General features: G+C 50.0%; 1 protein-coding gene and 2 pseudogenes across 5 annotated transcripts; 1 reads left to right on the top strand and 2 right to left on the bottom strand.

The window, feature by feature from the left end:
- Positions 1-2,770: 2,770 nt before the first annotated feature.
- CTIF (cap binding complex dependent translation initiation factor) lies at positions 2,771-254,539 on the bottom strand. Of its 5 annotated transcripts, none has more exons than XM_054583614.1 (12): positions 254,409-254,539; positions 190,264-190,471; positions 179,290-179,361; positions 166,641-166,714; positions 165,338-165,442; positions 160,035-160,110; positions 127,600-127,676; positions 91,826-92,318; positions 89,132-89,431; positions 41,239-41,394; positions 8,602-8,655; positions 2,771-6,754 (listed from the first exon to the last, which is right to left on the bottom strand). In XM_054583614.1, exons 2-12 carry the CDS (start codon positions 190,441-190,443, stop codon positions 6,539-6,541), a joined length of 1,803 nt encoding a protein of 600 aa, XP_054439589.1. In that variant the 5' UTR covers positions 190,444-190,471; positions 254,409-254,539; the 3' UTR covers positions 2,771-6,538. The 5 variants fall into 5 exon arrangements, with proteins under 5 accessions (XP_054439589.1, XP_054439590.1, XP_054439586.1 ...); XM_054583615.1 differs by lacking the exon at positions 254,409-254,539 and adding an exon at positions 204,076-204,212; XM_054583611.1 differs by lacking the exon at positions 254,409-254,539 and adding an exon at positions 202,799-202,904.
- On the bottom strand, positions 210,802-211,293 carry LOC129078706 (S-phase kinase-associated protein 1-like; annotated as a pseudogene).
- Positions 254,540-333,286: 78,747 nt separating the features above from the next.
- LOC129078835 (60S ribosomal protein L35a-like) lies at positions 333,287-333,626 on the top strand (annotated as a pseudogene).
- Positions 333,627-487,587: the final 153,961 nt, after the last annotated feature.

Here is a 487,587-nt window from a genome sequence, read left to right as displayed (position 1 = left end):
CCAGTCTGGGGCAGAAGCGGCTACTGCATTTGCTCCCAGGGCGGGCCAACTGCTTCCTTGGGAGACGGCAGGTGGGCTGCCCCTGTGACAACCCCCACCTGACCTCCTCTGCCTGGGGTCACCCTGAGATCAGGTGGGCCGCAGGGAAAGGCTAGGTTCCTTCCCTGCTCAGGTACGATGTCCGTGTCGGGCCAACGCACTCATTAGGCGTAGTGTCTAGGGCACACAGTGCCTTCAGGGTCCCACAAAATGTTTTCATGCCTTTTAAAACCAGAATCAAGAAATGAACTTCACCCTGACTGTGTGGCTCTGTTCGTTGGGCGTGTACCACAAAGTGAAAGTAAAAGATTGCCAGTTCGATTCCTGATGCCCACTCAGGACACGTGCCTGGGTTGTGGGCCCTTGTGTGAGAGGCAACCAATCGATGTTTCTCTCACACATCAATGTTTATCTCCTCTTTTCCTTCTCCCTCCCTTGCTCTTGCTCTAAAAATAAATAAATAAAATCTTAAAAAAATTTCTACATTGAAAAAGTGTTTTAATAACTAATATTAATATATTTGTCTTTACACCAATGTAGTCATACAATTTTTATATTACTTTAAGGAGAAAGGGCCTACAAGGCAGAAATGCCCATGGTCCATGAAAGTCATAACACTGTCCCCAGCCCACGGTACAGATTGTGTCCCACAGTCAAGCAACTTACAGGGACCCCTTCCCCCACTGTGCAGCGCGGGCCAGCCTCACTTCAGCTGGGGCAGCAAATCCCGATCTCGCAAACCCAAGAGCGGAACACAGTGATGTAGCCACTGTTTCCAGACATTAATTCTATGTCACTTTGACAGCCCTTGTGGCTATGTTCTTGGAATGGCAGTGGTGGCCTCAGCCACCTTTTCTCCCATGTCCTACAGAGGTACTGACCAGGACAAGGGGCTCCCCAAGGCCAGAATTCTGAAAATGTTGGTGCCCTATGTGGCGTCTCTCAGCATATCGCCTGACAAAGTTCCCCGGCAATTTGGATGTTGAAGCCACCCTTGATATAACCCCATAGGAGGGCCTCCCTCACCTCCCACCTGCCTTGAGAACCATTGGCCTGGAGGAAAACAAACGGGACGGTCTACACCTACGACAATGGGTTATTTTATATAACAGCACCAAATTTTGCAACATCGCTCTGTCTCCTCCTCGCCCCACTGAAGTCCCGCGACTTGGGGTATTTCGTCACGCTCCTGCTGTCACCGACTCGAAGGGCACGCCATGCTGTCGGCCCAGGGCGGTCTCAGCGGGCAGCTGGCTGCTCCTTCTGTCCAGCCGGCATGACCGGCCGGTCCCCTGGGCCCTGTCGGCAGCAGTCAGAGGGCAGAGGCTGGGACAGGCTCACCTTCTGGGCCAGGGGAAGGGGCATATGGCTGTGTGGCTCTTCTACTGGCTGACCTTGGGCTCTGGGTCCGTCATGTCTGTTTTCTCACTTGTAAAATGGGAATTAAAGGTACTCATCTGCCTGTGTTGAACTGCACTGCCTATGGAAGGCCCTGAAGCCACTGGGGAATTGTGGGAAGGAGACCATTGAAATTCAGGCATAAACTCTTCTTTCCCTTTCGTGTTCTCAATCCCTTCTTTTTCTGCTGCATTTGCCTTGGGACTTAAAAGGCTCTTGACAAGTCCTGCGTGTGCACACACACGTGTATTTTCAAGCTTATTCATTCAAAATACACTTCCCGTCCCTCCTATAGACCCCAGTGCAAATCTAACTCATCCTCAGAAGGATGGGCAACTCCTATCGTCAGAAGTGGTGGGGAATGCAGGATGGAAACATTTATTTATTTGGAGGATGCATATCATAGTTTTCAGTAACTTAGAACCTTCTGGAACCAGGACTAAATCACTCAGAAAAATCTCCTCTGTGAATATGGTTTGGTAATATTTCCCCTTCCCTACACTCTCTTACCTCCAAATACCTTTCACGCTTTTGACGTCTGCTTTCCGCTCCTCCTTTGCATTTTGTAAAAAACTCTGCCTTGACAAGTATTTCAAATGTTTAATTAAAATGTTCTCTCCCTCTACCAACCTGTGCATCCCGGCTGCCTCTGCCCAGCGGTGTGACCCAGTGAGGGGCAGCGACCAATCTCAGCACGCCCTCGCCAGCTCCTGGGCTGGCCTGGCTGCCTGCTGGGCCAGGCCAGGTGAGTGTAAAGGGGGTGGGTGCTCTGGTCGCCACCCCCAGGAGGTGGTGTCCCCAATGCTTTACCATGGGAGGGATTGTGCAAAACAAGGGACATGTCATCACAGGAAAATAAAATCACTGAGCCCCTTGGGGACCCTGTGATGAAAGACTGGTTTGACCCACTGGGACTGGACAGCCACTCGCTGCTGACTTTTAGAAGCTGCTAGTCCCCAGTCTTAGTCTTCTTATAATGAGTCTTTGCCAAACGCAGTGACATTTCCAAGGAAGGGGGGTGGGCTGGTTAAAGAGGCAGCAAACCAGATCTCTAGTGTAAAGGCCATTTTCTACAGAACGAGCTTACTCTTACCCCTTGGACAGGCCACTGGTCCCAGCGTGGCAGGGATTAGGGGGACCTAAGTCTCCTTCACCCATGTTCTCTTAGGTCACTCCTTTACAACCTCCCTGGGCCCTAGACCCGGACCCTGCTGCCCAAGGCGGCCAAACTGGGGGGAACCTTCTCACCGGTGCATCGCCTGGGGAGAGGCTCCTCGGAGCCTCTGCGAAAGGTATCCTTCGCCAAACGCTCAAAGAACACGAGTTGAGGGCGTTTTTTGTTTTTTGGTGGTGTTTATTTTTTAAACCCACTTGTAGTTTGGGTTCAGCTGAAAAGCAGGACATACGGAGAGAGGGAAGGTGGGTGCGTGAGCAGGATTCCGCTGCAGCTTTGGCGGGAAGCCCCGGGCCCCTGCCCCAGGGAGGTAGCCCCCACCGCCAGGCTCTCAGCAGGTTCAGGCAGGGCGGCAGCCCTTCTGGGCGAGTGTCCCCAGGAGAGGAGAGAGGAAAGTTGTCTTCTCTCGGATCTGCATCCTCGCAGGCCCAGCCAGAGGTTTCCCGACAGGGCGCCCTGCAGCTGAGAGACAGGACTCCCCGAGCAGGCCCCGGGAGCCTGTCACATGAGGAACGCTGGCTGGTTTCTGATGCCAGATAAGACTGGGGCTTGGCGTCTGGGGCGGCCCCGCGGGGCTGCTCCTCGCGGCGGCCTGGCTGTCTGGGCCCCCGCCCCTGCAGCTGCCCATGGCGTCGTCAGCGGTACACTTCCCGCACACCCCCTCCCCAACCCCCAGAGAAAATAAAATAAAATACAAATTAGAATAAATACTAATTCGGCCAACATTTACATTTACATGGGTGGACAGGACGATCCCCAAACCTTAGAGGTTTACAGGCTGGTTAAGGACGGACAGACAGACGAAACTGGGTCTGGAGGTGCACACTCCTCATGGAGGATGGGGGGCTCCCCACCTGGTCCAGGGGCGGGCGGGAGCCTCCTTGGGGCTGCGGTCCCGGAGCTTAGGCAAAGCCACAAGGCCGAGGGGGGCAGGACCGTGGCGAGCAGGCTGGCTGCTGAGAGGAAAGCAATGACTACCTCGTCTTGATGGGCACAGGAGTCCCGCACAGGGTCAGCATCAGATGGCTGGCCTTTGCCGCGTCAGCGCCAGGAAAGCCACGGGCCAGTGGGGAAAACAATGTAAGCCTTAGAAATGCAACGTCCAGTCGTGCCCCCCATCAAATACATTCAGAGGTCAACTTGGGTATGGCCTTCCTCACTCAGGAGAGGGCGGCGCTGGTCTGGGGGGGTCTGTGGGGTGCCCCCGTCTACCCCCCCCAGCTCCTGTCGAGTCATCTCCCGTGGGAAGCTGCCTCAGAGTCTCAGATTTTAGGCTTTACTGTTACTTCCTTAAACAATAACAACAACAACAAATCATTTTTAAATGTTTTCCTTCCGTGTCTGAAAAAGCAGCAGCAACCTGCATTTAGAAAAACAGCTTAAATTGTTTTTCGGATCGGCCAGAAGGGCTTGCGAGCAACGGAACCAACTAGGCAAACCATATGTCTGGGGCCACGGCAACACGACACGTAATTAAAAATATATTTATATATGTGTACATATTTATATCTCACTTCTTCACACTGGCCCTAACAGTCAAGGCGGGGTTGGCCCTGAGACAAGACCACCAGGGAGGGCCACCAGGAGGAAAGGGCACGAGGCCCACGATGCCACCGGTCTCTGCTTTCCAGGGAACACCGGCCCCTGCACGCGCTCAGGTGTCTGGCTTGCTCTCTGAGCCGGGGCAGACGTGGGAGACCCCACTCTCCTGCCTCCTCGACTCGCACCCCCACTCCTAGGCCTTTCTCTTCCTCTGGGGCCCTGTTTTGTCCCCTGCAGATGCACATGCACGCGCCCCCTCCGCACTTGAAGGAAGCAAGGCCAGTTGCAGCCCAAGTGTGCCTCTCGGAGGACTGTTGGGGAGCGGCTGCTTGCCCGGCAAGGGCCCCCTGACGCGCCAAGACCGTGATTTCCCCAGTGTCCTCTCTGAGCCTCCTGACATCAGCCTCTGGTGGGACCTCTGCTGTCCCTGGGCCCCAGGTTGGGCTAGAGGTGCAGGCTGAGGAGGGAAGGTGGTGAGGAGGAGCTTGAGAAAGTGTGGGAAGGAGGAGGAGGAGGCAGCAGAGGCTGGGGCCATGGGTGGCAGGGGCTTCTTGGCAGAGGACCGCCCAGTTCCAGATAAACCTGGGCCCCCAGTGAGCTCTCCTGGGGGACTGGCTCAGGCTCCCATCCCGGGGCTGGCAGGCAGGTTGTGGCTGGTGGGAAAGCCGGGGTGCCCTGGGGACGCTGCCCCCTACCCTACTTGGCCTGATCCCCCTGACTTGGGGCCACCCCCCTCGCCCTCACCTCCTGGCCAGCCTGATGGGAGCGGGCCGCCAGGCCGCCTCCAGTGACCCAGGGAGGCACTGGCCTCAGTAAAGGAGTAAATAAGGAAGCTGCCGGGCTGAGGTCATTTTCTGGGGGCGCATCAAAGTGTCAGCTCCAGACCCTGGAGACAAGGCTGTGCAGACGCCAGGGACAAGCGATCCCCGTCTTCCTCCAACAGAGAAGGGCCATCCCCAGGACGTGACTCCTCCAGGGAGCCCAGCCTTGTTCCCAGTTTGGAAGGCTCTGCCTGGCCTCCCTGCCTGGTCACCTGACTCAGGGAATGCTCCCTGTCCCAACAGCCCTGGGGCCGCAGGGCCCAGAGCCCCCTCCAGAGCACATGGTGCTTGGCTGCGGGAGGGCTGGGCTCCTGGATCCTGCCCGTGATGAGGTTAGGGCAGCGACACAGCCCATTTACCCAAACTCTAAGTCCTGGGGAGCCAGGCAGCCCCACGCCCCCACTCTCCCCCACTCAGAGCTTGGGACAAGACCTGTGTGTGGAGCAGGACATATCTCCTAGCGTTTTGGATTTTAGTTTGCCAGCCTGTTCTGTGCCTGGTTCACGAGGCCCCGGGCCAGGACGGGGTTTAATGCACTCCCAGCATGATGGTATCAGCCCTTTGAGAGAGCGCAGCTAGAATAAGAGAAGGGAGGTGCTGGGAGCCAGGGGCGCAGGTTCCAGTGGGACCCCCACCGGGGCAGAAGTTTCCAATTACCCTAATTGGCTACTGGCAAGCTGTCTGTGGCTAGAATCCTTCCAGAGGGGGGCAGGTTTGATCTCCCACTAATCAGGGGGTCCGCGGCGCTGTCTGTGTGATCACATCGTGGCTCTTTCATTTAGGCAGGAGACTTCAAAGCAGCTGACTTTTGAAAAATAAAACACAATAAAACAAAAGGGTGCAAGTAGAACTACAGACTCCAGCTCCCCCGCCTGCTCCCAGCCCCCCCACGGGCCTGAGGCTTGGGGGTCCGGGAGGAGGACTTGGAAGTTGGGGGGTGGTGGAGCGTGAAGGTTGGAGGAGAGCGAATGCCTCTGTCCCCCCAGCTCAACCATGTGGACAAAGGCCGTCAATTACGGGCGGCTGGTGGGGACCACGTCTGCCTTTGTCCTCCCGGACATCTGCTCCACGTCGCCTGCTGCCAGTTGGCGACTGTAGCTGACAGCATGCGGGAACAATGCAAGCCCGTCTCCGACCCACTTTTTCGGCCTCCTGAGGCCCTTTCTGACCCAAGCAGTACCCTGGCGCGCCGCGCTGCCTGGCCTCAGAGGAGGAGTCACCGAGATGAAGCCCCTTGCACAAAGCCCTGCAGGGGTCTCATTGGATGGGAGGGGGCAGGAGGAGCGGGAGTGAGGAGGGGCCGGGTGAGGGCCGCCCGTGAAAAAGAAACATGCTTCCCTTACTGGTGAAGCTGCCGCATGCTGGGGCTGGGGGGCTTGGTGGGGGGACGCTCCTAGGGATCTGATCCCTTCCCCACCTGGCTCCAGACTGGCCGCCGGCTCTGCCTGCCTTCCTCCCCATTTCTTCCTCCCGCCAGGGCCACCCCTGTCCTCCCGCCTGTCCATCTGGCCCTGTGCACCAGGGCCCCAGCTGCCCGCGGGCCGCCCGCCAGGCCCCCTGGCTGTCAGGCTGTCAGTTTCTGGATGGTTCTGTTGTAGTACTGCGTGATGGGGGGCGTCAGAGGGTTCCAGCTGTTGGCGTGGAGCTCGATGACCTCCAGGAGCAGTGACCGGGTCAGCATCGACTCCGACGGGCACAGCATCTTGTCTCGGGCACTGGCCAGGAGCTCGGTCATCATCTCGGGCAGCTGCTCCTCCAGCAGCCGGCCTGTGCTCTGCAGCTGCGGGCAGAGAAGCGGGGGTCAGGACAGGACGTGGGCCCCACAGCGGTCCCCTGACCCGCCTAGGTTGGGTGAGCTGGGCATGGGGACAAGAAACAGCTGGATCATCTCCGGAAGGTGCAGGCCCAGGCCTCTGCGCCCCGGGGGGTGGGGGGTGGAGGGTGGGAGGGTGGAAATGAGAGGTCACATTTAACAACCAATCTGTTGGCAGTAATAAGAGGGATCAGAATAATCCCTGTTGCCCAGGGCTGAAAAGGGACCCTTACCAGGAAAACACCGCTTCTCCCTTTTGCCCAAGAGCTTTTCCTCCTACAGGAAGCCTTCCCTGACTACTGCCCACACCCTCAATGACTGTGTGACCTGCTCCCTTCAAAGGTGATCAGGCCGTACCGTGTTAACTTTCACTTGCTAGGATGTCTCTCTGGAGACGGGCTAAGTCATTCTTACCCATGTGTCCAGGTGGAACTCGAGAGCAGGGTGAGGTCTCCTATTTCCCTTCTCTCCTGTCCCCAGTCCCACCTCCCCACTCCAGCACTGACCCCTGCCCACACCTGTGACCGGAAGAGAAGAGAAATACGAACGGGGACAGAAAGCTACCAGAGGGGCTGCCCTCCAGAGAGGCCCCGGATAACCTAGAAAAGCCCCCCCCCCCATGCAAAGAAGGAGCCCCGAACTTCCGGATTGGTGCCCTTTTGCCCAGGAGGCCCTGCAGGATCTCTCGGTATGATTTCAGTCCTCTCTCGGCCCCACCCCCAGCCTTATCCCACCCAGTTTTCAAGGCTTGAAAACCTTTTTTCACAAAACCTTTCTTAACCTCGTGAGCCCACCCTGACCTCTCTCCCTGGCCGCTCCGGGGATGCATGCTCTGTACCCACACTTACTCTCTCCACTGCCGCGCGCGTGTGCGTGCGTGCGTGCGTGTGTGTGTGTGTGTGTGTGTGTGTGTAAGAGAGAGAGAGAGAGAGAGAGAGAGAGAGAGAGAGACCTAGCCCTAGCCAGACCGGAAGCTATCTGAGGGCAGGGAATATGCTTGCTCCTTCTCCCCTTCCTCCCCACCCCTGAAGAGCACCCGGCTGGAGCCCAACAAATGAACGGAGTGACCGTCCCTTACACCTAGGGCTGCTGTCTAGGCTCCCAGGACTTCTGGCATCTGAGATTCTTGGGTGTGGCCTCGACAGCCTGGCAGGAGCCACCCGCGGGCTGTGCTCATGCCACCTGATGTGCCCTGAGTGCCCAGGCTGGAAGCCCGTCCCCTCACTGCGTCTCTCCTGAGTGACTCTGGGCCGTTTCCCGAGGGCAAAGTTCTATCTCTGTGACTAGGCCAGAGCCGAGCGTCTGAAGAAAGATCCCAGAGGCAGTTTCAATGAGCAGCGGCCACACCTTGGAAACAGGCATGGCCCCTCCCAGAAGGGCAGCTTTGAATGGGTGACAACACCGGGGATTCAAGCCTTAGGTCCCTTCCCCAAACCCCGCAGTACCAAAGCCCAGGGAAATATTGAGGGACGGGGGGTCGCCTAGACTCTTAACTCATCTGCGTGGTGTGCCTGGTGCAAGGAGAGGGTGGCCTTGGGGACGGAGGGAAAGGGGCAATGTCAGCACTTGGTGTTTCCCTCCGGATGAGCCGGAAGTTCTCTGTCCCTCCTGCCAGCGGTGGGCAGTCTCCCTATCAGCATTTATTCTAGTTTTGGGTTAACAATTCTGGACACAGAAGCCAACGCCCACTCAGGAAGCCATTCCCTGCCAGCCCTGTTGACACACTCTTGTCCCGGACTTGGGGACCCCCACAACGGTGCGGCATGAGGGGTGCATGGCATCCGGGGTGGAAGCCATCTGAGCCGCCTGCTTACCTCCATGGAGCAGCACAGGACGGCGTCTTCCTTCACATCCTGAGACTGCAAGAGCTGTGGAGGAGAGGGGCAGAGACCACGCTCAGGGCGCCAGCTCCCGCCCCAGCAGCGGCCCCCCTGCCCCCCGCCGAGGCAGCCCGGAGCAAGCCGCTCCGAGGGTCAGAGGGCAGCAGAAGTGCTACAACAGGAAGCTGTGAGCTCTCTGAGGGGATCTGAGCCGCTGGAGGGCTGCCGTGGACCTGCGGCCCAGGCACCCGGGCCAGGTCAGAGGGCTGTCACTGGAGGCCCTGGCAGAGCAGGCCGGGACCCTCAGAGAAACGAGATTAGCTTAAGGACTTCCTGGTGAGGGGAAGGCTCAGCTGCGGCCTTGGGCGCACCTGGACCCTGGCTACAGGCGGACTTCCGGAAATCAAAGCGCTCCTCTGCAAAATCACGCCAGCCGGCTTACCCGGAGGCTGGAAGTGCCTCCTGACCAAGGCCATGGCCAGGCCGCCCAGCACTGGATCCGGCACGGCCCCGTCCTGGCTCCCCTCTACCTGCCTTGCCTCATTCTCTCAGTCGCTCTCTTTGGCTTTCTAAATCGAGGTATAATTTATATAACATCAAATTCATGTAATATCACAATCCACACCCCGAACCGGGGACCGGGCCCGCAACCCAGGTGTGTGCCCCAACTGGGAATCCAACCAGTGGGTGACCTTCTGGTTCACAGGCCGGCGCTCAGTCCACTGAGTCATACCAGCCTGGCTAACGTAACGTTTTGAAAGTTTATCCATATGTAGCAGGAATCAGTTCTTCATTCCTTTTCCCAGCTGAATAATATTTCATTGCATTTTTACATCACATTCTATTTATCCATTCATCTGCTGATAGACATTTGAGTTGTGTCCACTTTTGGCTACTGTGAACAATGCTGCTATGAGCAGTCACATGAACGTGTTTTCAGTTCTTTTGGGCACATACCTAGGGGTGGAATTGCTGGGTCACGTGGTATCTGTGGTTAGCCCTTTCAGTGCCAGACAATCTGTTTTCCACAGCGGCTACACCATTTTACATTCTCTCCAGCAACGTCTGAGGGTTGTGGTTTTTCCACATCCTCGCCAACCTTTGTTACTTTATGCTTTGTTTTTTAAATCTATTTTTTACTGAGCCCCCAGGAGGAACCGCAGGCACGGCTGGAGAAGCCCTGCCGCCCTGCTCTCCCCAAGCCGCTCCGACCGCTCCCCGCGCTGTTCCCTTTGCTGGCCAACGCTGCTTCTCCCAGCCTCTCAACACGTCTCAGTCCCGCCGCCCCAGCGATCATCACATCCAGCAGATGACTCTGCCATCTGCTGGAGCCCCCCATGTCGGCCCCCCGCTCTTCCCCACCCTCCACAGTCCAGGCCACTTCGCAGCTTTCCCTGGAGACCTCCGGACCGCCCCGGCCCACGGTGCCCCCTCCCCCTTCTCCCTCCCCAAGTACTCTCCCTCTTTCCCACCCACTCGGCAAACCACGCGAGAAAAAAAGACATGCTCCAGCCTCAACTGCCCACTTCCTGAAGGCAGGGACAGGGCCATGTTCACCTGTGTTGCTCTTTAACAACCCAGCACAGCTCCTGGCAACTGTAGGGATTCCCTAAATGTCGGATGGCATGACTGACGTGTTTTTTTGGTTTTTGTTTTAAAGGAAGAGTGGAGGGGGAGGAGAGCACTAGAGGAAGGCATTTTTAGGGTGAGCATCCTCGTTCCCTGATCGAGGACTCGAGTCACGGTTTTTGACGCGAACGTCAAGTGTTCACGTGGAGGCGGAATCACACACGTGTCAGGGCGACTGTTCCCGCCGCCGGCCCGAACCCCGAGTTCGCGCGTCCTCCTGGCCTCTTCCCTTCTGTTGTGCTGCATCCGCCCACCCAGCCGTGGGGCCCTCCCAGCAGGAGCCACCGGCATGTGCTCCAGGAGGACTGGAGACCCAGGGCAGGCTGTGCCGCATGCCCAGTGAGCGTGCAGGCCCTGAAGGCCACAGGCGTCCAGGGGGCCAGGCCGGCGCTGGCTGCACTGACCAGAGACGCTCTCAGGGACGGGGCCTCCTTCCTCTTGTATCCTGGTCAGAACTGGGCTGTGGCCCCGGTTTGCAGCAGACGTGCAGAGAATAATTCATTTTGGAACCAGTGAGCAGAGGTGGGCCCTGAGCTGCTCAAACGATGAGCCGGGGGAGCGCGAGGGACAATCCAGGGGAGGGAACGGCGTGGGCAGCAAAGCGGAGATGTGCCAGCCGTCGGGGCGCTTGCTCTCCCCACCGACACATTCCTGACTGCGGGCTTTGGTGCTCTTGTCACCTGGCGATTCTCAGCCACCGCATATCCCCAGACCTTCCTCCGCCACTTGACTCAGTATCACCACTGACTGGCCGCTGTGGAGCCGATCAGCCCCGTGCAGCTCCTGCTTTACTTCTCTCTCTAGTGAGTCTCACCCCTGACATATCATCTACTCGTCGGTCTGTTTGTCCTGCTCCCCCCACCCTGCCCCCGGCACTGGAAGGCAAGTTCCGTGAGGACAGGGCTTCGGTTTTTCCACGGCTCTGTCCAGCACGGGACCAGCGCCTGCCACACAGGAGGCACTTGGAAATATTTAACAATATGCTTTGGGAGGCAGGGAGAAAACCACCCAGCCGGGGGTCTGCAAGCGGGAAGGACTCGCCTGAGAGGCAGCCCGCCCACAGGTGGCCCTGGTGCACATACCTGGAAAGGCGGGTGCGGGGGACGCGGAACCCCCACGCCTCACCCGCTTCTCGCCAGAGCAGACATGGTACAAAGTAGTAACTGGTGAGTCTGCACGCATACAGTGCTTGTGGAAATAAAAGTTGGTTTAACTCTCTAGAGGGCTCTTTGGTGATAATTATAGCGTCGCAAGTGTGCAGACCCCTGACCCAGGGGTATCACTTCTAGAAATGTATCCTACACGTGCACATACACAGTGTACCAGGACACGGATACAGAGGTTTCCCTGGACTATTGTTAGAGCAAAAGACTGAAAATACCCTGGCCTGCATCAAATAATTACTACATCGCAAGCAGAAATCTAGGCAGTACCTGGCTGTCTTTCTCTGTGTACACTGGAGTTTTCTTACCTGTCTTGACCCCACCAAGGAGACCCCAAGGAGAGCCCAGGGAAGCTTCCACCAAGCCAGTGCCCAGAGGAGCTCTGGGAGGCATGTAGGGAAAGGGACTCCCTCTTCTAGAAGATCTAGGAGGCCAGAGTGAAGACCAGAAAGTAGGTTTTGGAAAAAGTTGGGGGGAGGTGACTTACCAGGCAGCAGGCCCACCTGAGTCCAGCATCCAGCGCAGCCTGCTTTGGGAGGGCCTGGTTCACAGGCTGGGGGTCCTGTGATGACCGGGGATGGGTACAGGGGGTGGGGGAGGGAGGAGTGGGCCTAGCTCTCTTTGCATGAAAGATAGGGACTGATGTGAGAACTCTATGATGTTTGCTAGAACTGCTCACGGTAACTGTGTTTCTTCGTAAGCTCTCTGTAGAGCTCAGTGGGAAAAAAACATTCTTAAAATAGACATGGCTGGTAGAAGCCACAAGGAAGGGGAAAGCGGGGTATCTGGTGGGAAGGGAGCTCCTGGAGACAGAGCTGGGCAGCCGACGGAGAGGGGCGAGCAGGCAGAGCCGGGGGCCTGCGGCACAGGAGAAAGGGGGCGGCTCTGTGCGCCCAGCACGCCGGCCGACACATTGTAGGTGCCCGATGAGCTCTTGTTATGGTGAATGGAGGTGAACCTGGGGTCATGCTCTGTCCTGTGACCAGCTTCTGGGGTTTAGGGACAAGTGAGGTAACATGAGGGGAAATACGGTGAAGAGCCAGGGCCTGCCAGGTCCTACTGGCTCTGAAATGTGGCTGCTTCTCCCTCCAGGGGGCCCTTGGGACTGGCGACAGGGTTGCCAAGCAAGCCTCCTGGGGTCTCCATGTTCTTTTCAGCGGAGCTCTTTGTCCTGGGGGCCAATGTCTCCTCATTTCTGTACCACCCAAGGCTGCCTCCCCTCCACGGGCTCCCAGTTGAAGGTTCAGAGCCGCGGAGCAGGTCCATGCCTTCCCATTCTGTCTCTCTTCTTCCTGCATATTTGTGGCTGGCCTACTTCCCATTCATGTCCTTTCCACCCCTCTGCGTGCCCACGCTTCCCCGGGCACCTCCTTCAGGGGACTGTGCCCGTGCCACTGTCCTCTTGCCTCCCTGGCAGGGCCCTGGACTTCTCTGGCTTCCAGGGCGGGGGACAGACTCAGGGTGGGGGGTTGGTCTCAACCCCAGAGGCTCCTTTGCAACCTTATCTTTCATTTGGCAGTTTGGCAGAGTTAGCGTAAAGGCAAAAATCACTTTGTGTAAAAGGCCTGCTGGGTTTTCTCAAGGAAGCTGGGAGGACTGGATGCTTGTCATTGTCCTTGTCCTTCCTAGATAGATGCTGGGATGCCAAGTTCAGGGAGGGGATCGTGGCTGCAGACCATGTCCTGGTCTCCCCTCGACGCTGGCTTGGCCTTCCATTGCAATTTCTGCGAGCAGACCCCTTAGAGCCTTAGAGCCAAGGGGCTGCAGACTGTCCCCCCTCCTCACCCAAGGGAACTTCCCCACCTGTCACAGGCAGGAAGTGGCACCCTGCTGCGCCTTGTGGCACAACTGGAGGCTGGCCTGCCCCACAGTGGGGAGCCTGCCTTTACAGGGGCGCCCTCCCAGGACACCAACACTGTTCAATGTCCTCTTCGAGGCTCCTGCCTCCGGCTGATCAGGAGCTTCCCAGGAATCCTTCCCTGACGTGTCCTTTGTGGGCAGTGTCGCAAGTGCAAGATCTTTCCACTCTTCCACCTTGCCTCAAACTTACCTGTTCTGTGTTTCATTTCTTCAGAGCTCTGCTTTTTCCTAAGGGGCAGCTAGTTTTTATATAAACAAATCTTTGATAGTACCTTGAGGGGGCCAATGAGCTGTCGTTCACGTAGGTTCTATTTGGGATCTTCTGGAGACAAGGCTTTACCCAACTCTAAGACAGTTTCGAAAGCAGCGACACTCACACACCCACGTTCACTGCGGCATTATTCACAAAAGGCAGGAGGTGGAAGCAGCCCAAGTGTCCATGGATGGATGAATGGATAAACTAAACGTGGTCTCTACACACAACAAAACGTTACTTGGCCTTAAAAAGGAAAGAAATTCTGACATGTGCTGCCACATGGATGAACCTTGAGGACATTATGCTTAGTGAAACATGCCAGACGTAAAACAACAAACACTGTATGATTCTAGTTACATGAGGTGCCCGGAGTAGTCAACTTTGTGGCGACAGAGAGTGGAATGGCGGTGGCGTGGGGCTGGCGGGGGGAGTCATGGGCAGCTGGTGGCGGGTGGGTGCCGAGGTTCAGATGGGGAAGAGGAGAAAGTTCTGGAGACGGAAGACAGCGATGGCTGCGCAACAATGCGAATGCGCTTCGTGCCACCGAGCTGTGCACTTTACACGTGGCCGAAATGACCGATTTTATGTTATGTATATTTTACCACCATAAAAAAAAAATGGTTAACAAACAGGATGGCAGGCGCAGGCACTCTCTGGGTGGCAGAGCTGTCCTTGTCCTTTCCTATCCCTCTTTGGAAGAAGAGCTGTCAGGTGAAGAAGGCAGGGCTGCCCACCCTGGGGGCTGAGGGCCCTGGAGTGGGGAAGGGGCAGCCCACTCATCAAAGCCTCTGGCACAGAAAGGGGTGTGGGCGGGCTGGGGCAGGCCAGCCACCCTAGCCCTCCAACAGGGAAGTGTGTTTCTTGGATGAGAATCCAAGGCAATTGTGCGAGCCCACACAGTGTTTGTTCGGAAGCTAAAGCATTCCTGTCCTATTGTCTCTGCCGGAGACTTGTTGTGGGCACACCCATCACATCCTCCCTCGGGGAGAGGCCAAGGTGCTCGGAGTCAGGCTGTGGGAGGCCCGATAGCAGCTAGGGAGACAGGCAGCCTGGTGGGAGCATCCCAGCATCCCCGGCAGAAGGTCCACAGGGCATGGGCATGCTGCCCAAGGCATGCCCAGGATGGAGTCAGGCTGGTTGCTGGGGATGCCACCCCGTGGAGAGGGAAACGGTGCTGATGGAAGGACCCATGGGGCTGGCTTCGTGTGCGGGAGGCAAGTGAGCACTGGAGATGGCGGCTTCTTGTCTTCCTAGCGAGACGTGAGTGCCAACGGAGGCTGGCTGGCTGGTGCACTCTGACCGCCCCAGCTCACCAGCATCAAGGTTTCAACTTTGTTGGACAAACTCAAGCAGCCCGATGCAGCCACAGTACAAGCTCAGCTCAGACCCTGCCTGCAGGAGCCCCTCTCCTCTAGGGGGCTCTGGGAGTGGGCTGGGAGCAGCAACAAGGGAGCCAGGTGGGTCTACGGACGGGCCGGGGCTGAGGCAGGATGAGCTGAGAGTGTGGAAGCAGTCTCAGGAAGAGGGGAGAGAAGGAAGAGCCGAGGGTGGACGGCAGAGGTCTGTGGTGGCCCCAGAAGCCACGGTGACACAGAAATGCTGAGGGTGGGGAGAAAGGGGCGAGGGGGAAGAGGCACATGGCCACCCACATCTCAGGAGTGCCCTGGGGGATGAGTCTGGGCCCCTCCACCCTTCACCTCTGCTGGGCCTGGGTCGGCCCCTGCAGCTAAGTCTAGAGCAACCCATGTTCATGACATCCACCTTGAGTTATCAAGAGGAGGGTCAGTTACGCCCAGGCCTTCTCAGGGACGCAGGGAAGTAGATAATCTATCCAAAAAAGGCTGTCACCAAAATTGTGCGGCAGGCTTGGAGTCAGACGACCTGCTAGCCATTAAAAAGACTGGGTAGGTCACTTAATCGCTCCATACCCCAGTTTCCTCACTTGAGAATGGAGATAATACCTGCCTAGGATTGTTTTGAGAATCAACTGAGATAATGTATGTCAAAGAGCTTTGAAAAGTACAAAGCTTGATTCAAATACAAGGTGTGATTATTATTATTGTCTCTCTTTATAAACATGTATCTTCCCTGAAGATCTTGGCACACTTTGTCTGCACTATGCCGTGTACCCTTGTGACACTCTGGGAGAGACAAGAAAAGGCCACGGGCATTATTACCTCTATTGTATAACGCAGAGAAACCGAGGCTCAGCAGTTAAGTGGCTTGAAGCCAGTTAGACAAGCCAGACAGACAACAAATCTGAGAAGATCTAGAAGGTGTGGAGAAGTCCTGGGCCAAGCATCCTCTTTCTGGGAGAATTATTTTAATTTCTTCCCATTAGCTAATTTTTATTTTGCTGGTTGGGGTGCATAATTCTTAATTTTGTTGACTGGTGACAGTAATCAACCTGGGTCTTCACAGAATGGAATTGATTTTACCGACTTTGTGTCTGCATTGGCCACCATCTACCTGTCTATCTATCCACTCACCCACTTATGCACCTACCCATCCATACCCCCACATAGTCACCCACCCCGTTATTCATCCATCTTTTCACCTACCTATGTAACCATTTATCCACCATTGCATCCATTTACCTGCCCATCCCCCTATCCACCCACACATCATGTATCCAAGCTTCCATTCACCCATCCACCCTTTCATCCATCTACCCACTCACCTACTCCGTCCGTCCGTCCGTCCATCCACGCATCACCATTCATCCACCCACCCACCATCCATCCTTTCAACATTTATGCCACACCTGCTATGTGCTAAATACCGTGTACAGGGAATACAAGAATATAAGACTTGCAATTTATAATCTAGTGGAAGGAAATCAGAAGATCGAACCAGGTATGTGGGGTTGGGACACACAGGATGGAATGGTGTGGTGGAGAACACGCCAGGCCCATGGCATAGCAGCAGCATGTGGCGTATGCACCAGAGCTGAAATGCGAACTAGCAGAGTGCACTGGTGAATAACAAGTATTTCAAGATGGCAGGGGGAGAGAGAGAGAGAACATGGTGGTAGAGGAAGCAAGGGCCCCATCCTAAAAGCCTCTAGATGCTGAGTTTGGATTTTATCCTAAGGTACCAGAGAGCCACCGAAAGACTGCATTCTCAAAATATCCTTTCTTGCACAGTGTGGAGAATAGACGGGAGCGGGTGGGGCGGGGTCGGGGCTGGAGGCAAGACCACCAGCGAGGAGGCTGAAGTGAGGATGAGGAAAAGCACTGTCTTGAAGAGGCAGAACCCCCAGGCTTAGGGGTCGGTCAGCTGGACAAATGGCACCAGTGACGCGAGGAAGACAGGAGGTGTTGGTCTGGGGGTGAGTTGATAATTTCAGTCAGAAATTTTGAGTCTGTGCTCTTGAGGATGTCAGGGAAAATGAGCAGCGGGAGGCTAGTTCTTTGTGATCAGCAGGGCCCAGGTGTCGGTCAAGGCCAAGGATGTGAGTGAGATGTTCCGGGAGAAGACTCAGGATGCATGAGAAGAGGGTGAGCGCTCCAGACCTGGAGAGAGCAGCCTCTGAAGGTGGGAGAGGAGGAGGAACCCCCAGACATGGAAGAGAATGGTCAGAGAGCTAAGAGGAACAGGAAGAAGTGATGTCATAGAAGCCAAGAAAGTTCTAAGAAGGACAAGGTTAAATTCTCAGAGGGGTCCCGTGAGCTGAACAATGACTAGGGCTACCTGGATTTGGTGATTAGGAGAGCACGGGCGACCTCTGCCCTGACAACTGCGGTGCGGGGGGAGGGGCAGGTGGCAGCCGGGGTGAGGTGGGGTTGGAGAGGGCGAGCGGGGGTGGGGGGCCAGGAAGTGGAGACCCAAAGAGTATGCCATTTCTCTCTTTTTCTTTGGGGGTTTCTCTTTCTTTCTTTCTGGAACTTGCCTATGGAAGAGAAGAAGGGGGAAGATGCTAGAAGAAAGAGATTGGCAAAGTGTCAAGGGGAATGGTTGTTCAAGTGGGAGAGACTTGAGCACGTTTCAAGGCCTGGGGCAGGGATGAGTGGGTTGAATGCAGGGAGAGGGGACGATGAGAGGAGCGGAGAGGAGGGGCCGGGTGCATACGTAAGCGAAGGAGCCCCGCGTCTCTGGCGTGGACGGGAGGGCTGTGGATCTGGCTCACAGGCTCATGCCGCCCAGCCGGGCGGCGTCGCGACAGGATTGGTGCTGTTTTACGTTCATTTCTTACTGTCATCGCTCTGCCTGCCTGTACTTCAGACATCCCAGGAGATGGGAGTCTGTCCCAAAGGTCACTTTTCCACTAGCCTAATAAGAAGCCTCAGTGCGGTGGCCGTGGTCAGATGTCAAGGAAATTCATGGCTCTGCCCTGGACTTCAGTCCGAGCGTGCGCCCTGCGGCCTGGCCGCCCGCCCTCCGGCTAAGGCCGCGGGCACCCTGGCTGCGAGGCAATAATTAGCCTCCTTCCTGCCGAGCTTGCAAACCGCCCTGTACAAAGTGGCCGCAGTAAATGTCACATGGGGGAAGGCTTCAGCCCACAGCTGGCCCCCAGGGAGGGGGGCGGTGGAAATGTAATCTGGGGCTCAGGGAAGACACCGAATCCTGCAGACACCGGAGCCAGAGGACGGGGCTGTGGCTCCAGTGGCTCCTCTTTGGGGCCAAGCCCTGGCCAGCGGCCTGGACAGGAGGCAAATTCCATGAGTTCCCAGGACCCCGAGTTGGAGTCTGAAACCCCAGGGACGTTGTCCGTGACCACTGTCAACACCTCCCAGCTTCTCCTTCAGTGCCCTTCCCTCCCTCCAGAAGCCGGCCTGCCTGCCTCTCTGTGGCTCCTCTGTGCTCACCGCCCCGACGCACACCGATCGCTCCTAAAGCGCCAACAGAAAACGCCCGCAGCAGCCCAGAGGCCTTGCCTTTCAAGACGGGGTCTCCCGGGGGCTGACCAACACCTTCTGGGTCCTCATCGGTGCCTGGCTTCTTAGAAACGTGTACTGAGCTGAGCGTACATTGTAAGATCCACCTTACCCTTCTACCGGTTCGTCTGAGTTAGATGCCACTGCAGTAGCTTCCTGTTATAGCTGCAGAAATGAGGCACGGAGAGAAAAATGACTTCCCCGAGAGCACCCAAGTAATGGGGACCTGGGAGCCGAACCCAGGTCTTACCTGCCTCCACAGTCAGAGGGCAGGACCGCTGCCCCATGAGTGAGGCCCACAGCAACAGGGCCAATGGGGAGAGGACGGAAAAGGGTGGGCTGACCACATGCCCTGGTTTGCCTGCAGTGGTTCCAGTTTTCCCGTCGTCCCAAAGTACTTAGTGGGAGCATCCCGTTCGCTCTCAAAAGCGGTGCATTACTTAGTCACCCAGACAAGGGACGGGGCGGTACTGGAAGGGGTTACCATCTGACGGGGTCGGTAGACCTCTAGCCCAGTCCACTTCCTCCCCTTGTGCCCCAGGGTCCCCATTTAGAAAGTGGGTTACTGCCCCTGCCTATCTCGGCAGGGTTTAGCAGCAGGGGAGTGGGGGTGGGAGAAGGGCTCTGAAGGTGACAAAGCAACTCTGCTCCTGGTGAGACCCTGACACCTGCCGTGTGCAGGGCCTGGCCTGAGCCTGCCAGCGCTAACTGCTCCCTGGACGCTGGAGCCGGGAACAGGATGGGGTCATGGTACCGGGCACACTGTCCACTACTCTCGGCTGGGGCAGCGGGGTCTTGCGGGGGAGCAGTTATTTTCTAAGCTTCCCCTGAGTTCAGCCAGCAGTGCCCAGCCTGGAGGCACTGGGCGTCTGGTGGCACCTGGGACCATCACCCCCCTCACAGTACTCTCTGGACACCCCTCTGAAGCAATGACTGCATCTTGCATCTGACTCAGCACAAAACAGCTCCCTGAGACAGGGGAGGGCTTTGGGCTGGCTCGGGGCCAGACCTGGGGCTCAGGTGCTAGGCGGACAGCCCCCAAAGGCAGTTTCTGAACTCGCAGGTCACGGGGCTGGGACCCTTGGCTGGCACAAAGAGAGGGCAGAGCAGGGGAGGGGGCCCTGGGCTGCCATCTGCTCTTAGCTGTGCCTCCCCCAACTCCTGGTCCCTGGCTCCATCCCCTGGCCCCCACACCTCCACCCATCTGAGTCCTGGACTTGACCTTGCAGGCTGGGGGCGGAGGGGGGAGGGTGTGATAAACGTCTTGGTGGAGGGAACTAGCTGCCTGCAAAGGCATTTTCCGCTCTCTAAAGTAAACAATCAAACAGGAAATTAATCTAGAAACCCACATCAACGGAAGGTTCAGGTTGTGATTTTCACAGCCCCAGAGCCAGGAAATTCAAAGTTATAGTTCCCATAGCAACTTGCCTGTCAAACCAGCCATCCCTGGGCTTGAAGGAGACCTTGAGGGGTCCGTGAGGCCAGCCCCCTGCCTCCAGGGAGCACAGCCCAAGTTGTGCTTGCGTGTCTGGGTTAGGCTGCTCTTCCTATGTGGCACGTTAAGCCCGGGACAGAGTTGGGAGTTGCAAGGCTCTGGTTCTGCTTCCAGCTCCGCACGGCAACGAGTCTCGGAAACTGGGCCACCAGGTGACGTCTCAGAGCCTCGGTTTTCGATAGTACCATTTCCCAACAATTATCTCCGGGTTCCCACAGGCTATGAAATGGTGATAACACTCCGGCCTGAGAGGCGCCCGTGTGAGGGGCTGTGCCATGCATGCTTGTTCTTATGCCTGTTCCACCCCTCCTTCCACGCAGCCCCATGAAGGCCTCCATCTGTATCCCAGTCGCCCTTGAACCTAGTGATTGGCCTTTGGCCCACCCCCTGGTTGTTTTTCCTCCAAGAAAAATCTCAATTGATTGACAGGTCCAAGAGCTTTCACAGCAGACACCAAGGCGGCTCTGGTTTTTGGACGCTCTTCTCAACCTGCCCTCTTTGGGACCAAATTTATAATATTATCTCCCTGTTCCCCAGACTGACAGATAACCAGGCAGATTCAGTGGAGCCAGAGGCAAGTCCTCCCCCTTCCAGTAGGCCTGGGGTGGGGTTTTCATTTGTGGGTGGCCAGTGAGGAGTCCCCGCCTGGCAGGAAAGGAGATAAGGACAGTGACGCTCAACCCAGAAGGAAGCAGTCTGGAATCCTTCCCCAAGGGTCACTCGTCTTCCCACCTGAGATGCCCACCCACAGCCGGCCGGTCTTATCAGCGTGATTCTGCAGCCTGGCCCAGGGACTCGTGTGACAACACCGGCTGAGGCAAGAGCAGGCGCTTGCAGGCACCAGGCCTGTGGCAGAGGATGCCTGCCCGCCCGCCCGCCCGCCAGCCTGGCCCTGGAGCCAGCGCCGGGGATTGAGCAAAGCAGTGGAAAGAGAGAAGTGGCGCCTGCTGGAAAGCAGACAGAGCGGCTCCTTGATTTCCTAACAGGCCCAGCCGCGTGCCAGGGGCCGCCGGGCCAGCTCAGAGCACCCAGCCTCGCTTGCGAAACAGTCCCATCCTCCTTTGGGTAAGCTCTCCCCAGCGGCCAGCCACTGTCCCGCCGCCCCAGCCTCTGCACGCGGCCTCCCCTCCCCCCACCCCGCCGCCTTCCTGCCCCCTCCTGTGGTTAAGCTCATCAGAATATGGTGGGCAGCTCAGGGGAGAGAGGACACCTCCCGGGAAGATGGGTCACTCTCTTTCATGAAGCCAGACACAGAAGTTTCCTTAAAAAGAAGGGTGGTGGGGAGGTCGCTGTGGACAGACAGCGGGTCTCTCCGCAGGCTCAGAGGGAACTGAGGAGGGTGGAGCTGCGGAGGGCGACCTGCCGGCTTCAGGGGGAGGGCTGCCATGAAGAGAGCCCGGGGCCCCCGCCTGCTCGCTGCTCGGGGCCCATGGGTATCTGCAGGGCTGTGCCAACACACCCTTCCTTGAGCCTGGGAAGAAACTTCTTAGAAGGTTTTTTGTGGTATGCCAAGTTAACCAGGCGTCCCTCCTTCCACTCGCAGACTTTGCAGGGTGTGCAACGGGGGGGAGGGCCCAGTCACCACATGAGGAGCTGGAGACGGGGCCCAGTGAGCATGGAGTTCTGAGGAAGCTTTTGATCAAACCATGTCATCTTCAGCATGATAATCTTGGCGTGTCGTATTTAAGAAGATTAAACGCCTGCAGAGCCGGGTTACCAGAGGTGCCGGTATTCCAGGGTGGAACACGGAGTTTGGGGCCACATGGCAGAAGCTGGTCTGTCCCTTGGGGGAGGGAGCTCAGCTGGTTCTGTGGTGAGTTTGGGTGGAAAGCAGTAACCAAGGACCAACTGGGCAGGGGCAGCTAGGCTTGGGACAATTAAGCAGAGAATAATCAGGCTGTGCTGAAGGCATAATTAGCATTTGGACTCGGAGCAGCAGCCACCCAATCGAGGGGCAGGCAGGCCTGGGCTGAGAAAAGGGCCTGGGGCTGCTTGGGGATGGGCAGAGAGGTTTGGTAATTCCTCTCTGCCTAGTCGAAGGAAGAGATAAGAGTATTTTTAATTGGCACCTGGAAGTTTGTTGGGCTTTAGAGCCTTACCCTTAGCAGAATATATATTTTCATAACGTGGCGACTCTTTTTCTAAATTGAGATGATTTTTTGGAAAGAGTGAGCCCGAGAGTCAATGTTCTGCAGAGCCGTGCAATTGGACCACCAGGATGCGAAAGAAGAGGCTTAGCCTGGCATTCAGGCGCCTGCTGGCCCACTTCCCCCCTGGGGCCCTACCATCCCTCTCCCTCCCCTCACAGACCTCCAGCCTCGCCAAAGCCATCTGTTCACAGGCCTATGAATGTGTCTTGTCCTCATCTACCTCCAGCTTTTGCTCCTCACTGTGTCTGCCAGGCCTGCCTTCTCCCACCTTGGCTCCATTTACTGGACCATTCAAGACCGACTGCAAAACCCTCCTCCTCCAAGAAGCCTTCCCTGACCTCCTCTTCTAACCTCTGTGGCCAGAGTGTCTCTAACCACAGCTGCAGGGCAACTCTCTGGTTCTCCTAAGTTCTCAGTCGAGTGGAGGGTCTACCTACACTGCTTTTTCCTGACACAGGACCTTGTGCCCAGCTGGCCCTCTCGGAAGACCTGCAGATTGGATTGGGAGGAAAACATGTGCTGGCCGGGGCACAGACACTTACAAGGGCCCCTGTGTCCCCTGGGATGCAGCCTCCCCAGGGACACACAGGCCTGGAGCACCGCATGCCCTGTATCCTCCTCCAGGGAGGGAAGGGATGGAAAGAATTTCATTCATTCATTCATTCATTCATTCACTCATTCATTCAACAAGGAGGCATGGATCCTGTCCTCATGGATCCACTAGTCTATTCGGAAGACATGTTGCACAAGCAGGTCAGTGATGGGAACCAAGGCTGTAAAGCGAGACTGCCTGGGTTCGAATGCTGACTCGGTTCTCATCCCACCAATCGCGCTGCACCGTTAACCTCTCTGTGGCTCAGTTTCCTCAGGGAGACAGCACGTGGGGAGACAATTCTCTCGAAAACACTGGCTCTACATTATTCACAACAGCAAGGGTCCTTCAACGGATAACTGGATAAAGATGTAGGACACATATGCACACAGACCTGATTTATCCAATTAATGGAATACTACTCGGCCATAAAAAGGATGAAATATTGCCATTTGTGACAACACGGATGATCCGAGAATATCATGCTAAGTGAAATAAGTCAGATGGAAAGGGACTCAAACCATGTAATTTCACTCATGTGGGATGTAAAACAGAAAATAACAAATGAACAAACAAAAACTCATAGACGCAGACAGCTGTGTGGAGGTGGGGAGAGGATGGGGGGGATAAAGGGGGTCAAATATATGGTGATGGAAGGAGACAAGAGTTTGGGTGGTGAGCACACAGTGGAATATACAGATGTGGTCTTACAAAGTTGTGCGCCCAAAACTTACATAGTGATATTGATGAATGTTACCCCAATACATTTCATTAAAATAAAGAAATGTCTTTAAAAAAGAAAATACGGGCATTAAAGGGAAGAGAGAAATGGGATGTTTCCCGCAGTGGGGACTGTGGGGTGCAATGGAGGCTCCCCCGCTCAGATGGGTGCGGTGGGCTGACGAGAGGATGCCACAGGGGAGGGAAGCCGAGCGAAGAGGGAGGGGACTGGGTGACACGCTCCGCGTTCAGGGGTGTGCCGAGCGGAGCTGCCGCCCCGGAGGACAGGCTGCCCCAAACCGGCCCGGCCGAGGCAGGCCCGCGATGGCTGTGAAGGGGCCGGGGACAGCCTGCGGCCCCGGGAGACAATTAGAGAAAGCCAGCGTTACGTAAGCGGACTTAGCTAGCAGTTTGGGTTGAGAAGAAAGATACTTAAATCTGGCCTTTGGGTTATTTTAAAATCTTACTCTGTTATTTGTGTTTATATATAAATTGCTGTTTCTTCAAGCTGTGTGCTAACTTCACTGCCAAATTATATAGAAAAATCCCCCGCGGGGTGATTTTACCTTATAGTCCTACTTTGCTCAGTTGGAGGTGTTTTAAGAAAACTTTTCTGTTGGAGTGTCACACAGGCAACAGCGAGCACAACTCCTGGGCGCCCAGGCAGGCGACTGCCCCCAGGGTACGCCCGAGCCACCCACGCCATGGCCAGGAGCCGGGACTTGGGCTGCCCCCACCGGCCTCTCCTGCCACCTTCTTTTCACTGACTCTCCCTGAGGGTCACCACGATCCTGCTCGTCACTATAGCTTAACGTCACCCATTGTAAATCTCCCATATATTTAAAGTGGAAGCAGACGCCCCGACCCTGCCGGTGGTCCCTGGGAGGCCCCTTGCTCACCTGGTGGCAGCTTTGAGAGTCCCACCTGTTCTTGCCTGCCCTGCTCTGGGTTTTCCTTCACAGGATGTTACCTGGCTCTGGGTTGGTGGGATATGTGTGCTGGTCACAGTTTTCACCAATGAAGGAATGGAAGGTCAGACCCAAATTAGAGGGTGTAAAACGTGTACAACACGTCAGGATCAGGGAGCTGATTTCTGAATCCAGGAATCTGTCCCAAAAGTTTGCACTGAGTTGATATATACATGTGTGTCCTTCGATTTTTTTCGGAACACAGAACCCTTTGAGGATTTGATGGAAACTGGCACCCTTCCCAGAAAACTGCACATCTACACAAGTTCATAGTCATTGGCGTATAATTCCAGTGGGTTCCCTGACCCTGAAGGCCACCCAAAGGCCCCAGGTGCAAACTTCTGATACAGTCTTACACACTCCAAACTAAATCACCGACGGAAATGTCACAGGAGTGCAGGACAGTGACTATCTTCATAAGGACATCAACACAGCCAGGGTCTCATGTGTCACCAGGGGGATCGTGGAGACTTTTTCCGTAGCTGTCCAGGCTGCTGTGGGTAGGTTAAGGCAGAATACCAGGAGGGCCAATAAAGATACCACAAAAGTCCTGCACTATGTGCTGGCTACTTGACATATGTGATCACTAATCCTACTCAGCAGAGGTCAGGGCGGGCTCCCCATTTTACTGCTGGAAAATCCGAGGCTCGAAGAAGTTAAGTGACTTGCCTCAGGTCCCTGCTAGTACCAACAGTGAAGTTTGAAATGGTGGAAGTCGGACATCCAAGCCTTCCTTCTTCCTTCCCCCTCTCACAATGGGGCTCTTAGCTTCCCTCTTGTCCTGCCGTAGGAATCCTGAAGCCAGGCAGGGAGTTTTTCTAAGACACAGCAGGGTGGTAAGGAGGGATCGGACTGACCGCAGGGAGACGCCTCAGCGCACATGTCTCCGCGCCTGGGAAATGACTCACTGGAGCCCTGCCTCTCTGGCCTCCAGGGGACACATGCACATTTCCTGTGTCTCGGCTGGAGCCTCAGGTCGTGTGAGCTGGCAGGGTAGGTCTCTGAAAGCAGCCGGAGACAGAAAACCACCCTGCTCTGTATTCCAGGACAAAGAAGCCTCTTCTTGGGTTCACAGGACAGAGCTATGCCACCCCCGGGCCTCGGTTTTGTCATCTGTAAAGTGGGGGTGAAGGTCAGACTCAATCGGTGTGACTCAGTGTGTGGCCCTCCTCCTAGCAGCATCAGCACCACCTGGGAAATGGCAGGTCCCTCTGTGACGGGGGTTGTCAAATTTAATGTGCGTCCACATCGCCTGGACGGTAATTTGCCGGCTGAGAACCAGAGATCAGAGGGCCAGTAAACAACAGCCCACTGGCCAAATCTGGTCCGTAGCCTGTTTTTCACAGGCCCATGAGCCAGGAATAGGTTTTACACTTTTAAATAGCAGGGGGAAAAATCAAAAGAAGAATAATATTCTGTGACACATAAAAATGATATAAAATTCAAATTTCAGTGTCCATAAATAAGGCTTTGTTGGAACACAGCCACCCTCGTGCATTTGCATATTGTCTACGCTTTCCCATTATGCAGGCGGAGCTGAGCAGTTGCTACAGAAACGGCTCTTTGCACTGCTGCTCGGTGCCGAACGGCTCACAGGGATGTGGTTAAACTTGATGTTGCCTCTTGGCCCGCAAAGCAAAAATATTTACTATCTAGTCCTTTATAGAAGTTTGCTGAGCTCTGATGAAGAGTGTGAAGGGAAGAAGGCAGAAGAGGGGGATGAGGAGGGGAAGGGAGGGGAGAGGCAGGGAGAAGAGGGGAGGGGCCGGCAGGGCTGGGATCCCTCCGGGAGGACAAACTGAGCCGTCAGGGGCTTTTGGGATCCGTGGGAGTCCTGAGCCGGCCGGGTGGGCCATGAAACCCTTCACACAATTGCTGTGAGGATGGTCTGGACGGCCCCTCTGACCATTCGCCTGTGTGAAAACCCCCAAGTCCACGTCCGGAGCGGGGGCTCTTCACCGGGGGCTCCCCAGGGCACAGTCTCCAGGGACGCTCTGCAGGCCTTAATGCAGGTGGGCGTGTTCAGGGGCAAGGGTTCACTGCGGGTTGTCATCTCCCCTACCCCTCCCGAACCCCAGCCCCTTTTATCCTTTGGGGAAGATGTGAAAGTCTCTGGGAGGCTGACGCCCCACCCACACCCGCCGCCTACCTAGGAGAGGGGGAGCTTGCCTGATGGCACAGGATGGGCCTTAGGAAGGCCCTGGGAGTCTGAGGAGGGGCGGGGGCAGGGGGCAGGCCAAAGGAGGTGGAGGCAGGAAATGGTCACAGGACTGGGGCCTCCTGCCTAAGGGCTGCCCCCACCCCCCACCTCCCCCTACACTCTAGAATCCACTTCTCCCCATCAGTCAGAGGCGAAAAAGGCTTGTGGCTCAGGGGGCCCGTGGCAGCCGCCCTCCGCGGTGGGCGCCTGCGCTCCCCAGAGCCTACTGCCTGTGGCATTGCCCAAGCAAGTCTCAACTCCGGCCCTGGGATTCCAGGTATTTTCCCAGCCAGCCCCACCTCATCTAATTGCTTTCCAGTCAGCTAATCCTTGGCCCACGCCCTCAGCTCCAGCCAGGCAAGCGCCCTCAGCTCCAGCCAGGCAAGCCACCTCAGTGTGGCCAGCAGGAGCTTCGGAGACTTCCCATGGCCCGCGTCCAAGCCCGGGGCAGCCTCTGACTCCCCTTGCCCAAACCACATCCGCCTCGCTCTTCCCCACACCTCAGACTCTCCTCTGACGAACGTTTCCAAACCAAGCAGAGCACGGTCCAGTCCAGACCCTAAGCAGCCGACTAATTCGTCCCCTCCCGTCCCCGCTTCCCCACACTGGCCACATGCCGGCTATCAGGGAAGAACAATTAGCAAAAAGTGGAGTTGTACCTACTGTTCAATTCCCAGAGCTAATTGTTTTAAGCAGGGCTTCAGCCTTAATTAAAGGACAATTAGTTAGTGAATGTGTGTTTGCATTTCCACAAGTGTGTTTGCATTTCCTAAGTCTGGCTTTTAACCCTGAGAAACCAGATTCAGCAAATACTTTTATGTTTCAATACCTCTGAGTAAGGGACAAGGTCTTAATTACAGAAATGGGAGTCCCGACAACAACAGTGTAATCAAAAGGGCAGTGAAAGAATGAGCTAATTGTGCCTTCCAGTACTGAGCCATGATCTCTGTTTAGCCACTGTGAGGAGGAGCTGGCAGCTGCCTAGGCGAGGTGCGGGGAGGGGGGGTGGTGCGTCCCCTCGTTCTGTGGATTCTGTTCTTAGTTCTGTCATGCAGTCTGTCACTGCTGCCACCCACTGCCTTCCCCCACCTTCTGTAGCTTTCTTCTCTCTTACCTTTTCTGGCCCCTCTTTCCACCCTCCCCACCTTTCGTCATTCTGGGGTCAAAAGAATCGCCTTCTGCCCACTCCACCAGGGCCAAGCAGCCACCGCCAGCAGGCTGGCCATGAACTTTAGTGTTTGGGCTCACATCGTTTTCCTTTGCTTCTGGGGACTCTGAAAAAGAAGCTATAAAAAAAATTCTTTTGGGCCTTTGAGGATCCAGATTCTTTTGGGATCCAGAACTGTTCCAAAAGCCTGAGGATTCCAGAAGCTGGCCTTCAGACCTGCGTGGTCCAGAATGGCAGCCACTGGCCACACGTGGCCTTAAGCACTTAGGATGGGCCTAGTCTGAATGGAGAGGTGGATTTCAAAGACTGAGCACCAAAGAAAGAACATAAAAAATATCTCGATCTTTTTAATTTTGATTGCATGTTGAAATAACCCTTTGATATATTGGATAACATAAAAGACGGTAAAGTTAATTTTGCCTGTCCCTTTTAACAAAATGCAGCTACTGGAAAATGCACAATGACGTAGTGGCTCCACAGCTGGGACTGCGCTAAGATTGACAAGAGCTAAGAGGTTTCCATTGTCCTCAATGTTTATGACTGCGAGTGTCCTCTCCCACCTCCTGTGCCATGCTGTCCCCTTCTTCCCCATCCTCAGAGCACCCTCTCATGCCCTGCGCATCCTCTGTTCCCCTTCCTCCTCCTGGAGAGGCAGGAGACGATGGCCCTGCTACTCCACCTGCATCTCCGGCCCAGCCCGTGGCAGAAGGCCCACGCGGGACACAGCAGGCGCTCCTGCAGCAGCCCCGCAGTAACCTCTTCTGTGCGCCTCTCCATCCACGACGCTGTGCCAGAAGCCCACCTTGAGCCCGACTATGGCTCATGGGATTCTGACTTCGGACAGACTAATTAAATCACATATGAAGTCTGGCAGACTGTCAAAAAAAGACCATTTAACCAGAGTAAAATGTGGGGCTAGAATACAGGCAGCTTCATCGGCTGACAGCAATTTTGCACTGGTTCACTGGTACTGTAAGCACAAACGGCTTCCTTTCAATTTGATTCGGGGGAGTGTCTGTCTTCCCTCTCCCATTCTGAGCTCATCTCCAGGGACCAGCATCAGCCAGCACCACCCTGCTCATACACCTTGCCTCTCTAAGGATTCTGGATGGATCTCCTTGGAGAACTCTTCTCAGGTTAACTCTCCAGGGGCTGTTATCTCTGCTCTGCTCAATCTAGACAGTCTATTTCATTCATTTATTCAACAAGTATTTATTGAGCACCTACTCTATGTCAGGTACAGTTCAAAGCACTGGGGACATAGCCAAGAAAACAGACACATTCCCTACCTTTAGAGAGTTTCCACGTTAGTTGGGGAGACAGCAAACAAGCAGATCAACAAAGAACACTCTAAGGTAAAGCCAGATACTGGGGACGGGTATGGTCAGGGAGAGTCCCCCTGAGGCACTGACATCTGTCAGAGACCTAGAGAAGTGCCTGAAGAAGGGTACACTCCCGGAAGGACCATCGAGGGCAAAGGCTGGAGACCGATTTTACTGTGTCCCTTTGCATTTTTTCTTATTAAGAAGCACTTCATTTGGAAAGACAAAAAGATGCTGCTGACTGACCCTGTATTCCCTGTCTTGTTTTTCAGGCCTTTGTTGTGTCCTGTTACAGGGAAGGGAGGAAGTCAGCTTTTAATTAGCAAATCTGCTAAACTCCATTTAATCCTCATCCCAACAAGGAACTGAGGGCAGAGAGGGTAAGGTGCTTGTGTGTCTGGCTCTGAAGTCTGCCTCTCACCCCAGCACCCTACCCTCTCTGCTACTAGAAAGGTAGATCCTGGCAGCGTCTTCTGCTAGGGCCTGGCCCAGGCCACCTGTCACCGCCCGATCATTGCTGGCCACGGTGTGAATGGAGCCACGAGGAAGGAACTGGGTTCTAGCTGGTCTCAGGTGGGCAGAGGAGAAAAGCTGGTTCCCACCTGGGTCTGGTCCAGATGGACAGGTGCTGCCTAAATGTTATTCACATCTGAAGGCGGGGAGAGCAGTGAGTTGGGTATCAGCGACTTCTGAATTTAGAGGGCTGGCCCTGAGAGCTGGAACGGGGTAAAGCAGAAAGATTGGTGCGCGGCGTGGAGAGCTGTGCGTGATCGATGGACCAGCTCGCAGCGCAGGGCACTTTGCGTTTTCCTGCTTCTTCTTCCCAGTTGACGGGGAGAGCAGGGGCCGCGGCCTGCTCACGCCCACACCCCAGCAGCTGGCCCAGCACTCGCGCCCAGGGTTGCTGGTACCTGAGCCAGAGCAGGAAGGCCCGGCAGGGCGGGGTGGGATGGACGGCCCCCGGGGGGGTGGGGGAGGGGTGCTGAAGGGTGCAGTACAGGATACAGTGGGGCTATTTACAACCTCCTTGAGGGTGGGAAACAGGCAAACTTGATTTTTTTTTACTTCTGGGTTATCTGAAGTTCCTGATGGCTATTTTTCACCCTCACAGCGTCTGCTTTCTTACCTTCTAAATATATGTCATTTCCTCTTTGTCCCAGTCAATCCCCCAACGGGACCTGCACATTCAGAAAGTGCCCCAGCCTGCCTGCCCCTGTGTGCTCCCAAGTCGGCTGAGCAGACTCTGACAGCACCCTACTGGGAAACAGCCAGGGGTGGGGGTGGGGTGTGTGTCTTATTTTTAAAAAAAACCTAAAGAATTAAAAAATTCTAGATCAGCGATCTTCAATCCTGTACCTCAAGAATCTTTAAAACATGCAATATCTGACTATTTAGTCAGGGGCATTGACCTCATTCCCCTTAGATTAGTCAAACAAAAAAAAAATGACAACAGCCAACACAACAATAGCCTTCTGGTATGACTGAATCAAAATTACATCTATTTTTTTTCTTTTTTTTCTTTGTCAGATGGGCAAACAATATATTTTTTGGTGTGCTGCAGAATTTTAGTGAGTAGTTTATATCTGTCATGAGATGAAAAAGGTTGAAAATTGCTGATCTAGACAGATGCACATGTATGTGTATGTGGGTGTGTGTGTGTGTCTTGTACACACTACTCCAGCAAGAAACAGTTTATCCTCTACCATACCTTCACCAGCTTAGAAAAAAATCTGAAAAAACCCACACCAGTTCCTCCCCTCAAAGGCCTCCAGCTCCTCCCTCCCGGCCTTCAGAGCTACTCTGCAGAAAGCAGGGCCTCTTGAAGTTCAGACATTAATTACTGAGTTAGAATATTTTTCAAAATTACAAGGCATGGCCTCAGGAGATAAGAGGAAGGAGGAGAGCAAGAGGAGGCGGAGGAGGCGGGGAGGGCCAGTGTGCCCTGGGCTGCGGAGGCAAGGTGAGTCTGGAGTCTGGGGCCAGGAAGGGCCCTCCCCCCAAATGTCCCCCCCACCGCCTGGGCCCTGGGAAGAGCCCCCACCCTCACTCCACAAGGCTGGGCGCCCCCTGCCGGCGGTGCTGAGATCCGGAGAGAAAGCGAGCCCCCCTCTGCAGGGGCGGGAAGTGCTGGGGGTGAGGGAAACAGGGCCTTTCTTTTTAGTCCTGAGCAGAAAAGGTTAGACCTCCTACCTCCCCAACGGAGGCCTTAAACATAGAATTCCTGCTAGAAAATAGTACGTTAATGAAAACTATTTTCAACGAAGGGGAGAGAGCTCAAATCATTCCCACCTATGTAACTGGAAAGGGGAGGCCGCTGAAGGCTCCCTGGGTGGGAGCTATAAGGAATGGTGGCAATCCAAACTAACTTAAAAAAAAAAGCCGAATATTGATGTTTAAGAAAAGCTGCTCCCACCTATATATCCTTTCTATGGCGACCTAATTCTCAGAGCACCGCAACCTCTCTGAATCTCTATAAATTTTAGAGAAAACACCCAGAGCTTCCCACCACCACCACCACCACCACCACCTTCTGCAAGGGAGCCGGAGATGTCCTTCTGAAGCCATGTTGAGATGGGGTTGGAAATCTCTTGAATTTTAAAACTGTTTAAAAACGGTTCTGGCGTAGAGACTGGTTTCCCTGTGGAAACCAGTGTCTGGTGGAAGCTGGTATTTTTATAACTCCAGGCTCTCTATCAGATCCTGTGTTACCATGGTTGCTAAGGGGAACACTGGCTTCAAATTTCACATTTCAGTTTGCAGAGTCTGGCTAAGGCAGTGGAACAGTTAAAGGGTGGGGGGTGGGGGGTGGGGGAGATCCGGGCTCTCGCCGCAGGAGGTCAAGGAACTTGCAGCCTCACATGAGGGCTTGTCAGTGTGTTTGTGTGTGTGTTTTTTGCGGGGGGGGGGCGTGGGGTGTCTGAGCAGGTCAGGGGCATCACACCACAGAGTGACTTGGCTGCCAAGTGGAAGAGGGGGACAGCAGCTCTGGAGGGGACAAAACTGTGGGGAGTTATTTCTGCGGAGGTTACAGGAATGGTTGCTTAAGCTGGGGTATTCATAGCAGCAGCTGCTGGACCTGGAGGAGCTCTGCGGCTAAACCAGTGCCCAGGGGCTGTGTACCTGCCCCGGGAGGGCCGCATTCTCTGGGGAGCATTCCAGGCTCGGTCTGCGCCTAAGATTAGGGCTGGAATAAACTGTTCATGGAGAAACAGTCTCCTGAATTTTCAAGCTTCTTTCCAGCCCTTAACTTCCCACTTAGTCTGTTTTGATTGACTGCTGTAGTAAGAAGGAATTTCAAAGACAAGCAGTTGAGGGCTGTTCTCTGCTAAGACACTCTGGCCAGGCAGGTCTCTGTGGCTCATCTGCCGTCCGGGGTCCCACGGTCCTGTTTCCTGATCTTACCCTGTTGTGAGCCCTGTACCTTCCACCGTGCCCTGGCCAGGGAGAGCCCCGAATGTGTGTAAGAGACTTTTCAGTTCTAAAAAGAAGTACCATTTTGCCCGTACTTGTGTGGCTCGGTTGGGTGTTGTTCTGCAAAGTAAAAGGTCACCGGTTCAATTCCTGGCCAGGGCATATGCCTGGAGTGCAGGTTTAATCCCTGGTTGGGGAGTGTAGGAGATGCAGACAGTTGATGTTTTTCTCCCTTCCCCTCTCTCTAACAGTAAATACATAAGATCTTTAAAAACCAGTAGCATTTTTCTTGGTGTTTGTTGAATGAATACAGAAACTCTCCTTTATGCCTTCCATGGTGTTGCTCTCTGGCCTAGAAACTTTCAGAGTTTCTCAGTAGAATCTTGTGTCCACCAAAATGTCTTTGCTGGGGGCCCGGGCGGACCCACAACCGTGAGACCCTCTCTTTATCACAGGGACACCGAGGGCTCCCTCAGGCTTATTCTGGCCCCCAAGCCTCTGCTGAAACTCTTCTTTCCAGAGGCTTTCCTCCCTCCCCACCAATACCTGTCCGAAGCCCACATCCCATTAAGCTCGATCTCCCCTTTCCCTTGGCCCCCAAACATCTGGCTGCCCACATCCGTAAATCCCCCTTCCTCTCTGCTGTATGTGTACAACATACATGTTCATGGCTGCTGAATTTCTGGGGTTGTGGGTGCTGAGTGGATTGCAAACCTTTTGGGGGAGGATCACTGTTTATACTGCTCTCTTCCAGAACAACCAGGAAACTTGGCAGTTCAATGAAAAAGCAGCATTACCTCAAGACAAATCACCACTTACTGGGTGAACTCAGTCCTGAGAAAATGCTATTGGGGTTATGTGCTCAATGAGACCCAGCCTACCCCCAGGTACCAATGAAAGACTGAAATGATTTAAAAGCAACCAGGAAGAGGTCACGAGGCACTCATACAACCACCTGGCAAAGGACATGTCCAGAGAGCAAGCGTTGGCAGCCTTGCGTGGACACCAATGCTATAGGATGCCACGGAGGAGTGAATCGGGGCAGGGCGGGGTATGGCGGGGGGGGGTGAGTTTGGCCTGGAAGGCGGGCAAAAGTGAGGCAGGAGGAGGAGGAGGAAGAGGAAGAGAGTGCTCCAGGCAGGGGGAATGCAAGAAGCCTCCTGTGGAAATGCAATAGGAACAGTGCAGCAGCAGCTGTACGGGACCCACGAGAGGTTCTCCAGGAAAGGGGGTATGTGCTTGATTGTGGGGGGCGGAGCTTGGTGCCCAGTTAGGGGAATGGACCCAACTGTCAGTGGCAGCCTGTGGCGGGATACCTTTTGTGAGCAATGCCTGGAATACGGTTTGCTTTCAACATGTCAGCTCACTGAGGGGCTGCCAGGCGCCCCTTACTTCACATAGCTGTCTTATTTACTTTAAGCCTTAAAACGAGCCTGCAGGGTGCATATTATTTCCATGCGACAGATAGATAATTGAGGTGCAGAAAGATTAAAGAACTGGATAAAAGCCCCACAGCTAGTAAGTGGCAGAGCTGGGATTCAAACCCAAGTCTCTGTGGCTCTAAAGCTGTGCCCTTCCCACAGCTTTTTGCTCACCAGCAGCCGCTCACTAAATGCACCTAAGATGTGATGACTGGTATTTTCTTGTTGCTGGCTGCACATTGGAGTCACAGGGGGAGCTTATATCCCTGCCCCCTCAGCAAACCCCACCCCCACAAAGTTTGGTTTGACTGGCTGAAGGAGAGGTCTGAGAATTTGTAATTTTGTCGAAACTTCTCCAGGTGGTGCAGGGCTAAGAGTCTGGACTGCATGGAGGATAATTTCAAGTCTCTGTTCCTTGCAGTGAGGGTCCATAGGTGCCCTGGGTGGCCTTGGCCTCTTCTGGCCACAGCAGACCCTTCCCCGGCTCCCATCTCCCTCTCTGGGGACGGGAGGGATGGTCCCACTGGAAAGGTACCGCTGAAGAATGTTCTGCTTGACTCTAGGCCTGTGAAATAGCAGAGGATCCCCACCCACACCTACTTCATCTCAGCCTTTTCCGATGTCAGATTCCCCCTGGAGCCAAAACTATGTGAGCAACTGAATGCAAACTCATGCAAAAAGTTAAAAAAGCGGCTCTCATTGTTGCACAGAGCAATTTCATTTCCTGAGAAGTCCTGACTGGCTGCCCTCTGCGTCCTCCCCAGCCTGCCTGCCGGCCTCCTCCAGGAGCCCAGCCAGTTGCATCCCTGGGGGTGCCCCGTGAAGACACCCCTCAGAGGTACCTGCCCCCTCCCTGCCCTTCCTCTGGAAAGGCAGGGCGGGTGGATGGGGCTTCTGGGGCCTGGAGGGAAGGAGAGCAAGGGAGCCAATCAGAGGGAGAGGCTGGTGGGCCAGAGGGGGGTGTAGAGGGACGAGAGATTCCTGACCAAGGCACACCCTCCCTCCTTTTCCTGCTCCTGACCTCTGGCAACGGCCCGGACTCGGAAGCGAGCAGGAAGATGACAATCACGGGTAGAGATGGACTGTGGGGACTGGAATAGAGAGAGCAAGGATGAGAGGGAGTGTGTGGAGACAGGTCCACTGTGCACGGGCAAAGGCTGCTAAAAAACCAAAACAGAACAAAACAGGTGTAAGGGGTTAAAAGCCACTGGAGCATCCCTTGCCAGAGGAATTTTCAACAAAGCTCTTGAAGTAAGGGGCCCAGAGAGAAGCAGTCAGTGATGACGGGGAGGAGTCTAGCAGAATCGCTACGGGGCCACAGACGTGAGAGAGGAGCTGAGAGGGCTTAGAGCACTGCAGGGTCAGGAAAGGAGGCGGGGGTGGGGGTCGGGGTATGGTGCTGGGTGAACAGGACCCAAACCCTGGCAGGTCGGTTCCGGCTGAGATGGGAGATGACAAAACCCTTAGCTTGTGCAACAAACACTAATTGCAGCCCTCTGGTGTGTGGAATCCTCGCAGCCACAGTTTGGCCGAGGACTTCATGGGATGAAGAGGTCCTTAGAATGCTATTAAAAAGCGCCATGAGGGATGCCTTACCATTTGTTTGTATTTTTACTTTTTTTCATCAATAGTTTGTAGTTTTCAGTGTACAGGTCTTTTTACTTTTGTAATTAACTTTATTCCTAAGTATTTTATTCTTTTTGCTGCGATTGTAAATGGGATCATTTTCCTGATATTCTTTTCAGGTAGTTTGTTATTAGTACGTAGAAATGCAACTGATTTTTGTATCCTGAAACTTTTCTAAATTCATTTATGAGTTCTAATAGTTTTTTTGATGGAGATTTTAGAGTTTTCTATATATACGATCCTGTCATCTGTAAACAAAGACAATTTTACTTTTTGTTTTCTGATTTGGTTGCATTTTATATCTTTTTTCTTGCCTAACTGCTCTGGCTAGGACTTCCCGTAATATACAGAGTAGAAGTGGTGAGAGTGGGTACTTTTGTCTTGTTCCTGATTTCGGATTAAAACAGTTAATATTGTTAAAATGCTCATTGTAGCAAAAGTGGCCTCCAGATTCAATGTAATCCCTATCAAAACTCCAGTGACATTTTTTACAGAAATAGATAAACAATTCTAAAATTTGTATGAAACCATGAAAGATTCCAAATAGCCAATCAATCATGAAACAAACAAAAAAATCAGGAGGCATCACACTTCCTGATTTCAAAATATATTATAAAGCTATAGTTATTAAAATAGGCATAGAGACCAATGGGATAGAATCGAGAGTCCAGAAGTAAATACATGTATGTATGGTCAGCAGATCTTTGACACAGATGCCAAAACAAAACAAAACAAAACAGAACCATAATGGGGAGAGGAAAGTCTCTTCAGCAAATGATGTTGGGAAGGCTGAATAGCCACATGCAAAAGGACAAAATTAGACTCTCACACCACACACAAACATCAACTCAAAATGGATTCAGGACTTACCAGAAGACCTGAAACTGTAGCTCCTCAAAGAAAACACAGGGTTTGAAAAGCTTTATGACATTGGTCTTGGCAGTAACTTTATGGGTCTAACACCAAAAGCACAAAAGCAGAGCTAGACAAGTGGGATTACATCAAACTAAAAAGCTTCCGCCCAGCAAAGGAAACAATCAATAGAGTAAAAACATAACTGACAAAATGGGGAAAATATTTATTAATCATGTATTTGATAAGGGGTAGATTCTCAAAAAAAAAAAAAAAAGGGGGGGTCTGGCACAAATAATGCCCCTTTTTTATTACAAAAATCATAAGCATGTAATTCTGTAATGTAACACTATCCCCCTCAAGCTCACCATATGACATTTTAGGTGAAATGTTCACATTAAAACTATAAATTATTACATCCATATTATTACCCTACCAACCACACTCAAGCAGGCTTACTCCTGCCTGGCCCAGTATATAAGAAACTCCTACAACCCAATAGCAAAAAAACTAGTAACCAGATTTTAAAAATGGGCTGAGGATTTGAATTGACATTTTCCTGAAGAAGACCTACACAAAGCCGACAGGTACATGAAAAGATGCTCAATGTCACTAGTCATCAGGGAAATGCAAACCAAAACCAAGTGGCGTCACCTGACATTAGTTAGGATGGCATATACCACGGTGGGCAAAAGTAGGCTTCCAGTTGTTCTTATGGGAAAATACAAGTTAATAAATAAATAATAATACATGAAGAAACTCTGTTTTGTGTACTCATAACTGTAAATCTACTTTTGTCCACTCCTATAAATGTAAAAGACAAGTATTGAAAGGACATAGAAAAATTAGAACTCTTAAACATTGTTAGTGGGAATGCACAATGGTGCAGGTGCTAGGAAAAACAGGAGGGAGGTTCCCCAAACAAACCTAGAACTACCATATGACCCAACAATCCCACTTCTGTGTATTTATTCATTAGAATCGAAATCAAGATCTTGGAGAGGAACTAGCACTCCCATGTTCATTGCGGCGTGACTCACAGCCGAGACCTGGAAACAAGCTAGGTGTCCACTGACGAATGGATTTAGGAAACGTGCCGTCCATGTACAATGGACTACTATTCAGCCTTTAAAAAGAAGGACATTCTGACATATGCAACAACACGCATGAACCCGGGAGATATTCTGCTAAGTGAAACAAGCCAGTCACAGGACAAATACTACGTATTTCCACTTAAATGAGGTATCTAAAACAGTCATACTCATAGAAGCAAAGAAGGGAGCGGTGGTTGCCGGAGGGTGGGGGCAGGGAGAAGCGGGGAGTTGCTAACCACCAGGTACAGAATTTCAGTTATGCAAGATGAGTAAGTTCTAGAGATCCGTACAACATTATGCCTGTAGATAACAATACTGTTTTGTACACCTAACAATCTGTCAAGAGGGCAGATCACATGTTAAGTGCTCTTACCACAATAAAAAATTTAAAAACATTAAAAAAAATTCAAAAGAGGCCATGAAGCGAGTATAGTTGTAAACAGGAGGGCAAGGAGACCCACGCAGCTTCGGGCCATCAATAACACTCTTCAATCACTCTGAAAACCACCTTGGCAGAAACCGCTGGCTTTTAAACAAATTAAAGAACTCATTGAAAATTATTCCTCTCTGTCCCTCAAAGAAGGATCTCTGATTGGCAAATGCTATTTATGGCAAAAACAGGATCGATTCCACAAAGATTGCTTTGGCCTCGGCCACGTAGTGGGCGCTGGGCTATGACTGGGAAGAGAACGCGAGCAGGAGCCTCCCTGCTCCGCGGTCAGGGAAACAGGGCGGGTAGCAGCGCCAGCCCCAGTGCTCAGGCCAAATTCCAACAGCCTCTGCTGCCTGCTGTCTGTGTGGCCCTGAGCAAGATGCCCGACCTCTCTGTTCTCGGGAAAATGAGGATGATAACGTTCAGGGTAATGTCTGAGTTAAAAGAGATAAGAATGCAAGATTTGCTTTGGACAACGTCCAACGAGCTGTTATTGTTACTAAATACTACTTACTACAAGGCTACATGAAAGGATGGAGCTGTAAGGATTGGGTGCTCTGGCTGCAGGGAGGCAGGGAGGCGGGTCTGGGCCCACGCCAGGACTGAGCAGGAGGGCTTTTGGGTGCAGCTCCAGCTATGTCTTGTTGGAGGGGCTTGTGGTGTGACCCGCATGCTTTGAGTGGGCAGCTGGAAGGCAGGCCAGGGGGTGGTTCTGGCAGTTGGGAGCACTCCAGGGCAGGGTAAGCCCTGCTGATTTGGGACCAGCCACCTGCATGGCCTCAGGAGGAAAGCCTAAACTTTTCCAGCACAGAGAGAGGCAGCAGCAGTGCCTCTGACTTCCAGAAACTTCTGAGAGCTGGCTCCATTTGCTTTGGGTCGGGACTGGATATGAGTATGTGTGCATGGTAAGGTAGGGGAGGCAGCAACTGACTCTAAGAATTCAGGCGTCTGACTCCTGAATTCTGGGAACGGCACAGGCTTGCCAACGGGACCGATGAGATCCCCGGGACACACCTTTATGTCCCGGTCTTTTCTCCAGGCCCTGTTTTAGGGAAGCTGAGTTCTCCATTGGAGAGAGCTCTGGATCGGACGGTCAGGAGCTCTGGGCCAGGTCTGGCGTGGACTGGCTGTGCTGTCCCTGGAAGGGCACTGAGCCCCCGTGTCCCTTTAAGACTGGGTGTGTGCCCTGGCCCGAAGTCAGACTGGAGGACACCCAGCTCTCTGAGAGCCGCCCTGCCCCCAACAAGTCCCCTGGCATTTCCTTCCACATTCTAACCTAGTTGCCCGAGTACATTTAGCATCTGCTCTTCACCGCGACTTCCTCCCCAAACCCTGTAGATTAAGTAGCATAACCCCGCTCTGAGCAGCATGAGGCTCAGAGCAGGTGAATCTTTCCCAAGACGGCACAGATGAACAACGGAAGAGGCAGGATTTGAACCCAGGGCTGATGTTCTTGAATCACCTCACCGTGAGGCCCCAAGCAGGTAGGTTGGAACATGGGGCTCCTGTTCCCTCTTTTACAAAATGGTGGAAGCCATATATGATCCACTGACTCTTTAGGTCTACCATGAGCATGGCAGAGGTTTGTGTTTGTGACACCATCCCAAAGAGATGCACTCAAACAAGTGGGCATTAAGGGAGGTTCCTTGTTTCCAGTCTGTGTAAGGCCTGCTGGCACCTTCCAGATCTCACACCAGAACGTTTGCACTACCTCAGCGGTGTCCGACGTGTCTGGTGCTCAGCCCTACTTCCCGCTCGGGAGGGCAGGTGACAGCAATACCAGAGGGTGCCCAAATCACGCAAAGGGAACATGTTGGGACAGTCCAGGTCATTGTCCTGGAACAGTGCTGCTTTTTGCCTTGAGATGGGTTGTCAGGGGCTCAGGGCAACTCAGGCAGGGACGGGGGGACCCCAAGAGGCCGCCTGGGCCAGCCGTCTTCCTCCAAGAGGGCGGTCTTTGGACACCCCCAAAGGGATGCAAAAAGCAAAGCTATGGCCTCTCTTGGTGCTGCACTCTGAGCTTAAGACCCTTGGGGAGTGAAGTCAAGTCGGGAGAAACCATTGTGTGAATCTGAGAAAGAAGTCGAAATTCAAGTGCATGTGTTAAGACGATGTTTGGCTACGCTGAGTGGCAGAGGCTCCTACCTTCCCAGAGCCCAGGAGAGGCTGTGCGCGCTGCCTTCCCGGGTACCCATGCCGGCTGGAATGAGCGCCCTGCTTCCCTACAAACGATTGCTTCAGAGCCACTTACAGATACCCCTCCCTGCTCTTAAATCGCTCTACTATCTTTCTTCCTGGCTCTATCAGTTTCCCAGAGGCGACTCCCCCTTAGGTCCTGGGACCCGCTGCTGGGGGTGGGAGAGGACCACGTGTGTGAAGTGTGGGCTGACCCCGGCTCCCAGGGAGAGCTGCGATGAGTGTCACGCTCTTCTGGGACCTTCTCTGGCCCACGCCTTCTGGCTTGCCCCCGGCCTCCTGGTCACTCCTCCACCACCTCCTTGCTGGCTCCTGTCCTCTCCTCCGCCTGCCCCCTCTTCCTGGGTGACGCCATCTAGTCCCCAGCCCTGAGTACCAGGTACATATCAACACTTCACACAATGCTCAGTCCTTGTCCCCAGGCTGACCTCTTTCTGATCTTCAGATACTTCTATCTGAGCAACTACGTGACAGACAGTTCCAAAGGATGACCCACACACAGGTCACCCAAACATACAAAACCGACTCCTGGTTTTCACCATTGCTCTATTCTCTTCCAGACGCCCCATCCCAAACAATGAGGCCACCAGGCTGGTATCCAAGGAGCCCACAATCCTTTCACCCTTCTCCACAGTGCACGTCAGCAGGGTCTGCTGGTACTAACTCCAAAATATAACGTGAATGCAGACAGCCCTCCTCCCTTTCTCAGCTGTGGTCCTGGGCCCCACCAGTGAGCTCCCAGCTTCCGCATTTGCCCCTCCCAGGTCTGCCCATGAGGGCAGCCAGCGTGGCCCCCTACAGTGGGTTATCATGCCTGATAGGGAAAGTACCCCACGGACTCCTTGCTTCTTAAAAGTTTCTTGATTGTTCTTATTTATTTCTTTTTCAGATAAAATTTAGAAGCAAATGCTTTTTTAAAAAATATGTAATTCAACAATAAACCAATCCAGTCCAAAGATCCATTCGTTCAAATAATACTCAGTGCAGGTGGTGGTCTAGATTATGAATTCCTGCAGCCTGAGTTAGTAATGCTTTCTTTGGAGGGGGGCTGTTTCCCTTTCTGTAAACTCAATAAATAAAAACCAAGGATCATCACTTTATAACTGTGCGCCCCTCACGGCTTTCCCGGCGCCTCTGAGCTGAGTTTCCATCACAGACACCGCCGCACCTGCTCTCAGGCCGGCCGGGGGGCTCTTACCTCCCTGAGGCAGGTGTAGATGGGGCAGACGAGCACGCGGAAGGGCTCGCCCGTGCTGCTGCGCATGGTGCCGAACACCTCACACAGGAAGGTGATGAAGCCCAGCCAGCGCTCCACGTCCTGCTGCTGCAGCTCCTCCCGCACCGTGAAGTCCTTCTGCAGAGGAACAAGAGACAGGGTCAGCCTTGGGGGGCTGGGCCGGGGCCCGTGCACCACCGGCTCTGCTGCGGGGCCTGCTGTCTAAGGGCTGGTCAGGGGCAACTGGTAAACCCCATGTTTTCAAGGAGGAAGAGTGACCTGTGGCTGGAGCAGGAATGCTGGGACTCACTGTGGGCAGCAAGACCACAGTGATCTTGGGCCACAGCACCTGTTCTTCAGTGTCCTTGGGCTGGGACCCCCTCAGCCTTGCCTCAAGTGACCCCAATACTGAGATGGGGGGGAGGAAGATAACACTTTCCCAGAGTCACCGCCCCTTTCCTCTGTTCAACTCCCCTTGCCTAACGTCTCTCCCTTTGCTAACCCTCCAAATTGCGCCCTCCACATGAGGGCAGGCAATCAAACATTGCTGGGTACATGATAACAGTAGTCAATTGGGGCTGAGCACGGGGCAAGAGACAGCTATAGACCCTGCCTACAAGGGACCTCGAGGATAGTAAAAAAAATCAGAGTCATTCATGCATTCATTTACCCTCCTTAAAAGTATCATTGTCTCACTGTGAGCCAGGCACTGCATTAAGGCTAAGACATGTTAACTCATAGCTATGATACAAGAGAAGGTGTTAAGAGCCACCGGGAGTTCCAGGTAGAGCGACGCTGGTAGCTCACATTTATTTAGCCAGAGAATTTTCATTTTCATTTCAAAGAGAAAAAAAATTCTACAAATAGCTGTGAAGGAAAAAAAAAACCAACAACCAACCTAGATTTCTTACAAAGGAATGATATTGTTGACCTTTTATTTCTATATTTGATGTTAAAATTCAGAGATATTGAGGTAACATCTTCATATGCTTGAGAATAAAAGAACACACCTAGTTATGAGTGAAAGCAAGAGAAAGAATCCTCCAAAAGCAAATGTTTTTAAAAATCCCACCCACCCACATGCCTGCCTTTGAAAAAACAAAACCTAAATGGTACAGCTGGCATGGAAAACAGTGTGGTGGTCCCTCAAAAATTAAAAATAGAATCCCAATATGACCCAACAGTTTCACTTTTGGATATCTATTGGAAAGAACTGAAAGTAGGATCTTGAAGAGACACTTGCATACCCATGTTCATAGCCGCGTTACTGACAGGATCCAAGAGAGGAAAGCAACCCAGGTGTCTATCAATGGATGAATGATAAAAAGTGGTCTGTATACACAATGGAATATTATTCAGCCTTAAAAAGGAAGGAAATTCTGGCACATGGTACAGCATGGGGGATGAGGACATTATGCTCGGTGAATAAACCAGTCGCAAAAGGACAAACATTGTATGTTCCAATGGGTATCTAGTGTAGTTAAAACCATGGTAACAGAAAGTAGAACGGGGGTTGCCAGAAGTTGGCGAGAAGGGGCAATGGGTTAGAGTTTCAGTTTTTGGCAAGATGAAAAGGTTTTGGAGATGGGTTGTAGTGACAATGTGACTTATACTTAACATGACTGAACTGTAGACTTAGAAATGGCTGAGATGGTAATTTTATGTTATATATTTTTTTTCTTTTCACCAGAAGTAATTAAAAAATTTAGAAATTTCCTTGAATGCATGCTCCAACCAACAAAACGTATGACTCAATTTCAAAGAAATCATGGTCTAGAAGGACCAGAAGTGAAAACTGGAGTCAGGTAGGCTTATGAAGTTAAGTCAAAATATGGAATTAGAATTGTGGTTATAAGATTGAATCAAAAGCCAGAGCTAATCCTTGAAAGAGAGGATATTTAATTTTTAAATGCAGTTTGAATAAGAATTTCATAATAGCAGTGACTTAATCCAAGACTAAATGACTAGAGACTGATAAATACTGGGTAGGAGAGGGGCAGAAGGTCGTAAAGTTCATTCCATTTCGTATTTTAGACTGTAGGGTTTCACAAGTTATGCCTTCTTTTTTAAGTTTGATAATTAGAGAAATAGAAATTAAAGTATGCCTTTAAAAAAATGTTAAAGTAAACACTAGTAACCATGAGTAGAACTGAAAACAAGACAGATAAAATAAATAGATGAGTAGAATAATTGTGGGCCAATGAAATTAAAGCACTAGTAAAATCAGAGCAGTTTTCAAGCTTATGATCATTAAATAAAATAAGAAGGTTATTTATATTGACAAAAACACAACCCATAATAGGTAACATAAAACATCATACACTGTATAGCATAGACTCAAAATAGAGTTACTGGGGAATAAAACCATTCACATTCTATGACTGATTAAATTAACAAACATTAATTACCTGGATCATATAAATAATGTAATTAATAAGACTGCATTGAAACTAGCCTTGTTGTAAGTTGTGATTCCACTATGAGTTTGAAAACACAGAAATTCTAAAGGTTGCATTCTTGGACTGAGAATTAAGAACAATTAAAAAAATAGCCAATTATCAATCAGATCAGGTAATGAAGCCCAGGTTAAAATGACTACTGTATATTGATTTAAACCAGTCTTCTTAAAACTCTGGAAATTTCTATACTTGATCATTGGTTAGTTTCTTTTTCTAACCAAAAGGGGTCCATTTCTCACCCAAAATGAACTGCTTTTTGGGGGCAGAAATGGATTAGCATACGAGGTCTGTCTAGAAAGTATCTAGCCATGTACTATGAAAAATAGAGACATTATACAAGAAAAATAGAGACAAGACACAAGAAACACCATACATAGGACAATGATGCCGTAGTCCCCTTCAGAGTAGGCACCTTGGGACCTAACACAGTTCTCCCAGTTGCCATCAGCTGCCTCATCGTATTTTCCTGAATCTCATAGATGGTCTGAAATCTCTTCCCTTTCAAAGGTGATTTTAGTTTTGGGAAAAGCTGGAAGTCGCAGGGTGCCAAATCTGGACTGTCAGAGGTCTGAGTTCCTGGGTGATTTGATGTTTTCCCAAAAAACTTTGCACGAGACATGACGCATGAGTGGGCGCATTGCCATGATGAAGCTGCCCATCACCAGTTCCCCATAGCTGTGGTCTGTTTTCGTTGTATTGCATCCTTCAACCAATGAAGAACATTAAGGTAGTACTCCTTATTAATAATTGTCTGGCCTGGAGGGGCGTACTTGTGATGGACAACACCTTCCCAATCAAAAAACACAGTACATGGTCTTGATCTTGCTGTGACTTTGCCGTGCCTCCTTTGGGCGTGAAGAACCCGGTGACTTCCATCAGAACGACTGGGCCTTTGTTTCCAGATCATACTCTTAGCCACGATTCACCTCCAGTTATGACCTCCTTGAGGAAATCTGGTTTATTGGTAGCAGGTAGAATCAAGTCATTAGCAAATGCAGCACGATGTTCCTTCTGCTCTGGTAGCAGAAGCAGCGGAACAAATTTTGCCATGACATGTTTCATCCTGTGTCAAAATCTCAGGCACAGTAGTTTTTGGAATCTGCAGATCAGCTTCTAGTTCTTGCACTGTCAGTTGCCGATCTTAGTTGATTTAACATTCTCAGGTGTTTTGCTTGTTTCAGGCTTTCCAGAACATGGGTCACTTTCAACAGATTCTCGATAATCTTTGAAGCATTTGTGCCACACTTTTATTTGCATTGCGCCCATTGCACCATCCCTGAAAGCCTTCTGCATCACCTGAATGGTTTCTGAGGAGGACTGTTCAAACTTAATGCTACATTTGGTACAGGTTTGTTGTTCTACTTGCTCAGTCATTTTGAATGCAATGGCCACACAGTACACATGCTCACTCAACGGCGTCTACTGCCTCCACTGACTAGTACAGTGAAGTCATCATTGTTCATGCATGCGCATTCCTGTCCACGCTCCTTGGCTGCCAGGTTACACTGATGTTGCGCAAATCGTTCTCGTTTTGTTAACAGTGGCTGGACTTTTTCCGGACAGTTTGGAAATGTTTATTTACATTTGAGAACTTTTCAGTTGCTTTTATGTGCCTTCCAATCAGGAAGACTAGAAGGACATTAACATAACCTAAAGTTGAGCAAATACAATTTAAGGTCTATCCAGGAATCACTTTCTTTAAAAATAAATAAAGCTAGAGTATTATTATTATTATTTTACAAACATGTAAGAAAGGTGGTGAAGTTGCCTGTTATAAGTAGACTTGTGAAATGTTCTAAATCAAAAATTTCTTAGAACACATTCTAAAAGAAGGATATTAGAGGAGACGTGTTCACTATTCTCAGCAATATCAAGAAAGATCAAATAAAGCCTCCTTAACAACTTATATCTGAAGAGAATAGTTTTTTAACCAACTTGACTAGACTTCACTACATTAATAAAAACTAAGACCACCATTCTAAAGGGTACATGCTAATAAAACTCTAAACCACCACCTATACATCTATATGGATATATATACATATATGCTATTTGGCTATATCATTTTTCTTGCTATATTTTAATAGCTATAAAATTGTCATATAATTAAGGACTTCATTTCAGAGACCTGCATGGGAAAAAGGAAAATACATGATTTTTTAAAAAGATTTTATTTATTTTTAGGAAGGGGAAAAGGGAGGGAGAAAGAGAGGTAGAGAAACATCAGCGGGTGAGAGAAATAAACAGTTGCCAAATGGGGACCTGGCCTGCAACCCAGGCATGTGCCCTGACTAGGAATTGAACCAGCAGCCCTTTGGTTCGCAGGCTAGCACTCAGTCCACTGAGCCACATCAGCCAGGGCAAAAAAATATGATTTTTAATTTAGCAATTAAATAATTTGCCCAAATAGTTTATGTATTTTCCTCCTTCAAAATGTTTAGAAAGTTTTTAAAATCTTCAATAATATAGCACTGTTCTTGTGTTCTAATTTCTGTTGTATTTTCAAATTTTAGTAATGTCTGACTTTGAATATTCTTTTTCACCTTTCATATAATTCATTCTAGATAAAAATTTCCCTCTTTAACTATTCAAGAAAAAAAAAGTCCCTTTCTCCTACCCCCTGATATTTCTAGTCTCACTTATATTGAAAATTCTAGGCCAAAAATGGACAGCAACAGAGTTTCACAACCAACAGAATTTTTAACTCATAGAGGCTATAATTGGACACACATTGGACATTTTGTTAATCTTGATTTTAATCTACCTAGAAAACTAACTAGGAGTTTGCTATTTTGGGGCTGTATGTCTTAAGAGCCAAAAAAGGACAATACCTGTTTTATGTGTTTAATTTTGTGCTTGGATTTCTTTGTTTGCACTGTTTAAAATGTGTTACAACCTGCTACCTTTCATTTTAACTAAAAGTTTAAGCAGCAAATGTAACATTTTAGGAAGAATTACATTTTAAATGTTTCTTTATATATAATGTTTGGAATGCCTACAATTCACACTTTAGAAGGTATAATACTTGCTGTCAGGGAACTGGGGCATCAAGTTTCCCTGCCTTCCTTTCTAGCCTACAAAAGGCTTGTGACCAGAGATTACTAGCAGTAGTCTTACCTGAACTAGTTGAATGCCAGAGAGTATCTTATGGACCATAGTTAAAAATATCATTTCATTTTGCTACTCAGTTTTCTCTCCTTGCCTGGAAACATCAATTTAGAATGCGTTTTCTGGGTTTTCACAGTATGGAAATGAGGTTTTTACTCTAACCGAGAATGTTACTCTCTTCTAAAGCATCCTAAGCCATTCCAATGGAGCGGGCAACCCTAAATGTCAAAGGATTTAAATTTAACTTTAGAACCACATTTTGTTGTCCAAAAAAAGGTATTACGTTGAATTTAGAAAATTTATTTATTTATTTTAAGAGAGAGGGGAAGGGGGGAGAAAGAGAGGGAGAGAAACATTGACGTGAGAAACATCGATTGGTTGCCTCTCGTTCCGTCCTGACCTGGGTCTGAACCCACAACATAAGCACGTGTCCCAACTGGAAACTGATCCAGTGAACCTTCGCTTGTGGAATGATTCCCAACCAACTGAGCCACACCTATCAGGGAAAGAAAGTGGAATTTGATTGTGAGGTTATAGCTATACAAAAAGTCTTTATCTGCAATTGTGATGCAAGATAGTGTGGGTAACAACTTTCCAGTTGCCTAATATACTAAAATGGAGGTTTTTAAATTGAGTTAAAATGTGAAATAACGAGTTTCAAAAATAAAAAAAAACGCCACTTACTTAGATGTTTAAAAGATATTCTCCTAAAGAAAGATGGAATAAAGATAAAATAAAATATATGATAATAGATTATTTAGGAAATAAAGAGCTACAAAAACTTGTGGGATGTGGTCAAAGCTATAATAAAAGGTAAATTTATAGTCTGAATTATTTTAGCTATTAAAAAAAGGAAACAAATATATCATCTAAACCTGTGCTGTCCAATACGATTGCTACTAGTCACATGTGCCTACTGAGTGCTCAGAATGTGGCTATACACACTGCGATGTGCTGTACGGTGTAAAATAGATACTAGTTTTTGAAGACGTAGGATAAAAAAAAGAATGTGAAATGCCTCAGGATTTTTAAAATATTCATTACATGTTGAAATTTTGGATGTACTAGGTAAAGTAAAATATATTATTGAATTTAGGACATACTACAGATAAAGCCAGAAATTACTTAGAAAATAGAAAACAGAAATTATACATAAAATGAAGAAATAGAAGTAATATTAGAAATGCCAACAAAATATGAAAACAGATATGGAGTAGACAAAAAGCTTAATAATAACTATTTATAAACCCATGTTGATGATTTTGGAGAAAATGATGAAATAGGTGATTTAAAAAAATAAATATACCGGACTTTAAAGAAATAAGAAGCCAGAAAAGACTAAAGATTGTAAAACAAAATGAAAAGTTCTGAAAGAATGAAGAGGTCTATAAAGTTATGATTTTTTTTTTTAACGTAAGTTGATTCAAACTTTTAAAAAATTAGATAACTGCTCAGGTATGTAAACTGATTCTGAACATAGAAAACTATAAGCTTTTCCCATTTCCTATGGCCAAAATCTCATAGTGATAGAAAATTACAAATAAGAAAGTCTATGGCTAATTTCTCTAATGTGAATAGATGTGAAAGTTCTGAATGAAATGCTAGCAAATAGATCCACTACAATCAAGTAGATTTTATCTCAGAAAGGCACGGATGATTTAGTATCAGGAAATCTATAAACGTAATATATTACATCAATAGGCCTGATTAAAAAACAGCGGAAACATCCATGACCCTTGGAAGGAAGGAGATAAAATGATTTAACAAGATTACATATACGCAAAACCCAAGAGAATTCTCTAATACAGATTAGAATTTATAAGAGAGTTTGGGAACTGACTAATTAATTAATAATAGTATTTAAATACAAAATTAGTACGCAAAAATCAACAGCTTTTCTATGCTAGGATCAATCAGTGAGATATTTTAATGCACGAAGGTTCATTTAGTAAAGCAATACAAAATTTCTTAAATGACATTAAGAAATGTGTAAGATTTCTATGAAGAGAATTGCAAAACTGAGCTGAGAGATTTAAGAGAAAGTCTTAAATAAGTGAAGAAACACACAGTACTCCTTAATGGTAGGCAGCATTGTAAAGGTGGTAATTTCTTGAAATGATTCACAGGTTCAACACCAATTTATACTCCATATTCCAATGGGAACTTTGGAGGGGAAGGGGGAATGGAGGCTTGAAAAAAATGATCCTAAAAGTAATTTGAAAGAATCACAGGGGGAGCAGCTAAAAACAAAGCAAAACAAAACTGCAAAGAGTTATATTACGTTTCACCTATCTGAAAGCTTTAAGAATCACAAGGGTGTGGAGCGGACACAGGGAAGCATAGCTAGATCAGACAGCCCAGAGACAAATTCGGCATTCAGCAGGGTTTAGTCCATGGTCCCCGAAGAACCACAAATCAGTGGCAAAAGAAGCATTATTCCCTGAAGCGCTGATACAGGGACAGCTGTCTGGGGCGGGGGGGAGGGGGAAAGAAAATTTAGAGCCTCTCTTCACACTGGGCCCTAAGATTAATTCCAGATGGAATAAAGAGGTAAATGATTAAAAAAAAAAAAAAAAAAAAAAGACAAACCCTAAGAACTGGAATAAAAGTAAACTGAGTATTTATCAACTATCTGGATGGAGAAAGGCTTTCCACATTAGCACAACAGAGGAAAGCATCAAAATATTATAAGCACTTTTAGAAGGCAATTAATGTTCTGGGGAAAATATCTGCAATAAATGTGACAAGGGGTAAGGGTAAAGGGCATTAAAAGATAGGTCCTATGTCAAAACATAAATTGCTGATAAATATATGAAAATGAACTAATCTCAGCAGCAATCAAATGAATGAAAATGTCCGCCTCTCCCCCCCAAAAAACTATATTATCAAAACTGAAAACTAGGAACTCTCAGTGCCAATAAGGATGCAGTGAGACAGGAACTCTCATATATGGGGAGTGTAAACTGGCATCACTTTCTTGAAAAACTTAAAATAAGCTTTAAGAGTGTTCTTATTGTTTGACCCAGTAATTGCGCCTCTGGATAATTACCATAAGGAAATAATTAAAAATAACAGGAAAAATAAGCTTAATGCACACAGTAATTCAACAACCTAAGCGTCCAACAATAGAGCAATGATTAAGTGATGATTCATGCGCCCATTAAAAATCATATCTATGAAAATTTACAATAGCATGAAAAAGGGCTATATGATGCTGTTTTAAAGAAAGCAAAATTCTATGTATTACATAGTCTTGTTCATGAATACCTTTTTTTAAAAAGATGAGGAATATCCAGTGTTAACAGTAATTGTTTCTCAATAGTGGAATTATGGGTAACCTTTATTTTTTAACGTTTTATTATTTTCTGAATTTCTTTCCTCTTCTGTGAACATTTCTTTTTACAATCAGAAAAACAGCTAGTTAAGAAGAAATTGGCGGGTTGTGACCCTTTTCCTTAGTTTAGTTTTTTTAAAAATTAGGACAGCGGAACTCTTGGAGAGTGACCTGCCAACTAGTGCAGATTCTCACTAAAAGGGTGGCGAAACGGACTGTGAACATGCCAACCAAGAGGCCACCAAAACCCAGCCTATGTGTCTCCTCTGGGCACACACATTGTAGGTTGCCAGCTTTTCCTCTGCAACAAGGAGCTCTTTTCTGCCAATTGAACCCAGCCGTCCCTGGGGCCCCCAGCTCTGCCTCAAACTCAGTCTCTTGCATCCAGGACCAGAGAGGGGCCTCAGATTGGTGGCAACCATTTCAAAGTCTGGTGTTTGGCTCCAGCTTCTCATCGGACTGGCAGGCTCCCTCCCAGCAACCCCTAGTGCCGTTCCCCAAACTTTAAGGCTACCATTTAAGCCCCGTTTCCTGCCTAAAACTATTTATTGACGTACTGCTATTTCCTGCACTGGCCACATCAATAAGCCCTGAAAGCCATTCAGTGTCTCAGGTTTCTCAAGGCATTCTGGGAAATTCTTCCTGCTCTGGATAACCACATGAACTCTGGCATGATCGAGTCCTGTGGTCAAGCCAAAAACAGCTGCATACAGGCAGAGGGGGGAAACACCCCCGGCCCCGGCGATGGCCAGCCGCCGCAGCGGGGGGATGCTGCCCGGCGACAAGGGGGGGGGGGTCAAGGCACAAGGATCCCAGTGTATTCGGAAACCTCCTGAAGTAGGTGGGCAGTGCCACCAATCCCTGCAAACTCACCATCATTTCCTCCTTTCTTTTAAAACAAATGACCAAGGGAGCTTTGCCCATCCACACTCCACACCCCTGGTGACTCTGGTTTGTTTCTGCGCAGAGAGGTGGCTGCTGCCACCATCGCCCCAGTGGGGAGGGAAGTACACTTTAATTTACTGTTGGCAGGAAGTTTCTTTTTCCTTGAGGAGTCGGGATGGGATGTTAAAGGGATGGGTCCTGGGGAGCTGGTGACAGCCCACTAGCACACCCACTTGGGGCACTGTCATGGAAGGATCACCCATGTCTTGGTGTCACCCTGACCAGGTCAGACGGACCTCCTTGGCTTTAAGGAGTCACATGTGCAGTGTACCTGGCACACAATAGGTGTTTAACAGGAGACAGAGAGACCGCCTGGTCATTGCATTCTGAGTCAATCTGTCCACCAAAGCCAGGCCCAGACCCGGCCACGCCCTCCTCCTGGCAGTCTGGGTGTGTGAGGCCCCAGCCAAGGGTCATGTGCACCAGACTGCACTCACAGCTGGCCATCATGGGTACATCGTGGTCATAGCTGCCAGTCCTGGCTCAGTTCTGCTGGGCTCTGAGGCCTGGTGCTGGGGATCTAGCTGTACCTTGATTCTGGAACAGCGAGAATCTGACCTAGTGGTCACTCCAGCTCTGGCAATCGTTTACTGCGGCTCCGCATCTTGTCTGGAGGAAGAAGGCATCTGGGAGGCTGGAGTGAGCATGAAATGGAATGCTTGCCTCGAGTCCTGATGTCCACTAGGCCCTGCACTGCTCCTTGCCTTCAGGCATGTCCTTTTCCACATCAGGCTGGACCTTTCCTTGAGGATCCCTGACCTCCCTTCCCACGTCCCAGACACCTACCCGCGCAATGCCAAAGCCCTCCTCACTCCGCTGCTTCACTGTTCTGCCCCCAGGCACTGCTGGCGTTCTCAGCTGTGAGTGACAGACACCCCCTAGAACTAGCTTTAGCACACAGGGCCTGAACGATGTGAGGAAGGGTTGGGTCCAAGGACACTGCCGGTCCACAGGGCTCAAACGACGATGCCAGGGCTGGCCTTCCCCACCTTTGCCTCTGCCTGTCTTGGCTTTGTGCATGTTGACCACTTTCTCTCCTGCCAAGGATGGCTGTCGATAGCCCCCAGTCTTTATCATAATGGCTCATGAGCCAAAGGAGGACAGACCCCCTTCCTCGTGTCCAACCCACAGATCTCAGGGAAGGATTCTGATTGGCCTTGCTCATCACATGACCATCCCTCAGACCAATCATAGTGGACCTGGAGGTGGGCTTCCCATCTGGTTTGCCGGGCTCAAGTCATGTGACTAATTCTGTGGCTGGGCAGATGGGGCCCTGTGACAGATCCCTAGATCACAAACAAAGACAACAGCTGCCCACTATAAACACAGACCTGGCCTGGGACCATCAGTGCGGCTTTCACACGTGTCTGATGCCCTCCCGAGCCTCATGTCTAATTCCTTACGTGCTGGTGGTGACTCCTGCCCTTTGAGTCCCACCAAAAAGAATGAAGAGAGAGTGACATTATGGTGATGATTCCAAATATATTCTAAAAATAGCCATGAAAATCATGCCCCAAATGCCAGCCCTTTAACTATTATTTAAATTAAAAAAAAAAAAAATCACTGGGGACATTCTCTGTGACTAATGGTTCACAGCCCTGTGGCCGAGAATGCATTCTTTCTGGCACTTGGCTCCAGGTCAAGGGAGCACATTGTGGCTGGAAACTCCTATCAGCCACTTCCAGTTGAATCTAGATAATTCTGGAGACATTGTCCAAGTTTCTCAGAGTGTGAGCACTCAGAATATTTCTGAGTTGGCAAAATCAGGTCAGGTAAGTGGAGCCCTGCTGATCCTTGGGCTGGGGGTCGGGGTGGCACTAGGATGCAGTGGGGGCGAAGCTGAGAAGTTGGGCCCATTCAGCGGGAATTCTGTCTCACACTTACGCAGGCGTGAAGTCTCATTCTCAGGCAAGGGGGAGCCAGCACCTGCTGTGGCTGTGGCCTTGAAAAGCCCTCAGAAGAGGCTGGAAGTTTACCTTTCAGCCTGAGCAGGAAGAGAGGGCTGGATGACCTGATTCGTTTAGCCTCAGGAAGACACCTACAGGTACCACTTGCCAGGGACAGGTGAGTAGGAGCACTGAAGTCCACAGAGCTGGGGCAGCTCTTGGTAACCAGATACTGAGTCGGCTATGTGGGTGCTGCACCCTGGCCTCACCAGCTGCTTGCCCGCTTTTGGTGAATATAACAATACCACACATTTACGCAGCCCTTTTCCCCAGGCATTCCCCACAAGCGTTAGCAGCTCTCCCCGACACAGTACCTCACACTGCAGGACAAAGTCTAGGGATCTGACCAGCCTTCCGAGGCCGGGGCTGGAACCCAGGTCTCTGATTCTGTCTCCTTCCGGAGATCTTTCTCCCAGCAAAACACCTGTCACACAGGTGCCCCGCTTGAAAAGGCCCACCTGTAGATAGGAGTGCTGCCTGCCTCTGCCAGGCACTTCCCCACAGCCGCCCCAGGCAGGAGGGGCCAGCTGTCCGCTCTGCGGAGCAGGCGTCCCTCTCTGCCTGGGGGCCACCCAGCCCAGAGCAGCTGTGGGCTGGGAGGCAGGTAGTCCCAGGGCCTGGCCTTACACAGGTCTGTCTAAGCCATTATACAGAGCTCTCTGGGGGGAGGGGGTGTGTGGTCACCCTGGCCTCAGCTCAAGGAGCAAGATGACTGCAAATTAGAAGGGCCCGTTGCTGTCGGTGCCTCTGTGTCCTCATCTGTAAGATGGAAGGAGACTATTTGACCTGCACAGGGTCAACATGGCGATGGAGTGACGAAACTGACATGAGTGCCCTCCCTAAATAGAAAAGCGTTACTCTGCCCCCATTCTGCAATTTGATGAACGAGGTATACAGTGGACAAGTGTCCTGTCCAGGTTTTTCCCCTGTGAGCTAAGTGGGAGCTGAGACCAGAACCTAGCCAAACCAGCTTCCTGGAGATCCCGAGAGTCTGCTCCCTGGTTTTCTGCCTGAACTAGGTTTCTTTCAAGAGGGTCAGGTCACCTCCTCCAGGCAGAACGTCTGCCTGGGATCCCGCTGCTCGGAGCCAGGCCCACAGGCCACACTCTGGAAGCAATCGGAAACTGAAGGCTTGTGAAATCCTGTTCTCAATAAGTAGCCCCATTACTTCTGAAACCGTCTGGAAGGGTGGTGATAAAAATAGATGATTACACAGGCGTTATTAAACTATTTATAGAATTTGAGAAAACCCCTTGAAATGCTCACGAAAAGATTTGGCCTATAATGGGGATTCCAGAATGACTCAGCCTGAAGCCCAAATCTACCCGAGACTTTGAACTTTGCCACAAGATGAAGTCTTCAAAAGTCACATTAACATTTATAGGTCATTATTCCTCAGGGAAGCTGTAATGGGGGAGCTCACATCTTTTATCAAGCTGTATCCCAAAATGTTTTCTGAACGACAGTTAAGTAACAGCCCTGGGGGCTGTGCACGGAGGGGCGCGGGGTGGAGGCGGACACCAGGTCCGGTGGGCCCAGGGAAGGCCGAGACGCGCGTCTGTGCGGCGGGGGTCCCGGCTCCTGCCCTGTCTCTGGGAAACACATGTGGGTATAGACGTGAAAGCGAAGGTCGTGCCTGTTTTTTTCCTGCAAAGACGTGAAAGGAAGCTGTCTGCATCATCACTGTCTGAAGGGACCCACTGTTGCAACATGCCATTCCATTTGGTCCTACCCATCTGGACTTGATGTCTGTGCTGTGCCCAGCACGTCAAGGGCGGGGGTGGCCGTGAAGGAAGCACTCAGGCCTTCTCGATGAGCTGTGAGCTCCAGGCCGCAGACCGGGTGGGCCCTCACGGTGTTCCAGGGACCCGTGGGTTGCCTGTGGCGGCGGATGACAGGCAGTAGGGGGTGGGCAGATGCTCAGAGGTGCCTCGATTCCCAGCAGAGCCTCAGCTGGGTCAGTTTCACTTGGTTGAGGACATGTCCGAAACTGAGTTTGGGAAAATAACTCTGCTACTAAAAATGTTTGACAACTACTAGTGTGTTGTCAAGCACGCCCTGTGGGCTCAAAAAGCCAGACAGGCCTGGGAGATTTGACTCCCACCTAGCCCTCGGACCTGGGCAAGCCCCAAGATCTCCCACAGTCTCCCATTCCCCATGCAGGAAAGAGTAACAGGGCCAGACACCATGAGAATGACAGACACCCGGCCAGGGGAGGCACTCAGTGGATGTTTGTCCCCTCTGGCTTCCCTGGTCTTCCCAAGTCGGGGACCAAGGACATCCATGCCGGGCGTGACGGTGCAGTCTGTGTGACCTCTCCCACCTGGCCAGTGTGTGGTGGGAATCAGGGCCAGGCTAGAGGGATGGTGCTTCTGGAGAGAGAAGGGGGAAAAAGTGGGTAGCACAGACAGATGGCTGAGCCAGAGGTGGCGGTAGGGGCGCGGCCTCCCCTAGAAGCTGATGTTCTGGCTAGCGAGGGTCTCACGAGATATTTTATTTCCTTGGCTACACTGCAAACCTCTTCATGTCTTTCTCTCCTCTTTGCCTGCCTCACGTGTCTGGCGGAGGGAGAGTAGAGCTGGTTATAAAACAGCAGTGTGGGGACTCCTGTTGACTTGATTTGAGAGGAAGCCTTCAAGGTATTTCTGATGAGGGGGGCGCCCGCTGAAATACTGGAAGAGTCGGGGAAGGAAAAAACCCATCTTGTTTGCATGCACACCAAGGGGCCTTACCCGTACTGCCCTAAGCCTCGCTCACCAGGGCTTGGGGACACTCCTCTGGCCCATGAGGAGCAGGCTGTCATGCTCACCCTCGCGCCTGACCTAGTCGTCCCTCCTAAAGGCCTCCACTCTTGTCACTGTCCACCGCTGTGCTGGATCTTGTCTGTCCTTCATGGCACACACCTTGGTGTACGGGCCCAGTGACTGCCTCTCCCACTTGGGCTGCGAGTGCCGTGGGGGCCGGGGAACTGTGTCTCTTTCATGCACATCCAGCGACCAGGACCCAGGGGCCTCTCAGTATTTGCTGAGCTAACTGAATAAATAAACGGGGGACTCTGAGCACGGGCGGTGCTAGGGAGGGGATGGCGTTTAAAGTTCAGGGTGAGGCGGTCTTCTGGCCCCTCTCCTGGTAGGTGAGCTCCCTGCTGGATCTGAGCTTGGCCTTGGAATAATGTCAGAGAGGGCACGAACACAGGTGATTCTAGATTGGGCTGTAAAAGGCAGTTTTTCAGGGACTAGGTGGATGCTAAGATGAAAATGGTTCCGCATCAGTATGGAATCCGACATGACCCCAGAGAGAAGAGGGAACTCTGAGATGGGAAAGGGGTGTGTTACCCTTCCTAGACACGATCTCATGAAGACATCAGAAGACCCGCCATCTGGGGCGACGTGGCCTTGGGCAAGTTGTTCACCTAGCTGCGTCTCAGTTTGGTCACCCACAGAATGGGGCTGATGACACTTGACCCACTGGCCCAGGAGTGGCGGTGAAGGTTAGATGAGGCAACGGTTATGAAACCACCTGCTCTACAAAACTGGGCGCTTGGTCTCGACGGATGGAGACCGCAGCTTGCTCATCAGCCCCGTAAAACCCAGCTTGACCCTGGCCTGCACAAGGTAGATGACCCAACAGACACTTCCTGAATTGGTCCCTGGGACTGAGGGCTGCCAGCCAGCGCCGCTCACTTTCCCTACATTGACCAGGAGCCTCCTACGAAGCCACATACTGGGTGGTGGGAGGAGGTGCCATCAGCCAGAGCAGGTTTGCCTAATCTCGGCATTCTGGACATTTTGGGATGGAGTATTCTTTCTTGTGGGCGGACCATCTTGTGCATTGTAGGTCTCTACCCACTCAGTGCCAGCTGCAGCCCCCAACTCTCACTCCCAGTTGTGGAGACCAAAAGTGTCTCCAGACCTTCCCAAATGTCTGCTGGGGGCAAAATGACCCCCAGCTGAGAGCCACTGCCTGGATTGACAATCTTGCACACTCGAGCCCCGCCCCCTCTCCCAGGGACCAACTTCTTAGGACACAGCAAGACTTGGAGGTACTTGAATAACACTGGAAACAATGCAGCGAGGGGTTCTGCTGCAAGGTCTATGAGGGGCACCCCTAAACTGTCTTTAGAAACCTCCCGAGGGCCTCATAGAACACACACCTGCACACCAAGCAGCTGCTTCACTGGACTCAGAGCACAGCTCATGCCAACTCTGCACACACCCAGTCACAGTGTCTATAACCTGTCCCTCAGTCCAATCTGGACTGTGGCCATTTTCCCTCTTGTGGATTATAGACACAGAATTATGGTTTAAAAAAAAGTGTGAGCCCTTATGTCTGATGATCCCAAAACCCAAAAGGGTAAAAATAAATCCTGGGCTCTGGAACTGACGGCTCTGTGCCTAAGCTGTGATGTCAGCACCGTGAGCAAATTATCTTGCATCGGTCTGACTGTATTTTTAAATGTGAACAGCTTAGTGCACTTAACACTACTTATTTGGGGGTACCTTGGACAACAGATAATTCAACTGCATTCACCCGATGACACTGACAAACACCTCCCTGCGTCAGTGTCCCCAGATAAAAATAACGCCAGCTTGCTCACAGGTCTGCAGAAAGGAAGGGCAGGAAGCTGGAGGTACCGGTAGCGTCTGGCACCTTCTCACCCGCTGCTGGCCCCTGGGGTGCCGGCTCTGCTGTTGGCAGAGGAAGTGTTACCCAGGTGACAGGCGATGTTCTGACGGGGTGAGAGGGAAGGAGAAGCCTGGAGTGGTCTCCCTTCCCAAGCCACTGGCTCTGTCTGCCGCAGAAGACTCTGGTCCTTGGAAAACATCCAAGGCGAGTGCAGAGAGCATTGTGCGGGCTTGGGCAGGTCACTGGCCTTGCTCAGCCCCATCTAGAGAATGGGTTCCTATGACGTACCCTACGACCTCTCACAGACACTATGAAATCCAAAAGCCTGAGTTCTGTCCCATTGTGGGGCGGGCTGGAAGCAAAGGCCCCAGGAGAGTGACCCTAAGGCCCCCCTGCCCCAGGCACGCCCTCCCGGCATTCCACAGTGCCCGGGGTCACCCAGTGGCACCGCACCTTCAGGATAAGGCTGTTTTCTCTAGCAACTGCTCAGTCAGACCACAGGGTAAACATCAACGATGACAGTTCTAGTGACCAGAAACTTACTTGGCCTTCTATGAGAAAAACATGACTTAAGATGGGTAGGATTTGAAGGGAGGGAATTAAAAAAAATTTTTTTTTGAAATTAGGGCTAGTTCAGATACTCCTCTTGGGGACCCAGGGAAACCCTCCCCCAGGGGGCTGACCCCAGGAGGCCCTGGCATCTCTCCGGGACACAGACGAGGCCATCAGGAACCCAGGCAGGGAAGGCTGTTGGAACAGGCTGCTGACCTGGCCCTTTTTGCCCTGGGCTGGGCACGTCTGACACCCGCTGTCAGAGGGGAGGCTTGAGCAGAAAAAAGGATGGCACGAAGGGAACTTTGGGTCTCTGACCCAAGCAGAGAGACGTAGACCCTGACCCGGGGGACGCAGTTCCCATGGCACAAGTCCCTTGCATCAGCAACCCTAAGGAATTTAAGGTAGGAGCGCACGTACAAATATTCCAGAAGCTGTGAGTGTGTAAAAGAGGCAGGTCTGTTTTAATTTAGGTTCCCGTCCCCAAGTCGGCCCTGGGGTGCCGTGGGGGCACGTGTTCGAACACACAGGTTGCATGGGGCATGGGCTGAAGCTCAGCTGTTATTCCCTTACAAATTGACGTCCACATTGACCAGCTGCTTTCTGCTCTAACCACAGTCTGCAAATCCCCTGTTCCTGGACAGAGTACCCTCAGTAATGCAAAGCTCAAAATTCTTTTTAAAATGCAGAGTGGTTGGGATGTGTGCCCTTTCAAAACGGGCCTTTCGGGGGGTGTTTCCCTCCTCTGCCCTAAGCCTGCAGGTCCAGCATGAGAAATGCCACCTGGCTTAGTATGAGGAATGGTGAGCAACTCGGTTTTCCTGAGGCACGATGGTCAAGCCTCCATCCTTTTGGAGGAAAAAAAAATCCTATTATCCATAAACATTAAACTCTTACACAAGGAGATAGGTTTTAATGGTCTGAAACTCTTCTTTCCCTACACAGAATTCTGCGTCATCAAGTGAGCGACAAAACAGAAGGGGTGCAGAACCCAGTGCCGAACCCCAGTCTGAGGACCCAGAGGAAGGGGGTTTCGTCATTCCTTCCAGGGGAGTAAGCTCCCGGGGAAAACAGAGCCCGCCTACCGGAGAGAGCCCAGAGAAGACAGGCGCCACTCTATGAGCCATTTTAGGAAACGTAAATAAATAAAACGAAAAAGTGATCCCCCCCACGCCCCCAGGGAGCCTCTTCATTACATGGAAGAAATCGCTGCAGGCTTCCTGGAATCTGGAGACTCCCTTAGGACACTCCTGGCCAGATGGGAAGGTGAGGTGCAGTCTCACATCTGTGGTCGCTGATGAGACGGCCCATTTCTCAACAACTGCAAGTTGTCATTACTCCAGGAAGCTGCATACCTGGGAGGTGCCGACCCTGGAGAAGTGCGGCTGGGGCACAGGGATTGCCCGAGATGCTGGGGACACTCACAGGGCATGGCAGTTACCTAAGCATCAGGGCAGCGTCCCTGCCCCCACGGGCCTCCCCTCAGAAACAATGTCATGGATGGACATGCCAGCCTTCAAGAAGAAGGCACTTAGCCCTGGCCAGTGGGGCTCAGTTGGTTGGGCGTCATCCCACAAAGCAGAAGGTTGCTGGTTCAATTCCCGGTCAGGGCACATGGCTTGGTTGCGGGTTTGGTCCCCAGCCGTGGAGCATGAGAGGCAACCGATCATTGTTTCTCTCTGACATCGATGGTTTTCTTTCTCTCTTTCTCCCTACCTCCCTCCGTCTTGAAAAATAAATAAAAAAATGTTTAAAAAAAGAAGAAGAAGAAGCAGCCAACCTTACCAGCTGAGAATTAAAATACGTGGCTAGAAAACACGGCTTCTTCCTAACGTGAAACTAACACCCAGGGAAGCTAACACAGAAAGTGAAGGTAAAACTAACCACTTAGGATTTTCATGTTCTCTGTCATAGCACAGGACTCTAGCTGGCTAATTTGGAATCTACAGCCATCCACTGTCCATCTCTCCATCTATCCCTTTCTCCTTCCACACAAAGGTGTTTGTGGGTGCACTTCTCTGTTGGTGCTGATTCTAATGCAACATACACAATATCCGTCTCTCTCTTCCCTCTCTCCCTCCATCCCTCCACCTTCCACCCCTCCACCCACAGATGTCTGCGGGTCTGCTCTGTCACACACGGACTCGAATGCAATATACACAAGGGGCCTGGGGGAAGGAACATCCCGACATGCATCCTGAGACCTGCCGAACAATCAGAAAGACCTAGAGTTCCGACAAACTCCAGGCCTGACAGCATCTCCAGAGGGCATCGGCTTCAATTCCACCTGCTTTCAATCATCCTAGGTGGTTTATAAAGCTGTCCTAGTTTCAAAGCTATTCTGGGAAGAATGTCCCAAACTTTCCTCCCTCTGCTTCCAAGTTTTCTCTCTAACCCACCATCCTGAGCAGTTGGCTACTGAAAGGTCAACCCCCTGGCTCAGCCAGAGCCCCTTCTCTGGGGCCACCAGCCAATGCCCGCTTCCTCCTGGTCTGAGACCCTCCCCACCGGGGGTGCCCTCGTGGGGCCTGGGGGTGCTGGCTGGGAGCGTAGCCATGAACCTTAGTTCTTGAGTCTGGGTGGCCCTCACAGCTGGTTCTCCCACTCACTCTGTCTTTCCCTCGCTGCTGCGCGAGAATGCTGGCTGATTGCTTGCCCGACATGACTTATGACTGTTCAAAAGCTCGCCCCCACTTCAGCTTTGCACCTGGCTGGGAGGAATTCATCTGGCGAAGGAGCAGCAAAAATTGTGAGGTATTGTCTGAATGTCTTTAGGAGAAAGGAGTCTGGAGCAGGAACTGCTCTGGGGGTTAGGGCAGGGAAAATGGGGTAGGGCATCCTGTGGGTGCTTCTGTGGGGGCTGAAAGCCACCCTTCAGGCAACTAGTCAGCAGGTCCAGAGAGTCCTGAGGTGGTACAAGTGCCACTCTCTCTACCTGCTGATGGAGATGAAATCTTCCATAGAGCAGGGAGAAGGTCCTAACTAGGGACAGAGGAGACCCCCCGCTCAGCTTTGCTCAACTACTAATGTCCTGTTGCCTGTCTGTGCAGATGGGGTGGTGGCAACACCCTCTGGGCTTCCTCTCTGGGAGGCGGGGCTGAGCAGCGCAGTCCTGTGGTTGGGGCACAGCCACCTGGGAGACAGGCTCTTCCTAAAAGCCCTTCCTCATTTTCACGGGGACACGGCTGAACCCAATGACACCCAAGCCTAACATAGCTGGGCAGGCTGACATTTCGAACTTCTCCATGATTCCTGCTTGGGCCTTTCCACAGTGACCCCAAAGAAGTATTTGGGAGCACTTTTTAAGGGAAGTAGATAAATGAAGAGGAACTTCAATCATGCTAAGTATTAAAAAGAAACGGGAAAGGAAGGGGTACGCAAGCTGCCGCTGGAGCCTGCGGCCATGTGGCACGCCGTCCTCTTCCGAGGTATTCTGTTTACTGAGAGATCGTCAAGGAGGCAGGAAACATTTTGTCAGAAATACCGAGCACAAAATATAGTGGGCGCTAAATACTTAATCTTATTGGCACCGCCTACAGAAGCCAGAGTTGTAAATGGCTGTGGGGGAAAGGTCTGGGTTATATAAAGTGGAGCGGAGCAAAGATAGCCCTAGGCGCCCATCCGGGACTCTGTTGGTTTTCCGGAAGCTGAAATTTAAGCCTTGCCAAGGAACGAAATGATAGAATGACACCATTTTCCCTTGAAATGTCAAGAGCTTTAGAGGTGAGGGGGCCACAGCCTGACCCTCCCTGTTTCTTTACCGTAGAAGCCTCCTCATTTATAAGCGTAATTCGTTGTCTACCATGGGTTCTGCCCTGTGCTGGCCTGGAAGAGGGTCCTGGGGATGGGTGCAGGGGTCTCAGGCTGTCTCCTCCCGCTGGCCTGCCATGATGTGGGGGCAGCCAGAGCACCGGCCATCGGTCACCCATTCATGACTCTGGACAACAGAAAACACTGCTCTGCAGCAAGAGGCCTTTTCACCATCGACCCTCGTTCCCTTGAACGCTCATCCAGTCCCAGGGTCCTAAATGCCACCGAGGGCTCTCGGAGGGTTATTTCTATCCACATCCTCTTGTAAGGCTGGACTCACAGCCCGACCCACATGGTCACTTTGTGTCTATGATGCATTCTGACCACGAGGTGTCTGGTGACGAGCCCTGGTCCTCCCCTCCACACTTGCTGCTCCCACATTCTCTGTCCCAGCTCTGTGAGTCGCCAGCCCTCTTCCAGTTGTCTAGGCCCCAAACCCCGGATCATCCTTGACTCCAACATCCCGTCCTGTGAATCCTGTTAACTCTTTCGTCGAAGTTGATCCGGACTCTGATCTGTCTCTCCACCTTAATCAATTTCCCACCACCCCTCACTTAGACTTCCCCGAAATCCTTTAGGTGGGCCTCCCTGTGGCTACCTGCCCCCCTGCCTCCAATTTTAAGACTACCCTCAACTGGGCAGCTCGGGTGATCCCATTAAACCCAAAGGCAGGTCTTGCCTTCCCTGCTCGAAACCCTCAAGAAGTAGTAGCGTAACTCATTCCTTCATGTCTGTCCAAAGGTCACCCTGGTGGGCCCTTTCCCAATCACCCTAGTTAACACTGTTCCCTAACATGCCCTGCTTTACTGTCCCCCATGGCCTTCTCGTAATTTACTTACTGACTCAGCTACTGTCTTGGTGTTCACCATCCCTTCCTCAGTAGAATGTCAGCTCCGTGAGAATAAGCTGTTTAGTCTGTTTTGGACACTGCTGAATTCCCCGAGTCCAGGGGCCCAGTGCCTGGCACACAGTAGGCCCTTCAAAAGTAATCATTGAACGTGGAATGAACAACATTGCCTAACTTTCGTCAGAGAGACAGGAAGAGACCCATGCCATGAGGCTCAGAACACCGGGGAGCAAGAGCCCAGTGCCCAGTGAGGGCACGGACAGACCCGAGCAGCTGGGGAGGTCGGAGAAGGCTCCAGGGAGAGAGGGTTCTGGGGAAAGCTGAGAAAATGGAGGGGACGCAAAGACAGTCCGCTGGACCTGGAAAAGACGCTCAGGAGAGACTCTCGGAGGAAGACGAAGCCACAAGAAAAGCTACAAGGAAGACAGTGACAGGCCGCTGGGAGGACTGGGGAAATGCTGAAGTCGAAGTGTTCACCCTTAGGCGGTCTGCACAAGTCACAAGCACATTCCTGTCTGCGCCTGTCTGCTTTACAGGGAAGCAGGAGATCCCCAGGGCTGGGTTGGGCAGGGGCGTGGTGTCCACCTGGCGGGGGGCAAGGAGCCTGACTCTGACGTGGCCAGTCCTCTTTCCTCTGGGTCTCTGGTGGCCCTGCCTGTCTGTTCCAGAACTTTCCTTTCTCTTACAGAAGGAAGAAAAATGAGAAAGTAAGGAAACGAAGTAAAACCACAATGACTGTTGGAAAAATCACTGGGCTAAGCAGATCTGTCTTAGGTTTGAATGGGATCACTCGGGCTGGGGCTGCCCAGTGGAGAGTGGTCTGCGAGGGCGGGGTAGACGCAGGGAGGCCCGCCTGAAGGCTTTAGGGGGAGTCTCAGTGAGGGGCGGTGGGGAATCGATTAAGGTGGAGAGGCGAATCCGAGTCTGGATCAACGTCGAAGGAAGAGCTAGCAGTTTTTGCTGAGGAACAGGATGTGAACCTGAGAGCATACTGAGGTCAAGTAAGGCCCTGTCTCACAGTAGGGCTGTGGGTACATCCTGATCCCTTTTGGGTCTCAGTTTTTTCACGGGTCCAGAGAGTGGTCGCACAGGCTGACCAGCCTGAACACAGAAGCCTTGCGGAGTTACCTGCGGACAGAGGCCTATAGGCTTCCGACCGGCGTCACCCCCACCTTGGTTCGTGCCACTGTGTAAGGCTTGTACTACGCCTCCCCTGCTGCCCCCAGGTCTCCTCAGGACCTCAAAGACAAAGACGTGACATTCCGAGGAGCTCTGTTTCAGGAGCCAAGGCTCTCCTGGGCAGATGGTGTGTGCGAGTAGACAGGTGCAGGGCCAAAGGGGGACAGAGGCTGGGGGAAGCTGGCTGGACCAGAGCCCAGGGCCCTCCAGAAGGAGACAGTATATTTGGGAACACCGGGAGGTGGGCCTCGCTCACAAGCCACCAAGAGGACGTGTTTCCCTGCACAGACAAGGCCTATGACGTGCCTCTCCGATTTCCAGGGTGGCGACTAGAGGCGCTCTTGGCTCCAGCCGGGCGGGGTCTGAAGTGGGAACTTCAGAACCGGACTTGGCTGCGTTCCTCTGAAATCCCCGGCCTCTGAGAATGAAGGCTGCCGGTCACGTCCTCCCCTTGCCTCTGTGAGAGCCCTGGCCCTGAGCCCCTGGAGCTGAGCTTTCTCGGTCTTTCAGGAAATGTCCCCAGGCCTGGTGGGTGCGTGTATCCGGGAGGTGGGGAGGAGGGGGCTGAGCTGGGCCTGGGCCAGAGGGCTCTGTGGGGTGTCCTGTTAGACTTGGCAAGCTTGGTGACGCAAGCTTGCTGCTGTCCCCTACCCACAACACCCGCCTTGGACTCAGGGCTCCAGAAACAGCCTTTTTCTTCTAAGGCCACATGCAACACCTTTGCAGTTCCTTGCCATTAGGCCTCATTCCTTCATACTTCCCGTCTGCCTGAAACTTCCTCTGCAGTTAACCTTAGGCTAAGTGGCCCTGGGTAAGCTACTTCCCTAGGCTGGGTCTCAGAAGAGGGGGGCTGGATGCACAGCCCTGGGGTCCTCGCTCCAGCATTTCACCCTTTGGGAAAGGTGGCTGTCCTTCAAGGCTCGCCTCTTCCGCTGGGAACATGAGACCCTGGGAGCAGGAACTGTCCTCATCCCGTTTCTGTCCCCTCCCTGACATCTAGCAGACAACCTTGGGTACTACTGTAAACGGTTCACACATGTGAAATGTACCTAGTTCTGCTTTTTCATTGCAGTCTGCTGCCGTCCCGGCTGAAGCCATTCTCACCCTCTGAATCCCTCAGAGCACGGGTGAGTGTCCCAGTCACATGGCCCTCACCAGATACGGCCACGTGAGTCTGTGTCTTATTTTTCCCCCACCAAATTAGGAGTACTAACTCAACCAGACTGATCTTGGTGGAATGTATCTTATCAGCATTTGGCTTCATTTAACTCTTACAACAGCCCCAGGTAGCAGCACGATCATTAACCCCTTTGTACAGAGGAGAAACCTGGCCCACAGAGCCTAAAAGTCTCCTGCCCAAGGCCCAGCCTGTACATGCAAAGCTCGTATGCGGGCAAAGCGAACACTCACAGCCTCGGGGTCAGGCTCTGGCATCTACACCCCTAACCACCGCCCCATGTTCCTGCGGGTCTCTCATGATAAATGTCTCATCTTCTTAACAGGCTGTAAGCTTCCAGACAGCAAAAACTAGCCCCTGATTTACACTTCCAACTTTGTTCTTCTTTCTCAAGGCCCCTTTGGATATTCTAGGCTCTTTATGATTCCAGATACACTGTATTTTGCTGTGTAATGCACACCATGTTTTTGGGTACATTATACAAGGGATTATTATACCCATTATTATACCAGTAGTATGTAAACATCATACCCATGTATAATGCATATCCTTATTTTTCCCTCAAAAATTTGGGTAATGGTGTACATTAAACCTGACAAAATATGGTATTTTAGAATCAGCTTGACAGTTTCTACCAAAAAGCCTACTGGGATTTTGATTGAGACTGTGTTGAACCTAGAGATCAACTTGGGAAGAATTGACATCTTAACAACATCAAGTCTTTTGATCCACGAACGTGGTATGTCCCTGATTCATACTGAATTGTATCTCCCCAGAACTTGACATTAGCGCACATGAGATGCATTGAATCAAAGCACAATTCCTTTTGCTTTCATCCCAGACAAAATCCAGGTGAATGAATCATTGTCAGCACTATGAGAGCAAACTGCAGGTCAGCACTGTGCTAAACCTTTGCATACATTTATCACACCATTTAATACCCCCAGCAACCCTATGGAATATTATCATCCCCACATTACCAACAAGGAAGCTGAGGCTTTGAGAGATTCAGAAGCTCATTCAAGATCACACAACTAAACGGTATCCTCCTGGGTCTGCTCAAGGTCTCCCAGCTGAGGCGCCTGCTGTGGGGAGGTGGGCAGAGGGCTCTTTTGCTTGTCACCACCCAGGCTCCTTCTGGGCCCACCCCGAAGCCACCGTGCCTGCACTTATCTCAGGCTTCCCGGCATCGGGGTCCACCTTGGCCTGCACCTCCGGGGCAACAGTGGGTCCACCCCCGCCCTGGGCAGCAGTGAAGTGCTTCCTTCTATTTCCTAGTGACCTGCCCAAGGGCGACCCTCATCCGCTGTTCTGGGATTTACGGTGACAGTAGTGGGCCCCGTCTCTGCTCTCGTCACATTTCTGCCTCTCCCACCCACACTTCGGAGTCTCATCTATCAAAGAAAGGCTGCTGTACTTTCTGGCTGGCTGTCGCCACTGGAACTTGAGTTCCATCAGCTCCCCGAGTTCTTCCTGACCATGCAGCCACCCAAGGGCAGGTTTGCAGGCAGGTGGGGAAAATGCTACAGGTGTGGTCCTGGGATGCTCAGGGCGACGGGAGGGACTCGGTTACAGGACCAACTGTTGGCCCTGAGGGGCCCTCTGGTGCTCCAGGCCATTTAGTCACAGGTGAGGACTGGAGGCCAGGGAGGAGAGGGCTCACCCAGAGTCCTCCTGAGATATGACACAGCAGGACCTAGAACTCAGCATCGTGAGCCCCAGCTGCTGGCTGTGGCCTTGATACCTACCCCTCCTCCCGGGCACAGCCGTGCTTTCTACAGAAGGCCCTCGGAGTGAGGCTCTGTCCCCAAAGCCGGGGTGCCCTGATCCTTTCCTACCCTCCTCCTGAAAAGGGGCAAAAACAACAAACAAAGAAAATTCAGGTTCCTCCTCCTTCTCCAACCTAAAGGTCAAAGGCCAGCCACCCCCTTGTCCTCTGTGGAAGTAGCACTTGAAGACATTGCAAAGGGGGAGCGAGAACTCCAGGTGTCCAGAGCTCCCCGCTCCCCAGGGCAGCACTGCAGCGGCAGAAGTGTCTGGCTCTGCCCTCCCCTCCTCCTGAGACCTTCCCCCTGGGGAGAGGCAACAGGACAGAGATCCAAAGGCACGGGCTGCCGGGCTGTTCCCCCAGGGCCCAGGGAAGCTGGCTGGGGTACGGGAGCTCTGTGGCGGAGGCTGGGGTGGGGGCGGAGGAGCCCTTAATCTAAACTGCAAACGTCCTTTGTAAGAAAAGCAGACAGTGCCCAGGCAGATGCATGCTGAATGCAGGACGTGACAGCGCGCGCACACACACCCCCCTGTCCCGCCCCTTCTCCCTTCTCAGGTGGGAGAAACACTCGGCCAGGAGAGGAGACGCAGGAGACCGAGAGATGGGGCTCCTCGGGTCCCTTGTTGCCACACCTGGATCGGGGGCAGCTATAGTTAAGGTCCCCGGGGTGGAGGCAGCTAAGCACTGGAGGGGGGCCGCGCAGCTGTGAGTGTAAAACCTGCAGACAGAACAGCCCGGGGTCCCTCGCGGTTCCTCCTCTCAGAGGTATAGGCCCTGACCTTCCTCCCGCCCTTTTTCTTTCCACACTTAAGATGTGAACCAGCACAGCCAGTCTGTCGCGCTGAGCCGGCTCCTCTGCCCCTGCCTCGCAGACAGCAAGGGCCCTGCGGATCCCAGTCATCTGCCCCCTGCTGCACTGTCACGGCTGCTCCCCAGAGCCGGTGAAAGCCACCGCTGCTGTCCAGACCCTAGCCCCGCCCCTTCCTCAAGAGTCTGGCGGCCCAAAGTCCCATCTGAAAGGCCCCCTCCCGGGCTGCTGGCTGAACCATATGGACTGGCTGTGGTCCCCAGCAGGACACAGGCTGAGGGACAGAGTGAAGGACAGGAGATTATGGAGTCCATGGTTGCCTGGGCGAGGAGGGTAGACACGGCCACGGTCACGGTGGAGGGAGGAGAAAGGCCCCTGGGGAGGGGTGAGGCCAGAGAGGGACGACAGCTGTGTCCAGGCCGTCCTCTCCCTCCAGAATCCGTGCCCCCGGAATTCTGGCTGTCTAGCGAAGAGCAGGGAGGACCTGACTCAGGATGGCACCTCTCACCGATTCAGGCCCATGTCCCATCTAGCTTCTGCTCAGCCCAGGACAACTGCATGGCACCAGCCTTCGCACCGCACCTGAGCTTTGTAAGGTGTTAACTATGTGCCAGACGCTACCTGAAACCCTGACATGCAGCATCTCATTTCACCCCCACTAACAATTCCCTCATTAGCCTCATGATGCAGATGAGGAAATGGAGGCAAAGAAAGATTAGGTCACTTGTCTAGAGTCACCTGGTGGTGGAGCTGGGATTTGAACCTGGGCTGGAATGCAGCTCCTGAGTTCAGCCTGGCTCTTCTACTGCTCATGGCTGGGCCTGGGGGACCCTGAGAGTATCTGCTGACTGATGCTTAGCTTCAAGTTGAACCAGGTAGCCCGCCGGTCCCGGCATCAGGGGCTAATTCTGCCCTGGGAAGGAGGCCAGATGAGAAACCTTCAGCTTAGAGCCCCTCCCAAACAGCAGGCACGAGGCCCCTGCAAAGGGGGAAGACTAATCGGCTTTGGGACAAGGCAGAACTTCGGGGACCCTGGACAAGCTACTCAAACTCCCTGAGCCTCAGCATCTTCGTTCATGAAACCTGGCAGGGTTGCTGTGACAAGTGATTTTAATCCAGAGAACACACTAAGCAGGACGCCTGGGACCTTCACTGCATGTGGGACTCACCAGGGGAGCTGGGGACAAGGGTGGTGGCCAGGTCCTGCCCCCAGAGATGGTGATTCAACTGGCCTAGGTGTGGCCTTGGCACTGGCATTTCCAGAGCTCCCAGGTACGACCAAAGTACACAGTGGAAGCTTGATAAACAGAAATGTCTGCTGCTTGAGGGTGGGGTTGGGGGAGACTAGGGGGCAGAGGACTGAGCAGAAGGGAGAAAGGACTCGCGCACATGGACAACAGTGTGCTGATTGCTGGCGGTGGGGGCGGGGGTTATAGAGGGACTAAATGGTAATGAAAAAAAATACAATTAAGATTAAATTTTTAAAAAAAGTTCGCTGCTACTGACACCGAGGTCACAGCGAGTTCAAAGCCAAGGCCACAGCCAGGTTCTGTGTCTCGGGCAGTCTCTTAAGAACCCCCCATGCCCCAAATTCTTTCCCCTGGGCTTGGTCCCTGGGATTTCTGAAATTGGAAAGCCTTTTGCTCTCCTTGATGGTCTTGGAATTGGGCCAGGCTCCTCATCCATTTCAGAGGAAATGTGAGCTACCCGCAGGTGGGCAGGTTTCTGCAGGATGGCAGATGTGTGCGCGGGAGGAGATCCCCTCAGCCTGGAGGTGCCAGGAGCCCCAGGGGCAAGGGTGGCAGTGGTGGGGCTTCACGGTGCGGCGAGGCCGCCCAGGCCTTTATGAAAGGGCAGCCCAAGTATGGTTTCTGCAAATTGTTTTTCCGATTTTGTTGTCATTTAAAGCCACCAGAGCCAACTTTGGGTCTGAAGCTTCTAAGAGTGAGAAACATCAATAGCCTATGCACTCCTTCTGGTTTTCTGTGAGCTTTTTCCATTAAAGGAAGAGAGGGAGGGAGGTAAAGGAGAGAAAGGTGGAAGGAGGGAAGAAAGGAAGAAGGGACGATGGGAGGTAGGGGAAAAGCAAAGGAGGGGAAGGAAGGAAAGAAGGGAGGGAGAAAAGAAGGATGAAGGGAAGGAAAGGAAAGAGAAAAGAAATCCACCTCCCTGTCTGGTTTTGCCAGAAGCAAGGAACAAAAGGCAAAACTGCCCAGTGTGGAAAATCTGATGCTCACACAGGCAGCACATGGCTGAGGGCTGAGGGCTGGTCTCTTTGGGGGGTGCTTTTCAGGGACGATGGGGAGATATTAAAGGTGACCATTTTTGACAGGGAGGATGATAGTGTGGCTTTCCCCGAGCATGTACGTGAGAGGCGGTTCACATGCACACGCACATGCATGTATTCACTCTGCCCAAGCATCCTACGTTCATGGTGCTGATACACGTTACCCCCAGGGGTCTCTGCAGGCAACTGAGTTGGAAATTTGCCAAGTCCTTCTTTCTTGTTTCTTACATTCAAGTCAGAGTCAACCCTGACATCACTCTGAGATCACCCTGACCCTCTGGTCCCACTGTCACGGTCTGAGTGGAGGCTCCAAATCACACCTTCTAACTTCCACGGGAGACTCCCAAAAGGAGTGTCCTGATCCTCACAAACTCCTTGGCACGCACCCCTCCACCCCCTGCAAAAGGAAGTTTAAAATGCCCATCGGGAGGCATCACCTCCCTCCTTATAAACCTTCGATGGCACCCAGAAGTCCAAAGTCCATGGGCCCCACTCTTCAGTAGGGCAAACAGCGTCCCTCCCACTCTGGGTCTGGTGCCTCTCCGTCTCTCTCTGCCCCCAGTGCACACCTCCCTCCAGGAACATCACCTCCTTTTCCTCTGCACATTTTCCTTTCCTGCCTCATTGCTCATGCCCATCTCTTTGCCTGGAAAATGAGCCACTGCACACCCTTTCATTTGGTACCCACCACCCGAGCCACTGAGACTCATCTCTGGTGTCCTTTCCCTGAGCCGCACAGCCTCTGATGTCCCCAAGTAAGGTCTTTCTCTTTCAGATTCCCAGGTAGTCTGTGCAGGCCTCTATTCCAGCGCTTAGCACACTGATTTGCAGTGACTGGCTCATCTGCGTGTGCCTCTGTCCCATTAGGACAGAGGGTCTTTTCCACTTTCCCATTAGCAGGCTGCTGGCCCAGAGCAGGTGCTCAGCTGATAGACAAATGAATCTCTGTGTAGAAAAGGCCAATGCCCAGTGTGCACACAGAGTGAGATGAGATGGACAGAGGGCGCATGAGAAAGAGAGAGAGAGAGAGAGAGAGAGAGAGAGAAAGAGAGAGAGAGAGAGAGAGCATGCGTGCACTTGTGTGAGCAAGTGGGGGCCCGGCAGCCAGGTAAGGCCTGTGGGAGTGTGTGCTGCCGGGGTGACTAGGGTCAACGTCCAGGAGGGCAGGGGTGAATGTGCTGTGTTCCAATGAAGGCAACCTATGCAGCCTCTCTGGGGTTCCCCAGGTCTGCAGGGTCGGGGCAGCCTAGACGCTGAGCTCCCGGCCATGCACAAGGAAGCATCTCCAGCTCAGAGAACAGAGCATGTGGGGCGGGCTGGAAACCCAAGGTGTGAAGCCACCAGTTAGTGTCAGGCTGAGACACTCAGCCCAGATTGGGGTGTGCCCTGTCCCAGCTCCCCGGGTAGCACCCCACTCACTCGTCAATTCCTGCCACCCAGTGCCAGGGACAGCCGGGTGCCCGGGTGAACTGTGCTGTTCTGGCCATCAACCAGGGCGCTGGGCCTGGACTCCAGGATTTCTTGGACCTGTAAAATTTGAGGGTTGCCAACGTTTTATTTTGCTAAGGATGTTTTTCTAAAAAGCTTTCATCCATCATTTCATAAAAGAAAGGACAATGTAATGCCAAGATGGTAGGAAGGATGCAGTCTCAGAATAATGGCCAGTCCTTCCCAGACAGGGCAGTTGGCAACAGTTCAGATCACGCCATACCTAACCCACGCCGGCGCGGCCGGCCTGGAGCCCCACTTCTGCCTGAGGCTAGCACCCGGGAACCCCTCGGCCAGGGCACTGGCAGCCCCTCCCGCACGCAGGGGCCTGGGGGGTGCTGCGTCGAACAGGCCTGCCGTCCAGTTGCTCTGCCGGGCTGAGGCACGGGCCCTGTGCAGGCGGGAGGGGAAGGGCAGTGTGGCGGGTAGGGGCACAGGACGGGCCCATGTGAATCAGGGTAGAGGAGAAAACCCTTTGTAATCTGGGGTTTGCTAAAAAGGCAGGCTTGGCCGGGGAGGAGGGCCTGTCAGGCAAAGCTCCCCACTTTCCAATCCTACCCCCAGACGGCTCTGGGTCCCCAAGGCTGGTGGCTTGGTGGCCGATGGAGGGAGGGGGCGGAAGCGGTCCCAGGCCGCAGGCGCTAGGCATTCCTCCTCCAAGTTCCCCACGTGTCCCCAGCCTCGTTTACAAGACACAGGGAGCCAAGGAGTCTGTGTGGCCCCGCCAACTCAGCCCAGAGGCTCAGAGGAGGGAACCCAAGCCGGAGGTGAGGCCGAGCCACATCCCATGCCAGCCCCAGGAGCTGCCGGCCTGCTGCTTCCCAGAGCCCCTGGCGCCTGACCTGCGGCCCTCTGGGTGCCCCGAGGGCGCGGGATGTGGGCCAGGGAAGGAAAGCTGCACGCTGAGAGCACCTTGGAGGTGGGTGGCGTTTGTGCCCCCTGGGCACTGCGCGCTTTAAATAGCTTCTTGCAGCCTAGCAGTCCTGTCGCCCCTGCCAGCGCCTTCCTGCACTTTCCACACCAGAGACGCCTGATTTCTAGGTCAGAATGGGGAGGAGGCGTGGGGACAGGGTGGCCTGACTTCCTGAGGCAGTAGAGGTCAGGACGGGAAACCCAAGTTCCCCCTTGCCCTTCTGCAATCCGCTGGACTTTATCCTCTGGGCCAGGCGACGGGTGGGGGGCTTCGCCCAGCTCTCCCCAGCTGCCTGGAGAAGTGCCCTCCCCCAGGCCGGCTTCTCCTCGAGTCAGCAAACCTGGGCCCAACGCCCCCGCCCATAGAGAGCCTCTGCCGCCTCCCTCCCCAGCCCTGAGCCAGGCTGCTGCAGGGCCCACTCCTGGTGGGGACGAGGACCTACCACCGCCTGTTACCCTTCCCCTACCCCACCAGGTTCCTCTAACCCAGGTCTTTATTGGGCAACCCTTGCAGACACAAATCATTACAACTCCTTACATTTATGTGGCACTTTACAGTTTACAAGCTATTTTCACATTCTTAGTTCATCAGATCTTTCCAACCTCCCTGTATGATACGCAGGGCAGATATAAATAATCCCCATTTTACAGCCAACGAGACTGAGAGCCAGAAATATTAGGGGATGTATCCAAGTTCCTATGTCAAATTAGTGATACAATCAGGACTGAAACCCAGGCCCTTCGTCATTTGTAGGGCACTAAGAATCCTCCCTTTTGCGCGCCCCTTCCCACTCCTTACTCTCTGGTGGGGGGTGGGAGGGAGAGCGGGGGGGGGGGGAAGCACACTGGGAGGAACACAAGACAAGGGGGAGGGGAGGGCAGGGCCACATGTCTTCTCTCCCAGGCCCTGAACCCTGCTGCTGGCTCCATAGGTCACTTTCACAACCCAGGACAAAAATCTCACTAGATACGGCCTCAGACCGCCTGGCTCCAGCCGCCCTTGCTGGGCAGACACAGACGCACACAGACACACAGAGAACAAGCCGTTATCTCTCCTGTCCAGCCCGTTTCCTACACTTCTCAAACAGCAGATTTCTTCCAGCCTGGCTGCCTCTCCCGGTCACCACCCACAGCCACTGGCCCCTGGGGCCTGGCCAAGTCCCCTAGACGATGACGCCGAGTCCCTGCTATCAGACAGTCGCCTCTGCCCTCCCAGCCGCCGCCCCCAGAGTTCCCTGGAAATGTCCCTTCTGCGGGCCGGGCCCCCACGGGGACACACGGCTTTGTCTGCACACACAGCTGACTTGTGTTTGCAGGGACAGACAGGGGCTGGTGCTGGGGCCAGAGCCAGGAGGCGCTGGGAGGGTAGCGCAGACGGGGGAAACACAAAGTCCAGAGAACAAAGTTTTGCAAGCAAGCCCTTTAGGGTCATTTTGGAGCCTGACAACAAGGAGGGGGCTTGCAAAGCCAGAAGCTCCACAAAAACAGGGATAGTGGTCTCTGAAAACATAGTGGCGGGTCTGAGCACAGGAAAGTCATGCTGGCCAGGAAGGGGTGAGATGACAGAGCAGGGGACTCGGGGAAAGGGGGAGGGACAGATGGGCCACTGAGCCTATCTGCACTCCCCTCCCTGCAGCCTAATCCCAGCACTCTGCCCCCAAGGTACACAGAGGGTGCTCAATAAAGATGCTTGTTAAACTGAACTGGCCTCTGGCCATCTTGGCCCTGTGGGGCTTGCATTCTACCCAGCCCTCAAGAATGCTGCCTCTTCTGTCTGGGCTGGAGGGAGAGGAAGCTTGGAGGAACAGGCTGTGATATGCCAACACCATGTTTCTGAGCTTCCCTTTGATAAGGCCGGGGAGCCAAGGTGTCTGTGGCCACCCCACACTTGCAGGGAGAGGATGCACGTGACCCCACACAGCAGAAATGCTCGTGGGAGCGCTGTGCAAAGTGGCCCTTGCCTTCCTGGAGAACCCTTCCTGACCTTTCCCTTTTTGAGCCCTGGGTTACTTAACCTGATTCTGAAATGCAGCCACAGCCACGAAATGCAGGCAGAGTGATGATAAATCAAGTTGTATGGGGTGGTGGTCAGGTGGGGGGAGGGAGTTAAAAAGGAAAAAAAAAGAAAAAGAAAAAGAAAAGCGTGGGCGCAGCGCGAAGGAAGCTCCTTACGAGGAGGCTCCTTCTCCGGGTGGCACTCTGGGCCGTGTGCCGGGGAAACCTTAGACGGGCTCCTTCGGGATTGAGCAACCAACCAGCTGCCCCGCTCACACCCCAGGGTCCTCGCTTCTTAATAATTTAGAGCATTAGAAATGAGACAGCACGCAGTGCCGATCTCTCTCTTTTCTTTTTGCTTCGCAGTCTGAGGTCCTGGCCTCTCGAGCTTGCCAGGCGGTAAGGAAGGGACCCGTTAGAGGTGCCACCACCCACCCCTTCCTCCGGTCTAGACAGGCGACGGAGGCGCGAAGCCTCATCGGAGAGACGATCTGCTTCCTCTGGGCTTCCGCTGCTGGGGCAGGTCACAGGAGACTCAATCTCCTACATGACCTTGGGGGCTTGAGGCAGAGGGACCCTCATGTGTGCCAAAAGGTCCAGGGCACCAGCAGCACCCACTTCCCAGGACCCACTTTTTAACCTGGAGCTGCAGCCTCCAGCCCTGGGCCACCAAGTGGAAGCGAATTCAACAGCGTGGCATCTCCTTGCCTTTTTTCATGAATCATGGGGTGATGGGCTGAAAAGCAGCAGCGGGACCGCCACAGAGGAGAGAGGAGAGGCCACCTTGCTTCCTGTCTGCAGCTCGGTGGAGAGGAACACGTCTGCCCCAGGCGAGACAAAACAGAGCAGCAGATCTCGAGCACCCACTGAGTCCTGGCCTGGAGACTGTCTCCAGGTTCTTTTGGTCATAAGATGACAGTGGAGAGATCACAGGGACAGTGTTTAGTCTGCGTGGAGGAGGTTCTGATCAACACTGCCATCTAAAAGGCACCTTCTTATCTTGTCTCTCTGCCACCTGGCTCTGCCCCCCAACACAAATATACTTCTGGGAAACAGAGGCAATCAAGTGGCGTGGCAAGTTCTCAGGGGGCAGGGGCACGGGTCTTTGGGGCCTGGGTCCAGTTCTGCTCCTGTCACTGACTGGCTGTGTGACTTCAGGTGTGTTTCCTAAGCTTTCTGGAACTTTCTCTACCCATGTACAGGACTAGTAACAGCCACCTCACAAAAGTCTAATGGGTACTTAGGGTACACTGTGTCTGCACACAGCAGGTGCCCAATAAATGCCTGTGAGTGACAGTTGACAAAGGGAAGGGCAGACAGTGCTCCTGGCCAGACACTGGACAGGAACCCCAGACACCAGAGAATGGGCATTGTGCTGGCCTGCCCTGGAGGTCCGGAAGGGACCCCCAAACTGAGGTTTCTGGACTCAGGGCTGAGGCCCCGAGGGGCTGGAATTTGCACACGGTAGGGAGTGGCTTTGTAGCAAAGCCTATGATCACATGGCTTACTTAAATCTTCCCTGTGGTCAACCCCCAGGATGCCAAGATGTTGGGTTGGACTGGAAGGGCCTGCAGGCAGGTGAGGCCAGCCTTGAGCGCTGGCACCCCCTGCAGGCCACTCTGCCCCCCAGGTAGGCACCGGCGCCCCAGACCTGGCTGGGAGGGCGGGGAGGAGCGGCCAGGACGGCAGTCGTGCCTCGGTGGGCCGAGTCTGAGAGGGGGTCTGCTTTTCACCGGTCACCCTGAAGACCAGCCAGCAGCGGGTAATTAGCAGGCACCCTGTGTATACACACATGCCTCAGAATAACAGACAAAGGGTGAGAAGAGACCACTGAAATCACTTCTTATTTTATGGGCAAGGAAACCACCAGAAGGGGGGACGGCCTGGCCCAAGGTCAGCCAGTTATAGAAAGGCAGGGCTGAGATAGAAGCCGGCTGCCTGTAGCCCTGGACGTCTCCCACTCTGCTATTAATCCCCCTACTTCTGAGCAGCTCCCCCTCTTCTCTTCCTATCTCTAGTCTACCCCCAAATGTGATCCAGGCTCTCCCCAGTCCTGGGCTCCCACACAACCTTCTCAAGCCCAAGGCACCTGAGGGGCTGTGAGAGCCGAACAGAAGGAGCCATGAGGCCTGCTGCCCAGTGGGGAGACTGACCGCCGCCCCGCCCCGCCCCGCGACCAAGTGAGGACACTGAGGCCACAGTGGGTGGAGCTAGGCGAGATGCAAGGCGAGATGCTGGCTGCTTCAGACTGTCTGTCTCCTCTCTACCAGAAAGTATGTCCTGGAGAAGGAGGGAAGAAGCTTCTGCAGAGGAGGGGCAGGTAAAAGCAGGATGCACACCCCACTAGCATCATGTGTAGCCCTGCTTCTGGCTCCTGGGGGCTAACTGGCTGCTGCAGGAGAAAGGGCTGTAAGACCCCATCAGCACTGCACGTGCATGTGTGGACACCGACCTCCAGATGACCCTTGGGAACAGCAGGTGAACAGAGAGGCTGAGTAGGCCACACAGGGAGGGCACCTAGAATCTTATCCTTGTCTACAGGGAGCAAACTGGTCAGAGGCGAGAGGTGGGGAGGGCTCCCACCCTTTGCCTCAATGAAACCCTGGTGTCCAGAGCCCCCTGCAGGCTGGCCTGGGGCCCAGATGTGGTGGCCCTCCCTGTCGGTTGCCCCAGGTCCAAGGATGGCAGGGAGCTCACTACTCTTTAAGGTAGAAGTTTTAGTTTGGGATTAAAACAGCCTTGGCCTGAAAGGGTGAGAAGCCAGGGCCAGCCCATGAATGACCAGCTGTGGTTACAGTGAGCTGGGGCTACTGCCTGGCCGGGCAGCCTCAGGCTGGGGCTTGCTGAGGCTGAGGAGCCCCCTGCTGCTGCCGGGCCCTCAGGCAGGCTGGCGTCCCACCCCTCTGCTGCAGGAGGGCAGCTCCTGCCCTCGGCCCCTCCCACCTACAAGCCTTTGCTTTTTCTTCTTCCTCCTGTTTTTCTCTGTCCACTGAAATACTCCCTCTTCTTTCAGGCTGCCTCCTCCAGGAAGCCCTCCCAAGCTGCCAGCACTTAAAGGGCATGCTTCTCCTCCAACTCTCCTAACCTTGCTGCACCAGCAGGCCTCTAAGTGTCTGACACAGGCCAGTAGCCCCTGCTCACTGGGGTTCAACAGTGCCAAGCACAGGGCATCCAGGAGGGCCTAAGTGCCAGCCCCGGGCTCCTTGGTAGCTTGGGCTGAACCCTAGGGCTGTCCAGAACACTGCACCCAGATGCCAAGTCCTGGAACACGCGGGGCTTGTGGAGGAAGGTCACACTGTGTGGGGCCCCTCTGAGCAACCTTGAATGAACGGGATTTATCAAGAACAAAAGGAAAAATGTGCTTTTATGAAATCGAGGCATTCCCCCTGGAGGAGGAGTCATGAGAGGCACAGACAAAATGAGGTGTGTCTCAGTGGATTTTAACAACGATTGTGTCTGTGGGATAAGCAGGTGTAGGAGACAGGTATCATCACTCCATGTAATGAATGAGTCGGCTGAGGGTAAGCCAGACCTCAAGATCTGTCCAAAGTCACCGGCTGACTGGTGCCAGAACCAGGGCTAGGAGGTAGGTGTCAGACTCTGGGCTATGTCGATGATTTCTTATGCCACATGGCAGTAAGTCATTAAGAGGAAGCCTCTGTGGCCTGCAGGCTGAATTCCAGGTGACTCTGCCTCCAACCCCATGTTAGAGACATCATTCCTCTAATCAAACGAGTTTTAACACCCAGAGTAATGCAATGGCTGTTGCCTAATGGGGTCAATGGTAAGTCCAACACGTGGAGCTCTGGTTTACATGCAGCTGCTCCAGGATGCACTTATTCCAACTATAGATAGATACCCATAAGCTTTAGCTGGAGGCCAGCCATCCCTGAATACCACCGAAGCTGCGCCCTCATTTGGTACTGCCTGTTGGGGGTGAGGGTGCTACACGGTAGTGTGGTGGCCTGAGGGCCCTCTCTGCTTAATGGGTCTGGGTGCCAAGATCTGGCAGGGCACACACACAGTGACACAGCTTTGCTGCGGTAGCCATGGTCCTAGCTGGGCACTGTCGAGAGTGGGGTGAGGGGGAAGGCAGGGGGCTTCTCCGTGGCGGAGGGCTGAGGGGAGGGGACTGCTCTTGCCAGAGGATGCCTGTCCCAGGCCCCGAAGTGGCTTGAAGCTTTTCCCTCTGTGAACTGGGACCTGGAAGGGCCACCAAAGAGTTAAGTGAAGGCAGTCCCTGCAGGTGGAACCGGGGCTGAGATGAGGCCTCACGGGGCTGTGACCATTTCCTCCTGAAGACTCAGAACTCGGGGGCCTCAGGCAGCAGGGGATGAGCCTCTGTGGGTACACGGGCAGCCCTGAGTCTGAACTTGGGGTTCAGGGGCCAGGTTCCCTGCCCTCACGATTCTGAGGTTGCTTCAGGAGTTCCTGGGTTGGACGGTTACCCTAGAGGTCACAGAGTCTAGCCTGTGCTTCATGGTCAAGTGTCACCATCTCTGGTGACAGAGATGCCACCACACAGGGAAAGGTGTACAGGTAAGAAGAAACCAGCAACTGGGCACGACACAGGTTTGGAGTGTTCCCATGGTGTCCATCGATTGGCTCAGGAGCTGGGAGGTCCTCTGTCCACGTAAAGGGGCCTCTCATCTATCTAGGGGAGGTGGAAGCCAGCCACCCCGAAAGCAGTGAGTCCAAGACAAGTGCGGCATTCTTGCTGGGCATTTAAGTAGCCCTGTCATCCTCTTCCCACTTCCCCAACCCTCTCCGTCCTACCCCCATACTAACTTCCTGGTAAGTCACCTTCGTTCATGCCAGGCATTCAAAACACAGCCAATGCAGGGAGATACGGGTGAACAAAGATCAGGGGGAGATGTGCCCCCGGTAGCTGGAGTGGGCACCAGGGGCAGAGAGGGCAGGGGGACACGCTGGGCAGAGTCCTGTTTATCGTCCCCACAGGTGCCCGGTGCCCAATCTGGAACACAGGCCATGTGTCCTTGCCTGGGAAGTCTGCTCATCTTTGATCATGGACTCCCAGTTCAAAAATACCTGTTGTCCCATCCTTCTAAAGCTCTTGGAGCCCACTGTGGCACTTGCCAAAGGAAGGAAAACAGAGGGAGAGGGGCACACACAATCTCTCACACCGGCCCACATCCCTGTGGTAGGCACCCCCAGCTTCCAGCTCTGGACCGCCGGGCCAGAACGCTACCATCCCACACACCAAGGCCAGCAGCAGGCTCTGAGAGAAGGGTGGGGAATGAGGCCTGCCATTACTGCTTAGAGCCTTGAGGCGCAGGCTTGAATCGGTGCATGCTCCCTTTGCGAAAGAGACAACTGTGGTCACCTAAAATCCCTGATGCTCCAATGTAAGAGATTTCTAAGCATAATATCCTATAACTCATCACAGTGAATATATGCCTTCCTGAAGTATGGCTTCTGTTAACCCCTCTGGGGCTCTAGTCTATAACAGGGATGGGTTGGATGGATAATCTGTAGAGCCTTCTTGGAGGTCTATACTGTTCTATGATTTTAATTCATCTTGGGATGCTATAGTTCAAGAACCAACGATGGCTCACAGTCCTACTTCATGAAGTCCAGACCCTTTTGCCTCTCAGATTCCCACTGGCCCCATCTCATAGACTGCCCCTGGCTTTCCACTTACACCCCTGATTCCAGTTAAGGAAGAATCCCCGCTGTCTCTCACTTGCATCATTTCTTTAGGTCTTGGCTCATTATAGTTCCCCCCACTTGGAAAGCTTGGGCAGTTCCTAAAAAGTTCAACAATGTCCATATGATTCAACAATTCCATTTCTCGCTCTGTATCCAAAAAGAATGGGAAGCAAGGGCTCCAACAGATTCTTGAACTTGAATGTTCATAGCAGCATTATCCACAACAGCCAAAAGGTAGAAACAACCCAAGTATCCATCAACAATGGGTGAATGGATAAATGAAATGTGGTATAGCCATACGATGGAATATTATTCAGCCAAGAAAAGAAAGGAAATTCTGACATGTGGATGAACCTTGAGGGCATTACGCTAAGCGAAATAAACCAGACACAAAAGGATGACTGTTGTAAGATTCGGTGTGGTATGCACGGCATGTGCAAATTCAGGGAGATAGACAGTGCATTGGAGGGTTGGGGTGGGGCTGGGAATTATTGTTTTGTGGCTACAGGAGTTGTTTGGGACAATGAGTGGGTTCTGAGGGGAGATGGTAGATGGTGGCTGTGCTTGGTGCTGCTGAATTATGCACTTAAAAGTGGTTAACAGGACAATTTTATGTTACATATATTTACCACAATTAAAAAAAAATCATTCCCCCTCCAAAAAAACCCCAACCAAACAAACCAAACAACCAACAACAAAACTGCCCTTCACTCTCCTTCTTAACACCTCCTTCTAGGTCTGGCTCCCAGACAAGCCTTCCTCCCCCCGTGAGGCTATGCAGCTTGGACAGGCCCTGCGAGCCTTTGTAGGGAACACCTCAGTCTCCTTGGGGCCTTGAGGACCTTGGGCAATCACTCAAGACTGTTTATTTGCTTCCCTTTGGAAGAATGACCCTCGGCCGTCGCCTCCCTGGCCAGGGTCCACCACTCTCCCTCGGTGGTGGCTGGGAGCCTCCCTGGGAAGCCAGGGACAGGGCGGAGAGCGGTTACATAACCCGCAGGGAGATTTTTTCCATCAGCCCAGGTGGTGCCAGCTTTCCAACGGCGGCCGCGGCAGGTAGAGGCGCCCTGTCTGGGCCGGCCGTGCCCGGGCAGGGCAGCGATGCTGCGATCTGGAGCGGCTTAGCATAGCTCAGATTCCCACCGGCGGCTGGGGGCCGGCCACTCGCTGAGTTGCGGGAAAGGATCTGCTGTCTCCTGCTGGCCTGGCTCTCGGGAGGAGGAGGTGCTGGGGGTGAGCTGCCAGCCAGCCAGGGGTGACCCTCTGGGGCCCGGGACACCCGAGCTGGCCTTCTCCGATAACCCACTTATCTGCAGGCCTGCCTCAGCGTGGCAGCTTCAGACAGGGACGCGCCCAGCCAAGTTCTATCAGGGGATTTAGCAGGAAAAATGAAGCCGGTGTGGGGGGTAAGGGTGTGCAGGGAAGAGGACACAGACTGGCAAGGGACACGGGCGATGGTGAAACCATTCCTGACCCAGGTAAAGCTCCCCTGGCCCAGATCTGGGAGGGAACAGAACGCGGCTCCGTTCCCTTCTGCTGCCCGTTCCCTCCTACGGCTGAGGTTACTGCCCGCCTCGTCCCCACTGAACTGAGGCTTCTGGAGCCAGCCCTCCGATGCCTGCCAAATACCTACTAGGTGCTGGCACAGGGTGGGGACACAAAGATGACAGGGACAGTTTTGGAAAAGAAAAGCTTGACTGGCAGGCTGCTGTCCTAGGCTCCTTCTGGGACTGACTGAGAGTCACTGATGATTTTATTCCTTTGGCTATTTTTCAGATTGAAAAAACAATATGCTTTTTCTTTTTCTTTGATCAAGTCACGGGCTGATTCTGTCCCATTGAACATTTACAAGTTACAGGGGGAACTTTAGATTTAGCACTTTCAGAAGCCACCATGCCCCCACCTCCACACCCCTAGCCCTAAATGGAACGGTCAGAGAAAGCTGGTCTGAACACGCACTTTGGGACATTGTAGCTAGGTCCTTGGATAAAACACCTAGACTTGGGACAGCACCCACACCTGCACAAACCAGGAGAAGACGGAGTGGTAGGCAGATGAACAGAGACGGTACATACACAGGCTCTGCCATGTGCTGGTATACAGCAGACGCTCAATTAGTGTTTGCTGAGACACAAATGAGGACTGGGAGAAAGCCGGTAAAACTCACTCATGCCAAAGCAAGTGTGGGCAACAGGTTTGGCGAGGAGACACCAGACTCGCACCCTCTGTGGGCCTGGCAAGGTGGGCTAAGAGGCTGGTACCAGCCAGGCATCGGCTCTTCCCATCACGGCAGCTGCGCCTGCCAAACTCCTGTGACATCCCGTCTCCACGACATGTGCGGCAGGCCTGCGGTGCCCACCCTGGGGGAATGTGTGTGCCAGCCCTGCATGGCCCTCGCAGGACATGACCTTGAGCATGGGCATCAATGACTCGCAGGATGTTCAGATACCAGCCAGCAGCTGGAGCAGACCCCCGCCTGCTTTTTTTTTTTTTTAAGAGAACTTTGCTGGTCTTCCCAAATTCCCCTCCTCATTCTGCCCACAAGGAAAGCTGCTTGCCTTGCCCACTGGCCCTTTGCTTGACCCTCCTGAGTTCCAGCAAGAGTAGAGGGAGCTTGGGGTGGGTCCAGCTCAGGGCTTTGCTTGGGCTCTGGAATGAACAGAACAATGCGCTTCTATCCTTGGGTATGCCCGGCTTGGGCCAACAGTAAAATTAGTTTACATGCCTGGAGTGCACGTCGGCTCAGCGGTGGGCGTGCAGAAGCGAGGGAGGGGGTCCGAGCAGGGGTAGGGTGTGCGGGGGAGAGCCGGACCCTGGCAATGACAGCTGTGGGGTTCATCCGGGTGAAGCAAGTGGAGACATGGTGTTTCCTTAGAACCCTCAGCCCCCCCACTGGCCCACAAAGCTCAGAGACTTGGGGGCCACTGGAAATGCCCTGCGATTATCCTAGGTGGGTGGAGTTCGAAATCCCCACTAATAGCTGCCCGAGGCAGATTCCAGATTTTCCCAAGGTTCTGACCCTTAATGAGCTATGTCGTGGGTAGTGTGGCGTGGGAGCCTGGAGCGTGGGGCCTGGACTGACAGGCCCCGGTTCAGCCTCATTATTTTGGGCTAGGTCTGCAGTCTTGCTGAGCCACCTTCCTCATCTGTAAACGTGGGGCAAGATTCCTGCCCTGGAGCCTGCCCTGGAGAGAGAAGCCCCACGTTCACACTCGTGACAGTGCTCAGGAGCGTTGAGAAGCCCACGACACACCATGGAGCCCTGGTACCTAAGACCGAGGGCTCCATCCCTCCGTCACACGGGCATGAACGGAGCACCTATCACTTCTAAGTCATGGTGCCAGGAGCCAGGGGACCCACAATAACTCGGCCAGGACTCCTGCCCTTGAGGCTCCAAGGCCCAAGAACCTAGCACTCCAAGAACCAAGGTTAGTCCCTTTTCGCCTTCCCTCTGTAAACGACGGGGTTCAGAAATCCACGCTTTAGGTAAAGGGCACGACTTTGATTTTCCTGAGCCCTTGACGTAACCAGGAGGGAGGACGGTGTCCCCTTCTGGCTGAAGTTAGAGGGCTGGCCCGGGTCCTCTGCTCAAGGTGGCAAAAATGGCACCAGGAGAGGGGTCAGAGGTGCCATACCAGCCCTGATGATATATCTTATGCCCTGACTTACTGTTGGGACAGCAAGACAAGAAAGTCCTCAGTGTCCCTGCTGGTACTCAAACCCACAATTAAAGTCATCCCCAGAGCCCACAAAGCCCATGGCACCACTCGATCGAGTTTCTGTATATCAAAGCCCCAAACACAAGGCTTAATGGTGACCCAGCTCGAAACTCTAAGAATCTATCCATCTCTAGGCCGAGGTTGGTTTCGGAAGAGGCTGTCTTTTACAAGGTGCTGGCAGACAGCAATTTATTTTGAAGTCTGGTCATATTTCAGATTGTGATTTTGCGTTGTCTTTTCACAACAGTCCTGCTATGTTTACAACTCAGTTGAGATGAGGGCTTTTTTTTTTTTTTTTTTTTTTTCAAAAAAAGGTATTGCATCCTTCTGTTAGAGGTGTTGTTGGCAACGGTTGCTAGGGAGAGTTGGGTTCAGTTACAGACACACTGATGCCTGCTCTAATAATACTTTGCTCTGCATAGTTCGGATGCAGACACCTCTTGGCTAAACAGGGCACACGCATTTCAGCAGAGGAGGGCTTGAACTCGTACTGCCCAAGCATAGTTCGGCAAAGGAGCACTCCCCGGGCCCAAGTGGAAGGCCTGGGGCGGTGACAGGGCAGTGCTGGGCGGAGGGGGCTCAGGCCTCCAATTCCTGTCATTCCAAATGTCCCATAAAAAGAGGCATGCTCATTCTTCACCTCGCCGTGAAACCAGAGCGCCCCCTCCGCCCCATTATCACACCACGATTCCCTGGTGAAGAGCAAGGCAGACTTTTGGTGATGTCTGTAACCTAGGGGCTCCGGGTAGTCCACATTGTCCTGGGAGTCTGAAGTCACCAGGCCGCATACCCTAGTGGTGTGGGACTCCGCAAACGTGAAGAAGCTAGGTGCTGGGTGGAGAGGGGCGGGGTGAGGCAGGCTGGGCAGGGAAGGGGATTCCCTCCCCAGCTCTACCTGGGTGTCCTGGCCTCTGGCACAGTCTGGTAACGGGTTGAATTTAGTCCTTTTCCCTAAAACATGGGATAGCGGTTCCAACAAATATGTGAGGCCAAGAAAAAGGAAAAGGGCATAGGGCAGGGGGCGGGGAGGCAGGTCAGAGGGAAACGGGGTCAGCGGGAGACGGGGGCAGCTCTCCGGCCTCCCGCCTGGTTCACTGGGAACTTAGAGTAACGGTGAGGAGGATGAAGAAGGGCCCCTGGGATGGTCCAGACCCACTTCCTCACTGCACAGAGGGGAAACTGAGGCCGGGCGAGGTGAAGGGCTGTCTCAGCCTCCGTGTTTCCTGCTTTGCTGTTCTCCCACCCGCTCATCCACATTGCTCAGCAAAGAGTGGCAGTACCTGGTACCTATTTCTTGACTTGTTTAGGGGGTGATAGGCAGGGCCAGCTGGTTGACAAGTGACAACGGTGGTGTAGTCAGGGCATCCTGGGGTATCTTCCTGATAGTGGCGCCCAGCCTGCTGCCCTGGGAATCATCTGGGGAGCTCTTTAAAAAAGGGTGCACAGGCCCGACCTCGGAGAGTCTGAGTCAGCGGTCTGGGGCTGGGCCGCTGCTGGCGCGTTTCCAAAGGCCCTCCGCTTGCGTGTTTAGTGGGTGGCGAGGCTGAGGGCCACTGGCCCAGAGAAAATCCCGTCACTGGAACTCGACGTTCCCAGGCTGGATCCCTACTTCTGACAATCACACTGATAAAAGACTGCATCTCAGGTGGCCCATCTATGAAACGGACCCATCAACTACCAACAGTCACCCAAAGCCTTGTGGCTGGGCCAGCAGCACAGCCATCCCCTGGGCGCTTGGTAGAAATGCAGACTTTCGGGTTCTACTCAGACTGAATCGGAATCTGCATTTCAGCAAAACCCCACGTGAGTCATGCGCACATTCAAGTTGAGAAACGGATTAAATGGACACGCTTGGTTGGCTCACAACAGATATTTAAGAAATGTTGGTAAGTAAAATTTTACTTATAAAAACACCACTAAGAAAAGGAGCACGTCTCTGGCAAAAAGGCCATTTTGAGCCCTGGGGTGGGTGACAGGGGTCCACTGAGACCCCACGGTCTCTGGCATCACCATAGCCCATGAGGGCAGTGCTTCTGGGTTCCTTGAGATGACGATGCTAAGTCTGGTTGGGAAAGGTTAAAGGTCCTTGGACCACCCTGGGGTCCTGTTTCCCTTTCATGGGGGCTGTACCCCAACTCACAGGCAGCCCTCACACGTCCGTCCACTTTACCAGAGCCCGCCCCTCTCCTCCTGTGCTGCCAGTTCCCACTGCTGAAGCCTCAGCAGCGAACGCGGTTGGCCAAGGAGGGCCACGTCCAAAGACAGCTGCTGGGAGCTGCACTCTGAGGGCACTTCACACCCTGGGCTCTTCGCAGCCAGCATCAGTCATTAAGCTGGGTCTCAGGACTTGCATGAGGAGGCAGCAGCCAACCCTGGCTGCAGGAGGGGCATCGCAGAGGAGAGGCCACCCAACTGAACCAGGGGCTGGCTGGGGATCCAGTGGCAGTGGGCCGGGAGTGGAAGAAGCCGAGCCTGAACCCCGGAGAGAGAAAGGGGAGGGCCGGGCCCTGGGGCTGGGCCCAGGACTGTCTGCCAGCAAAGGGATACCAATCAGAGTTGCCAGAAAATGAAAGCCGGTGAAAAGAGACATCGTCGTGGGTGTTAAGAAGGAAAGTGGGGTTTGATGAGCCCTGCTCTCTTTTCTTGTACTGTGTGAGTCTGGGGTGTGGCGTGGCCGTGAAAGCCTACGCCAGCCTGCCACTTCCCGAGCTGCAGGGAGGAGCAGCAGGGCAAGGAGGCCTGTGAGGTTAGCCTCGGGCCAGCACCTCCAGCCTGCCTTCCATGGGTGCCAAAAGGGCCTTGAACAGCGACCCAGGAGGTCTGAGTGCCCAGCTGGTTATGCCCTTCAAGAGGTTCCCTCCTCAGCTCACATGAAACCAGGGGTTGCAGGTGGTGAGGAGGGGGAGAGCGGGCCCTACAGGAGCCGTGAAGATTTCTCAATACCTGACCCACAAATGCTCCACCCAGGCAAGCAGCAGGTGTGGGAGCGATGGCTCTCCTTTGCCCTGGAGACGAGGCGGCATCAGGGGGGTTGACAAACCTGTCATCGAGCCACAATATGCGGTAAGTGGGTTTCTGAGGACTAGGGGGACCCACGACTGCCTTATGCCAGCAGCAGGTTCTGGGGAGAGTGAGAGAAGGCCAAGGCTCTCGTGAGGCCACTCAGGCCCCTCCCTGAGGCCCCGACTCGACTCCAGCAGCACGAAATGCTAAGGTCCACGGTGGAGCGCCAGCCGCCGAGCACCTCCCCAGCGGAAGCTGTGGGAGCCCTGCTCCCGCAGACGGACGGCGTCCATCAGGCCGAGAAAGCTGTTCCTCAGCTTTCAGTTTAGTGCTCTCTCCCTGTCCTTGTGTTTGCCAAACGGTGTCTCTAGGACAGTAATTCCTCGAGAAGTCATTAGCTGGGGACTATAAAGAGGGCTTCGCTGGGTTCAACACAGCCAAACAGGCTCCCTTCCTGCCGCCCTCAGCCAGGCCACTTTGTGACTGATGGAGAGGTTGCGGAGCCCCTTCTGTGGGTGGGCATTTGCCAGGATTGATGTTCTGCTGGACACTGTGGGCGAGTCCACTCTAACCACAGGTCACTGGCAGAAATGCCCAACCGGGGCAGGATCTCGGGTGGCCCCTGAGGTCAGTGGCCCTTCCCCAATGGGTGCGTCCTCCCATGCCCTGTGTCTGTCTGCCATGGGCCCTGGCAGCCATTGTCTAGAAATCTTGCCCTATCCTGGCTCTTCTCAAGAAAGGACAAAAGCCAAGGCCAGAGACTGATCTCCTTCCTGACTCCCCCGTGCCTGGTGGTACGTGGCAGACAGGCTGCTCCCCACCGTCACCCTCCATACTTTCCCAGGACATTCCGGCCCCCGAGGAACATGCCCAACGTGCAAATCCCTCAGGTAATGCGGGAATTCGTCACCAGGGGAGCACTGGTGATCCAGGAATGGAAACCTGATCAGGGCCTGGGGCTGGAGAGACGCGGGCCAGGCTGGCCAGCGAGGGCTCGGGTTGCAGCGAGCAGGCTCCTGGGGAAGAGGAAAGGAGAGCAGGGATGGAGCCCTGTGGGGCACGTGGAAAGGCGCCTTCCTCCCTGTTCTTAGGGAAAAGAGAGCTGCCCGTGGACCAGGTGGTTAAGACGAGGGTGACTACCTGTCCTGGCTTACACCCGGTGTCTACGTGTCATTAAGGGTAGGGTCCTCTGACTCCCTGTGGTGGTTTGGACAACCTCCTGGATGGTCACCCTGGGTACGACAGACCTGCAGGTAGTCTCTTCCAGTTCTCACTCTCAGACCTTCCAAACTGCTGTTTCACTCTCCCTGAACTGAAAGTCAACTCGTATCTCAGCCAGCCTAACATTCAAAGTAAAAGCAGAGGTGACTTTTCTCTCGGCAAGAGTCTCCAAGGATAGTCCCAGGGCCAGGCTGTGCCACCTGCTACATATCTGTGACACCACCAGTGCCGGGGCCAACAGTTTGCCTGCTCCCACCCACGATGGACAAGCAGGTAGCAGCCCCCAGCTCCCCACTCATGAGACGAAACTGCTGGGCTCAGTCTAAGTGCCCACAACCACGCCTACTACACACACACCAGTGGAACCATCTCTGGACTCTGCCACCCATGGAGGAAAGAGTGAGGAGTGGGATTAGGCTCTCTGGGGACAGAGGGACCTGAGTGGGCAGCACCAAGGAACAAGATGGTACTGAACTGCCATGCTTCCCTTTTGCCCCACAAGTGGTTGCAGGAAGCTCAGTGCATCGGCAGATGGACCAAACCTTTCCTGCTCAAAGCCCTTGTGTCTTCTGCTCAGACCCACCTAAGCACCAGCTTTAACCAACTGTACCACCGCCAGGGGTGGGGGAGGGGGATGGTTTGGTCTTCAGGAGGAGGAGAGAGAAGTCCACAGCAAGTTCATGTCTGCTCGGACGGATGGGGAGAGGTCAAAGCATAGCCTGTAAACCCAAGAGCCAGCCCTCTTATCATGGAAATAGAACGAGGGAAAGGCTGGTTAAACATGACGCACCTATAAAATTATATTGGTCCATCGTAACCATGGAGCACTCACACAAACACACGTAAATCCGGCCACTCATCCCTTGCCCCTTGAGTGCCTTTTTATTTTCTATAATTAATCGGGCAAGGGTGGAACTTGGGAAAAGTTCAACTGTGGTCAGAATTTGCAGCCTTCTCTCTAGTAATAACCCACCGGGGGGCGGGGCGGGCGCCGGAGGCACAGCTGTTGGTGTCGGATTACCTGAAGCATGTTGAGGAGCAGGCTCCGGAACTTGGTCCCCTCCACCATGAAGAGCGCCATCTTGTCGCAGAGCTTGGCGGCGGTAAAGGCGAAGCTGCGGTCGGACACCGCCTTCTGGTAGATGGTCCGGACGATCTCGCCCAGCATCTCCTCGGAATTGGTTGAGTTCTGGGCCTCCTCCATGAAAGTGGTGAGCTTGGCATCCACGTCACTGCTGTTGTTGCGCATGCTGTTCAGGATCTCAATCAGCTTGTCCATCTTGTTCTGCTGAGGGTTGGTGGTCTCCACTGCCACTTCATCCTGGGGGCATGGGAGACAAACCGAGTCGCGCCTGAGTGCAGCCGAGGTTTCTGTATGTGTGTCGGGGGAGTAACTGGCAGAGGGAGGCCTGCCACCCCCAGAAAGGACGCAGCCCTACCTTTGAGAACTTGGGGTCTGATCCCTTCCGGGAATGCTGACCTCCAGCAAGGACCCTCAGGCCCCATGGCTCTCTGCTGACCTTGTCCTCGGCCCCTGTGACATCCTGAGCTGAGCCTTCTAGTGAGCTCTACCTCTTACCCAGGATTCTCATTCACATTGGTTCTGTTTGGCTATTTGTCCATCAAAGGTCTCAATCCAGAAATGATTTAATAGGGCTTATAAAAGATGAAATAAGATAACAAATAAAAAATTGGGCCAAAGAGAGAATGAGGGCAGGAAGACTGGGCCAGGAAGGAAGGCGGCGTCCAAAATGCTTGCTGTGTGGTCAGAAGTGCCCACGGAGGAGCTCCCGGTTCCTACAGCCCAAGGGCGGTTGTGTTCTCTGGACACCAGGATCCCTGTGGACACGGCCCTGGCTTTGTGTCCTGTGGAGACCGAGCTGGCCTTCTCCCCACAAACACTACACACCAAAGAACCCTCCAGTGTGTCACTAAAATGACCGGCACTTCTAGGGGAGAAATTTCAGACAGAAAGCCCCACCCCTTCTGAGGTTTCAAGGCCAGGGCACCAGAGCCAGGCTGGAGGAAGAAGAAAACTGCATCTGACAGTCTCAGAAGTATTTACTCAGACACACCAGGCTGGGAGCCGAGGCTATGACTGACCTATCTGCTGGGATGTGAGGGCAGGGTGGGGGGCAAGGGGAGGGAGGTCCCTCCCGCACCTGCCCTTCTGTTCTCAGCAGGGAGATCTCTGGGCTGGGAGGAACAGGCAGAGGTTCTAGAACCTGCTCCCTGCCTCTAGCCTTATGGCTTTGGGAAGTGGTTTCCCTCTCCAGGCCTCAGCTTCCTCACTGGTAACATGAGGAGGTTATACTAGAAGATCTCCTACTACCTGACTATCTGGGTCCCAGGGCAGCAATCGTGGTGTGTGGAATGATAACCTCACATCAGGGCCTTTACATGTTATGACACTTAATCTTCACAGTCTGCCTGCAAGGTGGGTAACATTACACCCATTTTACAGACAAGTCAACAGGCTCAGAGAGGTTAGGTGACTTGCCCAAGGTTACCAAGCCAGTCAAAGGCAGACTGAAGGCTGAGCCTGGTGCAGCCCAAGTTATTTCCGCTCGGCGGTACTGCAGTTAGACTTTGTAGACCCGAGGGCACTTCGTGACTAGTCCTCTCTCCCTGGCTGGGTTGCAGCAATCTGTCCCGGAAGCTGTTCAGTGACGACTGCCCACTGGTCATCAGGCTCCTTGCTTTGGGACACAGGGGAACGAGTGAGGCTTCCCTGCAGGACCTCACAGCTGCTGGCCCCGCAGGGTGCGGTGCGTTGGAGGATGCTGGGAGCAGCATCTCCGATCCAAGGCTTGATTGGGAGAGGTCTGACCTGCCTGTTCTGCCTGAGAGTGGACCTGGGCCTGGCCTCTGGGGTGCATGGTGGAGGAGCGAAGGCAGTGGAGAGAGGCCAGGGAGACGCTCAGAGCTGGGAGCTCCCCAGCAACCCCAGAAGGGGGACCCTCGTGCAGCCCTTCTTGGGAATAGCTCCTTTCCACGGTGACCTTACCTGCCCCCTTGGCTGGGGCACGGCTCTGGGGTGGGCACAGTGAACTTACTGCTGCCAGGGACAGGTCCCCGTCACTCCTTTGGAGGCGTGGGGTGTCTCCCTCTAATTTGTGAACCAAGCTCGGGTGATGCTGGGAGTGAGGACCTCCTTAAATCTTGTCCCGTACACCCTTCGCTGGCCGCTGGTGGGCGGGCGCGCGGGGAACAGCAGGGCTGAGGCCGATTCTCGCTCTGCCCGACTCACCTGTGTTCTCAACCCTGGCAGGGACCACGGCCTGGCTGGCACTCACCCCGGGAGAAGCATTAGTTCTTATCTCACAAGACCACGTTTCCCCCCAGTTTACCATGAACTGGGCAGTACCTGACCCCAGGAAATGCTGGAGGGACGCAGTAAGCCTTCCCTACACCCTCCCATCGCCCAGCCCGCAGGCCTGAGCCTCTTCCTCCCCTCCTGCCTTAGGCAGCGGGCTGGACCACATGCCCACTTGGGCCTCTTGAGGGGCCAGAAGGTGAGCAGTCGGCATGCGCTGGAGGGGTTCACGCAGAGCTGGCCACGAGCCAGCCCTCTGGTGGCCAGGGCTCCCCAAGGCAGTGGTTGGCTCCTGCTGATGCCATAGGGCTCCCCAGCCCCTTAAACCGAGCCCACCTGCCAACGTGCCTACCTCAGGCCGTCCTCCCTGGTGTAAGAGAACAACAAAAATTCAATTACCGGTACCTTTTCTTTCAGCCTCCGCCGCAGCCTGTCTTTGGAAGACTGGAGCAGGGTAATTTTGGGCCGCTCCCCTATGCGCTCGGGGATAATACTGTCTTTACGCTTTGCCTCAGCCTCTGGGGCTCCTGGCTGCTGCATGGGCAGCCTCTCAGAAGCCGCCAGGGCTGGGCCATCGGGGCTGCGGGGGGCCTCAAGGCCACTGTGCCCAGTGTCCCCCAGGGCATCCTCAAGTTTGGGGCTCTCCATGGCCACGGCCTCTTTGGCATTGCGGTGGGCGCCTGCCTCCCCCTTGTCGCCGGGCAGGTGCTTCATGTTGCTGTGGTGCCAGCGCCGGTTCTGGCTGTAGCCGTGATGGGTGGGCCTCCCTGAGGGGTGGGGCACCGAGCCCCCCTGGTAGGATTTCTGGTGGTCCCTGCTGTGTTTGGCACTGCCTGGCGGGTGGTCACCGTGCTGCTGGGGCTTGTTCCCTCCTGGAGGTCTCTGCTGCCGCCTGCAAACCAAAGGGGACAGACAGAGAGGGTGACCGGGTTTGCTGCTCAGGGTCCCTGCGTCCAAACACTGCACAGGGAATGCGCTGAGTTGCTCATTTATTCATCCCTTCTGCACCCTTACTGAACGCCTCCTGTGTGCGGAGCTCGGGGGCAGAGCCTGGAGGTCCAGCAGAGAATGAGACAACAGGTCCCTGAGACTACGTAGGGTTTAAATCAGCCCCTGCCTTAAAATGTCACAGTACGCAAGGGAGTCCTTCTAACTCTATCTGCAGCCACTCGTCATGTCCTCTTGAAGCAACTGTTACCATTTTGTGACTCTTCTCAATGGCTTTGATGCACGTTCCAGCAAAAGTATACACACAGACCTGCATCCAGTAACAACAATCCTGGTAATGACTTTTGACCACAATCGCTCTTGAAAAGCTGTATCATTTGTTAAACCACCTTTTTCTAATACATTGACACTTTCACCCCCAAACCCAACCATAAAATATGCTCTAAGAAGTTGTTACGAGCTGAGTTGTGTCCCCCCACCCCAATTCATGTGTTGAAGTCCCAACCCCCAGAACCTTAGAAAGTGACTGTATTTGGAGATGCCGCCTTTAAAAAGAAGATTAAGTTAAAATGAGGCCGTTAGGGTGGAGCCCAATCCAATATGACTGGTGACTTCATAAGAGGACATTAGGACAGACGTACTCATGCACAGAAGAAAGGCCACATGAGGACACAGTGGGAAGGCGGCTGTCTGCAAGCCAAGGGGAGAGGTTTCAGAAGAAACCAAACCTGCCGCCACCTTGACCCTGGACCTCCAGCCTCCAGAACTGTGAGAAAATAAGTTTCTGTTGTTAAGTCCCCCAGTCAGTGGTATATTATGATGGCAACCTGAGCTGACGAACATAGAAGCGATACTTAGCATAAGGGTGTTGGGCGAAGTCAGGTCCACCGATTTATGTGACACAACACTTTCTAAGCAGAGCATAGGATATGGAACAAATCTGAGGTGTGCACCATGGGGGAAACCGAATGTTTTGATTTGTGGATTGAAGGCAAGCGAGCTGGCGGGGGGCGCAGCCCGACCGCCCTTCAGTCTGGGGTGCGGCGGCTCTGCTGTCACCGCATGCCCCCTGTGCTCCGCCTCCATTCCATCCTCACAGCGTCACCAGACTTCATTTGAAGTGCAGGCAGAGAACAAGGCAACCACGAGCCCCTCCAAAGTTGTAAAGCCGGAGAAAAAAGTTTACAGAAAGACTTCACCTTCTAAAAAATGAGGCCCACACCATCCTCCTCCATGACCCATTCTCTCTGGCGAGTACAACCGGCCTTTCTTACATTGTTTTATGAACAAATTTATTTATTTCCTTCAAAATTATTACTGCTATAAACTCAGTTTAAGGTTCATTTGATAATTTTGTATCTGTGTATCGCTTCACAGATAATTTTGTATCTGTGAAGGGGGTGCCTTAGGTTGGGGTTTAACATATCATTTTCCCATTAAAATGAATGAAAACTTTTTTTTTTTTGAACAGCTTTCCCTAAGTGGCAGGGTTCTCAGGGGAAATTAGCTGTTAAGTGAGAGACAGGTGTATGGCGTTCATTTTGTTTCCACACAAATGGTAACTGACAATATATTGTATACAGTGGTCCTCCCACCCACAGGGGTATACATTCCAGGACCCCCAGTGGCTGCCTGAACCATACATATGTTTTCTTTCCTTCTATACGTATTGAGTCGGCCAAGAGGACTGCATGGTTTTTTTCTGTAAAATAAAAGGCACATTTTTTCATTTTCACCAATAACTTTATTAATTTGGATATTTTGAGCACGTTGCTTATCTCCCACATGGTATAACGTTGATTGTTATTAATTAATATCTTGATTTGACCATTATCAATATCAACTGTCAATCAGACTAGGGAGAACTGTCCAGGGAGAAATCTCCAGCATGAAACTTTGCAAGGCACTTTTGACACGTTTGATCAGTCATAGAACTTTCTCCATACACTGCACAAATCTTTTTCTTTCTTTCAGTTGTGCTTTCACCATTCTAGAAATAATGAAGCATAATATGCCAAAAATGTTGTGTATTTCTGTCCATCTCCAATATTAAAATGGCTACACAAAAATTCAATTGTGATTTTTTTTTAAATGGATGCTGATATGACAGCTGTCACAATATAATCTAACAAAAGTGTTTTGAATGAAGTAAAAGACAGCAAAGCACTACTTAGAGGCCTCGTATGGGAACAAAAAAACAAATGAAGTTTTGGCCAACCCAATACAACCTTTTCATTTAGAAGAAGTCCCTTCCGGCTTCTCCGTGACATATGCAATGTGCCAGCAGTACTACTCTTGTGCTTTGGGCCATTATTAAGTAAAATAAGGGTTACCTGAACACGACAAGTTCTGCAACACTGGGACAGTCAATCTGATAACCAAGACGGCTACTAAGTGACTAGGTGGTGGGGGGAGGGGGTGCATATACAGCGTGGAGCCGCTGACCAAAGGGGTGATTCATCCAGGGCAGGATGGAGTGGTAGGTATGGTGCGAGATTTCGTCATGCTACTCAGAATGGGGTGCAATTTAAAACTTAAGAATTGTTTATTTCTGGAATTTTCCATTTAGATTTTCAGACCACGGTTACCCATGGATAACTGAAACCACAGAAAGCAAAACCGTGGATAAGAGGGACTACTGTATAGAAGTAGAAATTTGTAGGTCTCTGGATGGAAATTTGACAATTTGTTACAAGAGCCTTTAAAACAGGCAAACCACTGAGCCTTGCAATTTCATTTGTGAGGATTTACAAAAGAAGCAATGAAAGACGTGCACAGGGATGTAGGTACAAGGACATTCATAATGGCAATGTTTATAACTGCAAAAACCTGAATGTGGAGCAACTGAGAACACGGTGAAAGAGTTCAGTCTTGCTGATGGAAGAAAACATGTGTTGTATGTAATACGTGCAGCACAGTGATATTTTTTAAGGCAAGTATTTATATGCATAGAAAAACCTGGAAGGATACACACCAAGATGTTAACAGGAGTTTTCGAAATGAATGTGAATTTATTTTTCTAAACTTTTTAGTGTGAGGTAATTATAGATTCACATGCAGTTCTAAGAAATATTACAGAGAGGTCTTTTGTATCCTCTACCCAGTTTCCTTCCATGGTAACATCTTGCAAAACTATAGCACAAGATCACAACCAGGATTTTGATATTGATATAGTCAAGATACAGAATATTCCCATCACCGCCAAGATTGTTCATATTCCCATTTAATAGTCACACCCACTTCCCTCCCACCAGCTGCTCCTTAGCCCCTGGGCACAACGAATCTAGTCTCCATTCCTATAATTTTGTCATCTCAAGAGTGTTACAGATAGGGAACCATACACTATGTAACCCATTGGGATTGACTTTTCTCACTCAGCATATCATTCCTGGAGATACGTCCAGGTGGTTGTGTGTATCAACAGTTCACCCCTTTTCACGGCTGGCTAGTATTCCATAGTGTGGGCGCACCAGCGAGCGTCCCCATTTACCCACCGAAGGACTTCGGGTTGTTTCCTGTTACTGGCCATTATGCACAAAGCTTCCTGTGTACCGGTTTTTGTGTGGACATAGTTTTCGTTTCTCTGGGATAACTGCCTGAGAGTACCGCTGATGGGCTGCAGGGTAGCTGTGTATTTAGTTTTTTTAAACGCTGTTAAACTATTTTCCAGAGAGGCCGTACCACTTCACATTCTCATCAGGAGTGCACGGGAAGTTTCCAGCAGTTATTCCCTCAGGCACTTTTTCAGCCCTGCCCTTTTTCTTGCTGCTTTCTGGACTCTGAGGACGTGTGGAGCTCAGCTCATTCTTTTTCAGTCCTTTTTCTCTCTGTGGCTCAGACCGGATCATTTCTATTGTTCTATCGCCAACTACACGGGCTCCTTCGTTCATTCCCTCTGTTCTGCTATTGAGCCTCTCCATGGAGTTTTTAATCTAACTCTTACGTTTTTGTTTGGTTCTTTGTTATATCTTCCATTTCTTTGCCGAGATCTATGCTTTCATTTGTTTCAAGTGTGTTCCTAATTGTTCTTCAAAGCATTTTTGTGTTGGCTGCCTTAAAATCTTAGATAACAGCCACATTCTTGTCATCTCAGTATTGGCATTTGTTGTCTTTTTTTCATTCAACTGAGATTTTTCTGGGTTTTGGTATGACAAATTTTCAGGTGAAACCTGGACAACTTGGGTATTAAGTTAGGAGACTCTAGACTTAATCAAACCTCTTATCTGGTTTCTTCTGACCTTGCTCCGGTCAGAGGACAGGGGTGGGAGTTCTGGATCCCCATGCTGACATGTGATGGTGCCTTGTCACATCCTGGGGAGGAGGGCAGAACCTCAGCTCTGCACGTGGCCTTTGCTGGCATGCGAGGGGGTGAAGTCACTGTTTTCTGGGGCATTTGCCTGGAGCCAAGCAGCTATTGTCTGAGAGTTTCCTGTCTTGTGAGGCTGCCCCTTTCCTGGTCCTTTGGTTACAGCTTTTGTTGGGGGCTTTTGGGGTTGCCAGCTTCTTTAGCTCCAAGTCAAGGATCTGTGAGGCCAAGAAGAAAACTCAAGCAAGTCACCACTGTGTCATTCCTCAGGTGCCAAGGAGCCCAGCCAGCCTCCTTTCTCTCTACCTTTTGTAGTCCTCTTATTATTTATTTCTAACAAATATATAATATCCAGCGGTTTTAGTTGTCTGTATTTATTTTAGTAATTTAAGAGTCATTATGGAAACATCTATTGCAGCCTGGTAGGCTGAACTGGGCTTGAGACCTGTGTGATATTTTTTATCCTTGTCCGGGTTTGATCTCAGTGGGCTTAAGGCTTGAATTCCAGAAGGTGATCAGTGTGATTGACAGCAGGGGCGTGGTCACCAGCATGGACCGCCCCCACCCCGCCCACCCAGGAAGAGTTGGGTCCCATCAGCAAAGTGAGTCACGGGGTCAGGCTCCTCCCAGGGATCGCTGACTGGCCACGGAGGAGATGTCGTGGACCACCAACTCTCCAGGGTGCCATGTGCCTGGGACTTGGGTGAATTCTCTCTACTTTGATTTTTTAATTACTTTCAACTAATTGGCCCTTTCTTCTTCCACTCTCTTTGTTCTGTGAGTGTGAGTAATTTTTAAGCTCAGAGAAGAACCTTGGAAATTCCCTGGCAGATAATGCTTGATTCTCTCAGCTTCTGTCATCCTTATTTAGAATTTCTGTGGTGCCTGCAGCTACGGCCCAAGGAATGCCCCCAGAGAATGGCTGATCAAGCCCTTCCCAGCAGTTGTCTTGAAACTGTCTGGCTTCCCAGTTACCATATCAGGGATTTCCCTCTCTGTGCCCCAGATCCACCCCCTACCCCTCAAATCATATAAAACTTCCTTCTACTTACAGGAGGCTGGGGGTAATTTTTACATGGTTGGGGCAGTGGGGGTGGGGAGTCAAAGGCTCAGGAAGTGTTCAGATAGATCTTCCCAAACCTTCTGTTCCTTTCTAGAAATTTGTGGGGAAGCCTCTAGAATTCTACATCCTCTTAGATTTTAGCTCTATTTTTGTTTGGTTCTGCCAATACGGCAAAGACCAAGAATGCCCGGTTGCTGGGCAGGAGTGGGTCTTTTCAGACTCACGCAGCCTGGGTGGCAGCTCCCTTGCACATATGGAGTCACATCTGTGACTGGGAGGGAGGCCTAGGGGACCACCCTCAGGGTCCCCTCCTAAGGGGCAGGCAAGACCGGAGGGGTCCAATGCAGGTCAGTTGCTATGGTGCCAGGTGGTACGGAAGGTGGGCCGGGCGGCCCCTGGAGGGCAGGGCAGAGCCAGGTGCCAGTCAGGCACAGGGCACGGAACCTCTTCTCCCTTTTCCTCCTTCCTGCCCGAGGCCCTGCTTCCTTCTTGGTAGGCAGACGGGTCAAGGCTCTCCTTCCGTTTTACAGATAAGCCAACCGAGGCTCCTAAGGTGAAATCCACACCAGAGGGCCTTGCGGCCGCTCTCAAACAGGAGCCCAGGCTGTCAGCCCCTCGTCGCACCCTGGGCCCCCCTCCCGTCTCTCTCGCATTGGCTCTCAGATCCGGCTCTCCCGGGAGAGAAAGACTGAATGACAACTGAGTCCTGCTGTGGTGACAGCCCCAGGAGGCCCGCATCCTTGGCCTGGGACAGGGCTATGAGGGCCCAGCACCCTGGGGCAGGCTTGGGGCTGGGCCTCGGGCCCTAACAATGGAGACCCAGGCTTGCCTGCTCTGGCCATTCACAAATATTTGTCAGCGGTCGCTGGCTGCCTTGGCCCAAACCAGCTCCTCGCTCTTCTGTGTTTGCTGGCCCTGGGTTTTGGCGATACCTCCCTCCAGGGACCAGCTGGCTGCTCACCATGGAACCTGTGGGTTTCGGTTTGGCTGGGCTGGGGATAAACTGCTTTTGCTCGCAGGAGCCAGGCAAGGAAGGCACACTTGGTCTTGGATACACAGATATGTGAATCCAGGTTTTGAAGACACGCTGGACGTGCAGTTTTGCAGCCCTGCAAGCAAACAAGGCGGGTGGGGATCCACCTCTCTGCCTGCTTATTGCGCTCCAATCTCTCCGCGTTAGTTCTCTCTGGGGGCGGTGGGGAGGAATGGCTTAGGAGATAAGATTAATATTCCATTTGTGCTACTGGCAACACCTGCTGTTAGGGAAATAATGCTTTTTTTTTTTTCGAGAATGGAAATTGTCAGTATGCTGTTTCCATCCCTCATTTAGTTTATTCTTTCTTCTTTGGGTTCTGAAATCAGATGTCTTGTTTCACTCTAAGAGTTCTCTCTTTTATTAAAAAAAAAAAAAAAAATTCTCAGAGCACCACAGCTGCATGTTGGGAGGTGGGTGGCGGGAGAATATCTTCAGATTTTGTTTTAAAAAATGACTTTAACAGCAGTCCAAAGGCAGACAAACATCTCTCTGTTCATTTTTTATTTCATAATCGTTCCCAACTAGATATTCCGAGGGCCGCTGACTTATTATGGTTCCCTCAATGTCAGACACTTTACCACATAATTTGTAGGTCTGCTTAAAATTTTCTGAAAGCAAAATTCCTAGGGCCAGTGGTTTTCAAACTATGCATGGGCTCATATTTCTTGCCTTCAGGAAAAGTGATGACTGCTTATTCTGGAGCTCAGGCGCCTCCACTCCTGCCCACCTACACACGCCCTGCGCGGGGTCCCACCTTCCTTGCCGCAGCCACGGGGACAAAGCAAGAGGCGAAGTGAGACTCAAGGCCCAGGTGCGGGGAAGCGGGGGGGGGGGGGGGCTGCTGCCGAGCTTAGCGTTGGTGCGCGGGGCCCAGCAATAAAGGCTGCTCGCCTCACACGTCCGCCCGGTTTGCACAATGACTGTGAAGCTTAATGAGGAAAAGCACAGGGGAGACTTGTTTCTCTCTTCAGGGAGCTAACCAACCACGGGGAACATGCCATTGGCTTGCCAAAGGGACAAGGGTCATAGCAGCCTATATTAACTGAGCACCCACTGTGTCCTTGGGGCTGAGTTAGGTGATGGACACCCACCGAGCCTGTTCGCAGGACGCTCCTTGTTGGCCTCTGAGTCTGAGGCCAGCTCAAGGCCTCAGGAGCTGCGCAGTCAGGGCGACTTCGCCTCTCTGTGTCTCTGTTCCCAGCTGGGAGGCGCTGAGGGTTACACGAGTGACAGCAGGACAGCTTTACAGATGGGAAAACAAAGGCTCAGAGAGGTTGCTCCGCTCCCCTTGTTAGCAGCACGCATGCCCTGGGACTCCGATCTGTGTTTCCGCGCTCAGGGGCTCCCGACACGCTCGGTGACTGGGTCGCACAATCACACGTTCGAGGCCTCAGAGCTCTCCGGGCCACGGAGGGCCTCACTCACTACTAAGCTCTGACAACGGAACAAGGCATCACCCTGGAACTGCCCGGCCCTCGCCAACATCGTGGCAGCACCGTACTAGTAAGCCTTCCGGATGTCGGTCCCTCCCCGCACTGGGGTCTCGGGACAGTCCCACAGGGAGGGTGCCCATGAGCCACAGGAACACGCCTGCTGCCCGGACGGTCAGCCCGGCTTTGGACTCTCCCACTGCAGCAGCCTGCGGGACTCTCCTTTCACCCAGAGTCGGGCAGGAAATAATTCAAGACTGAAATGTCTGCCAGCCAAGGCAAAAGTTCATGTAAGATGTTCAGTATTCCACTGCATGGTTGGAAGTTTTAGACACCAGATGTCTACCTGGCCAGAGGGATGCTCTGGAATGGAAATGAGAGGGTCTGACCAGCACCTCTGCACGCTGGAGGCAGAGGAAAGGCTTTTCTCACCAACGGCAGAATGAAGGAACCAACGAATGATGAGCGGGAAGGTTGGGTTGGTTATTGCTTCATTAATAAAGCATGTTCGGAGATTCCGCTCTGCCTGGGGCTTAGTCAGGTATCAGTGGGCGTGCCCAAGGCAACATCGCCCATGGAACACTCCAAGGGAAGCTGGGAGTGGGGGTGACATAAAAGCTGCACAGCTGTCCCTAAGGAGTCTCGCCACACCTCACCTGATCCCATGGAGGCTTCAAGGCCCAGATTGGCCTGGGGGCCTCCTCAGAGCCAGGAGACTCCCAAGTCTTCTCTGCGTACTCCCAAGGTGCTTATGGTCTGACTTCCCTAGTCTTTGCCACGGGACTGACAGCCTTGTGCATTTTCCCTTAATGCCCTTGACAGCATCCACGTCCCCGGGAGGAGTTACAACCTTCTCTCAATGTCCCTTGGGGTCTGGCGTGGGGTTGGGTATTCATTCATATCTCAAGTGAGTCCCGAAATATGGAAGGCCCTCGGGACACAGCGCTGACTCAGACACAGACAGGGCTGTGGCCTCATGGAGCTTAGAATCCATTGGAAGAGGCAGATGCTAATCCATTAATCACAGAAACACAGATCCGGCTACAGCCAAGGACAAAAGTCACAAAGGAAAGGAGGCAGAGAGCGGCACCTGGGGTCTGTCCCAGTCTGGTCTGGACACAGGGGCATGTATTTAATTAGTAGAACCCAGGGCCAAATAAAATGTGGGTCTCTTGCTTGGACGCTGTTGAGCATTTGAGGACAGCCACAGCAGAGCGTTAGGCCAAGTGTGGCCCTTCTGAACGTGGGTGCCTGTGTCACTCCACAGAGCGCGCGCCCATGCGGCCAGCCCTGGCCAGAGCCTGCCTGAGGAATGGGCCTGGACCTGAGATCACAGGAGTAAGAGCATGCCAGCATGTATGAGGCACTAACCATGTGCCAGGCCCGGCTTTCAATTTAGCCCTAAGAGGGAGAGGCTATTGTTAACCCTGTTTTATAGAGAGATCAGTGAGGCGCAGAACGGGTAAGTACTTGCCCGAGGCCACGTAGCTTGCAAGAGGCAGAGCTTGGATGTGAATTAAGTGGTCTGGCCTTAGAATACATCCTTAATCACCATGCTTTCTTGCCTCAGGATTTTGAGGCCTTTTCCAGGGTCCCGAGGGCCTGAGGGCGGCCTGCACACCACTGCTGGAATCTCAACTCGATGGATCCTAGGCCTTGGCCAAAGCCCGTGGGGGAAGGGGCTGTGGGCTGGCAGCAGGGGCCAGGTTTGCAGAGGCTAAGGCCAAAGGTGGCGCTGAGGCCACTGGGAAGCGGAGGCCCGTGGGAGGGGAAAGCCTGGGAGGGCTCTGGACGGCAGCTCTGCAACGGGGTTTGGAAATCCGGCCTTCCCGCCTTGGCTCCACCGCGTCTGGGGAAAACCACAGAAGCCACGTGTGGCCCTCGGGTTTCCATGTGTGCTGGGAACAATCCTTTCCTCACCGCAGCCTGCCAGTTCCTGTGGCTGGGGCCTGCAGGGCCGGGCCGGGGGCGGGGCTGAGTTTTCCGGTGGCCCTTTGGCTTTGCTGCTGTGCCCTGGGGGAAGGCGCTGCAGGCCCCTGCCCCCCCCTCCAGTTCAGGGCAGCACAGAAGCCATGGGAAGCGGCTCTCTTTGGGGTGTTAGAGGGGGCTCAGTCTCACTCAACTGCTGAGGCATTTCCAAGGCCCTCCTCTCGACCTCAGTGGCCAAGCCAGCGCCCTCGGCCCACCTTGCGCAGCACCAAATCTCTGGGTGGCTTCGGCAAACCAGCCGACTCCCTGTGTCTCAGTATTCCCACCTGCAGAATGGGAATACCAAGTCCCTGCTCAAGGGGCTCCCTTAGGTGGGGTCCCACATTCTCTGCATTCCTGCCTGGGTCACAAGGCTAGTCTGAAGTTACAAGACAATCAAGCCCTGGAGAACCTTTGGGAACAAAGGCACATTGCGAATACGAGGTATTATTTTTGTTCCAGGGTGAATCAGGCATTCCAAGAATCCTTGGCCTCCTAAGTTCGGAGGCAGCGTGATGTCATGGGAAGAGCTCGCGGCTGCCCCGGCGGAGTGTTTCCAGGGGAAGGCCCTCGCCCTTCCACCTGGCCCAGCCAAGCCTTGCAGTCTCTGAGGTCCTGCCTGTGGACCCTCAGTGCAGCCTGCTGGCCAGTCCAGGCATCCACCGAGCTACTTGTCCACCCAGGCGCCCTCTCAGAGGCTGGTGACCCCCAGCCACGGATGCATGTCAGTCTCAGCTGGGATGCTGGACTTTCCAGCTCTTACTAACTGTGGCGAAGTTGTCCCCGTCCTGTGAGTTAACACCGGGAGGCAAAATCTGGCTTTGCCAGCTTTCTGGAGTCTTGAGATTCTGCCAGCTCCCACCCACTTTTCCTAAAGAACCGAGGATGCTCAGCTACGGGTATGAATTTGTCCCACTGTGTGGCCTCCCACAGGCCTGGAACACAGAAGGGGCTCAACACAAACTAGCAGGGTATCTACCAAGAGGCAACATACTGTCATAGTTCAAAGGACAGACAGAGGAGTCAGACCACTAGAGTTCAAATCCTGGCCCTGCACTTCCAGCTGAGCAACACTGGGCAAGTTCCGTAACCCCCCTGGGACTCCGCTTCTTGCTCTGTAAGCTGGGGACAAATACAGTACCCCTCTCACAGGGCTTCTGTGCGTTTTAAAGGAGTTGACATACATGTCATTTTGGTGTTTGCTTGTAATAATATTACATTATAGGTCTTCCAAACAATATAGGATAGATCCATCAGCTCTTCAGAGGAAGTGATGAGCATCAGCACGCCCATAGCACAGGAGGGAGCACTGAGGCTGTGGGGCGATGGCTATTTCAAGTGGGAGGAATCACGGAGGACACCCCAGGACGCTCAGCTTCTGGCTTCTGCTCTTATTCTGACCTCTACGGGCTGCATGTTGGACACAGTTTCTCACCGTGAAATCTCCATTGCCCAACACTCACCACCGTTATCCCAAGGGGAACACTGTCCAAGGGTTCCCTGCAGGTGTGGGGTCCACCTCCAGCGACTTCCTTTACTCTCAGCCGAAACCCTGGCCACAGCGGCTGGCCGCGGGGCCTTAGCGGGCCCCGTGCTCTCTCTCACTCTGTGTGCTGACCTCAGAGGCCCGCTCAGGAACCAGCCCTTTTCATTGCCCATTCGAATCTCACCCTCTCCATGCGGAGGAGCAGCCCTCAAACTGGAAGAGGGCGGACGACGGGGAAGGGGGACGGAGAGGGAGTCCCTGAGAGTTTTAATCCTGAGTGTGACCAACTGCCCCATTGCTGAGCCCTTCTGAACTGTGGGGGAGGGGAGGCCAGAGAACAGCCTGAGCTCACCTAGTGCAGAACTTTCCTCAGAGGGGGCGTTGCCCCACAATGGAGGGGTCTGCCTGGCAATGTGGTGAGCTCCTTGTCACTGGAGGTGTCCAATCACTGACTATCGGTCAGCTCTGGAGACCTGCTATCCCTAACCTGCCTATTTTGCAATCAGCACCTCTTCCAGGGAGCCCTCCTGGGTCTCAGAAGTCCTCCCAGGAATGCTCACCTGGAGAGGCAGCACGAAGCATTCAGTGACAACTTGGGAACCCGACATACCTGGGTTCATACTGTGGTTTTGTCCACGTCTAGCTGGAGGGGTCTTGCACAAGTTGCCTAACTTCTTTGCCCTTCAGTGGTTTTGTCAATCAAACAGACCTTATGACTAGAAAGCAGGTGAGGGGTAGAGCTGGAAGGGCTGAACCCAAGGCTCACCTTGCCCACTCATGCCTTTGTCTAGTCTGGCACTGAGGGACTCTTGGAAAAGAGGAGGAAACACGGCTCCATTACGGGAAGTGGAGCGCCCGGGGCAGTCCCGGCGCTGGTCCCGCTGTGCGGGCAGCAGAGCCACGCGGAGCTCCCGGGCCCTCCGGGGACACGCTGCCGGCTGCCCGGCCGCACCAGTCCATCAGCCATCACATCCCGGAGGCCCTCCTGGGACAGCCTCCCCCCTCACAACTTCATTACTGACAGGTTTGCTCTGTCCCCGAAGGGCCATTTTTTCCATCCCGGGAAGGTGAGGAAACGTGAAATGGAGTCAGCGGGAGTAGGGCCTCCCTCGGGCCCCATTTCTCAGCCAAGACCAGTGGAACTGACAAGTCATGGTGAGACGTCACAGCGCGCAGAGAGCAGCTCAACAGCTTCGTGCACAACACAGGCCCTGGCCCCGCCCAGCGGTCTTGGGGACACGTCTGCCCAGCAGATGGGTTCTTGGGCTGGAATATTCCAAAGCACAGAATGAATTGTAGCCGAGTGCCAGTCGTCTTCCCATTAAATGCCAATCCACAAGGATTCAGTGTGCGTATCCAGGGGCAGTCAGACAGTGAGGTGAGCTTGCTCTTCCTAGCTCCCAAATGCTGGGGTCCTGAGGCTTAAAGGAGTGAGTTTAAGATCAATCGGAGTCTCTTCCTGACAGTGGAATTACAACTAGTAAAACTGGAAGAAATGGTGGAATTAGAACATCATTTGGCAACCGTCATAACAATAATTGTTTCAAGCAAGAGACGTCAATGGAAGCTAGTGGGTGAAAACTTGAGAAAAACAGAATATTGGCACAGTCTCAAAGTATCTCCCCACAAGCAATTTCTTAATTACTAAGGGGAATCTCGTAACCTTGCAGTGGAGAGCCTTGGCAGACACCGCCTTAACCCAGCAACCAAAGTTACCACCACCAGTCATGGGACGCTACGACAGCATGACTCTCCTAATGGGCTGCACTCGGAAGGGCACAACATGTCCAAAGTCACTTAACCTGCGTCTCATCATGGAGAAATACCGGAGAAACCCAAAGTGTGGGTGCTTCCACAGAAACGACTGGCCCCTCCTGAAGAAAGTCGATGTCATGGAATACAAAGGCTTGGGAACTGTCCCCAGATGAAAAGAAATTAAACACACATGAAGACGGAATGCAACCCATGGTCTGGGATCACTAGAGAAAGAGAGAGACTGTAGAGTAGGTAACAGTATTGTATCAATGTTACTTTCCTGATTGTGATCATTGTACTATGGAGATAAAAGAAAGTGTCTTTATAAAGAAACACACTGTGAGGTCTTTAGCAGTAAAAAGGCACCATTTCCTCAACTTACTGTCAAACAGGGCAGAGAAGAATGTATATGAGAGAAAGATAAAGCAGAAGTGGTAAAGATGTTACTATTTGGGGAATCTGGGTGAAGAATATAAGGGAATTCTTTGTTTTATCCTTGCAGCTTTTCTGAGAGTCTGAAATTTGGTCAAACGAAAGTTTTAAAAAACAAGCAGGATTTGGTTAGAAGGGGAGAAGTGGAAAGGACATTCCAGAAGAAACACCAGACTCCACAAAGGCTTGGTGGCAATTATTCTCAAGTCATTTTCTTCCATACCAGCCAAACCAAATAACATACAATGAAATTGACCACAGAGAGTCCTGCTTCGTGAGCAGCAGATAAAGCAACAGAGACTCTTCACTCCTGGAGCGGCCAATCAGAGGTGAGCACAGAGCTTCCTGTACATCTGTGTCCTCAAAACCCATAGGAAGTCCTTAACAGAACTCAGACACCTGCACACAATCTGAAGGGCAAACTCCTACATCCCAGGGACACAGGCCCGGGTGGACCGCACGCACCATCCATCACACATAAGCCAGCTCGCCTTTTCAGATAAAACTTGCAGGGCTGAGCTTCCCCAGGCTCAACAGCTTTGAGACCTAGGTCCTCAATGAATGGGATAAGGAGGGAGGCTGGTCACAGCCTTGCTTAACTTTCTTAGGCTTGAGAACTTGCATCATAGTAATACAGGGTGGGGCAAAAGTAGGGTTACAGTTGTTCTTAAGGAAAATAAAACAATAATTAATAAACAATAAGAAAATAATAAAATCATGTTCTATGTACTCAAAACTGTAAACCTACTTTGGCCCGCCCTGTATCATCTTGCAAGCACCCTTAGGAATTTAAAAAATATTTTGTCATTTTCAATGGTAAACAATAAAAAAGTTATTTTAAGTAAAGTATGGTTTTTAGATTGGTATGTTATTGGGAACAAATTATAAGGTTCATGTTTAATATGATCTTTAATAACATCCATAATAAAGACAAAATTTAACCTTTCCCCACTTATCAAGTGATGCTTTCTCTTTAACTTATTGTAAATGAGTTATGAAAGCAAAAGCATGATTTTCTACAAAGACATTTCAAAATGACCTATGACCATTCCATTATGGCTTCAGAACCAAGATACATGCTAACATGTAGGGTAGAGTTTGACTACACAAGGCAGAGAAGGAAACAAAAAGCAAAAACCGATTTCATGGCCCACTGTTTGGAATTTTGAGTTTTATGTTTGTTTGCTTTTTAAAATAAAAATCAACTGGCTTGTTTTTGTAATTTTCTTGCTTTGTTTCTAAATGACGAAAGCCGAGAATTTTCAGGAAGCACTTGCAATCGCTTCTGCCCAAATAGCAGGCCTGTGCATGGAGGGCCTTACTCCCTGTGAACAGAACGGGGTGCCGGCCTGGCCCAGCCTCTCCCCCGCCCCGGAGCGGGGCTCTGCAGGCACCAGCCGCTGCCCCGCAGCGCTCCGAGCAGGCAAATGTCTGCAGACGTGCAGATTTATTACCCCTCGTGTGTTCCTCGTGAGCCAGCCTTTTAATATCAGGGTTCTTTAATGCTTCCTGCTTTAACCAACTGTCCATTATGGGTAAAAATTAAATATTTGTCTAAGGATAAAAATAATTCCAAACTACGTAATGGTCAAAACCACCAAAGTGGCTGAGTGATGCGTTGGCCAAGAGTCCGGGTTGCTCCCCATCTCCTCAAGCCTAGCGCTCACTCCACCCACATGGGCAGGGACTATGCCGTGTGGTTCTAAAGGTGGGAAGATACTGTTGGTGTAGGGGTAAGAGCCTGACTCTGGCCAGCCAGGTCTGGGTTCAAATCAGGATCCTGTCACCTCCTCACTGTGTGCCCCTGAGCCAGGCTCTTATTGGTCTGTGCCTCAGTTTCCCATTTACAATGAAATCAGGGGTATTGCATAAGGCTCTGAGGGTTAAATGAGGTTCACTTGGCCAGTGCCACACTGACACAGAGCAAGGGCTCAGTGAGGATCTCTCGTCACTGCTGTCTTCACTTTGGAAACAACAGCAGCGACAAGCCAGGACTCCGGGTGCAGGGCTCTCCCCTCCCCCTCATGGGAACCAGGAGGCCTAAGCCGCCTCTGGCATCCCCAGGGTTCCAGGCCAGCCTGGCCTCTTCCCGAAAACCCGCAGGCAGTCTGAGGGCGGTGCTCCCACCTGCCTGGTCCCTGCTCCCCATGAGTGTCCGTGCCAGGCCCCCACTCAGCACATCTTCTCTGGGGTCCCAGCTGCTCAAGTCCCCCTGGGAACTGTCTTGATCACCTGGCCTGTGGTGAACGCTGCCTGTCCCTGGCGTCTTTCTGCAGGGTTGACGGTCAGTGTCTACAGCTCATTCCTGGAGGGCCGGCGGGACCATGTCTTGCTCCCCTGGCCCTGCCAGGCTCCCGACAGGAATTACTGGGTTCCACTGGAAGAAACAGAAGTCTATGTTCTCGCTGTCGGGTTTGTGGGAAGAGGTTTCTGAGCCGAAGGTCAAGGAGGCTGTTTTGGAGGCCTCAATGCTGGCAGATTCGGGCTCTCTGCTCCCAGGGCAGGTGAGGCAGAGGTGAGGGTGCCAGAGGGACAGGGTCTCTCAGCACAGCCCAGGGAGCCCATTCCTGTCAGGTGGGAAACCAAGGCGGGCCCCTCGCTACTGGCCCAGGCCTGCAGGGAAGTGGTGTGGTTGAGGGATGGGGCTGGCAAACTTATGGGGTGGGGCTGGGCCCGGGGGTGGGGAATCCACACGCTCATTTCTGGTGGTACTTCAGACCCACCGGGCGCCCCCTGCCCCGCCATGAGCACCAGAAAAGAGGGAGGGGCGAAGTAACAGGGAACTCTGGTGGGAGGGCTGGGCCACCGGGTCCACCCCAGCTCTGGCGCTGCCTGCTGTGGGTGACTGGGCTGGTGGAAACACCTCTCGGGGCCCCAGTTCTTTTCCATAAAAACAGCAATGACTATAAGCGTGAATGGCACTTGACTGGTACTTTCTATGCCCAGGGCACTATTCTAAGAACACAAACAAACTGATTCAATAATCCCCACAACTCTATGGGGTAGACAGCAACATTATTATCCTCGTTTTTAAAGCCGATGAGAGAGGCATAGAGAGGTTAAGTAACCTGCCCTGGTCACAGAGCCACAAAGTGGGAAGCTGGGAGAGTCCAGGCTACCCTTCCACACTTGGCAGGGAGGAGGGGGCTAGACAAAATGATTGCTAGCAATCTGTTAAGGTCTCACATTGCAGTGTTTCTATAACCCACGAGCAACCTTTCAACAGTCTGTTTTTGGCCATCCTGGGCTTCCAACTGCCCACAGTGGGAGAGAGCAGGTGGCTGAGCCCACTCCCGTGCGAAGCCAGAGCTTCTCTGCTCTCTGAGGACACAGAAAAACAGTCCAGCCGGCCAAGGGCAAGGATGCCCCGACGGGGGTAGGAGCCACGACGCCCTGACTGACGGCCACAAAGCCCTTCTCACTCCTGGTCATCCCGTCCTAAGGGCCCCAGGGTGGCCTGGACTCCCCGGCTCGGGCCGCGCGCCTGCTCGCTCAGCACAGCAAACAGGCTTGTTTTAATTTTGACTGAACTTTTATTTATAATTATGTAAAATATTTATGTGGTTCCTAAGCCAAATCTGCAAAACAAGGTGTTCAGTGACCTCTGCCCTTTCCTCCTCCCCTTTATGCTCCCGTAAATAACTATTTTATTGATTTTATGATTTATCTGTCTATTCATTATTTTTTTAAATTAAATTTATTTTTTATTTAAGTATAGTTTGCATACAATCTTATAGTGGCCATGTTAGTTTCAGGTGTACAATACAGTGATTCAACATGTTTATATCTTACAATGTGATCATGCCACTAATTCTGGTAGTCGTCTGTCACCGTGCAAACTTATCCCAATATTAGTGACGATACGCCCCTTCCCCTTTTCACCCATCCTTTCGCACCCTCCCTTCTGGAAATCATCCCTTTGGCTTCTGTTTCTCATTATCTGTAATATGAATATATATGGATATCTGTCTTTTTAGGGAAAAATGATAACATACTACACATGCTTTTTCTACTTTTCTTTTTCCAAGTTCATATTATTTGAGGTCATTTATTTCCTCTTGCCTTTTATTTTTAGGGATGGGTTTTCTTCCTTCATTCTGAATAAGGGGCACACGGTCCCTGGAATTCCATGTGCAGCAGCTTACAAGAGAACGGGTTGTACTGGGTTTTCTTCCTGTCCTGAACTTCTGCAATTCCTTGATTCTTGGTGATAGGCAGGCCAGGGCCTTGCCAAATGCTAGAAGTAACAAGGTGGGAGCTGGAGACCCAGGTTGCAGTCTGGCTCTGTCAAGGTCAAGTGTTTAACCTTGGGGAGTCCAATCGTGCTGCAAAACGAGAAGCCTGGACAAGACGATGTCTCTGAGCTCTAAGTGCACACTGCAGGTCTCTGAGGGGAGCGTGTGTGGAGACTGTCCCAAACCTGTTTTTGGCAAAGCCAAGGAAGTAGGCAGCCCCCTTCTTAAGGGGAAGTGATAAAGATAAGCTTCATTGGGGGACAGCCTCGCACCTACCACAGGGCTGCTGGGTTATCTGGAGCTATGTGGTGAGTCATGGAGACAGAGCTGTGAGCAGGAGGTAGGAGCGAGCAGACAGGAGCAGCCAGCTGAGCAGGTACAGTTCTAGGGAGCTCACAGAGGCCAGAGGAGTGGAACAGCAGGTGACCAGGCAGCTAGTCAGGATGGCAGAGGGCTGTAAGGGCTGGGAGCCCTGCGGCTGGCCTGCCCGGCCAGGAGGCTCCCATACTCTTCCTTCCTGAGTCCCGACCAAGTCGCCTTCCCCAGAAGGGCCATCTGGAGCCTGGGGCTCACTGGCCACACTGGTGCAAGTCCAGAAACTTTCTGATGCACAAGGGTTGCTTTTATTCCTTTTTCCATGGAGAGTATTTCAGATCTGGAGCCACCCATTCTGTATGTTTTTCCTTCTCTCCCCACATCCCTAAACACAACTCACACATGTAAAGGCAAGAAGCCAGGAAATAAATATGCCAAAAAGACAAATCACTGGAAGAACAAGAAAGAGCACAACTCTGAGCCATCCCGAGTGGCACCCTGGGTGGAGCTTTCCACTGCGCCGAGTGTGCATCATGCATTCCAGCCCCAAGTCCTCCCCAAGCTCCCAGCTCGCATCCCGCACTTCCGGTGCAGCTGGAGGCAGAGAGGGCCCTAAACCCGGGGGCACTGTCGGCTCTGCTGAGTGGCCCCTGAGCATGCCAAGAGCTGGACGCTGGCTTCAGAGCCTGGTGGGGCACGGGCAACCACCCAGCCCCCTTCACCTTCCTCCCCAGGCGTGAAATACATCATCACCGCGCTCGCTCGGGAACCACAGCCCTGTGGGCCGTTCAGGAAGGAACGGGGGAGGGGAATCCACTTTCTCCACCTTCTGCCCTGACCGGGTCTTGACTCAGTGTATCTTGGAAGAAAGAAGACGAGGTCTGAGTGCTCCCACCCAGGGGCGGCTTGGTAATTGTAGGTTTTCCTAACACTCCGGGAAGGAGCGGTCGCTGCAGTGGAGAAGCTGGGGAAAAGGCTTCGTGGCAACCGTGCCCAGGAACAAGGCCATCCTAACCACCAGACCACCCTGGCGTGCCCATTCTGACTCCCCCGCTTCCCCGGACACCCAGGGGCACGGCTGGCCCAGCCTCCCACACAGCCTCCCTTCTCCCTCCACGAGCAGGCAGGGCGCATTCCTGTCCCCACCCCATCCGAGGGCTGGACTCCCGGTGAGGACCCCGGGTGAGATGGGAGCACCTATCCCTCTCACCAGCCCTAAGCGCCCCTGGGCAGGAGAATGTCTTGCATTTTGATCATGACCTATGTTGACTGGGGAAATGTCACCAGCAAGCGCTCTGTAGACTCATTCCCAAAAGGATGAGAAGTGAGCTCTGGGACTCACGGCAAAAATCCGAGGCCGCCTTAGACACACCAGGAAATACAGAATCTGTTCAGGTACCCTCTCCTGACCTCTTCTCTCTTTCTCTAGCTTCCGAGCTCACCTCCTTCTCTCCAACATGAACTTCCTTCCTCTGAATCACCATTCACATGCCGCGGGCCTTCCAACCACATTCCTTGGTACCTGCTGTCCCCTCCAGTGCCTCCTCTCCCAGGCTGGACATCTGCATACGATATGCCTATGGCTTGGTGTCCCAGATCCAAACTCTTTGCTGGTTTCTCAGGCCCTCGGCAGACAGCCCACCTCCCTGACGCCTCCTCTCACCTAGGTCCCTGGGGAGTGTCCCCTGCAGCCAGGCCGGTCTGTCCCCTGTCTCTGTACAGCACACCAGGCAGGTCCCACCTTGGGACCTTCGCCTCTGTTCAGTCACTCACAGGGAAAGCACTTCCCCTTGCCCTCTGCTTGACCTGCTGCAGGGAAGGCTCATGCCCCTCCTCCTCTAGGAAGGCCTCTTGGCTACTCTGGACCTGAGAACTCTTTTCTTTCTCCGAAGTCTCAGGGCCTATGGCCTGGAGTTGTATCATCACACACACATGCATGCACACACACACAGGTGCATGCATATCCACACAAAGACATACAGACACACACGCACAAATACATACCACGCACATGTGTATAAAACACACACCACTCGCATGCACTCCCTGCCAAGTAGACATAAGCTCCTGGAGTGCCAGGCACAGCCCTACACCTGTGAGGGCCACTCAGGAGACCACCCCTATTCCAGACCTACACCCCCTTTTCCAGCCCTACTTACCGACCTGTATAGGGGCTGCTGATAGGTATCACTCCCACCACCTGGACATGAGGTAGGGAGGCCACACTGCAAAGCGCTTTGGCTTCTGAAGGACAAATTCCCTCTCTTCCCCAGAACAATGCCCAGGTGGTAAACTGGGTGCAAATGAATCCTAGGATGCGAACAATTTTAGTGCAGCTAATAGGACATCGGCTCTTTGACCACAGCAATGCTTGAGAGGGGCGGCCCTGGCCTGTTTCTGGTGGGAAGGCGTTGCCAGAATAAGGGCAGGCTTGGAAGGTCTCCCTGACTCCCAGCCCCAGAGGGAGGGGTGAAGCCTCAGGCCTCCCCTCCATTGCCCCAGGCAGGTCCCTTCTCAGCTTTGAGCCAGAGCTCAGATGGCAGGCTCAGTAGAGTCTGAAGAATCCAATATCCCAACGGCCTTGCAGAGAGTGGACGCTGCCCCAGAGGGAGGTGGCAGCTCTGTCTCCAAACACTCGCTTCACGAGACCCCAGAATGTCAGGATCTCCATCAGAATTAAGACCTCCTGCCAAATGCATAGGGGAGCCTCAGGATGGGAAGCTACTCCATTACAGGGAAAAGGGGCTGCGAGGGGGAGTTCGGGCGAGCGCTCTGAGGTGGGCCGGTGGCAGCGCGGAGCTGCAGGTCCCCGCCCTGCCCCCGCCCCCGGTCTGGCCCGAAGGAGACGGGAGGAAACCAGCTTCTTTCCCAACGCTGCTCTTACAAAACAAAAAACCTTGGGGCAGGCCCGGAGAGAACCTTCTTTCCATGCAGCACCCCCGAGCACTCTGTGGTGGGGTGGAGTGGGGGGCTAAGAGGCACACGGCCCTCTGTGGGAAAGAACCTGGCTATGACAGTGCCCAGGGCCACTTCAGGTCCGCGAGCCTTTGAATACATCGGAGACTCACCTGTGTTATTGTTTTAAAGGGCAGACCAGCTTTTGTTTTATCTGCCTCCCACGCTGGCTGTGGGATACTATGAAAAAGGCAGTGTGAGACATCTTTGTTTATGTTGTTAATATTTGTATTCTTTCCTCTCCTATCCAAGGAAGCCTTCCCTGTCGATGTTTGACAGATTCCAGTATTTCAATATGCTTCCAATTAAAGCCCAACATTTTATAATCACTGTGATTATAGAGTTTAAGAAAAAAAAAATGGGGGTGTGTGTGTCTGTGTGTGTATACCTTGGAAAATCCCCTCTTCCTGGAGCTACCTGCCAGACCCGTGGAGGGCAGGGATGTTCTGAAGCTAACTCTGGTGTGGGGAGGAACGATGGACAAGTAGGATGGACACAGAGAGGGAAGGACAGGGCAAGGAAAGTATTTTCAGCAGGATTTGAGTTGAACCAGAAAACAAGGTGAAGACAGAAAACCTAAGCCCATTCAAAGCCATTGGTGGATCTTACTGGATCATGTAAAGTGGAAAAGAGTGAGCGAAGGCACAGGAAAGGAACTAGAAACAGATAAAGGGGGCCTCCAGGGGTTCCCATACCCTGGCCATCACACCCTTGCGAAGTCCTTTCCCCACTGGACCAGGGCTAGTCTCTGTGACCAACAGAATACGGCAGAAGGGACGGGATGCCACTTTTGAGATTAGGTCACAAAAGACGCGGCAGCTTCCATCTCTCTCTCTCAGATCTCATTCTGTTATGAGCACCCCACAGAGAGGCCCACATTGCAAGGAAATGAAGTCGCTGGCCAACAGACAGCGAGGAGCTGAGGCCTGCCAACAGCCACGTGGGTGAGCCTGGAAGCGAACCTTCCAGTCCCACCTGAAGCAAGTCTTACAGAGCGGCAACTCCCGCCAAAGGCTTGACGGCGATCTCACGGCGGGCCCGGACCCAGAACCGCTCACTCCCACTGACCCGGGGTTCCCGACCCTCAGGGCTCTGTGAGATAAGAAGTGTTCGTTACTTTCAGCTACTAAAAAACGTGGGGGGGGGGGGGGTTTATTACACAGCAAGAGTTAACTGATACAGAGTTTGGAACTTGGGAGTGGGGCGCTGCCATCACAAACGTCTAAGACGTGGGAGTGGCTTTGAGGCTGGGCAGTGGGCAGGACCAGAAGGATCGGAGGTAAGTGTTAGTGAAAACCTGAAGTGCCATGAAGACACTGTTCGCCGAAATCCGGACTCTGAGGAGGTTGCTGGTGAGGGCTTTAAGGGAAGTGAGAAATATTATGTTGTTGGGAACGGGAGGAAAGGGGAGGCTTGTTACGTGGCAGCAGAATGTTTAACTATCTCATGCAGTTATGTGAGAAGTAGAAAATGTACCTAATGACTTGAATGATCTGCCTAAGGGATTTCTGGCCAGAGGGCTGAAGGCGCTGCTTGGTACGGTAAAACGACAGAGGGGAAACAGAAGCTAAAAAATATAAAATAAAAAGACAGCTACAAGAAAAGGAGTCAGGACTTGCTAGTTTGGAAGATTCTCAGACTTTCCAAATGGCAAATGATGCTAGCATTAGGAAATGGCTTCTGAGCAAAGATCAAATCCAGGCACTCTCAGGAGAGCACAGTCCAAAGATGAGGCTGAGGGTGTGATTATGAAATCTTTTGTTAAGATTTCAGTCCTTTGAAAGATCAAAGGTGGTGTCTCAGAGGACTGTTCAGTTGGACAAAAAGCTCTAAGATTTTAATTGTGTGACTTTCAGATCTTTTCAATCAAACAACAGAGCTTCAAAGAACCTTAAGAGCATTGTTCTTCAGCAGAACCCAAAGTGGAGGAGATGGTCTTAAAGAGATTTGGGGTTGGGCCTTTCTTTAGTAAAGTTGATCCAAAAGGAATTCACAGAAGATCCATATACTTTTTCAAAGAATTACATCAGCAGAAACATTGACAACTCGGGCTGGAAGGGGCAGAGACCATATAAAACGAAAATATGCTATTAGACCTCCAAAATTCTACTGGCAGGGAACTAACTAAGAAAATGACTCAGCTGCATACACACGCTACCTTTCACAGAAAAGGAAGAATGACTTGGAAGCAAAACCAAGAGCCCAGAGCATTCATGGGGCCAATGACAGGGCTGCAATCTCATGAGAGACCCCGAGGGTAGACAGAGGTGCCGAGACCAATGTGGAGTAACTCCTAACATTTGCTTGGCTAGATTTCAGAACTGCTATGGACCAATGGCTCCTGTATGCTTTTTGTATCCCTCCTTCTTGAATAGGGGCATCTACGACAGTTACCCTATGCTTGTCCCACAGCTGTAGGTTGATATGTGGGGAGAGGGGCGAGCCCAGAGATCAGGAAGGAGCTATACTTCCAGAGCTGTACGTAAGGACTTGCACCCAGCGAGCCTTGTGCATAACTAAACATGGCATAGATGGTAATATTCTAGACTCTGAGCTGATGCTATAATCAAATGAAGCATTAGGAGGGACGAGTATATTTTGCATGTAGGAGGACTATGCATTTTTGGGGGCAAGAGGGTGGGCAATGATAGCTAGCCTCGAAGATGACCCCAATGGTTCTGGTCTGCTGGGATTCACATCCTTGTGTAGCCCCCTTCTACACTGTACCAGGTTAGTCTCTGTGACCAACAGAATATGGCAGAAGTGAGAGAATATCACTGCGAAGATTAGGCCATAAAAAATACTGCATCTTCTATCTTGGTGTCTGACCACCTTGCCCGCCTTCTGTCTTTCTCTCAGCTCGTACTCTGGGAGAAGCCAGCTGCTATGTCATAAGTAGCCTTATGAAGAGGTCCACCTGGTGACCAAAAACTAGTGAGGAACTGACACCTGCCAACAACCTTATTAGTGAGCTCGGAAGCAGATCCTCCACCCTAGCTGAGCCTTCAGGTGACCAGAGCCCTGGCCAACAGCTTAAACACAATCTCAGGAGAGACCCTGAGTCAGAACCACCCAGTAAGGCGGCTCCTGGATTCCGGACCCTCAGAAACTATGCGAGATGATACATGTTTGTTGTGTTAAGCTCTAAGTTTTGAAGTAATGTGTTACGCAGCATAGATAACCAATACAAAGATCCAGGCCAAGCTCCATTTCCAGCAACCTAACATTGGAAATGCTACCAGAAAGTCCCTAAAGCAGTCTGTCTGTCTGTCTGTCTGTCTCTCTCTCTCTCTCACACACACACACACAACTATAAACACAGACACCTGAATATACTACAAACACAAATACAGGTGAGACGAGTCCTCATGTTGGCGTGGCCCTTGGCATTTTACCTGCTCTCGGAGCATTAATTCATTTGAATGGCAAAACAGTCTTAGGAGGTAGGTTTCCTCATTTACAGATGAGAAACATGCCCCAGAGAGGCGAAGTCACGGCTTTGAGGCTGCACAGCTAGCCAGGAGACCCCAACCAACTCTGCAGAGAGAGCGCACTCAAGGGACCACCAACGCATCTGGCTGGAACCAGGGCCCTGCGCTGCCTCAGGTTGTGTGACTTCTAGAAAACGAAGGTAAAAGCAGAAAGGATGGTTGCCTACAGTGGGATGGTTTTAGGTTTTTAGGAACTAAAAATCCTGCCTTCACAAAATGCAATCCATCCACCCTCCCTCTCAACCCCCAGCACGCACTGGCTTCTCCATGTGCCGGAAACTGTCAGCACTGGCTCCTTCTCTTAACTCTGAGCGATCACTGCAGAGTCTGCTGGGAAAGCACGCTGCCTGCCCTGGGTTTCCCGGGATGGTAACTGACACCCCAGGTGATGAGATGGGATGCAAGAGTGGTAAATCTGGGCACACAGGGCGCTGCCTGAGAGCAGTGGGAGGTCACGTGGGTGAGGAGGCAGTGATGGTTTTCCCCAGTTGTGGGCAGAGTGAGCACCACCGTAAAAATATACCAGAGCCCTGGCCGGTGCGGCTCAGTTGGTTGGTGCTGTACTGCAAAGCAAAAGGTTGCTGGTTTGGTCCTTGGTCAGGGTGTGTATGAGAGGCAACGGATTGATGTTCCTCTCCCTCTCTTTCTCCTTCCTTTCTCCCCTCACTCAAAATAAATTTAACAATCTTGTATTTCTTTCTCTTTCTCTTTCTCTCTCTCTCTCTCTCTAGCTAGAAAATGGTGCCCAAGACATCGCTGCTGCCCTGAGGGCAGGGGGACCAAAATTGTACGCGAGGTGGGGCCACGGGAGCTGGCCTCTGTGGACCCTGCCTAGAGAGGCCCTACCGCCCACCTTCTCTAGCCTGCTCCTGACCTAGCACCTCCAGCCTTCTGGAACATGGGGGCAAAGTCAGAATCCTGCCCTCTCCCTGTGCCACCCCGTCCCGCCCAGCCTCCCTGAGCCACGGCTACAGCTCTCGGTTCTGTGGCACTGGGTTTCCTGCTCGGGTGCCAGGTCAGGCCATCTGCTCCCTGGCGCACCCAGCCAGTTAGGACCGTGTGTTTGCTGTGGCCACTGGGCCGCCAGAGCAAACATGCACACGGCTCCTTTATTTTTACTTCCGTAAAAACATTTCTCATCTTTGTTTTTAGTTCGCCCATGTCTTTTCTGAGTTCAGTGTCAGTCCTGACAAACGGAAAGCCTGAACCGATTCTCTGTCCACGGACGCCTCCCCCGAAGACGACTCAAGGGCAGCCATATTCCTGAGGGAGGGCTGCACCGGCGGCAGCGCTGCTCGGGCGGCTGCCTTTGTTCTGCACTCGACTGCTCACCTGCACAGAGGACGCAGGGTAGGGGGGCTCGTCCTGCCACACACGAGTGTCCCTCACACTCGCGGCCCCCCCCCCACCCCCAAGTCCCTCAGCTGCTGCACCTGTTCCAGGAGGGCCAGGGAACTCGAGCATGGCGGGGAGAGCTCTCACAGGCCCTGCCAGGCCAGACACACCCCAGCGGCTGCGGGGAAGGCAGGGAAGACCAAGGGAGGGCTAAAAAGAGCTTCAACAGTGAAGGGCAAGGCAGGCGGATCTGTAAGTGAGAAGGAGCCCCAAGGGTAAGAATCAGGTGAGGAAGGGCCCAGCCACCTGCGACCAGGAGTGAGCCCGGACACCAGGAGTGAGCCCTGCTGTCCAAGGAACCAAGAGATGGGGGTCTGGGAGCACAGTGAGCAAGGACAGGACGCGGGCGGGGGAAGGCAGGCTGGGCAGGCCTGTCGGGGAGGCGGGGCGAGGGCAGGCAGGGCTGGTGGTGGGAGGGGGCTCTGAAGTTCTCTTCGAAAGGCTACGTGCTGTCTAATAATTCCTCCCCAAACCTCTGCAATGTGATGTGCGGGGGACTGCATGTTTTAAGCTCCCATGAATAGCTGGGAAGCTTGAATGTTTACCTGTGTGAGCCTGCCCACTGTGGGTGCTCGGGCTGGCTGTCTCTCTGTCTGTCTCTCCGTCTATCTGTCCAGGCCTACCTGGAAAGAGCTGGCAGTTCCATCCATTCTGCACTTTGAAGGGCACTGAGATGTCTTTAGGCGCTCAGACAGACGAAGGCAATGACGTAAACCGCCCCCTGAGAGATGACCGCCAGGCACCAGGGGGTGCTTTGGTCTTAACTTCCCTCATGGGTGCTAAGCCCAGGCATCGCCCCTGGGACCCAAAGTCCTGACTCCTTGAGTAATTTTAATTCTGTTTGCTGCTGTCTTGCCTAATTGAGCCCCTGCATCACTTCTGGAAACCAGGGCCTCCCAAAATACTCCAAACCATAATAGAGGCCACCTTGGCTTCCCCAAAACACAGGCATTGGAAGAAATGGCTAAACTTAAATTACTGGCAGACTCAGAAATAACTCTCAGAGAGTTCAGGGTAAATGCTGACTCAGGCAGGAAGGCTCCTTGGTATTTTTAAAACCTGAGCTCCTGTGCCTGCTGGGGAGCCTGGGGCGGTGGCGGGCAGCTGCCTGTTCTGGGCCCAGCCTCCTGGGACTGGGGGCGCCGGCAGCTGGAGGAAGCTCCCCTGGCTAGGCCGCCCTCCCCTGAGAGCTGCCTGTCGTCCTGGAACTCATGGCATCCTTCCTCTCGCTGGGTTGGCCCCCACAAACCTGGGAAATCTCTGGACTGTTGCAGGGACTGCCTAACTGTGTCCCCGCGTGACTCATCCGGACCGGGGATCTCCAGGCATGACCGACTTGGTGCAGGGGTGCAGAAGGCAAAGGGAGAGCAATCCTGTCTGGTGGGCCTTGCCTGAAAACTCACGGTTTGTTCCTTCTATTGAATCACGCGCTGTTCCGCCTTAATCCACCTGAAAACAGCATCCCCCACCCTGCCTTCATCACCCAGTGCATGAGTTAATCAGGGGGTGTATGGAGAAGGCAGCGAGGGACGCAGAAGAGGGAGGCCACGTGTGCTGAAGAAGGGACTAAGGGAAGTTTTCCAGCAGAAAACTGGGTAGGGGCACAGGCTCTGAGGCGAGACCCAGGCCCAGCTCTTTCCCAGCTCTGAACTTTAGGCAGGCTACTTCAGTTCTCTGGGCAAGTTAGTTTCCTCACCTGTGAAATGGGAAAAAACAGTGCCTCCTTGCCAGGGTTGTTGGAAAGACCCTACGAGCTGACACTCGTAAAGGGTTCAGTGTGTCTTTACCACAGAAGTGCTTGTTAAATCGCTGAGTGACTACCAGGTGGCACGGAGGTGGGCTGGGCTTGCCCAGGGGACTGGGGCCCTGGGACGGATGGGACGCACAGCCCGTGCTATGAGTAAGGCAGTGTCCCAGCGCAGGCAGCCAGGATGCTGGGAGCATAGGGCTCAGCCAGGCACAGTTGGGTGCCCAGGGTGCACACTGGATGCGATTTGGTCTTAAAAGATATATACAGGAACAGCAGACATGGTCCAGCTTTCTAGAACTTTCTGAAGAGAGTGCATAGGCTGGACTGAAGACACACGGGCACCGGTTATTTGCAATGAAGGCCCCACTGGCCTCCGGACTGTCCCGCATTCTGTCTTCCTCAGTCCACAGGGAAGGAATGGAACATTCCTGGGCAGTGGGTGTTTTGTTTGTTTTTTTGTCTTTAACCCTGCACTCTCCCTAATACATCTGAGAGCTAGAATCAGGAACCCTATTTTATATCTGAGAAAACCATGGGCTCCAAAAGTGTAAGGGAATTACCCTGGACCACAGCACACAGATGAAAACCTACAGTGACAACTGCTGATCTCACGCCCTCCCTGTCCCTGCACACTGCCCTGGGCACCAGGGTCCCAGGAGCAAACGTCAGAAAGAAGAGGGGACTCATGTCTCTGAACTCAGAGCTGGGCACGAGGCTGGAACTTCTCGTGCACCTGCCATTGCACGTCATCTCCCAGCCACCCTGCAGGCTGCACATCCAAGTCCTTGGGGACATTAAGAAGAATGGGCGAGAGTCCTTTTTTTCTCAAGACCTGCTGACTGGTGAGGGAGGAGCTGGTCCCAGGCTGCCCACCACACACCCTGCCCCCAGTGAGGGTGGCGCCACAGTTGCCTGTTTCTATCCGCTCCTGCAAGGGAGGAAGGGCTGGGGGTGAACGTGTAGGGCGGACCTCTGAATGCTTAGCGTATTAGGAGAAGAGACGAAGCCCTGAAGGAGGAGAAATTAAACCAACTCGGGAGGCTGGTTCCTCGGGTCCTGGCCCAGAGCCGGTGGACAGCACCCCTCCCGTTCTCCTGGCGACTGGGCCTGCGCCGCCCGCCTCTTCCGCAGTCTGCTACCCTGCCTCCAGGCTGTCCTCCTTTGCCATCTAGGGTTTATGGGATCTAAATGAGTTCTGACAGCTGGAAAAAGGGGAAGAGGGCAAAGAGAGAAGAGCAATGCTCCACTTCCCAGCGGCGGGCACAGACGAGGTCCCCAGCCCAAATGAACAAAAGGACCCCCATATGGATGTGGGTCCTGGGTAAGGGACGTGCAGGTCCTTCCCTGGGAGAGGGACTCTAGGACCTTGTTTGCTTCCCCACAAAGTGCGATGCTGAGAGCAGGTCCTGAGCACAAAGCACCTGCCAGGAAAGAGGGGCGGGAACCGGTGAGCCACGGGCTACCCTGGGCGGGGCCCTTGCGGCATCCGTCCTGCCCAGGAGCGGTGGGCAAGGTGGGCCCCGCCCTGAGGGGGGGTCTGGCCATCAGGATTTGCTTGAAGCCTGGGGTTTTCTCCAGGTGCAATAGGGCCTGCCCATCACTCAAACCCGGACCTTCAAGACATGAGCTGCTCTTCTTTCCAAGACAGCCCACTTGGGGTGGGCGTGGGGGAGGAGGAGAGGGAGCCTAAAAATAATTCCTCTCTGACTCATTTTGCTTAGAATCTGACAGGGCTGCCTGCCAGGTGGGGGTTTGCCTGTCCCATTTTCTTATCTATCTTTAGCAGGGACTTAATGAGGGCAATTTCCTTGCTGGGATACAAAGGCAAACTGTGGGCCATGGGCGCGTGGGTCTGTCTCACTGTCCCCGGGCTCCTGCTGACAGGATGGCAGGGATGGCCACTGCAGGGCCGCGCAGTCTGGGTGGCTTCAGGACGGTGCCACCCCAGGATGGGGTCGAGGAAGCAGCAGGCCCCTCAGTGAAACCCAAGCCAGGCGACAACCTGCGGAGGCAAGGTCTCCTGCTTCCTCCTCCCTTCCCCTGCATTTCTGCTACCGGCACACAAGCATCACTCAGGCCTGAAACCCCATCACTCACAACCCGTTCCTTTAGCTTCGGCATCTCTCTCTGTTTTAAAGAGCAAACACAGTCAGTCTTGGTTACTCCCAGTAGGTGTGTTCCACAAAGACCCGAAAACACTGAAGTAGTGGCCACGGCAACCATGGGTCCCAGGGAAAATACAGGGTTAGGTTCCTGTGAGCCTCCGCTCACATTTTTTCCAACTGATCAATAGTAACCTGTTTCAGGTGTGTTTCTGTTTAAAGACACCTTATTTAATATACACTGTTGATTCACTGTATCAAGATTGAACTCATGGCCAACAGCACTGTAACGCAGGCCTGAATGAAGCTTATCTCGCGCATGCATTTTCTCCGTAGGGCGCATCACAGCCTCCTGGCGCTTAGAAGCACTAGACAACACTTCAGCACTACACTTGGGTGTCATTTTAAACAGCAAATTCACCAATGGAAAGCACATAAATGCGAAAAACATGGCACTGCACAGATCACGGAAAGGACGCTTGTGCACACAGGATGAGAACTGAAGCCAGAAGGCAGGCCGGCTCCTGTTCAGCCTCAGCTGGGAGCGTGGGTATCGGGCGACTGAAATATTTCACCACTCGGTGCACGTCCGTGAATGGCCACGAAAGCACTGTGAGTAGATTTAGGGTTACACATAAATTTTAGAGGGTGAGCAGATTTGCTGATGTGGAATCCATGAATAATGAGGACTGACTGTACTTCCGAAAGGGCTGCGTGAACAACTCACGTGCAAGGGCTGACAGAGACCCAGAGCTCTGAACTGGGTAAGTTCCTGCTCAGCTCCTGGTGGGCAAGATCTGGGACTTGGTCATTGTCCCAGGATGAGGGACTCCCGTGGAGACGTAATCTGAGGTGGTGAGGGAATAGCAGGCGCCAGGAAGCTACCGTGAGTTAGAGATGGGGTTTAAGGAGGCAGTGGGCACCCCCAGGGCCCTTCCTGCCCACAAGCCCAGAGGAAAAGAGAAGGAGGGATAAAGTGGTTCCCAGAACAGAAAGAGGGGTCTCCTGAAACCAGTGACAGCCATCAAAGCATGGGGTACAGTTGTCAGGGGTGTCAAGGAATGGGCTTAATAAGGGTTAATGACAATTCTGAAATTATGTTTTTGTATTTAGAGTGCAGATATCCTGTTTGTTTTTTATCAGTGACCTAGATGATGTCACAAAGAGCTTGCAAAATCAAATCTGATGGCTGACACTAATTTTGTCCCCAGAGAAAGAGTCTGGCACCCAAGGAAGGTTTGGGCGCATGTTGACAGAGGAAGGGAAAGAGGGACAAGATCCTTATTTGGTTTTATAATTAAGAAGACACCGAGCCACAACATGGTCAATCGTGCTGCTGGAGGATCAGCTCACGCCAAATCATCCAGCATATGGCCCTACAGAACTGCCAGGAGAGCTGGGGTTGGCTGGCACTTCTCTGGGCACCCTGCTCCTACGGGACCACCCTTCCTGCCGATGCTACCGATCCCAAGGGCACCCCTCCGCCGGTGTCCTGCCGGTTAATCTCCCTCCCAGGGTCAGCTTCCCAGGAACAGACTCTAGACAGACAATCATTCATCGCCTTAGTTTGCTCATCTTGTCAGGTGCTGCTGGGGTGGGGCTGGGCAGGCGTAGAGAAAATCCCCACACCGGAGGAGGTGAGCGCTCGCTCGCTCGAGGTCACCGCTGGCAGCGGACGAGCAGGTTGGCCAGGACCCAGCCCTGTTCGGAGGCTGCGCCTCTGTCCTGCATCCTGAGGGAGGGCAGCTTGAGGCGGGACACAGACCTTAGTGGCCCCCCTTCCAGCCAGGAGGTCACCAAGTCAAATGGGGCAGAGCGCCCGGGGGCATGTTGCTCTTTGAGGAATGCATGAAATACTCCTTTAGTACACTGACATTATGAAGTGCATACTTCTGTCTGAAATCAGCAGACGTCTTTGACTAGTTTCCCCAAATAAACAACTAGTTACCAGTTGTTCAAGTTTTAAGAAAAGGAGAACAATTTTGCACTGGTTACGAGCTTTACCTTTTTCTGGCAAGGAGGAGACGACATCCACACTCAGTGTTAATCGCAGAGCCCTCCGACGTGGGGGCTGCGGAGCAGAGGGCCCGCCTTCCCTACCGGCCCTGCCAGTGGGGGCAGGGCTTTAAAAGTTGATCCAGGAGAAGGAAGGATGATCTTGGGTGCCTTGGAGGGGATACCAGGCCAAGCTCCCTGGGCTCACAAGCAAAAACCCTGCCCGTCTGGGGACCACGAGGTGACAGCCCACACCAGACTGCAGACATCTTCACCCCACTCTCCCCTTACCGTGTTTCCTAAGGGCCTCGAACTACCCTGATTCAAGGAGTGAGCTGGTGCTAAGACCGTTTCCAGGTACTTTGCAAGGATTAGCTCATTTAAGCCTCCCAATGACTACAGCCGTTAACAGAGGACAGAACAGAGTTTTCAAGGGACGAAGTAATTTGCCCAGATCAAAGTGGCGGAGGTAGGGTTCACATTCAATGTCTAATTCCACAGCATATGCCTCAAACTTCAACAGCTGGAAAAGAACACAGTAAGGGCGGTCCTAGACACCTTGGGAGTCCACCCTGAACTCAAGAGAGAACGCGGAGTGGCAGGAGGACGAGGGCTCTAGAGCCTCGTCTGCGCATCCCTGCCCCAGGCTGCGGAGTATCGCGGGAGCTCAGGTTCAGCCACCTGCCCGTGCTGTGGGGAGCTTGCCGCTATCGGACACAGATCCAGTTACTTTGCAGGGAGATGGTAGGCCAGTCCCCTGGAGGCATTCCAAGGAGAGCCACAGAGACGCCACAGGGATAGAGCGGGCCCTTTCTCTTCATGTGACATTGCAGCCACACCCCAATTGTCTATCTCCCAGCTGCCTGCTCTTGGCCTTCTCTGGGTCAAATGTCCACTTGAGGTTGTAGAGTTGAAAGGGAAAGACACTTGGAGTCTGTAAAGGTAAGTTCAGCTCTGCCTCTCCTTAGCTAACATTTCTGGCCTCAGTTATGCCATCTGTTAAGTGGGGAACCAGTACCTGTTCTCTCCCACAACAGAGGGAGCGATCAGAGGTGTGACACAGATGCTGGCTGTGCCCTTTGGCCACCAAACCTGATTCTGGTCACTTCTCCCTGTGCCACCTGGGGAATGCACGCCTCTTGGTGTGGTTTAAGCCCCCAATACTAGGAAAGTTAATCTCTTATACAAAAGCATTAGCTATCAAGGTCAAACAAAGGTTTGGGGCTTAGCAAGGCCATGACTATACATCATCGGCTGGGAAGGTTAGGGTCCACCTGATAATATTCTGCAGCTGTCCCTCCACTGGCAGAGTCACACGCTCTAACAAGAGAGACTCAGGCGGCCTCTGGGGTTGGCTTCCTGCTTCCAGGCAATGAGGTCCTGAAGCTGCCTGGCTGACGGATGGTACTGCATTCCAGAGTGCGAATCACGATGGGAGCGCCTGACCTGCCCGCACAGCTTGTTCAATGGGGGTCTGTTTCTCGGCCCAAACTGCAGAATCTGACTTCCAATGGTCAAAATGTTTGTTCCTCGAGCCTGTCTTCGGTCCAGCCGTGTGTGCTCCCCTTCCATTTCGCAGACTTCCTCAGGTGTGGGGGCCTGTGGCTGTGGAGGCGGCCGTTCCTCAGCCCTCCGCAGGAGCCTCTCGCAGGTTTTCCGGCATGGAGTCCCTCCCCTGCAGCCTCCTCGTCCCTGGCCCCGTCCATCAGCCTCTCCTTGCAGGACATACTTTCCATCCCTTTAATCATCTTTATTGCCTGGCTTTGGACTCTGTCCCAGGTCCACATCCTTTGCGAGGTGCGCTGACCTAACCCGGGCGTTTTGTTAGTCTGAGAGCGGCCCAGCGGAAGGGCAGCTTCCCAGTGCCTGCAAGTCACGCTCCTCTTCCTACATTGCTGGGTCACGCTGCTGCTTTCCGGAGGCCTGCCACTGTCCAGGGGACTCCTGCCGAGCCAGGCAGCCATGTGGACGTGGGGGCGGGGACCTGGATGCCGGGCCCGGGGAAGCAGGTCAGAAGGTGGCCTCTTATTCGGAAGCTTGGGGCCTCCCCACACCTCCAGACACGCACTCTGGGGCCCACAGGGCAGGGGAGGAAGGACGCTAAGCCTCTGCACTCTGCAACACCTCCCCAGTGCCCTGTGAACCCCACTCCCCCTTTAGGGAGTGCTCCCTACATCTTCTACCTGCCAGCACCCCAGACGCCAGGAACTAGCCTCTGTGAAGCTGTACAGCAAAAATGTAGCACATACAGAGCAACAGCCAGGGACAGGGCTTCTCCAGCTCTCCTGGCTCAGTTTCCCCTTTTCATGCTGCTGCATAAAAGTGCCCAGTGGTTCTGATTTCTAAGCCAGGACTGCCCTCGTCCCAGCAACCTGTGCATTCACGGTTCTCCGTTTCAGACCTGCTAAACCCACCAGCTGACGATGAGGCATTCGAGTGCCTGGTCCTCCACCCACCCCGAGCTGGTTGGCCACCACCCCACACCCCTCATTCAGGGCCCGAGTTCGCAGGGCAGGATCTGGGACCTGGGTCAGCCACAGTTCTGATCTCAAGGACATGCACGAGAAGGGGCACTTCTAGCTTTCTGAGCAACATTGTCAGCTGGGCTGTTTCTTGGCTCTCCAAGAACATTCCCTGTTCACTATGGGTAAAACCACAAGCCATCACCTTTATCTAAAGAGAACTTCCTTAGAGGAACACCTCATTTTAATTCCTCAGCCTCCCTCCCTCCCTCCCTCCCCCATCCCTTTTTTATATTTCCATTCAGAAATCATTTATGCATGTTCTAGCAAAAAATATACTCTAACAACTCCTTTTGCACAAATGGTCACACACTGCAAACATTCTGCACCCGAGGTTTTCCATTTGAAATAAACCTTGGAGTCCATTCCGTGGCACAAAGCCCTTAAGGAAACAAGGGCACGCCCTCCCAGGAAGCCCAGCCTCGGCTGCATACTTCTACCCAGGGCTGCCTCACGGTGCGTTTACTGGCCACTCGCTATCATACGGGGCCCTGAACTCCAGGGAGACCCTGGCTTCTGCTTTAGTGTAATGCTCTCCAGGCATCTGAGAGCATGCGCAGGTGCTGAGCTGTGTGTCACCTTTCACAGCAGAGTGGAGTACGGGCCAGGGGCGACTCCCAGCGACTGGGCAGGAGGAAAGATAGACACCCTTGGTATCGTGTTTCTGAGGCCTCCTGGAGGACATGTCTCAAAACACACGTTGGCTGCATCCCAGCCCCTTGGACCGCTGCTGTCGCTGTAAGGTCAGTAGAATGAGCATTTCTCCCCCTGAACTTCAAAACCTGCCCCGGACTCCTGAAAGCATCGATTCCGGGGCTCAACCAAGAGAGGCACAGCTGTCACTGCCTGACCGGTTACCTGCCTCCTGTGCCAGCCTCATAGGTATCAGCCAGTGACCAGGAAGAGCAAAACACAGGCAGGAGTAATGGAGCTACCGATGGTCGGCGGAGGACAATAAAACCCAAAGCTCGAGATGCAGTCTCTCCTACCTTCGGTCATTCCTTCTCCTCCGGAACAACTTCTTCGTGTGCGCGATCTCCACTTCGTGGGGCATCGGGTGGTAGCCCTGGGGTGTGGGGGAGGAGGGGGCATCGTTAGCAACTTCTGAAAGTGCGAAAGAACTTCTGGGACTGAAGTACCGATAATGACATCTATGGCAAAAGGAAACAGAGCATTTGGAAAGACTAGACTCTAACCACCAAAGCCAGACTGAAAAATGGAAATTACACGAGTGAAAGAATTTCCCACCAGGCAATGATGCTGGAAATCCAGAATCAAAAGCAGTAGGGACCCAAAGGGGACCTTAGCATTTGTCCCATCCAGTCACTCAAATTACAGATGTGAATGCTCAGGCCCAGAGAGGTGAACGAGCGGTTTGAGCACTTGTAGAGTTTGCAACAGAGCTGGGACCCCATCCTGGATTCATGGGCTGCACGACTGAGACGTTACTTCTCTAACAGCACGCTGCTCACACAACAGGGACGTTAGTATCTTCTTTTCTGAGCTGCCGAGAGGACCAAGAAGACTCAGGCCCCTTGCAAACCCTGAGCCTCATATACAGGGAACATGCTAGAACCCAGGTCTCCTCATCCAAGTCCAGGGCCCCTGCACAGTATTATACAAAATCCTCCCAGGGAGCAGCTAAGGGAGCATGCCAAAAGCTAAATGCCTTTTAAAATTTTAAACTGGGGGAAATCCTAAGGATGGTCTTTTCTGTACTGTCAGCAGGGCAACAGCATTTATACATTTACTTCATGACCAGTGAGAGGCCCCCTGTTTATAACGGGGGGCAGATCCCAGCAATGCCAGGCCCCAGGTAGGATTACTTGCAGAAGCTGGGATGACGGCCAGCTCTGTTCTTACCACCTCCCTCTCCGCGGCAGAAAAGCGTGTTCTGGTGGGATGTGGGGAGAACACTGCCAATCCATACGGACGCTGGGGGTCAGGGGGTGGAGCACCTAGGTCTGGGGTCTGGGAGGAAGGTCTGGTGTGGTGTGAGTCTGGGGCACCTGGGTGCAGGCTGACTCAGAGTCCACGGAAGCCTGGGCACGCCCAGGGTGAGAGAGGAAGTGACGGAGCCTACTGTTCTGGACAGCGGTCGGTCAGAGTCCCTAAAGCCCAGCCCCCACTCTACAGACAGGGAGACTGAGGCCCAGAGAGCTCATATGATGAATCAGAGACAGGCACTCTGTGGGGCTGGCAGCCCGGACCCTCTACGGTGAGGGCATGTGCAGGCCTCTGCATTTGGGCTCCACAGCTGAAGGCTCTGCTGGCTCTGGGGGCTCAGGGTTCAGCCCCTGACCAAGGCGGGGGCAGGGGTGTGATGGACAATGGCAGCTCTGGCTGTGCATGGAGGGCACCGAGAGGGCAACAGGCTCGGGGGGACACAGGGGCCCTGGTGTTGTAGACACTCAGCCTAGACTCCTATTGAGTCTGGGGAGGCAATGACATATTTCAAAGTATATTTTAATAATAGTGTCTCCCTCCCACCCTATCTTGCCTCCAACAATGCAGCCAAAAAGGCATGAATGAATTCCGGGCTCCAGGCAGCCACAATGGGCCTCTGTGGCTTTAGGATGTGCTTTGTTTAATGGTTCTCTCAAAGGACATTATTTGCTTTCTTTAATACAAAACACAAACAAGGAAAAACACCACGTCTTCCCCTCTCATTTCCCCTCTCCCACCCGGCCCAGCACCGGCCGGCCTCTTCCCTCACTCTCCCGGCCGGCCTCAGCTCACTGCAGGAACGCACTGGGTGTGCCTGGCTGAAACAATGGAAGGAAGCAAGGGCTCCCTCTCAAGCCGGTGGCCTGGACCAGGCTCTTAGCCTCAGCCCGGGCAGAGGGCGCTGTCCACAACTGCGGGCTCTCCAAGAGCCCAGGAGGTGCCGGTGGCCCTTGTTTGGGCCTTAGAGTCTGGGCTCTACCTGCATCCTGACCTCCTCCCTAACCACAATGGCCAAAGCAGGGGGGAGCTGCCCTGGGGCCTAACCTCAGCAGGGTGTTACAACTCTCTGCCAGGACCCAGTGTAGCCTAGGGGATATGCAGGGCCACTTAGAGCTTCTAAATAAGCCATGGCTGAAACCTGTGTATGCATCCAGCCATCCCCCGAATTAATATATGTGCATGTATTGCCCTGACTGGTGTGGCTCAGGTGGGTGGGCATTGTCCCACAAACTGAAAGGTCGTATCCCTCCAGTAGAGGAGAAGTTGAATTGTCAGAATTATCCTTTAAAAGTACAATTGGCCTTTGTGTTCTATTCTTTCAGGGAACGTGCCTTAGTTGCAAGTTCAGTCCCCGGTCGGAGCGCGTGTGAGAGGCAACCAATTGATGTTTCTCTCTCATGCAGATGCTTCTCTCCCTCTTTTTGTCCCTCCCTTCTCCTCTCTCTAAAAGTAAATAAAATCTTAAAAAGATAAAGAGCATATGCATGTGCATATATAAAATATTGTAATAGTCAAAAGAACGGCTCTGGGGCCAAACTGCGACATTCAACCAGGCTCTTTCTCTTGATGGTGAATAAATGAAAGAGCCCTACCTCCCTTGGGGCACTTACATTCTACATAGAACTTTCAGGCATTCAGCATACAATGGGGTGCACTGCTATACATGCTTCATTGGCGAACCCTCTCCCATCAGCCAACTTTGCACCTCATACCCAAGCGGGTGGTTGGTATCAAGTTGACACACAATATTCAAGATGCTGCCCATATGCCCTCCAAAACAACAGTATCTTGGTGCCAACTGGGGCAAGTATGAGGCCAACAGAAGAAGAGAGAGGAAATTTGTGTTTAGCCACATATTTGCTATCAAATAAGCGGCTGGTGCAGGCTACCAAAAGTTTTTTAAAGTCACTTGCAAGAGGTAAGACTTGTACATGAATGTTCATAGCAGCATTACTTATAATCGCCAGAAATGGAAACGATCCAAATGTCCATTAACGGATGAGTAGATAAAGAAAATGTATTAGAGGGCAATAAAGAGGAAGGAAGTCCTGATACATGCTACAACATGGATGGGCCTCGAAAACATCATGCTCGTGGAAAGGAGGTAGCGACCAAAACCACGTATTGTACGACTTCATTTTAATGAAATGTCTAGAGTAGGCAAACCTGCAGAGACAAACAATATGAGTAGTAATCGCCAGGGTCTAGGGAGAGGGAGAATGGGGAGTCACTGCTAATGGATACTGGGTTTCCTTTTAGGGTGATGAAAATACTCTGGATTAGACAGCAGTAGTGGTTGTACAACCTTGTGAATAAACCAAATGACATTTAATCATACACTTTAAAAGGGTTAATTTTATGGTATGTAAATTGCATCTCGATTTAAAAAGGTGGAAAAAAACCTCTGAGAATAGTATATTCCCAGCAGAGGGAACAACAAGTCTTAGGAAGAGGAAGATTCAGTCACAATGAAAAGTGGGGCTCTCTCACTCAGTTACTCTCCAGCAAGCAGCTGCCCTAAGACACTGTCCACAAGATAAAACAGGAAAGGGTGGCATGTCCCAGGCAAGCACCCAATGACATGCGTGACAAGGAATCTAGAAGGAAAATAAATTGGCATCTCCAGGCCTGGCCAGGGGAGATGGTATTCCAGCTTTCAACCAGAGATCCCTCCCTGCTCTTTAGGCAGGACATATCCCTCCAGTAGAGGAGAAGTTGAATTGTCAGAATTATCCTTTAAAAGTATAATTGGCCTTTGCTCTAATTCTTCATTCAACAAATCCTTACACTCCCTCCATGCTTTGAAATAGCTACATGTGGATGTCAGTCCAGACAGAAGCCCCGCTACCTCCTGCCATAAACGACAGCGCCGGCCTTCTGGTTAACCAGCTGGTTTGTGCGCTTATTCAGTGGGAGTCAGTTGCCTCTGTGGCATCACCCTGCACCTCTCAGGCCCTGACTGGTCCTCCTCTGCTTCTCTACCTGAGAACCCTTCTCCCTTCAGCTCTGAGACCTGGCTCAGTGCCCCTCTGTCTAACCTCTGACCACTTTCAATAGCTAAATGTGCCTAGGAGACAACTAGATTATATAAACCAAGTCTCTCCAGGGAGAGAGGGAAGATAATACTCTTGCGTGTGGCGCTGGCAGAGTACACGTGAAACACACACACACTCTCTCTCTCCCCCTCCAGGAGGTCAGCCCTGTGTAAGACACAGCACTGCAGGGCAGCGCATTACTGCTCTGGTTGCAGAACCGTGTTATGTAAAATCCGCCCTTTCCAGGGCAGAGCTGCTGGCCTCAGGCTGGAAGTGCAAGGGCCCTGCCTTGAGATGACAACTATAAACAAACAAACCTTGGGTCTGGGGGAGTGGAGAGGGAGGGAGGGCTAAAGCAAGGACACTGAGCCAGGAGAGCAGGAGTGCCTGGTGTCTCCGAGGCCTGCAGACTCTGTGCTAAGAGACTCACTCCCTCCGAGCCACAGACGGCTGCCCCCTCAGCCTGTGCATCCATCCGCTCACACATCTACTCTTCCATTCATCTCCCCATCCTGTAAGTATTGTCGTTTCAGGCACTGCAGATACAGTAGTAAAAAATAGGCAAAATGCCTATTCTTACAGAGCATCCATTCTCGCGAAAGGAGAGAGACAAATGAGTAGATAATATGGTAAATGACGGAAAATGCTTCAAAGCAGAACAAGGCCGGAGCGGGGTGGGGACAGTCAGGAAAGACCTCTCTGTTACTTGCTATGTACCCATCAATCCATCCACCCATCTGTCCATCCTTGGGTCTTCCTCATCCAACCAGGGCTGAAGGCCTACTGCTCAGTGTCAGGTGCAGCTGGTGGAGAATCCAAAAATGAACAGACCCAGCTGCAGCCCTAGGAACTCAGGGGGCCACAGATGAGTAAGCTGGTGTGTGCTGTGTGCAACACAGAAGTTGAACGGACACCTCTGGCTGCCCCAGAGGAAGGTATGCGCATCTCTGCTTGGGAGAAGGGTCAGAGAAGCTTTGCTGAGAGGATGGTGCCTGAGCGGAATTTTAAGGGTTCAACAGGGGCTCAAGAGAGAAGCATGTTGCAACCCTGACCTGCTGGCCAGTAATGCCCACATCATGACAGAGAGTGTTCAGGGATGTGCCCAGGACTGTGGGAGGAGATGGGGCACCAGGCTCTCTGATGGCCAGCGCCGGTTCCCGTGACTGCAGCGTCTGGCTGGTGGCATGCGTATAGTCCTCTTCACCCCCTGTAGTGGGTAGACTTGTGTGCCCTCAAAAGATTAGTCACAGCCCTAACCCTGTGTACCTGCAAACATGACCTTACTTGAAAATAGGATCTTTGCAGATGCGATCAAGTTAAGATGAGGTCAGGCTGGATCAGGGTAGAACCAAAAAACCCTATAACTGGTGTCCTTATAAAAAGAATATCATGTGAAAATTAGGGTATGCTGCTATAAGCCAAGAAGCTATGGGAAGCCAGAAGAAATGCCAAGCAGTCCTTCCCTGACAGCTTCAGAAGGACTGTGACCCGGCCGACACCTTGATCTTGGACTTCCCCTTTCTGTGGCACTTTATTACGGCAGCCCCAGGACACCAAGACAGGTAGGAGTTGAATTTGTGTAAGTTACAGGCTCAGCGGGCAATACCATTGTGTTATATTGCCAACCTGTTTTTATGGAAGAAGGAGAGGTTTAGTAAGGTCACGGAAGTCGCCCAAGGCCACTCAACCAGCTGGCAGCAGCCTCTATCTGCGCCTCCAAGGCTCCCACTCCCAACTGTGATGTCACTTGGCTGACAGTACGGGGGTGGAGATGTGGAGGCCGAACCCCTGGGGACATCAGACAGCTCTCCCCGGCCCTGCCTCTGACCCTGCAGTGCTCAGCCAGGCACTCTGGGTCCCAAGACGTGAGGAGTGGCCGAGAGCAAGGCCTGAGCTATGCTGGGGCTGAGGCTGGGCAGCCCCATTTCTGACCGCTCAGCTCCCCCCCAGGCCTGAGGCTGGACAACTGGTGCTACTGGGTACAGGTTCCAGTGTCCTCCCCATGCCTGCCCTGCAGAGCGCTGGCTGTGTCCCCTGAGATGCCCTGGGCCATGGTCCCGTAGGCAGGCCTCTGCTCGTCTCTCGTTAGAAGTTGGTGCTCATGGGCAACAAGGTCTTCATGCCCTTCACTCCCACGTTGTGGCGGGGTGGCTGCTGGCTGCTGCTATGCCCCATTCCCTTTCGGTCTGGCTGGACAAGCTTCAGACGGGCCCCCTGGAGCTCAATACCATGGCCTGCAGCTTGATGGAACCCCATACCCGTTCCCCCCACCCCAAGGAAGAGTTCCCTGATATCCCTGCGACCTTTGACCTCTGACCACTCAACCTGGACCTGGGCCTAAGAGAAATCACCCAGGCCTAACTGTCTCACAGGTCTGTTTTCTTTGTCTCTGACACACCAGTTCTTTGCAAAGGGAGAGATCACTATACAATAACAAGGAAGGGTCCTCCCATTGTGTGAAGGGCCTCCCAGGCTTTGGGACCTGGACAAACAGCACCAACCCCATAGCCCTTAGCAGGAGGGGGTGAAAGGCCGAGCTGGGAAGGAAGGCCGAGGATCCTGGCCCTGTGAGGCAGCAGTGGGAAGTGTCAAAGGGAGAGGTGTCCTCCCCAGTCTCTGCCTGGTGACACACCTGTCTGCCTATGTTGTTCCTGGGTAGTGACTCTGCCCCAGCCTCTTGGAAACCTCCTCCTCTTCTTCATGAGTTGCACATGCTCCCCATCAGTCTCCTGTCATGCCCAAGAGTGCTGTTTAAAGGCATGGAAATGAACAGTTTCCTTCTTCCAGAAAATTCCAGATAACTCAGAGTGGAGGGCCCCAGGAATCGTCTGGCTTAGAAGAAGAACTGGAGCCCCAGGAGGTGGGGCAGAGCCTCGGACAAAGCCAGCTGGGCCTCCCAGACTCGCTGTCTCCCAAGGGTTAACGGTACAAAGGAACCATAACATTTGGCAGCTTGAAGGGCCATTAAAATGCCAAGTTCAGCTCCTCTGACAATGAACTTGTCTCAGTAGTGGAGCCTTCCACCCACTGGGGGGTCATGTTTTTTTTATAGCTTTTAAGAAGTTATCCTACCCAGGCCTCACTCCACGTGGACAGGATATGTGGGTCACGTCTAAGCTGAAATAAACAGGTAATGTTTCTAGAATTCCTGGAATCTTGAGGCAGTACATCTATTCAGAGAAGCCATCCTGTTTCAGAAAGGTGGAGGGGTGGGCCGGCTCTCCATGCTTAAATGTATGGTTGTCTAACTTAAAATTTATTTTTCTTAATCAGCGGAGGCCCTTTTAAAAACAATACCTTAGCTGGAGTCTCAATATAAAAACAGAGCTATAAGTAAACAGGAAAGAAATCTAGAGGCTGTCTCTGAGCCACTGGCAGCCCCTCTACTCATACCCCAGGGCCAGACCTGAACTCTACGCACTTTGGAAAACTTCGCTCTGCTCTAGACACTGCATGGATGCTGGCTCCGAAAGATCTGGATATTTTTCCAGAAGAGTAGCCTCTGTGAACAGGTTTCAGTGGAGCCTATAACCTCCCTGCATCGCACATGAATACCCTGACTGTGGCAGTGACGAGAGCCCATTTATCTGACATTCCGGGGGTCTGCGTCGGCCAGTCCAGGGGTTACAGGGGCTACTTCAGGGGGGTCGCTGGCACGTGCAAGCCTCGCTTGTTTGCACTAAGCCTTTAGGCAGACTGGGTCCCACCTCTGTGGCAGAACTTAGAGACCCCTGGGCACTTATCTCTTCCAGCCCTGTCCTCCTCTTTGTGGCAAATGAGGATGAAAATATTTGTCCCTCCTACATCCTTTACCATGACTATTTAAGCCCTCCTTTGATTTCATGGGCCAGTAAATTCCTCTTTTTATCTTCAAAATATTTTGAGGTGGGTTTCTGTCACCTGCAACCAAAAAAATCTTCCGTAATTCAGCACAACATAATTTTAGGTGTTGTGGTTGATCACATCACATCCATGAAGCCACAGAAAGCAAACGCGACCCTCCCTGCCTCCTCCCACTGGTAGATGCGTCAGAAAGAATCCACCAGGTAAAGCCAAACACCAATGGCATTTACTCAATAATTTCTGAATGTACAGAAAAAATAGGTGAGAACATTCATGCCAAGGACAGGGGCTGAGAACCAAGAGAAAAAAACGTTAGAAAATTGTTTCTGCATCATATGGTGTAAAATGTAAAGGAAACAATTACTAAGGTGCTGCTTTTTCAATTACCATTGTCAGTTCTTTGTTTTGCAGCCAGGGCAGCTGAGTGAAGGAGGCGTGTGTGTACATCTGTGAGTACCTTTGTGTATGCGGGTGTCTCTGTGTGTAGAGAGGGTATTGGAGGGATGACTATGACTCTCTTTGTGCCAAAGACCAAATGCAACCCAGTGGCTCAGGACCTTTGTCCAGGTGGCAAGCCCAGGACCAAGAGCCCAGAAGCAGTCCTGGAAGCAGGCCACCTGGTCTCCCGGTGGCGTTTCGGGTGCTCACTGATACAGGAGTAGCCGCATGAGAATGGAACTGGGACAGACAGAAGCTCTCCACCCCCAAACCCCGCCCTGCCCTGCAACGAGGGACACTCACGGAGGGTCCTGGGAGCACTGCCAAACCCCAAAAAGGGGATACCTTCAGGCTGCTGCAGACCAGAAGCAGGGAGATGCGCAAGGAACGCGAGAGGTACAGACGGCCATGGGAAATGGCACCATTACTGCTCTGCAGCCTCAGGAAAAAGCCGGGGCAAGACTGGACATATGTGGCCGGAATTCTGGCCCTTAGTGAGGGATGTGTCTATGGCAGAGATTAGACTCAAAAAGTCCATGAAGTGGGCTCACGAGAAGGCAAAGCAATGCTGGTGCTCTAGCCTCTAAGGGAGAGTGACATTATATACCTAGGTGGTAGTCCAGGCTTGGTGGGTGGAATGGCACATGGGTGCATAATCGTTCTCGGCTTTTCTGTCTGCCTGGAACGTCTCTCCCACTTTTACTAACCCGTGAAACCCTGTCCAGGCTTTGCCATTGGCATAAATGTTCCACCCTGCAAAACTGACCCTAATTCCCGACAGAACTGAGTATTGGACACTCTTCTTAGCACTCCATGCTAGTGTCCAAGTAGACTAGGTAGTCACGTGTGTGCCTCCCCTAAGCACGCTATCAACTTCCAGGAGCTCAGGGGCCATGTGTCCTACACTTTTGCAGGCCCCATGATACCCTGAATACTACAGCCCTCCTTAACTGCTCATTGGATGAAAAGTTAAGTTGACTGACAACCCTGGATGGGCCAGAGTTGGGCCATTCCCATTCTATCCACTGTGACCCAACAACATTTACAGAAGGCCCAGGGGCCCAGGTGCCTGTGGCCCTCACCCAGGCAATATCTCCTGTGCTGTAAGAAGTCAGGATGCTCCACGACCCCAGCAGCCCTCCACGTGAGGCCGTGAGGGCCAGTGTTTATGGCTGCAACTCTCCTTCAGTTCCACGCAAAAGATGATGAAGACCTGGATCCCCGGTGCATACCAGGGGAGGACTATGGCCCGGAGGGGTCACACACAGGCGACAGCAGCCAGAGAGGTGAGACCCAGAGATCCACCGTGCCACGAAAGAGGAATGGGTGGCTGGCAGTTAGACAAGAGCGGAGCAAGGATGACGGGCCAGGTACAGAAAGGTCACGAGAGTGGAAAGCCCTGGGTGTCTAGCAATGGGCAAAACTGGGGCAACACGGACCTCATCTCTGGGGTAACCTTTCCTCCCCTAACATATTGCTAGTAATGCGACTTGGACCCTCTGACCTTTCCTCCCTAGGGGGTAATATCTAGGCTTCTGTTGTGTTTCGGCTCTAGGTCTAGAAAAGCAGCAAAACCAGACAAGCTATGCCATGGCTGACACCAGGATCTGCTGCATTGACCCCTGTGCTGGTACCTACCAATCAGTGGAGACCTGGACCCTGAAAAGGCACACCTGGACTGGTGAATATTTGATTGAGATTCCCCCCTTGGACCTCCCCTAAAACCCCTACCCTTTAAAGCCCTTAGGACTGAGGACCCAGGGAGCTCTCTGGTGCCTTCCCCTCCCCCTCCCCTTCTCCCCAGACTTATTACCCTTACCGTCCTCTTTCCTAAGTTCCAAGAACCTTCCTTTCTGCCTCTGTGACTTTCTAAATAAACTTCCTCTTACAGTTTGAGTCTTGGCTCTGAATTCTTTCCTAGCCAGACCTCAAGTACTGAGACTGTCGAACCAAGGTCCAGTCTGACCCCACCGGTCTAACACCTGGTGTTCTTCTCACTGCCACCAACAGAAGGAGGTGGGCGTGATCTCCTTAGGAATTCAAAACAAGGCTTCTCTGGCACAGGGCAGTTTTACAGTGGGCCAGCCCGAACCGTGACCAGGAGTCAGGCACCGTTGGGGGCGTCCCACTCAGTGGCCCCTGCTGGGTTATGATCAGTGATCCCAAGTAGAATTCAGCCCCTGTTTTCTGCCCTGGATTTGTGCTCTTTGCCTGGTGCACTGGGGATAAAGGTGAATAACTGATCGCAGGTGGGACCATTGCCTCAACAAAGGGCAATAAACTCTGGGGAGTCCTCAGGCTCCTGCTTTCCCTGCCAGAGCTCTTAGTTTCACCTGCAAGATAGCATCTTACATGTTGCAGAGGCTCAATGAGAATCTTCCACTTGGCTGATGACATTGATCATTGGGGGACAGGTGAAGGGAGAATGTGTGTGGGAGGTGGTTTGGACGCTTGGGAAAAGCCTGCCTTGAACACTCCGGGGCTGTCTGCAACAGGTTCTACTGGCTACGTGCTAGGCCACCCCAGGGCAACAAGAAGATAATGAAGGAGACAGTGCGGTGAGGGCATCCGTGAGCTGAGTCCCACGCGGATGACCTGGCCCAACAACGGGGGGAAGCGAGCCTGCAAAGTCTTTCCCTCCCCTTCAGTCCTGCCCCATAAATATGCTCCCTTCCACTGAGCAAGCAGTTCCTTTTTCCTGGAAGGTATTCGACAGAAGTCTCCTTACCACAGGAGGAACTAAATGAAGTCTGCAAGGGTTTTGAGCTTTGATGACTGTAATATTGGCATCCATCACTTATGGAGGCAGGTGCTGAGTTAAGGGATTTACATGTATTAATAAACCTAGGCCTCACAACAGCCTCGGGAGGGAGGTCCTCTTATTATCCATTCTCCTACAAGGGAGGAAGAGAACCGAAGACATTAAATAGTAGACCTAAAGGAATGTGGCACATGTGCGGCGGAGCTGGGACCCAGAGGCCCAGGATGGGACTGCAACACAATACCCCGGAGAGCAGCGGACCGGACACCCGGCGCCAGCCACAGCACGCACGATCCAGAAGCCCATGGGGTGCATTTCTCAGACAACAGACACCCCGGATTCCATCACAATGGACCCTGCACAGCGCCATCATAGCAGGCACTCAACAAGCACTTGTTGATGGAATGAGAAAGTGAATGAGTGAGCAATGAGCGGTTTTCAACAAGGCATGAGAAGGGTTAGCCCACTCATGGTTTTCCCTGGATTCATTCTGTAGACGATTTAAATTCACAGGGCTGCTGTAACTGGTCTACGCGGAGCATACCTGGCTTCTTCCCTCTCCCTCCTTCCAAATTAAGTCACTAATAGCTATGCTGCCAAGCTAAATATTAATATGATCAGTACTGTGCAAAACTAATGGACCTCCATGATAAGTGCGTGGTCAAAAGTGAAAAAGGAACACGGTCTAATGGAGGTTTCCAATTAGGAAGAAAGATAGAGCAAAGCAGCAGATAGAGACGAGTTCCTAAAAATCTGCTTGCGTGCAAAAAAATTTCAGTATGGAATTGTATTTTAACTGTACTAGGAAATTATAAGTGCAGCTGCAAATATCTTTGGTAAAAGAAATAATTGCCTCCAACTTATTAATTTTTTAAGTGAATACTTTAAGGACACAGGTCGTACCTCTCTCTGACTACAGGAAATGTACCATTTCAGAAATTCAATTACTTGTTCCATTTCCAGAAAGCAGGGCTGACCTTTTGTTGTGTGGATGTGGGCCATTAAGGATTCTCTGCCACATAAAAGAGTCTTTATGGGTTGTCTTAAATTGGGCAGCCATTGGTTTCGGCTGGCTCACTAGGCACCGGCAGCTCTGATGACCTAGTTGGTATCTATTTCCCTCCATGTCTCTGTAGCAGACAGTGATGTGACCTACTTTCAGGGGCCTAGTGATGGTTCACAGCATGGAGGGGAATACGAGAGCCTGGGCACAGGGCTTTGAAGCGGGGGCTCCAGGCGTTTCCTGGCCGCCCCCTGGCTCTGGCCCCGCGCAGCTCCCATCTGTCTCCTCTACCCATCTCCGAAGCCGCCTCCTCCTGCAGCGCCTCAGCTTGGCTCCGTCCTCCTTGGTCAGGGCGCTCATTCCTACCTCCGTCTGTCTGACCTCTTGAATCTATCAGATTTTGATGTGGAACCTCCCAACCATCCCACCTCGTAGCTCACAGGAGGAGAGTGACATCTGTTTCGGGCCACTGGGGTAACCCGAAGTGGCAGCTTGGGGCCAGAGGCCAGCCGCCTGTAGCACCGGCCACCCAGGCCTGCCACCCCCAGGCTGAGTGAGGACAGCCAGACCTTGGCTCAACCACGACGTACTCGCAGACACCCGTCAGGACACTCTGCTCTGGTTTAATAGCAACTAAAACATTACGAAGAGTTGAAGAAGTGGTTTTTAAAATTCTGAGCATCTGTGTTGGTGCATAAGCTGCATCTAGGAAGTGTATGCAGGGTCAGCTCTCAAGGGCAGGGGCTGGCAAACTTCTGTAAAAAGCCAGAAAGTAAATACTTCAGGTTCTGCGGGCCATACAGTCTCTGTCACGACGGCTCATCTCTGCTGTTTTACAGCAAAAGCAGCCGTATAGCATAGCATAGAGGAAAGACTGTGTTCCAATAAAGCTTTATTTATAAAAGCTGGTGGGGGGGCCAGATTTGGTCCACAGGCCATTTGCCCACCCCCGTTCTAGAGAATTGTTAAAGAGGCCAAGCGCATTTGGCAGCATCTTGTCTTCACCTTCTGAACACTGACCATCCCTCCGTCCCCAACACCCAATGTGGACTTCTTGCAATTGATAGCTGTCCGACCTCCTCACATCCCCCCTCCCCACTCTTCCCACACCCCACTGCTATTTGAACCTGTTTTTAGGAAGGGCCTGACAAATTTAATTCCCTAAGAGGAGGATAAAAGGGTTATATTTACATTTCAAACAAAGACTTAAGGCCAGTGGCTCCCAGCGCTGGCTGCCCACTGACTGCCCTAGGGGGCTTTCAAACACCCCGAAGCCCAGGCCCCGCCCCGGAAGCTTTGGTGCAAGTGGTCTGGGCTGCTGCGCAGGCAGAGGGGATTTAAAAGGTGCTCCGGGTGCCCTCATTGGTGTGACTCGGGGGTTGAGCGTTGTTATGAAAACCAAAAGGTCACCGGTTTGATTCCCAGTCAGGGCACATACCTGGGTTGTGGGCCAGATCCCTGGTTGGGGGCACGCAAGAGGCAACCGATCAATCAATGTTCGATCAATCGATGTTCTTCTTGAACACTGATATTTCTCTCCCTCTCTTTCTCCTTCCCTTCCCCTCCAAAAATAACTAAATAAAATCTTAAAAAAAAAAAAAAAGTTCCTGGTGATTCTAAAGGGTGGTCAAGTTGGGAGCCACTGCCTTAGACCAAAGGGGAAAAAAAAAAGCAGTGGAAGTGTTTTTGGAATAAGTGAGCCAGGGCAGTGGGGGTTATTTTTTCCTCTCTGGAATGAGGAGGGGAGGAAACATGTCTAGAACCTTTGAAACCACAGCCCGAGGGCAGTGACCCTCAGCCAAGGATGGCTCCACCCCCAGCCGAGGCTGGCGCTGGGGAGATTTCCCTGTGCTCTGGCAAGATCCAAGACCTTCTCATGTTTGTTTTCCTCCTGACATCTAGTACGGCTCCCTACTGACTAAATACGTACTCTATTAATACTGGTTAATCATCAGAAAAGCTCCTAATGGCCTAATATTCAATCATCAGCCAATCAATCAGTCAAGCCCCCAAAATAAAAAAAGACGACCAGGTCCTGCCTTAGGGAGGACTGCAGCCTATGCAGGGACACAAAGCAAGCATAGATGAAATTAAAAATAGGCTTAGCTATATTCACACTATATAAGGCAGTGGCTCCCACCCTTCACCGCGCGGTGCGGTCACCTGCACAGATATTAAAGACCCAGTGCCTGGGTGGTGCCTCATACCAATAAAATCAGAAAGCCTGAGAGTGGCAGACTGGCATATTCTGTTCTCTTTTAAATTCCTCAGGTGATTCCAATGTGCAGCAAAATTTGGGAACCATGGTAACGAGGCCCTGCTACTCAAAGTGTGGTCCATGGACCAGCCATGTGAGCATCACCCGGGAGCTGGTTAGGAAGGAAGGGAAGGGGCTCGGGCCTCACTTCCGTCCCGCTGAGCCAGCACGTGCCTGCAAGTGGGGCCTGCGTGCCGTCTGCACGCACGTTCCAGCCTGGGAAGTGCGCTGCAGGCACTGGAAAGAAAAGACCCCGGTGTCCCAGCAGAGTCCTCAGGGCCCACAGGAAACGGAGAGGTGAGAGCTTCTGAAGGACGGAGGGTCAGAGGGGAGAGGCGCTGGGTGGACGCAGCAGGCAGAGGCCGGAAGGGAACCGGCCTGTGTGTGTGTATGGTGACCCAGAAAGTAGTCTAAAAAGTGACTTCTACAAAAGTAGAAAGTTAAAATCACACTTGTCGCTCAATTGACAAGCTGAGGTTTGAGGAAAGGATGAAATGACAACGCCAGGAAAATAGGGTGGTCCTAGAAAATCGGGGCAACAGGGGTTGGTGGATGATGAGACCGAAGGGAGTCATGAAAGAAGATTCCAGGGACTATGCATGCCCCCCACAGGGTTCCGGATTTTGTCACATGGGCCCGTGGAGAGCTACGTGTTGCCTCCCGCCAGAGAGGGAGGTGATGGGACAGGGGACTGGGCAAAGGTACTCGGCCAATTTCTTTCAGGAGGAAAGACAGGGAAGAGAAATAGCAGAGAGCTAGGAAGACCAGAAAAGGGGGTAGCCCAGGCCTGGGGAGAAGGGAACCTGGGGGAAGGTAGAAAAATGGAGCCTCCAGAAAGACCTTTCAGCGGAGGGGACTGATCGTATCTGGACAAGAGTCACTGACCCGTCTGAGCTCTCAAATTGGGGACTAGAGGGAAATCAAGTAAACATTTCAAGTATTGTTACAATAAACTCTTTTGGTAATGACCCCCCCAAAAGTTGTCCATGGGAAAATACCAAGGCCTCTAGCAAACGTGACACCCAGAGGGAAGTCGAGAGGAAAAGCTAAGCTGTACACAAGCCCTGGGATTGTCTACAGCTCCAGTGGGCCATGAAGACCCGCAGGAGCCCTCGAGCACAATCCCTTTGTTTCCAGGCCTCTGGAAGTCAACCTGATTCCCAGTTGATTTGGAGACGCTGGGAGATTTTTCCCATGTTGCAATAGACTGAAACAATAAGTGCAGAGTGGATGTTACCACAATTGTTTCCACTGAAGTTATTTTAGGGGAGGTTAGGAAGATTGTCTATTCCAAGACATTTCCTTCACCCGATTCCTTTTATAAAACCATTGAGGGAAGAAGCTGGAGTCGCCACCAACATGCCTGCCCGGCTCGCAAGTACGTGCGCAATGTCATGTGGTGAGTGACTCCCAACGGGCCCCACGGAGCTGCCATATGTGACACCCATTTACTGATGCCCTCATAGAAGACCTTAGATTGACTAGTGCTTCTCTGTTTTCAAAGTACGTCTTCAATGATCACCTTGCTTAATTCTCATGACAACCTTCTGAAATGGGGGCAGGCGGGGGGAAATTTCTTCACCCCTATGCTAGAGATGAGGAAATGGAGAAGCAAAGGTTCTTGGTGGAGGGGGTGGGGCTGGACAGAGCCTGTGTTGACTCTGAGAGGATGCCTTTGGGTGCTGGGCATGTTACAACGTGCGCCAGGGTTGCTGTGAGTGTCTTCCCTCCCTGTTCATGGTCTACTCACCATAGCCAATCGCCGCACTAGACTCTGGCTCACGAAAAATCAGCCGAGTGAGGATGGGGGCCCTGGCGGGGCCCCTCAAGTCCAGTGTGGCTGTTACACCGGGAGGATGATGAGGAAAATGGGGTCCAAGGCTGAAAGGAGGGCAGAGGCTAGACTGGGGGACCTTCCATGCCAGAAACTTGGTCCTATGTGTGGGGCAGAGGCAGGGAAAGGCTTAAGCCTGTTAGTAAAATTGCAAGACTTGTGGACTTTGTAGAGCATGCTGGAGGTAACACAGGACAGATTTAAGGGGACGTGAGCCAAACACAGGGCATACCAGTTAGGACAATAGTCAAGACATGACAGTGGCTAATGAAGGAATTAAGGAAATGGCAGAGGGGTGGAAGGAGTCTGTAAACATTTAAGAATAAAATGGACTCATTTTGGTGAAGGATGGAGATGGGGATGGGGGAGAGAGCACCATCCATGAGAAATATGATGCCAAATACGACACAGTCCCTGTTCTGAAGGAAACCTACGTCCTTGTAGGGCAGATAGAAAATACATGGATATTGCGCAAGGCTGAGTACAATTACTATCAAGAAGACAGAGGTCACTGTACTCAGGCTTTGTACATTTGGATTAAGTCCCGGCTAACCCCTTGCTTTTCGATGATGCAGATACCTTACAGGGCGGAGATAAGAGGTAAATCCTTAATACCCTAAAGCAGAGGGCCTCAGCGCTGGCTGCCCATTAGATATACCCGGGGAGCCGTGGAAATAAGACCCTTCATATCGGGGCTCCTCAGCTTCGCAGAGGGAGCTTTAGTTTCACCTGACACTAAAGGAAGGACTAAAGAAAGATGCTCCTCTTGGTCACTAACTTTTGGCTTTGAATTGCCCTGCCGTCTTCGGGTCATCTCTTCTGTAGCATGGAGCGGCGCCTCTGCCCAGTTTCTCCAATGACCCGGGAAGGTCGCCCCAGCCCCATCTGCATGATTGGTGTGTCTATTTCCCACCCATCAGGTTTCCCCCTCCAGGGCACGGGCGTCCTCCACCACCACCCAACCTGAGCAGCCAGCCTGGTCCACGTGGCCGGCCGCTGGGGCTGCCACCCTGCGGGGTGTCCTGAAGGGACCTCGCTGCGGGGGCGTGATGCGTTTCCTTGACCACACCACACCACACACTAGCCTGTGCCAGGCTGCTGGAACAATGTTCCTTGTCTTGCCGCCAGGAAAGGCCACATAAAGGAACATCTTCTCTTTTCTTGCCATGCAAGTGTTTCTCATTTGACCTGGAGGGTATGGCTTGAAGCAAAATAATGAGCCAGAGGCCACTGAGCTGCCCTAGAGGTCACAGGTCAAGAACAAGAACGAGCTGTTCCCAACATTTTCAGCACATTGAGAGAATACTGAGTGTGTGTACATGCATGCATGTGCGCACAACTGTTGGGACAGGCGGAAGAGGGACAGCTGCCTCTCAGGAGCAGCCCCTGACCAGCCACTGTGCCTGGTGGGCCAGGAGGGGTGTGGGCTAGGCCGAAGAAGCCCCTGCTGTCAGAATGTCTGCTTCTCACCAAGTTCGGCCAAGTTTGCTGGGGATCTCTGCAACAAATTCCTAAAAATGCATTACAAAATGCATTACATACTGCTCACATGCATAATCAGATATTACTTACATTTCCATGAGAAAATCTACACACTAATGGATGACCTTTGACCAGAGCAGGTGAATGAGGTCATGCACTAGGGTTTCACTCAGGGTGCTGAAGAATTTGGGGAACAAGGCAGCAGCTTTTCTCCTCTGCAAATCACCTCTGCACGCAGCCCTCCTGGGCCGCAGGCAGCTCTCTCACAGGTTGGGGGCCTCTGCCTCACAGTAGCCTGTGGAACTCAGCTCATCGCCTCTGTACTGGGGACAAGCAGAGCGCTGCGCCCAGAGCAGGGACGTCTGTCTGGGCCTCAAATTCCCCAACTGCAAAATGAAAGGTGCTGGCCTAGATGAGCTTAAGATTCCTTTCAGGATGAACATTCTATAACATTACAGCCCCGTGGCTCCTTCCTTTCGAAGAAATAGAATTGGGTACCTTGTCTTGTTGGCTGGTATATACTACTCTCCAAGAGGGAGGGAGCAGTTCTCTTTAGCTGGAAATGTTCTAAACTCGAAGTCTGGCCTTCTATAAAATGAATTAGTGCCCCGGCTGGTGTGGCTCTGTGGACTGAGCGCCAACCTGTGAACCAAAGTGTCGCCAGTTGGACTCCCAGTCAGGGTGCACGGCTAGTTTGCAGGCCAGGACCCCAGTAGGGGGCGCGTAAGAAGCAACCACACATTGCTGTTTCTCTCCCTCTCTTTCTCCCTCCCTTCCCCTCTAAAAATAAATAAATAAAATCTTTCAAAAAATAAAATAAAATAAAATGAATTAGTGACCTAGGTATTCAAGTCAGACTCCTGTTTGTGAAACTTGCTTAAAACGAGGACCAGTCTACTCCCTGAACAAGGGCTTTACAAAGCTCTGGGGGGGGCGGGCCTCGCCTCTTGGTCATTGTGGATTTGAATCATTCTGACAATTTCGGCCAGAAGTTGTCACGTGTCTTGAGGAAGGAACACCTTTTTATCTAATTTGCACAGAGTAGCCCTATTGGCCAGTGGCAGGGTTGGTCAAAGTGCTAGAATGCTTTCCAAAAAGCCTTCAAGGGCTAAAAAAGGACTCACGGGCATGGCCAGCAGCTCAGCATTTAGAACCTGGAACACCAAGGGGACGGGACGCAGTTGCTGCCGGGAGGGGTGCAGACAGCAGGGCAGAGAATCCTTCTCCACGGGGTTTACAGAGGCCCTGCCACTGCCTCTTTCTGGACAGGCCTTGTCCCTCTGTGCAGGGCCGAGGCCTGGGCCTCAGCACGCCCCTGGCTTTGGTGGGGGGCGGTCAAGGCTGCTGTTAGTCGCTTCGGTAGCCTTGCTGTCCTGGTTCTCGTGGGGGGTGGGGGGAGGGGAGGTACAGAAATGCTGAGGCTGCTCTGGTGTGATTTCCTTTTCTTTCTTCTTTTTCCCAATTTCCTGTCTACAGAATGTTTTATGTGCAGACACGTTAGTGATGAAGCCTTTTCAAAGACACCGACTGATGCTGATCCCTGGTGAAATTCTCAAATTATACAAGGACGCATCATCAGAATGCATCATAAATACCACTGCAGGATGTATGGGGAGAGCAGCTCCCTGAGGGTCCTGGGCCTCGTATCTGTCGCTGGATTGGCTGCATGCGTCCTTGGGTGCAGCCCCTTCCCATGGTGGGTGAGGTGTGCTCAGTTTCCCTGCAGACCATGATAAGTTCAGAATGCTTTCCTCATGGTTCAGGATGCTGGCTTGGTGGTCTCCAAGACGGACACACTGCCTCCTGCTGGCTATACCTCACCCCTGCACCAGGCCAAGGCATCCAAGTGGCCCGTGTTCTCTCCGGCTGGGCTAGGTGTCCATTCTCAGCGTCTCCTACTCCTGGGCCCTCCCTCATCTGACCCTCTCCCCGCCAGCCCCATCCCGAGCACACCTCAGCTTTAACCTGCACATCAGGGCTTCCCACCGGTGACAACCTGTTAATGGACAAATCCTCATCAGGGATCTGCAGGAAACAGAGCCCTTCTAGGTAATAGGATCTACCCAGAGTCAGTGCCCTCCAGGGCTGTGCGTTCCTGAGACAGGAGCCGCTGGCAGAGCTACGCACGGACTAGCCCTCCATCAACCTTGGCTGGCTCTTCGGGGCGCTGCCCATTAGCACCAGGGTGCAATGCCCAGCACCCGCAAAAGTGCCCTGTTTGCCCTCAGGGCACACTGGCTCATTTCAGCATTTCCAGGTCGGTACAGGGACTCCTGAGCAGGGAGATGAGAACTTCCGGAAGTTCCACACAAATGGTCTTCGGGAACTGCAGAAAACCATTTCTGTGTGGACTGGTGAAATGCAAACTGGCAAGAGGCAGGGACAGCTCCTCCTTTCCACGAGGGCTTCAGAAGCCAGGCTCCCACGGAGGGTGGGTGGGGTCATGTTTCTTAGTAATGCCCAGGGGAGAGGCTCTGGCAACTACAGAAGGAGAGAGGCCAGAACCACCTGGTGGCCTGCAGGTTTTCAGGGGCAACTGGGACAGGCTTCGTGGCCCCTGCCCTTTGCACACAGTTGGCTCACACAGTTGCGCTGCCATTTTAGCACCTATCTACGGTTCTGTGATTTACTGAGCTCCAACCCCGAGCCCGGCCCCGCCCCGGGCTGGTGCTGGTCAACAGCCCTGCTCCCAGGACCCTGGAGGCTTGGCTGGGGAAGAGTCTTTCCTAGGAAAGGGGTTAAGTGCTCAGCAAGGCAGGGCGGGCTGAATGCTAAAGAGCTGGGCAGTAAAGTCTTATCCTTGGGGCATCTCCCTGGTGGTTCTTGGCTCTCAGTGGGAACAAGCTTTTCTGTAAGGTCTGAATCCAAGCAGATTTTCCCAGGCCCCTCAGACAGCTGGGGTGTGTGCGAGCGCGTGTCCCTGTGCTGTAGGGATCTTTGAACAACACAAAAGAGCCTATTTATTGACATTTGGGTAAATCCTGCTGCCTCCTTCATATTCTAACCCCAGCGACCACATGCCTGGGGCCTCAGCAACATGCTTGGACTCAGGAGAAAGATCACTTCACCCCTCTACTCCCAGAGGCAACATCTGCTTTTACTGCTGTCCCCAGCAAGCGTGTTAAGCTCAGTGTCACCTAGACACACACTGTCTGTTTCCATGATTACTTAAATGCAACCAAATTAGACTTCTGTCTCAACACGGTGGAATAGGCACATGTACTTCTTGAACTCCCCCTCTCTCATTAATAAAAGAAAGTTAGGAACCCACAGAAGCACACAAGGTAACTTAGCAGAGAGGGATGCTGATGAGCAGTGTGCTAACTGCACTTGCAAACTTGCAAGCGCTCAGAGCTCGGTGGGCCCAGGCACCACAAAAGCAGGGTTCAGGGGCTGGGAGAAACTAGCAGTACTGGATGTAAGTCTGACCGTGGGACTTCCCATGTCCCCTGCGCCCCCCTCCCCAAGCCATGCAATGACTCTCCCCTGCCCCAGGGCAGAGGCTCAAGTTCATTTTCTGGAGAAGCTGAATAAGAGAAGCTCTGACCCAGAGATGCAGGTGCTCAGAAAATGGGTGAGAGAAAAGGGCCAGAGACACAAGGGGATTCAGTAGCAACAAGCACACCTAGCACCTGGATCTGCGCCTCTAAAAAGCATCACTGCAAATACCACGGTCCCCTGGACACTGCTGGATTCCAGGGGAAGGGAGGGCAGAGAAAGTTCCCAATAAGGCCAGAACTTCTGGTGCCAGCAAGTAAGGAAGGACTCAAAGAATAATGAGGACATTTGAGAAATACATAGATGTGAGTGTGGAGAAGGTCCCACACTCAAATGTGGGGCAATGCACAGCAAAATAACAATAGTAGTGGATTATAGCTCTTAGAGTGAAATGTAAATCTATAAGCCAAGACATAATAGGGAGATTTAAAAAAATAGGTAATTAGAGGAAAAGGGATGATCTTTTTCACAGTAGAAAGCCAACTAAAAAATATACATGGAGTTAGAAAAGTCACCATTTGCCTGCCAGCCAGCGTGATGACATTTTAGGCAAGAATCATCAATGAATGCTAAAACTAGTAGGTAAGCCTGTTATTAGAAACAGTGTATTTACATAGTCTTAAATATTTCCCTGCAAGACACTTACAAATGCTAAGGTAAATGGCGTAACTTAGTAGTGAGGAGGACTGGAAGCTACCACCTGAAGAGGTGGGTCAATGCTGCGCCACCAAGCCAGCCACGTGTGCTTCCTGAAATTGTGCACGGAAGGCACAGTGCCTCTCCCATGGCGTTCTCTTCAAAGGTGCGTAAGTTTACTCCTGACAAAACATCACACCAACCCAAATGGACGGCCGTGCTACAAAATAACTGGCCTATATGTATTCTTTAAAGATGTCAAGGTCTTACAAATCCAAGGGGACTAAAGGGACGTGACAACTAAAAGCGAAGTGTTGGGTTCTAAACCAGAAGACGAAACGACACTACCTCTAAAGGATATTAATGGGACAACGGGCAAAGTGTAAATAAGGTCTATAGATTATGTAATAGTATTCTATCAGTTTATATTTCCTTATTTCGATAATGAAACTGGTTATGTAAGAGAATGTCCTTGCTATTAGAAAAACACACTGAGTTATTTACAGTTAAAGCAGGATCCTTTTCTGCAACTGATTCTTCAAACTATCAAGAGAAAAGAAGAAAATTCTGCAGAGAGAACGCTGAAGCAAGCGCCGTGCACGTTAACACGTGGGGAAACTGGGTGAAGGGTGGGCAGGAATTCTTTGTATGGTTTTTGCAACTTTTCTGTAAGTCAGATTTTTTTTTCAAAATAAAAAGCAAAGGAGGATTCAATAATGAAGTGATAACGTGACTAAAAACTTATCTAAATTTTAACATAATTATATTGAGAAGATAGAGATGTAGGAGAAAAAATTTATTACCATAATAGGAAGTGAGCAGATAGCATCTAAAACCAATTCAATTTAAAAGAAACAGTTTAAAAGAATAGCATATTGGAAATTAGAAATACATGAAATATGGCAGGACCCCAGAAAAATGCCAATGAAAAAAATGACAGCGTTTCCTTTGAGGAATGCAACCAGTACACTCAGGAACCATGGGGCAAGGAGCTGCTATTTTCTGTTATGGGCCTTTTAGTATTATTTAATTTGTACTATTTTAAACTATTCTTTAACTACTTAGTCTTATTTAGTTTCTGGTATTTCAAAAGCATCATTCAGTCTGTACATAGCCCCGGCATGCTCTGCTTTTGGAAAAGCTGGGTAGGTAGATGGATCTAAATCTCTGGTCTCCTTGCCCATGGAGGCTGCAGCCTCCCCCGTGTACCTTTGCTGAACCTCATCGGCACCAGTGGCATCACAACGCACCCACAAGTTTGAGTGACCTGTAACTCAGAGCCACGGAAGGTGCAAGGAGGGGATGCCCCTGAGACCATTTGCTCTGACGCATTCACTTGGGAGATGAGGACAAGGAACTGTGGAGGCGGAGTGTGGAACTCAAGTCCAAGACGGAGCTGATGGCCCGTGGCCTCGTGGCACAGCTGCACCCCTGAGAGCGTCTGGGAGCCGGGGCCCAGCATCCTGAGCGTGGCAGCCCCTGGCACTGCGTGCCTGCCCCAGTACGGCGTGAGGCCACCTTTGCCCTTTCCCTGATCCCCGCCCAGCAGGCGGACCTTTGGGGCCCAGAAGAAACACACTCCAAGGCACCAGCAGCAAAACGCTGAATTAAATTCCCCATCAGTCTTGAGAGAGCTCCTCCAAGTTCATAAGCTCTGGGGATGAGAGGAGCCTGAGGAAGCGGAGGACGAGGAAGGGACCAGACCTGCAGATGGTCCCGCGAGGTGACCGGGGAGGCTGATCGGCTTCCTGAACCCTCTAGGGGGCTGGGTGCCAGAAGGTAAAGAGAGGTCTTTTGAGAATACAAGCACAGGTATGATGCTTTGATAGTCAAACTAGGTGTTTTCTTGAGAATTGCCCCCAAGAGTAGGTGGGGGGGCACAGGGTAGGGCAGCAGAGCCTCCGTTCCTATTTCGCTGCGGGAAGGCCAAGCTCGGGGGCAGCACTCTGTCCCTCTCGGCCCTTGTTTGGAAAAGCCGGGGCCCTGGGCCTTGGCGGGAAAGGCTGGAATTGTTTGCTGGACGTGACGGCAACCTTTGGCCTTTCCACAGACTGTTTAGCTAGGCCTGCAACCACATCGCTGTTATTATTTATAGTCTGTTCATGACAACTTTTGCTTATTCCGTTTGTAGGCTGAAGTTAGTGTTTGTTATTTTATCCCCCGTCAGCTTCCTCCTGCCACCGAGTGTGCGTCAGGGTCGCTGCCTGCTGTCGGCAGAGGCTCGGGACTCAGAAACAAACACCATCCCCACCAGCTGCCGCCCAGCACAAGGCCTGTAAGTGTGCACGCAGAAGGGAGGTGATCCGAATGGAAGGGCCAGAATGACCGGTCCAGGGCTTTCTATCCATGAGCGAACGAAGGCCGCCCACGCCTCCACCCCAGGGGGCGGCTTCGACCACCTGCAAACACGCAGTGTCCCTGGTGGCTCTCCTGAGGTGTCGTCCACCTTCGAAGGGCAAGAAGTCACTGAGCTCCCCAGGAACCCTAATCCTCAGGGGCTCCCCCCGGGCTGCTGGGGCCAAAGGGTCATCGGGGGGCATGGCCAGTAACAGGAACAGACACTGGAGTCTGGGGGACTGTGTGTTCCGCTCCTACTCAGCCCTTCTCAAATCCACATCCTTGGTTGTCAAATTGGGCCAGATTCTTTGTCCTTCATTTGAGCAAAAACAATTTTAAGAAAATAAGCAAAAAAAATTGGCAGCAAATAGAAGGGAATGAGTGATGTTAATTACTCAAGAAGTTACTATGGCAGACAACAAAACTGCACTACAAACATTCAATTTGCTTAGACACTAGATATCGTTACCAACACTAGGAGAGACGATGACCATTGACACAACAGGTGTCAGCGAACGCTACAAAGACCACCGTAGCGCCATACAAAGTATCAAATCAGGATGCGGAGGGCCTTAAACTTACACAACGTTGTTTTTCAAATATATCTCAACAACAATGAAGTAATAAAGAAAAAGAAAAAAGAGAGAGGAATAAAAGAAACGATTCAGAGCCAACTGACTGAAAGCAGGTCCGAAGGCAGAGGCCCTCTGACCCGAGCTGGCCGCAGGTTTGTTAAAAACAGCCGGGGCGCCTGTGCACAACGCGGCTCTCAGCGCCCCCACCCCTTTCTGACTCGGTGGGAGGGAAGGGCGCCCAAGACCCTGCGTTTTTAGCAAGTACCTGGGTCACACTGATGCTGCAGGTCTGAGCCCCCACCTGAAGAACCGCAGCCTTACAGGCTGCAAAGGTGAAGATGCTTCCCCACCTCAGGAGTGGGACTGTGTGTTGTGGGGGACGGCGGGTATGTGAGGAAGAGACACACAGAGACGTACACACCAACGACATGGAGGGCAGCCCTCCTGCGGGTAGATGGCAAGAGCCGGAGAAGCCCAGATGATTCAACAAGAAAGTGGGTTATCAGGGAGGGCTGCACCGAGGAGGTGGCCTCCAGGTACTCTTCGAAGGACAGGTATGCGGCAGGCAAGCCAATGAAGCAGGACTGGTGCTGCTGGAGTGAGGGCCTTTTGGTTAGTCACGAGGCTAGAGCCCAAGTTGGGGGTCACAGGAGAGAAGCCTGGAAGGCCAGCAGGCACCCGTGGAAAAGGGAATCCTGGGAATGTCCCATGGGCCTCGAAAGCTATAATAAAGAATTTTTAAGCACAGCAAAAGGAGTTTGGTAAGACCTTTACCTTTCTGGGTCTCAGTTTCCTCGTCTGTGTAATGGGCAACGGGCAGAAGGTCTGGGCAGTCCTTTTCCAGCCCTGACATGCTATAGGATTCAGTGGGGGCAGGGGAGAGAGCACTGTCACCCAGCCAGTGGCCTCAGCCTGCTGGCAGGCCCTTGCAAAGCACAGGGACCCTATGGCCACTCATACGTGCTTGGTCTGTCTGTCCATCTGCTGCCTCCTGAACCCTGGCCCAGCAGGGGACGTCAAGGCAGACCTGGAGGTGTCACACACATTGCCAACCTCTCCCGGGCCCATCCCCCCTCCCTCTGGGCTGTACAGAGCCAAGCGGCCTGGGATTGTGTGGTGGCTCACAATGGAAGGAAGAGGGTGTAGGAGGGAGGTCCCCGGGCTGACCCTGGTATTGTTCTTGGGCCAGAAGAAAGCTTCCTCCTGCCTGGCCGCTGCAGCGCCAGAAACAACGGTGTCCAGCCAGTGAGAGTCAGCGCGCCTGGGGGGGCCCGCGGGCCGACGGCGCGGCCTGGGAGCCGGGGCCCATTCACAACTGCCTGCTGGAAAGCACGTAGCCCTGTCCGCCCCCCGCCCCCTCTGCGGCAGCCTGCTGTTCCTAGCGAGATGCTGGGGTGAACGAAAATAACCTGCTTCTCCGCCCCCAACCTCACCGCCGCCAGGAAGGAGAACGCGACCAGAAACAGCATGCTGGCTAATAAAGGAATAATGGATGCTTCACACCCTTAGCAACACCTTCCTCTTCCCCCCAGCTCAGCTGCTCCTTCCACTGACAGAGGACAAAGGAGGAAAGGTGCTGGACCAGGATGCAACCTTGTTTAACTGGGCCCAGCCCAAGGCAGCAGGGGCTGGGTGTTCAATCAGCCCTGGAGACTAGACCCGAAGGTGGGCTTCAGGTTTCTCCTGACAGGGCCTGTTGACTCACTGGGGGTCAGACGGTCGACTGCCTCTGAGCATCCGTAGACAAGGTCCTGTAGGCCAGTCGGGGGCCTGCGCGCAGTGCTGTGGGCCTGGCACCTCTGCCGACCCACCCACGCTGAGACCCAGGCACCCCCAAGCAGGGCCCAGAGGGCGGCTCTCCTTCTCTGGGAGATGACCTTTGCCCAGCCAAGGCCACGATGGACGCAGACTTCAGTCTGGCCTCCCCTGTGCCTGTTACTCCCCTCACCCCCGGGTGTCGCCTCCTGTCTGTCTGAGCCAGCTCTCTGGCACAGAGCAAAGGATTCTGGGTATGGCTTGGCCCAGAGCAGGGCACGGAACAGATAACCTCTCCATGGGGCCAGTCGTGTTTTCAAGGGACGCTGGCCTGTCCCTAACACAGTAACAGAGCTCCCTTCCCTGGGCACCGTGGGACGATGTGGACATCCCAGCAATTCCCTAGGGATCCCAGCAGCTGCACAGATGGCCTGCTTGGGCCCTAACCCTTGGCTGCCCAAACCCTTTCCCAGCTCCAGGACATTTGGTTGGGTTCCTATTTGGTCAAGCGCCCCCTCTGCAGACAGAAATGGCCCTCCTGGATCCCCAGGCTCCCCTACCCTCTACAGCCTCCTTTTCTTCGGAACCCCCACTCGCTCACTTCTGCCGCCCCCGGCGCCGCGCCTCGGTTTTCCTCTTGTCGGCCCACTGCCCGGCCACCCCCCAGGCCCGGCTCCAGGTCTGCCTCTCCTGGAGGCGCATGCACACGCAGAGGCAGGGAGCAAACAGAGAAACTCTGCGCTGGCCTAGGATCAGGTCCTCCAAATGTCCACCCAGGATGGAGCTGGCCTGATTCAGCCAGGACGGCTTCATGGAGGAGACAGCATTGAAGTAGGGCCAGGAGAGGGGGAAGACCTGGGCGAGGGAGAGGGAAGCACACGCAGGTGTGAGGAATGGTGGGCCAAATGAGGTGCCAAACACGCCGGGAGGGGTGGGGGTGGGGGCAGGCTCTCTCCGCCTCCTCTCAGCCTCAGGCCTACACTGGGAGGCAGCTATTGTTTGAGATCTCAGTCTCAGAACTGCCACCCCTCTACTCCTCCCATGACCCCAAAACCCTACAGAAGTGACCTGTTGGAAGGCTCCCGAACACGTTGCTTGTGTGGCGGAGCTTACGAGCTCTGTGCTTCCTTGCAGTTGTAACCAGGCTGCATCGCCTCAGTAGAGTGGTTTTGGTCTACAAAGAGCTGTCACTAGGGGACTTGGTTCACATACTGACCCTCAGCATAGCCTTGCGAGGTAAGGTAAAGAGGTGTACGACTCCATTTAAGAAAGGGAAGCTCAAAGAGTGTAATTAGGATGCACCGCAGCAAGTTCTGCGTGCGGAACGGTGGGGCGCACCGACGAAGACCGTGAATGAGCTCCAGGGTTTCTGCCACCTGTTTGAACTCCCAGGGCATTTTTCTGTTTATTTTCTAGATCAGCGTTTGGCCAGCTTTTCCTGTGAAGAGCCAGGGAGTAAGCATTTAAGGCATTGCGGGAGGTAGTGTCCACGTCCCAGTTACTGGTGCTGCCTGGTCGCACAACGCGGCCGCAGACAGCGAGCAGAAAAATAAGCGGCCGTGGCTGCCTGCCACTAACACTGTGTCTGTGGAAACAGGTGGGGGGTGGGGTGGGTGCTGGACTTGGTTTGGGGACCATAGTTTGCCAACCTGTGGGTAAGACCCTACCTGTATTCTAGATAATCCATCAGTTCTAGAAGAAAGGAGGGTGTTCTGTGGACCTAGAGCCAGAACGCACTTGTTACCTGCTGTCCCAGCTCCCTGCAGTCTGCCCGCCACCCCCTCCCCCACCTGGGCCCTGTGACAACCCAGTTGTTGCGGCCTGTTGCCTAGGAACTTTTCTACTTGTCGCCAACAAAGCCTTCACACCCCCCAAATAATAACGTCTTGTAAAAAGGTTCATAAATGACAAAAACACAAATAGGTTCGCCGCACAGAGCACACTGCCTATTCCCAACGGGCCTTGTACCTGGCGGCCTCAGACAGGAAACCCCGGATTGGAGAACTGGCCTCCTTTGTTGTGTGGGGGCCTATTTTTGTCCGGAGGGAGGAAGCAGAAGGGGTGGTGCGGCCAGTAAGGCAGAGGGGCTCTCCTCGGGAAGCACGCCCCCTTGACCGTTGAGGCAGCATCTTGGGTCACAGGGATCAGAAAGAAGCCATTGGAGACCTTTCCGATTTTTTTCAAGGGTAAAAAAAAAAAAAAGGAAAAGGAAAAATCGTTTCTCCTCTTTCAGGGGTGTCAGTAGGGGACTCTCCCTATTGGTCTCTCTTCTCTTTCCATTTTTAGTGTCTTCAAAAGGAAAAAAAAAAGATATCCATGTTCTTGTTCCTGCTTATTAAGGAAATGACACTCACCCCTCGCTTGTTGTACGTGACCAGCCGCCTAGAATGGGAACACAGCTTCCTAGCGTCTCTTCCTCATCGTCACCCCTTCAGCAAAGGACGCCAGTGGAGTGAGGCTGCCTGAGTGCCCATCCCTGCTCCCCTGTTGATAAGTCGTGGGGTTTGAGACAAGAGATTTGATCTCAGTACCCTCATTGGCGGAATAACAGGAACAGTAGTACCCACACTTTGCAGGGCGGTTGTGTGAATTCAGAGAAGATATGTGGACATGTAGGCCAGACGGCACTGGATTCATGGGAACATCTGAGAAGACGGCGCAGGCTTTGGACAGGAGTACTGGGCTGAGTCCCTCAAGACAGGAGCAAGTCAGGGCTCTCTCAGTTACCCCCTATCTAATGGGCCTCCCTACGTGCCCATGTGGAGCTGTTATCCCAGTGGGAGAACACAGGCCCCCCCAAAAAATAAAGCACATGCATGATTCTACAGAGAAGAATAAAGTGAGGGGGAGGGGTGTTCAGAAGGCCTCATGGAGAAGGTGACATTTGACCAGAGCCAACCTCCCCGGTAAAAGGAGATTAGGAACAGCAGGGATGATGTGAGGATAAGCCAGACAAGAGGAAGGAGGCCGGCAGCTCCTGCAGCACCGCTGTTTGCAGTGTTATTATCGGTGCAGTGCAATCGTTGTTGGATGCTCAAAGGGCACCTTAGAGAACTCCACGTCCGGTCCGCGGGAAGGGCAGTGGCCTCTGCGTTTTAACTTAGTCTGTCATGGCTAAGATACTGCCTGGTGCACAGAAAGCTGCTCAATCAATACTGGCGGGCTCAGATGGTACCCTCAGTGGGACCAAGAAGTGACATGAAGCAGCACTTTGGGGAAAAGGAGGGCCAGGGAGAGCGAGGTGAGCTTGGTTTTTACACGACTTTGTTCCTTGGCAACTTGGGATATGTTAAGAATCCTTATGCCTGTGAGTTAGCATATTCTGGAAGTTTCCAGAGGACTTGGTCAAAGAGCTAGCACAGCTCTGGGGAACAATAAAGTCACTCCTTCCCATCTGCAGTGTTGGGAACTGGGCTACATACAGCAACCTTAATCCTGTGCAGGGCGGCCCCCTCCCACCAACCTGGCTTCCAAATGGCAACGGCACCACCTGCTGGAGAAACAAGGCTACTCCTGCGTCTGTCACCATTTTTATCCTGCCAAGCACTCAGTAACTGAGTCGGGAAGCCTCTTTATCCCGGGGCTGCCGTGATTTTCATTCTCAAAGCTCGTTGGTCCCTCCGATTCCTCAGGCATGTGTCTGCGTGTGCATGCATGCATGTGTGTGTGTGTGCGTGGGGGGGGGGGTGTTTCTCATCCTGTGGTTATTTGGGGCCAACCAGAGCAACGGGGTGCTTAATCCCAAGTTTCACTGTCTCCCTCTTTATCTAGTCTCCTGTCTTGTCTGTGGGTCCCGTGTGAAGACAGTGCTTTGAATACGCTCTCATAAGGTTGGAAATCCCATTTTACCTTCCCCGAGTCTTCTGGGCCCCCCCTTGAGCCCAGAAATCCCACTTGGCCATGCCGACCTCACGACAGGGGACGTGCACAGGGGACGTGCACGTTATATACGACTGACCCGGGCCAGCCACCAGAGATCAGCACCCGCGGCCTGACCAGGTCACAGGGAGCTCATAATTCAGTACAGACAGACACAGAATTCAGTTGCAAAATTTCCTAACAGGAAGGCAAAAAGGGAAATAAGTGGGATTATGCAGTTCCTATTGTCAGACTAAAAAAAAAAGAAAAGAAAAAAAGCAGAAGACACAATGTTTGTCTGGCAGAGAGAATTCAAAGAAAAAGATCAAAATCTGTCCATTCAGAAAGTTCGGGCAAAACACAGGGTAATTCAACGTCTTTCAGCCAGGGGTTTTGTAAAGGACGCAGGAGCACACAGGGTGGGGTGGAACAGGGGAGGCACTATTTCCGCAGAGCCTCGAAGCCTTGGAGGCCCCTGGGCTCTGGTAACCCAAGCAGCTGCCCCAAGTCACCGGCCTCAGGGGGACGGAGCCCCAGGGTGGTATCTTGGCCAGAGGTGAGGCCAGGGGTGTGCAAGGTGAGGCCAGAACCTAATCGGAGTCAATTTCCCTGCCTTCCCGTTGAACTGAGCCGAGCACGAGCCGGCTGGGATTAGAGAGCTCCATCTTCCCCCACAGCACAAGCTGCCAGTGCCTGTCCTTCCACGGGCAAAAGCCAACACTCTGTGCCTCCCAAGTCCCACACTGTCATGAAGAATGCCACTAGCACCTCCACTAGGTGGGCAAATGCTTTCCTTGATGGAAACATTTGACAGAAGCTTAAAATGTGTGCTTCCTGGGAGCTGCCCTGGGTGTTCCCAGGGGTCTCAGGACTATGTGTGGGGAACTCCTGGGAGGAACGTCAGGCCTTTGGCCCAACAGGTGCTTCCCTGCACCCTTGTGTGGTTGCCTCTTCTACTGCCTCGTCCTCTCCCTTGTTCTGGGAGGGGCCTGAGGGTTGGCTTGAGTCATTTTGGGGACAATTTACTCGTTGAGCACCAAGGCAAGGATACCTTGGTTGGATACCAGGGTTGGCTGCTGGTGACAAGGGACTTCCCACTGCAGACGCCAGACTGTGGAGCCTCCAGAGCGGCGCGCTGGTGCCCTCTTGTGGGAGCAGATTGCAGTGCAGCCAACTCTCTGCAGGGCCCCGGCAACAGGTGCACCTGACCCTGGGTCCACACTGGGAGCAGGATTACAAATGATGGGGGCTGGAATGTCCACATTAATGTCAACCAGCCCACCGGCCCTCTGCCACCCCACACACCGGTCACAACAGAGATGCTAAAACTGCAGATGGGGCCCCTGAACTCCATTCTAAGCCCTGTCGTGTGGGTCTTCGCTTCTGCCTTGCTGTATGGCTGCTCAGCTTGGAACCATGACTGGGGTTCCCACCCCAGATCAGATCTCTTGGGGAGCGGTGCTGGCCAGCCTCAGCTTCCCTGAAGCTGCTGATGGCTTGTGGATGCTACACTCTGGTTGCTGGCTATCACCTACCCCCGCTCACCCTGTCTTCCCCCGCAGCTACCATTATGAGGGAGCAGGCCTTGGGTATAGTCACCATCAACAGCGAACCATGCTGGGAAACCATGGGCACCTACTGTCCATCCGGGTGCCCCAGGTCCTTGCAGCTCCAGGAGCCTGAGTCCCAGCAGCCCCACTGATGGGGGTCCCTGAGGGATGGCACTGCACGAAGCCCCCCAGGTGCACTGCATGCTGTGGAAATACGGCCGGGGGGGATCATCAGGACAGGGGGTCTATGGCTTTGACTAGAGCAGGGGATAGACAGGCGCTCACGTGTCAGCATCTGAGCTCTGACTGAGGCACTCCCACCTAGGACTGTTCACTGTGTTCATGTGCCCCACGTGTGACTCCCAGTGAGAGAAGCGAGAGCTTCCTGGAGACCTACTATAGGCATTAAGTCTGGGGGCCCCTGGGCCCTCTGCACACACATCACGGTGGGACACTCTGGGCCATGAGGCAGCCACCCCTGCCCACGTACCAGGGCGGTACATCCGGTTATGCTCTGCTGGGAGCAGGGGCCAGTGGGAGTGCTTAGGCCCTGCCCAGGCCCCGGGTTGGCTCCTGGGGCGGGGGTATGTGTGGAGACCCTGCCCCTGCACCTACCTGCCAGGCCGGGAGGACCTTCTCGATGTCATTCAGGTTGATCCCTTCCCCATCTTCCAGCTTTCCTTTTCCACACCTGGATCAGAAAAGACAAAAAAATGCTGAAAGGATGGCACATTCATGGGCCCTGTCCCAGCCTGGCAAGCAGGGACGGTCAGGCGACACCTGGTCCTGCCCTCCCTCAAGGCCTGCAGAATCCGCCTGTCCCCAGGAGGAGATGACCCCGGAGACCCCGAAGGCCCTGGAGATGCTGCCCTCTGTCCCACCGTTGGCAACACAGGCCTTCCTGGAGGACAGAGGACCCCTGCAGGTGGGCACGCTGAGGCCAGCCTGAGGACGGTGGCACGGAGGTTCCAGAGTCTCCCTTGACCTTCCCGGGCAAAGACACCAGCTCTTTGCCGACGGACCCCCCACACCTGTCACAGCTCTGCAGAGCCTGTTACACTGAAGGGAACACGAACAGAGGAGCACGCAACGTCCTTAGGGTCACACAGGCCCCGGAGGGCACTCCCTTCTCCCCTGGCCTGTCCGTGGGCAGCCCAGCAAGCCCACCCAGGTAGTGACACTGTCTTCCCGTCCTTGGTGGGCAGCTGAACCTCCAGGCCAGAGACACAGGCACCATTCACAGCCAAAGGTCCACGTCTCCTGCACATTTAAGGCGCAGACTTTGGCACCAGACTGGCGGGGTTGGAACCCCAGCTGTACCCCTTAACTGGGTGACTCTGCGTGAGTCACTTAACCTCTCTATACCGGTTTCTTCATTTGAAAAACTGGGATAATTAACAGTGTCTAACCTGACAAGGTGAGTAGAGGATAGAATTAATGTAGAGAAGTGCTTACAACCTTTCCAGGCATGTGTGCACACACACATTTAATATACATACCTAACAGTAGATATTACGGTAAATACAGGTAACAGATAAATAACGTTATAATAAAATAAATATATTGCTATCGCTAGTACTGCCTCTACTTCTACCACAATTACTGTTGTTGTTATTGTTATTGGGGAAGAGGAGCAGCACAGTGACTGACGACAAGCAGAGATTCTAGAGCCAACCCAGCCTTGTGCAGGTTCCTCATTTTTAGCAGGAGTAGTTTCCTCATCTGTCAAAGTGAAGAGAATGAGGATCCTACCTCCCTAGGTCATAGTGAGTTTTCAATAATAAAAGGCAAGCACTTAGAATGATACTGGCCCTTGACCTGTGCACAGGATGAGTTGCTACTATTGTTACGTTGTTACTATGATTGACTCAGGGATGGCGAGGGCTGCCCAGGAGCTTGATGGCAGCGTTTTCTAACTGCAGAGTTAATGCAACTTTCAAACTTCAGAGTTATCAGTTTATTCTTCAATATGTGCCAGCGATCTCTTGTGTTTTGGGCCCTGGCAACCTCCCTTGGAGTCATGGAAAATATATTCAACGTGGTCCAGGCCCTCAGGCAGCTCCTAGCTCTCAAGAAACAAGCGCTCTCTCATCTGACAGGGCAGTATGCCTGGGCACCAGTAGGGGGCAGCATGAGATAAGTGTCCCAAAAATCCTGTGGACAGAAACGTCCTGGAATGAACCCCAGGAAGAGGAACAGGGTAGCTGCAGAAGTGAGCAAAGGCTTGGGTGCTGCAGGCATGGGGATGCCATCTGGACCCACACTTTCCAGTGCTTTTGTGTGGGCTCTGGCTCAGCTGGACCCAGGGCCAAAAACATAGGCTGGGTCCGCGGTACCACAGCCGTGTGGGGTCGGGGGTAAGAGAGGGCACAGCAGGAACCCAGAAGAGCAGCGTCCAGAACAGCCTGGGCAGAGGGAGGGAGACGGGTTGTAAGGCACCCGAGCAGAGTCTGGGACAACGTCCCAGGCAGAGCGCAGCAGGGAGGGCAAAGGCTGGGAGCTAAGCGCACGTGGGCTGCCAACAGGGACATCGGCGTTCATGGCTGGAGTGGGGAAGAGGACAGGGTGCTGGGGGCGGGTGAAAGGAGCAAGATGACCCTGGAGCGCCAGGGTTGGACTCTCGGGGCCTGGCAGGTGGTGCTGGGGCGGGAGGGGTGTCAGGGGTGGGGGGAAGGGGAGAGTTCTCGTCCTCTCCACACACACCCCGGTCTCGCGATATGCTGGGCTGCAGATGAGGTGAAGAAAGGTCTGGAAACAGCCAACCACTTTTGCACTAACATATCTGCCTGGTGAGACAGGCCGGCCTGTGGGGCCCTGACTGCTCGTCGTGACCTGTCTCGTGCGTGCCACCGCGGCTGGGAAGGAGGGGCCCGGCACCTTGCAGCCGACTGGAATGGCTGACACCGTCTCCTCTCAGTCACACGTGTGTACAACACACCTCTGGCTCCAACCGCCCGCCAGGCACCAGGCAGGCACAGTGCAGCTATGGCCTCTCACGCGCACCTCAGCAGCCCCAGGGGTTGGCGTGGGTGGGTACAGGGAGGGCTGAGTCCTCCCTGGGCCCTGGGCCTGCCCTGTCTGGGGCTCACAGCTCCTTGGAGGACTGCAGGCTTGGAGGCCAGAAGGTTGAGGGAGACAAGCTGAGTCACTGCTGCCAACAGTTTCCAAGGCAACAGCTTTTTTCCAGTTTCTGTCCCTCTGTGGCTACACGGGCTGCGGGAAGCCTTGGCAACGAAGTGGCACCCTGCTTCCGGGGGATGCTGCAGTGGCTGGGCTTGGGGAGTCTGTCCGCAGCGCAGCAGCACTCTGAAGGTGACACAGTTCCTGGCCCAGCCACAAGGTGGCCGCAGGAAGCTGCACCTGGACTGCCCTGGAACCAGGATGAAACAGAATTGGGCCATAACCAGGTGTCTGTGGGAGACCCCAGGCGACGGTCAGCAAACCCGTGAGCAGCTGAGGCTGGCCTGCAGATGGTGAGGGGTGTGGCCGCCTCCTCTGGCTCCAGAGGGGACAGTGGTCCTCAGAACCAAGGGGACCTCTCCTCCCTGATCATTGTCTACGGCCACCGCCATAGATGTTATGTTACTTCGTGCGACCTGGTGCGGGCACCTCAGCAAGCCTCACCCTGACGCACGTTCCCCATCAGACACCTTCAGCCCTCCTCTCCTCTGGGCCTCAGTTTCCCCACTGGTTTCACCACTTATATGCTCCCAGGGGACACATGAGAGGTGGGACCTTCCCAGGGAAATGCCATCTCTCTCCCAAAGCCATTCCCAGACAGTTCATCCTCTGAAAGTGCCCTCCACTGCGACCCCCTCGGCATGTACTTCGCTGAGCACCTGGCAGCTCATTTCACAGTGCGCACTCGACTTGTCTATACCACAAAACTGAGTCTTTTGTTTCCCTGCACAGTCTCAGTCATGAATAGGTTCATGTCTCCTTTTAATAGTAAATAGTCCTGCTGCGCAGGGACTATATTTTATGGAGAGATGGGGGGCGGGGGAGAGAGAGAGAGCGAGAGAGCGCGCTTTCCTCACAGTACCAGGCACCAGGCGGGAACCTGGCAGGCCGGGAGACTGGGCTTCAGAAGTGCAAAACGCTTGTCCCCACGGCACACCCCCAACTGAGCTGGTCCCCATGAGGCCGATGGGGAGCATCACCTCTGCTGCAAACCCACCCCTGGGACTGCCCTGCCGAGGAAAGGTCAGCTTTCCTAGACGCCGCAGCTCAGGAGGAAGTGGCCTGGCTGCTGTTGAATGAGCAGTTGAGCATGTGGTGAGCAGGTCGCTGGCATGAGGCGGGGCCAGGGGGACCTTGGGGCCCGGCCGCTGCTTTACTCTATCGCCTTCTGATAGGGTGCTCCCCACTCAAGGCCATCTCCTGTCCCCGCCCCAAAAAATGACCCCAAAAGTTCTGATGGAACCCACACAGGCACGGCAATGAAAAAAAAAAAAAAGGTGTGGTGAGAGGCTGGGGTCCCCTGGGAGAGGCTGATATGAGTGACATCCCCCTCCCAAGAAAAATGTGCGTGTACACCCCATTGTGCATAAAGTTTTCAGGGGGCTAAGCCGATTCAGGGATGCTCCGGCGTGACGGCATGGGCACTGGATGGCACCAGAAGGCCTGACATCATGGCTCTGCTCCTCAGGGCAGCCACTCTGCCTCGATGCGCCCTCCTCTCCTCTTTAAAGTGGGGGCGAGAATACGGCCCTCCCCAGGTCGCCACTCAGCTTGCTGCGGGGACACCCGTGTTGTCAAGAGAGCGGCAGGGGGCCAGGTGAGGCGCAGTAAAGTAGCTGATGATACCAGCTGTGTTTAGACCCAAAGTGACAGAGAGGCAGGAGTGGGCAAGGAAGGAGTGGAAGGAAAAATAAAAGCCATACGTATGGTTTTAAAAAATGGAAAGAAAAAATAGAAAGTAACAAGTGTCGGTGAGGATGTGGGGAAGTCAGAACCCTTGTGTATTGCTGGTGGGAAGGTAAAAGATTCAGCTGTTATGGAAAATGTTGACAGTTCCTCAAAAAGTTAAAAAAGAATTACCATGTGTGATACTGTCATTTATAATAAGATCTATTTGGTCTTTCTCCCCAGTCCTGGCACAGAGCTCCTGAAATTCTTGAGATTTCCTAAATGATGCTAATGTTGTTAATGAGGCGCCTTTGAAAAGTTCCTAGGTAACTCGAGGATTGGCTGGTTGTGTGTGTGTGTGGGGGGGGGTGGCGCGGGGTTGGGGGGCGGGGACCAACCAAGAGAGACAGAGGAGGGTTAGAGCTTTCAGTCCCATCCCGCCACCTCTGGGGAGGCGCAAGGAGCTGGAGAGTGAATCGATCACCAATGGCCTGTGACTTAGTCAATCATGATGATGCAATGAAACTGCCATAAAACCCCAAGAGGACAGGATTCTTTAAAAGGGGAAGGCAACGTGCATGCACGAAATAAGCAGAGGGTGAGACAGCCCAGTGTAAAAGTGGCCGGTATACCGGTGGTCCTCAAAGAGGGACCCCAGGAACAGCAGCATCAGCAGCCCTAGGAACCTCTCAGAAACGCACGGTCCCAGGCCCCACCACAGACCTCCTGCTTCAGACACTCCGGGGGCAGACCCTGCGATCTGTTTTAACAAGGCCCTAGGCGGTTCTGGGCAAGTGTGAGGCCCACTGTACTGAACTATTGACAAGGGTCAGGAGGGGGAGTGGCAGTGTGGCCGGAGGGGGCTGGGCAGGGAAGGGTGGAGGAATCCAGGAGAGAGGCCAGTGGGCCTGCAGGTCTGAGGCGGTATCTGTGTGTCCCTAGTGCAGCAGCAACCACTTCCTGTCCAGGGAAAGGCCCCTCTCAGCTCGATACAGCTACAGCTGTTCCGCACCTCAGCCTACCCCTATGTACAAGGCCCACCCCCACCCCCAGGGCCGGCTGCCCCTTACCCTTCACGGTCAATGTGTGGTAGGTGCTGCTTGGGCGTGTGTCGGAGCTTCCGGTGGAACTGGGTGAAGTCCAGCTTTTCGGGCTGCAGATCCCAGGTGGCACCACTAGAGGGCGAGGGAAGGCAAGAAATGAGCGGCAAGCCCAGCTACTGAAGGGGCCCAGCCACCCCAGGCACAAGGAGGCGGGCAGTGTCCTCAGAAAGAGACAGGCAGGGAGCTGAGGGCACACAAGGGCCGGATGGGGCAGGGCCTCTCACTAAGAACGCAGCCGGAGGTGTCAGCTCTGGGGAGTGCCCACGAGGCCTCACCTCTCCACAACTTTCCGGTACGGTAACACACGCTTAAAAAACCCAAGCGTAAGCCTGGGGCCTAGGCTGCAACACACCCCCGGCTCCACCCTCGGCCTCCCGCAAAGACACCTGAGAGTCTGTTTTCACAGCTACATTTGAGAAAGCCTGAAGAGAGGAAGGAGGCCAAAAACCTGTCACTAGAGCCTTGAAATGGTGACAAGGCAGCTCTGAGGTCCAGGAGGAAGGCGAGCCCCTGAGGGAGGGAGAAGCAGGGGGCCAGTCCTCGCACAGTCTGGACCCCCGATGCCGAGCGAGCCTGACCCCGAGCCAGCGGGGTGTCTGGAATATGCAGAGTGGAGCGAAAGGGCCACACCAGCCACCCAAGGCCATCGCTCCCAGAGGGGTGGACACCATGGCAGGGGCCCATTAGCAACCCCTTTGGGGACTCTGTCCCCTCATCCTGAGGAACCCTGGCCAATGCCTATTCTTCCAACCTGGCCCGTCAGAACCTTGTAGAGTCTGAGCCCCTGGCAATCCCTCCTCCTTGCACACTTCCCGGAAGCCAGCCAGCCCCTACCGGCTGTGACCTCAGGGGGCAGGGGTGGGGTCTGCAGCCACAGCTATCTGTCCCCGACTCTAACCCAGACTGCCTGAGGTCCCTGAGCCAGTCCTCTTTGCTCCTCCCAGTCCCGCCTCTGCTTCCTCTCCTCCAGGTGGTCGGACCGGCAGCTTCTGTCTCCACCCTCCTCTCATTGCTTTCCCTTCCTTTTGCCCTTGGACACACTCTCCTCCTCCTCCCTTCTGTCTCCTTCTATCCTCTCTCTGACCTCCTTTCTCTTCAGCCTCATCCTTTAAGGTACCTCACGTCCACCCCCCCCCCCACTTATTTCTCTCCACTTCTCGATCAGTGAACTCTCAGCCTTTACTCAGCCCCCAAAGACCCTGTGGGGGCATCAGGACAAGGAAGCTGGGGCCCCAGCCGGAGCCATGCACCACACAGACGCGGAGCTTACCTGAAGGAATCAAAGGTGTTGGCAGCCCAGATGTCTGTCCCCAGCATGTCCAGGGAGTTATCTTTGCTGCCGTTCTAGAAGAGATGGGGAGGAAAGGGATGACATTATTTGCTTGGCCAGGACACTGAGAACGAGTGGGTGGAAGGCCTCACCAGGGCCCAGTCCCCAGGGTGCTGGTCACCCTGGGCAGCGAGGAGGACTCTGCGGTGTATCCCTAGCCTCCCTGAGGCTTGGGCCCTCGCTGGGATGGTATTTCGCAGAGCTGTGCCGTCAGGTACAGAAACAGCTCAGGTCTCTTCTCCCCCCAGCTCCTGGCGAGGGTCCATGTCGGGGGTTGATGTCCCCACTCCCTAAAATCAGGCAGCACCGAGAAGCCCCCACTGGCCAAGGCTATGCCAGTGACTGAATTTCCCTAAGTCCACGGCCCCAGCCTTCACCCTCGGGTATTTCCTGCACAATCCAGCCCACAGACAGGAGATGCTTTCCTGGGTTCAGCTTCTCTGATCGGGCTTCTCCAGCCTCCCGGCCTTCACTGGCGATGCCACCCACCCCTCCCTCGTTAGCCCTATAGGCTGCTATCCACCATCTCGCTCTTCAAAGGCAGACTTCTACCTCCGTTAAAGCTGAATATGTGTGCGCCGTATGACCCGGGGCTGCGCTCCCAGCTACAGACACAACCGAAATGTGCACGGATAGTCAACAGTATGCAGCACCGAGGACAGAGCAGCTCCCAACAGGAAACCACTCAGATGCCCACCAATAGCTGATCACACACACAAATCGTGCTATGTCCTCATACTAGATGTTCATCCAGCAGTGAGAACAAACTAAACCAACATGCAATGACAAATAAATCCCACAAACATAGAGTGAAACAGAATCCATGGTTCATCCCTGACCCCAAGTAAAATTTAAGCTCCTTGACTGCTACCTTCTCTTCTGGAGCCCCGACAGGGGCCCGGTTAGGCACACAGTAGGTCCGCTTCAGATGCCTGCCAACCAATTAAACAGACTCTACGCTGTAAGGGAAGCGGGCGCCGGCCTGCTGCCTGTGTGCCCGGAGGGCTGACCCACAGGTGAGGATGTCAAGAGGCTCTAGGAGTGGAGGAGGAACGTGGGTGGAGAGAGACGAGAGTGAAAAAATCGATGAGGGCCAGAGTGAAACCCACCAGTGCAACGCATCTCACAGGGACAGGCATAATTCACCCTGAAGGCTGCTCCAGGGCAGCGCACAGGCACACAAGTCTCCCGCTGGACCGGTCTCTCAGCCCCTGCGCAGCGGGCTGAGCACCCCCCTCCAGAGAGCTGGCCGGAAGCCCCAGCTGGAAGAGGGGACCTCAGCCTCAGGCTACGGGAGGCACCTGGGGCATCTCCAACTTGGGCCCCAGCCTCTCGCAAAGCAGCATCCCGGTAGGGGAGCTACCAGCTTCAGGATCTCTTGGGGCCCAGGGGAAAGGTCCCTGGCTGATGGGGGAAAGGGTGACAGAAGGGACGTTTTGGAGAAGACGGCCTTGTTTATACTCTCCAAAGGAAGGCCACCTCTCCGGGCACAGGCAGATCGACCCGTGATGCTCTGTTCCTCTCCATGCTGAGGTCAGAATGCGAAGCCTGGGGACGGCGGGCTCAAGTCCAGCCGCTGAGTGGCAGGGCCAGAAGGCCAACCCACGCTGTCGAGAGCCCCTGCACTCGGCAAGCGGGCACGTTGAGTTTTCAGACTCTGCACATTTTTTTCACGGACACCCCACAATTCTACCACTCCACAACAACTCAGAGAAGTTATTTTGAACTGCACATAGATAACCTGAGTCCTATTTTAAACGCCGGCGAGCTCAGAGATCTCACTGCCGTTCCCAGCAAACCCCCGCCCCCAGCGAGGCTGCAGCCTTCCGATCCTCCATCCCCCAGGCCAGAAGCCTCCACAAATGTGTCTCGTTTCCACAGGGTTCAGACTTGTCACTTCGCACACAACCTACCTCCTGCCTCTACTGCCACCCCGCCAACAACATGACTCTGATTCTCAGAGTTGAGCAACAGAAGTGCCAGGACATGGGTCCTTCACAGACCAAGGAGCTGGAACCCCGTCTGCACAGGTCAGGCACCTGCGGGAACCACCTCCAGGAAGAATAATGCAGAGCTGGTGGCAGCCCATGGCAAGAGTGAGGGCCCTCAGGCCGCTGAAGGACACCCTGAGGACTGTGAGCAAGACAGCCTCCCTGCTGAGTGTAACAGCAAGGTAACCCCCAGGACGGCTGGTGTTCTGACAGGTGAGAGGGTCAGGCTCGGGAGAAGCAGCCAGTGAAGATCTTGGTCACCGGGGACAGCCTCCTTGTGGCTCTGTTTGACACACTAACCGCAGCATGTAACAACAGTCCGGACAGTCCCTCAAAGTCTGTGGCAATGGGATACGACAGGCGCACAATCACCGCATGTGACCTTTTATCAATGGTCCAGCACTTGGAAACAAAATCCATCTCTTTCCAGCCTCAGCCCAGGGAGGGAAGAACCTCACCGGCAGAGCCATCTTCCGGTGCTGTCCCTTGTCGATGCAGAGGTGGTGGCCCAGGCACTGCCCGGAGGGGCCAGGCCTCACTCAGCAGTGGCTGACTGCTGCAAATACACGGGACAACTGGAACTGCGTGGCTTCCCACGCCCACCTCTATGCCCGCCAGCACACACACACACACACACACCCACCTGTCCCACAAACCCTCTTAGCACCCAGAAGAAATCAGGGAAGTCAGAGGGGCAGGAGCCTGCAGTCCGGTGGACCCCCACACACACACACAGACCGCAACCTGATTTCTGGAAATCTACAGCAGGAGCTAGGTCCACCTCGTCCTCCAAACCACCCGACACCCGCTCACCCTGAGGACCCACGCAGAGGCGGGGACAAGCTAAGGACAGGGAAGAAGGTGGCCAGGGCCTGGATTGTTCCCAGGCACCCCCTGCTTCCTCGAGCTTCTGTTCATGGCCGCAGGGGCCTCGGCTTCCTCCTGGGCGCACAGGTAATGCTGTGCTAGTGCGCGGCTCGCACGCCAGCCCGTCTGCGACGGGGCGCCAGGACCACGCACAGCTGCCGGAGGTGTGGGGTTATTTTCTTCTTGGGGCCACTGTGGTTTTCCTGGACTCAGAGAAAACAAACAAGTGTTCTTTCTACTGTCCCCCTTCCCGGGCTTGCTTTTTGTTAGGACCCAGCTAAAGACCCTTCATCCCTTCAGTTCTGCACCTTCCTCGAGGCTTGTGCCCCATGAACCCCCAGGAGTAACAGCACATACACAGGGGCTGCTTCCCTTTCTGACTGTTCCGCTGCGCTCAGACCACCGCCCCGCCCCCGCAAAAACAGAATGTTTATAAAAAATTGTGTACTCATTCTTCCAAGTTTAAACTTCAGTCACCTTCAAAGTACTCTCTATTGGATACAATGCACCTATCAAGACTTCTCTTCCCCCTGTTCAAAACCATTTTTGAACTCGTCAATTTTGATGCCCTTTACTGTTTTTGTTGTTTTTTGTTTCACCTCTTCTGCATTGGCAAAATGTTTCCCTTTGAGGGTTTTTTTCATTCGGGGAAACAAAAAAGGTCGCTTGGGGCGAGATCGGGTGACTAGGGAAGGTGAGGCACAGGGGGCATCCCGTTTTTGGTCAAAAACTGCTCAGGGTGGTGTGGGCAGGTGCTCTGTAAATCACCCATCATGAAATGGGCAAAAGCACTGAGTTTTCAAAAAAAAAACTTCACTGAAGCCAAACGCAGCCTCTCACAACAGTGCCAGCTAGTACACTGATATAGATGGGTTCCTAAAAAACTCACCTAGCAGAGGAGGTCTGTATTGCAAAGGGCCCACCCTCCACAAGATAATTCCAGGCTTTTGGGGGGTCTTCCCTCATATACTGTTGTTTTTTAATTAACCAAGAGTGATTTTTGCTGTGTGCTGGTGTTGGTAATTCTAGGCTGCAAGGGTTTAGAAACTGGGCAGAACAGGACAAGGCAGCAGGAGCACCCCCACCCCCGACCCTCTGGGTCACTGGCATAACCTAAGCCCAAACAGTTGCTTCCGGTGGGCTGGGTCTGAAACTCCTCTCAGGCCCAAACTAAACTGGACTTGAGGGGTGACCTGGGTTTGCTTCTGCAAAGATGAAGTAAGGAGCCAAGTGCAGAGGGCAGTGGTGGGGAAGGGCAGGGCCCAAGGAGAAACTGTCCTGTCCATTTGTCGTGAGCGTGCACGTGCATGCGTGCGTGTATTCAGCACCAAGGACAGCACCCCCGGCACGCCAGGGGGAAGCTGATGCTGGCCCTCCAACATTTTAACCTCCTACAACAGAAGGGCCCCTGAGGCAGGAGAAAGGCAGAGGAGAGGCCGGCACAGAGAGCCTCCTGGGGGGCACCAGCGCCAAGTTCAGGGGCAGGAAAGGCCATTCCTTTCACCCTGGGCTTTCTCTGTCCATTCCATCCCGTCCCTCCCCACCCCCGCTGTTTTCAAATTAAGACCCAGAAAAGGCCAAGGAGAGGCGGGTAAGTCCCATGGCCAAGTGTATTTCCCCTAAGTCAATGTCACATCCAGGATACTGATGCTGAGACGGGCAAGATGCAGAACCTTTCTGCCAGCACAAGGATCCCTCCAGCTGCCCTTTCATGCCCACATCCACTCCTCTCTTGCCCCTCCTCCTTCCCTAGTCGTTGACAGCCGCTAACCTGTTCCCCGTCTCTATAATTTTGCCATTTCAATAATATTACACAAATGGAATCAGAGTATGTAACTTTGGGGGACTGGCTTTTTTCCACTCCACATCATTCCCCGGAGATTCACCCCGGTGGTCCCAAGTGCCACAGTTGATCCCTCTTTATTGCTGAGTGCCACAGGTTGTTTAACCAGTCGCCTGTTGAAGGACATGTGGGCTGTTTCCAGTTTGGGTTACTGTCATTAAGGCTGCTGTAAACGTTTGAGTACAGGTTTTTGTGTGGACGTAAGTTTTCACTTCTTAGGAATAAATAGCCAGGAATGCAATGGCTGGATCATGTGGTACTTGCAGGTTGAGTTTTTAAAGAAACTGCCCAACTGTTTTCCAGAATGGCTATACCACTTGACACCTCCACCAGTAATGTATGAGTGACCCCGTATCTACATCCTCACCAGCACTTGGTGTTGTAAATTATATATACATGTATATTCTGATAGGTGTGTAGTGATATTCCCTAATAGATAATGGTGTTGGACATCTTTTTGTGTGCTTATTTTCCATTTGTACATCCTCTTCGGTGAAAAATGTGTCTTCATGTATTTTGTCCATTTTTAAATTGTACTGTTTTTCATGTTGAGTTTTGAGAGTTCTTTATATTGTCTAGATACCAGTCCAATGTTACATCTCAGTGTTGATATCTATTGATGACGTTCTTTTCACTCCGTTTGAAATCTTCCCAGTTCTCAGTATGACCAATAATTTTTTTGTGGTAATCAAGACACTTTCATGATATGAGATTCTGAACCTTATTTAAGTCTTCAGTATTAATTGGCTTTTGTGATACCATTCTGGCAGGGGAAGGGGGTCACAAGCCTCAAAGCTTCCAGTCCGGGGTGGCACTGTTGTTACAGCTGGTGCAGGTGAAGTTTCAGGCCCCATATGGTCCCCAAGGACCCTGCCATGGAGGTCGCGTCGGGCAACACATGTCTCAGTTCTCCATTAGGCCTCCTCTGACACATCTCGGCAGGTGGGGAGGGTGCCTCGCCACTGTGGAGTGGGGTGGAAGTCCACCCCCCACCCACGGTCTCCAGGATAGCACCAGGGGTCGGGGGTGGTAAGGGCCTTCCTACAAGCCAGCAAGGATGAGAGTTGCATCTTCCTACTTGGCCTTCTCTCACCCCACCCCAGGGCGGCAGGTTGGGGCACCTCGTCCCAGCTGGGCCAGGGTGAAAGTCCAGGCTCCCCCTGGGTCTGCACTGGCATGGTGTGAGTGGGGCCACAGTGCTTTCTGAGCTGTTTGGCTGGATTAGGGCAGTTATTGTCTCAGTTTTCTATCTTGCCAGGTGGCTCTTTTCCTGGACCTTTGCCAAGGAGAGCAGGCTTTTATTGAGACCTTTTAAAAATCTGTGCGCACTGGCATTTCCTGGTTACTGACTCCTTCAGCTCTAAGCCTGGGATAGAGGAGGCAAAAAAGAACCCCAGGGAGGTCACCACTGTGTCATTACTCAGGTCCCAAGGTCCCTAGGCTGGTGTGCCTTCCTCTCCCCACCTCTCAGAATCTTTTCATGGTGGTTTTATATAGAATGTCAGGGTGTTCTTGCAATAGCAGTAGGAATATAGAAAAAAATAGCTACTCTATCTTCCCAGAAGCAGAAATCTAGGTCTGTATTTTTAACAAACCATTTTGAGGGCTAAGTCTAGTTTACTTATTTTTCAGGGGGGAAACTGAGGCTGCAGCAAGATGACAGAGTTCAGCACCTATGATCAACGGCAAGCCAGAGGTGCAGAGGGGAGGTCTCAGGCCTCCTGGTCCGTGGCGCAATCACAGTTTCGTGATGGCACAGTGCCCCACCCACCTGCCTGTGCACAGCCCTCGCCGGCGGACGCAAGCTTCCCAGCAGACACCAGCCTCCCCCCGCACCCCCACCCCCAGTATTCACACGCTGCCCTGGGCTGCTGCTTTCCTGCTCAACAAAGTCTTTATTTAAAAAAGAAAGAAAGCCTTTTTTTCTCTAAGAGGACTCTAGGTTCTCTGAGGCAGTGGCCACATGGCTCACTTTGGGCACAGTGGGCCCTCCATGAATGGTTGCCAACGGTTCTCCCTGTAAAATGTAATAATGTATATGGTCCAGTGAGTTCTGTAGCCTCGTTGCTCCAGGTGAGCTGGAGCCAGAAGGCGCCTCAAAGCCAGGGATGGTAGCTTCTTCTGGAAAAGAGAGGCTGGCATGCTGAGAGCAGTGGGGTGACACCGTCAGATCATCCCCATAGGGCCGCGCAGTTCTGGGAGGCTTATTCTGACAAATCTCAGTCCATACTTAACAGTGCTCCCGCAGGGCCACCCAGGATGGGGCGGCACCTAAGAATGACCGGGTCATGCCCCAGATTTCTGAGCACCGCCTGCCCTCCACACAGCTTGCTCACTGGATCAGTCATTAGAAGAACAAATAAACAAAGAACATGCTAACCATGACAGAGTGAAGCAGCTGGGAGAATGAGGATGTTTGGGTGAAAAGGCAGACTTGCCACAGCGCGCCGCTCGGGGAGAGGCTAAATAGCCATGGGCAAAGAAGGTAAAAGGGAAACCATCAGCTGGAGTTATGAGAAGGTGGTTTGGGGCTAAATCAAAGAAAGACATTTTTATCAATGGAACTGCCAAACAATGACATGCCTTTTGAAGCAGTGAGCTCCCCTTTGCTGAAAATGTCCAGCCTTATAAGGGGGTTTCTGCACTGCAGGGTGGAGGCTGGATCAGGCCACCTGTGCTGAGCTGCCTGTCATCCTGAGAGTCCACGAGGCAGACCTGCTTAGCTCGGATTTGCAGTGGGGAGGGAGAGGTCAACCCTGGCCTCTGGGGAGCTCTTACTACAGGTGGGGCATGTGACAGTCATTTTAGCCAGTTACCAAATAGTTCTGGTTTACCCCATTCCAGGCGCCTAGTAGGATTATACTTCTTCATGTGCTTATGGTGGAGGTGGGGGGCATGTGACCAGTTCTAGGCAATGTGTTCACAGTGGAAGTGACAGTGTTACATCTAGGCTGGAGCGCTGAACAGCCAAAGTGAGACCCTCCAGTGTTCTTTTTCCTTTTTTTAAAAAAAAAAAAATTTATTTATTTATTTTTAGAGAGCAAGGAAGGGAGGGAGAAAGAGAGGGAGAGACACATTGATGTGAGAAAGAAACATCAGTCAGTTGCCCCTCGTACGCATCCCGTCCAGGGACCAAATCTGCAACCCCGGCATGTGCCCTGATGAAGAACTGAACCAGTGAACTTTGGCTTTGCGGGACGCGCCCAACCCACTGAGCCACAGTAGTCAGGCCTCCCTCTGTCTTGATGACTCGTTAAAATGGCAACTGTTCCATCAAGCTGGGTCCTGAATGGGTTCTTTAAAGTTTCTGAGATTCAGGGGTGTTTGTTACTACAGAATTACTCAGCCTATCCTGACTGATACGAGGAGACAGGCTTTACCTGTATGGAACACCAGAGAAAATATATGATAAAGGAGAATGAGCAGTGGTGGGGTTAGACAACAAACAGCTCCAGCATCTCAGCAGAGCACACAAACACCTTCCCACTCCCCACCTTCATCCTCCAACACTAACCATTTACTTGAGCTGTGCTCTCTCCTCTCGCCCTAACATCCCAACTTCAAACCTTTGCTAACACCATTTCTTCCCTCTTTATCTTCTCGTCTTTTCCTTCCATCTGGTCAAACATCGCACCCATTCCTGAAGGTACAGATCAAGTTCTCATGTTCTGGAAGACATCACCCTATCTGCAGAGACCAACGGGACTACTTGTTGGACTGGCCGCAATACCTGTGGTCAGGACGTCTCTCGGGGAAACTTGACATGTGCGCCTTTAGCCTATTTCATGTTTACTAGCCTGTACTCAGCAAATGGCTAGTGAGCCAAGGACTCCAGCTCATGAGTCTGCCAAGCTCACAGCAGGTGCTCAACAAATACTGACTGAACCGAGAGCAATGCCATGAACATATATACACATGATACTTAAATATCCACAGAAGCTGATTAAAAAACTAGGCACTTTTACCAAGATACCATTTGTACTAGTGAGTCTTTAAGTCAACAGTGAACCAATAGTATAGTTACTGGCGGGCAGCAGGATGGCTGGCAGAAAAGCCCTCCTACCCTTTCCTGTGGGCCGGAGGCAAGCAGTGTATTTGAGGTTCCTCTCTGCTGACCACCTGTCACCTCCTAGGTCAGAGTCAATGTTGGCACCTAGGATGTACCTAGCCTGCAGGCTGGCATAGGAATCAGAGCGTGTGGGGGAATAGTAGAGAAATACGGACAATCTAGACCTCCTGCCGCTTTTAGCAGCTATTTGGATCCAGCTGGTTATTTCATGGAGACACAGAATATAAATAACAGAAGAAATTCCAGAGGCTCAGAGAAGTCTGTGTAGCCCAAGGCCTCTTTCTGCAGCAGAGGCACTGGAAGACGTGCCACACCTGGGTCAACATCTGGCTCTCTTGATCTTGGGGACACGCTCTTTCACATTCTCCTGATGTTTCACTTTGCTACCAGGCATCGTGATGGAACATGGGCATGCCCTTCCCTCATGTTCCAGGAAGTGTGGGATCACAGGCTGTTGGCCAGGATCCAGAGACACCGTTTCTGACACGCCCCAACCTTTCTAGGGCTTTGCACAAACCTGCCTGATAAGGACGTGTGCTCATTAGGTTCCCAGCAAGGTTTCATCACCTTGCTCAACACCCAATACTGTCAGCCAAGCCCTTCCATCAGGATATCCTTCTCAAGGTCTCATCATAGGTCCTACTGCTGCTGTGCACATTAATCTCCTTTTCTTAGCTCTTCCATGCAGATGGAGAAGAGCTGCCTGCTCCTGATCCCAAGCAACCTTCACATGCCTTCCGCTTTCTTCCCTGAATGTAACCCCCCTGCTGGGACCTCGAAATGTTTCCTAGCTGCAGTGAGTTGCACTCTCTCATTTCAGGTGCCTTCTTCTAAACCATCTGCACACATCTCCCCCAACACGGTGAAGAGGTGAAGACCGTATTTCAATCTCCTAACTAAATGATCAGGTGATGGACAAGCTCTTTTGGAAAGAGGATGCCAAAGAGTCCTCAATACTGCCGAATCCCGATCACTGGCGGTTGGACAGGCCTCCTCGGGACTACGTGTGGCCCATGTTTTATTCTGGACTCTTTGAGTCTCCTTCCTCCCATCTCATGGGGCCTGGCTTACTTGAGGTTGCTCCCACTTTGTGCCTCAAAAATGCTTCAGAAGAGGCAAGGGCTTTTTGTTTTGTTTTGTTTTTACATTAGTTGAATTAAGACAATAAGCCCAGTGCATGATTAATCCCCAGGTGGGGCCTGCACCTGGGCCCTCCATGGTCTGTGACCTGCTACACAGAGCTGTCTGGGCAGAATGCAGCACCTCAGCGTCCTCTGGCCACCACCTTTCCATGGCACGTGTGGCCAAGGTAGAACAGTGAAGGGGAGTGCCCGAGTAGCCAGCCACCCCAGTCTCTCAACTTCTCCTGTTTCTCCCTGAAGCTAATTCTTCCCCACGGGTAAATGTGGGAAGGAAAGCTGCCCAATCATCCCAATGACCCCAGCAAGCTCAGCAAAGTGGGTGTGGCCAGAGGCATAGGGCCCACTCGGGACTGGCCGCATGGACTGGATCTGGGCCAACTGAAGCATGATTATGAGCACCTACTGTGTGCAAGGCCCTGGATGAGGGGCAGTCAGAGAAGCAGAGCCAGCCTTAGTGCCCATCTTTAGGTTGACCAGCTGGCCGAGGGCCGAGGCACATGTACATGGAACAGTGTGATCCCTCCATGAATTAGGGAGAAGGTCTGCCTGGATAAGAGGGAGCAGGGACAAGGGCAATGGGTGTGCTGATGGGGCTGGTAGCTGTCCCTAAGAACTGGTCCGGCACTCCTCCATCAGGTGGATGAGGTAGACGGGAGCCCAGAAGAATGGGTGGGCCAGCAGCATCCCATCGGAGCTGCACCCAGCAAAGGCACTCTTCAGGGGCAGCTCCCTGCTTCTCCCTCCATCAGGGAGCCACCCCATGGCAGTGTGGGCAGTGGCGGCTGCCACCGGCCAGGTACATGGGGCTTTCCTTGTGAAGCAGCCTCTTAAGAAATCCTGACCAGCTTGGATTCCCCCGCCAGAGGCCCAAGGTGATGCTCGCACTGGAATATGAGCCATCGTGGACCACGGGGACAAAGGCAACACCCTGGATAGCAGAGAATGAAAAGGAAGGAACTTGTCCCATCACCATGGAGCTGCCATGCCAATGCTGGGTACCCACCCAGGTTGTACTGAGACAGAAAGGAACTTCTGTCTGATTTACATCACTCTGTTGTTTGTACCCTAACTGAGTCACTGATGTCTAAATATCAGACCTTTCATCACTGAGCCAAAGCTCTCCTGACCTCAGGAGACCTCATTTCAATCCAGCTCCTGCCTCTCCATGCAGTGCGGGGTTCAGCACACAGGTCCCCACCGTGGGCTTCCATCTAGGAGGTGTGATTCAGTCCCGCCTCCTCTGCTCAGGCCTGGCCAGGCTCCTAAACTCTGGGACACCTGAGGTTGGGGCCACCTACCTCACGTTTGGAAATGTGCATGTCCTGCCCTGCACTGGGCATTCTTTTACACTTAGTTCTGTCCTTGTAACTAGTAGGGCCCCCGAAGGCATGGGCCACGCCTCAGGTCCTCAAGAGCAGGGGTCCCCAAACCCTGGGACACAGACCAGCACTGGTCAGTAGCAGTAGGTGGCCTATTGAGAATCTGCCCTATGAGCAGCCGATGAGCGGGCAAAGTTTTGTTTGCATTATGTCCTGAGCTCTGTCTCCTGTCCACCTCCCCACCCACGGTTCATGGAAAAATTGTCTTCCAAGAAACTGGTCCCTGGTACCAAAAAGGTCGGGGACCGCTGCTCTAGAGCTTAGCACCAGGCCTCCATAGCCTGCCTGGCTAAGGGATCAACAGGAAATCCCTCTTGCAAACACCCGCAGCTCTGTGGCCTGCTGAGCTCTGCTGGCTCTGAGCAGCTTCACACAGCACCGCGGGTGTGGCCACGCCAAGACTCAGGCCAAGCAGCCTTCCCTCTGACCCCAGTTGGCTCTCCCAAGTCAGGAGCAAGTTACTGAGGAGCCCATTAAGGCTCCCTTAACCCCCTGGAGAGATGCAGCGTGAGGCCCGGCCGGGGGGTGGGGATAAATGGCTTTTTTAGCTTACGAGTCACCAGGGACGACTCTGGAAGGCCGCTGCCTTCTTCCCAACTGGCCACACCCCTCACATGGGGGTGCCCTGGTCCCAGGACAGCTGGCTGGCCAAGGGAGATTGGCTGGTCGAGGGAGATTGGCTGGCCGAGGGAGATGGGCAGGTCTCTGGCAACGCATCCCCGGGTCCTCTGCACACCTAGAGCAGAATCTCCAAAGTGCCCTAGTAGCAGCAAAGCCCTAGGAGTCCCACTGTTTGTGGGACTCGTCATCAACACTGACATGTGAACCTCCAGTTCATTCATTTTACTGCTGAACAATAGTCCACTGTGGGGATATAGCACATACCACTGATCCACTCTCCTCTCAGTGGACATTTGGTTGTTTGCAGGTGTTTGTCATATAAATAACACTACTACTAAAAAGAAATCCTATGAATCTACATGTTCTTGGGAATAAGTGCTTCATTGTGGGCTGGGTATTCAGGGAGAACTTTCCAGAGAGACTGTACCCACCCCCCACCCTCCCAGTTCCTGCTCTCTCCACATTGCCACTTCTCAGGAGAGTCATGCCTTTTGGCCTCTTATTCCGCTGGCCCCCTGCAGGCAGGGATGAGGTATCAGAAAGAACAGCGACAACCAGGGGGCATCCAGGGGACCTGGAGGGTCACTAGGATGACCACCCTGGGCCAGCCCAGAAACCCAGACACATAAGACCTGTGACGAGACACCCCCCGGCGGAGCACAGAGTCGCTTCCCTACCTGCTGGGGCGGCGCTCGCCCTCGGGGGAAGGAGCAGCTGCCGTCCAGCCGCTCGCTGCAGTCCGCTGTCCACTGCGGGGGAGAAAGAAGAGGTCAGTGGCGGCAGGACATGCAGGCTCGCCCCCACTCAGCCCAGGGCCCTCATCACGGCTTTGTCCTCCTGCAGCAGGGACTGTCTAAAATCCTGCTCGGCCACTTCCATAGCAAATTCTTCCCTACCAGCAGGTCCATGGGAGCATCTCCAAATTCCACATGGAGGTGGCCCTTCGGTGTCTGCTCGGGGAAAGCAAGCTCATTTCCCTTTACCTAAGCCCACCGAAGTGACGGAGATCCAGCTGCACTCGGAAGTCAACTAGGTACAACGCAGTGTCACTGTGACTTCTGAACAATGGGCATCATGTTGGAACACCTGACCAGGCTTCTAGTTCTCGACAATGTCAAGGCCACACCTGGCGGGGAAGCATGCGTGGGCAGATCTTCCCGTACGCCCAGCTCCAAAAGACGACGGGCCTGCGGACTGACAGGAAGGCCTGGCATTGGGGAGGAGCCCCAGGCTGGTCGTCAGAGCCCAGACCCACCCCTCAGGCCTGACAGTGTAGAAGCCTGAGGGCCACCTGCATGACAGTCCCCAAAGCCTGCCACACTGAGGTCCCTGGACCCCACTCTCCACCCACTGAATCAGGCTCCATAAAGGCAGGACCTGAGCACCCGCATTTTGACAAGCTCCCAAGGGATACACCACAAGTTTCAGAGCCACTGATATCCTTGTGATCTCCCAGGCCCCGTTTCGTCATCTATACAATGGGGACAGCTGGGATGGGCGACTGCAAGGTTGGGATGAGGACTTTCATAAACCATAAAAACACTGGAGAGATATGAAGTAGTAACACTAGGGCCGTTCCTGTAGATGGTGCTATCTAGAGCTATGGTGGTGTTTTTATTATTGTGTTAAATGTTAGCCAGCCTTGCAGTCTAAGGTTGTTGAACATTGACCTTGATCTACACCCTGTGATACAGGAAATGCAGAAAAGCCCAATCTCTCTCTGCCTGACACATCTGGTCAAAACTGGGGGTGAGTGTGGATGGCTCAAGGCCTGGTTTTGCAAAACCTCGGCTGGACACACCCTCCTGACTGTGGGCCAAGGGCATGGCCTTCGTATAGGAAGGCCACTTCATTACAATGCTGATGACGCAGGCCAGAACAAGTATATTACTCTAGAGCACTGTCCAATGGACATAGAATGAGGGCCACCAATAGGAGCCACAAGTGTAATTTTAAATGATCTAGTAGTCACATTTTTAAAAGGTCAGATTAAATTCAATAATATATTTTGTTTATCTCAATATATTTAAAATAATTAACATAAAATTTATTACTGAGATATTTTACGCTCTTCTTTCCATAATAAGTGTTTGAAATTCACATAGAGCACATGCCCATTTGGACCAGCCACGTTTCAAGTTCCCGCTAGTGGCTACCCTACTGGACAGCACAGCTTGAGGGCGACGGCAGAGGCGGGCGGCACAGCAGTCCTGGGGGCCGCTGGCCCGCACATACCTTTCTCGCCCACCCCTGCTCTGCACTGCCCAGGGGCTGGCCCCGCCAACAGTCACTCCTAGGCTCCTGTGTCAGCTGGGCTCTGCCAATGGGAGGCAGGAAGAAGGGAGAAGCCAAGGCGCTTCCCCAGCCCTCCCCACCCCGCCCCGCCTCAGGTGGCTTTGGCAGCAGGGACCGGGCCTCCTTCACGGCCCAGCTCTCACCTGGCAGCTGACTGTGCAGGACCCCGGCCCTGCTCTGGCAGCACCGCCGCCTGCCTGTGCCTCAGGCCCGGGGTGGTCATGGCTTCCTGCAGTTGCTCGTCTCTGGGTCTTTTAGCTTCTCAGCTTTTTTATCATCTGTGACTAACTCCCTGGATTAAATTCCCTCTGGATATTTGCCATCTCATAGCATCTCCTGATGATATTGTATTTATTCATTATAAGGGGGAAAGGAAAAATGAGACATCCATCAGACACCACCTTGACTAAGTTACCAAGGGTAACATTGCCTGTAATAAAATATATCAACATCATGAACTCCCCAAAATGATGCACGGAGAAGGGCACACTCCTTCTGAGGTGTTCTTGCCAAAAATACCCAATCTCAGTGTAATCAAGACAGAACATCAGGCTAAGCAAATTGAGGAACTTTTTACAAAATAGGTGACCAGTGCTCAAAAGTGTCAAGGTTGTGGAAGATAAGAAAAGACCATGAAAGCTTTCACAGACTGGAGCAAAATGAGGAGACATGAAAACTAAGTGCAAATTTGGATCTTAGAATTTAAAAAAAAACATTAGTAGAACAACTGCTAAAATCCCAAATGAAGTCCCATTGGACCAATGTTAATTTCTTAGTTCTGATCATTGCACTGTGGTTAAGTAAGATGCTCATATCAGGGGAAGCCGGATGACAAACAGGGTCACGTGAACACCTTGTACTATTTTTGCACCTTTGCTATAAAACCTAAAATAATTTCAACTCAAAAAGTAACACATATGTGTATGTGTTTATATACATATACATGTTATATACATACAGGGTGGGGCAGAAGTAGATGAACAGTTGTTCATACGGAAAATAATATAATAATTAATAAATAATAAGAATAAACTTTCATGCACTCACAACTGTAAACCTTCTTTGCCCCACCCTGTACATGCATTCAATATCTGTCTGTCTGTCTATCGATCTAGAAATGTTTAAACTACTGTAAAGCACTCCCTCTGTTAAGTATACTTGAGTGGCGTCTCCCTTCCTGCTTGGGTCCTGGCTGACAGGGTTGGGAACAAGCAAGGCCTACGGTGACTACTGGCCACTGAGGACTAAATAACGTCATCCCATCCTAAGACGGCCTTGCAGAGAAAGGCTTCCTTCCTCCAAGCGTCCCAAACACTCCAGCCCCAGCTGCACAGTGCTGATGCGACACCCCACAGACCAGTGACTCGAGCGTGGCATGCCTTCTCTTGGGGTCAGCATGGCCCCTGGCAGGTTGGGGCTGGGGACCAGGATGGCTCCTCCGGACAAACGTGTGCCGAGGAGGCCAAGGCTTCACACTTAGCCTCAGGCAACCTCGCCCCTTTGGCTAGGCTTTCCAAGAGCAGATCCAAGGTCTGATGAGACCACTCTGTTTTGTCAAATTCACCCTTAACCTCATCCACCAACCAGAGGCCATCTCCCAAGTGCATTCAGTGGGGGACCTGCGAGGCCCAGGGAAGGAAGATGGGCAAGCCGGGAGCCCTGAAGATGAGCAAGCCCGGGGTGGATTGCCAGCCAGTTCTGGAGCAGATCAGGGCAAGCATGGCTTTCTGGCTAAGGCGTCACAGACGCTGCCGGGGTAGACAGGGCTGGGGTAGACAGGGTCAGGAGAGACGGGCCACCTGGTCAGGGAGGCTGTGTTGGCCTGGGGGAAGCGGAGCAGGAGGTTAGAATCCACCGCCCGGGGGTCCACCCGTAGGGCAGGCAGAGGTGGAGAGGGGGACCTGAGGGCATGGCACAGACCAGCAGGGAGCGAGGGGCTGATGGGCACCAAGGAAGGAAAGCAAGCCGGTCAGGTCCGCAGAAACCCGCCCCAGAGACCCAGCCAGGCTGGGGACAGGCGTGGCCCCAGAGCAAGTTGTTGGAGAAGGGAATGCAGTCCAGTTGTGTGCAGCTTTCCTGATCCCCACCCTACCCCCGGGGAGGGATTCAGTGTGAGGCACTGCACTTATCCCAGCAGCCGTACCCACTGGGCCTGCGTGACCTCCCACCTCCCGCCCGCCCGCCCGCCAAGCAGCAGCCCCAGGGACACCTCCTCCTCTGCAGCTGCCTGGATCACCTCTGCCGAGGAGTGGTTCTTCCCAAGCCAGCCCCTGGGGCGCTCTGACTTCCCTGTTCCCAAGCTCACCCCCGCCTCTGCTGGGGCGCTACTCCAGAGCTGTCATCGTCTTCTGAGGCCGTGGCTACCACCTCCTGACCCTGAGCCCACCGCCTAGAAATATCTCCACACAGACCTTCCTGAACGGGTCCTTAGCTGTGTGAGATGATTCCAGGATAGAGAGAAGCCACCCCGCCCCCACCACCGGGAACTTCCCTCCACCATGCCCCCCCGCCCAAGCCCGATTTCTACATATAGTACATTTCTCCCTCAAGGTAAACGGGTTTACAGCTGGGCACAAGCCCTGGGGTGGGTGTGGCAGGCGGTGGCAAATGCAATGGTCCCCTGAAAAAGGTCATGGAACAGAAATAAGCAGGAAAAGTGGGGCATTTTAATTTTTATATATGGGAACTATGAACATGAAATTCACATGGCTTTGGGCCTCCACCATGGCTGTTATAATTTAGTTCTTTATTTAAAAAGCCGAAACAAAGATGGCACAGAGTTAAGAGTCCATAAACGGAGTACAGGTGTTTATCCTGTACTCAAGGTAGATGTTCATTCTATTGTTCTCTGTTCTCATTGGTACCTTTAAAATAGTTCACACACACACACAAAAGAATTCACATCTACTATCTGGCATTTGCATCGAGGATGGACAGTGTTAGGAGCAGACTTGGTGGAGGAGCAGGAGGAGCATGGGGGAGGGGAGAAAAGCCCGGAGTGGGAGAGGTCGGGGAGGCTGGAGCGCTGACCACAAACCACTGCACCTTCCCATGGCCTCCAGGTCCTCCCAGACATCGAAGTGTGTTAGTGGCCAGAACCAGACTAGCACGTTGAACCCGCACAGGGATGGACAAAGAGAAAGGCTGCTGAAGCTGCTTCCAGAAGCAAACAGATGTACAAATGGGAACTTAGTCTATGATGACGAGAGTGTTTCCAATCCAGGGAAAGGACAGATCATCGGGAAACGCACAGGAGTGAAACAGCCAGCTAGCAGGTGAGGACAAAACGCCCCCGGATGTCTGCCTCACGTTATCCACAGACACCACATTCCAAACGGACTAAAATCCAAGATACACGTTTGAAACTACATCAAAGTCTAAAACTTCATTGGGACAAAGGAAGTCATGAACAAATTTAAAGACAAGTGAGAGGCTACTGGCAGAGTGTATAGCAATGTATAACAAAGTATTAATTGCCAGAAGATACAAAGATTTCATTTAAGTCTATGCAGGGTTCTAAACCTGTTAGATACATTAACGTTTATTCCTGAGATACTGAGGCACACTTATTATCCCCACTTTGCAAATGTGGAATTTGAGGCACAGCATGGTTAAGTGGCTGAGTTACATAGCCGAAAAGTGGCGGAATGAGTAAAGGGCATAAATAGGTACTATTTCAAAAAGCCAAAAAAAGGTCACATACTAAATGTAATTTGTGGTCTTAGACACTGAATCAGACTTTTTTTGTGTGTGGTAAAATATACATAACATAAAATTTAGCATTTTAACCATTTTTAAATGTGCGATTCCATGGCATGAAGCCCATGCACGTGGCTGTGCAACCACCACCTCATCCGTCTCCAGAACTCACTCACCTTCCCACCTGAAACTCTGTCCCATCAAACAGTGACTCCCCGTTCCTCCCTTCGCCCAGCCCCTGGCTACCTCCGTTCTGCTTTCATTTTCTATGAACTTGGCTATTTTAGGGCCCCAAACAAGAGGGATCATACAGTGTTTGCCCTTTTGTGTCTGGTTTCTTCCCCTTGGCACAAGTGGAATTTTGTCTGTCCATTCGTAGGTATTTGGGTTGTTTCCACTGCCTGGCTATTGTGAATAGTTGTGCTACGAACATGGGTGTGCAAGTATCTGTTCAAGTCTTTGCTTTCGATTCTTTTGGGGGTAAACCCAGAAGTAGCATTGCTGGATCATATGGTAATTCCATGTTCAATTTTCTGAGGAACCTAGAATTCCTTTTTATAAAGAACAGTATTGTGTCAATGTTTCTTTTCTGTACTGTGATCATGTAAGGGAATGTCCCTGTTCTTAGGGAATGTTCTTTGGGTACCGTGAAAACATATGCCTATGGTTCTTGTAGAAGGAAAGCTAAAGTATTTTTTAAAATAAGGGGAAGAATAAAACGAGCCCCCCAAGCTCAGCCACCCACAGCTGCCCTGAAACTCACTTCTTCTGTTAAGCCTTTCATGGGTGGTCCACCATTGAGCGCTTCCTCCTTTGAGCAAAGATGGCCAGGGAAAAAGATCCACAAGCAGGTGGGAATGAAGGGATGGGATAAAAGGGGGATGAGGGAACAGTGAACAGGGAAGGCAGAATAGGGAAAGAAATGAAGAGAAAGAGAAGAAAAACCATTGTGAGAAAGAGACAGCATGCCAATCTGAGTATCTGCATCCCAGCTGACCTATCTGCAGGGCTGCCTCTCCCTTTGAAAGGTCCCTTTGCATTTGCAACAAAACCCAGGACTTCTAAGTGCTCGACAGCATCAAAAAGGACTACCAGATGTTATCTTCACCCTCACTGGCTCTTCATTGGACCTGTTACCAAGAATTTATTGGAAAATATGCCTTCATTAGCTTTATCTACTCTTTATAAATTAGATATATCTGCTCTTTACAATGCCCCCACATTCTATCCTTTCAAGAGAGTGGAGGCAGACATGCCCCACCTGTGGCTGTGATGGTCACCTTAGTGGATATCAGAGTCACATGGGGGCTGATAAGAATGTGATGCCCCAGCCCCTCCCCATTCCATTGAATTCCAAGGTGGGGTCGGTTCAAGCTCCCGGAGCAATTCCACTGTGCGGCCAGAGTTGCAAATACTGATTTAAAGCCTAGTGATGATCCACACAACCATCTGCTAACATCTGAAGGGTCAAACTTCCCCACTTAAAACATCCAAATCTCTTGCATAAAAGTTCAAGGGTCAATGAGATTTGGGGTCCTAATCCCCACTCCATAGTGGGGAAACTACCTTAACCACGCCAACAGCCTGTAGCCAGCAGGGAACCTAAAGTAGGTGGGGAAGGGGCGAGCACCAAGGGCCCAGATCAGCCATCACCGGTCTGGCCAGTTCCCATTTCTGTGTCTCAGGTTTTTCTTCTGAAGATGGAGCTACAAATCCCCAGCTCCCAAGCACAGAGTGGGGATAACTTCCAGGATATGCCTTTGGGGATTTGAAATCCATTGGAGGGCAGTGACCCCTGAATCGTGTCTTGCGGGGGGTGGGGGTGTGTGAATTAAAATATGGTATTCTGAAAATGTTGAGAAACTTAAAGCATGCATTCTCTTGGTCACTCATCTAAAGAAGTGAAAGCTCACTTTTTCCCATCCCCTCCCCTCTCCTCTTCTCCCCAGCTTTCCCTGCCTTTCCTTCTCCCCTCCCTCTCTCCCATCTATCCATCTTTCTAGTTAGTGCTGGGAAAGGGGTAGGGAGAACACAGCCTCCTGAGGGTCAACTGTCATTCCTCAGATCCTAAAAAGATGACCTCACCAACTGAAGAACAACATTCTTTTCCACTCCCTCAAGCTTTCTCGAGTTTTCCAAGATTCTTAACAATTTTCCTCTTCCAGAAACATTAAAAGACTGCAGACAGGCAGACGGGGACTCTCTCTGAGGTTATTTTTGTTCTTTGTTTTTGGCTTCCATTTAAAATAGTCATAAGATTAAATAAAAACAATCAAAAGTGCTTTAGCAGAAAGATTTCCCATAAGGCTGTGTCAGTAGAAGTGTGTTACGTAGACACTTCTAACCCCGGCCTTGCTTAGACTTGTCCCCAGCTGTGCCCTCCTCCAGAGTCTGAACCCCAGCTGTGCCTGTGAGTGTCTGCCTGTGGGTGTCTGTGGGACAGGGAGGCGGTGGTGGATGAGGATCGAAGCCTCCCTCCTTGGCTGGCAGCATGCAGGCGGACCTGCCAAGTGTTCGCATTCTTCCAGGGAACTTCAGAAAAGGCAGGAAGTTTCAGGAATGCATCCAGACGTTACCAGTGGCCCTGTTTTCCATACTCTGCCTCACAACCAACATCTGTTGAAAAGCACCCCTCAGATGTGGGTATTGAAACGTGGTCAGGCCCAGCCTATCCCAGGAGCAGGGGCGGGTAGGGCCCAGACTGAGGGCACTTCTCGACCCGCTCTCCCTGCTGAGAGCTTTGGGTCAAAGGCGCTGGGCAGGCCCCTGCTTCCAAAACGACCCGCCCAGTGGCTGCTCTGGAAACAAATTCACAAAGCACTCCTCTGGGGTGAAGCTGCATGGCTTCCTGGGACCTTCCTCCTGTGAGAGCCTATGTTACCTGAAGAACCTTTGAAAGATGCCCGACTGGAGGCCACTAGGATCTACACAGTAGGGGGTGGAGGAGGCAGGCAGCACACAGGCCAGGCCGCCCCCCTCGCCTGTCCCTGGGGGCCCGCTCCTGGGGAGTCAGCACCAGGAAGCTTACGAGAGTGGCAGGAATTGCTTCTCTCCTTCCTGCCCTAGGCACCCTGGAGGGGCTCATTTCCCTCGGAAATTTTCTAAACTCGTCTGATGGCCCTCCCGCTGCTACTCCAGGTCATGACATTGCTAACTGTACAATCACCAGGGTAGTTTAAATCAAGAAAGAGATTTATGCAAATAAACGAACACGTCATCAACAAGACCCACTATTCCCCGTGCTGCTGGAGGACGTCGCTCTGGAGCGCTGCCGCCCTCTCCGGCAGCGCTGTTCCTTTCTTGGTGGTTTTGCTTTCCAGGAGCCGGTTCCTGGGCCCTGCCTCTCAGTTCCAGGGCCCCTCTCCCGACCGCCCCTCTTCCCCCTCTTCCCCTGCACCCCCGTGCTCATACCCAGCCCTGTGATCTCCAGTTACTGCATTCCCTCCACCGTAGGTGTCAAACATCCCTCTCCTGGACACACCCCTCTTCCCAGCTCACTCCTTTGGCGCCAGGACTCTGACTCCCTGGGCCCTCCAGGTCACTGACCCACCACCCTTCAGTGTCCACCACCCACCGCGGGTCCCCACGCCCCTCCTGGCCTGGTTCAGTGTTACGCAACGTCACTCGTCACTCCTTCCTCTACCCCTCTCTTCTCCCCTCCACTGTCCTCACCCAGGGACACCTCCATCCTGGTTACACTCCCCTCATAACTCCACACCTGCACCGTGGTGGCTGAAAGCCGCTGGGGAAACCCACAGCGCTGCTGCACAAGCAGGTGCCATTCCAAAGGCAGGGCTGTGAGCCCGGCCACTCCCTCCTGTGACTGTGGGTGAGCTCTGGGTGCCCAGAAAAGGCCAAGTCCTCTCTCTCATTCAAGGCCATGGCTCCAGCAACCACCCCCTCTGCCCTGGGCCACTCCCTTCAATGGACAACATGTAAGTGCTCCTGTTCTGACCTCACTTTCCCAAACACATCTCTCCCCTGTACAACAAAACCCCTGTAAAACAGAGAGGACCTGTGTTACCCTCTTCATATCCAATGTCTCCTTGACCTTCGCCCCCACCACTCGACCTTTACTTCTCTAGTCAGGGTGGCCAGGAGCCCTGAAGGCTCTACCAGGCTCTCCTCGGGCCTCCTCTTCCGTGACCTGCAGCCTTTGCACCTGCTGTTCCCTGTCTGGGATGCCCCTCCCCCAGACACCTGCCCAGCTGCCCCCTCCACCTCCTCAGAGACACCTTCCCTGACATGCTATTTAAATTTGCAAACCCTTCCTGACTCTCATCACTCTCCATTCCATTTTCCTGCTTTATTTTTCTCCACCAACGATCATCACCCATCACTACATAGAACTTCCATGAGAACAGAGCGTTTTTCTGTTTTTCTCTCTCTCTCAGATGCCCAGTCCAAGGACAATGCCAGCCATAGGGCAGGTGCTCAAAACACACTGTAGAGTGTACACTGGACAAAGTATACTAACAGCGATTCCAGAACTTCAAGGACACTAAGGGAAATGTCACTAAGGGAAATATATATTTCCATTCTCTCTCTGGGACAATTTTCTCTTCTTATCCCACAGTGGGGATAAGGCATGGGACCACCATGGTTTTGGAGTTTCCCAGGTTGACTTCTGGTCCAGAGTTGCAGCAAAGCTAGAGGTTCATTCTGGTGTTCTAAAAAGCCAGAGGGTCTGAATCTTCTGCCCACCCAGCCAGCTGCATCCAGCCTTTCTCGGAAGCAGGGCACTCAGAGGAGCTCCAGGCTTAAGGTGGGACAAGAAGTATAAGAGGTGGACACCTGGGAGCCAGACCCTGAGCAGAGGAGACCCTCCCATATCTCCTTGTGCAGACAACACGCTGCTTCCCTGACCTGCCAACATCCCGGAGGCAGCAGGATGGTCCCCGCTGGCCAGGCAGGAGAACCAAGCCTTGTAGAAATTGAGGGATTTGTCCAAGGTCACACAGGCAGCATGGAGCCAGCTCTTGAACAAACACCTACTGAGGATTTCCAGTGACAGGCAAAAGTATAAGCGAAAGGGTTGCTGCCCTCAATGGCTCAGACTCTACTCAGAACTCGAGACTTCCAAATCTCGGCCCATGGTCTTTCATCTGAGTCGGCACTCCACCCAAGACCAGGCTGCCGCAGATGAGCCTGAAGGGAGTGAGGCCGGCCTGAGACTGGTCAGAAGCCTCCTGTGCCTAACAACTAGGTGCAACACACAGAGCCCTGGGGGACTGCCGAGGGACTCACGTCTGTGGCTGCCAACAACGGCCTGTATTTGAAATCAGAGAAAAGATTCACAAGTTACAGCCTTCTCGTTGTGTGCATTTTAGATAAACCACAATCCCCAGATCTTTTCTAGGACATACGGAGGACGGGGAATAGGGCACACGGCAGGTAGTCAATAAATCTGTGTTGTATGAATTGCACACTTGCCCAATGGGGCAGGACAGAGTAGAGGTGGGTTAGAGGGTCTGAGAGGGGCTTCCTGCATGGATCCCATGCTCTGTGGCTGGGACCATCCACACCAGCAATCTAGGGCAAGGCAACCAGACGCTGTCTGGATTCAGGGTCCCCTTATCCCCCTCTCTGAGTTTGCCCTGGTCCCAGCCGCACCCCCTCACCCACCGCCCCACCCCTGCGCCCAGGGCAGCGCGCACCTGGGAGATGTGGGACTGCGTTTTCTCACTCTCGCCGTCACCCTCCGTCTTGTCTGTCAGCAGCCCCTGCACCTGGTACTCGAGCACGTAGCTGTCGATGAAGCGCTCCAGCTCCTCGATCTCCTGGGAGCGGCTGCTCCCAGCCTCAGAGGAGGCCGACGCCGCGGACGAGTTCTCCATCCCTCCGGCCCAGGGGCCTGGGGCAGGGCTGCGGGAGACAAAGAACAAGGCTTGGTGAGGCAAATCTGGAGGCGGAGACAATGCCCCCGTTAGTGGGAAGCATATGCTGTAATACCCCTGTAGGGAGAGGCAAACTGAGGCTAGAGAAGGCAGGGAACTTCCCTAACTGACAGTAACTTGTGTGATGCTCCATATTGGTCCATACCTAGACCATACCATACGCAGCTCAAGGACACAGCTGGCACATGGTCTGCCCATCAGAACTGGAAGAATGGTTGTCTGTCAAACCCCTGCCATCAGACACACACACACACAACCCTGAATAATGTGTGCATGAGGCTCCGAGGCCATGAAAGGCTGTGTGCGCCTAGTCTGTGACTTGGTAATAAAGACAAGGTCCTAGTGTGTTTCAAAGAACGTTTGAATTTCAAAACCTTGGGTTACTGAGAACTTTTTAAGAACACAGCTATTGGCCAACGATCAAGGGTTTGTTGAGGCTTTAACTAATGGACCCAAAGCAGGACAAGGAATGGCCCACTAGGTTACAGAAACACTGCCGAGTTCATGAACGCTGACTCCCCCATGCTTCCTAGAGGCTGTGTTGGCGATGGGGTGCACACACCTTCTTCAACTGGTTTCTTGACTCAGTTGTTTGGGTTTTGGCTGCTGCAAGGAGCCCAGCCTCCCCTGGGCCCCAGGCCAGCTGCAGGGGAGCTGTGCGGGGCTGTTGGGGGTGCTTAGCACACCCACCAAACACTACGATAGCACCTTCAAGGCCCATCTGGCAACTGGTCCGATCTCCAGGTTTAATGGCGGCCAGTGGGCAAAGGATTCACCCAGCCATGGTCTACGGGCATGAACACTGAGACTTCTACTAATAACTGATGGGTATTGCTCCCAGGTCATGTGCCAGGCATTCTTTTCAGCACTTAATATGCCTTCGCCCACTTATCCTCATGACAATACTATGAAATCAGTATAATTATACTGCTTAGGAAACAGAGGTTCAGAGAGGTTAAGTAACTTGGCCAAGTGAGCACAGCAGAGCTCCAGATCCGCCTACACCTCACTGCTTCTCCATCCCATCGGCCAGCAGCCTGCTCAGGCCCTCCGGACGTCTTCCCCCTCTGCAGCCCCCACTGCCCGCCCAGTGCACAGCGAATTCAAGTGCTGTGTGTGTGCTTCTTACTCTGCACTGGGGATGCTGGGCCCTGGAGGGCTGGGCCTCTGCCTCGCTGCTGGCCTCAGCCGATGGCTGGATAAGATTGCCGTCCAGACAGGGCTGACAGGAGCCGCCTGCAGAAAAAGGCGGCGTGAAGGCCAGGCCTGTTTTTCCTCAATGACTTCAGATCTTATCTCGGGCTTCCTGGCGCCCGTCACAGGTACGGGTGGAGGACTGGGTTTAGCAGAAGCTTGAAGGGAGCTTTTCCAGGAGGGTGGCATGCCTGGCTCTGCCCCCAGCAGCAGCCTCTGTCCTGTTCTGCGTGGCTCTCCCAGACGCACATGGGCCTCTCCCGGGGCCACACCTGTGAGGGAGCCCTAAACCCACGCTGGCCTCCTGAGGAAAGGGACAGGCATTGAGACCCACTCCCACCGTGCAGAACATGGGTGGCCAGCAGGAAAAAGAGGACTCGCCCTCACTGGACACGTGTCCTGGACACCTGTGTCACATCCTCTCAGCTGCCCTTCTAGTCCAGTTACTGCTGCCCACTCAGAGCCACCTGACGGTCTGACGGTGCCACTGACTCACGCCAGCGGATGCCTGCAGGGACCCACCTGGCACCTGGGGCCTGTGCTCTGGAAGTGTGAGGAGCTAACACGCCTGGGCAAACACTTTTTCAAAAGGTCTCTCAGATGATAGTTCTGAGGTGCTGTCCCACAGTGGTGACCAGATCCATATACCCCTTTGCCTGGCTCTTCCCTCCCATGTCACTCCCTGCAAGGACTCCTGCTCCCGGGGTGCTTCCAGGATCTCTGCTTTCTGAGGGGAAACCAGGCTAACCTGCCACGTGGGCTCCCTTGTTCATTACAGGAGGAGTCCCAGGCAGCAAGCCGGGAAGGCCTCCCTTCAACAGAGAAGCCCAGCTTTATCTCTGTACAAGACAGGAGGGAGAAGCATCGACTGACTGCCTCCCGTTCGCACCCCGATGGGGACCGAACCCGCAACCCAGACATGCGCCCTGACCGGGAATCAAATCTGCTACTTTCCAGTTTACAGGATGATGCTCCAAATGAGCCATACCGGCCAGGGCTACAATCAGTTTCAAGCGCACAATTCAGTGGCATTAAGTATGTTCACAATGGATGTATAACCATCACCACCATCCACCTCCAGAACTTCATCTTCCCAAACGGAAACTCGGTGCCCGTTACACGCCGACTCCTTACTGCTCCTCCCCGAGCCCCTGGCACCCGCTGTTCCACCTTCTGTCTCTGTGACTTTGTCTCTGCTGGGAACCTCGGGGAAGTGGAATCACACAGCATCTGTCCTCTTTTGTGTGGCTTATTTCACTTATCATAATGCCCACAAGGTTCACCCATGTGGTAGCACGTGTCAAAATTTCACGCCTTTTTATGGCTAAATAACACGTTGTATACAATAATGTAGTATACGTATAGATTACACTACATGTTTTGTTCGTCCATTCACCCACCTTGGTCTACGGTGAGTAATGCTGCTATGAACATGGCTGTCACGTATCTGTCTGAGTCTGTTCCTAATTCTTTAGGGTGCGTACTTAGAAGTTCTGCCCCATTTTTAAGGCAAAAAGAGTGAGGAGGCACAGAATGAACTCTCAGGCTGGTAGAGACATAGGGAAATAAAGGAAATCTTTCCTCGAGGGTTGGTTCCACTCCCTTCCTGCCTGAGCTTTGAGGTGTCTTCCTAGCTCAGTTTCCCATTCACTGCTGGAGCAGGATGGGAAATCCCCAAACAGCTGGGCTGCTGGCTAAGCTGAGAGTCAGCAGGAGGAGCTTGTGCTTTAATGACCAGTGAAAGTGATAAAGGAGATGGGACCAGAGGAAGAAGAGAGAGGGAAGAAGATGGAAGCCAGGAGACACCTTCACGCAGCCATCCAGAATGCAGAGCCCCATCCCAGGGACCCGCCCCCCCTCCCCGCCCTGCCCCCAAGCCCTACCAGGTGATGGCTGTGGAGGAACAAAAGGGAAGCAGCAGGAGTGGGAAAGCGCTGAGGCCGCTCTTTGCCGTAAAGGGCAGGCTGCCCTGGGCCTGCAGGCAGGAGGGTGGGCCTGGGTGTGCAGAAGAAGGAAGGGTGGGGGGCTCAAGGGCCTGTGCTGCCCGGTCAGGCCGTAGGCCCACTTACAGTTCTCTGGAGAAAGGGGTGGCCCCCACACTCCTGCTGGTGTTGTTAAGGGACCTCGTCCCAGCCCCAGGGGCCCAGGGCACCCTCTGCAACAGCCAATCATGTTGTGTGCTTGTCACTACGTCCAGGTGAGCCCAGCTGACTATTTTTAAGGCCAGAAACAAAAACACCATGTCCTGCCTGCCCAGAGCCAGGTGAATCTACCCCTCGCTGCCCTCTGCCCAGACTGGGGCGGCTTCCTTGCAATCAGCTTTCAGCAAAGGTGCTTCTGCTGGCAGCATGGGGCTCACCGCTTGAGGTCAGGAGTCTCTCCCTCCCCTACCTCTGGGCTCTGCCTGCCTTTGAGTCTGCTACCATCAGACCTACAGGTCTGGAAGACAACAGAGGGCCCAGAGGCAAGAAGCTAGAGCCTTCCCAGGTGGCTCAGCATCCTTTCCTCCTGCCCAGCAACAAATGGCATTAGTAACTATAAATTTGACCAATCCCTTTAAGAACAGCCAAGGCATTAAGAGGCATTACCTCCTCCCACAGTTCCCAGGATAAATTCAGTGACCTGCAAACCGGATGAGAGACTTCTGCTTCTCTGCCACCAGGCCTTCCCTAGGGAACCCACCCTTCCGGGCCCTGAGAGGGGGCAGCACGCACCCCTCGCCCTTCATCGGACCTTTCCCTCAGGCCCGCACCCTGCAACTCACCAGGCACCCTACCCCTCTGGGACCTTACAGAGGAAGCCTGGGAAGGTCTCTGTTTCCGCATTCCTGACTCCTTTCTGCTTCTCTTATGCATGGTTTCTTGGGGTTTTTTTTGGTTGGTTGTTTGTTTTTGCTTTTGGCTGCTGCAGGGGCCCAGCCTCCCCGGGACCCCAGGCCCGCTGCAGGGGAGCTGTGTGGCGCGGTAAGGGGGCTTGCTCTGGGCTCCTGAGCTCAGTGGCTTTGGGGCCCGTGGGTCAGTCCACCCCTCCCAGCAGGACAGCAGCTCTGCAGATGGAGGTAGGCGCCCTGAGCTGTGGGTGGACAGCAGGGCCCAGCACGTCCCCATGGCTCATGTCCCCACTGCTCACCTCATGTGGAATCCCGCCCACCCCGCCTTTCCCAGGGCCCCTTCCCTTGCCTCCTGCCACAGTACAGCCTCGCTCCCCCGGGCTCCCTTCCAGCAGTTGCCTCCCGGTGGCCTGGTTACACACAGGCCATCCCCTCGCCCCGTCCCACCTCTACATGGTGCTGGCGACTGACACCTTCCCCCAGAGCCTGCAGCACAGCTGTCAGGCAGGGCAGGGCCAGGCCGCGGCCACGCTGCCTGCTGGGAACAGAGCGCGCCCACAGCTCTCTCCGAGGGAGCCATGGGAACCCCCCTCACTGTGTCCGCCGCCAGCTCAGCCCTCCAAGTCCAGCCCACACTCCACCTCCTGCATAAATGGGACTCCAGGGGCAATGCCTTTCCCTTACAACTGCAGCCCTGTGTTCAGCCATCCCTGTCAGTGGTGATCTGAGGACTCTGGGACGTGTCAGTGTTTGCCAAAGAAAAGCAGAATTCCACCGATGCCTCCACAACCAGGAGCCTGAGGTCCCCAACCCCTCGAAGTGAGAAAGACCAGAAACTGGCAACATTTTCTGTCTGAGGAGTCCAGGACACCTGGTGTCCTCTAAATCGCTGACTCTCCCCACGCACACACTAGTATAATCCCTTGTCACTCAGATATCAGACAGGGTGTTAGCTGGGTGCATACTGTTTTTCAAACTGCGGGTCTCAGCGATTTAGTGGGCGGTAAAATAAACTTAGTCTAAAATAAAATCACGATCTCAGCATTAAAAATATAGAACTACATTGAAAATATCCGTGTGTGACACACATTATAAGTGGAACAATTATTTCACAGAACTTTTGTTTCACCTACACATGGAAAATGTATTTCTTTCTGAGAGGCATGGTCTTAGCAGTTTAAGTAGCCCAGCCCTGACTACTGTGGCTCAAGTGGGTTGTACCGTGATCCAAAGGGTCACTGGTTCAAGTCCCAGTTTTGGCACATGCCTAGGTTGCCAGCCAGGTCCCCGGTTGGGGGCATGCAAGAGGCAACCAATCGATCTTTTCGCACACTGATGTTTCACACCCTCTCTTTCTCCTTCCCTTCTCCTCTCTCTAAAAATAAACAAATAAAATCTTAAAAAAAGAAAAGGAGTTTAACTGGCCCAGAGCAGCACATCCTAAACTTTAAACTTCAGGCGATCTTGTTAAAATGCAGATTCTGATTCAGTGGATCAGAGGTAGTAACTGAGGAGCGGAGGTGGATTTCACGGTGCAGGGCCAGGTCACTGCGGGCCAGGAAGGCATGAGACTTCCTGTGACTCCTTCCTTCCTCCCTCAGCACACCCACCGTGGCCCGTGCCCCAGACAGGTTCTGAGAAGGAAGGCCACAGGGAGAGGGAGCAAGTGCCCCTGTCAGAGTGAGGGTGGCATCCCTAGCAGTCTGCCAGGGGACACATCAGACTGCAGACTCCTGACGGGAGAGTCCCCTCGGGGGACAAACCCTGGTACAGCAGCTTCTTTGGCTCTGTGGAGGCCTGCACACAGGCCGACCGGTTGGGCTCTGGGAGGTCCGGTCCCTGCTTTGTCCCCAGACATCTCTGTTGTCCAGGTCAGCTCTGCCCTTGGGCCCCCGAGCCCCACAGGAGCCTCCACAGGGCTCGCTGCACTGACCCCCCAACCTGCTCCCTTGGCGCTGAGCACAGGCTGCCTCCTGACACCTTCTCATCCTCCCCTGTGCTGTTACCCAACTCTTGTCCTGCTCTTGAATTTTTTACGGGTTTTTATCTTGTCTTGACAAGATGGCACGGTCCCTGAGGGCCTGCTCCATCCTATACCTCTCATGACCCTTCGCCCAGGACGAAGACTGGCCTGCGGCTCCCGGCCATCCCACGCCCACCCCAGCACCCTTTCCCACAGGGCACCTCCTCCGCGCCCCTGCCCACGGCTGCTGGGCCCCGGCTCTCCCCCAGCCCCTCCCAGCTCTTAGGACATTAAAGCCAAGGGTGCGAGAGTGGACGTGTCCAATCCCCCTCTCTATCAGCCACCGAGGTGACCTGATCCCAAGAGGCTCCTCAAGGCAATTCACCCCAACAGGTGCTGAGCGCCTGCTGTATACCATGCCCTATAGGCACCAGGGGGCATGGAAGGGCACAGGTGAAACCCCACAGGGGAGATAAAATATCAAAGCTGGAGGGTCACCAACCAGCCAGCCACATCCCTGGCTGGAGTCAGGTGGCTTCCTCACTGGTCTTGGCTCCTAAGACAGGGTGACCTAATGGTTATGGTTTCTGAGGCTTGGCTCCTGTGCTGGCTAATTCACTGCCTACCTCTGTGACCTTGGGCAGCCTGTTTCCTCATCTTTAAAGCAGATTGATGATGCAAGTGCCACCTCATAAGGTGTGAGGATTAAGTGAGAAAAGGCATGGGGATGTGCTCAACACAGCTAGATACGCAGCAAGCACCCAATTACTGGTTGTGATCTGCCCCTGCTATGCCCTGCTTTGTCTTCCGCATTCTCTCCCACCTCTCCAAACTGCACCCTCTCCCTCCAGCTCCAGCTCCAGACACACCTTCTCCTTTAAGCCCCCTTTGCTACTCTGGCTATCCCTGTTCGCTGCCATTTCTGCACTCCAGCTCGCCACAGGCCCCAATACTCCCTAATGCCTCCCCACTCTGAACTGCCTGTGCCCTGCAGGGGCCTCAGTTTCGCCCTTTCTTGTATTCTAATTCCTGGGTTAAACCTTCAGCTCTGCCAACCTGCATGGACTGACTCATGGAGACGCATGCGCTCTCCTCTATGGGCTCTGGGGGTAGATATGGTGGGTCCACCACTGGCCTTCAAAAGTTCTGAGTTGACGGACAAAGAGTAAAAACCAACTAGGAGCACTCCGGGAAGGGAGACCAACAGTGTCCTGCTCTGAACTTGACAATGTACCTGTGAGAGCACCTTAGGTCAAGGCTGGAAAGCTCCCCTGAGCTTGGTGGCCCAGCACCTAAGGGCTTCCTTCTCGGATGACACTCTCTCCAGTGTCTCGGGGTAACCAGGGTCCCCAATCGGATCTCTTTCTCCTGGCAACAACTTCCTAAACTAGAGCCCAGCTGGAGCAGTGACAGTGCTGAGCAGTTTCCAAGAGTCCAATGGGGCCTCGGAAGCAGGGAACAGGTTCCACGTGGCCTGACCCCCAGCAGGGCTGTGGGCCTGCAGCCTGGCCCGTGGCTGGGAAGGCAGAGCCGGCTCACTTTGAGAACAGCACACCTTTCCCCTGCTTCATCCTTAACAACGTCTCAAGGCCACCTCCTGGACCACCCTGACCACGGCTGCTCACAGCGACCCCCGCCCCGCAGAACACCCATAGCAGCTGTTTCCGGGGCTTTTGACCTCTGCCCCGCCTTGGTGGCTAACTGAGTCACAGCATAGCCACAAAGCAGAGACAGCAAATGCCTGTGTTGGGCCGCGCCTGGACCACAGTGTGTTTTGTTTTGCCTGTTCAGTATTTTAAAAATATTTGAGCCAACATTTTAAAATCAAAATATTTCGTATAAAAAACACTCCACATACCTGATTTTCTTAAGAAATTGGGCGATCCCCCAAACATTTTTTAAGGGAAACAAAGCAAAACAAAAAAATTACCGGGAGATTCAGCAACACTGGCCCACCTTCCCACACTGCAGCCAACGGCTAGAGCGAAGCAGTGCTGGCCCCTTCAGGTGGGGCATGGAACTTCCAGCTCTCCACAGATCTCGGCACTCCCTAATGTCTTCGCACTGCCACAAACCTCATTCTCATGTGGCTCCATGCTCACTCGCGTTTCCTTCCTGGCTCTCCAGGTACCTGAATTTGAGACCTCCTCCACCCAAAAGAAAGTAACTGTAGGTGAGCCATAGACCAAAAATGGCGGGTGTCCCTAAGAACTTGGAAGTCAAGAATAAGGACTGTCCCCTGGGAGTAACAATGTGAAATCAACACATGACAGTCCACAACAAAAAGATACAGAATGACTGCAAAGAGAGAGAAAGGTCTCTAGAAGGACTCCACACCAACCTGGTAGGGGACAGCCACAGATGTCATAGGAAGATCGTGCCACTGTGAAAAGACCATGCTGCACTGGAAGCAAAGAACACAGCCAACCACAGAACACAGCGTAGCCCCAAGCTCTGCCCAGGGGGAGGGGTGACCTTTCTGGGTCTCTTAAGGGAGACGAGGAGGGGCAGATGAATGTGCAAGGCCAGCCCCCTCCACCCCTTAATGTCTCAAACACACTCCAGCTCAGCCCTGAAGTGGTCTGAGGGGCCGCCTCCTTCCCCCACTGAACGGAGGGCTCTTAGAGGCCCAGGATGTGCCTGCTCCTTCCTGCATCCCCTGGGAGCCAGACCTGGGCCCACTAGGTGTTTAGTTAACCAGTGAGTATTTGATGATGGATTCCCTGAAATGAGAAAGCGGCCAGCAGGTAACTACATTCTGTCCCCTTTGGCTGCTGACAGGCACAGGGTTGGGGGCACAGCAGCCGTGGATGCAGCTCTCACAGGGAGGCTGGGCGGAGCCTCTTTGTCTGAGTAGCCCGTGTGTGTCAGGCGAAGTGCCTGAGGCCCACAGATAGCCACCACCGGGACCCTGAACTCGTCCAGGGCCCGGGGCGCTTACAGCTCTCCCTGAATTCTCTATGACCCACGGGGAGAAAAAGAACCAAACAGCCAGGGCCCAGGAGCATAAAACCCACAGAAAACCAACGGCCAGGCCCCCGATTCCTGGAGTGGCTGCCTCTGTCTTTGCTTGGAGGTCCCCAGGCAGGGGGACTCCTACTCAGGGACAGCCGCCCCCTGACCTTTACTGAAGCAAGAAAGCAGCCATCGATACTGTATTCCCCACAGACGATACTGGTTTCCAAACAATTTTCCTCTCATACCCTATTTATTTTTCTAAAGCAATGCTAAATGGCTTCCCCTGATATATAAAAGATAAAAACTAACATTTGCTGAGCATTTGTTATGTGCCAAGCCCTGTGATAAATACCTGGTATATGTACATTTAATCCGAGACAATCCTATAATATAGGCACTGTTTTTGTCCTCATTGACAAATGAGGAAACTGAAGCAGACAGGGGTGGCCCACACATTTCCTAGCTATGTCTTCAATGTTGTAGAACACAGAGCCCCAGGCACGGAGGTCTCTGGCGATGGTTGGGCAAGCCAATGGGGAGAGCTGTTGGCCAAGGACATGCTGAAGATCCAGGTATGATAGTTCTCCTGGAGCTGGTTTCCCCACGTGTTTCTCTCTGAGACACACTAAGGTGAGGTAATTCTCTGAGACACACTAAGGTGAAGTAATCCAGGGAAAGAGGCAGGCAGAAAGTCTGAGCTCCACATCATTTCCGCCAGGAACCCACTACAGAACACAGTGTTTGGACAGGGGTCATTTTATCCTTCTCATCCTTGCATACTTTCAGCACCTGGCACAAAGTACGATTCTAAAGAAGATGGACGGAAGGCCCCGGGTGACCCACAGGAGACCTATGGAGCTGCCCATCGGGGTCTCTGTGACCTGGGAGCGCTCTGCCCAGCTGAGGCGGCTGCAGCGAGGACCCCCAGATGCAGCCAGATGCCTTGCAGAGAGAGCCCACTCGGTGGCAGAGCCTGGACGGCTGCCCACCACAGTCCACGGTCCTCAGGTTCTCTAGTCCCATGATCCCTGAGGCTAATTTCACCCACTAGCATGCGGTAGCAACAGATAACCTCTTTACACACACACAGCAGGAGCCTCTGCAGCCAGTCACAACTGCAGGGAGCAAGCGGAGCAGTTACCTGGCAGATAATTAACTGAGAAACTCCCCAGAGCCCTCGACACAGTCCACTGAGACACAGGAAAGAACAGACATGAAGGCACAGAGGGGCCTTCCGTTGGAGGAACGGCCTTGCACACCACTCAGTCAAGCATTGGTGAGGACGCGGGGCAATCAGAGCCCTGGCACGCTGACAATGGGAACCCAAAAAGGGCGTGGCTGCTTTGAAAAACAGTGTAGTAGCTCCTCAAACCGTTCAACATAGAGTGAACATATGACCCAACAATTCTATCCATAGGTATATACCAAAGAGAAATGAAAATATACGTCCACACAAAACCTTGCACAAATTTTTTGCAGCATTATTAATAATAGTCAAAACATGGGAACAACCCCTATGTCCACACAATGTGGTAGGTATATCCATGCAGTGAAATATTACTTGGCCATAAAAAGCATACTGATACATGCGAAACATGAATGAACTTTAAGACTGTTATGACTCCATTATATGATCCCACTGATATGAAATGTCCAGAATACGAAAATTCATAGAAACAGAAAATGCACTGGTGGTTGCTTAGGGCCAAGGTGGGGGAAAGCACAGGTGGGCGGGGTGATCATGGCAATAGCTAAAGGGTATGAGGTTTCTTTTGAGGCAATGAAGATGTTCTAAAATTGGCTCTGGGTGCCCATACCTGTGATTATACTGAAAACCATCTAACAGCACACTTTAAACAGGCGAGCTGTATGGCATGTAAGTTATATCTCAATGAAGTTGCTTACAAAACTAGTGTATCTACACAAGCTGGCTCCAGGAGGATGGCCTTGGGCCCGAGGCTGGGGTGATTATCCTGGAGACCGCCCCAGGGCACTGTCCTTGTGAGAATCATCTAAAACTATAAGTAAATCAACAAAAAGCCTAGAAAACTCACTCTATTTCCCACTGAACCTGGGACCAATGCCTGCAACTTCCCTAGAAGGAATTCTGCTGCCTCACCAAAGATGGGGATGCATATTCTGGAACAGCTCCATCCATCCATTTACCCATCCATATATCCATCCTTCCTTCCATCCATCCATCCAGCCTGCCTGCCTTCCTTCCTTCCTTCCTTCCTTCTATCCATCCACCCATTCATAAATACAGTTTTCCACCCATTCCTTTAAAAAATACCCACTCAAGTTTGGTGTTAGGTGCTAGGAAAATAACAGGTAAGGCAACAAAGCAACCAGGAAATTGATATGAGTCAAGGGCTGTGGGTCTCAGAGGAAAAGCACCAGCATATGAGAGGAATACTGACAATATTATTGTTATTAGTTTGCCCTAATTGACAGAAAAACACAAATATAACTATCATATATAAAAACCAGGAGAAACCTTAGAAAGCAAAGCCATCAATTGTAAGATCTATCATTATTTTATGAGCCACAAAGACAAGAAAAGATGTTGCCAGTTACACTATGATATAATGGCTTCATGACGGTCTTGCATGCAGACAATGGTCACACAAGCCTCCTGTGGCTTTGAGATCCTTTCATCTCTTCTGAGGGATGTGGGGATTTCTGTCACCTTTGGAGGTGGCATTGCTTAGCATGCATGAGACTGGCGATTCTTGTTGTTTTCTAAGAATGAGATTGCAGTTTTCCCCCCAGCAGTAAATATTTGCTTTTCTAATATCAAATCAATGCTTTGCCACTGTTCCCATGCCCTTCCGTGTACATAGTAACTTTCGGTGCCGATAATAAATCACAGTGAGATCTTTTTGAAGACATTTGAATGACAAGTATGCTGAACATCTGAATAACCAAAAATCCACCTAATTCATCTGAGGTCATGACGGTCTGAACAGCAGGACCACGTTCACACCTGCCCGGGCAATGATGGCTGGTGGCTACCCATACGAAGATGCACCCTGACGTCAGGCATAGTGACATGCGAAAAATAAACTAGGAAGGGGGCAAACCAATCCCTCATATTACAGGTGAGGAAACATAAGCACGGAGCTGGGACGTGACACCCCCCAACCACAAAAGCCAGGACTAAAACCCTTGTGAGCTGAGATCTGTGCCGACGCTTCTTCACCTCCCTCAGGCTACCTCCAGGAGATTGCCATGTCTAACCTGGTCTTATGTTTTCTTACTTAAACAAACAAACAAGGCCAGTATTTTAGAGCACACAGGACAGTATGATTAATCTATCAGTACATGTAGTCAATTTTAGTCTTACCGACCTCATGAGAATGGATGGTGAGAAATGTCATCCCAACAACATCTTGGGACCATTAGTTGATAGCTGCTGGGGGACTGCATTTCCACTCCCCCGGGGCTGGTCCCCAGGCTGCCACTCAACAGTATTGTGCCACGTTCATAAATGAGGCTGGCCAGGTGTTTTCCCAGTCATGCAGTCCCGTGGGAGCGAGGCCCTTGGAGAGACACCATGCCTGCTGCCTCCCCTACGAGAGTGTGGAAACGCCCGCATGTGCCCGATGTTGGAAATCATTTTATCTGCTGCATGCAGACAGCGTTCAGAGTGCAGGAGGTTGCCACATCGATTCTCGAAATCTCAACACGGCGCTCTCATCCTGGCAGTATGTCAGTCTTACCGGGCATTGGACTAAGGAGGGGGAAAAACATTTTTCTTTTGTGAGCCTGGGATTAGGGAGCTGGCCCCCTGACATTAACCCAGATTCACAGGGTCAGGTCCACTTCATTTCAACAAAAACTTTAACCATTTTCCTAGAGCCGGATGAAGAATGGGCCTAAAGCCTTTGAGGTGAGGGTGGGTCCAGTTCAGCAGAGCTGAGATACGCTTCCGGGGATGCAAGGCCAAGGTCTGAGCGCCAGACCAGGAACGTGCCTTTAGACAGGGGAACAGCAGCCCTGGAAACACCCTCCCTGTGCAGCTGAGAGCAAGGGGGGTACATCTCAGATTTCAGCGGAGTCCTGCCTCACCAGGGACATGTCAGTGTGAACTGTAACTAACGGGACAAGCTGCACTAGGACAGGTAGACCAGGAGGCCACCCAGGGCTGGTCAGGATTATTAGGGGGGAAAAGGTAAGGACGAATTTGTCCATCTCATCCAGCATTATCCAAGGGAGAAAAAAAATATCCAACCTTCCAGTCTGATCTGCAGTGACAGGCCAGAGAACAGAGCTGGGGACATTGAACTTTCCAAGCGCAAAAGAAATGTCCCTTCGGTGTTCCCATGGCTCTGCCCTTGACTCAGAGTACAACAAACACAGGCCACTTCCTTAGTGCATGACAGGCACTGTGCTAGAACCGGGGTGCCCAGTAAGGGGGAGGTGACCTCTGCCCTGAGTCAGCACAGGGCCACAAGGGGACAAACAGCCTTTGGAGTCTACTGCTTGACTATAAACAACAAATATCCTAAAACATCTCTCACAGGTGGAATTAGGACTACTCTTTCTATACTGTCCTCCTTTTTTTCCTTCCAAAACGAGCTTGTAGCATTGTTATATAAGCAAGAAAAAAGAAAAAAGAACAAACCTTAAGAGGAAGAAATAAGTTGGCTGTGGGGTCTCTCCTGCTTGCTGATCGCCTGGTTAGGATGCTAGCTCCATGGAGCCTTTGCCCCCAGACTCGGGTGACTGGTCACACGGAGGGCACGCCACGCTGTGAGGCACCGCCGCCACCCAGGCCAGCAGGACTGTCTGCTCACACCTCTCCTGCAGGGCCTCTGCTGTTTTGCAAGACCTTTCCGCATCCGTGAGCTGCCTGGCCGAGAGGTAATTTTCTGCTCTGGCTATGCATCAGGGCCCCTGCTGGGTGGGCAGCATCCTGTCCACGTGTCACCTGGACATCACCGCTTAATCTAGAATCTGCTAAACTCTATAGGGACAGAGTTAGGACATGAGAGTACCCCTGCAGTTGGCCCCGATTTCCTGGGAAGAAGGCTGGGGTTGGAGGTGGGACCTGAGGACAAAAATTCCTATAAAGTACGTTAACTCAAGTTGATTATGTCAGCATATTCAGTGATTATCATTGTTGTTATAGGCGTTCTCATCCTCCTTCTTGCTCTGGGTGTTGCTGTAGAATTCCCGCCCCAGCCCCCGCCCTTTGCCACAATGCTAAGTAAGGAGCCTGCCGTCTGTACTGCAATGCCAGCTCACCATTCCACATACCTCCCAGCAGTGGATTCTCCTGATGGCAAATACCAAAGGGCAATAATGTTTCCAAGTTCCAATCCCGAGCTTTTAGATGCACAGTGATGGTTCACGCCCTGAGCTTAGTCCCAGCTCCTCCTCACTACCCGCCCCCTTCCCTCACAAGCCCTGCTGGCCTGTGGCCTCTCATGTAATTCTCCATATGGTGCTGGAGGACGGCAGGCTTCAGGCACATCCGAGCACCTTTTCTCCTTGCTAATGACTTCCTCACACCAAGGCCTCTGAAATTTTATGAATGAATGAACAGAAGCTCACAGGCTAAGTTGTATGGTCTTGGTTGTTCTCATGTGACATATAAATCAATCAAAACTTAAACCAATCAAGGGGGATGCCTGTGATATTCCTTAGGTCCCCATGCAGGAGAAATCTAGAACTGGATATGATCCCAGAACTTCCCCTCATTCTCCAGTACCCTCAGCTGGGGTTTCCCTGCCCACCTCGCTGCCCGCCCAATGTTTCAGGGCCTGAAGCCTGACACATGTGCACTGGAAGTCTAAGGAATCCAGGAGACAGAGGATGGACTGGCACAGCTGGAGAAGCAATGAACTAGAAGGTGCTAGAGGCCCCTTCATGGGATCTGCTTGAGGTTCAGGCCTGTTTCTTGCCTAGGCTGCTGGGTCTCCTCACCTGAAAGAGCCCAGGTTCTCAGGCTGGAGAAGAGAGAACATCCCAGCAGGCCCTCCTTTAGACCAGAGGGCTGGATCTGCAGACCGGTGCACGGCTGTTTCCTCCCTGCTTCCTGCCCTGACAACTCTTATCCACCCTGCAAGACCCAGCCTGCCTGCCTCTTCTCACGGCTGGTTTTCTGGTGAGTTCTCTGTTCGATGGTCATTTATCCACCCACATGTCTGTTTCCCCCCCAAGCCTGTTTCTTCCTCCTTTCCTGCTGTCTTGTGAAGAATAAATAATCAGGAACAGGTTGTCCAATGAATGAGAGAGGGAACAAATGAAATCGGCGAGTCAGCATTATACTTCTTCATTCAATGTTTCATCATTCAATGCTTGACCCTTGTTTTACCCACACAGCTGCTCCAGGAGACCAGGAAATGGGAGAAGGTCCACACAATGCAGTGAGACCCAGAAACCTGGCTTTACCACCTGCAGGGTGTGGAGCCATGAGAGTAGCAGACACTTCTAGTTGAATCTGTAATACCTAGTCTCTCCTTCTTCCTTACTAAAAAACCCTTATAACATTGAGGGAGACAGGTACCCAGATACAAACTGTATTTTCCAGCCTCCTTCATGGATAGTAATGGCCAATGAGATACATAAGGGAGATACTGAGTAGGAAACATTTCAAATGGACTGACCGAGTCAGCATATGCTCTTTACCCTTGCCACTTTATCCTTCTTGCCTGGAATGTGGATATGATGCCTGGAGCTCCAGCAGCCCTCTTGGACTGAGGCAACTCTGAGGAGAGTAGATACTCATTCAGCATGGCAAAGCAAGAAAACAGGAGCCGGGGCTGCTGGTGATGACAGAGCCCTTATACCAGCCCTAGGACGCCTGATTCTACATTTCTTTCACATGGGAGAAAAATAAATTCTGTGTTGTTTAAACCACTGTAATTTGGATTTCCAATTATATGCTGCTATGGTAAGCAGTTCCCTAAGATGGCCCTCAATGACCCCTGCTTTCTACTATCCACACCCTTGTTTAATCACCTCCCTTGAGTGTAGGTTGGACCTGGTGACTTGCTTCTAACAATTAGAACATGGCAAAAGTGATAGGATGTCACTTCTGCAATCAGGTTACAAAAGACCATGACTTGTCTTGCAGGCTCTCTATTGCCTTCTCAGCTTGCACACTTTCATGAAGCAAACTGTCATGTTGAAGAGGTCACATGACAAGGAGCTACGGGTGGCCTCTGACCCATGGCCAGGGACTAGATGAACCTCACTAGCTGAAGCAGAGGATCTGGCTAGGCCAAGCTTAGACTCTTGACGAGCAAAAGGTCTACAAAATTAAGTGTGTTGTTTGGGGATAATTTGTCATGCAGCAATAGACAGTTAACCCAGCCACTGATCCAAATCCTAACTGAAACCCTGAGCAAGACTCTCCCCTCCTGTGGTTTCAGTCCCCTCGTCTACAAAATGAGAGGGTGGGACTGGATGATCTCAAAGGTGCCTGCCAACTTTCAAATCCTAGAATCCTGTGACTTACCCAAGCTCCTGCCACAAGAGACCAAGGCTCTTAACCTCCATCGCGGGACTGGACAAACGCAGTTCTTTCACTTGTGACTGCTTAGTGCTACTTCTTTCATTCACTGTGACTGGGCGTGTCACGACAGGGGAGAGAAGCAGGGCCCAAGGGACTCTCCCCGTTCCGGGCACCCAGGGTCCCGCACCTCTGACGCAGACTCTCCTCTTCTTAGCAGATGGGAGGCTCAGGGCCCAGCAAACCCTGGCAGCAGCTCTTGCTATTCAGCAGGACTACTTTACGGACCAGGGTCTGCTGATGAGGCGTGGAGACAGCTGGGCCAACACACAGCCAAGGTGAGCTGGCCGTAGAAAGCGAACGGCTTCGCTAAGCCAGGGTTTTCCAGCTGTTTCACTGCTCATGCCATCTGTTCGGGGTTGAATTATGTCCCCCAAAGTTCATACACTGAAGCCCTCACCCCATGCCTCAGAATGTGACTTTATTTGGAAATAAGGTCATTGCAGATGTAATTAATTAAGATGAGGTCATACTGAAATAGGATGAGCCCCTAATCCAATTCGACTGGGCTCATTATAAAAAGGGAAATTTGCCCACAGACACAGGGAGAACGCCATGTGAAGATGAAGGCAGAGATTGGGGCAATGCATCTACAAGTCAGGAAATGCCAAAGATGGCCAGCAAACCACCAAAGCTAGGGCGCAGCATGGAAGAGAATCTCCCTCACAGCCTCAGAAGAAACCAACCCTGCCAACACCTTGACCTTGGACTTGTAGCCTCCAGAGCTGTGAGAATAAATTTCTATTGTTTAAGCCAGTTGGTGTGTGGTACTTTGTTACAGCAATCCTAGCAAACGAATCCACCTGCACACACACACAATGAGCAATACACAAACATACACACCTACCACCCCAGTCATACATTTTGTGCACTACAAAAACAGACCCAAAAAATAGAATGTAAAAGATATATACATACACACACACACATAGGAGTTCTAACGTTATCTTTGGGTGGGGGATTCTTGTGCACCCCACTTTGGAGACCACTAGGTTCAGGTGGCAAAGTTGGCACTAACCCCTGACATCCCTTCTCTGGAGCCCATAATCCTGGTCTCACTCCTCAGCTCTCTGTTTTCCTGCTGAACTTGATGGCAGGCAGGGACTGTGCTCTGGCAGGGCGAGGGCGTGGGCGTGGGCGTGGGGTGGTCCTGCATTCCCGAGGACCACTGGACTCACATGTGCTCTCAGGACCCGCTGTGGCCTGAGGAAGCCCTCAGGAGCGCAGCCCTCACTCCTCCGATAATTCTTGTCTTCATCCATCAAAAATAAACTCTAGGGGAAGCCCGGATGGACTCGACTCCAGGGCAGGGTCAGGGGATGCCGGTCTGCTATGGGTGGAGGATTTCTGGCCCCCTTCCCTTTGCGGTCAAGGTCACATGGTGCACATGGTGTTTCCAGGTGAAGAGGAAAGGGGCAGGGGAGGGAGGGAGGGAGGGAGGGAGGCAGGGGTGCAGAGTGGCAGCCAGAGAATGTGCGTGCTCATTCCAGAAATCCCATCTGACCTTGCTCAGCTGCCTAGCTTCCACGTGCAGCTGCCATGCATGCCAGCCCCACCGACAGCGGGGACCGTGGCCCCTCCCGGCCCCTCCCCAGCAGCTTGGTCAGCTGACAGACCCCAAAGACAGCGAGGAATGCAGGCCACACACTCCCAACAGCTGTGGGACCTTGAGCAAACAGGACTGGCTACATCACTTGCAGGGCCCCCGTGCAAGCTGAAAATGCAGGGTTTCTTGTGTAAAATAAGAATTTAAAAACAGCAGCAGCCGCGCATTCATCAAGCATTAACCCTTCTGAGCACACGCAAGGGGGGCACACCCATGAAGCCAGCCCATGAACAAGGCATCTCCTGGCCGCCCACAGGAAGAGGGTGGCCCAGCCTGAAGCCACGCTGATCCAGGGCACGGCCCCGCTGCCAAACAAACTCTCTCCCTCTCTACTGCCATTGCAGGAGCGGGCTGGTGGCTGCCCCAGGAAGCACCTGTGACGCAGGAGAGGTAAATATATTCACCCCTATGGCGTAGGTTGCCTGGTTGTTAGAAGAGCCCCGTAAGTAATTTTCCAGGAGCTCCTATCCTATGCTGCATAACTGAATGCCAGACACTCAGAGAAGGATCTGAATGAGTTCCTAGAGCCACGTGGCCTGGCTCCAGCCTGACATGAGGCAAAGGTATGTTCTCACATTGGCTTCTCCCCCGTGTCAACCCCCTGCATGTTTAGGACCCCCGGTCTACATTCAGAGATGAGAACAATACCTTTTCTTTCCTCTTGTTTTAACCTCCCAGAGTTGTTAAAAACCTAAATATCAGCTCTAAAATACAAAAGAACCCTAAATACATATTATTTTAATACCGATAATGACAATAATAATAATGATCATTAAAAAGTTTTGCTTTGATTCAGCCGAGTCCTACAAACTTGCCCTTTGCTGCAAAGTCTTCTGGGAAGAATTCTCAGGCCCAGCAAACCCTGTTCTCCAGGGCAGCACCTATCGAAGGAGTTTCCCGTGCGTTTCTGCCAAGGGCGCACTGACCTGAGGGGGTCCCTTCCAAGAGTCTCCCCTGAACTCTGAGAGGTGCCACGCTCTGGCTGGACAAACATTGCCCAGTCTTCCTGGCCACTGAAGATTCCTGGGGTCCAGGGGCAGAAGAAAACTTTCTGTGGCTCTTTTTAAAATGTGCTGGCTCCACTGAAGGCAGGAAGTGGGCTCTGGGCACAGGGAACTCGGTCAGCCTGGCTGGGCCCCACCCGCCCCTGGGACCCCCAGCTCCTAGTCACCCGCCATGCCCAGCTCCGGCAGCAGCCAGCCCCTCTAGAATGAGAACTGGCCTCCCAAGTTTCGTAGTGACTCCCTTTGTTCTTTCCCTGGGGCCGTGGAGCCAAACGTGGCCTCTGCAAGGCAGGCCTGGCTTCTGCTCGGCTGATCAGGCGATTAGTACCAGCCACTCCCTGCTAATTGCTGTCCTCACAGTGCCAGGCCCTCCCGTCCACTCCTCCCGGAGCCCTCTGCTGGCACACAGCCTCTGACTGTTAACAGTGACAAAAGTGGCACGTCATGGGAATGGCCGCGTCTGGGGCTCTAAGGCAGCCTCACGCCAGTTATTAATCCATTTGCTGCGCTTGAGCAGTTGAGACCCGTGGCTCCTCTGCTGAGTCAAAGCCAGGCATCTGCTCCTCGGCGTATGGGGGAATGCCAGGGAGAGCGATTTCAAAACCAGCCCCGGGAAGTGAGGTGCCTTGCAGGAGACGGCTGTATGATAATGTATTAACTGGCATCTAAGTGAACTGAGGCAAGGAGAGACCCACTCCTGGAACTCACGGACACGGCCAGGTTTGTACAGCGGAAAGAACACAGCACCAGGAGCCCAAAGGACCCGGCGGGTCCATTTCCTACCCTACCACCAATTTTTGATCCTGTGAAGAGGGGCCGACAGTGCTGGCCCTGCTTATCTCCCAGGGCTGCTGTGAGGAGCAACAGAGGCAACAAGCATCATAATAATTACATGAGTGGCTACTGGGAGCTAAGCCTTTATTTATTTATTTATTTATTTATTTATTTACCCCCCTCCCCCGCTTTCTTAGAAGATTCAGTTTTATTCAGAGCAAGAGAAAAGAAACTTTTTGATCATCCTGGAAGAAACTCAGCCATAGGTTTGGAGTCTGTACCCAAACTACACATGCAATGAGGACAATACTCTGCTAATACAGTTGATGTGCTGCTGCATTTGTTTACTGTTTGTCTACTGTTTGTCTAATATTAACAATTATAAACACAGCAGTGCAACTATATTTGGAAGAATCCTTACAGCGTTACAGTGTCAGGCACAACATTTCATTTCTCTTCGCGCCACCGGTTCTCTTTGTGTACCTGGGCTTCCTCTTCTTCGGGAAAGTCATTTTTGATGTTGAAGGTCTTGCGAATCTCTTAAGGGATTTTCCCCTTGATCATACTGGCAACAGTCTTACACGTAACATCAAGCAAACCTTTGATATCTAAATAGTTTGCAGCCAGAATAAGTTCAAAAAGTGTTCCTTGGTCAACTTTCAGGAATTCTTGGTCCCATACAGGGATATCATCCGTTCGTTTTTCTTTGTTCTCATCATCCTCTGGAGGAGGAGGGTCATCCTTGTGGTGGGTGCATCACTGAATGACCTGTTTTAACATTGCTGCATTAACATTTGGTAGAGGAACTGGGTCATCATCACCTTCATCATCCATTCCCGAATCTTCTAACATGGTCTTCATAGTCACAGATTGTTTGGCAATTTCAACATCAACTTCAAATATCTCTCCATCAGAACTCTGCAACTTATTTGAAGGCATGGTGCTCAGTAGAGAGCGGGCCGGAGGCTGACAAGAACGGGGCACCGTCAGTAGAGACAACAAGGAAAGGCGGAGAGCAAGGTCCCTTCCTAAGCCTTTAAATATACTCTCCTCCTTAGTCTGTAAGTTGAAGCCTTTCTTAGAGACGAGGAAACGGAGGTCCAGAAAGTTCCAGACACAATGGCCACACAGCAGGTACGGACGCGTGTACATGGGGTCCTAGGCTCTGCTGTTCCAGTGCTGAGCTCTTCTGGTCACTGAAACTGTCCCCTCCCATGTGTCTTGTGGCCATGTGGCCAGAGATTTGGGCCAGGCAGTTCTGTGCCTGTAGGCAGCCACTGCCTGGAGCAGCTGACACACCCCTGAGGGTGGCCCACATGCAGCCTGCTGGGACCCAGGAAGTGGCTCGGAGGGAGGACCCGGGAAGGGTAATTAGTGAGGCCATCGGACTGGCTCCTGAGCAGGTCTGGCCTGTAGAACACTGGATGAGGCGCCCGTCTGCGAACAACGGAGACAGGCCAGGCCCCAGACAGGAGCTGAGACGCTCTGGTGTGAGGAGACAGAGCAGGGCCCAGAGCCGCCTCCATCCCCGGGGTCCGCCTGTTTCCACCCATATGCACCTGACAACGTGCTCCTGAACGTGGTGTCCGTCTGACTCCAAGTCTCACTCTGTGATGGTTGCCCAAGGTCCCTTGGGAGAGGACTGACATTCACAGCACAGTGTAAATAACTAACACGGCCGGTTTCAGTGGGGGTTGGGGCTGGTAAGGAGTGGCAGAGGCCACGAGGACCAGAGAGAGGCACAGAGAGGGCAGCAAGGAGACATCTGAAATGGACACCTGTCTTTTGGGACCTGGGGTGCTGCCAGGGATGTCGGTCATTCTCTCCCCGGCCTCTGGAAAAGCTGGCACTTGGATGGACCCCTAGCCTGGTGACAGCACGGCCTGCTGGGCACAGGGAAAGGCTAAGGATTGGGAGTCCCGAAACCCACATCTATTGGTTCTGCCATTAACGCACTACCTCTATGACTCTGGGCGCGAAGTCCCCTCTCTGGGCCAGCCCAGTCTCGTCTGGATAGAAAAGAAACACTGGCCTCTTTCACTTCAGAGGCCCGTTGAGGTTCTAATTCTTCTAATGGTGAGATATCAGTTCACTTTCCTCACCGTCCCTTTCCCTGGTGCCTCCTGGTCAATGTGTAGGCAGGAAAAGGGGCCGGTCGGCCGCAGACAGGCCCGGCACAGATGGACCGCACTTTGTCCCAGCTGTGCTGCACAGCAGGCCATGACCGCCCTGGCTCAGGGCCGGTGCTCCACCCTTCCTGGCACCCACTGCGGCCTCAGAGCAGCAGCTGGGACTGGATTCCAGACTAAATATGGAGTCCTGGCCCCAGGCTTCTCCCCACCTGCAGGCCCAGAGCCCGGACCTCTGCGGCCTTGGAGGGTTACGCTGCCCACCAAAATGCTGGCTCTGAAACTCTGCCCACGGGCAAAGGCCAGACAAAGGTCAGGAGGGCCGGAGCAGCAGTGAACCTCGAGAGCCAGCAAAACAACAGCCGCGTAAGGCGCCGGCCTGCAACGAAACGTAGGAGCAAGCCTGCTGGTTTAAATAGCAGGGAAGAGTGTCAAGCAGTTAAGCCCCAGGGCTGTACAACTTCATTTTCCAGATGGAACGATGACAAAAAGTTAAAAAAATAAAAATAAAAAGAGAGAGAGCCTCTCAGAACGTTTCTCCTGCCCCCTATGTTGAAATATGGTCACATCTTAGAAGGCCCATCTGACTTTGTCCTTCCACCCCTCTCTCACAGACACACACACACTCTCTCTCTCTCTTCACTAGCAAACTGTTTATAAAAAGTACAGGTCCAACAAGCAGAGCACTGAGTTTCCAACCTAAATACCAGGCAGAATCCTACCCTGAGGTGACCCAGTGTGAACCACTTCTCACATTCCCTCTGTAACACCTCAGAACTGGGTGACACCCGCTACACTGTCGTGGGTTGCACAGTGTCTCCTAGAAAGACATGTTGGGGTCCTAACTTCTAGTACCTGTGAATGTGACCTTATGCGAAAGCAGGGTCTTCGCTGATGTGATTACGCGGAGGTCACACTGGTATAGGATGGGCCCTAAAGCCCATGACTGGTGTCCTTGTTTAAAAATAAAAAAAAAATAAAAAGAAAAAGAAAAGAAATTCAGACACAGAGACACACACAGGGAGAAGACCACGCGAAGACAAAGGCAGAGGGACTGGAGTGAGGCATCTCCCGGCCACACACCAGAGGATCGGAAGAGCCAAGGAGGGGTCTGCCCTAGAAACTCTGGAAGGATCACGGCCTTGCTGACACCTAGATTTCAGACTTTCAGCCTCCAGAGCGCAACACAATGAATTTCTGTTGTTCTATGCCACCCAGGTTGTGGTGACCTGTTACAGCAGCCACAGAAAACGAATACACACCTATCACAGGATCCACCACAACCCCCAGCTGCGCGACCCTGGATTCGCCCCTTCCCTGGACCTTGGTTTAAGAAGTTGGGGCAGAGAGCTTATTCCAGAGCTGACAGCCAACCCCAGGTTCTCTGACCTACTAAGCCTCTGGAGGATGATGGGAAGGGGGATAAACACAGGGAGGGACAGGGACAGGCACAGGGAGGTCTCCCCCTGCCCACACGGTGCTGAGGGGTGAGGAAACAGTCTGGGGAAAGGCCACTTGGATAAAAAGTAGGTTAAGTTCATCTTTGCAAGCTTGCACCCTACACCATGTGGGACGAGGGTGCTGTATAAATGCAAAGATTCGTGGGGACACTCATTTACAGGATTGAGGTTTATCTTGTTTAGATTTGCACTAACATATCAAAGAAGGCTGGAGGCAGAAGGCACAGTGGAGAGAGAACTGTAAGAGGCCAGACCAGAGGAGACGTGGACTTTCACCAAGGTGGACGCAGGGGGACAAAGACAATAAGGTGCAGTAAGCTGTGCCGGCAGCAGGAGGCCACGCCGGTGTTGAGGGAGGGGCAAGAAAGTGCTGGGCAGGTGAGGGAGGGGGATGGATAGAGAGGCACAGTGCGAGTCCAGGTTTGGGCCTGCAAGACTAGTCGGGTGACAGAAAGGTGAGCCACAGCAGGGGGCGTGGAAAGGGTCATGAGCTGGGTTAGGAGGTGCCTGAGGTCAAGGTGTCCAGGAGGCTGTTGGGTGGGAACTGGACTGGGATCCAAGACCAGGCCTCATATGGAAAACAGGCGTGACAGTCAATGACACTCAAATGACAGCCAGGGCCACCAGAGCAGGTGAGAAGGCCCAGGAGGAGGCTGTAATGGGCACCCTGGGAAGCCCCCACCTTGGACAGGCCACAGAGAACAGGACTTGTGGGAAGACGTGGGGAGCAAGGCAGGCATGGGGGGGACAATGGCAGCGTGTGTAGGAGCCAGAGGCAGCTAGAGTTGAGGGTACAGTTGGGGGAACTTTTGTGGGAAAGGCCACCAACAGCACAGAAGCAGAATGGTCGCGGAGTTGGCACACAAGAAGGTCCTGGTACATTTAGGCTCATGTCGTTAGTCCCCAAAAGCAATGAGGTCTTTGAGGCCTCCTGAGCTCACCAAGGAGACGCATCAATGGTTACTAAGGATGGAAAGAAGGAGAAGATGGAATGACCCAAGATTTAAGCACAGTGCCCCATTGTCAAGTGCACCCACTCCTTCTCACCAGCGACTTCATAGACACTGAGGACACCCCCTCCAGGAGACACAGAAGAGGAGATTGGGTATGTGGAAGTACTCCTTTTTTTCTGGACATAATTAGAAAGCGTAACAAAGTCAAGGAGAAATTTGCTGAAATGCAAATACATCCATACTGGACTCTTAAATGCTTTATTTTTATAGAACTCAGATGGTAAATAAAAAAATAAAGCTATACTGTCTTCAATAAGTCTTATTTTCTGTGGGGAAACAAAAAGAAAATATGGAGGAACCGGACTCACAGGTAGTTCGAGGTGAGAATGACGTAGAAGTCTATCTAGTTGCAGGTTCTTCTTTTACTGGTAAGAAAAGTCCCTGAAAAGTTAGCAGGCTTGACTAAAGTCACATTGTTAATTAGTACCAAAGGCAGGACTGGAGCCTGTGCCTACAGCACAAGCCAATTCCAGACTAAACTGATTCAGATCCCATTCAAAACATGCGGATGCTCACGGCAGTAGTGTGGGAGGTTCGGTTTTAGTAAAAATTGTACCGCCCAATGGAGCTCTTGATATGGTTTTTAAAGCTGGCTCCATTCAGTGTTATAACACTCACAGCAGACACAAGGGGCGTGGAGGCTGTGTGGATGACATAGTTGTGCAGTTATGCCCTCATCGGGGGTGCCAGGATGAGGCACCCAGGAAGGGCTGGAACAGAGTTGTGTCTTCCAGGGAGGGGACGCTTTCCTAATGCTCCCGAAGAACCACTTTGGAGATGGACCCCTGGTGGGCTGGTACCTCTCTGGAGTTGATTTAATATGTTCCAAGCCTCCAAGGCTAGGCAGGGATTTTTTTTTTTTTTTTTACCCTGGAAATTGGGGCCTCAACCTATAAACTAAGACCTCTAACTACAATGAAAGAAAAAGATAAACACATCAATAGAAAAATGGGCAAAGAGCATGAAAAAGAAATTTCCAAAGGAAGACATAGAAACAGCTCATATGGAAGTTCACATACCACACAGGCAAGGACTGAGAGTTCGGACCATATAAATACACTAGCGGAAGAGCTCTGAGCCAGGATTAACAAGCATAGCTGGGGCCAGGTTGCCTGGAATCCGCCTGGGACCCTGGCAGGGAAAGCTGGGGCTGTTGGAAACCCAGGAGCAGTGTTTGGGGCTCAAGCCCGGGACAGGCAGTTTGGCCGTGAGAACTAAGGGAACAGACGGGGACCAAGTAATCAAAGAAATGTAAAGAAAAATGAGGTATAATTTTATACCCATCAAATCTGGAAGAGTAGAAAGGAATACTGATATCCAACATTGGGGAAAGAGGTATTCTCACACTCTACTAATAGGCATGAAAACTACTTTCTCCGGGGTGATTTGACTCAAGTATACAAACAAAATCCTTAAATGTATACACAACTTAGGAATCAAGAAAATCGATCAAGGAAATAACCGAAGACGTCTTTGACATTCACCTACAAGTGTGTTTGAAGGAAAAATAAAAGCAGAGGCCACAACCCACAGGATGGGCGTCCTCCTTCAAGCCCTCGGCTTTCAGAGTTCACACGAGTAACAAACACTACGACACTAACAAACGAGAGTTTACTCAAAGGCAAACACATTTGCAGGTTGTTATTTTTCTTTTTTCCTAACTCAACTCTAAAGAGCCATGAAGTTGAGGCAGGAAAAGAAAGCATGAAAAAACAGCATGTGAAACAGAAAGAGAGCATCACTGAGCAGTAGGAGTTCTCGGCGACTGGGTCATCTGCTCTAATGCTCTGAGCTGCTTCTGTCCCCTGGAAATGGGAATGACAGCCAGTGCCCCTTAGCAAAGGCCATGGCAGCTTCTCAAAGCAGAAGGAGATTATATCTCTTGCATGTTCCACCCCTCCAAGGGACAGAATGAATATCCCACAGCTGCATGTCTTAGAAGTGTGCACTCTTCAAAGTAAAGCCTTTGAAGGTTGGCACCCTTCCCAGCAGGTCACCCTGGAGGTGTAGGGGGTGGAGGAGTCCAAACTATTTTCCCAGGCCCCACCCTCACCTCACAGATGGTCCTCAGCAAGGTTACTCCTCAAACTGTTCCCAAGACCGTATCACCCTTGGGAAGCCAGCGCTGGGGTTAAGAGAAGCCCAGGCAAAGCTGGAGCTTCCTTTAAAGGTAACTTTTTATCTTCAACATTCAAATGACTTTTGTTCTGCTCTCTATAAACCCCTTTAGTTCAATAAGACCAGTTTTCCTGTATAGTTTTCAAGTGTGTTGACACTCCACATAGATGCATCACTGTCATCTTGCATCTTGGTCAGGCCCTGACATAGGAAGACTTTTTGGGTTGGAGAGATTTGGCAACAAGTCATTCCTGCGGCTCTCTGAGCCCTGCCTTGGGCACTGACCCCATCCTTCCAAGGGAAGCTCTGGAGAATATAAGACATGCACATGGCACAAACAGGAGAGGTGGTCTCCGACCCCCAAACAGGTGCCTCTGTCTTCCCTATCCTTTCTAATCCACTTTTAGACCCACTGGCGACTTTGTGGGATGATGGAAATGATCAGTATTTTGATCTTGGCAATGGTTACACAGAGATAAACATGTATTAGGCTGTATACATAAGATTCCTGCCTTATAATATATGTATACTATGCTTCAGTAAAGTACTGTTAATATAAAGATGAAAAAAAAAAAAAAACATTGATGGCTACAGGAAGTGTGTTTGGCAAACAAAATGGTGGAGAGCCAGGTCCCTAGCCTTGGAGATTTTCTGAGGTCGGGTAGCTGGGAGACAGCCGGGGGTGCAGTGTGGCGAGACTGAAGAAGGTCTGCGCTGAAAACCACAAGAGCGGGGTCAGGACTCAACCCCACCCCCGGGGCAAGTCACCATCCCTCTCTGGGCCTGTTTCCTCATCTACACATTGAAGAGAGGGGCTAGGTCTCTTGTGTCCAGCAGGAGACTTATGAAAAACAGATTATAGGGCTCTGTCCTGAATCACACACCGTCTGAGTCTGGGGAACAGAAATCTGTGCTCTGACAAGTTCTTTAGGTGACGATAATGTTCTTCAGGGATCCAGGACCAACGTTTGGGAACTGTGGACGGTGTGTTTATCAAGGTTCTGGCCTCCAGTGGTAGGAGTCCCTGGTTCTTTGCAGAAAGAACATCAACAGACAACACAATCAATGCAATTCAACAGACAGTGACTAATGGCCTGTTCCTTGAGAGAGGGTGGAGCAGGATGACTAAGCATGGGGCCTGGAGCCGTGAGGCTGGGGTTTAAGTCGAGGCTCTGCGCCTTACGAGGTGTGCCCCTTCAGGCAAACTGCCCACTTCTCTAAGCCTCAGTTTCCTTAGGTGGAGAATGAGGCCAACCCCAGTGATTGTTATAAGGACAAAATAAACTAGAGTCAGTAAAGCGCTCAGCTCATAGCAATGGCTCAGATGATCCTATTACCACCACTAGTGCTAGTCTTCGGAATGATCACAGTGCGACGGCCATGAGCACTGGCCCTCCAAATGATCGGATTGTTACCACCACTAGTACTTGTCCTCCTCCGCCCACCCCCACTATCGCTACCATTGCTACTGCTCACTAGCCTGCTAGCTGGGAGGCCATCAGGTAAGCAGACGGTCCCTGTGCCGAAAGCACACAGCACACGGCAGGCAGGTCAATGTGACGCAATGTGACTCAGTATGCCCCAGAGAGGACCCCGAGGCAGGAGGACAGGCAGGTGTGGTAGGAGGCCTTTCCTGGTGACCTCCAGTGGACTGCGCAGGATTAACACTATTCCTCCTGGGGTCTCCCTCATTCCCTAAGCCAGGCATTAGGCCCGGAGGGGTCTTCCCCTAAAGGTTTTTCAGTTTCACCCCTTCCTTCTCATTCTTGCCGATGGCTATACACCATCCACATGGCATCACCTTCCTGCACCAGCTGTCTGGACGCCCAAGGTCGGCTCTGATGGGGCCCCTATCCTCACCAAGCCTCTGGCCCCAGGTGCCAGGACTCATCCCCAAAGAGCCTTATGAAGCCCTCAGTTTGTCTTTGTAACGTCTTATCATGGTTCCCTGTTGGGCAGAGGGTACAGGCCCTACTTCACACCTGGCCCTGCCTCCTGTTTTCTGGAACTCAAACTTCATTCTGGCACCTCTCTCCTCAGGGCCCCTCAGATGCCAAGTCTCACAGGAGGTCACCTGGGAGAACAGTGATACCCTCTCCCTCCTAAAAGGGTCCCTGTCCACCCAACTCCAAAACACCCCATCCTGCAGGGCCCACACTGACCCCCCCCACCCCATTTCCCTAAAAGTCTCCAGCACTTATCGCCAAACCTCACCCTCTGTCATACCTTTCCCTATGTGGAGCCTTAACCCCTTCCTGTCTGGCATCTTTCCTCCCCGCGACAGAGGCTAACACCTTCCTGGAACCAGGTACGTTTCTAGGGCTCAAGGAACACTTGCAAGATGGGTACGCACTCTCTAGCTTTCGATCCCCCCGCCCGCCCCCAGCAGCAACCAGAAAGAAATGAGGTAAAGTTGCTGGCTGCCTGACCCCAGGGTGCAAACCAGCTGTTTGTTCTGCTCCATTTTTGCCAACGGAGAAAGCATCCCCTCCCCTGGCTGCAGCCCTCTGTTCCTTTGATCTGCTTCCCTCTGAGGAAGTGCCAGTGGCTAGAGAAATGCCAGAAAGTCTGCAGGGACCCTACGAGGAGAGGGGAGCCTTCAGATCCAGCCCAGGCCCGGGCAGTAGAAAAGAAAAGAAACACGAAGAAAAGGTCTTGGAACGTGAAGATAAGAGAGGGCCAGGGCCGAAATAAAACCGCAAAACCTAGGGCACTGGCAAGGATTATTTTTGAAAATACAATGAGCGAAGTGTCATTCTGGACACAGGGCTGGTAAGTTACACAATTCACATTGGAATATGGTAGATCTCAGGATTTTTACAGGGGGAAAAAAAAAAATCAGTGTTCAGCCTCGGCACTGTGAAAGCAGATTATTGCCATCTCACCTTCTCTCACTGTGAAATGGGAAATGTATGAAAATAAATATTAGAGAGCTGGTGCTGGCACGATGCTCAAGAGGCAAGTCGTACTGACGTGGCCAAGTCACGCAGCTCCCACTGGTAAATGGAAAGAAGTCCGCTCTAAGGCGGGCCTGCAGAAGCACCTGTTTCTGGAAAGAAGTCCGCTCTAAGGCGGGCCTGCAGAAGCACCTGTTTCTGGAGCAGGATGAGAGGGTGTCTTACACGAACGGGGCTCAGATGCTTCCAGCAAGTGCATTGCTTGCTACCCAAGGCCTTTATGAATCTCTGTACTCCCGAGGGCCTCCTGGGGGACCTCTCATCCACTGAGGTTCGGGCCAGACCTCTGATACTCAGGGGGTCAGTAGAGAGTGGACAGAGAGACCACCCTGCAGGGAGGGAAAGCAGAAACCCTGAGAAAGAAAACCCCATGAAGGGAGAAGCGGCCTGGCGCACAGGGACAGACAGGACCTGAGGGTCCAGGAAAAGCGGTGGTCCAGGCAAACAACGGCCCGTTCCTGGGAAGAAAAGCCCCAGAGAGGGTGCCCATAGTGGACGTCAAGGTCAGAAACCTGATTTTCCAGATAGCAGGGAGGTTCTTCCACCAAGGGGTCAAAGAGCCGAAAGTTGTTCAGATCGGGCCCAACTTCAGAGCTGATAGAAGGTAACTGATCTAAAGAGAGATGAGCTGCAGGTCCCAAGGATGTTATTGCTGAAGAGTGGTGGCTGCGCGGGCGCCTGAGAGGGGCAGTTCCTCAGCGGCCTCCACTTCCATCCTGCGCACAAAAGTCCAACGAGCAGAAATCACAATTCACACAGAAGTGCCCCTGGAGTGGAGGAACCCAGTCCCTGTGCTCTAACTGTTGCTTGCCAGGTCAGAGATGTGCCACTGGCCTCTTGGGAGATCCCCCACACGCACACCACAAGCGCCCTGAGCAGGCATCCCACCAGAGAGCACAGCCAGGGTCACTGCGGAGTCTGGCTTTCCGGTGAACTGGCTACCTCTTGGATGATGGGATAAACCTGACCTCCTAATGATACAAACCTCTAGCATAGCTCTGACCCAGCCAGCAGACAGGGGCCAAAGAACCATCTCAGTAGATGGGGGGAGAGACAGATGGACAGACGGGTGGATGGATGAATGGATGGATGGATAGATGGGTGGATGGATGGGCAATGGATGGACTACTACCACTTCGGTGAGCAAATCATGTGCCAGCCAGATACGCTGCAGAAGCCTCCGTTTAGTTATTCACTCAGGAAACATTGTTCAGAAGGGTGAGGGGCTGCAAGACCATTTTTTCATGGTCGTGCCTAGAAAAGTTTAGAGCTGGCCTGGGAGCCAGAAATACAAGTGTGAGAAGAGAATAGGTTAGTGTGGGGGGTTTTGAGTCACATGCAGCTCTTCCGTCCTGCCCGTCCCCCAGAGGAGCTGCATACGCCCATCTAGGGAGACAAATGGACACATAAAGAGGCCTGAGTAAGCAAAGATCCACGTGGGAAGGAATCCTGGGAGTTTGGGTCAAGGCCCTGGGCTGCAGGAGGCCTCCCTCAAGCAGCAGAAATATCCATTAGTTCAGGGCAGGCTGGCAGGTGTGTGTGGGGGGCGGGGGGAGGGATGCTAACGGGAGGAGGAAGAAAAAGTCAGTAGTTATTTTTGAGTAGGAAAGAGACGTGATTTTAAAAAAGACGACTCGATGGGAAAGAATAGCCTCTTCAACCAGTAGCGCTGAGACAGCTGGATATTCACATGCAAAGGATGAAGCTGGACCTCCACAAGGCTATTTATTCCGGATGTGGCTTTTGACACCACCTGCCTCAGAGCCGGAACCCTGTCACCACTCGGGCCCTGAGGCAGGGACCCATATCAGATTCCACTTCACCCAAACTCCCTGCCTCAGGATGAGGCGGCGTTTTTCTAGAGTCACAACTTCCTGTGGTTTTCTCCTCGCGCCTCTAACCTCGGATTCCTCATGGGCCTGAGTCCCCCAGGCCAGCTGGGTGTGCTCAGTATCACACTGGGACACTGAGGCCCTGAGCAGACCTGTTTCCCTTGGGGTCAATGTAAGGGAACAGAGGCCACAAGAGGGAACTGTGCCTGTATCTGGCCTATGCCTCTCAGATGTCCCTCTCATCCTTCGATGGCATTCCCTGAGCAGTATAAACATCTCCCTTCTGTAATTCATCTCAAACATGCTCCTGGAGGCTCCGAATGCACATTTGCTTGTGTAGCCTGCGAGGTGACATAGTGCCACAGAGCAGTTCTCAAGGGTCTAGGAATAATTAGCAATTTCAGCCTTTTAGACTATTAACCCCTCGATGGAAAAAGCCAGAAACAAAACCACACCAAAGACAAGCCTTGAAATCCCCCAACCTCAAGCTTATAAAGCAGAAAAGGAAATTGAGTCTAAATAAAAGAATTTTAAAAGGTGCATGTGAGCAGACTAAATTCTACTTGTCCTTTTCTTGCTTTCTTTCTTTGTGTCGCACACAAATCCGATACTTGGGCCTCCTTGGGACCGAGTTTCATTGGGTTTTACTGGAGACTTAGTGTCAGCAATTAAACGGTTATGCCTCAGCTGGCACAGGGAATCTGGAAGAGGGAACGCTCTCTGTTCAGAGGTGGCTTTTCGCCTACTTACCCTGGTGTTTGTGTTGGCTGAAGAAGAGATCCGCATAGAAAGGGGACTCAGATGAGGATGCCAGCGAGGTGGGGAGGGGGCTGGGGGGGCGGGGTTAAGATGGGTGAAAGTCCTCAGATCGACAGCAAGCCCCTCCCAGGAAAGAGCCCCACAGTACCACTGGGCCCAGCCCCCAACAATGCCAGCACAATGCTCCTGCTTTGGTTCCCCAGTAAACATGGCCAGGCCAGAGAAGGGAGAACACCATGCAGCATTAAACACTTCTCTCCTGGGCTGGCGGCTGGCCTGGCAAAGCCCCAAAGGCCAAATGGTTGCCCTTCCAAAGGTCAGCGCCGCCCTGCGCAGCCTGGGCCCAAGTGACTGCACGCCCACGGCTGCCCGCAGCAGGCCCGCCGCTCAGCACCCTCTCCCGCCAGGGCGGCCGGGCCGCTCTGGGTGCCCTGCGTGCAGGCACTGCTGGCCGCGGTCAGCGACGCACAGCCCACAAGCCTAACTTCTTCGGCGCATTCCCTCTGAGGCGGACTGTTCCACGAGGCATGCTTCTCCAGCCCGGGGCCCAGCTGGCATCCCTTGGGCCCTCCGCAAATGTTGGCTGCTGGCTCCCCGGGGTGAGAAAGCCAGTTTGGGACTGGGCAAAGCACTCTCGTTTGCAAGCCCCGACTGCTACAGTTTACCTTGGAAAACGAAGACTACTTAAGTGGTCGCTATCCTTTATTTACTTCAGATAACCAGGGCTTGGGGCTGTGGCCACAACCCAGTGCAGACATGTGCACAAAACAGCCTTTCTAAAAATGCAATATAAATCTGGGCAGGGTACACTTGTGATGGCCCTGGACTGGGGACAAAGAATGTCCCTAGAGAGTGGAGCCTGACCAAGAGGCTGGGCCTGCACGGACCATCCCTGCCCTCTGTGGGGCGAGGGGGTGTCTGAGGGGGGCACATGAGTAAATCAAAAGTGCCCTCAGTCCTACTCACAGTGCACTGCTCTAATCCCACTGCGTCATTTTAACGTCCCTGCCTCAAAGACAAAGGCGAAGTGAAAATTAATCCAATTAAAGTTGACAGCGTTCACAGTAAGGAAAATTCTGGGTTTTTGCCATGCAGCTCCTCCTCTGCCTGCTTTGTGGGCAAAGGGCACAGGGTTTGGAGCCTGGCGGGCACAAGCTGGAGTTCTGGCTCTGTCACTCAGCTATGTCACTGTGGGGACATCTGCCAAAGGGGGGCAAAAGTGTCACTTGCCTTACAGAACTGCTACAAAGATATGAGAGAAAGGTGTAAAGGCTGCAGAGGCCCTGGTAGACAAGAAACACTCAGCCAATGAGCCCCACTCCTGCCTCCGAGACCAGGGCCCTACCTGCCCATCAGGGGGTCCTGCACAGGCACCTCAGGAGGAGTGGGGACCTTCCTCCTGCACCCCCAGATGTGCCCCCAAGAGTCCTGGCAGCTGTGTATGGGGGGCAGGTCCTGGGAGGGAGGTTCCAAAACGCTGCCACACCCAGTTGCCAACCCGTTTCATAGCTGTCATTGTCTTGTCTGCTCGGGCCTGGCAGCGGCCCCATGGGGCAGGCCGGTGGCTGGCTGGTGTTTCTACCATGCTTGGCTTAAGAGATTCGGAGAGGGACTGCATACTGGGCTAGGTCACACAGGAAGTCACCCCACAGGACAGGTCTCAGCCAGTCCCATGCTCTAACAAGACGGCTAATGTTTACTGAGTACCTGGATTTTCCACTGCATTCCCTATGGGGATGGAACAGTGTCCACACGTCCCAGTGTGTGACTGGATATTCAGAAGTGACGTTGTACCTGTTCCAGCTCTAGACCTGAAAAAGCCTGGCAGCTTTTGCTTCTGTGCTCTGAGGGAAGCCAGCCACCTGGAAATAAGGCATGGAGACCACAGTGCTGGAAGGAAGCCCCCGCTAACCACACAGGGAAGGACAGAGGATCCCAGGAGGGTTCTCTCTCCCTCCCCCCGCCCCCTCCCCGTTCTGTTTCACTAAAGAGCCTGCCGAATCCAGGCTCCCTGAGGCCAAGAGCCAAATATGATCTGCGTTTGGCCCCTGAGTCTGCACAATGTCCAGCTCAGACTGTCAGAAGCGAAACACTGGGAAGAACCCAAACGTCCAGAAATAGGGAATGGGTGAATGAACGAGTATACAGACATACGATAGGACAGAATAGTATGTATTTAGGAAAAAAACAAGGAGGCTCATTATGCACTGACACAGAAGAGATTACAGAGTGTTTTGTTACGTGAAAGGAGCAAGGTATAGAACAGCCTTTTCAGTATGGTCCCTTTGATGTAAGAAAGGGGGAAATTAGGATGTATGCCTTGTAGTGCTACATTGTGGTTATGTTTTTTTAAAAAAAGTTCTTATTTATCTTTTACAGAGATGTACTGAATTATTTATGAATAAAATAATATGGTGTCTAGGATTTGCTTCAAATTATCCGTGGATGGAGGAATGGACAGCAGAAAAGAATCAAACTTGGCTCTGAAATACAAGCTGGGTGGTGGGTACTCAGTGATTCATTATATTATTCTGTCTCCTTTTACATCGTTTGGACGTTTCAATAATAAAATGTTTTTAAGAAAATCATTACCTCTAGGGAAGAGGCAGCACAAGAAGGAAGAGGACGGTGTGAAAACATTACTTCCATGCTTTACAAAACCTCGTGGGTTTTTTTTCTTTTAATTATTGAAGTGAAATTTACATAGCACGACATTAATCATTTTAGGCATTTTAAAATATATAATCGAGTCATATTTAGTACATTCACATTGTTGTGTAACCACCATTTCTAACTAGTTGCAAAACATTTGCATTGTAAGAAAAGTAGACTTTTACTCATTAAGCAGCTACTTGCTACTCTTCCAACTATCACTGCCCGCCGGTCACCTCCCCCCCAACCCCCCCCACCCCGCTCCCTGCCCCCACAAACCACCCACCTTCACTCTGTCTCTGTGGTTTCACCTATTCTGGACATTTCATATAAAGGGAATCATACAGTATGTGACTTTTGTCCCTGGCTTCTTTCCCTAGCATGTTTTCAAGGTTCATCCAAATTCTATCATTATCAGCACTTTGTTCCTTTATGTGGCTGAATAATAGTCTATTGTATAGATATTCCAGTTTTTCTTGATCCAGTCATTGGTTGATAGACATCTGGATTGTTTCCAGAGCATATCTTTTCACTTTGATTTTTTTTACTTTATTTTTTAAACGCTGTAAGTGTATTGTCTCTTCAAGCAAATTTTTTAAAAATTAAATTTCTATTAAACAATGAATGTGGACCCCAGAGGAGGATGAAGACACAGGGACAGGCTCATTGAAAAGTTGGGAAGTTGGCAAGAATAAATAGTAAGAAAACATTCAAAAATCTAAAGGAAATGGATTATAAATTATAATTGCTTGTATTTGGGGTCTGTGGTTACGCCATACCATTTGTACTCCGTTCAAGGACGGAAGCTCCCCTTGGGAACCCTTTTGGGCTAAAACACTGGGAGAGTGGACAGTGAGTCCGGGCTGGATTGGGAGATGCGGCTGGACTGTGAGCGTCTCCACCCCAGGCGAGAGCCAAGCCTTGAATGATGACTTTTATTGCTGTCACATACTGACCAAGGACCTTGTCTCCCTGACTAATGGGAGGGCTGGCTTCTATTTCCTGCATCCACCCAGAGCACTCAAAACCCAGGGAGCATCGGGCACTGAAGTGGATGCTTTCTGAAGGACGAAGAGCTGCCCATCCTGGGGCCTCAGGGAGAAATGGGGGCTCTTTCCCCGGAGGTAGCCTGCGGAGCGGCACAGCCAGGGGCATCCGTTCCTGCTTTGCGCACTGGGCCTCCCTCTACAGAGTCTTTTGAAGAGCCGTATCCACTGCCTTAAAACAAAAGGTCTATAAATAGTGGTTTCGGAAAAAGGACTCTGAGGAGGAGTCATGAGACACAGTTTTAGTTGTAGCTCTGACCCTGGGTGAGTTACTTGCCCATTTTCCAGATGGAAATAATAATTCTTGCTCCTCCCTGAATCTTGGGGTCCAGAGATAATTAGGGCTTTGAGCTAGCTCTTCTGAAGAAAAATGCCTGGAAACACAAGAGAATATTACGATTCCCGTGATTCCCGTGGCCTGGGTGGATGGAGTGGAGACTGAGAAAAGTCAGTACATATAATGGAGCTCAGAAAAGTAACCTATACTTCTAGATTTTATCTAGAGGGAGGACAAGAGAGTCTGAGAAGATAAACAAGCTACTTATCAGCACCACAAACTCACATTGATACAATTATGTACAGTCTATTGTCTCAATAGATCCTTGCCTCAAATCTGCAGGGGTAGGGCTATTCCCTTTCTGAAGAAGGAGCAACTGAGGCTCCAAGATCAGTAAATGACTTGTTGAATCGGGAAGTGAAGCCAGGCCCCACCGCCCATGCCCAATCCTGCTCTTCTCTGAGATGCATCCAGACACCACACGCTCAGTCACCAGGGCTTGTTGGTTGCTAATCAGGACTGGAACTCCCGTGTCACTGTCTCATACACCTGTTCCTTCAGCAGCATCTCCTAAGTGCCACATGGCGCTGAGCACTGCAGGTAAAGATGGAACATGGAGCCAGGCTCTCAGGGAGCTGCTGGTCCTCCCCGGGTCCCTCTTGTAACATGCATGGCAGAGGCTGCTGATCCTCTTCTCAACATCCATTCGCCCACTGTTTCTTACTAACAGAATCTTGGGGAATGTGTTCAGCTGAAAAACTACCTTTCCCAGCCACATTGCACATAAGGATGGCCAAAAAGAATTGATCTTGGTTCTTCCCCACCTTCTTGCCCAGAATGAGGATGTGATGGCTGGTACTCCAGCAACCATGAGGTGGCCTTGAGGTTTTTTGAGTAAAGTAGCCACACGCAGAAGATGATGGAGAAAAAAAAAATGGAAGTGAACTAGGTCCCATGGAGACAGCGTACCAGCTCTGACCAACTTACTCCCAGGCCTCTTTTACGCAAGAGAAAAATAACCTCTGTCTAAATAACCCTGGTTAATTCTGGCCTGTTACTAACCAATCCACATGGGTTGCTCCTTTGAGCTGGCTGCTGTATCCTGAATAGCAAAGGCTGCCAAGCTCTGAGGAGCATTGGTGTGAAGGGGCGCAGAGGCAACCACAGCCCAGAAAATCACCACACAGCTCGGTGTACAGGGAAAAAGGGCATCCAAACCTCACAGCGGAGATCCAAAGAGAAAATCCTTCTGTCTGGATGCCAGTGAAGGGTCTGCATAAGCCCTCAGAGCACCATGTCAAGGGGGAAGGGGTGCGACTAAGGGGTGGGCTGTGTCCACCCCGCAATGTGGTCCCTCGAGCCCAAGTTACCTATTATGGGGTCTCTTACCCCAACGAGTACCTAAGAATCCTGGGACAAGGTGTGCTTTCCCACCTCCACCTGTGCGACCTTCACATCTAGGCCCCTGCCTAACTCTCCAGCCCCATTCCCCACCCCCTCCACTCTGCTCACAGTCTGCGTCTTCCAAGTACCTGAGCGGCCCCCACCCGGGCACATTCTCACCACCCGGTTTTTGCATGTAGTGTTCCTTCTGCCTGAAACACTCCTCTCCCCACCTCTTGGCCAGACTGACTCGCCTGCATCCTTTGGCTCAGCTCCCAGCTCACTCAACACTTCCACCAGGAGCCCTCCCTGACTCATCCAGCTGGACCAGGCCCCCTCCAGGGACTCCCACAGTGCCCTGGGTGTCTCCTTCGGTGTGACAGTGCCTCTCTCCCCTGGTCGGTGCATCCCGCAGAGCAGGGACTTTTTAGACCTGCACTGGAAGGCCCTCTGCCCCAAGGAGACAACTGTATGGCCTCAGTACACAGCGCAGTTCCCAAGACACAGAAGGTTCTTAACATTATCAATGGAAGGACAGGACTCAATCTAAAACCCAAAGAGCAACAGGCTTTATTAAACCCTAGTGTCCTCTGCCCTGCGTGACAAGTGTCCTCCCTCCCCAAAATTGTTGGCTTTTACACGCTGAGAATCATGACATTCTTCCCTGCAAATGGATCGGTCACACATGATCTTCCTGATCATAGTCACTCTCCCCTCCCGGGGGTGGGTAAGGGCCTCCTCGTGGCCTCTGCTTACAGGGAGACTTGGAAGTTGGCCAATGAACGTGGCCACGTTTGCAGCTCTGCTCAGGGTAAAACGCCTGCAGACTGAAATTGCTAACATGAGGTTTGGACAACACTCAGTATTCTTTTGCCTGTGCCTATTCGCCCTCTAAGCTAACGGGGGCCAACACAATGGCCCCCTGTTACACAGGAGGTCGAGCAGGACTGGGTTGGGGTGCTGCCGGCACAGATCCAATGCTGGCTCCTAGGATGGCAGGAAAGATGCCTCAGCCCCAGGCTGGGCTTGGGCCGTCAGTGCTGCCCACCCCCAAGTCAGATCCTGGCGCACACTTACCAGGGGCAGAAGGCTCTGGAGACCTATGGGTGCCTCAGCTGCTCCAATTGTCAGCTGGCATGAGCTGAACTGCTCTTTGGAGGAGGAAGGTTCAGCAGAATTTTAATTACAGGCTGTCTCTCCTGCTTTTAATGGCTAGGCTCTGAAAACGTAGCACTTTAATCACATGGTGTTAAATCAAATCACTTTTTAAGTATACTGGTGAGGCTGGGTATTTAAAGGAAACCTGTTATGAAAGCTTTTCTAAAGCAAGTTAATTGAACTTTTTTGAAGTTCAGGGCTTTCTGTTTATTTGTTTATGAAGTTTATATTTAAGTGAATCTAATTCAGGCTTGCCGGGCACACGAAATCATTCACTCAGCCCAATCTCTCAGTGAGGCCCACCTCCCCAAATCACATCTAATTTTTCCAGTCCTCACTCCCCTCTTCCTCTAAGAAAGTGTCTTTCTACTCAAAACTGCGCATACTCTGGAAATTATGAAAGAACATGTCAGGAGTTCATTGTGCACCCCCCCTCTCAATTCATGGCTGAAGTCCTACCGCCTGGTACCTTAGAATGTGACAGAGCCTTTACAGAGGTGATTAAAGAAAAAAAATGAGGTCATTAGGGTAGTCCCTAATCTGATATGACAGGTCTCCTTATAGGAAGAGATTAGGACACAGATACACACAAAGGCCAGGGTGTGTTAGAGCAGAGGGAGAAGGTAGCCATCTAGCTAGAAGTCCAGGAGAGAGGCCTCAGGGGAAACCAAACCCATTGACACCAACGCTTTGATCTTGGACATCTAGTTTCCAGAATCGTGAGAAAATGAATCTGTTGGTTCAGTCCCCTGGTCTGTGGCACTGTGTTATGGCGGCCGGAGCAGGCTAATAGAGGGAGCCAGCCAGCGCCCCCGGAGCTGTGTGACCCTGAGCCGGTGCTCTGGCGCTGGCTCAAGGGGCCCATCAGCCTCCTTGCGGGGGTGGGGAGGTTGTGGGGGGGCAGGTGGGTGTAAGGATTAAATGCTAACATGGGCATTTATGTTTTGGGCAGATGGGCAGTATGTTTTGAGAGCTCACCTTCCTCCTCTTGGTTCTCCTGTGTGCGGACAACGTCATTCACCCCCGAGAAAAGGAGAGTTCTCTCTCACCCTCGCTGCTTCTGCGGTGTGGGAAGCCAGGGTGAGAAGGGGATCCTGACACCAACAGCCTGGATTTTGTTCTTGAATTAACACTTTACCTTTTTTTTTTTTTCTTTAAAGCGTGTCACATATATTCTTAAAGCTAAGACTCACAACCAACCTGTGAAATAGCCAGGATTGAAATTTTCTTATTTTTATTTTTTATAGGTGAGGTAACCTGAGGCTGAGAGAGAGTGAGTGATTTATTGGAGACCCTGTGATGTGTTGGACAGGACCTGGGTTCCCTGAACTCACACCCACCTGCTCCCCGCTCCCTCCCACCATCACTGACACAGCACCCACTGAAAAACTCCGCCAGGTTACTCCCTGCTGCAAAACTTTCAATGGCTCCCAGGTGGGGACCACATCAAGCGCCCCCTGGCTTGCGCCACCCCCCACCCTTCTAACCCCTTGCCCCCCTCCTTGAATTCCATTGTGACAGACCATTCACGCAGTCCGATGGACACCAGCCATGCTCTATGTTACCACCTCACTGAGAACACCTTTCCCCACTTCTTTCCGTCTAGCCTAGAGGTCGCCTCCTCCAGGAAGCTTTCTCTGAGTGCTTTGCATTCTTTCCACAGTGGTCCCAGGCCCAGTCACATGAGGTGACTCTAAACAGGCTTGCCCTTATTTTGTTTGCGAATTGCTTAACTATGTTAGTCCCCTGACGGGGAGCACATCTTCCTGCCAGCTCAGTGTACCCGGACACAAAGAGCATGCTCAGTAGCACCTGCCGTTCTGTCAGAAAACCAGTTGTGGATAAGTTACCTCTGCAGTGTAAACATGTTCAAAAATAGCTATTTACAAGCCCAACTCTGCAAACAGAATCTCATTCTTCTCTGACTTGTGCCGCATCACAAGAGTGCTGGACGTCCACTCTGCCTGACTGTCCTCAGGTGACACCCTTTCTGCTTCCCTCTGCCCCTGGACATCCCAACTAACCTCCCTGCCATCCCTGCCTCTCCTCACAGGGCTCAGGATCCTGAGCCCAAGGCCAACATGCACTCCAGGAGCTACTATTTAAAGAACGGTGGGTGCTTCTTTAAAGATGTCTCCTTGTTATTCTAAGACTAGCCCTTTAGCACCAGAATTCTTGAATATTTTCTTCACTTGCTATATTCCCAGCTCCTAGAAAAATTTCAGTACATAGTAGTTACTCAAAAATATCTGTTGAATAATTTTGTTGACTAAATGATACTATTACCTTTCAGCCACGCCTTGAGCTAGGTAGGCTCGTGGCAGTTGGGTACTGTAAGTCAAATAAGAATGCCCAGGAAGGACATCCGAAGCATGGCTCTGGCATTACTTATTTCTTCAAAAGTCTCCCTCTAGTCACCTACCCAGAGCTATCCCCAAGGGGTTTTCCTCAGCCTTTCCAAAACTATCATTTCCTTCTGATGTGACAAAGAACCGCAACTCCGTCCTCCAAGGGCAACGCCTTTCGAAGAGGCTGGCTTCAGAAGCCCCAGCTGCTGTCCCCGCTGTCACCTCAAAAAATGAGCAGCTAAACAGGATGGCTACCCACACAGCATGGAAGGGAGGTCCCTGCTGCGTCGTGTGGCTGGACCACCGCCCCTATGCCCCCAGCCCTTGTGAGGGCAAATCCCCACATACAAGGAGACACCTTGGCCTGAAAATATCAACTCTTCCCCCTCCAAGCGCCTCTGTTGAGGCGTTGGCCAGTCACGGGACTAGTTTTGGGTTTGACCTCCTCTCTTCCTTACCAGCTTTAGGGATGCCTACTAGGTGCCACCCACTGACAGGGACGCAAAGAGGACCAGTCAGGAGAGGGAATTCTGCCAAAAGCAAACAGGGGGCAGCCCCTGCCGCCGATGGTTCCAGCACAGCAGGAGGGAGAGGGTACATCCTAGGAAATCCCTGGAATGTCCCCAGTGGGGCAGGTACACCTGAAGGGCATCATGCAGGAGGCTCCTGGAGAAGCTAAAATGCAGGAGATGCTGGAGGTCCCCAAATCCCTCCCTGTTCTGCAGCAGGGTCAGAGGTGGGATCCTCTCCCCTGCGCAAGGAATAACCCAAGCCCCCAGTCTCAGATCATGCCCTTCAAAGCCTCCCTACATTACTATGCATCTAGTCCAAGATCTGGCTCCTGGGACCACCCTCCCTGCCTTGCTCCCCCTTTGCTCACTTCCCCCAGCTCCTATGGCCTCCTGCCGTTCCTAAAACCCACCACATTCCCCACCCCTCACCTACCCCCACTTCCTGCAGGACTCTGCCCCTGCAGCCCAGACCCACCCTCCAGCCTTTGGCCCTGCTTTACTCCCCTTCACAGCATGCACAGGAGTGTTTGTCCGTGGTGGCAAAGCGCCACAGGCTCTGTCCCCTCACAGCTGCACCCCCAGCGGCTAGAAGGGGGCTTGGCGTACTGTGGTACATACTGGCTGAAAGAATACATGAACTCTCCTGTCCTTTGCACACCATGCACGTCCCATCCTGGCTGTTGTAGTCCTTTGCGCATGTGCGTGTATACCTGGTGACGCTGAGAAGGGAGTGAATGAAGCAGGGCCAGGAGCCGGAACGTCCTGGGGCTGTAGCCTCGGTCTGTAAGATGGCCGGCTTCACTGGCTGTGAGTTAAAAAGCCCACAGAGCTCACCGAGATCCCTGACTGGACGAGGTTCAGCTCTATAAGTAGTCTCATGTCCGCCCTTGACCTCCTGATCAGCCGACCCTGGCAAGGGAAGTGCTCAACTTCAGGGGGCTGGATTGGTCCAGGAGGCGAACAGTGCAGGACAGCCACAAAGTCACACTTGCGGGCCCAGCCTTCCCACCTTGTATGATGCTTATCTGGGCACAGGTTAACTGCATATTTGGAGGGTGTGCCCCAACCACGTGACCCGCCTGTCCCCTACAGTGTCCGGCACATAATGGGGGGAGGGGTTTTCTGCTAAGACTCCCCCTAAGAGCTCACAAGTACTGTCACTAGGCACTGTCCTAACCACATGTAACAGCTCACTCCAACCTCACAGTGGTCCTTTGAACGAGGCACTCATTGTCCCCATTTTACAGAACTAAAACACAAGGCATATCCCTGGGATCTACGGCTGGTTCTGTGTGGTGGAGGAAAGGACACAAGAGGGTGAGGGGGACGATGTGGCCTCTGGTTCCAGCGGCAGCTGTGAAGTCTTTTGGGAGACTTAATCTCCTGGAGCATCTTTGTGAAGCGGCCATAATATCAATACCTGCCTACCCCACATACAAGGCATGAGAGCACGTGGCTAACTCATAAAATATGACACGCAGGAGTGGCAGCTGGTGTTATTTAAGGAAACGACAATCCTGATGATCTCTCAGCTGTTTCCTTTAGCAGAAGGGAAGGAAAAGCTCTGGACAACCAGGAAACACCGACCAAAACTGGATACTCTGCCGAGTAGTGTTGCTAACAAAGGTAGTGATGCAACAGAACTGCCAGCTTGGCGTTTATGGAAAATGGTGGTGACACTGGCAATAAACAAAAAGTGAAACAAATAAAACCCAAGCTAATTACACAAACTTATTTAACATAACTGCAAATCAACCAACTGCTAGAAAATGGGGGAAAGAATACAGTATGCAAAAATTAATGTAGTATTCAAATGAAGAGGTAGATTGATAGATGAATCTTCCCTCAGATGTATTTTCATACAACAGTGGCACCATATTTTCATTCTATCTTTTTTTAAAATTTTTTTTACTGATTGATTTTTAGAAAGAGTGGGGAGGGAAATGCCAATTTGCTATTCCACTCATTTATGCAATCATTGGTTGATTCTTTTAAGTGCCCTGCCCAGGGATTGAACCCACAACCTTGGCATATTGGGATGATACTCTTAACCACCTGAGCTACCCGGCCAGCATGCAGCACCATATTTTCAATAACATTTTTTGAGTTGTTAAAAACATGAGCACACATACTAATAAGGTCTCACCAATGAGAACCAAGCTTCTGCTTTCCAAGTATCTTCCCAAAATGAAACAGCTTCATTTCCTTCAAGTATCTGTTGTTTCTAATATCGTACTGGATGAAGGAGGTCAAATATTTTCTTCTAAGACAAGGTAGAGGGGAGCGAGGCTTTGTGGACCTCCACTGAGGTCTGGGGAGGGGACCGTCTATAGCACATGCAGCACCCCAGAAACTGGCCTGTACTCACTACCCTACCTCTAAAGGGCCAACATCTCAACCCCAAACCTGCAAGACTTGCATTCCAGGGGACAGGCAAAGTATTCGGGAGCATATACAACCCACTCCCACAAAAGCCCATTTCGCTCTGGGATCTTCTGGCCTCTGGGACACCCAATGATCAACTCTGGTCATGCCTAAACCAGGCAGGACCACAGGGAGAGCACAGGGAAAAGCTAGCTCCCGAGAACAAGGAAGACCCCAATTTGGATAAACTGAGGGAGAACCAAGGGTGGCCTGAAAGCAGCCAAGAAGAAGTTGAAGTCTTTCAAAGGCTTCCCCCTACCCATGGAAAATCTCCAACTGAGAAGGAACTGGAACTCCTGGTTGTCAAGCAGATGCTTTCACTATTTTAGGGGTGGTGAGCAGGGAGGCTGGGGCGCGGTATGCTGCCGGCTGGGAGAAGAGGTAGGGCCAGGGACCCCAGGCAGAAGCAGAGCCCACCCTGGGGATGGGGTGGCCCAAGCCCCACTGAGGCAGGCAGGGACACAAACTAGGAGAAAAGGCAAGGAGTGCAAACCTCAGCTCAGGAGACCCTTCTGGAAGTCCGGGGCAGAGGCCCATGGGCCAGAAGGGGAGGGGCATCTCCTAGGAATCAGGAATCTTCTTAAATCACTAACTTGAATAGATAGCACGATGGACAGCAGCCAAAACAGCACAGAATAAACTCGCCTCCAAGATCCCAGCCACCTTCAAAGCACCAAGATCAAGGTCTGCTTTCCACTGACAGTAAAAGTGAGTCACCCTCTCCTCCCAGAAGTGCTTCAGCCCCGAGGGGAGGAGAAGGCTGCATCTCCTCCCCGAAGAGGCCCCCTGTGGAGAAGGGGGACTCAGCCAAGAGGGCTAACTGCATATCCGGAAGACCTCAAGGGCCTCTCTTTGCAGCCCCAGGCTCCTGCTCCTCAACTAATGCAGCCACTCACCTCACCTCCAGGGGGCTGACTTAGGGTTACAGGAAGGAGGGCGCTGGGAAGGCGACACTGAGTGTGGGAAGCCTGCCCTTGCTGAATTTTACGGCTCGAGTCCGAGGTAAATCACTCTGGCCCAGAGAACTGGCTCCAAACAGATTTATAGGTTTTAATATTTGTTTGGGGCATTGCAATTAATTGAAGGGTGCCTCTTCCAGTTACTGTTCTGAAATGTGGACCTTGGACTCCGAGCACTCAGTTTTATTGGCATAATTATGACCGTCTAGAAATAGTGTTTGTTTGGAGTCCTCATTCCCCAGAAACAGTGCTCTCGGCATTTCTAGGTCAGCCTGAGTTCCCAAAGGCCAAGGATCAATTCTTGCAGAAACCCAACAAGCTGAAGTCCCCTCCACAAGCTCAGGGCCCTACTCATTTGCTAACCTTACATCCTCCAGACGTTGTCAGTGATGGCTCTGAAGGCCCTGGGGCTACAGGAGTAGGGGCAGGGGATAAGGCTAAGAGGCTGACCACCCCTAGTTCTGTTCCAGTCAGCCACCCCGTCCACCCAATTTCACATCAGGCCACACTCAGGAGCCAGACTGCTGAATTCAAATCTTGCCTTTCCCATCTAGTAGCTGTGTGGCCTTAGGCAAGTTACTTAACCTCTCTGTTTATTGTCTTGATTTTTCTTCTCTGAGGGTGATGATAATAATCCTTATCTTACTATGCTAAGTAAAATAAGTCAGGCAGAGAAAGACAAATACCATATTCTTTCACTTATATGTAGAACCGAAAGAACGAAATAAACAAAATAGAAACAGTCATAGACACAGAGAATGGATTGACAGTTGTCAGAGGGGAGTGGGGTTGCGGAGATGGATGAAAAAGGTGAATGGATAAAGAAATACAAATTGGTAGTTACAAAATAGTCACAAGATGTAAAGCAAAGGGGATACAGTCAATAATATTGTAATAACTATGTACGGTGCCAGGTGGGTACTGGAAATATCAGGGGGACCATCTGTAAAGATTTTGATTGTCTGCTATGCTGTACACCTGAAACTAATACAAAATAATGTTGAACGTAAACTGTAATTGAAAAATAAAATAAAATACATAATACCCATCCCACAGGGTTTTTATAAGGGTTCAATCAGTGAATAATTTGAAAGCACTAGTACAGTGCCTGGCACGTGGTGTCAAAAGAACTGATTTGTTGGTGAATAAAAATTTTAGTTATTTGAAGAAAGAACTTTGTGACTAAGATGAAGTTTAAAAGCCATTATTCTAGACCGGGAATTCATAAGATTTCTGTGAAGTGCCAGAGAGTAAATATTGCAGGCTTTGCGGGCCACGCCATCTTGGCCGCGGTTAGTGCAAGGCGACCCTGGACATATGCAAAGCCATAGGCAGGGCTGGGTTCCAGTAAAGTCACTTAGGAAAACAGGCTTGGGTCCAGGGCCATAGTGTGCCGATCCCTAGACCAGACTGAATTGCCTCTTTTACAGAGGAGGAAACAGAGCAGGGTGTTATTTGACATCACCGGAACCCAGGTCCCTGCCTTCCTTGGCCAGGGCATGTTCTCAAATCAAGAGCCCCAGAAAGGGAAGAGACAGTCAACACTGCGTTCCCAGCAGATATGCTCGCACTGTGCTGCCCCAGTTGGAGAGAACACCCTGGAAAACAGTGACACTGAGGCCGGTGCTCTCCATCTACAATACAAACCCCGGGCCCCCTGCAGGAGGGGCAGGGGGGCAGGTGTCTCCTGGCTCATCTCTGTAGCCCCCCGCCCCCGCCCCCGCCCCAGCAGCCAGCACAGGGCCTTGCCACAGTGGAGCTGCTCCGAGAAGGCCGATAACTGTGGATGAGGCTGCAGGGGCGAAGAGGCCCAACAGGAAGGCCAAAGGCAACACTTCGGTATTTCAGCCAAGTCTGGGAGTGATTGACTAATGAAGCTCCCCCACCCCCATACTCATGACAAGGGGAAGCCACCTGTTAAGCAATCAAAATATAAAAGGGATATCACTCAAAGCATTTACTAACTATAACTGAGTTCAAATGATGTTGTCCAAATGGGGTTTTATAGACATTTCTTTTTCCTTTCACCATAAAAGACTGCGAGTAGAAAATAAACATTGAACCTCAGCGCAGGTCTGTGAGAAGAAACATCACTCCCTTTCTATGAGACCCGTTCTTATGGTACAAAATCTCTGACACTCCTCCCACCAAGAAGCAGGGTCTCCATCCCTTTCCCTTGAGTCTGGACTTGATGACTGTGTGACCAATGGTGTACAGCCATGACACTGAACCCATTTCCAGGCCGAGTCTTTAAGGAGTCAGCAGTTTCTCCTTCCTGTTTCTTGGGACACTCACGGTCAGAACCTGGCCACCATGCTTTGAGGAAGCCCAAGCAGCCCCGTGAAGACACATGAAGAAGAACCAATGGTCAGTGCTCTTAAAGTTCAATCACTTGCTCAGGTCACAAACTATCTATTTCCACAGGTAACAGTGGAAAGTATTCTTTTGTTAGACATTTGGGAGATTGAGTGAGAATGTAGACCCCAGATTTAACATTCTGTTATATAAATAAAGGACTGTAATATTGTGATTTGTAGTAAGAAATTTATCTTTGACTTTTTCTGGCACTGAGCTCCTAAAACCCTTGGAATTTATAAGAGCTATAAAGATATCTTGATATTCATAACAAACCTTTCTATCAGGGTTTATGTGACTTCTGGAAAGCACCTGAGTATGTAGTTGGTTGCCAGGGGAACCAAACATGTGATTGAAGTGTTGGTTTGGAACCTCCATCCAGAGAGAAGAGAGGCTGAAGAGATGGAATTCAATCACCGATGGCCAATGATTTAATCACCTGTGCCTGGGTAATACAGTTTCCACAACAACCCAAAAGGATGGGGGGTTAGAGAGCTTCCAGGTGGTGAATACAAGAAGGTACGGGATGAGTAGCAGGCCTGAGAGGGCACGGAAGCTCCATGCCCATGCCCTTCCCCACACCTTGCTCTATGAAACTCTTCCATCTGGCCATTCCTGACTTATATCCCATTATAATAAACTAGTAATGTATTAAGTAAAATGTTTCTCTGAGTCCTGGAAGCCATTCTATCAAGTTAATTGAATCCAAGGAAGGGGTCGTTAGAACTTCCAATCTATAGTCAGGCAGAAGAACAGGGGGTGACCGGCACTTGCAAGTGGCATCTAAAGTGGGGATGGCAGGGGGGAGATCTTGTAGGACTCCTTAACCTGTGGGATCTGACATTACCTCCAGGCGGACAGTATCAGGATTGAGCTGGATTGTAGGACACCTAGCTGGTATCAGAGAATTGCTTGGTGGTGTGAAAAATCAACATGCACTGCATATGAGGGGCAGAATCAACACACACACTGCATATGAGGGGCAGAATCATAAGAAGCTAAGATATTTGAGGGAAAACTAGAAAGAAAAAGTAGGTCTCAGGGGGATCTGAAGGTAGGGCCAATATTATAAAAACAAAATTCTGTCTTGAGTTGTATGAGCACATCCACAAATTTGAGAATGAGACCCAGAGTCCCAACCTAGTTGTAAGATGACTGCTGGGAGAAATCCCGATTGCAAACACCCAAACATACATCCTAATGTGGGGTTCAGAAAATAGGGCCACCATCGTTCACAACATGGAAGAGAAAATCCTGGCTGGCTTTAAATGTTGAGTTACAAGTAGTTGTTTCAACTTCAACATAACTCTTCTAGATTATCTGTATCTGAGTAGCAAAACTTTGTTAGGCTTACTAGAGCGAGTTAGCTCTAAAACATACCCCTTAGTTATTAACTCTACAAAAGAATATTTATCATAGGTTGGAGAATGGATGTCAAATAGAACACCCTTTATTGTAGCACATCTGATGCTAAGGTGATCTTTCTAACACATACGTTAACTGTCAGTGTGCTGATGTTATTCAAGTGCCAATCAAGAAGTTGCTGGTTATCAAAACCCTGAGAAGTTACTGTTTAAAAGTCTAAAATTACTATTTAAAAGTCTAAATTTGCTAAACAGGTAGTTTAGGAAAAAACTAGACTGTATTCTTGGCTTTACAAAAATATTTACTAAGGTTGTCTTTAGGCAATCACTGTCTTTTGTGAATTCAAATTACAATCATATGTATAAAAGTTTTTACGTAAATAAACATTTAGAAACCTGCATTTGTTACATGAAAAAAGGAAGCCTTGGGCTTAAATTGGACATGTATCATCCAAAACGTTCCCAGTGCCAGGTGACATAAACCCAACCCAGACTTGCTTATGCTGCTTTTCCTAAAATCCAGCCCTTTGTTTGGTCTTGTCTGTCATGCCTGTGTATCAGTTGTAATGTTATCCTTGACCTTGTATTGACTTTTTATTAAACTTAGTTTCTTGCTAAGAAATAATAAAATCACAAGCTTTTTTAAAAATGCACATTTAAATAAAGACATGGCCCTCAATTTTTTACAAGTTCACAGACATTCAAGTGGAAATCAGCCTATACTCCATCAATGGTGTGCAGGAAGACATAGTGGGGATGTTCAGTAACCACTGAACAGAGAACCAGCCCTTAATTTGTTTTCTCACTAGTAAGTGTGGTAGGTGACCTTGGCCAAGTCACCTGCTTTCTCTTGGCTCAATGTCCCCACAGGCAGCATCTCTTTGACCCGGCCAGCTCTCTAGTCACTTCACATGAACAGCAGGGGTAATAACACCTGGCGTTGCTGTCAAAAGCATAAGAGGAGATGATAATGAACAACTGCCCACCCACAGCAGCCGGGGGTGCTCAGAGTCCGTGCACCCGCCGCGAGCCGAGGCACTCGGCGGGCCTCTTTCCTCCCGGCCAGCTGGATGCCCGGGCCGGAGAGCTTGAGATTCCACTATTGAGGTCATAAGCAGGTGGCTGGGGAACTAGGATCTTGGTACTCAAGTGCTTTTCTGGCTCTAAAATCCATTACAGATACATTAAGTAAATGTGGCCCTAATGAAGTAACTAAAATCACTAAAACCCCGTGGGGATAAACCAGGAGCGAGACTGCTGGAGGTTTAAAGCCAGGTCCATGAGAGGGTCCACAGGAGCCCGGCCAACCGCCTTCTTGTCCTTACTGCCCCGTTTTCAGTCGGTGGACTCCTGGAACCACGCCACCCGCTGCTCTCACCCTCACTATCACCTGCCATCTGCCCAGGTCTCATGGGACCGGAGATGCAGAGGCCTGTGCTCTGTCGGGGTTCCCAAGGGCCACTGCCCCTGGCTGTTTCCTCTCGGACATGAAGGAGGCTGCCGCCAACCACACTTGTTTTACCCAGAGGAAGAAAACACATGACCTCACTCACCAGCAGCCCTCCCCCGCACCACACACCCTTCTGCAGATGTAACGGGAAGCCCACATTCTTAAAAGACCTGGAACACAGCCTGGCACAGGGTGGGGATAAGTTCTACCTTACTGGAAAGAAAATCATTTTTATCAGGAAGGAACAAACTGACAAACCATAGGTCCCACTGACCAAATCAGGAGGATCTAGAGCTGCTACGTTAGGTGCAGCTAATATGGAAGATGACATCGTAAGGATTCTTCCTTGCTATGCCTCAGGGGCTTGGTCCTGGGAACCTCAGAAAGAGGCAATTGGGGACTTCCGATATTAACTCATGCCATCCTGAGGTCATCCAGATGTGAAGTGACTTGCCCAAGATCACCCAGGTGGCGTTAGTGGCAGACCTGAGACCAGTGACCTTTCCAGAACACTACGAGGAGACCTCAGCATAACTTGGCAGACCATATGTGTGTGATGGTTAAGAGGCAAAACGGGAGCACAATGGGCTATGCCACCTCTTAGCTGTGTAACCTAGCGGGGAATTTCTCAACCTCTCTGTGCCCTCATCTTCTCATTGATAAAATAGAGGCTGTGAAGGCTAATTAAGATAACACATGTAAAGTGCTCGCTAAGCACTTTAATACTTTAATACTTAACAAATGTTGGGTTTTTGAAGTTATTTTTGGATTGCCCCAGGGTTTCCGGAGAAATCCCACCTGTTCAGTCCCTGGGGTGGCAGATGCACACCGCCCGCACCGCCCCCCCCCCCCCCCCCAATGCCCAAATACAGCAGCTCTCAGAGCACACAGCTCGGGATTTCAGAGTGACACATGCCTGGATCTGTAGCCTGGCTGCCACGACAAAGTAGCACAGACAGAAAGGTACTGTCTGTCAGTTCTGGGGGCTAGGAATCTGAGATTAAGGCATAGCAGGGTGGGTTTCTTCTAAGGCCTCTGTCCTGGGCTTGCAGGTGGCTGCCTTCTCACCATGTCCCCCTTCACATGGCTGTCCCTCCATCTGTGTCAGCTGTGTCCTAACCTCCTCTTCTTTTAAGGACATCATATAATCCATATTGGATTAGGGCTCACCCATAGGACCGCATTTAACTTTAATCACCTCTTTAAGTGCCTCCCCCCACTCACCCTTCAAATACAGTCACATGCTGAGGTCCTAGGTTAGGACTTCAACGTGCCTTTTGGGTGACAGGGGCGGGGAGTATACAATTCAACCCGTAGCAGCAGGGTGGGTTACCTTTCTTTCTCTTTAGGAAAGAAATACAGGGTGGGGCAAAAGTAGGTTTACAGTTGTTTGTATGGAAAATAATACAACAATTAATAAGTAATAATACAAGAATAAACTCTGTTTCACAGACTCACAACTGTAAAACAACTGTTGCCTCACCCAATATGTAAAAATCCATAAGTCCTCATTCAGGGCACTGTCCTGGGCCACACTGAACTGATTCTAAATCTGGAGAGATGTCTAAAATGAGCAAGTGCTGTTTCTCATTTGATAAATATGTATTTTGCTTTAAAACTTTTTTTTCATGGCATACGGATCCTATGGCTGGTACTGCCCTAGCCCTATGGGAAAGCCACAGATGACTCAGACTAGGATAGTATCTTCAAGATGCTTACGATCTCAGAGAACAGATGAAGAAGGAATCAAGAAACGATGGGAGTGATGGGAAGTGCTAAGTGTCCCAAAGACTGATGGACCAGCCTTGACTGGTGTGGCTCAGTTGGTTGGGCATCATCCCATAAAGCAAAGGGCTGCTGGTTCGGACCCTGGTCACGGCACATGCCAAATGAGAGTCTGGTCCCCAGTTGGGGTGCATATGTGTGATGCTTCTTTCCCTGTCTTTCCCCCGCCTCCCCCCTCTCTAAAAAAAATAAAACATACTATAAAAAAGTATTCTTTAAAAAAAAAGATTTATGAACCAAATGCAGGGGTGGAAAAGGAAGATAAAAAGGAGCATTTGAGAAGAGTGCAAAAGGGCCCAGAAGGGACAGGTTTGCTCCAGGGGGTTGCTGGGTGGTCGCCTGTGGCGGGGGAGGGGAAGGTGGTACCCACGTCATCTTCCCATGGCCTGCACTCCCTAGGGCCAGAGTTCCCAACAGCACGAGCAAGAGAACTGACTCTGCTAGACACAAGGTATCCAAGCGGAGCCGCTAGGAGAAGCAATTTCCTCTTTCAGTCGCCATGGTCACCTGCAAAGGTGACTACTGTCTGCCATTGACCAGCCAGAGCCTCAGTCCCTCAGGCACCTCCAGTCCTGCTGATCTGGCCGCCAACCACATAGGCTCCGACCACATAGGCTCATACCCTCTGGACAATTCTCTCTGCAGGGGTTCTCCTCATGTCCCCAATGGCAGGGGAGTTGGAGGGGCTACTTGGGGGAGAGGGCATAGAAACCACTTACTGAGATCACACAAGAGGCCTTCAAGGGATACCTGGGGTCCCAAGTCCCAATATTTCCTGTGGGTTAAGAAATAATAATAATAACTAGAAGAGGCAAAACTATAGTGAAAGAAAGCAGATCAGTGGCTGCAAGGGCCAGGGGGTGGGGGTTTTTTTTAACCTCAAATATGTTGAGGTATAAAAAATTTTATCTCAGTAAAGCTGACATTTCCCCAAATAAATAAGTAAAATCATATTAAAATTTGGTGAAGCAAATGTTGATCATTGTTTACCCACTTTTCTACAAGCAGAGCTCGCCTCTTCCTACAGATAAGACAGAAAACGCCAAGACTTGCTTTCTCAAATGGGTATTGACCCATTTCTCTTCAGTGGGACTTGATGGCAATTTTCATAGGGGGATTCTGGGAAATTTTCCCCTCCCTGATAAATTAAGGCACAAGGGGAAACTAGAAACTCATCTTCCTGCCTGCCTTCAGACACAGCTACATGAGAACGTGATGCCTGGAGCGGTGGTAGCCATGCTGTGACCATGAGGGGACAAGCCTGAGGACAAAGGCCAATATGCTGAAAATGGTAGCCTAGAAGGTTAGAATGAGTCCTTGAAATTTTTCCTGACCTATTGAGTTAACCAACCATACAATCCCCATCTTCAGACTTTGGGCCATGGGAATCTACAAACACCTTTTCTGAAAGCCACTATTAGGCTGCTGTTCTTTTGCCAACAGCCAACATCCTGCAAGCCAGGTGGTTTTCACCTCTCCAGGCTTCCATCTCCAACCCCGAAGCTGAGGTCGTGGAGAGGTATAAAAAAGACAGAACCTTGTGGCTGGAAACTGAGCCCCATCAGGATGCCGAGTCCACAGTCTCAATAGGCACTTTCCTCTCTAGTCCCTAAACAAAATGAGGAAACAGGTGCTGGTTTCTTTTAGGGGCGAGCCCTTCCCCCCATCACCCCATGTGCATCCTGCAGTGTAAATGATAACAGTGTCAGGTGGCACCCTCAAGCATACACCCTCTCTGGTCCATCTGGCCATAAGCACCCATTTGTCCAGGACAACCCCAGTTTACAGCTGTGTCCCGGAACGATTATTAATAGTACTCATTTTACTCTCCTCTTCCGCAAAAAATTAGAGTCGCCTCTGGCTGCCCGGCCACACTTTTCTTTCCTCTTACCCAGTACTCCCCACGTTACACGAGCATGAGACCGTTCTGGCTCCCCCACCAAGGTGCACACAGGAGGCCCTGCCAGTTCACCAGAACTCAGCTCACCTCATTCAGAGCCTGGGGCACAGCAGGCGTCTTTATGCACATCTGCTAAACTGAACCAAATGTTGATGGGGTGGGAGTCTTAAGAGCAAGGGTAGAGGCAAACCACCACAATGTGAGCATGAGGAACAATTTTTGGAGGGAGAGTAGGAGAAATTGGGTGCTTTCCCAGAATCCCTGGCCCTCCCCACCGAGTGCTGTTGGCCCAGGGTCCCGTGTGAAACTGGCGGTGCACATCCGGGCGTCCAGCTGGCTGACGCAACCTCCCTGCAAGGGCCCTCCATGCCCCTTGTAACCTGTCATGGCACCTGGTGAACAGATGCACCTGCAGACGACGACCATCCTGTAGATGCGAAGGAACAGGAAGCCTTTGCTCCCCGAGACAGCACCGGGCACTGTAGACTTGACTCCAAGAGACAGATGAACCGCATGCTCTCAAAAACACTTGGATTGTGAGCACCATCCTATTTGGTGACACACCAAGATGCAGATTCTCCAGGAGGCCACTTTCTGGACCTCACAGTTGAAAACTGTACCTCAGCCCATGCCTCACGAATATGGTAAAGGCCTGCTGTTCCTCCTCAGCTAGTGGTGAGATCATGACATTGCTACCCGGAGGAAGGCCCTATAAGGGAACGGCATGGGAATGCCAGCTCCGCCCAGGCCGGATGCAACCATACACATTCCTTCTGAATAACTTCAGGCTCAACTGTCACAGCTACAGTTAGGCATTTCCATGCCTCTGCCTCTCCGTATCTCTCCCTCACAGAAGTCACTTTTATGCGGTGAGGCAAACACTGCGCCTGGCACATAACAGACACTCAATCAACACCAATTCCTGAGTCACTTATTTATAAGCCAAAATGCCTGGGTGTTGGAAGAAAGAACTTGCAGTGCGTGTTGTTGCTTCTCTCATGGCAATCTGAAAAGCACTGAACCAAAGCTTCTCAAAACTTCGACAGCACAGACTGCATCTATGCAGCCAGCTCAGCTACACTCACCTCTAATCTTCAAAAGCTCCTTCTGGCCCTGGCTGGTGGCTCAGTTGGTTGGAGCATCATCCCAGTACGCCAAAAGGTTGCGGGTTCAAATCCCTGTCAGGGCAAATACCTAGGGTGAAAATGACAGCCTAGAAGGTTAGAATGAGTCCTTGAAATTTTTCCTGACCCATTGAGTTAACCAACCATAAAACCCCCATCTTCAGACTTTGGGCCACGGGAATCTACAAACACCAGTTTGTAGAGGTTTGGGCCATGGGAATCTACAAACTGTTGCGGGTTCGATCCCTGGTCAGGGCATGTACAGGAGGCAATTGATCAATGTTTCTCACATCAACATTTCTCTCTTTCTCCCTCCCCACCCTGGAAATTAATAAACATATCCTTGAGTGAGAATTTTTTAAAAAACCTCTTTCTGTGCTGAGTTAGGATAAAGTTGGCTGGACTGTCACAGAATCTTAGCTTGACAAATTAAGGCCCTTCCATCAGAAGCAAGCAGCATGGTGAAAGACCCGGGCAGCATCTCTCCTGATAAACAAGGGGCGATGGCCGGAAAAGGCTGGACGGTGGCTGAGGCTCAAAGACCTTCCCAGCCGAAGCCTGGTGGTAAGAGAAAGCGCCGCCTCACAGGCAGTACACTCCCAGCCATGGCAAGCATCTGAGCAAGTGCTGAGGTAGCCAGGACTGCCACACAGCAGGGATCCACAGTGAGGTGACCGCTAAGATGCCTCCCCAGTTTGAAATTCTAGGAACTCACACTCTGGGCTTGGGGGAACCAGCGTGATGCATTGCCTGGGGCAGGAGTAGCAGATGGAATCTGCATAGGGCGCCCTTAGGGGGAACCTGGACAGAAGCCTGTCTGGTACCTGGCCTGAGTAAACAGCAGGGGAGAACACTCTGGCCTTCCTGGATGGCTTGTCTGCAGGCTTCTGCTAAGAGATAAAGCCCCGGGGCAAGAACAGCCCTCAAGCAGCCCCGCACATGCCTCCACCAGCGTGCAGTTGTCTTGAAGGCCCCTTTAAAAGGTTTCAAATGAGGCCTCTCTCTCCTCCTCCTCCCCACTCACTCAGGCTACCCAGGTCCTGCAGCATCTCTCCAAGGCTGAGACCCCAGTCAGGGAAGGGTAAAGAATCCCAGAGTCTCCCTAGCACCCTGAGAACCTAGGGACCATAGGCTGCAGGACCCTGGACTCCAGAGGCTTTATATGCTAATTCCTCCTCTGGGGGAAACCTCCAGACCACATCCAAAAGCAAAGCAGGCCTGAGCTTTTGAGTTTCCAGGGTAGATTCTTCTCCACCCTAAACCCAGGCCGAGGCTGATAATCTCCCTGCCCACACACTACTCTTGTGCTCCAACGGACCGATGTCGCCCATCCTTTCTGCGAGCCTGCAAACCTTGGCAGGGGCCCATTTCAGGCAGAGCTCTCAGTTCCAACTCCCTGGAGCAGATGTTATCACAACTCAACCCCCTTTGGTTCTGAGACCAGTAACCACCCCTCAAAATCCCCACCCCCAGGACTGGCCTAGCACAGGCGCAAGCTTCCTGTCCACACTCACCTTTGAGTCCCCTGGTTTCTCCTTACATCTTATGAGTTCAGTTCTTTTTGGAATGGATGCTAGTTATATTTTATATAGCATTTCTAGGTACTTAGTATTTGGAAGGTTTTCAAGATTTTTACTCCACTGTGGTACTAAAAATATTCTAAATTGGTGTTGGGATACCCTCCTTGGACTTGTTCATGGGAACCTTCCCTGGCTGACCTCCCACCCCAGCCAGCTGACTTGCCACATCCCGGCAGATCCACAGACATGGCCTGAACACCCACTGTGTGCCAGGCACTATCTTAGGCCCCCAGGGTTCAAAGCGGCAAACACTGGAGCTCTGCCCAAAATACATCAGTGCTAGAAAAATGCAGTTCAGCTAGAAAAGAAGTATCCACTCTGCTACATAATTTGTACTCTACTCTTTGCCCAGGTTGCTATAGCTTTTTAGTGGCCTCATATATTCATATCCTGTCTCTCAACTAGGCTACTTGCTCCACATATTCCCTGTCCTTTACTCATGGCCCCAGGGCCTGGGACAGCACCTTGCTCAGCACGGATGTGGAAAAGGAACACGCCTGTCCCCTAACTCACTCTCATGCTTCCAGCCGAAGCTCACTCTGGGCTGTCGCTGGATTCTGCCAGCTGGGCCTCCAGCATGACACAGCATCCCCGCCTGGCTTCCCTCATGACAGCGGCAAGAGGCGTGACAAAGGATTCTCTGACAATGGGAGGAAGAGGTCTCCTTTTATTGTCTACAACATCTCCTCCACGGTCCACTCAGCAGCAGACCTCTCCCCAGTCCCAGGACTGGGGCTCCTGCCCACATTGCTTCCTCCAGCTGCTACCCTGCATGTCGTGTTGTCTGTATGAACAGCACCAATTCAAATTCAACGCGTCTAACATTGAACTCCCCACCCTCCTCCTTCCCACCCCAACCCTGGCTGACCTGCTCTGGTAACCAGAAGGTCACACCTGGGTAAAGGCCACCATCCACCAAGTCAGCGAGGCCAGAAAACTCGGCGTCCCTGCATCTCCTCCCTCATCCCCTACAGCTAAGCAATCACTGAAGACTTTACTCCCTAAAAAATTTGAAATGTATAACCTTCCTCCACCCCTTACACATTGCCCTGGTCCCAGTCCTCTTCCCCTGTGACCTGGACACCGTACGGAGCCTGTCATTCCCTCATCTGCCCTGCAGGGGCCCAGCTGCCGGTCATGTTCCCTTCGGACCCACGGCGCACACCTGGACTCTGCTTAGAGCCCCGTCCCCCACGCTCTCTCAGCCTGCAGGCGAAAAGCCAAGGTCCTCGGCCAGGCTCTCAAAGCTCCTCAGATCCGAGCCTCGTCTGCCTCTCCGCCCTTGTACTTGACCGCACTGCTTCCGTCCCTTCCAGCACCCAGGCAGCCTCAGGCCTCCACATCTTGCCCATACTGTTCCTACCCCTGAATGCCTTTTTCCTAGCTCCTCTCCTGGCTAATTTCTCTCATCCATTCAGACGCAGCTCCTCAATTATCTCCCTTGAGAAGCCCTCTCTGATCTTGAGGCTAGAACAGGTGCCCCTTGTCCATGCTGCTGTAAGGCCCTGGGAACTTTCTCTACTGCTGCAGTTACTGCACTAGACTGAATTTAACTGCTTGCATTCACCACACCACACTGAGGTTCACTGTTTCGGTGTCTGTCTCTCTGGCGAGTCAGTGGGTGCCTTGAACGCAGTGGTGGAGGTGCGGGGGGAGGGCTGTGCCTGTTTACTGCTGTAGCCCCAGGTTCTAGCACAGAACCAAGCACAGAAACAGAGCCTGAGCACCATTAAGAAGCTCCTTCTGACCACAGGATGAGCCACTGAACATTCTTAGCCTACTCCCTACTCCACTTCCAGTGTGAACACCCCCAAGTCCATGGCCATAGATAAAAACCTCCTCCAGGACTGCCGCCACCCCAGACCGATACCCAAATTCACCTCTTCTGTGAAATCATCCCAAACTGGCCCAGACCACTGCTATGATAACTGCCTCCCATACCTCATTCAACCCACCCTGGGAAAATGAGCATTTTGTTCTGGCTTCATGGCTGGATATGAGCCAACAAGGGACATAATTTCAAAACGTTTAGGGCCCTCTACTCACAAAACTGTAATGATGATGTGACATGGTGGGCCACCTCAGCCCTGGGTGGTAGATTTGAAGTCTGAAGACCAGGGTTCAGTCCCCTGCTCTACTGCTTACTTGTGGCTTGAGAGTGTCACCAACCCCAAAGGCTCACTCAGTTTCCTCATCTGCAAAATGGGAATAATGATAACAGCCTCACAGGACTATTATAAAAAGCAGATGAGACCAGCCGTGTGAAACGCTCTGCAAAGTATAAAGCCAAATCAAGTGTCGGGTATTATAATAGTCTCCAGTGCCAGCCAACCCCCTACCCAACTCCATGACCCCCACCACTGGAAGGTTCTGTCCTCAGTTGAGTCAGGTGAGAATCAAATGAAATCTGTGGGTCCTCTTCCTAGAAATATGTACACACATAACAGCTTTGCAGACACTTCCCAGAGGTTCCTGAGGACCTTGCCCTGGGAAGGAAAAGCAAAAGAGTGCTGGAAGGCCCTAAGGCCCACCCCCGCTCCTAGATTCCTAGATAACGAAGATAAAAGACAGGGCAGTAAAGGCCAGGCCAGCCTCCAAGGAAAGCAATCTCAAGACTGTAAGATGAATTCCAGAGCCTTTCCTGGAACCAGAGGAGAGGTGAGAAGAAGATAGTCTTCTCTTACTCTTTGCAGAGTAAGAACCCCACTTAATTTTTTTCCAGAAAGCACCATGGTAAAGAGAAAGAACATTGGATGAGGCATCAACACCCAGGGTTTCTTGTCCCAGTCTGCCAAGCACTCCCAGCCACTTCACAGAAGTCATTTTGTCCCTCCGGGCCTCAGGTCCTCATATGGAGATCAGTTCGTCAACAAGGCCTTCCCAGCCCTGGGTGCCTGGGATCTGAGGACGGATCTGTTCCCACCCTGTTCTGAACCACAGCTCTGGCCTGGGTTAAATTCAGAAATAAGAAGCAGATGTCGATAGTCAGCATGGTGGTAATTCAGGGAGGAGGTTACCATCACAGCATGGCTCTAAATTAAACGGTGTGCGGGACGAGGCAGAGAGCAAGAGCCTGCATGTGAGCTGCTGAGCTTGGGTGACCAGTGAGTCAGCACTGAGACCCAGAGGTAGAGGATCCCCCCAAAAAGAACATCAAAAGGGGCTGCCACATTACTGGGTAAGCTACATTGAAATACCATCATGTTTGGAGAATTCCCCAAAACTGCGCTCTTCCCGTCTGCCTGTGCCTCCTGTTCTCTATGCGGGCCCAGGATTCTCTCTCCATCCTAGCCGCCACCTCCTGCTTCCCCCTTCACGATCTTAACTGCAAACAACAGAACCTTAAAAACAAAGGCAGTGGACCATGGAAATGAGAAGAAATTCAAGTACAGTGTTAGGAACTTCAGAACCGAGTTTGGGAATGAACAGATAAGAAGCAGGCCCATATTAAACCATCGACACAGACAGTAAACTCAGGCACAGCCTGCGTGAGACCCTGACCAAAGCCACAGCCTATCACAGCAGATAGCAGCCTATCACAAGCCATCACAGCCCTGCACAGCCGGGGCAGGACCATGGAGAACAACTTGTGAGCTCCTCATAGCTCAGCTAAGTAATCTGTTGGGTGGCTCCAGTGTCATTTCCCACTAGCTACTCAACTTCTATTGAAGGACATATGGTACCTCTGGACCCACCTGAGCGATTCCAGTCTGAACTCCAGGATAACCAGAGACATTAGGCTTGTCTTCCTCTGTTACCTGCTTCTGCATTTGCTCTAGGATAGAACTGACATTTTGAGTCCCTTGCAACCAACCTATGTGAAATTGATGAAGTCCTGGGGTGAGCGCTCTAAAATATTTATGATTTGTTCCCTCCTACAGGGTCTGAATCATCCGTTTCATTGCATTGTAACTTAACTATTTCTGCTATATTATCTTTGTGTGACCAAATCAAAGTAGCATATCCAGCCTAAGATAGGTGCTCAATAAACATTTGTTGGACTTACACATTTATCTCCATAATTAGAATATGTTTTTGGCAGGCAGGGGCCATATATTAAATTTTCTTTATATACACTTCAATCTATACAAACAGGTAGGTGTCCAATATATATTTGGGAACAAATGGTTGGTTAGTTGGTGGAACCTGATAACCTTTCGTTAGGCTGTGTCTGAGAACCTTCATGTACACGGACTCTGAGAAATACATACATGCATGTTAGAGCTTTTTGTTCTTTTGGGGGCTTCCCCGTCCCTGGAGATGAAGGGAACAGGAAGTATAACCTGAGATGGTTTCTCAGGGGTCTGCACTCTAAATCCGATGGTTTTGAAAGCAGTAACACTAAAGAATAAACTTTGGATCCAATTAGAACTCCATTAACACACCCGTATGAACATAGGCATGTGTTACATGAACACATGTACCATATGCATTTGGTACATGTAGGTGTGCTTCTGGAATACACCCGATGCATCAATGCTGACAACCACCAAGAGCGTATTTTCAGATGAGTGGTAATAACAGCAATGAAGACTTCCATCCATTCTTTAGCGGCTGTTGTCATTAGGACTGGTAGCAAATCAAAAGTATTTTAACAAAAAGTAATTAACAGCATTAATATACCCCCTTTCTCAGGTTCAGTGCTTCCTGGTGTACCAACACCTACTCTAGGGGGGAGAAAGTGGCCACTATTTCAACTAAAAGCCATAGGCTAGGAAGAGAAATCACAAAGAGGGGAAAGTAGCCCTTCTGCCCCTGAGAGTCCCGGCACTTTCTAAGCCTCAGTATGTTCAATCTGTATGCTCAGTATGCTCATCTGTGAAATGGGGTTAACACCCCCTACCTCACAGAACTCTCTTAATAAATGCAATGATACAGGGGTGGGGAGGAATCGCCCTGCAAAGTCATACAAACTTATTATTAATCTAGCATTCTGTTAATCACTGATGACACTGTACCCTAGAATGCAGTACAAAATTACTGCCTCCAAGCAAGCACAATCCAGGACAGACACTTGACACAGCAGATGAGGTGATCTGTGTGCAAATGGAATCCTGTTTCTAATACTCAAAGGGAGTTCCCTCAGGCAACCTGAGTGCATCCTGTGAGGGGCTGGAATCTTCTCAGGTTTGTTCGGTGCATTCCGTTCTCCTGCAACTGAGTTTTCCTGAAAGCCAGGCAATTTCCTCTCGAGGTCCGAGCATGCTCACAACTGGGATTCCTGAGGTTTTCTGTCCAGGCCGGCGCTTGGCCGGCGGGCCCCGGCTGGACAGCCTGCGGCCTCTCCCGCCCACTGGGCGGCACCTTCCTCTCTCTTACAGCTCGGGCGGCAGCCGTGCTCAAGCTGTGTCACTTTCGCCCGCCAGAGTCTCCTGCCTGCCGAGGACCTGGCAGCTCCAGCGGCTTCCTTCCTTAGCACGCGGGAACATAGCCCGGGAGATAATTCCCCGGGCTCTCAAACCGAGCGGGCGGAGTCGGCAAAGGCATGCGTCTGGGCATCCGGCAGCAGCAACCACGAGGGCGGCAGCGCTGGGCTGGGCCCGGGCCGGGACCGCAGACCAGCCTTTGGCCCGCACTGCCTCCTGGACGAAGAACTGAGCGGGGTCGCAGAGCACGCTTATTTCCGCCAGGGTCTGTAAAGGCAGCCGTGGCGAGCGAGGACAGGCGCACCCACAGAGCGCCTCAGTGCAAGGATCAACCCTAGTATCGGCGTGGGCAACACGTGCTCGCTGGAGGCTTCTCCTGGCCCAGCCAGACCACCCTCCTCCCCTGCGCCGCCTAGTAGGCGGCCAGTCTGCTGGGTCTGGGAGCGTCAGAGACTTGGAGGTAGGGACTGCAGGTCTCCTGCCCCACAGCCGGCGGGTACTCCCTTGCAAACCCGGCGCACAGGCAACCCCACGGTCTACACCTGACCCACAGACCCACCACCCCCATCTCTAAGTATGCCGGGCACGCGCACACGTGCGCGCGCGCCCGCGGACACAGTACTACGAGTCCAACTGGGACCACCAGGGGGCTGGCGGGACCTATCTTCACAGCGATCAGGGTCCACATACGCCCCCCACTACGCTGCGGTCTGCGGTTGCCTCCCCACACTCACGATGGAGCGGTGTGTACACACACAAACAGCTGGGCGGGGGAGGCAACGCCTCACTCCCGGGGGTGGGGACGCACACCGCGCTGCCAGCCATCCCTCCTCCCCTTTACGCACCGCACCCCCATCCTGCTCACGGCTGCCCGCCAACCCCAACCCTGCAAACTCCACGAAACCAAACAGCCAACGCCGCCCAGATGGACCCCCGCTTGTCTTTTAACGCCAAAAGAGAGACATACTTGGTCCCTCTGACACCTTCTCCAGACGCACCCTGGCTCCCGCAAGCGGCCCTGAGGAGCCCCAGACCTCCGCCGCAGACCGAGCCACCGCCCCCTGCCAACCCTCCTCCAAGACCAGCGTCCAGAACAAGTCACCTGCTCTTCGTCCTGAAAAACCCGGGCCAGAGCCCACCCCACGGCCTCTCGAGTCACTCGCCAACGAGAGCCTGGTTTTTCAGAGCCTGTCAACTTAACCCCCGCTCCGCCGGGTGGATCTATTCCCCAGGCCCAATTACACGCGGCGACAGTAATAATAATTTTCACAAAGCCAACAAAATCACCACCGTGGGGGGTATCCAAAGCTGGAACCTGAAAGGATCCGCCGATTCGGTTTCTTCCTCTGCTCCCATCCCTCGCGCCCCCCGCGGCCCGCGGGCTCACCGGGGACAGAGGGAGGGTACAGACTGTCTAGACGACAGCCATCCCCGCGCCCGCGGGGTCGGGCGCGCACACACTCACACACGGTCGCTGCCACAGACACAATCAGTCACCGAAGGAGGGAGGGGCGGCGTGGAGATACTCTTTCGGGGTCCCTCCTGCAGCCGCGAGGGCGCAGCCTCCGGCCGGCAGCGGCCACCCGGAGCCGCGCTCCTACCTCGGCGGAGCACGATCTGAACAGCTGCAAGTTTGGCTGCTACTAAACCAACTGCTCGATGCAGCAAATGCGGGCTTTAAAACAAAAGGGAGAGGAATCACGCTCGCCGCTCTTCCTCCCCCCGGGTCGGAACCCGGCACATGACAGCAGCTACACGGCGCGGCTCCAAAGCCAGCCAGGCTCCAGCCGTGCGCCCCTCAGTACCCCCGCCCCACCAGAGCTCCAAGACCACGGCTGCTCACGGGGCGGGGCACCCGGCAGGGAAGGGGCAAACCTCGGGAGTGGCGAAATCGTGGAGTGCGGTCCTCGACAGAGAAGGGGGGGCATGGATGAGCGCGGACGCCCGGCTGCCCCTGGCGCAGGGAGGGGGAAGGGGCTAATTGTTTGGGGTGGTTTTTCCCGGATTTACCTATGAACACGCAGCCCTCCTCCCCAAGGGTCCCCGAATCGACCGGCAAGCTGAGGTGACTGAAAGAGAGGGGGCGGACAGGGGGATGCTCACCTCGGGGTTCTTCTGGCCGCCGCTCCGAGTCCGAGTCGGGGGTGGGGGAAGGGGGCAGGGAAGGGGAAGGGAGGGAGGAGGCTCGGGAGAGCCGACTCCCGCTGCGAGTTCCGCGCGTCCCAGCTGCGGAGGGGTTCGGGCGCCCCAGCGCACAAACCCAGCCAAGAAGGGAGGGAGGAGGGAGGGAGGGGGGACGAGGGAGGGAGGGGCGGGTGGAGGGGAGGGAATAGAGGAAGGGAAAAAAATATATCCCTGCTCTGACACAGGGAAAGAGAATGTAGGAGAGTGACGTCCAGGCTCCGCCCTCCCCCCCGGCCACGTGCAAAGACTTGAAAGGAAAGAGGGCGGCGAGAGGCCTGCTGGGTAATGTAGTTCGCCTTTCTTTCCCGGGATGGCGGGCCTTGGAGAACCCGGTGCGGCGGGCAATCCGGGGATGCCGCCAGAGCACATGAGATATCCCAGCACAGCGACGCCGGAGCCCGCGCCCAACGTCCCTAGACGCTAGGGAAGCACTGGGTGCAGACCTCTGCGTTGGGAAAACTGAGGGCTTAAACGCGTTCCAGGCTTGCGAAGAAACGTTTGGTTTTCGGGTCAGAAATGCTTTATGGATGAGGACTTTGGCGCTTAAAGTGCAAAGTCTGTCCTAATGGCAGATAAAAGGGAGCTTTGTGTGTGTATTGGCCGGCCCGAGTGGCGTTATTAATGCTGCGTTAAATGCTACCGTCTCTTATTGAGATGCATATGTTATAATTAACATTTGAACATCTCTGTGGCAGGGGCGGGATGTTGTAATTAGATATACACTTTGCAACCAATTAATTTTCCATTGGCCATGCTGTGGGCTGGCACGGGGGACTTGGTGGCTGGGAGAATTCAGTACAATGGAAAATTTGGTAATCACTTAACCAAATCACCAATGTTTTCTGAGTACCTACTAGGTGCCAGGCACAGAGCTTGGCACAGAGAGGCATTCAGGAGAAATGTATGATGCTGTACACCCTCCAAAGAAAGGGGTTAAAAACTCATCAATGGAACTGTGTGACACAGTATAACTGCCGTAGAAATCCTTTTATTAATTCAGAGAACTTTTGGTGAGCACTTTCTACAGACGGAACACGTCTGGAAATGCCAAGACAAGTTAGACCCTCAGTCCCTGCCCTCAAGCTCAAAGTCTAGTGTAAGGATTACAACCAATGCAAGTATAGGGGATAAGTCCTAGACCCCTTAACACAGGGATAAGCATAAAGAGCTAGGGAACTCTCTCGCGGAGCGGCCAGTAGGATGGAGGATGGATGGGAGTGGGAGAAGGTCAAGGAAGGCTTCCTGGAGGAGGTTTTTGGGGTGTTTTTTTTTTTAACAAAGGCGAAGGAAGTAAAAGGCTTCAGACAAAAGCTACAGGGTACAAGTGCTCCAGGTAGAGAGAAGACAGCAAATTCTGAAAGTCCCGACAATTTGGCAGGGCAGAAAGGGCAGATTGATGGGGAGCGGGGGTTGAGGGGGAGTCTGGAGGGCAGGAGTCTGGGACAGTTTCTCACTGGAGACAGGGCTTAAGGTGGGCCTTTAGGATGGGTGGGACTTCATTTTATGTGGAGAGCTTGTGTTCCAGTCTTGAGGCTTAGCATGAGCCAACCCTTGGACAGAAAGCAAAGCAGAATCCAGCATGGTATAGTGTACCTTATGGTTAGATAGAACTGAGTGTTAGTCCACTTTTGTCACTTTAAAGCTGGGTGAATTTAGGGATGTTACATGACTTCTTTGGGGCTGCGTTATCCTCAAAGAGGGGCAGAAACAGCTGTATCATAAAGTTGTTAGGAGAACTAATGAGACGTGGAATAGCCTGGCTGTTAGTAAATAACAACAACAAAAGAGAATCCAGTCCCATCCTATAGAACAGCTCATTTGATTCTTGTACCAAAGGGGATGGAGGCATGTCTTCCCCTCACTTTTAGAGGAAGGCAGCAGGCCTGCAGTTAGTCATTCATAAGAAGCAAAGTGGGTACCGGAAGCCAGTTGTCTGGGTGCCAGGTCCAGTGTCCCCACCTCACCCCCCTGACCCCACCCTCCAACACACACACCAGCCAAAGGAGCATATTTAAACACACCTGACTCTTCCCCTTCTTTGCCTCTCGGAATCTGCTCATTGGCTCAGCAGTGTGTTATTTTTGTACTTTAACATGAGTATTTCTTGGGTTTGCAAAGTATGGAAGAATAGCACCAGAGTCTCTCCACCCGGCAGACTGCCATTTACCTACCTCGTTGTCAATGCTGCTTGCACATTCTTGAGAGGCACGCCACCTGCAAGGGAACAAGAATGGAATTGTCTGGGTTTTGGTTTTACTTTTACTTTAAATCACACCCCAGAGGTGAGAACAGGATTTATCCCAGAGGTGCTGAGAGGCTGAGCTGCATGCAGAATGCAAAACATGCGCGGAGAGGACACACCCCTGCTTGGGGTGTGTCGGGTGAGACGGGCCAGTAGGAACAGCACGGACCAAAAGCCTGACTCCCGGGTTTGCAGCCCAGGAGTGACATTCCTGGATCTGTGACCTTGGGCAGCTTACCTACCCTCTACCAGGGTGACCTTGGGCAGCTTAGTCAACAACCTCTCTTGGCTTTCTGAGAACCAACAGTGATAATACATTTAAACTGGATCTGTCCCGCAGCAAATACTCAGTGATGATGGATTCCTTTCTTTGCCCCGGGGGTCTTTCTGGGTCAGAAGAAAGATCCCTGAATTTTCCTTTCTGTAAAGTCAGGCCAGCAGAGGTGCCGGTACAGGAAGGATTCTGGGGGTGACTCATCTTCATGCGTGATGTAGGTTCAGTTTGTCTTCAAGGAAGCTTCACCCTGTTCCAGTGCTCACCCCCGGCTGGCCTAGCTCTGAACCCTCACCAGCTGGCGGTGGTTATGTTCTTCCTCTCCCCAGCCTGATGCCCAAGGCCCTGCAATGGGTGTCCCCACTTAAGGCATGTCCTGGCCTCCCGCGTTGCTTCTCCCTGCCTATGAAAACCTACCTCCTGCCTTCCAGATCCTCAGAGCCTGGCTCTCTGCTTTTCCTCTAATCGAATACCTTCACTAGTGCATGACAAGATAGTCTTTTCATTCTCCTCCTCCAACTCCTACCTGTTTGTTTTCTCATCAAGAGCTCTCTGAAATGGCATCTCAGGACGAGGATTCCCGGCTGGAGTGGGGGTCTGGGAGAGGAAGGCTCTGCAGGTCCTTCAGACCTGAGTTTTCCCGCGCGGGAAGCCTGGGGCTTTCTTGGTCCCTCATCTAATGTCCTTTCTCTGCTCTGCAGTTGATCTTATGTTCCACCTGCAAGTTTAGGTCAGGGTGGCTGCTGGGTGCAGAGTTTATGAAATAACCCTGAAATTGGTTTAACTGGGACAGATTTGAGTTGCCAAGCGTTGCTTTGTCTAATTTGTCACCACGTCGCCCAGAAATTAAAAGCCAGAATGTTCCTCTCTGTTTTAAACTATTGCTTTTCCTAATCCTTACTTCCCCTAAGATATTTGCAAAAAGAAATGTTTCTCCTTCCTCCAGCCAGTCCATCAACCGACACAATTATTGCAAGCCTGGTGGGAGCCCCCCCGCCCCGAGCGCTGGGGGAGAAGTTCCCTGCCTTCAGGAGCTGACTAGACTAGCCTGGCCCTCCTGAGACAACGGGGAAACTGATGAAGAACTGCGCTGTGTGAGGGTAATTTGCTTCCTAGAAGGCTGGAACAGACTGAGAAGGCTTCTGGGAGGAAAGTGGAACTGAGTCCATGTATAACACCCCATAGGGAAGGTCAGCAGTGGCCTAGCATTGGCCTGGGAGGCTTTGCAGAAGCAGCATCTTTAGGTGGACACTAGAGAGTGGGTTCTTCAGGCATCAGTTTGGTGGCCACTGACCCTGCAGAAGGAAGGAAGTTACTGGTCTAGTGTCTACGCTCTGTTACTGTGGCGTTGGCCTGGGGAGATAATGCCTTGATAGAACCAGGTTAAATTTCACCCAGGCCTCATCTCAGCTTCCACTACACAACTCCAAAGACCAACACCTGAAAGACAGATGGAAAGTGATCCTCTAAGGTTGAAGTTGGTGGTGGAGGAAGGGACATCAATAGGGAACAATGAGCTTGAGAAAAGCAGAAGCTAAGTAAGAATAAACTGACCAATAGTTTATGCAGAGCATGCTATGCAGAAGGCACTGCAGTGCACCCTGGGGAACTAAGTGTGTGAGACTGGGTTCCAGGTCCCACCTGTCCCTCCCCTGCAGAGCCACATTTCCATTCTTTGGACCTCATTTCTCACATCTGTAAATGGGAGGGTTGGATTCTACAATCTCTAAAATTATTTCCCAGCTTGAGGTTCTCCCTTCAAGAAGTTTACAATTCAGCTGGCAAAAGAAGCTGTAAAGTTAAGAAGCCAAAAAGTGTGTTGTAGAAGCTGTTTAAATTCCAGCAGAATAGGAAGAGTTTATTATATTCATTAAACAAAGCCCTGAAGTCCGTGAGGGAACAGAAGAAAAACAGATCTTGTCTTACAAGATTCAAGAAACATAAGTGGCCCTAGCTGGTGTGGCTCAGTTGGTTCAAGCACCGTCCCTTAACTGAGGGGTTGTGGGTTTGATTCCCCATCAGAGCACATACCCAGGTGTGGTTCGATCCCCAATGTCTGGTCCATGCGGGAAGGAGCCCCAGTCTGGGTGCACTGATTCCCGGCTTGGGCATGGACAGGAGGCAACCAAGCAATGCTCTTCTCTTACATTGATGTTTCTCTGTCTCCCTTCCTCTATCTCTTCCTCTCTCTCTAAAAGCAATGAGAAAAAAAGAGTCCTTCAGTGGAGATAAAAAAAAAAATTTAAAGAACAGTAAGTGGGGGAGGGGGATAACCGGGGAAAGAAGGAGAAGGGTCGTCAAGGAACATGTGTAAAGGACCCGTGACCAAAGCCAAAGGGAGGTAGGATTGAGGGTGGGAGGTGAGAGTAGGTGGGGCAGTGGAAAGTGGTGGTGGGAAATTGGAGAGAACTGTACTTGAACAGCAATAAAAATAAAATATTAAAAAAATAAAAATAAGGAACAGTAAGTGAAGCCCATGAGTAGACAGGCATTTTTCAGGTGCTTGAGGGTTCAAGGTCAGACCTTACTGCTCAGTGGTATGAGCACCTCATCCATGGATGGCCTTGTCCATGATGAGGACCTGGGCAAAGGTACACCCCCCCATCTCTGCAAGAGACAAGTTTCATTGTCCAGCTACCCTCTAGAAAAGCTGTGCTATCCTCAGCCTGGGAGGGGTAGCCAGGCTTACTGGACCAGATGTCCTTGAATCAGGGACACCAGGCCATTGGCTAGGCTTGGACTTAAGTGGCCCTGGCTCCAGCAGATGAACTGAGCCAATCAGATTCTCTTTTGCAAGAATCTACAAGAAAAGACTGAGAGGCCTCTGTTCATTGGTGGCTGTGCTTTAGTCTGGTCGAGGGAAAAGGGACTTGTGGCCTTGGTGGACCAGGTGCAAGATGAGTAAGCAGAGAAAGGGGGTGAAGGGGGAAAGAAGATGGGAGAAGAATCTAGAGTAGTCTCAGTTCCTAACTTTCCAATTCTGTCACAAGGCGCTCTTAGATTCCTGGTATCTCTTTATCCTTATAGTAATTCTCTTTCATTTGTACTAGCTTGAGTGGGTTTCTGGTTTTAGTAATCCAGAGGCTTACATCTCGAACAGCCTGAAAGAGAGGAAATGCAGAAAGAGGGTTTGTGGCTGTTCTGATCCCTGATCCTGAGGATGCTCTTCCCTTTCGTATCCTAGATGTTTCCCTATGTTTGCCTATGTTTAACATAAAAGTGACTATCAATATGTATCTCAGTATTTTCTTCTCCTACTTGAGTGGCTCATTTTAGGACAATGCACCTGGGGCCCAGGTACTATACTCTGCATTTGGAATGTTTGTCACATTCCCCAATGTGTTAATAATAAAGTGGTTGCAAGAAATAATGAAGACGCAGTCAGCTAAATCTGAGTAAGATTTCATTCCTTCTTTGATGTATTTATTACCCTAGTACTTTTTATTTTTTGTAGTTTAAACAAGTGATTTATTATGTGTAATTATACTAGTTGAGATAACATACTTATGCATTTTTGCATCCAGCTTTAGCCAACTAATAAAATTTAAAACACACATTCTCTCTGTAATTAAAAAGTCTTTATAGGCACCATTGGAAAAACTACTTAATGACCTTTTTTTTTTTTACCTTAGTGTTTATTAAATACATATAATGTGTTTGCTTTAAGTTAAATAACATGAATGACAAGCGCACACAGAAATGTGCATTAATCAAGGCTCACAGTTTAAGTCAGAAGAAAAAAACAGACATATTTTAAAACAGTTAGAAAAAAAGATTTTGTTTATTTTTTTAGAGAGAGTGGAAAGAAGGGAGAAAGAGGAAGGGAAACATTGATGGGTTGCCTCTCATTGCCTCTCCAACACCCCCCGCTGGGGGCCTGGCCTGCAACCCAGGCATGTGCCCTGACTGGGAATCAAACCAGTGACATTCTGGTTTGCAGGCCAGTGCTCAACCCACTGAGCCATACCAACTACCTTGATAGCTGGAGTTTATAAATGGGAATGAGCAAGTGTGGGGTGTGGGGTGAGCAAAGGGAGGAAGGAGGAGACAGGAAGTCTAGAAAGTTTGTTCTGTGGAGCTGCTTTGAGCCCCGACTCAAGAGGCACACAGACCAGGATTTGAATCTTGCCAGCTTCGGGCAGGGGTGAGTGCTTTGGACTAGTATCCTCTATCAAATGGGAAAATAATAGTGTCTACATTGGTAAATTGTTTTGAGGATTAAATGAGATCATGTGTGGGAAGCACTGAGCGCATTGTAAGGGCTCACTGAAACTTAGATTTTAATTTTTGGTTATTGTTGTTGTTTTTGTTGTTACACTGGGGATAGTCTGTGTGGGACCCTGAATGAAAAGCTGACCAGTTCATACTTTGCAGCCCAAAGGGGTATGGTTAGATTTTATTTCTAGCAGTAATTCAGGCAGTGGAGCATGACCGCACTCTGGCCCGAACCAAGAGTCCAGTAGTCCGCACGAGCCCCTTCAACATGGCCGTGGGTCGGGGTGGGGGGTCAGCGGAACCTGGGGAATAAGGAACAGTCAGTCCTCTGGAGCCATAGAGGTGATATTCTGTCCTCTCTCACCCACGAGCGGACGCAAATACATTTACCCCATCTCTTCGTTTGTTTTGACAATATCGATTGTCAAGTTTGTTTATAATCCACTCTTCTGAGAAGGAATATGAGGCAGCTTTTTAAATTCTAATATATACCTAGTATCTGAGAATAGGAGTTTACACAAAAGATACTTTATGAGATGATTATCTCTTTTACAAATGGAGTAACCACAGTTTCTTTAAATAGCAGTTCCTCTGGTGCATTCAACATCGGATCTGACTGACAAAACTTTGCTTTGCTAGCCACTCTTCTGGAATGTGCCAGCGGTATCAGTGTGGTCGCAGCACTGGCTTGTTTTGATCAAGTTTGGTATCTTGATCAAGTTTGGTACTTCAGTAAATTTTTTTTTAAAGACTTTATTTTTCCAGAGAGAGAAGAAAGGAGGGAGAAAGGGAGAGAAACATTGGCTGCCTCTCTCACGCCCTCAGCTGGGGTCCTGGCCTGAAACCCAGGCATGTGCCCTGACTGGGAATCGAACTGCTGAATTTTCAGGCTGTGGGTGGGCGCTGAATCCACTGAGCCACACCAGCCAGGGAGGTACTTGAATAAATTTTATAAGAAGCTTTTTGAATTTATTTTGTACTGTCTTAAACCAAAGTAGGGGCTCTGCTGTATTTTTTGATGAATTTCTGTAAAATTTGAGCTGTGCAGAGTTAAGTGATTAAATTAACTGTGGTTTGGAGACCTTTTAGCTGCCATCTAGTCAGGGAAGCCTGCATGGAGGAGGTGATAGAGGAGATTTTCAAGAAAACAAGGAGAGGTGCGCTTTGGCTGGAGTTGAATGGGAGACCATCGGGGGAAAGTAACAATGTGGGCAGATGGTGGGGCTGCTCCTCTCCCTACAGGGCAGCAGCAGAGACAGCCCGATAGCCTAGAACCTCAGGGCGGCCACGGAGGAGAGGGAAGCAAGCCCACGCCAGTTCACTTGTCCCCCATCCTAGAAAACAAGTTTTGTCTGACACAGAGGTAAGAGGTGCAGCACTCCCTTTCTGCTATACACACCTTGTTTCAGCCTTATCAAACATCCCCTTTCAGTGGGCATGTTGCCATGTCAATCTTACAGTCACTAGAGGGCACTGGTAACTGGTAGAAAATGGCATTAATTTAGTTACATTTTTTTTTCTCTAGGAGAGTTTCAGTCCTAGGCTACGTGAAGTTCCCAGATGTAATCTTGTTTGCCTGAGCAGACTACTAATCACCGTGTCATTTAATTACTAAGTCAACACCAGTGAACTCTTCTTCTGCTCTCTGTTGAGTTATAATTTTCAAATACCAGCTTCTTGGGCAGGGCTTTGCTCTGGAAACCGTAGTTATCTAGACACAGGTCTTGAGCTATGCCGTCAAGCCGCTCAGCCGTGGATCAGCCCCAGAGATGCTGAGATGCAAGTGTGCTCTGAGTGGTCCACCCGCCTGTCAGCTATGGTGGACGTTCATTTCCACCAAACCACAGCCCAGCTTGGCCTTGTGGTCACTTCTCTATTCCCTCCAACCTCCTTCCACCTGGTATGTTCGCTTTCTTCGGCATGGAAAACCTCCAGCCACGGAATTATAGAGGTGTTCCCCCCCCCCAAATTTTTAATAAAGTTGTGGTAAAATACATATAGCATAAATTTTACCATCTTCACTACGTTTAAGTGCCCACCTCAGAGGTACAGAGCACATTCACCTTGCTGTGCGACCATCACCACCATCCATTCACAGAACTCTTCATTTTGTAAAACTGAAACTCTGTACCTATTAAACAGCAACTCTCCATTCCCTTCTCCCCACCAGCCCCTGGTAACCATCATCCTATTTTTTTGGCCCATGAATTTAACTCCTCTCGGAGGCCTCATGTAAGTGGAACCATAGAGTACTTGTCCTGTATGCGACTGGCTTACTTCATCTGGCATAGTGTCCCCAAGGTTTGTCTATGTTAGAGCATGTTGTCAGAATTTCCTTCTTTTGAAAGGCTGAATAATAGTCCAACAGGTGGCTATACTACATTTTGTTTATCCGTTCATCCATGGACGGACACTTGGGTTGCTTCCACCTTTTGGCTGCTGTGAATAATGCTGCTATGAACATGGGTCTACAAATATCCCTTTGAGTTCCTGCTTTCCATTTGTTTAGTTCTACACTGAGAAATGGAATTGCTGGATCATATAATATTGTATTTTTAGCTTTTTGAGGAACCACCATACTGTTTTCCACAGTGGCTACACCATTTTACTTTCCCACCAACAGTGCACAAGGTTTACAATTTTTCCACATCCTTACCAATATTTGTTATTTTCTGTTTTGGTTTTTTATAGTGATTATCCTTATTGTGTATGAGGTGGTCATAACTATTTTCTTAAGAAGAGATTCTGTCTAACTCCATCATTTGATAGTACTTCTAATAGCAATTATAATAGCCGACATGAATTGAACATGTAGCATGTGGTAGGTACTTGTATTAGGGTTCTCCGGAGAAACAGAAACAATAGGATGACAGGATATATAAGAATGGGCATGCACACACACACATAATATAAAAGGTCCAGCTCAAATGATGCTCCTTTTTGGTTACAAAATCTTTTATTACAAAATCATAAGCATGTAATTCTGTAACAGAACAATATCACACTCAAGCACACCATATAATATTTTAGGTGAAATGTTCAAATTAAAACTATAATTACACCCATATTATTACCCCACCAGCCACACTCAAGCAGGCGTTACTTCTGCCAGACCCTGTATCTCTTCCCTGCCGGGGGGGGGGGTGGAGAGAGAGAGAGAAGAGATTTATTATAGGAATGGGCTCACACAGATATGGCCAAGAAGTCCCAGGACCTGTACTCCACAAACTGGAGAACGAGGAAATCCAGTGGTGGAATTCAGTCCCTGTCCGAGTCTTGAGAGCCAACAGCGCCAATGCTCAAGGGCAGGATGAAATGGATGTCTCAGCTCTAGCAGAGAAAGAGAGAATTTGCCCTTCCTCTGCCTTTATGTTCTAACTTAGCCCTCAGCAGATTGGATGACAGCCCCCCAACACTGGTGAGGCGTTTGATTTACGCAGTTTACCTATTCAAATGCTACTACCAGGGTGTCCTCTAGGCCAGTCAAGTTGGCACATAAAACTACCATCACAACTGTCTATGTTAGTTATTTCTCTTACTATCTCTATCATTCTCATTTTACAGATGAAGAAACTGAGGTCCAGAGAATTTGTATGATTGGTGATTTGCCCAAGGTAATGACACCAACTAATCACTGCATACCACTGAAGAATGCTACAGGATTTCTCAACACAGAGCAAGACTTGCTCATGAATGGACAGGAAAACCTCTAGTAATGCAGTTATTTTCTGATGTTTCTAAAATTTAACACCTTTCCTGATGATGACAACAGACAACAATAAAGACAACAATGATAATGCTGTTAAAGAAGAGAAGAGGAATTGAATATAACCGAGTGTTCTGCTGTAATTTCCATATGTAAAAAACCATTAATATTTGAACACTTTATTTCATAGAGAACTAAATTTGACTGTGATTATTCACATAATGGAATTACTACTTTATAGAAGGATTTGCTGAATTATTCTCTTCTGCGATGAGGTTCTCCCATTCATTTAAAATAGGAATTAATTTATAATGATGTGATGTATATATAGCTCCCCCAAAACACATCTATTGCACAGCATGAAGCCAAATCAAGTTGCTAGAATGATTGTGATTACTGGTTAATGATAGTGGGGAATATTTGCTCACCTCAGCATTTGAGGATTCCAACTACGAAAGGATTTGTAGACTCAACTATTAAACCACTATTATTAGTCTTGGTGAAAATTTTGGAGGGGCAGAGAAATGCAAAAAAAAAAACCAACCAAAAATCCCCACAAATTTCACATACTCACTTGTGAACCTACTTTTGCTTGCCCCACCCTGTATGTGCCATACTTAAAACATGCACGATTTCATTTAATCTTCACAAGATCCCTATGAGGTAGATATTACTGCTATTTTATAAAGGAGGAAACCAAGCCTTGGAGATCTTATATTAACTTGTCAGATTTCTAAGAGATGGAGGCTGGGTTCAAGCTGAGGACTGACTGCCAGCCAGAGGGGAATTCATAACATCCTTTCTGTACCACCTCTGTGTATCCTCACCCGCCAACTATACATTGCAATACATTAATAGAACCAGAAAGTACATGACCTTGGTGCTTGAGTATTTCCTTATACAGCAGTGGGCGTGGCTGGCATGCAGATGTAGCCCCGCCCCCAGCTGAGACTCTGAAAGAGCAATCTCGCACCAGCTGGCCCTCTGACTCCGTCAATTCCTCGCTCAGTGTCCTCTGTGCTGAGGTCTGGTGCCCAGGGCTCGTGACTGCTGGACTCCAGGCACAGGCAGCAAGCTCCCCCGAGGCGTTGATCCTCTGCCGGTGCTTCACCCAGCTTGTTTCCTGGTTGAAGGTCGTGATCGTTGGCAGCAGACTCTGAGCCAAACACCAGGCGAGGAGCCCCGCGGGCTTCTGCACTGATAGGGGATGACACTGCAGAGCGTGTGGACTGAAGTCTGAAGCATGTTATATCTGTCAGTTTCCCTTCATGCTTCAAGCCCGTGCTTCTGAAAGGAAGAACGTGGCAGAAACCAAGGAGGTATGCATCCAGGCGTTTTTCACTCTGAGGCGCCTGTGTTCAATAACACCAGCAATGTGAATAAAAAGTGCCCAGCTTGTCTTGCTCCTTCCTGTCTTTAGTTTAATACTACAGCAATGCTGGTCGATTCCTCCCACTTAGTAGGCTGTGTCTTGCCCTGGGTTCTGTCTTCTGGCTCATGCAGTTTTCTATGCCTGAAATGCCATTCCAACACCACTTCCAAGCTGTCTGTTTGTCTTTCACTCCTTTGTCACCCTCCAGGAAGTCTGCTTGAGTTCCTTGCTCTGGGTTCCCTGTCCGTATCTCATACTGCAATCATAACACTGCTTTATAATGACCCTGTATGGGTCTGCCTCCCTCACCAGTCCAGGCCTTAAGAACCTGTATTTGCTTTTTTCCTCCTTTGCATGCCCAGCGTCTTGCACCATGCTGGCCAAGGATACATAGGAGCTCGATAGATAAGGATACTTCACTTTCACCTAGCACTTGCCGTGTGCCCGGCCGCATGCTAAGAGCATGACAGGCGTTATGTCACTTAACTGTCACAACTCAAGGACTGGAGCACTCATAGTAATTCCATTTTATAGATAAGGAACCCGAGGCTTGGAAAGGTTAAATTATTTGCCCAAAGTTATGCAGGGCAGGGAAAAGGCCCAAGTGGAAATGGTGAAGAGGCTGGTCAGAAAGGGGGTTGCAGAGCACAGAGCTGTCTTGAATGTGAGCAGGATCTCCTTGCTTGGATTTTTCTATGGGTCAAAGCTCCCACAGAGTTGGCCTGGAAGGTGCCTCCCGTGTGATGTTGAATTGCTGCAACCACATTCTCCACCTTTGTTTCTATTGCTAAGAATGGAAGTTGGGGTTTTCTGGCTGGGCCAGGACAGGGAGAGAGGCTGCTTCTGTTGCCCCGTGTCCCTATGACCTTCTGTGGTGTTTGGAGAAAGGCAGCTGTGTGAGTGTCCCCATAATGGAGTCTTAAGGGCTGCTGGCTTTTGAAAGCCCTCACCTCTCTATTCTCTCCCTGGGGAAGCCAGGGGATAATTGGGTATTATGTGCAGCCTCTAAGACACAGGGCCCTTTCAGCAGGACTGTCCCCTGGGAGTGGCTGTATTTGTGTCGACTGCAATTTTCCCTGGGCAGGTGAAAGGAGCAGGTCAGGCCCGGCGCTGCCTTTGCAGAACTGGGAATCGTACCTGGGTTTGGGGACTGCAGTAACATTCACAGCGATACAAAGCTGGGAGCGGTGGAGGCTGTGACAATGACCATGGAATGTAATCCTAGGACTAAACTACTTTCTTCTTCCTCTGGTGGAGGCTGTGAAAAGAGCTAATATGGTTGTCTAGCAGCACTGCCTTTTTCCTCTGGTGCAGCGAGGTGGACTTGACCATGGCTTCTCCCTTCTGGCCACCCCAAGCCTCCTCCTTCCTCCAGACATCCAGCACCCTTGGTCTGCCCCCCATGACTCCTGCCTCAGAGGCTACATTTGGTAAGAGTGTTGTCACCCAGAACTTAGAGCGGTGGAAGAGAGAGTACTGAACAGGACCAAGGGGCTGAGGACCTAGTGCTGGCTTGGCTGCTGCCTGGCTTCGTGAACTTGAGCAAGTCACATCCACTTTCTCTGGTTCTGTCTCCTTATGGATAAGGTCATGAGGCTGGGGCAGGGAGAGACTAGATCAGGGGTTCACAGGGGGTCTTAATGTGAGGGCAGGCTGGAGAACCTCAGATCTGATGACTTCTAATGTCGTGATTATCTTAGAAGTGCAGAGAATCACCCTGGTTGACCTTAGAAGGATTAATTGTCCCTGAGGTAGGGAGAGGCCCCATTTCCCCAGTTAGGTCTTTGTGTTGTGCTGGTCTGGATCCCCTCTGAGCATTCACATGCTGCCCCTCAAGGTGGGTAAATCATAGTCTTGCGCTTGAGAATACAAAGGAGAAGCTGCCAGGTGAGTAGTGCAGCCCCCGAAGACAACCTAACTCATACACTTTGGGGGACCGCTCCAGGTGAGGTCACCCCAGCCTGACACTACAAAGTGGAATTGAGCTGTGGTCCCAGAGTGTCCTAAAGGAGGAAAGGATGATGGGAGGGGGCCTCAGGACCAGGCCAAGAGGAGTAGCTGGGATAGAAGATCTAGCCTGGCATTTACCATTCCACCCTGTGTCAAGGATTGGGTTGCCTCTCAGTAATCGCCCAGGACCTCCAGACTTAGAGGCTAGGGCTCAAGATTCATTCTCTGGGGATCTATCCAGGCTATGCTGATACACCCAGGGCTGCAGGGAAGACGGCAGCCTGGTTACAATGCCATCATTTCCACATGCCCGCATTCCCCATCTTAACACGCAGGATTGCATCTCACTATGGCGCACCCCCTCTGACTCCTGCCCCTCCTGCCCTTCTCCTTCCTCCCCTTTGTCCCAGTCAACTTCCTGGTTTTAGCCAAAGGCTGACGCATGGCAGGGAAAACTTTCCGCGTTGGCTTCCAGGGGTCACTTTCATATGGGGGGGGGAGGGACAGCACTGCCTTCCCATCAGACCCAGCTCTGACAGCCTTTTGTCTGCTGCTTATGTTTCTGCCAAGCTTTTGCCATGTCCTGCTGGGTCTGAAGAACAAATCTGGGCGCACTTTTCTGTTTCTGACCAATAGAGAACGAGCTGACTGCCAGCAAGGAGGGTGACGCTTCCATGCCAACGGAGGGGGCAGCAGAGGCAGAGAATCCTCCAGCTGGGTGGCTTGGATTGGCTCACGGCATCACACTGGGCCAGCTGCAGGTGTTCCAGATGGCCAGCCTCGAGCCTGTTCGTCTCCCTCGCCAGCGTCTGTTTATGTCCCACTGTCATCACTGTCCCCATCAAGCGCGCATTGAGTGCCCTGGCGCACCTGGAACGGCAGCAGGCGGCTTTTTGATGGAGGTGGCATTTTCAGGCACATTCCTCTGGAAAGGAAGACAGATGAGAGACCTTTACTGTGGAAGGCATTGCAGGCAAAGGGATGAGGACTGTATAATATTTGTTGACAGTATCTGAGTATGTCAATTAGGAACCCAATATTCTAGAGAGTAAGAATGTTTTTATAACAATAGCCTATTTGAAATGAAGACTAAGCTGGAAGACCTGGGTTGGGTGGTTACAGTTCTGAGAAGCCATTAGTTGGTTAAAATGTCAAGGGCCTTATGTTTCACTTATATGAGGTTCAAGAACAGGCCAAACGAATTGAGGTGAGAAAAGTCAGAGTGGTGATTACCTATGGGAGGAGCAGACTTGGGAGGGACAGGGAGGAACTTTCTGGAGTAAGGAAAGGGAAATGGTGTGTATCTGGACCTGGGCTGCCCCTACGTAGGTGTATTCATATGCAAAAATTCATTGAAAATGTATATAAGTGTACATTTATGATTAATGTATTCCTGTATATGCGATAAAACTCGATACGAAAATTAAAAATTTTTTGTGTGCCTACTGCGTGCCAGGTGCTGCCCTGGGCAGTCAGGATACACACTCAGGATAACAGGAGCAGACAAGCAGGCAATTATAATACAGTGGATGAAGTGCGCTTGGCAGGAACGACCAGTTGCCTATCCATATCCATTTTCTCCTTCAGCGGTAACAGAGCCCTGACTCTTAGCTGGGGACATTGTTCCCAGGATAAAGACGTTATCTCTCAGGCTTCTTTACTGACGCGTGGTCTGTGGATTAGCTTCTGGCCAGTGTGATGTAAATGGAAGTTCTGTGTGTGACACCTGGAAAAACTGCTTAAAGGGAGGGCCACCTTCGGGACCCTGGCCCCTGCTGGTGTCTGCAGCGTGGCCCCCAAGGCTGTGTTTCCAGCTGCCATTTGGGATCCTGTGGTGACCTCGAGGTTGAAAAGCATGCAGTGCGGATGTCAGAGCAGGAGATGAGGATGGGGGGGCTTCAAAGAGCTGCCGTGCCAGCTCCCTGCCCCCTTAAGTCGCTGTGGTACAGGTCTCCATTCCTCACAGTCTAACCAAGCACAAGTTCAGAGAAAGGTGTGTGAGGCCTAGTAAGTTTCTAGCTCAGCGTAGATGGCAGGTTGTCATTGGAGATGATTCTTAGACAAGGAGCCACTTGAGCTGAGTCTTGAAGGACACTTAACATTTGGCTAAGAGATATAATGAGTGTTTTAAAATGCTTTTATGAGAGTCCCATCTGGGTAGGAACATCTGTATAGGGTTGTTCAAATCCAGCCAAAAAGACACTCTCTAACCTTCAAGGTGCTAATAATCAGACCTGTTTCTTGGAAAAGCAGCAACTGGCAGTATCTTACTGTTCTTCTAGTGGTTATTTGAACATTTATTGATAAAATGATAAATGAAGCTTTATTCCTCTATTTGATTTGGAAGATAACCCTAATAAAAATAAAAGCTCTATTTTATGCTCAGCTGTCACTTCTTTCTTTGGAAACTCAAAACTTTATGGTGAAAGACATGAAAAACCTCTATTCTAAAAATTACAAAACATTACTGAGATATATTAAAGGCCTAAGTAAATGTATTGGGATGTTCATTATTGTTAAGATATCCATTTCCCTCAAATTGAGACCTTTCTTCATTTTCTCATATGACCATTTTATCCTATAATTTTTCTGTAAGTGCTGCTTTGGGTCCATTCCACAAATTTGATATGTTTTGTTTTCATTTTAATTCAATTCAAAATATTTTCTAATTCTCACGTGACTTCTTTGACTCACAGGTTACTTGGAAGTGCAAAACATAATTTGCAGATATTTGGGATTCTCCAGATCTCTTTCTGTTATCTATATCTAGTATAATTCCATTATGCTCTGAGATCATACTTTCTACAATTTCAATTATTTTAAAATAGCTGAAGTTTGTTCGATGGGATATCTTAGTAAATATTCCACGTGCCCTTGTAAAGAATGTAGTCTGATGTCATTGTTTGGAATGTTGTGTAAACCCACTTAAGTCAAGATGGTTGATAGTGTTGTGTGGGACTGCCAAGTCTTTACTCATTTTCTTTCTACTTGTTCTATTGATTAGCATCACCATGTGCTAAGGGAGGGGCCTGGGAGGCCAGAAGAATTTGTCTCCAGGTTCCTTCTCTACCCTCCGCTTCCCTGTGTGCCTGCCCCACAGAGGGAGTTCTCTTCTCATTATCTCACTCCTCGCCCAGCGCAGACATCGTTGGTGCTTGTTACCTGGCGCTCGCCAGCCTGGTGGTGGGTGTGGAGGGATGGCACTGGGGTTCTCTGCTATTCTGCTTCAGCCTCAGCCTGGAGCAGACACTGGTCTCTCTGTCATGGAAGCAGGGTTTTCTCTGGGACCCTGACTCGCTTCCAATAACAGGAGACCTCATGGTGTGGGCTCAGGACCACATGCTTGCCCTTCTTTTGGAGGAGAGATTTATTTATTCTCTTCTCTTTCCCCAGTTGCAGTGTGTCTTCCATCACCTGTGTCCTTGGGGCCATGGGGTTGCTACCCTTCCCCCATGTCTTAATGCCTTTCACAGAGTTAAGTCCCCTCCCCTCTTCCAGCCATGGAGGACCGTGTTCTCTGGTCTCCCGCCTTGCCCCAGATCTCCCGTGAGAGCCTGGTGGAGGTCCACGGAGCAGAGGTGCTGAGGGGTGAGAGCTGCCTTGTGTCTGCAACTCCTTCCCAGGGGCTCTGTGGTCTCACACTAGCCCACACTCGGCCTCTGCGATTCTGCAAACATTTTAGCCCCAAGCCTCCTGCTGACATGTGTGGTGGCCCCGTCTTCCCCCTTTGCTCACAGGTGAGCCAGTGCTCGGGTGCTGTCTATCTCTAGAGGAGCCTGTCGGCATTGCCCTGTGACTTCAGCTTTTTTGCTGGGCTCAAGAGAAATTACAGTGAGGTAGACTTTTGGGCTTTCTCTTTTTGTGAAGTCAGAAGCGGCGCTCTTTGCAGCTTTCTGCATTTCAGGGTGGAAGCCAGAAGTCTAAATATATTTTTAGAGGATTCATTTTTACCCTGAATCACTTTAGGGTTTTTTCAAAGCTCATATTTATTCTCTGTGGATGAAAACTTTATTGTACCATAAAAATGATTCTCAAGGATATATGCCTCACGATCTGTGGGACGTTCCAAAAGCACCATTCCAAACATGTGCTCAGTCATGAGCAGCGTTCGATAGCTGTGTAGTACTCACGATGAGGACTCCCAGTAAGGATACTCATTGGAATGTTCAAATTCTAGTGGTTCTTTACAGTTGCATTACTGTGCAATTACAGGAAAACCAAAACATATTGTCCCCTAGATCTTGGTAAAATTAATTAACTTCTCCAAGCCTCAGTTTTCTCATCTGTCAAATGGGGATAGTAATAATTCCCACACCATCGGATGAGCGTGAGTACATAAAGAACTGAGCATAATTTAACAATAAATGCTGAACAAAGGTTGTATTTTCGTGTTATTAAATATTAGTATGTTACACGCTGGTGAGTTGACTCCAGTTCCTGGCGACTTTATGAGCGAGCAATGTCCGCGCGTCCTGGCCTCACCAGCCCGGCTCAGCGCCTGCAGTCTCACGTGGCTTCTCTTACGGAGTCAGTCTACCTTGTATTTGGTCTTCCTCTTTTCCAGCTGCCTTCTCTTTTTCCCAGTATTTCTGTCTTTTCCAAAGAACCCTGCCTTCTCCTGATGTGCCCGCAGTAGGACAGCTTCAGTTTTGTCATTTTGCCTACAGCGATGTTCAGCCTTAATTTGCTCTGGAACCCACTTGTTCATTTTTCTGACAGTCCAGGGTATCCATCGAGCTCTCCTCCAACACCATGTTTCAAATGAATCAAGTGTTTTTTTTCTATCAGACTTCTTCAATGCCCGACCTTCGCATCCGTACACGGGAACTGGGAGGACGCGGGTGCCGATGGTCTCGGCCTCAGTCTCTAATGACACAGGTTTGCTCTTGGTGATCTTCCCAGTTCTTCCATTGCTGCCCTTCGGAGTCTCAACCTTCTCTTGATTTCTTATTACTTATTATTATGTGCCACTGAAACAGATAAGTTTTTATCATTTCACTTGAGAGGATGACCATATTATTATATTGCCCTTGTGAAATCATTAATAACATCCCCTTTCACTTTTAAAGGTATCCTGGTTCAGATGGTAAATTATATATCACTCCACCAAGATCAGGTAGCTAGTAAGTCGGGGCAGCAAGGACTGGAACCCTAGTTACTCTGAGTCACAACTGTGGGAATCACAAGATTAAAAGTGAGAAGACTCCCTAGGGCAGAAGCCAGGAATTCTCTTTTCTCTCCAGCTCCTGCACAGACTTTGTTCCAGGATGCGCCCCAGACCAGGAATAAAGCATCCAGTATATCCTGTATGCAGAAGGTTTCCCTCTCTTCTTATCAACTTCCTGTCCTGTTCTTTCTTGTTTTCCTTGCACTTTCTAGTCTGAATAATTTTCATTTTGATCCTTTCACAAAATTCTCATTTAGGATTTCACAATTAGCATGTAAAAGCAATATTGCTTCACTTCAAAGAGATTCCCTTTTTTAACATAAAAAAATACTTAAGATCCAGCTAGTGCCTTTTCACCTAGAAACTTTAGATCAATGTAGGGACTCTAGGGACATAGGGAGAGGTTCCTCTGTGGAGGGGTGAGAAGAAAAGGCAGGCAGTTGACCCCTACTAAGTGGCTTCCTCAGTGTCCTCTCTCCCTTTCTTGGTAACAAACAGGGACCTTCCTCTTTGGGGGACACCCTTCCCTCCTCTGTCAGGAGCAAGGCTGTGACTCCGACCTGGTCAGTCAGTGACTTCAAAGACCTTTGAGATGAGTCTGGGATACCACCTGAGCTAGCAGGCGTCACCTCAGCGCTTTCTTTAAGGTGTTGGAATAGAGACATCGTCTTTCAGCCTGGGGCTTGAGTGGCAGAGAGTGGGATCCTAGAGCTGCTTGTGGTCATTTCTGCCACATCCTCAGGATGTGAGAGAAGGACGCCATCCCAGAGGAAATGCGAGCCAAACATGGAGAAAGATTCCTGGTCAGTTCTGCCTCTGCCATCCTTGTAGCTGAAAGAGCCCAGATTACTGTAAGAATTCTCTAGGATATGTAGTAACAGTAAAGCAATTACCTGGGCTTCTCTGGTAAACATTGTCCACAAATATCAAAGAGTAACACTGCCTGCTGATCACTGACTGCCCGTTGTGATAGACTGATTGCTCTGCTCACCTCCCCGTTTCTCACCCTCTCAGTGTGTCCTTTGCAGCACCTCTTAACAGGAAGTGGATCTGATTGCCCTACTGCTTGCATCTGGGCTGGCTTATGACTTACTTGGAACAGAAGAATGGGGTACAAATGACAGTGTACTGGTTCCAAGCCTAGGTCACTGTCATGGGAAAGAGCCCACGCAGGCCTCCTGGAGGATGGGAAACCATGTGGAGGAGAGCCATGGTTCTCCAAACCACAGCCAGTCAACTCACGCAAGCAGAGCCGCTTAGCCACCCTGCCACTGACCGCAGGCGCACGAGGCAGCCCAGCAAAGCGAGAACCTCCCAAGTGAGACTCACTTAAGTTCCTTACCTGCGGAATTGTGGGTGAAATAAATGGTGGTTGTCTTAAACCCTTATGTTTTGGGGTGACCTGTCTCCCAGCTGTTAGATAACTGATATTCTTATTGTGACTGAGGTATTTTATAAACATTAGTTCCAGCACACTAGCTTTGGAGACAGATAAATCTGATTTTGAGTCCTGGCTCTATAACTTACTAGCTGTGTGACCTTGGGCCAGTTTTTTTTTTTTTAACTATTCAAATTTCTCATCTGTGAGCTGGGTATAATAATAGTACTTACAGTTTTGTTAAATAAATGTGATGATGTTTGTGAAGTGCTTAGGACAGTGCCTGAGGCACACAATATATCCTTATACACATGATCTATCTTAGGAGGTAGCAGCTATTATATCCATTTACACACAAGGACTGAAGGTCAGAGGGCTAACTCGATCATTATAGCTACCAAATATGGAGGGTGCACTATATTCAGAAATTCTCCTAAGCTACATCTTCCCAAACTGGAGGCACAATCCAGGCGAGCCCAGGTGAACAGAGGCCTGACTAGGGCCAGAGTAGGGTGAAAGTCCACCCTTTCCCCTCTTGGAGAGAGCGTGGCAACTGGACCTACAGAGTCTCAAGACCAGTGTCTGTCTCTGGGAGGAGCTGAGCCTGAGAGCAGGAGAGTGAGGAAGACCTGTAAGATTTCAGGGAGGTGCCCTCTCTTCCTCCTTTCTGCTTTTACCCAGTGCTGAGAGGGAAGGGGTCCTGACTGCTGCAATTCCCCAGTTCCTTTCTCATCTGGCTCCCCAACACAATCAGGTTATCTGCCATTGAGCCCCATGGGGCACCTCATCTAGACTCTCTCCCTGCCCCAGTGCGGACAAAGCCAGAACAGTGAATCATAGAATAAATAGGTCTTGGACTCTGTGTTCTTCCAAGATTCAGAACAATTCCATCCCAATTCTTACCACCAAATTGTACTTATACACGGATACTTACATGGTGCTTCCAGCTCCAATCCCCGGTACCCCCTTCCCTCCCACTCCTTCTTAGCGGGCACACACTGTGTGCACAGGTGGTATCTTTTACCAGAGTAGTATTTAGACTTAAGGTTTTCATAGCACATTGTATTAATTTCTCTATATTATTAATCACCACCTGACATATTTTATGTTTATTTGCTTCTTATTTATCCTCTCCCACTAAAATATAAGCTGCAAAAGTGACATTATGTTCCTGAGATAGCCCAGTACCTAGAATAATGCCTAGCACATAGTGAGTACTAAAAAAATTTTGTTGAATGCATGAACGAACGGGTGAATGAGTTGGGGGGGGGGTGTCAGAGTGGGAGTCTCAGTTTGGAGGAGGAACAGGTGAGGAGTAGGAACGGGTGAGGAACGGGTGGTCCCACATCCAACAATATCATGTGTTCTTAGCGCACCCTCAACTTTTCCAAGCACTCTATGGCTGGCACTCTCCTGGGATGCTCACGACCACTGAGGAAGTGGGCCTGCAATACTGTAAAGAAATTGAGACCCAGACAGGTTGAGTGTCCGAGACTCCAGAGCCTGTTAGTGGAGAGCCGAGACTCGTTCCCATGTTCTCTTGAGGTGGAAACGAGCAGCCTGAGCACGCTGAAGGAAAGTGAAGTTGAAAACGAGAGCCGTTGACAAGTGTGCCACCATGTTGGTTTTGTTGATCTTTTTTGTCCCGCCCCCTCTCCTCTCACAGGCAAACAGTAACCCCCAGGCTAACCTACCCACACCACAAGGTGGACCACACTGCCGCAAACAGCCTTCTTGCATGAGACTTAGGAAGAGGTGCTCTGCATCTGCAGTGTCATACAATTCAAGGTGAAGGGTTCCATCTTCCAAAAGACTCTTGGAATGAAGGCAGCAGGAGATCTCTAGTTCAACTAGAAATTTCTAGTTGAACAACTTAGAATGAGGTGGCTTGATCGGAGTTATTTTTAGAAACACTAAGAAGAATGCTCTTTCCTCCTTTGCCCCCCTTTGTTGTTACCAGCCTTACCCCCGCCCCTTTCTTCTCTCCTCTATCTTCTCTGAAACTGTTAGTTTCAGTCTCCACCTAAATATTTATGGGAACTTCAGCTGGGAGTGGGAAGTGGTGTTCTGCGAATATGGGACCACAGCATTCAGCCGACTTGAGCTTCTGCACACAGAACTTGTGCCTGGGACCTTTGGAGCGAGCACACAGACCGAGTTACTGTGTCTCCTTCAGTCGATGATATGATGGCACTCATGGGTAATTTAGGAACTGGGATATGGGAGTTTTTCCTGTGACCCAAGTGACAGATTATATCTATCTCTTTGATCCCAGGTTTAATTATCTGCCTGGAGAACTGTGGGATTTATGCCAATTCTCATATGATTTCAATTCAATTTAATTTCTGATTATTGAGCAAAATGTAAAGGAAAACTCTAATTTGGCTAAGCTGCACGTTAATTAAAACAGTTAAATAACAAAACAATATGGTGTATACCCCTCTTGTCCTCAGTAATAATTTCCAATGCTAATATATTGCCTGAGTTATGTTAGGGGCTAGATAAATATTTGTCAAATGAATGAATATGCTAGATGCTGGAAGGGGCAATACCTCGATCCAGGTCTTCTTAGTGTCTCCCTGTATCACCACAATATTTTCCCAAAGGTCTCCCAATCTCCAGGCCTCTCCCACCCTAATCCATTCCCCACCGACTGCCGCTGTAATCTTTCTAAATAAACATTTGCTTGTGTCATGCCCAGGTCTAGAACAAGGCTTGTAACAAGTGTAAAATACTTTAACATTCCTTACGGCTCTCTAGTGCCATGAAGACCAAGTTTATTGTGTCATTCATTCACTCGTTGAACTGAAGGCCTCCCTAGGCTGTTTCCTAAACTATGCTTGAATACCTCTAGCAACAGGGATCTTACTATGAACTCATCTTGTAGTTAGGCAACTCTGGTTATTAGAAAGTGAACGAAAGAACCAGGACTGAACACTGGAACTCCCGTGCATTAGGATTCTCCAGATTAGGAGATTCTCTCTCTCTCTCTTTCTCTCCATGTGGAGATTTATTACATGAACCAGTTCATGTAGTTATGGAGGCCAAGAAGTCCCACAATTTGTCATCTGCAGGCACAAGAACCAGGAAATGCAGTGATGAAATTCGGTCTGAGGTCAAAGGCCTGAGAACTAGGAGCACTGATGTCTGAGGGCAGGAGAAGATGGATGTCCCGGCTCAAGAAGAGAGAATGAATTCACCCCCTTTCCAGCTTTTTGTTCTGGTTGGACCCTCTGTGGATTAGCTGAAGCCCACTCCCACTGGCGGCGGCAGTCCGCTTTTCTCACCAATGCAAATGCTGATCTCTTCCAGAAACACCCTCACACACAAACCCAGAAATGATGTTTCAGCAGCTCTCTGAGCATCCCTTTGCACGGTCAAGTTGACACATGAAACCAACGAGCACATCCTCGATCTCTTTCCAATGCTCTATTCATTCTCTCAGGTTCTACTCACTTCTTTTGAAGAGCCCTCAGGAGTTAGGAGTGAAGGAGATCTGTCTATTTTCTTGGGAAAAAGAGGCTGGGAAAACTCAGAAGGAGCAGAGGAAAGATCAGGCTGGGCGGGGAGCCTCCCTGTGGTCTCTGATTCAGGTCGGGCATGGTTTTCCTAAAAGAGAGAGATGGGGGAAGAGGGACAGAGAGTGGAAACATCTTTTAAATCATTCCCTCACCAATGTCGCCGTAAGATGTGAGGGAGAACACTGTTTCAGCAGTCACTTGAGAAACTTTGTTCAGTGTGGTGCTTCTAGACTAGGCAGAGAGATAAAGTGCAGTCTAAGGTCCTCAGGAGGAAACATGACAGCTTTTCCTCCTGTGGTGGCAGGAAGAAACGAACGATCAAGTGCATGTTCATTGAGTGTCTAATGGGTCCAGACTGCCCTCCATACTCTCAGTGCATCTCACTCCTCACAATAACCCTGTGCTGTGGGGACCATGCTTCCCTCTTCACAGATGGAGAAACTGAGACTCTGAATCTAAGTACTTCACTTAAGTTGCCACAGTAAGTGATGGGGGAAGGAATAAAGGAGCAAGTCAGGCAGTAAAATTTCCATGAGATGCAGCATCCTTAGAAACCAGCCTTGGCTGCTCTGGAACATCATATCTGCCTCCCTGTACTGGCCAAGTGAGTTACTGCAATCAGCCCAGGTTCAAGGTCAGGAAAATTAGATTTCACCTTTAGATGTGAGAGACATGTATGCACCGGAAGGCTGTATTATGGGGGACTGTGTGTGGAGATATTTTTTCTTCCCTTTTTTCCTTTCCAGTAAAGCTCTGGTTTTCCCAAAGTCCTGGCTCTGTGAAAACTCCCACTGAGGTGTTACTGGCTGACAACTGGATTCGTGTGCCCTGCCGGTGTACCAGGCAGGGTGGACTGGAGTATACCATCCCGCAGAGGTATGTACACTGACACCACGTGTCCACCGAGTTGACATCTTCCCCCAGGCCCAGCCTACTAGAGCTGACTCTCCCTAGAGCGCTGCTGGTCACAGAGACAGAGGGAAGGAGAGAGCGTGCAGAACTGTGCCGGCTGGCAAAGCTCCGGCTGGAAGTGACTCACATTATGCCCACTCACGTTTCAGCATCCACGGCAATCACGTGGCCACACATAACTCCACGGCGGCAGGGGTGTGCCATCCTAGTGGATGAACAACGAGGACTTTCCGGTGAATGGCGCTAAGATGACCACAGGTGGTATTTGTATTTTAACAGAGGCCAGCGCCTTAAGCAAAATACAAACATTTAGGCAACAGTTAAAAGCTGGGTGAAGGGAGCAATTATGAGGCTTTCTGTAGATCCCCTCACACCGCCCCCCGCCCCGGTCACAACCCTGCTAGCACTGACCCGGACCCTGGTGCCACCCTAAGACAAGCCTCCCTCATCCTCCTGGGCTGGGGTGGGACATCTCCTTTCTGTAGGCTGGGGTCGGGAGGTGGAGTGCAGGTAAGATGACAGACTTCTTGCTCCTCTGTTTCCTTTGAAGCAATTCCTGAAACTGTGCAGAACAGCTCAACCCTGTCTACAGTGAAGGGTGGGCTGCCCAGTCCTTTCTGGGGTCCAGAAGGCTGTGTCCAGGCCCGTGTGGGGCTGAGAACACAGGACCCTCCCTGTGAACTAGTGTTCTCTCCCTCTCAGGAAAGGGGCCAAATCTTATATTTTGAGTCAAGTAGACCTAGATTTAAATCCTGCTTCTGTCACTGTCTAGCTGTGCAAATTTGGGCCTTTTAAATTTCCTGAGCCTGATTTCCTCATCTACAAAATACAAATGTGAACATCTATCTGACAGGGTTGTGTGAGGATGAACTGATCCAAATGACCACTCACTAGCTGTGTGATCCTGGGGAAGTTACTTTTCCTTACTTATCTCCTGTGTGGTAGTGAGGCCTGAGTGAGTTAATATTTGTAAAGAGCCTACAACAGTGCTTTGTACATACCAAGTTTTATCTAAGTGCTGGCTATGATGAACGTTAAGGTATGCAAACTGGCTGACACGCAGAGGGCCTCCAATTAACGGGAGTTCTCTTCTCTCTGCCCTCTCATGCCCACAGCTGTGGCCGCAGAAGCATGATTTCTTTGAAGACCACAGAATTCCAGGCAGCCCATTTAACTGGCTTCAAATAGTTGTGCATGGCTTTGGTTCTCCTTCCGATACCAGAAAAATAAAGTAACAGGGACATCTAGTGGGACCTGGTAGCAAATGCTCAGGCAATTTTGACTGCCTGTGACGGATGATAGGTGGGGGCCTGGTGGGCAGTACAGCTATAGCCGCTGTCCCCGCACTGGGGGCCACAGGGCTCAGGGGCCACTTCAAGGCCGCCTGCACTAGTAGGAAGCCTGATCATCCACATTGCCGCTGGTCTTGTCACAATGCTCGGTTCCATCAGAACAAAGCTCCTGGGGCCAGTCTGTCACCGTATGGGCCGGCACTGTTGGATCCAGCCTCAGGTCTTGGGAGACACGGGAGAGACCTTTGAAGAGCTGGCAGGAAATGAATGGGTGTAGAATTTTTCATTGTGTGATCTTGAGTGAGTCATTTAGCATCTCTGAGCTCTAGTTTCCTGGTTTACAAAATGGAGTTAGTAACACTTAACTGTCAGGGTTGCTGTGAGGTTGGTTTATAAAAAAGTCATTGCATCTTTCACCAGTGTGGCTCAGTTGGTTGGCGCATCATCCCTGTAAATCGAAAGGTCATGGGTTCAATTCCCGCCTAGGTTTTGAGTTCAGTCCCCAGATTGGGGCACGTACGGGAGGCAACCAACTGATGTTTCTCTCACATTGATGTTTCTCTCTCTCTCTCTCTGGACTCAATAAATATATCTCAAGTGAGGATTAAGCAAGCAAACAATGGTTGTGGAAAGTTAAGGGCCATATTGGCACACACACACAGCACCCAAGAAATGGTAGATACTGTTGTAGTTGTTATTATTTTATGGTAAGTAAGTGTATGTGAAATAATTGGGGAATAACTCTACACAGTACTGGGCCAGGTGGAAGTCACCACAGCTTATAGAAGCGGAATGAGAAGCTCATCTGAGAGCCACAGTGGTTAGGTAAGGCCTCACCGAGGAGACCCAATCCCTTAGGAGCCTTTAGTGGGTAACAAAAGATCGTACTTCTGCTGACTGAATTGATCATGAGGTTGTGTTGGCTCATATAACTCAGAAAGCCTTGATCCAGGAGTGTGGCCCAGGACCCAGTCTCTTTTTATAAAAAAATTATTATGATATATATAAAACATGCAAAAAGATTTAGAAAACATTACATTAATCTTAGGAAGTAAAATAACAAAAATAGTTCAAGTTTTCTGGCCTTTCCTTAATTGCATTTCTCTTCATACTTCACAAAGGAAACTACAATCCTAAATTTAGTGTTTATCCTTCCAATGCATGCATTTACACCATTACTATATACATATGTATTCCGGAAAAACATATGGAAGAATTATGTATTTAAACACTTTATATAAATATATCATAGAATATGTATATATCCTTCTGACTTGTGGTTTTTCCCAGTGAATGCTGACTTTCTGAGATGCTCTTGTTGATATGTGTAGGCCTTTTTTATTTTCACTGCTGCATAATATTCCATTGTATGAATATCACCCTGACAGATAATGGAATGTGTGCTTGTATATTCTTGTGTTTTCTGGAAATTTTTAAGTAGCAGGATTAAAGCATAAATATTGCTTTTCCATAGATTAACTCAGCTTATTTTTAGGACTTCTCTTACTACCTTCCTTTGGTTATACTTGCTTAATTTTTGTAAATTCTGTATTGTATAATAAATCATTGTTTTGAAATCCCAAAGTTTTCTTTGCCTCTATACAGAACCACAAGAAGCAAGTACTCTCTTGTCTTGTTTTGTAATAATATTTTTAGACTTTTTGGAAAACTTTTCTAAATTTTTAAATGTTACCTAAACTATTTATAATTTCATAATTTAATTATATTTTACTCTAAAAAAAGTTCTCACCACATGTTTTCTTGTATTTGAGGATGGATCATTGGCTTAAAAAGAAAGATTAGAAAACTCTTTTCAGCCCACAGCCATACTTTGTACATTTAAAGAAGATGAAAAAGATGAGACTGTAATACCACATTGTTCTCTGAGTCATGGGAGAAAGGAATGTATGCCAAAGAAACTAGGTGAAATGTAACTAAAAAATGAATGTAGGAAAACTATTTTTCCTTCAGCTTTATAGATATTTATAATTTACTGTGTCTTACACAACAAACAAAATTTTTGAATAGTACTACGGCATCATGTAATTTGTGGCACAATTTTGAGACCCATCATTCAGATTTTAAGACAAAGGAATTGAATATTTCAAATGCAGATATGATGAAGTCTTGAAAGGCCACAACTTGTCTGTTATAGCTCTTCACACTAGAATTGAAAATGCTGCTGAGACGCCTTACAGGTAGGTTATCAGGTGGCACTGTGTGGAGAAACACATGAAAGGCTAGCAGAGCCCTACGTAGTTGACATTACTGAATGCCTGCTGCATGAGAAGTCAGTGCAAGAAGTCACGGTGGTGTTATTTTCCAATGGGATAGTAGTAACACATCAGATCAAAGACTTAGCTGTCAACAGGAAGTCTGAGTTAATACCTTGTTTGCAGTTTCAAGTCGGAGCCAGAGCAAGACTAACTTCTTCAGCAAGTCCAGGCTATAGAAAAAGCTGCTCAGTCATGTGGGCCTATGACCCAGCAGGCACAACGATACCCACAGTATCTGTGGCAAACAGGGATTCTCTCTGGAGTCTCTAGAAAGTACAATAGGAGAATTATGGCACAAGCCACTAGGATTTTTGAACAAGTCTTTGCACATCTGCAAATTCTTAGTTTGAGAAAGTTTCTGGTTCACGACTTGGCCTTGTTAGGGACAGAAAGCCTGTGCCTGAGATGGAAAATGACCATAGGCCATAGCTTACCATCAGAATCACAAAACCATAGAGTTGGGTATGTGCAGCAACAGTCTAGTATCCAATAGAAATGATATACAACTGACTCTTAAACAATGTGGTTGTGGGGCAGGGGGTTAGGGGAACTCGCCGTCCCCTACACAGTTGAAATCCAAGTACAACTTTTGACTCCCCAAATGCTTAACTACATTTGGCCATTCACACCCAGGGATTCAGCCAAATGCAGATCAAAAAGAGTATTTTTAACCCACAGTTGGGAATCTGCATTTGGGAACGCAATAATAATGTTTCCATCAGTGGTTGGTTGAATCTGCGGATTTGAAACCCATGGATATGAAGGGCCGACTATTTATTGAAAAAAAGCTGAGCATATGTGGACCCATGCAGTTTAAACCTGCGTTGTTCAAGGGCTCACTCAGGTCCAGAAGATACAAGTAAGTGGCAAGAGCAGATAGCTCAGCTTTCTCTAAACTTACTGCATTCTTCCTCTTCCTCAATATATGACTCCGACCTCATGGAAAGTTCCTTACAGTTAGCTAAAGAGGAAGCAAAAGCTTGGGCCCCATTTATGGGTCCACATGCATTATAGCCCTACATGTGAGTCACTCTGAAGGACAGCCACTTCCCTGCACGGACGTTGCTCTTACACGTAAGCTCGAGGGCTCCTGGGGCACCGGAGAAAGCCCAGGGCAGAAAGCGAAAAGGGGCAGAGTGCCCCGCTGTGGAGGGGCGCTGCCCGGGCGGGCTGGGTCAGAGCCCGTGTGTCTCGCTGCCCTTTGCAGCTGAGGCTGAAATTCGAGGTGGCCAAGGGCACATGACACAGGGCACTAAAAGCATCTACTGTAGCCCCAGGGTGCTCTGTTTCATTTTCATCTTTGGAAAAGGAACTTGGTGCGGAGCTGAGCGGCACTTCTGTTTTCCCTCGTGTTTAACGCAGAAGGCTTTGCCAGGCCTGTGGGAGGAGGCACCAGCTGGGAGTGGGAGGAAGTTTGGGAAGCGATGGGCCAGGGCGTTTTTCCCAGCTCAAGGCTCAAGGTCACTTTTCTGTTGGTGGAGTTATATTTAATGACTCAAAATAAGGCCTGTCTCTGTAGCCACTTCTTTGTCTCTGAAAGAAAGGTCTGATCCCAGCCCTAGAGTGCTGCAGGCCTAGCCTTCTGGCACATGTTTTCTGATCTGCGCGTTGCATTTGGTATTTTCTGAGACCTTCTTCCATGGAGCCTTTCCTCACCGATCATCTAAGCTTCTCTTGCACTTACTCATACGGCTCCTGCCCTGCTCACTTTGGTTTCCGTTCCCAGGAATTCTCCCTCAATGTGAGGCTCTTTCCTTCTAGACTGCGCTGATCGCCGGCTCTGTCTGAGATTTCCAAGGATGTAAACAGAGCCCCTGCCTGTTCTGCCCATGCCTTCGCGCAGTTATTTCTGCTGTCCCCACGACTTGCAGCCTGTGGGGCTTTTCTTCCCTACACAGGATGCTCTCAGGTCTGTGGGACCAGGTTTCTGCCCAGGGCGTCGCCATTTCCTGCTGGAGGTGGGCATCTGGGAGTAACTTTTTCATTTTTGTTGCCAAGTCCTGATGGGGCTGGTTTGATGCATTTATGCATATCCCAGGGTTTGGTGGGTTTCCTGTCACCTAGTTTGGTTGAAGAGATTCTGTATGTTGTTGTTGATTTCTGTTGTTTTATTTTTGGAAGGGATTTCTTATCTGATCTGCTTGGTTGTCAAGAGGGGTTATAAGGAGATTAAAAAACTAAACTGTCACTGTGCTGTGTGGTTCAGTTAGCTGGAGCATCATTGCACACACCAAAAGGTTGTAGGTTCAATCCCTGGTCAGGGTGCGTACAGGAGGCAGCCGAACACTCTCTGTCTCTCTCTCCCTCCCTCCCCCTTCTTCTCTCTCTAAAAATCAGTAAGCGTATCCTCGGGTGGGGATAAGAAATAAAACTAAACTGCCACAGTGACCACATAGTCCTTTAGTTACATTCTTAGTTCATTGATTCTCGTTTTAATTTTCTAATATATGTGGATGTAAAGTGATGCATTTCTCTCTAAATTCTGCCTTTGTTGAAGCCTGCAGCTTTGATGGGTAAGGCTTTCATGTCATTTATTTTGAAGGATGGGGTAATTTCAGTTTTGGTTTGACCCCAAAGCCTTATTTTCTCTGCTAGCTCGCTGTGGAGATTGCAGCTGTCTAGTATACAATGCCACTGACAGCCCGCCATGGAGCTTCTGTGAAGGTTGCAGCACATTCTGTAGGTTCATAGGCAACTGAGTAGCAAAAAGGGGCTGTTTGAGGAAGATCATGTGATAACACTGTGGACTGAGCAGGAGGGGTGAGCTGGGAGACAGGAAAGGAAGAGGCTGCGGCCATGACCCAGGGAGAGACAGTTTCAGCCACAAGGCCTCCTGTCCTGGATAGTCCCTGCTTCCCCCAAGTGTGTCTGGGAAGAGCTTCTGGTGTAGTCACATCCATTCTCTTTCATAATGGCCGTGGGCAGAATGACCTGGTCCAAAAAATTCCGCTAAGTCTTGTGGCCTGGCCATATTCTGCAGCCAGCAACCATCCACACTGGTAAATCTTATTTCAGGCTGTTCTACTTGAATCCTAGTTCTTATACTTGTACAACTATATATGCCTGGAATTGTCCATTCAGATCAAATATTCTAGAGGTTTTCAACCAGTTCTAGCAAATAAATTATTTTTTTCAAATGAAATCTTTGGTAAATCTTCGATATAAAACAGGCTAAAAGAGATGAAAGAATTCTCTCAGGACCTCATATTTTCTTTAAAAAAAAAAGATTTTATTTATTTATATTTTAGAGACAGGGGAAAGGAGGGAGAAAGAAAGGGAGAGAAACATCGATGTGCAAGAAATACACATCGATCGGTTGCTTCTTGCATGTCCCAAATGGGGACCTGGCCCACAGCCCAGGCATATGCCCTGACTGGGAATTGAACCAGTGACCTTTCAGTTTGCAGGCCAGCACTCAATCCACTGAGCCACCCCAGCCAAGCCTTGTTTTCTTTTCTTCATTTATGGAAATTATACCTCCTTGAAGCCCCAAGTCTCCCTGGTATAGTTTAGAAAACACAGGTCTCTCCGAACTTCTCACTCTCCGGATAATGAAATGGAGCCCACCCAAAATGAAGGGAACTAACCAAAAGCACACATAGAATGCGAGGTCTGAGGGGAAATTCTGGTAGCTTGGCACCTAGAATAGCACTCTTTCTGTTATAAGGACCTGCCCTCTGGTAGCCAAGATCTTAACAGGAATGAGCTTACTAGTTTTTTAAAGAAGTGCTTCTCAGGTGGGCTCTAAAGAACATCTTTCAAGATGCCTTTTGAAAAGTAGGTTACAATGCTCATAGCGCATTCAGAAATGCCTTCCTAGAATCCCCTATAGCTGCTTTTCATAGCACGTTAAGTGTACCCATGCATTTAAAGCTCTGTAAGTCCTGCACTACAGAAAGCTATTTATCTTTGCTTAATCCAGTTTTTCCTTTTTTGAGGATCTAGATCTACTTGCATTCTACTCTGAAGCCCAGAAAAAAGCTCTTCTCAAGGAGTGAATCTCTGTGGGTGGAGGGGAGGAGGCCTCAGACGTTGCAGCAGTGGGTACCAGGTTTCAGATATTATCATCTCTGCCATTTCTTTGCCTGGGAATTAGTTGGCCAGCCTCTCTGGCCAGGGCAGGGGTCAGGGCGGGGGACTCGGGAAGGAGACAGAGGAGGGAAAGCAGCAGGACGGGAGAGGGAGGGTCTGACTTCTGACTGCCCAGCAGAGTCGTGCGCTGTTTTCGTCTCTGAGGGGAAAAGTAGTCTGGATGTAGCCGGTGGTCTAGAATCAGGACAGGGTCCCTAGACTGTTCTTTCACTGTTTTGCCTCTTTCCTCTCATTTGAGTTCACTTTCCAATCGTGTGTTTTTCCCCCATTGAAAAATCTTGTTCCTCTCCATTCCTGCCAACCCCTCTCTGGTAGGCAGATCCTCATCATGGCTCTCATCTGCCTCCAGGGAGAGTTCCCTGATGTCCCTGCCATTGGGCTACACATGCACCAGCGTGGTCTTCCCTAAAGAGTCTGTGTGTGTGGAAGTGATTACCTAGATCTTTCACGAGGGTGAGGTTCCCATGCTGTACCGTGAGCATTTCCACTGTTCCTCCTAAGGCTGGGCATAGACAGAGAGATTAAATTCATCACCACGAGAGGGCGCAGCTATTAAGGAAGTTGAAAGAGATTGTAGAAGCTTATTCCTGAAATGCCTCCCCACCGGCCCCCCCCCCCGCCCCCCCCCCCCCCCACCTACTTCATAGGCTGCTCACACAGTCTTGGAAAGAGGCAAAGTTTGACTCTGAATAGTGCAGAGTGGAATACTGTAGCTTTGGTCACCCTCTGTGACCTCTTCATCATCTTTATCCCAAAAGCAGCAGAATTCTGTTAATAACAAAACTTGTGCTCACACGGCTTCACTTATGCTTGTGCCTAAACCCAGTGCTTAAATACGTGCAGGCAAAGAGTGTTTGGAAGAGGTTTTTGGTCTTGTTCTCAGAAGTGTGAATTCCAATGAGGGTTTCTTTATAATAAAAAGGTGACCACAAAGCAGGGCTGGGGAAGGCAGGGTGTATAGTAAGGCCCTGCTGCACTGCCCTTCAGAAAATGGGCGCTGACCCTGGCTCCGATCTGGCTCGATTTCAGTTGATACAAAAATAATAGCGCTCAGACTGGTTGTCCATCTATGCCACTCCTAAGACACCATAACCTATTCATTACTGCCATAGGTCCCTGTGGCTCAAGGAGCCCCGACTGTCACTCCATCTTGCTACCTATTGAGTGATGTTATGCTCGCTGTGCCTGTGAAAGCCACTACTGCACTTTGCCACAATGCTGACATCTTCCTCACCAATGCATTTTTACTCCCTTAGTGAAGAGTATGACCTCTCAGCGCTAAGTTCTTAGACCATACGTGGTAAATCCATGCTTACTATCCCCACTTCCCAAAGTCTTTTGCTTTCTCCTTTGACTCTAGGCCAAGACAATTCTGGCATCTCCATGTGGTTTACTGTAGCCCCTTGTGGAGTCCAGGCAGCAAGTAGCCAGCCCAGCAAACTATTCAGGTGTTCTTAACACAACTTAAAGTATGTTCTGAATGTATTAACCGTGTCGATGAATTCCCCTCTATCCAGCCATCTAATCTGCCCCTGTCTTGGGCTAGCACCTTCAATGTTCACTTCTGTTTATGTTCCCAAGTTCTTGCCAGGTTTTGAAAGCTCTTTCCTATCTAGAACATTCCTTCCTGAAAGCGACTTTGCTTCTGCATCTGAGCTTGCTGAGACCTGACTTGGACTATCAGTCAGTAGACAATGAGAGTTGGGGCAGGTTAGCTTGTCTTTGGGAAGGCAAACGTCATCCTGTGAAGAAGCTGCTTCAGGTAAGATCATTACACATTCTCCAGGCAAAGAGAGTCTGGTTCCCTCTGGCTAAGGGGAAGGTGCTGCTTCTTTGGGCATCTAGAGTTTCAAGGTGCTCAGGTTCATTCATGGAAATGTCTCCATCCCAGGACCCAGAGTCCCACGCTTTCTCTATCAGGCCTCTGACCTGACGTTGACTATTTGCCAAGGCCCTGTATTTCATCTTTACAGCAGCTCTGGAACCCTTAGAATCAGATCCCGGCCCTGATAGTCAGCACAGCCTTCTCTTGGGTGGCAGGAAAGAAAGACCTCCTTTCTACTGCCATAGAGGTTATCTGGATTTTAGATCATACCTTAAACTGACTTCCTTGAGCCTATTATTTATTTAAATGTCTTTACTGCTGTCACAATGATCCATCCTAATCCACGGGCCTTGTAATTAGCACTGTTTCTATATTGGCTGGATGTTGTGACCACTTGATCTCCCAATGCCTTGGCCTCCTTCCACTTGCACTTTATCCCAATTAACTAGAGCGGAAGTTGAAGAAATCATGAGTCTATCAAATGGCAGAGGATGATTCCCATTCCGTCTACCACCAGAAATGCAGCACCTATTACTTTCAGGCCGGTGGACCATACAACTCCCTAATTCCGTCTTGAGGATTGTTCCCTAGAACCAGTCTTGGATAATTGTTTTAGCCTGTGGCTTCTAGAAAGCAGAGCATTAAGCGGTGATCAGAGTGCTGATGTTGTATTGCAAAGCGGAAGACCAGGGAGATGAGGGTGAAGAGAAATGGACAGTGAAGCTATGCAATATGTCACTGCACTGAAACGTGAAACTGCAATATGTCACTGTGCTGGCCACTGCTTCACAACAAGCCATGAAAAGACTCAACTGGCCTGCGCGTTTGTACTGCATGTCAGATTTTCCCCAAAAGAATTTCAAGGAAAATCTAGTCCTCAGGGCAGTCCACAAAAGGGAGAAAGGAGAGGAAATTATGATGCCCCCTTCCATCTTCCGCTCCCTAGCAGATGCGCACTTTTCTATGTTACATTATCTGGCTCCACTGTAGCTGCTTGGAAGGTAGAGGCCATGCAATGAGTGTGGCTTTTTAGCCAAGTCTAGGAGTGGAGGACACCTAGCACGGCACGTGATTCCTGCTGGCCATGTGGCCTGGGGCCTAGCCTGGATTCCTGCCAGCCTGGGGGAGGGGGGGCGGTCGTTACAAGCAGTGGCAGCACCATGGTGCAGGAGAGAGACAGAGCCGTGGGAAGGAAGTCAGGGATGGTACTCCAAGGAGGCGCAGGGTCTGCATCCGATCCGTTATGCTTCAGGATAACAGGGACAAAGTCAGCTTATGTGACTCAGTAATTCTTACCTTGGAGACTACTTAGCCAGATGCAGTTTTGTTCCTTTCAAGGGCTCTTCATATTATAAATGAAGACATAAGTGAGCTCACGGTGTCCATAAAAATATCCAGGTGTCCCTCATGTTATGCAGTAACTCTGCTCCTGAAAAGTGAGGAAGAGCCCCATGTTTCAAGGAGCCTGGTGCATCACTTTGTAAAGGGTGGATTTTTTATTTTGGTAATGTGAATGAATGATTATGCCCTCATAGCAGTGGGAAGAGTTCAGTTTCAATAGAATAGGTTTTCATAAAGGACAACATAGTCCAATGCTGTGTCTTCATCTCAAAAATATACTTTGTTTTTCCAAGTCAGACTGAATTTTTACACATTAGGGATAAATAAAGCCAATGGCTTCTATGTACTGTACTTTTTGAATTCTTTAAAAAATTTTTTATTGACTTTATTGGGGTCATATTGGTTAATAAAATTATATAGGATTCTTTGGATTACCTGGCTGGATAATTCAGTTGGTTAGAGTGTCAAACAGATATGCCAAGGTTGTGGGTTTGATACCCAGTCAGAGCACATGCAAGAATAAACCAATGAATGCATAAATAAGTGGAACAATAAATCAATGTTTCTCTCTCTCTCTTTCTTTCTCTCAAATTAATAAAAAAGAGAAAATTACATAAATTACAAGTGTAATATTCTATAATACTGATTGAATTCTTTTTTTTTTTTGTACATTCTTACGTGAAGTCGAAGGGCACGCTTTTCTCTCATGAGAGGGTTCCTAGCTTGCAGCTGTGGCTGGATTTTGTGGAGCCAGGGCAGGGACGGATATCAGTGAAAGAAAACCAGAGTGAAGGCTGCACCAGCTTTGGACGGCCTCAGGGCGTGCCGGTGACCAGAAAAGGATGAGTTAAACTGATTGAAGTCAATGGTGCTGACCTTTTAGGGTTCAATGGAGGAGATAATCACTGTAGTGACGGCCACACATGTCCGCAGTACTTTCTACTGTGCAAGTATGAGATGCTTTCTCTCTCTTCCAGAGATTCATTTCTTCACAGAGGGAGTTGCACCATGAGATTTGATGGGGAACCCTGGGTGAAAGGTATGGTGTTAGCATTAAGTACTCAGAGAGCCATGTTCCTTCAGTAAACTATTAAGTCATCAACAACTTTCACCAGCCGATCAAGGTCTACTTCAAACCTGAGGACCAATTCTGTCTCTATATTGAAAGGATACATGGGGCCCTGTTTTCTGCTCTGGATGAGCCTTGTGAGCAAGTTTTCTGTCTTCCTTTTGCTGACTCTTGGCCTGGATCTGTGTGGTTTCCTTACCCTTTCCAGCTGGAATGACCCCAAACCTGGAAATCTGTCCCAAAGGCTCTCAGACTCAATTGAGCATCAGAATAATCCCAGAAGCTTAAAAAAAAAAAAAACCCAGATACTGAGGATTTATACCACCTTCACTGAGTCAGAATCTCTAGAGATGGAGCCTGAGGATCATCTGTAATTCTGAAAACTCCTGCTGAAATTTTAATGTTGTAGTCCCATCATTAGGCAATGAGGAGTAATAACCTATTTTCACCTGTGCTGATCCCTTTGGGCTACTTTCTGGGTCCAATTTTTGAGGCCATCTCTGGATGCTTCATTGGTAAATGAGGAATCCTCATGGGTTTAGTAGAGAAAGGACCATTTATTCATACATTCAACTATGTATGTATGCGTATGTATGTATGTATTCATCCTGCCATCCATCTAGTGAACAAAAATTATTCTTTGATGCCTACTACAAGGATGACTGTAAGTAGAAACCCATAGGATTACTTGAACCTTAACTATGTGGAATTCTATCAGTTACAGAGTGTCTGCTAGTTACAGATTTTTCTTGGAGGTAGAGGCCAAGTCTCTCTACATGGTTGTGTTTTTAGTAACTATTTAGTGTCACAGTTATGGAAAATGATCAGTATTTTTTATAATTGAAATAGAATAAAAATAAAGTTATAAACTCCTGTTCTCTGTCTGTCCCAGCATACAAATGATGCAGCATGGGAGGGTCTTCCAAAGGCCCATTGCTTATGGGTGTGGCTGTTTAATAAGCCTTCATGTGTTAACTTAAAGTCTGAAAGTCAGGGTAGGTCATAAGGGGTCCTTGGAAGACACTAGAATGGCAGATGTGGAAAGAAGGAACACTTTGGAGTGAAAACTTTATTGAGGCAGATTAGGATATATTTTATTCTAGAAGAATAGCCTTTTCCCCTTTTATAATATGTATCTTCTATCTTAATGTGGCTGAATATCTCTCATGAACATAAATGCAAAAATTCTTAACAATTGCCATATCAAATTCAATAATCTATAAAACAATGATAAACCCAATGGGATTTATTTTCTTCATGGACTGTATGTTTCACAAGCCACAAAAAAAATTGACAAGCTGGACTTTATTAATATTACAAACTTCTACTCTATGAAAGATACTGTCAAGAAAATAAAAAGACACACTGGGAGAAAAAAATTGCTAAAACATATCTGATGAAGGACTTCTGTCTAAAATATATCTGGAAACTTAAAACTCAACAATAAGAAACCAAATTAATTAACTCAAATCCAATTAAGAAATAGGCAAAAGACCTGAACAGACATCTTACCAAAGATGATATGCAGATGGCAAATAGCCATATGAAAAGATGCTCCACATCATAAGTCATCAGGGAAGTGCAAATTAAAAAACAATGAGATACCAGAAACATATTAGAATGGTCCAAATCCAGAACACTGACAACACCAAATGCTGGCAAGGATGTGGAACAATAGGAATTCCCATTCTTTGCTAGTTGGAAGGCAAAATGGTACTGTCACTTGGGAAGACAGTGTGGCAGTTTCTCACAAAACTAAACACAATCTTACCATATGATCCAGCTCTCCTCGCATTCATCCAAAGGAGCTGAAAACTTATGTCCACACAAAACCTGCAATGAATTTTTATGGCAGCTTTATTCATAGTTTCCAAAGCTTGGAAGCAACCAGATGTCCTTCAGTAGGTGAATGAATAAATAAACTGGTGCATCCAGACAACAGAATATTATTCACTGCTAAAAGGAAATGAGCTGTCAAACCAAGAAAAGACATAGAGGAAACTTAAATGCATATTACTAAGTGAAAGAAATGAATCTGAAATGGCTACATAGTATGATTTCAATTATATGACATTTTGGGAAATCAGTGAAAAGATCAGTAGTTGCAGGGGTTAAGGGGTAGAGAGGGATTAATAGGGAGAGCACAGGGGACTTTTAGGGCACTAAGTCCATTCTGTATGATACTATAGTAGTATCATGTCATGTCATTATATATTTGTCAAAACTCAAAGGACATACAACACCAAGAGTGAACTCTAATGTAAAGTATAATTTTGGGTGACAATGACGTGTCAATGTAAGTTTATCAATTGTTTTTCTGGTTGAGGATATTGATATTGGGAGAGCCTGTACATGTGTAGGAGCAGGGGATACATGGAAACTCTCTACTTTCTTTTTTTTTAAAAGATTTTATTTATTTATTTTTAGAGAAGGGAAGGGAGGAAGAAATAGAGGGAGAGAGACATCAATGTGTGGTTGCCTCTCGTGTGCCCCTGACTGGGGACCTGGTCCGAAGCTCAGGTGTGTGCCCTGACTGGGAATTGAACTGGAGAACCTTTGGTTCACAGGCCGGCACTCAATCCCCTGAGCCACACAAGCCAGGGCGAAACTCTTTACTTTCTGCTCAGTTTTGCTGTGTACCTAAAATTTCTCCAAAAATAAAGTATTTAAAAGGAAAAGAAAAAGATCTGGAATTTCCACAGAAAGCTTCAGCATTTCCACACATGCGTCAGCAACTGTTAAAAAAAAAAAAAAAAAGGCTCCTCTTTCCTGCTTGGACTCCTGAGTGCCAGGTCTTAGTGGGCCCCAATTGAGTGGCACCTTAATACGTGGTAATTGCCATGTTATTGCTTTGATTTGTACATATTTAAAAATCTTTGGAGTAGATTCCCTCTCCAGATGTTCTCTAAAAGTTCTGTCCCTGAAGCATCAAAGTATAAAGCTTCTCTCATTCTCTACTTTTCTTCAGTTTTCTTGCTGCTCTTTATTTCTCGAACTTACCATACATAGTAGGAGAACGAAACAACAATGAAAAACTCAAATTTAATCAGCCACAACACAAGACATTAAGACATGACACAGAACCTTCTTTTGTTAAAATTTGCCTCTCAAAACCCTGTCAGACCAGCTCTCCTCCTCACTGGTGCTTCCCTTAAATCATAACTATCATTAGGACATTGCACTGGACAGGCTAAAATGTTGCTATGTGGGGCCCAGATTTGAGAAGAGCCAGAGAGGGCCAGCTGAGGCTGGAGAACTCCGTGAGCAACGTTCCCATGGCAGGATCCCGAGGACAGAAAGAGGGACACCAGGTGATTGGGCTAATGCAGCTCTGGGATCCACTGCCCTCCCCAGTAATAACTCAGCCTGATCAACTCTCATTCAGAACAGGACCCGGTACTATTTTCTGCATCCTGAGAATGGCCAGCAGACCGGACGGTGTTTACTATAGTATCTGGGCACCAAATACCAGGTTTGAGCATACACTGCATTATGGATTACCTCTATTATACAAATACATTTGCTCCCTCCTCCCCTTACCAAAACCAGATGCTCGGTCAGCCCGCGAAGCTCCTTTGGCACATCAGTCCCAGGAAATATGCAGTACAGCTCTCCTTGGCAATGGAGATATGGCAATGATACTATTTCAACAAGATTTTGAGGGTTTTTCTGAACTCAAAACTTTCCTAGCTCACATTTTTCATTCACATTTTCACTGATTCGCCATATTTTTGAGTCTGTTCAGTGCCAGACATGCAGAATTGATGCCTGGACTCCCTCCTCCAGCCTTGTCCAGTCTATGAATCTGAGCTTGTCCACTTACTAGCCTGGCTGACTTTGAGAAAGTTCCTTCATCTCTGTAGGTCTCAGGTGATTTTTTGGTCTTATTTCATGGAGTTAATAAGGAAACATATGTAAAGTGCTCATCAAAATGCTCAGTACATGTTATATCATCAACATCTCTTCCCAGCCTCAGTTTCCCTATCAGCATACTCAGGTGCAGCTCTCTCTGGTCAGGGAGATTACTTACTGAACATCCCTGCCGTGCCAGGCACTGTGCTCTAAGCTCCATGAGCAGAGCCCCTCTGAATTTCAACCGTAGCCTCTCAATGGGGTATTTTTATTGACATTTCAGAGTGCTAAAGTGACAGGCTCCAAATCACTGGTTTTTGAGACTCTGAAGTTCTCTTTCTACCAGTTGTGCTGCTTTGTGGGATCTCACATGGTCCCCAAGGTCCCTGTTGGCTTTAACAGGTTCTGTGATGTTTGTGAGGCTGCTGGGGAGGAGTGGGAACAAGGAGCTGGGTGCAGGTGAGACATAGTTCCTGCAGCACCTGGTGTGGCTGAGAGGAAATCCAGTAGGTACGCGCTGGTGTTCAGTACCACAACCTTCATTCTAGATTTGGCGAGAGCCACCCTCGTTGGATTGATAGTAGCTCTGGGATTGTTCTTCCACGGCTATTCTTAGAGTTTTTCAGCAACAACAATGAAAGCCCATGTGGTTTCCAATACCCAGAAAATTAAAGTTTACCAGAAAATTTCAATCCCTGGTCATTGTAATCAGAGTAGAGGTTTGGTTCAAAGGCTGCTTTGCACCGTAGGGGTCTAATGTGTCAAGCTCATCATCCTTGCCAGGGCCTAGTCCTTATGTCTCAAAAGAGGCCAGATGGGCCTGACTCCTGGTGGGCCCTCCAGGTCAGGAAACAGGGCACGAGTCTGCCTGGGGCGTGGTCATCTTCTTATGTGCATGTGTGTGTGCGTGTGTGTGTGTGTGTGTGTGTGTATTGGGGGAAGGGGTGGGGGCTGAAGGAAGGGAAGGGCTGCAGGGGTCTGTGCCTTGGAATCTCATATTTGGCTTTGTCCTAGGCATTCTCACCCTCCCAAAATGAGCCAGAAGATCATCAGTAGTTTAGATGTCAGAGCTCACAACCTGGATTCACACTGCAGTAACTTGGTTTGTGAGGATTAAATGAGCTAGTGGCATTTAGAATGGTGCCTATCAAATAAGTGCCATATAAATGTGATGTGACTGAGCCCAAGAAGCAGGAAGAAAGGTGGCACCCCTCAAAAGCCGTCTAGAGTCTTACAAAGTTGGAGCTGTAAGATCCAAGCTCTGAGTCAGTGCTAGTGACTACCAGAATTTTAACCTGTATCCTTGTCTTAGGTGTTTCTCAGGGGGCACTTTATTTTCTGACCCCCAATTCTGGATCTCATACAGCATCACATTCTCTCTGAAACTTCCCTTGTACAGCATCGCCCCTGGCAGTTGCCTCTCAGAGGAAGAAGAGCTCCCGCATGAGTCATGCTGGTGCCAGCTTTTGGGGTAGACCAGAAGCCCATGCCCAAGGGGTGGATTCCACAGGTGAGTGGAAATGCCTGCCCCCTTGCTGCCTGTTTGCACCCCTGGCAGGGCACTCTCAATTGACTCTTTGTACTCAGGACTCTCCCCAGCCCTACCCAGTCTTTAACTGTCCCACAATCTGGGCTCAGGGTTTTACTTAAACCCTCAAGTCCTTGCATCAAACCACAAGAAGAAAACCACATGTCTTTTGAATTGGGCTGCTTTGTTTTGTTTTTCTCCCTGCCTTTCTTCTTCCCTTGCTTTCCCACCTCAACACACATACACACACACTCTTTTTTTCCAGAGCAGTTTCCCAACAGGAAGTTGTTTCATGAAACAAGGCTGCCTAGGATCTTGTCCAAGGACATGTAAACAAAGGGGTGCCCACAGCCCTCAGGACGCCCAGGGGACCGGCTAGTCTCTCTCTTGGACCTGGAGGCCTCACCTTGGCTGCCGTTGGCATGGACTCAAAACACAGGGATGGGAGCTTCCTTGGATTTGCAGCTTCTTGGGCCAAGTGGCAGTGAACCAGCCTTGAGCCCAGAGGCTCAGTCAATGCCAGGCCTTGTGTGCAGTGTGCAGGCCAGGACTACTGGGTGCAGGGAAGACTGTGGGGTTAGTGCTGACAGCCTGGCTCCCCTTTGAGCTGCCCACGCTCAGCGGACTTCTGGCCTTGGGACACAAGCCGGCCTGTCTGGGACTGCTTAGTCTTTTGCAAAGTGGGCAGGGAGAAGCAAAGTGAAGGGAGCAGGGGAAGGGGAAGAGTCATATCAGATTGCCTAGCTCCTCGGTCTGAATTGTCACCGCAGGCGAGACAGCCCCCAAGTACCTCCTGAGGGAAAGAAGGTGGAGTGCCTTCAAAACAGAAGCTTCCCGAGGCACCAAACCTGAAGTCACAGAGGAGGGTGAGGCAGGCTCCACCAGAGGTCACAGATTCAAATGCTTCCTGGCACCAACCAGGTCACGCACATGGAAAAAGCCAGGCAGATATAAGGCATAAGATACGTGGCAGGCCAGGCATCTAATTTAAGTATTTTATTTAAAATTCCTCTAGCTAATGTTTCCTGACTAGATACACACCTCCAAGGCTGTGAGTTTCCAACCCTCCTCTGTACACACAGTTCTGCTCTTCTGACTTAGAAGGGGTCGTAAGGAAAAGCATCGGAGTCCCTTGAGGGATTCTTAAAACACAGCACTGGGCTGGGCGTTGGTAGAGCCATGTTTAAAAACACAGGTTTTGGTGTCTGGCTCTGATGAGCATCCCTCACTTACTTCATTTTAGCCTTGTGATTGTTGGATAGGTTACTAACCTTGTGAAGCCTCGGTTTCCTCATCTGTAAAATGGGGATCATGAAAGAATCTATCTCATAGTATGCTGAGCCCTCACACAGTGAAAGCAGTTCAATAAATGATTGCTGGGACACACTGCAGACCCTGTGCTAATCCCATGCAAGGAGCTGAATGCCTTTTGCTGAAGAGCAATGGTTTGGTGGACCGAGGGTTAATGTTTTCTGTGGTTCTCTCTGCGGGAGAGGGGTGAGAGTCAGAGCCAAGGTCAGATCTGCACAGGCCATTTCCCTGTGAACACAGAACAAATACTCTCTTTGCAGCTGGGCTGTTAATTTTAAATTCAGCAAAGGGAGGTTGGTTGGGGCAGCTTTGCCCTGGGGTCTTGGAATTTCTCACCAGACCTCTCATGCTCACGCCAGCTGCTGGTTAGTAGAGGCCACCTTAGTGAGTAATGCCCCGTTGCCCTTGATCTCAGCAGAAGAAGCTGGTCTGCTCAACACTCTGGGTTCTGGGGGGTGAAAGATTCCATCCTTAGCAGTGCCTTGGAGATATTGAGAGAGAGCTATGCTAGGCTTCCTGACATGCATTGGCCTTCCTCCCCCACAGGACCTATGACAAATTCCTTGAGGGCGGAGACTGCCAGATCTCTCTGGATTGCCGCAGCTCCCAGCACAGCATCCAGGATAAAGGACGTGCTTAATACATGCTGAAATAACAGTATGAAACTCGGACTTAAAAGCAGGAAAATGGGGACAGATTCTTCACTTTTTATAAAAGAATCTTCATTTCACAAAACATTTTTTTTCACTTGAGCCCTTTAAATAGAAACTTCCTTGGCTATTTAAAATGAGATTTTAATTTGAGTGGCTCAAACCTAAACTGATGAGCCATATCTATCTGTATCACCCTCCTGCACCTTCCCTTTTCTCACAGTCTCTGTAAGTTCAAATCCCGCCTGTCCTTAATAATAGCGCATGGCGACTGAGACTCGCTTTGCAGCAGACACACTGACACTGCTTTGTGCTGTGTGCATGATCACATTCCATCATTGTGGTCACTTCACGGCCAAGTATGTTCTTTAACCCATCTCAAAGATGAGAAAACGCACGCGGGGAACGTTCAGTTACTCACTGGTCGGAGTGGCCCAGTCAAGACCCACAGCCCAGCCCGAGGGCTGACCCAGTGCTCAGTGCTGACTCTAAGGACATGCCAGCTCCTCCACAAAGGCCTTATGGACCCCACATGGGAGGGGTCATCCCCGGGCCCCAGCTCCTGATGCTCTCCTGGTCAACTTCACATTCTACCCTGGGTGGCAGCCACCTCCCTGCCACCCTCCTCCCCCAGCATTCACTCTGGACTGGAATCATCTACTCCTCTTTTTGTTCCCAACAGTGCCGGGCTTCATGCCAGCCTCCAGGGTGCTTCCCTAAGTATTTCAGTTCAGTCTGAATATTTTCTGTCCCTGAAGAGGGCGCTGATGCTCTCCAAGGGGAAGTCTAGCGGCAGCAGGCCTCTGAGGACCAGGGGTCTCTGGGGGAGCGTACGCTGCTCTAGACTAGCCTGGGCAGCACTGTGAGGTGTCTTCTAGGGCTGGCCCATCCCAACTAGACCTGGGAACAAGCTAGGAGGCTTCTTTAGGCGGCCTTGTGGTCTTACAACCTCCTGCTCGGCCCACCTGCCTAGGCCTCTGAAAGGCCCCAGTCACCCTTGCGGCCCAGTCCTGAGTTCAGGCCACTCCCCTCTTGTTGCCAGTTGCACCCGCTCCCTGGGGCCCTGCTTGTAGACCTGCCGAAAGAGGACGGACCATCGCAGCTGGGCCTCACCCTGATGGCCACGGGCCTGTCTGAGCACATGATGTCCTTCCTTACTTTTCTTGTTAGTGGAGGAGGGGTAATAATAATAATTAACCTGGTGGTTCACCCCAGGCCTCACACCCAATGTCTGCCTGGATTATGTTCGCTGTTTCAGGTACTCCTTGTAATAGTTCCCGCTGTTCACCCAAAGGAATGGAGGCTTGAGTCGTTGAGGAAAGAAGTAGGGATGCAGCCTGGGGCCATCCATTAGGGCAAGGGACTTTGTGGGCTGGGGAGAGCTTGCCTGGGCTGAGAGCTTGCTGTGTTCTGTCCCTGCATTGGCAGGGGTGAGGCTTTTCAGCAAATCTCAGAAGCCACTGGAGAATCCGTGGAAGGGATAATGTCATAGGACCGGGATGAGCATGACCTCACCAGATCGCCCACCCTAGATCCTGCCCAGGGGCTCCCCAATTACTTGGGAGCAGAGGAGGTAAATAGCTGGCTCATAGCTGCTCTCCAGGTTGTATGAACTTGGCAGCCAGTGTCCAGGAGGGGTGTCTTGCCAGCAACACCTACATCATCTGGTGAACCAAAAGGAGCTTTCCTGCAATGCAGACGGGAGGGCAGGGAGACAAAAATCCAGCTGCTGTGCTGTCTCTCTCTGTGTCTCATTTGACTGGGTAAAGAGGTGTGGACAGGAGGAAAGGGTAACATTATGCCTCCCTTTGCAGTCACTGCCCTGCATTTGGAATATTTTAGCTCAAACTACCTATGGCTCAGATTCTCTGGAAGGAATGAAATTGTACGATTCTGGGAACCAGGGTGACCCACTGCTCATCAAGATGGATGAGCCTTGCGGGGCCTTCAGGCACCTCCTCCCACGCGCTGAACCGTGTGCCTTTCTTTCCTAGGACCTTGTCTCCCACCCAGGTGCCGCTCTGCCCATCCATCCTCACTTGGGTTATATGTCAGCCATGAGGGGCTGGGCTGGACTCCTCGTCACTCAGCCACAAGGGGCCAGCTCTCACCTCTAGGGCCGGAGTAGGGCCGGCCTTTAGAACAAATGCTGTACAGCTTGTATTTGAAAAGGCTTGGTGCCCCTCTGAGACTTAAAATCCTTTTATTTCCGCAGAACCTAGTCTGCGGAATCAGCCCCCCCAGTTGAGGGCATTTTTGCTTGGGTTTCCGCTTCTGTACACATTTCCTCTAAACCTACAGTCTTGGATGCCCCAGTCTTGCGGGCAGCAAGATACTTAATAATGGGTTGGAAACACTTGATTCCACTCAACACATATTTATGAGGAGCCTACTGTGTGTCAGGCACTGTGCTGGGCTCTGGGGATATAAAGATGACCCCTGGGTATGGACATAGCGGGTGTGGACACAGCTGGTGCAGACCTGGAATTGAGGCAGCGGGACTACTTTCTCTTTTTATGCCTCTGGGCAGATGTTCCTGTTGTTAATCATGTCTACTATGAGAAGCCCTATCAAGGGAGTTAGCCTACAATAAAAGGCTAATAAAATCTTAACCATAGTCATTCTTCCTGGAACTTTCTGGATTGCCTCATCCTGAAGGCCCAGTTGAAGTCCCATCTCTGCTGTGAAGTCTCTCATTCATTCATTCATTCACTCACTCACTCACTCACTCGTAGGGCAGATTACTTCATTCAACAAATACTGATTGAGGGCCTGTCACGGTCTGGCACCACACTGTGCTCGGGGCACACGGCAATGAACTAGATCGATGTGCACTAGGCCTGGTGAGGAAAACAGACATGTAACCAGCAAATCCTCCTACATGGTGCCCAGTGGCACAATGGAGGGAAGTTCGGGGAGCAGTGGAGCACAGAGAGGCTTCCCCCAGGGCCAGAGCTGCTTTCCGTGGGGGGTGATTCCCCTGGTACCTGAATAATCACAAGAGAAGGTGGTGACAGCTCAGGGCCCTCCAGGGGGGGCAGACTGGGCTTAGTGTATTAGGAGCTGCAGGGGACAGCTCCTCCAGCTGCGGAGAAGGCTTCCTGGAAGAACTGAGCTTGGAGTTGGGCCTGAAAGCTTCCAGAATGACGCCAGCCCACCCGGATCTTCTTCTCTCCAGAAGCACACTCAGACTATCTCATGAACTAACTCACTTGTTTCTGCTGTGATCATGTACTTTTCTATCTTGCTTTGTTCTGTTTCATGTGTGTGTCCCCTGCTCACCCCCTCCCTTTTTTCCCCCTGGAAGCCTCTTGGGGCCATGGCTTCTCTTGGGTCCCCCAGCCCAGCTTGGTCTGGACAAAGGGTAAATGTCTAAGAGCATAGATGGATGGGCAGGTGCTCCTCGCTGTCCCTGCCCAGGACTCACTGTGCTCAAGGGAAATCAGTGCAGTGCCTTGGGGTGAGGACTTTAAAGTAGGCTCAGGAAAAGCTGAGCTTAGGCTCTGCCCAGGAAGGGCGTTTAAATAGAGCGCAGGAACACTGTCAGCACAGCCCACGAGAGAAATTGCTTACGCTTTAGATTATTCATTTATATTGGGAACATTAACTGAATTAAGCTTTGAATAAAAAGGACTCTATTTTCAGAACAGTCGTGAGGACAATTAAAGGGCGGCATTTCCCCCCCGAGATCTGCTATCAAACCACGTGGCTTCATTTGGGAAGCCACCAAGTGTTCAAGTAATGAGGTGCAGAAGTAAGAAGTCAAAAGAAGCGTCCTGCCCCTGGTGGCAAAGTCCAGGCGGCCACCGGCCACTCGTGGCTTCTCAGTGCCTGGAGGTCTAACGGCGGGCAGGGCGAACGGGGTGAGCCTGAGTGCTCTCTTCTTTGTGGAGGCCTTTTAGGCAGGACCAGCTCTCAGGCCTAAACTCAGTGCTTACCTCCCAGATGAGACGGGGGCTGAGCTCAATGGTTTTCCAAGGTATCCCCTCCTTCTGCTCACAGATGGCGGGTACTGTCCTTGTGTCCTGGTCTGAGGACCTAGGTGAGGAGTGTTCCCACTGCTCCTAAAATATCTTCCCTGTCTGTCTGTCTCCATGCCTGACATCACCTGTGATGAGATTAATTCTTTGAGGTTAAGATATATCTTGATTGCAAGTTTCTTTCAAAAACACAACTTTCTCTAGCAGGCCAGCCAGCATCCTCCTTCATTCAGCACAGTTTCTAAGTGTCTTGCATGTGCACGGCATGGCTGGGAGAACTGGGGACGCAGCGGGGGGCCAAACACAGTCCCAGCTCTCTTGGGCTACACCGTGGGAGGGGAGACAGACCATAAACAAATATATAATCGATCAGGCACAGCAGAATTGTTCCTAAATGTAAAGCAGGGCAATGGGATAGAGTGGTATGTAGGCAGGGTGGTCAGGAAAGACCTCTCTCATAGTTCAAAGCTTCCAGAATGACTCCAGCCCACCCCGCTCTTTCTCTTTCTGCAGCTGTAGAAGCACTCCAGGCTGACTGAGGAAGTTAACTCAGTTGTTTCTGCTGTGTGTATGTGCTTATTCTCCATTTTTCTTTCTTCTGTTTCACGCGTGTCCCTTGTCCACCTCTTATATTGTAAACCCCTTGACTTTCTATTTATTATTCATTATAGTGTCTCTGGACTCTTGAACAGAGACCTGAAAAAGGTGAGCCTGAGCCAAGCAGCTTTCTGGGATGAAGTTCCAAGCAGAGGAAATAGCAGGTGTAAAGGCCCCAAACCAGGAAAGGGGGGCATCCTGGGAATATCCAAGAGGCGAGATAGCCGTGCACAGGCCTGGAGAGGGAGAGTGGCAGGAGCTGAGGTCAGGCCGTGGGGCCCGGCAGGCAGAGCAAAGGGCTTTGGGTTTTACTGTGCGTGTCAGAAGGAGCCATGGGAAGCCTCTAAGCAGAGGAGGGACATGATAAGCTGATGTTTCCTAAAATCACCTACCAGCCAAGATGTGGGCAGGGGCTGGGGACACCAATGGCATTGCAGGCCAGGTGAGGGAACTAGGACTTTGTCATGAGGCCAATGGAGATCCATGGAGATTTTAGAGTAGGAGAGTTAGTCCTACCCCTCATGTTGGAACGGAGTGCCCTGGACACAGAGAAGTGAGGTGCCCTATCCCAGGACACACAGTTGGGTACAGGTGGAGCTGGAATGAAAGCTAGGTCTTTAGATTCCCATCCCAGATAAGGAGAGGAAACATTTATTGAGTCAATTTTAAATGCCACACACTGCTCAGGTACCAAACCAATTAATTTTCAAAATAATCCTAAGATACAGACCCTATTATTATTTGCATCTTATAAACAAGAAAACAAAGCACAGAGGGAACAAGTAATGTACCTGAGGTTACATGACTAGTAAGTGGTAGAGCTGGGGTTTGAACCCAGGTGGCCTAGATCAGAGGTACATGCAGTTAACCACTGTGCTATAGGGCCTTGCTAGGTTTTCTGGACATGTGGAGAGGTTGGGAGAGAGAAGATCAGTTATCACGGTGTTTCCAGGGCCAAGCCAGCTCCACACTCGTCTGGACTCAGGCCCCTGTTCTTTCCCTGAAAACCCATCATTAGTTATAGGATGGACCAACTGCTAACCACGATTTTGGCTGCTGCTCAGTCATCCCAGATCTGGGTGCCATTCTGGAGTCCAGAAACGCCTCTGCTTAGAGGTTTTATAAAAAGACTGCCTTGCTAATTACTTCAACCCTTGCTGTCTGTGCTTTTCTCTTGGTTCCAGATGGCCTTCCACGTGCATTTCCTGAATCCAACGCTGGCTTCATGTGCAGGCAAAGAGTAGAAGGCAGTGCTGGGGATGGTCTTCAGGGACTTCCCCTCCCTTCCCCCATCCAAACAGCTGACCTTGTGCTGGATGGGGCTCTCTTGAAAGCTCAGACTGACTCTATGTGAGAACTACCTAGAGTTTATACAGAGTCCTGATGGCTGGGTGCTGCCCATCACCAAATTATCCGCCTTTCTGCGGGTTTGCCCAGACAACAAAGGCTACTTTAAAAAGCTTCCTGGGTGATTCTCATGTGGAGCCCAGTTGAAGATCAAGTTGAGAACCTAGGCCAATCACCTTATTATATACAAAGTGACTTGTCCAAAGTCACATGGCCATGAGGGGAAGGACTGAAATTAAAATCTAGTGCATTTGACTACTAGAACATTGGCGTTTTCCGATAGCAGCAAAGGTGGGTAAAGGCACTTGAACACCAGGGCACATAGATTTTTGGATGACAGTGTGCATTATGAGAGTAGAACGGCGGGTCCCAGGGGAGGGGCCGTCAAGGCACAGGCCTTGAAAAGAGGCAGGTGGCCTGGGACGAAGGTGAGTATCACCCGCATTACAGCTCAGACAAGGACGGGCTCTGCCAGAGTCTCAGGCGTCATCAGTGTAGCTTAAAGGAAGAGGCACCAGACCCTGCCCGCTTTTTGAGAAAGAAAACGTGTGTGGATGGCATCCATTGAGGGTGAGGAGTGTGCAACCTTCAGCTGGAGCAACTAGTGCATCAAAACACACACATTCCCTAGAAATGGGTCTCCTTGATGCATCGAATACCTGGAAGAAGACTGCCCATTCCCGTTGAAGAAGGAAGATTGTCCTTTTCCATTGAGACCCCAGCTCTGGGAGACATTGAAGGGACAGGAGTTGAGGGTCAGTGACTCAGTGTTGAGTGGGGGTGGGAGGGAAAGTAAAGGAGAAATGACTCTTCACAAGGAAAATTTGCAGCTGCCTTTTGATCCATTGGGCCCAGTGCCTTTAAAAGCTCACCACTGTGCCCTCTCAGCCATAGACAGTTCGGAATGCTAAGTCTTTGGGCGGGTTGATGGTGTGAATCACCCAAATTGAAAGGACAAGAGGGTTGGATGAGGAATGAAAATGATCGCTTTGGCCAGCTCTGGATGCATTCTGGGGTCCCCAGGGACAGCCTGAGCTTGTGCCTGCGAAAGTGGAGCCTGGTAGCAACCTCTACAACTGAGTCTCCTGCCTTCCTCTCTTCCTCCCTGTTTTCAGGCCTAAGGCTTTCCAGCTGATAGGCCACCAGAGGGCACCCATAGACAGGGCCTGGAAGGGCACGCAGGAGACTCCACGTTTGATGTACTGGCGCCGAAGAGGGAAAAGCCTACACATAGACTGAAGTACACCGAGCAGCCCGGGCACCGGGAATGCGGCCTGTCAGCCACACCCAGGCCCTGGCCTTCCCCATGCAATGGCCGGGACCACCTTCCCTTCCTGGTGGATACCCTTGTGTATTGTGCACCAAAGCAATACCTGCAGGATCCGCTTCGGTGACAAACCGGGATTATATTTGTATTAGATTGATAATCTTCTTCCAAGATTAATTTGAGAAAGTCAAGTTCTCTGTAGATGTGCAAAGACCTTAGCTGGAAGAGACTACATATGCCACTTCATTCGTTCACTGTGAGGGCCAACTGACCCAGCCCCCAAATTAATCATCTGAGTCTTGGTGACAATGGCCAGTGATGATTTTATGCCAAACCTACACATATGTACCTACATCCCTCCTGAATTTAGCACATGGAATGAAAATTATCTACTTAATTACAAGTCTCCAGGACCCAACTGGGCTGCTGGAGAGCAGGAACCATATTCTGAGTCTCTTTTCCAGGTGAACTCCTATCTATCTCAAACATATATAGACATATGGTCCTATTTTTCTGGGGAGACCTGGAAGACTCAGCAACATGTTGTCTGACAGGATCTCAAACAAAGCAAACCTCTGTGTTCCATGGCCTGGAATTACTTCCAGGTAGGCTGGTCCTTGACTCTGGGATAAGTCAGCAAACTACAGTCCCCAGGCCAAAGCTGGGCCATTGCCTGTTTTTGCAAATAAAGTTTTATTGGAACACAGCCATGCCTATTCATTTAGGTCTTGTCCGTGGCTGCTTTTGTGCTACTCGGCAGGGGTAAGTGGTTATAAAAGGGATCATGTTGCCCTAAAGATTTATTGTCTGCCCCTTTTACAGAAAGAGTCGGCCCACCTGGGCTCTAGGCACATTGGGATCTAGCTGGTAGCAGGGCCCCCCCACCCCCGTACCCTGTCACATGTGAGGAAAGCGGTGCCACGGGAGCTCGGGGGCTGCTCACCATGCCCTGGGCATAGCAGATGTGCTCTCTGGTGACAGACAGCTGTGCTGGGGAGCCGAGGGTCGTGCACAGATCCTTCCGTTTCCAGCGATGGTCTGCGGCGCCAGAGTCTCCTGGCGTGACCTGGGTGGGGCTGGTCTTCCCAGAGAAACTCTGTTGTCTCTTTTCTCTAAAAAAATGTTAAGCAGTTTTCTTGAGATATAATTCACATATCACGCAATTTGCCAGTTTCAAGTGTACAATTCAGTCTATTGTCTCTTAATCTCCCTGCCTTGTGCCTTTTTTCCTCCCCACTTCCTGAAGAGACACCTGTATAAACTCGTTCTCTGTCAGGATTTCAGTGAATTCCTGAAAGTGAGTGATAAAAGTATGGTCACCTAAAATCTCAGGGGGGTCTGTCTCATGTGGTATCCTTCTGTCTCAGGTAGGGTTTTCCAGAAGCAGAGGCTGAGGCGGACTTTGAGGGGCAGAGGAAGATGCTGGATGGTGATGCAGACTCTAGAGAGGCTGGGCCAGCCTGGCTCTGGAGTGAGTACTGCCCATCGGGGGGTCCTGCAGCCGCCTGGTGGTCCAGGGCTTTATACCCCTGCCCCTCCCAGTCACCAGTGGGAGTCTCAGGGAGGAGGCTCCCCGTGGCTGAGGCCGACCCTGAAGAGCTGACCGGGGCTACGTGCTGGCCACAGCCCTTGCAGCTGGGCAGCCTGTCCTCCCTTTGAGGGGACCTAGGACCCACACCTCTGTATGCACCTCCCCGTCTCACAAGACCCATCACTCAGGGGTCAGCTGACTCCCACCTCCACTCTCCCAGAGTGGGCTCTCACTTCCTTCTGAGGCAGCCTGTCTTCATTTCACAAGGTTCTCGGCTCCCCTCTGCTGAGTCCAAACCAAAACAGGTGAGCTCATCCCCAAGATGATTGGGATAGTCCCTCTCTCTCTGACCCCACTCTGGTTTCTCTACCTATTCTGCATGGGAAACATCCGTGATCTCTGTCCAGACTGTGGCTGGTGGGTCTGAGCCCTTCTAAGGGTTGACTCCGGCTCCAAATGTGGCCCTTCGGGGGTCCCTGCCTGGTGCCGAGACCCGCAGGACCACATCCTCCTTGTTCTGGAGGATGAAGTCGAGTCACAGTGTTGACTTGATGGAAGTTCACTAGAGTCCTCAGCTGTTCTCACCAGCTCCTGCTAATCCAAGCAGCCCCACACTGTCTTGCTGTGACTGGCTTCTCAGACCCAAGTATAAAATCTTGTCCTTGCTTCAATTTGGTCTAATTCTTAAACGCTTCCCAGGGAACTTTCATTTTAACAGGAAAGGATGAATATCCAAAAATATTTGGATCCACTTGGGATCCAAACGAATGCTCAGCCCTGGAGGCCACGCTGTCCCTGCAGACACCTGCAGGCGGGTGGCACGAAGCCCCCTCCTGGAGGGTCACGGTGTTCTCAGATTTGGGAAGGAACATTTCTAGTTTAAAAAACTCAGTAATAATATAGAAAAGAACGCAACATTGACATGACTTTCTGAGGAAAATTAGAGACTTCAAAGTCATTTCCCACCTCCTCTGGGCAGCCCGAGGCCCCCCAGGCCCGCCTGGAGCGGGACAGGGAGTCCCCCTCCAGGTGGGGATACCTGACGTAGAGAACTGTGTTGCCCACCCCCACTGGCGATGGTCACGCAGGACCAAGTCACAGACCAGGAAACCAGCCAAACAAGAGCAAGACCCACACCCCAGGTGCCATCTTAGACCACTCGATTTCTGGAGTAAGGGGGTGGCTCAGAGACCAGCTAGTCGATCCTTTGTCTCTCATATACAAACAGTGAGACCCGGACGAGGGAAACCACTTGCTCAAGGTCCCAGATGGGACCCGATTCCTTGTGCTCCAATCCTGAGTCTCCCTTGTGGCTTAGATATGGGTGGTGCCAGCGAGATGCCATTTGGGGGGCGGTGCTGTGAGGTTGGGCTGTGAGGATGGGGAGAAGCTTCTCTGGTTCTGTTCGTGGTGATCATGAGGCAATGGACACAGACGGAAGTTTCCAGAACGGGAGCTGCTGGGAAATCCTCCTGTTTGATGTGCTGGGTATTTCCCTGTGGGTTGCCTCAGCCTGGATCAGCTGACCAGGGGTTCACCCCAGATCTGCTCTCTATGTGTGAAGCTAATAGCAGAGCCACCTCCCTTGACTTGAAGGGAAGCCACACTTCTTTGCCCACAGTTATTTCAAACATAGATTCCCACCCCCCAACTGTTCTTATGGAAAACAAGACAGCTTCCCCCCAACCCCCAAGTCCCAAATGACTGTTCTCTTTGATCCTGCCCCTGGGGCCGTGTTCATGACCCTGTCATTTGGCAAACAATGAAGAAACCCAGTGGGATTGGGTTTCCAAAATCTAGGGCATAGTCCCTGCCCTTGAGAAGCGGCTAGTAATGTAGCTGAGCGAAGACTACCATGAATTTGGGAACAGTCAAGAAGGAGGGTGTGACTTAGACTGTGTTTGGGAGAACACTTCTTAGATGTAAAGGGTGGTGGGTGTGAGTAATTAGGGAACCCTTTGAGAGCAGGGTCACTAGTGCTGGATCTTGAGGTACCAGTAAAAGAGTATCAGATTTGGAGGTTGGGTGTATGTTTAAATTAGGGTCATTCAAGTTAATTTTGCAAATGGACCCACCTCCAGTTCCTCTACCCTCCACCTTACCTGCCCCTTAGTGCCTAAGGATCATGTAACTCCCTAAAGTCAGGAAGAGGCTTTCTACCCCATCAATGAGCATTTTCTCAGACTGGCCCCGCTTCGCTGCCTTTCCTGGCTCTTTCCCCATTGTCATGAGTCTCCATAGCTTCCCTTAGCCTCGCTCTCCCCGTGCGCAGAGGAGACAAGAGGTTTGCTCCCCTGGTCCTTTCTGAGAGGGCTGGGAAGGTAAGTGGTTTCATAAGCCTGACCAATTTGGCACATAGCCTGTGAAGTATTGTGCAGAAAAACTTCATTCAAACTCTTCTCACTCAGCCTGTCCAGCATCGCCATGAAGACTGCACATTTCAGACAATGGTAGCAGAATGTTTTTTCATTCATTCCACAAAAACAAATGGTTTTTGAGTTCCTAAGAACGTAGAAAGGACAGCACCAGGAAAATATACAAGTGGGCCCCCTGTCACCTTTCTTGAGTGTCTTTGGGCTGGAGCAGCCGGTGGAGGACGTGGCACTTGGAGCCAGCTGGGCTGCGAGGGCAGACCACAACCAAACCAGAAAGTGCTTTCCCAGACGCTGCAAACCAGCCTTTCCGGGCTGGAGAGCGCGAGGAGAGCTGGAAGGGAGCCTGCAGTTTCCAGCGCTCGAACCTGTGTCAGGGATCATCTGAAGACTGCTCTCCCCTTTCCAAAGAGGAGGCCAGGACACTTCCAGGATGAGAGGCCAGGAGGAGCCCCGCTTCGGAGAACTTGGCAGGAGGTCTGCCTTCTGCCCCAGGGCCTGGATCTGAGCGTGGTCCCGGAGCCTTGGCAGGAGGCCGTGTTTCGATTGGCACTCTCTGCGGTGGAGGAGGAAGCAGACCAGGGCCGGACATCCTGTGCCAGTTTAAGAGGGCTGGGAGCGCCTTTCAGCGGAGCCCCGACCCCCGAGAACACAATCCCACCGTTTTCATTCAGCATGAAAGTGAACGCGTTCAGCTCCAGATGTGACTTTAAAAATGCCTAAAAGGAACACAGGGTTTTGACAAACAGAATTACTCTCTGCTTTCGGCTTTAAAGGAGTGGTCGTCACAGGCCATCCAATACAGGCTTTAATTCATGCCAGCCGCCCTCCTGGTAGAGGGGTCCTGCTGCAGAGAAGTCAGCCACAGGCCCGAGCGGTTCCTGCTAGAGCTAGACTTGGAGGGGCTGAGTACTTAGTGCTGTGTGCAGAGATTGGCACGCATTTTCCCGAGTTTAGAGATGGGGGTACAGGCTGTGGCCAGGTGCCTGGATTGGGAGTCAGGGGCTCTGGAATGGAGCCCTTTCCAGGCCACTAAATAGCATGTGGCTGCAGACAATCAATTCCCTCCCTAGTGGATTCTTAGGTTCCTTTAACTTCGAAATTCCAAACAGGGGTGTTTCAAATGCAAGCGAAGATTATATTTTTCATATGAGCAGAGGTTGTTGATAATCTCCAGCAAAGGGAAAGATTTTCTTGAGATCATAGACATTTGATTTCCATTAAAACTGTTATCTATATAATAGATATAGTTCTAATTGGAGGTGGGGAGGCAGAAGGACAGAAATCCACTCAAACCTATTCAGGAGAAAAAGAGGTTTGTTGGATCCCCCGTATGCTGAGGTCAGGGCAGGTCTTGCAGGGGCTGGAACTGGAAAGTTACCAGGGATGGGCGCTGCCTGCGTGGTCCTCTCATTCTCTCCCTTACAAATGTCACCTCCTAAGTGTCACATTGTTCTGGCTCAGGACTTTGTCACATGGCTTTGGCTAGTCATGGTGCTGCTGACGCCCCCCACGCCCCATTTTCCCTGGAAACCTCAGTGCTGGTGGACAGACACAGCCAGCAGCCTGGTGCCCACCTCTGGCCTGTCAGTGTTCGGAGGGAAGGTGAGCAATGTGGTGTCCACACTGTGGATGGGGAATTTCTCTAGAAAGAGCTGGGATGGAGCAGGTGGAAAACTTACCCAGGACAGGAACGTCTTGGCCACTCAGCCCCATTCCACTCTAGACATTGTCTCTCCATTTGGCTCCTGGAATGCACAAACGTGCTTCTCCTCTTTCTCTGGTGGTTACTCAGGCAACTCCTTTGATGGCCTTCCCTTGCTGGAGGTCCAGTAGGTTTTGGTGTTCTCCAAGGTTCATTCTTTTCTTTCTTTCTTTCTCTTTCTTTCTTTCTTTCTTTCTTTCTTTCTTTCTTTCTTTCTTTCTTTCTTTCTCTTTCTTTCTTTCTTTCCTTCTTTTTCTTTCTTTCTTTCTTTTTCTTTCTTTCTTTCTTTCTTTCTTTCTTTCTTTCTTTCTTTCTTTCTTTCTTTCTTTCTTTCTTTCTTTCTTTCTTTCTTTCTTTCTTTCTTTCTTTCTTTCTTTCTTTCTTTCTTTCTTTCTTTCTTTCTTTCTTTCCTTCTTTCTTTCCTCCCTTCCTTCCTTCCTTCCTTCCTTCCTTCCTTCCTTCCTTCCTTCTTTCTTTCTTTCTTTCTTTCTTTCTTTCTTTCTTTCTTTCTTTCTTTCTTTCTTTCTTTCTTTCTTTCTTTCTTTCTTTCTTTCTTTTCTTTTCTTCCCTCTTGATTCTGTTGGTTTCTTTTTTGTATCAATGTTGCTGGTTATATTTTCCTTGTTTGTTTTGTTGGTTAGGTTCTACTTATGGGTGAGATCATAAGGTATTTGCCTTTCGCCCCCTGGCTTATTTCGCTTAGCATAATGCTCTCTAGTTCCACCCATGCTGTCACGAAGGGTAGTGGCTCGCTCTTTCTTTCTGCTGCATAGTATTCCATTGTGTAAATGTACCATAGTTTTTTGATCTGCTCATTTTTTGATGGGCACTTAGGTTGCTTCCAATACTTGGCTATTGTAAATTGTGCTGCTATGAACATTGGGGTGCATAGTTTCTTTTGAATTGATGTTTTGGGATTCTTAGGGTATAATCCCAGCAGCAGAATCGCTGGGTCAAAAGGCAGTTCCATTTTTAGCTTTTTGAGGAAATTCCAAACTGTTTTCCACAGTGGCTGCATCAGTCTGCATTCCCACCAACAGTGCACTAGGGTTCCCTTTTCTCCACAGCTTCGCCAGCACCTGTTGTTTGTTGATCTGTTTATAATGGCCATTCTGACCGGTGCGAGGGGGTATCTCATTGTGGTTTTAATTTGCATTTCTCTGATGGCTAGTGATGAACCCAAGGTTCTGTCCTTGATCATCTTCCCTTTGCTAGGTCCTCAATAAAAGATCTAGTAAGTGCCAGACCCTATGGTTATACCAGAAAATAAGCCACAGTTTCCCTCTGTCCAGGATTTACAACCTGGTGAGGAAACAAGAAGTAGTTGCTGCCGATTACGACAAGTCTGTGATGGGATGGGAGGAGGAGTACAGCGGCGAACAGCAGGGACTGAATTCCATCTTCCCGGGACTCTCCAAATCTGTTTCCAGGTCCAGTTCTCTCTTGAACTGCAGACCTATATTCACCGCTGTTTGCTAGTCATCTGCATCTACAAGCAGCCTTAGATTCAAGCATATTCGAGATTGTAATAATTATATCCTGCCTAGAGCTGTTGTTAATCTAGTAAGACTTACTAGCTACTGATATTGGCTCAAGCTTCCAGTCTCCCAGGTTTGGTACGTGGCGTCCATTGACTCTTCTTTTCTCTGATCACCCAAATCCAATCTGTCACTAGGTCTTATCAAGTCTCCCTTAGAGACGTCTGCTGGACATGCCAAAGCCATGTGATACGGGACAGATGTCTCTATCTCCACTGCCACTATTTTTATTTTAAATTCACATCATCTTTTCTCCTCACCCTTGTCATGGTTTCCAACTGGTCTCCTTGGCTGAATCTGCACTGACCCCCCACCCCGGCCCCGTCGCCGGCCCCCACTATATCACCCGCACAGCACCCGAGTGAAGTTTTGTTTGCTCTTCTGTTTTTACCCAGCTCTGAGCTTATAAAACCTGGAATCTTAACGTTTCGCTATTTGTATCAGCTTTCTTCCTGCCTCCCAAAATTACATCTAGCTTTAATTTTTCCCCGTCGTTACCAATCATCTCAACCTCATTTATTTAGAGTGTATGCTTTCCTCAATGTTTGTCACATTGCAGGGTTCCATTTGTCTATTCTCTGGGCCCTCTATTTGGTTCTATTAGTATATTTCTTTTTTCTGTGCCAATACCACACTTAAGTTATACAGTGTTTTGCAAAATCTTAATATCTGGTAAAGCAAGTCCCCTGCCAGTTTGTTATTCAATTTTCTCAGCTATTCTTAGATCTTTGTGTGCGTGTGTGTGTGTGTGTGTGTGTGTAGCATGAATGTTTCCTCGATTTTGGAACAAGTTATGCTAAATAAGCACAAACAATTTGGAAGATTGAGCATATATGACAGAGCTGTGACATTTAGAAATATCAACCAGATTATAAATACTGACCTGCGCAATTGTTCCTGTGCCTCATTAGCTATGAAATACCTTTTCCTTGGATGGTACTTTATAATTTTTCAAACCTGACAGAATGGTGAGAGCTGGTATTATTTCCACCATTTTATTTTTTAAATTTTATTTTTCAAGTTTATATTTGAATCCAGGTTTTACATATGCATAGTCGACTTGGTTTTAAATGACAAAAAACAGTCTCCTAGTCTCCCTGTCCACATCTCCCTCCCTAGGGGCAGCCATTTTCAGCCCTGATTATTTTGGTATTTATTTCTAAATTACCTGCCTAAACTTGTATTTCTACCTCATAATTTTTTCCCCAATTTTAATCATTAGGTTTTAAACAGTCCACCGAGAATTTCTTTGCTCTGTCCACACTTGCGCGCCCTTCCTTTCCCCAGCCCCTCAGTGTGGTTGTGCCATAATTTTTGGTTAGAGGAATATTTGGGTTTAACGTTAACCCAACTATGTAACACTATGTAGCAAGCCACAAGGACTTTTCCACTCAACTTCTTTTTCTCTGGAGGAAAAAAATATGGTTTTTTGTTTGTTTGTTTGGCTCTCTACTTACACGTATCTAATTCAATCACAAAGGCTTCAACAGTTGTCTAGTTCTTCCCTTTACAGTCATCAGGTATTTAATCGATTTTAGCTTCTGAGAAGCCTTTCTTGGAGATTTCCGATGTGCTCCGACGTGGACGGGAAGTCTGTGCCCGGTGAGCAGCTGTCATCCGGGACCCTCCCTTCACCAGCAAACCTCTCCTTCCTGTTGTGTCTCCTGTGCCTGATTTCTTCCTCATTAATGGTTTATTTCCTGGTTCTGGGCTCCTGGGCAAGGATGGATGATGGGAGGTCAATACTGTGAGACCTCTCACATCTGGCAGTATCTTTATACCATGTTCCTAACTGAGTGGTACTTGGGGTGGTTATGAAAGTCAGGGTCTGTAATACTTGACCTTCAGAGTTGGGAGGGCATTCGCCATTATCTCCAGGCTTCCAGGCACACCGTTAAAAAACCCAAAGCTTTTCTGATCTTTGAATACTTACAGAATTTTTTCTTAGTAGACAACTCTAATATTTCCTAATATGCTTCATCTATTATTCTGGGCACTTGATAATAGGTCTTTTACATTTCTAAACTCAAGTCCTTCATTTCTGGAAGTTTTCCTTCTCTTTCCTCCCCTCCCCTCCCCTCCCCTTTGTTCTCTCTCTCTCTCTTTCCCTCCCTTCCTCCTTTTTTTCTTCCCTTTTCATTTTCTTCCTTTTTTCTATGATTCCTCCTCTCTTTTTCTCTGATGTTTTTCACTGGAGCTGCTATTGTTTGTATATTGTAACTCCTGGACTAGTCCTCTAATTTTCTTCTCTTTTCTATCCCCCGCCCTCTTTTTTCTTTTTCTTCTTTCTTCAGCTTTGCCTTCTACTGACTTTTTCATTTCTACTTTGATGCTTTTAATTCTCAACAGCATTTGTTTTTGTTCTCTGAATGCTCTTTTTTCTTAATCACCTCTCCTTGTCCTGTGGTTGCAATATCTTCTCTTGTATCTCTGAGGATATTAATTGCAGCATTTTTTGAGTTTTCTTCTCAAATCAACGTTGCTTCTTCTAAGTTGCTTTTTCTGCCTGTTCATCTGGGTTTCTATTGTTCATGTTGTGGCTTTTCTCATGTGTCTGTGGATTTTTGTTTGTGTCCTCAGGGGGACCAAAAAAAACAAAACCCCCAAAATCCTAATTGGGAGATAGGTCTATGGGAGTAGAAATTGTCCAGAGATGATCAATATCAGTATCTTTATGTTTTCCTTCTTGGGCTGGCCAAATTGTTTCCTGTCTTGAGGGCGAATGCCTGGCCCCCAGGGATCCTGCTGAGAGCTCTGAGTCTCAGCCGCCAGGGCACACACACTTGCTAATGTTCTGACTTCCACTAGGAGACTCCCACCCTCAACCACCTGGTGGTCCCCGGCCAGCCGAGAACCCTCCTGTCTGAGCCTGTCCAGGGAATAAACTTACAGTCTTCTACAAAGGGCAGGCAGTCGCCTGGCTGTGCAGAGCTAGGAGGGAGTCTGAGAATCTAACTGTGTCTTTTGCAGAGGTTCAACTATTTATTTTAGCCCCATTTCCCTTTTTATTTCCCAAGATAACTGGCTAGTTCCACCCTTTCCTGAGCCTTTGAAGAGTTCTGTCATTTCATCACATTGCTTCTTGGTTTTCCCCACTGTTGGCCTAGAACTCAAGATTTCTCAGTCCCGGCACAGCTGGGCTCTGGGTGGGCTGCAAAGAGGACCAGACACAGTCCCCATCTTTATGGAACATGCCCTCGCAGTGGGAGGCAGGTCTTGGCTCACATCACGACAGCACAAGGTGGAGTTAAAGCTGTGTTACCTGGAAGGAGTTAATGAGTGTTAACATGATAAGGGAGGACAGTTAGATCAGCAACTGCTGGACAGCTGGGTCCTGGATCAGGGGATGTTGGTGGGAGATGGGAGCCCATGGGGCAGGGAGTAGGGAAAGGCTCGTGTCCTGGCTTCCCTCAGGCAGGCAGGTGGGCTCCCAGCAAGAAGGGAGGGACATGTCAGAGAACAGAGTACCAGGGTTGGATACTGTGTGTACGTGTAGCGGGAAAGAGTGTGTTGGAGAAAATGATGAAATGGAGGTAGTGACAACAGGGAGAACAATTTTCCTACTGCACAGTTTTGCCCGGGGCCAGCCCCAGGCCTTTGAGCCATCAAGCAGGACCTGCAATTTCACTCATATGAAATTGTCTACTTTCTCTTCCCTTCCTTCTGCTCCCTTCCTACCACCCATGGGTGTGTGCATGATGGCACAGTGCAATTTACAAAATTAGTACATTGCCACTGACCCCACCTCATGCCGCCTTCCCGGCGGCCCTGTGATTTCCCGGGTAACGTGTCTGGCAGAAGCCCACACGCTGCTGAGGGATGGCAGGGCCCTTAGGGCTGGAGACCCACAAAGGTTATAAATACCCTTCCTTCTCCCTCCCCAACCTCAAGTCATTTCAGCGAGCATTGTGTTGAGTATCGAGTGTGTTCCCGGCACTAGCCAGGTGCTGGAAGGTAGCACTGGGGAAGAGCACATTGTATTAAAGGATACCAAGAGCTGATCCACATCCTCAAAGCTTTCCAGGCCCTTCTTATCTTCCAAGAGTCCTGTGTGTTCACGTGTGCAGGGCACTTTCCAGTTTACAAAGCACTTCTCTTTTGACCCTTACAATGTCTTCTAAGAGAGGCTGGGGAGGTTTGATTGCTCTCATTTTGCAGGTGAGGAAACCAAACCATGTAGCTGAGATCATGTCGCTAGGAAGCAAGAGGCTCTGGAAGGAATCCTGGATCTTCTAGTTCAAAACTGATGGTTATGATGTCTCAGAAAGGGGCCATGTTCTGAGCCCAGTCTGAATGGCGGTCTATGGCCCACCACACCAACCTTTCAGAAAACTTTGAGTACTTCTTTCACCTCACACGTGGCTTTTGGTATCTCTTAAAGAAAGGAATCAAACAGGTCAAGAAACAAGAGACACAAATAAGAGGTTATGAGCACTAGCAACACCACCATGTGCCTCCCTCTCTCTATTTCCAACTTTATACCTCTCAACATTTTCCCACTCCCAGTATTTCCTGTGAGTCCTCCAACCTGGGAGGTGATAGCCTGCATTTATTGGGCTCTGAGTCTGTGGGAGGGACTGGTCTGCACACCTTCACCCATGTTACTTCATTTCATCCTCAACAACTCTGTGAGGGAGGCACTTTATTATCCCAACTTTACAGTTGAGGAACGGAGATGTTGAGCCATTTGTCAAGGTCTCCCAGATGGTAAGTCAGGGGATCAGAATTTGATATGCAGGCGATCTGCCCATAGAGCCCCTGCTTGCCGTACCGTGGAGTGATTGGCAAGAGAGAGCGCACTTGAGTGGGGAGAGGTGGAGGGATTTGCTCGAGGTCCCATAGCAAGCGGAGTTTCCCTGGTTATTGCGTGCCTCGCTTCTTCCCAGTTCTTCCCTTTACACCGTGCCCCGGAGGAGAGCCTGTCCTGGGTGTGGCTGCAGGAGACAGGTTCCAACTTTACCCAGTGGCACAGGGGCTGCAGGGTATTGTATTGGGAGCACCCAGAGAGGGTTCCCTGATTAAAAGTGTCTTTTGTCTCACTTCTTATCATGAGTGCTCCCAAGTTCACAATGAGTCCATCCCAATGTACATAGCCAACAGAACTGTATATGTGTGCATGTGTAAGCGTTCACGGTAGCGTTTTTGTAATGGCCCTGAACGACTATCCACAGCACAACAGGTAAGTGCACTGTGGTCTAGCCATGCAGCAGAGGATGATGCAGCACAAATTATGAACAGGAGCCCCACGCACCATTGTGGATGAGTCTTGCACACGTGATGTAGAAAAAGTGAGACCCAAAAGAACAGATATTGTATGAAGTCCAAAGCCAGTAAAGTTATCTATGGTGTTAGAAGTCAGGATGGAGGCTAGTGAAGAGGGATGTGTCGGGAAGGGGGGAGCGAGAGAGGGGCTCCTGGGCACTGGCAGTGCTTTATTTCTTGACTTCAGTGGTGGATATGCAGGTACTCACGTTGTGATTACTAGTGACCTGTATATGGAAAAATAGTGTGTTTTAGATGTACTATAATTTGCAATACAAATGTTTTTTTTAATCTACTGGTAGCAATTTCAGAAAGGCAGTATGTCAAAGAACATAATAATGCAATTGTCTTAGCCTGGGTTTCACCAGAAGCAGATGCCATGACAGAGCTTTCGTTGCAGCATCTCACTGGGAGATGTTCCCAGGAAGCATTGCGAGGGGAGTGGGCAGTGAGACAGGCAGAGAAGGAAGCCAATAAAGAATGTGCAATGGGGCAGGTTGCCCTGGTGGCAAACGAGGTTTAGTCTCACCAGGGAACTGTTGCAGGCGGAATCAACATGCCCAGGTCCCTCTCTGAGACTGGAATAAACTGTAGTATTTACCCTCCAACTCATGGCCTCCAGCACTACCCCTGGGATATTACCTCCTTGGCACTCGGGCTAAGAGAAAGCCCTTAGGTGGAAACCAAGGTGCTTGCAGGGGAACTTCATGGATGGAGAGTGGAATACTGAGTGACCAGGGCATGTGGGGGGCTCACGGGCAGCTTCTGCTGCAAGAATCTAACAATGTGTCTCAAGCACATTAGGTGTCAGGAGTAGAGTGATCTGCATGAATTTTAGAATAAGAGGAGCCCGAAAAGCAACTTCTTTGGTTTAGTACCCAAATCCCCAGGCGAACGAGTGCCTGGTTGGCTGATCTTGAGCATTTAGCATGACTAAATAAATAAAAATAAAAACTGTCACAGAACGAGTGCAGTCCTTAGAGTTCAAGGTATCTCGGCTTTAAGATGCCACAGTGTGGCGGGAACTGTCACCCTAGATTGGGTCACACTGTCCTATGTTTACACTTTACTTGTTCAACAAACATTCATTGGGACTTGGAATGTGCTAAGTATGTGGGATTCAGAAGAGAATAAAGCAGCGTCTCCCCTGACTGATGTGGTTTATATCAAGAAGAGGAGATAGGAAAAGGGGCCTCCGCAAGCCACCAAGCCATGCTTTCACTCCACAGGTGTCTGCCACGCTCGCTGTGCACCATGCACTGTCCAGGACACTTGACATCCATCAGTGAACCAAACAGAGGAAGAAAACTGGTGCTGTGGTCTTCACTCTAGTGGGGGAGACAGACCATAAAAATAAATGTCATCAAAGTAATTTATAGAGCATGCTAGAAGCTGACAAATCCTCTGAGGATTGAGCAGGGTCACAGAGGGGACAAGGAGGGGATTGTACTTGTAAGAAGAGTGGTCAGATCAGGCCTCATAGACAGGTCACCTCCGAGTGGAGCCCTCTGCAGCTGAATCCTTCTTTGGAGGTGTGATTTGGGGGGAAGCCAACTTAAGGTGTCCCAAACAGTTTCATTCATAGACCATGAGCCCAGGTGGAAGCTTCAGAGGACCATGAGCTGGCTTTTGGACACATTGTGTTTGAGGTGCTGGTGGGCCTTCAAGTGTAACATCTGGAGGAATCTGGGCATCTGGGTCCAGGAAGCAGCGTGGGCAGGAAAGGCAGACTTGGGGGTGTCAGGGCACTTGCCTCCCCTCCCTGATCAAGTTGCTCCGGGAGCGTGTTCAGTGTAAGAAGGCCTCCGGAAGAGGGTGGAGCTCTGAGAAACACATTCAAGGTCATGCACATGGAAGTGGGGTGTGCAGAAGGGAGGGGGCCTGGGGACAGGCCAAGAGGTAGGGACCAAAGAGGTAGGAGGAGCCCTTGAAGTGGACAGAGGGGCCCAAGGAGGAGGGAGAGGTCAGAGCACCAAACCCACCAGGGGCTGAGCAGGCTGGGGCACTGGGCCTCGCCGTGTGGGTGTCACAGTCCCTGATGCCATCCGTGAGAACTGTCTCCATGGAGCAGCGAAGCAGGGCCAGATGGCAGCCAGCCGAGGAGTGACTGGGAGGTGAGGAAGGAGTTGGCAAGTGGGGAGAAGCCCTTTGGGAAACTTGGCTGTGACCTTGAAGGGGATGGGAGGTGCAGAAGAGAAGATTGGAGGGTGAGAAAGATTCCTGTATGTTCCTATCATGAGTGGGAAAAGCTACCACGGGTAGGGGAGTGCAGAATATTCGAAAGTGAGAGTGAATGATGCTGGGGAACATTGTCAGGGAGGAAGGCATGGAAACAGTGCAGAATGAGGTGGGGGGACAGGAGGAGACACCTCAGTGGTCTCTTGAATCTTCAGATCCCTTTGCCTGCAGTTCGGATCATCATCACCCCTACAACGATGCCATGAGGCAAACAGGATGAGGGTCTCTGTCTTCCAGGTGGGGAGCTAGAACACAGAGAGATTCTGTGCCTGGCACAAAGTCACCCAAGGGGACGCTCACAATTTCTGGTTCCTTGATCGGGGCACTGCCCGCCAAACCCCACCCCTGGATTTTCTTCATGCACTTTCCCAGGTGCACCTGGGACCATGCAGGTGCCGACAAGCCTCCACGACGCCTCAAAAATGAGCCCTTGAGGCAATAAGTGACTCAGGAGGTGGCACCCACATTTATTCAGATTGACAGTCTCAGGCTGAGGACCACGGTGGTTGAGCTAGTGAGACAAGGAGGCCTGGTTTCTGCAGTTTTCAAAGACAAGAAGTCTTTCCCAGGAGCGGGAACACCTTGCCAGGAATCACTCATTCATTCAACAAGATTTGCTGAGTGCCACCTTCCGTGCCATGTGCTTCACCTGGATCACACTGGCGGAGGAAAGGGAGAAAAGAGGTTGGGCTCTGGAGAACGTGGAGACCTAAGTGGGAGCCTGGGCGCATGAGTTCCGGGTGCCGATTTAATGCCGAACAAGCTTGCAAACAAGTCCTTGCCAGCCAGGGAAGGTGGAATTGGTGACCTAAGAGTAAAAGTCCTGGGCTAGGAGCCTGGGGACTGGGGCTCAGTCCTGGCACTGCTGATGGCCCCTGGGCCAGTCCACTTGCTCAGATCTGCTCGAAGGCAGTGCTGCCCAGCAGAACGTTCTGTGACGACAGCAATGCTCTATTCTGAGTGGTCCATCCAGTGTGGTGCTCACTAGCCACATGTGGCGACTGAGAACATGCAATGTGACTTGTGGGACTGAGGAACTGAAATTTACATTTTATTTCATTTAACCTTCATTTAATTTTAATAACCACATGTGGCTAGTGGCTGTTGTATTGGACAGTGCAGATCAAAGGTACTCAGTGACTTTCTAGAGACCAAATTCAATGCCCATGTTTCTGTCTGAATCTCACTTTCCGTCCCTGGAGCATCCTTGTCCCTCTTCCAACCACCTTATCTTGTCCTGGTTGTTCTCTTTTGCTCCCATGATGTCAAATACCTCCCATATGCCTATGGCTCACAAATCTATTTCTTTCTCTCAGACTTTTTTCCTGGGTTCCTGACCTAATTTCCCAATGCTTTCTGGATGTCTTCACAATAATCTCAAAATAAATACGTCCCAAAGTAAACAGAGTATTTCTCCCTATTTTTCCATACCTCCTTCAAACAAACTAATCCTCCTTTATTTCTGGGCTAAAAATGAGGGAACGCCATCTTCTTTAAATCCACTTCCGTATGTAATCAGTCACTAAAACCTACTGAGTCCATCCCAAACCATTTCCTGAAAGCAGCCCCTTCTATTTCCACTGCTGACCCCAGTACCCATGCAGAGCTGGGTCCAGTGCAAAAGGTAGGACTCCAGGTGGGGGTGGGGGTGGAATCAATCTCCCTTCCCATGGGCCTCCACTCCAATCACAGGGGGACGGGCAACCCCTAAGAGATTGCAGCTAAAGAGAAACCGGCCGCTGCCCTTATCCCTGAGACACGAAGGGGCATGGATTCAGCCCTGGCCCTCCCTGAGCATGCCTTGGCTTCCTCTGGGGGTGGAGGGCAACACAGGATATGACCCCCACCAATGTGACGGGGACAAGGGATGGGGGAGAGAAGGGGAAACTGAGCGGAGCCTGAAGTGCTAGGGGCACCGAGAATGTGGCTGAGAACGCGCCGTGGGGAGACAGTGGGCCGCGCAAGGGTAGAGGCTCCACACGCTTCCCACACGCTTCATTGTTCCAGACTCGACTCACAGAACACAAATTCGAAGACAAAAGGATCAAAAATTTCAACATGGTGCCCTCAGAGCATTAAACCCCACTCATGCGGCCCTTCTGAGTGTGGGACCCTGGGGGACTGCTCTGGTCACTTACCCATGAAAGCCCCCCCTGCACACGTGTCCTGGTCCCTCGCTCCCCTCGCCTTCACTGCCACAGTCCCAGTCCCAGTCCCAGGTCACTTAGTTCCTTGTCCTTGCTGAACTGCTTGGAGGAACTAGATCACCAGAAGGTAGCTGGGAGGAGTATCAGCCGCCAGGTGGCACCTGGAAACGTGTGAGGGTGTGATGCCGTCACAGTGACCAGAGGAGCGCTGATGGAATTCAACGGGCAGAGGTAGGGGGCGCTAAATACTCCATCAGGTCCGCAACTGTCCTGAGCTAGATGGCAATGGTGGCCCCGGCAGAAACACTGCCCTGATACTGCTGTGTCCTTAGTGCCTGCTGTCCAGGATACCTGTTCCAGGCTCCTTGCTCAGGTGACGCCTCACCTGTTTACTCCAAAGCCTCCTCTGGCCCAGTCCCTGGAGGCAGAGCCCCTGGCCCCGCTGTGTTTACCCTCCTGGAGTCCCTGTCTCCTTGCGCTGTGGTCACTGACTCCTGCCATCTCCTTCACAGCTGCAGCCTCTCAGGGAGCTTCGGCCTGGCTCCTGAGCTGTCCTTGCCACCCATGAGTTATACGGACCTGGAAGTCATTCCTCCTCTTAGCCTTCCACCTGTAAAGTTCTATTCCCCCAATTCTGCCATCATCGGAAAGCGCTCAAGTGCTTCTCTGAAAACAGCCCTTCACCTGGCACCATAACCTTGATGGATACTGCCACACGCTTGCCTTCACTTCCTCTGTCTTTAGTCCTGTCCAGCCTTGCACTGCAGAGGTAAACCACCTGCCCCTTTCTCCAGGACACCCCTAGCGGGGGCAGGAGGATAGCAACTGTAACTCTTCATTCTTCTCTCCTCTCAGCTCCTGGCAACCACCATTCTACTTTCCGTCTGTATGAATTTCTTATCTAGGAGTCTTGCCGTAAGTGGAATCATACAGTATTTGTCCGTTTGTATCTGACTTATTTCACTTATCATAATGTCTTCAAGGTCTCTCCATATTGTAGCATGTGTCAGAAACTCCTTCTGTTTGAAGGCTGAGTAGTCCATTGAGTATATAGACCACGTTTTATTTACCCATTCCTCTGTTAATGGACACTTGATTATCCACCTGTTCTTTTTAAAGAAAAGTGGCTCTGGATAACCCATTGCATCCAGGGGAGCCAAGAGAAGAATAAGCATCTGATCTCCAAGTGGATGGGATCCTGCAGGAGCACACCTTAGGAGTGACAGAAGCCAGAGGGACGCAGGGGGACAGAGGGACTGGTTTGTGGGGTTTCCAGGACAAAGAGGCATGGCCTTAGGATTCAAGCAAAGAAGGAGGTGGGCTCAGGCGGGGTCCAGGGAATCAGCACGAAGCAAGAAAAACATACTGTGGGCCCAGCTCTCAGCTGAAGAAGGGAGCGTGAGAAAGGAGGTGACATTTTACCAGGGACAGTGAGTGGAGAGATGGGATAGTGACTCTTTTGCTCTTGATTAAGAAAAGGAAGGGCAGGAGAGAGGGAGAACAGAAAAGGAAGAGAAATAAGAGGGCGAAGGAGTGAACGTGGATCGTGAGTGGTGGATGTGGATGTGGCAGAAGGAACCAGGACACAGGGACTGAGAGGACGTTGGTGGGAGGTGAGGACAGGACCAGCTACATGACTTGCAGGGCCCAGTGGAAATTGAAAATGCAGTTAAAGGTACTGGAATACAAAGTCTTCCCCTTCCTCTGTGGTCTCTCTCTCAATGTATTTTTTAAAATTGTTATTTAATGTCATTATAAATAAAAATGTAAACATTTAAATTATTAGGATGAATTTTGCCATTCATCCTTGTGTTGTGCCAGTTGTGTACTTATTTTTTTATTGTGGTAAATGTAACATAAAATTTACCATTTTAGCTGTTTTTAAGATTACAGTTTAGTGGCATTAAGTACATTCACATTGTTCTGCAATCATCACCACTATCCACCATGAACACTTTTCTTTTTCTTTTTTTGGTCTCACCTGAGGATATGTTTGTTGATTTCTGAGAGAGAAGAAGGGAAAAAGAGAGAGAGAAAGACATCGATGTGAGAGAGAAACATCAATCAGTTGTCTCCCATACTCATCTGGACTAGGGATTGAACCCACAACCTAGGTCTGTGCCTGAACCAGGAATCGAACCCATAATCTTTTGGTGTATGAGGTAACACTCCAACCAACTAAGCCACGTGGTGGGGTCCACCATGGACTCTTCATCTTGCAGAAATAAAATTCTGTACCCATAAGAGTGGCAACTATCACTCTACTTTCTGTCTCTGTGAACTTGCCAACTCTAAGGGCCTCATTCACCCACCAGTTGATACCTAAGTTACTGCTACATTTTGGCTATTGTGAATAGGCAAAGTTGGTTTTAAATGCAAATGTAAAAACAATGAACTCATATGCAAATTACCAAAATTATGTAAGTCATATTTCCTAGCTTATACATTCAATTGTATTTTACTATCACCACAACAGAGGAAACACTGGATAAAACTAACTCTCTTTATTTCACTTGACATGCACACCTACCTCCACCTTCAGTTTACTGACAAGTAAGGAAGGAGTTAAAAGGAAGTTGGTTGCCCTTTCTTTTCCTTTTTTTCTATGTCATCATTTTTAGCATAAGTAGTCAGCTAATACAGAGACGTAACATGAGTAAAAAAGGAATATGACAGGGTCCCTTGGTCATTTGTGTTTCTTAGCTGTGCCTTTGCCATCTTTCTGTATTTGAAGCAAGTTCTGGCTTGAATGGAAAGGATAGCCTCTGGGGCTGCCAGTGTCTGCTCACTCAGTCATAGCTATGGGGACAGGGGACATGAGCCCAGGATCCCTGCAGGCCTGTGATGTGTGGGAGGATAGCCACATGCAAAGGCGGGACAGGTGAGGGTGTCATGGAGCCGCAGAGAACACAGCCTATGATGCTATACACGAACGGGACCACAAAGGGCAGAGGACCCAGGTGTTCAGCCTATCTCCTATCTCATGCCCATCAGGGTGTAGCTGGGAGGGAGGCAAGAGTGCTTTCACAGTTACACAGAACTAAAAATCTGCGGCATTAGGCCCGTTCAGTGTGAAAGAGCCCCACAAACCTCTCTGAACCCTGAGTTGATTAGGGCTTTGCGCTTGGGCCCAAGAATGCCCAGGAAGTGGCCAAGACATCCTTAAGTGGGAGTGGGGTTAGAATGAACATTTTCTGTTTTCAAAAAGTGTATGTAATATGTTTTAGAAAGTTTTCTTTCTAACGTGTATAATAATATGTATGCATTTTAAGTTCTTATGGCTGGAGGGTTAAGCTTTAAATTTCTAGAAAACCTGCTCTGTAGCATGCCACACAAATAAGACGCTATTGTAGCTTTGATGGCCTATAGAAAATGTTTAAGCTCTAGATAATTGCTGCGATAAGTACTTGGAGACCATGGGCTGTGTCTCTTATTTCTGTTGCACAACTGGTAATACTTGGTTAAGAGACATATTAGGTGGTAGGCAAATTCTCATAGGAGGGCTGTGTATGGCTTGGGGAGGAATTTGAAATACAATGAACCTGGTAGGTGGCCTTGCTAATCCTACCTACATTTAGAATTGGTTTTCTCTAAAAGCTCACAGAAACATAAACTAGATACCGAACCTGTAAGAAGCATGGTTTGCTCCGTGTTCTTCCAAAATTATCTAAAATAAATTTTTGTTAAATGTTAACTCTAAGAAATTGTTGAATGAATGAATGACAAAAGTGAAGTGGAGAGAGGAGATAGCAACTCTGTCATCAATTAGGTTTCCATTCCCTCACCTTTAACATAAGTGTTTTAAACTGTATGGTGTATTCCACATGAAAATGCTATGGTTCCATTAATATTTACAAATTCAATTAAGATGGCCACTGCTTGATAAGTGGAAATTAAGTATATTTATGTAACATGGCAATACGTTTATTACCAGGTATTAAACCAGCAGTGTTGACAAAACAGAAGAGTAAATGGCAGGTGGAGAGTTAAATCCATTATTTAACCAAGAATTACTAAGTGCCTACGTGTGCCAACATGCTAGGCACAGTGTGGGTTAAAGTACGAGTTACTATCCCTAATGTCAAGTTATTAATGTGGAGGCAAGCTGGAGACACATGAATAAAACTATAGAAAGGCATTAGCAGACACAATGTCATCAAGACTAAAATTACAGGAGAGACCAGGAGTGCTCAGAGAAGTGGCCCCCTGCAGGCCACAGCAAGTGTTGAAGTTGCCCAGTTCCTGCTCTAGCCAGGGTGGGTGCCTTTGCTTCTCCACTCCATGGTAAGGCTTATGGGGTCTTTTAGCGAATCATTGGTTCAGCAAACTATTTTTTGAGCACCTACTAAGTGTCAGGCACTGTGCAAAGAACTGGAGGCAAGAAGATGAACCAATGGAGTCCTGTCCCCAAATTGCTCACATGGTGAATGAAACAGTCAAGGTAATGTAAGGTGGTGGGGTGTGGCATCTGGGTTTGCAAGGACCCACTGTGGCCACCTCTCCCAGCTGGTCATGGCAAGCTTCCCATTGTGTCCCAGTAAGGACTCAGTGTCCTTCTAGATGCAGCCACCCGGCAATCGCTACCCCTCAGTCAGACCTGGCACAAAACATGGAACCTATTTGCTTCCCAGGCAACGAGGGCTATAATAATACTGCACCCATTTGCTGTGGGGGCACAGAGAAGCAGTTGGTTGGCACTTTTCGGTGGAATTTGGTTAAGAAGCCATGGAGTGGATACAAGTCAAATGGACCTCAGAGGATAAGTGGGTTAGAAACTCCCAGCGTCCTGTTCACTTCTTGCACTGTTGTGGCTTATTTGCAACTTGGAGAAAAGAGAATGGTCCCTGGGAAACACGACTTTTTTGGTAATTGTGGACCCTTTTTAGGGTCCCTCAGATCAGGACCCAGATGGGAATAGCAGAGTCCTGGCAGGGACGGAGCCTTGAGGTGCGTAGTGAGGCTGAGCCAACCTGTTGGAGGAAGTCCAGGTCACTGGCCCAGCCCTGGGTTTTCTTTGGCAGAAGAATGTCCAGCCTCTTTATGTAGCTGGTGCCAAGCAGGCCAGGCGCAGTGAGCTCATGGTGTTCCCTGAGTTCTGGAGCTGGAGGCTGAGGGTGGAAGGGAGTTGGGGGCTGAAGATAGCTCTTAAAGGCTTTAGGCTTGTGGCAGGCAGGGCACCAAACCAATGGAGACAGGAAATCTTCTGGGCTTTCAGACGTTGTGTCATACGATTGTTTATTTGGGAAGAGGAAGCCATGCAGGCAGCATCGGTGCCCCATCACCACTTCGTAGAGAGAAATCCAGCTGGTGCATGCGCTCCCCTCCTCCCCTCCATGCCTGTGGAGCACACACACACACAAGGGCACATGTCCTTCACCTTCCGCCCCACTACCCCCCACTCCCTGCATGCAGGTGAGGTGAGATTGCCAAGTTCAAAGAGAAAAGACAGCTCCAGAGCCCTGCCACCTACACTTCTACTTAGCTTTTACTGCAAGGGACCCAGCTCTCCTATTGCTCCTGGGCAAGTTATGGCTTGCTGAACCTCAGTTTCCCCATCTGTAAAATGAAGGAAGGAAACCTTTTTCAACCTGATGCTTGAGAAAATAGATAGAGAAGAGCCATGGAGAATAAAACAGCTCCATCCGTATAAAGAGTAACTTTTGTACTTACCATAATCACACAGGCTTGGAGCTATGGAGTCACAGCAGGCCCTATCCTGGAGGCTCTGAGTGAGAATCTGTTCCATGTTTCTCTCAGCGTCTGCGTTGCCAGCAGCCCTCGGTGTTTCTTGGCTTATACGTGAATCATTTCAATCTCTGCCTCCATCTTCACATGGCATTATCCTCTATGTGTCTCAATGTCTCCAAATTTCTCTCTTTTATAAGGTCACCACTCATTAGATTTAGGGCCCACCCTAAAACAGTATGACCTTATCTTACCTTAATTACCTCTATAAAATTCCCATTTCCAAATAAGGTCACCTTCACAAGTTTCAGATGAATGTGAACTAAAGGTGACACTATTCAACCCAGTATACAGGGATTTGGTCAACGCTGAAAGAGGTCACATTCTAGGAATGCAGTGATGACAACCTAAAGTGTTTAGGAGAGGACATGGGTGGCCCATGTACTGTTTTACATTTATGCTATATCATGCCACATGGTAAATTTCACATGATCTGAAAAAATGAATGACCGCTCACATTTTCCTGCATACTCTGGGTAAGACTAAATTTGAGGTCCCCATCAACAAAGCACAGTAACAGCCTTTGAGAAGCATTGTTTATGAACTGTGGAATGGGTGATGCAACGTCATGAGTCAATGGTATTAAGGAACTTCAGAGGTAACAAGAGCTATATTGTTTCCATACAAATAGGTGCTGAAGAGCCATGACATTGTAATTTATCAGATAATAGGTTTTCACCCACAGTTCCTGGCTTTCTGCTCCTCTAACCCTTGGAATTTCCTAAGTGTTGACAGGGATAAAGGTGCCTTTTGTTATGTTAATAAAGTGACTTTTGGACCCCACCCCAAAGGCAGGGGCTCATTGCCAGGATCACCTACCTTGTGATTAGAAGCTTAGAACTTTCTGTCTTAAGCCTCCACCTCCAGGGAGAAGAAAGGGGCTAAAGATTGAGTGCAATGGCCAATGGCCAACGGCCAATGACTTAGTCAATCATGACTGCATAATGAAACCCATTAAAACTCAGGAGGACTGCTTCTTGGTCACTTTTCAGAGATCTTGCATGTTGGGGAACCAGAATACTTCTAGGTGCACCATGCAGGACCCCAAGCTCCACAAGGACAAAAGCTCCTTCATTTGGGACATCTCCTTATGCATCTCTTTATCTGGATGTTGATTCTTATCTTTTTATGTTCTCTGTAATAAATCAGTAACCCAGTGAGTAAATGGGTTCTCTTGATTTCTTTAAATCGTTCTAGTAAGTTAATCGAACCTGAAGAGGGGTTTATGGGTACCTCTGATTTGTAGCAGGTTGGTCAGAAGCACAGGTAACAACCTGGGATCTGAAGGAGAGGCCTGTCTTGTAGGACTGAGCCCTTAACCTGTGGCATCTGATGCTGTCTCTGGGTAGATAGCGTCAGAACTGAGTTAAATTCTTGGACCCCCGCTGGTGTCCGAGGATTGCTTGCAGGTGCGGGAAAGCCCCCACTCACACATTAGAATTGGGTTCCAGAACCCTTGTCCCAGTGGCATCATGAGTAATAACGGTGTTGCTGCCTTTTCTCAAGGTGGGAGATTTAACTAAAAACAATGTATTTGACAATAGTGAATGAGAAAGAAAATGAAAAGATGGCTTTTGGACTTGAAAAGGAAGAGATGGTGCCTGGACACTATGTAGACTCTTTATGTGCACTGATGAAACAGTAAATAAATATGTAAATACCTCTTCCCTACTCATGATTCTATATCTTCATCATTAAGTCACTATACTTCAATGAGCCACGGAGTTTGTGATGCATTTTAAAATTAAATTGTTTATGTAGACAGGCACTCCAGAGCAGATGTTTGCCGGGTGCTCTGCACATTCTAAATACAAGCAGTCCTCCTCTTCCACACAGACTCTGAGCAGGGTGAGGGCTCTTGCTTTAATCACATCCTCAGGGTAAATGCACAGCTCTGACCTGGCACGTGGTTAACTAAGGGCCCAGTGGGGGCCCCCAGCTCAGTGATAGGTCACTTCCAAATTCTCATGGGAGGGGCAGGAAATGGGGCAAGGAGACAATATAAACTCAAGGGGAGAGGGGGATGAAAGAAAGGAAGTAATGCTATGGCATTATGCAGAATCTGAGGGAACTAGCAACTACTTTTCTGATCCTCATAGACTTAGACTTAGACTGAATCCTTTTTGAGAATTGTCCTGGGACGTCGTGCAGGACAAGTGTGCATGTGTGCACACTTGATTGAACAGCTATTCTCGAAAGAGTTGGAAGAATACATAGGAACAGCGGCAACTCAGGCTGCCGGGGAGATCTTGAAGGAGGCTGGAGTTCTCTGGAGACCTCTCCTGCCCTGGTTACTCAGCTGGTCAGCCATGCTTGGGCCGATGGCCATCACTGACCACTCAGCTAACCCAGAGTATTACTTGAGATGGCTTGGCTGACAGAGGCTTGGAAAACATATGTTTGGAGAAGAACGATGATAACTCTGGAGAGTCACGTCGAAAGGTATGTGAACAAAGAAGTGTGGTCACCTAAAAGCTGGGGGGCCAGGTTAGAGATGGGGTGTACCATCAAAGGACCCGCTGTTCAGGGCTGACCCCTGGCTGCTCTCCCCTGGAATATGGGGAAGCCCTATCTTGTGCACGGCTTCAAGTTGTCCAGGCTCACATTTTAATGCCCTTGAGTTACCGCAATGGTTTATTAAACCTGTTACCCAGTAAAGCCTTTGCACGCCCTCGTGTGGCAAACAAAATGACATGTAGGTCTGAGGGGCATGGCCTGCCCCCACCAGCTTCTTCCTGGGGACTGTTGGGGGCATAGCATCCTCTCAAGGGGAATGGTAACTGGAGTTCTGGGTCAGGACCAAGAGGGCAAGTGGACCATGGCCCAGTTGGGAGCAGTAGGAAGTGCACTGGCCGCTGAGGAAGAACCTCCGGTGGAACTGAGAGTAGAACTTCCACAGCCTCCATATATCTAGGGCAAGTTGGCTCCTGGAAGGTGGTTGTACGCTTGGACTACACATGTACATTAAAAAAAAAAAAAAAAAAGTCAGGAATTAACACCGGTAATATCTGGTGGGTGATGACAGACGGTTTTTAATTTTTTCTGTTTTCTTTGACCCTGTTAAAGAAAAAATTAACCTGCCACTTGTTAGAACGGGAAGGAAGACTGTTTAAGTCTATTGCAAAAGACGTATTGCAATCGAGGAGAGAGATCAAGGAGACATGAGCATTTATGGCCCAGGAAGGATGGGGGTCAGTGGATGGAAATTACTAAGAGGAGACGTCAGGGGTAGTCAGATTCTTGCAGAACTGACCTGACAGGATTCTTGCTAAAGGCAGGCCTTGATCAGTTACCAAGGGTGGGGGGTGAGGAATTTGATCAGATATCGGAGGGGGGATTCTTAGTAAACTGATTTCACAGGATTCTTGCTACAACTGGACAAGGCAGGAGATGACAAGGCCCAAGGCCCAGGCCTGGCCACGGAGAAGCCTCAGAGGAGGCTGTCTGAAGTTCGGTTAAGAAGAGTCTCTGTTACTGCACAGGGACCACAACCACATAGCCATTGAAAATAAGAAATGAAAATTGATAAAAAATTCTTTTTAATAGTTAAAGACCCTCCCAAGAGACATGATAGATAAATGCAATGTGTAATGCTGGATTGGGTCTGTATAAGAATTTATTTTTCATTTTTGCCATTAATGAAGCAATTGGAAAAATCTAAATATGGCTTAAATTAGATAATAGCATTGATGGCAGTTTCCCGATTTTGATTACTGTGTAAGAGAATGTCCTTGTTAGAAAACACTAAGAATGTTTTGGTAAAGGAGCATGATGTCTTCAGTATACTCTCAAATGGTTTAGAAAAAAATATGTATATACAGACAGAGAGCAGGGTAAAGCCACATGCAATAGGAAACGTTTGCATTTGGGGAATCTGTGTGAAAGTATATGGGAATTCTGTATGTTATCTTTGTAACTTTTCTGAAAATCTACAATTATTTCCAAAGAAGGTTTTTTGTGTTTTTTTTTTAAAGAGAGAAAACTCGACATATAAAGGACTGAGTCAAATGTCACCTTTTCCAGTGAGTTCCTTTCAACTGAGATTGTACCTTACTCAACCTACCTTGTGCTAATGTGAATCACTGTTTTTTCGAAGTTCTCTTCAGCCTTGATTTCCCCAAAGTCTCTTCTGTCTTTCTAAGTCAGAGGTAGCACCGCAGGCTGGGAGACTGGTTGAATTCCCAAACTCAGGCCCTGGGTCCCAGGGCAGCTACTGCGCTTCCCAGCTGTGGGGACTTGGTCATTGCCGCTGCGATTGGTAGATTGGTATCGGATTTCTCATCGACAAAATGGTCTTTGCAAAATGAATCGCACACAGTTGCCATGAGGAGCATAGGCCAATGTGTGCCACGCGTTCTGATTCCAGAAGGAGCTCTGTCCATTTTAATTCCCTTCTTTTCCTTTTTCTTGAATCAGCCTCTCACTGCCCTTGGGACATAGGTAAATATTTGAGTCCAATTCTCTAATAATTTCTGTAAAATTTATTTCAATAACTCGTATTTACAATTTACAATATTTAGATATTAACCCCTTAATGAAAGTAACACTTGCCCACACTTTTTTCATCTGTTTTTCCTATGGATCCTATGGAGTAGGAAAGGTCCCATTATTATCTCTTTTTCATAGATTTGGAAACAGAGGCTTTGAGGAGATGAATGACATACTTTTCTAGGTTGCATGGCTGATAAGTAATAGAGTCTGGCAGGAGCCATAAGATCCCATTATTTATGACAAAAAACTTTTTACAGATGCTCCTCGACTTAAAATGGGGTTATCTTCTGATAAATCCATCATATGTTGAAAATGTATTTAACACGCCTAACCTACTGACTATCATAGTTAAACTTAGCCTACCTTAAACATACTCAGGAACATTCACATTAGGCTACAGTTTGACAAAAATCATGTCTCTGCTTCTGTTCAGCATCATAAGGGAGTATTCTACCGCATATCACTAGTCCATAAAAAGATCAAAATTCAAAGTATGATTTCTACTGAGTGCTTATCACTTTCACACCATTTTAAAATTAAAAAGAAAAGTTCCTTTTTCCACCATCTTGGAGCCTGTGGAGCCTGTGGGAATAAGACTTCTGTAATGACAAATAGGTCTAGAAGGCTGTGGGCCAAGGCCATTTTTGCCTGCTGTAAGTGGGGTCTCTGGAAACAGAGGGAACACACAGCTCTTCTTAAGATCAAAGGTGTTTATGCTCAAGGTGAAACGGAATTCTCTCTAGGCAAGAGATGTGCTTATGTGTACAAAGCAAAGAACAGCACAGTGACTCCTGGTGGGAAACTGAGCAAAACCAGGGCAATATGGGGAAAGGTAAGGTGCTCATGGAAACAGTGGCATGGTCCATGCTAAATTCCGAAGCAACCTTCCTGTTAAGGTCAGTGGACACAGAATCCATATAATATTCTACCCCTCAAGGACTTAAACTTATTGAAAAGTAAATAAACAGCCCTGACTGGTGTGGCTCAGTTGGGTCCTCTGGCAGAGCAAAGGATTCCCGGTTGGAGCATATGTCTTGTGTTGCAGGTTCGGTGCCTGGTCAAGGTGCAAAGGAGAGCCAACTGATGAATATTTCTCTCACACACCGATGTTTCTCTTCCTCTCTTTGTCTCTCCCTTCCCTCTCTAAAATGAGTAAATAAAATCTTTTTTGAAAGGTAAAAAATAGGGGCAGAGGCTAGGAAAAAAAAGAAAAGTAAACTGTGAAATAAAATAAAAAATTTAAGTTGAACCCTTGTAAGTTGGGGACCGTCTGTAGTTGCACCTACATACAGATAAGCCAATTGCAAATGAGTCTTACAAAATTCACTAGATCTCTGTCCTTACATGTTACTACGCTTATTCCACTATTCTAAAATGACTTTTTGTTCATTCAATTTTTTACTCTTTTAATGAACACCTATTAGGTGCAGAGTGTATGTTAGGCACTGAGGACACCAAGATGGGTAAGGAGCTTGAAGTCTTATGGGGAAAAAAAAAGGAGAACAGAACAAAAATTATAAACACAGTAAAGTAGCTGCTGTCATTAAAATATTAACAATGCAGGCCATTATCATACTGATTGCTCTTAAATTTATACCAGTTTTGCCTATGGTGATTAGGTTCTGTGGCCCTGAAGCTCACTGTCTGCAACAGGGAACACTCCCATAGCTCATGGCATGGAAAGGCATTCAGTAACGTATAGCTATGGAACATCTTCTCTGGGCCAAATTGTACCTAGAGAAGAAGGGAGAACCTTTCTGACTTAGAGGCCTTTCTAATTTAGGACCCATGTCCCTCTTTTTTTGCCCCCAGAGCTGCATTCCTGCTGTCTGCAATGTCTTGCTATTCCAGGGCTGAGATCCTCCAAGCGCTCCCTACATGCACCCCCACGCTCTGGCTTAGAAGCTTGCCCGTGTCAGCTGGGTCAGCAGTATTCCAAATGACGGAAGACCCTTTAATGAAAGGAAACTAGACAACCTAATTTAGCAGGGAGACAGACAACCTAATTTGGAGGGCAGTGGCTTCCAGGGCTGCTTAGAGCAAGGATATTATTTTGCTACTGGAGGAAGCTCTAGCAACTTGGAAGACCGACACACTGAATCTGAAAATCTCTTAATTTCCAGGACAGACTTCTCTTGTCTTATATGCTCTTTTGAACGGTTTGGATAGGTGGTTGTTCCAACTGTTGAATGAATGACATTTATCTGCTAGAAAAATCCAGGCCTCTCTGGCAAATGAAATACGACTGATAGAACATATGTCCCAGGTCCCTCTTTATGTGTGTGCCCAGGTTTGTGTTGCCATGTCTGAATCCTGAGCATTTTTCTTTGTCTTCACCACTCCCAATGGGTGGTGCCTTATAATGGTGCAATTATTACACGAATGAATGAAATGATTAAAAAAAAAAAAAGTCCCTATGGGTAACACTGGGAAGAAGTGCCAAGCAAAAGGTCTACAAATTTATTTTTGTGAATTTTGTAAAGGAAGCCATCGGCTATCTTCGATATTAAAAGACACTACTTAGCAGCAGCCCCATTGCATTTTTATTAGTCGATGTCCCGAAAGGGGACAGGAGGAAGGGAGTCTTTTTCTCATCTGTCCTGGGCGCTGCGCGGCGCAGGTAAGCGCAGCCCCTGTAGGAGTTTGAGAACGGCGAACTTTCCTGTGTCTGAGGGAGGAGGCCCGGAGAGGACTCACTGATATCGAGGGTACAGTCGCAGGTCCTGCCAAGGCGGGCAGAATTCCCATGTCTGCCGGGAGCTCGGAGGGGCGAGTTGCAAACAGGTAGAGGGATAAACTAACTCCTGCGGGCCCTCGCCTGCTGGTGGCCAGCACGTCTGCCCGAGCGTAGTATTGCCCACGACCACTCACGTCGTCCCTTCCGGGGGCAGACCCCCAGCCCCCGTTCCTTCGGAAAGGCCTTTTTTACTGTCGGTCATCGCACGGCGCTGAGCGTTCTAAGGATACTCTCAAGCCCTTAGGCGTCCTGAGGGCGGGGCTCGGTGATACGGGGCGGAGCCAAGCCTTCCTAGGGCCCGCCCCTTGGCTGCGTAGCTAGGTGACTGGGTGCTTGGGAACGCCGACTTCTAAGTTGTCCATGTGTTGGACCGGTGGCCCGGGGCCGGTCCCTGGCGCACAGGGTGCGGGGGACTCCAGCGGGCGAAGTTAGGCCTGCGCCCGAGCGGCCTCTAAGGCAGGTTGTCCTCAGGGATTCGGGCGCCCTGGAGGGCTGCAAGCCTGTGGTTTCTCGTGTTGGAGAGGTGTCTTTCTGAGCTCTCTGAAATTCCGAGAGCATTTGGGAAACTTCTTGCCCCTACTCCTTGCTCCCTACTTTCGGGTGGGAAAGCAGTTGCTGAGTTGTTTTATTTCCTCCCCCAATCGGACTTTGTAAAAATAGCCGTGCTCCGGGGCGACCGAGCCAAGCTCGGCCGCCCCGCTGCCCCGGGCCGGCTGTGAACCTAAAAATACCCGGCGGTCTGGAGCCTGTGCTCTGGGTGCAGGCGGGTCCGGCCGGGCCGCAGAGGGCGTCTGGAGACCGGAGAAACGGCGGCCACCTGGCCCCTCGCCTCGGCCGGGGCTGTCCCTTTAAATCCTGGAGGAGGCAAAGAGAAAAAAGGAAAGAAAGAAAAAAGACGCGGAGCCCCGAGCGACTGATGGCTCTGCCCGGCCCCCAATCCGCCCCCGCGCCGAGTCCTGCTTGCTCTCCGCCACCTCCGCTGGTCCCGGGCGCCCCCCGCAGCACCGCCCACCAGCACAGTTACTGTCAAAATAGAAATTAAGCGGAGCCGAGGAGGAGGTTGAGCCGCAGCAAGTGCATGTATGGCAGGGCGAGGAAGGGGGTGCAAGGGAGGGGGTGGGCGCGAGGGAGAGGCGACCATAGACATCCGGGCCCTTTAGCCCAGTGCGCCTCCCGAGCGGGTGGCGCGGACAGCGAGGACGCCCGGCTCAAGGCGCGGGGCTGACAGCCGCTGCGCGGGAGGCGGGGCGCCAGGAGGGCGGGGGCGCGGGGAGGGAGGAGCTGCCCGCGCGCCCGCCGCCGCTCAGCTCCACACCCGCCGGCGCAGCCCCGCCACGAGACTCTGACAGCCGCGCAGCCCGCGCTGTCCGGGTGCACCGGGACGGACCGACTGCGAAAGCGGCGGCGAAGGTGGACGCGGGGACCGCGGCCCGGCGCCAAGTGCGGGAGGCGCACGGGTGCGTCTGGCGGTGCGCAGAGGTGAGTTGGCTTCGCGCGCAGGGCTCGGGCACCGGCTGCGAGGGTCGCGGTCTCCCTCGCACCTTAGCTGCGGAGGGTCGTGAGGTCGCCGGGCTCCCGGAGGGTAGCTGTGCGTCGCCAACGCCGGAAAGCGATGTCGGGGGCTGTTGCTACGAGGCCCGTGGTCCGTGCGCCCCGGGGCGCCGGCGGGGGCAGGGGCGCCCAGCGCGGCGGGCAGGGGGCGGGGGGCTGAGATGGCTATTCAGGGGCTCCGTGCGGCAGCCATGCAACGGGAGGAGGCGGGAGGAAGGAGTGAGGGAGGAGGGGAGAGCCAGCGGAGAGCGAGCCAGAGAGCGGGCGCCGCGCCTCCTGGCTGGCACCGCGGCCCGGAGCGAAGTGGCGCGCGGGGCTGGAAGGGAACTTCTGCGGGCGCGTGCGGCCCCTGCCTCGGCGGCGCCTCCCGGCCCGGGCAGAGCGGGCCCGTCGGCAGCCACAGGTGGTTTCTGCCAAAAGTTTTACCACGCATCTGTCCGGGAGGCGCGGGAGCATTTTGGAGAGTGACTTTGGCACCCGCACCTCACATTGTCTTATCTTAAAGATTAGAAAAGGGGCTGAAGTCTGGAAGCCCGCATCTCACGATGTGGCTCAAGGGCTTCCCGGTGGCCCCTCCCCGAGGTGGCGCCCTTGCGGGACCCTAAGACCCATGCTGCTGTCCAGTTGGGAAGTTGCGGGAAATGGGCGCACGCCCACGGTTCCTCTGGGCCTCGGGAAAGTTAAGCCGAGGCCAGCGTGTCCTTTGCCCGGGGCAGCGTAGAGTCTCTTCTGGGAGCCGCGCGCGACTTTGCCCAGGGGGTGAGCATCTCCGGCTCCTCTGAAAGCGAATTGTCTCTGGCCGCTGTGCTGCTTTGTTATTCAGGCTGGTTGTCTGATTTCATTAGGAAGAGGGCCAGGAGGAGCCACAGGAAAGCGGAGCGGCAGCGACTCTCGTTTCCTTTGAAACCAGCAGCGTCGGATGGTACCCAAGCATAGGCGGCGAGGGTCCAGGCCCGAGGGGAGCCCTTAGTTGGTAGTGTGTGCTGCCTGCTGGCGGCGCTTCGCCAGACTATTCACAAGGCCGGGGCTGGGTTTTCTGGGGCATCTAGGGCAGAAGGAGAGAGGAGGGCGGGAAGGGAAGACCCCTCAGAAGAGGAAGATATGCTGTGGTCAGCTCTGAGAGAGAGGTTCAGAGAAGTCCTGTGGTTTGGCCCCGTTCCTCTTTGGCCAGGCTGACGAATCCAGGGTAGCGAGGTTAGAACCACCCCGGTAGGTCCGTTCTGGGCTGAAAGAAATCATTTTCTCCGAAGTGGGTCTGATACCCAGTTGTTGCAAGTCAGCACAGAACTCTGGAGAGCTGGAAACACTCAGTCCTTCATTCTGGCTGGTCCTGCTCCCTCTCCCTGTTTGCGCACCCAACAAGTGCCTGCGCAAAGCTGTGTCCTTTCTTTAAAGAAGGTCACAGAATTCTGAAGCTGAAAGGGACCCTAGATATTAGGAGTGCTCGTTTTACAGGTGCGCCAGCTCCAGGCCCGAGAAAGGAAAGCAACCTGCCACAGTGTCAGAGGCCAAGGGAGACTGGAATTGACATCAGCCCCCTAGGCCAGGGCGGAGAGAGCTCCCTCCACAAAGCTTGGAAGGCCTGAGGTCAGAAATGCCACCCCACAACGAAGCCCACCAAGGGCTCATCATCTGGTGCTTTCTGTGTCCACGCGTGCCAGCAAACGTGGTACATTTCCAGTCCTCTGCCCTTGGCTAAAAGAATCAGGACAGTCACTGCAGATTCCAGCCTGACACTGTCCCAACGTTTCCTGCTCCCTCCTCCCCGCAAAGTCCTCACGCTCCTTTTGTAACATAATGTGGCTTGATTAGCCAAGATGAGTTTGCAGCTTGTCTCACTCTGAAGCACCCACTTTCTGTAGGATGCCAGAACTCTGTTTTCCTGTTAATTAGGTTTTACAGATATTTTTGAAAGGGAGCCCAATTCTGGATCAATTACACTTGGACACAAATGCTCTGCTGTTGTGGATACCAAATGAGAAAGATGAGCAATTATCTGGGAGTGTTGGAATAAATGTTGTTATGAGTATTTGACACAGCTATTAAGACATCAATGAGTGGGTTTTCAGTAAATGTTTTTTATGCTGTATTTCATTGAGTAAACAAAGTGTCTTAATTAAAAAGACCTGGGAGTTGGCCACTTAGATTTTATCCACTTGTTTCTTACCAGTGTATATGGGAGGGAGAGATTTGAATAATAAACAAAATGGTTGTTGAGAGAACTTTTTCTCCCCAAAACCAAAACATGCTGGGGCAATGCTTACCCTTCAGTCTATAACGTCACGTGCAGCCCAGTGGGATCGCATTAAACAAAAATAAGTCTGGGTGCGGTGTGTGTCAACCTGTGTTAGTCAGAAATGACTGGTAAGGGAGAATATTTGGTGAGTTTCACTGCTTTCAAGGGCTTGCAGTATCAAGAATTCAAGGCTAAAGCAATGTCACTGAGTAGAATTCTGCTTTCATGAACTGAGAGGAATCAGTGTCCCCATAGCTGAACTTGGGGAAACCAAGATCTGGTATCATAAAAATATTCAATGTTACATTTTGACAATGCCTTTCACTTTTATTGCATGCCAATCTCCTCTGCATCCCTAAGTGCTTCACAGTTCGGCTGTTTGTCCATCTTACAGATGGGGAAACTGAGGCAGAGAGCGGGGAGAGTGTTATTTCTACGTCATTCAGCGCAGCTTGGGGTCTCTGGGTGGACCAGGGAATAAGAGGCCTCCTAAAAATATGGCCCCTCGCCCTTTTTGCAGCACTGCAATTACAAAGCGGTGCAGAGGTGGGGTGGGCTTACAGTTATGCTTCATGGGAGGCCAGTCACGCAGATGGGGGCCTCAAGACTTTGTCTCCCCACCCCTGCCTTGAGGGGGAGCGGTTTGCCTCCCTCTCCTAGCAGGCTGTGGGAACTCGGGCGGGGAGGGACCAGCTGGCTGAGGCTGGGGCGGGGGTGTGGGATCCGTGCCTGTGTAGGGCTGGAGGAGTCCAGGCTATTTATAACCCCTCCTCCCTTCCTGGGAAGAAGAGACTCAAGGGTCTGGAACCATCCTTGGTGCTGACTCCTACCCAGGGTGGCTGTGCCCCACTGGAAAAATCCTGCCACCCAAGTGCATTGTGGTTATCGGAATGACAGGTGTGGAGGGTCCTGCAGGGCTCCTGGGACTTCAGCTGCTCCAGTGGATTTAGGACACAAGGACTTCCTAGAGCCAGTGTGTGCACTTTTCTCAGGGACTGACTCCCCCATTTGCGCAAAACGAGGGACACTCTCCGGAAATCTCACAGAGCAGAACTTAAGGAGCTGCAAAAGTGGGGCTAATTGGCTTTTCTGACTGATGACAACAATGATTTTTCTGCAGGAGGGGATTCTGAAAGTGACGTGTTAGATGAGGGCCCTCTGAGCCTGTGCTCTGGCATGGTGCTGCTTGAGGAGGTTTGAGGCATGCGCTCAAAGCTCTTTCCCTCCTTCCCCACCCCCACCCCAGACCAGTCCCTGACGGTCCCCCTTACCCTCCCACCCTTCAAATCAATACCGAAGTCCTCCTTTGTCTTGGAATAAATAGCACCTGCCACCCCACTGGTTACAACTCCATTCCTGAGACTGGGCATAGTTTCTCCCTGGGTTGGTGGGGAGAGGAATGAGGGAAGGGGGCAGAGGAAGCAGGCAAGGGACTGAGCTTGTCTCTGTTTAGCTCCTTGGAGTGAATTCATCCACCGATCAGAACTGTTTCAGAAGCTCACGGCCGGTTTTAGCAGGGAGAGAGGACTTAAGCGGGCAGCCGTGCATGGAGAGGTGGGCAGGGGGCAGCTCCTGGTGAGCTTGGCACAGGACCGTGTGCTGGAGCTTTTAAGGGCAGGGCTTACGTGTTGCTCATTTTCACATCCTCAGCGCCAGCACAAGGCCTGGGCATGGGAAATGTTTGCGGAATGAATGCCGCGGACTGAGAACAGGTGGGGGGGTGGAAGTCAGGTTTGTTTCTTCATTGCCATCCGCTGTGCTGCGTGGCACTGTGAAGGGGGTGTCTGGAGGACAAGGGCGTAGAAGCAGGGTGTAGAAGAGAAGATAAGGGGTTCCACAGGCACTTTGAGAGCCCTGCGACAAGCTGATTGGCCACTCCACACAACTAGAGATGCTGGGAGCACCCAGCCATTGACTCACCGGCAGTGACGTCCTTCTCTGTGGGCTCTCACAGCACAGTCCAGCCGCACGGAGCAGGCAGAGTGAGCTTCCTGAAGGAAGGCAGGGAGGCCACTTCTTTGCTTACCCTCCTGTGGGCACTCTGGGGCTGGCCCCTGCCTGCCTCTCTGACCCTCTTCCACTCCCTGTACTTCACCGCCCCACCCCCGGATCCTTTCGTCCTTCGAGCACACCGAGCTCATGTATTTCCCTTTGGCTGTCCTCCTCGTGTGCAGTGCCCTTCCCTCGCTTCTTCCGCTGGCTGGCTTCTCCTTGCCGTCTGGGTCTTAAGTGGAACAACACCCAACTCCATCTGGGAAAAAGTCTTGATTCTCTTCTTGTTCATTACTTGTGTCCTCCACTAGACGGTGAGCTCCAGGAGTATATCCTCAACACCAGGACAGTGCCTGGCACGCAGCAGGGCCTGAGGAAGTAGTTGGTGAGTGGATGTGCCAATGAGTGCTAGGGGGTGTATGAAAATGAGTCAGCCAGGGGCTCTGTTCTCAGGATCCCTTCAGCCTAGAGGCAGGAATAAAGCTTGTTCATACACACTCCGATATGGAGCAGGAAGGAAGGTGGCATTCGAGGCACAGCCCAGGAGAGCCATAGACAAGCGGTGTTAGCCCTGATTCAGCAAGGCTGTTGGCTTAGGCAGAGAGGAGGTCTTCTTTCAGGTGTGATATTAGAAGCTGGGAGCTCTGGCATCTGACCCACCTCCAGGACTGAAGTTTCTCTAGCGTGCTTCGCCTCTCTCTCTCTCTCTCTCTCTCTCTCTCTGTTTATTTACTTCTTTGGTGAGCAGGAGTTCCAAGCATAATGCCATCCTTGGAGAGTCAGGAATGTTGTGTTTTTCCACCAGCTCCATTCATTCGCGGCCTCTTCAGCACAGCTGTGGACAGCTGGCTGCCAGCATGGATGCCGGGAGGGCTCCTCTCCAGGGCCCCGGGGTACACTCCGCCCTGCAGAAATGGGGAACTGCATTTGTGTTTCACACCCTGCTGATTTCCAAACCCCACTGACACGGTGCCTGTAAAAACAGATTCATGAGGAAATTAAAAAACTATTAGCATTCAGTTTACTGCTTATTTTTTGATAGTAAAAGCAATCAGAGCCATGATAGAAAATTTGAAAAATATGGAAAGGTACAAAATTAAAACAAAAAACTGCCACAACATCCTAATTTTGATGTATTTCCTTTCAGTCTTTTCTTCCTGTACTCACCAACACATATATACGTGTGTGTCCGCATACATGTATACACATGTGCACGTGTGTAAATAGAATTAGGATTAGATGTTATTTCTAAAACTTTTTAAACCTGTGCCATCTTTTAATAAACAAAAAGGTGTTTTGTTTTTTTTTCCTCTTGTGAGCCCGAGACATTCTTACAATGAATCACTGATACTTGGAAGAAAATGTATTCTCTACATCTCACCAGCCGAGATTTCAGCCAACTTTATGTTCTGTAGTTTGAATTAGGAAAACGGGCTGCACCTGCCCCATTCTGCCCCCGGCACATCAGGATGTGCTTAGAATCGGGCTTCTGACTCCTCACCTCTTCATCACTAGTATATGGTATCGTAAGCTGTCCCCTCACTGAGCATTCCCTCACACTTACCATTGCCACAGTAGGTGCTCAGGGAATATTTTGCTGAATGAATGAAACACAGAATCCTACTTGTGGGAGGTGAGACCCTGATTTAACCCTCTGATGTTAAGGTCTCGTTGGGGGGTGCATTTGCACGGGGAGGCCTGGCGGGGCTCGGGGGTGAAGGGGCCGGGAAGATAATCACATTCTGGGAAGCAGAGCAGCAAAGGGGCAGCACAGAAGGCAGTCCTCTGACTTACTGGTTTAATGGGGTTTTGGAGGAGGGGAGGTTTTGGTGGAGCCTTGATAGATGGACTAGAGGCACGTAGTGCCCTGAGACAGGACGAGGGGGCACCCAGTCAGGAGGAGCGGGCTGTGCGGAGCCTTGGAGCTGAGAGTGGGAGCAGGTTTGCCGGCCTAGGAGGAGGGAGTGCAGCCCACGCAGGGAGTGGCAATAGATGGAGACCCTTCAAACTGGTCGGATTCCGGAACCTAGTCCCAGGGGAGGATGGATCCTTGGGGATCATGGGGCCTCGCCCTGCCTCCGGGCAGGTATCATGCCCACACTGCAGACTAGGAACTGAGGCCTCAAGAAGTTAAGGGATAGTGGGGAGCATGAGTTTGGGAGCAGATCAGACCTGATTCCTATGGTGCGGGCACTTTTGGGGGTCACTTGGTGCACATCACTCAACCTCTGTAAGCTTCAGTTTCCTTGCCCAGAAAATGGCGAACACCAGCTTCCTAGGGCAGTTGGGAAAATGAGACGAGATCTTACATACAAAGCACCCAGCACAGCTCTTGACAGAGAATGACAGGCCCCTCCCTGGAAGCCACGATCATTTGTGCGTTTTGTGAATTTCTATTCCTAACCCAAAGAGAGAGGTGAGAGAACACCAAGGATTAGGGCTGAAGAACATCCAGGACTTTGTTTTCGTTCTCTTCCTCCTCCCTCAGCTTCCACCATACTTATTTCGGGTGCTAAAAATTCAGTCTACAAGAAAGGTGGCTGTTGGGGAGCCACCGCTCCCATGGAGGCGGAATCACTGCCACTTGAGGGGTGCCGGTGCCTTTCACTCCTTTGCCACCTTCTTCAAATCATCCTGAGGCTTCAGAAGCTCGGTCCGGAAGGCCCTGGCAGGAGCACATTGTTTACTCAGTGCCTGGGCGCGGGCGGTCTTTAGACAGGGTCTGGCTGTGCGGAGAGTGGGACGCAGGACAGGTCAGTGTTGCCGAACTCAATTCCTAGAAACTGAATTTTGGGGACCTGAATAAGTAAGCAGCATATGACCTGGAGAAGTACCACCTAGTGAAAATGTCATGTGAGCCATCCATGTAATTTAACATTTTCTAGTATCCACATTAACAAAACTGAAAAGAAACAGGTAAAATGAATTTTAGTAAGATATTTTATTTAACACAGTATACCCAAAATATCATCATTTCAACCTGTGACACTAGTCACATTTCAAATGCTCGGCAGCCCCTGGGACAGTGCAGTGAGCCCGGGCGGGGCACAGGTCAGGAGGGCCAGGCTGGGGAGGGGGGACTTGGGGGACTCTGCATGGTGTGGGAAGGCACTGGGTCTCCGGGAGGGGACGTTGCAAAATCAAGCAAACTGGGAAAGAAGAAAATGGTCACAGCGACCTCATTTTTGTCCTGGCCCAATGAGAGGTGAATTGTGTATTCCTGAGAAAGCGATTCTGCTTTTACGGGCCTTAGTTTCCCCATATGCAAAATGAGGTTGCGTCATTTCTAAGAGCCGTTCTGGCTCTGGTGTTCTCTAATTCCTGAGTTAAGGACGTGGGAAGCAAATGTAGCCACTTCCTAAGTTCGAAGAGGGCGGAGAGAAAGTTCGGGCAACAGAGAGGGCTGCTGGGCTCCCCTGCGTGAAAGCTTCTCTTGAGAAATTTCTGTCGCGACGACTTCAAGAGACATGTAAGCCTCTCTAAGAATGGACAGCACCCCGTCACCGCCGTTAAGTCGATGTTAATGAAAAGTTATGTATGGGGGACAAGGGGGGCAAGCATTAACTATTATTTTTTTTTAAAAATGACTTGTTTTCATTGTTTTTGAATCCTGGAGCTTCCTCTTTCTTGTTCCTGCGTTATCCCCGATGGCTGTGAACGGCAGCCCTAACAGAGGGGAGGAGCCCTCAGGAAATATTAGAACAAAAAAGGAAATATTTCAGCTCTGTCATAAATGGGCACTCGGCCTGTCCAGAGAGGATGTGGGAAGAGAGAGGGGAAAGCAGCAGGTGTGTTTGGAGGGAAGGGTGCGTCCGTGAGTGTATTTTAAGCTCCTGAAGTCAGAGGCTCTGGCTTTATTGCGCTCTGGTGAGGAGGGATCTGAGGCTTTTCTCTCCTTGCCATAGATTTCTGGAGAGGGGGGAGGGTGGGGAGGAAACCGTCTCCTTTCCAAGGAGTGTCTCTTCTTTTTTAATTAGACTGTCACTAAGTAACTAGCTGTGTCTACCTGAGGACTACCACCCCCGTATAGGAAAGGGCTGTGAGCCCTAGAGCTGGTCCAAACGCTTCCGTTCGTGAATGAGGAGACTGAGGTTAGAGAGGCTCCGCCAGGCTCTGCTGTCCCCCAGGACAGCAGCCGAGGAGCTGGAGCTGGAGCCCGCAGCGCAGCTACAGCGTCCTTTCTGCCACACAGGGGGCTACCTCGAGTTTTGTCTCCTCCACAGTTAACAGATGACTCAGCCAGGCTTCCTTGAACCATTCTAAAATGAGGATTTCTTTTTTATGTTTTCCGAAACTAGATTTTTATTACTTTTCCACACAGTGTTTGCTTTGAATTTTTAATTTAATTTTTTCTGAATAGGTCAATACTTACATGGTTTAAAATTCAAAATGTACAAAAGGGTATTCACAGTGAAACATCTTTCTCTCACCTTATCTTAGTTCTCTTACCCGTAGGCAACTACTGTTCCTGGTTCCCTCAGTTTAAAGATATTTGACGCTTATGGTAGGAACATATGTAGATGTGTGTGCACACATACATGTCTGAGTGTATTGTCAATTTATTTTTACCCAACTGGAAGCATATCATATATATTACATTTCTCTTTACATTTTCTTCCAAATAATATATCTTGGAGGTATCTGACTATCTGACAATAAAGAATTTAATTTCTTTTTGTTTGTTTTGACTACATGGATTCCATTGTATGACTATACCTTGACTTATCTAAACTGTCCCTTATAGAGGGATATTTTGATGGTTTCCAGCCTTTTGCTTCTATAATACCCTTTTTTTATGAAAGCAGTCCCTGAGTTTTCTGAATACAGGCAAATTGATAGCGTTCTACGCTTGCTGATTTATTGTTTGCAAGATGCTTCAAAGAATAGAAATGCTTACTTGTTTAAGGATTAAGAGTAGAATAAACAATTTTTGCATTGAACTTCCTAGAAAACGAACCATATAGTCAACTTTCATTTGTGAAACCAGTGTTTCTTGAGCTGCTGCTATGTGCTGGGCACCGGGCACCGGGCGCTGGGCCATGTGGTCGGGGCTGGGGGAGCAAGGAAGAAAGGCACGCGGGATGGTGCTCATATTCTAGGCACGGAGTGGGGGGTGGGTGGAGGTTGACTCTAGAAGAGAACAGTTACAGTAGCCTTGGGGACAGCCTTAATGAAGAAATACAAATGCTACAGAGAGAGTATTGGGCCCTTTGACTTGGAGGTGGGGTACAAGGTGGCAAGGAGGGGGCTCTCGTCTGACTGGCATATGTGAGTGGCTAGGTTTCTTGACCACGTCTTGCAACACTATGTCCTTGGTCCCTCTCAGCTCTCTCTCTCGGTCATTGCCTATCTGCAGGGTCCTCCGAAGGGCGGGGTCTGGGGCCCTGGCTCAGTCAGGCAGACTCTGCGTGTCCTTGGTGTGTTTCTTCTGACCTTGAGGGTGGCTGACTTTTGTCTGGAAAACAAGGCTCTCTCCCAGGCCAATCTCTTCTCAGCACACAGGCAGTGACGGCAGAGCAGCCCTCTGGGCAGAGGGGCGGGGGCAGAGGGGCGGGGGCAGCGGGGAGAAATGAACCCCACAGTGTTGAAGGAAGTACCCTTGAGCTGCCTGAACCGGAGATTCCTGGGCTGCCCCTGTGTGTACATCTCCACGTTCCCCTCCTGAATTGAGGGGCATCGCCTTCCCAGCAACGCCGGCCCCAGCTCTTTTGGGGGTTCAGAATGCAGTCCTGGAGCAGCGCCCCAGGCTGAGTGCGGACCTTCCTCAGCGGGGTTGAAGGCAACAAATTACAGTTGCCAAAGAGTTGCAGATGGATCCCAGGGACTACCCGACACAGAGACTCTGTGCTGCTTTCCTGGGTGCGCAAGGAGGGAGGCTGGGATCCCACCGAGGAGAGGAGAGAGGGCACACTGGAGCTCCCACTGTGTTGTCGGGCCTGAGCTAAGGGCTGCAGGGGATCAGAGGAAGCCTCAGACGTGGTCTTGACCTCGAGGATCCAAAAGTCTGGTTGGGAGGATGGTGATGTTTATAAGACATAGGCCAGCCTTATGCTGAAGGTCTAAATGATGTAGTATAGCTTGGAAGGGCTGTGAGACTTTAAAGAAAAGGGTGGTTGTGTGCCTGGAGTTAGCATGATGTGAGACTGTAGACGAACCTCAGGAAGGGTGCATGGTAGGAAAACTGACATCAGTTCAGCAACTGCTGCTGCTCGGTGTGATGCCCCCACTAATTTTCGCAGCAGCTTTCAAGGAGAGGTTATTATTCCCATTTAACAGACGAAGAACTGAGCTTGGAATGTTTCGGTTAACTTGCTTAAGGTGACACGGCTGCCGGGAGGTGGCAGAGCCCAGATTCCGAAGCCCACAGTCTCTCCGCTAACTTGACACTGAGGTTCCTGGAGGTTATTCGGGGAGGGAGACTCGCCTTACAAAGGAGTGACGGTGGCACCAACTCGATCTGTGTCATGCTCAGGAAGTGGTATCCCCTGGGCAGAAAGGCACATGTGGCAACCAAGAGGAAACACACTAGGTTAGGGGGAATTGATTGGGGAATTAATTACAGCAAATCCTAACTCTCAGGCTGTTGGTCTTTTCTATCCAGTTCACTTCCGGTTTGCCCGGATAGCTCAATTCTGGTATGTCCCAGAGAGCGGCACCATGTCGATTTTCGCATCGAACAATAAGAATTTAGAAAGAGACAAACCACTTGATACCACCGATTAAAACTGTTTGCTTTAGTCCAGAATCAAACTGGGGTGATTTTTATTCACTGCCTGATATCTCTTTCCTATGGCATTTTAGGAAATTGCTTTTGGAGCCACTTAAAGCGCTGTTGTAAAAATGCAACAACCAGCACAAAGGAATATCATGGCACTAAAATTAGGTGTTACGATATCCCAGAGGTGTGCATCTCTTTTTGTTTTATAATTCTGTAGATGGATGGTTCTTTTTAAAATATTAAATGTATTGGGATCACTTTGATGAATAACTATATATTTCACATGTACAGCTTTGTAATACAACATCTGTATACTCTATTGTGTCTAGTCTCCTTCCATCACCATATATTTGACTCCCTTTACCTTCTTCATCCTCCCCTCAAACCCTGTTCTGGATGGTTCTATATTTCAACTTCCATGAGAGCCTCGTGACTTGCTAATGACCTTGTGGTTCATGGTCAAGGATGAGAATTCCTCTTTAACTATACTCACCCTCTGTGTGGTGTGGGTCAAGTCATGTGAGTTGTTGGGGTTGGTGAATAGACAGGAACAGAGCAAAGAGTTTGAGGGCTTAGTAAATCCTGTGTATGGTTAGGCTGCGAGATGTGCTGAAGAGATACGAGGACCATATTCTAAGGCCTAAGTTTGCGTAAGCGGGTTTATAGCCATCTTTGTAATCTCCAAGTTTCTCTGTTTGAGTCCTGCCTTACAAATAAATACAAAGCACTTGCAGAGAAAAGCCCACCTGTTACTCTTCTGTCTGTAGCCTCTGGGAATCTGTGCCTAAATGACATACTAATAGATCGGAGTTTCACCTGATAGGTTGTATCCATCTCAGGCTTCTTGCAGAATATAGAATGCACCCCAAGGGCCAGGAAAATGCCTCCTATTTCTGGTTTAGATGTGCTCATGCCCATTTTGCAAATCATCTCCTAACTCAGGTTTCACTGAGCTTCCAGGAACTCCGACATTGTGCTTACAAGATGGGTGGTACAGAAGAGAAAGCGGAGGGCAAAATTCCAGTTGCTCTCCTTGCCAGCTATTGGAAAATACAGGAGCACGTGCTTGCTTTTGTCTACCTGGGGTCCTGGGTGTTTTTCTCCTGAACTGCTTTGTGAGGGGGGTGAGGGTGGAGAGAAAGGTTGTAGAAGTGAATTGTTTGATAAAATAGTATTTCTGCTTACATTATAGAAAATGAAATCACGCTATGTTCTTCCTTTGTTGTTTTGCCAGAAATTCATGACAGATTCTGATGCACCAGATTGAGCCACCTTGCTGAGCATCACCTATTTGCAGAAGTCATTAAAAGGCATTGTTTAACTAAAGGCTTTTCTTTTCTTTCCTTACAATTTTCAAGACCCTGCATTTGTACAGACCTGACTCAGCAACATTCTATTTTCGGAATTTCTTTACCTCTTCTCAGATTCTGGACTGCGGTTCCTTAGTTCTGTGCTCTTTATTGGGGAATGTCTATTACCTGGGTTTGAGCTGCAGGTCTGAAGTAGTCTTACCACAAAAGGATCCATCTTTGTACCAGGACTCTGCCCCAGCAACTGGGTGCCTGGCTGACCTAGTTCCCCTCCCTGCCTGCCTCACAGACAAACTACCATTTTCACCACAGCACATATTCCATGCCCTGGAAAAGTAGCCATTTGCCAGAGAGGTAAAGCATTTGAATTAGAACACACGCACACCCCACCCCCTCGCCCCGACACACATCCTCTCTCTCTCTCTTTCCCTCCTTAAATGGGATCACGGGTGGAATGCACCCAGCGTAGTAGCTGTCACAGAGCCCAGAACTCAATATTATTGACTACCACTAATATTATAATTATCTTGTTATAAAGGAAACTATAGCCCCAATCCCTTCGTGGTCATGCTTGAGAATCAGAGAGCTCTCTTAGCTTAGTGACCCATTCTGTTGTTGTTGGTGTTTTTTTTTTTTTTTTATACTGCATCTTTCATACACACACAGCACATTAAGAGTCTGTTCATTCTTCGGATGTGTGTGAAATTCCAATTCCTTTCAGGAGAATTTATGTGTGGTTTTAGAGGGGATAATCGACCAGTTAGTATGTGCACGCTGATTTTATACACATATGCGGCGCCATTTACAGCACACATTATAACATCTTCAGTCCCTGCCAAGAATGTGTATTTCTTAACCCCGTGCATTTGCATATTATAGGTTCATAATTTCAAATAGCTGTAAAGATCTCGGCAGAAAAATGTAGTCACTGTACTTGGCTGTTCTAAATCTCGCCGTAGTAGAAGAACCTGGCTAATTTTTGCCCCTGTTAATGTCCCAGCCCAATAATTTTTACACACACACACACACACGCACACACACACACACAAACACCCACACACCCACCCTCCCACCCCACCCCCCGCCTGACTTTATCCTGCTCCTAAGCAGAGATTTAATACTTGGAACTGAGTTGCGCTGCCTATTACCCAGACGTCATTACCTTTTCAAAATATATCATACGCATGGCACCATGTACTATGGCCTCATTACAGATGATTAAAAAGAAAAGATTTGTCAAAGTAAATGAACCCAGTGCTTCTGATCTTTCCCTGGTTTGGGTCCCTTACTTTCCGCCTCTCACCCCCACCTCCAGCTTTAGTCATGTGCCTCTGGGTTAGCTGAGCTCTGACAAGGCAGAGAGCTCTTCAGAAATTGCTCTTTCAAGCTAACCTCACCAGAAAATCCACCCACCCACACCCAGCTTCTAATCAATCCTTAGACAACTTGCCATTGGTTGTGCTTGATTTGACCGAACAAAATGGAGCAGCAGGAAGAAAAGAAACTTAGATGTTTTTAAGGTGTTGCAGGTATAAGACACCTGAATTTTAAAAACAGTCATGTGGAGGTTTTCTTTTTGAAGTTCAGAAAAAAAAAGGATGCCAAGCTGAAGTCTATTCTACCCCATTTCAGTGTAGGGAGAATTAAATAGCTGAACCATAGGAGTCTTCAAACGCGATGGATGCAGAGAAATACTGCAGAAATCCACTGCTGCGTGGCTAACCTGGGGGTCGCGGTGCTGATGAACTGGCAGGACTGGGGAGGGGCTCCGGTGGCTTCTTCATTGTGTTCTCTGCTTTGCTCTTTTGCCGTTCAGTCAGAAAGTGAATGCAAAGAGCACCCTGAAGATGGGAACCATATTCCTTGTAGGGCATCTGCGAGGATTCTGGCCTCCTGAAGGCAAAGGAATAGCATTTTCCAGCTGCTGAAGTGGCAGCTCCATGACTCAGGTGCCTGAGGTTGCTGACCTCAGGACACAGGTTCGTCTTGTGCCTCTCAGCCTCTCCTTGTAAGGGGGCATTAGGCTCAGTTGGGTGGGAGTATGTGTGTATGATCTTAAAGGTGTTCTGACCAAAACTTCTTTAATTTTGATTTAGTGCTTGATTGCAGAAGCAGCAAATGCAATCTTTATATTCACAAAAGTCTTTCTTAAAAAAACATTTTAAACAACTTTATTGAAATACGATTTAGAGTTATAATTCAATGAGCAAATTTTAAACGACATATATATTAAATTAATTACTATCTCTGTGTAGGGAAAGTGAGGTGGAGACTGTGGAAGGTCATGAAGGGAAGGGAAAGGGGTTCTTGTGTCCCAAGCCCACCCTCGTGTATTCACCTCCCCTGCGGAAGGAAGCCAGGGAGCAGGAAGTGCGGTGGTCAGCACAGGCCCATGGGGCTGAAGACGTGCCCTAGTCAGGGTCCCTCCTGATCCACTTGGGTCCCACCTCGCAGGTGAGGCTCGTCAGTGCTTGGACAGTTACAGTTCCTCCCTAGTCACTAACAGTTCACAAATCCCAAGGTGCTGTCACATGAAAAGCATGTTCATTAGCACTTCTGGCCCAAAACCTTCCTGATTCACACTAACGGACTACGCTGAAGCAGATTTCTGAGGGCTACTTCCCTAAACGCGCACCACCAAATATTGTCCCTGGGGCCCAAATCAGTGATCCAGGGACATCGCTGGTCATCCAGAGAAATGGGACCAGATCTTGGTCTCCTGCATGTCCAGTCCAGAGGGTGGCCATCTCATGGCACTGCCCTGTAGAGATAGACTAATGTGGGTGTGGGAGGAAGTCGGCAGAAAGGCGCTGTGGAGATCACCAAAGATCCATCTGTCTCTTGACAGGTTTCTTGTGTACCAGCCTCAGAGCTTTCTTTCGCTGTTTAAAGTACCCTCACTGAGGACATTGCACTATCCCTGCCTGATTGGAGATCAAGTGGAGGGTCCCCCAACTTAGACCTTTATTCCAAAGCACCAACCCTTTGATTATACTTGACAGCTCCAAGCAATATGTTAGGCCAAACAGAGAAACGCAGCCATAGCTTACACTTGGACTCTCTGCACAAACCTGTTTCAAATCCTGGTTGCATCCTGTTAGTGTACGTGTGTGTATGTGTGTGCATCTGTTAAAAAAAGTTCTGGAAAAAAACCCCTATATTTTGGCATAAAAAGAGCATTTCATCTGGAAGAATTCAAAGCTTTACAAAAAAGTTAGTGAAGACACCAATTGTATGTAGATGTAGGTCCTTATTAGACACCCAGTGTGAGGTGAAAAGGGAAGATCTTATGCTTTGAAAGGGGAACAGTCCTTCCCTCTGATTGAAGGGCCCATCACAGGGAATTCACCCTGCTGGGAGGCTCACTTGGCCTTTCCTTTCAGCCTTCGCCAGCTGGTGTGGAGCAGAGAGCCAACTAATGGGGCAGAAAGCCAAGCTCTTCTTATGTGGAGAGCCAGACGGGGAGAAGTAGGTAGACAGAGACCCTGAACAGAGGAGCAAAGTCGTGACAGTAAAACAGTGGCAGTTACAGCTGGGACAGTTGAATGCTTGAGCCTGTAGGAGCCAGATGAGCCAAGAAGACTGGAGTGATTTCTGAATGGGGTCCCTGGACAATACCAGCATCTAACTGGGAACTTGTGAGAAATGCAAATTATTGGGCCCGGCCCCATGGAGACCACCTGAACCAGAAACTCTAGGGGTGGGCCCAGTGATATGTAGTTTTAGGAACCTTCCTGGAGGTTCTGAGGAACTCTCAAGTTGGAGAATTACAGTTGTGGAGAGAATGAAGGTTATGTTAAGCCACGACCGATCCATAACAGCTGAGGGTCAGAATACTGATTATGTATTGTTTTGGGGAATATGGTAATTTGTAAAGTCATGTCTGGTCAGCTAATTTAGCAAAGAGTTTTAAGATCATGTAGAATATATAGCTGACTGAATTGCATATCAAAAGTCTGATAAATTGGACAGTATATTTTGCATTATAACATTTTAAGCCAAAGTATTTTCATACATTTCTAATAAAACTTAATTACAAGCACTTCAAAACAAAACAAAACAAAACAAAACATCCAAACCCAGAGGGATTAAGAGGCAGCCTCTTCTGGAGATAAGTGTGTGGACGGCAGAACCAGGGCCCACATGAGATGGTAGAGTATAGACCTCAGTCTATGAGTGCAGAAGTGGAGGCTCAGAAAGGGCAGGTGCTGGTGGGCTTGGCGTTCATGCTGCATATGAAACTGTTAGAAGGTTTTAAGTAGGTGACATGCTCTCATTATAATTTTTTAAAATTAAAGTATAGTTGACATACAATAGTATATTAGATTCAGGTGTACAACATAGTGGTTCAATGTTTACGTACCTTACAAGGTGTCACCAGGTCTAGTAACCATCTGCCATTGCACAAAGTTATTATGATGTTATTGGCCATATTCCCTGTGCTGCACATTATGCCCCCATGACTTATTTATCTTATAAGTGGAAGTTTGTACCTCTTATTTCCCTTCATTTTCTTCACCCCTCTCCCCTCTGGCAACCATGAGTTTGTTGTTTGCATTGATATCTATGAGCCTATTTCTATGTTGTTCACTTGTTTGGTTTTGTTTTTTAGATTCCACATATAAGTGAACTTGTACAGTATTTGTTTTTTCTCTGTCTGACTTATTTCACTTAGAATAATATTCTGTAGGTCTATCCATGTTGCTGCAAATGGCAAGGGTTCATTCTTTTTTATTGCTGTGTAATATTCCAGTGTGTACGTGTGCATATACCATATAAAATATATAAGTATATCACATCTTGACTATTGTAAACAATGCTGCAATGGATACAGGGGTATATATCTCTATCCCTCTCTCTATCTTTTTGAATTAGTGCGTGATTACAGTTGTTAAACAATCACCAGCAGTATGAGAAACTGGTTTCTAAATGTTGCCTCCCAGGGCTGTGAGTGGGCTTGATAATGGGAGGAAGTTTTACTTTGCGTTTTACTTATTACTCTTTGTTAGTGTTTGACTTTTTTTTACCATGTCTTACTTTTATTATGTGTGTGTTAAAATAACTCATTAAAAATGAAGCTCTTTTCTAGATTAAGAGAAAAATAAATTCTTATTTTTACTTATTATTATGCAGTAGAGTCTGTGTGATACTTGGGAAAAAATGATCAACATAATTGCTAAGCAAAACGGGACACTTTCTTGGTACAATTCCATTTTGATAAAAATGTAACTATGTGTGGAAATAGCCTGGAATAGTGAATATTACAATCTTATTAAGATTAAATTTTTCTTGTTTTAGCCTGTGTTTTCTCGTTTTTCTGGTTTGAACTTATATTACTTTTGTAGTTAGAAAAAATTATTGATTTTAATTGAGACAGAAAAGAGCCCTGGTGTCTTTGGATAGCCCAGCAGGTTCACCTTTAGTGGGGACTCAGGTCCAGCCCTTGTCCCTCCCTGTGGATGTCCGTAGTTTCATCTAGTATCAGTGATGGCATCTTTAAATAAACTACAAGTGTTCTTCTTTTGGAAATTGCCTGACTCCAGCTCATTAAGGATGGAACATTCCTGTTATGGAAAAGGGATTCTAGAGAAACCTGCAAACAGATGAATAGCTAATTCATTCATTTAGTCATCGATTGACAAATATGTGTCAGGTGCTCCCTATGTGTCAGGCACTGTGCCGGGCTCTGCAGATTTAATAGCGTGTTAAGCAGCACGGTTGCTTGCCTTTCCTCTGGGTTCTCTCCTTGCCAGTATCAAGCCAGTGCTTCAGTTTTTGTCAGGAGAGAACCTCACTGCATGTGCAGGCAGCTCCAGAAGGCCCCTTCAGGCTGGGGTTGGGACCGGGGTGGCCTGGAGGGAGGTGAGGCTGGCAGCCAGCTCAGGGGAGCCCCGGGGGGCAGTCCTGACCCTCGTGACCAGGTATTGATGTTTTCCTTGAGCCAGGCACTGTGCAAAGTGCTCATACACATTTCTAATCTTCACAAAAACCCTTTAGAGGCAAGGAAACCAAGTGTTGGAAGGAAAGGGCCTGGCTCAGGATCACACAGCTACAAGCTGTAGAATTAGGAGCTGAATCCACATCTTTTCATCTGTCTCTAAGGCCCCCTGTGCCACCCTGCTCTTCTACCACCCAGGCTATAGAGGTGGTGCAAACCCTCAAGTGCTCACAAGGCCCCCAGGCAGGCCTGTCCCTCACACACATACACACACATGGGCATGCGCGCGCACACACAGACAGAAAGGGCACTGCAGGTCATTCTGTGAATAAATGACAAACTGCATTTTTGCAGCATGCAAAGTTAACCTGCTACTCCCAGCCTAAAGCCTCCACATTAATTCCGACTGCAGTGCAATTATTTAGAAAGTGTGATGACTCAGACAGGGTTGGGCTGAAGTGTTACTTGGTCCAAATAAAGACTGGAAGCAGGAGGAGGCCAAATAAATCCTGTAAACAAGATGAGAGCACAATCTCTGAACTCGAGGAGAACGTAGATTTTAAGTACCGATGTGCCCTTCGAAACAATGCTTTTATCCCCACTTGCTGTCGATCAGTTACACCAATTACTCCCCTGTGAGATGAACTAAATTGCCCAAATGTCTCTCTCTTCCAGCTCCAACTTCTATGATATTAGTACTTGTCAGTCTAAATGAAATAAGATATTTTTCTACCAGTTTGCTAGAGCCAGCTTCTGCCGTGGACCTCCCAGTATAGAAAAGAAAACGATATGAGCGCTGCTATATTTTACAAACACTTAAAAAAGTCAGTTACTCAGCAACAGTGTTTTCCATTCTATCTATATGCCAGCATATTAGTAGGTGCTGTGGGAAAGTCTATGTGACAATATAAGAGACAATATCTGATCTTAAGGAACGTAGTCCCTCATTGGGAAGAAGACACGAATATCTATTAAAACGAGATGAAAAAGATGCAGGACAGCAGCCGAATTCGGTGGCACACTGTTTGTGCCGGGGATGTTCTGGAGAGGGACGGCAGGCAGAGCGGGATAATGAGGGCGGCTTTGTGGTTGAGAGGGGTTTGGAAACGTGGTGGGGCTCTTGATTGGAAGGAAGAAGCAGTCTTATTAAACAAACGCGCGTACCTCATTACACCAGTATTCAGGGTGAAAACTTTGCTTTCTTTCTCCCTTTGCCAAGTGGTGCTTTTTATGACATTTACACTTACTGGCTGGTTTTCTACTTCTGACCAAGTTCCTTGCTTGTTTGTATCCAAGTTGTAGAGGACCAGCCCCCCCCCCCCCCCGGCCCCCGCACGTCCCCCCTCCGCCCCGCCCAGCCCATCCCTCTGCTTGTGTCTCTGGCTCGAAGGAAGATAGAGGCAGAGACTCGAAGGTCAGACTCGCCTGTTTGACAACTTACAAAACAGGGAAGAGATTCGCTGGAGGAGGCAGCTGGCCATAAGCGATGCTGCAATCGGACCTGAGAGTTACCTGTGGATTTCAGATGAATGAGTTTTCCAGTCATCTCCATTACACTTACCTATTAGGAAGAGAACCCCTTTTCATTTTGATCATCGATTGAAAGGGAGGCTGGCTGGTGAGGAGATGCAATAGATTCTTTACTGGTCCCTTCCTCTCTAATTCTCCCAGTGGGTTGTCCTGGAATGCTGTTTGGCACACCTTACTTTTCTACCAGGAACCCTCCAAGGAGTCCAGATTTCTGACTTCTAAATCCCCTCTTGACCAGGCTCTTCAGTCTTCCATCTCTGCATTTTTGTATATGGTGACCTTACCTACTTTGCTGTCCTAAAAATGACAGGACATTTCACGCCCCTTTCTGGTTTGGCTCATTATATCCCCTCAGGACAGGATGTTCTTTATTTCACTATTAAAATCCAACACACCTTTTAAAAGTCACTCTATGTGCCTCCCACTCCAAGAAGTCTTCCTGGATTGCTTCACTGGAACGAATTGTTCCCGCAGCACTGTGGGCTGAGAGAGGAGAGAATGGAGACGCTGTACTCCGGGCTTCCAGGGAGTTTTAGAAGATGTGGAAAAGGAGAGGCTCCAGGGAGACAGACTGAGGAGGGAGAAAGGGCACCTTGAGACGTGTCTCTGAGGCTTATCACATGGGGTCTGATGACATTCTTTGAGATGAGGCGAGACAAGATGGGAACGTTTTTTCAATTATTTTTGCTTGCTGGACTCTGCATCTTTGACGAGAGTCCTCGCAGAGACCGGGCGATGTGGATTCGTGTGGGGCACCAGTTGCATTTTTCCAGCATATCTGTACACAGACTGCATCCCATCCCCCCACACTCAAGACTCTTTTCTACATTTCCTGCTATCCTCTGACCTCGATTTTCCAGAACAGCTCTGATTTGTGGTTTGGAAAATATGGTGACTGTGGGTACACCCAGGCCTTGTAGCTCAAGGGGAGGCATCAGTGCCTCTCTGTTCACATCCACTGTGTTGGTGAGGTTCAGTGCTTGTTAGTGGGGTGGGAGGAACGGGCTCCGAACCCGGGTTCACCTGGATGTTGGGGTCATGCATGTTCTTCCTCTGTGGACTCTCAGCATTTGCTCTCTGCTATTCCTTCCATCTCTTCTTTCTACCTTTCAACGTCTTGCCTAGAAGATTCTTGCTGGTGGGGGGCGGGGGGGCGGGGTTTCCTGACCAAGCACACTAGCACTGATGGTCTTTGGGGCAGATGGAGGAGCCTCCTCAATCAGAGTTCAGCCTCTGGTGTGTTAACTAGGAGACCCCCCCGCCACGCCCCGCTTCCTAATTGCCTGAAACGGGAGGGGGGCGGAAATAGTAGAAATAATGGGCAGGGAGTCCGAAGAAAATGGGGTTAGGTCTCTAAGATCCTTGCCTTCTGATTCAAGCATCATATGATGCTGTGACTCAACCACAAGGGGTTAAAAAAACAGTATATTTGCCGGGGCTAAGAAGGGGAGAGAATCTCTTGGTCATGGAATTGGGGCAGCTGAAAAGCCACTGTGAGGGAGCTTTGTAGAGACACATGGGCCGTGTGTCTGCCACATGGACTGCCTGCAGCATAACTGTGTGGGCTGGTGAGGAGCGAGGAGCAGGCAGCGCTGTGCATGTTTCAAACCACAAATCATGACTGCAAATATCGAGGGTTTCCTGTGCATTTTTGAACTGCTAGCTGGAAGAGGTTAAAGGGACTTTTTGTATGCTTCGGTTGCTTCTGTGAGTCTGTCCATCTCTGCCCTTTTATCTTCCACTCCAAACGGTGAGTGCTTTCTGGGTAGGTTTGCCTCTGTAGGTCATGTTGCCCACCTAAATAGTGCATGCTTTTGAAATTATAGTGGGGGTGACTTTGTATGGGGCCATCCACCCTCTCTGGCCATACCCCAAAATGGGATCTGTAATTGCTGGGCTCTGCAAAACCGGTTGGCCAGGAGAGGAACTGAAACCCTGACTGGAGCTGCTCAGTTATGGTGCTGTCATTCAGTGACTGCCACCAGCCACAGCAGAGGTCACCAGTGGCTTCCTAACTGCCACACACCACAGGGCATTGTGGGTACCAGTAGGGTCTACATTATGAATATCTCAAAGGCCTACAAAAATACTTGAGACCTGCAAAGAAAAACATTGAATACAAATCAAAAAGTAGTAAACTTGGAATAAAATGTCTACAAAATATAATACTAGGTTCACTGCAGCTTACCTCAACTTTGTGATCTTCTAGTGATCCCATTCAGCATAGGAGGTGGATGCGTTTGATATGGAGGCTAGGCTGTGAGGTTGCATCTAGCACCGTGATTTTCCCAGTTCCCTGACCGCCCCTTCCACCCTCCAGCAGCTTCTGTTCCAAAGGGTGTGGTGATGGGGAGCAGGGGCAAGCCCCACGCACAGTGTTCTCAAACCCCACTTCCCCGTTCCAGCGCAGTGGGAGCTCCAGAGACAGTGTAACTGGTCCCAGGGCAGGCAGTTTGTCTTAAGGCGGAGCTGGCCAACCACACTTCAGCAGAGTGAGGTAATGAGGAGATAGGCCTCTTACTGGGTCAGAGGCGCTGGGTGGACTCTTCCTGGGGTGGGGCTGAACCCCAAGCTAACTCTTATCAAGGCTTGCTTCCTATTTCTATCACCTCCCTCTTTACAGCAGCTCCTAAATTGTGTTGGCTCTGCCACCCCAGTATCTTTTGATTTCATCCCATTGGCTCCACTTCCATTTTACTGCTCTAGTTCAGGCTCTTGGGCTTTAAAATGCAACGAAGACTGGAGACACTGACAGAGCTCTCCTTCCCATTGGTCCTGACCTCTAAGATTATTCAGTCCCCAGGATTCCCTTTCTAACATCCAGGCTTAAAGTCCAGCCCCTCTATCACAGCCTGAGACCTCTAAAGCCTGGCTCCCAGCCCTGCCAGCCTCACCAGATGCCACAACCCTGGTGATACTCAGCGGTTTGCCCTTCATACAACGTGCTAAGCTCTTTTATGCCTTTCTTACCCCAACACCTTTTTGGTGCTTTATATATATATGTATATTTTAAAATTTTAGACAATTCAACATCAAAAAGTATAAAAAAAGATGCAATAAAGTAGTCTCTTATTTTTAAGCCCTGCAAACTTTAAAAAGATTGCAATTGAATTAGTTTTCTATAAAAGTTTTTGTTTTGGAGTTATTAATGAAGGTAAATTCTATATTGACCTGTGCCAGTAGCCTCGTGAGTATAAGGATTGGCAGGCAGATAATTGACTGGTGATATTTTGAGTATGTTATAGAAATCAATTGTGCTGTAATGCCTATAAATGAAAGTTCACATCTGGCCTAGCTAAGAAAATATTGGGTCAAATTTGAGTTCCTATGAAACAGTGATCACAGTATTTACCTTGGCTCCCACTTTTACCTCTTTCAAGATTCACTGTATACCTTGAGAATTTAGAGGGGGAAAAAGAATGCTAATTCTTGGGCTGTTGCTTATGTTTTATCATTTTAGGCAAAGTTTTATTTCCAAGTTCTGTTATTCTTAGGGCCTTTAGTATAGGGTTCTCCTATGACCTAATCTGTGTTTAGGCAAAACAAACAAACAAATAAATGTTAGCTGGAGTTATGCATACTTAGTAGGGTAAATCTCCGGTACAGCAGTAACATGGATGCATTCTCAAGTTATTTGTGTGACTTCTGAATTATATTCTGTTGCAGGTCTCTGTGTTATTACACTCCTTTTGTGGTTTGGATAATGCAGAGCTGCCTGAAAGAGAGTGCAGGATATGTAGGAAGGAGTGTCATCCCTGAGGATGTCTGACACTAGGTGGTGGGTTTTGAAGGGGCGTTCATACAATAGTAGCTGTCAACAATTTCAGTTTCTGTATTTGAAAGTAAAGAGATTTATGTACTCTCTTACTATCAAAAACAGCGTGAAAAGTAACCGCAGCACAGTGGAGTTTAGCAATCAAGAACTTCTTGCCATATTGTTACTTGTCATCTTTTATTTTTATTAAATGCCTTTACAAATGTATTATAAAAAATAATAGTCCCTGCTCCCCAATCCCATTTCCACCATTTCCTCCTCTCCAGAGGCAACTATTTTTAGTTCTTTCTCCTGAATTAAACTTAAGTCCATGTTTCTAAATAACATGCAGAAATAGCTACTTTTTGATTTTTCAGTTTTAGGCATTCTCTTTTGGCTTCCTACTAGTGGCTTCCTTTCTATCCAGCACTACAATACATATATGAGATCTGTAAGGAAAAAGTCCAGCTGTTGTTATAACAAGAACAGTTTGCATGACATCGATGCAACCTGGCAGCCAAGGAGAGGGGACTGGAATGCGCATGTGTGAACAATGATGACTTCACTATACTAATCAATGAGGATGGTAGATGTCTTTGAATGAGCATGTGTACTGTGTGGCCTTTGCATTCAAAATGACCGAGTGAGTAGGGCAATAAATCTGCATCAAATTTTGTGCTAAACTTGAACATTCCTCCGTGGAAACTATTCATATGATTCAGAAGACCACAGCTATGGGCAACTGGTGATTGGCACGTTTGTCACGACAACACACCTACTCATACATCACACCTCTTGCAGAGTTTTTTGGCAAAACATCAAATCACCCAAGTGACTCAGCCCCACTATAGCCTTGATTTAGAGCCCTGTGACTTCGGGCTTTTCCCAAAACTAAAATCACCTTTGAAAAGGAAGTACGACAGGGCAGGGCACTGATGGTGATTGGGAGAACTATGTGCAGTCCTATAGTGTCTCCTTTGAAGGGGACTGAGGCATCATTGTCCTATGTACAATGTTTCTTGTTTCTTGTATCTTCTTCAATAAATGTCTCTATTTTTCATATTACATGGCTGGATATCTTCTGGACAGACCTCATATATTCATCAATTGTATTACTGTTTTCAGTTAAATCACTGCCTTTGTGTAAGTGGATAATATGCTAGTTTACATGATCATGTGAGTAGTATCCTAATAGGAAGGATAATATAATTGACATTGAGCTTAGCCATGTGATTACCTTGGTTAATGGAACGTGAGTGGGAGTAATGCATGCTACTTTTGATTAGAAGTTTTAGAGCCATTGCACGTCTGGGTGAGTTATTCTTTTTCCTCTGCCAAGAAAATGGACATGTCTCAAAGAGAGTCTGATCCTTTAGCCTTGATTCTATAATGAAGGAGACATGTTGTATAGTCAAAGCTGGCCCACAGCCGTGCTGCAGTATTGCAGGAGTGAGAACCCTTATTCTTCTAAGCCATTGAGCTTTCTTTTGTTACTGCAGTACAAACTAGCGTAAGTCGACTGACCCATTATCCCCCTTCAAACTTCCAACATATTTATATCATCATTTTTGTGAGAAAAATATTGAGTGTTTACCTAGTTATGACTGTGTACATGATCTTTCCAGGTGAACCATCTAGTATCCATGATGTTGTATCTTTTTGAATCACTCTTTCTTTTCCCTAGAGTCAATCATTGTATTATTTTTCATTTGCTTATGGTTCCATTTTCTTATCCCTAATTCAATACTCAAATTCCTACCAATTGTCTATATCTTCTCTCAAAATGTTCAGGTTTCCTTTCATTCAGAAATCTCTTTTTGTGCCCCTGACGTGCTTCCAGTCTGGACTGATTGATCTCTAAGTCTGGTGCATAGCTGTCATCTTGGAGTCACCTTTCACCAGCATCCTTGAAATTCCTTTTGGTTCTCCACTGTGTTGGATCTTTTGTTTTGCATATTCCATGGCTTCCTGTTTCTTGTATTGGTTCCCTGTATTGGTGAATCACATCCTCTAGTAGTTCACTAGGAAGGGGGTGCATGGGACATAAATGATTCGAAACTTTGTATGTTTGGAAGTATATTTATTCTACAATCACACTTGATTGACAGTTTGACTGGGTATAGAATTCTAATTTGGAAATCATTTTTCTTTGGAATTTTGAAGTCATTCTGTCATTATCTTTTAGATTTTGCTGTTATTTTTGAGAAGTCTGAAACTATTCTGCTACCTGATTCTCTATATGCCCTATTTTTTTTCTCTGGAAACTTGTAGGAGTTTCTGAAATAACTTTTAAATTTTAAAACAAGTTTAGATTTACTGTATTATTGTGAAGATAGTACAGAGTTCTGATATACCCCACACCTAGTTGTCCCTATTTTAAAATTTTTATATTAGTATGGTACACTTGTCACAATAAATTAACCAATATGGATATATTATCATTTACTAAATTCCATTCTCTATTCAGATTTCCTTAGTTTTCCTCTCATGTCCCATTCTGTTTCAAGATTCCATACAGAATACCACATTAAACTTAGTTGTATCTCCTTAGATTCCTCTTGTGACAGTTTCTCAGACTTTCCTTGTTTTTGCTGACCTTGATAGTTTTGAGGAGCACTGGCCATGGATTTTGTAGAATGTCCCTTAGCTGGGATATATCTGGTGTTTTTCTCATGAATAGACTGGGCTCTATGTTTTGGGGAAGAGGATCACAGAGGTAAAGTGCCATTGTCATCACATCATATCAAGGCTACGTACTATCAATATGACTTGTCATTGTTGATGTTACCTTCGATCACCTTACCTGAAATAGTGTTTGTTAGATTTCTCCACTTTCAAGTTACTCTTTTTTTCTTCCTTTCCATAATTCTTTCTTGGAAAGAAAGACATAAAGCACAGCCTGAACTTAACGAATGGGGAGTTAGGTTCACCTCCTTAAGGATGGAGTATCTACATAAATTATTTGGAGTTCTTCCATATAGAAGATTTGTCTACTCTTTACTCCCATTTATTTACTTATTCAATTGTTTATTTATATTACTGTAGTCTCACTTTATACTTTTGATTATAATCCAATTCCACTTTATTTTATTGCTTAAATTGTTTCAGTTTTTGCCATTGTGAGCTCTTCCAGTTGGTCCCTATAATCCTCTGACATACCCCAATCAGTGTGTGCACATGCATAGGCATGTGTGCATGTGTGTTTAGCATTTTTTTACTTTCTGGCTCTACAGGATACTCCAGGCTCATTTTGTTTAATCCTGCCCCAGTTCTAGAACCAGTCATTTCTCCAAGGAGGACTTCTATTGGAGAATGGTATTAGAAACCAAGATCTGGTCACTAGGTGTCCTCGTTGCTACTGGAGTATCATTGCTTCTAGGTCTTCTCAGATGACAGAGCAAGGATATATACATGTGTATACTAACTCAGTTATATACAGGTATACGTTGGACTTATTGCCGATGCAGTTCCAGACCATTAGGATAAAGCAAATCTGACAATAAAATGTGTCGTAACATTTTTGGTTTCCTAGTGCATATAAAAGTTATGTTTACACTATGCTGTAGTATATTAACTGTGCAATAACATTACTTATAAAAATATGCATACCTTAATTAAAATATACCCTGTTGCAAAAAAAAAGTGCTAACTCTCATCTGAGCTGTCATCAAGTCATAATGTTTTTGCTGGTGGAGGGTCTTGTTAAAAATGCAGTATCTGAGGAGTGTCATGAAGCAAAATGGAATAAAACGACGCATGCCTGTATACATATCTGTAAATATTTCTTTATTAAGCTAAACATGAGTTCATATGTCTCTAATACTAATCCATCACCACATGGATTATTCTGGCCTTTGCTTCTTTGTAACTGCCCATTCCAAGTGAGAAAATGCTGCTACCATCTGCCATCCATTTATTTAATATTCAGTTTCAGTATAATGAGCAATAATTTCAGAACTGTTAACCTATACTCTTGTGGGAAACAACTTTATCACCTTGAGTACAATGCTCATGTACAGCCCTTTGCCTTTAGTCTTGCTTTAGTCTAAGGTACTCTACTTATAGCCAAGGCTATGTAGGTCTATTTCCTATTCCCCGCCCTTTTCAGGGAACTCATTTCTCATATATAATACATTTAAATTCTGTTGTCACGTTCTGTATTCCACCCTGGGTTATCTCTACCTCCTAAATGATTAAAAAAATTTTTTTTTACATTACATCTTACTCTTTGTGCTGGAAAGATCTATGGGCTTTGACAAATTCATAATGAATTATATTCACCATTACAGTATCAGGCAGAATAGCTTCACCATCCTAAATATCTCCTGTGCTCCACCTGTTTTCCTCTCCCTTCCCCTGAAGCCTTGCTAACCACTGGTCTGTTTACCATCTCTATAGTTTTGCCTTTTCAGGATATCATATAGTTAGAATCATATAGTATGGAGCTTTTTCAAATCAGCTTGTTTTACTTAGCAATATGTTAAAGATTTATCCATATCTTCTTATGGCTTGGTAGTTCATTTTTTAAAAAATATATTTTATTGATTATGCTATTACAGTCGTCCCAATTTCCTCCCCTGCTTTACCCCTTTCCACCCGGTACCCCCATTCCCTCCAGCAATCTTTCCCTGCCCCCTTAGTTCATGTCCATGAGTCATGCATATAAATTCTTTGGCTTCTCCATTCCCTATACTATTCTTTAACACTCCCCTGTCTGTTTTGTACCTACTAATTTATTCTTCTTTACACCTTTCCTCCTTTCTCCCCCTTCTCCCTGCCAGCAGATAACTCTCCAAATGATCTCCATATTTATGATTCTGTTCCTGTTCTGGTTGTTTGCTCAATTTGTTTTTTTAGATTTGTTTGTTGACGGTTGTGAATCTTTTGCCATTTTAATGTTCATAGTTTTGATCTTCTTTTTCTTAAATAAGTCCCTTTAACATTTCATATAATAATGGCTTGGTGATGATGAACTCCTTTAGCTTTACCTTATTTGGGAAGCACTTTATCAGCCTTTCCATTCTAAATGGTAGCTTTGCTGGATAGAGTAATCTTGGCTGTAGGTCCTTGCTTTTCATCACTTTGAATACTTCTTGCCAGTCTCTTCTAGCCTGCAAACTTTCTTTTGAGAAATCAGCTGACAGTCTTATGGGAACTCCTTTGTATTTAACTTTTTGCTTTTCTCTTGTTGCTTTTAAGATTCTCTCTTTATCTTTAATTTTTGGCATTTTAATTATGATGTGTCTTGGTGTGGTCCTCTTTGGGTCCAACTTGTTTGGGATTCTTTGTGCTTCCTGGGCTTGTATGTCTATTTCCCTCACCAAATTAGGAAAATGTTCTTCCAGTAATTTTTTCAAATAAGTTTTCAATTTCTTGTTTTTCCTTTTCTTCTTCTGGCATCCCTATGATTCAGATGTTGGTATGTTTGGAGATGTCCCAGGGGTTCCTTAGTCTATCCTCGTTTTTTTTAATTCTTTTTTCTTCTTGCTGTTCTGACAGGATGCTTTTTTCTTCCTTATGTTCCAAATTGTTGATTTGATTCTCGGCTTCATCCCCTCCACTGTTGGTTCCCCATAGATTTTTCTTTACTTCACTTAATGTAACCTTCATTTCTGCTTGGGTCTTTTTTATGCTGTTGCCATACTCAATGAGTTTATTGAGTATCCTGATCACCCGTGTTTTGAATTCAGCATGTGATAGGTTGGTTATCTCAGTTTTTTTTAATTCTTTTTCTGGAGTTCTGTTCTTTCGTTTGTGCCATATTCCTTTGTCTTCTCAATTGGACAACTTCCCTGTGTTTGCTTCTGTGTAGTATTAGGTAAAGCTGCTTTGACTCCCTATCTTAGTAGCATGGCCTGTTGAAGAGCGTACCTGTAAAGTATGTGAGGCAGAGAGCCTTAGGTGATCACCAGGACAGGTCAACCCATTTCATCACTTTGTGGCTCTTTGTGTGGGAGGGCTTGGAGAAGGGATAGTGCTGCTGCCTTGCTTCTGGAGTTTTGCCTGGGAGGAAGCTGTCTCCTGGCACTTGTTCTGTTTTCAGTTACTTCTCTTTCTCACTGTATGCCACTTGTGTCCTTCCAGCTATTACCCTGGTGCTGAATCCCAGAAAAAGGTGGGTCTATGTAAGTCCTAAGGCTGTGTGTGTCCTTTAAGAGGAGGCTCCTGGGAATTTGACAGTTTCTTCCACTGCCCCAACTCTCACTAGTTTTCACAGCCAGAAGTTATGGGGATTTATCTTCTTGGAGCTGGAACCCTGGGGTGCTCGGTGGTCTGGTTTGGGGTTGGGATTCCTCACTCCTGAGGGAGCCCACCTGATTTTTATCCACCACACGTAAATGTGGGATCACCCATTCCACGGCCTCTCCACACCACTCCATGACTCTGCAGCTCTGCGCCTCTCACCCATCTGGATGAATGTGGGTTCTTTAAATCCTTGGTTGTTGGACTTCCATACAGCTTGATTTTCTGACAGTTCTGGGTGATATTTGTTTTGTAGTCTAGTTGTAATTTTTACTGTAGTTGTGTGACGAGACAAAGCATGTTTACCTATGCCTCCATCTTGTCAGGAAGTCTTAGCTCATTTCTTATTGTTGCTGAATAATATCCTACTCTGTGAATGTACTGCAGCTTGTTTATCAATTTACTTCTTTAAAGATACCTTGGTTGCTTCCAATTACTGGCAAATATGAATAAAGCTGCGGTAGATATTCACATACAGGTTATTATATGGGCAAAGGTTTTCATATTAGTTGAGTATATATCTAGGTGCATGATTATTTGATTGTGTGGTAAGACTGTTTAGTTTTGAAAAAAATGGCCAAAATGTCTTCCAAAGTGGCTGACCCATATTTTGTCCTCTTGAGGAATGAGTAAGAGTCCTTGTTACTCCACATCCTTGGCAGCTGTTGGTATTGTCTGTTTTTGCGTTTTAGCCATTCTGATGGTTATACAGTGATATTTCATTGTTGCTTAAATTTTCAATTTCCTAGTGACAAGTGATATTGAGCATATTTTCATACACTATTTGCCATCTATGTGTCTTCTTTGGTGAGGTGTTTTTTTTTTAGATCTATTGCTCGTTTCTTAACTGGCATATTTGTTTTCTTATTGTTGAGTTTTAAAAGTTGTTTATATATTTTGGATACAAGTCCTTTCTCAGATATGTGTTTTGTAAATACTTTTTTTCACAGTTTAGAACTTGTCTTTCATAGATTACAAGTTTTTAATTTAAGTAAAGTCCAATTTAGCAATTGTTTGTTTCAAATATCTGTGCTTTTCCATACTTTGCTACTGGGGTTATATTTTAAAACTCATTAGCAAACTCATGTAGATTTTTGACTATGTTTTCATCCAGAAGTTTTATAGTGTCACATTGTACATTTAAGTCTACATGCAATCCATTTTGATTTTTTGTGTAAGATATAAAGTCTCTGTCTAGTATATATATACACCTATGTGTCTGTGTTTATACTAACACTGTCCTGTCTTGATTACTGTAGGCTTTTAGTAAGTTTGGAAATTGGACAGTGTGATTCCTTCAACTTTGTTTTTCTGCATTATGTTGGGTTACTCTAGGTCTTTTGCTTTTTTATATAGACTTTAGAATCAAGTTGTCAATATCTATAAAATACCCTTCTAGAATTTTGACTGAGATTGTATTGAATCTATGCATAAAGTTGGAAAGAACTGACATCTTAATATTGAGTCTTCCAATCCAGGAACGTGTTTTGTTCTTGTTTTTGTTTTTCACCCCAGTATTCTGAGATGTCATAATGATGTGCTTTGCCTTCAGTGGATCTATTTTTATCAGTGGTGCTCATATTTTTTATCTAAGGGCCCACTTGGCAAGCCTTTTCAATCTGTAAACTCTGGGTCTTCAGTTCCATGACATTTTCTTGGTTTTGTAGATAATTTACTTTTCTTGCTTATGTTTTTTTTCCCCTGTTCCCTCTTTTTAAGACTCTTACTTGACTAGTAGACCTTCCGGACTGATTCTCCAGTTTTCTTTTCTTTTCTCTTTCCCATTTCTTTGTCTTTTTGCTTAACTTTCTGGGGGATTTCCTCAACTTTACCTTCCTACTCTCTATTGATATTTCATTTGTTATTTTTTAATTCATGAGAATTCTTTTGTTCTCTAAATGTTCCTTTTGAAAACACCCTGTTTTATGATTGTAATATTGTCTCTTTGAAGAAATTAATGATACACATTTGTCAACTTTTCTTCTTCCCACACAGTCCCTGTTTCTTCTAAGTTACTTGTTTAAGGGTTTGTTGTTTAATTTTGAAGCTTTCTCCAGTTGTCTAGTTATTCTTGTTTATCTACTCATACTTAAGAGCCTCATTGCAGGTGGGATTTGATGACCATGGGCTTTATTGGAGGATGAGCTGGCTGGCTGGGCCTTTTTCTTGTGGAATCTTAAATGTCATGGAGTCTTTTTAAATCATGAAATCTTTCTCCTTAGTTAGGTTGGGGTCACAGAGAAGGCTTGTCCTGCCTTCTGCTGAAGAGTATGGTCTTGAGAATTGATGATCTGTGTGCCCAGTGGAGCCTCTATAGACAGAATGCAAATGAATGTTCTTTAGTTCCCCTATTTTCAGTATGGTTGGTCCGTTATCTGTTCTGCCTGGTGTCTCCCAATCCAGAAAGCCTTGTTTATTTCAAAGGATAAACCTCCATCTTCTGCTGGGCTGGACAAGGGGCAGTCACTATACAGGGAAGGAACCGCAGATGCAACTGCTTTCTAAACATGTTGCCAACCAACCTTCCTTATTTTATCCCTCTCCCCTTCTCTCTTGCTTTCAGGAGGGATTGGTACCATCAGTTTCTGAGTTGTTAAGAGGGTTTTGCAGTATAAAGTAGGTTGGTTCTCATTTCCCCCAGTGCCGGCTTATAATTCAGCTTTATTTTGGGCGGGGGGCAGCGGTGTGGGGGGGAATGCCTGAGTCACATACTAATTGTTCATTTGATTTCCAGCTTCCACAATTCTTTTACTTTTGTCTCCTCTGCAGTTCTTTCCATCCTTGTATATTTATATTTAATTTTTAAAAGCTGCCATTGTGATAGGGTTTGGTGAGGAAGCAGAAGTAGATGAATATGTCTAACTGGCCATAGTTACTAGGTGAGGCTGGCAACCAGCCCAACACCTGTTCTGATTGGGCCAAGCTTGGGCCTTAGCAGCTGTTAATAATTTTGAATATTAGATATGCTTCCTTCTATTCATCCCTTGAGACCAGTTCAAATGTCACCTTTCTATGCTGCTTTATCTTGTCAATTCAAATGCTCTGTCACCCCCACCCCGCCCCCAGAAGCATTAGCCATCTTCTCCTGAGCTCATGGATGGACTTTGCACTCATTTCCCTCACTCCATTCATTGATGATAATTTGTACAGCTGCCTTGACCTCTTAGACCAGGAGCTTTGAGGGAGCCACCTCTTGTTTGTCTTTAGATCTCCCCGACTTGCCCCAATGCTCAGCCTTCAATAGGCCTACTAATGTTCACACTGAGAACCAGAGCAAAGCCTGGTGCTTTGTGGGATGGGGGCTTGTCCGCAGGCATCCCTCCCCGACTCCCTGTGATGTGCATGTTGGACCAGAGTGAAGGGGCACAGGCTGGGTCCCCAAAGGCTGGGTCCCAGTTCTGCTTTCATTCCCTTCATTCTTTCGGGGAACCATTAACCTTTTCTTGAAGACTTTGACCATGTGCCTGAGTTTGCAGTTAGAAATATTGATTGAGAACCCAGCAGGGATAGGCGGTGTTGCTACATAAGGATCTCTGTCCTCTTCATGTTCCTGTGCACCAAAGGCGGCGCCATGCTGGGTGGGGGACTGGTTTGAAGTCACAGTCACAGGGGAGGGTGTCATTATTCTGTAATGGATACGCAGGGCAGCTCTCTTCCCTGAGGCAGGCCCGGAGCATTAGTGGAGTGACAGCAGCGTTTACAGAGCCCAGCCGCCTGGCTGGACAGGTCTTACAGTGACATAAAGGCAGGGAGTGAAGCCAAGAGGGGTTCTGCACCCCAGTCTGTAGATGTCCAGAGTGACAGCCTCTTGGCTTTGCCACCCACCTTGGGCAGGAGGCTACTCCGTGACAGAGGTGGGGGCACCCAGCACGTCGCAGCTGACTGATGGCCCTCCTTCAGCAATGGGGCCTGGCCTTGGGCTGATTTTAGACAACCAGGGCCTTTCCTCAGCCTCAGATGTCATGCCCTAGATGATAATTAATGAAGTAACCAAGTGCAACTGAGTCGCTTGGTGTGCTAGAGTGTTGCAAACAATCTTGCCTTTTAGGTCGCTGCTGCATACTGGGACGGAGAGGCCTGGGAAGCTCTTCCCTCCAAATCTTCTTGGTCATAGACGCTAGGACTCTTTTGATACCCAACTTAGAAGCAGATGATTTCTTGGGGTCAAGCCATTATTCCATTTAAAATGCAAGTACCCTTAAGAAGAATGCATTAAACAAGTCACTAATAACTTAATGTGGTTTAGTTTAACATACTTATAAAACCACTAGAACTGGAAAGAGTTCTTAGACTGCCTCTACTTGAAAGCTTCTCAAACAGTGGTCTAGGGACCAGCAGAATCTGCATAACCTGGGAACTCATTAGAAATGCGAATTCTCCAGTTGCGCCCCCCGGAACTGCCCTAGGAAACTCTGGGGGGCGAGGCCCGGTCGCCCGTGTTTCACAAGTCCTCCAAGTGACTCTGATGCACTAGAGGGCTCTTCAAGATTAGGGAACTTTCAGAAAGCCCAAGAGGGTAAGGGACTTGCCTGAGGTCACAAAGCTAGTAGATGGCAGAGGTGTCATTTTCAAATGACAACTGGGTTGCCAGGATATGGGGAGGAATGAACATTTATGGAGGGCCTTCTCCACACACGTTCCATAGCAGGAGTGTCCTCTCATTTAATTTTCACCACAATCCTGCAAATTGTCCCCAGTTTATAGAAGAAGTTGAAGCTCAATGTGGTTAAGGACACACCCAGGTGCAGACAGGATTTCAATGCTGATCTCTTTTTTTTCCTCTTCTGCACTTTCCTATATTTGTTGTATGTGCGCATGTGCACACATGTAGAACATGCTTAGCAGAGGCCCACTCTGGAGGTCACGTTAGCATTCTGAGGGCACACTTCTCTTGCGGAAGCAGGGAACTTGGAAGTCCTCTCCCACCTACCGCCTTCCCAGTTTTGCTTCCCGTTGGGTCCTGACTCCATTCTGGAGGGAGAGACCCCCCCAGCCTTTCTTCCCTCTGTATTTGGCCTGGGAACTGGATTTCCTGGTTGATCTCATGCTTCTAAGTGTCCTTGCTGTTCCAGGAAGGGCCAGAGCCTTACCAAATGTGGCCAGCACATCAGTCAGGACAGACTCGGGGTGGGTGAGGGGTTTCCCACACATCTGGGACGGGAAGCAGTGCTTCTTTGGAGTTAGAGCTCAAAGGCAGATGGCGCGCATGCGAAGCCAAACAGAGGAGGAAATTAAAGAGAGGCTTGAGTCTCCCTCCAGCTTCCTTTACTGCATTTTTGGCAGGGATCAGCAAAGCTGGCCTGTAACTTTCCAGTCTGTTTGCTCATTGTCTTGCCCAGAAATACCAGATAAAAGAAACCATGGAATGAGGAGTGAGGAGCTTGGGTCCCACCCTCAGGATATTCCACCAACATTAACTCTCTTCCAGGCCAGGACTCTTCCTGCTGCTTGGCAGCATCTGGCCGTTCTAGCAGCTCTTGCCTCTGCCATGTGACGGGTGGGTTGGGAGGCGGCTACAGGGACGGCTTGTCCCTACAGAGGCCCTCACCACTGGCCAGATGTCCACCCCGCTGCCTGTCTTAGGCCTGAAATCCCCTCACAAGCACCGTTCCACCGAGTCCTAAGTGGTCTCATATTAAAGTAGAATGCCCGAGGAAGGGCAGTGCCTTGCTGGTGAATGCCTGGTCAGATTTTGGTAAATGGGCAAGGGGTACAGTGGAAATGGGCCAAGAACTCTGAATGGAGGCTGCTGGGAAAGAGAGTGACCAACCAGGAAAAAGGGCAGGTAGGACGGCAGAGACAGCTTTGCTGTGCTGAGGGTCATGTAACTTGGTGCTGGGAGGGACCCCAGCAGTGACTGAGAAGGGCCTGTCTTGTTCAGCAACATTGAGCTGACAGGACACTGAGCCAGCCAGAACTGGACTATTGGTTTCCAGAATAGAGCTCTTTCTAGAGTCCAGTGTAATAATGGATTTATTTGTTCCTTATTTCAAGCCTCCTCGTTTTGTGAAGCATTCCTGAAGTTTGGTTGAATCTTTCCTTCAGGAAGAGGTGACCTTCTCCAGAAAAACTTGAGAGTGGGCTTTACGTGTGGGGTCATTAAACATCTTCTAAAGGTCTCCTAGGAACCAGATGCCTAGGAAATATCTGGGGGAGATGAAGGCGAGGAAAACACTGCCCTTGATCTTGTGGGGTTTATAGTCCATTGGGCAACCCAAAAACGTTAAACACAAACAGCTCAGATGCAGTGTGAGCAGGGGCTCTCTGGGAGCTGTAGACGGGGTCAGGAAGAAGCTGCCCCAGGGTCATCTAGGGAGAGTCAGAGTCGGGGATGCGTGAGCTGGGAATTGAAAAATGAGTGTGAGTTTGCTAAGCAGATAGAGGAGGTGGGAATTGGGAGAGGTAAGGGTATCCTAGGTAAAGGGAACATCTCTGGTGGGAGCGGCATGACCCTTCCAGAACCTGCAAATATGGTTGAACCATGATTATTGGCAGGCTGTGTTTAGGGGAGGTCCAGGAGTCAGAACAGAGAGGAGGGCCGAGCCGGGCCATAAAAGGGATTGAACGTGGCTACACTGAGGGGTCTAAACTTTATATCCTGAGGGTAATGGGGACCCAGTGAAAAGTTTTATTACTTAGTCAATGCTAACTGCCCAATAAGCAACTCTTAACACCTTAGTGGCTTAACCCCAATAAAGTTTAATTCTCCTCCTATGAAGTCCGATGAGACCTGCAGAGTCACAGTGGAAGAGAAGGGAAAGGTGGGGGAGGCCCACCAGCTCTTAGGGCCTCAGCGACTGGGAGTGACATGTACGGTTTTGCTCACAGTCCATGGGTCAGAACCAGTCACATGACCCTGGCCTAAGTGCAAGGGAAGCTGGGAAATGCCTGGAGACACATGCATATTCAGAGAGTGCTGATAGCCGCTGCTGCAGATCTTAGGAAAACGGTGAGGTCTGACGTGTCACTTGGGATGTTTGCTCCGGCAGCAGAGTGAAGAATGGATTAAAGTGCTTCAAGTGTGGAGACAGGGGGCCAGGGAGGTGGCTCTTCCAGTTGTCCTGTGAGAGGGCTCTCCCACTCTAGAATTCTCTCCAGACTGCAGCCAGGAGAACATTCAGGCTTTGAAGGAAGAGAGGTGGAATCAGCCGTGAGGGAGACGGACAGCTCTGGGGGCAGCGGGAGGGCAGCGAAGGGCCTGTGGAGTGCGCGGTGGGCAGTCACGGCCGAGCAGGGCTGAAGGGCTCGGCGGGCGGGAGCCCGAGCTGGGCAGGTGTTACTGGCGCTTTTAGAGTTTAGGCCCTCACTAGTGTGAGCTCTGCCAGGGCGGGGCTCACATCTCCTTCCTGCATGATCTGCGCACTCCTGAGGGCCTCCGCTAGCAATTGTGGAGCGAGCGAGCCATTGGGAAGGGAGCCCAGGGTGAGAACGAAGCAGCTTGGAGGAAGAAGGTGGGCCGGGGTGGCAACAGCCCCGGGAAACAGTGGTATTTAATGGCCTGTCTTCCGAAGTAATAAAATCTCTCTAGGGTTCCTAAGCCTTCATTGCCACCTATTTGTATCTCCCAGGAATAATTGAAAGCTGCCACATCTGAAGGACTGTCAGGTATTTTCAGACAGAACTTTGCTCATTAACTTCTGCATATCTGTGCTCATTTTAATTCAGCGACTGGCTCTGTTCCCATTGCCATCGTCCCCTGATAATAATGTGGGGATGGCGGTCCTCCTGCCCAGCTTTTGCCTGGTTGCCCTGCCCAGTGTCAGGCTCTTATGCCAACCTGAGAAACAAATGTCGCAAACCTGGTGGCAGTGGGGGGCGGGCGGGGAGGAAGAGACCTGAGTTCTGGTATAAACTTGGCTCTTAACTGTCTATATGATCTTGGGAAGTTATCTTGTACCTCTGGGCCTGTTTCTTCCTCTGTGGGGTGAGCCTAGGGGTTCTATATGAGGTTATCTTCTAGCTCTGATATTTGCAGCTCCACAGGATGGAAACTGAATACCCTAAGGGTCTGGTCTCAGAATAGCGCTTTTTTCAATGAGGGGCAGAAATAGCAGGAGGCTTATTGGGAGCCACCAGAAGGCGGCCTGGAACTCTGCAGAGGGCACTCATTGTCCCTGGGACCGCAGAGACTGGGGGTTGTGGCAGCCACTGTGGGCCCCTTCCCTCTGTTGCCTCTTTGGGAAATGAACTTCTTCAAGAAACAGATGAGAGCTATAGACTGTGTCTCCAGAAAACACGTGACATGCATGGAACCATGTACCAGACAACACACATCCTAAATTTTACACTTAATTTCATGGGCTCATTCTCTCTCCAAAATGCAGCTTATATCACCTCCTGCCGCCTGCCTGCTTTTTGCTCCCTAGTGGGTGCTGGGTTTTGGGGTTTTTTTTTATAGATTTGGTGCTCATTCCGGAGCCAAGCTGTGGAAGAGCCTCAGGAGGCCAAAAGAAAGGCCTCAGAGATGCTTTCTCTGCCCTTGTGTGAGACTGGAAGAAGTCTTTCCAAAGAGAGGCGGAAGGTCACAGCAGACTGAAAAACCAGTGCGAATATACCTGGTGATAGAGGGGCACCGGATAGGGGTGTGGGGGAGGGGGTGTCTCGGGTGGTGTTTGCACTGTTACCTTGATGACGTCTTCAGGGAGGGATTGTCTACGTCTTTTTTTTTAAATTAAACTTTTTATTTTGAGATAATTGGAGATTCTCATGCAGTTGTAAAAAATAATACAGAGGAATTCCTTGTGCCCGTAATCTAGTTTTCCCCAATGGCAATATCTTGCAAAATTATAGTATAGTATCACCAATTCACCACCAGGATATTGATGTTCATACTGTCAAGATACAGAACATTTCCATCACCACACAGATCCTCCTGCTGCCCTTTTATACCCATCCCCACTGCCCTCCTGCCCTCGTTCCCCACTTAACCCCTAAAACCCACTCATCTGTCCTTCATTTATATAATTTTATCATTTCCAGAATGTTATGTAAATTGAATCATACAGTATATAAGTAACCTTTTGTGACTGGATTTTTAAATTCAGCCTAATTCTCTAAAGATTCATCTAGGTTGATACATGTATCAATAGTTTATTTCCTTTCTACTGCTAAGTAGTATTCCATAGTGTGGATTAACCACAGCTTGTTTAACCCTTCACCCATTGAAGGAGATCTGGACTCCTCTTTGACTCATGGATTACTTAGAAGTATGTGGATTTGTTTCTAAGTGTTTAGAGGTTTTCCTGTTATCTTGCTGTTATTGATTTCTAGTTTGATTCCATTGAGGTCAGGGAACTCACTCTGCATAATTTCTTTCAATTCATTGAGGTTTGTTTTATGGCCCAGAATATAGTCTCATCTTGGTTTATGTTCTGTGGGCACTTAAGAAGAATGCACATTGTGCTGTTGAGAGAGTGTCCTATAAATGTTGATTAGATTCTGTTGGCGGATGGTACTCTTGAGTTTTTCTATATCCTTACTGACTGTCTAGTTGTTTTATTAATTGTTGAGAGAGGAGTGTTGAAGTCTGCAAATATAACGGTGGATCTCTCTATTTCTCTTTAGTACTATCATTTCTTTGCTTCACATTATGGTATCTCTGTTGTTTGGTGCATGCACATTTAGGGTTGCTATGTTTCTTTGTGGATTGACCCTTTTTCATTGTATAATTCCCTCTCTGTCTCTGGTAATTTCTTTGCTCTGAAGTCTACTTTCTCTCATATTGATATAATCACTCCTGCTTTCTTTTGATTGAAATGTATGATATATTTTTTCACCCTTTTGCTGTCAGACTGCCTATATCATTATACTCAAAGTAAGTTTCTTGTAGACAGCATATATTTACATTTATTATTTACATTTAATATTATTATTGATGTTTGGGATTAAGTATGTAATTTCATTTTTATGTTTTCTGTTTGTTCTCTCTGTCTTTCATTTCTGTTTTCTTTATCCTGACTTCTTGTGGTGTACTTAAACATTTTTTGTTTCATATTTTTGTGTGTGTATATATATATATTTTTAGTGGTTGTTTTACATATTTAAATTATGTGCACATAACTTATCACAATCCATTGGTGCCATTTTACCAATTTGTGGGAAATGTAGAAGTTACCTCCTTTTATGTCTTTACTCTCCTTCTGTTTAACAATGTGATTGTCTTGAACTTTTCCTCTAATACATTTAAAGCCACATCAAACAGTATTATAATTTTTGCTGTCAAATTTAACGTAGAAATTCAAGAAGAGAAATAATAGAGTGCATTTATCTATACTTTTGCTTAGCAGGTTTCTTCCATTGTAATGTTCCAGGGTTCCTTTTTTTTTTTATTGTTTCTATTTGGCTTATAGAACTTCCTTTAGCCATTCTATTGGGAGTAGGTCTGTTGGCAACAAATTTTCTTCCTTTTTCTTCCTTTAGCCATTCTATTGGGAGTAGGTCTGTTGGCAACAAATTTTCTTCCTTTTTCTTCATTTCAGAATATCTTGATTTCCCCTTCATTGTTGAAGAATATTTCTACTGGGTATAAGATTCTGGGTTGATAGTTCTTTTCACACATGTAAGTGTTGTCCTACTTGGTTTTGGCCTCCATGGTTTCTGATGGGAAATCTGCTGTCATTTTAATTGTTTCCCCGTATACCTAAGAGTCATTTCTCTCTGCCTGTTTTCTAGATTTTTCCTTTGTCTTCAGTTTTCAGACATTTTACTACAATGTGTCTTGATGGGGATTTCTTTGAGTTTATTTTGTTTGAGGTTCTTTCGCCTTCGTGAATTCATAGGTGTATGTCTTCTTCCAAATTTAGGAGGCTTTCAGCTACTGAGCACTTTTTCAGCTCACCTTCTTTTTCCTCTCCTTCTGGGACTCCAATGATAGGAATGTTAGATCTTTTGTTATAGTACCACAAGTACCTGAAGCTTTGTTTGTTTCTTTACTTGTTTTCTTTTTTAGTCTATTTTCTATTTTATAGTTTGGGCAATTTAAAAAATTTTTACTTTTATATTTTTCAATTGCAGTTTACAGTCAATATTATATTAATTTCAGATGTACAACGTAGTGGTTAGACATTATATAACTTATGAAGTGATGCCCCAGATAACTCTAGTACCCATCTGCTGCAATACATAATGATTACAATAGAGTTTGAGTAATTTTTATTGTTCTATCTTCCAGTTCACTAATTCTTTCCTCTGTCCCCTCCATCCTGCTGTGGAGCTCATTTATTGAATTTGGTATTTCAGTTATTTTTTTCAGTTCTGACGTTTTCATTGGTTCTTCTTTATAGCTCATATTTCTTTGCTAGACTTTTTTTTCCCATTGGTCTTAAACATTCTCATATTTCTTTTCTAGAATTTTTTCCCACTGGCTTCAAACATTTTCATAGTTGCTGGCTAGAGCATTTTTATAATGGTTCCTTTAATATCTTTGTCAGATAATTCTAATATCTTTGTCATCTTGGAATTGGCATCCATTGATTGTCTTTTTTCATTCAGTTGAGATCTTTCTGGTTCTTGATATGATAAGTGATTTTTGGTTGAAACCTGGGCATGTTTTGAGAATGTAGATTTCACTTAAATTTTTTGCTTTCACTAGCTTTCTTTCTTTCTTTTTTGGATATGTTCCGGTGGGAAGATTGGGAGTTCTGCCTCATTACCGCCAGGTGGGGGTTGAAGTTCAGGTTTCCTACTTGGCCTCCATAAATACCCTTCTGGCTGGGAGGGTTGGCATGCCCGGTTACTACTCCCCCTGTGACTCCTAACTGACACCATGCGGGTTGAAGGTGGTCCTGTTACTACTGAGCAGTGGTAAAAATCCTGACTTTCCATTAGGCCTCCTCTGACACACTCCAGCAGAGAGGGTGAGGGTACCATATTTGCTGGGTGGGAGTGGGAGCCATGGCTACACACTTGGCCTTTGATAGCCCGGATTAGGGTGGGGCCACAATTTTTTTCTGTGCTGTTTGGCAGGATTAACACAGTTATTGTCTAGAAGTTTTGTCTCTCTAGGCTGCCCTTTTCCTTGTCTTTTGGCTAGGAAGAGCAGGCTTTGTTTGGGCCTTTTTTGTTGTTTATACCCATTGATATTTCCCAGTTGCCAGCTTCTTCAGCCCCAAATATGGGGTATATGAGGCCAAAAGAAAACCTAGGAATCTTACCGTCCTGTTATTCCTAAGGCCTCAAGGTGCCCAACCAATTGCTTTTCTTTTTTTAAAAAATGTTTTATTTTTAAATCATGTTTATTCCAGTTGTCTCAGTTTTTCCCACTTTGCCCTCCTTCACCCATTCCACCCTGCCCCTGACTCCCACAGTCAATTCCCACTCTGTTGTCCATTGCTTTTCTTTACCCCTCAGATTCTTATGTTTGTTTTATGTATAACATCCAGGGCTTTTAGTTGTATTTAGGGGAAGGAATAGGGAAAAGTTCATCTAGTCTGTCTCTCAGAAGTAGGAGTTCTCTCTACTCCTCTTTTCTTTGTTACTTTTTAGAGTTTTTGAGAATGAAGTCCATTTTGGGGAAAAAATTTTAAATAGTACAAAAGGGATACATGAAAAGCCTTCTTTCTACTCCTGTGCTCTGGCAGCTGTCCATGGTTCCTCAACCAGAGGAAGACACTGTTACCAGTGTGTGTGTGTGTGTGTGTGTGTGTGTGTGTGTGTGTATGTGTGCGAGAGAGAGAGAGAGAGAGAGAGAGAGAGAGAGAGAGAGAGAGGGAGGGAGGGGGAGAGAGAGAGAGAGAGCACGCGCGCGCACACGCGCGAGCAAGCGTGCCTTTCTGTGTGTGTATGTTCTCTTTCCATACATGGTAGTAGCATCAATTTAAATTTCCACCAGCCGTGGATGTGAATAGTTATACACATTGGTTCAGCAACACTGTGTGTATTAAAATATATTCACCAACCTGATATATGAAAACTGGATCTCATTATACTTTTAATTTGCATTTTCTGCATTGTGCGAGGCTGAACATCATTCCAAATGTTTAAAATTCTTTTGTGTTTCCTGCTTTGTGGACTGACAATTTAATTTCTTCTTTCTTGTACATTTCTCTATTGGGTTGTTGGCATTTCTTACAGACTTGCACATGCATATTGTTTATGTAGTAAGGGAATCAGCTCTATGTTTGCCATATATGTTGAAAATATTTTCCCCATTTTTCATTTATTTGTTCGATTTTATTTTCTAGTGTTAGATATTTAAATTTTTTTGAACTGAAATGTAGCCTTTTATATAAAATGACATTTGAATTTGGGTCATGCTCTAAAAGTTCTCCCTAGTTCAAGATTATTACAAACATTCTTCCACATTTGTCTTCTAACTCTCTTCACAGTTTCATTTTTTGTTTAGGTCCTTGATACATGTGACCCAATTTTTTTTTTCCAGGTTCCAGCATTGTCACAACACAATTAGTTGAAAAGTCTGTCTTGTCCCCAGTGGTTTGAAATGGCACCTTGATTTATTGTGGGTCTTCTTTGTGTGGGTGCTTACCTGCCCTGTCAGCAAATTGCAGGAGGTAGCTGGTGGCCCGGGGAGGCTGTGCTGATGTCATCTCAGAGCCTTCTGCAAGGGCAGGGACACTTTCAGAGCAGGATAAGGAGCAAGGGTGTCTGCCCCTTCCCACCAGGGACTGCTCTGTGGTTTGATCTCATGAGAATGGGCTGAGCTTGTTTCAGCGGCATTGTCCAATTATCTTGCCCCCCGATGGTAGGAGGCTGCTCTGCCTGCTCCTCTCATGAACCTACGGGTCCGGCTCTTTCCTGAAATAGCTCCGACATCCACCCTTCATCCCTATTTCCCTGTTGTATCCTTGACACCTGTTCACTTCAGGCTTTCAGTATTATGGTTTGCTTTCTGAACACCCTCCTAAATGTTTGTATTAGCTATCTCTTACTGCCAAAAATATCCTTGGAAACTTAATTGCGTAAAGCAACACACATCTGTTGCCCCACAGAACTCTTATTTCTGAGGGCCAGGAGTCCCAGCACAGCTTAGCCAGGGCCTGGCCTTATGGGCCCCCCATGAGGCTACAGCCAAGGCGTCCCTTGGGCCTGGGCTCTCATTCGGAGATCCAGCTGTGGGGGGACCCACCGCCTCTTCATGTGGTTGTTGGCAGCAGTCAGTGGGATCCATGGCAGCTTGCTTCTTCAAATCCAGGAAGGGAGAAGGAGACTTACTTGCCAGTCTACTAGCAAGATAGAGTCTTATATAACGCAATGCGATCTGAGGAGTGACATTCTATCACCTTTGCCATATTGTACTGGTTAGCAGTCACAGGTCCCACCCACACTCGAAGGAAGGGACTGGCTCAAAGGTGTGATCACCCGGAGGCATGGCTCATGGGGTGCCCTGAGAGTCTATCTCCCCCAGTGGGGGTTTTCCCTTAGGCTCTCTCCCCTGTAGCCATGAAGCCAGATTCATTTCCCTAAAGAATATCTCTGATTTCACCAGTCTTCTGATCAAAAGCCTGCACTAGTTGAAATTTAAAATTCCTTGTATTAGCATTCAAGGCTCCCTCCGAGAGCTGCCTGGCAGTATCTGTCAAAATTGTCAATGCACAGATCCTTTGACCCAGACTTTATCCCAGAACTCAACTTTCACACAAGTGAAATAGCAAATGCACAAGTGTAGTCACTGCACAACTGTTTGAAGTAGCAGAAGACTGGCCATGTAGCTAACCATTCCTCTCCCCACTTAGGAGGGGAACGGGTAGCTGCATGGCCACACATCCAAACTGTGGAATTCTACACAGACATGACCATGAATGAGCCAGCTCTTTGTTACATTCATAGTCTACACGAGTGGTTCTCAAGGTGAGGTTCCTGGACCAGCAGTAGCAGCAGCAGCAGCACCTGGGAACTGGTTGGAAATGTATGTTCTCAGGCCCCACCCCAGACCTGCTGAATCAGAGGCTGGTGTGGGGCCCAGCAGGCTGTGTTTTACGAGCTGGCCCAGTAGGTTTGATGCACGCTCCATTTTAAGAATTGCTGGCTTACCATATAGAGTTAAATGGAAAAGGTAGAACAATGTATCTAGTATACTAGAACTTGTACAGGAAGGTAAGAGAGGTATATACTTACTTGTATATGCCTAAAATACCTCTGTAAGGATACATAACGGACACAGTTAACTTTGGTGACCTTTGAGATGGGAAACAGGATGGCTGGGGGAAGGATGGGAAGGTGATTCTTTTTACTGTACATCCTTTTGCCCCTTTTGAATTTGAACCACTTAATGTATTACTTATTTAAAATATTTAGATACAAAGCCCCCATCCGTTTTGACCTCAGCCTTCCTCATTGGCATCCTCTCTCACCTCTGACATGCCAGTCAAACTTGCCTCTTCACTGTCCCTTGGGTCGGGGCCACATTTCCTGGCCACGGGCCTTTGCTTGATTCCTTGCCCCACCTGGAATCAAAGCCAACTTGCCCTTGAAAGTCAGGCCCTGATGCTGCTTCCTGTGGGCAGACTTGCCTGGCCTCTCCCTGCCCAAACGATTAATGGCCCTCTTTGGCTACCCTGTCCTGTGCCTCTCCGATGCTCACTGCACACTTGTCTTCTTAATTCTACACACTGTCAGCTCACTGCGGGCAGGGACTTGGCCCTGCACATCATTGTGTCCCCAGTACCCAGCCCAGCCTGGGTCCCACAGCAAGTGGATAGCTAAGAATCGTTTAGTAACTACCTGAGCGAACAAGTAAATGATGGAGAGGGGGCCATGGGGGCCCCAGATGGCACGGACCGTGAGTGGTGATTGCCCAGGGAGGAGAAGAGTGAACCTGGGCAGGGAAGGGAGGGAGAGGCTGCCCGGAGCAGCTGCTGGTGACCGGGCTTTATAAAGGATTGGGTGTGGGGCTGAGCTTGAGGGTGGGTTGGGGAAGGAAGCCCTCACCTAGGAGGCCATGGAACTTAGCTTTATTGGGGGGGAGGGGCAGCAGGGGAGGAGTTCTTTTAAAACGACAGCTGTGTTTTGGGGGCAGGTGGGTAATTGAGGGGTAGCATGTGTGTCTTAAAAAGACCTCACATGGACTGGCTTCTGGAAGGGCAAGCTGCCTTACCAGGGTATTTTTTTTTTCTTCCTGATAAAAAACAAGTCAGGAGCAAAGCTATTTTTTTAATATTAAAAAGAATATGTCCCTAATCGCCATGCTGTCCCAACCTCCCTCCATCTCGAGAAAGCATCTGACATTTCCTGCACATTTTAATTTTCTAACCAAATAATGAAATAATCATATTGGCTGCTCAGTCACAGGATTCATTTGCTCTCATTCCTGGGCTTCAAAATTCATCTCATATTTTAATCTGTTTTGAGCTCTTCTCAATTGCCTTGGAGATGGAGGCAAAGGCGCCCTGAACTCCTGTTGCCTGGAGGTGTTTGGTTTGGGTTCCTGTGGGGTATTTCCTTGAAGGACGAGGCCCATCTTGTAGCAGCGGCGGCAGGAGTTCTAGGGGAGGTTGGTTAGGGGTGGGCCTCACATCTTGTGACGGTAAATCAAAGTCCAAATTCTGACTCTGGGGACCCTCATGTTCTGTCTTCTTTCCCGTGGAAATTCTCTCCCTGCCAGTCAAACTTGCCTCTTCACTGTCCCTTGGGTCGGGGCCACATTTCCTGGCCACGGGCCTTTGCTTGATTCCTTGCCCCACCTGGAATCAAAGCCAACTTGCCCTTGAAAGTCAGGCCCTGATGCTGCTTCCTGTGGGCAGACTTGCCTGGCCTCTCCCTGCCCAAAAGATTAATGGCCCTTTTTGGCTACCCTGTCCTGTGCCTCTCCGATGCTCACGGCACACTTGTCTTCTTAATTCTACACACTGTCAGCTCACTGCGGGCAGGGACTTGGCCCTGCACATCATTGTGTCCCCATACAAGGCATATGAGGAAATTCTAACCTCATAGTGGAGAACTGTTCATTTTATAAATCCCAGCTCAACTGTCAGATCCCTCTAGGAGCCTCCCCTGGTTCCTCTGCTCCATCCCCAAAGGGGGTTCATCTCACCTTATCCAGCTCTGGGCCATCACTGCTCATGGGCTTGCTGCTTTCATAGCTCACACCTCATGTTGCATCACGCACACACCATTTGTTTCCCCAGGACCTGGGAGCTCACTGGGAGGAGGGTTCATCACTGGCACTGTCTGTCAAGCTCTTGCTCTCAAATTTGCAGAGCCCAGTGCAGAGTTGGTGTTCAACAAAGGTTTATAGAATCAAATTGAATTGATTGAGGGCTTGTGGGGCAAAGGACACCTTGAAGCTCTAGGCTACAGGATCCCTCCCTCCCTGAGCATCAGGGACACAGAGAATGCACAGCATCAGTAACAACCAGCCTTTTGGAGCCCAAACACCTTTCAGGCTCGTCCTGAGTACTCTGCATGGACCAACTCATTCACTTTCACACTGCCCTCTAAGGTCGCATCTGTATTAGTGTCCCCACTATTTTGACAAGGAGAGTGGTAAAGAGAGATGAAAGAATTTGTCCAACAGCTATTTTCCCATTTCAGGAGTCTATGTCTTAGCTTCTGAACCAGGCAGTGGGCCCTCTAAGTGGGCGCCGCACCCATCCAGGTGCTGTGCTGGGTGGCAGAGCAGTGTCAGGGTCAATGCCGAGGGTCTGCAGAGCAGAGAAGGCACCGGTTCAGAGCAGAAGGCAGGGAGTGTCCTGCACCCTTCTCAGAGTCATAGGGCTGATGTGCGGAGGGGCTGGGGCGGGTGAAGTTGCCCGGGAACTTACCCAGGCTTCTTGCTGTAGGTAGCGAGTGTCAAGGTGGCACGGTGGTGCAGGTCACAGGGTTTGTCCTGTGCAGTGTAAAATGTGTGGGTTGAAAGATTGTTGGGGAGAGCCGGGTGCACAAGAAGGAGTACCCTGCGACCATGGGTGGAGGTGAGCTCACTGGGAAGGGTCCCCCTTTTGAAGATGAGAGGGGCCCATATATGGCAAGGCCTGGGTGACGGGGTGGGGTTAGAGTTGGCCCTGTCCCAGGGGTTTTCCCTGCAGTGGGGTTCTTGTCCTCCAGTCTTCATCCCATAAACGTTGGGACAGCTGGTTCCCATCTTCTGGCCTCAGTTACCTCTTTTACTTAAAAGGGAGAAATACTCAAACCTGCCTTTGCTGTGGCAGAGGGTTGTGAAATGGGCATGTGCCCATCGGTACCGAAATTACATGATGGGAAGCAACTTCCCCCTGGTTTTCTTCTGACATACGGGTGGGGGGCTTGTGTATGTGACCACACTTGCTGAATCTGCGCAGCTTTGTCCTCCCTCTTTCTTTCTGCTGTCCCATGAGCCCTCCTGGGGGTGTCTTTTCCTCCACAGCAGGGTTCTGTGCCCTCCCTGTGTGGCCTCCCTGGATGCCTCTGCTGCCCCTGCCCCCGGAAGTTCTGATCCCCTGGTCCTGGGCGCGGCCTGGGCTTCGTATTTCCTTAAAGGCTCCCACGGGATTCCAGCGTGCCCTGAGTTGAGACCTGTGCTCCACGGCACAGCACAGGGCTTGAGTAGAGAGAAGGGAAGGGAGAGAAGGTCCATCAGACTCTCAAGGGCAGCATATGGACCTAGAAAAAAATGTTAAAACATTTTTATTAGACGGTATGCTATGTTTTAAGTCTGGTGCTGGGTGTATTTGCAAGGTTAAATAAAACTAAAGGAATGGTTTGGGTTTTTATGTTTATTGGAAGACTGTATGGGTATTACATTCACAGGAGTCTCCTCTGGGATCTGAGAGTTGAGACCAAGGGGCGGGGAGTTAGGGCCCAGCAGACCTGGAGCTGGGAAGCCAGGGTGCTAAGGCCTACCCGCTCTGTGAGCCTGGGAAAGCTCCCTAACTCCTCTGATCTCAGCTTCCTCATCTGTCACGTGGGAATAATAGTGCCTGTCTCACAGAATCATTGCGAGGAATAAGTGACATCATTCATGAAAACATTTAGAGAAACTGAGACTTCTATACAAATGAAAATATAGCATAAACACAGTGTGTTCTGTTTTCTGTCAACTGTGACTCTCTGGACACCAGCCTTTAGGAGCTGTGCCTGACACCGGGAGACCAGATGTCCCAACTTTCTGGCCTCTTGCCCATGTTTATACCATCATGTGCATTCCAGACCTCATCCACTCTGGGCACCACTGACCAGCCCCTCCCCCTACGCCAATGTTCAAATTTAATTGCTCTCCACTGGCTCCTTCCCCACAGGACAGACACGCGCTGCTCTCTCCCACGGGAGGAATAGAACACCTGTGACGCTTGAGCCTTTTCTATCTTCCCTCCTTCCCCCTTTGCCTTACAGTCAGGTTTCTGGGACCTATAACTCATGTGGAAACCTCCCTTTTCCTCACCCTTTCCACCTCTGCTCCAGCAGAGGCCACCGGTGACTCATGGCCACCAGCTGCTCTGTCCTCATCTACCTGGGTCTCTGCACTGTGTGCCCTGTGAACCATACTCTTTACGACACCCTGTCCTTCTTCAGGTTTCTTCACGTCCTCCCTTCCCCTCTCATCCTCCCTTCCACCATTGGCTGATCACCTGGTCTAGGGGCTTCACTCATTAAATATTTCTCAAGCCTGCAGCCTCCCCTCAGTGCCCAGCTCTACTACCTTGATTCAGTCCCTCATCTCTCACCTGGGTTATTGGTCCAGCTTCTTAGCATGCCCTGACCTCCCTCCCCTGGCTCCCTCTGCCTTCCAGGGTCAAGTTCAATATAATGCCCTTTGTGCTCTGACCCCTGACTGCTCCTCCAGGTTCATCTCTTCCAACTCTTCCTCTCAGCTTTGCATTCATTGCTCAAATGTTGTGGTGTGTCATGGCTCTGTGATTTCCCACACTTTGTAACACCCCCCTAAAACCTTCCCCACCCACCGTAATTCTAACCTTAGTGGAGAACTGTTCATTTTATAAATCCCAGCTCAACTGTCAGATCCCTCTAGGAGCCTCCCCTGGTTCCTCTGCTCCATCCCCAAAGGGGGTTCATCTCACCTTACCCAGCTCTAGGCCATTGCTGCTCATGGGCTTGCTGCTTTCATAGCTCACACCTTACGTTGCATCACGCACACACCATTTGTTTCCCCAGGAACTGGGAGCTCACTGGGAGGAGGGTTCATCACTGGCACTGTCTGTCAAGCTCTTGCTCTCAAATTTGCAGAGCCCAGTGCAGAGTTGGTGTTCAACAAAGGTTTATAGAATCAAATTGAACTGATTGAGGGTTTATGGGGCAAAGGACACCTTGAATCATCTTGACCTGCCATAGTCACTTTTGGATGTGCAAGAAAGGTCTATTTACCTTCATATATTCCAATGCTTGGAAAGGATCAGGTTGGCCAGAAAGTCTTTTTGTTTTTTTTTTTTTCATCAGATGTCTCTAGTAGAGCTTATTTTTCTTTTACTTCATTCAAAACAATTTTGTTAGATTGTATTGTATCAGCTGTCATATCAGTGTGCATTAAAAGAAAAACAATCAAAATTGGTGAATTTTTGTGTAGCCATTATAATATTGAAGATGGAAGAAAATACATTTTTGGCATATTATGCTTTACTATTTCAGGAAAGGTGAAAATACAACTGAAACACGCACACACACAGACACACACACACAAAGATTTGTACAGTGTATCAAGGTGTTGTGACCAGTTGAACATGTCAAAAGTGGTTAGCAAAGTTTCATGCTGGATATTTCTGGCTCCATGGTTGGGTAGACCAGCTGAAGTTGATAGCTACCAAATCGAGACATTAATTGAGAACAACCAATGTTCTACCACGTGAGAGATAGCCAGCATACTCAAAATATCCAAATCATTAACGTTACTGGTGAAAATTAAAAACATGTCTTTTATTTTATGGAAAAAACCATACAGACTCTTTGGCTAACCCAATAGTTATCTTCACATGGGATCTACTACTAACTCACAGTTGGCAGGAGTCTTGGCTTTTCCAAATTCTGACATGTTCTGATCTCAGCAGACAGCTGGGAGCTACCTCCATGAAAGCTCCATTCATGAAAAATTCTGGATACATGCACATCCTAGGATTCTGTGGCTGGGCCTGTAGAAGTAGCCAGAAGGCTACAGCTCTGAGTCAGGGAGAAACTCCAGTGTCCTCTCTGCTTTTCTGGATTCTTTCCCCAGGTTTAAATCCCCCTTAATGTAAGCGCCCTTACAAGCACAGCGGTCTCTGGTTTCTGGCCTCTCCTTGCCGTTCCTCTGCCTCTGCACTGTCTCCCCTCAACCTCAGCACAGATGATTTCTTATGCCTATTTTATACCACCCATAGCTTCTTTTCCAAGCCCTCTCCCACCCTTCTCTCTTTGGGCAAAATGGAAGTGATGGCTTGTTGAAATCACAAAGTGTCATCACAGAATGCATGCCGCCAGCTTTTGATGGGTTTTCGAGGGACCATACTTGCAGAGTGGGCCTTGTCTGGCCTCCCTGTAGATCCTTGATCTGTTAGAAGTTCCAACTGTTGTTAAACTCATTCTTGAAATTTCTGCTCATAAATTCACATCTCACTCTCACAGTGACATCTGCTGTCTGTCATGTTGTCTTCACTATAAAACTTTTACCTTTCATTTCTTGTTATATGTAAATAGAATGCACCTGTAATGCAGTCGACCCTTGAACAACCAGGGGCTGGGGCACTGACCTCTCACGCAATCGAAAATTTGGGTGTAACTTTTGACTTCCCTAAAACTTAATTACTACTAGCCAACTCTTGACTGGGAGCCTTAGCGATAACATAAACACTCCAGTAACACATAGTTGTATTATACACTGTATTCATACAATAAAGTAAGCTAGAAAAAAGAAAATGTTAACAAAAAAATCATAAGGTTCATCTGCAAGTTTTAACTGTTGCAAATCTCCAAAAAATTTTCCAATAAATTTACTGAAAAAAAAGTTGGGTGTAAGTGGACCCGTGTAGTTCCAACCCATATTGAATGTTTTGTATGTTCTAATAACGTCCCCTTGTCATTGAGTTTGAAAATCATGTTTTGACCATCTTCATGGTTTTCTCTTTCTAAACCTGCCCCGAAAGCTTTCCTTCATCTGGGGTGAGTATGAGAAATAAGAGAAAGTTTGGTTCTCACAGGGGAGGGATGGGGTGAAGCTGTGCTGCAGGAATGTCAGGCACCACCAGCTCCGATGGCCGTGTACGTGCGCTTCTGAGTGCTGTGGTCATCATCTGTCTGCTGACCCTTGGCAGGATTGTCCTTCCTGTGCCCCTTGTTGTGGGGCAGGGCCGTGAGTCGAGTTCTGGTCAGTAGGCAGCAAGTGGCATACTGGGCTTCACTCCGGTGGGAGCATTTGATCACCAGCCAGAAGGCCTCCAGAGCTGCAGGCAGGCTGGCCACACAGGACACAGCGGCTACCGCCAAGGCCTGAAACCCCGAGTGACTGGCAGGCGCAGTCCACGGGCACCGGTTGCTACTGCAGCCTAACCTGGGCTGTCCTGACGGGCGTGAAATTGTGCTGTATAACGAAAATGTCAATTCCGTGGCATTTGTGTAAGGCAAACATGCAAGTGAAGAGGTCAGTGTATTGGTGGGTATGTACCATGAGTGTGAAATACATTCTGTTGCCTTAGGCCAGGTTTCCGAGTTGTTTGTTACAACTAGCCAACCTGGCTGATATGGGAGGTGGGGAGGGCCCGACCCAGGGTATGGCGGGGCAAAATTTGAAGACCAGGGAGACCTCCCCGGAGCCCACTGCAAGACCCTCAGGTTGGCATTCACCTTCTGTGCCACCAGGGAAGGCCAGTCTGGGGCCCTGCCCTGCCCTGCCTGGCGCACCCTGTGAGGATTCCCTGGACCCCGTGACCCAGACACCGAGCAGGCTTGTTTTCTCCTTGGAGCTCTTCTTTGTTTCTGTTTCATTGTCACCTTTTCTATGTGTCAGCATCAGGGCTCTTGAGAGGCAAAGGTGAGAAAGTGTGAGCTCTGGGTCCCAGTTCCCGACTATGTTGCTCTAGGGACTGGTCTGAGCAAAATTAACAAGGAGGTCGAATTTGTCCTTCTGATACTCCCCACCCTCCACCCAGCTTCTGCCTCCCCATTGCGCTGGCCTCCCCTCCTGGTCTTCTCCACCTGTTCTGCAGGTGGCTGTTGGCTTCCATCAGAATGTATGTGTTTCCTCGCCCTTCTGGTTCAGAGCTTGTGTTTCAAAGTTGACAGTCTGGTAGGTTAATCTCAGTGCATATGCTAATGAAGAGGGTGGGCTGTGGGGTCGGGGTCGGGGGTTATTGAGGCTCTCCTATGCCCAGAGCTATGCACAGTGCCATGGCAGGGGGTGGGGGGGGGCAGTTAAGACTAAGGCCTGGCCCTGCCTCTAGCCCCGCCTCTAGCCCCACCTCTAGCCCTGCCTCTAGCCCCTTGCAGATCAACTGGGGAGCAACAGAGTTGAGCAGAGTCTTTAGAAGTATGGTGTAGGGTGACACGTGTTCAGGGCTGTGGGTGGGGTCCGGGCCGTGAGTGCTGTTGGGCCTGAGAGGGTGGAGAGGTTGCCCTGTGCTCTGGGATGGCCAGAAAATGCCAAGTCACTATCCAGGGGCCTCTGTTCCCCGATCTGTTAGATAAAGGAGGGTGGGCTCATTGGTTCTTTCTTGATTGCCTGGTGATGAGAATGACCAGGGAGACTTGCTCAGCATCAGGACCCCTGGGCCCCTCCTGGAGAGTCTGATTCTGAGAGTCTGGAGTCGGGCTGGGCACTGGGCTCTTTATTTCTTGCCTGGCCTCCCTTCCCCACCCCAGTTTCGCCCAGAAGCTGGGATGTTGGGGTTTTGGCCTGAGCAGGCTGTGAAATGTGTAGGGGATTTAGAGGAGGACCCGAGGGATGCCCAGCTCTGTCAGAAAAGCACCTGCCACAGCTGGGGCCGGCCACTTGGAAGGGAGACAGGGACACTGTTAAATGCTCATTGGTTGCTGGATAATTTACCCACCCAGTTTGCAGGACTGGGGGAAGGTTGTCAAACAAGCGCGCCATTCGGAGCAGAGATGCGGGTGAGTTTTATCCTCATCCCTGACATGATATTGCATCCAGCTGCTGGCCAGGCTTTCTGAGGAAGTTCACCCTGTGATTCTTTAGCACAAACACGGGAGTTGGGTCCCCACGACAGACAATGAAATGGGCAGCCTCAGCTGGGCCAGCTCCTTTCCTAGGTGAAAAAACCTGATCAATTCAGCAAACCCAGCAAAGTACATGGAGGATCCTACGCTTTGGTGGGGCGGGGATGGGGAGGGGGAGGCTTCTCAAACTTCCTTTCCTTGCTAAAAATGGTGCTGGGTCCACCTCCAGAGGTGGTGGGGTTCGGGGAGGCAAGAATTTGTGTTTCTGGCAGACGTCAGGGTGCTGCGCTGCTGCTAGTCCCAGGACCACACTTTGAAAACCAGTGCTTTCTACAGACTCCAGATCCAGCCACTGCTCGCAGAGCACTTATACTCTGACTGGGGCCTACTTCCACCCACCCAGGTCAAGAGAATTATAAGGCATGAGTGTCCAAGTCCTGAGGTGAACTGAAGATGTGAAGCAGCAAGGAAATAGCGGGGAGGGAGTGTGTGGCTGGTGGGAGGAGGTTCCGAAGCAGAGGGGCCATGAGGGCGGGCAAACCTGGATTACTGTGCCGTTTGCTCAGGTACATGGCCTACGAAGGGAGGGGCGCCCCCGGGAGTTGTGCAATGCAGCGGCTCTGGGGAGTGAGGGCCCTCGGGACTGGGCCGTGTGCAGGGCCACAGATCGGAGAGCCCACAGCAGGCCTGGGGTGTAGTACAGAGGCCAGTGCCCAGTGGAGTTCCCAGTAGGGGCAGGAAGGAGAGAAGGCTTTTTGGGGGGCGGCCCATCAAAGGCCTGACATGCTCGGGTGAGGAGTTCAGACTTTATTCCATGGAGAACTGGGAACAAACCAACAGCAGTTGGGCTCCCCCAAGCAGACATCTGGAAATGGACTCCTTTAAGTTTTAAAGAACAGATTTTCAGTAGTAACTCACAGCCTGCTTGTGCAACATGATTTCAAGGCTCCACGAGACTTCCTTGTTGTTCCCCCTCCCTTCCCACCCCTCTGGGTCTCCCCCACAGTCCTTGAAATTTCACTACTAGAGATTATATCATTTCGTTCTAAACGCTACCCTCTTGAAGAGGCTTGTGCTATGAACCAGAAATGCCCAAGAAGAAGTCACTCACCTTAGCATGCCAGGTATGCTAGGCCCCCTTCATGGAGGTTTACATGCCAGCCTTCTTTGCCAAGGGCCCGTGCACAGGGGACCTAGGGCAGGTAACTTTCCCCTGGAAGGAGAGGGGGAGAGACTGGCTATGACAGAGGCGGAGTGCCACAGCTACCTGTCAGAGAAGAAGCACAGGACGCGGTGGGTGTCGGGGAGCCCCCTGAGACCTGGACAACAGGCTGTTCTTGGGATGGGTGAGGCAGTGGGGGCGGCGCTCAATGCCAGTGGCGGAGAAGGGCATGAATGTGATCGGTGAGCTCACAGGCGCTCAGCCCCATGTTGTGGTCCCCTAAGCCCTGTCTTCCTTCCTCTCTTCAGAATATTGAGGGGAGCATCCTGCCACGTTTCAGGCCCAGCCCTGACATACCAGCTTGACAGGCTAGACGGGCTGGGACTGGTGCTAGATTCTCCATCAGGAAGCAGGAAATAGCCATCTCTCACGTCGTGTTTTCAAGTCCATTAGATACATATGCTGCGAAAACAGAGTAGGAAGAGAAACTCTGTTCTAATTTTATTTGGAGATGATGTGTTGACAAGATCTCAGATGAGTCCTTCTGCCAGGTGATTAATCACCTCCTTATTTTCCTGTTTCAAAGTCACGTTTTTTCCATATCAGATGGCCTGTAAGTGAGAACAGTGTATACAGTGCCCATAAAGTTCCAACAGGAAACGGGAATGAACAAAGTCATTAATTGTGTTCATGTTGAGATGGGTTAGGTCAGCCTGCGCCACGTGTTTACATGGGTCTTGTAGAAGGATAGTTTTGCCCCCAAGTGTGAATTTCCTAGGCATATCCCAGGCAATCTCACCCTCAGATGATGCTTTTACAGAACGATGGTATCTGAGAAATGGGGGGCTGATTTCTGTTCCCACTTGAGTGGCTTTGATTCCACATAATTCACTGAAAGAAGAAAAATTTGGAAGGCCCAGGAGGTGGCTTGGAGTGGCGGCAAAGCCTTTGTAGGGGGCGGGGGCGGAAGTGGGGGCGGGGATGGGGTGGGGTACGAGGCCTGGGGCTGGCTCTGTCTCAGCTCTCCGCCCTGTGCTGTGCTGCCGTGGAAAATGCAGGGACAGCCCTTGGGGCCTGGCCACTCCCAGGCTGTAGGACGGCCACAGGCAGGTCCTGCAACCATTCTGCTCCTCGTCTGTACTAATACTGGCCTGATGTTCTTCTGAGATAGCTGAGCACATGTGTGTGGAGTGACGGGAACCTAATAGGCGCCCTCTCAGGGAAAGCCCGCTGCGCCCAGCTTTCTGAGTTGTCACAGAGCACCAAGGCCCTTGGAGAAATGCGCTGAGTGCATTTTCCTGAAGACGCCTCGATTAGGGTCATTAAGTGGTATTAACATCAAAGATATGTAAAATGAGAAGAAACCGCGGGACAGGGATTGTCTTGCAGCCCCACAGTGGAGCAGGGGCTGATTCTGCTGCTGGGTGAAGACGCCTTGCCCACCTACCCCACCTTGCACCCTCCCCTGCCCCCCAACACTGCTGGTCACAAAGAGCCTGGGAAAGCTCATTCATCAATCAACAAATTTTGGAAAGGTGACAGGATTGAAGGAGGAGAAGGGTTTTCGGCAAGCTAGAGGCTCTGGTTTTAGGCCATGCTGAGTGCATTTTGGTGTGGTACGCAGAAGTCTCTCTTTGGAGTTAGAAGATCTGGCTGGATACTGCTGTCAGCTCAGCCCCTTGCTATCTGTGTGATCCTGGGCTTGAGCTATCTGCACCTCAGTTTTTACATCTGTAAATTGGGTATGACTATCATTACCTTTCTCCCAGCATTGCTTTGAGGATAAGGACATACTGGATAGGAAGCTGTATGCTGATGGCAAGATGTGGCAAAAACAAAAAATTATTATAACCATTTCTGTTTCTATATTGACTTCAGGCTTCCAGAGGACTTTCTCATCTTTTCTCTTACTTCATGTGTAGCAGTTGATGATAGGACTCTCACATACAGGTGGCTAAGGCTCATGGCTTGCCTCTGAGGCCCCCCTGAGGGCGAGGGGTGCGGGAAGCCTGGGCCTGGTCCTCCAAACACAGCAAGAACAGCTTTTCAGCTCACCTTGGAGCTTGACGTTGCTTCGTTCACCTGCTTGTACATCACTTCTGCCCTTGACACCCTCTGAGGCACATTCCCATCTCCTGGCGCCAGGTGCGCCAAGACTGCCCACTGTGGTGCCTGCCCTCCAACCCTGGCAGTTTCCTGGGCCTCGATCTAACCTTCCTGCTCCTGTGCCCCAAGCTTGGCTGGTGGAGGAGTTAAAGAGGACCACCGAGTGACAGTGGGACTTCCCTTAGGGACGGGGACTTCCTGGAGGCAATGTTTCCACTAAAAAGAGTGGCTCGAACTGTGGGCTGTTAGGGCCATGGCATCATATTTGGCCAAGAAGCCCCATTGGAGCCCCTTGGCTGCCCCCAGGGCCTAACACAGTGGTTGGTGCCCAGGAGGGCTGTGAACATCTGGAGAGGTTGGCAGGTGACACCGTCAGGGCAGGTGGCTATTCTGACTGCTTCCGGGACTCAGTTACATTCCCTTGTCAAGCACTTACAGAGCACTTAGTGCGCATCAAGCATGGTGATGGGAGCTTCCTGCAAAGTGCTCACAGTCCAGAGGATGCCAAATTAGATGGGCAGACAAGGGTCCACTTTGGGGTTAAAGATGCTCTAGGAACATGCTGTAGAAGCACCCACCGGATCCTAGCCTGTGGCTTCCTGGGAGAAGGGACTCTTGAGCTGAACCTAGAAGGTCAAATAGAGTGAGAAAGAGCGCTGGTCAGGGGGCATGGCACCTCTAGTCCCTGCCCTTCTGCCTGCCAGGGCCCCCGAGGCTCGCTTTCAGGGACTTCGCAGTCTGGTCTCTCCTCCCAGCCTCCTCCGTGCCCTGCCAGACAGAAATCTCGCAGCGCTAGGATGCTGGGTCCTGTGCTCAGCCCAAGTTTGCCCTGTTGCTGGGGTGGGGCTGAGCCAGGCTAGTGGTGGGGGTGGAGGCAGAATGGGCACTTTTGGGGCTCCCTAGGCCCTGCAACTGCTGCTGGGAAATCTTAATCAATCACTCCAATCAAAGGTTTTGTGTCTTCCAGAATAAGTGATTTAACTTATCTTTTGGATCGCAATTGACTTCAACACATAAAAGGTTCATTCAGTTTGAAGCAACATCTCCGCCAGGAATGGACTAAGAGCAAGAAAACAGTCCTTTCTTAACACGGGTGCCACTGGGACTTTGGAAATCCGAAGTCACTTGTAATCTCCTTTTGGAGCACGTCAATGCTGAGAGGCCCTCCTTCAGTCAGCGGTAATATGGTCTCCCCTCTGGGGAAGCCCGTTGGCTCCCAACCCAGCGGAATGTCCATGCAGGAGGAGAAGTTTGGCTGGTTGAGATGCACAAAGCCACTGTTCTTTTAAAGCCTTTGAACTTGGGCCCCTCCTTGCGGGCTGCTGGCTGCATCCTCTTTTCCAGTCCCTGCCTCTATCACCAACAAGAGACCAGGGAATTGTGAGCAGTGGCGACCCCCAAGGGCGTCCTGAGTCTGTCCCTGGAATGAGTACCATGAGGGACACGGAGGAAATGTGAGCCATGGCTTCCCTGCCAAAAAGAGTTTACGTGTCACTCCCATCCATGGTTGGGGGAGGCAGTGTGTGCATGTGAACTGATTCTATGGAGGGCAGTTCAACAGTGGCTGTGACATTTTAAGGCACAAATCCTTTGACCCAGGAGTTTCACTTCTATGAATTTATCCTACAGATTCCGGCACGTATAAGAAAGGACATATGTATATATGCGATGTATAAGATCGTTCATTGCAGTAGTATTTGTAAGAGCAAAAGATTAGAAACAATAGATGTTTATCAGCAGGAGACTGAGCTAACTAAATATAGTGCAGCCATCCAGTGGAATAGCATGAAGTCATAGAAAAGACCACGGATGCTTTTATGCTACTGAGGTGGGGTGATCTCAGAGGTGTTGTGACAAAAGCAAGTATATAACAGTGTTATGTTATGGTCCCACTTATGTAAAAAGAAGGTAAAAATAATACCAGTTGCTCTTTATTTATATAGGTATAAGTTCTTGCAGGATAGAAACACAAAGAAATATTAACAGGGAGGGAAACTGGGTGGTGGGTGACAGCAACAGGTGACAGGCCTGGGAGGGAAATTCTTGATTCAATAGCCTTTTGTGCTATTTGAATTTTGAACAGTGTGAATGTATTTCCTGTTTGTGGTAGGCAGAAAAATCCCCCCCCTCTCCAATGCCCACACTCTAATCCCCAGAACCTGTAAATATGTTGCTTTACTTGGCACAAAGGGGTTTGCAGATATGATTAAGGTCATAGACCTTGAGCTGGGGACAGGTTCCTGGATCAGCCAAGTGGGCCCAGTCAAATCCCATGAGTCCTCAAAAGCAGAGAACCTCTTCTAGCTGTGGTCAGAGAGGGAGACCATGAAAGAACAGTCAGAGAGATGCTGTGTTGTTGGCTTCGAAGATGGGGGCACGGACCCACAAGCCAAGGAATGCAGGCAGCTGCAAGGCTTGAAAAATCGAGGGATTCTCCCTGTCAGTCTCCAGGAAGGAACATGGTCCGGCTGGCCCCTGGGTGAGACTTACGACCTACAGAACTGTAAGGTAATGAACTGGTGTTGTGGAAGCCACTAAGTTTGTGGTGATTTGTTTCATCAGTCATAGAAAACTAATATGCCAAATAACAAATAAAGAAAACAATGCAGTTCAATTAGAGGGGAACTCACAGCATGTGCACCGAGGAAAGAGACCTTGAATTTCACTGCAGCACTGTGTGGTGTGACTAAATGTGGTGGGACCCGCCTTACTCCTTGAAAGACTTTTGGGACGCCTGGGATGGCCAGGCGCTGTGCCATGTGCAGAGACTACATGCGTGTGCACACACCTGGTCCCTGCCCTGGGGCGCTTCGTGGCGAGTGTTGCTATATCTCTCCTTGACCTTTAAAACTGGCTCCCAGGATGTGGGCACTGTGTCCCCCCGCTCCCCAACCCATGGCCTGTTGATTGTGGCATTTCTAGGTCCTTTGCCTTCTTGGACTGGACTTTTCCTCATTCCCCGGCTTGTGGCCAGTCAGCCTTGAATCACTTCATGGCTGGAGAACCCGCCGCCTCTTGAGAAGCTTGGATCTGCTCTAAACTTTCCCCCTAAAGCACTTAGTGCGGGCACCGTTCATTCCAGCACCACTCAAGGATAGCTCGGATTTCTGCTTTGGGAGATGTGTGTCCCACCTCCTCTCCACGTGAGATCACCCGCTCCCATGTAGGGGGTCTGTTGTGCTACTTTCTTGTCCACTCATCTTCTTGACAGGCCCTGATATATAACAGAGACTCACTAGAGCCTGTTGAGTGGAAGCACATACACAGCCCCTGTAGATTGCATTGGGCGGTGCCATGTGGGCATTAGGAAGGATGCAAGAAACAAAAAAGATAGAGCCTCATGATAAAGAGAACACTTATCATTGTCCTCCTCTGCCATTTCCTTTCTTCATGGCCATTTTCTGTAGGAAAGGAAGGGGAAAGGTGATTTCCTCCTTTAGTCCTCCCTCCCCTATCGTGTATTGCCTGGGTGCTGTGATTCTTTGATTAGAAGGAGCCACCAAGCTGCTAATAGGTGCTTCTCAAGTCCTGTCAGCCACCGCCAGCCCACACCAGCCTCAGGGCCGCGTTGGAAGCCCCCAGGCTCAGCTGCCCTCTCCTGCTTCCTGTCTCCGCTGCCCACCCCGCCCCCAGTGTCCAGTGTCCTCTGATCCATCTCTCAAGGCTTCCTCTCTTGCCTAGTCGTACTGTGTGTGTTGAGCAGAGGTGGCAGCGTGCACAGCCAGGTGACATGTGTACATGCTGTAACTCTTGGAAACTGGCCCTGCCTGAGGGAGCAATCCTGGCGGCACCATCTCTGCCTCCGCAGGAGACTCGGAACCAGCGTTGTCAAGCAGGGACACAGCAAGGCCCCCAGAACAAAGCAGCCAGCAGATGCTGTCCCTGCCCTGGTGAGGAACTGCGGGTCCGCAATGAAGTGTGGTGGCCAAGGGGCATTCTTAGGAGTCAGGTGGCTGAGGACTTGAATCCAGACTCCTCATTTAGGAGTTGGGTGTCCTTGGGTACTTACCCTTCCTAGGCCTCAGTTTACCCATCTACTAAAGTGGGAACTGGACTCAGCCCTGGGATAACACTGGGGGTGTGTAGAGTTGGGGTCCAGCCCTTGCGGTGATCTTAGTCCTGGCAGCGTGGAAGCCCGTGCTGGCGGGGAACTGGACAGCAGAGCAGAGATAGTGCCAGTCCAGGCGTGGGGCGGCTGTGCTCACTGCCTTAACTTATCCCCGGGAAATGCCTGGCTCTTGGCGGCTGTTATTATTTTGCAAGATTCATGCTAGTTTACTGCCTTGGCTCATTTCTTTGCTGCCAGACACAGCAGGGATGTGGTTTTGCAGAGGCCCCTTCCTGACAGGCCTCTGGGTGGAATCCCGGGCCCACTTCACTTGTCAAGCAGGACTGGTAAGCCCACCATCATGCTCATTGGCCCTCCTGGCCTCTTCAGCTGCCTTCCCCGCCCCTATCCATCACTCACCTCTTTCCTCAGCAACCTCCCACACGTGCCTCCCAGGCCTCCCCTGCCCCCACTCCCTGCCCTTTTTCTCGCTGACCTCAGCATTTTGCAAACCATCTCCCACCTTGGTCTCAAAGTGCCTTTACTGTTTCATCCCTGGAAGCCTCCCCCTCCTGTAGTTGGCAGCCTGGCCTTTTCATAAAGACCTCCTTTCAGAACGGCCCCTCTCCCAGCTTGAAAACTCTGAAATCCTCTTTTCTGACCGCAACCTCCAGGCCCTCTGCTGGCATCCTGCAGAGCATTAGTGATGTGGAGGGCTCCGTCCTGCGTGGCACAGGAAGTTCACGTGTTCCCAGGGACGTGGAGGGTTGGCGGTAGAGCAGGGTTGACTGGGTCAGGTAGGAGAAGAGGCCATCAGAAGATTGGGGCAATGGGGACAGTAGGAGCTCATTGGTGGAAGCTGGTTCCAACCCGGGATGGAGGAGCAAAGGCAGAGGGGTCGAGGCCTCAAGCTGCATTGTGGGGAGAGGAACGGAGGGGACGTGGATTGCTCTGCCGATGTTTCTCATCCAGGGATGAGCCTGCATCAGGCCTAGTGCCTCTGAGTGGCTTCCTAGGGAGAGCAGGGAAAAGAACGCCTAATTAGGGAATGGAAACATCTCTTGGAGGAAGAAGCCAGGCAAGAGCATATTGAACTTGGGGATCAGTTTGCAGACATTCCTTCCTAACACCAGGAATGCATAGAGTTGGGGTTAAGTTCTACATCTGAGCTTACCTTCCAGTCTGGCCCGTGTGGTCATGTCAGCAACTCTGACGGTCTCTAACTCCACTCTGGGAAAACCAGCCAGTGAAGCAGAAATAAGTGCCACTCAGGCAAGGGCTCCAGACACAGAGACTTCACTTGCCCAGAGGTCAGCCTGCTCTCGGCTCTCTTATCCAGAAGAGAGCTGTCAAGGGGACGGAGGAGCGCCTCCATACTGGCTGAAACCACAGCTCCTTGTTCCTACGGACACCCCTTCTCCTGACCCTTGCTTGGAGTCCCATGGCTGGCCGGCCCAGGAGGATTCTAAGTTGCCCATCAGAAGCCGGGGAAGCTTCTGCAGGCAGGCACACCCGAACAGGTAGATGGCCTTTGGGTGCCTTATACCTTGCTGTGGAGGGTGGGCAGGGGTAGACAGGAGAGGAGAGAAACCAGAGTGGCAGGACAAACCTCCCTACACAGCGGAGAGCCTCAGAGTGCTCTCAGGGGGCCGGCAGGACAAGGGTACATTGTCAGCCACTGCAAGGAACAAAGCTGTAACAGGGGGTTGGTTTCTTTTTTTTTTGTTGTTTTTTTTTGCTTTTGTTTTTTTTTGTTTTGAACAGTTTGTGTGTGTGTAACAAAACTGGGGAGGGATGTACACAAACAAATTTTAGGTTTTGTATTCTTTATCCCAAGAGGAAGAGAAGTATATAAACATTAAACAAAAATACGTTGTGGCCCTGACCACTGTGGCTCAGTGGGTTGGGGCATTGTTCCACAAAGTGTAAGGTGGCCTGTTTGATTCCTGGCCGGGGCACATGCCTAGGTCACAGGTTCGATCCCCAGTCGGGGCATATGCGAGAGGCAACTGATTGATGTTTCTCTCCCTCTCTCTCTCTCAAAAAAAACCCATAAATGTATGTATACACACACACACATATGTACATACACCTATACATACATGCATTGTGCAGTAGGGTTGAAACAAAACACATTTTATTTCCTGAAGGGCAATGTTAGTTTTCTGGAAAGTCCTTGTCTGTGAAATACCTCATGTGTACGGCTAGGTACGTGCTTATGCCCAATGGCATCATAGAGTGTTAAGACTGAAAGAAACCATGAGATTCCGTAAACGCATTGAAAAATTTCTATAGATGATGCAACTGAGGTTCCGCGACGTGAAGTGAGTTGCCCAACGTTGTATAGCCAGATGGTGGCAGGACGGGGCCTCAGTCTTGATTCAGGGGCTGGGGAGCAGGCCTGGGTTCAGACATTAGACCTCAGGCAGGAGCAGCCAGCCTGGGGCTGGGACCCCCTCTAGACTCCCAGAGATGAGATCTCAAGGTCTTGGACAGAGGTTGGGGGCCTATGACATCTGCCCGAGGACAAGCTGAAGAGACACGGTACGGAATGGGACGGGGTCTGGTGAATGGGTGGGCAGTGTCGGTAAGTCAAAAGAGCTGATGAGAGGTGCACCAGGCAGTCTGGGGGCATGGAGTTGGGAGGGGTGTGAACATGTCCAATATGTAAGCAAGCCACAGGCACCCCCTGGCCAGAAGGTTTGACACCTGTTCTAGAATAGCCAGCCTTCGGGCACATCAGGAACTGGTTTGAAAGGCAGCTTACAGCCCTGAAATGGGAAACAAAGAAGAAAATGACAAGCACTCTTGCATTCTTGTGGGAACCAGCTCCTGGAGTCGGATTTTTGCTTTCTGTTTCTTTCAAGAGAGATGGAGAGGGCCTCCAAACCTGGCCTGTCCAGTGCAAACCCGTGGCCGCTTCTTACTGAACGTCTATGCACAGACTTCCTCTTTCTGCTCTTAATAATCACAAGCTCGGGGTTAGCAGGGTCTCCTTGTTGCTATAGTGACAGGTGATAGCGCCAGACTTCCAAAGCGCTGGACCCTTGACTCAGAGGAAAAACAGAATGTGGGTTGCTTTATTTTGGGGTTGGGCTGAGAAGATTGAATGCACCATTTTCTAGCCCTTGCGGCGATGGCAGTTTGTGCTCGAAATGCATCAAACCTCAGTATCACAGATTAAGTGACAGTTTGGGGAAGCGGGCATCTGAGAATACATAGAAGATACATTTTAAATGACAAAAGTGACAAAACTTCATCAAGAACATCTAGAAAATGGCATATAAATAATTACATGTGTGGCCCCATTACCGTAACATGGCCTTTGTGGTCCAGAGCCTTAGCCCTTCTATTGGCTTCCCTAAACGTGCATTTGGCAGAGTGGAAGACGAGTGGGCACGTCACCGGTGGGCTGCTTTTTCAGTTACCGTGTCCTGAGCATCTTTCTGGGCTGCTGTGTTACCGCAATGAACATTATTTTTATTGGTTGGGTAACATCACATGTTTTTTTAAAACATTCTCCTACTTTGCCTTTTCAGTGTCTCTTGAACCCACACTTGGTCTCCAACATGCCATCGCTGTCAATATTCTCCTCCTTCTGATCTGGACAACTGGCTAGGCTTGTGCTTGTCCCCTACCCTTCACCCCCCACCCCTAACACACATGTAGAGCAGGATTTCCCTTGCTAATCAAAGGGTGGCCCCAGGCCAGAGCGGCCTGGGCACCCCCAGGAGCTTGTTAGAAATGCAGGATCTTCGACTGCATCTGGGACCTACTGAATCAGAATCTACATCTGAATTTGGACAAGACTCCCAGGTGATTCCTAAGCACAGTAAAGCTTGGGAAGCACTGACCCAAAACACACCTTCCATCTTCACAGTGGCTCCAGGATAGAATCAGCACTCCTGGCCAGGTGCGCGACCTGCTGCGTGGAGGCCACATGGTGAGGGGGCAGAAGTGACTAGGGAAGGGCCAGGCCAGTGGGACAACCACAGTTGGTCACACTAGCCCCTTGCCCACTGAGGACAAACACAGGGCAAGTCTTACATGTTTTCTCTCATTCCTTATGCGTGGGCAATGCTAGGACGTCAGAAGGTCCCTGCTTTAGCATTTAATCCAACTGCCTCATTTTACAGGTAAAGAAACCGAAGCTCAGAGAGCTCAGTGACTTGTCTGAGATCTCACAACCAGCTAGTCACAGATCCCAGGCTCTGGATTCAGGGCGCCTTTGCTGACCCTGGGCTATATTTGTAGCTGGTGCCCGGGTGCTGAGGGTTCAGGGCCTGTCAGGCCAGCCAGCACTGGCCTCTTGGGTTGCTCGGTCAGTGCAAGTCCGGGTTTAAGTTTAGGCTGGAGGATGCAATGGGTGAACCTCCATTTTACAAAACAAACTAATAAAAATAATGTCTGCTTGTTGTTAAAACTCCAAGCAGTGAAAGTGTGTCCAGAAACACTTGTAAACCTCACCCCCCCCCCACCTCCCAGCCCTCCCCAGCCCACTCCCCAGGGGTAACCACTTAGTGCTGTCTCCAAGGTCTCCTTAATTTTCCTGCCAGCCGTTGGGTTTTGTAGGATCCATGCCACAGCAAGGCTATTTTTAACAAGCATCCCAGGCTTCAGGGGGTTGAGGAGAGGGGAAGAAAAATATTCCATTTGTATATTTTAAATCCGTGCACATTTGAGGAGGCAGTGGCTTTCCTGTCCACCCTGCCAAGGGTTTCAGGCAATTGATTAGGCTTTTTAGGTGCAGAGTAATCCTTTCTCTTCCCCTAATGAGGCTGGAAGGCCAGGGAGGGGCCCAGGTGATGTTTCTGGGGCCGGTGGCTGTCTCGGCTGGCTGCCTCCTGATCCTGCCTGCCCACAGCCCTCTGCCTCCCGGCTGCCTCGGAGATTCTGGCTGGGACTCCCGGGGCAGAGGAGGCCTGGGAACCTGACTCTTTGTGCCAGACTCATATTTAGAAATGTCTCTCGCCAGAGGCTGGCGCCTGTCCCGCTCGGGCTCTGGGCAGGGGGTACAGTCACATGTACTGCCTTCAAGTGGGCAGATTCTGAGTGGGCGACAGCCCACTTTGAATATAAACACACTCCTTTTATACCGAGGAGCTGGCATCTGAGCTGTGCTCCTGGGCACTGGGCGAGGCCCAGTGCTGGTAGCCAGATGGGCGGTAGGGAGAGGGAAGATGTCACATGGCTTGAACTAGGCCAAAGTGGTGGTGGAGGAGGGTCCCAGCTCCCTGCCCCCTACCGCAGTCCCAATCTGTTTTGCTTCCCCAGGTTCCCAGAGTGCTGTCCCCGCCTACGTAGGGGGTCCACAGCCCCATGGGGAGCTGAACAGCGCCCTGTTCTGCACTGTCCTGTCCTTTCTGCCTCACGCGTTTCCCAGTCTGTTCAGGGGTGATCCTGGGAGAAAGTGTGGAGTGGGACAGGGTGAGACCTGGATGTGGGCCCACCAGTGGCAGCATCTTGCTCTGTCTCTGTCTGAGAGTGGCCTGCCCTTCTACCTCTCCAGATCATACCTGCAGAATAGGGCCCCAGGTGACATCATCGCTGAAGGCTCTGACGGCGAAAGTTCTCCAATTTCTTGCCTGTCTTCTTTTCCATGATAGTACATGATGATGGATGAATGAGACCAACTGATCCCAGCCTTAAATAGTAGACTCCTGGTAACAAACATCATGCCCTACTCTTTCTTTAAAACAGTTCCTTTAATAAGGGGCATTCTGGTTCATTCCCTCATGCCTCCAAATGTGATGAGCACCTGCAAAGGGCAGGCCCTGTGCTGTCACTCGCCCCAAAGTGGCTGTTAGGGGCTTTCAGGTCTCCTTATATCACACCTCTCCACTCCTCTGCAGGCCTGCCGCAGGGACCGGAGCGGCTTGCTCATCAAATTCGGCTCTCTGGAGAGGAGGCTGCCTTCCTGCAGCCAAACCTTCAGAGAGAATCCAAATGCAGCAACAGGACTTTCCTCCTACAGCCTGATGCCCAGCGAGCACCAAGTCTCAAGCCCCTGGCAGCCCCCGCCTCCCTGCCCCCACCTTCCTGCCCCCGCCTTCCCTCTCCTGCCCATATCTCAGAGGAAGAAAGCTCCGAGCAGTAGTCAAGAAGGCTGAATAGATATTTTTCTTTGTATCTCCTGGAAGGAGCATGGTAAATATCCAATAATGGAAGGAAGGAAGGAAGGAAGGAAGGAAGGAAGGAAGGAAGGAAGGAAGGAAGGAAGGAAGGAAGAAAGGAGGGAAGGAAGGAAAGAAGGAAGGAAGGAAAGGGAGGGAGGGAGGAAAGGCAGGAGGGAGAGGGGAAAGAAGGGAGGGAGGGAAATTTAGTTTCTGCTCCAGAGGAACTTAAAATTCCCAGGAAAGGAACTGGGCTTGTATCAATAGAATGGTGGCACTGTGGGACTGAAGGGGACCCCAGGGATCCAGAGATAGGACTCACACCCTCCTTTTATGGAAAGGGAAACGCAGGCTCGGAGGCGGGAGGGGCTGCGGGTGCAATGCCTGTGACAGGCCTTGGGGGTCAGGATGGCGAAATCACCCAGGGCGAGTGAGATCCGGAACCGATGCAAGGCTGCCCTACTTTCCCTCTGCCGCTGCCCTAAGTGTCCCTCGCCCTTGGAAAAAATTGCCTTTTATTATGGTTGGGAGTGGACGGTGCAATTTTTCTTGGAGGGTTAATTGTTTTGCTGACAGCACAGATAATTAGGAAAGAGAATCCCGGAGTGAGGGTGACAGCACCATCTGCTGTGAATATGTTTCAGCCCCACCTTGCAGGAGGCCTTGGAAGGGCTCCTGTCCCCACCCTCCCCACCCCCAGCAAAAACAGATGCGCTTTAGGCGTTGGCCCTGGGAGCCAGGGCCACCAGGTGACTGTGCAGCCAGCGGGATTGGCGGGTGGCTGGCTTCTCCGGAGAACAGCTTGAGGGGCAGCATGTTCTCCCTCCTGCATGGCGCCCAATGCACATAGTAGGGCTCACCAGGAGCTGCAAGGCTGAATGAGGACCCAGCAGGCCGCCTGGGACACAGGGCACTAACACCAAGGGGATGTCTTTCTGTTCCTTCTGCGGCCTCCTGCTCTGAGGTGTGGTCCTCTGCCGACCAGAGGCGGGTGTGGGGTCGACCCTGCCCTCCGCTGCCAGGTAGGAATTTCCTGGGTTGCGCCTTCCTCTGAGTCGACAGGAGCCGAGCAGCTTTGGAATCGGCCGAGAATCCCGCTGTCAGGAGCAGCTGAGATCTTTCTTCACATGAGTGGGACTTCATGGTTTTTCTTTTTTTTCATTTTTATTATTTAGAAATATATCATGTATACACAAGAGCATTGACATGTATACATGCTTTTTGAAGGTAATAATAGTAATTTCTTTGTTTTTTCAAAGGGACTTCTAACCCCCATGCTGCCTTGCGCAGAAATGCCCCAGAAGCCAGAGCCATAGGGAGGCAGGTCACCCGGGAGGCTCAAGGCCAGCCCAGCCCAGCCCCCCGAAACTGTGGCTATTTATCACAGCCAATTTCCTCTTTGCCTGAGCTGCTCCCAGTAGCTGGGAGCCTCCACAGGCCCCCCTTCCCTATTTATCACTCTGTTCTCTCGGTGCTTTCTCCTCCTAGACCCTCCTATCAGGGGAGAAACCAAAGGCGTGATTGTTCTCCTTCTCTCCCCACCCTCCACAGCAGGCCAAGTCTGCGTCTGTTTCCCTCCTCCTTCCCACTCCTACTGACCGGCCACACCCCAGAGGAGACAGGAAATTACCCCAGGACCAGGGAGCTTGCTGGAAAGAATGAGCACTGGGAGTCAAGGATTCCATTCTTGACTCTTTCACTAACTTACCCCTCTGTGCTTCTGTTTCCTCCTCTTTAAAACACCCCTTTACATGCTACTATGAAATCAAATGGGTCCAGTGGATGCACAACAGCTTGGCGGGTATACACCATTCTAGGTGTTGTAAGGCATTGTCATCATCGTGATTAGAAAATACATGGGACTTCACGTCCCCGCCTTCCTTGCCTCCCCCATCCCTGTTTGGGGTGCTTCCTCCTGCCTGCGGTGCTGGGGGCCCTGGCTGAGTCGTCCACCTGCCACAGCCACTTCTCAGCAGGGAGGTCCACGGAGGAGCCCGAGAATTGGGGCGCGGGGTCACAGCAATCCAGGCCACAGGAGCCCGCCCCCTCCACCCTGGCTGCTGGAGCGCAGGCCTGGTCAGAGGTGCAGGCTGAGCAGATCTCCACCCTGGAGCCCCCCTCCACTACCCCCCCCCCCCCCCCCGCAATCCCGGAGTGCGAGCCGTGCTCTTGGCTATGGAACGTGGTCACTCAGGGGATCCAGCGTCTGTGTCCCTCACCCAACGAGGTCTGTATCGCCCCTTATCTGTCGCTCTGAGTGAAGGTCTGTGAAAGGAGCCTCAGCCACAGGTGGGTGGCCTTCCTGGAAGCCCCCAGACGACACACATGCCTCGTCCCAGGGACCTGGGCTGCCAGAGCTGAGGACTGACCCCAGGCGACATATTCTTGTTCTTTGCGGTCTCATAGGTGGAGGGAGAACAGCCAGACCCTTGCTCTTTCTTGCAGTGAGGTTTGTGAGCCATACTTGGGATGGTGGTTCGCGTAAGTGACTGAGGCAGGTCTTTCAGGAAGATGAAATGAAATACACAGGATAGGACACCGGAATGAAGATGTGTGTGTGCACGCGTGCACACAGAGGCCTGGTGTTAGTGTTGGTGGGTGGGACATGGGCAGTGAAGAAAGGCTCTGGCTGAGGTAGATTCGTAGAATCACCAGGAATTACAAGACCTAATAACAAAGAGCAAAGAGAGGTTGGCTGGATAGTCCTCCAACAGTTAAAACATGGACATGTGCCTGGCCCTGGTAACAGAGGCCTCTGTCCTTCCTGCAGGTCCCCTCTGAAGCAGCTGGGAGCTCCAAAGGCCTCACCACCCCTGAAGAGTGGGCAGCCAGGAAAGCAATAAGGGATGGCGAGGGGTGCTCGCAGGGCCTGAGAAGTGCGTGTCACCCATAGCTCGTTGGACCTGGAGCCTCTAAGGCAGGGGCCTGCACCAGCTGGGAGACTCAAGAAGAATCGATGCTTCGGCCCTCGGCGACATGTACACAGTGTAATGACAGGTAATGAACCGGAGGCTCATCTATTCTTTCTGAATGATATGACAGGTAGGAGAATACATCAGCCTGCAGGAGACATAAAATGTCAACCCTTGGGAAGATAACTATGCAAACAAACCTAGTAAGGCCTGATAACATGATAGATGGATGCTTTCTTGTTATTAGTTTTCTGCCCCGTGCACTTGCTGGAGCCAGGCCCCGGAAGATTTAGCATCAGGGGGGTTCACTTCCTATGTCTAATGGGAAGGCCTGATGCCATTATGTATGTGACACCTCTTGTTTGAGGAACTCAGAGTAACAAATCAGGAAGTCGTTATTCCCCATGAGCTCCCTTGGGAATCCAGGAGTTGGTGGCAGTGGAGAAACGGAGACAGCAAGGGGCACAGCAGCTCTTTCATGGGATGGCGGACAGACCTGGTGGACAGACCTGGAGGACAGACCTAGAGATGAACTGGTCGGGAAGCCTCCCTAATGTTTCAGATTTTTCAGATGACGTGGAGAAGTGATAGGTCAGTATTTCTTGTAAAAAAGAAAAAAGGAAAGGGGACTTTGTGGCTCCCTCCATCCTTCTAAGAATGCCAGGGCAAGCAGCAGATGATCAGGGGTGGCCGGGCAGCGGGGCGGGGTTGGGGGGGTCATGAGTAGGGGTCTGGAGAGCCCTGGAGGGGCTGGCAGATGTGAGGGGGTGGCCAGTCAAGGCAGGAAGCATAAGCAGATCCCCAGAGCCTAGAAGGCAGGGCCTGAGGCTGGAAGGATGGGGGTGGGGGACAGTGGGACTGGATACCCCCAAGTTGAGCTCTGTTCATTGGTCCTGTGGTCCTTGTGTGTGTGTTTGACAGTGTACCACTCTGGCAACTTCCACCGGGAAAACGGCAGGCTGGGGTGGGAGCAAAAATAGCTTGGGGCCTTGGGAAACTGACCAGGGCAGGGGGAGAGAGCCAATGGCCTGGGGCAGGAGGCCCAAGGGGGTGTGGCAAATTCCATTCCAGAGCAGGCCAGTGGCAGGGTCCACAGGGTCGAGCCAAGGGGTGGGGAGGGGCAGACTGTTGAGACTTCTGGGTGGCCTTGTTCTAAATCAGGCAGAAAGAATAAAATTAAGGGAAAAAAATCCAGAAATCTGAGCCCAGCTCTAGGAAATGGATCAGCTGCAGGCACCAGGCAGGCTCAGGACTTGGCTTCTGTCTGTTTGAGGAAATGGAAGGGGAATTGAGTTCCAGGGACCCCAGCAAGAATGGGGAGGGACTTGTTATGCCCAGAGGGGCTTAGCTGCGGGAACTGGCAGCTCCACAGGTGCCTGGAGCTCGCTGTGTCCCTGGGTCCCCCAGACCAGATGTACTGGCCCTGGGCTATTCCCAGACCCCTCCTCTCAGCGGGGCAGGTGGTCTGTGCATCTTAGACTTGACTGGGGACCTGAGCAGGGCTGACCCTGTGGGGCTGATGGTGGGAGGTGATAGAGGGTACGTGGAGGCAGGACAGGTCCGGCCTGCAGGTGAGTAGATGAGGACTTCATGAACGAGACCAGGAAGGTAAGGGGCAGCACACTTTCTGCAAGAAAGAGCCTAGGATTTGACCTATAGGGAGGTTCTTAACCTTGCTAACCAATGTTTACCGCTGGGCCCCCGTGCTAGGTACAGAAATGCAAAAATGCCCGATGGGTGCCTGCTCCCAGGGAGGGAGTATGTATGGGACAGAGGAGGTAGGCAAGAGTGAAGACAGATCCAAGACTCTGAGAGCCTTGGTCTCCTGCCTTCAAACCCGGACAATATTTACTTACTCACAGGCTGGGTGGGAGAATTAAATAAAATTAAACATGCAAAACACTTGGCAGAGCAGCTGGCGCCCTAAGAAGTGATCAATACATTTAGTTTACTTCCATTGTTCTGCTTTTGGAGGAGCTCACAGTCTGGCGGGAGTAGGGGGTGGGGGGGGCGAGTAAAGAGGGCTGGAAGTATCGCATCCTAATTCCCAGGGCTGCCCGTCTCTCACAGGATTTGAGATTTGGGCATTGAAAGCCTGGTTATCAGAACTCCTCTGGCCGCAGATAAGGTGGTTTAAGGTGGATCTGAACACTCAGAACTAATGCCTACACTACACGTGCGTGCTTTGGCAGTTGTGGGCCTGGGGATTCTTTGTGGGCACCGGGTCTCGGTGAGATGGGTGGGTCCAGGAATTTCCAGAAATGTTCAGTAGAGAGGACATTCTCGGAATGCTTGAGAGGCTTGCTGTTGTTGGGAGCGGTGCAGGGGAAGGTGGGTACAGAAACCCAGGCAAGACCTGGCACCTGGAACAGGGCTGCCCAGGAGATGCCGAACACGGAGCCACACGTATTATTTTTAATTTTCTAGCAGCCACCTTAAAAAAGGTAAATGTAGCAAGTGAAGTTATTTGTAATGTGGTTCATTTAACTCAGCGTGGTCAAAATATTATCCTTGCAACATGCAATCAATATAAAAATTATGAATGGGATAGTTTACATTCGTCCTTGAAGTCCAGAGTGTATTTGGCACTGACCGTGTGTCTCAGTTTGGCCTCGCTGCATTTCAGGTGCTCAGTAGCTGCATGTGGCTACCCGTTCCTGTCCTGGAGAGCCAGGCCTAGGATCTAGGCTACAGTCTAGAGTGTCTGGCCAAGGGGTATGCAGAGGCTAGGTGACTCCTGAGGTAAACAACAGGATTTACTAGTATGGCCCCTTCTTATGACACATCTGGATTGAATCCTCAAAGAAATTGGCTTGAATGGTCAAAGGGGCATTGACTCACTTGTCCTAGAACATGACATATGTTCCCTGGAACCAGCCCTGGCTGTGCGTTACACCAGCTGGGCTCAGAACGCTGCCACCTGTGCCGGGTATGGGGTTGACCTCAGGCAGTTCTGGAAGCTCTGGGAGCCGCAGAAGCTTCATTAAAAGCAAAACTAATAATTTCTATCTTGTTGGGTAACTCTCAGGACTAAATCTCATAATGAGTAATCACTCTGTGATATTTGATGTCAAGAAGTAATCCTTTTTATTTTCCTAAATCAAATGAAAACCCACTTGAGTTCCCTTACTGGCTAAATTTGGCAAAATTTTCCTAGCAGGCATTTCTGTTGTTCTGTCTCCGTCCTTCTGCTCTATGAGAACTGTGGGGCTTTTCAGGCCAGGACAAATGGGGAGGGGGTGAGGCTTAGACTTGGCCCAGGGCAGTGGCAGCTGCCTGTGGCCCCTCCTTACCTAGACCTGGTCCTCTGGAGGCGCCAAACTCTGCAAGCAGCCTGGCAGCCTGTGCCCCTCTGGCAGCCCTGCCACGGGGACACTGGCGCCCCCAGGCTCTCATCTCTCATCTCATCTGTGTGGACACCCCCGGGGCTCTGTGTTCCTGTGGAGTGAGGGTTGTCAGCCACGCAGGCTTGTTACCCAAGCCATCCCACGTATCTTGGGACCCAACCCGGGATCCTCTTCCAAAAGTTGCATGTCCTTCAACCCTCCTTCTTCTGTCTCGGGGCCTCAGCCTTTGTAACAAAGGCCCATGCTCGCCTTACCTGCCCCCTTTCTTTCCTTAGTCATAAAAATACAGGTAACTCCCCCTTGCGGCCAGGGAGCCCATTGTCACAGCGTGCGGCTGTTCTTTCTGGGGGTGCGAGGGTACATTTTTTTATTATCCCATAAATAACAGCTGGCCCAGCCACTGGCCCCCCAGCAACAGCAGGGAACAGTAATTGCTGTGTAACACTTATTCACGTAGCGCCCTGACACATGTAGCCGGCTCAGGGTCAGCACACTGCAGACTCCAATTCTCCTATGTCCAGCCTGCTCTGAAGAATGAATCACATAATTTCTACCTTCTGGGGTTTTTCTGAGACTCAGATGAGACAGGGAATGTGAGAGTCCTTTGTAAAGTTAGAAAATGCTATTGAGACTCTTAGTTCCCTACCTGGGTGTGTTTTCTGGTCTGGGAGCCGGGACGATTCTCATGGTGCCCTTCCACTCAGCATCACACGGCAGGCTGGCCCACCAGGCACTGCCCCTCACCGGCAGGCTCAGCCGTGTGCCCTACTAGGAGGTCTTCCCCACAGGGCCAACGCCTCTGAATTCGCCACTTGCCACCTGTTCTCTTCTGGGAGAGGGGAAAGGCCTGTGTGTCAGTGGCAGAAGTAGGTTTTCCTGTCCTCTGAGTTTGGAATCCACCCAGATCATCATGAAAGTTCATAGCTCATCATTCTGGGCCTAAGGGAAGCGACACAACCATCTAAGGAAGTTCCTTAGGTCCCGCCTCTCTTACCTGGCTTGGGTTTGGTGAGGATTCTGTGATAGGCAAGGAGATTTGAAGAGCGTGTATACGGGCAGATTCCATGTCCTCAGGGAAAGAGCAGGGTAAGGAGGTACAGACTGGTGACATGAAGCTGACTTTGGTCTCAGCTCCGCTGGAATTGGTACAAAGTCTACAGAATGAACAGAAGGTCATTGGGAGATTGCAGGCTGAAATGGTGTTTTCAAGGTTGGGTCAACATTCCATGGTGTGTGGCTGGGTCGGTGGTCCTTGGGAGCTCACTGTAGTGTCTGTGGGTCCCTGTGCTGCTGCCTCTTTAGACAGGGGACTCCTCCCATTGGAGCAGCTGGCTCCTGATTCCTGATGCCTTTCCTGAGTTCAGAACACTCAAGGTTGTCACGAGTCCTACAAGAGTCCTCCAAACCAGTGTTATTATGACAACATCTATTTTAAAAGTTAATCTATGGCACATTTAGGGGACAATGAGCAGGGGGTTTTACAAAACCAAGCACATTTAGACAGAGATGTAATCCTGGCTGTTTCTAAGCTTGCTGTGTGACCCCATGCAGATCTCTCATCTTGCCCAGGCCTTTGCGTTCCCGTCTCTTAAATGGGCACGAGAAAGCATGGCAATGATCGAACTCCTTTGCTGGGTCTTCGTGCATTTCTTTGAAAAGCAGGAGGTGTTCTGAAGCTTACTCTCTAAAGATTTGAGAGTATGATATGGCGACACCCTTTCCTTGCCAAGTCTGCACTGCGCAATCCTGTTCTGTCTCTCTATTGCTTCCTGGGGCCCCACAGGAACAGCTTCTGATATATCACCTTAAAATTTTGCAGCAGGGAGAGGCAGAGAGCCGCATTGCCCTTGGCTGACAACCTTCATAGGAGTGTTTAACAATTTTAATTTTTCATGATTTCGCTGATAAAAATAGTGCCCGACTGAAAACAAATACATTTGTATTTTCTATCTCCTTAATTCGTTTCTAATTTGGGGGTTCTTATTAGCTTAAAATCACCTCGCTGAAATAGTCCTGGAATGATAAAAAAAATGTGAAAACCACAATCAATTCTAGAGCGATCATACTATTTAATTATGCTGATTGGAGCACTAGAGACCCCTGGCAAAATGAACCTCTCAGAATAAGCTTGATTTGTGTAATTTGGTTTTTAAACATTTTGGATGCATATTTATCATTTTGAACTATGCGTTCTTGTTCTCCTTGAGATTGCTACCCTTGTCCTAAGAGATGGGTAGAGAAATCCATAGGCTGGGACCCTGGGACTCCAGATGAGCCCACGGAGTCACTGGCAGGCCCTGACCTGATGGAGCATGGGGTCCCCAGTTTGTCTGTTCATTTTCAAACATCTTTTCTTTAAATAAAAAAAGAAAAGGTAAAAGGTCACCCAGGACAGCCTAGGAAAGGATAGGCTGGTAGGATTTTGGAGCTTGATGTTAGAAGAGAGTCTTCCATAAAAATCATAGAAAATGGGCAAATCCTGGGTTAGAGATGTATCTAGAACCAAATTCTAGAATGTGATAGAACTGCGGAGACATTAGGAAGACCTAGTTGCTCATAAAGATGTGCCCCACCATCCAAACCCGTGGATCAATATTAGCTTTGCTACATGCAGTTGGGCAACTAGATGTAAAGTAATAGGAAAGACACAGCACCATCATGATGTTTTCTTGCCATAAAGCCAAACCCAAATCTGTTCAAGCTCGTAGATCCAACTACTACTTTATGCAGAGACTACAGAAACATGTGAAACACCATGGCATGGGGGGCCGTCCCCAAATCCAGACCAAGAGAAGCTCCAAGCGTCTTCCACAGCAAGGCAATGGGAAGTAATGGAGAGGTGTGGGGGGAGTTGTTATAGATTAATAGAGTCTTAAAAGACATACCAACCTAATGCCCTCTGTGGGGCTGGGATGGGTCCTGACTCAAGCCTACCTGCTGTGGAAGGACATAGCGGAGAGAATCAAGGAGGTTAGATACAGGCTGGGCGTTCCATATTCAGGAATTATTGTTAATTTTTTAGGGTGTGTAATTGCGTGGCAGTGTTACATACTGAAGTATTTACAGATGACATGATATGATATCCAAGATTTTCTTTAACATGTTTCAGAAAAAAGAGGGTAGGAGAAGCAAAACACAGAACGTTGCATATTGTTGAAGCTGGTTTGGCGATTGATGATGAATATGTGGGGATTTATGGTGCTCTTGTATTTTTGTATATTTGACATTTCAATAACAAAAAGTGAAAAACATAGTAATAAGAAATGTTCTTACTAGCTGGCTGAGCCCTGAAATTTCACCATGAGAGCTTTATTCACCTGGCTGAAACCTTTCTTAGTCTGTAACACACAGCTTCTCCTGGGAGCGTGGTTTACTCTTTAAGAAAGCCATACTGAGGAAGTAGAAATTCCCCACACAAAACGCCCCGTGCACAGAAGGGCCCTGGGTAAGGAAAGTTTGTGTCGCACTAAGCCCAGTGGGTTTCTTCAGAGCCTTGGTTATGCTAATACACACCGTGCGCCTTGGATGGGGTGGGGTGGGGCTACAGCAACGCAGTGTTCCCCCAAGTCATGCGCCAGGTGCTTTGAAGGATATAAAAACCTCCAGCCTCTCCCAAGAAAATCTGAATGAGAGCAGAAATCTGGGTTCCAGAGCTGTTTTTGTTTATTAAGTGGTCTTAGGGCAATCACTAAAACTTTTGAGCTTCAGTTTTCTTACCTGGAAAATGAGCTGAGTATCACCTGCCACCTACCTTATAAGATCATGAAAGGGCTTCATGCCTTATAAAGCCCAAGAGCCCAGGTTAAGTGGTGTGATTATTAATTAGTGTCATTTTCTGAAACTCAGTCCACAGTGTTTCCTTGGAAGCGCATGGGTCTGGATGCAGGTGTAGTCTAACATCATCCAAAGTATGAGCTATTGTGGGTGTCACATGCGCAAAAGGTACAAAGATGGTTTAAAAAAACAAGTTTTCTGCTTTTGGGAGCTTACGACAGAATCAGGGAGGCGAGAAGAAGGAGTGACAGGGACCAGTGACACCATCAGCTATGGGGTAAAGGAAAGTTTTGGGCTCAGAGGAAGGAGGATAGCTCTGAGCTGGGGTGGTCCTCGAAGGCCACTGGGAAGAGGTGGCACTTGACCTGGGCCTTGGACCTGGGGAGGATTTGGACAGGCCATCTCTTTTTTTGGTCATGGATCACTCAGCTGGAACACTTTCCTGTCTCCCGCCTCCACCCTCCCACATTCTGCAGCTGAGCACATAAACCGTGTTTGGATTACAGACTTATCTGACTTGGAAGACCAAGTCCTCCCTCTCCGGAACTGGGGTCGAGGCTCCCGCTGCCCAGCCCTCCCAGCCTCTCCCTTCTCCGTCTCCACCCCTTGTTTCTATCTTCCCACCAGAGCTGAGAGAGGCTGGGATTACTTAGCCTGTCCACAGTCACTCCTGCCCTCTCTTTTAAGTTTAAAATATATACACATACATACATACATGCACACACGCCACAGAAACAAAGCAAGGCATTTAGAGTCAGAGACACCCAAGCCTTCATGTGGAAATGGTTGTCATCACTATCAATTCATTCCTTAGGGCAGTTGAGAGAGGACAACCTGAGTAGAAATCCAGGAAAACATGGGCAGCAGTTGCTTAAGTTAAAGCAAAGGAATTTGAGATGCTCCTGGGAACTGACTTGGTTTCTTGGGTGCAGAGAACTGTTTGGGGAACTCTGACTTCCCCTGCAAGGTGTGCATGGAGTTAATCAGGGTGTGAATAGCAGTGCACGCTGTCCTTTGAGGTACAGGAACAAAAGGATAGGCCCTAGGAAAGGGCAGGGCTGTGGTGGGTGCTCTAAGTCAACAAGGAGGCCCAGCTCTGTGCCATGTGGGGATTCTGAGACAAGCTGGACAGAGTGCCTTGTCCTCAACAGTCCTGGGAGACAGATCTCAGCCCACTCCTGGCACATCCAAAGGCTCTGGAAACTATTGTTAGTATCGATATTTTGAGAAAGGACTTACCCAGTGTCTGGTGCAAAGTTGGCCCCACCGTGGACTTTCACAGCATCCACAGACCTCAGCTATGGTCTCACAGAGCTTTGTGCTGAGTTCCGGTTCTGCACTTGGGGCAGGTGACTTCAACTCTCTGAGTCTTGCATCCTCCGGGGTAAGATGGGGTGCAACTCCTCTCTCCCAGGATGGTTGGGAGGATGAAATGAAACGATGTAGAGAAAGCTGTTGGCCCGTGTGGGCCCCTAACGATGTTCAGCTTTCATCTCTTCAAAGCCCTTCTGTCCCTGAGTCGTAACAAGGCATGGGACAAGCGGTGCCGGGCCTCAGTCCCCTTGTCTCTTAAATGAAAATAATTAGACTGCTTGTCCTACTGACGTCATTTAACTATGAAGAAAGAGTTTAATGGGCAATGTATGTAAAAACACTTCAAGGAGTCTAAAGAGTTAGTCAAACATTAAAAAAATACACATGTATGTATTCATAAACACAAATCCACATACATGAACCATACTCAGAAGACACACAATCTGAGTGGCAAAACATGTCCCCACCATGGTGCAGGTGGTTTGGGAGGGAGAGACGGAGCACCTGCCTCTAGACTGCTTTGTACTGGGGTTTGGGGCTGTTTCCCTCGCCCAGAGGCCGCCTGTCCACCTTCCTGGGCCTGCAGCCCCAGCAGAGGGGCGCGGGGGAGAAGCCCATGGCCTGGCCAGGAAGATGCGGCATCTAGCCCTGCCTGCGACAGTGGCCTACATGACCCTGAGCAAGTCACATAGCCACTTCCTCAGACACATAAATGAAAGTTAAAGACTGCTGGTCACAGGACATCAAGAGGGTCCAACAGGAAGATGAGTTAGAGCCTTTCTAAGTTGTATAGCAGGGGCGAAATGGAAGAGGTCACCATCCTTACAACTGTCAGCCAGGCCTTCGGAACCCCGTGGAACAAAAGATTTAATACTGCCCGTTAACTGATTAACATGCATCCTGCCATTTTAGCTGCCTTTTGGGGAGACAGTGGTCATTATTTTTGTATCAGAGACAGTCCTTAAAGAAGCTTCCCCTGCCCCTGGCCCTCTGGCGCTTTTCTGAGTCAGACGGTACATCTTCCCCCGGCCTGGCGGGTACAGTCAGGTGAGCGCTGGGGCTGAGACCAGCCATCCATTTACTCACTTAGCCTAATTTGCTTTATAATTCAGCACTCACTCTAGGGCTTTGATTTACAGTTAATGTTCATCTTTAAATGAACACTTGTCTGGAATCTTTCATCAGTCAACGGCAGGGGTGTTGACCTGGCAGCCAGGTTCTGGAGCACCAAGTCTATTTTTTTTCAAGGTCGGCGGGGGGGCAGTGTTTCCCTACCAGCCACGTAAAGAACCCTCCACAAATACTCACTTCTTTTATTTTCAGGCCACCTGGCAAAGTGGAAAGAGTACAGGGTTGAGTCGGGAGACAGGAGCTGTCAGCCCAGCTTTGCCATTAACTCACTGTGTGACGCCAAGCAAGAAAGTCACTTGACCCCTCTGGGCTTCAGTTTCCCATCTGCCGGATGGCACAGGGTTGGGAGTGGAGTTTCCCTGAATCCCTGACTTGGCCCGCCAGCCCAGCCTGGTATGCAATGAGTGAGAGAGATCGTGTTCAGATTACAAAAATAATAACTGCTTTGTATAAGAAAAAAAATTAAAACACTGTAGAACTATTTAACTGAGACAGTAAAGGAAATTGTGGTACTCTCCCTCCCTCTCCAGAGATCATCCTCATCAACAGTTCAGGGAATCATTACATCCATATCACTGTCTGCATCGATATTGTCACCATGGATCTGGAAAAATATATCCCTATTTCACAGAAATGGGACCGAGCTACATAATATGTTCTGTAGTTTATGTTTGTATTTAATATCTTTTAAAGAAGTACTCGTACACCTCACTCTAATTTTTTATAATATGGATAAGATGTATTAATAGGCTAGAATTAGTGCCACCTCTGCGACTGACGTCTGGGAGCCGGCAGTCCATTTCCACTGATGCGATGGTTGGCCGCCCTCTCCTCCTCCAGGAGGATGTTTTGTTTCCACATGAAGCTGCTGTCATTGGCTGAGGGCGCTGCCCTCTCGCCTCTCCAGATTCTTCTTCAGCAAGTACTGTGGCTGAGCAATGCTGGGGCACAGGACTCTGTCCCCCAGACCAGGGGCCAAGCTGGGAACAGAGTGAGGAAGGCTGGAGCAGGGTGAGCGGAGCTCTGGGTCATGTATGCTGGACAGGCAGGAGCCTGAGGATGTGCAGATTGTACTTTGTGTGCTTTGGCTGCTCTTGGAACCACAGACTGTCAGGTGCTGGGGTCACAGTGATTCAGGCCCAAGTCAGGGAGCAGACGTGGGCACAGGCCTTGAGTGACACTGGCCTGACCCTGGCCCTGTCCTTCCTCCCTCTCAGTCCCCTCCAGAGTGAGGAGGCAGGGAGGCCAGGCCACCGAGACCAGCCTGAGCAGCCTGCCCATCCGCAGTGTTTTCAGCCTCCTCCTGGCCAGAGGCTGGTGACGCGCCCTCCACTCGTGGGCCCAGGCATGGCGCTCTAGGCATCCATTTTCCAGAGAGGACAGAAGGGAGAAATTTTTGGTTCATGCGCCTGGAATTATTTTCCATTTCTTCTTTCCTTTTGTGTGTAATTGGGTTATACTTTTTGAGTGGGTAAAGAATTTATGTAGTTCAAAAATCAAAATACATACAAAGGTGTACAGTCCAATTTCTCATGCTCAACCGTCCCCTTCTGTATCAGCCCTGCCCCTGTTACCCACTATAGGCACCATTTATATTACTTTTTGGTTATTCTTCCAGTGTTTCTTTATGTGAAAATACAGAAAACTGAATATATATTCTTCGTATACCACTTTACCATACACAAAAATAGCCTAGTGTTCATTCTGCACCTTGCTTTTTGATTTCCTCAAACTTATAAACTTGAAATATCTCCATATTAGTACATACAGCACGGCCTCAGTTTTTTAATAGCTGTGTAGTATTCCTCTGTATGCATGGACAGAGTTGTGCGTGCGTGTGTGTGTGTGTGTGTGTGTGTGTCTGTGTGTGTGTGTGTGTGTGTTTAAAACCAGTTTCCCATAGAAACACTTGTCTCATTGAAAAACAATTCTGCAATCTGGTGTCAGTCTGAGCTATTTTGTTGTGTGTGTGTGTGTGTGTGTGTGTGTGTGTGTGTTTTGAATTATAAACTGCCCGAAGTCTTTTCTAGAAGTAGGCAGAGTATGTATTATCTACATATAGGTAAGTGAACAAGACCTGACCCCAGATTCTCATGCCCTGTCCCCCTGTCCTCCAAGTGGCTTTGTCCCCCAACCCCTTAGCATCCCATAGTTACCAAAACGCCCGCCAGGACGCCGTGTTCTTTGCCTGCCTGGGCTGTTAGAAATAGCCTCTCCCCCCATTTCCTCCTCTGGTTTCATGATGACTTAAGAAGCCTGGGCCCTAGGTATGTGGGATGTCCAGAAAGGTTTGCCAGGGTCCCACATGCAGGGGTAGAAGCAGCATGGCCTGGACTAGTGAGATCTGCTCTGAGAAGCCCGTGACCCTGCCCAGGTCCCGGTCCTCGTCTGTCACACAGGTGAGCTGAGTGGCCTGAGGTCCTTTCCGATCCTGACATTCAGTGTTTCTAGGCTCAACCGCATGGTGTGAAATACACTTTTAAAATCCTCAGGCCCTGGGTTGCAATCAAGTGTCACTTTCTCGAGGAGGGGCCTTGTGTCGGTGTTTCCACACCTCTCAGGTGGCTGGAGTGCTTTCTTTACGTGAAATCAAAGCTTTGATGAAGCTGGCTTGTACACGGTGATAAAATCATGCCCATGTGCAGACTCCAATTACTCATAAGCACTTTCATTTGGCTACAGATTTGTGAAGTCCTTTCATTGCTAGTGCATGAAAAAGGGATATTTCACACATGTTTCACATTAGCACTGTGATTTAGCTTCTGAGTGAATAAGAATCAACGCAACAGCCAACTGCCATCCCAGAGCCCATTTATATTGTATTACAGGCTGAGGCGGCCCCACCTTTGACTGTGATCTTGTCAGAGCCGATAAGGTAATAGTAATAACAACTTACATTTTCATTATGTGGACTCCTTCCCCAGAGCTTGGCTGCCTGCACGTGCGCCTTCTCTGTGGTCTATCCGTTCCTATTCGAGGTGTGTTCTAAGTCAGTGGCGTGGGGCTCCCGGTGAGCCTCCTCTGGGGAAAGCGGTCTCGTCATCATTTATCAATGAATCGGTTAGTACGTTGCCCAGCACAGCCCCCCTCAAACGCGAGGTGCCCACAGGGAACTCCTGACCTCGGCCCCACACCTGACCCTTCCTCCTGTGAACAGCATCCACTCCGCCCCCAGGCCCCCGGCTTCAGCCTTGCCTGTTCCTCTCTGCTCTGCGTGTTCAACGTCACTGTCACTGCCGTCTGCCACTCCTCTCCGTGCCCCCTGTCGCCATGCAGCCCAGATCCCCCTCCCCAGGACCAGCCAGCAGCCGAACAGGCCCCCTGTGTTTTCTCTTGTCCCCCTCGCCCCTATCTTCACAGGGCACGCTGGAGCCGCTCTGGTCAATGTACTCGTCTGATCACGTCTCTCCTTATTTGAATCCTCTAGTGGCCTCTTGTTGTTTCTAGGATAAAGGTAGCAAGTCTTTCCAGGCCCACAGGTCCTGTCCACATCTTCAGACTCCTCCTGTCCCCGCTTCCCTTTGGGTTCGAGAACTGGCAGAGCTCTTCCCGACCCCAGGCTGTGTGTGCCCTGCTCTCCCTGGCTCATAGGCTTCCCTTGCCCTGTGCATCTGTCACAGAGCCGTGAGGCTGTCCCTTCTCTGACCCCCTGGGCTGGGTCAGGCCCCTGATGACCCTTATCATAGTGGTAAATAAATGTCTAGCCGGCTGTTTAATATCTGCCTCCTCACTAGAGAGTGAACTCCACATCTCCTTGACAGCTGGATCCTGGCACAGTGCTTAGAACACAGCAGGAGCATACGGAACAGGGGACCGTGCATGCACGTGGTATCTTGCACGATGGGGCTGGTGGACACAAAGGATGCAGGATGCCCAGTGGACGTTCTTTTATAGCAACAACATCAAAGGAATGGCAAAGTCACGGAACTGCAAAGGACCTCAGAGGTGGTCTCAGGCCCAAGCCTCTGTTTAAGGAGCGGGAACTGTGGGTAAGACCATGGGCTCTGGAGTCCAACTGCCTGTCTTCTTGTATATTCTTGAGCAAGTTGCTTAACCTCTTTGAGCCTCAGTTTCCTCCTTGGTAAAATAGGGACAGTATTTTTTTCTAGAAAAATGTTGTGAGGATTAAATGAGAAAAATCCGTGGAAGGGGCTTGGCGCAGTGCCAGCCCTATGCACACGTCGGCTGTTGTCACTACATATTACAGGGGACGATGGCTGAAGCCCAGGCGGGTTAGGCCTCCTGAGCCAGATCACACAGTCACTAATGCACAGCGGGTGTTCTGCCCTGGCCGCTCCACCACACTGGCACTGTCTCTCAAAAGCGCTGGACCAGTCCCTGCCCTCCAGAGGTTCCTGGTCACATTGCTGTAGCACAGTGGTTTCCAGCTGGGGCGATTTCCCTGACCCCCTCTCCAGGGGACATTTGGTGATGTCTGCAGACATTTTTTAATGTGACAGATTGGGGAGGGTGGTACTGCTAGCATTTGGTGGGCAGAAGCTAGGGATGCTTCTAAACATCCTGCAATGCGCAGGACAGCACCCCTCCCCTCCCTGCCCCCCTTGCCCCGCCCCCTTGCCACTCCCCCCTTACCCCCTCCCGCCCCCTTGCCGCCAGCAAAGAAGCCCAAAATGTCAGCAGTGCCCAGGCCAAGTAATCCTGCTAAGCCCACCAGAAACTGCCCTGGTGAAGGGCACCCTCTCTAAAGGGCAAGAGGAGGTGCCTAGTAAGCCTCTGTCCAGGGGAAATGAGCTGAGCAGGGACAGAAGCCTGGAGATGGAACTTTGGGGCAGATGAGAGTCAAAGTAGCCATTTGGAGCAAAGGGACAATTTAACAGGGGCAGCCTGATCAATTTGTATGGGGTTTGGGAAACGCAGGTCATTTCTCTGAGTGGCGTCTTTGTCGGAACCTTACAGACACTGCCTTGCACGCAGATTCCCCTAGTCATTCTTCCAAAGGGCCTAGGGCTCATCTGCGATTCGGGGCCACTTACGCAGGGATGCGACCCCTGGCTGGCGGGGTGCAGCCTGTGCACTGCTACCCACCTTTCAGCAGCTGTGTGAGCAGGCTGCCCGCTCAGGCTGCCCTCGGGAGGTGTGAGAACTCAGGGCAAGTGTAAATCACACTCCATCCGGTTTCCCCACCCCCCAGCCCAGCAGCATTTTCACCTAGGAAGCGCCTAATAAAAATGCATTCCTAGAGGAGGGAGGATGGGAGGAGCTGGGGAGGGGAGCCAGTCCAGCCTTGATTAAATGCTTCTGAGCCGCAGGGCTTTTTCTGGCCTCGGGGCCCCTGGAAGCGGGTGGTCCTGCTGTCTGCTTCACTCTCCAGGCCTGTGGTGCTGCCCTGCAGAAAGCCCCAGCCCATGGTGGGAGTTGGGGGGGCGCATTCTCCGCCCTGCCCAGCCCCCGCCTACGTGGGCACTCTCAGCTCATCTCAGGGCTAGTTAGGTCCGGCTAAGGTGCCTCACCTCCGGGGAGGATGCAGCAGCCAGGATTCCAACTGGGAGGGCAAGTGACAGGGGAGAGGCATGTGGACAAGGAGCACCCCCCGCCCCGCCCCCCGCCCTGTAAAGGATGGGAGTGCAGGAGCTAGACCAGGCCACGTGAGCAGTGGCTCTCAGCCCTGACTGCACATTAGAATCATCTGAAAGTGCTGAGAAAATCCCAGTGCCCAGGCTGCATCCCAAACCTATTTACAGCAGTCTCTGGGGTGGGACTCAGACCCCGGTCATTTTTCAATTTCTTCAGGGGATTTCCAGCCGAGATTGAGAACCGCTGATTGAAAGCTTCCCTGGGCTCACCGATGGGTGAGCCACATTGAGGCTTATAATGAGGGCACTGGGGAACCCTGTTGGGATTCAGGGGTGGGCCCAATCGTGGGGCTGGTAAACCCTGGGTGGGGGAGGGATGTGGCCTGCCTGACTGCGCAGGTGACCAGGGTTTCCGGTGAGGTTGGCTGCAAGAGCATTGAGGGAAGAGCTTGAGGACCCAGGGGTGGAGGCTGCCAGCACGTTCCTGCACCTCGCTGGGTGCTCTCCTGGTGACACAAGGGAGTGAACATTCTACCTAAAGTGCTGTAGAGTTTACAGTAGATTTTGGTCTGTGGTTATGTGGACACATGTCTGGTCTTGCTGCCAGATTTGGGCACTTGTCACCTTGTCGCTGTTATCTCTCCGGTGCTAGCAGCCCCTTCTCTCACCTGGATTATTACAATAGCCTTCTGATGGGTACCCCAGCCTCTGCCTGTGCCCCAACAGCAGCCTTTAAAACATGCCAGATGGTTTCCTCCTTTGCTCAGAGCCATCCCAGTGGCTCCCCATGTCACCCCAAGTAAAAGCCAAAGTCCTCAGAGTGGTCTGCAGAGTGGTCACCCCATTGTTCCTCCTGACCCATCTGTCTCCCTTCCCCGCCCACTGCCCTTTGGCGGCCCTGGCCTCCTCCCTGTTCTCCAGGTGCTCACCTCTCAGGGACTTTGCTGGGTGTTCCCTCTGCCTAGAAGCTCCGCCCCCAGAACTCTGCAAGCTCCTCCTTCCTCTCCTTTAGGCCTTTGCTCAAATGTCACTTTCTCGGTGAGGCCTTCCCAGACCATCTGCTTCCTGTCTCTGGGATCTTCCCTTCTCTCCACAGCACTCACATGCTTACACTGTGTATTTTCTTTTATGTCTGTCTCCCACATTAGACTGTGAGCTCCAAGAAGAGGGGAGGGGTGAGGTGGGTTATTCTATTGCATTCCCTGGTGAAAACCCAGCACCTGCGCTGAGGTTTAGCCTGCAGTTCTGCTTCCCAATTTTGGACTGTAGATGCTTAGAACTGGTTTCCTCGCAATCTTTGACATTCCTTTCATTCGTCCATGCACAGTCTGCTTTTATTTAATTATGTAATTTAATAGTGATTTTTATTATTGTAATAAGCACCCAAGAACTCATTACCCACGACGAACCTAGGATTTGACAAAACCTACATCCAAACATATATGTTCCTGCCTCAGGCCACCCCCATGCCTGCCCACCAGGGGTGATCATCTTCCTTGATCACCTCCTCATCATTCTCCTGTGTTTCCTCTACTAGTTTTATTGCATCCACATGTATTCCTAAAAAAATATATTTTCTTGTAGTTTTTTTTCACCTTGTAGAAAGTCTACTATGCTGTATATGATCTTTGGAGTGCTTTTCACTTAATGTTGTTTTGTTAAGATCTACCTACATTGTCGCGTGTACTGTGGCTCATTGCTTTTGATGACAAAAAATATTGCTGGAACTTTATGCTCCCTGCTGCCCTGCCAGGTTCATAATAACAGCTAACATCCATTCACTGCTTCCTCCGTGCAAGGCACTCTGCCAAGTGCCCCCACTTAACAGATGGGAAAACTGACATTCAAGAGGTGACTGACTGGCTTAAAGCCACACCTAAATGGTTCAGGGGATGGAAGCAGGATTTGAACTTGTATTGTGCACCTCTAGAGGCCTTGCCCCTGCCCCGTACCACACTGTCCCACACTGTCTCTCTGAATGAATGAATGAATGATTGAACAAGCTCATATACAGATTTACCAATACTGCCAGCCCCTTAGGAACCCCACTGAATGACTCTTGGTTACAAATCAAGGTACACACACACACACACACACACACACACACTAGCATTTCGGAATTGCTCACAAATACTTGTTAGTTGACAGAAAATTTATAGTAAGAGAAATTTACCATCTGACGCTTGCCGAGATCTGTTTGTCTGACCCTGTTTTTCTTTGTCCATCTTCTCTCTATTAAAAGAAAAAGTCAGCTGGGCCTTGTACTCACAGGGGCCAGAGGCTCAGAGCCTACGCCTGCAGTCTGTGCCCTGGGCTTGGCTCTTGGGCGGGGAGGAGACGGGGCCCAGGCCCTTGGCCTGTGGAAGGAAGAGCCCTGTTCAGGGCAGAGTTTATGTCCCTGATCATCAGGGCCGGGCTGACCGCAGGGCCCCACTCAGCAAAGCTGGGCATGTGGTGACCGGAGTGCGCAAGGGCTGACCCCTCCAGGGGTCCCTAGCCACTAGGAACATCTGCTCGGGGGTGAGACTCTTTTTACATCAGGAACAAACAGAAGTGATGGGAAACCGGAGGGCTGAGCATGGGATTGAACAAACAATAGACAATGTTCCAAGAACAATTGCCCCTGTCCCAGGGGATATACAAGCTGGGCCAAGGTCAGGCAAATAAATGAACAGTGCGGTGCCTTTGATCCCGAGCCCTGCACTGGGCCCGAATGAGCCAGGTTTGACCACAGGGAGGATGGGGCCACGGAATTTACCATTCAGTGTGCAGAAGGCCTGTCCCCCGCGCCAGCATTGGCCCAGGCCTGGAGCAGAGCTGGTCTGGAAGGAGCTGTTTGGGAGTCGCCTCACTGATCACTGGGGGAAGGAAGGGGAGCCTCTCTAGGAAGCCAGACACCTGAGAACAGAGAGGGTAAAGGAGACCAGAAGCTTCACCTGAACAGCACGAGGACAGGGGCCAATGTATGAAGCAGGTAGTTCTAGACCAATCTGGTGAGAGGTGGAAAGTGAAAGCTCTGACATGTTCAGCTGGCTGGTACCAATAGGGGGTGGCAGAGAGCAGAAGACAAACAGCTGGGCCTCCATTGGTATTAGGCTCACCCCGCCTCAGTTTCCCCTAAGCCCATGAAGCCTTCAAGCTGTGTACCTCGGGCATTGTGGAAGGGGGCGGGGCGTATTGCCAGTGTGCAGGCACTTAAGTGAGACTGCATGGGGTTGGCAGGGGCTCGGTGGGGAGAGGAGGCAGAGAATCCTCCAGAAGAGGGAAAGCCCAGGGTGAGCTTTCTCACCCCAGGCTGCGTACTGGAGTTGCCCCAGGGAGCTTGTAAAATATTGAGGCCCGGCCCATCCAGACTAATGGACTCAGAAGGTCCGGAGCGGGGACCCAGGAACTGCCTCCCCAGGTGAGTCTTGTCTTCAGCCAGAGTTGAGAACCACTGGACAGACACTGCCGTGTGAGCCCTGGCTTCCCCCTCATAGCTGTTGGGCCTGGGGCTTTGATTTCCGTCTCTACTTGATGGTGACGGTAGTAGGATGAGCTGACAATGGGGGACCTGCTTGGAGGGTGAACGGAAATGTCAGGTCTGGGTCAAAATGGTAGATACTTTCTTGTACCAGAGGCTCAAGTCAGAAATGATGATGATGACGCCTGCTTCCCCAAGCCTTGGTCAGCTGGGGCAGTAGTTTAGCCAAAACTGCTAGAAGGGCAACATCTGCAGAGTGTCCTCTATGTTCTAACGTGTTCACACATACTGTTTCACACAACAATCATTTGTATCGGATACACATATTCCCATTTTACAGAGGGAGTCACTGAGGCCTGGAGTGATCTGGCAGCTTGCTCAAGGTCACTCCGGAGAACCTGGCCTCTTGGATTTCCGTGCCACAGTCACCTCCTTGCAGTTATAACCCGTGGTTCCCTCTGTAAGCCAGGGGCCTAGGCTCCCAGAAACCCATGCCCGGCTTCAGTCAACTCCTATTCCTAAATCCGCGCATGGAAAAATCATTCTTTTCAAAATCTCCTCCCCCTACTCCTCCCTTTCAACATCCTCTGTTTATTTTCCATGAAGGATTTTAGTAACAGCCTTTGGAAATTACAGTTCTACCCATCTGTGAGGAAGGGGAAAAATGAGTAACGAGTGTTCTGTCGAGGCCCAGCGCAGGCACTGGGTGTCCGCGGTGGTGGGGGGTGGCAGCCAGGGTCTGGGTGGGAGAACTGGGCAGTCTTGTTGCTGGGTCTCTAGGGCTGGGCAGTGGAGGATGTGCATCTCCAGAGGCAAGAGGAGGGGGGCATTGAGAGCCGCTGATCCTCCCTGACTGGGGCTGGGCTGCGGGCTTCCAGGCGCTTAAGTTGTCGTGAAGGTCTACCCTCCATCCATGGGGCCTGTCTCCAAGGCCTTGTTTATAGGCCTTTCCATTTGTTACACTTCGGTGAGGGAGGGCCATGAAGCTCATTGAGCCCTTCTGCATGTCAGAGCCTGGAGATTCTCTGGCCAGTGGATTGAGTGGGGGGCGGGGTCAAATGCAGTAGCTCCGCTGGAGAGGCTGATCCTTCTCTGCCCTTTAGGAGCTTCCACTGCTATTGGGAGTGCGGGATTTTGGGGCTGAACACACGTTCTGGTCTACCTGCTTCTCTCTCACTTTGTCTAAACTGAGAAAACTGGGGCCCCAAACAGGAGGTGGGTCCTTCAGGGTCCCAAGGCTGGTTTAAGTGGCAAAGCTGGGGGTTCCTGAGTACCAGGCCTGTGCTCTTTGCACTCAAACTGGGCAGGAGTGGGAGGAGGGAAGAGGAGGAAATGGGATGACCTCGGACATCATGAGTCCTTATGGGGAAGAGCTTCTTCACTCCCTGGTGAGTCCAAGCCCACCACCCCCAGGTTTGCCTTCCTCGCCAAGTCACAGGGCCTTCAGTCATTTTCCTGTAGCCTGCTAGGGTTTTGAATTTTCAAAAATCCATGAGTTCTGTGAGCCTAATTCACTACTGGTGCGCCAATATCCCCCCCAAATGTCCAACTATTGACAAGTGGCAGGTGTGTCTCTCCAGGTCAACTCCCCCAGTACCTGCTTTCTGCAGAACTTGCCATGCTGCAAGTGCCTGAGCGCAGCTGGCTTCTGCAGTCACACGCGTTCGGTCCCAACTCTAATTGATGCTCTTGAAGGCGTTCCCCAGGCAGCTGATAACATGGGCTTTGACAGCCCGAAAAAGGACAGGAGGGGGCTGCCATGCCCACAGCCGCCATGCCCTGCACGGAGGCTGCCTTTCATCCCAAGAGGCTGTGCAGACCCCAGGCCAGGAGGGGCACCTGAGGGAAACCATAGCCATTAATAGCCTTGCTCCAGTCTCTTCTGCTGCCTGCAAATAACGCCTGCCTGCCTGCTTGTGAAGTCCCAGGGGAATGGCTCATTAAAGATGAAAGCCAGGGTCAGGGCCAGCACCTCCGGGGGCCTGCATCCTGGACCCTTCTCCCAGCTGTCAGCGTCTCGCGGAGGTGGGGGGTTGGTCTGGAGGGGAGGGGGCAATTGTGAGCTCTTCCTCCTCTGCTCTCCAGTGAAGCTCAGCTGGAGACACCTTCCTGAAAGAGCTTTCTGGCAGGGCTGGGTCTCCCACCTGACTGGGGACCAGTGCTGCCCGTACCTGCCACCACCCATAATCCCCTGCACCAGCCCCGGCAGCTCTCAGCGCACTTGGCCATTGTTTGCAGTGACCCACCCACTTGTCTCCTCTCTCCCCCTTCACTAGGCCCCACTCAGTGGGGTTGCTGGATAAAACACAGAATGCCCAGTTACATCTGGATTTTGGATAAGCAATGAAAAAAAAATTCATGTGCATATATCCCAAATAGTGCACAGGACATACTTACACCTAAAAAAAAAAATCATTTGTCATTTATTTGAAATTCAAATTGAAGTTGGCATCTTGTGTGTATCTTTATTTGCTATATCTGGCAGTCTCACCCACAGGGAAGTCTCCCCGCACAGGGCGGGGCCCAGGAGAGGCGGTGTCTGAGTGCCGTGGCTCCTGTCCTCTGCAGGACTGACTCCACTTACCACAGCCCTGGAGACTGTACTAGATGCAGCTTATGATTCAGTAGGTCTGGGGCAGGCCTGAGACTCTGCATTTCCAGCAAGCTTCCCGGCCAGTGCTCCTGGTCCAAGGACTGTACTTGCGTAGCAGGGAAATAGTGCAGCGATTGCAGGCTAACCGCAGGTTCCCTGGGAAGCGGGCAGGGTTGGGGGTGGGCGAAAGGGGTGTGGAAACACTACGGTTTAGGGCTCACTCCACAATTCTGAGTTAGCTTGACTGGGGCGGGGCCCAAGCAAGGGACTTTTATTTTATTAAATGTTTATTGTGGGAAAAGCCAGATAACAAAACTTAACATCTTAACCATTTTAAGTGTATTGTTTGTAGTGCTAAGTATATTCACATTATTGTGAAACAGATCCGCAGCACTTTTTCATCTTGCAAACCTGAAACTGTACCCATTAAACAACACCCCCTTTCTCCCTTCCCCAACCCCTGGTAACCACCATTCCACTTCTGTTTCAATGAATTTGAGTACTTTAGATACCTCATATCTAATCACATAGTATTTGTCTTTTGGGGACTGGCTCATTTCACTTAGCATTATGTCCTGAAGCTTCATGCAATATGGTAGCTTGTGATAAAATTTCCCTCCTTTTTAAAGCTGAATAATATTCCATTGTATGTAAGGACCACATTTTGTTTATCCACTTATCTGTTGATGGACACTTGGGCTGCTTCTACCTCTTGGCTATTGTGAATAATGCTACTATGAATAAGGATGTGCAAGTATCTTTTGGAGTCCCTGCTTTCAATCTGTGGTGGTATTAACCAGAAATAAGGCTGCTGGATCATGAGGTAGTTCTATTTGAACCTCCACACTATTTTCCACAGTGGCTGCACCATTACACAGAATGGCCAGCAGCGCCCAAGGGTTCCAGTGTTGCCGCATCCCTTCCGCAGGTGATTCTAATTCCCAGGCAGGCTCGAGAACTACTGCCAAGGCTTGCTCTTGGCAACTTTTCTCTTGCTGGCTTGAGGCCTCTGGGTTTTGTTAGGTATGGTCGGGTCCATTCCACAATTTCAGGGGGTCCTGTGTGTGAAGGGTGCCCCCTGAAGCTGGGCACAACTGGCCTGCGAGGCAGAAAGCCCAGCATTAAATTCCCAAGTTAAGTACTGTGTGATCTTTGGCAAGTCCCTTAACCTTTCTGAGCCTCAGGTCCACACTGACAAAGGGATGGGGGTGTAGTATTAACTATAACAAGGGAAGAAGGATCGGATGACCCACGTATGTAAGAGCTTCTTGGATCCATAAATAGCCGGAGGCATGTCAGATGAGATGACAGTAGAGATTGAGTGAATAAACTACGTGAGGATCAGCATTGGGGGTTGAGAAAGTTCAGGTGGAACCAGTAAACCCTGAGGACCCCTTCCCCACGGCATGGTTGGGGAACTCGTGTTCTCACTGCCGTGCAGCATCAACCCAACACCAGGTAATGCTGGGCGTGTGGCTGAGCCAGCCATTGACTGAGACACTGTCCCAGGAACTAGGGACAGGTGAACTCCCAGGGACAGGCATGTGACATGACCACAGCTGCCTCTTAGAGAGCAGTTACTGTGTGCCAGCTGCTTGGTTAAGCTCTTTATTTGTTTAGTCCTCCCAACACTGCTATGAGGTAGGCGCTGTTATTATCTCTGCCCTTTAGATGAGGCACAGAGCATTGAAGTAGCTTGCCCAAAGTCCCATAGCTAGAAAGCAGTGGAGCTGGGATTTGAACCCAGACAGTCTGCCTCCAGCATCCAGGCTAGTAAACACTATCCTCACAAAGAGCCACATGACTGTTACACCGGGATAAACAAGTCATCACATGGATACTTGTTGGGTGCATAGAACAGAGTTGAAACACAGTGGGTGACATGACTAACTGTGATGGCATGGGGTGACCAGGCATTAAATTCACAGCATTAAATTTAGGCCAGGACGGGGACTGGACACACATTCTCAGGGCAGGGCCAGAGCTGGGTGGGGCGGGATGAGCGAGCGTGCTGCTGCCTGCATGACCCCAAGGAGATCCCACGGGCTGGGAACAGGGAGTCTGAGGCCAGGCAGGGAAGTGGGCCAGCGGGTAGCAAGCCCAGGGCGAGGGCCGGGGCTCCGGGATTCGGCGGAAGCCCAGGCACTTGAACTGGAATGTCCCAATGCCTGAGAGCTCCTTGCATGCCCCCTGGGGAGGCTTGGGTAGTGGCTCCCTCCTTCGGGGTCAGACCTGGCCCCACGGAGGAAGGAGCCCTCATGCTGTCCATGACAGATGGTTAGAAACTGGACCCACAAACGAGGAGGTCACGAGTGTCCTAAGAAGGCAGGTGAACATCAGCGAAAAGTATAAGATTCTTGCCCTAATCTGAAAAAGTAACCCATTGGGGAAATTCAGGAATCAAAGCAGCCTTTTTTGGGAAGAAATATTTGACCTAAGCTGGCTGCCTTTGCTACTTGTGCTTATTTTATCAATGAAGAAAGATCAGAATGAAGGCAAATTTAAATGGAATTAAACCATTTACCGTGCATGCTTTTGGGACCCCCACTATTCCCTGGCCTTCCCTGTACGTGGTAACACTGCCGATTTGCTGTCAGACACATTTTAGTGTGAATCCCATTCCAGCTACTGAATGGCAACTTTATCTCTCTGAACTCGCTTTTCTCAGCTGTTGTGGGGAGGTTGTCGTGGGCATTGTAGGATATTTGGCACCATCCCAGCCCCTCTTTCTTAGATGCCAGTAGCACCCTCCTGACTCCTGAGTTGGTGACAACCAAATATGTCTCCAGAGATTGCCAGATGCCCCCGGGAGGCAAATTTGCCCATAAATGAGAACTGCTATAATAGTCTCTGCCTGCTCATTAAGCAGAAAAGGCTAAATTTCATTCCTGTATTTTTTTTTATTCATTGATTTGGTAGATATTTACTATGTACCTGCTATGTGCTGGGCATTGAGAGATTCACTGGCAAGACAGACAGGCCACGTGCACTCAGCGCCTCCCACCACAGGGAGACCAGGGGGTGAGAGAGCAGGCGCCCACCCACCCCACCTTGGAGTGTGCTATGCTGGGGAAGCACGTGGCACTGTGAAGAACACACAGAAGAGATGCTTAATCCTGGATATTTCACTGGAGGGGGCTGGGCGTTGGAGATGGAGGGCGGTTAAAGGTACCACAGGGGAGCAGCCTACAGGTGCCAGAAATCCCCCCTCCCTGTTGTTGATTAAATGAACCTGGGAACAGTTGTTCAAGGCTGCAAATGACATAATTTACTGCCCAGATCAGCTGAAAAAAATGTGCACAAGTGGATTGCACAGAGGGGCAGTTACTTTGTGTTGACATTTGGAGCCAGGAGCCTGCTGATGTATCTCTGAGGAAGACCAATAAGGCAGGGGACAGGTGGGTTTATTAGGTCACTCCACAAAAGAACACCGGCGCCCCCATGCCAAGTGGGGCGTTCCTCACCTCAGACTTGCCCAAGACCTCGCCAGAGCAGGAGGGGAGGAGAAACCCATGGGCTTAGCGGCAGAAGCGCAGAAAAACATGTCCAAAAAGAGACCTCAGAAAAGTGGTTTGCCTGCCCAGGCCCATAGGCTTGGTCAGAGCACCTTCCCCAGGCATTCAGAAAATAGGGCTGCTCGCCATCCTTTGGAGAAAAAGAGAAAAGTCTTTTTCTCTCTCACTTTTGTGAGCACTAGGAAAGAAAGAAAGAAAGGCTCTGTGTCCCCACACTGGCCTTCCTTTGGACGTCTTGCACATAGCTCTTTTTTCTACTTGAATCCACTTTGTACATTTCTGGTTTTAAAATCCAGACCTTCCTGAACAGCCTGGAAAACAGCAAGTGGAAGGAATGGTTTTCCCTTGCTCAGAAGAAGTGGCAAGAAATGAAAGCTCCCCAAAATCTAATAATAATGAAACAAATGTGATTTTAAGAAGGCAGCGGTGATGACAAATCGCAACCAATTTCTGAGTGCCTGGTGGGTACCAGGCGCTCTCATTGGCAGCTCTTACCAGATCCATCTCATCGGCGGGCACGTGAAGTCTGACGCTGCCCAGATAGCACATGGTGAACCCAGGTCTCAGACTGTGTTCTAGGAAGAAATAAGGAAGATAAACATAATGGAGTGGGTTTTTCATAAGGCTAAATTTAATCTCTCTTAAAAGGTTGCTCTTTATTCTGAGATTTACATTCTTTCAATATTTTTGATAGCAAGAGATACTACCTTTTTTTTTAAAAAAAGGAGATTTATTTATTTTTTAGAGACGGGGAAGGGAGGGAGAAAGAGAGGGAAACATCAATGTGTGATTGCCTCTTGTGCGCCCCCTAATGGAGACCTGGCCTGCAACTCGGGCATGTGCCCTGACTGGGAATCAAACCAGCAACTGTTTGGTTCACAAGCTGGTGCTCAGTCCACTGAGCCACACCAGCCAGGGCTTTTACTACTTTGTATGATACTGTGGGCACAGTAGATGTTGGCAGCATGAAAATTTGGTACTCTCTACCCTACGAAATTTAGTTTACAGGTCTGTGAAATTCCTAAATTCAGTAACCTCTTTGTGAATGGGATGCTCAGATCACATAGTCCCACCAAGAACAACCCCGGCTGCCACCTTCTATAATAAGTAGCCACTGTCCCCACCTCCGTGCTTCTCTATTTTATATTTTTGCTTAGGGTTGAGGATATGTCAGCAAGGGAGGGGGAGGAGGAGAAAGCAGGGAAAATGATAAGTGACAACCCTTAGGGCAGCAGTGGTTTTCTAAGAAAAGATCGTGATTCTGTTGAAAATTGCTGGAGAAGAGAGTGCAGTCCAAGTAGGCATATGCAAATTATATGCAAATTATGCATAGCCCTCCTATTTCATAACCTGGATATAGCCCTTGGGAAAATGCTAATGGAGACTAGTGGTCTCCCGCAAGCCTCCCTTGGTGACCTAATTAAAGAGTATTTTCCTGGCAGTGTGTGGCTCCAATGATCTTTATTTTAATAACTTTTTTCCTCCCTTCCTCATCTCCACAGGCCTGTGGCCCAGCCTAAGAAGGTTCTTCTAATTCCATGGCAAGTGGGATAAGGAAAGTGGCCAGAGACATGTTTGGAAAGTTCTAGAATCCTCAGGTAGACGCTACCTCTTCAGGGCTTCCTGGGCCCCAGCCCAGCTGACTCTCAGAGAAGGGGCTGCTTAAAGCTTTGGTTCCCAAACTTGGGCAGGCATCAGAATCACGTGGAAGTTTTGTTTCAAACACAGCTTTCTGGGCCCCGCCCCAGAGTGACAGAGTCTCAAGGTCCAAAGTGGGCTCAAGAATTGACATTTCTGTGAAGTTCCCCGGTGATGCAAGGGCTGCTGGTACAGAGACCATATTTGAGAACCACTGACCTAGGATGAGCAGTAATATTTAAAGTGCGGTCCTTTTGTTATTGTTACCAGTCTGCGATAGCAACAAAGCACAGAAATTAAGGATAAACATTTAGAAACTTTGACTGAAGTTTGACATTACTATAACATCAAGCACGTGATTATTTTTCTGTTAATTCCTTTGTATTGTCTTTCACAAAAGTGTTGGTCTTTGATGATTCAGTAGTTTAAAAAAACAGCAAATCTTTTGTGACAGACAGCAACTTGGTGACTCTGGCCGCGGGGGCCCAGCCTCACGGCCAGGGTTTGCGGCAGCCCCGGGCTGGCAGGGGGATTGGAGTGCCCATCAAGAAACAGGCAGAGGGACTCTGAGCAGACTGGGCGAGCAGTGGCCTGGACCCAGAACGTGTTTGGAAACATGTAGGGGGAAGGGTAGGCTGCTGGTTGTCACATGACTGCTGCGGTTGGGGAGAAAACTGGCATCTAATGGCTGAGTGCCGGGCACAGGCACCACGGAAACTTGTCCTGCCCTAAGTGCCAGTAGAACCTCTTTTGAGGAACAATAGCTGGGGAAGGATGGAGCTTAGAAGCTGGCCTTACTCCAGACTCCCTGCCTCCTCTTGGAGGTGGGGGTGCTGGGGGCAGGGAGGTGGAGTGGGGCACTCTGGTCAGAACCAGCTTAACGAGAGTGCCCTTGTTTGTACATAGTAATCTTGTGTGTGTGTGTGTGTGTGTGTGTGTGTGCGCGTGTGTGTATGGCTTTGCGTGGTGACATGGATACATACATTGTTGGTTCCTAACGAGCACCTCTTGCTTTACGCAAACCGGAGTATAAAAGCTGCTACGTAGCAAAGGGAAAGACTGCAGGGCGGATGAAGATAATTCCTTTTAAAAAGATTAATGTGGGCACCCCTACTACGTTAAAAAAAGTAGCAAAAACATAGTTTATGCATGATTTTGTAGGACAGCTATTTGTACGTATAGGGATACTTGTTCTCCAGAAGAAGGTGGAAGTATTTAAAGGTGGTGCGATTTTAGATGGCGTTATAAATTGTTTAGAAGGTCTAGGGGCAATAAATACCATGGTATGTGGTTCTAGATGGGAGGGAGGCCGCCTGAGTCTTGGGGACTTGGCGGCCTGTTTCGTCACTGGCCCTCATAGCCCCCGGCCTGGGCAACCCTTTTATAGCTAGGAAAGAAAGTTCTGTGATTCTGACTTGCCATCTTTGTAGACAGTGTTTTGACATTTTATGGTGACAGTGTGAGAAATAATTAGTTGCCTGTGCCTTTGGGCCTGTGGGGAGTCCACGGGCTCTTCAAGCTTGGAGTCAGAGAATTCGGAACCTGGAAGGGGGCTTAGCATTGATCAACCTCTCACTGCAGAGGGTGGAAACTGAGGCCCTGGAGGCCCCAAATCAGCCCCCAGTCGAGCTTGTGTTAGCCTATTGTTGGAGGCTTACCGTGTAATTAACGGGATTTGGAGCAAGTACAGGGACAGTAAAGCCCCTCATTTGTTTCTTGGGCCAGGCCTGAGATTCCTTAGGAGGGTGGAGTGGAAGGGCGGAGGGGAGGTGGTAAGAAGGTGGCAGATAGTTGGCAAATCACCTCTTGCTGGGCCTGCTCCATGGACCGCCAGCTTACATTTTTTATACTGTACGCTTCAAAGATCCCAGTGCAACCGTGCATATCTGTCCAAGGTGCCCCACCTATTTTTTTTTTCTCTGGGGCTAATTCTTGTCGGTTTTTACTGCTGGGCTCTAAGGAGCCCACTTTTCTGCTTTCTTTTTCAGTGAACACCGACTAAGACATCATAAAAACTGGCGTCATTATAGGGAGAGGTGTGCCTGCCCCTTTCTGGGCTGGGGACAGCTGCCGAGCTCAAGCAGAACAGTCACTGACGGGGAGAGGAGAGGAGAGCTGGTGCGAGATAGGAAGACCAACACGTTGAGTTTTTGCAGCTACGTTGGATTATATGTCAGAGGGAAATAACTGCCAGGCACCTGAATCCTGGCCCATTCATTAGTTCAGCAAATATTTATGGAGCATCTGCTATGTCCCAGCCATTGTGCAAACTGGAAATGGAAGGTGGTGGCAGCTGCACAAAAGTGTCAATGTCCTTAATGCCACTAAACTATACACTGAAATATGGTTAAATGGTAAATTTTATGTGGTATATACACAGTGGGGCAAAAGTAGGTTTACAGTTGTTCGTATGGAAAATAATGAATAAATAGTAATACAGGGATAAACTGTTTTGCACATTTACAACTGTAAATCTGCTTTTTCCCAACCCTGTATTTTACTGAGAGGGAGGGAGGGAAAGACACAGGATAAGGGCCCTGCTTCCAGGAAGTAGCCGATATTCCGGAACCCCGCCCCACCCAACTGTGGCCTGAACAAGGGCGTTAATGGCCTCGGTGGTGGGGATTGGCAGGAGGAGCCCATGGGAGGCTTGGCACAGCCAGGGCAGGCTGGGGAAGGGGATTCCTGGCAGGCGTTGCCTGTCTGCATCCCCACTAAAGGAGACGTCTGTGCGGCAGAGGGTGCTGATGGTCTTTAGCCGAATTTCTCCCTACAATGTGATTTCAAGACATTGCTAGCATAGGGGCAGTGCTCAAGTTTGAATTTCTGTGTGGAACTATGTTTGTTCACAGAAATTGTAAGTGGTAAAAACCTTGGTTTGCAACCATAGTGACACCCAGAGCTCAGGCTCTGGTTTTCTTCCATCCAGACAGTGCTTTTGAGAGTTTCTCTTTCGAAAACCGGTGAACTGAGGCTGCGGAGTTCAAGGCTTGGCTCTCCTCACATTTCCTGTGGATTAGTTATTCATGCTCCTGCCTCCAGTGGGGCTGAGGGGAGCCGGGGCCAGTGACTTCAGCTTTCTGAGCCTCAGCCTCCCTATATGCACCAAACCCTGAGGCGGTTTGAGCACGTGGGATGGAGGGCATGGAAAGCATTTAGCCGCTGGCCTGGCCGGCAGCATCTCTCCGGAACTGCCAACTTTGAGTATTCCCACTTGCTGGGCATTAGCGTACCTTATCTTACAATGAACAATGTAGTAGTATTTAACGTGTTCCCCATGCTAATATTCTCTCCATTCGGGTTACTTAGCACAGATGAGGGGTACCTCCTCTTCCTACGCCTGCCGTGTGTCTCTCAGGGCTGGGCACGTGGCAAGTGCTGTGCGGACATCAGTTGACTGAATAGTCTGTCCCTAAGGCCACAGTCTGGGCGGTATTTCCAAGGGGAGCCCTTTTACCTTTCCCACAGGGTGGCCCCACGCCGAGCCTCTGAGATGGGATGTCCTCGGCGGGTCAGTCCTGCATGAGTCACTGGCCGGTCCCTGGCAGCTCTTTCAAAGTTCCATTTTGGAACTGTAGCTCTGGCCTCTTCAGATGGGCTCAGGCGATGATGGCCGAGTCAACCAGCAACAGCCACTCAGAAAATTACACGGGTTTCAAATTGTTCACCACTTTACGTCCTCAAAGCAATTTCAGAATCAATTCAAGGTTCGACAGGGAGCTGGTGGAGGCCGCGCGGGGCCTGCTTAGCACTTGTTATAATTCCAGCGGCAGGCCCTGTGCACCTGGGGAGCAGGGGCGCTGTCCTCTGTTGCAACTCGGAGAAGAAAATCAATCAGTCAATCAATGAGTGCACACCTAATTAAAGGTAACAAAGGTTCTGGGCACCTCGTTCCTCCCCACAGTGTCAGGGCCGTAGAACGCTAGAGGGAAAACCGGCCTCATCTCAAACGGCATTAAAATGAAGCCCCTCTATGCCAGAAATCAAACCTAGCAAGGCTGTCTCTTTAACAACAGGAGCCCAGGTTGCTGGAATGGAGAATCCCTTCCCACGTGCAGCCTTAAAATGGATCTAGACAGTCACTCTGCTCTCAGAAGAATAAGGATGCAAGGCTGCCCACTATTGTGCAACTGGCGGCACACTTTACCCCTTGTGCCTGAGTGAGAACATGGGGAACAGGCAGCCTCGCGCATGCTCTGTGCTCGCAGGGCCTGCACGCGAAGGGACCGCAGAGTGCAATGGTCCAGGGGTGGGCTCTGGAGCCAGACTGCCTGGGTTCATTCCTGCCACTCACCGACCAGCTGCCCCCAGCTGGTTGCCCCAAGGTGCTCATCTGCAAAACCGCGTTGGTCATGGCTCCCACCTCTGGACTCTTGGAAGGCTTACGTGAGGTGGCGTGCCCAGGAGGCTGAGAACAGAACCTGGCACGGAGTAGTCTTGCTGCTCTTGTTATCACAGAGCTGTTCCCCCAACATGGGAACCGGTAAAGCTACCCTGTACTCTGCAAGGAACAAGATGAGTTTATTTTTGGTTTCATCTTGCAAAAAGGATAGAGAGGCCCTGAGGGGTGAGGAACCCCAGTGCACAGAGCAACGTGAGAGTGGAGCTGAGCCTGGAATCAAGGCCCTTGTCACTGTCTGGACCCGTGGCCTCATCGTCCCCTTCTGTCAGCCCCATGGACTCTGTCTCCAATCTTCAGACAGAAGATCTTCCACCCACCTCTATTTTCATGGCTGAGATAAACTCAAAGCATCACCCCTTGCTGCATATGTTGTACTTTAGCACAATGTAAAGAGAGGTCTACACCTCTGCTGCAGGAATGAACTCGTAGAATGTTGGGAACCTGCTCACAGCTTGGCAGGGTATTTGGGAGGCAGAGAGCACCCCTGAGCCCCTGCTGTCATACCACATGGCATTTTGTCTACTCAGCCTTTCCGCTGACCCTGCCTCATAGATCCTTAGGATTAAAAGGACCGTCCGAGATCTTGTCAAAGGCAGGGTGGGGAGACCTTGGTGATGGTGAACTCGCTGTCTGATTTGCTCTTGGCCTTTTATCTGGCCGCCCTAGACACAGGCTGCTAGGGCTGGCCTACCTCCCCTGCTCCTCCAGTCTGATGAAAGAGCAGGTCAACAGGCAAGACAGAAACAATGGCATCACTGAGCATTAAAGTACACAGAAGTGGGGAAGTTGAAAGATATGTTCTCCACAGTGTTGCAAATCGCTCCTGTTGCACAGGTACATGTGAAAGCACCCCCAGTGATAGAAAGGGCAAGGGAGAGGGAAGTGGAAGCTTTGGTGGCCCGACCTACGCCTGCTGGACCGCTATCACACGGCTGCCTTCGTTGTCCCCTTTCCAGCACTGTTTCTTGTGCCCATGAACACTAATGGGACTAGAACCTTTAAAAACCAGACACTATGCTTGGATTGTGGGCTCTGGGGTTGCAAAGGCTGGTGATCCTGATGACCCCAGACTAGAGGATGAAGCAGCAGATCGCATCCAAAGGACAGAACTGCAAATAAATGGTTCACAGATACCTGCCAAGTCCAGAGCTTTACTAGGACTTCGCCCTCAAAAGAACTGGAACATGGAGCATGGCTTTTGGGGAAGGGCTTTGTGGAAGGATGTTGTGAGAATCTACTAGAGACATTCATGTTCAGGTTCATACATTCACATCCTGCCAATCCATGCTGGCTCACCAGATAGAGCAGGCATCGATCTGGCCGGACTTAGCCAGCGCCCTGTTATCGAACATACAATGAACAGAAAAATTATTATTTTATTGGCTGGTGTTAGTGCTCTCCCAGGGAAAGGGCTGCTTTCATTGAAGAACTACCTTGATAGGTCATTTGGGTGAGAGATGAGGCCTTGAGGGCATGTATGGAAAGAGACAAAATATATCTAGGGAAGAACTCTGTGTAAGTACAAGCGGGAATTGGGGTGAAAAAGGAGGGGAAAAGGGAGGCCCCTGGTTGGAGGTTGGGACTGAGTTAGTGGAGATGGCCAAAGGGATGTCAAAGAACAGGAGATGTCTGCTTTTTGGTTTAAAATTCCTAAGGGCTCTTCTTTTTCCTGAGCCCTAGGTCTCCCGGCGTCTGCTCCTCCTCACCCTGCCTGTGTGCACAAGGCTGGGGGTGCAGAGGGAGACCAAGGCAAGGGCTGGATCTTTTGTATGGGAGACTACAGGACAAAGCTAAATGCAGAAGGGAGGGCATTTCTGCAGAAATCAGAGGTGGAGATGACAAAGAGAAATGCATGCGCCTGAGAATTCTCAGACATCTTGGTTGGATGTTGGCTTCCACAGAGGTCAAGAGATGGCAGCTGGAGCCCATCATAGCTAGATGAGATAAGAGCTGGTTTACAAATGTTTTCTGAAGGACTGAGTCTTTAGTCACTCGAGGTCTATCCATCAGGGTGCTGGCTGCTCTCCAAGCAGGTTGCGCTGCCTTTGTTGACGTGGGGAGCCACAAGCACCTGCCCTTACGGCCCTAGCCCCCATTCTTCCAAGCCAGCAAAGACAAAGGAATCAGAAGTAGAGCCATGAAAGGTCAATGTAATCTTAGATCGGGTAGAAAACATCCAAGGCTTCTCATCCCGCCTTCCACTGGGCAGTCACTTTGCTCAGCGTCATAAGAGCTGGCCTTCCAGCCTCTGCTCAGATATTTCCAGTACAAGAGCACACTGAGTTGCAAGGCAGACAGCTCCACTCTCAGAAAACGTTATTTGAGAGTTCTTTGCAAGACGGAGGCACACTTTGCGCCCACTCCCTGCCCCACCCCCACATCAACACTTATCACTGCTTTCCACTGCGGCCCCCTTTCTGCACAGACAGGCCTCCTGGAGCCTGGGGCCAGCCCTCCTGTCCTTTGAGCTCTTTCCTGCCTCAACATCTTCTGTCCCTCCCCCTTCCTCATCTGTCATGGGTGCCTGTGCCTGATGACAGACTAATAATGGCATTCCTCACACATGGCAAGTAAATAACATCACTGCATCCTCAGAGGACATTTGCAGTGGATGGTCAAGTAATGAGATATTTTTTATTTTCTGAAAATTCCCTAAAAGCCAGATCCAGGCTATGCTCCACTTGTGCCCTCTCTGAGGTGTGTCCTTAGCCCAGGAGGGTCCTGGCTTTGAGGCGAAGCTGTCCTGTGGGCTCTGAGCAACCCACCCTTGCCCTGGGTGTGCCTGTCTCATCTCCTTGCTGTGCACCACCCAGCCTCTCTCTGCCCGTCTGCTGCTTCACAGCAGTCTGTCGCCCGGGCAGAGCAATCACTGCCTAATCCCGTGGTTTGAAAGGAACTGGAGGTGACCTCCTCTACCTGTGTCCCCCCAACACTTTTTCATCACCCCTTCCTTTCTGGATGTCATTGGCCACTTGCAACTCTCCCTGACTTTGCCCCACCCCATCTAGCTCTGCATCTTCCCATACCGAGTGAGAAGAACAGACTGGAGCTGGGAGACCCGGGTTCTCTTCCTGGCCCTGCCACTCACCAGCTATGCAGCCTCGGACCTCAGCACCCTCGGTTGGAAATGGAGTTTGAATAGGTGTCCAGATCTGACAGTGTATGGTTGCTGCTTGGAGCAGAAACAGCTGTTTTCCGGTTGCACAGCCTGTACACCCCCTGCCAGTCAAGTTCTGTCTCATGAGGGAGATGACACTCAGAAGTCATTTGCCAGGCAGAGATAGATGATTGATAGAAACTGAAACTCCAGAAAGATCTGACCCAGTGTTCTCAGCTCTGGCTGCACTTTAGGGTCACCTGGGGAGCTTTAAAAATATACCAATGCTCAGGCCCCACCCACAGAGGGTCTGATTCAACCGGACTGGGTGGGGCTCAGGCACCTTTGAGTTTTCAAAGCTCCCAGGTGACTCTAAAGTGTAGCAGAGTTAAAGCCACTTTTCTCTAGTGCCTTGCTACCGGAAGTGTAATTCTCAATACAACAGCGTCACATGGAGCTTGTTAAAAGTGCAGCATCTCAGGCCCAGCCCCAGACCTCCCAGCCAGAATGTGCACCATGACAAGGTCCCAGGAGATTTCTTTGCCATTGAATAGTTGAGAAGTTCACCCCATAAGTGATCTTTGAGGATTCCCTTTGCTTATAGTATCTGGTACTTTTTCATAAGTGGCCACAAACCCATTTTGGGTATAGGTATGGCATAGAAAAATTTATAGCCAACATCAGCTAATATTAACTAGGGAAACAGATATAATATCTATGGTCTAATCATTTTGCTTCTCTGAGGAGTTGAGCTCCCTCCCCACAGGGCCTTTGCACATGCTGTGTCCTCCTGCTGTGTTCCCTGTCCTCCTTCCAGCCTTGGCCACCCTCCCTTGTACCCGGCTGACTCCTACTCCCCCACAGCTGGAGCTGGTGGGCTGTTTTGTCCAGCTCGTACCCTTTGCCACCCTGAGCTCCCATCTCTTCTGCCTCTCTCCCTGTCTCTCCCATTTGTTGGCATCACAGCCTTCCAATGACAGCCCGCAGAGTGGCCTGGGGCAGGGTGGAGAGATCCAGCCTCACAGTCCAGTCCATCTCTTCACATCCTTTGTCTCTTCCTTCATTTTCATCTTGTCTATGCAAGAAGAGGCCAAGAAAATACCTTTTCTGTCCACCTCACTGGAGCTCTGTGGGGATCAAATGAGGGACGGATGCTAAGATGCTTTCTAAAATATGAAGACTCCTCAGATATAAGTCATAACCATTCTTTTTAGTATTGGGGGCAGGGAAGGGGTGCTGGAGGGAGCCGTGAGGATGCAGTGAGTGAAAGGAAAGCACAAATCCTTTGCCCCAAGAGAGTGGAGACCCAGTTGTTGCCCCCACGAGTGCTGAGCATTCAGTGTTCAGCTGGCCCGCCCTGCGTGGACCAGGAGAGCCTTTCCTTCTCCTTTCAGTCATCCCCACCCCCTCCCACCCTTCATTCCGGTGCCAAGTGGCACCCTCCATTGTCATCGTTTCCTGCTCCACCCTGTGCCCTGCCTGCCCATCCTGGGGTCAGGACCCTTGGGGGATGCATCTTTGAGGCATGGGTGGGACTGAAACGCTGTGTCTTTGGAGGAGAATGGGCGATAAGGCTGAGTAGGGGAGTGAGGAAGGCCTCTTTGTCCTTCAAAGCCCTTGCAGCCAACCACCTCCTAATTTGCACTATTTGGACATAGCTGTAGTGCAAAAGTGCACTGCAAAAAAATTAAATTAAATTAAAAAATTGCAGTGCAAAAGTGCACTCAGAATTACAGTTTGTGTTTTCACACTCTTTTTTTTCCCGGAGGGTAGCTTCTGATCAGAGGCCCAAATGCTCAAGGACAGATGTCCAGAGCTGCAGAGGTACCCAGGAACCTTAGTGTAAGCAGGGAAAGGGGCCCAGACCGAGCCATAGACTAAGAAGGACCCCTCACTCCCACCCTGGCCCACACCCACTGTGGCCCGGCCCTGCTGAAGGGCTCTGGCCCCTTTGAGGTCCCTGATGGGACCAGCCTGCTGGACATCCCAAGCCACTGGCTTCCTGTCCTGGAATCTCAGTAGCCTCGTTTGATAATGATGAACACATGGCTGGAGCTGTCTCTGCAGTGCCCCCCCCGGCCCTGATCTGTGGGGATCATATGAGCTCCCATCTCTTCCGCCTGAGTGGAAATTGGTCTGGGCCGTCAGCAGACTGGACTAGAGTCCCAGGGCGGAGGTGACTATCAAGACCAGAGGGCCCTAAACAGCTGGGTGTAGAGCCCTGGGCTGCCTTCTGAGCCTGACGTATCCTGCTACGTCGGCGCCCATGGTGAGATGAACAGCAGGCAGGTCGGTCCAGCCTGCAGCAAGACAAACAAGGCAGTCAACTCACAGCTCTCTCCTTGCTCTTACAACACTTAGTGACTAAAAAGAAGACATGGAGTTTGAATTTTGTAGCTACCACGGGCATTTAATGTGTGACACAGGCCATACCAAAACTGAGGCACGGATTTTCATAAAGGACCTCCCCTGAAGCAGCTACGAGCCTGATCCACTTGGAGTAACATTTTATCGTCCTAACGAGTGTGTAAACAGAAGGAGAATTCATGAAGTTAATGTTTCTGCCTTCCTGCAGGGACATTTGCAAGCATTGATTTTTAGCCGTGATGTATGCCACTTGCAATGACTTCTGACTGAAGGGGACAATGCTGTTGGGAGTCTGTGAGGTTTAAAACATCCTGCAACTGCCTGGTGCTGTAGCAGTGCCAAGCCTCACTCTGATAGCACCTCATTTATTAGGATAACAGGGAAATAATTGTGAATGCTGCCGTATTCCAGACGGACTGCCTCAGTGGTCCCAAAACCACTGAGCACATCCTAGCCCAAGAGGGGTTTCCTTAGGTAGGAGGGGGCACGGGGAGAGAGGGAGAAGGAGAAAAGTAGGAGGCTATAAATAGCCAATGCATCAGAGAACTTCTCTCTGGGCCAGAGGTGGGGGGCGGGGCAGGGAGTAGCGGGGAATGGGACTAGGGACAGGTCTGTGGGGCCCCAACCGTATGTGTAATGTTTTATTTCTAAAATCAAAATCCAAGTGCAAACACAGCACGTGATGTGATCACAGAAGATATATTGATGCTGGAGGTGGGTTCAAGGATGTGTGTTATGACTCACATTTGTCAATGTATTTGGAATATTTTATAATTGAACAAAAACATGAAAGAAAAAAACAGCAAGGCACAGGGCAGTTTGGGACGTAAGCCACTATGTGTGTAGAAAGAAGACGACTTGTGAATATCTTGGTCTACAGTTAGCATATCCCTAGAAGCTCCCACAGGACATGGGGAGCAGAGGTCCCCTCTGTGGGGAGACCTGGGACACTCAGCACACATTATGGGAGAGAAATGTCACTGTATGGCAGCCGCCCCCCATCCACAGGGGGTGCGTTCCAAGACCCCCAGTGGGTGCTGAAACCACAGAGAGTACCAAACCCTATACATGCCCTGTTTCCTATACAGACAAACCTATCATGAAGTTTAATCTATAAATTAGGCACAGTAAGAGACTAACAGTTGCTAATAATAAAATAGAACAATTATAGCAATAAACTGTTAATAAAAGTTATGAGGGTGGCTTTGGGGCCACTATTAAGTAAAACTAGGATGGCCTAAATGCGAGCACTGCAATACCATGGCAGTCGAGTTGATAACCAAGATGGCTACCTAGTGACGAACAGGCAGGGAGCACCTATGGAGTGGACGCCTGGACAGAGGGATGAGCCCCGTCCCAGGCGGGATGGAGCAGGATGGCATGAGTTTCATCACTACTCAGAATGGCACGCAATTTAAAGCTTGTGAATTGTTTATTCTGGAATTTTTATTTACTATATTTGGGCCACAGTTGACGATGGGTAACTGAAACTGCGGAAAGTGAAACCACGGACAAGGGGTTCGCAGAGACCCGCCGAGGCTCCCCCGTGAAGAACCCTTCCAGGCCCAGAAGGCAGCCTAGAGGAGGAAGCCACCTGCGGGGCTGGACAGGGCCGGGGGAGGGGCAGCCCTGAGTCTGCTCTGCCTGTCTGGGCTTTCCCGCACCTTCCAGGAATCCAGGAGGCCACTACCGGGGCTGGGAGCCTGGGTGGGGAGGCGGGGACAAGGAAGGCTGGAACGGAGGGTGGCTGGTAAGGTCCAGGTGGCAGGTCCTCCAGGGGAGGAGGCACAGCCCCAGCAGGGCCCTTGGTCAGAGGGAACGCACTGGCCTGGACATGCTTCCTTTCCAGGCCTGGCTGGTGGGTGCCAATGGAGAAGGACTTATGTGGTGGGGCAGATTTAACTAGCCCCTGATCCTAGGCTGTGCCCCTAGTTGGCCCAACACAACACTCCTTCCTGGGATTTTTCAGGTACTCAGAACAGGACCTCTCGCCCCCACTGACCCACTCAGCTCGCAACTTCTCCCTTTGCTGCTGGACAGCAGGTGTGGGGCTTTTACTCTCGAGCTGCCTCAGGCCTGCCAACTAGACTCCAAGTCCCTGTGGATTCGAGGCTGCTTTAGGGGGCCTAAACCACCTGAGCCCCAAAGTGGGCCAGGGGCCCAGAAGGAACTCCCGAAAGCTTTGTTGAATTAAATTTGACCCCTGAAAGCAGCTGACTCCCTCACATCGTAGCCTCAGTCTTCTCGGGCTAGGGTTCCAGGAGGCAGCTACTCTGTGGGTGACCAGGGAAGGGAGAAACGTTCTGCTCCCCACCCCCACTGGGTCCCACCCAGCTCACTTACATGGAAGGAGCCTCTTGGAAGGAGCATGGGACTGGAGCCCACCTGGGACCAGGTGTCCATTCCTACTTCTGTCCTCACAAAGTACTGATCAGCAAGTCCAAAAAATTGTCAGGGATAAGCCCTGCTGACAGCCATCACCCATAGCAGCTGCTGTCAAAATGTGGTCCAGGGACCTGCATCATCAGCATCAGCCGGGAGCCTAGTAGGATGCAAATTCTCTGGCCCCACCCTGGACCTGCTGGAGCAGGGACTCTGGGGCAGGCAGGGCCAGGGCTCTGTGTTTATCAAGTTTGCAGGTGACCCTGAAGCACAGTGCAGTTCAAGGCCCGAGCTTCTCCACTGTGCAGGAGGAAGGGCGGGCCAAGCGCAGGTGAGAGAGCTTCCGGAGTGATGCCGACTTTCTTTATCCACCCTGCGTCTCCCAATCCCTATTCAGTTGTGTATGTTTTATGAATGAAAAGGACGATGGTGAGTGCAGGGCAAGTTACAGATTCTGAAGGCAAGGGTCTGCGCTGAAAACTGGGAAACCCATAGCTCACTCAGCTGGCTTGAGGAGCAGCGGTACCCTCCCCTGCCACTCCCACGCGGCTGCTCTGAGATCAGCTGGAATAACTGCCTTGCAGGTGCTGGTGGGGCTGAAGGCCTCCGCGTGGGGACAAACAATGGCCAGGGAAGGGCCAGCCTTGGCTATAAGGAAGCTGCAGCCCAGGCAGGTCAGCAAACGCTTGCCCTGGTGGGAGGGTCCTGCCTCGTTTGAGTGGTGGAGGGGGACCGAGTGGAGGGCGGGCATGGCCTCACAAATGGCCTTGCACACCACGGCACTGCAGGAGCCACCAGGGCAGCTGGGAATTGTGCTTCCTTCCCAGCACCAGCGCCAGGAGAGCTGGCCTGGGGCACCTGTCAAGAGGATCAGCGTTCGGAGGCCCATGTTATAATGTGAACCAAGCTAGAAACAGAAAAAACTCACCTGGGAACGGGGCCTGGGGGGTGGAAAGGGGTGTGCGGGATTAATTTAATTAAGTCCTGCTTTGGGGACCAGGCTAAATTTAGCAGCTGCCCTGACTGCTGGTTTGATTCCTTCCCTGTTACTCCCTCCCATCTGCCCACTGTTCTTCCTGCAGGTGATTAATTCAAAATTCTGTGCTGGAATGCGCAGGCACACCTGCTGCTCCTGTAGTCCCTGCTCCAGCCTCCGCTGCCTTCTTTGTGGTCCCAGGGGGCAGTGCTTTCTGAAACACTAGTGCTTGCTCTTCTCCGGGGATGTAAACACCTTGTCCTGCCTAATGACTCCTGCTGTGGCCACAGGCCCCAGCACCTTGCTAAGAAAGTGCCACCTTCTTGAGCCTGGATCTCTAGTTTGTTTCAATTCATTGTTCTCAGAGGGGTTTTAGAAATGTTGCTAAATAGTAGCAGCGTTCTGGATCAAATGACTGATGGTGCAGGCGTTTGGGCCTGCACCTCCTAGGAGAAGGTGAGAGGCTTTTTTTGCTGCATTTTACCCCCCAATTCTACCAATTCTACCCAATTCTCCCCATTAGGCAATTCTTATCTTTTCAATCTTTGGACTATTTTTTCTCCTGTTTACCCTCCTTCCTATTTGGGGGCTACTCTGAAGTTTGTTAGTATCTCCACCAGATTGAAGTGGCATCAAAAAGAAAGAGTGAGATGGGAGATGATGTGAGTGATGTGTAATAAACGCCAAATGATGATTTATGGGTTGGAGCATTCAGTAATCGTACCCTTATTGAGGGTGTATAGATAACATGCTAACAGAGAAGCTTCAATACTGAGCAAGACATACGGAGTTCTTGCCCTCTGAGAAAGGGCTGTCTGGTGAGGGTGGACACAGCAAAGTCAGTTACAGTGGGTGATGTGCCTGCCCCTGGGTGAGGGATCCAAAAATAGTCATGGTCATAGCCATTGATTTCAGTGTTTCGTGCCATGAGCCAGGGCCAGTGGGCAAAATTATGAAGGCTTTTTCTTCTCACTTTATAGGTCATACCATTCCTTGGGCTCTTCTCTCTAGTCCTTGTATCAGATCTTGACAGATTCCCTAGCTTTCCTGGTCTCAACTAGGCATTAAGGAATGGCTTCATTCTTAGGTATTGAAAGTCCAGCCTAGTTTACACCCCAAATCTTAATCTCTCACCCTGTTTTCAGTTCCAGCTCCTTCTCCACCCCGCCTCACCCCAAGGTTCCTGCCCTGGTTTGGAATCTGCAGAAGGGCACCGAGCAGGGTGGCATCTTTTCTCTCTGCTTGTCCATCTCCTTCTCTCTTGCCAGCTGCTGTTTCTGGCCTCTCCAAGGTCAGGTGCAGGAGAAGGGGTAGAAGAATAAAGTAGAGTCCTATGTGGCCAATTCTGGGGTAAAACTAGGCTCCCACTCTGCCCCACTGGGAGGCAGGTGCCTTAATACGGGTTACTTCTCTCCTGGGGTGCTTTAGTGGATCTGTGCAACTGGGAGGTTAGAGAGGCAAAGGCTCGCAGGGAAGAGCTTGGAGTCGGGCAGGTCTAGCCCCAACCCTTCCTCTGTTCTCATCAGCACTGTGGCCTTGGGCACGTGGCTTAACCTCTCTAGTCCTCAGTTATCCCCAGAGTGGGGTGATAGGCCTGCTTCCCAGAGGACGAATGGACAATCATGACAATGTGCATCCAGTGACCTAGACGTTGGGGGTGCCTGACAGGTGGCAGTAATTTTTAACAGGTTGGGTTTTCAATAGCGGAGGCCTAGCATCCTGTAGCGTGTGAGTTAGCGCGGCCTGCAGACTCCAGAAGGCATGACCAACCCCCCTCGGTGCTGCTGTCCCTTTCCGTCCCCTCCTCGCCCCACAGTGACACCACTCCTTAGGCAGCAGTACTGGGGAGTGGCTGACTGCCCTGGTCGTGATGGCTGTGGTTATGGGACGGAGCAATATTTTGATTAGTTATAGGTCTATGTACATCAATGATTTTAAAAGCACTTTCCAAAGCTGCCGTGCCACATCAGCGTTTAGATGGCTTTTGTAATGACCCTGGCCAGAAGCTGCCCCTGCCAGCTAAGGAGGACTCCGTGGGTTTCAGGACCAGTGGGCTCATGCAGCTTTTTCTATGGGTGCTTTCTTAGGGGCTGTTGCCAACTCACCACTTCCAAGTTTCTCTTGGATTTTAATCTCCTGGGGGAAGGCGCCCCTTTATGGGAGTAGCTCTGGTTAATTGAAACCAGGCCAACTGGATAGAGGAAGAGTCAACTGTCTTTCCTTTTCCATCCCTGGAGGTGTGGCTCCCCAGCCCCTCATGCTGCCCCTGAGTGTGTGGGGCCATTTAGAAGCCAAGACGACAGGAGCTGGGGGCAGGCATGTCTATAAAAGCGTGGCTAATTCACAGTCTAAGGCTGCTGAGATGCCCTGTTTACAAGCGACATACTCTTCAGGCAAACCCTCTAAACTGAGGAAACACATGTCCTGACTGAAAATGACCAGTGCACCAAGTGGAAGTCTACTCTGTGCTTTGTCCCAGAAGCAGAAAGTTCTGTAGTGACTGGAGTTCAGGCTGGAGAGATGATCGCAGGCAGTGCCGTTTGGCTGCCTTCGTTCATTTTGACTGCGATATAGTGTTTCCATGCATGAATATCCATATTGTATCTGTCTTCAGTGATAACTACCAAGGGCTAGTGTGCATCCTTCTAGGGATGTTTCGGTGTCCACACATACACGTAGGTCCACATAGGCCCAAAGGTCCATAACTATGTGCCCTAGAATATAAGCTTCATGAGGGTAGGAATTTTTTTGTATTTTTTGATCACTGTTGTATCCTTAGCACTTAAAAGCATGCCTGGCACATAGTTGGTGCTCAATAAATATTTGTTGAATGAATGTATATGCAAATACACCATTATGTTTTGTGTTTAAAAATTTTATTCTATTTTCTTTAGGTGCTCGGTTTTCTTTTCTTCACCAAATGCCCCTCCTTGATGGTACCTAAAGAGCTGCCCCATTCTTTTCCATGATTGCATAATGTTTTACAGCTCATCCAACCATTCTCTTGTTGATGAACATCTAGGTTGCCAGCTGCTGCTTTTACTGTTAACAGTGCTGTGATTAATATCCTTGAAATTGTCTCCAGGTGCATAAGTGTGAGACTAGAAATGAAAAACTCCTAGAAGTGAGTTTGCTGGGTAATCTGAGACACGTGTCTTTGTTTATTTTTATATCACCCAGTTGCTCCCAAGTGTTTTTTTAAAAACCTATTTACACTCCCAGTAAACAATGTGTGAGCATTCCCACGTGTCCTCATCAGCGCCTGGTACCATGTTAGATGGTAAGTGGTGATAATGGTATATAATATACTTTAAAATATATTTCTGTATTTGGTTTATCAATTATTTTTCAGATTTATTCATGAATGAGATTGGCCTTTAATTTTTTCCTTTTCACACTTTCCTGGTCTGAAGTTTTTATTAATCTCACAAAATAGGCCTTATGGTCAGTAAAGTTCAATCAACAGTTTCCAGCCTTTTATTGCAATAGATGTTAATTCTAATACCAAATGATGCCCATTTTAAAAATTATTTTAAATATATGATAATACAATTGATAGATACATAGATCTTGTGACTCCCAATGTTCCTATTATTTATTCTAATACATTGCTGTAAATTTGTTTAGATCTCTATAGAAGGTTATATCATATTTAAGTAATGATAGTTTCATTTTTTCCTTTCCAACTTGTATATGCTTTATTTCTTTTTCTTGCCTAAATGTACTGGCTAGGGATGTCCAGGACAGGATTGAATAGAGGCAGAGATGATGCTCCACACATATGTCATCATTAAGTATCATGGTTGTAGTATGTTAGATGACCTTTGTCAGGTTAGGGAAGCTCCATTCAGTTCCTAGGTTGCTAAAAGTTTAATCCGAAATAACCATTATATTTTATCACATGCTTTCTCCCCTTTACTAAGATGATGATATGATTAGTCTCCTTTAATCGATCACTCTGGTAAATTACACTAGCAGATTTTCTAACATTAAGCTATTATTTCCAATTCTTTGAAAAAATCCAGATTGATAATTATATATAATATAGTTTAAAATATATTTCTGTATTTGGTTTATCAATTATTTTTCAGCTTTATTCATGAATGAGATTGGCCTTTAATTTTTTTCTTTTTCACACTTTCCTGGTCTGAAGATTTTATTAGTCTCACAAAATAGGCCTTATTTTCTTATGCTCTAAGAAGATTACATAGAAGATGAAATTTGTACTCATTTCATGTCAGAGGGAACTTGATGTAAAACCAACTGGACCTCTTGTTTTCTTTGTGGGAAGGTTTTAAACTACTTATTCTTTGTATTTAGTGATCATAAGACTCATCAGGTTTTCTATTTGTTTTAGAAACCATTTTTTGTAAATCCATTATAGTCTTCTAGGAAATTGTCCTAGATTTTACTTAGGCTTTCAAATATATTGGCCTAAAAATCTTTATATTATTTTCTTATGATTTTTAAAAATCATAATAGATTCTAAAATTAGATCCATTTCCTAACTAATGTTATTTAAGTTTCTTCTTCTCCTCCCTCTCTCATTAATCAGTTTCACTAGAGGCTAGTCTTTTAAAGTGACATGTATTTGCTTTGCTAATTTTCTCTATTGTATCTTTATTTTATGTTTTGTTAGTTTCTTCTTGATATATTCTTTGGTTTTATTCTATTTTCTAATTTAGTTCATTATTAAGTAATTTTTCTTTATAGCATCAGAATTCAAGGCTATAAATTTTCCTCTGTATATTGCTTTATCTTCATTCCTCAAGTTTGATAGATAATATTTTCATTATCATTCAGTTCTAAGTATTTCAAATTTTCTATTTTGATTTTTGCTTTGATCAGTATTTTTAAACTTACAAGTGTAATTTTTGTCTCTTTTTGTTTTTTAGTAGGAGCTAAAGCCAAACAGCTTATAGGTATGGAGACCTAATATAGGGTAAAATGAATACAGGCCAAGGTTCTAGATCCATGGAGGGGAAGGCAGCTCAGGTCTGGGTCCCAGTATTTGGGAAACTAAAGGCCTAATTCCAGGAGTCATGAAGGGCAGTTTCTTCTGTAAAATCAGAACCATGAGCATTCAACACAACTATTTTGAAAGCCAAGGATTGGAGGAGAATACAGGGATGGGCAAAAGTAGGATTACAGTTGTGAATATGTGAAATACAGAGTTTATTTTTGTATTATTATTTATTTATTAGTTCTTACATTATTTTTATTATTTGTCTTATTCTTGCTATTATTATTTTGTATCTTTACTTTTGACTTATCTTTTAGGTAACGATGGCTGGTAATTTAACCTATTTTTGCCCAACCCATGTAGATTGCAAAAGAAAGCTGGTGTTGCAATGTTAATTATAATGTAGAGCTTAAAGAGAAAGTATAAACAGAGAAAAAAGATTATTGCTTAATGAAAAGGACAGTTCACTAGGACATATAATCATGTGCCTAACAACATAGCCTCAAAATAAGAGAAGCAGAGATGGAAAGAATTGAGAAAAGGACAACTCCACAATTACTGTAGGAGAGTTTTAGCACACCTTGTAGAAACAGGTGGATCAGGAAGATACAAAGTTGTAAGGCTATAAAAGGTTCAAACAAGACAAAATAACAAGCCAGTGAACCAATATGTAACCCTATCCCCTATAAATGGAAACTATACCTTCCCTTCAGGCTCACATATAGAATCTGAGCATGGACAAGGCCACTAAGGAAATCTCAGCAAATGCCAAAGGACCAACATCACACAGACTACATTCTCTACCACCATGCAGTGCAACTAGAATTCAAGGACAAAAGCACTCCCCTGTGCCTTTAACCACTAGTCACTCTGTCACGGATGCTGGTACTGAGAGCAAGCCCAGGGGAGCACGGAGCAACCTTGAGGCAGAAGGAAGGCTGGGAGTTGGATGACGTTTCTTAACAGAACTGGAGAGCATGTGTGCCTTTTTGTTCAAGACAAGAAGGATCACGTGATCATATTTAGCCAGCATCTTCAGGGCATGCTCAGTAGAGTCTCCTTTGCAGCCGGCTACATTAGGATAAGGTAGCCAGGAGAGCTCTTATTATACCCATTTTACAGTCGAAGGAACTGAGGAAGAGAGAGGAACAGGTCACCTACCAAGGTGCTGAAAAAAATGTAAATGGTGGAGCTGAGAATAGCTTCATGTGCTTTGACTTCGGATTGGTTCCTCTTCCCATTGCAACAGCTGAGAATAATTCATCTTCACCTTCAAGTCTGATTAGACTAAAATGCAGGAGAACAGGCCTGAAGCCATATTTGTTACTTTCCCCAGTGCCTGGCAATGGAATATTTCAGTACATACATGTCAATGAATGCTGAATTAAGTCACTAATTTCTGCATGATTATTTGCATTTGTTTATAATAATTTTTCTAATGTGATACATTGTAGGGAATTTGGAAAAAACATAAAGCAGAAAGGAGAAATTAAAATTTCCCATAATACTTTCCTTAAATATTTTACAAATCATATTTTAGTGGCTGCACAATAAGTATACATGTGCCCAACATTTATTTAGATTATTTCCAAATTTTCCCTATCAGAGATAATCGTATGATAAGTACTGCTTGCACACTCTCATTATTGCCTGAAGATAAATTCCTGGAGTGGGAATTATTAGGTCAAAGGATATGAACTTTTTAAAGGTTTTGACAAATATTGCTGGATTCCTTTCCTTAAAGCTATACTAATTTATATTCCCCACTGTAAGAAAATATCAATTTCTGCATACCCTCATCAATATATTTTCCCTTTTTTCCTTCCTTAAGGTTAACTTTTAATTGAAATATTACATTCATAGAAAAAATGCAGACATCATTGATGTTCGGCTCACAGAGTGAATATACTCATGAACCCAGCATCTAGATCGTGACATAAAGCACGATCAGCATCCAGGAAGCCAACTTCCAGCCATTATTATGACCCAGATGTAACCACTGTCTTTTTTTTTTTTTTTTTTTTTGGCTCAGTTTTGACCATGTTTAAACTTTATATAACTGGAATCATGTTTTGTTATTCTGTGTCTGCCTGATTTCATGCAATGAATGTTTGAGGATTCACCATATTGCTTTGTGTCATTGTACAGTTTATGCTTCTCGTGTCGTTTTTCATTGTGTGAATGGGCCATACTTCATCCATCTCACTGTGGATGGGCAATTGGGTAATTTCTAGACTGGGACTCTTAACAGCCTGTGCTGCCATCATGATCATTCTTGCACATGTCTTCTGGTGAATGATTGTAAGCATTTCTATTTGCTATATGCCTTGGACTGGAATTACTGGGTCAAAATATTAAGTATTCTTAACTTTAAAAAAATTGCCTAGTAAAGCTCAAATAAACAAATAATAGCTAATAGGAAATTCCAGACCCATCTGGGTGTCTGGTGTTAGTTGGGCCCTTACCTACGTTAGAAATATCATGTTTGGGGGCTGCTGGCTTGAGTATGTGTGACTGTGTGAATACATAGACCCTTGTGTTTAAGGTTTATTTAGAGAAAGGAGACATTCATAAATATATAAGTAAATGTGGTCAGAGTTGGGATCAAGCTAGTCACATAGCTCTGCAGGGGACTGTGAAGAGAGATTGGGGGGGTTCCTTTGTGGGGACCTTTAGTTCTGAGTGCACTCTGATGAACTGATGGACTGGAGCAGATTGCATAGGGTGGGAGGTGCCCGGACAAAATGTAGCGTTGTTTATAGGTCGTGGGTTAGTACAGAATGCTTTTGAGCAGGTCAGTGCCTTCATGGAAGTAACATTTTAGGAGCATATGAAAAGACAGCTAGAATCCAATTAATGCTGGATGCAATGACATGGACAGGGGGACTGTAGGACCCCAGGGAGGGAGCAAAAAGTGTCCTTACCTATGGATGAAGCCACAGGAGCCTCGGGGCTCCTGCGGCCACACTGCAGTGTGCCAGCCCTTGCTCTAGCCTCTGCCGTTCCTGCCCAAAACTCCTTCTCTGACACTGGCCAGCCCCAGCACCTCTGACATGTGCGCTTCAGCAGGATGTGAGCTCCTGGGGGCAAGGACCACGCGTGTCCTGTTTACCACCCTACCCCCAGCACCTAGCACAGTGCCTGGCACATCGTAGATGCTGAATAAACACTTGTGGAACAATGAATGTTCTTTTGTATCATACCCAGTTTCCCTTCTCTGCCAACCCTTTTCAGGCCTCTCTGGTCTACTTGTCTTTCTGTCCTGGCTTTGCCTCTTGAGATGGTCTTATCATTTCCTTTGTCTCCTTCCTTTAAGGCTCTTGAATCCTGACTACAGGTGAAGGTGTCCAGGCAAACTCAGTGCAGTGGCAGATTCATTTCTCCCCATATTCCTACTTCTGTGAATGTGGGCTGGGGTCAACATGCCACACAGCCCAAGGCTCAAGATGCTTGTGTTTTGTGCTGCCCCCACCCATGTCGCTGCAGTGGGGAAGCTGCTAGAGGAGAGGTCCCTGACCCAAGGGCCACAAACCGGTACTGGTCCATGGCCTGTTAGGAACTGGGCCTCACAGCAGGAGGTGAGCGGTAGGTGAGCTTCACAGACATTACCACCTGAGTTCTACCTCCTGTCCCCACAACTGTAGAAAAATTGTCTTCTATGAAACCAGTCCATGGTGCCAAAAAGGTTGGGGACCACTGTGCTAGAGGCTCAGGAAAGAGGGGACCTTCATCATAGCAGCAGCCAAGTACAGGTTATTTGTGGGGAGTTGCCCCTTGCCTCCCCCACCCCCCTGCAAAAACCAGGCAGCACTGTTTTTGAAGGCAGAACATGCCAGGCCCCATGAGGTCCTTTGTCCTCATTTTGTTTAGGCGCTTTTTTCCCCAGTGGAGTTTGGACATGATCCACTGGTGATAAAAGCTGCTGCATCTTGCTGGGTCTACCTGCATCCAAATGCGAGGAGACGCCATCCCCACCTGAAGCTTTGTGTAGAATAAGTATGGCCTCGCTGTCTTTCTCCTCTTCTGCCATGTTGACTATGAAATGCCTGTGGAGAGGCAAGCAGATCAGCCAGCCCATCACTTCAGAGTGGAGAGGAACCAAGGCCTGTGAAGACTGGAAGTACCGGATTTCCTTCTAGGGCATTCTTTTTAACGGTGGAGCAGGGGCAGCTTGCTCACAGAACCATCAATGGTCTGTGTTCTGAGGAGAGGGGTTGGCTGGAAGGGCCAGGTCCGTGGGGCTTCCCTCCGGGCCCTGGGATGGGTCCACACCATGGACTTCCTCCCTCTGAGCGCATGTGACACACGTGTGATTATGTCCCAGCAACTGATTCCCCCTCCAGGCAGATTGAAAGGCTCTGTCAGTCACGAATCAATTTTCACTGTTCCCAGCAAGACTCTCCATTTGAAGTATTTAAAAACAAAACAAAAAAAGAAACATAATCAAAATCAAAACCATTAGAGTCCCCCAGAGGACAGCCTATGAGAAATTAGTTGGCAGCAGAGCACAGTTGGTTGGTGTTTTTACCTATTGCTACATGGCAGACCATCACCAGATATAGTGGCTTGAAGCAATCATTTGCTCACAATCACATGGCTCAGGAGTTCGGGCAGGACTCTGCGGGGACGGCTGTGGTGTCTTCCATCTGGGTCACTCAACTGAGGTTGGAGGATCCAAGATGGCGCTCTGGTCTGGGGCTTGATGCTGGCTCTTGGCTGGAGCCTCAAGTTTGCTCTACGTGGCCTACTTCTCTTCTCTTGGCCCCTCGTTCTTCAGGACCCCTCTCTCTCCTTGGCCTCTCGCTGTAGTACAATGTCCTGACCCCTTTCTGTGGCTGAAACCTTCTTCTGCAAAAATGGAAGCTGTGTGGCCATTTCAAGCCCAGAAGGTCACTTCTACCACATTCTGTCAGTCAAAACAAATCATATGGCCAGTCCAGATTAAGGGGAAGGGGAACATCCACCTCTTGCTAGGAGATTGTTGTGGAAATACTCTTTGGAAATAATCTCTCAGAGGAGGACATCTGAAGTGCCTGTCGTTTGCAGCCATCCTCATGTCTGAGCCTAGGTTCCTTGCCACACCCCGCTCCTGCTTCATCCCCATCCCCAGTGTCCTGAAAGAGAGGATGCTGCTCCCTGGCAGACAGGAAGTTGATTATTTTTTTTAACTCCTTTGCTATTTCTGTGGCTACAGTGGAGTGCTAGAACTCCACTGATCATTGTCAACCTAGTATGTCTGTCTATAAGTTTAGCACTCGAAGGAATGTCTTCTGATTTCTGTTGCAGGAACCTCCAAAGTCGCGGTGAAGCAGGGCTGAACCTGGGCATTCCTTTCCCACGTTCAGGTGTGTCCTCACCAGCCAGTGTTGTCCTTAATTATTCAGCCATAAACTTGCACTTCACACGTTGTCAAACAGCTTATTAGGAGTTCTAGCCATTCTTGGAATAGCTGCAAGTTCTCAATTCTCAAAATCTAAGTAGAATAGCTCTTTATTTTGCACTTTTATTTGGGACAGAAAATCTTCAAGTAAACTTTGGAGCAGCCCTGTTTGGGCCATTTGCACAGGTGGGAAACAAGAAAGTGAGACTAGGAATGAGGAACATTGTTTTCATGAAGTACAGGGAGAATGTGTACAATATGAGAATTCTGGAAGTCACTTTGGGTTATAAAATCTGAGGTCATTTTATTGTCCTGTTGGTCCTATGCCTCATCGTGCTTGCCGCTGTTTTTGTCATCTGCCTTGTCCTCCCCCAGCTCCTCAAATGCCATCCCTCTCTCATCCTTCCTCCACATCCTGAGTCCATTTTGGGGGCTCTGTATCTAAGATGTTTCCAAAAGCGAACTTCCAAAATGAGAACAGCCTTCGAGGAGAGAAAACAGGTCTGTCGTTTGTTGGTCCCTGTTGCTTAATGTTCTCACCGTAATGCTGCTTAGCAGATGATTGGAATTTCAAGAGCTTCTGTTTCTCACTGATTTTAAACATGGTATCATTAAGTGCTAAGGAAAGAAAGCAGAGACTCACCAAGGGTGCACTTCTGCGCTGCCCTGTACTGTTTATCCACTTGTTGGAAGACGGTGCCGGGCAGTACGTTTTAGGTCATGTAAGGCTGGAAAAGCATGTCAAGTGCAGGGCAAATAGTTTGAAATCACTCCTTTTTCTCCTTTGAATGCATGAAATAGCATGGATTGAGGGTCAGGAGATCTGAGCATGGTGATCTCAGCTCTTTGAAAAGCGAACCCTGAAATCTTAGGCAAGTCACCAACCTCTCTGGGCTTCGACTTTTCCATCTTTAATCAGAGATTTGGATTCGATCCTTTTTAACACATTCTGGGTCAGGCATTGTGCTGGGCACTGGGCTTACAGACTGAGAGCTAGGCTGTGTCTTGTGCGCAGGGAACTCAGGATCTCTGAGGCCCAAGGCTGCTCGAACTCCCCAGTGCATGCACGTCCTGATGCAACACAGAGCCGCGCACCGGCACTTGCTTCTACGGGGGAAACGGCATGAGTGAGCCGTTTGCCATCTTCTAGGAAGCCATCGGTATAGTAAGAAGACCATCCTGGCATTGGCCATTAGCATTCATGTGTGTTTGTGCAAGGGTTGTTTATGTCAGCACTCTACCAGTTCAGCTAAGGCTGGTTTGGTATTTGTTAATTAATTAATTACTTTTCTATTGCTAGTGATCGGGCCTTTCATTGAATGAAGTCATTGCTTTTGGTCACTTGTGACTGTTTCCTAGTAAGTACGTCTTGTAATTAGAAAAAAGAAAACGACTTTTGCTTCAAGTTGAAAATGGCAAAGCCTCTGGAGTAAGTCTGTGTGAAAAGAAAGGTTAGTGAATGGACAGCATGTGACAAGAACTAGGGAGCATGTGGGATGGAGTGAGGGGACAAGTAGTGAGCACATTTTTGCAAATAGCTCCTCAGTCAGGAAAAGATTAGACGCCCATTGACCTAACACCCCCCCCCAAACATGAGAACTAGGGGACCAGACTCCTACCTTTTACCTTCTGGCCAAGGGTCCAATGGATTGTAAACTAGATTTTGGGGAGGGGCAATGGTGGCTTGGATCATGTCAGTGACAGAAACATGGAGACAAGTGGGTAGAACTGAGGTATGTGCCATACTTCGGGGTCACGCTCAACAGAGCTCGGTGATGGGTTGGATGCCAACAGTAGCGAGGTGGGTGGATGGGGAATGGGAAGGGAGAGGGGTGAGTCAGGGGTAAGTCCCAAAAGTTCCTGGGCCAAGGTGGCCCAGAAAATAAGGGAAACTGGGAAAGGCTGGGGTAAAATCTAAATGCTTCGTTTTGGAAAGGCAGAGTTTGGGATGCCCGATGAATCGTACTGGCGGAGATGACCCCGACTCTTCCGAGAGAGGTTGGAGTGGGGACGGTGACTTCTGTGAACCTTTGAACCTAACTTGTCTCATAATGCTGTTTCTGTGAGAAACTGGGATTCAAATTCAAAATACCTGATATAACAGATACACCATAGAGCATAGCCGTTTAAAAGCTGGGAGCAGCTGTATACATTTATGCCAAGGGCTGATCTGGGTTATTAAGAGGTAGTTTGGTGTAGCTGAAAAAGCATGAGATTAAGTCCTGAAATACTAGTCCTTGACCCGGCTCTGCCACTATAACCATGTGTAACTAGAGCAAATGCTATCACGACACTTTGCCTGTCCGTTTCACACACTTATCATGAAACAGATGGGTGGGACTATTGATATTATGTAGAGTGTAACATGCCATGATACAGGAATTATCATTTTATTCAGGTTATAGTGTGTTTCTTAGGGAGATAACAATGCCAGGGTGGATTGTTTCTCTTTTTGATAGTTTTAATGTTCTCCCTTCTTAGCAAAATAACACCTGCTTATCATAAAAATAAAAAGAAAATACAGAAAAATATGAAAAAGAAAACCACCCACATTTTCAATTCTCTGAGAAAATCATTCTGAATATTTTGGCCTATTTCCTGCAGGTAATATTTTCATGGAAGTTTAAAAGTTAGAAATAATTTCAAACATGTAGAAATGTATAGGGAAATTATGTCACTATTACCCATATACCATGAGCCACAATTAATCAGCATTAACATTTCTGCTGTATTTAACTTGGGTCTTTTCTTTTTTTAGAAATGGAGTGTTGATACAATTTAAACCCCTCTTTTACTCTTCCCTTTCAATTATTTCCCCTTTCTCCTAAAAATAATAGCTATTGTATAATTTTTACTAATCTGAATGTGAAATGATATTTTATTGTTGTTTTGAACTTCTTTGTGATAAAATCTATTATTTTTCCATTTTTAGGTAAATTGATTGAAAGGTCTATCTTTTTCCTACTGATTCCTAATGTCAGCTTTGCCATATACCCAGTTCACATCTGTCTTTGACTTCTGGGATTGTTATTTCTTTATGGCTTAATTGTCTATCCCTATAATAATAACATCTAAGTCTATTTCTAAGTTTTCTAACAAATCTTGATAGGTAACAGAGCAAGTATCTCCAGCATTTGTTCTTCAAAATTCTTTTAGTAATTTCGGACCTTTATATTTCCATATGAGTTTTATCATCTCTGCCACGCACCACAAAAATCCTTGATGATAATTTTAAAAACTTAAGATATAATTTATGTACCATAAATTTCACTTTTTAGAAGTGTATATAATTCTGTGGGTTTAAATATATTCGCAAAGTTGTGAAACCATCATTAATACCTAATTCCAGAACATTTTCATCACGCCAAGAAAGAAACCCCGCAGCCAATAACATTCCCCTCTCCCTTGTTCCTGGAAAACACAAATCCCCTTTTGTCTCTCTGGGTGTACCTGTCCTCCACATTTCATATAAATGGAGTCCTACAACATATAGCCTTTTGTGTCTCGCCTGTTTCATTTAGCATAATGTCTTCAAGTTCACCCGTGTTTTAGCATGAATCAGTACTTTTTTATGCCTGAATAACATTTCTTGTATGGATATACCATATTTTGTTTATCCACTCACCAGTTGAGGGACATTAGGGTTGTTTCCACTTTTGCTTATTACAAGTAATGCTGATATGGACATTTGTGTGCCAGTTTTCAAGCTGACATTTGTTTTCATTTCTCTTGAGAATATACCTAGGAGTGGAATTGCTGGGATATATTGTTAAAACTTCTGAGCTGCCAGACTGTTTCGCAAAGTGACTGCACCATTTTTCATTCTAGTCTGTGTGAAGTGGAAACCTTCATGGCATTTTGATCGAAAGTGCATTGGTTTCCAGATTGGTTTTGGGAGAATTAGCACGTCCATACTGACTCTTCTCACCCACCAGCCGGATGTGTGAATCTCCATTTGGTCGGATCCTCTTTTATGCCCTTCCAGTCATCTTGCTGAATTGCTTTATGATCTTGGTTTTAGGTGCATCAGTAACAATGATATCATTTTGAATAATGAGAGTTTTGTCTCTTTCCAATTATAATGCTTTGTTTTTCTTGCCTTATTGCACTGGACAGGATTTTGCATTCAGTGATGAGTAATACAGGTGATAGTGGCATCCTTGTTAGGTCTCTGACTTTAATGATACTACATCTAAATTTTCATCATTACATATGATGCTTGCCATTAATTTTTAATAAATACTTTCATGAAATTAAAGGAGTTCTTTTCTATTTCTATTTGCCAAGTTATCATGAATAGGTATAGAATTTTAGAATAGCAATTCTTTCTCCTCAGTATATTGAAGAATAACAATTCTTTCTCCTCAGTATATTGAAGGTGTTACTTTATTGACTCCTGGAACCTATTAGTAAGGCTGTTTTCTTCACAGTTATGTTTCCTTCATAAGTTAACTCTGTGGTAGTTTTTAAAGTATTCTCTTTATTTTTCATATTCTTCACTGTTGCTACTTTGTATCCAAGTGTGGATTTATTTTTGCATATCCTGCTCATGATTTTGTCCTGATTCATTAAAAATGCTTTTTAAATCTGACTTATCATGACATTTAAAAATGCTTTTCAATTTGATGACCCCAGTTTTGCTTCAAATCTAGGAAACTTTTTAGCCTTCATCCTGGATAAATTTGCTAGTGCTCTCTTCTAATTTACTAAGTTTTCTTGTAATTATGTTAAGCATAGATTTTATAATTTATTACATCTTATTTTTATGTCCAAATTTTAATTTTCAGAATTTATTGGTTCTTTTTCATATAGAGCTATTTTTTATTTTTATTTATGATGGTTTTCTAATTCTTTTTCCTTTTATGATTGTTATTCTTTGTTGAGAACACTAAAACATGCTGCTTTCATTGTCTTTTAGCTTTTAAAATTATTTTTATTTTACTTTCAGTCAGTTCATCTCCCAGTTGTGGATTTTATCAGCCCTCTCTCTTAGCAATTGTTTTCTTCCCTTAGACTTCATTCACAGGCTCTTCTGAGTGCCAACTTGTGTTCTCCCTCTTCCAGTGTTCACTGTTCTCTGTCCAGGGGCTTTGTGTTTGCCTCTGGCCAGTTATTATAAGGCCTTCGGTATAATACCAGGTCCTATACTGACATCTCATGGCTCCTGCTTTGTCCTTGAGCTGTGTGCTTCCCTCTATCCTTTCCCAGGAATCTTCTAGAAGTCTTTAGATGTCGCCCTGGCTGTCCCTGTAATCTCAGCTGCCCCTGCAATTTGAAAGTTGGACATCTTTATGGTGGGTTTCATGCTGTGATCAAGGTGCTTTTGGTCTGCCCATACTTTATTAGTACACAACGTGGGAAAGCCTGTGGTGTGTTCTTTTCAAACAGGAACTCTTTCTTATCCATCTCATTCCCAGCTTTTACCATGGGCCTGTATTTATATGTCTATATCCATATGTTCATTGATGTTCATATCTATAATATATTTACACCACACTCACATCTATATATTTGCTTGACAAGGACTCCCTCCTTGGCCAAACTTTAGTCTCTGAGCCCTCTTCTTGACCAGGCCTCAACCTTGGCCCACCGACCTCAGTTTTAGCAAAGATATCTGATTACCCTTAATATCAGATTAAGTTTCTTGTCCCCCACACTTAATATAAGTCCTTGGTCTCCTTTTAGCAGAAACATATTAAACCATGTAGCAAGAGTCCCCGTTACCCTTGATATTCATGTTTCTCTGTAATGTCCATCTGTCTTTGTTCCTTAACTATAAATCCCCAGTGTCCTTGTTTGCTGAATTCAGAGTTGAGCTCAGTTTTAGAACACTTATGCTGACCAGCAGAAATTCCTCTGCTTACAATAGAGGTTGACAAGGAAAGGCTGCAGAGGAAAAGGAGAAACTGAGGTTTTTGTCTAATAAGGGGAAAAATTTCTCCTGCTTTGGAAAAACAAAACAAAACAAGGATACCATTTTTGCATTGCTGGGTCCTGCAGGGTGCTCCATCACCCCAGAGGAGAGGGAGGGCTTGGTGCAAAGGACGGCTCACCCTGAATTCAAGTCTGTTTCTGGAAAGGTGTTGTCCACTCTGCTACTTTCTGCAGCATCGCTGACCCTTCAGAGGTTCCCTGACACCGGTCTTCAGTGTCTTACCAGTTATCACTTAAGTCTTCACCAGTCTGAAGTAAAGCAAGAAAAAGAATTTTATACGGTCATAGCTTGTTTTAGTGCACTCTGCTTTATTGTGCTTCACAAATGTCACATTTTTTACAAACTGAAGGCTAGGCCCTCTACCAGCAAAAGATTATGAGTATATTCATTGCGCTTCTCACTTCAATCCAGTGGTCTGGACCAACCCCACTATGTCTCCGACGTATGCCTGTAGTGTCACATATATCCAATTAAAGAATTATTCTGTTTTTTCAGATTATGCCCTTTCTATTTTGAGGGAGTTAAACTGTCTTCTCTTTTACAAAGTAAAAGTGATACTGGATGCTTTATAGTGGACAGAGAGTAGATAATACGTGGTTTTTCGTGTAACTATGGCAAACCTGGCAACTGTATGCCAGAACTCCCATTTTTATTTTTACACTACTCAGTTTAATCTGAAAGCCTAAGAACTCTGGCTCTTGTCCAGTCCTCCCTTTCCCCCTTAACCAGAGAGGTTAAGTGAGATGCTTGGGTCACACAGCTGTGTGGCACCACCAAAGTAGAGCATGTCCCTCCTCCATGCCCTCTCCTCTCATTGTCTGCCCCGCCACCCAGATAGGTGGCTCTCACTCAACTGTGAACTCCCAGAGGACTTACCCTTTGTGTCTCTCGCTTTCTCATCTGCACCCCCTGTCCTTCCACCACCCTCCTGCCCGTGGGGGCGGCGAGGGCCTCTGTGGAGGTAAAGGGTTATAGGCTGCCCTTTCTCTCGCTCACAGGCACAAGCCTGTGGGGAGTGTCTGCCACATGAAGAAGCAGTTAGTCACAGTCCCTGTGAGAGCAGACCAGTTGGTGGGGGCTGGCCGGGTTAGGGAGGGTGATGCCAGGGAGACTGTTGCCATGGTGACTTGGTGGTAGCCCTCCCCAGCTTCCCTAATCCCAACCTCTGCAGCCAGCTTTTTCGAAGCACTGCTTTCCAGCACATGGAAAAGCTGTTTCTCCACCTCTGTGAAACCAGGATTGTGTCTGACAGCTGGAAGCCAGCCCCTCTGAAGACCCCAGAAGGCCCTTCATCAAGCTGAGCATGGGGAGTGAAGCGAGCCTAGCTGGATGTGTGAGGATGTGCTGTGACACAGAGCCAGCTGTGTGAAGTGACATGCGGCGAGTGCTCCTTCCTTTGTTTCTCTCTGATTTATCCCAGTTTTGTTTATACAAGTGATTTGATTCTGTGGTCATTTTAAACAATGAGCAGCTCAGTCTTATCCACCCCATGATTACAGCCCGGCCTTTGACTGTAATCGATGTTAGCCAGGCTGGCTAATGTTATATCTTGCAAAGATGGGCTCATTAATTGACTGTAGAGATGTCACCCACACACTGGAGGTATTAACAGTCGGCGGCCTGAAGTAGTGCTGATTCAGCAGCAGCGGGGCTACAGATGCTGTTCGTACCTTCAGGATGAAATCCCAGCAGTGGGATTACCAGGTCACAGGGCACGAGTATCTATATGGGTCTTCATATGTTTTGCTAAATATTTTCTCCCAAATGTTGCACCAGGTCTTAATGTCATTAGTCATTTATGAATGTTCTCATTTCTCCACAGCCCTACCAACATTTGAGATATAGATTCCATTTTTCGTGCTATTTTATAGGTATAAAATGGTACATTATGGCCTTTGCATTTAAGGGGGCTTGAGTGGCTTATTTGCATATCACTGAATACTGATTTATTCTACATGTTGGGTTTATTGTTTGTATTGTCTGTTTCTGCCCTTTGCTCATTTTGAATGAGGTTTTTTGGGGTTTTTTAGAAAATTTATTGTCACCCAGGAGCCCCGTGGACTGAACACATGCAATACCCCAGCGCCTAGAGCGTAGATAGCCCACCAACACCCCAACGTCACTCACCCTTCAGGGCTCTGCTGCGGTTGGCGGAAGGGGCCAAGGAAGGGTAGGTAGTCAATTAAAGGTGCCATAGGGCTTAGCTGCATCCATTCATTAAGTTTGTTTTTAAAGGTTCTTTATCCTTCCTCTGAAGAGAAGAAAGGGATAACTAGATTACCTCTGAGTCTGTTCCTTAATCCTTAATTCTGGTGACTCAGTGGGCAGGTGCAGAGATGAGCACAGAGTGATGTTGCCCTCTGGGTACTGGGATCACAGCGGGAAGGTGCATGAATATATCACTGCCCGCATGAGCTGCCGGGCCACTTGCATGGTGCCACTTGCAAGGGTACCAGAGACATAGAGGACAGAGAGGGCCATGTGAGCTATAGCAGTCTAGGTGTGGAGGACAGTCCTGAAGAATGTGGAAGGTTTAGCCAGATGGAGAGACAAGAAGGACTTTCGGGTGAGGGGAAATCATCCCCCAAGCCCTGATGTCTGTGGTACTGTGAAGAATCAAGTCAGGCCAGAGCACAGGGTCCCCATGGGAACGGAGGCAACTCGAGGCCGGGGACAAAGAGTGGGCCAGGCCAGGTGGAGGTGATCCATGAGCCGAGCACAGAAGGCTTTCCAGTGGAGGGAGCACGAAGTGAGAGCAGTGTTACAGGAGAGCTGGGCAGGTAGATCCTGCGAATGCAGGTAATACAAGGTGGATGGCCCTCCAGAGGGACCGGTGGTGGCTCTGAGCTAGTAGGCTCTACATCAGCAGATACTGGCTGTTTTCTGGCTTTGTGAGTGGTCCAGGATGTGCTTCTTGAGCTTGATCTTGGTGGAGCCTGAAACTCCCCAGGCTGGTACCCTATCACTAGAAACAAAAGAGAGTGGTGTGAAGGAGTGTGACTTTGCATCTTCCAGTGTGTGTTTATGCTGGGTTGGTGCCTGTGCATTAATGGCTTCCTCTCTGTTGGGTTCATTGAAGGAAAAAGGAAGGCTGAGTAATGTCTCTGTATATGCTCGTTATTGTAGGCGGTATTTATTTAGGAAGTAGGTCCCTAGGGCTCACCCTAAAATAAGACCACTCTAATGGCGCCACTTCCTTAGCATTTTCACACACTCTTGCTTTCAAATGATGCTTGATTGTATCTGCTGCCTGATGTTTCTCATAGAGGGCTTCCTGTGGGTGAGCCTCGCCTCCTCAGCGAGAGAGAAAGCTCTCTGAGGGCAGGTCAGTAGGCTTTTCCCCAGAGTTCCCACAGGGCCTGTTACAGGGTGGAGATGCAGTAAGTGTTCGAGACACACCCGTTGCTTGATTATGGGCCACCTCTCAGGTGTCTCATCCTTCAACACCACTGACCTGCTAAAGGCATGGAAGCACAAGATGACTGAATGGACCATGGGACAGACACCAGGGCCACATCCAGCTCTGCCCTCCGCAACCGGTACAGCCTTGGAGCTGGTCATTTTATCCTCCTGAGCTTGCGTTTCCTCAACTCTAAACTGAGAGCACCGTTGTAAAAAGGGAGGAAGGATATCTCAGATTTTTTCCATCTTCATGTTCTTTCACATGATTGTGGGACTTTCCAGGGTCAGGAATCCCAGCCCTGTGACCAGACACATCCGGAATGTACCAAAGGATAGAGAAAATCACCTTTATTCCTCCTGGCCTTTCTGCTCTGCCCCCGTTCACTGAACCTAAGGTAGCACCCGTCCGAGGCATTCTGTCCAGACCACCCTCTCCTGCTTGGTGCCGGAAACAGACCTTGATGAGATTTGGAAGACTCAGAGTGACTACATTCCTAAAGTGCCTTTTCATGATGACCACATCCTGCTTAAGGGAGTGTGTGGGGAGGCCCTCGGAGCCCAAGCTGAAGTCCCCTGGCACTCACTTTCCCCGAAGGAGTGGCAGTCAGAGCTCAGAGTCTGTTTACCATGGCATGAAGGTGCTCTGTGATGTAGGGAGTGACTCCAAGGAGAGGAGACTTGAGGGGTGGGGAGCCTAGGGTGGGAGGCATCCTTTTAGATTATTTTACAAAACATCGTCATCTGAGAAAACAGTTCACTGAAGCCTGTGACTTAGTGCTGTTTTTCCCACGTAGTTCTGGCAGCTCCGGGCTGTTATTATACACTACAGCAATAATCATCACCATGATAATAACAACACTGTATTTGTTCAGTCTCTTAACTTGGAAATAAATACGACAGCTGATCCGGGGTGAGTTCCAGCTCCAGTCTCTCTGCCCCATCATCACTTAATAATGATTACGAAGGGCCCCCTGGGCAACCGGCGCCCTGCCCAGCACTCCAGATATTAAATTCACCTAGAAGCAGGGTGTAATAGTGGTGACCCCGCAGGGATGTTTCAAAAATTAATTCCTGCGGGCTCTCCATTCCACTCTTCTCCGACGCATTCAATCTTAGGAACCCAGGAGTGGGTGACGTTTATACCATGAATTAAGACATTCCGCTGTTGCCCCTGGAACTCTTCATTACAATCCTGAGTCGATCAATGGCAAAGAGGAATACTATTTATTAGTTAAGTGGATGCTATTGAATTCTTAATTTAAGTGGCTTTTAATTCAGTGTTTTACTTGCTGTCCTTCGTTTTGCCCCTGTTCATACAGATTTGCCCATTAAAGTCTGGTATGAGGCCACGCTGCTGTTTTTCATCATAATTTTGTTTTTCTGGAGAACATTTTCAGCTGGGAAGAAGGCAGAGGTTTCCAGAGTGGGCAGAGAGGCCAGACGTCCAGGCCTAGAACAGGCTGCTGTGCTATCTGCTGGGAGGAAGTGGACGATGAGGGAGGGGGTCAGTCAGTCACAGTCACCTTCCGGACAAGGTCCTACAGCAACTTGGGCCTTCACTGCGTTTCTTGCTTTGGCTTTACTGGCTTGAAAACTTGACGGCAGTTCTCCCACTCATCTGTGAGTCACAGAGATAGTACATGGGAGGCGTGGACTATCCTCCTTTCTACATGACCGGAAGGAGGCTCAGGCTGAGTCCTGCCCAGTGGCTGCTGGAGTCTGGCTTGACCCTCTTCTGTTGGACACCCCGTTGTAGCTGATACTGCTGTTCCTCACTGAGGCTTACACATTGTTTGTAATAGCTTTACTGACATATAATTGAAATATAATAAATTGCACTTGTTCAAGTGTACAATTTGATAAGTTTTGACTTATATACAACTGTGACATCAGCATCATAATGAAGATAATGAACAAATTCTTCACCCTTGTGCCCCTTTGTAATCATTTGCTCCCACTTCTTCCTCTCCCAGGGAACAAGGGATGCTGTATGATAGATTTGCTTTCTGTCACTACATCTTATTTGCATTTTCTAGAATATTATATGAATAGAATCACACAGTATGTACTTACTCTTTTTTTCATCTGGTTTCTTTCACTCAACACACTTATTTGAGATTAACCCATGTTGTGGCAAGTATTGACAGTTTATTCATATTTGTTGCTGGGTAGTGTCCTCTCATATGGCTGCATTATGGATGTTTATCCACTCGCCTGATGGACACTCGGCTAGTCAAAATGCAGTTGCTGTGAACCTTCCTGTATGAATCTTCGTGTACACCTATGTTTTCATTTCTCTTAGAGAGAAAGATTAGAATGACTGGGTACCTGATAGGTATATGTTCAACTATTTAGGTGACTGCCGAACGGTGGTGCAAGGCGGTCATTTCATCTACCGCTTCCCCCCACAGGCTACGAGAACTCTGGTCATCCCGCAGACTCCTCAGCACTTGGTGTGCTCGGTTTTCTTCATTTTAACCATTCTAATTGCTGTGTAGTGGTATCTCATTGTGGTTTTAATTTGTATTTCCCTTTTAACTGATGGTATTATGTTTTCATGCACTTATTTGACATTCACATATCTATAGCTACTCCAGCTTTCTTTTGATCAGTATTAGCAGAGTATATCTTTTTTGATCTTCTTATTTTCATGTATTTATTTCCTTATATTTAAAGTGGATTTGTGTATGCAGCATGTAAACTGAGTTGTTTTTTTAATCCAACCTAAGAATCTCTGCCTTTTAATTATAGTGCATAGAACACTTACATTTAATGTGATTATTGATAATTAGGTTTAAATGTATCATCTTTCTATTCGTTTCTATTCAGCCCATCTCTTGTTTTATTTTTCTTGCTTTTCTTTGGATTACTTTTAATGATTTCCTTTTATCTCCTTTGTTAACTTATTTATCTATAACTCTTTGCTTTGTTATTTTAATGGCTGCTTTCAGGTTAATAATATAAATCTTTAATAGTACATCTATCTTCAAATGGTATTATGTCTTTTCATGTTAGTATATAAAAGTTAGAATAGTACATTTCTATTTTTTCCTCCCTTTCTTCCACAGATGTCTCCTTGTCTTTATGCTAATGTTGTCATAAATTTTCTTTTACATATATTATAACCCCATACTAGATTGCTGTTATTTTTTAATAAATACTCAGCTTTTTAAAAAAATACAGTTAAAAATGTAATTACCATTTCTGATACTATTATTGCTTGGTGTAGCTCCATATTTCCACCTGGTATCATTTTCATTCTGCTTAAAGTATGCCCTTTAACATTTCCTGTGGTGTGGGTGTACTGATTATGATTACTTTCAGCTTTCATGTGTCTGAAAAAGTATTTCGCCTTTGCTTTTGAAAGATATTTTCTCTATGTAGAAAATTCTAGGTTGACCTTTTTTTTTCTTTTAGTGCTTTAAAGATTTCATTCCACTGTCTTTTTGCCTGCATTGTTTTTTATGAAACATTTGCTATAATTCTTATATTTGTTGCTCTGAATGTAATATGTCCTTTGTCTCTGTCTGTTACCGAACAGTGGACCCATGGTGCAGGGGTGCCCAGATGCTATTCCCGAAACAATGACCTCCCCCTTCCCCAGGGTCCCTCAGTTGTAGGTCCTTTGCCCCCCACCCTCGGCCCTTGGAATTATGGCTCTGAATGGCAGAGTTTGGTGAAAAGGGAAGGAACTATTTATTCAAAAGTTATACAGGTTTGATTAATGGCTAAATGTTGCTCTTAAATCTCAAAATCCCTTTAAAGCTCCCATGATTTAAAACACCCACCAACACACAGTCCTGCCTTCCCCCCTTTGCCCAGTTAGGCCAGTCAGGCCAGTCAAGGGTACCATCCTTCAGAAGAAAAAGAACAGAAGTCCAGGGCTCAGCTCGGCAGGCCTCTTGCGGTTCTCAGCACCATCTGCTGCATTGCCGCGATCTCCAGTTCTTAATCCAAAACCATGTGGCACCTTCTCATGGCCCACTAGCAAGTGTCCTTTCTCCCCTCTGCCTTCCCACGTGGTCTTCACAATGTTCCCCAGAGTCTCTGTCCCTTTGTCTCTCCCGCAGGCCCCTGTCTCTCCTCCTTGCTCTCCCAGTTACATTCTGTATGAAAAGTTTCTCAGACTTTCCAGGTTAGCCTTGCTGAGTGAGATGTAAAATAACACTCTTTGCATATGAGGTCTGAAGCTATCCTGTTATTGACATGCAAAATGACTCTCAACGGCCTTGCTCCACTTCAGGTAGGAAGCTGGCCTGTTACTGACACACAAAGTAACTCTCCATGACCCTGCTCCAGGTCTCCCATCCCCCATGACAGCCTGTCTTGGGGTGGGGAGAATATATTTTTCTTGGACACTCCAATTTCTGGACCCCGTTACAAATACCCTTTGGGGGGCCCTGGCTGTGCCCCATTACATGGCTGCTTTTCAGATTTTTCTCTTTATTCTTGGTGTTGAACAATTTGACTATGATGTGTCTGTCTTGGTATGCTTTTCTTCATATTTCTTGTGTTTCAGGTTTGTTGAGCTTCTTGGACCTGTGGTTTTAAAGTTTTTGTTTTACTGTTAGCTCATGTTTAGTGATTTTCTGGCTATTACTTTTTCAAATACTTTTTTCCTTTGTCCTTTCTTTTGGGGACTCCAATTACACATATATTAAGCTTCCTGAAGTTACTCCTATAGGCACTGATGCTCTCTCTGTTCATTGTTTTTCATTCCTTTTTTCCCCTGTGTGTTTCTTTTTCAGATAGCTTCAATTGCTATGCATTCTAGTTTTCTGTTCTTCATCTTTCCTTTTATTTTTCTAAAAATCTAATTGGCTCTTAATTTTACCCAGTACATTTTTCACTTTAGACATTGTAATTTTCATTTCTAGAAATTTAACTTTGGTCTTTTTTACCTCTTAACTGTATTCCTCTGGAACTGTACATTGCTAATTCTAACTTCTGTATAGTTCTGGGTCTGTTTGGATTGATTGCTTTTTTTCTTCTCATTATGGGTCATAGTTTCCTGCTTCTTTTTATACTTGGCAATTTTTGATTGGATGTAAAGCTTTATGAGTTTTATCTTGTTGTGTGCTGGATATTTTTATATTCCTCTCAATATTTTTAAACTTTATTTTGGGACTCAATTAAGTCATTGGGAATAGTTGGATCCTCTCTGGCTTTACCTTTCAGATTTGTGAGGTGGGACCAGATCTGTATATAGTCCAGGACTAGTGATTTTCCATTATAGTGTTAAGACCTTTCTGAGTACTCTAATCAATGCCCTGTAAGCTGTGAGGGTTTCCAGCTTGGCCAGCGCTATTCCTGGTCCATGTGAGTGTCAGATACGGTTCCCTCTAGTCCTTTGGGGTGGTTCTTTCCCTGGCTTTGGAAGTATTTTGTCACTTGTGCATTGATCAGTACTCTGATGAATACTTGCAGGGAACTCTCTGCAGCTCTCTGGGGTTTCTCTCTCTCTCTCTCTCTCTCTCCCCCTCTGTGCAATTCTTCTACCGGGCTTTGTCCTATGAATTTTATTGCTTTGGTGCCCCTGGGCTCTCAGCTCTGCCTCCTCAGCTCAGGGAGAACACCAAGCTCAACCTCAGTTGTCCCTTCCTGCTCTGTGGCCCAGATACTCTCTAAAGGGTATAATGCGGGCAGCCACAGTGCTCACATCAATTCTTTTCTCATCTCTCAGGTGTCACTGTCCTTCCTTGCTGGATGCCTACTGTCTTAAAAACTACTGTTTCATGTATGTATTTCATCCTGTAATTCGGTTGTTTCAGGCAAGAAGGTAAATCTGGTTTCTGTTTCTCCAAGTTGGCTGGAAGCAAAAATCTACCCTGAGCTTTAGTTACTTTTTAAAGCATTTTTATATCCATTCTTTTACTTTGTCCTCACTATATCACCAGTCTGTGAGGAATTTTTAAATTCTCTCTTACGAATGAGGAAACGGAGACCTAGAGAGGGGAAATGGCTTTCCCAATGTCACGTAGGTAGTCATAGTGATGAGAGAGGAAAGTAAAATATTTTAAGGTCCAAATGTACCGACATTGTTTTACACTCTCTGTACAAGTTGTCCCAACTCATGGCACCTCTACAATGTATTATTACCTCATAGTCTGGGGAAGAAATGGAAGCTAAAGTGTTACGGAAAGCCAGACTCAAGACACGATTCAGGGAATGGAGTAAGCCTTTATTCACACGCGCGGGCTCAGAGGAGGCAGTCTCCAAATTCTGAGCCCCGAATCGGGGTTAGATAGGGGTTTATAAGCCCTAGCATTCCGGCGGGAAACGGATGGGCTTCCCAGGTGGGGGAAGGGATTAGCATTCCGGTGGGAGATTGATGTGCTACCCAGGCGGGTGAAGGGATGTGAAAACGGGCCACAGAAGCAGATAAGCAATGATTAACAGTTAACCTGGGAGGGGTCTCTGGCTAGGCTGCTCCTCTTAAATCATCTTGCCCTTACCATTCCCCCCTTTGATGCTAGACGAGATTGGCCTGAGTCTTAGCATCATCACACAAGCCACGGTGGTTACTCTGTTGGGGTTGGGTCGGGAGTCTTTGGTATCGGTGATGCTGGAGGAGCAGCACTCGAGCAGCGGCTCGTCTGGTGACCGCGGTCTCTAGGTTATTAATGAGGGTGCGCAGCAGCCAGGGTCCTAGACTTATTCCTAAGAGGAGTAATATCAGGGGGCCTAGGAATGGAGCCAGCCAGCGGAGCCAGATTTGGGTATCTAAGCTCCATGTCCCTTGCCCTGACTCTCGGTAGCGCTTCGCACCATCTTTCAGCTCCTTAACCTTCTGGGTTAAGATTCCAGATTGGTTAACAAAATAGCAACACTCCTCTCCTAGGAATAGGCAAGTCCCCCCTTTTTCTGCTGTGAGGAGATCTAGGGCTCGCCTATTCTGCAGGGATACTTCAGCCAAGGAGTTTATCTGCTGCTGGAGGGTGGCAAGTGAGTCTGCTATTTGATCCATATCCTGGCTAAGGTGGGTTGATAGCTTGTGGTATGTGGTGGCCGACAGACCCAGGGCTCCTGCGCTGGTTCCTATGCCTATAGCTAGGCCCGCTCCTATTGCAATAGCTGCTCCTGCTGCTCTTTTCACCCGGTAAGGCTCCTGGTGTTGGAGCGCCTGCTGGACTTCTCCCGTGGTTCGGATTGTGACACTTGGGACTAGAAACACTTTAGTGCATCGCCCATCCCAGTCCTTTGGCACACACCGATAAGCTGAGTGCCCGCAAAGCAGGAACAGGCCAGGTTCAGTGCATAAAGGTGCACTGTTGGATACTAGGGTGGTCTCCTGGCAGAAATTGGCTTTCAGGATTCCAACCTGGAGTTCACCTGTCGTATTCGGCTGCAGGCATGTAAGGTTAGTATATTTAGAACTCAGAAACACCCTCTCTGTTAGAGGGCCAATGGTTATAGTCAGGTTCTCGGGGGCTGGATTATTAGTCTCATTCCAATTCGGGGGAACTGGCACTCCTACATATCCTTGCTCTTCTGGGGGTAGGCAAATCCAGCAGTTCTGGGTTGCGTTTCTAATAGTTTGGTAAGCTGAGAATATGGCAGATACTAAATGCTTTACCTGGGTTTCTGGGTTCACCATGGCCCTGGCCCTCGAAAAGGAGGTAAGGTTAATTCTCTGGTAGGTTGGCTCCTCCTGGTTAAATCGGTGGGCCACCTCTTTAACAGCCTTCAGCCTTACCTTTTCAAACTCTGATTGGGATAGGCTACTTAGCTGTATGTGAGAATTCCAGCAGACCTGTCGGCCGGGGGTGCCGTGCGGTTTGCACTTCCGACTCTGGTACCCTAAGGTGCCTCCCAATACTCCAGTGTTGTACTGGCGCCCCCTCCAGAGGCAAGATTTTATGGAGCTGGCCTTTATGCATCCTGAAGGCATATCAGTGCTAGAGACGAAGGCCCGGGCGGGAAAAGGATAGTGGATTACCCCCCCTCCTATTGGGATTCGCTCAGCAGGGGCTCCACACTGACATGTTGGGAGGGTAACTGAGGCAGAGTAGGTCAAGCAAAGCAAACCAGATACCCAAACAGGCAACACAAACATAGATACATGACCCCGAGGGCTACGCGCTCCGCCTGGCTCCATTCAGAGGGCGTCGTGGCTATCAGTCCGATACCGAAGATGATTCCAGAGAGGCTGGCGATGATCAGATAACCACTGGGACAACGGTCCATGCCTTGGTTGCCGACTGAAATGGTTGGTCACTACTCTGGGGTGGGATCAGGTCTCTGGTTCCTCGGGTAGACGGCCCACTGTCCTTCAGTTCTCTTCAGCCGGACTGTGGGGGCTCCCTTCAAGGTGGAGGTTCGGTGGCTCCGAAGTCCTGGCTCGTCTGGATCTGCTGCTGCCTTGGCTCGAGTGTAGTGGATCCAGGGGGTTATTCCTGTAACTTTAAGGGCAGTAGGGGTGGTTAATAGTACTAGATGTGGGCCCGTCCAAATGGGTTGGGGTGGTTCCTTTTTCCAATCCTTTACCCATACATACTGGCCTGGACGGAAGGAGTGTGCTGGCCTCCCTCGGGGTTTGGGTTCCTGGCCCAATTGGGCCCCGTAGATCCTGTCTAGGGTCTTACCCAACTGTTGTAAGTACTGGGTCTGCTGTAACTCCCCCTTCTGTCGAAGGTCATTGGGACTTCCTATTCTAGTTATAGGTGGGGGTCTTCCAAAAACTAACTCATAGGGAGTATACCCCGAGGGGTTCGGGGCATTCCTAACCCGTAGCAGGGTTAGTGGTAACAGGTCTGTCCATGGCAGGCCGGTTTCTTGATGGAACTTAGCTAGGGTTTCCTTGAGAGTTCGGTTCATTCGTTCCACTTTACCGGAGCTTTGGGGCCGATAGGCCGTGTGTAGCTTCCAGTCGATGCGCAGGAGCCGGGCGACCTCCTGAACCACCTGGGCGATGAACGCCGGGCCATTGTCACTACCAATGGTGAGTGGGAGCCCATATCTGGGTATAATTTCCCTGAGTAGGATTCGGGTTACTTCCCGAGCTTTCTCAGTTTTGGTGGGGAAGGCTTCTACCCAACCCGAAAAGGTGCAGATCAGGACCAGGAGATACTTAAATCCTCGGCTGGTCTTGACTTCTGTAAAGTCAATCTGGAGGTCCTCGAAGGGTTGGGACCCCTTGTGTTGGACTCCCGGTGGGGCCCCTTGATATGGGGCTGCATTGTTCCTTGAACAGGTAATGCATTGAGCCAAGGCTGTTGAGCACAGGGTTGACAGGTTGGGGAAGTAGAAATACCTTTTGAGCAAGTTTTTCAGGGAGGTCTTACCCAGGTGGGTCAGATGGTGGCAGTTTCTGACTAAATTGCTGGCCTGGCTCTGGGGCACATATACGCACCCATCAGGTAACCTCCAAGTTCCCTCGGGGGTTTCTTGTCCTCCGGCCTGTTGGGCCCATTTCATTTCTGCTGGCTCATAGTCCCGACGGTTAATGGGGTTCCCCAGCAGGGGTCCGAGAAGGGAGGGCTGTACTTCTGCCATCTCACCACATACTGCGGCAGCCTTTGCTGTCGAGTCCGCCTTCTGGTTCCCGCGGGCCGGTATGGTGTCTTGTTTGGAATGGCCTTTGCAGTGGATGACGGACACTGCAGTTGGGGCCCAAACTGCTTCGAGGAGACGCAGGATTTCTGTCTTGTTTTTAATTTCCTTTCCTTCTGCTGTCAGCAGCCCGCGTTCTCGGTAGATGGCCCCGTGGAAGTGCAGGGTGGCGTAGGCGTACTTGGAGTCAGTGTAGATATTGACTTTCTGGTCCCGGGCCAACTGCAGTGCTCTTATTAAGGCCCAGAGTTCCGCTCTCTGGGCCGACCATCCAGAGGGCAAGGCTTTGGCTTCTACCACCTGGTCAAGTGTGGTTACTGCGTACCCTGCCACTCGGACCCCTTCTCTCATATAACTGCTGCCGTCTGTGAAATAGGTCACGTCAGCATTGGGCAGAGGCTGGTCCCGCAGGTCCGGTCGGCTGGCATAGACCTCCTCAGTAACCTCTAGGCAGCAGTGGTCTGGGTCCCCTAGTTCGGTCGGCAGGAAGGTTGCAGGGTTTAATCTTTTTACAGTCTTTACCTGGACCCGAGGATTCTCTTGGAGTATGCCCTGATATTGTGTCAGTCTGGGGTTGGACAGCCATCGGTGCCCCTGTCCTGCCAGGAGGCTATGGATGCTATGGGGAATGAATAGAGTGGTCTCCTGCCCCAAAGTTAATTTGTCCGCTTCTTGTAGCAGGGATACCGCGGCTGCAACTGCCCTCAAGCAAGGGGGCCACCCGGCCGCAACGTTATCCAGTTGCTTAGACAGGTAAGCCACTGGGTGCTCCCAAGGTCCGGCTGATTGAGTTAAGACCCCCAGAGCAACCTTGTCCTTCTCATGCACGTGTAGATAGAAGGGCCGGCTGGGGTCTGGTAGGCCCAGAGCTGGGGCTTTACTAAGGAGGTCCTTTATTTGAGCAAAGGCCTGTTCCTGTTCTTTTCCCCATGCCAGGGGTAAGGTGTCTGGCCCACGCAGGGCCTGGTAGAGTGGCCTTGCTCTGGCTGCGAACCCCGGGATCCAAATTCTGCAAAAGCCGGCTGCTCCCAGGAACTCACGTAATTGTCTTCGTCCGCTCGGGGCCGGGAAGCGGGTAATGACCATTTTCCGGTCTGTATTTAGGGATTTTTTGCCTTGGGAAATTAGGAACCCTAAATATTTGACTTCTTGTTGGCAGATTTGTGCCTTTTTCCGTGAGACTCGGTACCCTTGTTGGGTTAGCAGTTTTAGGAGCGCTCTTGTCCCCTCTAGGCATCGGCTCTGGTCGGGGGCAGCTAAGAGGAGGTTATCAACATATTGGAGTAGAGTTAAATCCTTTCCCTCATCTGAGAAAGATTGCAGGTCCCGGGCTAGCGCTTCGCCGAATAACGTGGGGGAGTTCTTAAATCCCTGTGGCAACCGGGTCCATGTCAACTGTGTCTTTACCGCCGTAGGCGGGTCTTCCCATTCAAAGGCAAAGATAGGTTGGCTGGCTGGAGCTACTGGGATGCAGAAGAAGGCGTCCTTTAAGTCTAGGCATGTGTACCAGGCGGTGGTTGGCGGGAGTCGGCTCAGTAGGGTGTATGGGTTCGGGACTACTGGGTGCAGTGTGACGACGGCTTTGTTTACCACCCGGAGATCCTGCACTGGACGGTACCCTGTTCCGTCAGGTTTCTTGATTGGCAGGAGCGGGGTATTCCACGTTGATTGACAGGGGACCAATATACCCTCTTGGAGGTGCTTTTGGATGACCTCCGATATTCCTAGGCGGGCCTCCCTTGAGATAGGGTACTGGCGCTGGCGGCACGGTTTAGCCCCCAGTTTGAGTTCAATTATTACTGGGACCTGGTTTCTGGCTAGTCCAGGGGGATTGTCCTCGGCCCAGACCGTGGGGAATTCCTGCAGCAGGTTGTCTCTAGCCTCAGGTCTGGGGCCATGGTCACCAGATTCCCCAGAATACAACTGGTATTCTTCCTCTCGTGGCAAAATGAGGGCCATGAGCCTAGGGCCGTCCACTTGCAGCGAGGCCTCCCCTGACTGCTGGAAGGTGATTCAAGCTCCCAGCTTCGATAAGAGGTCTCGCCCTAACAGTGGGACAGGGCATTCAGGTAGGTATAAGAACTCATGTCTAATCCGGTGGCCTCCCAGATCAACAATTCGGGCCTGGCAGAAGCGTTTTGGGCTACTTGGCTGACCAGTGGCCCCTACGATGGTGACTTCTCGTCCGGATGGGGGAGCTACAGGGGTGGTGACGACTGAGTGCTCTGCCCCGGTATCTACCAAGAAAGAGAGAGTCTGGCCCCCAACAATCGCTTCGACCATGGGCTCATGGGGGCCTAGATTCAGGGAGCCCGGTCTTCCTCATTCTGAGTCTAGGCCCGCCAGGCTAAGGATGGTGGGCGCCGGCTCAGAGGGCGCCGGACCAGCCTTCTTTTTCCGGTGCGGGCATTCTCTTTTCCAATGTCCTCTTTCCTTACAATAGGCACATTGGTCTCTCTCTACCTTGGCGTGCCCTTTCTGGTCTTTCGGTCCCCCTTTGCCTTTTGCTGCCGGCTGACTGAGGGCGGCTGCTAGCAGTGCGGCCTTTTTCTCTAATCTTTTCTGGGCTGCCTTCTCAGCGGCCTCCTCCCAGTTATTGTAGACTTTATTTGCTACCTCAACCAGCTGACTGATGTTCATGCCTGCAAAGCCCTCTAGCTTCTGGAGCTTTTTGCGGATGTCAGGGGCCGATTGGGAGACAAAAGCAGTGTTTACCATTAGCCGTGTATCTGGGCTTTCTGGGTTGAAGGGGGTGTATATCCGGTAGGCCTCTAGGAGCCTTTCTAAGAAGTCCCCGGGACATTCATCTGGCCGTTGGACAACACTGGCCACCTTTGACATATTGGTCGGTTTTCTGGCCCCAGCTCTGACCCCCTGGAGGGTGGCTTCCCTCTACCGGTCCAGGGCTGCTCTTCCCTGTTCAGTGTTGTGATCCCAGTCGGGTTGGGTCTCTGGGACTGCCACCCGAGCGTACTGGGCTGGGTCTATTGTGTCCACTGGAGCGTTGGCTTCTAGATATCTCTGGGCCTCCTGGAAGACTCTGCGCCTCTCTTCCATATTAAAAAGGGTTAGGAGCAATTGGCGGCAATCGTACCACGTTGGCCAGTGAGTTTGCATAATGGACTCCATTAGGTCTAGGAGTGCCTGGGGCTTCTCCGAATATGAGGGTGTGTGGTGTTTCCAGTTCAAGAGGTCAGTCGTGGTAAAGGGCTGATAGTAAAACACGACCGGTCCCGGGTATAAGGTCCCATCAGGCCCCGTTCGTGGCGGGCCCTGGGTCTCCCACAGTGGCATCTGGAGGGACTGGTGGTGTCTTAAGCGGGAGGCGATAGGAGATTCTGGGGGCGCTGTTGCCTCGGGCTGCGGGGGCGAGACTGAAGGGGGTGGTGTTTCAGGCGCCTCTGCCTGACCTCCCAAGTTCCTAGCTGGGTAAGGGGGAGGCTGCACCGGGGGGTCTTCCTCTGGCGGGCCTTGATAGATAGGGGTCTCGCCACTGGTTTGGCAACTAGGATGCGGGTTACATCCCTTTCCTTTGATCGGGAGCTACAGTTCCGGGCTCCCCTGGCTCGCCCTCCCGTAGCGCCTAGGTGACGAGGTTTGACCCCCGCACCCTTCCGGAGCCAGTCGGGCATCTCTTGCGCTAGCTCCTGCCACTTTTCTATGTAGAGGAATTGGTTTGGGTGTCCTGGGCTTCCTGTGACTATGAGATGGACAGCCCTAATTATGTCTAGGTCAAGGGTTCCTTCAGGAGGCCAGCCTATCCCGAACGTGGGCCACTAAGCGGAACAGAAAATTTCTAATTGCCCCGGATCCATATCGGGCTGCTGGCCCCGGAACCGGTCGAAATTCCTTAATATGCAATCTAAGACGGTAGACTGTCTGCCCGCCATGATCCCTCCCGAAACGGCGCAGACAAACGGGGGCAGCAGGGATACTTTCACTTTCGCCCGCCTGGCCTCTCCTCTTGCGAGGGACTTGGGTCTGTCTTAGCTAAGGCTGCCCGAGTCGAGTCCGGGTTAGCTTCCCAGCCGTTATGCCGTATGACAGACCAAGGACCCGCAGGTTAGGGCTCACTCAGATTCCGTAGTAGGCTCGGGGAAACGCCGCTGGCCTGTGGAGCCACACAGTCAGTCACTCACTCAATCACACAGAGGTTAACACTTTCCCTCCCGACAGGGAAACCGTGCCAGAGGCCGGTCGGCCTGAGAGGTGATCAGCCTCTCCTTCCACCACTTATAGGTGGGTCTGATTCGGGTCTGGTCCCCGGGGCACTTACCAATCTGGCGCCTTCAGGTAGGCTTGGGTCCGCTCCCCGAGTGCCCGGGTTATGGAACGGCCCGAGATCGGGGCCAAGGGGAGCCCAGCCCCTCGGGACCCGAAATCACCGGGGGCACGTGCTTCCCTCTGGAGTCCGGGCTCGCCCGGCCGACCCCAGCCGTCTTCACCGGAGGCAAACGGCCTGCTTGTGTGAGTCGTTTCCCGGTCAGGGAACCAAATGTTGCGGAAAGCCAGACTCAAGACACGATTCAAGGAACAGAGTAAGCCTTTATTCACACGCGCGGGCTCAGAGGAGGCAGTCTCCAAATTCTGAGCCCCGAATCGGGGTTAGATAGGGGTTTATAAGCCCTAGCATTCCGGTGGGAAACGGATGGGCTTCCCAGGTGGGGGAAGGGATTAGCATTCCAGTGGGAGATTGATGTGCTACCCAGGCGGGTGAAGGGATGTGAAAACGGGCCACAGAAGCAGATAAGCAATGATTAACAGTTAACCTGGGAGGGGGTCTCTGGCTAGGCTGCTCCTCTTAAATCATCTTGCCCTTATCAAAGAAGGTGAAGGAACTTTCCCCAAGCCACATGGCTAGAAACAAATTTTGAACCTATGCTTGAATGCCTAGCAGTAGTGCCCTCTGATACAGTGTCTCCTTTTTTTTAGAAAACAGGCACTCTTTCCATTTGTTTCCAAAGATTTATTTGTTTTATAAATTAATTTATTATCTTAAAAACAGTTATTGACTATCTTTTATGTATTGGTTACAGTATTAAGTTCTGGATAAAAATATGGATAAAAACAAGTATGATCCCTACCTCCCAGGGCGCTTATCCCGGTATGAAAATTAGAAAAGAATACAAATAAATGCAAAAACCATTGTATGTGCTAAAATAGGTTTCTTAAAATTTTTCAGACTTTCTACTTTCAAACATGTATCCAGGTTTTAGTTCCAGCAGGTCACAAACAAGGAGACTTAAGAAGGCTGATTCTAGATTTTCCCATAGAAAAATTATATAGGAAAACAGAGTGATTAGGTTATCACTGTTAGACTGGATACAAGGAAACGGATTGTTTCCAGATCATTAGATTCTGACCGACAGTCAGCTGAGTGGGTGGGCAACTGGCTTCCCAGAAGAGGTCTTAATCTCATTAAAGTTTATCAGAAAATTGCTTAAGCATTTTATCAATGCTAATTTCTTCCCAGAAGGAGGTTGCGGATTACATCATGCAAAAAGGTTCTGTCCCATACCAGGTTTGGGGCTGTGTTTCTTTATTAGGAATGTGTACAGCAGAGTGGAGAGGAGGGATGGTGAGCTCTCCCCAGGGGTGACAGCGCAGTGATCACTAACACTGTGTGAGAGGGTGTTCATTGGATGGCAGGCACTGTTCCCTTTGCCTGGCAGGCAGTAACTCATTTAATTCTTGCATAGCACTATGAGAGAGGGGCTTTTACAATCCCCTTCTTACAGAGCAGGAAAGTGAGGCACAGAGTTTTCGTCACATGCTCAAGGCCTCAGGAGTGGGATGTGGTGGAAAGGTCAGGAAGGTATTGTAAGCAAGGCGGGGGATCTGTTCTCCGGGTGGATGATGGGGAGGAAAGCATTCTGGGCGGACGGGACCCCCACCTTATTTGATGCCATCAAGCATGCTTGTCGTCAGGGGCGCAGGGGGCCCTAGGCCGTGCGTCTACTTGCCTCCAGTGCATGGTGGCCAGGAAATCCATCTGGGCTTGTGTCTTTGGCTGTAGAGGAGGCTGACTCAACTCCCAGCTGTGTTTTCACACCCTGTTTCCTGGTTTGGGCAAAGTAAGACCTTCCTCCACCTAGAGGCTGTATGAGGGTCGTTTTCTCTTTAGCCTGAGTGTTGTATTGTTTGTTTGACATATTTCTGTATCTGTGCTAAGTGCCATAGCAGAGGGAGTGTTGAAAGCGGTGGTAACAAGGGTCCTACTATCGTAGTGTAAATACAGTAAAGATAATAAAGGTTTACAGGGATATACGCAAATTGGTAGTTTGTGCAGTGTTATTTCAGGCACAGGAAGAGCCTTTCAGAATCTAATTTGTTAGAAGTCACAGGAGCTTCTGGGTAGAAATTTAAAGAGAACATTTAAAAATACTACTTTTTTATAACTCGCTATATAATTCCACTAACCTCAATCCAACCAGTATATTATTTTTACATATTATCTTCTAAATGTATATACACACTGGGTGTTTTGGTCATGGTACATACGGACTGTTTTGTATTCTGCTTGTTTTCAATGACCAGTGGATCATAAATATTTTTCATGTTTCTGCATAATTATCATTTTAATGGCCACATAATATTCCATTGTGCTGAGGTACTGTAATTTATTAAACCATTCCCTTTAATGTTGGCCATTTATGTTTTCAGTTTGGAGCTTTTATAGATAACACTGCAGTGAGCATCTTCTTGTAAATAGCTTTTGCTGCTGTTGAATTTCCATAGGAATAACTCCTAATAGAGGAATTACTGGAAAAGAACACAGACATTTATATGGCTCTTTCTCTATATTGCTGAATTGCTTTCCAAAAATATTGTTTAATACAGTGTCATCGCCCTGGAATGTATCTACTAGTTTCATCTCAGCTTCAATAGCAGTTAGCAAAAATATATATATACATATATGCAAATTTGACAGATAAAATGGTATCCCAATTTGCTTTAATTTATATTCCTTTGTTTACTAGTAAAGATTACTAATTCTCCTTGTGTTTGCTTATAATGTATTATCTGTGAATTATCTGTTCATTTACCTGTTATGGTCTCAGTGTTTTTCTTACAAATTTAAATGGACTCTTTATTGACTATAAGTATTAATTATTTTTGGCCTGTTCATGCAAATATTTATCCTAGTTTGTTGTCCTATTTTAATTTTAATATTCATTGTAGAGATGCTTTCTATTGCTATACATAATAATTGTCGATCTCCCCATTTTAACAAAGAAGAGAAAGTGATTCCTTTACAGATCTTTTGAGCATTTTATGTGCCTTCCATTTAATCATTTGTTCGACATGGAGTTATCTAGTGCCTTTCATGTGCCAGATATCCTTCTACGCTCCACGGATATAAAATTCCCATTTTCTTGGAGTTTACATTTTTGTGAGAAGAGCAACAATAAGCAAATATGTGACCAGCAGGCAGAGTAGCAATAAATCTTAGAAAGGAAAAATAAAGAATAACAAGGGAAAGATTGAGTGCTCAGGAAAGGCCGCTCACAGAATGACGTTTGAGAGAGAGAGGGCCACTGTCAACAGGCATCGTTTGAGCGGAGGCCTGAATAAGGGGGCAGAGGAAACAGCAAGTGCAAATGTCCTGAGACTGCGGACATACACAGTATATTGAGGAAATAAGGATGCCATGTGTTTGGAGTGGAGCAGACAAGGTAGAGAATGGGGAAAAATGAGGTCGTCACCAGATGACATGGGGCCCTGCTGAGGATACTGGGTTTTAATCTCAGTGAGATGGGAAGCCATTGGAGCTGAGAGTATGAGAGAGACATAACTGTTACACTTGAACAAAATCACTAGATATTCTTACATGTACATCATTTTGGCCAATTTAATTTTCTAGGTATATAATCACATCATATGTAATCAAATTTTTATCTCTTTCTTTTTAATATTTATTTCCCTTACACTGACTTTACCTCTTTTTTTGACAGAAACTTCCAAGATAATGTTAAATAATTATATATTTATTAATGATTCAAATAACAATAATAGCAGCCATCTTTATATGCTCTGAAATTTAGAGGAATTATTACTAGTTTAATATAAAATGGAAGCTCTGTGTTACCAGCAGAAATTCTTTTTATTCTAGGTCTTAAAGTTTTATTAGAAATGATAGTTGAATTCTATAAAATATCTTTTAAGTATGCATTATAATTATAACATGCTTTTTCTATTTAACATCCTGATATGATGTAGCATATTAATAAACTTGTGTGAAGCAATTCTTGCTTATATCTCTCAAGTAACCCTACTCATCATGGTATAATTTTAATGTATTGAGTATATTTCTATTTTAAGGCTGTACTCTCTGTACTGATATTTAAGCCTGGTGCCTTGGGGATCTATGATGATGGAAGATGATGATTTAGCTTTCCTTACCCGAGATCCACACCAAAAACACAGATTTCCCGTATCCCCATCCTTACAACTGTAGTTAGATCAATATGTACTATTTACATTATTGTAATCATGAACACTGGTCGTAATGTCCAGCGTAATGGTTGTATGTACAGTTGTAATCATACTACCCGAGCAATTCAGGATACTATAGGGTTCCTTTCTCACACAACTCTTTGTTTTCCCTGGAGTTAATAATCATCTTTGGTTTTGTTTATATATTTGATTAGTTTTCTGTGAATTTATAATTCAGCCCCAAATGTTCCCTTCATTAGAAGAATACCTTCCCAATCCTTTCAAATACATCAAGCAATCTGTCAACTTCATCTCCTGCTGAAGTCTCTCTGCAGACTTCTGACCTGCTGCATTGTTGCCTGGTGGCTCTCCGCTGCATAGCTGTCGGCATGGAATCATCCGTCATTCACCATCATTTTAAGGATTCCCTCTCTCTCTTTTGTGTGGAACTCCTGTTTTCTGGATCCACTATCTTCTTTCTTGGTTTGCTCCCTTGTTTTGATAGTACACATCTTCCACTAGCTTCATGAGAAAGTGTGCTGGAGACACTTCCTGCCTCCATCCCTCTCTCTTTTTCATTCTTAAACATATCACATAGGAAAGTGCATAAAATTTGTACATACAGTTTAGCATATAGTTAAAATGCAAACATCCAAATAACCACCATCTGTATTAAAAACCCCTGGAAATTCCTCCTCTCTCCTGAGGGCTAATGATCAGCCTTAATTTTTATGGTAATAATTTCCTTGCTTTTCTTTTAAAAACCGTGCTTTCATTCTTATCCTTTAGATTTTCCTGGCTTTGAACCTGCTAAAAATGGAATCATTGTATATGTATTCGTTTATGTCTTGTTTTTTAGTCAACATTAGTTTTGTTAGACTCATCCGTTTGGTTGTGTAAAGTTGTAGCTCATTTTCATTACTATATTCCATTTATGAATATACAAGGATATACTCTAATTTTTTATTGCTTCTACTCTTGATTGGATGATTGATTATTGATTATTTCTGGTTTGGGGCAAATACAAACGAACTGCTATAAATATTCTTGCCAGGTAACATGTGGTACACATTGCTACAGTGTGTAGAGCTAGGGATGGAATTGTCTAACACAGAGTATGCCCATCTTCCTTTTTACTAGATAACACCAAACTGTTTTTTTCCAAAGTGGTCATGTCAAATTATATTTCCATAAGCAGGCAAAGACTGTATACCAAATTACATTCCCCATTGTCCCACCTTTTTGCCAACAGCTGGTATTGTCAGATTTTTTAATTTTTGTCATTCTGATGTGAGTATGCACGTAGTACGGTTTATATTTCATGTCCCTGATGACTGAAATTGAGCATCTTTCAAAGGGAGCCTGAAAATCTCTGTTTCCTGAGGCTGGAGAGGGCTTTATGTTGTGCCTTTGTTGACTTCCTGAGCTGTAAGTTTATCTCCCCAAGGTTCATATATCTATTAACAAAGATTATGAAGCTCCTAGGTCATCAGGACAGACCACGAGCTTCCTCTGATCGCCCCTCCAGCATGCCAGGTCTCCCTGCTCATCCTTCCTGGAGCAGCCTTCATTAACTCGTCCTGCAAGCCCTGAGGTCACTGCGTGGGCAGGGCCTGTAGGGACAGGCACCTTCTAGTGCGGCTGGGCCCGGGTGAGGGCTCCCTGCTGCTGACCTTTCCCCGACACCCTTGCCCCTTGGGGCATCTCTAGCTGCTCAGCCCCACCCACTGGCAGTTCATGTCCCTGCACTGGATGCAGTGACATCCCCACGTCCCCCCACACCCATGCCCTCACTGGACTGTTCTCTTCAATTCCTTTCAACAGACATGTCCTGCACAGCAACTGTGGCCAAACATCTGTCTTCCTCACAGGGACGGCACACTGGCCATGGCACTGGGAACTGGAGAGAGACTGTGAGCATCATTTCAGTTCACTGACCTTATTTTAAAGGGGACACTGAAGACCAGAGAGAGGACAGAATACGTGAGGGTTCAGCAGGAAAGCAGAGGTTTAAGCTCAGCCCGGCTCTGTTCATTCCAGGGCCTCTTCCCAAACTGCGTGGTCCCTGCTCCCCTTGGGCCTGCTCTTGTGCAGCTTCCGGTTGGGCTGGGGCAGACATTCCCCAAGCAGCGCTGAGCCCAGGTAGCTGAGGGTCCTCGAGGGGCATCCACAGAACCTGTGTGGTGCAGGGGGTGCACGGGATGCTGCTTCCAAACTGTCTTTGAGCAAGAGTTGTTTGATGAGCCTGTAAGAAGGAATGCGGGTTCCTGCACTTAGCTCCTCTTTATTGCTAATCTGCACAAAGAAATGTTAATGATTTTAATTATGAGGTCGGGTTAATACAGTATGTAAATGACTTTATTTAGAAAATGCAAACTAATCCCCTTTGCAGAAAGACTCTCTGGGTCTCCCACCTGCTTGCCTGACTGGGCCATGGAGGGAAGAGGGAAGGTGGGCTGGATGCTGCCTAGGGCACATGTAGGACACGTTCCCCTCCACTATGAGGCCCAGCGGGAAGGCTGGGTCATCCTGGACACGCTCCGAGTGCCTGTGCAGTGCTGCTCCTTTGCCTGAAGGCCTGTGGCTGGGACGGTTGGTCTCGGGGGGCTGCTGCCCCACCAAGGCTTCCCCGCTCCTTCCCGTGGACTCCAAGACGGTTCCCGCCAACAGCGCTGATTATTCCTCAATTTGTTCCAACCTGAAAATAAAGACAGATAAAGTGAAAATATTCCGGGAACAATGCCAAGCCAAAGGAATTAAATTATTAAGCGATCTCTATCTGAGTAATGGATTTATGCCTTTTAACAACTTTAAAAGAAATATAGTGTTTTTCAATACCCTCTTTTAGGGAACTTCTTATAAATGAACTGTCCATTTTATTAGTATTAAAGGAAATGGGGATTGAATCAGAGCTTCTAGGGTGGGTGATTATCTGCAGATTTTCCCTTAGAGCTGGGCAAATTAACAACATGGACTAATCCACGCATTTTTTTTTAAAGGGCACTTTACAAGATACTGTACAATAAATTGGAAAATGTATAACTATCCATCAAGGTAAATCTTGGGAATAAAATAATTAGAAATCATACAACCAGAGCCAGGGAAGATTGGAGCTAAAATTAGATTTGGTGTGGCTGTTTTCAGATGCCACCAGAGTGGGTGCTGGTTGCAGAATGGGGCGGAGGGGTGGGGGAGCAGAGTGCAGGAAGAAAGCCGGCACCGGGGCGCTGCCCAGGGGGACGCGGGGGTGCTGTGCGGGGCCTTTGGGGGAGGGCCATTCGAGGGGGAGTGAATAGGCTTTTTTAATTGGACTCTGACAGCTGCCTT

Source organism: Pteronotus mesoamericanus, unplaced genomic scaffold (genome assembly GCF_021234165.1).
Source record: "Pteronotus mesoamericanus isolate MK-2021 breed Mesoamerican mustached bat unplaced genomic scaffold, CSHL_Meso_final contig_74, whole genome shotgun sequence".
Lineage (NCBI taxonomy): Eukaryota > Metazoa > Chordata > Mammalia > Chiroptera > Mormoopidae > Pteronotus > Pteronotus mesoamericanus.
The sequence above is the reverse complement of the archived record's forward strand: the minus strand, read 5'-3'. Positions and strand labels throughout refer to the sequence as shown.

What these genes read in the sequence shown, in the direction of transcription:
- CTIF (XM_054583611.1), bottom strand. An exon ending in GGCGAGCGCCGCCCCAGCAG is followed by an intron (nt 166,715 to 179,289) that starts GTAGGGAAGCGA and finishes CATCTCTTCTAG; the next exon opens with AACGGCAGCAAAGATAACTC. An exon ending in AGGTCCTCCCGGCCTGGCAG is followed by an intron (nt 127,677 to 160,034) that starts GTAGGTGCAGGG and finishes CCCACACCCCAG; the next exon opens with GGCTACCACCCGATGCCCCA.